At 40.9% G+C, this 491,699-nt stretch overlaps 3 protein-coding genes across 6 annotated transcripts; 1 reads left to right on the forward strand and 2 right to left on the reverse strand.

The window, feature by feature from the left end:
* Nucleotides 1-8,295: 8,295 nt before the first annotated feature.
* PDE1A (phosphodiesterase 1A) lies at nucleotides 8,296-358,907 on the reverse strand. 3 transcript variants are annotated; one of them, XM_074967720.1, is made up of 17 exons: nucleotides 358,662-358,907; nucleotides 243,556-243,669; nucleotides 86,942-87,055; nucleotides 65,735-65,917; nucleotides 64,145-64,211; nucleotides 63,191-63,307; nucleotides 61,749-61,889; nucleotides 53,220-53,320; nucleotides 44,527-44,652; nucleotides 37,562-37,663; nucleotides 37,326-37,446; nucleotides 31,892-31,973; nucleotides 29,318-29,438; nucleotides 27,069-27,256; nucleotides 14,488-14,769; nucleotides 12,930-13,217; nucleotides 8,296-8,706 (listed from the first exon to the last, which is right to left on the reverse strand). In XM_074967720.1, exons 1-17 carry the CDS (start codon nucleotides 358,871-358,873, stop codon nucleotides 8,309-8,311), a joined length of 2,757 nt encoding a protein of 918 aa, XP_074823821.1. In that variant the 5' UTR covers nucleotides 358,874-358,907; the 3' UTR covers nucleotides 8,296-8,308. The 3 variants fall into 3 exon arrangements, with proteins under 3 accessions (XP_074823821.1, XP_074823823.1, XP_074823822.1); XM_074967722.1 differs by lacking the exons at nucleotides 12,930-13,217; nucleotides 14,488-14,769 and having other exon boundaries at nucleotides 358,662-358,893; XM_074967721.1 differs by lacking the exons at nucleotides 12,930-13,217; nucleotides 243,556-243,669; nucleotides 358,662-358,907 and adding an exon at nucleotides 187,247-187,576.
* A 10,634-nt stretch (nucleotides 358,908-369,541) lies between these two features.
* On the forward strand, nucleotides 369,542-401,984 carry DNAJC10 (DnaJ heat shock protein family (Hsp40) member C10). The gene is made up of 23 exons (XM_074967723.1): nucleotides 369,542-369,630; nucleotides 370,661-371,040; nucleotides 373,747-373,912; nucleotides 375,773-375,823; nucleotides 379,788-379,870; nucleotides 380,080-380,211; nucleotides 381,305-381,398; nucleotides 381,649-381,726; nucleotides 383,658-383,701; nucleotides 384,105-384,242; nucleotides 385,244-385,333; nucleotides 386,097-386,210; nucleotides 387,449-387,563; nucleotides 390,295-390,422; nucleotides 390,745-390,861; nucleotides 391,876-391,977; nucleotides 392,579-392,734; nucleotides 394,089-394,222; nucleotides 396,085-396,138; nucleotides 396,772-396,919; nucleotides 398,586-398,705; nucleotides 400,093-400,212; nucleotides 401,341-401,984. Exons 2-23 carry the CDS (start codon nucleotides 370,834-370,836, stop codon nucleotides 401,350-401,352), a joined length of 2,403 nt encoding a protein of 800 aa, XP_074823824.1. The 5' UTR covers nucleotides 369,542-369,630; nucleotides 370,661-370,833; the 3' UTR covers nucleotides 401,353-401,984.
* A 38,347-nt stretch (nucleotides 401,985-440,331) lies between these two features.
* Nucleotides 440,332-471,539, reverse strand: FRZB (frizzled related protein). 2 transcript variants are annotated; one of them, XM_074967724.1, is made up of 6 exons: nucleotides 470,939-471,539; nucleotides 455,984-456,031; nucleotides 448,159-448,224; nucleotides 444,759-444,963; nucleotides 444,404-444,467; nucleotides 440,332-441,868 (listed from the first exon to the last, which is right to left on the reverse strand). In XM_074967724.1, exons 1-6 carry the CDS (start codon nucleotides 471,396-471,398, stop codon nucleotides 441,758-441,760), a joined length of 954 nt encoding a protein of 317 aa, XP_074823825.1. In that variant the 5' UTR covers nucleotides 471,399-471,539; the 3' UTR covers nucleotides 440,332-441,757. The 2 variants fall into 2 exon arrangements, with proteins under 2 accessions (XP_074823825.1, XP_074823826.1); XM_074967725.1 differs by lacking the exon at nucleotides 455,984-456,031 and having other exon boundaries at nucleotides 440,333-441,868; nucleotides 470,939-471,538.
* Nucleotides 471,540-491,699: the final 20,160 nt, after the last annotated feature.

The following is a 491,699-nucleotide window of genomic DNA, read 5'->3' on the forward strand; positions in this document are numbered from 1 at the left end:
CCTCAACTGAAGAGTGAAATAGTGTTTGCTTTCTTGAAAATGAAGGACAAAATGTATGAACAAGGCATAGCAATGTTCAGAGATCATTCCATTATTTATACAAGGTCCTGAGAATTCTAATATTTACAGGGAATTTTATTATTCCACAATCAACTTGCTTTAGATAGTTTATGTTTTTCATAGAGCACCAGGTCTCTGTAGAACCAATTGCTCATGATATCTGTCATTGTATTCTACAGTCATCTTCTCAGCATATTTTGGTTTGCTTTCTCTATACTGACTGATGCCCTTTATCCTGAAGGATCCAGGCTACTTTAAAGACTGTGAGGCCAGTTTTTCAAACTAGGTGACTATCATAGGACAACCATTTCTCCCTTTGGCTATTCACATCAACACAAGACATCTGTAACAAGGTGGGAGAGTATCTGTTTATCCATGCTGTTAGCAGGTGCCAGGGACCCTGCCTAAAGCTGTTGATGTTCTACAGACTCATTGCATCAGATACGGCAGTGTGCAAAGTTCTTATCCCATGTTTAGGAGAAGAGGTGATTTAATGGAAAATGGCATCTTCTTAAAATACGTTCGTATAACAGCTTGAGATCCTTTGCTCCAGTAGTATAAGAGGGAGGAAATGCCTGAAGATGTTAAGCACTAGTATGGAACTCATCTCTCGTTATATGTTCATTTGCATTTTTTTCTATTTTTAAACTCCCAAACAAACCCCGTTTTATAGAAATATTTTCATTAAAATCTGTAAATATAAAATACTAGTTCTTATACAGACGATAAAACCCTGAGTGGACTTACAGGACAAATATGTATTTAAGGGTATCCCATCCAACTCTTTCCTTTACCACAGCATTTTTTTGGTCATTTTTAGTTTTACATTTTATATATTCCCCTTTTTTGCAGAGCAAGTGTGGTTTCCTCTCAATGATTATATAAAGCAAAGGTTCTGTAGTCATCTGTTGTCTCATTTTGTACTAAGATGGTAAGATCTATGGTGCTGGGACTCTCTCTTCATTCTGTGTTTGTGCAGCACCTAGCACAATGAGGTCTGGGACTGGGACTCCTAGGCACTATGGTAATACAAATAAATAATAAATAATAATAATATGTTCTTCTTTGTTCTTGATGTTTATATAGTAAAGACAGTGAATACCATGGCAAGTTTACAAGTTTTACATTGTTACGTTAAATGAAAAAGTACTTGCTGTCTTATGGGGAGCATGGATGGATGGATGGATATTGTGTCCATTGGTAACAACATATACTTTAGAAGATTGAAACTATATTTCACTTTCACTGCTGGCATACTTTATTCATTCATGACTCCCTGGAGCCCTCAACAGGTAGCTTTTCTCAACTACCTCGGTTTTCACTTCTATGGTCACCTGTTCCTGCTCAAAGAGAGTCCATTGTCCTCTTCCACATCTGACTCTTAATTAACTCATTGACTTGCTTTTCCCTCAACCCTCCCTTTCCACCCACGGAGAAAACGTTTTTAGCAGGAAGCAAATATTGATTCTTCTGATGGCATGGTGTGCCTTACGATCACGTTTGTCCAGTGGGACTAAAGAGTTTACATGAGCTGCAGGAGGAAACAACATAACTGTCTTCCTTTTTCTCTTTGGTACATTCCTTAATTCCATTCTGTACTCAGACATTATTTGTCTCTTACACTTTTGTCACCAAAGAGCGTACAAAAGTCAGCATGATACACCACAGACTGTAATAAACACTGGTTGGCTGGAAAACAGAATGTCCATCCCAGGGGACATTCAGATATTTTGACATTTGTTTTCATTCTGAATTGGGAGGAAAAGTCAGAATACAAAAAATGTTCACGGAACTAAATGTTCCAAAAAATTGCAGTTCAGAAATGTGAAAGCAAGAGGTTTGTATATTTTTGACTCAAACATTTTAAAATAAAAAACATTGTTTTGAATTGGTATTTTGACTTAACATGAATTAAAATGACATTTTTAAGGCAACCATTTCAAAACAAAATGTTCATTTCGTTTCAAAATGTCATCTTAAAAGAAATGTTTTTGTTTTGACTATCTGCACAGAAAATTAAAATATTTTGACGAAACTGGCATCTTCCCAAGAAAACAGACTGTGATGAAACCACATTTTCCAGTGAAGAAATTTTCCAGTTGAAAATTTTCAATAAACTCTAGATATGATATACACCAAGAAAGCGGAAAATGAGTTGCATTAGAAAGTTGTTCATTTGCACACTTAAAATATTCTTGATGGTGGATTATATTAGTTTATATAGCAAATCAATTTCTGAAAGACTTTTGTAAAGGATTACTCTATCTCCTCCCTTTTAAATGGTTAAATTTTGTGTTCCATTAAGGCTTGCTTCTAGAATCACTTAGCACAGTTTTAATCAACAGTGCTTTGAAATACAACAGTGACCCAACACACTGTGGGTATTATAGATCAAGCTTTTATTTTATTTTATATTTTTGCACTAAATACTTTGTTAAAGGGTGTGACAGGATAAGGTAATTCACCCCAGTTAGAATGGATTTACTGTAGGCTGGTCTGCTAGTTTTAATGTGCAGAGGTTATTTTGAATTATGATAGTTTTGAAATGGAAATGCAAAGTATTTTATTTTTAAGGCTGGGATTTCCCTTTGGTATTGGATGTTGCAAATTAATTTAATCTTAATTTAATTGCACAGACTGGAGTTTTGCATACTGCCCATTTTCTGGATAGCACTGACACAGTGTTACACACTCTACATAGGTAAGTACACTGGTAACATGCAGGGTCTGCCTCTTGCTATGTATTTGTGCAATGCCTAGCACAAGGGAGCCATGGCCTCAGTTGGGGCTTCCAGACACTACTGTAATACAGTTAATAACAATATAAATGTAAAATCAGACAGCTACAAAGAAGTTCAAACCCGGGTTTATTTATTTCTCTCATCAATGGCACCTCTGTAGGTATGTAACTGACTTCAGCCAATCTCAGTAAAATGTAATACGTTTTCCACATTGCAGTAGAGATTAGCAGAGAACTACAGGTAGAAACTTTTTTACCTGCTACAGCACACTGCTAGATTAAAAGGAGCTGTAACATCCAAGCAAGGTGACTAAGGCTTTGTCTACACTGCTCCACAGTTCAGAAAAAGGGGGTGTTACTAAGCTGGGCACACTAGTGCTGCACTGTAACTCTCCCGTGTAGGCACAAACTTAAAGGTCCCTAAAAGGATGACATTAGTGCAAATTAGGGACCTTTACATTCATGACCACAGGGTCCACATGGGGGAATTACAGCACAGCACTTTGGTGTGCACTGCAGTTCATATCCTCATTATCCATATTGGAGAGCAGTGTAGACATGGCCTTAGTCACAAATTATACGAGATCCCTCCTGTTTATTAGATTCACAAAATGGGAAATATTGGAATTGGCCAGGAAAATTTCTAAACTACAGATGGTAGAGTCAGACTGAGTTACTGGTAAAGAAAAATTAAAGGAGGTGCTGAAGTGATTCCTTTCCCAGACTAATGGTTTAGTAGGTGCATCACACACATTTCTGAAGTGAGAATGGTAGTCAAAATACCTAGCAGCTCCTCAGTCTGGGCAGAAACAATTCATTTTATATCTGGCTAACAGTGGTTGTAACTTACTGGACCAGTTTGTACTTCTGATAGATTTTAATTCTTGGTTTCCTTTTAAAAAGAAAAAAATATAAATATGGAACATTACATTTACAAAATAAACCAGACTATCGTGATCAGAAAACAAATAAAATTCAAATAATACCTAGGGTGAAAACTCCCTTTAACTTCAGTGCAGCCAGGATCTCACCCACAGAATATACATTACCTGACTTTGATAGCTTGCTGAAGGCAACAAGAATATTTTGTATAAACTAGTAATTTCTGATAAAGTTAATGGGAACTGAGCATCCAAATGCATAGGCAGCCTTGAAAATCTCACTCTTTTTCTTGATTTATTCACTAATCTCAACTAGGCACACAAACATCAAATCCATTTGAAACAGATAGTGCTGTCAAATTATGGATTTACTTCTATTTCATATGTGACTTTACTTTAATGATTTGCTAATATCCAATATTCCTTCTTAATTAAGAAAATTGGAAACTCTCCACTACATCGTGTGATTTTTATCTATGTTGGAACATGGAGGGAAGCAATCACTGAAGCAGATGGTTGAGACTAAATTCAACATCGATTGATGAAAGGAAGTCTCACAGTATGATGCCTGCAGCTGATCACTCATTGAACTTGGATACAGAAATGCCTGCTATACGCGCCCCCCCACCCAATGCATTTAAATTTAAGCTACAGCTAAATGCAATCTAAATGACTGTCCAGATTCCTTATATTGTATCGTCCTACTGCATAATCTTGTGGTTCAGTCTGAAAATAGCTCTAGATGCACTCATTGCAAGACAAATCAGAGTAATCAAGATGGTAAGATCCTGGGAGCAGGGAATTTGTTTTATAGCAGTATAAAATGATATTTCCACCAGTAGCTCCATATGAATGAATGAATAAATAAGCAAACACATTCATACAGTGTATCAGGCCTGCTGACAGGGGTGTGCAAAGGGGACAATTTGCTAGGGGCCCAGGAGATTTAAAAGGGTTCGGGGGCCCCCGGCCACTGGTGGCGCAGCGGGGCTAAGGTAGGCTTCCTGCCTGCCCTCGCTCCAGCCGCTTCTGGAAGGGGCCGGCATGTCCCTGCAGCCCCTGAGGGCGGGGGCAGGAGGTCTCTACGAGCTGCCCCCAACCTGAGCACTGACTCCACAACTCCCATTGGCTAGGAACTGCTGCCAATGGGAGCTGCAGGGGCGGTGCCTGAGGACAGCGGTGTGCAGAGACTTCCTGGGCCCCCCGCCTAGGAGCTGCTGCCAGAGGGATGTACCGGTTGCTTTTGGGAGTTGCCCGAGGGTAAGCGCTGACCCCTGCACCCTCTCCTGCACCCCAACTCCCTGCCCCACCCAGAGCCCACACCCTAGACCCAAATTCCTCCTAGAGCCCGACCCCACTCCTCCTCCTGCACCCCAATCCGCAGCCCCAGCCTGGTGAGAGTGAGTGAAGGTGGGGAAGAGCAAGCAATGGAGGGAGAGGGGATGGAGTGAGTAAGGGGCAGGGCCTCAGAGAAGGGACGGGACAGGGGTGTGGTCTCAGGGAGGGGGCAGGGCAAAGGGCTTTGGGTTTGCGCGATTAGACAGTTGGCAAGCCTTGTGCGTGCATGGGGGGCCCATTGACTGTTCTGCCTGAGGGCCCAGAATTGCTGTCGGCGGGCCTGCATTGTATCTGGGATGAATAGTTTCCAAATGAAGTAGAAGTAAATTTCAGAACCCAGAATGGCACTAAAATAATTATAGTTTAGCACATTGTCTATCAACAGCATGCAATGAGCAATACCCTTCATATGTTCCCATCACTGCTAGCGGGATGATGATTAACAGTTGATGGCAGACTTGGATATGAGCCCTCTTCCATTTCACTTAGTTTCTAAAGTCACCTTCATTGCAGTTCAACTATTATCTGAAAATCTGTAGTGAATCTAACCTAGTGTGGTTGTGCTTCCTGTGGCAGGAGCACTAGCCCTGATGTTTGCTCCAGGCAGACATTTAACTGTGAAGGCTCAGACGCATCACTGTTAGATAAATTAGAGGAGACAGAATTTATGTTTTGGACCATAAATCAATCTCTGGAGGTGACCTGGACCTTAAAAGGGTGGCGTGACTACTGCTGCTACAGTCTAATAATAGGATAAGTTAAATCTGCCACTGCCATGACAGACTTTAGGCTTACAAGTCCCTACCTCTGGCTTTTTTTATAGCATGTCCTAGGGTCAGTTTGTACAGAAATGAGCCTTCTGTATGGACTATTTAATTCAGTGGTGCAGGATATAGGCATATGAACTCTGGCTTGTAGTTCAGGAGCTTGACTGACATTATTCACACCGCTTCATTAAACTCAGTTATTGCCCTCCCACTTCCTTCCTTTTTAGCCCTTTAATTATTTATTTCTCTCTAAAACAAGTATACAAACAAACCCAAAACACTTCCCTGGTCTATCGCAGCTTTGTACACCCTCTTTTTTCTGCCCTCTTCCAGCTAAATAAATAATTTCTAAACCATTTGACCCTTGGAAAGTAAATAATTCCAATGAAGAAAAAATCAAATGTAAATTACCAATTTCATAAACTGCAGTCCTGATGCCTTAAAATCCTGCCTGTCCTACAGGGGATTTCCTACCACATGAATGATTTCCTTTCAATAACACTGAGTTCTCGTAAATAATGATATGCTCATTGCATAAGAAAGGTGGAATTTATGCTGCAAGACCTGTATGCCTACAACCATACTTTGTCAATTTATTCCATGATCTGATCAGATTTCTCAAGCTATCCAGGATCTGACTGAGTCAATGTTTGGATGGAAGAACTCCAAGAAACATCTAGGTGCTGCAGAAATAAGCACTGGTGGTGCAGTAATGACCCTTAGTACAAGATGGCTGTTATACCTCTTTTATGGGCACAGCAAGTCGTGCCTCTCCTTGGGCTCCTCCTCTAGTGCACAGCCGGCATTTTACCTTTCTAAGGCACTTCATTTTCAACCTGCCAAGGCCCAAATGTAGCATGCAGCATGTGACAAAAACCCAAAATGAAAGAGAGAAAAAATATTCATTTAGGAAACAAAGTACTGGGGGATTCATTCCTTTCATAGGAATAATCCAGTCTAGAACCTCAGCTTTGTGATCCTTTACTCTGATGAACAAGTTTCAACAATAAAAATGAAAGGCCATCAAATGTGTGTGTGTAGGTCACGCTGGGGATAAAATGAGGGAGATCTCTCAAGATGAGGGACAATTGAGAGATGTGCTGAGCAACACTTCCACGCACTGCTGCCCAGGCAGTGCCACTCATCTCCCAGTCTCACAAGGCTCAGCCTTATGGAAGACATATCCAACGTTTGAGCTGGGAACAGAGCATGCGACTGCCTCAAGCCCCTAACGTACAAGACACAGGGAAAAATTAAGCAGCAACTTCGTTTGGTTCTAACTAATTTTTCTTCACCTGCAGGAGAATAGGGCTCTTACATGTTCAGCTCTGATCAGTGGCAGCACCATGGAGAACAAGGGCTACTCTCCCAAAACACGTTGCTGCAAGCAAATAAGTTGGTGAGGAGCAGGGATTGGGAGGAGCCCTGGCTCGGTCCCTGTCACTCAGTGGCCATGATAGCTGGCTAGGTGGATGTGGGGGAGGAGGGGTAGAGGGAGAGGGGAGCAATCAGGTCCATGAAATGAAGTGGGGTAACACATTCCTCCCTCAGAACAAGGGGAAAGTAGGGGATGAATTGTAGCGCTCAGAGCCCCAATTCATTCTCTGGTCTCTCCTGGGGCAATGCAGTCATGTGTTGCCTCTTACTCAGGATGGATTGAGAACACGCAATCTAGCCCATCATAAAAATGTACAATACACCAGGAGAGAGAGTTGGATCTTCATGGCTCATGCAAAGATGTGAAGGATCCTCAGCCCAGGAGAAGAGTTAGAGGTAATACTTTCTTCTCAACATCCCATTCTTTTAAAGCTTACTTTAACATCAATTTCAGTACTGTTTGTAAGTTAAAATGGAATATCACACAGTACCTTCCTTCTACTTAGATCAAGTCCACTGTCACTTGGACACCTTGACAATGGTGATCATATGATCACCAGAGTGCAGACCACAGCTTAGGTCATTAAAACCCTTTTCCTTTTCATCATATTGCATTACCATGGATCTTCTTTGGCTATTCCATCCCCTTCCCCCTCAACTTTCCAAATTTTCACCTTCCTTATTACTGATATGGCAATTTTTTATACCTATTTAATGATCAAATTACATCAGCTTAAAGTGATCAAAATAAATGGGGGAAGTTGTATTCATTTTTAGTACAAATGATTTGGTTCATGAAGTTTTGATCATAAGTGCCTACAATAAGTGAGAAGCCCTGTAATAGCCAAAGCAGAATTACCTATTCAAAAAGAAAATGGGAAGCAGTTTCTACAGAGTTTATGTAATTTCCCAGTAACTTAAACTTCTATAGCTGCAAATACATATCTAAAATTATTTTTAAATTATATGAATTCAACTTTCATATTTTTGGTATTTTAGGCCAAATCATTTACTATTCAATATCAAATACTTAATATCAAAAAGGTTAAATTTATTCATGTCAAATGGTTTTTATTTGATGACACTTCAGTTTCTACATATGCCTGAGAAAGGGCCATTCCTAAACTGCAGGCTCGAACAACTACTTAACCGGACATTTTATGGATGTCAAAGCTTAATAGGGATGTAACAGACACAGCGGCAGCTCCACCCTGCACCACTTCGTTAGACTGAGGTGTGTTTTGTGATGAGATATTACCATTCAATGGGTCAGTGGGCTGTGTTTCTTGCTGTGCCTCGGTGAGATCTTTCTGGTTTGGATCAGAGTTAGTGAATTTCTCCGAGCTGGATGCGCTAGGAGGACAGTCGAAAGTTATAACTTGTAGGACGAAAGAACTGGGAGTGGAGCTTCTTGGTAAAGTTGTGTCATCGCTTCCCTGACTACTCTCATTTTGTGTCCTTGTTGTTTCCTCCTGTAATTGTGCATCTGCGGGTTTTCTGCTTTGGTCTTTTTGCTGTTCACCAACATTTCTCACAAGTTCTTCTACAGAAAGGGAACAAAATATGTAAATTAGATATGAAATATATGTTGCAGTTGCTTTGATTTCTTAGCAATGGCTCTGTCCTAGAGTTGGACTTGGAAACATTGTGCACATGGGAATTCTTTGTCACTTTTAGTGTTAATACATGTGCACTGGTTTGTTTAAAGTGGGTCAAGTTCTGATCTCAGTTACACAGGTGCAACAGAAGTGGTGGCAGCTGGATTCGGTGTTTGATCTTTAATCAGTACTTCCATCTGCAGCTGGAGTGGCAAGCATTCCAGGAAAAGCAGTGCACACATGGGAAGGGAAAGAATGGAAACAGGATGAGATCACTGCTAAGTGCCATTCCATTTAGCAATGCTGTTTATGGCAGCAATGCTAGAGGGAGCAGAGCTCAGCAGCTCCCAAGACAGGTAGACAGGGAGAGCCGTGCAGAAAGAAGGTAGTGAAGAGAGCTGTGGCAGCTCTGGAGGAGAAGGAATGAACCCTGGAGGGAGGAAGAAGACATCAGGGCAAAACTGATGGCAAAGAAAGAGAACCCAGGATGGAGAGAGCTTTAGGGGGTTACACATTTGTGCTATAACAACAACAGAAGCAACAGTGGAGAGGAGACAAATCTCAAAGGAATAGTACTTCAGAGGGACAGACAGAGAGGGAAGGGAGAGACTGATCCAGGAGGCCAAAGCTCAGTTGCAAGAAGAGAACTGGAGGTAGGGAAAGAAAGGTTGGGGGGATGGCACGGAACTGAGAAAAGGGAAGTTCAGGAGGACAGAACTTGAGCATGGGAGAGAGTTTGATAGGAGGAGCTGGAGGATAGAGAGAGCAGGGGATGGAGAAGACTTGTATGGGAGGGGAGGGAGAGCACACTTTGGTGTGGGGATGGAAGGGTTGACAAGAAGAGGGCCAAATGGCACATGAGGGCTGTTTCCCCTGTTATTAGAACACCTGCTGTTTCCTATCTCTTAGGTTCAGCTTTCAGATCCCTTGATACTTCCATGACAGATGTAAAATATCCCCAGTTTTATGAAATGACGAGCATTAGAATTTGAACTGTAACTCCACGAACTCTCTGGGCATTATTGTGTGATTTCCCAAGCCCACAGTTTTCACCACTGCTAAAGGAGGAAAGCAGGCCCTGTTCTGCTAGCATGACATTGCTAGCCTGACTGAGAACAAACTTCAGTTTTGTGAGTGCCCAAACCTAAACCCAGACCAAAACTGAGCATGTGGTATTATGGAGAGGTAGAAGCATCTCTGCAGCACAGGTTGTAACCACATTACCATTATAAGCTGAATTTATCACCTCCATACCACTCTCCTGAACCCTCATGGCATGTTCTTTTGGAGGGCAATTTGGCCTCGGAGGTGGGAGGCAAAAGAAACATTCCCTCCAAATCTGAGACAAGTTCACGAGATGTTTCTAGTATATGGAGGCTTAAACAATTAGGTGCTTTCCCTTCTTTTTCAGTTCTTATGATTTTTTTGTCCGGTTATAGCTTTAAAAAGGGGAGGAACTTCACAATTGGTTTATTGATCCAAACTGCTTACAAACATTAGAGAAACAGGAAATGTCTCCTGGATTCTATAACTGAGGGGGACTTTTGATGTCTTCATAGCTATAGCTTCCTCTAGGGACCTGCTGCAGAACTGCGAGGCACAACTGGCTGTGTTAAAAGACATTATGGAATCTGTAGGTGTAGTTTGGAAGCAATTTTCATGCAGTTCTACAAGTCATATTAATTAAAGCAGATGTCATTCATGGCATAATCTACCTAAGGCTTTTGTCCCAAAGAAACTAATTTACATATCATATTTGTTGGTGAATATAGGCTTCCATATGGCAGAGCCACAAGCATTTTCCTTGACTTTATCAGAAAGCCCAGGAAATTCCAAGGCAAAAAACAATGTTTAAGTTGTATCAATAAATTGAGGAAAAAAAACTTTAAAAGAACATTGAACTATAAAACAAAACAGAAAATGGAAAGAATGGAAATTATAAATTAAGGTCATACAAAAAAAATTACAATAAAATAGATATTAGAAAGTATGTACCATTAACATCATTCAAATAATCTTAGCCTGTCCTTACTGTGAACAAACGGTAACTGGAGATAATCTTCTGTTTATAAGTAGGGCTGTCAAGCGATTAAAAGCATTAATTGTGATTAATCGTGTGATTAAAAAAAGAATCTTGATTAATCACACTGTTAAACAATATTTCTTTAAATATTTTTGGATATTTTCTACATTTTCAAATATATTGATTTTAATTACAGAATAGAATACAAAGTGCATAGTGCTCACTTTATATTTATTTTTGATTACAAATACTTGCACTGTAAAAAACAAAATAGTATTTTTCAATTCATCTAAATACAAGTACTGTAGTGCAATCTCTTTATCATGAAAGTTGAACTTACAAACATAGAATTATGTACAAAAAAACAGCATCATCTCCAGCAAATGTAAACAAACTTGTTTGATCGACTGGCTGAACAAGAAGTAGGACGGAGTGGACTTGTAGGCTCTAAAGATTTACATTATTTTGTTTTCTAGTTCAGTTATGTAACACAAAAATCTCCATTTGTAAGTTGCTCTTTCACAATAAAGAGATCGCACTACAGTAATTATATGACGTAAATTGAAAAATACTATTTCGTTTGTTTATCATTTGTATAGGGCAAATATTTGTAATAAAAATAATAAAATAAAATGAGCACTATACACTTTGTATTCTGTGTTGTAATTGAAATCAATATATTTTAAAATGTAGAAAAACATCCCAAAATATTTAATAAATTTTAACTGGTGTTCTACTGTTTAACAGTGCAATTAAAACTGTGATTAATCGTGATTAATTTTTTTAATTTCAATTAATTTTTTTGAATTAATCGCGTGAGTTAACTGTGATTAACTAACAGCCCTATTTATAACACAGTATTGGAGCAGAGTTAAGGTTAAGTGTTCTTAAAAATGCATTTCAATACTCTCCATTTTTAAGATCACATTTATCTACGATTTCTAATTTTGAGAATGTTATATTCCAATATTATTTTACGATGTTTTCCATTTAAATTTCTACTACTCTAAAGAAGGAATACTATTTCAACTCAGGGTTAAGAAAGTTTTCTGAGCGGAAAAAAGATGAAATGCAGTTTTTGCAGACCTGAGATGGTATTTCAGGAAAACTTCAGAACAGAATTTTAGTTTGCTATGGTACAACTGATGGCTGTACTGCTCAAGTTCATAACAGAAGTTAATCTTTTGAAATAGTCTCACATCTCTAGATCTTTTGAAATATCCTCACCTCCAATATTCTCACATATCTTAGTCTGTACAGTGAAAAATTGAGCATCTTAGAATTAGTCTTGGAAAAAAGTCATTTCTGTTCTTCCAAAACTTGGGCTGACAAAGGAAAATTAGCATTTTTATCTGAACAGTACTGAAGGCCTATTCTAGATTATTATTGTACTGGGCCCTGGTTTCTAAAAGTGCCTCTGACTGGTAGAGATCAGTTATCTATTTATCTAAATGTTTACACCATGCTCATCACAGGTTGAGTGAGTGCCTATGGTTGGTGGCATCTGAATCAGGAAGTAGGACAGCTAGGGTGTGGCGGTTTACCTCTGTTACTAAGGGCTTGTCTACACAAAGAAGTTATCTAGTTTTATACCGATCTAAGATTGTCCACACACCACCTTAATTAAATTGGGGAAACAGCACTCACTGGTGTAACTTTGTGTGCAGACCAGGCCTAACAGATATTGGTAAATGGGAATATGGGAAAACTTACTATTTTCAATTCTAATAACGTTCCATACAGTGGCATTTTGGACACCATGAACCGGAAACTGTAGATGAATGTTGGACTTTTTATGGCAACCACTATATGCCTGCTCAGCGTGATAGCCAAAACAAGTCTGGTATTCTTATCTCAACAAGCACAAAATTATTTGAATATTATCACAAATTGTTTGGGTTCTGACCGTACTATTACTCTTGGTCACCCATTAGATAACTTGCTAACTTAATTTACACAGTAAATTTGATAGGAGCGGAACTGTAACTGGTTAATGGCAAAACTCCCATTGGCTTCAGTGACACCTAGAGCAGGCTGATATCACATCCATCCCTGCACAGCCTGAGTGTGCGACACATATTTTTTCAACCACGATTTATGCTACAACTATTGCTTAATCAGTCTTGAAATCTGAATAGTGATTACCATTCCACAGTGATAAGATCTCCATGTCACTCTTAGTTAAATCTGCCTGAAAAAAAGAAAAGTTAGTGGTCTGTTCTTGAAAAGTTTTGGCAGGGTAATCACAGGGATGGGTTAATGGTTGGGTTTCAGGTTCAGGATAGTCAGGTATATATTCCTCAATGATGATATCATCGCTCTCATTAGGACCCAGACTTCTTGTTTTTGGTATCATGTCTCTCATCTCTTGTATATCTGACTCTATGTCCCGACCCTCCTTACTCCATGTAGGTTCATTCCCTATGAAATCCTCTGCAAAACAGGAATAGAAAGAGAGAAATAAAACTAGGAATCCTTAGCTGATAGAGTACCTCAGCTGTTCATGGGTTATGTTGTATGCTAGATAGAAAATATAGACTGCTCCTTTCCAGAACAATTAAAAACATATCCCATTATTATACAAGAGCGATACATTATATTGGAGGGCTAGCAAGAAAATATGATCTGTGGTATCTGCTGCATGCTGCTGGTACCCAGCTCACTGACTCTGCCTTGTCCGATCACACTGCTGTGACGGATGCACTACTTTCAAAATGAGAATGGGGCTGGGATTGGGGCTATTTGGTGACTCAACCCAGACAAGACTGAGGTAGCGTTGGTACTAGGATAAGAGAAGTAGGCTGACCTGATGCGTTGGCCAACTAGTGTTCTGATTTTGTAGCAGAGCCCCTGGCATTAGCCTCACCCCTGTGGCTGGGCTTGCAGCCACCACACCAGCCAACCTGCAGCACAGCGCTGTGGGGAGTAAGGTTCTGCCCCCTTTAAGTGCACCCACTACCATTGACAGCCAGCGCTGGAGCTGCTGCATCAGTGTAGCTCCAGCCTTCCTCCAGTAAAAGCCCCACACAGTCACCAGTCTTCTGGCTTAATGAGAGTCTGAGCCTTGAAATCATACCCAGCTTTCTTGTGTGCCAGTATAGGATGTGATCACCAGCCCAGTTTAATGAATGTACATCTGAACAAGAAACGGGTTCTGATCACTACAGCGCATCTGAGAAAATATTTTTTCAGGGAGGATACTCCAACCTCTAAAATGTGTTGTTTTGAAAATAAGATATTAAAACATCCCAACCTGTTTTCAATTAAATTGCATAGTGGTTTATCAAGGGCCTTCACTTAAATGAAGTTGGCAGCAGCCTCACCTATCGCTGGTTACAGCAAAAGGAACCCTTAGCCCAATCCTGTACTGAAGGTCATTAATCCCAGAGGTAAAAATAGGCTGTAACTTGGCTATTTCACTGAAATCTTGCAACTTCATTCTTGCACTGTTGTTCGCAGTGAGTAGAAGCAGTCACCTCCCTTGATCATTGTGGAGGAATCAAAAGAATCAACAGGTATTACAGACCATCTGGCATCCTACTCTGCCTTTAAAGCAAAGCTATAGGAAAATACGAACTCCCTTCAGAAGCTAGATCCCTCCAGGAACTAATACCCACTCATACTTATGCATAAACACAACATCTGTCTCTAGATTTATTAGCATTTGATCCATGTGGGAATGTGGTTAATGACTAAGGATTACCATATGATTCTGTGGTCTCCATAGTGTCACTGTCCTGTGGCTGTAGGAGCTCTGAGTCTGCATTATAAACTAAAAAGTTGATTTCCATTGGCTCAGCTGTGTTACTATCAGGGTACTGTAGTACAGAACCAGTGAGAACATTTGGTAGTGGAGTTGAGACAGGACAGGATTTACTAGACAGTACACAATCTTCTCTACGTCTTGATGCTTTCTCCTGTATTTCTACATCTGCTCTTTTACTGTCTTGGTCTTTACTTCTGTTACTTTCTTTTCCTGATATGTCTGTAGGAAGGTGAATGAAAGAGAGAAGTAAACTTGCAACCTCTCATCTGTAAAATAATTGTCTTATATGTATAAGATTCATTTCTGGTTCAAGTTAGCGTACCATTAGAGTGTCTACTAACAAATGTTGGTGAGTGCATAAGGGGAAAACAAAAAATTTTAATTGCAAAAAGCAGTACATCAAGATTCAGCCTACTTTGCAACCACTTACAGATAATAAAAATTCTATAGTGCTAAACTCCAATAAAATCTTTGATGAATTGAACTGTTGTTTCTTTACTTATAGAGAGACTAAAATAACTAAATTTGTTTACATAATATCACCAGTAGCACTGAAGCAATTTAAAGCTAATAGTTTACCAAATTGGTGAGAGAAAACAAATCTATCTTCAGTATGAACAATATCTATTAATGTCCCTCCTGACCTCTGTCAATGGGAAGGCAACTGGATTTACAGTTGGTCTCTATAAAACCTTGCATATTTATGTTTTATCTTTCTAGTACCACCATTGCTTGGGCTCACATTTTTTGCAGGCCTCTGAACAGTTGTATGTCAAAAATTTGTGAACTAGAATCACCACTGTCAGTGTGACAAATGTCTTACTAGAACAGAGAAAAGCTATACATTTTTGCATTAGTGACATTTTTATGAACATATTTTTTCATGAAATTACATCACAGTGAATCAATCACCTCCACTCAACTTCCTCATAACAAATACCTTGAAGCTTATGGCCAAGCAAAAAAAATTTTTTGTAGGAAACCTACAACTCCACTCTAGGGTCTTCATATTCCTCTTCTCCATACAGTCCTGTCTTTTGGATCACAAAATCTTGCCATTATCTGCACAAACCCCATAGACACCGGTGGTTAGAAGGTCTGTGAAACTTGAACATTGAACAGACCTGACACTGGTCCACATTCAATTGTGTCCTGTGTTAATGAATGAGTACTAATTAACTACAACCTAATGTCTGCTAATGGTCAATGAATACTTTCTGCTAACTGTTTTACGGGGTATGAATAAGAGCAAATTAGGTAGCTAGCTAGATAACTACTGCCCATGCTATATTTTAATAATCTGGCCCATATTAAAGAACATCAGACAAAACAAATGGAATTTTCTAGGACAGTCCCTAGTAAAATTTCCAAGAAAAACTCCAATGACAATTCTGCAAATGGGTGCAAACACTTGAAACCCAAACCTTGTCTATGGGTTGGTGAAATGATTTAACATAGGTACAATAGCTGTGTTTGAACACGGTCTTCTTCAAAATTCAGGGCCTGCACGCTCATGCAAATGGTTCTGATAAGGTAAAAGAATCCCTGGAAACAACTATGTCAATTCCATGTAGTTAGTGTGTCCACAAGTAATTTATCTGCTATATAAAAAAGGCCCCTTTTCAAATTGTTTTAAAAATTGATTTTTTTTTGAAATTGTGATTTATTACTGTAACGTACTGGGAACTTAATAAATATATAGCCAAAATACTTTAAAAATATTATTTAATTTTTTTAACAAATTGCAATATCCTCCATTGCCACAGAGATTCTAATCCTATTATCCCAGAATCAAACCAATTCTGATGGAAACTGGCATAGTGTTGACTTGCACTGCTGTCAAACATGAAGACAGGTGAGAAAAATACCGACAATGATTCTTTCCCACAGAAATCACTGAAATGACATTGTAAGCAATAACATAAGCCTCTTTGTAGGCTGACCAATAAGTAATTCTATATGCTATATAGTATACAAACTTAAAATAAAAATCAAGGGATAAATCATAAGACACAAAGTAAATTCCACAGGAATTTAACCTAACAAACTTATTTTCCTGAAAGTATATCATAGTGTAAGTCATTCTGACTGACTTTCAGCCACTTTCAGTACTAGCAGTAAATGTCAGTATCTCATAGCTATTTATAGCTTCCCACTTCTAGGTTATGAAACAAGTTAATCACAGCATATGACATCATAAATTCCACTGCAACCTGCGTAAACCATGGTGCTTTCGATGTCACAGCATAGCATTATATATTTTGGGATACCCTCAGTAAACCAGGAAGTTCCAAGGATTTCATAGACACAAAATATTTGTTAAGGGTTAGTTAACCCTTATTTGAATATTGAATGCCCTCCTAGTTTGGTTATCATTATTATGTATTACTCTAGCGCCCAGTCAGAGACTCCCGTTGTACTAGATGCTGTACAGACACAGAACAAAAAGGAGTTTAGAGTCAGAGCATAGACAATAGATGGATACAAATACACCCAGTGGTGAGCTGGAGCCGGTTTGCACCGGTTCGCTAGAACTGTTTGTTAAATTTAGAAGCCCTTTTAGAACCGGTTGTTCCGCGAGGGACAACCGGTTCTAAAAGGGCTTCTAAATTTAACCAGCCAAAAGTGGCGCCTTAGACGCCGACTCCACGGGTGCTCCAGCCCTGGAGCACCCAAGAGGAAAATCTGGTGGGTGCAGAGCACCCACCAGCAGCTCCCCGCCCCACCCCCGGCCCCAGCTCACCTCACCTCTGCTCCGCCTCCACCTCCTCGCTCTGCTTCTCTGCCCCCTCCAGGCTTCCCGCGAATCAGCTGTTCGCATGGGAAGCCGGAGCAGGCTGAGAAGTAGGCTGCGGCTTCCTGCTCAGGCCCAGGGAGGCGGAGGTGAGCTCGTGGGGGGGCGGGGCGCGAGGAGGGCTGCCCGCGCCGCAGCTGGTCACCCGGGGGGGGGGCAGGGGAACCGCTCCCTGCCCCAGCTCACTTCTGCCACCCTCAGCCTGAGTGGGAAGCTGCGGCCTGCTTCTCAGTCCTCCCCGGCTTCCCGCTGAACAGCTGATTCGCGGGAAGCTGGGTTGGGGGCGCGGAGAAGCAGAATGGGGCAGTGCGTTCAGGGGAGGAGGCGGAGCGGAGGTGAGCTGGGGCCGGGAGCGGGGCGGGGAGCTGCCGGTGGGTGCTCTGCACCCACCAAATTTTCCCCATGGGTGCTCCAGCCCCGGAGCACCCGGGGAGTTGGCATCTAAGGCACCACTTTTGATGTGATCAGTGGGGGGAATGGCCGGTCCCCCTTCTCCCCCCTCGCTATGCTCCCCCGCCCCTAGGAGCCAGAGGGACCTGCCGGATGCTTCCTGGGAGCTGCCCCAGGTAAGCACTGCCGGGACTCCCCTCCTCACCCCCCAGCAAGTGCCTCTGGCTCTTAGGGGTGGGGTGGGCACCCACTACGGTGGCCCACGAGACCCTCCTGCCCGGTTCTGGGGGCAGCCAGGGGACAGGGGAGGGGGGTGGATGGGGCAGGGGTCCTGGGGGGGTGCATCAAGGAATGCGGGGGCGTTGGATGGGGCAGGAGTCCTGGGGGGTGGAGGTGGGCAACGACCCATTCGTGGGGTGAGGAGGGAACCTGTTGTTAAGATTTTGGCAGCTCATCACTGAATACACCCCTGGGTGAGTGCAAGGAAAAAATGAGACATATTGGTCCGAATGACAGGCAGTGGTCTCAGCACACCAGCAACCTAACTGTTGTCAAGTTTTTTGTGGGCATCATGTCAGAGGAGAGTTTTGAGGAGGGTTTTGGAGGAGAATAATGACTCTGTTTTGTGGAAGTTTACGGGGAACTTCTCCCATGCATGAGGAGCAGCTTGATTAACAGAGGCATTCAGCACAGAAAGCTGGGCTTAATTCTGCTTTTATTTTTGCTTTACTGTTGAGTTTTAAAGTGGCAGTTGACTAAAAAGCCCAGACAACTCATAATAATTTAGAAAGTAGGAGAAATATTTAATAAGGAGCATATCTGGGAAGTAGTTGTCTGTGGCCAAATAATTATGCATGTGGAATGGTATATTTTTCCAGTTTAATAACAGTGATCTATAAAATATGGTATGCAACACTCAGAACAACAATGGACATGTCTATAACCTGTCAGCAAAGATCACACAGGGAAGGTTTCGTCTAGGATGGCAAAGAGATGGCAAAGAAAAAAACACTCCTCATAATCAAGCTAACAGGATGGTCAAATGAAAATCATTAATAACAGATGAATAATTTTGGGGAGATTATTATTAGGGCTGCTCGAAAATTTTCCATAAAAACTATTTTTTGTTAGAAAATTGGGTTTTTTAACCAACTAAATTTCTTTTCATGAAAAAGGTCTGCTTTGTGAAGAAAATTTTGATTCTTTTGTTAAATAAAATGAATGTCCAAAAACGTAACTTTCAGTTTTCACCTGAAAAACAAAATATTTCAACTGAAAATTTTCTATTTGGATATGTGGCTATAGTGTCTCATGGGAGTTGAGTCTGATTGCCTCATGTTCGTACTTGATTTTTATGCGCTGGGCTTCTGTACCTCACTCTGTACCTCAAAGTAGCACCTTGGAACCCCAATATTCACCACGGCGATGTTTTGTACAAAGTATGCCTTGTGAGGTATCATAGTCTTGAACAATAATATCCTGTTGGACTGTATGTACTATCATTGTATGGGAAGGTATGAAGTATTACTGTGTGTTATTGAAATATATTGCCAGGTTGGGAACACCCACAACCAGTCTGTCAATCACAACAAAGGAATAGCAATCAATAACCAGACAGCGTTAATGGCTCATCAACACACAATCCACTATCCTAAAGTCTTCCAGGAGAAAGCACGTAGGCTTAATGGAGACCGCCCGACCAATGGGGGCTTACTAACCCCCACATAGAATCATGGGACTGGAAGGGACCTCGAGAGGTCATCTAGTTCAGTCCCCTGCAACACATCAAAGATCTTTCCCACAAGATGGAAGAAAATATGAGAGAGAGACAGTGGCATCATCACTTGGCATCTCTCCAGCCCACCCCCCGACTCAACACCTGGAGGAACATCTGGAGGACAAAGACTTTGAACTGGAAGGTAGTTCTTGTCTGTGTATTGAGGATTTGTAACCTGCTTGTACCATTTGTCAGGCTAAGACACTGCATGATTCAAATTGTGTTTAGTTTGTAGAACTTAGGCTGTACATTTATTTTTACTTCTTAAGTAACTGACTTTGATCTCTACACTTGCTACTTATAACAACTTAAAATCCATCTTTCTGTAGTTAATAAACCTGTTTTACCTAAAACAGTGTGTTTTGGCTGAAGTGCTTGGGAAATCTCAGCTCAGTTTACAAAGGCTAGTGTGTGTCCACTCCACATTAAGGGAGTGGAGAACTGGATAATGAACTTACACTGGCCAGGCTTCTGACCAGTGCAAGACAGTACAGTTCTGAGGTGAGAGACTGGGGAGCTGGGGGGAATTGGCTGGAGCCTTCTATTGTTGGTTCATGAGTGGTTGGGAGAGCATTCATGTAACTCAGTTGGGTGTGTCCCTGCCCGTGAATGTCTGTGTAAGTGCAGTATCTGCCAGAGGTATATAACTTGACATCAGCATCACAGTGTGAGGACCAGCCCAGGTTGGTGGGACAGAGGCCTCAGCAGTCTCACAGTGCAGGTTGCACCCCGGGGACCCCGTCAGAGCTTCTCAACCAGACCTTATCTCCCACAATACAGCATGGCCATGGAACTCCCATGACGCACCACTTTCCCTCACCAAGAGAGCACAAAGACCATGATGCATTGTGCACCCTATGGAAAATAATGGGAGTACGGAGCATCCAAGTTACAACTCCCATGAGTCAGCATGCCATTATTTCAAAATCAAAATATTTCTGTTTTCGTTTTTTTGCTGAAAAGCCAACTGTCTGTGAGGGGAAAAAAGCATTTTCTGACCAGTTCTAATTACTATACATCATCTTTTGTGAACAATTATCAGGTCTTGATGCTTCCATTTCAACGACATTGTCCTTCTTTAACATAATATGTCTTCTAGTTACTGTTTTCTATATAATCATGTTTTGTATAATGTATTTTCTTAATTAAAGCACAGGAATGGTGTAGGAAATAAAGCACTACTTCACTGGATGTACACACTGTGGAGTATTAATTGAAACCTCCAAGAGTCCCGTAACACAAGTGGCAGAGGAATGTTTCTTAAAAGAAATTAGAGTAGACTGATAGAGTTCAGTGGAGTTACACCATCAGGGAATCTGGCCCAGCATGTGAATTTAGTGTCCATAAAAGATGCCAGACTGAATTCCTTGGAGAATGAAGTCTTCCATCCTCCACTGTAAAGGAACAATACTAAGACCAGCAATTACGTGAAGTTCCCTGTACTGCCCCGCTCATGTGTCTTACTCTGATCAGTTCAGTCAGAAGGTGTGAAACAGCAACATGCTGCAGGAGAGAGGACACTGAACTGGCAGTCTCCAGAAGATCTATTTCAAACTCTTCCACTGACTCACTGTGTGACAGAAAGCAAGTTGCTTAACCTCACTGTGCCTCAGCTTGCTATCTGCAAAATGCAGATAATTGTTTGCAGTGATGGCCTCAGGATTCTAGAGACAGAAGATGGGTGAGGTAATACCTTTCATTGGATCAACTTTTATTAGTGAAAGAGACAAGCTTGGTGTAGCTCAAAAACTTGTCTTTCACTAACAGAAATTGGTCCAATAAAAGATATCACTTCCCCTATCTTTCCCCTCAAATGCAGATAATGATATTTACCCATTGTTGTGCTTTTTGATCTATGGATGAAAAGTGCTATACAGGTGATAGTGATGATTATTCTTGTGGAACTGTAAATTCAGTTGAAAATAACTGATTCCGCCAATCACTGACGGTTTTTACTAATAAGCCTTATATTCAAAAACCTTAAAAAGAAAACTGTCAATTTATAATTTAATTTTTATGTGAAAATCTCTGTGTTTCAACTTCTTTGTCCTGAGGAAAGCTATACAATATGAGTGATCTTATATGGTATTTTTAACCTTTTGTCATGACATTTGTGTTACAGCCTGCTTTCTCAATAGATCAATAACTCCCAGTCCCTAAAATCAATTTAGAGATTATTTACTCTAATGGAACCACCTATAAAACTTGTCTGAGTGTCTTTACAGTCAAATTGTTATCAATTATCATCGCTGCAATTATCAGCTGCCATCACTGCTATCTGTTGAAATATGCACAAGATTGAATAGTCTCTATTATAAAAGTGATGAAGTGAACAAAGACAGATTATATAGTTATTAGGGGTTTGGAATATTAATTAAACATCAAGGCTTTCAAATTAGAAACCCAGATGTTTGATCATTATGATAATCCACTGTTAACTGCATCTCCTTAAAGGCCTCAAACATTCCACTAATCCTCCAGTGGTGAAAGGTTGAAGACCCTTAGGCTATAGAGCACTGAGCTCCTATGCCATCAATTATACAAGACATGGCCTTTTTTTAGCAAAATAGAGTCATTCATTTAGTGGGCCTTCTGTTAAGGAAGCTCTTGAACAGCTGTCTAAGTAGGTTGTGTGTAAACACTTTCCTTACCAACAGGGGTTCTTTGCCAGATAAAGCACTTTGCTCCTGCACAAGATGTTTACTCTGAATCAATATTCTAGAGAGTTAGTAACTATCTCTTCACAATGGGGCAGTGCAAGCAGCCCTGACTACTGATAGATCTTCATGCAAGTGCCCATGACAACACCACCACCAGCTGGGCCTGGATCCCCTGCTCTGTTCTGCCTAGCCCAGGTATGCAACAGACACTATCAGCCCCAAAACCTGGGCAGAGTTGCATCCCAGCCAGTGCTATAGCTTTCAAGATAATGTATCAACCTGGTAGGGGGCAAGAGGCAGTGAGTTCAACTCCTACTCAGAAATTTTTAATTTCCTTCCTTTTTTAAAGTTTAATTTAATTTGTACCTGGTTGTTGTTATTTTCGAGAGAGGCCATTCCTTCCAAGCCCATGGAACTGAGTTGGCAGTGTGGAAAGCAGTGTCCTGTATGTGCAAAGTCTACAAGCAGGAGTGCAGATGGCCCTTTTTAGCAGCAGAAGTGCTACTGTCAGAGTCAGCTTGGGAAGCACGTATGGCGATCCCTGCTAATGGCAGGAATGGCAGCTAGCACAGAACTTCCATGATAATAGATATAGCCTTCTTAATAATACATCCAGCTCTTTATGGTTTCTAATAAATTATCCAGCTGAGAAGGACAGTGGTAATGGAACACCCCTGTTGCCTGCTAGTGATTTACTGCCAGTATTTCCTTCCTCACTACATGCTAAAGTTAATACATGGATAAGACTCAACTTCAGTAGTAAACCCAGAGCAACCTCAGAACTTTACAAGAAGCAATAGAGAAAGAGACAGCAGCAGCAGATCTAAAAGTGCCATAGATCACGTCACAAACAGCAGAAGTTTGAAGAATGCAGGTAGACCTCTAACCAGGTTGAGGTGAATTCAGGTTGAGGTAAAATAAGACACTTCTGAAGAGTCACCTAAAGCTCAAGTCAAACTTGTGTGGGGTCCGAAAGGAATTTAGTTAACTTTTTTTTTCCTTTTTTCCCCATACAACTGTCCTTCTGGGTTTCAGGCAAGTACAATGGGCCCAACCCAACTCGCACTGAAGTCAACAGACAAACTTACATTCACTCCAGTGGGGCTGCACTGGAGCCTAAATGAGTAGCATCAAAACACTATTTTATGACACTATCAATTCTTCTGACATTTGCAGCCCAACCAGAAGCAGAAAGTATTGGAAGAATGAAGGACACGTGGCAGATGTTGGTTACATCTCTTAATGCCCTACTGGAAGGTGCTTAGATACTACAGTGATGAAAGCAATATAATAACCTGTGTAAAGCAGAAGTCTCACAAGAAAGCTAGTTCTTGCAAGATTTTTGAGTCTAGTTTTGGAGGCTCAAGAGCACCATGTAAATTGGCTTGGCTCTTTTCTTTGGTGCCTGTGATGGGGTGTGCACCCCACACCAGCCCTGGTAGGGTAAATGAGGGTTTGAGAGGCCAGTTAGGTCAACCTGGCATCACCGGAGAGAAGGAGGGCCAGGGTTAACTGATAATGAAGCCCACCTGGGAAAGGGTTGGGAAGGCATAACAAAACCAGGAGGCTGAAAGCAGAATGGGGCCACAGGGAAGGTTACAGGGAAGCCTCCAGGAACAAGGAGGAAGTCCAGGGGAAGAGTAAGTCCTGGGATATTGTCCTGGAATAGCCCGAGGAGGGGCTGAACGCTGTCCAGAGAAGGCATCTGGACAGTGGTCCTGTTGGACTTCATAATCCCAGAGGGGCTGGACTAAACAGTGACTGGGCCAGAGGGCCAAGTTACCAGAAGAAAGATCATCACAGAGCGAGCAATGAGCAGCAAGGGGGATGCATCTATGATGCTACATTCCCAAACCTAAATGCAAAGAGAAGCACTAGCGGTAAGTGGTAACCCCGTTGCAGTAACTTTAACTTGTGTACCAGAATCTAAGCTTCCATTTAAAAAACATTAAGTCCCCAACCCTTACGGCTGTGAAGATAACCCTGAGCAGTGCAAAGGGTTTGGACTCTAAAGCAAAATCTGGTCAACGGTCTTTAAACACCTTTTCTCTCTTCTGAAGAGAAAGAAAATAGGGCCTTTAAACTGGCTGCAAACAAAATTGCTCCAAAAGAAACAGAGATTTATGCTGAAGATATTAGCACTGCCTCTGTGAGAAGCCAAACTTCTCCAATAAAGCCATTACATGCTCATTTACCATTCCCTGCTGCTAGCTTGCACTTCCTTTTTATATGGCTCCAGGCTGGCATCCTGGGAGACTAACAGGTTCCAGCTGTTTTGCGGTTCGTTGGGTAACCCTTGCCTCTCTCTGTATAGAACTCTAAGGTTATCTAACCCAGATACTCTTGCCCATTCCAAGATGCAGATGGATACTATAGCTTGTATACCAATCCTCATAATGGCATCAAATATATGATATTCAACCATCTAACATGTATCCATTTTATGCCTACCAATACACAACATGAGACTCAGTGGACCCCTATGTTTCCTGCAAATGCTACAGTGAATCCCCAGTACACATTTCAATAGACTAAGCACTCTACTGAGATGACATCTGCAGGGTGTTTATTAATAGTAGTAGTTAGTAAATATCATGAGCCATTTCAGTTTACTTAAATTCCCTGTAAGCTTGGCTTAAGGACCATGCATGCTAAACTGTCAATTTGTGTTCAGAAGGATTAAAGTGCATGATAGCACAGATCATGTTCAGCTGAGAGGTTTCGATTTCAGCCCATCCAAAGAAGTAGTGAAATGTAAGCATGTAATTGTTCAAACAGAGGTAAAAGCCACAAAAAGAGTATTCAGAGGCTTGGTTACAAATACTAAAGGCTTTTATGACTTCAGTATTGTGGCACAAATACTGTTCCAATAAGTCATTCTTCCTATATAGGGCACCTTTAATATTTACCTGCTGATAGTGAACTACACCCCTGTGCAGAGGGCCAGCATAAGATATATAGACCACTAAATTCCCACTTAAACTACTTAAATGGTTCAAAGAAAAGGAGTACTTGTGGCACCTTAGAGACTAACCAATTTATTTGAGCATAAGCTTTCGTGAGCTACAGCTCACTTCATCGGATGCATCCGATGAAGTGAGCTGTAGCTCACGAAAGCTCATGCTCAAATAAATTGGTTAGTCTCTAAGGTGCCACAAGTACTCCTTTTCTTTTTGCGAATACAGACTAACACGGCTGTTACTCTGAAACCTGTTAAATGGTTCAGGCCTCAAAAAGGCCTAAAGCTGTCACTCAGCACAGAGGAATTCCAGCCAGAAACAGTAATAGGTGTACTCCAAAATATGTTAAATCTAAGTCCATATACAATGTTTACTGAGTACGACTCATTCATTCACAGTTTGTAATATTCTTTCTTAATTTTATTTTTAAAAAGGTAAGCAGAGACAATGACTACAACACTCAAACATAATAGCTGCTTTAATAGCTCTATAATGCAATCTAAATCCAAATATGCTTAGCAAAATAAGTAAGCAAAAAACCAAACTTCCAACACTCAGACAGGATGAAAGATTGCACAAAACAGGGCACAATACCTTATCAACTGGGAAGACCATGCTATATATTAAACATCAGATTATCAAACAGACAACAACCATAACCACCTCAGCATGAAACTGAATAGCGAAACGATGACCCCAAACACAGCATAATGAGGATTCTGCATACAGTTCAACTGAAAGAAGCCAAATCTATTCATTAATTTGTTTAGCCTTTTACATATGACTTCTGCATATCTAGCTATTTTTAATGAACTGTTACTCCAGTGGTTTATAATGAATGAGCCTTTTTTCTATGATCAGAATGAACCTTGCAGTGGAGTGGCTCTAAGGAGCCATTGCTTATTGTAGTGACAAGCTGTACTAGGAAGGTACTATAGACCGAGTACATTATGTCTGATTCAAATTGCACCTTGAGCTCATCTGTCACAACAGCACTTATTCCAGAGAAGACCACTAACCAAAACTGAAGAACCGTTGGCTAACCTGACAACTGAGTGAGTTATTTTTTTACTCTTTCAGTAGACAGCTAAGGGGTCTTTTTTCAGCCTTGTTGGGGTCTGGTGCATAATGTGACTGCCCCGATGTTTAGATCCATAGATCCACTTAAATGACTGTTAGAGTGGTATCCCAAGTAGACTGAAATACTACATTTTGCTTCCCACAACAAACAAAGCCATTTTAAATCCTGCATCTTAATTTCTAAGTTTTTTAAGATTTATAGCCTGCTCCTCCATTACTTTGAGCACAAAGCCTCCATTAACATTTTGGCCCTGTTGACTATAATCGCATTGTTGTAACAATTTGCAATAAAAAAATTGGACAATGGTGTACCAAGGTATGCAGCACATTTCCTACACTGCAGCTTATAAAAATCTTCCCAATTCATATTTAATCTTGCCATGGCAGGCACAGAATACTTTTAACCTATGATTTTGGCTAATACAGTATGTATTCAAAGTGGACAGCAGTCTGAAGGTTATAATTGAATGTAGAGTATCGCATAATCCCCGCCCCCCTTACCCCCTTTTCTAAATGGCACTTTCTGAAGAAGTGGCTGTTGAGAAGCACAGTGCTTTAATATGGAGAGTCTGGCATTTCTTCTCCTCCCCTGCTCACACAAATCTATTTGTGTTTCACAGGACAAAACATAAGCAGAAACAGGACTAGTATTGCACATAAAGAATTGCAAACATATGTAATAAGCTGAAAAGTGAAGCCACCACTGCAAACATTATAAATAAGGAATATGAACGTACGACAGCTAGATGCATTTTTATAGATCAAGAGGGGGTTTGAAGGATAAAATGAACATGTGCTGTAGGTAAACGAGGGTTTTGGGAATAACTTAGAGGACATTCCCAATGGGTTTATCATACCTTGCACAGCTAACTCTTTCCATCTTTCTTTATTTTCTTGAATGATCTGCACCAAGTTGTCCTTAAAGCTGGATAGGTCTACAGTTGCTAAAGAATTGTCTGTGCAAGTCCCTCCATCACTTGTAGTACTTTTAACACTGGGTCTTCTTTGTGCATCAGCATTGCTTAGTGCTCCCAAGCTATGCTGGCTAGAGAAATAAGAAAACTCTACATTATGAAAAGAGTTGAGGGTCTCCATTACATAAAAACAGTTCATTCACGTTGATTATTCTTTAGGATCTATATATAAAACACTAACTAGAAAACTGGTCTCAGTCAAGGAAAGTATAAGACATATTTCCTTATGAAATGAATTGGTTCCTGTGACCAATTCTTAATGCCACATTTCTAGGAAATTACTATGAAAATGGGGCAGTGCTCCAACCTCCTGGCTAATTACTTGGAAGAATTTTAACAGACCAAGTTTGGTAGCACCTTTCTCTGCAACCCTTTGGAATGCGCTGGGCTGTTGTGGAGAGACATCTGCTGCTGATCCATGCCGGAAAAGCAATACATGACAGAGCAAATTCTGCTTTTAGATGCATGTGGTTGCCTCCAATTGGGAGCAAACCGCAGGAGCTCTGTGCATGTTATCTAAAGGCAGGATTTGGTTCAATTACCTTCAACCCCACTGCTTCAAAACACATTTAGTAAAGCAGGACTAAGTGTTAAGACATGTGTTGAAATATTAATAACAAAATTTGGCATCATCCACCAAGCAACAGGTAGTGCATCAGGTCAGAGAATGTGTGTGTGTACATGTGAGAAATGGATATATCCAAAATGAATTCTCTTAACACCAAAAGGTGGGGCCTATTTTGTGGCCAGGCCCCAAGTCATGTCATACCAGTTTTTGTTTTCCACATAATACTGTTTGCCTGATATGATCTCCAAGATTTAGCACAAAAGAGTTAATATTTGAATGCACATAAATGGGCTCCAATTTTCCCAGCAAAGTTACAAGTAACATTTCATTGAAGGTATAAGTACAGTGTAAGGAATTGCAAATTAGAACTTCCCTGTGCCCCAGAGGTGTTAAAAGGAAACGGCATGGTGTATTTCTAATGTTTTATTCAGTCAACAACTTAAAATTTACTCCATCTGTAATGCTGACAGACCCCGGTGTCGGCGGGCAGAATTGAACCGGGGACCTCTGGAGCTTAGTGCATGAGCCTCTACCGCATGAGCTAAAAGCCAAGTGCCTGCTAGCTAAGGCTGTAGAGCAGTCTCATTTTCTCTCTCTCTTTAAGCGGTCTCAGTGCCACTAGGTGGGACAGAACAACACAGCCAGTAGGTGTGTGGGTTACACATACATTAGTGGTTTCCAGCTACTGGTATATGTGCATCAATGCTGGTACAGACTTCTGCGTATAATATTCTAGGCTCCCCATTCCTTCTATAGGGCCTACCTCTGCATCCCTTATTTAAACAAATCTCCCTTTGCAGCCAGTGGGAGTTTTGTACAGACAAGGCCTGCAGGATCAGGTACCTAATGATGAACCTCTGTGCAAGACCCCAGTAGAATGCTTCTGCTCACCTCTCATTCAGTTATGCACACTAATGTGAAACTGGGGGTTGAAGCTGCCTGAACTCCAATCGGAATAAAAGTGAGCAGTTAAATAGTATGTGGCACCACTGATGTTTTAGTCCAGCACAGTTGCCCAAAGTGGCTGGGAACACAGCCCGCAACAGAAATGCACGAAGAATAAGTTAATTCTAGCAAAGCAAAGTTACAGCCACATCATTCTGACACTACCAAATCTAACCAATATACTAAGGAATTATTGCACTGCAGTGTTTTTACAGTAGTATACTACAGTGAAGGGTTAAATCCACAGATTAAAAAGAAAATGTGATAATAGACACTTCCTGAGTTTTGCTTTAAGAAGAAATGGCTAGTATCTTTAATGATGGAAGAGAACCAGCAAACATTTTATTTTTGTATGTCCTGACGAAAATTCAACTTCATGTCCTTACAGATGAGTACTTTGTTCTTTATTGTGTTTTTTGCCCTTCCAAGCAGACAGTGTCCTTGGCCAGTACAGGAACATAGTAGACAGCTGCAATTACCAGATATTGCCACTAGGTGGTAACACAGTATAACTATTTACATCAGACTTCTGCAACTATGAACAGATTAGAAAATACGCTGCTGTTGCTAATGATGTTAGTTAAAAGAATCACAAAGTAAAAGGAGAAAATGTTCAAACCTGGGTGTCCCAAAGGCAGAACTTTCAGACTTTGAAGCTTCCTCTATAAGAGGAATAATAATTTTCTCCATTGAGTCCGTTAGAAGAGAAAACGTGGGCTCTACTATGAAATCGATGAAACCTGAAAAGCAGAACGAGATGAATTCAGGTTGTACATTTTTCTGGGTCTCAAAGTCAACAACTAGTCTCTGTCTTTATTCACAAACTGGCTCCAACTTCAGAAACCACAGATTAGCAAAACTCTAAAGAGAAATGTCACCCAATGATATCCATAATGTCTGATCAAGTTGGAAAAAATTGGACTTCTAGGTTTTAATATCAGGATAATATTCTGAAGACAAATGCAATCCAGATTCAATATACGTGGGATATTTTTTTCTTTCTCAGTGTAATTTCCATAGTTATTAGTCTGCTGAGGAAAACAAAAAAACCACCTGGAGAGGTACAGGAGTAACCAAGTGCTAATATTTGCAGCTTTTCACTCCTGCCTCCAGTGAACCAAGTGCATTTCACAATAAGTTTTTCATTGGAGACCGGGATTAATTACTGAATAAAAGGGAAGCCAAGACAGAGCCAATGGGCAAGAAGTCAGTCTACCAATGTTTCCATTCAGAGCCTCACGCTAATGAGTCAATATTCCAAATTGCTGTTTATTATTCTGTGGAAGTAAAGTGTTATTTCAAAGTGTGTAGGAGTGTTCTGTCAAATCAGTGAAGAGAACAAGTAATATCCCTGGGAGACAGCATTCATCCCACAGCTCTGAGATGTCAGCGCTGAACAATGTATTTTACATTTGAAAGTGCTCATCAAGATAGAGAATGACATAGCTAGAGAGAATGAGGCATTATCCTCTGCTGAGCACTTAACAGAAAAAATGTAGGTAGAACATGAGATAGCTACCGATTTCAGGCTCTCTTCACACTCTAACTAATGTGCCATAGCACAAAGGTGAGCAACAGGCATAAACTCAAGTACATTGCCACTTGAGTCTGGCTAGCAATGGAATAGGAGATGTATTAAATTACAAGATAATACTGGAGGATACTGTTCAGTTCAAGGATATGACATCTTAACATACAGGATCTCCCGGTCCCAGGATTATTTGGGGGACATGTTGACATCTGTGAAAGGCATTTTTCTAGGCATGCTTTCCTCAGCAAACTTTTAGAGTTCATATGGTTATTGGCTCCATAAAACTTAAAAGTAATTATTTTTATCCCTATTGTACAGATAATGGGGGAAGGCAAGGGCCTGCATTTCATCTTTGAAAAATCAGGCCCTAATTCACTATCCCAAGGCTACACATTAAGGCTCTTTACTTCGAATGTAAGCTCTTCAGAGAAGATACTATCCTTTCTTTAGGTGTTTATACAATGAGACCATGATCTTTGACTGGGGTCCTTAAGTGGTACTGAAATACAAATGATTATTATCTAATCACAATAGGTCCTAACCAGCCAAACACCTACAGTAACTCCTCACTTAATGTCGTAATTATGTTCTTGAAAAATGCAACTTTAAGCAAAATGATATTAAGTGACTCCAATTTCCCCATAAGAATTAATGTAAATAGGGGAGGTTAGGTTCCAGGGAAATTTTTTCGCCAGACAGAAGACTTTATATACATAGACAGTATAAGTTTTAAATAATTTTAAGCAAACAATTTAATACTGCACTCACCAATGATGATTGTGAAGCTTGGTTGAGGCAGGGGCGTAGCAGGGTTGGGGCGTGGGGGCTTGCCCCACTCCACCCACCGGGCGTTCCAGCTGGGGAATGGTGTCGGGGAGCCGGGGCTTGCCCGCTCCCTGGCTGGAATGCTGGGCGGGCAGAGTAGGCAAGCCCCAGCTCCTTGACCCTGCTACCTGACAGGAGCACCAGGCGGGTGTTGAAAGGGGGAATGTAAATAATATTATACCCATATTTCAGCTGGATTAAGTGAGATAGGAAATCACTTGCCTAAGGTCACACAGTGAGTCACCAAGTCACCAGCAGTGCTGGAGATAGATGCCAGGAGCTTGTTTGAAGGGCCTTTTGAAAATAGTGAGTTACTTGTATCCAGCCAGCTTGACTCTATGGGTATATCTATGCTGCAATAGGGATGGTCTCAGAGCCTGGCCTGAGCCTGAATGTCTATACTGCAATTTTATAGCCCTGCAAGCCCAAGTCAGCTGACCCATGCCAGCCACAGAGTATGTCTACACTGCAGTAAGACCTATGTGACTTTGAGTAGGTGACAACTTCTCCATGCTTTGCTTTACCAAATTCTAAAATGCCGATAGTAACAGCTGGACCCCAAGAGTTCAGATTTCCAGTACCCTGATCTAACCACTAAACATACTGTCCCATATGCTTCATATGCCATGCTGAAAGAGCTTAATGTCCCTTTGGACAACAGCATGTCACGGGTGTAATATGCTCTGATTTCTGTGAGTAAATGTGGAGAAAGAAACACGTTGTTTATAGTAGTATCTACAGCTTTTTTAAAAACATCGTGCACAGTGTGTGAATGGAGGATGACAACACTGCATGTGCCCACATTTATGAGAAAGAGAAAACAGCACTGATCATTACCTATTTGGGACTGAGCCACCATGGTAGATTTGCGGTCACAGAGTGGGGAAAATGGTAGCCCTAAAGCAGCCTCCTTGTCTCCCTGGAAAAAGCAATATTTCATATTATAAGAATACATATACAAAGGAGAGAGCCTGAACACTGCTCTCTGACCAACTACTTCTACAATTCACTTCTTTTCCTAAACTAAAACAAGCTGTGGGTAAAATAAATCTAATATTGTTTTTTAAATGAAAAAGAGAGTAGAAAAGGAAAAGTCAACCTTATAACTTAATTTTAACCATTTGTATTGAAAAGAATATGTTGAAAGCAAAGATCTTGTCAAGACCAAAGCATCTGCCACTGTGATTTAGTATTTGTCAGGGAAGGAAAATAAAAAGCATGTTTTATAAGGAGACCTTCTGCAGCCTCACAGCTTGGACTTGGAGCACCCAGAGATCATTCAACTTAACTTCTCTTGAAGAGACGGGGTGGGGGAAAGAAGGGGAAGCCGACCATTCTGATATTTTCCAAACTGCATTTTAGAATGCTGGGGGCTCATTGATATCCTGGACATTTATTGATATCCTGGACATTCATTGATAAATTTGTAATTGTAGAATTAAGTCGATTTGCAGGTGCATTTAAAATATAGACCTTTGATATTCTTATCATTTCGCACCAAATGATAATAAGGAATGGATGTAAGAAAAGCACAAAAAAAATTTCAGTATGACTGCTTAAAAACAGCCTCAGAGATAGAAGAATGTGCTTCAAATAGAAATGGAGGGTTTCACCACTTCTTCCCTTAAAGTCCAATTGAATCGTATAACCTAAGTGAAGCTGTGGATAGATATCTAGAGCCAGAGGAAGAGAGCAGAGAGAAAATATATAAAAAAAAACTATTGGTGGCCATACATATAGAATGGGCCCAGAGAGAAAGAAAAGAGACAGAGGACCAAATTACAGCTGACCTTGTGCTTTATGCCTGAAAGTGGTAGACTGCCCAGAGACCCCTTCCCTCACCCCGCCCACATAGAAGGTGCCCATAATTTAACTAAAGGGAACAGAAGAGAGCAGGAGCAGGTAGTATTACCAAAAGGAGCTAATGGTCCCCAGAAGTGAACCACATGAATATAAATGAAGGAGCTCCACTGATTTCAACTAGCTGAGGATTTGGTTCCATCAGCTTCTACTACACTAAAGGTTTTATTAAAAAAAAAAAATTGAGCTAACCAATCTGGCTTTGCTTTCACAGCTTAAGATGCCTCCAGAACTCCCCATTGGAACTGTGGCCTGATTATCTAACATCAAGAGCATGTTACTACTTACGTTAACATTGGGATTTTTGCCAGGGATACAGTTACCTAACATTTGAGAACTCAAAAGTCAGGAAATTCATGCAAGAGTTAAAATCACAGAACTAAAAATCTAAAAACTTAACTCTCTTGAGCTTATGCCTTAAAATACTTCTTTACTGCATCATGTATTTTTGACAATTCATCCAATATATAATGAAAACTGTAATTTCTTATACAATGTGTATATTGTAAATTGTGGTACAGGACCCAGTCTTAAGATTTGACATGATCTTTAATTCTCATGAGATATAAAAGTTAAGCAAGCTAAGTTTGAAGAAAATCAATAAAACAACTTAAAAATTATTATTTGAAAGTTGAAATTTTATTTGTTTGTTTTAAAATAAACTCCAGCCTAGAGCAGAATGCTGTCAGGGCTGGGTGCTTGGTTGAGTGACCTCAGCTGTATGTTTCTTTATCATTGTGCATTTGAGATGGATGGGTGTGGTTTGTGTGGTTTTTTTTTTTTTTTAAGTGAAAACAACTTTTTTATGATAATGTTCTAAGGCTTTGCCCTTGAAATTATTACTGATACATATTTTAAATCTTAGTGCCAGTTGAATAAAGTTTTCTAAGATAATGTCCATTTTCCATCTGTGCCCACTTTTAAAACTGCATATTAAAAACTCCTATGTTCTCAGAAACTCTCAGTTTCTGCTGCTTTTGTCTGTGTTGCTGTGTAAGCAGGCAAATGACATTTTAAAAAAATTTAAGTTCTGAAGTCTTGAAATGTCTTTATCATATTTGGGTCTTCTAACATGAACAGTGTTTTACTATTTGGAAATTAACCTTTTTGACTGACCAATGTAGTATAGAATACAACAAACATACAATAAATAAGTTTCCAATTCCTTGTCAATCCTAATGTATCATCATCATCATTATCACATATTTTATATGACAGGTTGGCTAACAGACATCAAGCTGGATGTCAGAGCTCAAGCTCTTCATGTTTCATTTCAGGTACTGATTTTATTACATCTATTTTATTTATCAAACCAGTTTGAGTTAAAACAAAGTATTAAGCCTTCACATGAAACTCAAACTGAATCTTGTTCAGAAATTGTAAGTTTAAGTTTTATTTTTTTATGGCTTTGCACCTTCTGGCTTTGGCTGAGACCAGAAACAGACAAACCAAACTAGTGTGAAATAGCTATTATCATCTAATTCCCAATCTGGATGGAAAAAGGAAATGAAATTCCAGCACATTTTCTACTTTCCATGGGCCCTGAGTTCAGTTAAATGTTACAACCTGATCCTGCCGTTCTTATATAGACGCTGAAATCAATGGGTGGGAGGTTTGGCTGTATACAGACTGCAAGACTAGACACTCCCCCTATTCCTCCCCTTTCCTCCCTCACCCCCCTCTCCCAGATCGTGCTTGTCTGCAACATATTTTAGAAGCTTTGGAGGTTCATCTATCACTAACATTAACTAGAACTATTCATATTAGAGATATGTGCAGCCTATATCCTGTCTCGACTGAGTGCACATTATCCCAGTTTCTGCTGTGTACATTTGAAATGAAGGTGCTATGAGAGAGTTTCATATTTTTATAATTATGAAATGCATAAGTGTACTTCAGTGACAAAAAATTGTTTTTAAAAAACTCAAGTCTTTGAGCAGTTTATTTATGATCCAGTACCATTTTATAGTGAAAGGATAAAGTAGTAATTAAAGCATTAACCGATCCTGTGCACTCAATGATCAAGGCAGTACAGAACTATATATTGTTAATGCTACAGCCCCGGCCTGAACATATTGCCTAACTGTTCCATGGAGTCTATGTATCCTGCCTCCCTATGTCTAAAATGCTTCTACAGTTGTTCATTTCTGACCTTCTTCTGAGTAATATTCATCTGGGTTGATGGTCCTCCCCTTTTCCTCCAGCATTCTATATCATCATCATTTCCATTTACAGTAAGAGGCACCAACTGGTAACTCCAGACTTCAAGTCCTGATGTTGAACTTAATTAATGATCTGCTGCTGCTCAACATTTCCACAAAACTGGGTTTGTTCATTATTTAGATTAAGGCACCAGTTCTCCACTCTCTCCAAAGGCAAATCAAAGAATCAGTAAGGTCCTGAAGTTTACTGTTCAAAATCAGTAGTAAGCATCTTTAGGAATTGAGTGAGAACTCTCAAGAGCAGATGGAATAAATTACTGACTCATTCATTGCTCTGACCCCTTCCAGTTTAATGTATGACTACTCCTGTTTGAAAGCCACAAGATATACCATAGCAAAAGGACAATCTAGATGGGCCAGGCAGCCAATATCTATCATTCCCTATCTGCTTTGTCAAAGATGTAATCACTGGAGGTGTTATGATATATCTAAATTAGGCTTTGATCAGTTTTTTTGATGGCTCTTTTTGTGACAACATTGCTGCTTCTCTCTGGGCCACCAGGTCCAATTTTAATTTAATCATTGTTGTTTTAAAAGTTTGTGCAGGGCCCAGATTCATAGGGATGGGCGCTATATCCCAAATACAGGGAGGTAGTTGCTTTAGTTACTTTGCTGAGTCACGAAGACACTGAAGTATCTATATATCTTTCTTTTCCTTCTGTAAGGATATATTTTAATTTAAAATAATTATGGTGGTCTAAGATGAACTATTCAAATGCTGTATAGAACAGTGGGGAAATGCCTGTTACCCCTTTGGTGACCATCTTATTCCCACCCCACTAAAAGCTACCTATTTAAAAGCAAGTTAATTTCAATGTTAATCTCTTCCTAAGAGGTGCCTAGAATATTCTTCTTAGTGCTATTTCTCCCACAGTGCTTTCTTACTGAGGGCATAGCTTAGTTGCATAGACTAAAATGCAGTTTTCTAAAATGTCCCCACTATTAAATTACCTATTTTTCCCATTCCACTATTGCTTCTTTGTTATCATTTTAATGGCCCATATCAGAATGATCCTCAACACTGAGATATATAAAAAGGAGGAGTTTAGAATCTATTTTTCTCTTATTTCAAGCAATTTCTAAATCCTGAACACAACAGAAAGCAAAAATCACTCACTCATAGTTAATTGGTAAAGTGATCACAGGGGGGGGTTTTATTGAGACAAACCCAGTTTTTCACGATGTCGTAGGATCCCAGACAATTTGTGCAAGACACCTGAAATGTCCTGTTTTTTTCATTTCACCACTTGAAATGTTTGCTTCCCCCCTCCCGCAACTACACAATGTTTGCTCAGTGGTATTGCTAGACAGTAGAATTTGCTCTGCGTTTACAAGCAACGGAGTGTTTGGAGTGATAGAAAGGTGGAACCAATGTAAACATTGTCAAAGCCCTTCTTCTTTACTTAAAATTAACATTAATTGCACTTGCTCACTGATTCAAGATAAACTCATTGTTTGTTACTAGAAAAAATTATCCACTCTGTGAAATAAACACACGTTGCTATTGAATCAGAAGCTGGCAATAGTACAACACCACACATTTTTTGAAAAGTGCATTTTGTCTTTTGTATGACTGTTTCACCGCCACAAAAAATACTGCCACGTTGCTGAGTCACTGTGTTTGATTCCAAAATTATGGCCACATTAGCAATAGAAAGATTGCCATTGACCTGAGTGGTCTGCAGATCAGGCCCACAAAGAGCATGAAAGGAAAACTCCATCATATCGATGTGGGATATGCACAGCACTAGCTCACAATAAGGGGAAAAGGGAAGACTTATGTAATATGATATGGATACAACATTCATCTGCCTTCTTTGCTGAACACACATCCTTCACATATCCAGGTACTCCCTCCTACCCAATACCTCTTTTTAGTTCAGAGTGTATACAGATCTCTGTCTAAAGAATGAAATCAGCTTGACAAATTATAATACTGTTACAGAAGAAAAAAAGCTAATGCTTTGGAGCCTGCCATCAGCTGAAATAGATATTAACCAACATCCTATTCATCTTACTCACATGAGTAGTTGTACTGAAGTCAGTGGGACTACTTCTGAAAGTGAGGCAAGCACGATTGTGATCACTTTACTAAATTATAACTGACAATATTCTCGCAGGTAGAATTATAAAATATCTAACAGTGTAACTAACACTTTAACTATGTTAACAGATTTTGAAAATGGCACCTGTCGAAAAAACTCTTCCATCAGTGCCGTTGTCCACCGGTAGTGCAGTTCCCAAGATTTTGCTGGGTGGCTTATGTCTGCTGCATGTAGAATCAAAGACATAGCTTTGGCTTTGTCTATCCTGTCAAATCAAGGACATGCTCCAATTATCTCAGAACAACAGCAACTGTTTAAAGTCTTTTCTTGTGCATGAACTCATTTGAAACTTCTAAAGAACAGAATGGAAAATAACCTACCCCTCTGTCTGCTGCAGAGTATGGCGCATTGTTTTAATTTGCTGGAAATGTCCTGACATATCTGTTGACAAGACCATCTCAATGACCAGGCTACGAAGCTCCCTGAAAGCAATCAAAAGCAAAGTTACTAATTACAAGTCATTTATTCTGTTTATGGAACATTTGCTTGGGAGGCACTGGTTAATTCATATCTTTCTAAACAAAAATGAACACTTTTTTTAATTAAAAAAAGCACTTCAAGACATGATTAACAACTGGAACCTTATGTCCCTAAGGGGATTCTGTGGCAACAGCATACTTCACAAAATCAACTCTGCAATTATTATTTCAGAGTCATGCTGTTTTGTGATTCCTCTTTTCTAGTGCATAAACTATAATTAAGTGCAATCCTGGCTATAACTCTTCTGCTTATTTCACCCCAGTACTAGGATCATCACATTCAGAAAGAGAGGGTACCATTCAGACCGTTGGGTCCACTACAACAACAGGAGGATATAAGCTTCCAATTTAGCATACAGCAGATACAATACTAATATTAGCTAGAAGGTTCAGGAGCCATTTAGGAGACTAAGAAGTGTCAATCTGAAATGTTAGGAATTCAGGCTATTTAAAATTCCTCTATTCTTTTCCCCTTTTTCAAGTTTGGTCAGAACAGCACCCGTGTCTAAATCCCCACCAGCTTAACACTATGGACCATTACAAACTAGCATAAATGCTTTCAGCCTAGACAGCTGATGGGAAGGGCCTATTCAGGGTAATGGGCCATTAGGAAAAACAACAGGCCTTAGGACAGGGGTTCCCAAACTTGGTTCATGGCTTGTTCAGGGTAAGCCCCTGGCCGGCCGTGAGGTGCTTTGTTTACCTGAGCGTCCGCAGGTATGGCCGCTCACGGCTCCCACTGGCTGCGGTTCGCCGTTTCCAGCCAATGGGAGCTGCAGGAAGCAACGCAGGCCAGGCCACCACTTCCCACAGATCCCATTGGCCAGGAACAAGCTGCAAACCAAGTTTGGGAACCCCTGCCTTAGGAGAAGCTTATCCCCGACATGGTGAGCCTTCCTGAGATCACTCCAGACAGCCTGTAAATAATGGCTGCTATGACTTAGCAGGTCATGCCAGGGGGTGTGACCAGACCACATGACACTGATCTCCATTTTGGGTACCTGTATTTTTCCACAAATTGGACTGGGAACTGTTTTTTGGAACAAAGGGTTCCCGCCATATGGAAAAGCTATATAAGGCAAGGAGTGACATCATCTGTCGTTCTTCACTCCTCCACAACTCAATACCTGGAGAAGCTCAGAAAGGACTTGGTACGGGGGTGGGGATCTCAAGTTGCAAAGCAAGTGCACCTTGTGCCTTAAGAATCTGCAAGCCTGCTTGTATCATCAGTCAGGGTTAGAAATTGCTAATTCATATCCAGTCTTTCTAGTATTTTAGAAGTATTTTCTAGTATTTTAGTTTGCAGTTTTGTTTATGTACTAGGTAATCTGCTTTGATCTGTTTGTTATCACTTAAAATCTATCTTTTTGTAGTTAATAAACTTGTTTTATGTTTTAATCTAAACCAGCGTGCCTTTGAATGGAAGTATCTGGGGAAAATTTCAGCTTGGTTTAACACAAGGGTACTGTGCGTATTCCTCTCCACATTGAGGGAGAACTGAGTAATAAGTTTGTACTGGTCGGGGTTTTGAGCAGGGCAGGATGGTACAGCTCTGGGGTCCTAGGCTGGGAAGCTGGGGGTTATCTTGGCTGCAGCTGATCTATTGTTGGTTCATGCAGTGGCTGGCCAAAGCCTGCATGCAACTGCAGCTGGGTGTGTCCCTGCCTGTGTGAAAGCTGGTGAGAATGTAGGACCGGGAGCAGTCTAAAGCCTGTCACAGCAGCACAGTGGGGAAGGTTCTCAGTTACTTCAGATAATTCTTTCCCAGGTGTCTGCCTGGTGGGTCTTTCCCACATACTCAGGGTCTAACTTGTCACCAAACGTGTGGTTGGGAAGAATTTTTTCCCAGGTCAGATTGGCAGAGACTCTGGTGGGATTTTTTTTCCTCCTTCCTCTGCAGCATGGGGCACAGGTTACTTGCAGGTTTCAACTAGTGTAAATGGTAGATTCTCTGTATCTTGAAGTCTTTAAACCATGTTTTGAGGACTTCAGTAACTCAGCCAGTGGTTAGGAGTCTATTACAGGAGTGGGTAGGTGAGGTTCTGTGTCCTGCAGTGTGGAGCGGGTCAGATTAGATGATGATGGTCCCTTGTGACCTTAAAGTCTGATCCTGTGAGAAAAATGTGGTATTCAGGAGGTTCTAGAACAAACCCTGTTAAACATTAGTGTGAAATCCTATGTTTATGCTTTTTACGATATGAGTTAATTGCAATTCTATTTAGAGGAGATGTGATGGTTTATTATAAGTTTTGAGGCTGAGCTCCCACAACAGTACGTTTAAGCTGGTGTCACTCATTAATTTCAATGGACTTACTACTGATTTGTACTGGTGTAACTGAGTGGAGATTCAGGCCTCCCTTTGCTATTCAAATAATGATGTGCAACCATGGCAACCGTGCTTGCCCTCCTAATATGACACTAATTAACCTGCATCCCAACTGTTCCTCCTGCACATTGCTTTGAACTTGTACCCTTCAAATGAAGCAAGCAATTTTTTGTAAGAAACAGTTGCATGGAAACTGAGGGGTTTATATTAGTTATACTCTTCTGTTTTGGGGGCAAATAGGAAAGAAAAAAACCTAACACAAACCTGAAACAAACTCCTACCCCCTGTTTCTACAGATTTTTATTTCCTTTGAACTTTCAATTCTTGAGCTCACTTTTAAGAGTAATCTCTGAGTCCCTGCTCACCATGAGGCCCCATCCCCTGCTCCTCCTGTTCCCCGCAAGGCCTTGGCCCTGGCCAGACTGGAAGCCTTAGCTGGGCTGTGGTAAGAACTGCCCAGGGAGTCTGAACCACTGTGGGGAGCCCCAGATCTCTCCCTGCCTTGGGTGGCACATCCAAGGAGGTGGGGATACAGGCTGGAGGTTGCTCTCGGACACCCCAGCACCCTGCGCAGGGCAGGTGGAGGGGCCAGGGCTCCCTGGGTGGTTCTTACCACAGCCCGGCTCTGGCTTCCAGATGGGAAGAGCAGGACCAGAGGGTGGGGGGTTGGGGGAAGAGGAGGGGCAAGGGGTGAGTCCATGGAGGGGGTGGGGTTCCTGCATGTGTCCCATGTTTGCTTTTTGAAAAGGTGGTCACCCTACTCGATACCCAGAGGTTGCAGGACAAAATGTCTACCACCACTACTGCCAGCAAAGACCACAGGGCACCCATTTCCCAGCATTGCTGCTGCCGTGTGAAACAGCTGACAGAATGAGGAGCCACTTAGAGGAGTATCACTGTACAGCTGGGGAGGTGGAAGCATGGCAGATCAAAGGATAATGGCTGGTGTGGAAAGGGAGACCAAATTCTGCTCACAATAATACCTGCACAATCCAATTATCTTCAGAGGAGTTGCATGATGTGAGAGCACATTTTGTCCACCATGTACATAAAGCTGCAGTACTGGCCCAGACTGAAGCCTCTCTGTGTAACACCTTCTTATTTGAATGTATTTGTTTATTTCCTCTTTGAAATGGGGCTGAAAGGATTGATGGATTTTTGGGCAGGGGAGGTAGGTAAGGGAGAAGAGTATGGAAAGGATGGATTTGGGGCAGGGGTGTGAGCTTGGGTTGAGAGAAAGAGTGAGGAATGACTATTCTACTTGGGGACTGTCACATGTATTACCCTCCGACAGAGCCCTTGTTACAATGTTGGCAGTACTTCACTGATTCAGACCCAAACCTTGTGTTTTAAACTTAATTGAGGCTGAGAGTTTATTAGCATATTCCCCCTGACCTTAACTGGTAGAAAAAATGGTAATGCAAAAAAAAAAATCTCAATCACTTTCCTTTATCTTGATGAAATAATTAGCAAAGCCATAGTTTAACCAGGCATGGGCATTAAAAAAAAAATCAGAACAACTGAAGAAAACAGGTCTGACAGTATTTAAATGAATCAGACAGGATGTGTGCTGAAAAAGTCGAACAAATTGTCATTTCAATTTACTGCCAATTTGCTTTATTGTAAGCTTCAAAGCTGCTATTTTAATGGCATGAATTTCAAAAAAGAGAATCAAAAAAGTTCATTCTATTAATAATTTAAAAAACTGAAGTGCTTCTTTCAAGTGGCTAAATGGATTTTCCACTGTGCTACTGAACCACTGCAAACCATAACAGAGAAACAAGAATATTTTTGAACTTACAAAATGAATACCAGGCGATCATCATTTTCCAACCTGACCCTCAAAATTAGGTCAACCAGTTCCATAAATTGTGTGGGTATTCAAATCAGCATTTAGGCATGCACAGATTTATTAGAGGTACCAATATTAAGTGCTGATTTATGTGACCAAATAGAGAATTGGATGCCCTACTTTAGCTCAAATAAGTAAATCCATTTATTCATGTTGAATATTGGTGATATTGTAGCAGAATTTTCAGAAGCCTTCACAATTAATGATACCTACCTAAAAGTAATAATTGGGCTTCCTGTCTCTATTAAATAAATGTATTGTAGTCTCATTAAAAGGGCCAAATTTATGCCCCCTACGGCTGCCATGCAACCTTGCTGACTTCTCGTGGGTTGGACGAGTACAACAGAGAGCAGAATCTGGGCACTGTGTAACCATTCCATATAAAGAAATTCTGATACAAATATCTATATTAAAACCACTAAAATAAATAGGAAATATAGAATAGGTCACAATGAAAGGAATTTCAAAAGCAAGAGCAAGCACAATTGGAGAGTAGCTGAACAACTTCTAAAAGAGCATACTAAATTAGCACTAAAGCAAAGAGAAATGTAAGAGAAAGAGACAGGGAGCACCACTGAGCGAAAGCGTAAAGGAGCCACATTGTGTACAGCCCAGCATAAAAAAGACGGAAAGTCAGTATGAAGATTGATCAGTCTTGGTAGAAAAGACCATTTTAGAAATACATGTCTATGCTACAAAAACTACACTATTACAGTCCCGATCCTGAGACCTGCTCTGCTCCAGTCTCCCAGTGCGAAGCAGCATGGAGCCGAGAGATCTGGGTACTGGAGGTTTCTCCCAGCACTGAGGAATCCTCTGCTGTCATAGGGGCTCCTCTTCTCCCCTCCCCCAGCCACCTGAGGAAGGAGGAGTGGCTGGGATGCACTGGATCCTGTTGATCCCAGGCTGCTAGCGTGGCCTCTGGGGGCAGCGGGGTGTAAATTCAGGCAGTGTCCAAGTTGCACTGATTTATGTCGGGGACTGGCCCAGTCCTTGGTGACCCCAAGATCAGGGAAGCACAGAGGTGTCTTTGCCCCGGGCCTTTACTGACTGTAGCTCGGCTGGACCAGATTCTAGTCCTATATATCTTAAGGCCCTTAGATAACATGTTAATAGGTGTGACAAACATCTTGCTAGGATACAATATCTATGGGAAAAAATAAAGACAAAAAGTACTAAACTACTGACTCCACATCTCCGTGTAAGTGGCATAAAGATTCAGAATCTTTCACCTCTAAGTGACACAAACTGCTGGGGACTGAAAGGTATCAGCATCTGAAAGTTGTTTGCTGGCTCTTCTACATCCCCAGAACACAATCACTTTCTTTGTATTCAGTGGCAGTCTAAGCAGAGGGATCACAGAGACGGAACTACCCTTTCAATCCTCAGAAGGTAGAAGAACAATGTTAAGTCATACTGGCAGAGGCAGTGTGGATAAGAGAATACTCTCATAGCACAAGTTTAAAATCAGTTTCCAGAGCTATTGATCTTTGTCCAGAACTAAATTCATTTAAAAAATTTAAGGACAATGAATGAGAGTAAGTGTGCTCTGAAAGAAAAAATAAAGTCAAAAACATGTAGCAGTCCACCTCAATCGTAGAGATGAAAAAAATACTTTATGTATGAGGTCTGCCACAACAATTAAGGGTAATTAATGGATTAAAAATCAATAGGTTTTAACTCCCTGTATTGTTAAATATTAACACCCTGATTGTCTATAAGCCAGTTTTACATATTCCATCTCTGAATTCAGCTACATGGAAATGAATTGCCTAACGATGATCTGATTCCAAAGAGGAAATAAACGATTACATGCAAATAAGAAGGTGTTATACAGCGAGGCTTATGTCTGGGCCAGTACTGCAGCTTTATATACATGATGGGCCAAATTGTACTCTCATATCATGCAACTCCTCTGAAGACAATTGGATTGTGCAGGTATTACTGTGAGCAGAATTTGGCGCTCTGTCTTTAGTGACACCATTCCCAGAAGCAATGTTCTCCAGATGCAGCACACCTGCCTGCCAGTGATGCCACAATACAGCTTTTGGTTACATATTTTAGGGGTACTTGAATGATAACAGCTATACCGACAGCAACGCAGGAAGACTTGTATTTTGCGTGCTCTGCATGCACCATAGCAACTTCCTTAATAATGGAAGACCTCAAGGCAGTCCTGACAATTATCATTTGTGAGATTGTGGCTCGAGTTATTGTGAAATGTCAGTTACAGTTCTGATCATCTCTTTTAATGCCCACTTAAGTTCCAATGCTCTTACATGCTTCCATTTCCAAGGCTTCTTCAGTTTCAGCTAGAATTTAAAGGGCATGTCTACACTTGAGGCTGGTGGTATGATTCTCAACTTAAATAGAATGTAGCCACGAAAGTGGGATGGATTAGTTGCCTTGAGTACGTGCTTAGGGTCTTGGATGCGTACGTACTCGGGGTGGCTAGCCCACCGTGCTGCCAGGATTACAATGCTATGTTTAGTGCACTAGCTCAAAGAGAGTTAGCATGAGTATGTCACCCCCAATTCAACGTGTAGACATACCCAAAATGAGGTGCAAAGGAGAAGACCTACCCTTTTTATTAACTGGAATCATCGTTAATGTCCCAATAGATCTTACCTCCAGTCATCTTTGGTTAAATTTGCCAGAATGTTCATCTCTTCCTCTTGCATAAGTCTGTAAGCAGCACTCACATGATGATTTTCAAGAACAGAACGATCATTGTACAAAATTGCAACGTCTGACCTAGGTATAAAAGAGGTATGATTAGCAACAGGATACTGATGTTAGCATAATAGAAAGAAAGAGGCTCTGTTGCCATAAAAGGGTCTGTTGATTTAGTTTGACATGCTATTTATTTCATCCTAGTAGATAAAGGTCTGAAAATTAAACCTCACAGATAATTCCTCGTCATAAAAAAAAAAAATGCAGCTATGCTGGTAATTGAACTCTCTCGCCATATTAGCTACTGTAAAGGGCAAGGACCAGATTTTGAATGTATCATTGTTTTCTCTTTATAGTATGTAATTAATACATCAGAGAGATTAATTTGTGAGGAAAATCCTGAAAAAAGTGAAATTAAGAGGAAAAACAATAGTGAAAAATTAAGCTGAAAGAGAAATAATAATAATATCCTCAAACAACATTACTCCTTTTTCCACCTGTCTCATAAGTCTTTGGACCAGGTACATCCACTGGTCTCAAAGGGGCCTACTTTCATGTTTGCACCTGTTACATCATTTAGCAATAAAACAGCTAATTCATGAGGTATACAGGAGAAGGGTCCAATCCTATAGTATTTACACAAAGAAAACTTTCATTGAATTTAAAGGCAGTTTTGCCTGAGTCCTAAGAAAGGACTGCAAAATTAGGCTCTCTTTGACTAAAAAAAATTATAATAATACAACTTATATGATATTATATGTGGCAGAGGGAGTGAGACTTGTACTTCAGGTTGTCTGACAGTTCCCATTCTAAAACCCTGTTTTCAGCTGCATATAACTTTCTCAAATTTCAACCGTTTGGGCTAAATCCATGCTAGATATCTGCTTCAGGCTGATTTTATTTTGGACTGCAGAGTTAGAAAGAGGTGGGGGGAATTTCAGCAAAAATGGTTCAGGTATTTCTCAGAATGGAGTTAGGGGAAATATATGTTCTGCCCATGTGAAAAAAATTCTAAACACCATTTAGCAGAGAAGCTCTTGAGCCTCTATGCTATGGAGTGGGGATTTGAAATGTGCCAGAGGGGGTAATCTTGATGCAAGGGGTTTGACCTGTGAAAATCAACCTGCATTTGACCAAGTTTTTAGCCTCTGAAAATCTCAGTTCATACATGATCTGTAGAGACTTTTTAGTGTTTAGCAGCTAAATTTGCTCAAGATTCCACCTGTGCTAAGCATGCTCCAGTCCAGAGTTATAGGGCCTGAGCAGGCCTCTTCCTGCAATTGCTCCTCCCAGCTGCTTGGGGCAGCTATGGCACCAGGGATGAGAACTGATCTTTCCTTTCATGTCAATGTCATGTGCCACCCCCACTCCATGGCTAGTGCACAAGAGGCCACTAGGAGTAGGAAGAAGGAGCCTGAATGGAATGCAGAGGGCTCAGGAGCTGGGGCCAAAGGGTGTGGCAAAGGGAGTGACAAACTGAGGCCAAAGGGTGTGGCAAAGGGAGTGACAAGGGTGTGGGTGGGTGGCTGGGATGAAGATTTGGCCAGGGAGATAAGAGGAAAACAGTCAGGGATGAGGAGCTGGTGGGGAGCTTGGATGCCTGGGATTGTGATGAAGAGCTGAGTGGGGGAGTGGGGGTGGGAGACCTAGACAAAGACAGACTGGAGGGGCCACAGATGGAAGGGTTCAGGCCTGGGAGCAACAGGGCCAGGAGGGTCCATAACCATTAGAGAACACTCTTCTCAGAATCTGGAATATGTCCCATCATTCCTCTGCTGTCTGCAAATAGCTGTGAAATCCACTGGCAAAAATGTACACATCACCTCCCTCTAAAGGCCGGCTCACACAGACTAAACCTTTGGCTGCTGTTGGTTATTCTGATAGCTCAAGTGGCAGAAGCCTGTGTTGTGAATCTAAAGGGTATAACCCTAAAGGGTTGAATCTAAAGGGTTTAACCCTGCTCAGAACCATGTGATCAGTATGGTTCCACATCATAGAATTTGTTTTTCAGTTTCCTTTTTTTAAAAAATATAACTAGGAAATCACACACATGTATTAAAAGAACATTAAGCACTCAAGAGTTAGGAAATGCCAGAATTAAGGTGCTCAGGGAATAAATCAGGCTGTGTAGTTAATGACACCACTGTGTGGTTGACACCTGCCTCATTTGTTACAGAAATTGAAAGGTGTGTAGTGAATGAGGTAGGGGACTGCATGAAGAGAAAGAATGGTTTCATAGATTAGGAGGTTGAATGTCACCCTGAAGAATGGGATTCTATCATTCCTCTGCCTCAGAGTTCATGTGTGATGTTGGGCAAGTCATTTAAACCAAACTTTTTGCAAGTGGCTTCTGGATGTTCCCCATTTTCTGGATGCTCAACCTCATACGTGCACAGAGGCCTGTACTCTTAAATTGGCTATTCCGCTCATCTCCACTTCTGGAGGGCCTTAAAAACCGACTTTGTCGGGGAATTATGATGCCAGTTGGGCTAGAAGGAATATGCCTTTCTATCAGGGCTGCCATCTCATGATCTCCTGGGACCCCAGAAACTACGAGGACACTGCTGGGACTTCATCATCCCATTCCCAAAGGTGTCCTGACCAGGCTAGAAAGAGGGAACCAGATAACATTGCCACATTGCTTTGGCTAAATCCTGAACACCAATAAGAATGAGAGACTTGGGTTCCTGCTGTCACCTCCTCCCTCAAGTGTCATTTTCCCCTCCCACCTTATTTCTTCTCTTTCCTCTATTTCTTTCTTTTTGCCTTCTGTTTTATATGTCTGGCTTAGCTGGCCAAGATTGCATACTTTGCAACACTGCTTTGAGTCTGTGATCAGAGGCAGCTAAAAGCAATGCCTTAAACAGCCTGATGCTAGCTCAGATTTGCCAGGTCTCAGAGAGAAGCTGCATTCTCTAACTTTATTATTCATTTCTGTCTTCTCTTCTGTGTGTTTGGCTTGTTTTGTCTTAAAAAAATAATGGATTGGATTCAGCAGCAGCAGCTCCAGCCAATCTGAACTAAATGTTTGAATAGTGGGTAGTTAATAAGGCCTGGAGCCACACATTGAACAAGTGAGGATAAAATTAAGTATTTTGTAGCTGCTCATTCACAGAGCAACATCCATCCTGTGCACTGAATGAGGAAGGTGTGTTATGGAAACAATAGTATATGTGATCATATAATAAATTATATTACTTACATATCATAATGAATAGAGGGGCTCAATTAAGGTTGCACAAGCAACCACAATGCTGGCATTTCTCAAATTTTGAGTGCTTGACTTTGCAACTTGACCACTCCTTTAATGTCAGTTTTTTGAACATCATACTATATCAAATGAGAGCAGAGGTACTAATCTTGCAAGCCGAATTGCTCAAAATCAAGCTATTCCAAGTACTCACATGCAGTAGAAGACAATATTGTAATGCATTCACCAACAGGGGGAGCTTTGCTACTGCAAAGTTGAGAAATAATATGCAGCTTCTATTCTGAGAAAAGTCTGCTTTGATTACTTTGTATAAAGAGAGCTCTAAATATTAGTTTTAAAGAGTTATGACCTTGCCATCACTAGCTATCATTAGTGGTAATTTGTTCATCCACAACAGTGTGCTTGACAATATGACCTCTTCCTAATAATTAGAAAAGGGCCCCAGCTTTGGATCCATACTTTGGTGGTGTATAAATCAGGAATTAGGATTGGTCCCATCTGTAATGATGACAGACCCCAGTTGTCAGCAGACCGGATCGAACCTGAGATCTCTGGAGCTAAATGCAAGAGCCTCTATTGCATAAGCTAAAAGCCACATGGCTCTTTGCTAAGGCTGTAAGAGACTCATCAATCTCTAGCTGAGCTAGGTGCCATGAGTGGAGGACAGAGTTGTCACGGAGTCCCCGGGCGATGCTCTGGAACTGCTCCCTATGAAGCCAGGCAGGACCCCGGGGAAGTCTCCTCTCTGGGAGCAGACTGTCTCCAGGATACACAGCTCACACAGCTTCCACCTTCCTGGGTCTGACCTTGGAGCATTCAGCATCCTCTACCCCTCTGTGCGCTTCCCACAGCGAATCCGCCCAGGCGGGGTCCTGGAGAAGCCAGAGGGTGCTGCACCCCAACTTCGCAGTCAGACATGACTCTCAGCCAGCCAGTAAAACAGAGGTTTATTAGACGACAGGAACGTGGTCTAAAACAGAGCTTGTAGGTACAGAGAACAGGACCCCTCAGCCGGGTCCATTTTGGGGGGCAGTGACACAGACAACCACGTTTGCACTTCACTCCTCGTCCCCAGCCAGCCCCAAAGTGACTCACCCTCCAGCCCCTCCTCCTCTGGGCTTTGTCACTTTCCCGGGCCTGGAGGTCACCTGATCTCTTTGTCTTCAACCCTTTAGCTATCACCTTGCAGGGGGGAAGGGCCCAGGCCATCAGTTGCCAGGAAACAGGGTGTTGGCCATTCTCTGTGTCCAGACCCATGCACACACCTGCCCTCTAGGGTTCTGCAACGATCATACACCCTTATCGCACCACCTAGATACTTAAGAACTGCATAGGGGAAACTGAGGCACCCCAAAGTATTCAGAGGAAACAGAACAGTCCCACTTCGTCACAAGAGTGCCACACCAACCAGGCATGGGTTACACATCCATGGCACTTATAACACTGTAATGGAAGACAGGTGAACTACTGTTCTAAAGTGCTCTGTGATGATTTAGCTACTCAGCTAGCTCCACTGTTAGTTAGGTGGAAATGTACCCCTTGAAACAATGAGTACTATTAAAAAAAATCCAAACTAACCACTCATGTGCATGGTATGGAACCCGGGAAACTACCGAAGTAAAGCAGGATTGTAAAGTTTGTTTATTAAGTGAACAAAGCATATCCTACCTAAATAATGACAGTGTTTATGTCCAAGCTCTTACTGATATGGGAAAATCTATGATTTGCCAATCAGGTATTTTTGTGAAGCACACTTTTTTGATCCACATAGCTAATCATGGTTGTTTTTAATCAGTGCAGAGATTTGACATGACTGTGAGGGTAATTTCTTCTGCCTTTTTGAAGTAATAGAAACATGGACGAAAGGTGAATAGATCTCTTTTTTTACGTTCAGATCCAATTATGAAGGAAGATTGGGTAATATCACAAAACAAATACATTCTAGTAAGTATTTAACTTTAAAACTCAGAGTTTAACAGCTTAATTTATTTTCCACTTTTGCAAACCAAAATATAAAAGACTAAAACAGAAAAGCAGTTTAAATTTAGAACAACTTATCTTTAGCCAGACTGTGTGAATGCACCATTATGTTGAAGAGGAAAGGGCTTTTGCTGGTAAATTAGCTGCAGACATAGAATTTGTTCATCATCAGATTTATCAAAGCATGTGTCCCAAAGCACATCAGCTGATTAACCTGTATGCAGTCCTTACACCGTCTAAAGCCTACCACTGGCAGGCAGTATAACCTCAGGTAAGTGGAAGAACACGCCTGTTCTCTCTTATGAAGAGTGGTTTTCTTGCCAAAATACAGTGATGGAAATAATTGTTCAGTATTTCAGTACAGCTGAGGAGGGGGCGCAAAGGTGCCTGATGAGCCGCTCTGCACTAGACCGATCCCCAGTTCCACAATCTAACTCAGATTACAGGGTGGGGCACCATGTCCCAATGATGCCTGGCTGCTCTAACTCGTACCGGCTGTGTCTATGGGCCAAGTGATCTTTGAGATATGGAGTCCTGCCCACACCCCTTTCCCAAACTGCAGTGATAGAGAAAAGCACCACCAGACGTTCCCCTACTCTGGGCAACCTCAGCGCAGCAGTGGGTCAGAATCTGCCCTACAGTATTTAAAGAAAAAGATAGCTTTTTCTATTGTTAAAACAAAGCAATCCCTACCCAACATACTTTTAAATGATATAGTCATTTCAGCAATAATAGACTTAAGTCAATTATTAATTATTATTAAACGTCTCCGTATGCCATATCATGAGAGGCCCATCCCCACCCCACTTTGGGATTAAGGAAGAAAGGGCATGCTATACGTTTTATACCTTTTTTTCTAGTGCAATAGGATTAGATTTCCACTTACCGTGTTTTTCATTTGTAGATCTCAAAACATTTTTTAAAGCTGGGTAAATACCCCCATTTTACAGTGAGGAAACCTGAGGCAAAGCAAGGCAATGGCAGCGCCCGGACTAGAACACGGGGCTTCTGGCCTCTCAGTCCAGTGCTTTCTCCATTGGACTACACTGTACACAGCATGGATACTTACAAAATAGGCAGAGAAAGGCACCTCAGACTCCCCGCCTAGAAGCCTAACTGCCATTTCTGTCTTTGAAAATGTCCCTGTGTCCCAAGGATCTTGCAACTTAATACAAACAAATATGACACCCCAAATAACAGTTCAGATGGGTTTGGAGACACTGCTGGAGGGGAAGCAGCATTTAAGGAGGGATATGAAGGAGGGCAAGGAGAGTGTCTGGGGACTGGGAGGCCTACTTCAAATATATGATCAAATGGGATACTATAAAGGAGCTAAAAGAAAAGGAGGACTTGTGGCACCTTAGAGACTAACACATTTATTTGAGCATAAGCTTTCGTGAGCTACAGCTCACTTCATGGGATGCATTCAGTGGAAAATACAGTGGGGAGATTTATATACATAGAGAACATGAAACAACGGGTGTTACCATACACACTGTAAGGAGAGTGATCACTTAAAATGAGCTATTACCAGCAGGAGAGCGGCCGGGAGGGGGGTCGGGGGAAGAAAACCTTTTGTAGTGATAATCAAGGTGGGCCATTTCCAGCAGTTGACAAGAATGTCTGAGGAACAGTGGGGGGTGGATGGGGGGAATAAACAAGGGGAAATAGCTTTACTTTGTGTAATGACCCATCCACTCCCAGTCTCTATTCAAGCCTAAGCTAATTGTATCCAGTTTGCAAATTAATTCCAATTCAGCAGTCTCTCGTTGGAGTCTGTTTTTGAAGTTTTTTTGTTGAAGAATTGCAACTTTTAGGTCTGTAATCGAGTGACCAAAGAGATTGAAGTGTTCTCCGACTGGTTTTTGAATGTTATAATGTTATAATTCTTGACTGACCTCTCCAATGCATCATCAAGGATCTACAACCTATCCTGAAGGACGACCCATTACTCTCACAGATCTTGGGAGACAGGCCAGTTCTTGCTTATAGACAGCCCCCCAACCTGAAGCAAATATTCACCAGCAACCACACACCACACAACAAAAACACTAACCCAGGAACCTATCCTTGCAACAAAGCCCGTTGCCAACTGTGTCCACATATCTATTCAGGGGACACCATCATAGGGCCTAGTCACTTCAGCCACATGATCAGAGGCTCGTTCACCTGCACATCTACCAATGTATATATGCCATCATGTGCCAGAAATGCCCCTCTGCCATGTACATTGGTCAAACTGGACAGTCTCTACGTAAAAGAATAAATGGACACAAATCAGACGTCAAGAATTATAACATTCAAAAACCAGTTGGAGAACACTTCAATCTCTTTGGTCACTCGATTACAGACCTAAAAGTTGCAATTCTTCAACAAAAAAACTTCAGAAACAGACTCCAACGAGAGACTGCTGAATTGGAATTAATTTGCAAACTGGATACAATTAATTTAGGCTTGAATAGAGACTGGGAGTGGATGGGTCATTACACAAAGTAAAACTATTTCCCCTTATTTATTCCCCCCCCCCACTGTTCCTCAGACGTTCTTGTCAACTGCTGGAAATGGCCCACCTTGATTATCACTACAAAAGGTCCCCCCCTCCGCTCTCCTGCTGGTAATAGCTCACCTTAAGTGATCACTCTCGTTACAGTGCATATGGTAACACCCATTATTTCATGTTCTCTATGTATATAAATCTCCCCACTGTATTTTCCACTGAATGCATCCCTGAGCTGTAGCTCACGAAAGCTTATGCTCAAATAAATGTGTTAGTCTCTAAGGTGCCACAAGTCCTCCTTTTCTTTTTGCGAATACAGACTAACACGGCTGCTACTCTGAAACCTATAAAGGCGCTACTAAGCCAGAAATAAAGGGAATGGGTACAAAGGATAATGAGAAGAGAGAAGGCTCAGAAATATTCTGTACAACTGGCATCCTTGTCAGTCAGTGTTCCAAGAATTTTGCAATGACCCCTCACAGAGCGGTCAAATGTGAAGATTTCACTTTAAAGATATGCAACCAGATCCTGTGATCCTTATTCTCACATGCTGTCCTTCCTTGCTCAGAGGAGTAATCTCATTAACTGTATCAAAGCCAAGGAGGCTACTCACATGAGCAAGTATGACGTGGGTAAGTAAGGGTTGCAAAGCTGACTACCACCTGCATCCAAAGAAGTAAAACATTTTAGGAAGCTTTAATGTTCACAGCAAAGCCAAGTTTTGAGAAATTGCTGGTCAGGTGAAGCATTTCCTGCTGAATGAGTGCAAAGAATTCTTCCCTCTCTTCTTTAATGTACTAAGGTACTTTCTTGACCCCAGCCAGTGGCACTGAGCCTTGCAGCTGTGATCCAAAGGGTATGAACATCAGATCTTTGACGCTAAATTGCCTTCCTTTTTCTCCTAGATTGAGCTGCAACAGCTGCATTCAGACATGATATCATAAGATGAAGCATGCTTACCTTGTCTGAATATGGAAATTGTTTGTGGTCCCAGTATGCTCATAATCATGGACTGCAGCTGCGAAGATCATAGCTAAGATTTCCAGTTCTGTGAGCCAGTGCTAGTGAATAAAAGCAAAAACCAGTCACATTTTATACAACAGCTTAACTGTGATATTACATTATTGAAAATGTTTCTATGTGTAGCTTAATTAAACCTTACTTTTCTTTTCCTACTGAGTCATAAAATCTTGAACATTGCACACTACAATGTCTCCTTCAGCTTCTGTTGACTTAATTGGGACCAGGATGGGCCATTTATGTGCAACAGCAAAGTAAAACTTTTATGTTAAAAAAAATTAAGTAAATTGTTATTATTTGATAAAAGCTTGTGTGATAAATTTGGCAGAGGTTTTGAACATGAGGTCTTTTGTCAGCCAGCCAATGTTTGTCTCTTGCTAAATTAATTACACGTAAAACTTAATATTAAGTTACAATTGTAATTTCCCACTTAGTGTAAGATTTGACCCGCAGACGAATAACACACCGTGATTTTCCAAGTACCACATCAACATTAAACATAGACTTCACCAATCCTGCAATATTGAAACTGGGTCATTTTTTTCTTCTTATAGTTAAAATGCTGCCATTTTAGAACAGTAGTTTTGTATAAAACTGAGGTCTGCTTGGTACACTTGTGATGCAATTTTATATAGCTTTTACTTGCTATCTGATACTATTCCACGCTGCTGCATTTCTAAAGACACATGATACGTTCACCCCTCCAGTTCTGTTGTCTTGCATAACACATTTACTCAGTCTAGATGAAATGTATTCCATCTAAGAGTGAACTCAGTACAAATCTAATAACACCCACAGATTAACCACACATAGTCATATTCCTGGTTTGGCCGAAAATTTCTTACACCCATTTTGTAATTTTCACTAAATTGATGGTCTCTTTGGCTTTGATACATACCATACCCACCCCCCCACTATTATTATTATGGCACCAGGTTTATATCATACTAGATACAAGTGCTGTTTCATAAGCTGCCTGGATATGAGTACCACAGATTGTTTCATGAGGATGAAAACAGCCAGTAAAGATTCACTAATATTGTTAGAATAACATAGTAGGACATGCTGAGAAAAGACAAGACTGTCTGAATGCTGAGACTACTGACTAGTTGGTGAAGCTATGTAGATTTATGAAGAGTACAGTTAAGGAATGAGAGAAAGTACTGTAAGCAGTTCTAAAAATGGAAACAACAACTTCCATAGTATTTTGTATTATAAAAACTAGGCCCCTAGCTGGGATTGACTCCACAATGTTTTCAACAGAACAACTGAAATAGAAACTTAGACATTATTAATAACCAAAGCTAAACAGAAAATCTTTAAGCCTCTCTTCCCAAAATAATTTTTTTAGCAACCACAATAGTTTCCGGAAAAGCCTTCTATAATTAGTAAAGAATTTCTTGCAAAGGTGTCTATGGACTGCAGACAAATTTCATGTGGAACTGTATGCTGGCAAATATTGTAGCTACAGTAGGGAAGACAATATTCAGCTAAGTATTCAGATAAAACACACGTGGTCCCTTTAGGAGATTGAAATACAAAGCAAAAATCTTCCAAACATCTGCCTTTATATAAAACATGCAATGAGGACAAGAAAGATGGTTATGTCATATCTCCACTATGGTGGGAAATGTAAGAAAGTGGGAGTATCACAACACATTTAATGGTGGGGGAAGAATATTTTCCCCTTACTCTGAGTATTGTTCACAAGATAAAAAAGAAAACCAAACAAACAATGACTTTAGAATCCCCATACAATTTTCTACATTCCACAAGAATGTGTATCTGGAGGATCAGATTCATTGGTTCCTAACTGTAGATCTGTATTATCTGTCTCACTTGTCTCATCTGGGGTTTAATCATAGAAGACATCAGATAATAGTGACCCTACCCTTCAGTTCAGGGAATTTAATGCAAGGTTAGAGGCCATCATCCATGATCCTTGACTTTGTATGTCTAATAGACACCTGGCTGGATGAGATACCTGGTCCTTGTTAGCTCTGACTTCTTCAGATGGGTATTCAGCTATTTAAGCCACATTAGGGCCAGGGAAAGATTTTATCTGTTATTTGACTCAGATTTCAGATACTAGAATTATCCCAGACCAAGATCTTCAGTATGAGTCCAAGGATTGGACTAAGATAGCAGCAGAAAGGGCAGCTTCTCTGATTACCTGAAAGTTTTGGATAACAGATTCCATTGTGTGTTTACTCTGGATAAATTAATGTTAATATGATTTTTTTTATTTCTTGACTTTCATAACCCTAGTGGTCCAATAATGTATGGTGGCTTTTTTTGTTTGTTTTTGTTTTTTGCATTTAATAAATACCACAGTTGGGAAAAGATAATTCTGACTATCTAGGCTTTTTTGGAAAACTGGAAAACATAGCAATTCTCTGGAGGACCTTAAAACTAAGGATACTAAAATGTATGCCTTCTGTAAAAGGTTAGAGGTTGAGGGGTTTCTAAAACCTAGCTTTATTTTATCTTTGCTTTAATCCATGGCCCAGAGAAGTGCAGAGGGAAAGAACAGGATCAACACTTTGCAGTTCTCTATATCAGTTCTACAAGCTACAGAGAAAACACAGAAAGACTACAAATGACATGCCTGAACTGATAAATCCACTCCTGTGGGCACCCATTATATAACTACATCAAAGGTGGGTGAAATATCACAGGCACATGTCAGAGAGGAGAGTGGCAGTGCAGATAAAGGCATTAGAAGGGATGCCTGCTGTGAAAACAATTAGCTTGTGAGCAGTACTGTGTGTCACTCTCACTGGGTAAATAAGGCTGCAAGTTAATTAAGTGACGGAAGCCAAGAAGACAAATATAACATTTGTGCATTGTACTGTCAAGCTCCCCAAAGGGAGGGTGGCACTATCTAGCTATGCAAAGTACTTATATGGCCCCCATCACCAAACATTCTTGTAAATGTATTTATCCTCCAGACACCGCTGTGAGGAAGGGAAGTACTACTCTCCCCATTTTACAGAGGGGGAAGGACAAAGTGACTGGTACAAGGGCTGACAGGAAGTGTACAGTGCAGAGCTGGGCAAACTTTTTGGCCCAAGGGCCACATCTGGGTATGGAAATTGTATGGTGGGCCATGAATGCTCACGAAATTGGTGGTTGGGGTGTGGGAGAGGGTGCAGGCTCTGGCTGGGGGTGTGGGCTCTGGGGTGGGGCCAGAAATGAGGAGTTCAGAGTGTGGGACGGGGCTCCAGGCTAGGGCAGGAGGTTGGGGTATTGGGGAAGTGAGGGCTCTGGCTTGGGATGTGGGCTCTGGGGATGAAGGGTTTGGGGTGCAGGAGGGTGCTATGGGCTGGGACTGTGGGGTTCTGAGGGTTGCAGGGGGATCAGGGCTGGGGCAGGAGGTTGGGGCATGGGAGGGGGTCAGGGGTGCAGGCTCCAGGTGGTGCTTACCTCAAATAGCTCCCAGAAGCAGCGGCATGTCCCCGCTCTGGCTCCTAAGCGGAGGTACAGCCAGGCGGGTCTGCATGCTGCCCTTTCCACAAGCGCCCCTCCTGCAGTTCCCATTGGCTGCAGTTCCTGGCTAATGGGAGCTGCAGGGGTGGTGCTTGGGGCATGGGCAGTGTGTGGAGCCCCCTGGCTGCCCCTACACATAGGAGCCAGAGGGAGAACATGCTGCTGCTTCCAAGAGCCACACGGAGTGGGGCAAGCCCAGGACCCCGCTCCCTGGTGGGAGCTCAAGGGCTGGATTAAAACATCTGGAGGGCCGGATGCAGCCCCCGGGCTGTAGTTTGCCCACCCCTGGTATAGTGGAACCAGGACTTGAAGCTGGGTATGCTGAGTCCCAGGCTAGAGTCCTAACCATGGGACCATCTCCTAACTCAGCCTCTTATTAAATGACGTTAATACGTTGCAGGGCAATGGCATCAATAGGGCCTTTTTCAAACACTGACACTCAGAAAATATTATTTTGCCTCGTATGCTGCATTACTTTGAAAACACCTTTGGCTTGCTGCTGTCCCATTAACAGTGACAGAGTTATCCAGGAACCATTATAATAAATATTTTTAACTGTGGCTATCTAAAACAGGCCTTATTTTATTAAGAACCACTTGTATAGGCAGTGCAAATTATTATGGTGTTACACAGGACCAGGAATAGCTATAAAGCCTAGGAGTGTGGGACAGAACTCAATACACCCAAGTGCATTTGCAGTACCATACTTATCAGCTGGGGGAGCATTCTGGGAACTGATATGCAAATAGTCAGTAGCAAGGATTCTAATGTGCAATGTATTCCTCCATCCAGTGTTCAGAGATACACTCTGGTGTCATTTAACTCTGTAGGCTGGAGTCAGATTTCTAGTATTAGGGTTTTCTTCTTCTAGTCTTCATATTTATACAGTGGTAATAGTTTGCTAGGCTCTTTACAGGCACATATTAACTAATCACTCAGGGGGAGATTTGAAGTCATTGCTCCCAGTGACACCAGTGGGAATTGTGCCTGAGAAAAGACTGCAGAATTTGACCCTCACTTTGTAAGGAACACTACATTAAAATTTACAATATTGAAATAAATGCCTGATACTTTAGATACTTTTCTAGAAAGGAAATCAAAATTGCCTAGAATGCTAAGGCCAAATTCTCCATTGTCATTGGGCTTGATCCTTTTCCCACTGACAATCAATAAGAAAATATCAGGCACCTATATTACATGTAACCCCAGTGATATAAACTGTGTGTACAAGGTGTATATCAGGGCATAACTTGAAAACCCATAAAGCCAACTCTAAACTTGCTATTTTCACAAGGGTTTTGTACTCTACTGACTTAACAGACAGAAGTCTTACAATATATTATTACCATTTCCTTCCTCATTCTCTGTCTTTTAAAACACAGAGTTCACACTCAGGACTAAACAGTGTCCCAAAAGGTAATTGACAGAGATGAAACGTGTCCATTTTAATTCTGAGTCAGGACTAACAAGTGTCTAACTAACCAAATTTGTAGTGTGGAGATTCCTTACTGAAGCAATGTCAAAGGGCAATAGTATAAACATTGCAAGTTAGGATGAGTGTATGAACTTGCTTCAGCTGCCAAAGCCAAGAAAACAAACAGAAGCATTGGGACATTGTAGCGGTGCAAAGTGATAGCAATCTCTTGGCTGCCACAGGCTCTATGAGGACCAAGTGAGGTTGGGGTGTTCAAGAGTGTAAGGATAAGGCCTTTTCCTGTTAGCCATATTGTAAGGCCTAAAGCCTAAAGGCCTTTGACTGCAGCCATATTAGGAGAAAGAAAAGAAGTACTTGTGGCACCTTAGAGACTAACCAATTTATTTGAGCATAAGCTTTCGTGAGCTACAGCTCACTTCATCGGATGCATAAAAGTGGAAAATGCAGTGAGGATGTTTTTATACACAGAGACCATGAAAAAATGGGTGTTTATCACTTCAAAAGGTTTTCTCTCCCCCCACCCCACTCTCCTGCTGGTAATAGCTTATCTAAAGTGATCACTCTCCTTACAATGTGTATGATAATCAAGGTGGGCCATTTCCAGCACAAATCCAGGGTTTAACAAGAACGTCTGAGGAACGGGGGCGGAGGGGGGGTAGGAAAAAACAAGGGGAAATAGGTTACCTTGCATAATGACTTAGCCTCTCCCAGTCTCTATTCAAGCCTAAGTTAATTGTATCCAATTTGCAAATCAATTCCAATTCAGCAGTTTCTAGCTGGAGTCTGGTTTTGAAGTTTTTCTGTCGTAATATCGCAACTTTCATGTCTGTAATCGTGTGACCAGAGAGATTGAAGTGTTCTCCGACTGGTTTATAAATGTTATAATTCTTGACATCTGATTTGTGTCCATTTATTCTTTTATGTAGACACTATCCAGTTTGGCCAATGTACATGGCAGAGGGGCATTGCTTGCACATGATGGCATATATCACATTGGTAGATGTGCAGGTGAATGAGCCTCTGATAGTGTGGCTGATGTTATTAGGCCCTGTGATGGTGTCCCCTGAATAGATATGTGGGCACAGTTGGCAACGGGCTTTGTTGTAAGGATAGGTTCCTGGGTTAGTGGTTCTGTTGTGTGGTATGTAGTTGCTGGTGAGTATTTGCTTCAGGTTGGGGGGCTGTCTGTAGGCAAGGACTGGCCTGTCTCCCAAGATTTGTGAGAGTGATGGGTCGTCCTTCAGGATAGGTTGTAGATCCTTGATAATGCGTTGGAGAAGTTTTAGTTGGGGGCTGAAAGTGACGGCTAGTGACGGCCACTAACCCAGGAACCTATCCTTACAACAAAGCCTGTTGCCAACTGTGCCCACATATCTATTCAGGGGACACCATCACAAGGCCTAATAACATCAGCCACACTATCAGAGGCTCGTTCACCTGCACATCTACCAATGTGATATATGCCATCATGTGCAAGCAATGCCCCTCTGCCATGTACATTGGCCAAACTGGACAGTCTCTACATAAAAGAAATGGACCAAATCAGATGTCAAGAGTTATAACATTCATAAACCAGTCGGAGAACACTTCAATCTCTCTGGTCACGCGATTACAGACATGAAAGTTGCGATATTACAACAGAAAAACTTCAAAACCAGACTCCAGCGAGAAACTGCTGAATTGGAATTGATTTGCAAATTGGATACAATTAACTTAGGCTTGAATAGAGACTGGGAGAGGCTAAGTCATTATGCAAGGTAACCTATTTCCCCTTGTTTTTTCCTACCCCCCCCCACCTCCGTTCCTCAGACGTTCTTGTTAAACCCTGGATTTGTGCTGGAAATGGCCCACCTTGATTATCATACACATTGTAAGGAGAGTGATCACTTTAGATAAGCTATTACCAGCAGGAGAGTGGGGTGGGGGGAGAGAAAACCTTTTGAAGTGATAAACACCCATTTTTTCATGGTCTCTGTGTATAAAAACATCCTCACTGCATTTTCCACTTTTATGCATCCGATGAAGTGAGCTGTAGCTCACGAAAGCTTATGCTCAAATAAATTGGTTAGTCTCTAAGGTGCCACAAGTACTCCTTTTCTTTTTGAGAATACAGACTAACATGGCTGCTACTCTAAAACCTGTCATATTAGGAGAGCAGCAACCATTAGCTGAGAAGCAGGAAGTCACATCCTCACATTCCATCTAAATTACATTAAAACATAATATCAGGCTGTTAAGAATGACACCTCATCCTAATAATACCCACCATCACGAGATAAAGAAACAGATCTTAAGCTGGTTAAGGAAAACTTAGGTTGATAGCATTCTGTCTGGCAAGAAACCAATTATCAATAGTTGTGGTTGTGAAATCCCCATTTCTTTATTGTTTTGTCTTTATGGTCTCCATTTCTCTATTGTTTGTCTGTATGATCTCTGTCTGGTTCTTTGATTGTTTCTGTCTGTTACATAATTAATTTTGCTAGCTGAAAATCATTGAAGGTGGTGGGGTAGGATTGGTTAGAGAATTTTGTTACAATATGTTAGGATTGGTTAGTAAAATTTTAGTATAATGATTGGTTAAGGTATAGCTAAGCAGGACTCAAGTTTCACTATATAAACTGGGGTCCAAAAGAAAGTTCTTTGGGAACCAACTCCAGAACACAGCCCTATCAGAGCTGCCAGACTTCTGCCAAGGACATCATGCAGAAACTGGAGTCCCCCAGATGGACCTGATCCTGACTGGCCATCAAGAAAAGTTCATCTGTTTTACTGGGTGCCCCTAGACTGTGTGAGTAACAGAGAAGTTTGTGCAGGTAACAAGGGATGCGCTGGTTCAGTGCAGTCCCTTACCCGCAGAGCCTCAGCAGAGATTAAAGCTGCAAAACCTCCAGGGCAAGGGGCTGGTAATGGAAACAACACTTGCCAATTCTTGTGGATGAATACCCTTCCAGGTCACTCGGACATTCTCATCACTTCCAGGGATGCTCAAGCCCAGGGCAAATTAAGAGAAGACTCTCTCTAAACGCTTTTTGCTTACGTAGGGAGAATCATCTGCATATTATAGCCCATTTTCCTTCGCTGAGTTCTAAGAAGAAAGGAAAATGAATAGGCTGCCTAATCCACATGTTCAATATGTGCTGCTAAACTACAATATTGTTCCCTGGGGAGAGAATCCCCCCAGCTAGAAATGGCCCCACACCAGAACCCCAGATCCTGATTGAGATTTGTGTCACAGTATGCATCTCAAATCTGTCTGCAGAATGGATCACATGCCAAATCCAGGTATCAGAAATTTGACAGAGCTCTCATTTACACTGTGAGTCCCCAATTTTGGTTGCAATTATAGCTGTGATTTTCATGCGCCCTCTACAGAAACATGAAGTTCAGAGCCAGTTCCCAAGTTTGGGCCCATCTCTCGATAAAGCCCCCTTTAAAATGATTGACATCTGTAGCACCAGTAAGCCTGCATCTAGATACCCATGTAGATACCTATATACCGGTGAGTTTGAGAAACTAAAGTGGCTGAGTTCTGTAGTACTTCTTACCATGATACCAGTATGAAGCATTATGTAATGCACAGTTTGAGTAACATCAGCTGCATGGATCAGATTGTGGTATGGATTTTTGTACTTGCTGTAACCAACCTCCAAAGCTTCTGCAAATGAAATAAGACTGGGCACAGGGATCTGTGAGAAGCAAACATTAGAATAATAAGCTATGTTTCTCTTGCAACAGCTACAAAGTCAATGGTGTAATAAATAAAATGTAAATTAACACACAGTGCAACTCTGATGCACCAGTTCACAAATATCCAGGTGATGGGGCAAATTACTAAAACATAAAGGACTAGAACCTGAATTGCACTGGAGGAATTCACGGACTGGTCTGCTCCCGTTCCCTCAGGGGACACATTCCCCTGCTTACACTACGGGCAATGTGGGACCAGCCTATCGGGGGAATGGACTGTACCCAGATAGGTGCAGTAGGAGAGCACTCCCCGTGTATGCCTAGGAACTCATGAGGCATTCACGTAACAAAGGTATGACACACAGGATTACTAGTAGAGGACTGATCTTCATATCCTGGCCCCAATCACCTGTCCAGGAGGTCAGGGTTACAAATGGTGTTCCCTGACTTCAATAGCCTCACACTCCCTCAATGTGGGCCTCACATTGTGCACAAGGTAGGGCTGTGAAGTACAGGCACAATCTAGCTCTCTATTTTTTTTCCTGCAATTAAATAATAACTTTTTCCTAAGACAAGACTCCTAGAGATTTTGTGTGATAAACTGGGTTTCCACAATGACAGTGAAACTTTAGTTCAATATCATAATAATGATAAATAATAAAGTATTGTGCACTTTGATACCACGCTTTAGGTGAGCATCTCAAAGTGCTTTACAAATATGAAATAGTTAAGTCATACAATATCCCTCAGACAGCACTGTAATGTAGCCTCCTCTAGGGTGGCATGTGGCAGGTGTTTAACACTATGCCATTAAAACAATTTAGAACAGGAAGAGGAAGTGAAAAATATAGTACTCAGCTGAAAGCCCAGTGAGGATTTAGGTCCACAGATTGTGATCTAAGCTATCTCAAGTGCTCAGGACCACACTTTATGTGTCTACCAGCACAGTGTCTCCTTCCCAAGTCTGGGACATGGGCTTGGTACCTAAGTCATAAGGAAGCAAGCTACTTGTGCACTTTTTGCATCACTCTGCTGTGCACTGGGGACTTCCCATCCAAAAGCTGAAGACCTGTTAAGCTTTCAGTCTTTGTCAGGATCTCAACAGCAGCAGAATGACTGTAGACAATATTAGGTGGAACTTTATTGTTATTACAATGACTATAGTCTGATGTCTTTTAAACTTTGCAATTCTGTACTTCATTTGTTCAATAAAATATACTTTTAAACATAACCCGATTTTTTAATATTTTAAATATGTATGTCTTATTTTTATATTTGAGTCTTGTGTGATGCTTCTGACCTTGAAACGGCTCATAAGGTCATATCTGGTGAACAGCTCGTACATCATGAATTTCAGACTGTGCTCTCCACTTGCTTCATTTAGGGCAAACACATCAAATGACCATTTATCAACATCCTGCAGATTAAAAAGAAATAACACGTTCATATGTTTAAATAGGTCCCAGCTAATAAATGGAAAAGTTTAAAACAATATCTATTTCCCCAAAATCACAGGTTCCTTTTACTTCATGTTACTCATACTAATGGTTATTCTAATACTAATAACAAACCTAGATAGGAAAATTATTAGAAAAAAATTCTTGTATCCTGAGTTATATAATTGTGGGATAAACTGCTAGTTGTTTTGTATGTTCACAATCTAAGGCCCTGATCCTTCAAACACACGAATAACTTTACACACATAAATTGTTCCATACAGAATTCAATGGAACTACTTGTGTGCTCTTTTGCAGAGACTATGTCATAAATACTTTTAAAAAATCATGGTAAACACTATAACATTTGTCTTTTAGGGAAAGAGATTACATTCTACCTTCTTGCTTAAGAAATACCATTGTCGACTGTATATTGTAGCTAGATACAACATGATTACTCTTCCCCCCAATCCCAAAAAAGGAAAGACACGCTGCTCTCTGAGACACTGATTTCTATTATAATTTGGAGCTGATAAAATCATGACAGGTAAATTTTATAAAGCAATTTTCTACTCAAATTTGTCCTTTTGTTCTAATGATATCTAACTGAAATCACAATGAAATTGAGATGTAATAAATATAATCCTATGCTATTTGTGAATTTTTCAATATGGCTTTTATCTCTTATGCATATTCATTTCTACAGTACCATATATGGTCATATATGGTCAGAAAAAGCACCCTAATTTCATCCTAAAAAAAATCATTAGCACACATACAAATATATTGAAATTACACAATGACTGAACTGATTTCACCTTAAATGTTACTATCACTTCTGCTGGGTATGCCAAACCAACCAGGTTAGAGGTCCTTCGGTACATCCTAAAAGAACAAATGCATTATTTATTAGGTGGTACTTATGCTAACTTTTAAAACATTTCTTTTTTCAGTTCTCTCTTATAATTTCTGAATTAAGGGCCTAATTCAAAACCCATTCAACTCAGTGGGAGTCTTTCTATGAACTTCATGGGCTTTGAAGGAGGATCCTGTGTACTACAAAGTGTGAATTTTTGGTCTAATAATACATTGCTAGGAATACTTCTTGCTCCTCTAAGTAATTGTTGTAGCTATTCATATCATCTAATGTGAATAAGGAAAATATGCTATTTTAGTTTAGTATTGTCATCAGTGCCATTACCACAGATTCACCTGCTTTATCTCCTAACAAAAGGATGGCCTACATGTGGGTTTCAGGTATTAAAATATGCAGGCACAGATCCTCAGCTGGTGTAAGACAGTGCTGCTCAATTAATTTCAGTATGAAACCATGAGTATCAAATATAACTAAGTTAATTGTGTTATTATTTAAGTAAATGTGAAGTTGCCAAAGATTGATCATTTGAGTTGTTTGGAATAGAGATTTGGATACACAACTATCTCTGACCCATTGGAATACAATGTATCTAATGTAAAAAAGCAACTTTAGACCTGGGACTATGGTTGATTCACCAAAAGACACTTTTGCAAATATTCTCGTCCACACATAGGTAATGGTCCTCATAAATGCTGTTGGAAATGTAACTCCCTTTGTGCTACTTTAGCTCATATATTTTGGCAGTCCTCCTGTATCAAGAATTTCTGATAAAGGGGTGTGTGTCAAAGGACCAATTTCATATTGGATGCTAAGTTGGAGTTTCACTGAAGTTTCACTCTTGGATATATTCTTGATACCTGGAAATTACCTGGTAACAAGGCAGCGTGGTTCCAGTGTGCAGCTTTGGCTGCGAAAAAATTAATCCAGCAAAAATGGAAAAGTCGATCCCCACCAAATATTGATACCGGGCTCAGGGATATAGCTGACATCGCAGTGAATGAACTGATATTTTGCAGAAAGGGAAAGCCCAAAAAATTCAAAGCAATTTGGGCTGACTTTTTAGAGGTCTATGATAGACCCTGAAGATAGTTATACCACTTCCCATCCTGTCCCCTCCCCTCCCTTTATCCTAACCCTCTTTATTTACTTTGTGTATTCTGATCAATCTGGTATTTTGGTATATTTGTTGTATTTGAAAAAAATTATACAAAATTATAAATAAAAAAGTAAATGTTGAGTCCTTGGCACATTTTGGTGTATATGGGTCTAAGCCATGGAGTTTGGGTCCAGAACTTTCCAAAGTTCAAGAGGATTGCTATCTAGGGATTTCATTAGATCTCAGTACAGACCATTAGAGAGATGAGGTGAGGATGGCATTCAGATGTAGATCTGAACTTTCCCAAATATTTGGTTCAGGCTCATCTCCAATTTTGGTACGCATCCTGGTGCCACTTGTTGCCTAGCATTTGGTTCAGATAGCACCATTGTGGTTTAACATGTTATCTGCTATCACACTAAAATCCACAATCACCTTTCTACAAATATCCCAGCCTGTACAGCATGTACAATGCTTCGAAATTTTGGCTTTTCTTCAGGTCTCCTTTTTGTCATCCCCATTTTCCTCGTGAAGGTAGAAGCCAGCCAGTCCCGTACTTCCAGTGGGACTGAATCAGATTGGATGTCAGAGAGTTCATCTTCAGTATCCAAAAGTCTCCTATAAAAGATATGAATAACTGAGAACCAGGCAAACTGAAGCAACAAAGTGAGAATAAGTGACCAGCTGACAATGTACAGTTTTAGTGGCAGTTAGATTAGTTTGTAGCATTGTCTCTGGGTCACTAAATGCTTACCCTGCTCACTGGGGAAGGGCTTTGATAGGGCTGGGAGCACTGGAAACACCCTTTGGGGTGGGGAAGGATGGGGGGGAGCGAGGCAAGAGAGCTCAACTGAGGGCAGTTGTGACAGCATTCCACATGCCTCCTATTCCTTCCTTCCACCCATCCTTGCCGTCAGTGTGTGGGAGCTGCTTCTAATCTCACCTCTTCCCCCCACCTCCCACCCCTTCGATTCCTATGCTGTAGGGTGTGGGAAGATCACATGCCAGCCAACCCACCACATCTGGTTTTTGGTGTTTAAGTTACAATTCTTGCAAGTGCGGCAGGTTCCAGTGTGGCTGGTGGCTTAGGTAGGGTCTGACTGAGGTCCCTATGACCCAGTCGGCTGCTTAGGCATTGGTCTGTATAAGCCAGCAAAGAAGGGAGTTTGAGGGCAGGCCAGGAGTGCAGTGGCTGGGTGCACAGTAACTTGAATGCAGTGGCCATAGCCATCTGCTAAGAGTGTGTGCAGGGTTTGCAATCCCCACCATTTACAGAAAAGTCCTATAGAATTTCATAGCAAATGGAAATTTTTCTGTAGATTTTTTGAACGATCAAAACATGGCAAGGTGGGCATTTGCCTCTATGTCTAGGACAGCTTGTGGCTCTCCTCATTTCATCTCTCACCTCAAGCATGGAAGAGGGAAGATTGAGACTCTGGCATAAAACAGAGCCTCCACTTTTGACTATATTAAGGTGCCTGTGTCTGTTTCTGGGTCTACGTCAAAATAAAGTATTGCCTTCTGTACTGGAGTGATAACTGTCTAAAAGCCCTAGACAAAATACTATGCCTCTAGAAAGTCAATATTTTTCCTCAGAATATCTGAACAATTTCAGACTACTACAGCTCTGAGTGTGGCAACAATTGGTAATAGCACAAAAATTGCACATCCATTATGCATCATTAACAAATTCCTCCAGAATTATATAAATGACTGATGAGGCTAAATTTGGAATACTTGCTGTGCACAGGTTTGGACAACATATTATAAGGGAAAAAACAGTAGTGGTGGCAAAGGTGTTGTACTACAAAGGATAACAATAACTCGGGCACTCAAAGCTCTCAGGTAATCAAAAAGGTTAGAAAAGCTAATTCTATGTTCTTTGAAAAAAGATACAGAGAAAGAGCTTCGCTGGGATAGTGGAGTTGGGTTGGAACCAGAAAGAGTTTCCCTTGCTCGTGTCTTCAGGAGAAGCCAGTGATTAAGATCCGGAGATTAATCCCAGCTTCACACTGCCTTCAGTTAGGGCTGGTCTTCACTACAGGGTGATCAATGAATGCAGCAGGGATCCATTTAGCGGGTCTAGTGAAGATCTGCTAAATCAATGGCAGAGCGCTCTCCGGTCGACTCCGGTACTCCAGCTCCCTGAGAAGAGTAAGGGAAGTAGATTGGAGAGCATCTCCCATTGATGCAGCGCAGTGAAGACACTGCAGTAAGTCGACCTAAGCTACGTCGACTCCAGGTACGTTATTCACACAGCTGGAGTTGTGTAACTTAGGTCAACTTTCCCCCATAATGAAGGCAAGCCCTTAGGCACCTAAATCCAGCTCAGCATCTCTGAAAGTAAGAGATGCCTCAATATGGATTTTGCTATGTACACACGTATGAATATTTAGGCCCTAACTTTCTGTGCTTCCATTTCCACATCTGTAAAATAGGGAAGATAATACTTACCTACCTCCCACACAGGGCTGGCCTTAGGCATGGGTGAAGTGGGTGAAAGCCCAGGGAGCCTTTATAAACAGGGTGTGCTCCTCCCTCTGGCCCTGGGTTGAAGGCACAAATTGATCTTGTTCCCCAAATTTAAACTATAGTGTAATCCACTTAAATCCCCAATAGTTTGACTTTATTATAAAAGATCTTTGGGGCAATTGTAATGTTTATAGTCCTGACTATTTGGCATTTGATGTATGTATTATATAACCAGGAAAAAAATCTAATAGTCCCTCAACCATTTTATAAGTGTTCAAATTATTTCTCAAATGGGATGAAATTCACCTGCAATATAACAGTTGTAGAAGGCACTTCAGTATAACACAATGTGGATCTTGAACTTCATAAGAATTAGGCTGATGCAGAACAAGCACACACCCGTGTATGGTGCAGATGGCCTTTGTTTTTGGTTTGTATTTTGTTTAAAGTTTCCTGGGAATTATCTGTACTTATATAAAAAAATGAAAAGATGGGGGGAAAAATCAGTAAAAACCAAAATGAAGGGCCAGCGGCCAGAGCGGTGAGGGCTACCTGATATGCACAGAAGGTGATGGCGGAGTTGGGGTAGTGTGGGCCTTCCGTTCTTTGCAGGCTTGTCACTGCAGTGGTCAGGTGGTCTCTGCTGCCAGAACCCAACTCTTTGCCCATCCTGCTCCACCACTGTGCAGCAGCAGCAGCCGCCGCCCAATGGAAGTTACCTGAGGGGGGACCAGGTCTGGAGAGTGCAAGCATTTTCAAAATTTGGGTTAAAAAAGTGGGTAAAAGCTGGCTGTTTTTTCAAAACCTGGGATTTTTTTTTTAAATTGGGTAAAAACCAAAAACGGAGAGTTTTGTGTATAGGCTAGTGCAGAAGAGTTTGAGGGCAGGCCAGGAGCATTGGGGGGGGGGGGGGGCGGGAGCACATTAACTTGAAAGCAATGGCTAAAGCCATGTATTGAGAGTGTTCAGGGTTTGGAGTCCCCATCCTTTACCCAGAAGTCCTATAGAATTTCATAGAAAATAACTTTTCTATAGATATGTTGGACCATCAAAAGCTATTGAATTTAATAGTGAATTTTGTACCGGCTATAGAATTCTATTGGACAGCTCCCCCCCAATCCTATATTCTCTATTAAAGTCTACAGAGTTAGAGAGTAATTTCTCTAGAACCCTCTTGGTTTGTGTCCTCTCAGTTTCATTCCTATTAACTTTTCCAGTCCTTTTCCACAATGGATTCCAGCCCAAGGAATGGTGAAACAGCATTAAAAGAGCTCCTTCAGGCTGGAGAATTGAATACTTTCCAAATTCTTCATAGCTACCACATACAAACCCATTTTCTCTGACATTGTGTGTGGGATGGGGGAGCTTGACATTTTTCCTCTGAAAGGAGATTAAAAACTAGAAACTGGTTGTAAATTTAATTTTCTCTGGCCATTTTTACTGTTCACTTGCTAAGGTAGGGCCTAGCCTGCCTGTGATGGATGTTAAGAGGAGTTTCTATATGAACACAGAGCACAGGAACAAGGGAACAGGAGAAAGTTGCCTTTTTAACAAAAGTTGTTTCTTTTTACTGTATAGTTGCCCCCTCCTTGTTTCAAGGCACATTCCACCAATTCTCATGGGACCCCTTGTTTCTCATGAGAGATACCCGGGTGGTAATTTACATTCAAGAGACAGTTGGATGGCATACCTACACTGCATGCTTGTTTCGGAGGCATGTGAAGTACGTACCTGCCCCCTAGCCCAGGTATAAATAGCAGCATAACCGATGGGGCATGGCTAGGCAAGTAGAGTAAAGACACACCTGAAGGGTGTGGGTATATAGGTGAGTAAACACCGTTCACACACTCTATTCACCCTAAGGTGCGCCTCCCTGTCTACCCTGCTATTTTTAGCAGTGTGCTGCCCTACTGCCTCCTGGTGCTGGAGCCTTTCCCCTCTGCAGGAAAAGACTCTCCCAGCAGGGAAAGGTTTTGGAATGGGGGAGACAGAGGGAAAAGGCTCTGCCAGCTCCCCATTGCTGGAGCCTTTCCTGGCAGCAGAGAAAGGCTCTGGCAGGGAGCTGCTGAAGCCTTTCCAGGTTGCCAGCCCTCTGCCAGAGCCTTTCACTAACACATGTAGCTACACTCCAAAGTGTGAATGCAGCCTGCTTTTCACTGTGGCATGTAGACATATACCTTACACACCACCACCAGTGGCATGTAGAGTAAACATATCCCAAATGGTTCTCATTCCTGCTTAACAAACTAGGAAACCAATGGCTGCAATACAGACATTGTGTGGTGGGCCAGATCCTCAGCTATTATACATTTTCTACAGCTCCCTTCCCGGGATATCTAAGAGGACTGTAAAACATCAGTAAGTTTTCCTAATGCATTATTAGTTTCTTTAAAGAACCCAACTGAATGAACATTTTAAATGGGTGCTTTGAAATGCATCAGTCATTCATATATATATATTACCTTCAATATCTACCATTGCTGTCTGGAGTTCCTCTCCTCCAATTCCATCCTAAACCCCACTCCAATCATGATTTCACCCATTGCACTCAACTGAAACTGCTCTTGTCAAAGTCTCCAAAGGCCTCTTCCTAGTCAAAGTTCACAACCAGTACTTTGCCCTGTCAGGTGCCTTTAACACCATTAACCATGTTCTTTTTGAAATGTTGTGCTCCTTTGACTTCCATGGCTCTGTCCTCTCCTTGTTCTCCTCTGACCTCTCTGATCCCTTCTTCAGCAGGTCCCTTTGGAGGATCTTCCTCATCTGCCCTCCAACTTTCTGTGCGGGTTCACAGGGTTCTAGCCTTGGTCCCCTTTTCTTCTCCTTCTAAACCTTACCTATGGGTAATCTCATCTGCAAACATCACCTGTTGACTCAAAGATCTGCCTCTCTACTCCAGACCTGTCTTTCCATCCAAACTAGATCTCAGCCAAACTCTTTGACATCTCCTCATGGATCTAGCTGTCAACTCAACATGGTTAAAACAGAGCTCTTAAACTTTCCTCCCAAGCTCTTCCCCAACTCCTTTCTCAACTACTGTGAACACCACCACAGGCCTGTAATCTAGGCATCATCTTCAACTCAGACTTCTCAGCAGATCCTCACACCCAGGCTTTGCCTAAATCTTACATATTTTTTCTGCAGAACATCTCTAAGATATGGCCTTTCCTATCTAACCACACAGCTAAAACTCCTCCAGGCTGTCATCGTCTTGCATCTCATTTACTATCAAGATGTTAAATCCTGCCTCTGATTGGCCCAGGTAACAGTCTCCCTTGCACACTTATTAAATTTTCAAACAAGCACCTTTGTGCTTTTTCCTGTGCTGCTCCTCTTGCAAGGGAGGAACTCCCTGTTAACATCTGCAAAGCTATTTCATTATCCTCCTTCAAATTGCTTCTTAAAAGCACTCCTTTGCTGTAATGCCTATAAAAACAAACAAAAAAAACCTTGACAATGTTTAGGTTACTGGTGCATTTGATACCACTGCCTATCATGCTAACCCATATTATCTCATTGTTTCCTTGTACTCCCATCAATCTGCATCCATCTGTTGTCTCTTGACTTATGCTTAGATTGTTAGCTCTTTGGGGCAGAGATATTCTTTGTTTGTATAGCACCTGATACAGTGGGGTCGTCGTCTCTGAGGAGGGTCCTCCCTCCTATGTACTATGTTAATAGCAAGTAGTTTCATCCATATACATTCATATCCTTATTTTATTTTTCTTAGGATTTGTTACAACTTATTTTACTTGTATTCTAGTTCAGAACTGAAACAAAACTAAAAGAAAAACAAAAACAAAATTAAAAGCTCCTCAGCAGTATAAATCTTTGACGCTCAAGCTGCCTTTTCTTCACCCACCTCTATTTTAATACAATAATAATAAATAATACCATATATCCTTCACTCCAAAGGCCCCCAAAGTGCTTTCCAAGCTGTTTATAAGAAGATCACTCTCCCACCACTAAAAAGCTGCTGCCTAGAGGATGAAGATAACACTGAATTACTGTGCACAGCAACACTACTCAAATGTTAACAGGGATCTTCAATAGCCACAAATGGTTAGGTTGAAGTCAGTGGGAGTCTTAATTTTAAGCCTTATCTTAAATACGTAATCTTCAGCAAAGCTGTACCCTCTATCACCATGCCGAGGCATTTGCTCGGTACCAACAATACCATTTTATTTTGGATATCATCTTTCGTACAAAGATTCCCTCAGAAGTGAAAGAGCTGCAGATATATCGACACCATTTCCTGCAACACAAATACTAATACTAATATAACTGGACTCTTTATTATGTCTAAAGGGTTTTTGCCTTTCTTTACAAAAACACTTCTCTTCTCTAAGACTTTGCATGGGCGCATGTGAGTATAAGCGCGTGCTCTGAGGAAATAAGCCACAGAACTAGATGTGGCACAAAAACAATATCAGCTGTGATTATAACTAGTGCTGGGCACAACTTTTGGGACTCAACTTTTTGTCAACCCAAAAATGCAGATTCTGGTCAACCAAAACATTTTGCAAATGTGTGTTTAATTTGTCAAATTGCTTCAGCTGATAAAAAACCCCCAAAACAGGAAAACTTATGAAAAAAAATCTAAAATGTTTTGTTTGACATTTTCAAAATGAATTTTTGTTTTTAAGTAGAAAAGGTAAAAAAACAAAACCTCACAAACAAAACAAAATGTTTCATTTTACATTGGAGAAAGTGTTTTGTTTGAGCTTTAACAATTTTTTTGTTTGTTTTTCAGTTGACAGACAACTTTTTTTTTGTTTCAAGTCTGCCTTAAACTTCCTCTCCCCCCTTCACCTCAGTTCACCCACTGAGCCCGAAATTTGGTTATTCACAGAGCTGTAATTACAGCAGTACGTGCACTACAAACTGTTTTTTCCTAAGGGTTTTAGAGAGAGACGCCTAAGACTTTTGGGGAAATAAGGTTTTGTAGAGTAGGGAATTCTGCAGAGTACACAGAAATTTCGTGATGGAAATATGAATGGCCTTTGGTTACATTCATTAATGATTGTGAGGCACTGAGGTACTACAGTAAAGAGAGCCATATAAGAATCTAGATACCTGGCTGGCTGGATATATAGATGAATAAACAAACATATAAATTTGAGTTAACCCAAGGAAAACTAAACTAAGTTACATACTGCACAATAGAAATACGTAGCCTTACTCTAACAAGTGGATTATTCATTGTAATTCACCCTATACCTATTATGTAAAATACACAACCCTTGTCTAATAAAACCTGTTATTTTTGCCTACTTCCAAATCTATTCACTTGGTTGTGCTAATGAACGATATCTAATTACATTTATATAGGTGAATAGCTAGGCCACCAATAAATACCCAAGCGTTAGGGAGCTATAGGACTCTGGAAATTTATATGCTATAACATACAGGTCTTATGACTCATGAACATGCATTAAAGTAAATATTTCACTTCCACTGTACAGACATTTATGAACATTGAAAATTGACCAAATTTGATATACACTTCCCAAGTCATAAAAATCTCATTAAAGTATATTATAAACAACTTTAGATTGGCTTAACTATTATTCACAAAATGCACTTAAGTACAAATGTGATTGATTTGGGATAAAAGGAACAATTGAACAGAAGTGTGCATCAACTAGACATATTAATATAGTACTTACATAACAGTAGATGAAATTTTCTTTTTGACCCTATGACCATCCGTTTTTGATTTGGCTGAGCTGCAATTTGTTTTGACACCAATTTTTTCCTTTTTATCCTGGGTCATTTTGCAGCTGCTTTTTGTGCCCTACCCCACTGCAGTAAATCACTACCTTAAATATGTTAAGTAAATTGTACAGCCCCTTCTCCTAAGTGCAGGTCATTCTTACTATTACTACTGTTGCTCTAAACATAGCAGTAACAACAACAGTGCGATTCTAGAGCAGCTGTATTATGAGGTCACTCTGATGTAATTACTGATCACTGTAATGTAATCACTGATCTATGTAACCTCTATGGTACGCCCATGTGGATGGCACCGTTTAACATACAAAAATTTCACACTAAAGAGCATTTTTACTTGTACTCTCCAATTACCTATACACTTCAAATCTCCATTTCCTTACAAAACTTCAATAAAAGAACAAGGAATTATTGATTTTTCCCCCAATGAACATTATTACTGAGCAGATAAGAGGAACTCATGTTAATTAAGACCAGGATTGGCTATAGGTTAATTGGAAAGCCTCACGGACACTCATATTATTCCCCCTTCTTAATACTCCTGCACATTTAACAGTTACGTTTGACACACAGGCCTTGTCTATTCTAGGGAATTTACCTGCTGCTGAGAGAACGAGTGCAGCTCAACTGATGCTGAACATGGTTTAATTGCAAGTAGTGGAGCAAGAGGAAGGACTGTTCAGTAGTTAGGGCACTAGACTACAACTTTCGAGACCTGGGTTTGAGTGCCTGCTCCACCACAGACTTCCTGTGTCACTTTAGGCAAGTGAGTGTCTCTCTGTGCCTTAGTTTCTCATCTGTACAATCAGGATAATAGTATTCCACTACCTCACAGAGGTTAAGACTCAGAAACTGCAGAGACACACATGAAAGATTATAATGGGGCTACCTAAGTATTCAACACCTTTGCCACAAATATGGTTAAACACTGCAAGTAAAGAGAACATGCCAGCCAGACCTGCCTCCAAACCCACCTCCCTGTAGGATTTAAGCATGATTTCTTAAGTCATGCTGAACACAGTTTGTCCTGGTTTACACTTGCAGCTAAACTGTGTTTAGCATCAATTCAGCTGCACCTGTGACTTTCGCCAGCAGGCTGCTCAGCAGGAGGTCCTCTGTGTAATGCAGAATTCAGAATTGCCAGACAGTAACTTTATACATAAGAGTACTTCAAAGACATTATGCATGTTGGAGATGAAAGATATTTCAACTAAGCTTGAGGTACAATCCCTTGAAAAGACAACATCCAACTAATATAGTATCTCACATACAGTAGTGCATACAGTCAAGGAAAACGTGAAGAATTGGGCAACACTGAGAACAGAATGATGGAACAGTACCATAAGCACAACAAAATGAGGGCATAGAAAACCTCAGTTGTACTAGAGTTGTTGAGATCAAAGAGCTTAAAGCAAAAGATTTTTTCATGGTCTTATTCTGAAGGAGTTAAGACATTATATAATAATAAACAGGGAAAAACAGAACCAGCATTAATCCCTAGAGTTGTCAACTTTATTCTCAACACCTCTGCAGTCACAAGAGAAGAAAGAGACAAAGAAATATTATTCATAATGAATTCTAGGAGGCAGGATTCAAAGCACATGGCTTAGCTATGTGTGTGCAAAAAGAGTATTTACAAAGTGGAGACAGAAAGAAGTAATGACTGTTAAAAGAAAAGATTAGATAGAACATAGGTTTTGTGAGTTAAAATTTGGCAGGATTTTGTGCATCTGCTTCTAATTTCCTGAAAAAAATCTCCTTTGGGGCTGAAACTTTCCAGGTTCATTCACAGACTAGAGGTGATGACTTTCATTTGTTTTGATTTGAGGAAAATCCTTGCAGCTGTTTTTGAGTTACTGGAAAGTGAAAGGGGAAAACACTACTACTACAAAATTTGTTTTTAGACTTTTTTCACTTATCAATAACTCAGGAAAAACCTCAAAATTTTGCTTGGAACAAGTGAGGACCAGGCTTTTTACTACTTATGAAAAGAAAAAGAAAAAACATTATAAATCAGAACGTTAGATCAAACTGAACAATCACTTCTGAGCATGTTTGTGTAAAATTTTCATTTCATGTTCATTTTCATGCTAAAAAGTAGCAGATTTTAATGAAAGCCTTAGGTTTTTTGTGCGTGATTGTGTGTGTGTGTACACATGTGCACACTATTTTCCTGGCCTCAAAAACCCAGAGACTGATGCTGGGATGATCTGCAGGACAGTGGCTGTAAAACGTGCATCCTCAGCCTCCATATTAAGGGTCAGATTCTGCAAGCATACACACGTATTACTTAAGGAGACATGTGAGAAGAACCTTGAGTAAAACTAGGCAAACGAGGCTTGTTGGCAATTTCGAAAAGTTGAAAAAAAATATAGTTTCAGGTCAGACCAAAAAACAATTTTTGAAATTTTCAGAGAATCAAAAAGCTAAAAACAAGAAAAAATCCATATCATTTTGGGTCAAACAAAACATTTAATTTTGACAAAACTGAAATATTTTGTTTTGGTTTCACTGAAATGTTTCTGAACTTTTTAAAAAAACTAAATTAAAGGAAATTTTGAAATGAAAAGTTGTTTCATACAAAAAAATCAAAACATTTTAATGTCAAAATGAAACATTTTGATTTTTTCTTAACTGATTATTCTTTGCACCCCTAAATGACCAACTTGATGACATCAAAATGATCCTCAAAACATTTCATTGTTGCCAAATCTGCATTTTTAGTGGGGAAAAAAAAGTTTTGTCCCGAAATTTTCCCCCAGCTGTACCCTCGAGCTTAACTTTGCTCAATGGGAATACTCACTCGAGTTAACTTTCCTCAATGGGAATACTCAATGGGTATTAGCCAGGATGGGCAGGGATGGTGTCCCTAGCCTCTGTTTTACAGAAGCAGGGAATGGGCAACAGGGGATGGATAGCTTGATGATTACCTGTTCTGTTCATTCCCTCTGGGGCACCTGGCATTGGCAGACAGGATACTGGGCTAGATGGACCGTTGGTCTGACTAAGTATGGCCATTCTTATGTTCTTATATTCTTATCTTATGTTCACATGCATAAGCATTTGCAGAATAGGGAATCAAGGGTCTCTCTCACTGTTTCAGTTGTGCAACTGCCTTGTAAAGTCAGTCTTGCAGAAAAACGTATCCAGCCAAATAACTTCAGCAGAGATGTGAGCCTGTCACTCCCCTCTACCCTATTCACCTCACTAAGTTGTTGACACTGCTCCCCAGAATCCTATTAATATCTGGGAGGTGTGAACTTCAAAGCCTTGTTGAAATTATTTAAATTTTAGTATGCATGGACAGGTAATATTTTCTCTACATAAAACTAAACAATATAAAAAACTAACCAAAAATCCCCTATATTAATGCAACATTAAATTAGCTAAACACAAAAAGTCAGGAAATGCTAAATCTAAGATTTCATTTATTTATGTAACATTAATTCTCTTGCACTGTGCACATATATAATATCTTATATTAAATATATACAGTATGTGGAATGTGGGTGTGTTAAGATTTTGCATTTAATTACATTCATTCCCTGGGTGGCACTCCCATTGACAGTAGTGGGAATGATGTGCAAAAACTGAGTAGAGAATATGGCACAGAGCACTTAAAACGTACTGTAAAAATGAGAGACAAATTAATATTGTACTTAGAATAACTAACAACTTGATCTATTTGTCATGGTAGAATGCTTTTTACAGAATGTAACTCTTCAAACTCCAAGTATTGCTAATTTCCAGCCTTTTCATTTAATTAGAATTTTAAATATAATAATGGAATAGTCAGAAGTACATTTCTTCTCCCTTAGGAATACATAAAATGTATGGAGGAGAGGAGAGATAAGAAAATGAGTCCAAATTTAAACCACTTAAAATTATCTGATGGTGAAAAAATAAACTCTTACTGCTGATCTGTCATACCGCCTGTGAAGATACTGAAGTTCTAATTCAGTAAAATATATTTTGTGGCTTCCATAGCACCCACTGTTATGCATAGTGGGTGGAAATTGGCTCTTCAACTCAGTCAACCGATTAAGCCAGGAATCAACCCCTGGAAACTGTTTATAAAACAAAGTACTTTTCATACAGAGAACTGAAGAACCCATGGGAAGATAAAGTACTTATAGTCCAAAAGGCCAATTCATTCACATTTTTAACCACCATCCATGACCTTTCATGAATTTTACTGGCTTAACAGTTCTCTCCCTAAATTAACTTACACAGTCGTATCCAATTCTCGAATACTTCATATCTGCCTCTTCTATGTCCCCATCCTAAGTCGACTGAAAATCTCTCATTTACTTCCATTGAATTTGGATCAAATACAAGAGTGACTGAGGTCCATCTCGAGCAGAAATAGGACTTTCTTGCCCAAGCAACAAACGTATCAGTCTTACAGGGAAGAATCCACCTCCATATTAGCCTCTTAAGGGGTATCAAGGAGCAGGCTTAGAAGAGTTGACCTGACATTATTGGCAGTAACTTAATTGCAATAAATGGCAAAGATGATATGGAGAACTACAAGCACTATGGTGATAAAGTAGTGGTGGGACACAAAATGTCTAATTCTGGATTTCATTGCTACAGAAGTTAGTGAAAAATTTCACTTGTGTGATAAACGCCCCTTCCTCTTTCAGCTGCCTTTTCTATTCAGAAGTGTAGATTCATAGCCCAGATTTTCCCAACTGTCCAAGAGGGTTGTATCTGGTGTCTGGCCCAGGGCCGTCTCTGATTCAAAAGCTCATTTCACAGAAGTTAAGGCTGAAGGTTTTTAAAATGCAAATATCTGAATGTTCTATCAAACTGCCTTTTGTTGCCCCCCAAAAGATTTTAGAAGGAAGGGAAGACAAGGAAGATCTTTGGAGGCAGTATGCAAAGGTGGTGGGAAGGGAACAGGCAAGTGAAAGATATCATAAAAGAGATGGAGGGTTTAATTAGGACAAGACTGAAAAATAAAAAAAAATTAGTAATAATGTTCAGTTAGTAAAAATCAGTAACTACTTGAAAATGGCATGATCAGTTTACTAAACATCATATATGAACTGGGAGGATGGGGGGAAATTTGCAGAATTGTAGCTAAAATCCCTAGATTTGCAGTTATTTTAGAGGTGTTTCATATCCCCAGTAATTGTGTTAAACTTACCTCTCAGAAAAACCTGCAGCTTATTACAAAAGATCTTTTAAAAGGGTTTTTTTAAATTATTTTTTGTAAAGCTAAGAAGGCTTGAAAGCTTTTTGACAACACGAGCTTCTTTAATAGCAGTTTTCAAAGAAGTATCTTTTGTGAATTCTCTTGATGGATGCACAGAATCATTTTCTTTGAATGAAGCACTTATGGCTGGCAAGGCTACTTCAGGTAGAGTACATTCAACCATGTCACATGATGGAGCCTGAGAATAGTACTGTGAAGTCATGGCAAACTCAGCTGAGCTGTAGTTTTGAATTACATTATCAAACTTAAGTAGATCAACATTTTAATGTTTTGTTTATGAACTTATCACATTCTATTACCCATCCGTCAGGCCCAAGTACAAAGAGGAGTCATCTAGTTTATATTTCGCCATTTGGACAATAAATGCAGACCGGGGATCCTTCCCTCAGTGGACTCACAGTAAACATCTGTTTCAGATATTTGCTCATCCTTGTTGAAATCTCAGACAGATTTATTTCTCTAGGTATTCATAATTTAAACCACAATCTGCTTGAATATATTACCCATCTCCTCTAAAATGAATTAGCACTGCTGAGCACTAAGCCTTCTTATTTTCCATGGATAGATACTGTGCCAAGCGATACACATTGTTTTCTTCATTTAGAAATTAATGACTTAATCAGTCAACCTTTTGGGGTGGAGGGATTGGGGGAGTATGATTTTTAAAGTTAAGTAAATATCTAAATCTATTTTAGATATTAAGATTTCACCAGTCCTGCAAAGAGATGTCCTAATGTAGATCACTATGCTGATGACCTCATAGAGGGATCAGTACTAGCACATCTGTTTTTGCATGATTAGGACCTATGAGTCTATGAAAATGCATCACTTTGTTTTCAGGATAAAATCAGTTGTTTTATAGCTTAGACTAGAGAGTCAACTGGACTTCACAATTTATATGTTCTGTGAAAATAGAGACTGTAAATGCCCCATAATATCAGGTGATGAACTAGAGCTGCACAGATTTTTCAGTTCATTAGAAGTTTTGAAAAGTTGTTTGTTTGTTTTTGATTGTTTCAGGTTGGCCTGAAAACAAAAATTTTCAAAATGTTCTGCAAATAGGCTAAAAGTTTCATTTCAGGTTGAACAAAATATTTATTTTAGACAAAAATCAAAGTGCTTTGTTTAGATTTTGAACATTTTTAATACTTCTGATTTTTACAAAAAAAATGAAAGGGAAATTTTGAAAATTAAAGTGATTTCATACAAAAAAATGAAACGTGGCATTTTCAAAATGCCAAAAGTTTGATTTTTTCTGATTTTGTTTTTTCAGAATGAACAAATTTGCAAAACATTTCAGAGTCAGCAAATCTGCATTTTTCATCGAAAAAGGTTTTGGTCAAAAAAATGTGGCTCAGCACTACCATGGACTCTTCCATCGACTTAGAGCGTCTCCACCACCTGCTGTGCAACTGTGCCGCTGTAAGTGCTGTAGTGCAGCTGTAGCCTTAGTGGGTGTGATTGGGAAGGTGAATGGAAAGTTAAGTTGTAAACAGAGGCATAACAAGCAGTATGCTGGAGTCAGGATGTCCATGCCAGCTAAGATAAGCAGGAACACCTTAATGCAGGGCTGGGCAAACTTTTTGGCCTGAGGGCCACATCTGGGAAAAGAAATTGTATGGCGGGCCATGAATGCTCAGAAAATTGGGGGTGGGGTGCGGGAGGCTGAGGGCTCTGATTGGGGGTGCGGGCTCTGGGGTGGGTCCAGAAATGAGGAGTTCAGGGTGCGGGAGAGGGCTCCGGGCTGGGGTAGGAAGGTGTGGTGTGGGAAGGGGTGCGGGCTCTGGGGTGGGGCTGGGGATGAGAGGTTTGGGGTGCAGGAGGGTGCTCTGGGCTGGGATCAAGGGGTTTGGAGGGAGGGAGGGGGATTAGGGCTGGGGTATGAGGTTGGGGCCTGGGGAGAGGCTCAGGGGTGTAGGCTCCCAGTGGCACTTACCTCAAGCGGCTCCCGAAAGCAGCAGCATGTCCCTTCTTCAGTTCCTATGCGGAGGCACAGCCAGGCAGCTCTGCACACTGCCCCATCCGCAGGCACCGCGTAGGAGCCGGAGAAGGGACATGCTGCTGCTTCTGGGAGCCACTTGGGGCCATTGGAGCGCATAGGAGCAAGGAAGGGGGCTATGCCGTGGCTTCTGGGAGCTGTGTGGAGCAGCCCCCGACCCTGCTCCCCAGTTGGAGCTCGCAGACTGGCTTAAAACGGCTCACGGGCTGTAGTTTGCCCACCCCTACCTTAATGATAGGGATAATGGACAACAAACCTGGAATTTAAAGATCAGATTCCACATGGAAAATGCATGGGCAGAGCATGCTGCGCAGGGATTCGTTCTTTCAAAGTAACCAAACCAGTCCCAAACTGTGTGATGCAATGTATAGTAAATGCAATGTACTGTGAAAATATATATAAAGAAAGAGGTTTTCTGTCTAACTTTGGATGTGTGGTATGTCCTATACCCACCACCTATGCTTCAGTCTGATCACCTCAGCATAGCTTTACTGTATGCCAAATAAAGGAGCCTGAGTGACAAAATCTGGATTCGAACTGACTTTTTAGATCCCAGAGAACTGGATGACGTGTTCACCCAGAACCGGAAAAGATGTTCTGGATAAGCCAAGTGTAAAAGGTCTCGGATGGAATCCCAGCAAAAACATGTTTAAATGGCAGAAGAATCAGATCCTATGTCTTTCCTGAAAAATAAAACCTCCAGTTCTCCCTCACGTTCTCCTGGGGCATTGGTTAAGTACTAAAGAGAGAAGACCTCACGAATAACCAGCACTACTTTTTGCAGCACCTGGAGGCTCAGGTTAACCTTGTTTAACATGAGAGACATGTTGACATCAGAGTACAAAATGGCAGTTTCACAGGAGCATTGTTGAATCTGTATTCTCAGCAGATAATTAAGACTTCAGCTCTTTTATTCAGTTACTGACATTTTCATTTCTCTTTAAAATAGAAAATTTGCAGCAACTTCTAATGATCCAGAATAGCAAAAATCAGTAAACTTAAACAGGTATCACTACAAAATGATGGTGACTTTAAGAAACTTACTTTCATTGTTATGTTTTTCATTTCCCACTTGGATATTAAAAGAGTAACACAGGAATATTTAAAATGGAGTGGCAGACTACCAAACTCATAATAAACCAGCTTTCCTACCATGGACACATTCTGACTTCTTTTTGCTTTAAGATTTCTCACTCACTCAGGAACTGTCAAAAGCCTCCTTTGAAGATTGAAGGCTTCAGCTTTTTTAATGAGACATTTACAATCGCTGCCCAAAAGGAAAACAATTTCACATAGCTCTGAAAGGCTTTCCCAACTGCCAGGCTACTTTCTAAGATGACTACTTTCAGCACTGCATAAATGAAGCTGTTAGCATATTTCTTGGAAAAGGATAGTAAAATCTTAAGAGGAAGAATTTTCTACCACATTCTCAGATGATACAATAGCGTGTAGAGCAAGACGGAACCAGACAGAAGGAAAACAGGAGAACCTGAAAGATTTCCTTCTTACTGTATTAAACAGCTTCATTCTAAGGCCCAGTTTCAATATGTGTTGCATCCTGTAAATAAACCAACAAGGTTCTGGCAATTTTACTTACAGAAATATACACCCAACTTTTCTATGGAGACCCAGTCTTCTCCTCTGACTCGAATGAAGTATAATGTACAAATATGGATAGCAATAGCTCCTTAAGTCATAGCATAACAGGCTGGCAGTGTTCACCAAGAACACCCCATCCTGTTAGCATGTGTTGATTCTGCTTGGAAAGGATTGGGTGGGTTTCGCTGGCTCATTACCTCATTTGGATATGAGAGGTAAGAGTGGCTCTTACAAAGGATATAGGATGAGCAGTCTGGAGGGAGGAACCCTACGAGCAGTGAAGTCTGGGGCAAAAAGTTTGAACTGAACCTCATGGGGCTCATCTTGTAATGTGTAGCACACAGGAGGAATATTGGGCATGCAGAGCCCCACTGATTTCAGTTGTGCTCTGTGTAAGAGCAGCAGGTTGGCTACATGTTACATATTTGCAGGATCAGGGCCTACATTATTTTATTGTAAGTTTTTCTGTTAATAAATGAAATCCCAGGAAGGGACTGAGTTTGGATTCAACACAACGTGTATTTGCCGATAAAGGTATCTGCTGACAAATATCTACTAAGTAAAGTAGTGCTAATTAAAGAACCCTCTGCTGCAGTCCTTAAGTAAGCAAATCTCTTGTTGAAGTCTATTTGCATTATTAAGAAGTGCATATTCAGACTCAAAATATCTGGGACTAAATGCTTTCAGAGTACTACAAGAAGGATGGATTAACCCATCCTTTGATGATCTAGTCTATTATTTTTAATCTGCTAATAGATAAATTTAATTCCATTCCAAATTCTCATTGGACAAACCTTGTGTGGGGCAAAGCACCTGTTTAGATGGGTAGTAACTGTGACCACACAGAATTGTTTCTTCCTACTTCATTCACGGGGACTTAATATTTTATCATTCCTGCCATATAGCAGATTTCCTCCCCAAAGACTGGAGAGAATTTGTCTATGGATTATACCTAAAAACTTTATACTGAGGATTTGGAACAGAGTTTACCACTAAGGCTGATTAAAATGCAGTTACCTTTTCTGCATTACCCATGGCAGAGTGCTATGTAAAAGAGCTAGTATTATTATGAATACATTATAATGGAGATTTCTGTTCCCTGTGCTGAACAATAGCTCTTTTAATTTCCAAATTGATTTCAGTGGTGCAGAATCAAGACTTTAAGGAGCTCCAGAGAGAATATTTTGTAAATATACGGCTGTGAACTGGCTCAGGGTTGGGCAGCAGATTGTGTACACATCGTGGGTCAAACTGTCTCTCTATCTCTCTCTCTCTCACACACACACAATAAGTAAACAAATAACAAATGATGAAAAGTAAATTTCATTTTAAAAATTATTTCCATTTTTATTATTTAACGAGCCACTAGAAACATAGGTAAGAAAAGCTGTTATATGTATGTGTTTGTGTATAATACAAAATACTAGCAGGGCTGCTTTACAGCTGGGCATACATTTATAAAAGGGAATGCTGCCAGAACTTGATGGGTTTGGAACTGAGGTCAGCACTCATTTTGAAATTGCATTTGAGAATACAAATTATCACTAGAGTAAAAAAGAAAGAAAAATCTCTCAGGTTTCTTTCAATTTAGTGCTGTGAAATATGAGATTACCAATACAGAGAATTGTTTTAAGAATAAATGTTGCTTTGCATAAGGTCAGAGAAGAGCAAAAAGTCCTTTATTCAAAGATTTAGTTACAGTTCTTGAAAGTATTTTAATAGTCTCAGGACATAAAACTAGTCTCCTTAGAAAAGTAGCCTGCAGGGAATGGGAATTTTCCAAACCAGTGTGAAATTACATATATTTGCTCTTATTTAGGCAGTCATAATAAGCCTGCTAGCCCCCTAATGGTGAGTAACTCATTTGAGGATTTGCTTACACTAAATGTAATGCACCTGTTCCAGCCACAGAATATGTTTGTGTGGCATGTTATCCTGCTATTTGTATGGAATTCTACCTGCTGGCCATCATGGGGGCTTAGACCTGCTCTGTGATGTCCTTCCACACAAAGCCATAAAGGCCTAGCTACTTCATTATAATGGCTCTGTTCATATCTCTACAGTACCCTATGTTTGAGAAGAGCCAAAACTCACATTATGTACGTAGTCATGGTACTCCTACTGAGAACTGAGTTAGGAATGGTATGTCCCTCTAACCACAGTGTTTGAGAAGTGGATGGCGAGAATACTCTCCCCTCAGCTGCAGTGCTTTATGCCTTTGTCTACGGCTGACTATGCTGAAATCCATTAACACATCTCCCATTATTGCTAATGGGAATTACATGCTTTGTTTGGCCATGTAGCAATAGAAGAACCAATCACTATGAACTGCATGCTCCCCTTTGAAGTAAAGTGGTAAAGAACTTTCTAAAGATTCCTGGGGAAGTGAGCTGTGCAAGCAATCATGAGAAAATAATTGTTTATCACTGGCAGTGGGCACGTCATGCTGGAGAGATTTAAAAAACAAAGGTTTCAGAGTAGCAGCCGTGTTAGTCTGTATTCGCAAAAAGAAAAGGAGTACTAGTGGCACCTTAGAGACTAACCAATTTATTTGAGCATAAGCTTTCGTGAGCTACAGCTCACTTCATTGGATGCATCCGATGAAGTGAGCTGTAGCTCACGAAAGCTTATGCTCAAATAAATTGGTTAGTCTCTAAGAGGCCACTAGTACTCCTTTTCTTTTTAAAAAACAAAATTTTCTGTCCTAGGGGAAATGAGCAGCATTGCAATATTACAACATCAATTATTACTGGGAAAGGCATAGCCCAAAGAAATGTGCAGCATACTTTTCTGAGGGCTTGTTCACCTGAGGAACCCACAGAGGCTAAAGGGTGTGATTTTTAAACAGCCTTCGTTAAACCAAAAGCCGTGAGTGGACACTCAGTTCACTTTAAAGCAGGTTTATTTTGGTTTAGCTTTAGTCAATTAGGAACTGATTTAAGATAAACTGAAGTAAATGTCCACAAGGGGTTTGCACCAGTTTAACTAAATCAGTATAAAATGAATTAAATTAAACTGGTGTAGCTTTCTCATGGAGACAAGGCCTGAGCCTCAAGCCCTCTACCTTAGCATCTTTGCAGATGGTTTGCCAGTAGTAGCTCTAGGGTCAGCATTTCAGGGTGGGCACTGGGACTTGGCTTAGCTTTGTATATGCTCATTACACCTCCAAGTCAGCTAAATATTTAAGCACATTTCTAACTTAAAAGCGCAATGTTCCTTAGAGCACATGGACAGAGGTCAACGAGACTCCTAAGGTGCTTTACATTAGGTCCTGTGCTTAAGTACCTTGCCCAACTGGGGACATTCCGGGCACTTTTGAAAGTGCCTCTCAGTGCTGTGTAATGGCTGACAGGCTACTCAGTAAAGTTCTTCTGGTGTTGCAGCTTTGCAACCCCTTACAGGAATATGCACATGCTAACGACAGGAACATGCAGCAGCTGATCCTGCCTGGCTCCTTCCGATGCAAGAATTAGTCTGTGATGTGAACTCCTGTGAATGGTGCACAGACTGCTGCTGAAGGTCAATTTATTTTGCAGTGATTTCATTTGCTCTTTTTTCAGAGTGGAGCAAGCCCCACAACCCCCCCCCCCCCCATGGGAGAGCCTTCAAAATTATAGATGTGCAATGCTTGGTATGTGAAGGTTTCGCTTTAAAGGAAAGGGAACAGAAATATTACATGAGTATTTCCATCCATCTTTCTAAACGTAGAAGCTATTCTATTCTATAAAGGTTCATATGCTGCGCTTATCACCATAGTATCTGAGCGCCTTCCAATAGTGTATTAAGCACACTGAGATGAGTTAGGTCCTTGAAATGATTATTAAAAGGTCAGGCATTCTTAAATTGAATAAGGAAACAGGACCAGACACACATTGGACATCCAAATAATGTTGGAGAAGCTTTGACAGGCATTCTTGGAAGCACATTCAGTTCAGGAGAAAACTTTAAAAGGTCAGTACAGTGAAATATAAGACCTAGGGAAACACCAGAAAGTTGCCTTACAGTTAGTTTAACTTCACTTACAGAGCAAGTCTTAGAATTATTTCAAGAAGTCACATATAGGAATATTTAGAATTTACAGTCTCATTAAAGTCAAACCATTGAAAAAAATAATTGCAAGTAATAATTCTAGTAACAATCATCAAGTTTTTATATTTGTGAAAAATAGAATAAAACAAATCCTAGTTTTTCAAGTTCTTTATTGTGGGCCAGATTACGATTCTCAGACTTAGCTTCATTAGCATTTCACTTGACAACAACTCTCCGTCTCTTCAACAGGCATGTTCGTGCTGTAAAGTACCCTTCACAGTGATGAAGAGTATCAGAATCTGGCCGCTGGATTTTTCAGTTATACCCATCCATAAATTCTCATGACATAGGATTGTGCTTCACCCATTTTCCCATTAAAGTAAATGGGAACTGAGCAAGCTCTCCAGAAGGTGACATTTGATCCCCTGAATCTTAAATACCTTCACTTGCTCTTACGACCTAAGAGCCATATTCTGTCCTTATGTCTTCTGCTAAGCATCAGCTGATGTCAGTTGGCATTAAGAGCAAACACCAATGGTCGAATATAAGCCCCCATCATAAAACTCGTTTTTCCCCCTTGAAGACTTACCTGGTTTCATCAATATAAACTGCTTCCAACACAGACGCTGCATATTCAATATTCTTTTTTAAATCCACCACATTAACATCACCTTTCTCCAGTTGCTTGACCAGGCATCTTAATCTGTAAAAAAACCAAAATAAACACATCATTGTATGTTCTTGGATTCATAAAAATCTAGCAGCTATTTTAGTCACTGTATTCTATCTGGAGTTTAGGAAATAATACAGTTGTCCACAGCGCAAGCAGGAAACCTTTATCTTGTCTCTTTTCTATTAAAAAGCACCTGTTTTTAGAACACAGATAGTAGTAATGAGCAGTGCATTTTTACAACGTTATGAATTTGTAACATATTAAGAGGAGATAATTAAGATAACTTTCAGTAAAATCAGAGGAGCTCAATAATTATCAGCACAAATATTTTTAAAAAATATTATGATTATACCTATGAAGGTTGTGTCTCTAATTTATACATAACCAATGATATTAGCAAGAAGTTGTTTTAGTTCTAAAAGGCCTGCCCTTTAAAAACAATCATCTGTCAACAAGGTGCAGTGAAATGTTAGCCTTCTGTATACCTAGCTTCAATTCCTGTTTTCATTTTTATTTTCTCCTCCAATACATTTTAGCCTCAGATTTTGCTTTTGTTTTTAAACTAAAGCTCTATTGCTTTCATTTGTTTAGAGAGGATTCATCGTTTTTGCCAGCTAGAAGGTGGTAACTATAGCATTAGAAAAATCCAAACATATTCCCCCGTGTTTTTTTATTTTGGTTTTGAGAACATGCTTATGCATTATAAACGTGGATACACCCAAAAGTTAAATGCTTCCATTTAAGTGTCCATGGCAATCAATTTATACTACTAAGCTATTTGATCATCAGATTCCATCCATTCCCATTGATGGGGGAAACTCAGTTCTGAGCCTGCTTAAGCTAACCATGTAGAGCAATGAAACTTCAGTCTTATCAATGACAGTTCACTGTTGTCCCAGACATACAGGAAGAAAAGCAAGATACACGGGATGTGGTTTAATTAGGCCACAACTTTATTAACTGAACTCCTCTGAGAGCTACCTGGCAATAACTTGTACAGTGCAGGTCATGATTCCTCCCTTAATCATTTGCACCTATTGGGGGAAGGCTGCTATCAGCACCCCCTCCCCCAGCTGTCCCCAGACTGTTACTAGGATCCCACCACTCTCCCCTCATATGAGGGTAAAGGGACTTGTCTTCTCACAGTGCCAGATATTAGAAGCCCTAATCCTGTTCCCCAGATTCTTTAGGGGATGCCTTCCCCTAAGTCCACTTCCCATTCCAGTTTATCAGGGAACCAGACCGCCTATGGAACGAGTACCTGCACTGGGCACCTGCCAAGTTGTGACAACTTGAACCATTCCTCCTAACGTATCTAGGCAAGTCCTGGAGCTGTTGTGGGGAAGGTGAAAATAAAACAAAAAAATCCTGCTCCAGCCAATCTGGAAGTGAGGGAAAAATTCCTTACCAGTCTCAAAAGAGGTGATCAGTGAAATGGCCACAGGAGATCACAAAAACCTGGCCTACAGCAATCCCATGCACTGGAGCAACTGATGTGGGAGAGGGCTCTATCTGGCAGAACAGAATATATATACCCTCCACCTGGTCCACAGAGAACCACTGGCTTACCTGAGCTTCTCCTGCCAGCCCGCAGCTCAGATGATGCCCCCATCCCAACCCACAAGAGGGGGTGAACTATTAAAGGAGCCATAACCCTTTTCTTCCTGCTTGACCAGACAAGACCTTTGAGGCTAATGGAGAAAAATTAATCCCCTGAAAACTATCCAGACCTGAGGTGTATAGGTTTTTCAAAGATGCATTTTCCTTTTTCGAAGACGGCAATTTATTTTCTTTCAATGCTGAAATGAACCACAGGATTATATGAAAAGAGAAAAGCATATCTTTAAAATGAAATATGCCACTTCATTCCTTTTAATATAATTTTATTAAAACTATTATCTTGACTTTTTTCAAGCTAATGTAGCAGTGCAAGCTTTTGGCTGAAGAAGTGCATTTAAATTGAGAATCAGTTTCAGTAAATCTGAATCTCCCTTCAGAAATAATTTCATATTTGTGCCCCTTTTGTGAAAAAGTGTTATATTTCCTATCCCTGTGGTTCCGGTGAGACACTAAGATAAAGGTTAATTAATTAAATGTAATGTGGAGCCAATGTCCATTCATTATGATTTTTATTAGACCTGTACTCAGTATTGGATCACTCGATTAAAATTTATGGATTTAAAAAATTAAAATGCTATTTGCAGCAAAACTCTTACAATCCATTTAAAGAATAAAAGTACCATATTATCATCACCAGCGTCATGGCTCAGGCATGGACCACGATTGCATTGTGCTATGCGCGCTACAGACAAAAAACAAAAAGACAGTCTCTGTCCCAAAGAGTTTACAATCTAAGTAATCAACCATAGAAACCAAGCTATTTTTTCTCTATATTGTTCTGACATGAGTACAGATATGTCCTGGTCTCAGCTAGAGTTGCCGGAGTCTCCAGAAATTAAAGATTAATCTTTAATTAAAAAGTATGTCATGTGATGAAACCTCCAGGAATATGTCCAACCAAAACTGGTAACCTTAGTCTCAGCATTCCTTGCAGAAATCAGGCCCTTGGGGATATTCTTGGTAAGCAATGTTTTTAAAGGATCAATACTGCTCCTCTGAAGTCACCAACAGTTGTGTGACTGATGTCAATAATAGCAGGAGCAAGTCACATGTTCCCCGGCAGCTCTTTGTGGAAGTAGATATTAACCACCTGAATTTTTTAAACTGGCTTTAACAAGGATTCTGAGGTTAGGTCAGGATTGCTTTCAGGGATTGCTGAGTTTTCAGCAAAACAGTCTGACATTCATAAACTGGTGATTTACATCATGTGTGGGTACCAGAATTTCTGAGGCTCATGACACATCTGGGTTTTGAATCTGTTTCACACCAGGGTAACCCCCTTGATTTCAACTCCTGATTTACACTTGTGTAAGTAAGAGCAAAATCAGGCCCAATGTTATGTACTGTAGCATATATACATAACACCAAACTAGCCTTTTACACCCCTCCCCATGAAAATTGAAGTGATCAGTTCTGACTTCACCAACATTATAAGAAAATGAACAACTCAGTTAGGTTTAAATTATTTTAGCTCTGTCTGCAGCTATCTGGATAGATCAGACCAGGGCCATATATAAATACATACATATTTTAATGCCCCAATGCCTTCCACCTGTTCCTGGTTGGAATACTGAAATCTGCTTTCTTTTACACATGCATTTTCATTAGCTGAGTGGGTGGTTTAATTTTTTTTTATCTCAAGTACAGATTCTAATTTAGAGTAGAAAAAGCAAAAAATTAAACCTTAAGCAATAAACCCCTAGGAGATCCATTAAACTCTCCCAAAAGACATGAAGTCATAACTACTTCAAGCAGAATGATGTGCAGTGAGCCCACTTTAACCTTCACAGCTATGAAGGGACTGTATAAATTAGTAATAATCAGGACACACAACAGACCAAATTCTGCCCTGCTGTAAGCAGCTGCAACTCCTCAGAAGCTAATGGAATTGTGCCTCACTACACAAGAGATTAATTTGTATGTATGTATGTATGTATAAAGAAGGGAAAGAAGAGTCAAAATAATAGTGCTGTATTATTTAAATAACTGATATGCAGTTTGACTTGCTTATTTGTTCAAGTAAAGAATAAATATCTAGAAGCAGAAGCTCATCTAGTTAAATGGATTTTAGTAATCTGCAAGAAGTGACTGAGTGGCTCTTAATACTGAAAGAGAATCATCATATGCCAAAGCACCAAGCACTTATAGTTCATCAGTATGTGTTTACTCAAACATTTTAAAGAGTTCCCTGCTGTATTTTAATGAGTGAAGAGGCCACAGAGCATCAGTGCAGATATAAATATGGGGTTTTATTAAAGACCCTGAGATAGAGAACTTAAAGGAACATGAAAAATCACATTTGTTTGATTTTTTTTACCACTGTAATTACAAGGAATCCCTAAAATTACTCCAGTAGAAACTTAATAAGAAATAATGTTCTTCTGTCTCCCCCCCCCACACACACACACTTTGTTTATTTTGTGCACTTGTTAGCACTTTGCATATTGTCAGTTTCATGGTTTTGCTGATGGAAAGGTGCACTTGTCTCCTAGACTAACATGATGACATGGACTGCTGGTCTGGGGAGCTCATTCTGGTTCTGCAAAAGGGTCTTCTTCAATAAGAGCAGCAGAAAAGCTTGGGTCAGAAGAGTCTCCTTTTCCTACAATCTCCACAAGGAGCAGGGGAATAAGAGGAGCTGTAATAGCCTGCTGGATGAGCCCCCTTTCTTCACACATTAGAATCTTGCATAGGACTAGAGAGAAGGAGAAGCCTGGTGGGGTAGGGAATCCCCTACACGGAGGCTGGGGAATAACTAAAACCTGGAGAACCAAGGGAGAGTAGTTCTTTCCTCCTCAGCGCCCTGCAAAGAGCAGGAAAGCAATGGAAACCTGGAGAGTTTCCACCCCAGACCTCAGCAAGGGGCCAAAGGCCCATGGGGACTGGGTGATAGGAACAGTGATAGGGATGATTCTTCCTTCACGGGACTCCTCTACAAGTTCAGGAAGGTGTTTGAAAGATAAGAGCCTTTACCTCAACACTTGATGCTGCCTGCTGAAGAGACAAGCAGGAAGACGCACAGAGCGAGTGGGCGGGGCCTGAGCACCTTTTGTGGTATTTCTCTCAGATCCGCCCTGTAGAAAAATACCCTTATGAAACAGAGAAATCTTTAAAACTTCTTTTGGAAAAGGAATTTTAAAATACGGGTCAGAATCTGGGGGTAGGGGGATGGGACTGTGTCCCAGGATGGGAAGTGGGGGGATGCAGCCAGAGGGAAGGTGTGGTAGTTTGTGTGTCCTTCACTGTGGGAAGGGAAGGGAATGACACAATTTAGGTGCTCTTCAAAATGTGCTCCACACTGCCCCTAGCCTTCTCTGCAAGAAATCTGTTTTAGCTAAAAGTCACCCTACTGAGAGAATACACTGAGCACTGCTTCTACTCTCCCAATTCCTGATCTGACCAGGGCAGGACTTAGCCCGTATAGGACAAATAGAAACAGGGGACATCATTTCTTTTTATTATTATTACAACTAAACTATCATATCTGCAGTTATAGTGGCATACTGCTATAGTCACATGAAGTGTTGGAATGAGAAATCAGCATTCCATTTTCAAATGAACGCTGTCCGGTGCCAAGTTCATCCTCATAAAAACGGGGCAAGGGTTTTTTGAAAGACAAAATCCTAATGTCTATTCTGAAAGTTAAAGATTAGGAAATAAAATTCAAATGAGTGTCTATAATTTAAAGAATTCCTTGACAGGCAGAATGATGAAACATCTAATTTAGAACCGGCATTATTTTTGTATTTTTGGCTCCAATGCAGAAAATTTATAGTAGCCAGCCCAGGGTCACGAAGGTGATGGGAGAGATAACCATGAAGAGTTCAATAGGACGGCAAATACAATTAATGACTATGATTTGATTGTTTGAATCACTAAACGAGGCTACAGTCAAATGTAGACATGAAAATTATCAGACCAGTAGGTGGAAAGTCCTCTTTCAATTCAAATTAGCGGAGAAAATGATAGGAATAGAGTTTCATCTTAATTAACTGGTCATTTACCCATTGAACTGCATATCAAAGAAGATAACCTAGTAATGGAAGCATTAGAAGTAAAGCCTTTCAAGACATAGAAGCGTGGGGTGTGGGGTGAGGGAAGAGAAGAAGTGAAGACCAACACAAAGAGCCCCTGTTTAGGGGGAGCTCCCTGAGATATTGTGTCTGAACTAGGCATGGTTCCTCTAGGAGAACTGGATTCTGCTGCATCCTCTTAGAGAGTGCAGACCCAGATCTGCTGGCTGTTTCACAGGACCACCACGAACCACCCCTCCTATCGCAGGTATGTATAGGGCACATGACCACAGTACTGCCGACTGTTCTCTAGGGCTAACCCTTTAGGACTAGGAATGTCTCTGGGCCCTGCACAGAGGCAAACAGGGGAAGGAGGCAGTTCTTCTGCTCTCTTCCTCCCTTTTGGAAATATAGTCTGTCTGACAGCACTACGTATGCTCTCAAATTACTTTAAAGATTTCCCCTTTTGCATTCCCCACACAAATGCTAGTAAAGCCAGGGCAACTGAGTTTAAAAGCACAGAATCTGATTTAGGCCACGGTCCTGAAAAGTGAAACCTGTGGGTGGATTTCTGCACTCACTTGGAGCCCCACTGAAGTCAGTGCTGCTCTTTGCAAGATCAGGGCTTTGGACTGTAAGTTCTAGGACAGGGACTGTGTCATCCCGTGTTTCTGACAGTGGTGAACTCACTATGTTCAACAAATAAACATCAATAATTGTTTTTTTTCCTGACACTGTCTCCACTATTTCTCCACCTCCTTTCTTTTCCTGTATTGTTCTATTCCTTCTTCCCCTTTATTTTCATTTTCTCATTCCTTCTTTCTAATCTTCCTTAGTATTTTCTTCCTCTTCTCCACCCTCTTCTTCCTTTTCTTCTGTCTTACTCTTTTCTAACCGTCCCTCTTTCTCTCTTCTAATTTTAACTTTTGAATTTCTCAGTCTCTCCTTAACCACTGCACCTCAATCCTCCCTTCATCCACACCACACTCTACCCTGCACACCACTTGCAAATGCTGCTGCTCCATCATTCACTTACAGACATGCAGAGAGGCCTCTCACATGGAGGCTAAGATGGATCTAGATGTCCACACAGACGTATTTCCTGCACTCCCCCTCCAAGAGATGCCTGCTCCCTACAAAGAAAACCAGTAACTTAGAGATGCCTGCATCCTCATCCCTCCCACCCACCCACCGCCATTTGCACATTCAGACGATCTGCCTAACACTAATATCAAAAGGTCTAGGGGCAGGGATTCTCTTTGCTTCCCTCAGATGAGATTGGCACACCACGGACACTACTTCATGTTGTGGTTCTCCAGTAGGCCAGGCTGCCTCAGTACTTGGTCTGCCATGTGCACTGCTCCCTCAGTGTTTGAATTTGTTATGCTGCCATGGCATGTACTGTAGGGAACCTCAGATCACAGCATAGAATGTTAAATTAAAAATACAATAGGCAGCAGAGGGGAGCCAGGTCAAGCCCTCCGAGTATCCCCATTCCAGCTCCTAGCTCCACTCTTCTCCACTGATGCATCCAATCCCACATAGATGGATCTAAATTTTGTTGGGGCATGCAGAGATTGGATATGGATTAATGCTTAAATTGCCACCCAGTGGAGGGATTCTATGGGGAACCTATAAATCCTGGGGCCCTCTGGGAAATCTGCCTGTCAGCCACTTCGACCCTACAATATGACATTACAAAGATAGCACAGGTTGCCTTCTTTGACAAGGTTACTAGCCTAGCAGATGGGAGCTCTTCAAAATATGCTCCACACTGCACAGGATATATCTTGATTTCAGTAAGGCTTTGACATGGTCCCACATAGCATTCTCATAGGCAAACTAGGGAAATGTGATCTAGATGAAATTACTATATGGTGGGTGCACAACTGGTTGAAAAACTGCACTCAGAGTAGTTTGCTGTCAATCTGGGAGCATGTATCTATTGGGATTTCACAGAGGTCTTCTCCTAGGTCCAGTACAATTCAATATTTTCATTAATGACTTTGGCAATGGAGTGGAGAGTATGCTTATAAAATTTGTGAATGATGACACCAAGCTATAAGGGGTTGCTAGCACTTCAGAGGACAGGATTACAATTTAAAGTAACTTGACAAATTGGAGAATTGGTCTGAAACCAAGAAGATGAAATTCAATAAAGACAAGTGCAAAGTACTCCACTTAGGAAGAAGAAAGTCAAATGCACAAATATAAAATGGAGAATAACTGGCTAGGCAGTCATACTGCTGGAAAAGGATCAATTGGTTATAGTGGGTCACAAATTGCTTATGAGTCAACAATGTAATGCAGCTAAGAAAAGAGTAATATTCTGGAGTGTATTAACAGGAGTGTTGTATGTAAGACACGGAAGATAACTGTGCCACTCTGCTTGGCCCTGGTTAGGCCTCAGCCTGAGTACTGTGTCCAGGATTGGGTGCCACGGTAAGATGTGTGTGGACAAAGTGGAGAGAGTCCAGAGGAGAGCAACAAAAATGCAAAAACCTGACCTATGAGGAAAGGTTAAAGAAACCGGGGATGTTTAGTCTTGAGAAAAGAAGACTGCGGGGGGGACCTGAAAACAGTCTTCAAATATGTTAACGGATGTTACAAAGAGGATGCTGATCAACTGTTCTTCATGTAGGCTGAAGGTAGGGCAAGTAGTAATAAGATTAATCTGTAGCAAGGGAGATTTAGGTTAGATTTAGGGGAGACTTTCCAACTATAAAGATAGTTAAAGCTCTGGAATAGGCTTCTAAGGTGGAATTCCTATTGTTGGAGGTTTTTAAATACAGGGATGGTCTAGGTATAGTTAGACCTGCCACAGTGCATGGGGCTGGACAAGATGACCTCTTGACATCCCTTCCAGCCTGATATTTCTATGATTTAGAATCACGGCTCATATTTGTGTAGGGAAGGTAGACCCAGACAGAAGCTTCGGCTCTTGACTGTGTGTCACAAGTAAATGTCCAAGAGATTCAGAATAGGCCAGGCAATCACAAAAGGACAGAGGATGTACAATTAAATGATAACAAGTGGGTACTGATGGCACTTTGTGTCTCCTGCATTAATAAGCCTGGTAGAGTGTGTGGAGCGGATCCAGAGCAGGCAGAGTAGGACACTCCATAGGGAAAATCTGTATGATTATAATTACCTGGAACATAGCGAAGGTTAGAGAATGACGTCCCCAAGCAGCCACACTAATTAAATGGGTGAGCATGGCATGTGAACTGTCAGTAGAGAGTTACTCAGTGTTGCATAAAAGCAAAATATCCATAGAGATTAAGGCAGAAGAGCTGACAGATTTAGTACAGAGATCAAATGTTTAAGGAAACAGTAAATATGCCAATCAATGAGACAAAGTAACAAGTAACTACAGCACACTTGGCCCAAAACATCAAGAAACAAAGGAAATTATAGGAACAAAGAGGAAAGTTCCAAAACTGAATTATTGCTGCAGTTGTACTGGACCTTTTTCTCTGTTAACAGTGTTCATTTTCCTTTGAATTAACTGTGGTAAATGGAAAGGAAATATGAGACAAGTCATTAGGCAAATACATAGACATGAATGCAGTTACCTCTTTCTCAGAGGTGGAGATTTATGGCCTGCAAACTGCATTGCTAACAAATAATAAACAATAATGATAATAAAAACTCAAGGGGGCCATAGTAACAAAATAAGAAAAACGAACTATTATGAAGTTAGGACAAAAAAGGAGGCAGAGTGATTGATGCATCATGCAAAAGAAATTCTTGGCTAGATTTGTGGACAACAAAGCCTAATCTTAGGAGAATCAGTAACCTCCTTCCAAAACTAGCAATTGTGGTTTGCAAGGATGAATCTGAATGAGGAGGACATCTGCAATTTGTAAATTGTGTGGGAAGAGACCCCGCCTCTTGCAGCAGATTTTGTTAGACTGAAGTTGGGTGCTTGCTGAGCACCAGTATCATGGCTGGGTAACAAGCGTAGCATACTTAGACAAAGGGAAAATGTGGTTTATTATCATCATTTAACACTTATACTGCAGTAATTCCCAGGAATAGTTGAGATAATCCTTGTGTGCAAAATGTATTAATCCTTTGAAAAATAAAATTGGTAAATACTTGTTTGTTTAGTGGAGTAAGGGCACATGCTAGTGTTTATTTTAGTGTACAATTGCATGTTTTATTTAGAAATTTTAATATTGAGCTACTGTGTAGAAAAGTAAATAACCACTCATAACTATGAAAATATGGGTATTTGAGCCATTCAAAGGAACTTTTAAAGACCTAAAACGGGAATAATCTGTATCTTAGAATTTAAAGTCGGGGGAGGAGGGTAGCTATTCTAATAATGTGGTTAGTGATGATTTGTTCTTTACAAGTCTCTAGTAACTTTAGTAAGATTGTAATTTTCCTCAAATTACCTAGCACTCAAATTGGAAACCAATTTTACCACCTGTAGGCGACACTTGCAATAACCTGTTAAATAATATTCACAATTGACAGAACCCATGACTCACCCAATAGTTCCCCAACTTCCAAAGGCAGCAATTACATCATTATTCAAAACATTGCCACCTTGAGCAAGGGGCCAATGACCCATCAGTTAAAAGAACAAACCATCCCACTGCACTAAAAATAAAACGGTTCGCTTGTTTGTTTCAAACATTCCCCTTCCCCCCCTGCAAAACAAACCCAAGATGGCTAGACCCATATCAGTTCTGAACTCAGGTAGCTGCACAAAATACTTCAGGCATTTAGAGGAGAAACCAAGAAATAGGACTATAATAACCCAATATCAGAACAATCATACCAGCTAAACAAACTAGCCTATTTCTCTTTTGACTTCCACAATTCCCTATAAAAATAATCTCCCCCTCCCTCCCATAACTGTCTCAAGAACCGCTGAACTTTATACTTTACTAGGAGGAATATTTATTATTTATTTAATTGCATTCCTAAAACAACAAAAGGTACATATCTGAATAGTAGGGTGCCTCTGACAAAAACACGAAAATACCATAAATCGAAAAATATCAGAGGAATAGAAATCATATAGCACATAGTACTAAACAACCAGATAGTGCACCTCCACACACAACCTGAATTCCCTACTTTCTCTAATCATCATTGCTAAAAATAATATTATTTGTGTCTAGAAATCTTTTTGCATCTTAACAAAAGAAATAATGGCCTTATGGATGTTTATGCTGGATGAATATTGCATGTGAAAAATGAAGACCAGAGATATACTGTATCACAGCAGTTCTCAAACTGTGGGTTGAGACCCCAAAGTGGGTTACAACCCTATTTTAATGGGGTTGCCAGGGCTGGAGTTAGACTGTCTGGGGCCCTGGACCAAAGCCCCACCAGCTGGGGGCTCAGGCTTTGGCCTCAGCCCTGGTCAGCAAGGCTCATGTTACAGGCCCCCTGCCCAGGGAAGAAGCCCTTGGGCTTTGGCTTTGCGCTCCCCTGCCCAGGATGGTGACATTTAGGCTTTGCCCCACCAACCCTGGACCAGCAGGGCTTGGGAAGGCTCAGGCTTCAATCCCCCCTCTTGAGGCTGTGTAGTAATTTTTGTTGTCAGAAGGGGATCGCGGTCGAATGAAGTTTGAGAATCCCTGCTGTATCATATAAAACTATGCAATGTCAGGCCTGATCACATACCTGGATGAGAGACCTCAAAGAAAGACCAAGGAAATGCTAATACAGATTCAGTAGATGTGTGTTTTCCTTCTGAGTCAGTATTAAACTAATGTCTCAGAATAGCATTAACAGTGCCTAGGCTACAACACGGCCAGATAACATGGCTTCAGGCTGGTAAGCCTGCATCTTAACAGGGCTTTTCAATCATGTTAAGCTACCAGGACAGAAAAACATCCATTTTGCCAGTCAAGACAAGGCCTGTGTGTCAATGGCAGAGCCAGATTAAGGTCTCCTGATTCTTACTCCACTGTCCCAACTTGAAAAAACACTCTTATCTTATTGGTTATCTCACATTTTCTTTCTATTTTTGGGCAGCATCTCCCACTGTCTCTTGATACTGTGAAATGTGAGAAGGATATTTCTTAACGTGTAAGAAATATCACATTCTAAGGGCAGCAAATGGGTTTTGTGATATTATTTTTGAGGTTCTCCTGTAACTGAGCATCTGCTCAGGAAACATTGTTGTTGCTAAGGGTTTCAATAATCACATCTATTTCACTGTTATTTTAAGCACCACCAGTAGTACACTCTGATCTGTAATTATGATTCAGTCATTAGGAAATAAATATTCAATATGCTGTAAATTCAGCTGATGTTCTGATATGCCGAAACTATCCCATACTGGCAGATTAAAGTGCAAATGTTGGCTTCTGCAGATATATATTACACACCAAAATCTACATTTTGATAGAGACAAAGAAGACTATTTTGGTGGTGGGAGTAAGGTGGGTGTGAGAAGATTGAGTAGATTTGAGCAAAATTAAGTGGTTTTGTTTCACAGAGGGATTGTGCAAATTCTTTGTGTGGCTTCATTTCATATGTATTGATCATATGGCTTTCCACAGAGTCTAATTCTATAGTATCTAATACCAATGTATTTAGCATCGCTTGGGTTTTACTTAACATTTGGGTTTCAAACATATAGGAAAACTTAAAGCAATACTCAGTCAAAACTTCTGAGATTGCTTTAATATTGGGCTGAAACCATGCAAAACCACAAAATTTTAAATGATTTCCATGTGAGACCATAAACTGACCCAAGTACTACAAAATGTTTGGGAACTTTGGCAAAATTCTCAACTAACCTGGTCCAAATGTTTCTAATGAAAACCAGGTGAGTTTTGCCAATTTTCAAGTTTCGTTAGAAAAGTTTCCCACAGCTCCGATAAGGAACAATCAGCACATGATTGTTGATGCAATGATGCAAGAAGCTAATTTGATTCCTCCATGGAAATAGGCTTTTCAGGTCCACGCCTAGTTGAGCGACCCCGTGGATCAGATTGTTTACTTTATTTGTATTTATTAAGACTTTTTTTCCAGTTGCATCTATTCAGTCCTCCGGGTACATTAAACATTTATAATACAAAAGTTAAAACATCTCAACTTAGCCATAAAAAAAACAGGCATCCCAAGGAAAAAACCCTTCCCAGTCTCCCACACCCTCTGCATTAATGATGGAAAACACCAGATATTACAATGTTCCATTTAACCAAATAGTTGAATGCTCTATTGGCATAACAGGATGTTTGCCAAGTGCCCTCTGGAACACAAAGGGTTTCATTATATACTGAAGGCAATCTATGAAAACAGCCCTCTTTCCCTGACTGCAAAGGTGTATGTCTTCTTCAGAATGAAAGGGACGTGGTAGGGACATGATAGGGCACAATTCCCATCCTACTGCTCTCTAATCCCATACTATGAACACAATACAGAGTATGTCCAGCTATACAGGGTGACCCAGACAATTGCTGAGAGATCCACATTGTCAGAGTGGCCTTGAATCCCTGGAGCGAACTACAGGAGGCACAATCCCTCTGGACATTTAAGCTATTTCATGTACCGTGTGCTTGATAACACATGAGAGGGCACCATGCTTGTAAAACTCAATTGACTCTTTATTAAAAGAGCTATTTACAGAGATGCAGCCAGCATTCTAGCCATGTGCACACAGACTGACTTCCAGGTGCCGCCTCCAAAAACTCTTTCCCCTTCTGCAACTTGTGCTCCTCCCTCCAAGTTCCAGGCAGGTTGCTACATAAGGCACCGTGAATAATTTAGATTATCTCAAGCCACCATAGAGAGCAGCTTTACTAACTCAAGCAAGCATACTATGGTGCAAGTGAGGTGATTTATGCACTAATATTAGTTCTATCTTCACCCTGTGACAGGACTCACATATCAATTGGACACTATGAAAATGGATCTGGGAGACCTCCTGAATTTAAAATCAGAAGTCAACAATACAACCAGATCAGCTTTTCAGCACAGTTCTTGTTGAGAGAAATGCTCTGAGGTCACCTGAGTTAATAAGAGCCCTCCAGCATTATCAATCCCATATTCGTTGACACACTGAAAGTCAGGAGCCTCATCCAGAATCAAATTATGGGTGATAGAACTGGTCAGGAATTTTTTGACAAAATATTGTTCAGTGTTGGCAGGAAAGGGTCAGGTTCAAGGAATTTTTCAACTTGTAAAAATTATGAAAAAGTTTGAAATACTCATTGTTTTGACCTTTTCTAAATAAATAAAATCCAATTTTCTGGTTCAAAACAACTTTTCATTTAAAAATTTAAGTGAAGTCTAGCGAAACAGTTTAAAAATAAAAAATGATCAAAATCAAAACAAAACATTCAGAAGTTATTAAAACAAATGTTTTAACGGATTCCCAAACTGATTTTTTTCTTCAGATTTTTCAGAAATTTGAGATTTCTATTTCTCATCCCGACTTGGAACAGGAACATTTTGAGATACCTCAAATTTTCCTGGGATACAAATAGGGTGATCACATGTCCCGATTTTATAGGGATAGTCCGGATATTTGGGGCTTTTTCTTATATAGGTGCCTATTATCCCCCACCCCCGTCCCGATTTTTCACACTTGCTATCTGGTCACCCTAGACACAAAACACATTTCCTGCCTAGCTCTAACAGATGGTAACAGTTTTATTATCTACCTTGCATTAAACAAGATTAATCTAAAAACGTGATCTCTTAAAAAGACATCATCCCATACTCCTCTAAACATCCTATTCATAGCCAATGAGATAGAAATTAAATGTACATTTGTCTTACATCTTCCCCTTTGCCTTTATGTATCTAGTTTCTTCCTGCTCATCATAAGAGGGACCATCGGATTCAGGCCTCCATGAGTATTCCCTTTCTCCCATTCCGTTGCCATACTCCTGCCTAACAGCCGTGTGAGCAAATTAAAGACAGGTAAGGAAAAATCTGTAATACTGACTTGTAAATTGCAGATTATCCCTTTATTGGCTTTCACTGTTTTTTTAACTGGAGATATAAATCCAAATTCACCCCAGATGTAATACTACTGACATCACTGAAGTTACACCAGTGTTTAATTTGGCCCATAACAGTCCCTTCTGCATACTTCACATTATAGAGACAGAGATATTGATTTTTAAAATGGGTGGAAATTGCCAAATATGTGCAGAATATTTATATATCAAAGTTTTTATTAGAATTTAGCTAACTTTTCAGGAAGGTTTCAACTAATATGAAGTTAAGCTAACAAACACACCAAACTGCATGCTTCCCTTATTCCCCATTGCCACTTTAGCAGCTTTAAAAGCTCCATTTTTAGCTTCAAACAGTTTTTTGATCACTGTGTTCAAAAGAGCTGTTTGAAGCAAAAGTGAAGCCTTTAAATCTTCTAAAACAGCCGCTTGGATTTCTTCCTCTCCTTGACAAGATCTGGGATGGTGTCTAGACTCTCAGGATTCCTGCAAGATGGATCTTATGGGGCCTGCATACTCACCATATTTTTGAGAACACCAGCATAGTAAAATGATGAATGGGTCGATATATTGTTGAATATTCATAGTCCAGTGAGCTGCTGACGCACATTATACCATTAGCTCATATAATCTGCTATCCTTCCTTCAGGAGGGGCCAGTGACACGGCCAAACAACGTTAAACCAGGCAGATAACAATGCTTAATTGGACTAAAGGGGTCTCTTAGAAGTTAATGTTTCTATGTACCATAAACATGGTTTTTAAATGACATGAATAAGTACTATGATGAAGCAGAGTTATACTCAGTATGGACTACACTTGCATCTGAACACCCCAATTACTATTAGCTCTTGTGTCCTAACAATTCAATTAGATGATCATTTCATCTCATGGAAGAACCTGTGGCCAGGAAATGGAAAGCTCCAAATATATTCCCTCACATCCCCTTGTCAGAGGACAGGATTTACACTTCTCACAAGGAATGCACCAGGTAGCCTGTGGAATGAGCCCCCAAACCTGGTGAATCCATGGGAAAGTGTGTGAAGCCACCTATACAATACAGAAAATGTGCACCTCTTCACTGGCTCTGGTCCCTAATGGCCTGTCTCCCATACAGCACTGCCAGAAAAAACTCCCTGCCATGACTACGCTTGGAACTCATGGAAAGGACAATATAGTCTTGGGCAATATTATCTTTTTGACCAATTTCTGTAGCACTGGAAGGGGGAGGGGATGATGTGTTCCCCTCCCCCATCCATGGCCCACACATTCCTCTCCCTGGCCCATTATTTCTCCTCTCCTCTTCCCCAACCCCAGGCAAGGGGTGATGGTTCTTTTACAGGGATGGCTGAGCCACCTCCTTCCATGTGCAGTGTCCATTCCATGCCTATATCTAGGGGTGAGACAGTCTTGAGTTGGTATATTTTTGTCTAAAACTCAGGCTTTGACAGTTTCATGCTACAAAGTAGCAAGTTCTCTTTGCTACCCTCAGAGAGAGCTATCACATTAAAAGTCACTCAGTGTTCATCTTGTTAAATACTTCTCCAATCAGAACTGGAAGCCTTGTTAGGAAGTGACTTTAATCAGTAATAATAATAATGAAATATAGTGATGTCTCTTTGCTTTTTAAAGCCTTTATTGTGATTACTAAGGACAGATTGATAAGTGTGGCATGTTGAAAATGAAGTCCCTGTCGAATGATCAAAGGACACTATTGTCTAGGACATTTAGTAAACTTGTGTTTGCTCATTAATAAAATAACTCATGAGCAAACAACTTTGCTCCACTAAAATTAAAATAAGTACTATTTTTGTCATAAATTCTCCATGCAGTTTGATTGTAATATATACCACAGATCATTTAGTTAGATTTGCGGAGGAAGGTGGATAACTGTTATAGCCAGTGACAGAGTTCCCTTCCTTACGGGCACAGAACAACATACATAAATAACGCTGTATATTTGCAGTAGCCATGACTTTTGTGACAAAAACGTGTGATAGGTGTTTCCCTTCCCTTCCCTAATAAGTAGTCAAAGTCTTCATAATCCGGGTGTCTGCTGCAGAGATCCAGTAACAGGATCAGGACCCTAATAAGCAAGATTCCACCACAAATATTTACAAATTCGGCTATCTATGCTCCATATCTAAGGCCCATTGAAATCAATGGGAATCATTTCATTGACTTCAATGGGCACTGAATCAGGCCCAGCGTAGTTGAGTATGACAGGGTCATCTGGGTTTTTGAATAGTTTAAAACTATTAGTTAATTATTACTATTATTACTGTGGTTGTTGCTGTTTAAAATATTTTTATTGGAACAAGATTCTCCCTTTGCTCCAGTGGTAGTGGAGTGCAGTTTGGAAGCAGAATGTCCTGAACTGTAAAATAGCAAGCTCTTCAAAGCAGGGACCATGTCTCCAGATGTGCCTGTATAGTACATAGCCCCAATCTTGCAAAGATTTACAGAAGTGCTGGACTTGTAGCACATGAATTGTTTCAGTGACTTCAGGGGGATGACTCTCATGCTTAAATTTTTGTACATGTCTTGTCTTTGCGCAACTGGGGCCTTGATTAGGACCTTTGGGTGCTATTGAAATAGAAATAATATTCCCAGAGTAATTGTGTGCTATTCCTTTGAAACAATAGCATCTAAGAATATAGCCACTGGATATATTTCTCCATCCCACTTCCCCCGAAACACACACCTATACCTATCAGTGGTGTAGGGTAAAAGTTCAATGGAAACTACAAAAGCAACCTAGATAAAATAATATACAGTAGAAAGGAAGTCCCTTTATAGATATAGATAAAAGAGGCAAATACTCCCATGTTCACTAGCTGGCTAACTTACTTAATGCAAAGAGTAATTACGATCTGTCTGAGCCCTGAGTTTTATTTTTGTTTTTGAAAAGGTTGTTTTAAAATTGAGCCTCAGTTTTCCAAAAACATATGATTTTTAAATAGCCATCACAGTAACAGAAAGTAAAAGTTATGTGATGTTAACTATTGGCTAAGGATGGGTTAACTATTTTTCAAACTGTATTCCTCAAAATGTGTCAAGGAGCATCAGGACCAGTGGGCACAGACTCCTTTCGAAGTGTATAAAACTAAAGAAATAAAAACATTTGCATTATGAACCATCATGTTCCGCGGCATAAAGTACTAAAACCTAGAATTTGCTGAAGTGGCCGAGAAAAAAATGTTACCAAATGCATGGCTGTGTCTTTTATTCTGAAAAATTAACAAACAGCTTCAAGCAAATCTATTTTCACTAAGGAAGAGATTTTTCCTTCAAAAGGCTGAACAAGACATAAATGCAGCAGTACAACAGCAGTAATAATTACAGTACAAGTTTGAGTAAAATCACTGCCATCTGAGTGAGACTGTCGGAAGAATATAAGGCATGTAATGTATATAGCAACTTAAACACATGAATAGGCTTTTATTTAAAATTGTGATACTGAAATTAAAATGAATAAAGAAAAAACAGGAGATGCTAGAATTCAATAGGCTACTTGTGTAAATCTAGCTTCTGGTATTGCAAATGGTTAAAAATAAATGTCCCGCTGAAGAACGGCCAATTCAAAAATTGTCCCGCTGAAGAACGGCCAATTCAATATCAAAGCAGTGCTTTGGTAATGAGGAATAGAACCATTAAAAGGATTAAAACACACTCAGGAGCTGGATAAATGCGTAAAGCAAGAAAGAATCAATTAAATGAAGACTCCCCACTATCACCATACCATGATCTGCATGGAGCATCAAACATGGTAAAATGTAAAATGAGCATTATAAATTATATGCAAAACTGATTTAATATACTAACATTTACTGTACATAGTTTGCAATCAGTGATATTGTTTACTTGTGAGGGTAGTCAAATGGGACCCAGGCATTTTACCAGGTGTGTCAATTTTTTGGAGAAGTCCATAAGAACAGACTAGGCTTTGACTGATCTGCACGGATATTAGAAATCTCCTAGCCACTTTTGTAAGAGTAGAGAGTTGTCTTGGTGTCACTGGGCATAATTTTCCTTCTTCGATTATTACACATAATTGCTGCCTCTCAAACTAGAGCTAACTGCACTTCAGGGATGATATATATGTATACAGGGTCCAATTCTGCAAAACACCTGCTACTGTGGTGGTAGCAAAACCTGTTAGGAGCACAGGAAGAGGGCCATAGCAGCCCTGTGGCATGTTCCTGCCTTCTTTCACGTCCTGTGGAATTCCCAGAACCCCAGACTACAGGGTTCAGGCTCTATTGGTGTGGAGGGGGTGAGCCAGAGTAGAAGTCAAGGAATGGCCATGCCGCAGCCACTGGAGATTCCCCTGACTCGGTCAGCACTATCTGCAGCAGAGTCCCCCCTTCACACACTGAAACCGACTTGATAGGAGTTTCAGAACATTGGCCAGAAGGAAGCCAATGGAGCATGACTCTAGACAAATTCTTTTTATCATGAATGGAAGACTATTGCAGAAAAGTCAGCAATGGCCAATGTGACAAAGTTCCTCCTCTGCCTTGGTGGGTCCTGGGCGTATTGGCGGGTTTGCTTGCCTCAGAGATTCACGGCAGTCCTCAGTTCGGCCACTTTTGCTAGTGGCTCAAACCTGCCGTCCACTCAGCTAACCTCATCACTGGCCAGCATGGGGGAAACGGAGAACAATCCCCACAGTCTCTGAGTCCCACCTAGTGGTTCGGGAACAGGTCAGATCCCTTTCCAATTTAGACCTTCCCTTCTGGTGTTTCTCACAGACCAGGTCAACTCCTCCTGTGTCCAATCAGGAGTTGGGGGGATGTGGGGAACCCGGGACCACCCTCTACATCAGGTTCCAGCCCAGGGCCCTGTGGATAGCAACTGTCTACAATGTTCCCTCTATCAGCTGCATGACAGCTACAACTCCCTGGGCTACTTCCCCATGGCCTTCCCCCAGCACCTTCTTTATCCTCACTGCAGGATCTTCCTCCTGAAGCCTGGTCACGCTTGAACTCTTCACTCCTCCAGCAGCATGCCTTCTCACTCCCTTCTCCTGGCACGCCCCCCTACTAACTGATGGGAGGTCCTTTTTAAACCAGGTGTCCTGATTAGCCTGCCTGCCATAATTGATTCTAGAAAGTTCTTAATTGGCTCCAGGTGTCTTGATTAGCTTGCCTGTCTTAATTGGTTCTAGCAGGTTCCTGATTGCTCTAGGGCAGCCCCTGCTCTGGTCACTCAGGGAACAGAAAACTGTTCATCCAGTGGCCAGTATATTTGCCTTCTACCAGACTCCGGTACCCCACTGGTCTGGGTCTGTCACACCAAAGTGTTGAATGCCTTTCTTGTTTCAGTGTTCTCCAAAAAAATTAGCAGTGATCAGACGACTAACCAAGAACAACAGTGTAAATGGGTAAAGATCTGAGGCTAAAATAAGGAACCAACAAACTTTAGAATTATTCAGAAAAGTTAGATGTCTTCAAGTCAGCAGGTCTTGATAAAATACCTAACGAACTGGCTGAAGAGACCTCTGAGCCATTAGCAATGATCTTTGAGAACTCATGGAGCATAGGAGAGATCTCAGAGGAGTGGGAAAGGGCAAACATGGTACCTATCTATAAAAGGACAACCCAGGAAATGACAGACCTTAATTTTGGTACCCAAAAAGATAATAGAGCAAATAATCAAAAAATCAATTTGTAAGAAGATAATAAGGGATAAGTAACAGCCAACATGAATTTGTCAAGAATAAATCATGTCTAATCAACCTACTATCCTTCTTTGAGAGAGGAATAAACATTGTGGAGGGGAAAGCGGTAGATATGATATATATTGATGTTAGTAAGCCTTTAGATACTATCTCATATGACCTTCTCATAAACAAACTAGGGAATCTACTATAAGTTAGGTGCACAACTGCTTGGAAAAACATTCCCAGAGAGTAGATATCAATATTTCACAGTCAAGTTGGAAGGGTATATCGAGTGGAGTCCTGCAGGGATCTGTCCTGGGTCCACTTCTAGTCAATATCCTCATAAATGATTTGGACAATGGCATAGAGAGTACACTTATAAAGAGTGTGGATGATATCAAGCTGGGAGGAGTTGTAAGCACTTTCAGGACAAGTTTAGAATTCTAACTTATCTTGACAAACTGGAGAAATGGTCTGAAATCAACAGAATGAAATTCAATAAGGACAAATGCAAAGTACTATACTTAGGAAGGAACAATCAATTACACAAATACAAAATGATTTCTTAGGAAGGTACTGCAGAAAAGGATCTAGAGGTTATAGTGGATCACAAACTAAATGAGAGTCAACAAAGTAACTCTGTTGCAAAAAAAGCAAACATCATTCTGGGGTGTATTAGCAGTGGTGTAAGCAAATCACAAGTAGTAATTTTTCCACTTCTACTCAGCACTGATAAGGTCTCAACTGTGTCCAGTTCTAGACACCGTACTTCAGAAAATATATGGACAAGCTGTAAAAAGTTCAGTGGAGAGCAACAAAAGTGATTAAAGGTCTAGAAAACATGACCTACAAAGAGGTCTGGAGAACAGAAGACTGAGGGTGGACATGATAACAGCCTTCAAATAGGTAAAAGCTTGTTATAAAGAGGAGAGTGATAAATTGTTCTCCTTCTACACAGAGGGCAGGACAAGAAGCAATGGGCTTAAATTGTAGCAAGGGAGATTTAGGTTAGAAACACCTATCAAGGATAGTCTAGATAATACTTAGTTCTGCCTCAGTGCAGGAGACTAGACTAGATAACCTACCACAGTCCCTTCCAGCCCTACACTTCTATTATTCTGTGAAGGAGGGCACTCCTCCCAATGTATGTCTTATGATTGCCTAGATTTGTCTACAAAACTCAGGACATACATGAGTTTGGGTCTCTTCCCCTATGCCTTCTGCAAAAGGTTTTAAGTACATCTCTGGTGAGAATTGCTAATTGCAATTACTGCTAAAATCTTCCTGGCTAATCTGCACACGCAGTGTTAAACCAACACGATTCTCAATCTACTCATTAAAAACATGCTGCTGCTATTTTTTTGTGGGTCCCAATTATGCATGTGCTCCGTGTTTGTGATGCTGGATTTCTAGAAGGTGCTGAGGTTTGTTTCAGAACTTGCATTTTTAGCCCAAAGTGTAATTTTGTCTTATATTGCTCTCTGAAACAGGAAGATCTTCACTGAGCCAATTTAGTAAGCACAAACTGTAATTTAAAAGGATAACCTTAATCTCTTGATCCTTTTCGTATGTGTAGCCAATTGGGATTTGTCTGGCTACATAGGTTTCACACCTATTTCAGCTAAATCGGCGATCAGAATTCAGAACCTAGCAGTCAAAGGCATCATAACTGATTTATGACAATGTCTGGAAGACTTGAGGCTCAGAAACCAATGCATAGATTACACTGACTCATAAATGTCATTTTTGCATTTGTGACAGCTGATAACATTTTACTTAACTTGTTCAGATCACACAACAGAATAGAATTCACTTCTCCAAACCAGAGATCATGTAATTACAGCATTTTCTGGAATGTGCCATGCCTCTCCGAGAAGATGAAAGCATGCTTCACAGAGGGCCTGATTCTCCTCTCCAGTACACTGAATGCATGCAGCTAGATTACCACTAACGTCAGTGGCATTACACCCGCACAAAACTGGTATAATCAAGTGGGGGATCAGAGTCCAAATTTCTTGCTAAGACATTCCATATGGGCTGTGCCAGAAGAAAGCTAAGGCAATACTGTACCATCAAAAGGCCATGCAACATATCAAGAAATGTGCCATCATTTACTCTAGGATCAGTGACCACTGTGTATTCCACTGCATTTAAAGATCCAAAACATGAGCATGTTAAAAAAGGCAATTTAGAAATTAGGAATAACTTTAATCTTCCTAGGGCTGATAAACTCACACATGGAAATTCAGAAAGTAGGTCAGAGGCAAAGCAAACACCTAGTTGTGTCTTGACCGTTAAAGTTAATAATAATTTTCTAACAATTTTTAATAGGCATCAAGAGCCAGATTGGTATAAATCTGGAGTAAGTCCGCTGGAGTCAATTTAGCTCCATATGCCATACTGTCAATGGAGTTACATAGATTTTACACCAGGCGACTCTCCATGTGCAATATTCATAGGGTTATTAATTTACAGAAGGTCCTAGATTTCAAGTTTACATACTGGGAAGAAAAAACTAGTTCTGCACTAGTTTATATTACTATTAACAAGACTAATTCTGCAGTTCAATAGCACTCTTCATGTAAGTAGCTGCTGCTGAATTGCATGAGACAGAATGACAGGTTTCAGAGTAACAGCCGTGTTAGTCTGTATTCGCAAAAAGAAAAGGAGTACTTGTGGCATCTTAGGGACTAACCAATTTATTTGAGCATGAGCTTTCGTGAGCCACAGCTCACTTCATCGGATGCATACTGTGGAAACTGCAGAAGACATTATATACACAGAGACCATGAAACAATACCTCCTCCCACCCCACTCTCCTGCTGGTAATAGCTTATCTAAAGTGATCATCAAGTTGGGCCATTTCCAGCACAAATCCAGGTTTTCTCACCCTCCGCCCCCCCCCCCCCCCCACACACACACAAACTCACTCTCCTGCTGGTAATAGCCCATCCAAAGTGACCACTCTCTTTACAATGTGTATGATAATCAAGGTGGGCCACTTCCAGCACAAATCCAGGTTTTCTCACCCCTCCACCCCCCTCCAAAAACCACACACACAAACTCACTCTCCTGCTGGTAATAGCTTATCCAAAGTGACCACTCTCCTTACAATGTTGAAAATCAAGATGGGCCATTTCCAGCACAAATCCAGGTTTTCTCACCCCCCCCCCCACAAAAAACACACACACACAAACTCACTCTCCTGCTGGTAATAGCTTATCCAAAGTGACCACTCTCCCTACAATGTGCATGATAATCAAGGTGGGCCATTTCCAGCACAAATCCAGGTTTTCTCACCCCCATACCCCCATACACACACAAACTCACTCTCCTGCTGGTAATAGCTCATCCAAAGTGACCACTCTCCCTACAATGTGCATGATAATCAAGGTGGGCCATTTCCAGCACAAATCCAGGTCTTCTCACCCCCCCCTTCCCCCCCCCCACAAACTCACTCTCCTGCTGGCAATAGCTCATCCAAACTGACCACTCTCCTTACAATGTGTATGATAATCAAGGTGGGCCATTTCCAGCATAAATCCAAGTTTAACCAGAACGTCGGGGGGGGGGGGGGGCAGGAAAAAACAAGGGGAAATAGGCTACCTTGCATAATGACTTAGCCACTCCCAGTCTCTATTTAAGCCTAAATTGATAGTATCCAATTTGCAAATGAATTCCAATTCAGCAGTTTCTCGCTGGAGTCTGGATTTGAAGTTTTTTTGTCGTAAGATAGTGACCTTCATGTCTGTAATCGCGTGACCAGAGAGATTGAAGTGTTCTCCGACTGGTTTATGAATGTTATAATTCTTGACATCTGATTTGTGTCCATTTATTCTTTTACGTAGAGACTGTCCAGTTTGACCAATGTACATGGCAGAGGGGCATTGCTGGCACATGATGGCATATATCACATTGGTGGATGTGCAGGTGAACGAGCCTCTGATAGTGTGGCTGATGTTATTAGGCCCTGTGATGGTGTCCCCTGAATAGATATGTGGGCACAGTTGGGGGGGTGAGAAAACCTGGATTTGTGCTGGAAATGGCCCACCTTGATTATCATGCACATTGTAGGGAGAGTGGTCACTTTGGATAAGCTATTACCAGCAGGAGAGTGAGTTTGTGTGTGTGTGTTTTTTTGGGACGGGGGTGTGTGTGTGTGTGTGTGAGAAAACCTGGATTTGTGCTGGAAATGGCCCACCTTGATTTTCATACACATTGTAAGGAGAGTGGTCACTTTGGATAAGCTATTACCAGCAGGAGAGTGAGTTTGTGTGTGTGGTTTTTGGAGGGGGGGTGGGGGGGTGAGAAAACCTGGATTTGTGCTGGAAGTGGCCCACCTTGATTATCATACACATTGTAAAGAGAGTGGTCACTTTGGATGGGCTATTACCAGCAGGAGAGTGAGTTTGTGTGGGGGGGGGGCGGAGGGTGAGAAAACCTGGATTTGTGCTGGAAATGGCCCACCTTGATTATCATACACATTGTAAAGAGAGTGGTCACTTTGGATGGGCTATTACCAGCAGGAGAGTGAGTTTGTGTGTGGGGGGGGGGGGGCGGAGGGTGAGAAAACCTGGATTTGTGCTGGAAATGGCCCAACTTGATGGTCACTTTAGATAAGCTATTACCAGCAGGAGAGTGGGGTGGGAGGAGGTATTGTTTCATGGTCTCTGTGTATATAATGTCTTCTGCAGTTTCCACAGTATGCATCCGATGAAGTGAGCTGTAGCTCACGAAAGCTCATGCTCAAATAAATTGGTTAGTCTCTAAGGTGCCACAAGTACTCCTTTTCTTTTTATGAGACAGAATGAGAAGCAATTTCTTTTTATGTCAAAAGAGAATGTAGAAAGTAAGTTACTGAACAAGGTTTTACTGGTTGTTCCCACCTATGTTCCTATGGCAAAAATTCTCTCATTTTATCTGACAGGTTGATTGTCTCACTCAGTCCCTAAATGATGCACCTACAAACTACAGCTCATACTGTGACATTAAGCAGAATCCCCTATTGATTTCAAAATTAACCAAATAATTAAGTGCATCCAGCAATATTCAAACTACTTGTGCAATTGTCTGTAATTGACTTTTTAGTCATTTTCGCCATAAAATAAATGAAAGTACAAAAAGTTTTTTCAATAGAAAAAAAAGAATGGAGCTTTAGGTACTCAGAGCTATACAAACCATTTTCAAAAACTTTTACTAAGCTTAAATGTTATTCTGAAGATCTGTGCATCTCTGGGAGTCTGAAGTATTCAACCTAATCTTTGTACAACTTCCCCCAGTGCATCCCTCTAAGGGCTTGAAATCTGCCTGGAAACTTCACCCCCTGGAAAGCTCAGCCTCTGGGATCCTAACAGGTATGCTGCATAATTATGCTTTTTTTTTATAACAGTTTTACTGAATAAACTGTTATCCTTCAGTCTCTGCTAAATCATCAAATTCATTCCAAGTAGGAACTAGGTTAGGTTTGAATTGCAAAATAGGAAACCTAGTGAAGGTCTTGATTCTATCTTATGAAGAAATTGCTTTTTAAATATTTCCTTTAAAATCTTGAATTGTATGTGGATTTAGAAAGAGCCTTGTGCGTTTAATAAATACAAGATACACAGTCCAAATAATCCGTAAAAAGGATTTGCAAGAGGGATTAAAATAGTATAACTAGATAAAATGTGACAAGCAAAACAGTCCTCAAATAAACATTTTTCTTTCCCATTGCTTTTCAAAATCCAGACATTTATTATTATGACCTTCATTTTTGACATCCTGTCTGAGTACTGTAATCACGGCTACATTGTTCACTTTATACTAAAGATTAATACAGCTCAGAGAAGAGGGGTGGTAGTCCACCTAAGACAAAAACAAGCCAATGATGGACAATTTTAACACTGGGGTAATCCAAGTCTTGATTCAGGAAAGCACTTAAGGATATGCTTAAAATTAACCCTTTCCTGAACCAAGGCCTTAGATAGGTATGAAGGAAAAACATACAAAAACCAGTGCTAGTTTAAAATGTGCAGCAAATCGGCATTTTTCAAACACCTTCCCCCCCAAAAAAGCACTTTGGAAGTATTCTGTACTGCATTATCAGTGCCCATGACTTTCATCTTTAACACCAATATTTAAATTATAATCTTCTTTTCTCTCTGCATATGTATTGCATTCCTCACTGATAAACTGTAAGGCTGAGAAAGAAACTGAGCAAAATGTTGAATGTGGTTTTCCCTGTGGGTCCTGCTCCAGCACAGGGCATAAGCATGCACTTCGCTTTAATGGGACTATTCAGGTTCTTATAGTTAGGCACCTGTTTGAAATTCTTTGCTGAATTGCAATCAGGATGAATAGTTCTCACTTAACACTCTACCTTTAATATTATATTATTGTATATAAAGTAGCCACATTATAGTGAGATTATACTCTGGAATGAGATTCTGAAAATGACATTGATTCAGATGGGTGTCTGTGCTCAGGCATTACCCACCTTTTATGGATTTCCCCATTGTGACCTAGGCCAACAAAAAATTGATCCTTTGCTATCATAGCACCTGGCTATTATATCGGTTTATATTACTCCCAACACCACTGCATACCCGAGGGTGCTCAAATACTATTTGTTCACCCCCTTTACATCCACCTCAGTCCATTATTAACTCTTTGTAAAATGTGAGATTGTAATCTGATCGTTGGCCAGTATTTAATACCTTACTTATCCCCCCTTCTGTTTTTTATTTACCTTTTTCTGTTGCTAGACCTTCTCTCTTCCCCTTCCCTTCCATTTTCATCTGAATAACTTTAACCAGCAGATTTTCATTATACTGTACCATATATTTTTAAATATAGGGCCAGCTCTGATGTGCGTCTAGGCTCATGCGCATCCATTTAAATTAATGAAGATATACCAGCTAAGGATCTTAGCCCACTTTTCTTTTTTATGCTCCACTGTGCCCTTAGTGTCTGGTTGGTGGTAGATGGATTGGAGTTAAAAATAAACAGTATTGTTCATTAGTAGTAGTACTACTGGAAATGTAATTGCCTGAAGGATTGCAAACAAAGGCAAACAATAAAAGCAATGTATCAAGTCTGGGGAAAGAGAGGTATCATTTCATGGTATATTGCAGGGAATGGGGATAGGACCCTGTTTCATCTTCTAGTGAATCAGAAAGAGAAAGCAAGAGTAAGAAGCATATTAGTGAAATATGAAGATAACAATAAACTGGAAGTAGTTGCAAACAACAGCAAGAACACAGAAATAGTACAGAAAGATTAGAAACACGGGCAGAAATTTTAAAACATCAGATTCAATTGTGAAAAACGCAAGCAAGTACCTACCTAAGCCAATGGAAGGAAGAAAAATGCAAAGTATGACTGCATAAAGACATTACATCCTGAAGAAGAGAGGCAGTAATGTGTCTCAGCTTTGGAGTGACTGAACCCAAAATACTGCCTTAATTTCCTGGCTCATTATCAGAAATATATTGACAGGTGGGAAAGAGTTCACAGAGAAGCAAGTAAAATAATCAAGGGGCTAGAGGGAAAGGAGGTCATGGGGAAAGGTTACAAGAATGAAATATGTACAATTTTGGTTAGCAACAGCTAAGATAGGTTATAGCCTACAAGGATTTGAAAGGTGGTGACGAATTATTTAGGGTAAGACATGGAGATATAAACTAGGAGTATTGGGATAAAATTAAGAGAGGGGACATTTAGGCTGAATATCAGGTTAGGGTTTCCATCATTTTCCGTGGGAGATTATTGCACAGCCTGTCACTTGTGACATTTAAAATCTAGACTGGACAAAACACTAGAAATTGGATGGTAGGGGACAATTATGCACTGACAGAAAGATGTACCAAAAGGGCCTGTAATAGGACTTTTGCATGTGAAACCGATATGATTTATAATCTCTTACAACTACAGGGCTCATTCTGATTGCTGAAGAAAGACACTAATGGTACTATGGAAACTGTTGCTTCAACAGTGGCAATAATGGAATACATCTCGCAAACTGTGAATCCCTAACTTTGTACTATATGAGAAAATTGTCAGTGCATTTCTAAAGAACTCTCTGTATAGTAAATATTGTTCAATGTGCTTTGTAGTGAAAGCATTTTTATATATGGTAGAGTACATAATGGCACATTAGCCTTGGCCCAGAAAGAACTGCATTTTGTTTCTTTATGTCATCACATCTGGGAGAAACTGAAAGTGTTGGGCCCCAGACACTTGGCAAGTGTAAACTTTCATAGATCCATTAACTTTAAGGGAGGATCACCAATTTAAACCAACCAAGGATCTCGCCCATCACCATTAAGTTTCCTTAGCAGCATCGAAATATTACAATATGAGGTAATGAAAAATCCCAAATAAATGAAAGGACCGGGAAAGAGTTTGTATATGGCTGAAAGGTCAGTATTGAATTGCTTTCCAGCACTGAAAGTAAATGTTAGGATTATCATAAGAACAGGACTCAAGATCTCGTTGCATTGACTAACCCAGTCACTCTTGGTTACGTTACTTTTCATTTGTACACTGTACTTTAAGAACCTGGTTCTTCGCTCTGTTAGACTAGTTGTAAACTGGTGTAATTCCACTGAAGTCAATGGTGAGTCAATCTAAACCTACTGTTCCCAGGTAGGAACTGGGCCTTCAATCCCTATAAAGCACTTACGTCCCATTTACTCAATCCTTATAGAGACAAAACTCTCCATGAAATCAGTGGGAGCATTACCTGAATAGGGAGTGCAAAACTGGGTCTTTAGCACTGACTTTAATAACCACGTACTTGTGGAACAGAGTTAGCCTAATTTATTTGTACAGTAAATTTATATTGTAGGACTATAAAAGTATTTTAATTCCTTTAAAGATACTGCGGTGTGTTTCTGATTCGAACTGTATGAACTGGGCCAAATTTCGGTGTGGCATAAATGGTAGTGCAAGTTATACATAGGCAAACTGGTTGTCCTATTCTCTCCTCTGTTACACAGGTGCAATTCCTATTTAAATGAATGTGAATGGCAGCTGTGCAACACAGGGTGAACTGGACCTCTACATTAGTATACATGGGCCAGGGCAGCTAAGCCGACATCAGGAAATGTTAATTACACCCCTGGGAGTTTTACCATTGACTTCAATGGAGCTAGGATTTCAACCCTGCATTCCTGCTGCTGTCCTCCATTGGGTTCCTGCTGAAGAGTCACCTTTAACCCCCACTGGAACTGCATTGGACCCCCAGCAACAGGAGCCTCTACAGCTGCACGATTCCAGCCACCCTGACTGTGGTGCATCCACTTTTTCTGCCACAGTGGCCCCTACACATCCCATTCTTGGTGTAACAGAGATTCCAGCTCCTTTGTACCATCACAACTATCTAGCCATCTAGGTAGGTATATGGCTCCCACTACCATAGTATTTGAGTGTCTCCCAAGTATTTCAAAATAGAAATAACAGCAGTGACGTCTCACACTCTATTTCTCAGACTTGGGGTGAAATAACTTGTTCAGTATGTAGGTTTTTGCTAGTTTGTTTTGGGTTTTTTATGGCTGTCTAGATACATATTGCATGTGTGTTGTGTAAGTATGCATGTGCACACATGTGCATGAGGAAAACAATAAAGCTAAATCAACATTTGCATTTAGCTGTGTGGTCATTCTTCTGACTACCAGGCTTGAGTTCCATAGGGATGGTTCAGTACATTTAAGAATAAGAAAGCATCATACAAGTATATATTTCATAGAATCATAGAAGATTAGGGTTCGAAGAGACTTCAGGAGGTCATCTAGTCCAACCCCCGCTCAAAGCAGGACCAACACCAACTAAATCATCCCAGCCAGGGCTTTGTCAAGCTGGGCCTTAAAAACCTCTAAGGATGGAGATTCCACCACCTCCCTAGGTAACCCATTCCAGTGCTTCACCCCCTCCTAGTGAAATAGTGTTTCCTAATATCCAATCTAGACCTCCCCCACTACAACTTGAGACCATTGTTCTTTGTTCTGTCATCTGCCACCACTGAGAACAGCCAAGCTCCATCCTCTTTGGAATCCCACTTCGGGTAGTTGAAGGCTGATATCAAATCCCCCCTCACTCTTCTCTTCTGCAGACTAAATAATCCCACTTCCCTCAGCCTCTCCTCGTAAGTCATGTGCCCCAGCCCCCTAATCATTTTCGTTGCCCTCCGCTGGACTCTCTCCAATTTGACCACATCCTTTCTGTAGTGGGGGTCCCAAAACTGGACACAGTACTCTAGTTGTGGCCTCACCAGTGCCGACCAGAGGGGAATAATCACTTCCCTCGATCTGCCGGCAATGCTCCTACTAATGCAGCCCAATATGCCGTTAGCCTTCTTGGCAACAAGGGCACACTGCTGACTCATATCCAGCTTCTCATACACTGTAATCCTCAGGTCCTTTTCTGCAGAACTGCTGCTTAGCCAGTCAGTCCTCAGCCTGTAGCGGTGCCTGGGATTGTTCTGTCCTATGTGCAGGACTCTGCACTTGTCCTTGTTGAACCTCATCAGATTTCTTTTGGCCCAGTCCTTCAATTTGTCCAGGTCACTCTGGACCCTATCCCTACCCTCCAGCGTATCTAACTCTCCCACCAGTTTAGTGTCATCTCCAAACTTGCTGAGGGTGCAATCCATCCCATCATCCAAATCATTAATAAAGATGTTGAACAAAACCGGCCCCAGGACCGACCCCTGGGGTACTTCGCTTGATACCGGCTGCCAGCTAGACATTAAGCCATTGATCACTACCCGTTGAGCCCAACAATCTAACCAGCTTTCTATTCACTTTATAGTCCATTCATCCAATCCATACTTTTTAACTTGTTGGTAAATTACCTCCATATAAGATCTACCTCCATATAAGATTGTTTCACAAGGATGATTCTCCTGCATCTCCAATAGCACAACTAATCACACGGGATCAAATGTGCATATCACTTCAAGTACATATGTAAGAAAAAGGATAACTTTTTCCTGTTCCATAAACCTAATCTGAGAATATAGAAATGTATAATGAATAATCTGCATTGAGTGGGCAATAAATATAGAGAATCAGAAACTCATGAGTATTATTATATGGACCTCAGTTCACCTGTTTGATATTATCCTGCCTGAATGCATAAAGTTAGGCTATGGGGGAGGAGAAGGGAGGGAACAAAGAGGAAACGAAACAATTGCAAAAATAAGGGTACAGTCCGAAGAATACCAAGAGTCCTTATAGGAACAAGATGGGGAGCTATGGATTGGAGAATGCCTCTGCTTGATTCCAGCAAGGCTGGCAAGCCTTACTTTCCCCAGGCCTGAGCCTAGGATCAAAAGGAACACTAAACCATTACAGGACTGCAGACTGGAAAAGGAAGGTGGGCTGAGTGAGTTGCTGGGGGCTGTCCAGGAAGTGTCAATGAGTGCTGACAGGGATAAAAGAAACAAAAAGAGAGAGACATACTTCGGCAGGGAACTCCGCTTCTCTCTAGCTAGAGAAGGAGGTAACTGGGCTGAATGGATTTTACCAAAGCTTTCCAGGGAAGATTAAGGATTAGGTAGGGGAATTGTGTGTCTAACCCTTTATTGTTTTAACCCTAGTCTCTGATTGCTATGTACTGTGGGGTTGAATGAATACATAATGCTTTGTTTTGAAGAAGCTGGTTTTGAGTCATTTTAATCAGCTGCTGTCACAGGCTCCCAGAGGAAAAGTGCTTGCAGGTACCAAACACAGTTACCCCCACACATCCAGTGAACAAGTGGGAGGGCTGCTTTTGTTCCATTCTGAGAGAGGTAAAGGTAGCAACCCTGTCCCCAAAGGGATGCATTTGAGAGGGACTAAAAGATGCACCTTGCCCTGTAGCTGTGACACACTGTATTAATTTATGCAAATTAACAGTATCATAACTAAAGATGGGTGAGAACTGCAAAGTTCAGATTTAGATCTCATATCCCCAAAAGCACAGGAGTGTCTGATCTGTAGTTTTGATTCAGCCCGCCACCACGGACTATGGGGTCAGCTGTGTAATTCAGACAGGGGCTCCCATTCTGAAACCCCAGTACAATCCAAAGTTTAGAGCTGTTTGGCGCCAGGGTTTTGGGCCCCATCTCAAATGATCATCAAACAGGTATGATACATGATTTTCAGCGTTTCCCAAGACTGAAGTAGGATCAGTTGTTGCTTATTCCATAGCAGAAAATAACTAAAACCCGAGTCAGATTACTGGTAGGCTAAACCTCAAAAAAATCTTCAAAATGTATAGAAATGCAGTAAAGTTTTAATGGAATTTCTGTAGCTGTGAACAAAATGGCTGAAGCCCCCAAATATTTTTCTCTGCATCTGTCAGAATGTAGCTATGTGAGCAACTCTGATGCTACCAGAACAGTAATCATCAGACAAAATGATGTCTTCAGTCCATTCACAGAACAGAAAATCACCATAACATTCCATAAGCGTGGCATGAGATATATTTTCTTATCTAATAAACAATAAATAATAATAATAATAATGAATGCTTTGATTTTTAATATTTATCTAGCAGACAAGACACCTTTGTATTGTTATATTGTTCTTTTCCATTATTTTTTGCTTATTAATTTGATGTTGATCATCACTGAAACTTTGGAAAAAGCATATTCTAGCTAACAGCCTGAAGTTAGCCATTTTGGATTAAGATTTAAACTGAACGCATAAACAATGACTTCAAAATAATAATCAGAGTACATGAAAAGCTTAGGCAACAGTTTATGTACTGGTAAATTTTGAAAGCCAGTGTAAACAGTAGATATTCTATGGCAAAGCTACTTTAAATTACTCAATGAGTTAACCTCAGATGACCATCTGATTCACTGTGGATACTGCTGTAATGTTTAAAAGTCAAAGAGATGCAGGAATTGGCATGCCTTTTTAAAAAGACCAATCTAGGTCATATAACAAGTGACTTGTTATAGGATATAATCCTGATTCAACTTTTTTTGCTTTCCTTTTGTGAAAACATTTTTTTAGTCTGCATCTAATAACAAAATATCAGCAACAGTTAAGCATCATCATCATGTGTTGTACCAAGTTATTTCTATATAATGACTTTTAAAAAATTAATCACTGAATTGTGATTAAATTTGTCATTTACAGGATGAAGCAGCTCTGGAAGACAATACAAATTGAAGATAAATGGGAAAGGGAGGGGAAAACACTTATAAGCCCTGAATTCTCCACAGAGTTAAGCCTTGATGTATACCCCTTTCTCTTAGGCTATCATGTCCGAGGTTCGGTGACCATTGATCACTCTTGCCTATCTCACCTTAACTATTTATGTTCCTTGAGTCTTAATCAAGTTCATTCCGAAAAGAAAGCTAAATGCTCCTGATTGCTCTGTTATATCTTTGTTCAACATCAGTGCCTCTACTCTGGCCCACACAACTGTCTCAGTAGGAACAAAATCATACAGCATTACATCATCAATTGCCCAAAGGGTTTCTGCCATATATAAGTGAACATATAGGAAAACTAAGCAACTTTGCACCAAGGACATTTTTTTAAAGCCTTTGGATTAGTTGGTGGTGTTAACTAAACATCACATTTGCACAATGTCTCACACTATCTGAGTGTGTGGCCTGGGAACAGTCAACAGTGTAAGTCATTCACACAACAGTGGACTACCTTGATTTTGTTCTAGCAATATGCTATGAGACTATTTCCTTCAACATTCAGTACATTTGCAGATAAGAATACATCACACAGCTACATGTTTTCCTCTGTTCCAATTGTTTACCCTCCTCTACTTCTGCACTTCATCTTACAGTACACGGTTTGTTATATAATTTACAGGTAAACCTCTAATTAACAAGAATCTTTGCTATTCTTTAAATGTAGTATGAGAATATTCCACTGGATTATGAATGATGCTCATGCTGAGCTATAAATGCTATGGTATACAGCGGTATACATGCATGTTAATAATATTGTTATAATTAGAGATGGGTCTCAGCTGCAAAATCAGATCTAGATTTCAAACCTCTAAAAGTGCAAATGTTTGATTTGGGACTTTGATTTAACCCACCATAGTTGTAAGGAAGCCTGCTGTGCATTGCAGATATAGAATCAGATTTAAATTCTGAAACCTTCCACCTACTCAAAGTTTTACATTGTCTAAAGTCAGAATTTGGGAATTAATGATTATGATGAATCAGTGAAGTCGACATTGAAAGATTAAAAGGTCCCGTTAGATCCCAGGTTAACGTTTTTGGTTTTGACAGTTAAATTATTTATCATTAGGACAGTAAACAAAAACCCAGAAGTTTGTCTGGAAGATCACACAGCAGCCGTCTGACAATTGGAAGTTAGGTCAGTTACAATTGGGTTTCTAATACAGCTGGTAAGGAATTTTCCAAAGAAATCACTTTTCTTCCCAAAATGCTGATTTGTCAAAAAACCAAAACTTTTTGTGGGAATGTATCGGTTTTCTAGATAAAAGTTTCCAGGTCAAACATGGAATTCCTGTTCAGGGGGAGGGAGGGGCAGGAGACAGAGAGGGACAGATAAAGAGACAGACTCTAGAATAGCCAGTGGTTATAGCATTTACCTGGGATATGACAGACCCCAGGTTCACGTTCTTGCTTTGCCTGATTATCTCTCTGGCTCCCTGAATATTTAATAATTCACTGATTTAGAGCAGAGATGTGAACCTAGGGTTCCCATATCTCAGGTGAGTGCCCAGGCTACTGGCTGTTCTGTGGGGTCTCTTGTTTCTTTTAGAAAATGTTTGAAAGGTCCCAGTTTCATTCTGAAGTGGAATGAAAACAAATTCCCACACTTTGAAACTTTTTGTGAACCAGAATTTTTGTTTCCCGGCCAACTCTAGTTTCTAACACAGCCTGGATGATTTAACTTCATTGAAAGAATATCACGCAGAAAAATCTAAGTTTTCATAAAAAGGCAGTGAAATCATATAAATGTAGTGCACAGGAAGTCATCAAATCCAGCCGCCTTTGCCGAGGCAGGACCAAATATACCCAGACCATCCTTGACAAGTGTTCATCTACCCTTTTCTTAAAAACCTTCAATGATGGGGACTCCACAATCTCTCTTGGGAGCCTATTCCAGTGCTTAAACTATCCTATAGTTAGAAATGTTTTCCTAACATCTAAGCTAAATCTCTCTTGCTGCAGATTAAGCCCTTTACTTCTCGTCCTACCTTCAGTGGACATGGAGAACAACTGATCACTGTCCTCTTTATAACCGCCCTTAACATATTTGAAGACTTATCAGGTCCCCCCTCAGTCTTCTTTTCTCAAGAGTAAGCATGCCCAGGGTTGGGTTTGGGGTTTTTTTTTTAGACTTTCCTCATAGGTCAGGTTTTCTAAACCTTTTTCTTTTTTGTTGTTCTCCTGTGGACTCTCTCCAGTTTGTCCGCAAGTTTCCTAAAATGTGGTGCCGATAACTGGACACAGCTAGGGTCTCAGTGTCAAGGACAGGACAACTATCTCCCATGTCTTATGTATGGCAATTCTCTTAATGCACCCCAGAATTATATTAGCCTTTTTGCAACTGCATCACATTGTTCCCCAAAATTATTTGCACCTGCAATTTTGCAGACATAAAACCTTGAGGCAAGATGGAACCCCTTTAAAAATCATGGCTATAAATTTGTAAGAACTGTAAGTGCAAAATATTAGTAGGGTGAGTAACACTTTTACTTAACAAGCTCTTTTGTACAGCAGATACCAGCTGTATAAGTAGCTATGGTACAAGCCCCATGTCAGCAGGCTTGAACCCTAAAATTTGAGCTGAAGGACTAGGAGATAGTAATATAAGAATTGTGTTCTGAAATAAAACATTGACTGGACTATTGACATTTTGTTATATAATTTTTCAAAAATATATGTCTCTGAATTATTGAGTTAATTCCAATCTTTAAAGAGAATACATGAATTCCTCTTCCCTCTGCTTTATTCCTCAGAACCAGGGTGGTCATTCTGGGTGGTCAGTTCCTGTTCCAATGTAGTTTTTTTTGCAGTAACCCATGGTCTTCTGAACTCTAGAACAGAGCAATAATATCACCAAGAATAAGTGAGTTAAGCCTCAATTCAGAGGTTGGAAGTTAATCTCCCATTTGGCCTAACCTTTCAAGAACAGTGTCTTCTTTTTGCATCTGCCATCAGCTGAAGGTACAAATGAAAGAATGTAAATTCTAACTACTCAATTTAAAGGCACAAACTCTAGGCCTTAAACCTACAATGAGATCTGCTGTCACAGGCAGACTCTTGACCCATGTGGATTGGTGCCTTGAAGAGGAGAGAGATCTTGGTTAAATACACTTATAGGCTGATCGGAATTATATACTGTACACTCCATGCTCCAGGATCAGGCCCCAAATCTGGGGAACTAAATTTATAGAACCCTTACCTTGATTTTGCTGCAGAATTATTGTAATGCCGTAAATGAAGTCAAGAGGAAAACATGTTGTCTTTCACAAAAGGAGTAAGGGACTGATTGATCCTGCAAGGCTTCCAGGCACATTTAATGAAAGTAAACCATATATTCCTTTCATTGAAGGGATGAAATAAATAGCATTTTAAGACTATTGAGTTCTTCTATAATATCCTTTACAACACTCAATTCTACACATGAAAGGTCTGCTCTCTTCTTTAAATATTACCATGGTATTTTCTTTCAATCCTCCTGCCCCCTCCAATATTTTCTTGCAGTGAATAATCACTTTCCAGATTTTGAGTTGTCTTTTTGAATCTCCTCAGCACTTCCTCTACCCCATGTTTTTTAAACTCTGGCACTATTCCAAAATATATTGACTCATAAATCATATTTAAGCAGAAAAATCTTCAAACGGTATTTTGCAGACCTACATCAGTCAGTGAACATGGAAACTTTTGGGTTATAAATAGGATTATAGGAACTTTAGAAAAGTAATTTAAGAGGTTTTCCAGACCTTTCAGAGTTTTGAGTTTTAAAAAAAACAAACCATATAAATATATCAAGATTATCCTATCCACACTGCCTATGGAATCTATTTAATATATTAGTCATTGTATATAAACAAATGCTCATTTTTTAAAGCATAAACACTGTAGTACTTTGTAACTTATCTTTTTTAGTATAGTTCCATTGTTATTAATAAAATTACATCTATGTAGCCTTTGTACTGCAGAATCAGAGGGTTTGATCCTCTTACTGATTGGAATTTTCTTGCAGATTTCAATGAGAGCAGAATTGGGTTCACAATGATGGTTATAAGTTTTTTGGTTTAGCTGCTAACCTTAATGACCATTCTAGAAGTGTGAATGCCCATATGTTTAACTCTCTTCTCAATAACTGTATTACACTAATATGTCACAGTAGTTTGTTCTCATCATCCCTTTTATGCTTAGGTGAGATACAATATCATCATTAACATTTGTATGTAGTGTCATAGGTATAGATGGCCCTATATGTATTGAGTAAAGGCTCAGGGCCTAACTCTCTGTTGCCTTGTACCTCACCATGACTTACATCAGTAGAAGGTGAATTCAAATTGGGTGCATATTGCTACTAGAATGGAAGCATTTTACAACCACTTTCTAGGTGCCTACACCAACTACAGTGCCATGGAGAATTAGGCCCAAAGAATTTGATCCTCAACTGCACCAAGCTCTTAAACCATGTTTCCAATAGAGATTTTTGTGCCAGCTTAGATCATTAGAGCACAGTATCCTCCAGCCCTCCTCTGTTTGGGCCACATAGGTAGACCCCGGCTTATTCTAGAATGCCTCCTACATCAGCAGCACATCAGGGAAATTTTAAAATCTTTTTGCTCGGCTCCATCAATGCATTTGTTTATGCCAAGGATCTGCTCCCAGGTCCTTGTTCTGAACAGCTTACAATCCAACTGGATCCTGACCAGACAGGCCAGCTCACTGGGTCAGATTACACTAGGTGAAGGAGGTAAAGAGAGGGAGAAGGGAATACAAAGAACAACATTGTGGGACTACTTGTTCGAATAGTAGGCATCAAGTTATTTCCTAGTTTTTGTTTCGATACTTTATTTGAAGGTATTGGCTAGATCTGTGGTGCAGAGGGAAGGAGGCAGAGTGGGTAGGAGATAGGTGAAGGTGAAAAAGAAGCAATAAGGGTTACATGCACAAAAGTCTATAATGGCGGAGAAATAAAGCTAATTAGCAAGATACCATTGAGAGTACCATCTTAGATTAAGGCTGCATTTATATACAGTTCATAAAGGGTTAATAAACAATTAACAGAGATTTTAATAAATGGTTAATGAATTGTTAGGGTCCAACAGGTTGCTTATAATCTTTATGTCCTTTATAAACTGGAGCCAGCTAAAGAAAGGGTAACACACACACACACACACACACACACACACTCCATATTGCTTCTGCTCCTGCTCCTACTAGAGTCAACAGCAAAAGCCCCCCATTGACATCAATGAGTACAAAATTAGGTCCATAACTATCACCCCTCTATAATGCCACATACAGTTGTCTTGTGCTCTATGGACTTGGTCCAAACCTCATTTAAGTTAATAGGAGTCTTTCCATTGACTTTAAACCCTAAAAGCCAAACTCCATTCTCAGAGATAACTGCCCAAATCCTGCTGACTTCAGCAGAAATTGTGTATATCTGAGGGGAGAATTTGCCTAACTCAAACTCTTGTTTAAAACCAACTCTACAAGTACATGATTTTAGGCCCCCATCCAACAAAGCACTTAAACACATGCTCAGTGTCAAGCATGTAAGTAGCCTCCGCATTGTCATAAATGGGATTATTAAAACTAGGTATGTGATTAAATGCTTTACTGGGTGTTTTTAGGAAAGGGGCTTATTGTTCCTTAGAAAATAAAAACCAGTTGTAACAGAACTGCGATGTTATGGAAGTTGCCATTAATGCTTGTCTCCAGTAACCAAAACATTAAAGTAATAATAATTAAAAATAATAATTAACAAAAAAAGTCACTATTACAATGATTTTGTTCTAGGGAGAAGGAAAAAGACCTTAGAATTTAGATGATTCAGCCGGTTTGGTCTGGTAGACCTTTGCATTCTGAAGGGGACATACTTCACTGTGACTCATAAGCAAAACCAATTTAGGCAGCAAGTGACCTAAGAGAATTTTAAAAAGAGAGAAAAGGAGTTGGATATACAGAGAATGCATCAAAAGAGGCACACTTACCATTTGTCAACCAAAAAACCCACACTGACCTCTGTAAAAGCCAGCGTATATAGATAAAGCCAGTCAGGTCATCCTCAGCTAAAAATCAGATGTGACTGGGAAAAGCTTGTAGCTATGTAGAAGAACATTCGAATGATAATTTCCTGTTCTGTTATTTGTTGTCTTTGGTCAGTCCCCAGGTGCATAGAAATATTTTCAAAGTCGTGTTTATCATTTAAACAAGAAAATGCTGGAAAGCTGCAAACTGGCAGGCTTCTTTAGCAGGAAGAAGTGGATTTGCTTAATGTCATTCTGGCACACAAAACATAAATCTGGCCTCAGTGGGCGATGCTATATAGTCTAGTCCTTTACTGTTCCTTTCACAAGTTGTACACTTTCCGATTTGGCAGAAGATCTTTCAGTTTTTGAAGTGTAACTCTGCCTGCATGAATTTACATGTTCACATCTAGATGATGGAGTCTCCCATCAAGCTCAGCTGATGAGCTACAGTCACTTGGGTCCTGAAATGAGGCCAAAAGCCAATTTTGGACCTGCAGCTTATCCGCAAGTGCCACAGATGAAGACAACTGTAGATGAATGTGCACAGCTTTTAGCTTTACGCCTCACACATCTCTCTTAGATTTCAGCAATCTGTGAGCTCTTAAAAGCTTTCAGTCCGAGGTGGCAGCGCTGCAGCCATCAAATCTTATCAGGGGCTAAGAGCTCCCAGGTGTTGAGGTCAACACTGCAAGACTGGAGGTTAGACTTGAGAGTCTCTTTGTAACGTTAGATAATAGCTGCAGAAACGTTGTGCTATCACTCTTCCTTTAGGACTGCAAGCAGCTCAGAGTTTCAACAGTACATCTTTCAGCAAGGTTCGCCTAGAAGCACAGCTGCTGCACACCTCAAACTCGAGAGCATTAAAAGTTTGGCTGTGCAAACCTTCCCCATATTAGTGAGCAATTACGCACATGAGTAGTCCCACTGGCTTCGAGACACAGAGAATAAACGTGTTCATAGATGCGAGTGAGAGTTGTACAATAGAGCCCAAGAGAGTTTCATTTCTGTGCTATTGTTACAGACACTCAAATATCCATATAAAAATCAGTTACATCCCAAAACAGGGATAACGCAGATATTTGCTTGGCAGCCAGACATTCTGGGTCCTAGTCAATCCCCACATCAATGAAACCTCCTTCAAGATAAATAGGAAAGGGGTCAGATTTCTTTAAAGATAAGAGAGACTGTGCAATGGTGCTGTTGCAGCAGGGCTTGAAAAACAAAAGGGGAGGCTGGTAAATGCACTGGCTGGAGGCAGGAAAACATGTGAGACGATACTGCATGCTTTTGAAATGATATCCATTAGATTAGTTTAATAAGGCACATGCCTGACCATTCTTGCATAATACATTGCAACCCTGCTTCAACAAATGGACACTCCACTCTGTTACGCCAGTTTTAGATCACTTTGGCTCCACGAACTTCAGTATGAAACCAGAGTAACAGAATGGAGAACCATGCCCATACAACATAGCGGGCCTGAAACTTATTTGCAGTAGGGCCCTTTTAACTCCTCTTTATACTGCCAGAGCAACGTTAATTCTAAAGTAGAGTGTCCAGTCAGACCTTTCTATGCATTATGGCTGTGATCTGACATTGGTATTTTTAGTCAGAAACCACAGGATTTTTAAAATAGCTTAAAATACATGACTACAATGGAAAGAGAAAAATAGAGCAACCAAGACACTTTAATGTCAAACGAACCCTCAGAGAGAGAAGCGGCATTTGTGGCTCACAACTAGGGACCCAGCAATAGAGTTAATTGATTATTAGCAGAATGCCCTAGCAGTGTTCACTGCACGTGCTTCCTACATACCTTTCAACCAAGAATTCAACAGGACCATAGGAAGTAGCTCTACCAGATGATGCAAAAGGAATTTTCCCGCTAGCCAGCCTGAGAGGAGTTATGCTAAACTCAATGCAGCTGGAAATTGCCATTTACATACTTTACAGGATATAAATTGTATACTGTGCCTAGCACAATGGGGCCCTGATCGGGGTCATTCGTGCTACTACAATACAAATGACAGGTTTCAGAGTAACAGCCGTGTTAGTCTGTATTCGCAAAAAGAAAAGGAGTACTTGTGGCACCTTAGAGACTAACCAATTTATTTGAGCATAAGCTTTCGTGAGCTACAGCTCACTTCATCGGATGAAGTGAGCTGTAGCTCACGAAAGCTTTTGCTCAAATAAATTGGTTAGTCTCTAAGGTGCCACAAGTACTCCTTTTCTTTTTACAATACAAATGGGCATTTTATGTTTGTGGAGTTATACAAAGTTCTCCAGAGTCTATTATATTCTTCATATGCCCCGGTAGGCATTTTTACCTAATAAAGAGTCACAATATCTAACTCCATGAGCATTTGACTTTTCAGAGACCTAAGAGATCTGGATGTGCAAATACACATGCATGCCTGGGCACATGCCTATTGAATATACACTCCAGTATTCCTGTTACTTGGAGGGAATGAGATTTGTTAACACAGTGGTTGAAAATGAATATATTCAAACTGTGAATAATTAGATTATTAGCTAGGTACATTCATGATTTGATCTTGTTTTGATGTTATTTTAACTTACCACACTTTTCAATGAAATATCAAGCAGATTTATAAATAAATGTTGACTAAACCTTTCATTCATGTTAAGCCAGCCCATGAACTTCATTAGTATTTCTGGCTTTCTACATGCAACAAGAAATATTGACAAATTCTGAGTGTTGTGTAGGTGACTGTCATGAGGTGTCCACCTTACACAAGGCAGAGCAGATTAAACTAGGTCAATTAACCTTATATGTTGCACCTGGAGGAGAGCAAGGGATCAATAACGCCTAAAGAAAGATGACGATCAGCTGGGAAGGACCAGGTTGGGCCTGTATAAATGAATGAAGCTGATAACCCAAGCTGCCTGTAGGAATAGTAGCCTGCAGTCACTCGCCGGAAGAAGGGAGGTTTGTTTGGGGTGACAGAGTTTGGCAAGGAGGCAAAGAAGTTACTCCCTGGAAAGAGGGAATTTGGGCTGGTAAGCCGGGGTGGGTGAGGAGAAGATAGAGAAGGGAAGTAGGAAGGAGTCGAGAGAAATAGTGACAAGGTCTGGGAGCCAGCACACCATAGTTGCTGGACATAGGTTCCCTGGGCTCTCCTTCAGGTGCAACATATAAGGCTAATTGACCTAATTAGAACCCAGAATAGTGGGAGGGTCGGGTTTCCCTACCAGCTGCTAGGAAAGTGGCACAGGACCTGGGCTTGGATCAGAAGACTAGAATGGCATGTGGATGGCTGATCCAGTGGGACTTTGATACCTTAGAGGGGGAGGACTATACAGGAACCTGGCCGGAGGGCTGAGTCACAAAGGGGAAGAACTGTGAGTCTTGGAGAATGAGAGGGAACACAGTATGAACTGTCGGGTTAGGGATGGACATGTTAGGCCTAAAATCTCCAGATGTGGCCACAAGGAGGTGCCCCAGCGAGCCGTGAACCCCATTACAATGACAGTACTTCCACTCTTCCATTTTCATTCCCCTAACAGTATAAAAACTAGACCCACCAGCTTCTGCCATTGTAGAAAACGTTCAGCTGTGAGAAAATACTTGACTGCTCTTCTGGCTCAGGGCACCATTGTTGCTATATAAGAAAAGTAAAAGCAATTTAAATAAACAAATCTGTCTCCAACTTACCCAAGCATGATTGGTTTCAGAGTAGCAGCCGTGTTAGTCTGTATTCTCAAAAAGAAAAGGAGTACTTGTGGCACCTTAGAGACTAACCAATTTATTTGAGCATAAGAATGATTGAGTACACAGTACAACTCCATCAAGTTAGACTATTAGGAAATATTAAAGCTATTTCTCACAAGGACACCATCAGAATAGATGAAGCATCCGTGGGGCAGAACAGCAGACCACAGCATCAGCAATAATACATACCTTGTACCATATATGGAGAAAAGATTGCACTGTAGACAAATGCCAAGGCCACGTAAGTGGTTCATACCAGCAGAATCAAAAGACACACCATATAAGAAGTCAAACCGCTTATGTGCTCTCTTTCTGCTACTTTGAGTTCATTCTGAGATTTCTCAACACAAATTCCTTGCCCAACTAAGTTTTAGAAGTTGGGAATCTGAATTACGACTCAACCCTGCAAACGAAGAAGTCTTCTACACTCAAAATCCAGTGCCCAAAATCCTCATTCAACTTAACCCACTGAACTCAAACACTACAGGAAGACACAACAGAAACTAGTTTGAATAGCTCATTAATTTCAAACTTTAAGCAAGAGATATCAGGCCTGATTCTGATCTCTCTCATGCCAGTGTCAATCAGGAGTAAAATTAAAATTAGGCTTATAACAAAGAGCCTGAAAGATAAACATGGAAGTGGTGATTGCTTATTTTTTAATTATTTGAGAGTAGACTTCACAGTCAGCTTTTCACTTGTGAGTGATAAATATGCTGGTAAAATGGGTACCTGGCTTAGCATATTTTAACTGCAAGGCTAATTACACTATTAGAAGTTTCCCAACTGCAACTGGAAAAAAGCACTGGGAGCTATATCAGGATACAAAACCTGTGATGCAATGGAAAATACCACTATATGGTACTGTTCTAACAAAGCAGGCTATGTTATCATTACAAATATAGTCCATCGTGACAGCATAGTGGATGTTGCACTAAGAGTAAAGCATTCCCATCAATCCAAAAGCCTTGTAATCTTAATTTTACAAGATTCCAGTGGTTCTATCTAAACTTGGATATTGCTATATTTACCAGTGTGTCTTACCCAAGTGCTTTAGAACAAGGTTGACTGTGTGCTTTGAATAGACACAAAAAACCATGCAGGACCAAACTATTTCTTGGTATAGCTTGTGATTTGTTTTACACAGACTGCCAGTTGAAAAGAAAAGGGGAACCAGGGGTTACCAGGCTATTATTTCTTTCAGATACGGTCCTGCCTTAGCATCCAAGTTAAACTCTTAATAATTGCATAGTGGTTCTCTAGCAATTTGATGACCTCTGAAGGAAAGATCCTTGTGTAGCAATCCCTCTCAGAGTGCGTTTGCAGCTCAGAAATTAGAAAATCATCATCCCTGAAACAATAATTCCTGTTGCGCCAAATAACACAGAACTTTTTTTATTTACAAAGTGCCACATAACTTCATGCAGGTCTAAATAGGAAACAGTTTACAGCTTTGCTTTCTTGTGTCAGAATGCATCCAGCCTTTAATTACAACTTTGTTGTTTTGCTTATTCATTTGGCACTATTAAGGGACACACATGTTCAATCTTAAAGTCAAAGCAAAGAATAAGCTAAGCAGTAGAAAGGTTCCAAGGACCCCATGTTGTCTACATGTTCTTAGTAAAGAAAAAGCCTTGGAAAGGTCACAAATTAACCCTGCTATGACCTGGCACACAAGTGGCAGCCTCTGTTTAACTAATGGTGCTCTACTACTTTTTACTATGTTCCTTTTCTTTTCTCATAATACAGTTGTTGGGCATGAGAGAGAGATAGTGCGATAAAATTAAATGAGCTGAAAGAAATTATACAAGAATTAGGGGTTTCGTTGATTTTGGGTTTGGTTTTTTTTGTTTGTTTTTTTTTAATTAAAAAAACATATTAGAAAACGCCAGGTTTTCAAGAAAAGGTTATGATGTTCTATGGAGCAAATCTAGCGATCTCCTCTGCAACTGCAGAATTTTCCTAATGCCCAACAGTGGAAATAGAGCATGTGCTTTGTGTAAGGGGGTAGCCTGGACCGGGGAGCGTGTGCGCCTTGCATGGTGCTGATCCCCCAACTGTGCAGGACTTCCTTAACAGGAAAGGAAGAGGCAAAAGAGGATGCCAGGGAAGAGAGGAAGGATCCACCATTGCAAAGATTCTCTGATACCTCTGCACACATTTGTGAAATGACTGGAAAATACTTCCTCTTTTCCCTCTCCACATCACCCCAGGCCACTGTCTGTCAACTTTGGGAGATAGAGTAAGCACCATAGTGTTTCTTAAGACTGAATTCAAGTAAGAATTTGTGATCACAGAATTACAGGTTTAATATAGGACCTGATCCTGCAACTCTTATTCTCATGGGTAAGTATCACCCATCTCAGTCAGGTTTTCAGAATCAAGACAATGAGTTACAAATGGCAAGTTTCTAAGAGGTTTTATGCTCAGATCTTAGTGCAGCTGCCAATGACTTAGTTGAGTATGAAAAATTCAAAACGAAAATTGAAAACCTTGAGAAAATCCAAATGTCATTTAGAATTTTCAAAAATAGCCTATTTTTACTGAAAATCTGGCTGATTGATCAAAAATAGTGCCAGTTCTACAAGAAAAACACATTTTCAAAATTTCTGACAAACATCAGTCTGCTTTGAAAACATTAATGTTTAAGTTTACATGTATTTTATGTGAATTTAGCTATTTTGTGGAAATCTCATGAAAATTTAAATTTCTGGATCATGAAATGGCCTGGAACAATGAGAATGTTTTCATTATAAAATGTTAGTCTCCTTCTGTACAACTTTAATACTTATCATTGAGAGCCACGGAGTAACACAAAACAACCTCTTTATACTGGCATATCACAAAAATGTTTGATCTTGGTTCACAATCTACATATCCTTTTGCTCTGCATCAGCCAAACAGTGCTACTTAAGAAAGGCCTGATACATGGGCATCATAATGTAAAAACCAAAAGCACTTCAAACTGGTCACTTCTCATCTTTGAATGTCCTCAAAATGTAACAAGTCAAAGCCACAGCCTTACTCATGGTTAATGCAAAAAGCTTTACTAGCTTCTCTCTGAAATTTGCAAATTACACCTTGTAGGAAATATACATTGTTTTAATAACTAAATCTTGACCCAAAAATAACATGCTAGTGTCAATAATAAATAGTTCTTTTCATTTTGTAATGATGAAGGGGTTGTGAGTGGTTATTACAAACGCGACATAGATTAGGAAAGTTTATCTAAATATTGCTATTTCCCTTTGTAGTGTTGGAAACCTTCCAAAAATAATGTCATTAAGAATATTTGAGTCAAAGGACATCTTGTTTGGTAATTCACCTGTGACCATGCATGTATAAAATAGTTTAGGAGCAATGTGTACAATTTTCTATCAACCTGACAATGCATACATTATGCCCTAATACACATTTTCTCCTAAAAAATACTATACTAAATACAGTATCATGAAATAACATGTTTCTTGCGTTTCATAATAATTTTTTGTTGAATGGTCATTTATAGTGGAAAGTAACCTGGCATAAATCCCTGAAACGCACCAATAAGTTGGCAAGCTCCTACCCCTGCTTCAAACAACAAACCTAAAGCCCCTTCCTCCCCCACCCCCTGCCACACACACACACCTATACCTTTCCTACACATCAAGTCCCAGGACACATCTCTAACCTTAAGCAGTCTTCTAGCGAGCTGGCTCAATAACTTAAACCTTCTTGATTCTGACTTCTTCTAGAGACTGCAATATGGGAGTAAGTAAGCAGGGGCAGGAAAACTCTCCTTTGGAGTGCCTGCCTACACTAGGAGAGCTTTTACCAATAGAGGAATACTAGTATATTATACCAGCAAAGCACTACTAGTGTGGATTCAGCTACACCAGCAAAGCTTGCACCAGTACAGTAAAACCACCCCCACAAGTAAAACAAGTGATACTTGTGAATCTGCAGCACTGCCAAGATACCTGTGCTTATATTAGGGAGTCTGCCTAGCTTTGTTGATCAGAGTTCACACCTCTTTACACCCCCTACTGACATAGCTATGCCTGCAGAAGACCTGGCCTGAGAAGAGCCTTTCCAGGAATAGTCCCAGGAGGTATCAAAATAGAGGGTTGCAAGCAACTAAATCAGTGCCCCAGAAGTCAGTACACTCTGGGCAACAGCATCATCAATGCTCAGAATTTTATTGTAGAGCAAGCCACCACCAAGCCTAATTTTGCCTGTTTCCAGATTTCACTGTGGTAGATGAGGACAGCTTAAGTGGGAGTATCCTACATTAATGTCACTGAAACTTAATGATAGTTTCTCTCCCTTGAATCAATTTTTTAAAGTACATGTTTTCAGAACATTTTTAGGATCACCTCCTGCCTATATCAAAGCACTCATTTTTTTCCACATTTCGTTTAGAGCCTTTCATCCCAATGGCTCCCAAAGTGCTTTGCAAAATGTCACTAAACCCTTATTAAACTATACAACGCTAGAGTCAAAAGTAAACCTATCAAATGTTCTGATATTTGTCAAAAGCAAATTTCAAACTATATTTTTGTTTGAAAAATTCAAAGTTTGCACTGGGTTGGTAAGTCACGTGGTATTTTTTTCTGTTTTCTGGTTGGATGGCATAGGTAATTGATCAAAACAGAGCAAGCTATAAATATTGCAATGAAATATACAATTTACATAGTAATGTATGTAAACTAACCCACATGATTTAGATAGTCAAGATACCTCAATTCATAAGACAGCGTGAATTGTAAATTATATATTTGATTGTAATATTTATAGCTCAGATGAAGAATTATTCAATTCAGAAATTTGCAAATTATTTCTAGTACCAAATCCATTTAAGAATTTTTATACTGATTTGAATAACCCTGGCAAACAAAAGTAAGTGACAGTTGCCAATTTTTTCTGCTCTAAAACTTCATATTCATAGCAATATTTCTGCTCACCATTAAAGTGGTACTATCTGAAGGAACAACTGTTTAGGAACTCTTAGCAATACTACATGACTGAACACAAGAAGTGAAGAATATCATTTGTAACTGATTCAGCTGTCTCAGAATGCAAGCTCTTTCAACCAGGGACTGTCTTTGTGTGTGTTTGTACAGGACATAGAATGATGGAGCCCTGAACCTCACTAGAGCCTCTGTAATCTAAATGTAAGATAAAATAACGGTAAGAATTAAATAGGTAGGCAACATATTTTAACATACAATCAAGCTGGTATTTGGCCAGGGTACTGGTGTTACACACCTTATTTTTGCAAAAATGTGCAACAGGAAATAATGAAGATCTGATTTACCTCTTATTTCACAAATGACATTTTCAGTAGGACAGTGTTCCTCACGCCAGGCCGGGACACTAGTTTGGTACTAACACACAGGGAAGGAGGGTCAAGTACTAAATCAAAAACATTATTTTTTTAAAATGGGGAAATGTCATTCAGTGGGTGTGTTTCTAGTTGGATCCTACTGATACAAATTCTTGGCCCTATGCTATTTAATATTTTTATGAATGAGCTGGAAGAAAACAAAATCATGACTAATTGTTTGCAAATAACACATATTGGGACAAGTGGTAAATGAAGAAGACTGGTCATGAATAGAGAAGGGTCTGGATCGCTTAGTGAACTGGATGCAATCAAATATGCATTTCGGTGTGGCCAAATATAAGTTCATACATCCAGGAACAAATAATGTAAGACATACTTACAGTATTGGGCCATCATGGAGGATAATCAGCTGAACATGTGCTCCTAGTGCAATGCTGTGGTTAAATGGGCTAATGTGATCTTTGGATGTATAAACAGGGGAATAGATCAAGTAGAGGTAGGGAGGTTATGTTATTGCTACTTGGCGAATGCTATTGGAATACTGTGTCCAGTTCTGTTGTCCACACTTCAAGAAGGAGGTTTAAAAATTGGGGATGGTTCAGAGAAATTCCCGAAGAATGATTAAAGGGTTAGAAAACATGCCTTGCATTAGTGTTTATCATTTGTTTTATCATAGCTCCTAGAGAGGGACTCAAATAATTCAATGTAAGGAAAAGTTTACAGGGTGTTTTGATCAAAACTGTACGTTCCTGTATGGGGAACAAAAACTTGATAAAGGGCTCTTCAATCTAGCAGACAAAAGTACAATAAGATCCTCTGGCTGGAAGTTGAAGGTAGAAATTCAGACAAGAAATTTGGCACAATTTTTTAAAATACATTGAAGGTAATTAACCATTGGAACAATCGCCCCAGGGTTGTAGTGGATTCTCCATCAGTGGAAATTGTTAAATCAAGACTGGATAATTTTCTAAAAGATATGCTGTTCAAAAAGAGCTATTGGACTTGAAACAGAAATTCATTCAAGGAAGTCCTGTGCAGATGGCCAGTGTTATGCAGGACATCAGATTAGTCAATCGCAATCCCTTCTGACCCTAAAAATCTTGGAATTTATTAACTAAAACTTCACAAGGAATCTCATTTAAAGAAGACAATTACCCCTAATGTCAGGGGTTGAGAGTTCGAGAGTGACAAACTGAACCCCAATATCTAAAAAGCAGAGTTGAGAGAAAAAATATTTTAGTTTTGCCAACTCTGAAATGTTCATGACATTTTATTTCAGATCTCAGCAGATTTACACGATTTGTTAATTTCCTACAATCTTGCAAAAGTATCATTGAATTAATTAAATCTGTGAACGCTAAAAAAATTACAGATTCTTGTTTAAAAAAAACCACTAAGTCTTGCAAGTTTCTGATGCACTTTCATTTATGCAACCAAAGCAGCTTTCTATGCTGGTAAGACATCAAGGAAGAAAGGCCTTGTTTTTCGCCTGCAAACATTTCTACCCAGTGGAAAACCCAAAATATTTCAGTAATAATGGAAAATGTTTCACTTTTCTCCTGTCTAGAAAAGGCACAATTCTAAAGCAGGGGTGGCCAACCTGAGCCTGAGAAGGAGCCAGAATTTAACAAGGTACATTGCCAAAGAGCCACAATAATATGTCAGCAGTCCCCTATCAGCTCCCCAGCGCCTCCCGCCTGCCAGCAGCCCCCACCAATCAGTGCCTACTCCCCCCGCCCACTGCAATCAGCTGTGGAGGAGGCTATGGGGGGGAGGGGAGAGGAGCGAGGGCATGGCAAGCTCAGGGGCCTTGGGGGAAGGTGTGGAAAGGGGGCAGGGCTTGGGGCAGAGCAGGGGGTTGAGCAGTGAGCACCCACCAGCACACTGGAAAGTTAGCATCTGTAGTTCCAGCCTCAGAGTCAGCACCTATGCAAGGAGCCGCATATTAACCTCTGAAGAGCCACATGCGGCTCCGGAGCCACAGGTTGGCCACCCCTGTTCTAAAGAATGAGACTTCTTCATGTTGCCCAAGGAATAACTCATCAGCGTGTTGTGTCCATTTACCCAACATTGTCCAACTCCTGATTGCACCATTTTGTTTTGCCTGCCCCTCCAGTTTCACAGTGCAGAGATGCAGTTGCCATTGCCAATTCCACTGTTTTCTAATAAACAGTGCTAAGGCATAGTTAGCTTTCTGTTTATTTTTTTAAGCTCATAAATAGGTTGTCATATTTTGAGCAACTTTCTAGACATTCAAATCCGTTTTCACTGCCAAGATTTGCGTCTATAGTGCACAAACCAAATTTGTTAAGTAGAAATAAAATGATTTTGAAAGCTGCTGGGAAACGGGCCATATTTAATACAGTGCTACAGAATTTGTGGGAAGAAGAATGCCTGTTTTCTGTCAAAGGATGAGTGGCACAATATCACTAAATGAATGGATCACAGAATCATAGAATCATAGAATATCAGGGTTGGAAGGGACCTCAGGAGGTCATCTAGTCCAACCCCCTGCTCAAAGCAGGACCGATCCCCGACTAAATCATCCCAGCCAGGGCTTTGTCAAGCCTGACCTTAAAAACTTCTAGGGAAGGAGATTCCACCACCTTCCTAGGTAACGCATTCCAGTATTTCACCACCCTCCTAGTGAAAAAGTTTTTCCTAATATCCAACCTAAATCTTCCCCACTGCAACTTGAGACCATTACTCCTTGTTCTGTCAACTGCTACCACTGAGAACAGTCTAGAGCCATCCTCTTTGGAACCCCCTTTCAGGTAGTTGAAAGCAGCTATCAAATCCCCCCTCATTCTTCTCTTCTGAAGACTAAACATCCCCAGTTCCCTCAGCCTCTCCTCATAAGTCATGTGTTCCAGTCCCCTAATCATTTTTGTTGCCCTCCGCTGGACTCTTTCCAATTTTTCCACATCCTTCTTGTAGTGTGGGGCCCAAAACTGGACACAGTACTCCAGATGAGGCCTCACCAATGTTGAATAGAGGAGAATGATCACATCCCTCTATCTGCTGGCAAAGCCCCTACTCATACATCCCAAAATGCCATTGGCCTTTTTGGCAACAAGGGCACACTGTTGACTAATATCCAACTTCTTGTCCACTGTAACCCCTAGGTCCTTTCCTGCAGAATTGCTGCCGAGCCATTCGGTCCCTATTCTGTAGCGGTGCATTGGATTCTTCCGTCCTAAGTGCAGGACTCTGCCCTTGTCCTTGTTGAACCTCATCAGATTTCTTTTGGCCCAATCCTCTAATTTGTCTAGGGCCCTCTGTATCCTATCCCTACCCTCCAGCGTATCTACCACTCCTCCCAGTTTAGTGTCATCTGCAAACTTGCTGAGGGTGCAATCCACACCATCCTCCAGATCATTTATGAAGATATTGAACAAAACCGGCCCCAGGACTGACCTCTGGGGCACTCCACTTGATACCGGCTGCCAACTAGACATGGAGCCATTGATCACTACCCGTTGAGCCTGACAATCTAGCCAGCTTTCTATCCACCTTATAGTCCATTCATCCAGCCCATACTTCTTTAACTTGCTGGCAAGAATACTGTGGGAGACCGTGTCAAAAGCTTTGCTAAAGTCAAGGAACAACACGTCCACTGCTTTCCCTTCATCCACAGAGCCAATTATCTCATCATAGAAGGCAATTAGATTAGTCAGGCATGACTTGCCCTTGGTGAATCCATGCTGACTGTTCCTGATCACTTTCCTCTCCTCTAAGTGCTTCAGAATTGATTCTTTGAGGACCTACTCCATGATTTTTCCAGGGACTGAGGTGAGGCTGACTGGCCTGTAGTTCCCAGGATCCTCCTCCTTCCCTTTTTTAAAGATGGGCACTACATTAGCCTTTTTCCAGTCATCTGGGACCTCCCCCGATCGCCATGAGTTTTGAAAGATAATGGCCAATGGCTCTGCAATCACATCCTCCAACTCCTTTAGCACTCTCGGATGCAACGCATCCGGCCCCATGGACTTGTGCTCGTCCAGCTTTTCTAAATAGTCCCAAACCACTTCTTTCTCCACAGAGGGCTGGTCACCTTCTCCCCAGGCTGTGCTGCTCAGTGCAGTAGTCTGGGAGCTGACCTTGTTCGTGAAGACAGAGGCAACAATAGCATTGAGTACATTAGCTTTTTCCACATCCTCTGTCACTAGGTTGCCTCCCTCATTCAGTAAGGGGCCCACACTTTCCTTGACTTTCTTCTTGTTGCTAACATACCTGAAGAAACCCTTCTTGTTACTCTTAACATCTCTTGCTAGCTGCAACTCCAGGTGTGATTTGGCCTTCCTGATTTCACTCCTGCAAGCCCGAGCAATATTTTTATACTCATCCCTGGTCATTTGTCCAATCTTCCACTTCCTGTAAGCTTCTTTTTTGTATTTAAGAGCAGCAAGGATTTCACTGTTAAGCCAAGCTGGTCGCCTGCCATATTTACTATTCTTTCTACACATCGGGATGGTTTGTCCCTGTAACCTCAATAAGGATTCTTTAAAATACAGCCAGCTCTCCTGGACTCCTTTCCCCCTCATGTTATTCTCCCAGGGAATCTTGCCCATCAGTTCCCTGAGGGAGTCAAAGTCTGCTTTTCTGAAGTCCAGGGTCTGTATTCTGCTGCTCTCCTTTCTTCCTTGTGTTAGGATCCTGAACTCGACCATTTCATGGTCACTGCCTCCCAGGTTCCCATCCACTTTTGCTTCCCCTACTAATTCTTCCAGGTTTGTGAGCAGCAGGTCAAGAAGAGCTCTGCCCCTCGTTGGTTCCTCCAGCACTTGCACCAGGAAATTGTCCCCTACATTTTCCAAAAACTTCCTGGATTGCCTGTGCACAGTATTGCTCTCCCAGCAGATGATGTTTCCCAAGTACTTACCTATCATCATTTACTACCTATTTCAGATTAGTCCTCAAACACATGTTTTTAAAACTTTCATTTTGCTTTTGGAGTTTTGAATATCAGCCACAGAAACCCCATACTGTAACAAAGGGGTTGATGAAGAAACAGGGTTTGATCATTTAACTGCCCTTTTTCTTTGGACTGTGAACTAACAATTTATGCCAAGGCATTGCAGCCTGATCTTCCTTCTAACTCTGACTCGAACAGAGATATATATATTTTATTTTGCTAAAGCACAAAGTAGTTTGTAAAAGTTGATTAACCTGAAGCACAACATTTCAATATTTCCATTTCCATTAGAAACAAACCCTGAGTGGAAAGCCTGTCACAAGTAGTTAAGCTAATGCTAAGCAGATGAATGAATCCTCCTCCCCCAGCCTTTGCAGTACTTTCCTGATTCTTGCAGTAGAACCTCAGAGTTATGAACACCACCAGAATGGAGGTTGTCCATAGCTCTGAACAAAACGTTATGGTTGTTCTTTCAAAAGTTTACAACTGAACATTGACTTTATACAGCTTTGAAATTTTACTATGCAGAAGAAAAATGCTGCTTTCCCTTTTTATTTTGTAGTTTACGTTTAACACTGTACTGTATTTTTTGGTCTCTGATGCTTCCTGATTATGTACTTCCATTTCCAAATGAGGTGTATGGTTGTCTGGTCAGTTCGTAACTCTGGTGTTCATAACTCCGAGGTTCTACGATAACTTCCAAAAGCCCTTATGTGGTTCCCCACTTCCCAAAGGTGGAGAGGAGGATCTGTTCGCAAGTGCTTTGGCCTCACTCTGCCTAACTCAGTTCACCCAAGCTCCACTGCCCCACAAGAGATGCAAACACCCTGTGTGACCATTTCCAACATCCATTTACCCACTTGAACAACTGATCTGCAATGATGATTTTCTGGTGGAAAAACTGGATCAACTGCTGACAGTCAAAAGGCTCACTTAGCCCCTGACTCAGCAAGGTACTTAAGCATGTGCATTACTTTAAGCACATGAGCAGTCCCATCTAAATCAATATGGCTGCTCATATGCTTAAACTTCATAGATTTTCATATCAGAAGGGATTGCTATGATCATCTCATCTAACCGCCTGCATAACAAGCAAGGACTATAAATATCACCCAGCAATTCCTGCATCAAGTCAACAACTTCTGGCAGAGTTACAGCATATCTTTCAGAAAGACATCTAAAATGTACTTAAGAGGTCATGGAATGGAGAATCCACCACATCCCTAAGTAAGGTTATGTACTTGCTTAAGTACATTGCTGAAAGAAGTGCTCTAAAGCAGATGGTCTCTCACTGAAAGTCAGTGGTAACTGAGCTTTTAAATCACTTAGCTGCTTTAAAAATCCCATATTCAAATACTGCAGTTTTACAGTAGATCCCCTATCTCAGATCATGTATATTTAAAAGAAAGATTAAAAATCTATTGGAAAAAAACTGTTCATTTATAGGTTCAATTGTGTGCAAAGTAGTAATTAAACACATAATGTTCTCTTCCTATCTACAAGAATTCTCCTGATTCTTACATGGAAGAGAAGTACAAGAATTCTAGGTACTGCTTTATTACTCTTCAAGAAGCACAGCAATGCCAAATTTACTGCAAAATTCTAACCTTGGACACATGTGGGCTGCTCTCATTAAAGTCAATGGCAGCTGCCTGAATGAATCCAAGGGCGGACTATAGCCCTAATGTGACCTTAATGCTCACAAGATTTTGTCAACAACTCTGATAAGTTTATGACTAGCACTTACCATTCTCTACAACCTTTTGCAAATGAAGTCATTATGTTTTACCAACAAACAAAGAAGAAATGATTAACCAGACTTAAATTTACCCCAAGGAAGTTTCTCAGTCTCAAATTATCAGCCAGCATCAAGTCAGACTCTAAATTTGGAATGCAAATTGTGTGTGCACAAATGAAGGAGTGAAGCATCCAACTGTCCTATTGTATATGTTAATATTCCCTTTTCCATTTCACATATACGTATACTTTTGTGGGTGCAAGTTTAGAAGCTGTTACTAAAAATTTGCCCCTATTTATTTATCAGGATCTTCTTTGCTATCTTTCTGAAGTCATAAAACACTCTCTTGATCTGCCTGGGTAATACCAACTACTGTGAGTTATCGGTAAGCTGTTAGTGGAACTGCCCACTGGATAACAGCACTCTGTATTCCATAAAAAGTCAGGCAGTGAAGTCTTATGAATATAAAGTACTTAAACTCAGATACAGAAACCCGTTCTCTGGAGTTAATGTTGTAATAATGTAATAGCTTGTCCGTGCTCTTGCTTATTCCATGTGTCACTTTTCAATGCCATTTCTGATGCTGTACAGCACTCTGTTGAATAAATTGCAGGGTATATAATAGAGGTCTAGTTCTTCTAGTCACTTTGCAAAATTTTTAGTTTTTTGTGGAAAGATTTCAAAGATGTAGTTGCAGAAGGTTAAAGATGTTTAGTAGCTTTTTTTTAAGTCCCTGTGTTGAATGAGAAAAAAACCTGATGTACATACATCATACTACAGAATCTTGGTAACTTCACGTGAAGAGGTACTGTGCTTCCCAGGAATGATAGCATTGTAGACATAAAGGGCATTGCATTGTTAAGCATTTCACTGTGTTCACTGATTAGAATCTGACATATCAGTTTAGCTGTATTTGTGCTTTGTGTTTGTATTATTTCTGTAGCACCAAGGTAGTTCTTGGTGCTTATAAACATATAGGTAGAGTGGCTTTGTACCATTTAAAGTATGTACCTTACCCATAGTGGCACTGGAGTTAGGAACCAGAGCGCTAGAGTTGATGTTAGGCTTGTAGCAGAATAACAGATTATAAAGGCTGATGCAAAGCCAACTGAACGTCTCCCACTTCCTTCAACTTTGCAGATGAATTGGTAGAGGCTTAGGGAGGTCGACACATGAGCAAGGATCATCAGCAGGAACCTCCTAGCTCACAGTCTTTTGTTAAAACACAGAGACCACACGGCATCATAAAACTCTTAAGCAAAATACTTGGGTTTTAATACTGATATCACAGTGTTTATTAGAGTGAACTGGTGAATGTAAAGTAGGGATTTTTGTGTTATGCAACGCAACATCCTACATAAAAGATGGATCCACGGTTTGCGGCTGGATTTAACATCCTGAATTATGGATCCAGATCCAAACTTTAGGACTGATCCAAGGGCTAAACTAATATCCCAGATCCATACAAGCCTGAACTTTAAGATTGGATTCAGAAGTTTGCAGTTTAGGCCATTCTCCAAGTCCAGATTGTCCCTTCACTTGGAAACACAAGTGGAAAGAACCTGAGGGTAATAGAAATTCCTCAAGGTTCTCTTGCTGGCTGTACACCATGGAAGGCTCTCTGCACAGTCCCAAGCAGTTGGGGGACAATGTCAGAGAATTTCCTTTCCCTTTCCACATGGCAAAAGGACAGATCCTTGATGTCAGCCTGCATACCCCGACATCTGTCTCCATACTGGCTCACCAAATCACCCCCTTTTCATCATTTAAATCCCTCCTCAGTGATCACCTTTTTCCAGGTTTCCCCCAGGAAATAAGTCATCCTCTTAAAACAAACAAAAATACTCCATGGTTTTCCTCCTTTGGCCTTCCCAGTGCACCTGGTCCCTTCTGTGTTTGTCTGTTAGACTGTAAGCTCCTTAAGGCAGGGACAGTCTTCATTTTGTGTTTTCATTTTTGCTCCTGGTGTAAAATCTTGGCCCTACTGAAGTCAATGGCAAAACTCCTTGGACTTGAATACAGGATTATGTAGGAAGAGGTGCCAAGTCCTTATTTAACTTCAGCTAGCTTAAAATAAAGACATTGCTTGGGTTTATTTAATAATAATACCAATGTTCTTCAATGGGACTTTTGCCTGATTAAGAACAATACAAGTAGGAACAATGTGCTCAGGAGAGATTTCTTTGAGTCCTGAGCTTTCAGGAATAGGAACGTAACTCATAACATAATGTAATGAGCTAGACTCATACCCGAAAGTTATTCTGTCTATTAGTCTCTATGATGAGTGAACATAACCCTTGACAAATAGACTTGCCATCACCTGGTGTCACATTCTTGGGTGCAATCCGGGCCAGTGACAGGCTGTGTCACCACCAGCCTTGTGACCTTGGGTGCCTCACCATGCTTTGTTGCTGTAGTTCACAAACAGCATGAAGGTCTCACCCTGAGTGTCTCTGTATAGCTGCAGTCCTGGTCCAGGAACTCTGACCCCAGCAACCTCTCAGCAACACACCAGCCACTCACTAGCTTACAGCAGCCTTGGTTACTAATTTCAGAGTGACCCCCTCACACTCCCAGTCCCAATTTTTCCCCAAAATGTGTATTCTCCAGAGTCCAGCCTTCTCCTGGACAGTTCAGATATTATAGGTCCATTGCTCCCGTAAGGGGTCAATACCCAATAGCCTGCTACTTTAAATGGAGTTACCAAACAGCTCAATTTAGACACAACACTGGATTAGTTTGGATTAAAACTAAAAAGTTTATTTAGCTACATAGAGAGATTATAAAGTATTAAAATCAGAAACAGTTACAAAGAGAAATAAAGATTAAATGCCTTCTACTAGCTAAAATTTAAAAAGCTAGATTTAGTTCAAGGTAAAATTCTTACAACAGGTTCCCAGAAACATTGCTGACCAAATGTTCATGTCAGGATCCCTCCCAAAGTCAAGTTTCAGAGTGGTAGCCATGTTAGTCTGTATCAGCAAAAACAATGAGGAGGCCTTGTGGCACCTTAGAGACTAACAAATATATTTGGGCATAAGCTTTTGTGGGCTAAAACCCACTTCATCAGATGTATGGAGTGAAAAATACAGTAAGCAGTATAAATATTATAGCACCTGAAAAGATGGGAGTTGCCTTACCAAGCTGGGGGTCAGTGCTAATGAGGCCAATTCAATTAAAGTGAATGTCACCCATTTCCAACAGTTGACAAAAAGTACTACAAAAAGTAATTTTCCCTCTCCTGATACTCGCACCTTCTTGTCAACTGTTGGAAATGGGGGACGTCCACCTTGATTGCATTGGCCTCGTTAGCACTACAAAAGTAATTATCCCTCTGTTGATATTCACTCCTTCTTGTCAACTGTTGAGAATAGGCCACTTCCACCTTAATTGAATTGGCCTCGTTAGCACTGACTCCCCACTTGGTAAGGCAACTCCCATCTTACTGTATTTTTCACTCCATGCATCTGATGAAGTGGGTTTTAGCCCACGAAAGCTTATTTCCAAATACATTTGTTAGTCTCTATGGTGCCACAAGGACTCCTTGTTGTTTTTCCCAAAGTCAAAAAGCTCATTCCTTTGTCTTCTCAGGTGACAAGAGAGAGTGAGAGAAAAAAGATAACCTGCAGTGTTTTTGACTCTTTGAAATGTGTTTTCCTGAGGGTCATCCCTAGATAAAAGTTCCTTCCAGCTGTGAGAATGGAGACATGGTGTCTCATGGTGAAAGAGTTTCCATGTTGTCTACTAAAATACAGATCGATCTGTTTCTGCCCCCTTTCTTTACCAAAGAATGGCCACTTGCCAATCAACTGTGACACCAGGCTAGAGGCATCAGCTTGTCCTTTGGCTTTGAGGAACCAGTTTACCTTCTCTTGCTGTTCTGAGGACCCTGTTTACTACTTATATGTAAACTGAAGTAAATACATTTGTTTGTTTAGGACAGACCTGTTTAACAACTTCTGCCTAGTCAGGGCTATGTGGATTTGAACATATGCTAACATCATCCTCAAAGGGGAATTCATAACTTTACATATAATGTTGCTACATACATTTCACATGATGCTATTGACCAGTGAGTTATTAGTTTTCAAATGAGACCTCACAAAGATTATTAATGGTGTGCAGGGTATGACTATAGGGTGCTTTCGGTCACACCTGGTTAATGTTAGCACTTTTATAACTAGCTGATAATGCATTATACAAATTGATAGAATGCTGGGTATTACGTTTTATCTAATTTAACCCCACTGCGGCTAAAGAAAATAACTTGTTTTCATGTATACAGTGTTGTTGTAGCTGTGCTGGTCCCAGATATTAGAGAGATGAGGTGGGTGAGGTGATATCTTTTATTGGACCAACTTCTGCTGGTGAGAAAGACAAGCTTTTGTGCTTCCACAAAGCTTCTCTTCAGGTCATTGGTTTTCCTGCTCATATATTTGAAATCTCATTAAGTAGATCATGTAATTTAAAAGGAAAGGTGAACAATCCACGTATAGGAAATAGCATGCCTTTATTCCACTCACAAAACTACTTGTTCCTAAATTCAAAGGCTCTTGTTACTTTTAAATCATCTTAATAGAGGGATAAATAAACTTGATTACTGTATTCTAGTTATGGGGAGTCCATGATCTGCCTTGGCAGCTTCTCTTAATTGCCTAATATTTCTTATACTTCTAATGTATTTTCATCATATTTAAATTATCCATGGTGCAGCATGCATTCACCGGATGGAGGATAAATCACACATCTTTGTAGACAGTTACGTCTCCCTTTCAATTTATTTTCTGTAGCTGAGCATTTATTTTAACCTTTCTCCTCACATCCTATTTTTCAAACAAGTTATGCTGTTGCTCTCTCCTGAGCTTTGTCTTTTCTTCTTCTTTTTTTTAAGTAGCCCCTAAAACAACTACTCATTAGCCTTTTTGATAGCTTCATTTTATTCAATTGTTTAGCCCAATATGACCTTTGCTGTGATTCTGAGGGTTAATATTTCCTCTAAGACAAACTACAAAATGTGCTAACTATCAAAATTCCTCTTGCTCTGTTTTTACATCACTCAAAACCAGTCTCTGAGAGCCTTATAATGTCACAATTTTGCATCATCTTATTTTTACTTCATTATTACATAAAAATATTTACAAAACATATTCATTTTGCAGTGTGGTATTTCAGTATAATGACATTGTGCTGGTTTGAGATGACTTTCAAAGCAATTCTGTTTGCAACATATAAGGCCACCCATTTCAAAGCAGAAGGATTACTCTCATTTCAAGATGGGCAGCCACCATATTTTTTCTGCTGCCCTAGTTAATATTCACTGTATTTTATTTGGTGAATTTTATTATTCCTTTGCCTGCGAATAACTGTGTTTTGGATCAGATTTTGAAGATTTCAGGACATTTCTCCAAAATTCTATTCTATTCTATTCGAAGAATACACAAGTATTCTTAGTATTATCTGAATTTGATTAACTTTTCCTTTGACTTCACTACTATTCAATATTTTCATAATCATACAGGATGAAGAATGTTGAATCTTACTGAACACATTATAGACACTGAACAATTAATACTCAGTGTTCAGTTTATTTTTAGCTAATCGTTCATCCATCAAATACAAATCTCGGTAATTTCCCTATGAGACTTGTGCAAAATTGTATAAATTGCCTTACCAAAAGCTGAGATATAAGTCATTGCATTTTCCTTTATCCACCAAGGCTCAAGTTCAGGAGAGCATCCCTATTGATGGAACTTAAGCATATGGTTAAAGTTAAGCGCACACTTAAATGCCTTCCTGAATAGGACAGATTTAAACAAACTCTTAAGTGATTTCCTGAAATGAGGCCCAAGCTGGGTATCATAAAAAGAAAGAAAATAAGGCCTTGAACCTAGAAGCACTTCAGCTCTTAACTAATACACAAGAGTATTTAAATGGTTGACTATTACTTCTTTGACTTATGAGGAAAGGCTGAGGGAACTGGGATTGTTTAGTCTGCAGAAGAGAAGAATGAGGGGGGATTTGATAGCTGCTTTCAACTACCTGAAAGGGGGTTCCAAAGAAGATGGATCTAGACTGTTCTCAGTGGTAGCAGATGACAGAACGAGGATAATGGTCTCAAGTTGCAGTGGGGGAGGTTTAGGTTGGATATTAGGAAAAACTTTTTCACTAGGAGGGTGGTGAAACACTGGAATGCGTTAACTAGGGAGGTGGTAGAATCTCCTTCCTTAGAAGTTTTTAAGGTCAGGTTTGACAAAGCCCTGGCTGGGATGATTTAGTTGGGGATTGGTCCTGCTCTGAGCAGGGGGTTGGACTAGATGACCTCCTGAGGTCCCTTCCAACCCTGATATTCTAAGATTCTATGATTCTTCAGTGGGACTACTCACATGTGTAAGCATTTGCATCATTGGGGACTAAAGTTCACCTTATTTATCACATTATGCCTGTTTATCACATTAATCGTTATGATTAATATTTTCCTTCAGGTGCTTATAAACAGACTGAATTTATTACATGTTCTGCTAAAAAGTCATAGTCAGTGACATGTAGAAGAAATAGCCACTGAGAGTTATATTAAGCATTTGGATTTTGGCCCTCCCCTCAGGGTCTGAGAAGAGCAGAGGTCTCCCTTCCTGAGGTCTCTGAGACTGGGTTCAGCTAGCCCTGTTCCTCTCTCTCCCCTAGAACTTCCTTCCTATGACTCTTTATCAGTCTTGAGCGGATGGGCTAATTTACTGGTCGGCTCTCCCAACCTGCCAGCCTGATTAAAGGTAATTAGATAATCAGCTTTCTCGAGGAGTGTGGGGGAGCTAATGGATGTCATTGATAAGAGTGTAGGCTCACCTATTAACTCCCTGCACTCTGCTCTGTCACAGGCTTGCTCCTGGAGGTCAGGGGGGTGGGGGGCAATACTTCACTATAACCCTTTACTGGGCATAGTATATTCCTTCCCCTGGGCCAACAGATCTTCACTGCCCAGCACAGATAGGGCAGAGTCACCCTCCCCACCTAGCTGGGAAGTCCCCACTGCTGAGGATCTCACTGCCCTGCTCAAATGACCCTTCCCCCATCTGCATGCTTGTGACATAGGAGATAGAGGGGAGAATACAGAACATGCAGCCTCTAGTCTCCCCTCTTACCTGAGGCTTGGGAGCCCTTACACAGCTTCACAAGGATGTGGTGGGTTGTTCTCTCCCTCCCCCCGCCACTTATTCCGCTGCTTAGCCAGGCCCAGTCTGGCCCTGGATGCTGGTATAGGGTTTGCCTTTTATTCTGCTTAGTCTAAGAGATCTCAATTTGCTTCAGCCACAGGTTAAGTATTGGCACGTCTTTTTATTCTTAATGTTTACCTTGTTATTCTGTCCTTTGTTGCCCCTGCCTCACAGAAACTCCTTGGTACTCCTTGTACTTGGCACGCTGCCACATGGTGCCTGCTAGAGCAGGTTTCCCTCCTATGGAATCCTTCAATTCCAAGCATTTCATAACAAGATTGAGGTCACAATCTAGCCAGCATCTCGTTTTCCTTCCCCCAAAGGGACTAGTATGTCTAATTTAGTTAAAGTAAACCAAAGCTTTCTTCATAAAGGTCAGAGTCAGCATCACAACAGGTTTCAGCCATCCTGGCTATGCAGAATGGGAACCAGAACCCCATCCTATCCATACAGAAGGAAATGAGGACATTCTGGGGGTCTAGAGGAGTAAGGATGGATTTATAAATTATAAGGGGAAGAATTTTCACACACTGAGGGTCCAAAAAGTGAAATGTGTTTAGTACATGGAAGTATGAAGGAGGCAGGAATAATCATATACTGCGGAGGCAGAAAGTGTAGGTGGGTTTCAGAACTTAATTGGAGAGAGGGTGTTTAGAGAAGTGGGGATAAAAATTGGACTTCTTGAATTTTAGCATCAAGCAAAGGGTCAGAAGAGAATTGGTTAATGGGCAAGGAGAGCATTGGGTTTGTGTGTAAATATATGAAGCATTACAATAATGAAAACAGAAAGTCCCATAAATCTGAGTTCATGTGTGTGGGCCCCAAAGTTGTGGAAACAATGTATTTCCACAGCATGGGCAGCCAAGCTGGCAGAGCATCAGTGCAGGGAGATTCCACATCTCCATGTACACAACAGAAGAGAACTTCAGCATGGTTTTCACAAGGCATGGGGGTGATATAAATGTGGGTGTGTTAGGGGTGTAGCCAGTGGATTTATGCGGAGCCTGTATTACCTGGGACAAAAACAGGTAAGAGAGGAGCAGTGTGATATTTGCCTATGTCCATCAGATTCAGAAGCTGGGCAGGTGGCTGGGCTTTGTTCCCATTCTCCTTTGGAATTTCACATAACCAAGGCCCTTTTCCTCAGGCTTTGCTTGCTTGTTAAAGATTAGACCCTTTGTAATTACAATAAGGATATGAAGTATGTTAGGATATAGATATTCAGGCCTGTCTGCAAAGGCCTGTACTTTAAGAATTTAGGTGTATTCTGATCACTTGGCTAGTTATAGAGGTATAAAAGAAAGAATCAAAATCACTGTCTGCCAGTGTAATGTCCTTGTCTTACTGTGACAGTCTGAGGCCCTGTGCTTAGGCTAAGGCCTTTGGCTAAGCAACAGAGGCAGCCATAAGCTGGGAAGTATACGGTCACATCCTCACATTCCAAACTAGTCACATTGCAATAAGGTGCTATTGGGCTGTTAGGAATACAATCCTGTCCTGATAGTGCTTATCACCTCCAGAGAAAGGGAAGTGCCTAGAAAATGTAAAAGGAAACTTAGTTTGATAGCATCCTGTCTGGCAAGAACTCACTTATCAATAGCTGGGATGTGAAATCCTCACTTCTGTATTGTTTTGTCATTATAGTTCCCACTTTGCTATTGTTTGTCTGTATAATCTCTGTCTGGTTCTGTGATTGTTTCTGTCTGCTGTATAATTAATTTTGCTGGGTGTAAACTAATTAAGGTGGTGGGATATAATTGGTTACATAATCATGTTACAATATATTAGGATTGGTTAGTTATATTTCAGGAAAATGATTGGTTAAGGTATAGCAAAGCAGAACTCAAGTTTTACTATATAGACTGCAGTCAATCAGGAAGTGAGTGGGTGTGGGGGTGGGAATGTGTGTGGGGGAGATGGGAACAGGGAATGGGGGTGGGTGTGTGGGTGGGGGAGATGGGAACAGGGAATGGGGGTAAGGAAATTGGAATCATGTTTTACTAACTGGGGAAATGGGAACAGGGAATGGGGGTAAGGAAATGGGAATCATGTTTGGCTAAGGACAGGAATGGGAACAGGGACACAGGTGTAAGGCTCTGTGGTGTCAGAGCTGGGAAGGAGGATACTAAGGAAGGAAACTGGAATCATGCTTGCTGGAAGTTCACCCCAATAAACATCGAATTGTTTGCACCTTTGGACTTCGGGTATTGTTGCTCTCTGTTCATGCGAGAAGGACCAGGGAAGTAAGTGGGTGAAGGAATAAGCCACCTAACAAAGTAGTTCAAATGTATCAATGAGAGTTCCAAATCAGCTGGTCTGGATGGAATTAGCAAACAAGCTTGCCATACTACTGACAAATATATATCTTTTTAAAAATCATGAACTGGGAAGGTAATGAAGGACCTGAGCAAAGCAAACATAATGCTGACTGTTTAAAATAAAAGGAGGTAATAGAATGAATGGTTGATAACTGACAACATCACTAATTTCTAACCCTACTAAAACAGAACATGCATTAAAAGGAAACAAACAACATTAACTAATAGAGGATAATGGAACCATGGGCAACAAGCTTTCTGGTTTTATAAAGAATAAATCTTGCTAAACACTCTTGATTGCCTTTTTGACAAAATTGCACAATTAGTGGATGAAGGGAATACAGTAGATGTTACATAATTGGATTTCAGAAAAGCTTTGGATACTGTCCCATCAAATCATACTTGAAATTTTAATTTTAATAGGAAGATAGTTGTGTAGACTGAAAACTGACTGAAAAATCAAAGTTATGTCACGATTGGGGGGAAGTGTCTTCTATGCTGGCTGTACATTTTGGGAAACTTATTAAACATTTTCATTAATAATGTGGAAGGCAGCACATTAATGAAATCTGCACATTACAAAGAGTTATAAATGCCAGTCAGGTCAGAAAAATAATAAAAGAGGCCTAGAGAGGAATTGGAAACATGGTTGTAAAACAACAAAATGAAATTATCTTTCAACGTTGCACGTTAGCACATCTGTGAGAAAAATGATTCACAATATACCTATACTCAGTGGGATAGAATCAGTCACTCTGAGGTGGAGGGTCAGAGCGCGAAATAAGACAGGAATTCACAATGTGATATGGCTAAAAAAGGCCAATGCAATTTTGGACTGAATACACAGAGGCACCATGTCTCAGGGCACAGAGAGAGCAGTGCATTTAATGATGCTGACGCAATCCAACCTGGAATACTCTATTCAGTACTAGCCACCATGTAGCCATACTGATACTGAACGCCTCTTCTTTGTCTAAGAGGAGTAACAAGAATGATTTATAAGAAAAAAAAATTAAACTAAGTACATATAGCTTGGTGGAGATATAGGTCTACAAATATTTGAAAGCTATAAACACAAATGAAGAATACTGTAGTTATTTAGTATGATACCCTGACATCAATGCAATAAAATCAAGAACGGAAAAATGTAAGATGAATATCAGGATAAACTTCCTGGCAGTGAAATGCATTAGGCTGCAGAACAATATCCCAGGGGAAGTGGCGGAAGTGGCTTAAAACTAGACTAGACAATACTCAAAATGTAGTTTTGGGAATACTCCTGTACTGGCCTGGGAAATAGCTGACTGATCCAATGCCAGTTGGTCCTTTCCATCTCTAACTTCTGTAGTTATACGACAGGAATACATAGCTCCTAGACTGTACAGTATATAAAAATGATCATGACACTATGATAGGGTAAATAAACCAATAAACATGTCTGTCTCCATTTTCACAAATGCTAGCAAATAAAAATAGTTGTGCAACTGGAGAATATCCAAGTTCCAAAAAAGGTTTCACTTAGGTGGTCATATTTTACCCTTAGATATTCACGTGGAACTTCCAAAGGGTTGTGAATGCATGTATTACTCCAGAGGGAATTCTGCACCAAATAATTAAAAAGTCTGCGTATAATATTTTAAAATTCTGCAAAATTCTGCACATTTTATTTGCCAAAATAACAATATAATCACACCAATTTCAATTATTTTGGTAATTTATTTCAAAATACCTGTCAGCAAGTATATCTGCAACAATACAGACAGAAAAAGATTCCGGAAATGTTTTTTTGATAAAATAGATTCCTTATCAGGCATATTAATGCAGAACTTTGAGTGATAATTCATTTAAACTACAATAAAGAAATGTATTTCCCACACCCCTCAGAAGCAGTGCAAAGGAGTAGGGGAATCAGGGGTAATGGAGGAGGCAAGAGAGAAAGAGATGTTATTGCTGGGAAGGAGCCTGGAAGTGATCCTGGAGGGTTGTTGGGTGTGGGTGGGAAAAGTATGGAACAGGTTTTTTTGTGGGGAGTGGGAGGAGGGAATGTTAGGGAGTTGGGGAGTCTCTCCCACGCAGACCCTGATTGACCCCTAGCCTCTCCCATTCAGTCAGGCACATCTGCACCTGTCCCTATGTGTTTCTGCACCTCTCCTCCCCCTGTTCCCATGGGTCCCTGCAGCCCCCACTCCCCTGTCCCCATGTGGCCCCTGCACCCTCACTCCCATTCAGCCCTACTAGCTCCTGAGCCCACGCCGCACTCTGTCCCCCCACTAGCCTTTCTGAACCCCAGTCTGTAATCCTCCAGCAGCCCTGTGTGTCACGCTCTGTCCCTCCCGTGCCTCCTCACCTGGCCCCACTGTGAGGAATGCAACCTTTCCACCAGCTGGCTGCCCTTTCGTCTGGTGCCACAGCAACCCCTGGTGGGCAAAAGGTTTAACTACAGCACCTCGCCAGCAAAATCTATATTCTGGGCTGGGGGAGGGGAGATCTGCAGGACACAAATTCTGCATATGCGCAGTGGCGCAGAATTCCCCCAGGAGTAATGTATCCCAGCAAAACTTGACCCATAGTTTCTAAGGTACTATTGTTTGTTCTTGCTTTAGGGAAGGGCTGAGCATATGGGGGATGAAGTAGGCAGTGCTGTGCTGTGCTCTGCTGATTTGAATTAGTAGGGGGTAAATTAATTAATTTTATTGCAAGATGTTGGCAAGTCCTATGTGGGCTGTGAGTTTATATATTTGTCATGGTATCTAGAGTTTTCATATAGGTGTGTCTGTGTGTTTATAATCTAAATAGATGTTTGTAATAAAGTAGATGGGAAAATATCTTATTTTAAATTTGGCAGTATCCCTTTACATATTTCTTCTTAATAATGTCCCAGAACTTTTAAGAAGCATCATGATACGCATTCCTTTCTGCAAACACAGTTTTCTTTGTAAACAGAACATTTTAAGTCTAGTGCCAAACTCTGCCTTTGGTTAACACCATTCAAACCCCACCAACGTCAATGAGAGTGCACAGGGGTAACTGTAGACAGAATTTGAAAATTAGCATTTGGCTTTAATTGGTCAGAAAATTCGTATATTAATGTAACATATATTATTGTACTAGTCTTAGTTTTATTAAACAAATTCAGAATGGCTTAATAAAAGTTACAAAGTTAACTAATTTAGACTTGCTGAATACACTTCATTCTGATTTGCTCTTTGAACTAATTGCAAAGAAATAAAACCTACCTTAAGTCCTCCAAACTTAACTGCCTGGAGCAAAGTTGTTTTTCTGCTGCTTACATCACAAAGAAACAAAAGTTAATATAATTTACTAACTAATCTTTCGAATGTGGAAAATGGTGCTTTCCAAAATTAGGTTGTTTATTTAGGTTTAGGCACAAAAACCTCATATTAGCTTGAAAAACTAATCAGATCTGGCAAAATATTTGAAAAGGAATTTAGTAACCATCTTGAAACAACACGGCATAGAGAACAAGCCATATAACAGAAATATTTGTTCATATAATAAAGATATCTAATATGTAACAGCTGCTCATTCTGAGGACAGACAGAGGTCAGAGTTTGATTGTAATAACTTTAAAGCCATCCTACTGAATGCCGAGGTGCAGAGACAGCTTTACAGTGCTGTGGAAAAAGTAACTGTGAGAAAGGGCTGATAAATCCAAGGAACCCAGGAGGCTTATTTGTACAAGGGAAGCTTTGCTAGTGCTGCTATTGAGGATGCATCATGGTTTTCCCTGTTCTGTGGCTTATATTTCCAGTATACCATGCAAAACTTTATTGAGCTAAAGTAGTATGTGGTATCAAAATCAAAAAGGAATATGAATGATCATCAACTGAAAGACATCCTTGCAATGTTTTGTTCTTAACTAGACATGTAACAAATGATCCATTTTCAAGTGTATTAAACTTCCTCGTCTTTTGTAAGGGAAATCTGCGCAAAGGGCCAGTATAAGATCGTTTTGTGGGTTTACATGGGGTTTAAGTGGTAATTAAGCTCTCTTTACAAGGGAGAATTTTACCCTAATTGAGCGCTGTATACAATTATACATAATTAAATAAACTAGGAGTATTAAATTTGTGACACTCAGGAATGAGAAACAATATTCACAGAGCATGCTGAAGGAGAGCTACCCACAGTTTAAATTATTCTTGAGATAAACATACTGTAGCCCCTACTATTGGGACTACCAGGTGTCTAGGTGAATGCTTGCATAGAAAGGTAGATCTACTAATTCAGGGTCAAATTCTGCAGTCCTTGCTCACTCAAAGCTCCTTTCACTTCACTGGCTGTTCCGCTTTAGTAAGGCTGCAGTCCCTGCTAAGCCAGCAAAACACCAGAGGCTATTTCTTACCAAATCCATGCATTCACAGTAGCATACAACTAGCCTTCACTCAATATTTTTTTGCACAGCACATGAGCATCCAGCTAACGCACTAGACAAACACCTTTCTTAGCACACTGGGAATTATTGCACATATTTAGAGTAAAAGTCACGCAGGATTTCAGTACCTTGCAAACTCACAGGGACAGTTCAAGTTCATGCAGGGGGTAACAATTTTATTGTTCTGGCTCATGGTCCATGTGGTCTGATAATACCAGCATCTTTACCATCTTCCCCCCCTCCTTCCAGCAACCACCTCATATACACTATATTCCCAGAGGGATCAGATTTCCGTTTACTTCCAGCAAAAACCCTGATATTACCATAGTCTTTACTGAGCACTCACTGCTTTTCTTTACACAAATGTTGAGAGAGAAAAAGCCAACAAAGGTAGCTGCAGATAGCTAACTTAAACAGATACACAGGCACATACTTGGGGTCCATTGCTCAAGGTCACTCGTAAGACCTTACTCATACTGATGTTATTTGAGTAATCTGTATGAATGAATCCACAGTGAGGGGCAGAGCACAACTTGATAAGGAATGTGTTAATACTAATTTTGGGTCCCCCCACCCACATTTATGAGTAGGTAGTTTAACCAACCACTGGAGAAGTGAAAAGCACTAATAAAAACTTATGATTTGAGTTTTGTTTTCCTATGCTCTGACCATTTAATAAACCATTTCTGAATTAAAATAAGAATATCACAACAAACAGAATGGACAAACAAGGAAGACTGGAAATGCAAAAAAAGACTTGGTAAATAAATACTGTAAGAGAAGAAAACTTGCATTAGAGAAAAAGAATGTAAAATAGCTGCAGGATGTTAAATTTGGAGCAGTTTGGAATAAAGCACAACAAAACAGAAAATTGATTAACTTCAGTGGGATTAAAGGGGAATTTTCAAAGTTACTATAACTCACAAAATCATTAGGAAAAAAAATCAGCTTTTGATTTGCATTTTTCATTATCTTCTGTTTAAAAAAACTGGGTTTGTAATGGGTTTTTTTTCCCTAAGAATTTTTCTATTAAATTTAGTAGCATGGCTGAGTGGCAATATTGTGATCTTCATCAAAGGTGTTTTGGAGTGTAGGTAGGTGCAATGAGGGTAACTTGTGAACTTATCTGCTCCATCATGGGAAAGACTCAAACCTGCTGACTGGCCCAGCATGGAAAACTATTCTCTGTATACCATTCCCCAGGTGACTGTTTTTCACCTGGCATGCACCAGTGATCACACACAGAGACACTGCCCTGGGTTTGTTTAAGGAGGCTTACACAGCACTACAAGCAGCTTGAGAATGTTATTTAAACTGTGATGTGACCCTCACTTTCTAAAATAAATAGCGGTTTAAAGATAAATATCAGTTACAAGTTAATAGTGTGCATGGACGGATGCCACTCTGAAGGCATTCGTAGGACACATTTTAAGCGAGAACACACATTCTGTAGATCACAATGTTTAGGATAGTTTAATGTAGATTTATGTGCCAAAGTATTCCATAACAGGCTCATTGTTATTTTTAATGTGACTTTAGGGCTCATGTGAAGTGCCCAAGTGACAGCCCTTCCAAAATGAAATCCAACATTTGGGCCTTGTCCTGCACCATTAGAGTCAATGGGAGCCAGATACAGACCTTGAGCACAGAACAAATACAGTGCTTCAAGCTTCTATCCGTGATGCTCTACCAATGTGCTATAACCCTGACCCAGAAGGACCACATCTAGTGAATAGTTCACCCTCCAGGTGTATTCAGCCACAGGTCTTTCGGCTGAATATGCCAACAAGGCTGTCCTGGCAATTAGCCTCTATTAAATGAAACGCTAATGCTACTACATGATTTGTTGAGCTATATGCAAGTTAAAAAAAATGTCACAGTAACTATACTCGGTCTTAGTTACTGCAAAAGCTAAGTCTCCTACACTATCTTGGCACCATCAAACTTGGAAACTTAAAACAATTAACAGGTACGATATATAAGTGCTAAACAATAATCCAGTTTTCTAAAGGTCAGACTATTCCTAAAAATGGCCTGATTTCAGGTTACCCTATAAACTAATAAACCAGTCTATGAAAGCCTTTTATGAAACAGCCCAACCTTGGGCTTGTGGTTACTTTATGGGGGGAGGGGGAAGCATGTAAGTAATTTTTTTTACAAAACAAAAAGTAACAACATTTAAATAAAACTCTAGGATGATCATCAATGATTTATGTAAACTGCACTATGTCAGACAGAAATAAGTTCCCTAAGTTCATATCCCTTTTCTATTATTAGCCTTTTTATTTTAAAGGCCCCACCCCATCAATCAGAAACTGCTGTGATGTCATTTTGTGAAGTAATTTTTTGTTGGACTTACACATTAAGATAGTAACTGAGTAATTATTAATCACATACTATGACAGACACACTTTATGCAGTTGAGAATAAAAATCCAAACAGTCAAGAAAAGTAACAGGGAAAAGGTTACAAAAGGCATTTTCCCATGAGCTTCTTTTTCCCTACATTCTATAAACCTCCGCATCTGAGAAAATTCAGATGGTCACATCACATGAAAAAGCAACCCAGTAAAGGCGGGGTAGGATAGTCTGCAGCTTTGCCAAGCAAGGACACTGTTTATACATTCTTGTTGCCCTGGTGACGGTACTATACTCTTACACTGACACAGGTTTTAGTAGCTCTCTATGCTGCTCTCAGGGAGTGAGAAAAAAGGGAGCTAATACAAATGTTTCTAGAAAAAATACTGCAGGGAAAATTAACTATTTCAAACTGCTTTTCTGTCTCATTGCCGGTGAATTAGCTGTTACTTATTCTGCTCCGCAGTAGCTAACTCAGGATGCATTTTCCATACTTCCCTTTTCTCGCTTTTACAGCAAACTTTACAGTGCCCATTTTAGGTATGATCATGAGAGATTGTGGAAACATTTAATGGTACTGGTTTGTCTTTCACACCTTCTTGTAATTCAGTAGATTTTTTTATTCAAAGAAAACCTAGAAGATTTGTACTGGTGCATGTTTAACTGCTAGATGATTAGAGCTGTACAAGTCAGTAGCTCATTCTGAAGTAACAAGAAAAAAATTCAGCTACAGTCTCAGCTTTAACCCTTTTGGACTATTAGCTAACTACAGGGTATTGTATGTGTAGCTGTCAGAAGAAAACCTGTTTAACTGCAGAGTTGATGAAATTGTGTTGACCTCAAAAGAAAATATATAAAGACAGACTTCTTTGCCCTTAATTTTTTTATGCCTATATAAATAAATCCCAGGACATGTTAAGAATTCTCAGCAGAAAAAAATCTTACAAGCCCTATTTAAGTTTAGTTTGATACCTCTGAATTTAGCATTGAGTTCAGGTTTGCAGGAATAGGAAATCTCAAAACAGAATTGCTAGCAAAACCAATAAAGAACACAGTGGGGCTATTTTGGTGCCTCTGTATGGGGAAAGTACTGCTCACCCTCTGCATCCCCAGGATGGAGCATGTTCAACTGCTCTGTGGGTCACGTGTGCAGTCCCCAATCAACACACTGGAGTAGTGAGGGGATGGAGCACGTTCAGTGCAGGTGGACTCTTCAGAGAATTTAGCTACTACTCTTAACAAATCTCTAGTAAACATGTGTGAACTGAAATTTTTTAGAGTTTATAATTGCCAGATTTGGATGAATCTTCATGAGGCTGGTAAAATAAACCTCTGACAAAAATGTGACATCCCTCCACCCCTGCTGAATTTCAAGCCCCTGCTCCAAAGCCTCCGGATGCTAACACTTCTCAAATAAAAGGTCACCAGATTTTTTTTTTAAACATGGCAAAAAACCAAACACTTTCCCCTAGCCTCATTCTCAGAAATGACTTAACTGTTTTGGCTGAAACTTTCCCGCAAAAAATTCATCCTGAGTCAGACACCTCGTCTGAAAAATCTCAGCTCAAACATTTTGCCAAACTTAAAAGTTATAAGCAACTGAAAAAAGGGTCTTTAGAATGAAAAGTCTCATGTAACCTTAACTAAAGGTGTTGCAACCTGCACCATCGCTAATAAATATATAGAGAGCTTCTGGGTTACTAATTTCATTTTTGGGGAAGGGGTATTTTTAGCTATTTTTTATTTCTACGTAGGTGTCCAAAATCAGGGGGGTTGGGGCTTTCAGATACTGTCCTGATTTCCCAGTTGGCTCACATTTTCACCTTGGAGCTCAGTCTGCATGTAACAGCTCGTTCTCCGTACCATGTAGCCATGCAGCATGAGCAGAAAACATTACACTAGCATTAGATGGAACACACTCATTATAGTTGGGTCCCCCTATGGCAGCAGGTTTGCACCATTATTTCAGTGGGCCCTGACCTCACATTCAAGAAGTATGATCCACAGGAAATGTACTTGCTCAAAATTAAGGTATTTGTCCTCTCAGTTTTAGAGCATCATTTCCTCCTAACTACTTTTCCTATGTTATTGCAGCCCACATTCAGACTAACAATTTGTTTCTGGAAATGCTCTCGTGGCTGAAGTTTTTATGGTGAAATGTTTTGACTGGAAGACACCGCAGTCATCACTAAACCAGAAGGGAGAGAGCAGTCTGCACATCCCATAAATTAATTGAGGCTTTCCTGGCCCCACTGATCGCTCTCCATGCAAGAAGTTACTATAGTTGGCATAACATTTCATGAACAGTGAAAAAGAAAACTCTAAAACATCTACTGACCATTTAAAAACTCAGAAGGACGGGACAGGGACAGAGTTAAGAAGGTAGGGAGAGAAAGACTTAGATATGAAGTCATTTTATTTATTCCTTTTAAATTACACATGTAGTCCATTAGAGAGCCCCCTTCCTTTGCTCTTGGCCACTGGGTCTCAAAATTTTCCACAGTGACCCTATGTTACAACAAAAATGCTTTGGAACTCCTTTCCCATCTACCTTCTAAAAAGGAAGGGTGGCTGCCACCCCCTGGACCTGTTTGTAACGAGAGTGAGTTTGAAATTGTTCAAAAAACTTGATTTAAAAAAGGGGACTTTTGCAAATAATTTCCAACCAGATCTATTTTTGGCCATGCCAGGGGCCCATGACCCCCAGGCTGAGAACCCAAGCTCTATCTACTCCCACCAGAGTCCTCCTGGTTCTTCACAACTAGGGCAAACAGTATCTTACCGCAGATCCCAATGGTGGTAAATTACTGTTATTTCAGAAAGGAGTATGGAAGCAAGTTCCACAGCTGAGGGGCCGGCCCTCACAGGGAATACTCTGCCAGTTGCCCAATTTCTTATACAAGTGGGGCTCCAACTCTGGCACCCCTATAGACCTCAAGCAGGATCGGGGAAAGAGGTGGTCTTTCAGGTAAGTAGGTCCCAGGCTGTTTATGGGTGTTTGGTCAAAACCAACATCTTAAATTCTTCTGGGTATATATTTATTTCCTATGTGGATCAGTGCTTTCACTCTTGGTGAACAGGATACCAACTCCTGTAACTTCCTGGATCTTTGATCTGTTGCTTCTCAATGTTTTAGGTCATCAAAGGTGTATTACTAATGTTGTGCCCATGAAAATACCTTCAGCTACCTCCACCTGGAAACTCAAGGATAAAGTAATGTGTAAACACCTCTGAGAATCTTGTGTCCCTCCGGTATGCATTCTGCTGGCTATATGGCCCTCGTGTAGATCCGTGACTTCACTGGCAGCTAATAAGGTGTTTTTCAGCATCCTAGACTTGGTTACAACTGGTGCTGTAACCTCAATACAGTTAATTTTAGAGTGGAATTTTCCAAAGGTGTTTAGGGAATTCCCTTAGCCTCCTTTGAAAAAATCCAACCCTAACTGACCTCTCTGCTTTTGGATAGAGTGAGAATTTGGGGGCTTACTGGTTGAAGTGTAGCACCTAAAGTGGAAAGTGACAACAAAATATGTCTGGTTACTTTTGGTGTGAAACTCAGTGCACATTTCTAAGCCTGACTTACCGTTTTCTAGCTGCTTCAACCGTCCTTCCAGTTTTAAATCTCAGGTTGAGGTTAATTTATTTTTCTGGAACTAGTAGTAAAAAGCACAGGAATCTCAACACATACCAGAGACCTTATTATCCTGTCAATTGTGCTTACACAATCCCCGCTTACATAATTAATAATTCCATACACAACTGACAGGATACAAATGACTTTTCAGGTTTCTGCCAAAAATTAGGAACACGTAAGTCTTATAGCATAAAAACTTAATTCAAAAAGACTTTTAAACTATTAAATTTTTAATTTTCGTATGTTTCATACAAACTCGTTTTGCAAAATTTCACAGGTACAAGATTCTCCTAGCTAAAACGGAAAAACTTTAGTGTCAGCTAATGCAAATATTTTCACAATTTTGCATAACCCTATTTTTCTATCATGAATGTTGCTGGGGTTAAAAAAAATCGCTAGTCAAGGTCCTCAGCCTCCAATTGACAGTATGCATGAAGACTGCTTTGCACATCTTGAGCTATATGAAAATAAACTAGGCTCTATGCAGGAGCTGCTGTCCACTTGCCTGTTGTCAACTGTAGGATCAAGGCCTAAAATGAAAAGTCCTTTTTTCCACAAAGCACTTGATCCAAGGCTAGGAATTCTTTATATTTTGGCACTTAAATACATGAAATATAGTGATGTTCCTTGGTTTTGATTTCACAGGTGGTACTTCTTGAAAAATGTTTGATCTGTCTACCTCGTTCAGAGTTTGAGACTGCACAGAAATATTGCTTTCTTAATGTTAGCATGCAAGGAACAGCTACTGTAATCTTTTTGCCAGATGCATTCCTTGCCCAATGGTATCTATACTGTTAATATTGAGACCACGGAATGGGGATATGTCTTTGATTCTGAGAAAAGATGAAAATGTTCATGTGCATCCCACATACTCCATGATGGTATTCCTCTCTCACTTGATAGCATGTCATGAAGTCTGATGTTCCTGTAGTTTGACCTCTATTCGAAAAGGATTTCTGCAGATTCTGACCTCTGCTTGCAAGAGGCTGAGGGTCTGAAAATTATATTCTTCGTATGCAAGTAAACAATGATCTAGTAGTTATTTACCACTCCAATGATATATTAAAGCTAGTACAGCAAGGGCTGACAGGCTGTATATCACAGGGCATTCTCTAGAGTTTATAATATCCAAACATTTGGGATATTTCTGTTAAAATCATCAATCAGAATAGACAATCTTTAATTGTTATCATTAGGCTTCAGAGTTATAGCTAGAGACTTTTGAAGGCTACCGAGACAAGGAGACTAGAAAAGTCCTATATGTGCCAGTAAACTGAAGGGATGGAGGTGTTTGCCATGTGTCAGAGAAGATCACAGAAGGCTATTCTGCACATAACTTTTGAAGGTTCGTATCTCTGTGCAAGGCTAAGTGATGGCTCTAGGCTTGGAGATTGAATCAAGAAATGGCTTCAACAAATGTCAAACTATTTTCAAATATACAAGAATATTACACTTGAGGGGGGAGCTTTGTTTATAGATTACACGAGTGAAGGCCTTTGCCTCACGGTTTTTCATTGACAGCTTCTGCAGAATAATCTCTTCTGTTTATTGACTTGCCAACAAATGTTCAAATAATATGAGTGATTATGTCAAACAGAGCCAGAAACTCAAGTGTCGTCTGATCAACAATTCAGAGACTTTCAAGGGGACAAAAACGTTCAAGCCACAACACAATGAAGCAGAAGCTGAAGCTCCGGTGCTATAGAATTGACTGACTCACTGTACAATGTTCCAACCCTGGTTTCATAAAGGAAATATACTGAATTTCTATCAATGCTTACCGAGTGACACACATCCAGAGTTTTGTAAGTGGGCTGCTTTTTATGCAAACCTCTTTGGTAGTACTTATACTGTATTTATGCCAAGTCCTTTATTATGAAAATGAACAAATCAAAAGCCTACAGTTGCCTAACAACTGTATTCCAGGTTTCTGTGAGGAACAATCCTTTTGGCCAGGCAACGCATGATAAAGATATAGCTTGATATGAGAGAAGGCATACCAGTCTCTTAGGCCCTAATTCAGCAAAGCATGAAAGCACATGCTTAACTTTAAGCATGTGACGAATCCTATGGAAATCAGTGGGGCTACTCATATGCTTAAATATGCATTTAAGTGCCTTGATGAATCAAGCCCTTATATAGTCATCATAATATCTAAATGCCACTTTCTATTGAAAGTCCTTGACTTGCTGTCCTTAAACCATGTTTTGTAAAGTGCTGTGTATGCTTACAGAACTAAGCATCTTTCACACTCCGATTGGAATTCTACACTAGTGTTATGTTAAACAGCTAGGGCCCAGTGGCTCTTGGCTACTTGCCTGCATGGCCCCTAAGTTATATGAAGATTCTACACCATTGCATGCCACTCACTGATTTCACTATCCCTCAAGAAGGGGAAACCCTTGGACTCCCACATAATGCAAACTGGTAGACCAGTATCCGTAAAGGAAAAATGGACCCATCTTCTAACTGTGGTACTGTTATCCCTAGAGGTAGCTTGTCAACCAGACCCTAGCCACTGAGTGCAGAAGAAGGGTGGCTGGAGATTTAGAGGGTGTGGGGGGCAGCTGAACCTCCCTATTGGCAGGCCTTAGTCAGGATTATTAATATTTTGTTGTTTGGGACTATCCTTTGCCATGACTTGTGACACAGTGACTTAGAATTCAAAGTGCCTTCTTGGCACTACATGTGTGTAATTGGTGACAAATTAAAAATGAAGCAAGATAGATATAAAAATCATAGCTAACCTATTAAATGTGACTGAATAAGATTGGTCACATAAAATACTGGCATTAAAAACACCTTCAAGACTGCATTTAGAAAACTCAAAGAAATAAGGTGGAAATTTACCATTGAGCTAGAATGTAGAAACTACATTCAAACAATAAGGAAAGGTTATCTGCTCAAAGTATTTGCCAGAATGGAATTCTGTATGACAAAGTAGCAAGACAGGGGGAGGGAGGGAGGGAAGGTGCAAAAGCACCAGTGACACGAGAATGTAAGTTCGGGGGTGGGGGTGGGAAGGGGGGAAACATCAATGGGACTTTTGTTCCTAAGCCACTTAGGTATTTTGAAAATCCCACCCTAAGCTTCGAAGACAGTATAAGCTACTCTTTTTACATTGTACTATATAAAAATTATTCTTTGTTGTAATGAGAGTGGACAACTTGCATGAATACAGTTTTTATATGAACAGAACATAGCTATATGACAGAACCCAACAGTTGAAATGACTGTGAGCCAGGAGCTGGAAGTGACTGATTTGTGGACAGGAAGCTTTGAACTCTGATAAACAATGTGGAAACAGCTACTACTGTGTGCATGTGGGCCAGGGAAAAGGGGAGAAAGAATTTCCTGTCTTATTTTGTTTACAATATTTATAGCAGACCAGTTGGGATGCATCCAAAACTTGATGCTGACAACAGGGAAAGCTGTTTTTTTAAGATTTAAATACAGCAGCTATGGAAAGTCTAAGTTGCGTCTTTCCTGTGTCTTTCTCATCTTCCTGTGATGACTGAGTGTGGAGTATGAGAAAGAGAAGGAGCGATCCTTATACAGTTCTGAAGAGTAGAAATGTACAATGATCCAGCACACTCTGGGTAATTCTAGTAATGTACGTGCCCCATGACGTTAGAGCATTTTTGAAGGATTTTTAAAAAATTATACTTACAAGAGTCCAGTTTGTCTGACTCAGCACCTTTGTGAGGTTGTAGTGTGCGCTAATGAACCCATTTTGCACATATTAAAAGGATCAGGCCTGAGGCTGATTAAAAGAGAGAAAAAGGAGGTCTTGATTGACAAAATATGAGGCAACAGATCTAAACACTGGTTTGGATTCTGTGCCGTTCATCCTGGGAGGTGTGCCACAGAATGAGCAGCACAGCGGGAGATGGCTCAAAGGAGGCTGTAACCACCTTTTGTGCTGTCCAAATTCTGGTGAGGGGCTTGAATGGAGGGAGATCACAGAAGAGCAACAAAAGAGGGATTGGGAGAATCGGGGGGAAAAAACCAAATTAAGTATGCACAGCTTTGGTTAAATCGTGACAAAAGAGGATGGGACTATAACATTCTACAAGTACCTGAAGAGTGTAAACATCAAGGAGGAAGAATTATTAAGGGGTCCAACCAGCAGTAACAATGAAATTAAGAAATGAAAAATTTTGGCTGAAAATCAAGAAGCTTCCTGAGTCTCCGGAAGGAATGGATGGCAATTGCATTGCTTAGGCTATTTAAAACTAAATTGGGCAAGCCACTAGAAAAATGTGTAACTGGGAAAAATCCTGTATTAGCCGGGTGCTGGCCTAGATGATCTAATAGGCCTCTTTCGCTAATGGCATGCATCGGATGAAGTGAGCTGTAGCTCACGAAAGCTTATGCTCAAATAAATCTGTTAGTCCCTAAGGTGCCACAAGTACTCCTGTTCTTCCGAGGATTTTATGACTCAGTACCTGATAACTAAATAAGTAGCTGTTTTAACTAACCCAGATTAGACATAGTCTATTTTTAAACAATTCACTGCACATAGCAGCACACCACTCTCGCACACTTCTAGTCAGCCCTCACCTCACCTCACTCCTGTCCTGTGTCTAGTGTAGCTCAGCAGGAACAGAGGGCTGGAGAATAAAGTCAGAGTGTAGCAGGGATTTCTTGTCCTAAAAGCCAGCAGTGCTTGCATAGTCCAGGAGCAGGTGTTTTAACCACCATGTCACCTACACCTGAGCTGGGCTATACAGTGGCTAAAGTCCCAGCAGTCACCTACACTAGTACACAGAGCATTGATTCCCCCCGCCCCCGCCGTGGAACTGCATTGGTAGCAGTGCAATGGAGGAGAAATAGAAATGATACCAGGGTAGCCATGGCAGAAGTGAAAATTACAGGACCTTTAAATTGGGCAGGTAAACAGGAGCAGAGGGGAGTTTTGGTGGGAACAGCAGAAGATGCTGTGCTGGAGATAAAGGGACTTGGTGAGTTGTGTGTTTGGTATGGTCTGTTTGTTCTCCATGAGGGGCAGGTGGAGGGGCTTTTGGGCCCATGAACAGGCCAAGTGAAACAGATCTGTAAGTTTGTGTCTGTGGAGACTACGTGGCTGGAACCCTTGGGTGGGTGATCAATCCCAGATTTTGAAGGCTGAGTGGTTAATCCCTCCCTGTTAGCAACGGGGTAGAGCTAAATAGCAAGGTTTAATATAGAAGGCCATTACCAAATGAACTCTTGAGTAGGGGAACAGCAGTGGCAAATGGGAGTTTTGGGGGCAGTTTAGAGAGGAAGAGGCTCTCTGTAGGATAAATATGAAATTAAAGAATTAGAGTCAGCTTAAGTTTGGTTAAGAAAAATGTGTTGTAAAGAAAGGCCCTGACTAGGAAGTAGAAGAAAGACCTTGAAAATAATAAATTATAAGGCCAAAAGGAATGAAGTAGAGCAAGTTTCTAAAAAGAAGGCCTCTGACTGGCAGGGGTGACTGCAGATGGTTTTAAATAACACAAAGAGATTCCATCTTAAAATGAGCCAACATGGCCCACACACCAGTGTCAAAGCCTATGTGAACTAAGGTGCAATGGAAAAACTTTTGGGCAGCAAGAAGGTGGAGAGGAAGGACCTTGGAAAGAAAGGCTGTTGTAAATCTTATCTGGATTAAGACTGGAAATAGGGGTGAACTGTCTCAAATTGGTTTTTTAGCTAAAGTCAATAATTGATAATGACAGCGCTTGTTTGTTAAAGGGTATAAAAAGTAAACTCTTAAAGAGTTTATTGCTAATACTTGCATGAATACACTGGAGCCAACCAATGTGGGTCTAAGCATCCCTGGGTTTAGCCCATTTGTAAGTATCTTGATCAAATGCTTATAAAAAGTTCTATTACTGTAATGGGTGCAGTAAATTGCTTATTATTTAGGCTTTTTAGGCATTTTAGTACAATTCTATAAATACCATTTGGCCTTTGGATTTAATAAAGGAATTTATGGTTAAACTAGTGTTCGGTGGTTTCCCATATCAGTATCAATAATTTCAAGTATTAATAATTCCAACACTCTCTTTCTAGGTAGAGTTCTACATTTAATATCATCATGGCCAGCAAAAGGAACAGTAGTTGTGACATGTTTTCTTTCCTGTCAAGAGTCAGGAGGGATTTCCAATGTATGAACTGAAAGTTGGTGGCTGTGCTAGAAAAAAAGATTCATGGTTTGCAAAAAACCAAGTACTGACACAGCAAAGCATCAGAGAGGTTGAGGATTACCTGGACAACCAAATTCAGGAAGCATCACCTCCCCTGATTCAAGAAAGAAAAGAATTGGTGACCAAGGAATCAAAGAATGTAGAAACTGTCGAGAAGGACTGGCAGTTTGTAGCAATCAGAAGAAAAGACCAGTTGCATCCTATGCTGCTAGAGGCGAAGATGATGGGCAGGCTGTGACCAAAGACAAGAGAACCAGAAAAAATTCCACAGCACTGGAAATATTCAATCATTATGAAGTTCTCAGCATGATAACTGCAGAAAATATTGCTGAAAATCCAGCTGGTCAAATGGAACAGACCTGCATATAATATTCCTGAGAATGGCTACTCAGCCCAACCTACAAGATCATCAAGTGCACCCACGAAGAAATCTCTAACCATCCAGAGAAGACACATGAACCCTGTTGGGGATTCTGTGGTTAGAAGAATGGAAAGGACATTCTGCCAGGGCAGGTTGACTATAGCAGTGGTTCTCAACCAGGGCTCCGGGGCCCAAGCAAATTTCAGGGGGTCCATCAAGCAGGGCCAACATTAGACTTGCTAGTGCCCAAGGCAGAAAGCCAAAACTCCACCGAATGGGGCTGAAGCGCAGGGCTCCAAACCCCACCACCCAGGGCTAAAGCTGAAGCCTCAGCAACTTAGCTTCACGGGGGCCCCTGTGGCACAAAGCTCCAGGCAATTGCCTACTTGCTATCCCCTAATGCTGGCCCTAGGTTTGATATGCAGAAAGCTGGTTGTTTTGGCACAAATGGGCCGTGGAGTTTTTATAGTATGTTAGGGGGGCCTCAGAAAGAAAAAGGTTGAGAACCCCTGGACTACAGGATGGTGTGTTGTCCTCCCCAAGCCAAGGCACAAGGTGTGACTACAAAATTGAATGGGTTTCTAAATAGTCAGGAAAGGATTCACTACTGATGGCACATATTGGCACTAAGGAAACTGCTTCACATGATACGTCACAGATTATAGCAGACTTCCAACAACTAGGAAGGGTGCTGAAGGAGACAAACATCCACGTGATCTTCTTGGAGATCCTTCCTGTCCTGCAAGCAACAGAAGACAGACAGCAGAAGATTCTGGAAGCAAACTGTTATCTAGGTAAACAGTGTAAGGTTTTGATTTTGTGGAACACTGGTCCAATTTCTGTAGGGAGAAGGAGCTGTACAGTTTGGACTGCCTCCATCTCAGAAGAAAGGGAATGAACTTTTTAGAGGATAAGCTGACTAGGCTAGTCAGGAGGACATTAACAGCAAAAGGGCTAAAAGGGGGAATAAATGAGCACTCAGCACAAACATTAAGATGTCAAGAACAAAATTAATCAAGGCATATGAAAAGACAAAAATCTTTAATTGTCTGCACATCAATGTTAGGAACCTGGGTAATTACCAGAAGGAATTGGAATTGCTCATTTATGAGCATAAATTTGATTTAGTTGGTATTACCGAAACATGGTGGGAAGAGTCACATGTTTGGAATGTTAAAATAACTGGTTATAACCTATTAAGGAAAGATTGAGTAGGCAAAAGAGGAAAGAGTGGCACTTGGTCAAAAATGGCATTATCTCTTTCTGTGTGTTTCACTGAAAACTCAGAAGCAAATGATTGTGAATATTTCTGTATGAATGTTCTAACAAAGTACCATATGGGGTATTAGTTGGTGTCTGCTACAGATAACCAGATCACACAAGGGAGCAGGATGACTGGCTCCTTAAGTACCTAACTATAATGTGTAGGGAAAACTGCATAATCTGGGTGACACATGCTGGAGGCCTCAAGATGCCAGTAGTAAATCTTCCTTGTAATTCCTAAAAATTATAGTTGGCAATATCATAGGCGCCAACTCCATGGGTGTTCCAGGGCTGGAGCACCCATGGGGGAAAAAAATGGTGGGTACTGAGCACCCACTGGCAGCCCCACTATCAGCTCCACCCTGCTGGTCCCCCAGCACCTCCAGCCTGCCTGTGGGTCCCACGGATCAGCACCTCCGTCTCCCTCCCTGCACCTCCTGCCCGTTGCAATCAGCTGTTTTGCAGCATGCAGGAGGCTGGGAGGAAGGGGGGAGGAGTGAGGATATGGCACGCTCGGGGGAGGGGGCGAGGGTGGAGTGAGGACGGGAAAGGTGGGGCAGGATTCGAGGAGGGCACGGCCTTGGACGAAGGGGTGGAGCGGGGGCAGGAAGAGGTGGAGCGGGTGGGAGGCCTGGGGCAGAACCAGGGGTCAAGCATCCCCCGGCACTTTGGAGAGTTGGCACCTATGAACAATATCCTAACTCAAAAAGTGTTACATTCAACATGAGAGAAATTCTATATAGACCTCATCGTGATAAAGAGGAATTGATCATAGAACTAAAATTTAGAGATTGCTCAGGTGCATGTAAACTTTACTTGATTACTGTTATGTTGCGGTTTAGGACATAACAGTAATCAAAGCAGCATAAAATGAGCAATTCCAATTCCTCTTGGTGCTTTAACAGGGCCAGTTTCACAAAGCTGAAACCAACTATGAGCCAAACGGGAGAAAGATATTAAACAGAAAAATTTAAATGATAACTGGGAGCTGTTGAAGAACATTTTACTAGATGCCCAAAAAGCTTGAATCTCACAAATTAAGAAAGATGGCTCAGCTGCTTAAAAAAAATAGTCTGGTTTAGAGCGGAAGTGAACACATCAATGTAACATACGTGAGGGGAAAAGGAACCCAATTGTAATAAATATAAGTTATAAGCTAGAGAATGAAGAAAATTTATAAGGGAAGCAGTAGGACACACACAGAAATCCATGGCTAGCGAAGTTAAGACAATAAGGAGTTTTTCAAGTACACCAGGAACAAAAAGAATCCTAACAATGAAATTGGTCCACTACTAGACTGATATGGTAAAATTGTCATCAATAATGCAGAAAAGGCAGAAATGTTCAACTATTTCTATTCTGTATTTGTGAAAAAGTCAGATGACTTATTCAGGTCATATAATACTAGAAGAAAGTTAATGGCATCCCAGTGTTTAAAAACGGTAAACAGGAGGACTTACATAATTGTAGGTATATCAGCCTAACTTCAATCCCAGGCAAAATAATGAAACTGCTGATACATTCACACAGTAGTTCCATTCACTTCAGCGAGACTTCAATGAATATGGACTACTCATGGAAATCAGACTTTGCAGGCTCATGGCTTTACTTCATACATAGTCTAACAAATTGGTACCCCCCCCAGGAAAAGAAAGTCCTAGTTTGGGCATAATGAAATCAGTCTTTCTTGCTAAATAAATTTGCAAGCTTAAACAAATGTATAGTTGGCAGTTTCATAAGGAGACCTCATGTGGCAGTTCTGAACATCTGTCCTGCAGTTTAGTAGGTACACATTAATGGATCTTTTCAGGATAGCGAAGATTAGTAGTTGCAGTTCATCTACTTACTCTTCATTCTATGAATATTCACTAGGGAATGCTAATAAAGAAAGCCCATTTTCATGAAAAGAACAATTGTGCTTTATAGGGACACTGTCAGGATAGAAATAATGTATTTTTAACATTCCTCAGCATGAGTGACCACCACCACCTCAGGTTATTTAAACAGAGTTTTACAATCTAACTTTTCTTTAAACTGTTCGTGCTGTGTATTTACTCATTTGCATTTCATTCTGCTTCAAAGTGAAACTAGACTGGTTTGTTTAGCATCAATTTCTGGAAGATGTCTTATTCTCACCATGCATTATTACTGCATTTCTCTGTTTGCAAGATAATGGTTAAATGCCACCAAAAATCTATTCTCTTTGAAGTTGCAAACAGCTACCATTAATATTTCTATTAACACTAGGGGCAAAATTCTCCACGATACCCATGGCAGATTTTGATTCCAATGGTTTTTTTTTTCTACACAGACGTGATAGACGCATGTACATAGGTTGTCAAAGCTGCCTAAAGAATTGGTTGTCCAATCTCTATTTAAAATTAATGGGAATTGGGTGTCCAAATTCCTTTAACAGCCTTGAAAATCCAAGCCATTGACTAAACTATCAAATTGAGATTGAACAAAGAGATGTACAAATACTTTTGTCCTAGTCTGAGTGATTTTGTTAAAACGAAACCTAAACTTTGGGCTTGGATTATTTGACAGTCCCCCCTGAACACCTTGTCAGAAACCTGGCTAAAATAAACAGAATGCTGGACTTTAGGACCCAATCTGATTCTTATTGAAGTCAGTAGGAAAACTGCAATTTATTTCAATGGAAATTGCACCAGGCCTTCAAATGATAACATTATCCTAAAGGATAAGGAAATAGAAGTCTGCCTGGGAGTAGGTCAACCGTTTTGGTCAACCACCTTGAGTATTAGCCAGTACACAAATATACACGGGGAATAAATATATTTAAACTGAACAAAAGGTCAGTCAATTCAACAGAAATAGGCACAAATCAACCCCTCAATGCAAAACACTACAGAAATTTGCAGCGTTAGACATCTGGATCAGAATCAAAATTTTCTGATTCAAGCTCTGCAATTAAGTGTATGTATGAAACATGGACCCTTCAGAAATTCTTTAATTGTTGATTTGGTTTAATTTTACATTAGGCTATGGACTCATTAAAGCCATTCTAAAAAGGGGAAGGGGAGACTTGGAGGTGTATTTCCCTCTCCCCCCATGGAAGGGGAAAGGAAATCAATGATACATTTTATTTTAGGCCCTTGACAGGCAATCATTCCACCTATATTATCCATTGTTGAAATTATTTAAAATCTGCATGCACCTGTTGTGACACTGCACCCCATATTTGTCATAGTAATATTATTATAATATGGCTATGGAATAATTATGATGTATTTTGTACAAGATAGGTCACGGGAGGAGTCATTGGAAAAGTTATGACTTTCTGAATATGATTATCCTGTTTGTATGCATGTATCATTTTTTATCTGAAGTTATGAATATTGACTAGGGATCTGTATTTCAAATAGGCTTACTCTGGAAAACACCCACAGCCAGCCTTTCAGGTACAACAATGAAGAAGCCAGACAGGGCTGATTGCCCATCAGCAAAGACAATGGACTGTGGAATAGTTTAACCTTCCTGTGAGCATTTTGGCCAGCCTGTAAGCAATGACTTCTATAACACACTTCAATGCAAGGTCATGTGACCAGACCACATGTCTCTGGACTCCATCTTGGAATGTCAGTACTTTTCCACAAACTGGTCTGGGAACCAAGTTTTGAAACAAAGGGTTCCCGCCATATGCTAAAACTATGTAAGGCAGGGAGTGACATCTGTGGTTCTTCACTCCCCACACAAAAAGACTTCTGGAAAGACCTGAGGAACAAAGACTGAACTGGGGGAAGTGCTGGACCCAGGCTAAAGGGATTTGTAGCCTGTGTATGAAAGACCCGGGGTTTCCAAGCTCTAAAGAAAGTGCAGCTTGCCCCTTAAGAATCTTCAGCCTGCTTGCATCATCTCTCAGAGTGAGAATCTGCTAGTTCATATCCTATCTTTCTAGTATTAGACTTAGTTTGTGTTTTGTTTATTTACTAGGTAATCTGCTTTGATCTGTTTGCTATCACTTAAAATCTATCTTTTGTAGTTAAATTTATTTTATGTTTTAATCCAAACTAGTGAGCTTTGACTGGAGTGCTTGGGGAAAATCTCTGCTTGGTTACCACAAGTGTGCATTGTTCTCTTCACATTGAGGGAGAGGTGGACTGGGTATTAAACCCATATACTGGCCAGATTTGACCAGGGCAGGATGATACTGCTCTGGGGTCCCAGGCTGGAAAGCATGATACTGAATTAATGTCTTCATCTGGGCAATGTTGCAAATTTGGAAGCAGAGCAAGAACCAAGTCTCAGGTGATCAAGGAAAAGCTTTACTTTTAAATTGTTTGTGAACTAATGGAAAGTTAAAGCTGGTTCTTTGTGTAGGTCACAATTTAACTTGGAGTAAATTTAAGGAGTCAGAGGGTCTTGACAAAAAACATACAGATGAATTACCAAGCCCATAAAGGTCAGCGGGAGAGTTACTAAACTACTAATCTAGTTTCAGTCTCACTCTTTTTCATAACAACCCATCGAGGTAAAGTTCACTGATGATGTAATGTCAGACAGAATGGCAGCAACACATACAATAGGTCACAAGAATTACTATAGGTACATAGAGTGTTTCACTACTGTCACTATGCAACTTACTGTACATATAGATAACATGAAGCAATTAACACATTCATATTATATATATATATATATATATATATATATATATATATATATATATATATATATATATATATATGGTTTCATGTGAAGGTCAGGATTCTTATAGAAATATTACTGACTGTTTGCTAATTAATTTGTCAGTTTACCCACATACTTGGCTTACTTTTCCGTCATGCTCACAGCCCCATTTCTCTTCTCCATTATTTCTTCCTCCTTCCTCTCCTTTACACCTTCTGTCACCCCTATTTCCCCCATCCCATCTTTTCTTTCCTTTCTCAACTCTCACTATCTCTACTTTGCATCCCTATGCTCCTCCCATCCTCAGTTCCACAAACCCCCACCCACCTTCCCAAACTCCATCTGCCTAGAGCTCCCTCCAGATCTACCCTTTCCACCCTTTCATCTTTCCTTGTCACCACCTCCACACATGTGGACCTACCCTCTCCAGCTCATACCACTTTCCTCTTCTAGCTCTTTCCTACGCTGAATAACACTGCACCAAACTCTCCCCCTCCATCATCACTGCCCTCCTCATCCTTCCCAACTGCCTTCCCATCTGATTTTGACTCCTAGATTTCCCCAGTCATCCTCATCAACTGGAAGTTCTTTGGGCCAGGTAGCTTTTATTCTGTGTTTGTACAGCGCTTAGCTTGGTAAGGCTTCAATCCTGATTGAGGCCTCTAGATCCTAGATAGTACAAATAAATCATAATACTAAATGTCAGATACTTGTTTGTTAGTGTATAACAAGCTACAAAGCTAATAACTTTACTAAAGGCCTTTTGAAATGATTTATAAGTATCCATTCTGCAGAAGTCACATGGCAATATTTTGTGATGGTTTATTCTTGAAGGAATATCACTTGTACAAATATATAATCAACAAATCATTTTGTCATTACTGCAGCTCCTCTTTGCATTCATGGCATCCCAATATTCCTCACTTACTCACGGAATAGTCTACTACATTTCAAAACTGTACAATGAAGTAATGGAAAATATTTTTCTTTCTCTGTGTAACATTTGAATCTTGTTAAAACAATAAATGTTAAGTGTCTGGAATTTCAAAACCTTTTGCTGTTGTTGTTGTTGTTCTTGTTTTTCACCTCTTCCTACAAATGCTGAAATTCAGGTTCTCAGCTCCTGAATTCAGTAAGATTACCACAGCAGGACACTAAATCAAATGGTGATATTTCAAGTGCACCTATATTTCCAATGTAAAGCATAACTATGAATTAAAGAGATTTTATTCCTTTAATACTATTTTTGCATACCAGCAACTTAGCTTAGAAAATCACAGGCCTATGTTGATTTCCAACTACATAAAAGAAGAAAGACACCTCTTTAATAATCACTAATCCTGCTATAACAAAGGTCACACCAACTAGATCTGGTATTCAGTGTCAGCCTCAGATATACAGTTGTCTATCATGATCAAATTATTTAAATTCACAGCTTTTGGATGAATTCTAAATTATACTCAAGAGCAGAACTAAGTAAATATTTTTGTATTGTTACAACAGTCACAAAGCTTTCTGCAATCAGTTTGCTGATCTCTTTATTGACTCTGCAAATTTTCTTGGTGACTGTCAGTATTTCTTCACAGGCACCGTATTCATATTAAAATGCTTAGTAGCATTTAACGGCCTTTTAAACAGCAGTTTTCTAGGTCTATCTTTACTTGCTTTAAAAAAGTAAATTTAATACGGTTCCCATTCTTAGGTGACTAGTCAGCTGGTCATTTTTTCCATTATTAGCGTTTATAATGTACATAAAAGGAGAAATATTTGAGAATAAAAAATGTACATTTGTGAGCCTAAGCTGCTTTTATGGAAAATTAAACAGCATTTCAGTTGAGAGCTCAAGATTTCCATAGCACTCAGTGCTAAATAGAACATTGGCTTGGATCTCTCTTTGTTATTCCCTCCTGGTTTACAAATGAACGTAATGACCTTATCTGATGAGTTCTTTAAGGTTCAGCCAAACATTTTATATACACAAAGTACATTGAAACATTGAGTCCGGGGAAGAATACTGAAACAAGTATTTGAAATTCAGTGTTGAGGCTGAACCATATCCATACCATTGACATCTAGATTCTAGACATGCCATGCTTGCATACTGCTGCCATACATACTGTAGAATTTCCAGAGGTATTAAGAGCAAGTCCTGTAACCTACTCAGGAGAGAGAGAGTACCCAAATCACAATGGAGCTAGTGTGATTCTACTGCATGGAGGTCTGTGGGGTCTTCTTGTGCGCCAAAGGAATTTATAGAGACAGAAACCAGCTGGGGGAGAAAGATGGATTTTGGGGTCTGTGAAGCCTATGGTCACAGGACCCCTCTGATTTAAGAGACCTAAAATCCTGACTGTCATTCAAAAATAAAAGAGAAGGGACTTTCCCATCTGTCATGGCACTGCAATAGGCCAGAGGAAAATTCTCATGGTGCAGGCATTGTGTAGGACAGCCTACAGCTGCCAAACACAGTCCCTCTTGCAAGCTCCATCTCCTCTGATCCCTCACTCGCTCCTTCCCTCCTGAAAAATAACTAATGGTGCCTGGGCAGCTGTATCTTACCTCCACTTGTTTGATGAGCAGCAGCACTTGTACTTTGCCTTCTTTTTCCTCTCCAACTGAGGCATAACCTGGCCTTCTTGTGAGGGACCCTCCCAGTCTGGACTACCGCCCTCCATCAGCGCTGGCTGCTTTCCAGGCCGTGTGACCAGTCCTGTCTGTCTCCTAATGCTAAACCTAGTTCCTATTTTAATTAACTACCATCACTGGGTACTGACAGATTGATTTGATCCAGATAAAATATGACAGGCAAAATTGTCTGGGAAAACCTGATTTTGTGTGTATTCAGATATTAATTATTCCTGATGAAATGGAGTATTTTAGGTCAATCTCATGAGAAAATTTTAAAATTGTAGGTAGGCATAAAATAATCCTCGAAAGTGTCTTTAAACTTTTAATGGAGACACTCAGATTTGAACTAAAGAATGAACTTTAGCAATGTGAACAAATCTAATGTGAATCACTGGATGCCCTTCTATTCTCACTTAGCAGCTTCTCTTCCCACCTCTACTGTCTGAACTGAAATCAGATCAGTTCTTGGGTTTAGGTAAAGGTAAAAAAGGGAATAAAGGTCAATCCTAATATAAAGCTTGAGGATACATGTATATATAATATTTTATATTACATTCCCTTATAAAGTCCACAATAGTGTTAAACTGAATACATGCATCACAGAATGCTCACCTATCAAATAAATGTATTATTAATGTACTGCCTTTAAAGAGTACAGTACACAGAGATACACTATGTTGTAATGCTTAGTAATCTAATTTAGACACCATTTCATTTAAATCAGTTTTTCCCTCACAAAAATACCTGAAAATCTATTTTTTCACTTTACACTGGCATGATTAAGGAGTTGTATATGAACATTTGGACAACTGTGCCAATATACCTAAATAGTTTTAAGACAGAAAAGCAAATTACAATATTCCCTCCCTCACATGTCTTTAACTGCTCTTGCAGCAATCTCCTTTCAATCTCTGTACAGAGCAAACATCCTCTGATATTCTGTCTTCTCAATAGCATGGCCTTGGCCCCACCTATTTCAATTACTGCCCTGTCTCCCTCCTTTCCTTTCCTACAAAATACTTGAGCATGCCATCTACCCTCACTATCCAGACTTCCTCTGCCTCCTCTCACCAGGATCTCCTACGGACTGCCTTCCACTAAAACTGCCCTGACTATGTTTCTAAGGCCTCCTTACTGAGTCAAAGCACATTTCTATTCTTATAAAACACAATTCTGATCTCACACTTGTGAGAATCGGGACTTGAAATCAACGGAGTTACAGGGCTGATCACAGGCCTAAGAGTCCTAGTCATATGGTCTCCTAAGAGACACAACCTTACAAGACCTCTCTCTTGGCCTGCTCTGGGGCCCAAAAGCCCAGCCACATGACACTCACCGAAAACATACAGACCAAATGCAACACACAACTCACAAAATCCTTTTATCTCCAGCACAGGATCTGCAGCTGCTCTCTCCAAAACTCCCCTTCACCTTCCATCTCTCATTTGGAAAATCCTCATCCTCTCTTCCCCCTCATTTCTATTGGTAAACCTCAATAGTTTGTCCTTGTCCTCTATCTAATCCTCCCCCTTCTTTGTGTAACCTCCTCTGCTTTCATGGGTTTACCTATCATTTGTCTGCCACTGAGTGCCAAATCAACCTCTCAACTCCTTATCTCTGTCCCTTTGACCAACCTCACATCTCCTTCTGCATATCCCATCAGCATTTCAAGTTCAGTCTATCCGAAACAAAACTATTCTCCTTCCTTCTCTATCACTATTCACTAGAGGCTCACACACTTCACTGCTTCTGTAGCCCAAGCTCATTGCACTCACCATGGGCTCCTTGCATTCCTCCATTCCCCCCACAAGATTCTGGTGTGCCATCCTCTCTGTATCCCCCATTCTCACCTCCCTCATACCAGTCTCCCCTATCCTCCTCCCTTCAAAGCCCCTGTCTTGCTCCGGATTGGAAAGCTTGGGCAGAAAGCTGGTGCCCTCTCTTTCTCTCTCCCTTTCAGCATGTATGTTTTCAGGAAGCAAGCAGGATGCTAGTAGAGATGAATGAATAAAGTTTCATTCACTCTCCTCTCCAACTAGTTCCCCCTGCTGGCTGACAACCCACCCCACAACTGTTAGGCATCTCTCAGGAGGGAGAACAAGGAATATTTTTTTAACAGCTAATGCATGTTATACATGTTCCCTGTGTGCTACCCTTCTATTTCCTTCTATTTCAGGGACATATCTAAATATGTAAATAGTTAAAATTGTATAATTTGTAACTTGTTAAAGTATTTATGGTCTTACTGACTGGGAGATGTGTCATTCGGGGCATTAACGTTGTAAACTCTAGTAGGACAATGGGTAGAGTTGAAATGGTAGAGTGCCGGAAGGCTCCATGTGTCCTTCACGTCTCCCTTCTGGTTTTCTGATGGTCACCCAAATCACTAGAGTTTTGTCCATTGATGCCTCAGACATTCCCTCAGGTTTTAAAATTGATCAGATTAAGTTTTCAGTTGTCCAAACTGCATGAAGACAAACAGAAATACCCATCAAGTTGAGTGCAGGGCCTTGCTTCACTCAGCCATTGACTCCAACCTTTGCTTCTTCTCCCAGGCTCACAGCCTCAGTGCCATTTTCAGACCCATTTTCTCCATCTCTCTCCACTAAGCTCTGTTCCCACATAACCAGCATGTTCAGCCTCACCTTCTACACCCATCATCAACTTGCTGCCACCTACATCTCGACTTTCCTTTCCTTCTACTCCCCAATCCCCTTTCGGCTCTCTATGCTGCTCACAGACCTCTTTCCTTTTGCTCCCGCCACATTCTTCTCCCAGTCTCATCTTCACACCTTTCTTTTCACACTGCCCCTGTGCATGGAGAAGTTTCCCTCTCTCCTCTTAACTTCTTCCCATAACCCACTTCTTCCATGAAGACTTCCCAGGCCAGTCTCCTCACCTTCCTGCCTTCAGAAGTAACCATTTAATGAAATGTCATTTTAAAAATTAAGTGTTAAACAATACCCTGCTCAATAACTTCGGGTTCAGACATCAGTATCCTGTTGTACTCACACGGGAGCAGAAGGGAATGTGAATCCCCACCTTATCCCCTGCACAATCTTCTTGGGGTCACTATTGCCCACCATGAGCAAGCAGGTGGGTAGAACATGCTCAGGGGGGAGTAGGCTGAGCCTCAAGCTCCACCCCACCCAACACACTGGTCAGCAGAGCTGAGGTGGTGCAAGGTGAGGAGTAAGATGTGCCCTGTAAAAGGCTGCAGTAAAATAGTTTCCCATTAGAGCAAGTAGAACAAGTTGTAATTTCTGAAGCAGTGCATGTACATATGGCCCTTTGCTCAGGGCTAGAAGCAAAGGGTGGTTCTAGACCCCAGGGAATAAATAATTATTTCATTAAGTGAATGTGCTACATTCATGTACAATTAGCAACTAATTGATCACTAGCAATAATGGCAGACAATGTATATTTGTATTAGTTACAGTACATAATTCCATATAAACTTGTTAAATCTGTAGCACATCTGCTTCTTAATGACATACTGTGAGGAGAAGGAGGATAACAGTTTGGACACATTTGAAGACAATTGTTTAAGTGAAGGGGATAAATAACCCATTTTACCAAGCACTCTCTGAATTGCTCTAAAATCTTTTCCTTTTCTATGCTGTTTACTTAAACAGTAAATTATTCCCTTTTGACTGCCTCTGCTCTTTAAATGATGTTCTTCCTAAGTGGGTAGGGGGGTACTGATGCATTTACCCTAGGTTAGAAGGAAGTTAGCTAAAAAGATGTTCTGTGAGATGGATAGTTATTTACACAAAGTATTTTGACATCAGCCCACTTCAGTATTATATTCTAATAATGGGAAAATATCACAGGACATGATAAAGCCACTATACATAAGTGAATTGCTTCCTTGTTATTGTAAACCACTTCATATGAGTCTGATTTGGCATCTTTTCCATGGACTTTTGATTAAAGAGGTGCCGACTCTTGGTATACTCCTGACAAAGAGTAACAAACCAATAGGCCCTGATTCAGGAAAGCATCCCTGTTTAGCACATGCTTAAGTATTGTTCTGAACTAGAGCCACAGGGAACTAGAGATCTTGACCTACAAATAGAACAATTTTAATAAATAAGATTGAGCATTCATGCTTTCCCACATGGGTGGGTATGCTTGCCTGTAGTAAAACTCTTGAGTATTTTGAGCTTCAAGAAACAGCAAAGAGCCATGTAAGGGCATTACATCGCTGGCTTAAAGGAGAGTTATTTTTTGCTAGAAAATAAATTTTAGTATATTGTTTAAGGGGGAAAAGGAAAGACTTTGCCAACAAATAAGGTCTGAAAGAAAGCATGCAGTCTCTATAGTTTATTACATTGCACTTAAGTGAAATAAATCAAAAGCTACTTTATTAGCTTATAAATTGCAACACTATAAACATTTTCTAAAAACCAAACACTGTACAGAAATCTAGAAGATATGACTGAGTTGTCACCTCAGTGTACAGCATTAGTGGAACTGCCTACCTACACATGGCTGGTGTAAAAATCCCCATTGATTGGCTTCCACCCTGGAACAGCAGAGAGGTTGGGTACCCAATTTTTGAAGCTAATTTTAGCTACCCATAAAAATACCAAGGCAGGATTCTGCAAAATAACGAGCCTGCTAAACTCAGTTCTCTTGTTCTTTTGGCAAGATACAGCAGCTTTGGGGGATTTGGACCGGGTATTTTTTTCAGTAGAAGTTAGAGACTCCAGCTGTTTCCTAATCTAATTAATTTGTTTATAATATGTACACAATTCCTATTTACACAGAGCAGAGGTGACAGAAACAGCCAGACTACAAGCAGGTAATTCCACCTGCAGAAGCCACAGACAAGACATCACTGGGCTAGCCCTGTAGCAGGAAAAATCAGCTCTCTTTCTAACCCTCTTTGATTTTCTCCCACTTTCAGAACAATGTCCCCATATCTGTCTGTCCCTGGTACTCTCTGGAAAAAATCTCTCAGTCCAAAGCCAGATGACGAGCACAACAGGGCTCCTGCTTAGAGATGAGGCCCTAAAGGCATCACCCTGATACAAGTAACAAATATGACAAAGGGCTTGAGCTGGCTTCTGTGCAAGTTTCCATCCAGAAAAAAAGAGTGCGTGCTTGACCAACACGATAGCCATACAGCGAGATTTTGAAAGGCACACACAAAGGGCAGCTAGGTGCCCAACCCCCAAGTTAGGCACCTAATTCCCATCTGTGCGTTTGAAAATCTCCTCTTACTGACAATGGGGCTCTAGCCAGCCCTAGTGGAATCCTTTGGGCAAGGGTCTCTGAGTCAGATGGAAATCAATGGAGCTACACAGTTTACACCAGTTGACGAGCTATGTTGAGGCTACCTATGTTTAACCCCATCTATGGAGAGTTTCATATCAAGTAGTTATATAAAATTATTTATAACACATGTAATTGCCACCTTTCCTATAACACAACTGTTTATTATTATTATTACCAATAGCAGTAAATCATTTTGTTTAAAAAACAGTTTTGTTGTTCATACATTGTTAGATTGGTTGAGGAAACGTGCTGTGTTTTTTAAAACGATAGCTGATGGGTGGAGTTGAGATCTGTCCAGTCAAATTGCATTATGCGATGTTGCCTTATAGAATAGAATGGAGTTGTCTGTCTGGCAGAGCAGGTAATCCAGGGCAAAAACTGTATATAATCAGATTTTAAAAGGTAAGCACTTCAGAAAATTGGCTTTGACAAGAATAATCATAAGGGTCTTTTCTTTTTCAAGAAATGCTTTATTGCCTCTACTATATGAAATTTTTTCCACAGGTAAATTTCAAAAGGCTGGCCTTCTTAAAGTCTACCTCATGTGGCTGTGCCATTAATTAACTTCATGCCAACCCATTTAGTATCTCTAACAAGAAATCACTATTTACAAGTGAAAAATAATTTTTCACTTTTAAGACTCTTCCATTTATTTTGGAATATTACCACCTTAACTTCTAAATTACACTCAGTATAAAATACATGCCTAATCTGTGCCTGCAAATTCCATGTGCAAGACACAGACTGACATACATCCAAAGCTATTGGTACACACATGAACATAATCTACCATCTATATCGCAACTAACATCTAAAAAGCTGCTAGAAGCTAGGGATAGGTAACCTTGCTGCTCCATTCTTATCTTTGAACTTTCCCTGCACTATTAGGATTATTGAAGCAGAACCAAATGTGCAGAATATCTTTTTTTCTCAGTGTCCCACAAAAAGGACATACTGCATGCTCTTAATCTACCTTGTTGAGATTTTGTCCAATCTCATGCAATTACGAAATTTATGCTAGCAAACCAGCTACATCAATTATTTTGTTGTTTCATTTGTCCCTCAGTGCCATTTTCAGTGCAAGTTTTGTCTTTTCATGGAAAGAAAAGTCAGTGGGAAGTATTATCTTATCTCTGGTAAATTATTGATCTGACTTCCTTTCAAACTCTAACACAGAAGTAAGTTACCAGCATGGGTGGTTATGTATAAAATAGCATGTGTGTCAACAGTTCATTAATGGCATTCCATTCAACTCAATGAGCATCCCTGTCTTATACATGAGACCGAGGAAAAGTCTTGTGAGTGGACACAAGACCATTGTAATAAAAGAAAGCAAACAGGGTGATTTGAATTTCGGGGGAGAGCATGGTTTAGCAAAGCATGGCACTCTGGAGTTCTATATTCTACCACTGATTCTTTGTGTTATCTTGGGCAAGTCCATTAGCCCCTCTGCCTCAGTTTCCTCGCATGTATTTACCTATTTCACAATATACCATGAGAATTAATACTTGCAAGATGCTCTGAGATCCTGGTATGAAAGGGTCTAATGCGCAAAACATATTTTATTCTTCAGTTTAAAAATATCAGGTGGGATATTCTCTCTTTGCAAAGCCAGAATTTGTTTGGATCAAGCTAGCTCTTATCCAAAATACCAAATTTGGAGGGAGGGATCTTTTTTTTGTGAGGTGTGGAAAAGAGATAAACGGTTTTGGTGTTGGCCTATCTCTGACCACGACAGATAAGAATAGGCGACTAAAGGATTAAGTTCAGCTTGTGTCTCAAGTATGGAGGCCAAAATCAAGATCACAGGTTTGCAGCATGGCCCAGTAATTCGGGCACTAGCCTGGGACTTGGGAGATCTGGGTTCAAGTCCTGCTCCAGTGCAGACTTCTTGTGTGACCTTGAGTCAGTCACCTAGGGAACTGAGGCACAGAGAGACTATCTGTAAAATGAGGATAAGAGCACTTCCACACCTCAGAAGGGTGTTTGAGGATAACTACATTAAAGATTGTCAAGTGTTCTGATATTACAGCCATATAAGTATTTTACACAGAAATAATGGTCTTTCCTGAGCTTATACATCAATGGTTAAGGAAGCTATCTGCCCCTGAAATAGAATTAACATACAGAATTTTGGAAAGTTTGAAGCTTGTCTGTATCTGAAAGTGGTGTATTGGAGCAGAGAAATGCTTTCTAACAGACTGCCCATCCCTTTGAATGTACAATTGCATTTGCCTGGTAAACAGCTTATCTGCTGGGTCCTGACCACCTACTGAATTTAAGTCCCCTGACCACTAGGTAGTCTCCAGAGCAAAAGAAATTTAAGGTCAGCAGCAGATGTCATCTAATTGGGAGGCTACTCTGCAATACAACAAAAAAACCCACAGTTTAATAAATTTATAATTTTGCTAGACACTAAAAATTGTCTCAATAAAGACACCGAATTTATGGTTTATTACAACAAACAGTAACCCACTAACCCCGCCTTTTTGCACTATGACTACAGGGGTGTTAATGGGCCACTTCAGCTTGAATGGTCCCTTAGAATATGTGCTAACTACTTATACTAAACCCTCTGAATACTCTGAAACCTTACACTAAACTATCTGTTCAATCTTGAATTTGGCTGTGACACTCTTAGTACCTTTCCCAGATCTGAAGAAGAGCTCTGTGTAGCTTGAAAGCTTGTCTCTCTCACCAACAGAAATTGGTCCAATAAAAGATATTACCTCACCCACCCTGTCTCACTAATATCCTGGGACCAACACAGCTACAATATTTCATATGATAACATCTTTATTTACTGCATGTGACAATTTTTATGTCGCAAGGAGATTTTGTTCCTGTTTGGTCTTGACTGAGGAAACACTTCTTAAAAAATTTCTGTAGCATACACACAGTTCCTGTGACTGAGCAGTAATAGCTACTCAGTGAAATCTTAGGGTGCCGCCCATGTTAGGGTTTTTTAGTTCTACGGCCCTGCAGTTGCCAGCAGTAGCAGTTAGCTGTTCATCATTTAGAACAGATTTGGGGGAAATGGGTTTGAGCAGAAATGCTGAATAATAAAAGTAAAAAGTAATAAATAGAAATACTCTGTTCATTTAACATTTACTCCCAGAATACGCTTTGGGAAAAATTCCATAAAATAGCTTCAGTAAACTATTTGTCTCTGACTTAGCTACATCTTTGAGCTCTGGCAGCAATTAAAGTCATCACAGAAGTGCTCTGAACATACCAGGAAGTATATACTCATTCACCCATGACTATAATTGCTTCAAAAGAGGGTGAAGAATGTGTGTTTTAGACAACATTTGTCAAAGCTTATTGGATAATTACTGAGCATCTTAAAAATAATTATAGATGTGCGAACAGATATATATTTGCCTGAAACTATTAATTTGAATGGAAAAGGTGTCACATTAAGAAAATATTACACATTGTTTAATCTTCAGTCAAAACCTTTTTACATTAAAAATATTTGTCTTTGATAAAATAAATGCAACATATTCAGTTTTAGTCATCATGAATATTGTGTGGCAAATCCACAAAATCCAAGTTATTCAAGTTTATGGCTGATATTCCAGCTACTTAATTTACACAATGCCTTAGAAATTCTGATTTTCTGCTGGTATCATATTCTAAAGATTCCATCCCCTTCCTTCCCCCCCCCCCCAGTATTTAAACAACAACAACAAAAAATCCTGATACAAGTACTTGTCTGAATTTCCTCTGAAGCTCAGACACCAATTATTACTGCATTTGCATAGTTTATGACATCATCCATTAAATTACAACCCTGTACATGCTATAGTGCCATCTATAATCTTATATTTATCTATCATATCAGCACTGTGACTACAATACCCTATCAATGTCATCATGTTCTATCCAGTAGGATTGAGAGCTGTGTTTAGGATGTCACTAGTAATAAACAAAAGTGTGAACTATTGTAGCTTTATTTTCTTTTTACAGCCATCAATCCCTGTTCATAGCAGTAGAACAATGCTATTCCCATGCAAGTTCACTAGCTTTCAAGCTAGTTGAGTCAAGAGGGAAGAGAGAGGATTTTTGGAGTATTTGATTATGTTAGCCAGATCTACACCAAAGGACTTTTACAACTGATTAAATATACTAGAAGTCAGAAAGTAAAGAGATAAAATAAAAACAATCTCATAAATTACCAGGATATTTCACAGATAAAATATACGTAGAAAAGATCACACAAAACACAAAAAACTAATTCTGATTCATTAATCTTCCTCCATAATTATTCCTATGAGCTAGCTATAAAATGCATTTTTTAATCACATGTAGAACTTGGCTTTAACTCCCTGTGAGCAAGCTACTTCACTCTGAAAGGTGTCTCATTTCCAGCATGAAAATTCTGCCATTCAGACATAATCAGCCAAACCAAGCAAGAACAATGTTCTGCATTTAAAGGGCTTAATAATTCAGAAAACATTCGGAGACTGCAGAGCTTTAGTAAATAAAAAAAGTTTTTCAAGTGCCATGCCTCTTTCACAAGGAAAATCTCTCACAAAAAACTTGAAAAAGTTGATGACGTTAAAAACAAAAACAAAAAAAACCCCCAACTTCCACAAAGTTTCAGTACAAGCTGAAAGAACAATTCCAAGTTACTAAAGCATCTAATGTTTTAGTGGGACACACCAAGTTAAACTTGAGGCTTAATCCACTGAAATATTTTCTTTGTTTCTGTATATTTATTAACTTAAGTTAATAAATAAGCATGTAGGGGAAGAGTCTGGAACATTTCAGTTCAAAGTAATGAGAGCATCACTTACCTAAAAATAGGTCTTTGGAGATGCTTTTTCTTGATTGTAACACAATCATCCATTTAAAGGGGGGGGAATGACTTCTTCCTGCAAATAACGCCAAAAAACCCAGGGAGTAATCTGGAAACTTGCTCTTAGCTACTGTGCTGCAGAGAGCACACAGAATGATTTTTTGGTGCTGGGGGAAGCCTCCCTCCCTCTCTCTGACAGAAGAGCAAAAAAGGGCCATAGAGGCCACATAAGACAGGCACGTCTGTGCACTACCAAACCGTGCAGGCTATCCAAAAACACTGGAGTCAAGTTGATCGAAGGAGGGAATTGTACTGGATTCCTTTCAACTGTGGAAAGAAAATGTGAAACTTTGCCAAGTTTTACCCAGGTAAAAATGTGTTAGATTAGTCCAGCCATGAGAACACTTCTTACACATGCTGGTCAAAGTCTTAAATGCAGTCTCTCTCTCTCTCTCAAACACGCTGTTCTGAGGCTCAACTTTTTCTTCAAAATAAAAGTTGTGCAGCTGCCTCAACATTCCCATGCGAGTACCTTCAGAAAGTTTGTTCTGTTAAAAGAACTGTATACAAATTAATGAAGATTGATGGATCTGGTTTGTGGGGCTGGCTCCACTTCAAGAGATCGTAATTATTTTACAATCTGGCTTTTATTCACTCTGAATGATGTGTGGATAATAACTATGCAAATTGAAGCACTACTCATAATTTTTGGCACTCGTGACCTAATAACCTACAGTTGGCTGAAGCAGAGAATGGTGGCTGCAGCTGGTGGAACCATTACGACACAAAAGCAGACCTTCCCTACGGGAGCGAGGAAAAGAAAGACAGCTGAGTTCAGTCGACAACACTAATGCACCACCATTGTATGTACCAAAAGACTTCAGAGGATTCAAACAGATGAAACAAGATGCTAGGAGCTGACTGACATCAAACTAGCATAAATCAGGAGGAACTCAAATGGTGGTAATGCAATTAATCTGGGGTGAGTGATATGGTAAAGAGGCCACAAAAAAAGCCATTGTAATTTAATTTTTTGTGAACTTAAGATTGATATCACACATGATTAAATTATACAATGTAAACACCAAATTAAATCTGGAAGGTGCCATAAATACAGCAGCAGAACCAAACGGCAGGATAAGTCATGCCAAGAGGTGTCCTAGATTTTTTTTAAGTGTTTAGGTTAAAAAAAAAATACCACATTCCATGTTAAAAAATTATGAATTCTGCAAAATGTCCATAAAAGAACAATACATATAATCATTAAGAAATACTATTTAGGTTTTTATACTGCTCCCATCACAGTGGTATCTGAGCAATTTAGTGCTCGCTCTCTCATTGTGCAGGCCTTCTAGTAAAATCTCAAACATTTTCTTGAAAGACATTCCCTTGAAATCTCATCTATCGCTCACTGGCAATCATTTCTTCCTTAACCTCTTGCAGGGCAATTTTCAGAGACACACATGGCGCTTATTTCCCATTGACTTTTCATGGGACTTAGGCACCTAGCTACAATTAGTGCCTTTGAAAATCCCCTCCTAGATTGGATATTTCTTGTTTATAAAGCAGATCAGTACTGTGAGGTGGGTTGGTCAGGGAACACACAGAAACTGATCCCCTCACTATGAAAAATTCTGTTTCTGCATTAGCTGAATAATGTAAGCCACAAATTTTTCTTACATGGAGAAAATCTAAGAGTATCTGCTGAAATCTTGGTCAGTCTTGCAGCCATCTAAAAAGGTACAGACAGAGGGCCCTCTCCAGTCAGTCACCATAATCCAGTATTTTCTCCTACACTACAGTTAGACCCAGAGGTAGAGAGGAGTATGGAATCCTCTGAGATCAACTAGACACTCTGTAACTTTGTATTAAAATCCAGCTCCCTAAAATCCTCAGATAGCTCCCCCAACAGCTATAGCCCTGGACCACCCTGTCGGGGACGGGGTCACATTGTGGAGGGGGATTCATTTCAGATGGAACGTGTATAATTTACTTGTGAAATGCCTGTGTGGTTTAGAAAGGAATAATGGCAAAAAGAGTTCCTTCCACAGCCCCAACAACATGTGTGGTGGGACTCCAATGAGATCAGAGAAGGGACAGATTGTCACAAGAGCGACAGGACCACTTTCCAAGCTCACCAGTTCCCACCTGCTTTCATCAGTTAAGGTTGGCCAAATAATTTGTCAAAAATATTTGACAGAAAAAATTAGTTTTTGATTTAAAAACATCTTTCATAAGAACTGTCTGCTTTCCGTGGAAAATTTAAACTCTGTGGGTGGTTTGGATTAAATAATAAATATTATTATTATTAATAAATGCAATAAAAATGAGAGGAACATCCAAAACCCAGCAAGTTTCAATTTGGAAATGCCACTCTGATGCCTCATGGAAGTTGTAGTTCAACTGCCTCATGTTACCATTCTCCTCTACGCAACTGGACCTCATCTCCCATGATTCATCACAGACAGGGGCTCCCTTTGTGCAATCCAATGCCTTACCAAGAGAGGAGAGCGTGGTGTATCATGTAGTCCTACTAGAAAACCAAACCTATAGGGAAGAATGGGGACATGAGGCACCTTGGTAACATTTCCAAATTGTATATTTCAGTTTTCATTTCAAAGCTTTTGACAAAGATGTTCAGTTTTTTATTTTTCACCGAAAAGTCTAAATTTTCCATAGGGGGAAAAAACCCAAATATTTTCTGACCAGCTCTGTCCATTAGGTTTTACACTCCCTCACCTACCTGCTTCTACATAATTAGACGCAAAAATTTGGATTTAGCTACTTAACTATAAGCGTCTGCATTTGACATGTTGGACTTTAATCCATTGAGTGCATTGGCTTTGTTTAGCATCCACAGGAATTTACAGGTGTTAAAAACTTCCCCATATTGTTCACTAAGTCCAACAGATATAATTGGACTTAGATTTTTTTAACATCTATTTTTTGGAATAATTAAAAATAGCAATGGATTTCTACACTCATTTTTTAAAAAAGCCCATGTCTCAAATTGAAAAGATTAAAATGAAATTTGTTCTTTCAAAAATGGTATTACATAGTGATACTGTCATTTTATGTTGTAATCAGTATCTTTATTATTAGCATTATTTTAACTTCATCTTCTGTAGCCTGTCTGTACTAAGTCAAGGATATTTTCTGACACCTTAACAAGATGATGTCATCTTTACTCCAAAGTTATGATGTTCAGTATACAGACATCATTATATGTCTGCATTTAGAAAGCATATGGCAAAACAATTATAATGTATTCAGTAAAGACTGAAATTTTGTCCACCATGGCCAATAATAATATTGCACTGGCTCAGAGCCAGGAATGCCAAGTTTTGACTTGTGTATCCCAGATCTATTTTAGCATCCTAAATCCCAAAGGAATTTGCTCCTTCCCACTTTCTTCCCCCCAACCCACCTTCCCCTTGCTTTTCCTCATCACTAAAAATGCCAAGTATAAAATCCTAATGAAAACTGATAAAATCCTAATAAATAAAAATAAAGTAATGAAAATGTTTTTCAGAAAAGTTATTCACACTGACAAGTGACTAACTTCAATAGCCAATAGTCCATCTTCACTGGCATCAGCAGGAGCATAAACGGTGCATATTTTACAGTGTATTGCCCTGGAATCTGGGCCACCGCTCCTCTTTACCACATAATTGCAGCTAATTGTAACAGGCTTTTGGCACTCAGCATACACCACCTTTCAATGGCCCTGACTCAGCTCCTGTCTTCTGCTACCTTGGGGTTAGACAGGAACAAGATTGGGTCCTAGAGCAAGTTGCAGTTGGGTTCCAAGGAAATGAATAGACTATCATTATCCATTATTGAGTACAGTGGTATGTAGTTAGTTTGAAGACAAACATTGATTGGAAAAAAATGCTGTTCTGGTTCAAGATATCAAAAGATTTTTAGTGATCTTCGCTCACTTGAAAGAATCTATAATGTCTCATAATATAGACTGGCAAAAAACCACTGGGAGAAATTCTTATTCTTGCCTTGTTCAGGGTAGGTGGATGGTAACAATGCTTGTAAAGCTACTCATACTCCAGAAATTACTTTTAAATATCAAGATTCATGCAGGAAATCAATGGTGGTAATTCTCTCTTAACACTTACCTTTCCAGATCTCTTTTCCCAAACTTGCGATCTCTAAAAGAGTGCATGCACAGCGGTAAGTTGCCAACATTTTAACAAGGGGCTCCCTCAAATGTTTTCCACCTAATTTGGTGACACACCTGTGTAAAACAAACCTTCTACCTTCCAAAACCATAAACTAATACTATTCACATTCTGAACTTCTCCTTACCCCCACAAAAATAATTCGTCTAGCAGCTCTATACTCCTCCCCAAATTCAACAGTCTTTCCAGCCCCCTCCTTTGTGACACAGTGTTTTCTGCTCCTCGGCGCTCCCCTATCTATCAGTTGTTCTTTACAGTAGCAGCACTGGTGAGAGGTGGGCACCAGGCAACCTCTGATGACAGTGGTGTTGCCAGGTGACTCCTCCTGCTGTGGGGTGGTTGGCTGGGTTCCAGGCTCCTCTGGTGTGGGTTTGGGGATCCCTTAGGAATGGCTCCCCTTTTATTCCTGAAGTGCACAAGTCTCCCTATCTGCTTTTGTGGAGGAGCAAATATCCCTTGGCACATAGGAAAAGGGAGGCTAGGGTGAGATGGTTTCACCTGGCTGGTGTGGGAGTTCTAGGGCGGGTAATGCGTTTCTAGGCTCCCTCCCATTTCTTCAGATTCCAAGCTGGGATGGAGAGGGACAGGCAGTCACTAGATGTGGGAAAAGGCAGGCTGCAATCTCTTTAGAACTCCCACTCAATGCAATAAAGCTCAGCCCTATATCTTCAATATGCTGGAGCAGCTGCTGGATGAGGGGCGACTACATGGTGCACTCCTAAAAGTGCTACTAAAGACAGAAGAAAAGTTCCCCTTGTAGTAGCTGCCATGTCTACATCAATGGTGGGAGTGCCTACAATGCAGCAGCTGCCTGAGTAAGCAGCAACCAGCTCAGCCCCAGCCTCAGAGAGGAACCATAATTTTAAAAAGCAGGGGAGACCGTAGCATTTTGGGGTGAGCTGTGTCCCAATGGCTTGCATCTCCTCCCGCAACATAATTAACTGCTGTCCACCATGATCAGACCATGCACAGAGCTATCTTGAGGATTAGGGTGAAGGTGCAAGACAACTGTTTGGAATATACCTCAAACTTAACTGACTAACATAAAAATATGGGCATGAGTGAAGAGGGAGGGGAAATCTTCAGGATTCCCCAGCCTCCTGCTGCAGAAATGGAGCCTAGATGCTTCTTGTCTTCAGTCCTCCCAAAAGGATTATATTTTCAGGCTAACTTCACAAGGAAAAGGCCTAATACCTTCCTTGAAATGAAGGCTGATATTTGTCCTTCATGGAGACCCCAGGGAAGCTCTCTTATGAAAGGGTTCCAGCTGACCATGCTTATGTTCATCACCAATGAGTTCCTTAGGACAAATGCCTAAACTTTGTCCAGGATCAGTACTTCCCTGGTCTAATCAATCATTTTTAGTTCATCCAGTGCACAAAAAATAGGCCAGAACTCTCACCTTTTTGAGACGGTTTGAACATTTGCAAGCAATGAAAAATAAAAAAAGACCTGACCAGAGAAAGTTAAACATACCAAACATGTTTCAGTTTATAAACAATGAATGAGTCATTGTTTCCTTCATGCTCTCCACTTGGATTTCTTGCTCTTGTTTTTCTCCTCTTGGAAATCTTTGTTCATTCATATTTTCAGAATCACATTTCAGAAAATCAATGTCTGCATTGTTTTAACCACACACTGCAATGGGATTACTTAAATGAGCAGATTTCATAGCTTCTGGAAGAGAGCATGCTGTACCAGCACCCCTTTATGATGCAGGCTAATTATGCTGTTCTCTTCTCCTGCAGCTTTTAATGTGGGTACAATATAATTGGCTTTATTACTCACACTTTTATTTTTCATGTCAATTTAGTGCTCATATAAACTGTGAGATTGACAGTCTCAGAGAAGGGAGACTTCTGCTTAGCCGGCAAACAGGTACACCACAAACAGTAACCGTGTAAACTTCTCTACATGGCCCATCAACATGCTCATCCCTAGTGGAGGTTTTTCTGACAGTTTTTCCATCAATAAACAGACTTTTTTTAAAAATTATAGTTTTCATGAAAAATTAAGAACTTTATTCACAAAAAAATTTAATCAAAACTTTGACATTTTTATCAAAATCACTGTGGAAATTCTTCATTTACCAAAACCCCATTTTTCAGTAAGAAAACAAGTTTCTATATATGAAAAATGATTATGATGATTTTAAAATCAATTTTAATACATTTATTTTTATCCAATTTCTTAAAATCCGAGTGATAAATGTCCAGTGACAAATGGGTTCATTTCAAACCCTACAAAAGTGAACTGTGGAATGAGTTCCTGGTCCTCCACAGTTACCAGAGAGAACCAGGATACATCTTACAAAGGGAGCTTAATAAATGGAAGCATTTCCCAATCAGGGAGTTCTCTTCATACTGCTTAATGCATGGCTCTGTGTGTTTACGTCCTCACACTACATAGTGTCAGAAGTGAGTGAATCCCTTCTTCTAAAGAAAGGATAAGGAAGAGAGACCTCCAGACTGGCTAGTGGTGAGTGAGAAAATGGAAAAATCAGGGAGACGACCAGTGAAAACGGCAGCAGGAAATAGGCAGAGCCATGTCTCGATGCAGCATTGGAGCCCATAGTGCAAGTGATTCTGTTAAAGAAGTGTGATTTTGACAACTCAGGCAGCTGGCCTTGGTGGATTGAGAGATTTCAGCAATTCTGGATGGCTTCTGGCTTAATACAAAAAGCGCCAGAAACCAGGTAAATGTCCTGATATTTGCCATGAGCGATGCTGATGATGACATCCCGTGTGCTGTACCTCTCACTGATGAGGGAAAATAATATACCAGAGTGAAAGAAGATTTTGATGCCCATTTCATAGGCAGACAAAACATTATATATCAAAGGGTCAAATTTAATAGAAGGTGCCAGGCAGAAGGGGAAAAAACAACCGAGGCCTTTATTACTGCAGTTCATAGTCTTGCTGTATGTTGCAAATGTTGAATGTTAAAGGACAAATTAATAGGAGACAAGATAGTTGTTGGCATAAGACACACCAGTATTAGCACAGCTTCAGATAGATCCAAATCTCACACTAGCGAAAGCTATAGCAAAAGAAACAGCAATGTGACTTACATGATAGCAACACAGGGGAGACTGCATCTGACAGCACTGACACAATAAACAGAAAAGAATTGCGAGAAGAGCAGTCTTAAATTTATATACATAAGAATAGTGAATTAAAGCATGGGATGCCCAAGAACCTTAACATGAGGGAAGAAGGGAAAGGTGCAGAAGATATGGCAAGACGCCACAGCTGGCAACAGTGTCAAAAGTGACAGAAGTTATCAAATGCCACAAAATGAGACATTTTGCAATAGCATGCAGATCATTAAGATTAGTGGAAACAATCCAAGAGGGAGTGATATCAGATGACAATGAGTCCATAGTTTTAGGGACTACTTCCTCAATAGAACAGACAACACCTTGATACATATGCATGAATCTCAACAGCTGAAACCTTAAATTTAAAACTGATATTGGGGCAGCAATCACTGCAATTCCAAAAAAATATCATGGCAGATCTCCATCCCAAGACCACATATAATTGTACGTGGAGCTAGCAATACTACTTTTGATGTTTGTGGCCAGTTTTTTGGGAACTGGAGAAATGATGGAAAGTTCTTCAAAAAATATGAAATTCAACGGCTAACACCACCCCTACGAAGACTGGCAACAATAAAAGGATTATACCTAGTAGAGAAACTGGAATTCATAAGTGGCAAAAAGCAAACTAAACAAGATACACCTTGACCTATAAATGCTGTCGGGAGAGTAAAAATTAGAAATTGGTGCCATTAATGACTCACCTTACCTGAACCCCAAGACATTTCTTGGATAAGACGACTCCTGGACATGAAAGCTCATTTTGGGAAATTCCTACCAAAATTTAGCTCATCTAAAAAACCCATGAGGGTCACAACATGTGGATCTCCCATGAGGGAGACGACAACCACATTTAATAAAATAAAAACTACTGACAGCTCCACCTGTTTCGACACAACAGCTAGTAAACTATCCAACAACAGTAGCAGCTGATGCATCTTCATATGGTTTAGGAGCAGTGCTCACAGAAGCAGCCAGAAAGAGACCAGTTGCATTCATATCGAGAAGCCTCATAGAAACCGAGCTGTGGTACGCTCAACTGGAAAAGGAAGCATTAGCAGTCATTGGGGCACATGAACAGCTCAGTGCCTATCTGTTAAGCTTCGATTTTAACACAGAAAAACCACAAGCCCTTAGTGCCATCACTGGGTTTAAAACCATTGGCTGAGCTTCAAACTAGGGTTCAAAGATTTCAACAACAGCTGATGCAATTTACTTTTGAGACTGAACACCTAGAGAAAATATTTGCTGCTAAGAGTGCTATCTATAGCCCTGATTAAGCAGCCACCAACAGAAGAAGCGGCAACTTTAAAGAAAGATGTCTAAGTTCACACTGACCATGTCTTGGCAGCAAATCTGGCATCTGCCGGATGATTGCTGCAAATTAAAGGTAAACAACTAAAGGATGAGACTTGCCAAAAAACTAACTCAACTCTGCCAAAGAAGGTGGGGTCAATTTCCAACAGACCTATTACCATACTAGCAGGGCCAACCAAAATGACCTTCACATAGCCGATGCCCTGCTTCCGAAAGGACAGCACATTTTTATACCGAAGGTACTTCAGAAAGAGATGCTTTCTAAAATCTACAAGGGACACCAAGGTATAAACAAGTGCAGGGCATGAGCACAATAACTATCTGTATGGTGGCCCAGTTTCAGTAGGCAAATTCAGACCTTAATAGAGAGCTGCAAGTTATGTAACAAAAATAAATAAATACAATAAAAGAAGTCACCAAAACCACTCTCTCAGCAAAGCTACCTGACAGACCTTGGCACATGGTAGCCGCAGATTTCTTTTCCTGGAAAGGACATGTGTGTTATTGTAGCCAATCACTTCTTCAGATATATTGACTTGTCTATACTCATCAGCACAGGTCATCCAGAAACTAAAAGTAAATATTTGCAAGACTTGGAGTTCCTGAAGTCCCCATATCTGATAATGGAATTTTGAAAACAGGATACGGATATAAAAATTCTGTATAACCAAACTTCAATGTTCAGCACAGAACAAAAGCACTGTCTGAACTGAGACCAAGGAATAAAATTTGACTCAAAAGCCCCCAGACATTCAGAGCTGAATAGAACTTGTCAGAAACTCCCAAATCCTAACCAGTGGAGACTTCAAAAAGAGTTCTCTGGAGAAATCAGGTTCATCTTCAATATTTCCCAACACTGCAGGTACTCTGTCACAATGCAAGCCCCGCCCACAGGAAACTCCATGCACAAATTCAATAGAAGCAAGAACGCTGTCTGGAAGATTGATCGGACCCTTTCAAAGACTTGATTTTTAGAATACTTCTTAGGACTATTTAAATAGAACTGATATGGGAATATACTAGGATAAAAATGTATAAGGAATTTGAAGTTTTGTTTATCATTTAACAATTTGAAATAATGTATATACATAGAAGTTTTAATCTTTATAATAAAAAAGGGAGATGTGGGGTGGTTATAGAATTGCTGATCCTCCACAGTTACTAGAGAGGACCAGGGTATGTGTTGCAGGGAGAGCTTAATAAAATGGAGGAACTTCCCAGTCCAGGAGTTCGTTGGATACTGCTATGTTCTTTGTGCTTATGTCCTCACTCCACAGGAACCAATTTTGAAAAGTTTTATTCAAATAATTTTCCCCATTTTTCAGCCAACTCTACTCATACCCAATTAGGAAGGAATCACCTTCTGGGGATGAGATGGTAGGTCAGGCTAGGTGCCTATTCAATCCCTCTCTCTCTCTCTCTCTCTCTCTGTCTGCTGAAACTGACAAACATGCCAAATAGCGTCAGTTGTGATGGTACTGGATTATGAGATGTGGACACTTTTGGGTTATGGATCAGAATTGACAATCCAAATATAAACCACTGAACTCACTTTGTTGTGATGTCAGATGTGAACCATTAGCCTGGAGATGAAAGAATTACCAATCTCATGAGTTTCCTAAATCCTCCTTGTTAGACAGATTTATGTTTTTTAAAAAAAATTGTAACAAAACCAAAAATTGCCATTGAATTTTTGCCCCTACATCAGTTACTTTGGCATCAGCTGCAGCTTTGATGGATGTATTTTATTTACTAGTTTTCTTTCCCGCTCCTATCCATAATACACTTGGCACTAGTAATTAGTCCATTACACGTCTCACTTTCACAGGCACCAGATTCATCCCTCCAAAAATGTTTTAATATAGAAAGTATGTAATATTAAAGAGAGAAGCCCAAGTATCTTCTACGACCCACTGCCATGTACAATGCATGTAAGCTTCTTGTTATTCAAATTGTCATCAAACAGGTAGGACATGATGAAACTATTTTGAAATTAATGATGTAAATAACCAACTTGTGGATTTTTCATGATCTTGAGGCTGAAATCATTAAACACAGAAATATGTATATTCATTAATGCTACTCTGCCATCATCCTGGCAAGACAAATCACAAATGAAATTAACACACGTCCAAGATAATATCCAGTCCAGTCAAACAACGAATAATACTAATGAATATATGATAAACTGATACTTTTTGCTCAAGCCTCGAGGTTGTTCCTTGGAAAATGTCAGGCATTTTGTGGCTCTGATATTACCAGGTGATTGTCAGGAAGAAACAAGTTGGCTTGTTTTATTTTTACTTTTGCCAAGACAGCATTTAATAAAACTGTTAGTGAAATAAATAAGCACATTACCTATCAGATACATCACCATGTCTAAACTGTTCTATGACAGCTAAAGCTGGGTGATCACAAGCACATTTACAGAAGCATTACCTGGGATATGAAAAGGAATCTCTGTTGGCCTGAACTTATCCCTTCTTACTTATATGCATGAGCATTTGGAGCAGAGTGCTTGGTACAAGTTATGCTTGTGTATTACAGCAAGAGAAACAATACTGTCTGATTTACGTGCCTGGTTGCAACCAGACAATACAGCTCCAATTTGGAATACTGAGCATCAGATACTTGCAGTCAGCTGTTGCATTTAATCTCCTCTCCACCACCACCTTGAGCACACGCTAATTCACAAAGCAATTTACTGAATAAATTCAAAATTACCAATAATTTTGAGGAAATCACACTGCTCATGGATATTTAAGGCCAGAGTGCAAGCCCCTTACTCATATAACCAGTCCCATTGAAGTCAGTGGGAATAATTTTGTGATTAAAGGGTTGACAGTCTGGCCCTTACGGAGACAGACAGACAGAAACGAAGCAGCTAAAATTATTAGTTATTTGTAGCAAATTATTCACTCCGCTTTAATGACAACCAACTATTTGTTGTTATCCTTAACTAATCAGAACATCTTTATGGAGAAGAACATACATGGGTTTGCGGAAGGAATGAGCCATTCTCCATTCTTTTAAAGAAAAAGGTTTTAATGAGTCTTGCAATGAAGCTACTGGAAGATGCATATTCTGTGATCACCCAATAGAACTTTTAGTGTATTGCTTTCTTTGCTTTTATTTAGAGATACCAAAACACCATGTGCACTTGTATAGCACCTTTTAGCTAAGGAGCTTTTGCAAATATCAATTAAATAAGCCTCTAAAGATTTCATAAGGCAGGTATTATGCCCTTTTACAGATAGAAAACGTAAGAGGCAGAGAGAAATTAGATGACTTGTTGAGGACCATATAGCCAGCCATTAGCATCAGCGTAGCTCAAGGATCAGAATGCTAGTATAGGCCAGCCCCCATTGTCATCACAATGTGATCTAGCATACTATTTAGCATGGTATCTACTCTAAGCCTCACAGTTAGACAACACCTCTAAAGCATGGGTTAGATGATTCAATGGTTAAGACACATTAGTGCTTTCTACATTAGTGCTTCCATCACCACGTTGCTGCTAGTGCTACAATGGGAGATTTCCCCAAAACTGTCAGCGTAGACAGACACCATGATAGCAGCTCCTGCTCTGAATATTAGTTTGAACCAAAGACTTGTTTCTAGCTTGCCACAAAATGGTGGGAGACTGACCTAAACTGATTAGTTTCAAAACTTACTGCATGTCAGAGGACTCGTATGATCTTATCTCATTCACCTGTGTCACTCCTCCCCCCATATTCCCTTACAAATAAGGTTCCAGTTAGAGATGGTCCAAATTGTAAACTTTTTATTCACATCTGAATTTCCAGGGATATTTGAGTCTGGAGTTTGGGGCTCAGCTGCAAATTTTGAGGAATTTCATATCCAGAATCTATGGGTGTTCAGATCCAGAGGTTTGGTTCAGGTCCATCTGTAAGAGGAACAATATTTCTGTTTAGCAATGATTTCAACTATTTGTTACCGTGTGATAGAACTGAATGAGCTTGAATTTGGAGTCAAATAGATAGAGTAGTGGTGGAAGCACTTGGGGACCATTTGGAGCCAAAGATGCAAAAAATTAACCAGAGGATCCATGAATGGGAACAAGCTGGAGAATTTTCCATGAATGGAAACAAGGGTTGAACATTTTACTGCTGCATCACATCCAGCATCTGTTAGCCTAGGGGCCAAAAGGCAAGAATGTACCCACATGAATGTGCATTCTTGGCTCATGGCATGAAATAATATGGCAGCTCACACAGGAAAAATTTTTAAAATAAAATAAACATATTACTGGGGAAATGAAAATCTCCTGCAGTTAGATCAGATTAAGAACTGGTTAAGAGCAAATCTGATTGATTCATTTTAATGGCATTGTATGTGTGTGGTGTGTTTTAATATGTTGGATCTAAAATAATAAATCCAAGACTTTCCATAAAACTTTGCTTTGGCAATTATAAGTACCAGTTAGAGTGGCATTAAGTTAACATATCTGCATCTGCATGAAAAAATAAATCTAAAGCTGGGAGACATAAGATATTGCATTTTCCAGAAGAAATATAACTAAGCTAGAAGACATTCAAAAGCCTAAATAATGTGCTTTTTGCTTGCTCTCATTTCAGGAAGATGATAGTAAGTGTCAACAGTACATCAGTCACAACATCCAAGACACTAGCAGTCCTCTGATTTGGTCTACAAATAATGAGCTTGATAGTGCCTGTAATGCACAGCCACGCATCCCGAGCTTTCTGAAAAGCATCTGATCTTGATTTAAAGATTGTCAGTGATTGTGAATCCACCACAATCCTTGGTAAATTGTTTCAATAGTTAATTCCTCTCACCATTAAAAACCATACACCATATTTCCAGTCTGAATTGGTCTAGCTTCAACTTCTAGCCATTGGATCGTGTTATACCTTTCTCTGCTAGAATGAAGAGACCATTATTAAATCTTTGTTCCTTGTGTAGGCATTTGCAGACTGTAATCAAGTCACCCCTTAACCTTCTCTTTGTTAAGCTAAATAGATTAAGCTCCTTGAATCTATCACTTAAAGGCATGTTTTCTAACTCTTTAATCATTCTCATGGCTCTTCTCTGAACCATCTCCAATTTATCAGCATCCTTCTTGAGCTGTTGACACTAGAACTGGATCTAATATTCCAGCAGTTGTTCTAAGTGCCAAATACAGAGGTACAATAACTTCTCTACTCCTACTTGAGATTCCTGTTTATCCATCCAAGCATTGCATTCGCCCTTTTGGCCACAGTGTCACATTGGGAGCTCATGATCAGCTGATTATCCACCAGGAACCCCAGACTTTTTCAGAGTAACTGCTTCTCAAGATAGAGTCCCCAATCTCATAAATATGGCCTATATTCTTTGTTCCCAGATGTATACATTTAGCCATATTAAAATGCATATTGTTTGCTGGAGCCCAACTTACCAAGAGGCCCAGATAACTCTATCAGTCACCTGTCTTCTTCAGGATCAACAACTCCCCTGATTTTTATGGTCACCTGCAGACTTTATCAGTGATGATTTTATGTTTGTTTTCTTCCAGGTCATTAACAAAAATATTAAGTAGCGTAGGGCCAAGAACTGATCCCTGCGGGACTCCACTAGGAGCATATGCGCTCAATAATGATTATGTGTTTACAACTATATTTTTTGACCTAGCAGTTAGCCAGTTTTTAATCCATTTAAGATGTTAATGTTTCTAATTTTTTTAATCAAAATATAATACAGTACCAAGTCAAATACTTTAAGGAAGTCAAATTATATTCCAGCAACACTATTACCTTTAACAACCAAACTTGATAGAATTTAAAAAAATAAAAAATATCTAGTATGACACGATCTATTTTCCATGAAATTATGTTAATTGGCATTAATTATCCTTTAATTCTTTATAAATCGAGTCCTGTATCAGCCACTCCATTATCTTGCCTGGGACTGACGTCAGACTGACAGGCCTGTAATTACCCGGATCATCCCATTTACTCTTTTTAAAAATTGGCACAAAATCAGCTTTCTTTCAGTCTTTGAAACTGCCCTAGTGTTCCAAGACTTCTTGGGGTGAGAGGGGCACCATTAACAGCCCAACGAGATTCTCAGCCAACATGTTTAAAACTCTTGGATGCAAGTTATAATATTTGAAGAAACCCTTAATATTGTAGTGATTACAGAGATCCAGCACACTGTGGCTCGGGTAAATGCAAGACTAGCTAAATTTCCTGTTTACACAGACTCTTACAACCTTGCCCTATACCCCCTAGTGGCAGCTCTAAACATTCACAGCTAACACCACAATATCTATCTAAGATTAAATTTGCAAGATGTTAAAGACCATCTCAGGAAATTAAGAGTACACTGATTTTGATTTGGTCTAGAATGTGAGATTTTCTTCTGCAAGTTCACTTAATGAAGAAAGAACTTTAAGCATTTAAATAGTGGGTAAAATGAAATGATCATTTTATAATTAATGACTACATGACAGGCACTAAAAATATAATTGCTCACTTATCAGCCTCTCTCACAAAGCAGTTGGGACATTTATGAAACTGGGTTTCTCACTAACTTGTGAGAACTCTGTATAAGCAAGTGCCTGTGCCCACACTGCTTGTCTGTAAAGTGTCATTTAACTACAGAATTCTTCGCACTTGGAGCAATGCAGTGGAGAAATGGATAATTAAAAACCAGATTAGTTATGTGAATTCACGTATTAGATTTTATTTCCCAGAAAGCGTTTTGAAGAATGAGATTGTATGAAACACTGAAAAACTGCATGATTCACCGAGGCATTCCACATAAATGTGTAGCTTAAGGAGAAGTGAAAGAGGTGAGAGCTAGTCTCGGCTAGGGCTGTTTTAGCATGGTAATTTTTAGAAAAAAAAATAAGAGGGTGGCCATGAAGAAAGGCGTAAAACCAACATGCATCTGATGAAGTGAGCTGTAGCTCACGAAAGCTTATGCTCAAATAAATGTGTTAGTTTCTAAAGTGCCACAAGTACTCCTGTTCTTTTTGAGAAATATAATAAGGATACATTGTGAAAAATAGAAAATTAGGAATAAAAAACATTCTAGCACAAATCACTTTGCTTATGCTAATAAGGCAGAGAGTTAAACACAACAGAAATCATAATTGATCTGTCCTTAGAAATTCTATTTTTCTTTCTAAAAAACTTTATTTAAAAAAAAAAGTGGGTGTGGGGGGGACAAATATCACCCCTAGCAATGTTCTGGCTCTCATGGAAAAAAAGTGTATTGGTCTGGGTCTTCATGTAGCACTGACAGAGAGAATGACGGTTTGTCAACTGCATTGAAATGGAATAGCCTCAGCCAATCACAGCACAGGCATGCTGTACCATTACTGACTCAGAATTATACAATGGTTTCCAGTAACTGTGAAGCAGGATGTGTCACTATCCTCAGAACTCTGGACGTGCAGTATCCCCACAAACATAGCCACCTCATCCTCTCATTGCAATCCGTTTGGCAGAAAAGAAGAAAACCTTCAGATCTAACGGTCTGTCTAGAACAAACAACTGGACTGCAATTAGCCTACTAGGTGACATAGGGCAAGTCATGTCTTCCCTGTGCCTCAGTTTCCCCACCTGCAAAAATGGGGAGAATGATACGGACCCTCCTTGGTAAAGATCTTTGAGATTAGAAGATGAAAAGCTCTATACTGGAGGTAAGTATTATTACAGACAATAGTCAGCAGTGAGTCGTACTTCAGTTCCAACTAAACTGGTGTTAAATATTATTTGATTGCTAGTGTAGATGAGACAAAGTCATTTTCACCACCATTACAGAAATTGTGTTTGAAACCATCTGCTTCACAAGCTGGAAATACACTCAGGATATCATCACTGTTCTTCTTTGACCAATAACTAATACACATACCTCTCATTGGTGGCACCTGAATGTGAGCACGCTTGGATTTTAGCGTCACAAGAGTCCACCTTTTACTGTTAATACTGCACATAACCTTGGATGCATGTGCTGGGCCAATGGCGAAAGTTACACACTTATCAAAAAGTGCTCCTCACACTTTTGTTACCAAATGCAAGTGGCTTTTCCAGTAGGCTAACAGCATTGGTATCCTGACTTTTCTCTCCTCAAACTTGAAATAGTGTCAACTGGACATAGCACTGGACTGGGACACAGGAGACTGGGGTCTATTCTTGTCTCTTCCACTAGCCTGTTGGGTGATCCTGGGCAAGTCACTTCCCCTCTGTCCCTCAGTTTCCACATCTCTTAAAATGGGGATAATGCTACTGACCCCCTTTGTAAGGTGTTTTGAGATCTACTGATTAAAAGTGCTTTAGACGAACTAAGTAGTCTTATTTTTCACTGCACCTTTTGTGGGTAGAAAGTTGGCTAGATTGTCGGGCTCAACGGGTAGAGATCAATGGCTCCATGTCTAGTTGGCAGCCGGTATTAAGTGGAGTGCCCCAAGTGTCGGTCCTGGGGCCGGTTTTGTTCAATATCTTCATAAATGATCTGGAGGATGGTGTGGATTGCACTCTCAGCAAATTTGCGGATGATACTGAACTAGGAGGAGTAGTAGATACGCTGGCAGGTAGGGATAGGATACAGAGGGACCTAGACAAATTGGAGGATTGGGCCAAAAGAAATCTGATGAGGTTCAATAAGGATAAGTGCAGGGTCCTGCACTTAGGACGGAAGAATCCAATGCACCGCTACAGACTAGGGACCGAATGGCTAGGCAGCAGTTCTGCGGAAAGGGACCTAGGGGTGACAGTGGACGAGAAGCTGGATATGAGTCAGCAGTGTGCCCTTGTTGCCAAGAAGGCCAATGGCATTTTGGGATGTATAAGTAGGGGCATAGCCAGCAGATCGAGGGACGTGATCGTTCCCCTCTATTCGACATTGGTGAGGCCTCATCTGGAGTACTGTGTCCAGTTTTGGGCCTCACATTACAAGAAGGATGTGGATAAATTGGAGAGAGTCCAGCGAAGGGCAACAAAAATGATTAGGGGTCTGGAACACATGACTTATGAGGAGAGGCTGAGGGAACTGGGATTGTTTAGTCTGCAGAAGAGAAGAATGAGGGGGGATTTGATAGCTGCTTTCAACTACCTGAGAGGTGGTTCCAAAGAGGATGGTTCTAGACTATTCTCAGTGGTAGAAGATGACAGAACAAGGAGTAATGGTCTCAAGTTGCAGTGGGGGAGGTTTAGGTTGGATATTAGGAAAAACTTTTTCACTAGGAGGGTGGTGAAACACTGGAATGCGTTACCTAGGAAGGTGGTGGAATCTCCTTCCCTAGAAGTTTTTAAGGTCAGGCTTGACAAAGTCCTGGCTGGGATGATTTAATTGGGGATTGGTCCTGCTTTGAGCAGGGGGTTGGACTAGATGACCTCCTGAGGTCCCTTCCAACCCTGATATTCTATGATTCTATGATTCCTGGAGACTGTATTCTCCCTTTCATTTCAGTGCTGACTACCCAAACAGTTACCCTTTGCTTTAATTATGAGTTTGCCTTTTGCTTCTGCAGTAAAATTCTTCTAGTACTCCTCTTTTCCCTCCTGTTTAGCTATCAGTTTCACTTGCTTCATATTGATTTTGTCATCTTGTGGATATATGCCTTCTTATTTTTCTCTAGACACTTTAATAAATATGGCAATGTCCCTCAACATAAACTTTGGGAACTGCTTTTCAGGTGACAATAGGCACTAGATGGACATCAAATTATCCTCAAGGTTTTTGCTTTGCTCCCAAACCCACACCTTTTGGCATGCTGCAGCACCATCTTACTGGTACTTTGATCCTAGAACATCATGACAGATACTCCATCACTCAGATTCTTGACAGATTTTGCGTCTGCATAAGATTGCTTGATGAATTTTATTATGTGATCTAGGCAGGCAAAGGAAAGTTTAGGTTCTGCCAGTATGCTGGCAAACCCCCACCTCTGATACCAGAGCCATTTATTCTGAGTCTGCAATGGAAACACAGATCTGCAGATTACACCAAGAGAAACTGAAGGACCTTGCTCCAGCAGATGGCCACTGTACTTAACCATGCTGGCTTACTGAGCTATGGTTTCAGAGTATTTCATTTCAAGCTTCTCAAACAGAAAAGTGCCTTGTGAATGGCTGAGGTAGTGCTGCCTTTAGATGGTGTGACACCACATGTTGGTAAATGCTCGTAATGCAAATGTCTGATTACTACTAAGACAGTTTTGCTGAGTTCGGATAATATCCTGCTGGTTTTACATTATGTCACACCGAATACTGGAGGGTAAAGATGCATGCTTACTGCTCAGATTCATGCTCAGATGAAGTTACAGCAAAGTCTAGAGAGACTTGATCCAGTGCGAACTGGAGTCAACCTATGGATTTCAGTGGACTTGAAATCAGGCCCTAAATAAGCCACTCAACATCCACAGATGTCACTGGTGAGCAGTGTTGCATCAGTTTAGTGAAAACAATCCATGACAGTTTTTAGGCTTTGGGGGGGGTATTATATTTTAATGTGAAAGAATGTGTGTTATTTTTCTCTCTATTGAGAACTGGACTCAATCAAGGCCACAATTTCTAAACTTGAGTTCTTACAGAAAATAAAAATGTTTTCCTAAAACTCAAGAACAAATCCAGGCCCGGAGTGACTCCATCAGCTTCCGTGAAGCTGCACCTACTTACACCAGGGTGAAATCCAATCCCACTGAAGTCAATGGGAGTTTTGCCATTGTGGTCAGACAAACAAGATTTCACCCCAGGACTGATTCCGAGGCAGATGCTAGATTTGGGCCCATGTGTGTGTCTGTATTTTTAAAAAAATGCTCTGCCCACTCTCTACTCATGTTTTATCCTACTTTGGCAATGGACTCTCCTCTCTCCCCCTCTCTGCTCCTTTCCAACATTCTTGTTTAATTAGCATGTGAACCCAATAAATGTGAGTTAGAATCAAAATGTTCAAACATTTGAACATGGGCAAAACAGGTTGGCCTCTCTAGTTAGCACAGTGCAATCTTTCAAGATAAGCAGTATTATAACATAAATCAATGCAATAAAAACATTTTTTGTTTCAGCTGCTTATGCAGGAAAATAAAGCATGGAGCGTGAGAAGGGAAATAGCACTATAATTTCCAAAGCCAGCCTCTCACAGGTTGCCACAAGTAGTAGTCAAGGACATAACTAGTCTTTCATTCTGTAAAATTATGTAGGAACACAGCAACTATTCAGAAGTCTTCCCACTCATATACTTACTCTAATGCAGAATAAATGCATTTTAGAAAGGTTATTTTCTTTATAATTTTGGGCTATTTTGAAGTTTACAAAGGACAAACACACAAGAGTCTAAAGTAAAACGCATATGTACAGAATATCCACTTATTTAATTTCCCTATGTAAAACTATTGCAAGTCAAAGAAAAGCTTTTCCTAAGCTCAGAATCATCCTGGCCAGTAGAGACAATATAATATTCATTCTAAAGCGTCAACCTGTCTTGGAATGCTGTTTTGTTTTATCCAAAATAAACAAAAGCAGCAGCATAGCACAAGTTAGATGGAGGGGATTAACGAGGTTAGTCCACCAGTCAGCCCCCCAATCTGAAGGAATGCTGATTCTATGCCCACTTGCCCCCCCCTTTCCCCCCGTCTATACCTCCCTACTGCCTGCCTCCCCCACACATATGAGTTGAAGATTTCCCTGTTGTGACATTCCCCAGGATATAATCTGGGCCAATGAACAGCTGTGTCCCCTCAGTTCTCCAACCTGGGGTGCCTTTAACACTGCTTCGCTGTGAGAGCATCCACTTCTGGCCTGCTCGCACTCAGCCTCCAGCATGAAAATTACTCCCAGCTATACTGCAAGAGTACTTTAGCCAGTTCCCCACTCCTTGAATTACACTGCAGAGCAACATCAGCAAATTCCTAGTCCCAGACTTTCCCCAGAAATGTGTGTCTTGTACTTGCCATCTCTTTCCTTCTGGAAAATACAAGCTCATAGAAAGTCTCATAGACTTTAAGGTCAGAAGGGAGCATCATGATCATCTAGTCTGACCTGCACATCGCAAAACACAAAACCTTACCCACCCACTCCTGTAATGACCTCTCACCTCTGGCTCAGCTACTGAAGTCCTCAAATCATGGTTTAGAGACAAAGAAGCCACCATTTACACTAAATCTGCAAATGACCTATGCCCCGTGCTACAGAGGAAGGTGAAAATAAAACCCAGGGTCTCTGCCAATCTGATCAGGGAGAAAATTCCTTTCCAACCCCCAATATGGCGATCAATTAGACTCTAAGCATATGGGCAAGACCCACTAGGCAGATACTACATTGGTATTGGTAACTCAGAGCTCTCCCCATGTAGTGTCCCATCACAGCCATTGTGGATTTTTGCTACTGGCAGTCGCCGATGGGCCACATGCCATTATAGGCAGTCCCATCACACCATCCCTTCCATAAACTTACCAAGCTCAATCTTGAAGCCAGTTAGGTTTTTTGCCCCCACTGCTCCCCTTGGAAGGCTGTTTCAGAACTTTACTCCTCTGATAGTTAGAAAGCTATGTCTAATTTCAAGCCTAAAACTTGAAGGCTGGTTTATATCCATTTGTTCTTGTGTCCACATTGGCGCTTAACTTAAATAACACCTCTCCCTCCTTGGTGTTTATCCCCGGGATGTATTCACAGAGAGCAATCATATCTCCCCTCGGTATTCTTTTGATTAGGCTAAACAAGCCAAGCTCTGAATCTCCTCTCAATGTAGGTTTTCCATTCCTTGGATCATCGTAGTAGCCCTTCTCTGCACCCATTCTAGTTTAAAAATTTACCTTTCTTAAACATGGGAGACCAGAATTGCACACAGTATTCCAGGTGAGGTCTCATCAGTGCCTTGTGTAAGGATACTAACACTTCCCTGTCTCTACTGGAAATATCTCACTGATGCATCATAGGAGCATATTAGCCTTTTTCAAGGCCACATCACATGGATGGCTCATAGTCCTCCTGTGATCAACCAATATACCCAGGTCTCTTTCCTCCTCTGTCACTTCCAACTAATAAGTCCACAGCTTACAGCAAAAATTCTTGCTGTTAGTCCCTAACCTTCCACTATTAAATTGTATCCCATTTCTATTACTCTAGCTTACAAGGTTATTCAGATCTTCTTGTATGATATTCCAGCCCTCCTCCATATTGGCAATAACTCCCAACTTTGTGTCATCTGCAAATTTTATTAGCACACACTCACTTTTTGTGCCAAGTCTGTAATAAAAATGTTAAATAAGATTGGTCCCAAGACCAATCCCTGACTAACTCCGCTAGTAACCTCCCCCCGCCCAGTCTGACAGTTCACCTTTCAGTATGACCCGTTGTAGTTGCCCCTTTAACCATTTCTGTTCTCATACTAATCCCCATCTTCTCCAATTTAATGAATACTTTCCCATATAGAACTATATTAAATGCTTTAATGAAATGCAGGTAGATTAGATCTACTGCATTTCCTTTGTCTACAAAATCAGTTATATTCTCAAAGAAGATCAGATGGTCTGACACAATCTACCTTTTGTAAAAATCATGTTGTATTTTATCCAAATTACCGTTCACATCTATGTTCTTAATTAATTTCTCTTTCAAAATGTGTTCCAAGATCTTGCATGCAATTGACATCAAACTAACAGGCCTGTAGTTTCCTGAATCACTTTTTCCCCTTTCTTCAAAAACAGAAAGTATATTAGCAATTTTCCAGTCAGAGGGTATGACCCCAGAGTTTACAGATTCATTAAAAATCTTTGCTATTGGACTTGCAATTTCATGTGCCACATCCTTGGATGGGGATTATCTGGGTCCCCCAATTTAGTGCATTAAACTGTTTGAGTTGGACTTCCACCTCGGATGTGGTAATTTCTACCTCCATATCCTTGTTGCCATCAACCACCCTGCCACTACCCCTAAACTCTTCATTAGCCTTATTAAAAACTGAGGCAAAGTATTTGTTTTGGTGTTGGGTCATGCCTAAATCATCTTCAATCTCCACCCCCCTTCTCGGTGTTTAACGGTCCCACTTCTTTCCTGTTTTTCTTAATTATATAGCTATAGAACCTTTAACCATTGGTTTTAATTCCCTTTGCAAGGTTTAACTCTGCTAGGCTTTTGGAAGTTCTCACTTTATTCCTACACTTTCGGACCTTCAAGAGGCAGCTTTCCTTGCTGATTCCTTCCATCTTCCATTCCTTGTAGGCTGATTTCTCTTAATCACCTGTTTGAGATGATTGCTCATCCAGCTTGGTGTGCAACCCTTCCTTAGGATTTTTCCTCTTGCTTGGGATGCAGGCTTCAGATACCTTCTGCAGCTTTGACAAAGTAATTCCAAGCCTCCTCCACATTCAGATTCTTGAGTTCTTCAGTGCAGTCCACTTCCCTAACTAATTCTCTTAATTTTTTAAAGTTAGCTCTTTTGAAATCAAGGATCGTTGATCTGTTTGTTTAATCTTCCATTTACAATAGCTCATGATCACTCGAACCAAGGTTGTCCTTTACAACCAGTCCTTCTATGAGGTCCTCACTACTCACCAATACCAAATCTGAATTGGCATCATCTCTTGTTGGTTCAGCAACTGTTTGGTGAAAAAAAATCTGTCAGCAATCACATGCAGGAAAATATGGGCCCTACTATTAGTAGCATTTGTCTTCCAATCTACATCTGGGAAGTTAAAGTCTCTCATAATCACGCAATTCATAGCAATATATATTTCATTAAAAATATTAAAGAGATCTCTATCCATACCCAAATCAGTTCCAGGTGGTCTGTAGCACACCCCAAACACTATATGAGAGAAAAGGAGTACTTGTGGCACCTTAGAGACTAACTAATTTATTTGAGCATAAGCTTTCGTGAACTACAGCTCACTTCATCGGATGCATAAAGTGGAAAATACAGTGAGGAGATTTATATACACACAGATCATGAAAAAATGGGTGTTTATCATACACATTGTAAGGAGTATGTGTATGATAAACACCCATTTTTTCCATGGTCTGTATTTTCCACTTTATGCATCCGATGAAGTGAGCTGTAGCTCAAGAAAGCTTATGCTCAGATAAATTGGTTAGTCTCTAAGGTGCCACAAGTACTCCTTTTCTTTTTGCGAATACAGACTAACACGGCTGCTACTCTGAAACTATATGAGAGGAAACTCTAGTAGCTTTCTTTCCCAAAGTGATTTTACTTCAGACTGTCTTATCCATTCCATCACTTCTAATTTCTTTACAGTCTACCTCATCATTAATATACAAATGCTACTCCACCACCTTTGCCTTTATTTCTGTCTTTCCTGAACAGCACATGTCCTTCAATACCTGTACTCCAGTCAGGACTACTATTCCACCATGTTTCTGTTATCTCTATATCATCGGGTTTCACAAATCCTGTTAACCTCAAGTGAAGTTCCTCAAACACTTCAATCCAAACACACTCTGGTTTAGATAAAACAACAAAACAAATTATTAATTACAAAGAGATTTTAAGTGATTACAAGTAATGAGGCGTAAAAGTCAGAATTGGTTAAAAAGAAATAAAAGGTAAAATGCAAACTAATACCTAACTTAACAAGCTACGTGAACTTAAAGCAAAACGATTTTCAGCCAGCATCCCTCTACCAGTTCAATGATGCTCCTTTTGTCTTTCAAACACTGATGATGCCATGAGTAGAGATAAGGGGAGAGGGATGATTTGGGGTCTCTGTTCCTCATTTTTATTTTCCTCCTCTTTGAGAATCATCTCCAGCTGGGGTTCAGGCAACAGCCATTCTGTTTACATGGGAACCCCGAGCTGTTCCAGGGCCAAGATGTAAATGTTGTGCTCACACCCTTCTTCCTGAAAAAGAATGGCTGCTTAATCAAGTGATAGTCCATTTGATTTTGTTAACAACTGGCTGTGTTCCTTTTATCTCTGAGGAACTGGTTTGTGCCTGCTTTTCTAAACTTGGAGCAATGACATACAGTAGACTCTTATAACTTTATATACAATGTCGCCACACATTTTACTAGGACAATAATGATCAGTGAATTATGAGCTTTCAAATGATACCTCACAAGGCATACTTGTACAAGAGTTATCATAGTTTTGTAAAAGTGTTGAACATAATGGTATAGACTATCGTACCTGTACCAGTCTCCCACTACGAAGGGTTGCTGTGGTGGTGTGTGGCAGAGCAGAGTTACATCACACCTCATCCTCCACTGACCTAATGTCACACAGAGATTTTTACCTGGCCAGGCAGCATGGGACCAGGGACCTAAAACTGACTCCCTGTGCCCCACCCCAGTGGGTATGAGCAGAGTAGGGTAGTAAAGCTGCTCATTTATTAAGTGTATTGCAGTAGCACCTAAGAACCCCAGTCATGACTCAGAACCCCATAGCGATAAATGCTGTATAAATGCTGATAAATACAGAACAAAGAGCTAGTCCCTGCCCCCAAAGAGCTTCAAATATAAGTAAGTTACCATTTGAAGAATGGATATTATTTAGGTTTCACCAGGTCTGAATTTGACCCTAAACATTGAATTACTTGTGTAATTGTTCACTTATAACCAGAATCTGTTAACTTTTTTTTTTTAAACCAGGGTCACAATATAGAGAAGATGTAGACATAGTTGGTTTAAAAAGCACACTGTTCTCATTTATTTATAATCAATTACTAATTAATTGACTAAAACAAGGTAAGAAACCCAGCAACTTGGTTTATAAGGTGTAATCATTGTTTCACCAGAATCCAGAGATGCCATTCCAAGCAAATGGTAAAAAGATCGACCAGCAGACAGAGACTGGAAATGTCAAAAGAAAATTGGTCATTAGCTTGCAATAAAGTCCAAGCGGCTGAGGAGACTAGCTTACTTCCCATCTCCTTGAAAGTCTCCTAACCCTTACAATACATAGCTTCTAGAGAATAGTGACTTTTTTTCTTGCTGGTGGTTCTTAGACAGGCAGTACTCAGACTTGGAAATCATGACTGCTTCCTGTTTTAATTGCACACCTGTGCTTGTTAATTTTTCAGTGTGTATTTTCCTGCATTTACAGTAATATTTAGCACATTTTGAGGCGCACATAGATAATGAATGATGATTGCACTGATAATTATGCTTGCTAGAAAGTGATAAGTCTTTCTATACTCTCTTGCAGGGCTTATTTTAAAATTAAAAGGCTGGAGTCTATCCGTAACTTATTGGGACATTTCCCAACCCCTTGTAGCATATTTTATCAGGCCAATGGCTAAGAACAACAAGAGGAGCAGCCAATGATGATACAAGCTTCGTTTAACAGTGCCAGCAAAGGTGGATATTAACTCTCCAGCATAGAAAACGACATCAGTGGCAGTGAACAAGATGTGGAAGACAACTCAGGAAAAGAAGTTAAATACTTGTCCAATATAGATAAGAACTGGGAAGAGATCCAGAGAACCACCCAGCTGCATAAACCAAAGGAACTGTAGGAACTCATTGAAGACTTCAGGAATCAAGGAAGAAGAAAGAACTCCTGCATCACTGTGTTACAGGAGGAAATGGAGAGCAACAACCTGGGTTTATTCTTTGAGATGCAGACTTCATTGAAGTCAACTGCGGTATACCAGTTTACACAAATTGAAGAGTTGCCCCATAATTTAATTTTTATTTGTAATCATGGGAATCATAGGACTGGAAGGGACCTCAAGAGGTCATCTTGTTCAGTCCCCTGCACTCATGGCAGGACTAAGTATTACCTAGATCATTCCTGACAGATGTTTGTCAAACCTGCTCTTAAAAATCTCCAATGATGGAGATTCCACTACCTCCCTATGCAATTTATTCTAGTGCTTAACCACCCTGACAAGAAGTTTTTCCTAATGTCCAACCTAAACCTCCCTTACTGCAATTTAAGTCCACTGCTTCTTGTCCTATCCTCAGATGTTAAGAACAACAATTTTTCTCCCTTCTCCTTGTAACAATCTTTTATGTACTTGAAAACTGTTATGTCCCCTCTCAGTCTTCTCTTTTCCAGACTAAACAAACCCAATATTTTCAATCTTCCCTCATAGCTCATGTTTTCTGGACGTTTAATCATTTTTGTTGCTCTTCTCTGGACTTTCTCCAATTTGTCCACATCTTTCCTGAAATGTGACGCCCAGAACTGGATACAATACTGCAGTTGAGGCCTAATCAGCTCAGAGTAGAGCAGAAGAATTACTTCTCGTGTCTTGCTTACAAAACTCCTGATAATACATCCCAGAATGTTCACTTTTTTTTGCAACAGTGTTACACTGTTGACTATATTTAGCTTATGGTCCACTGTGACCCCCACATCCCTTTCTGCTGTATCATTCCTAGACAGTCATTTCCCATTTTGTATGTGTGCAACTGATTGCTCCTTCCTAAATGGAGTAGTTTGCGTATGTCCTCATTGAATTTCATCCTACTTACTTCAGACCATTTCTCCAATATGTCCAGATCATCTTGAATTTTAATCCTATCCTCCAAAGCACTTGCAACCCTTCCCAGATTGGTATCATCTGCAAACTTTATAAGTGTACTCTCTATACCATTATCTAAATCACTGATGAAGATATTGAAAAGAACCAGACCCCAAACTGATCCCTGCAGGACTCCACTTGTTATGCCCTTCCAGCATGACCGTGAACCACTGATAACTACTCTCTGGGAACACAATGAGGAGTCCTTGTGGCACCTTAGAAATTAACAAATTTATTTGGGCATAAGCTTTCATGGGCTAGAACCCACTTCATCAGATGCATGGAGTGGAAAATACAGGAGCAGGTATAAGTACATTGAAAAGATGTGATTTGCCTTACCAAGTGTGAGGTCACTTTTCCCAGAGAATCTACCTCTCATCTACATGAGTGGTTTTGGGTGGGATTATCTAAAGTGCTTAAGAGTTATTTACTTAAGTCCTACTAAAAGACATTGGAAGGTAGTGCCTACATAGCATTAAAATCCCATCAAAAAATCCCAGCATTTATGTTTGAGTTTCACATAGAGCTTCGCTTAAAGCCTAGACAGACACATCCTGTCCCTTCTGAGTACAGATTCGCATACAATCATTCTGCTTTGCTGCTGCTAAGTAAACCAATAACACCACATTTAGAAACTTTGATTTAAAATAATTAAATCCAAGAAAGGAGATTGTAATTTATTTACTCATGGGAACACCCATCCAAGTATTGAACATCTCTCTCCTAACTCCCCTAAGAATTCTTTGCCTTTTCAAGCTCTCTCCTTGTGGCCTTTCAGCACTGATGATCACATGGGCACCATAAGAAGTTTGGATAACTTTTGCTTTGACTATTTTGCCTTTCATGTTTTGCAGTAGGCACTGAAAAAGAAGCTCTTAGAGATTTCAAACTAGCATATAGTCTTGTTTTGAGTTTTCCATACACTGATCTGACATGAATAGACTAAAGTTCAAGCAGCTGTCACTGACACTAACAAGGAAGGATAGGAAATTACAGTACAAATCTTTCCATTTAATGATTACTTGGATTGTCAGTCAGGGCTAAATAAAGTGAGTATTTAATGCCAATAGGTTTTCATGTAAATTGCTTGGAACATACCAAATTCAAATTCAGATCATTTTGAATTTCTCATTTTATGTCAGTGAATCATGATCAGACAAATCAACACTATTAGTGGTGAAATCTAAAAATTTAACTAACATGCTAGCAACTAAATATGCGGCACAGCTGGTGAATAAGCGGTCAGAGCTCTCAATATCTCTTTAGTTATTTTAATGTAAATAAAAGTCCCTACAAGGTATGAGCTCCTGGGTTGTGGACACAACAATTATTTAGTTGTTCGATTCTCTCTTTTCTCTGCAAAGAAAGTTTCCTAAGCTTCTTATAAACACTATATAAAATCTGATGTGTATCTGAAACATGAAAGATACCGGATTGGTTTTCCTTCTGCAGCTATCACACCTCCTGAGAATGAACACAATGGGTTTTTTGGTTTGGTGGGGTTTTGTTTTGGTCCAGAGTGCTTACATTAGTATGTTTACTGCATTTCACGGAACAGATTTTCTATCCAGCAGGCTAACAGCAACCTTTTCTTTAATTTAATCCAACATTGATAACTACATTTCTTCAGTGTTTTTGGATACCTAATCAGTTCTATGACTGTACTGTAGGCTTTATTTAGAATACAAACATTTCCTGTCTGAATATATCAATACTTACAAGATTACTGTACACCGCTACTTAATTATACGCTCCTGACTTAATATCACCCTATAGTTTGAAAACTAACCATATTATTCTGTTTGTGTCCTAAACTGTCACAGTGTTGTTAAATACTGATTGTATTTCACCACAAAGAGGGACAGAGTTCAGTCGTGAGTGAAATACTCCATAGCTTTTCTCAGTACAAATCCCCACACATATGTACATAAAACACAATGATAGGTTTCCCTTCCCCCACCAGCTGAGGTTAAAAGCAGAAAATGGAAGAGGAAGTGTTTATAGGTATGGTGCTCCTTAAAGCCAATTCTACTGTGCATACCCACACACCCAATAAAACAATCAAGTGAAAAGTTTCAAGTTTAAGCACTCCAGAGCCAGGAAATACTAAAATTCCTAAGCACGTGCACGTCTTGCTGCACCAAACATCCAACAGGTCTGGATCCATGCCAGTATACAGCAGAAAAAGCTTCATAAGAAGAAAACAAACCTGGCACTAAAGCAGAGAAGCATAAAGCATAACATGCATGAGTATCCCCCCCAAAAAAACAAACAAAACAAAAAAAGTTGCCCATCAAGACACTGGGAAATAGCAACATCTAGTAGACTAACCATTTATAGAAGTATTTAAACACAAAGTTTAGAGGATATGGTTGGCTCATTAACTACATATCAAGTGTAGTGATTATATAATTAACATGCACACAATGGCATGTTTCTAAAGTAATTTTTGACATTAAGTTTTAACTTACTGTTTTCTTAAAGTACTGGAAACTAAGTCACATGCAGTCCCTCAAGTTAATCAGGCAACTCCCAATTGCCATTACTGTGCATAAAAGTTGCCATAGACAAAATGTTAAATGCGTATTAACTTTTGAGATATGTTTCAGCTTCTATACTGTATTTTCTGTTTTCTTGCTATTTATTGCTAGGAGCCAACAATGCTGCTTAGCTTGTGTGAACTGATGTGAAGAAAGGCCAAAGTGGACATAAATAATACGTATTTTAAAGCATTATCTGCCTTACAGGTAAATGAATCTGGATGTGTTCAGCCGTCTAGATGCACTATGGGTAGACTGAGCAAGCAATGCCACAGCATCTGATGGATGATTCTTCTATAACAAGAAGGGACCCATATATTGCTTTTCCTCCAGAGTATCACAGATTCAATTGTTGCTGATGTATTTAACCTCAGTTTACTGTGACTGCTTAACAGCATCTGAATTCACTTGACTGGTAATTTGGAAAAATGGTAGCAGCCTCAAGTTTAGTAGAAAGAAGAAAAGGAGTACTTGTGGCACCTTAGGGACTAACAAATTTATTTGAGCATAAGCTTTCGTGAGCTACAGCCGATAAAGTGAGCTGTAGCTCACGAAAGCTTATGCTCAAATAAATTTGTTAGTCTCTAAGGTGCCACAAGTACTCCTTTTCTTTTTGCGAATACAGACTAACACGGCTGCTACTCTGAAACCTGTCATTAAGTTTAGTAGATAATTTCAAGGACAAAAAACACTCATCTTACTATGCTAAGGGAAAACCTTTTCCAATCTTGAACATATGTTGAATACAGCTGGATACACAACAAATACTTTAAAACTAAACACTCTTATTTCATCAGCCAAAAGTAAAGTGTAGTTATATAAGACTCAAAAGAGGAGATAACTTTCGGCAGATACATGAAAACAGCATGCTTATCATGGCATTTACGCCTACTTGAATGTTCATCTGGGAGAGAGTCATACTGACAGTTTATCACATGCAACCGTCACTGTTCAGAACACAAAAGTTAATATTAAGAGCTAGATTGTAATGATCTCCACATCTACATGGGTACGGAAAGAGCGGGGGTGCAAGCTTGTTGAGCTCCCACACAAAATGCCCCCCATTCTGAGGTCCAGTTTTATTGAAAAAATAAGATAAATTATGCCAAAACAAAAAACAGCCGGCACTACACGAACACCAACATAGGCCTGCTCTGAGGTCTGGTTGCTGCCAGGGTTTCTTTTTTTTCAGGACTAGACCTTTGTTTCCTTGCCCAGGGAGCTACTCCCATCTTCCTATGTGATGGAGTTTAATAAGCCACAATTGTCACAATGAATCAACAGTAATTTACATGCAGCTCCTTGCACGGAACCTGGGAAGATCCTGTTAACTGAGCAAGGTATGAGGAGAAGAAAAGACAAAAAACCTCCTGCTTCACACTTCACAGGGCTAGTGACAATCCCTGTCCAAATCCAGACCACAAATACTGTGCAAAGTTAGTACCAACAGCGACACTTGCCTCACTTGAGCTTACTGACCCAGAGAGCATGTATGCATAATCTTTCCAACTCCTCAGCATTCCCTCAGGCACAAGTCTTCCAGGCACTCCCATTGGGGGGTGACATTGTAATGAATGTGTCTTTATACAGGTGGTGTGCTTTTAAGATCTCTGAGAAAGTTCTTCTGAACCACTTTCAGGCTGTGTGTGCTCAGAGAGCTTCTCTTTCTTATTTAGAACATTCCTGAATTGTTTTATGAATGTTTGTTTGAGAGACTGTGCCTATTAAAATGTCATGTCAATTTCTTCTCCTTTAAAGAGGATGCTTGCTGGTCACGCAATATCACAGTGCTCCTCCACACCTCCCTAAATGCACAGCTGCAGGTAGTGGTTGAGGAGAGACAGTTTGTACCCAAAAGCTCTAACATGCACCATGAACATGAGGAAAATAAGAGCTAAACTTGTTAGTCAGTATTGGATCCAATATCATGTACTGTGGAGTGATAAGCAGGATGCCTGCTCCCACAGCATGCACAATGGTAGGGTAAGAATGTGGATCCAGTTTTAACAGAGGCAAGATGAGCTTGATTAAAAGAAAGTACAGATGCGAACAGGGATCCAATCTTTATTTCACATAACACACTCTAATCTTCTTATTCACTGTCAGGAATCACTTGTGCCTCTAATGCAGTCTATTTACATACATTACCATTAAGATGTCTTAGCCTGTAATTGTTTTATTACATCCCTTTAAACTTTATTACTGTAAATTACAAGTTTCCTCTGGTTATTCAGTTCAGTACGCTGTTTGGATGTTGCTCCCTCGTTCAGCAGTGTGAGAATGGCTCAGTCATTAGAGTCCTCGTGCTGTGCCTGTAATGACATCAGGTGATGTGGTGCTCACCTTCATTTCAGTTTCATCGATACCTGGCCGGAAAAGTATTGCCTGCCACAATACCACCTCTCCATGCAATATAAAAATAGTTCTGTACAACTTATTACATGACTACCTGTCATAAACATACAGCTAAGGGTAGCATAAAATCCCTCCTTTACCTGTAAGGGGTTAAAAAGTTCAAATAACCTGGTTGGGCTCCTGATCAAAAGGACCAATAAGGAAAGAAGATCCTTTCAAATCTGTGGGGGGAGGGTTTTTTTGTTCTCTCTTTGTTGTGCTCTCTCGGGACAGAGAGAGGGACCAGGCAGGAAAAAAACCTCTCCTAAAACCCTACCCGAAATAAGCATCTAAGAGTATAAAAATTGTAAGTAAAGCAAGGAAATGTGTTAGATTATCTTTTGTTTTAGCTTGTGAATTTTCCCTATGCTAAGAGGAAGGTTTATTCCTGTGTTTTGTAACTTTAAAGTTTTGCCTAGAGGGGAATCCTCTGTGTTTTAAATCTTATTACTCTGTAAAATTACCTTCCATCCTGATTTTACAGAGGTGCTTCTTTTATTTTTTCTTTATAATAAAGTTCTGCTTTTAAGAACCTGATTGGTTTTTAGTGTCCTAAAAACCCAAGGGTCTGGTCTGTGCTCACCTTGTTTGCCTGTTTGGTTGGTATATTATTCTCAAGCCTCCCCAAAAAAGGGGGTGAAGAGGCTTGGGGGGATATTTTGGGGAAACAGGAACTCCAAGCGATCCTTTTCCTGAATCTTTGTCCAACTCACTTGGTAGTGGCAGCAATACTGTCCAAGGACAAGGAAGAATTTGTGCCTTGGGGAAGATTTTAACCTAAGCTGGTAGAAATAAGCTGAGGGGGTCTTTCCTGCAGGTCCCCGCATCTGTACCCCAGAGTTCAGAGTGGGGAGGGAACCTTGACACTACCTAGCAGTAGAAATTATAAGAACTCCCATTAACTGCAGTGGAGCGAGATTTCCACCCATGAAGGTTTTGGCAGTTGCCTGACTCATCAGTTTCTATAGCAGGCAAGGAGAGCAAAAGTCTGATTTACAATAGTTTGCAGTTAAGCAATTTAAAAAAAAAAAAGTCAATTGTAGTTGATTCTGTTACACACTCCTGGGCTTAGCTGCTGTTAGCTAATACTTCTCTCAGCTCACCTCGTCCTGCCCTCACCTGGTTCTCATCTCTTAATTTTTTCTCCCTAAACTAATATAAGAAAATGGACTCATTTCCTCTTGCCTGATGTAGGAGAACCACCTCCCAAATACTTTGCAACATCACTTCTGAAGATGCCTTCTAAATCCTGTAACTCAAAAGTTCATCAAGACTCTCATCCCTCCTACTATCTTCTTTAGAGAAAATGTTGATTGCAGCAAAATTATTTTTCATCTGCCTCCAACAGCCACCCACAGAATTTCCCAAAGGAACAATTAACACTCCTCCAATCTCACTCTTCCCATGAGCTCCTTGGGGGTCGGCCTCTAATTCCACTCTCTCTCAAGAAATAACCCCTCTACCGAACCTAGCAGCTTGGTAATTTATCACCAAACACACTGCATCTACCCCGTGGCTTGAAGAAAGACCTGTATGGTACCGCACCAGGTAGCTTGAACTATGGAACTTTATCCTCTTGGACACTGATCACAAAGAACGGATACCTCCTGCTCCCTAACATATTTAACTTACCATTTCCTGCTCTGCTTATAAAAAAACATCTCCCTGTACTGCACCATAGCAATGCACTAGCCAGCTCAGTCTTCTGCATCTCCAACTTTCTTGTGTGTTAGAATTTCACATATGCCCAAATTCTGCCAAATGACTCATTAAAGTGTGGGCTCTTGAAAAGTGTTATTTCCTTCCTGAACAATAGGATCTATAGTCCAGTCACAGGTTTCAGAGTAACAGCCGTGTTAGTCTGTATTCGCAAAAAGAAAAGGAGTACTTGTGGCACCTTAGAGACTAACCAATTTATTTGAGCATGAGCTTTCGTGAGCTACAGCTCACTTCATCAGATGCATACTGTGGAAACTGCAGAAGACATTATATACACACAGAGACCAAGTACTCCTTTTCTTTTTGCGAGTCCAGTCACAGACAGCGTGGCAAAAGTGCCTTGGTACTACAGTGATGGACCCTATGGAAAAGTAGGAATTCTGCCTCCATTACACCTGTGCAATCTTATCTTCAGTAGTCTTGCACAAGTGATCAAGGGCAAATGAACAAGGGCAGACACAGTGGCAGATTTAAGGGGCAGACCGCAACTTTATTAAACTTATCAGGGAAGGGGTGCAATTTTCCCCGTCTCTACCCACTAAACTGTTAAGTGGGTCCAGTGAGGGATTTCCAGGGCTATCACATAGCTCACAACTCACGGTAGACTCTCCCTGACCTACCCCTAGGATTCAGCTTGCTTGGCTGAATTCCTTCATCCTTCCCTCTTTGGTATCTTCTGTCTCCTTCACAGGGGGTCTCACATCACAGTCTGTGATGGCTTCTCCTTTACCTCTAGCTCAAGATCCATTAGTGAAATCTCATGTCTGATTTCTGGGTTCTGGCCCTGTTGGCCTTTTATCCATACTGGACACAAGTTGCAACAAACTAAACATTTATACAAATTCCTAATATGAAATTTTTTTGCAGTACTGTTGTAGCCATGCTGGTCCCAGGATACAAGAGACAAGGTGGATGAGGTAATATCTTTTATTGGACCAGCTTCTGTTGGAGAGAAAGAAGCTTACACAGAGCTCTTCCTCAGGTCTGGGCAAGGTATTCAGTGTCACAGCTAAATACAAGGTGGAGTAGAAACCATCACCCTATTACTGACCTCTCAGTCTTTGTCCTCAAAAGGAAACCTGCACAACACTTTTAAAAGATGAACCTGGGAGCTTAAATTCATAACTTTGCTAGTTACTAAAAAATCATGGACCGAATAGGCACACTGGATTTATGCCTTATTACAACAAATCTGTAATGCACTAACCCTCTCCCTCTCTCTCCCCATGACTGGACATGTGTTAATGGCCCAGTTCACCGTCAATGATCCCTTGAAATATGCATTACCTACTTATGCTAAACAATATGTTCCACCTTGTATTTAGCTGCAACACCCTGAGGACATTTCCCAGACCTGAAGGAGAGCTCTGCATAAGCTCCAAAGCTGGTCTCACTCACCAGCAGAAGTTGATTCAATAGCTGATGTCACCTCACCCACCTTGTCTCTCTAATATTACATTTGTAAGTCCTATTCCTTTTAACCTGCGGGTCCATGATACTGTGGGGTAGGCAAAAAACCCTAATGGGCCTCAGCCAATTTGGCCCCAATGAGAAGAAAAAGAAGAAGAAAAAAAGTCCACCTTATCCAAAAACAGGCTACTGGGAAGACCCACAGCATGCTAATACTACAGTTCCTATAGCATATAGGGAAGGGAGCGTGGTTTCAGCTAAAATGGAGTACCGGGGGAAAAGGTAAATCTGCTCCCATTTCCCTCTGGCTGGCCAATAGGCAGCTGAGCACCCATAGCGAGTCGGGGGAAGGAACCTACCCACATGTACAGTCCCACTTTAATCTACAGCTGTCTAGCACCTTGAGGATCCAGATAAAAATCTTCCACCTCTTAGACTGGGGGTTGGCAATTGAGGGCAGATTTGGTCCTGCAGAGTCTTGTCATTTGGAAGCTGTAGCAGATGGAGATAGTTAGACACTAAACTCACAAATGAAGTGATACTGGGTTATTATTATTAATCATTCTTGGTACTGCTGTAGCACCCAGGAGCCCCAGTCATGGACCAGTGCCCTGTTGTGTTGGATGCTCTACAAAACACAACAAAAAGATGATTCCTGCCACAAAGAGCTTACACAGCTTGGGCCCAAGGAACCCTTTTACTCTAGCTTGTTTTTTTTTTCTAATTTGGATCTACTTAACGTCATTGTAGTTAAATTAAAAACCTGGTTGATTGGATTTTGATACACAGAACAAGTGAGGGAATTGTAACAAGTGCTCAGCATGGCATCAAGGTTAATACCCTGCATAAGCATTAACATAAATTGTATATTGCAGCTCATTTATGCTCAATCCATACTACAGATTCTTTTTAAACTATTTTACAGAAGATAGGATTTTAAGGCTTAAATTTCAATTGCATAGATTCCTGTTGAGTATCGAGATTTACAAAGCTTATTGAGACAAAGGCATTTAGCATAGCTTAATCTAGTCTCTTTTTTCCTGCCTTTGGTGCCTACTAATATAAAGGAATAATAATTCTATTATTATGCAGATCAGAAGCAATCCAGCAAATTATTAATTGCTCCTATCAAGATCATCTTTTTAGGTTTCCTGTCTAACTAGGCATACTGTCACATACAAATCCATATGAAACCATCAAAATATGCACACGTCCCTGGATAACCATATGGTTATGTATTATAACCCCTGTACTGCTACACCCGCCCACTTCCTAACTGTTTTGGTAGACTCACTTTTTATCTAAAGTCGAGACTGTAACCTCTTTAGGGCAAGGACCAATCTTTTACTTGTTATTTGTTATTCTGCTAGGTGCTTTACCGAATAAATCTCAATACTCAAGAGGTCCAGTACCTGAAGTCACTATTGTGAGTTACTCATACCATACTGTAACACAATCCGTGGCTGCACGCATTCAAATAGCCAATCACCAATTAAAGTGGACTCACGTATGTTGTGTCAGCTATAGAACTTGGATCCTCTGCTCCGAAATAACAGTTCCTACACCATCGGTAGTAAAAGTTGTTCTATACCATCTATGTATCAACCACTAGATGGAGACATGATGCGCTTGACTTGAGCAGATCTGATATTCCATCCAGCTTTCACTTGAGGCCTGATCCAATGCCTATGTCAGTCAGTAGAAAGATTCCCACTGAATACAATGGAAATAGGATCAGACCCTCAGAGTCCAGCTGCTTATACTAGGCTTCATTCACAATTGTCAATGCTTAGAAAACTTTTCCAAGAAAAATGTATGCAAATATGCTGGGGTTGCGCATAATGGTAAGTTTGCGTACTTTGCATTTTGAATTGACAACAGCCCTCTGAAGTGCAGAAGGTGAGCCTTATAATTTCTATTTTACCAACAGAGTAAGAGTGAAAATTTGAACACATGAATCCCATTCTGTCAACTTTGTACTTAGTCTACTATGACCACATAACATCTCATGCTAAAGTTACTCCTCCTCTGTGGTCAGCCAGCTCAGCTGCACAGAGTCTGCCGATTCGGAGCTTGATTTGCCTGCAATACATACAAGCAACACCGGATGTCCTGGGTAACATGACCCTTCATAATCAGATGTTTCTGGGGTTCTTCCTAAAAATTGAAGAGTATGTAGGCATGGGTGACTTGGTAGATGTGTTGGGAGGAAACTGTAAATAACTGTGGCATCTGGAAGAAGACATCCGCGAAACTTTACACTCCAGTGACTAAGTTAAATGTTCAGGCTTAAACTCAGAGGCTAGGAACTAGCTTTTTAAAAATGAATACTGAGATTAATCCTGACATTTCTAGTTCCCAAAAATCTTCACAGACCCCAAAGATCAGCTCGGAAACATTTTCTAACGCTATAGATGGCATCAAGCTATGAATCACGAGGCATATGTCTACTGGTAACAACCTTTAGTGACAATTCTGTTCAGTCAACCTGTTGCTTTCTTTCCCGATTAGCTGACCTATATTTGTTTAAAACAAATCCCAGCATTTTCATTTTAGCATGTGTTCCACATCTCAAAGATTAGCCTTATTTCTATAAAAAAAATTAATGTGGTGTTCCAAATTCCTACAAACCCTATTTTTCCCGTTGCATAGAGGTACCTATGGTAACATATAGGAATTACTGTAAACCAGCAAAAACTGCAAGTTTCCCTGAGCCCTGATGACGTTTACCCACAATGCTGTGATGTGGAAGTACTGAATCAGCTGCACAAGGTCATTCATATTCCCTCAGTCCCTTTCCTGGAGGAGTCACCGCTTTGGAGAAACAGCTTTGCCAACACAATAACATGACAAAAGCCATGTAAATCAATGCAAACTCTGAAAAGTAAGCACTTATCCCCGGACAAATACTTTCGCACATTCATGCTCTCTCTCTCTCTCTCTGGACAATGGATATTAGTGGCAGAAACACTGCAGTGTTCATGCTTCTTGAGCAGAAAGAGCTATTTAAATGTTTCAGAAGCAGCTTGATCCTCTACAAACATAGATAGCACAGCAATGTTGCCATAGTGAACCACACTGGAGCAGGAGCCCAGACTAAAGAGAACAGGATGGTGGCCAAAGTTATACCAAAATAGAAGGATTGCAGCACAGAGTTGGTCTAGTACCCTGCATCGTAGTATAGAGATGATCATTGTATTTGTGGCTTTATAAAGAGCAGGACAGCTACCACTGGCCAGCATTTTTAATGAATATTCTGTCTGAGCAAGAGCAAGATCCATCACTTAGAATACAAAGTATAGTAATGTGAACTGAATATTAAGAGCTTTTTAGGGAAAAATTAGGCAGTGACAATACAGTATGTTAGATTTCTGTTAAGTGAGAAGTACCTTAGCTACCAAAGATTCTCCAGTCAAGATATTCCCAAATCCTTACGTTAATGAATGAATAGTGAAGATTGGTGATTGATATCAGTATGTGTGGTTTCAGCATAGCAGTGTACTGCTATATAAGTCAAGGGTGCTTGTAATCGTACAAAGAACTCATTTCTCCATGCTGAAGTGACTAAACACACAGTGGATGTAACATGCTTATTACAGAAAAAAGGAGGAGGAGGAAGACTGAGTCATTACACTATATTTTTGGGATCTTTTACCTTTGAGAATTTTTTCCCCAGACATTAAATGTGTGACTTAATTCTTTTAATATTAAACCAAAAAAACCCATAGTTCACAACCTTTACATGAAGTAAATGCTTTTATGAAAGAAGCAGAAGAGGAAAAGAGTTTATCTGATGCTTTCTGCTTGAGAGTCATATTCTGGGAGTGGAACCAGAATCTCTTGTTCTATTTATATGGAAAAAAACCTCTGGTAAGACAGTTCTGCATTGTTAGCAGGGTGCTGAGCAAATGTGAAGACACTGGACTTTGAATCAGAGTCTTTAATTATTTCAACCGCATTGAGGGGCCAGGAGAAAAATCGAATGTTTTCCTAACAAAACCTCAGCATTGGCAATGGGCTTGTTGGTATTTCTGATACAATTTCCTTTTGTTTGTTAGGTCTTGTCTATATGGGAAACTTTTTTTCAGTATATTCTAAGGGGCAAATTTAAAATGTATATAGTTCTACCTATATAAAGCTCCTTGTGTATACAATATTATTCCAATACAAGTGCTTCTTTGGTTTAGCTTATTTTCTTTAGGAAGGAGTTTTGCTAAATCAAAAAATAAATAAAGCCAGTCTTATGCCAAAATGTCCACATAGAGAGTTATATAAGAAGTTCTTTAAATATATTAGGAGCAAGAGAAAGACAAAGGAAATCATAGGTCCTCTTCTTAGCAGGGATTGAGTACTAATAACTAATATCAAAAAGGCTGAGGTGTTTAATGCCTATTTTGCTTCAGTCTTCACTAAAAGGGTAACAGAGACCAGATACTCAACACTATTAACAGCAGCAGTAGCAAGGGGGAAGGAGCGAAAGCCAAAATAGGAAAACAAGTTAAAGAATATTTAGATAAGTCAGCTGTATTTCAAGTTGGAAGATCCTAATGATATTCATCCTAGGGTATTTAAGGGAGTAGCTGAAGTAATCTCAGAACCATTAGCAATTATCTTCAAGAACTCATGGAAGACTGAGAAGGACAAACAAACATAGTACCTAACCTTTAAAAGGGGAATGAAAGAGAACCCTGGAAGTATAGATTGGTCAGCCTACCTTTAGTACCTGGAAAGATGCTGGAACAAATTATTAAACAATCAAGTTGTAAGCATGTAGAGGATAATAAGATTATAAATAATAGCCAGTATAGATTTGTCAAAAACAAATCATGCCAAACTCTCCTAATTCCCTTTTTTGATAGGGTTACTGTCAGAGTGGATGTGTAGGAAGCAGTAGATATGATGTATCTTGATTTTAGGAAGGCTTTTGACACAGTCCCATGTGACATTCTCATAAGCAAGCTAGGGAAATGTGCCCACCTTATAGTAAATTCATCTAGACCACAACTAGGACAGTACTCAGAGTAAGTATCAATGGTTTGCTGTCAACCTGGTAGGACATATCTAGTGAAGTCCTGCAGGGGTCAGTCTTGCTACTATTCAATATTTTCATGATAATGGGGTGGAAACTACGCTTATAAGATCTGCAGTTGACACTGAGCTAGGAGGAGTTTCAAGCACTTTGGAGGACAGGATTAGAATTCAAAATGAACTTGACAAATTGGAGGATTGGTCTGAAATCAACAAGATGAAATTCAGTACAGGCAAATACAAAGTACAACACTTAGTAAGGGAAAAAATCAAATGAACAACTACAAAATAGGAAACAGCTGGCTAGGTGGTAGTACTACTGAAAAGGATCTGGAGGTTATAGTGATCACAAATTGATATGAGTCAACAATATGATGCAGTTGCAAAAAAGGCTAAAAAAAGAAGTGTGTATTAACAGAGGTATAAAATGTAAGACAGAAGAGGTAATTGTCCTGCTGTATTCGGCACTGGCAACGCCACAGCTGGAGTATTGTGTCCAAATCTGGGCACCATTCTTTAGGAAAGATGTGGACAAACTGGAGAGCATCCAGAACAGAGCAACAAAAATGATAAACAGTTTAGAAAACCTGACCTATGAGGAGAGATTACAATAACTGGGTATATTTAGTATGGAGAAAAGAAGACTGCTATTGGGTCCCTCCTCGGTCTTCAAATGTATTAAGGGCTGTTATAAAGAAGACTGAGATCAATTGTTCTCCATGTCCACTGAAGGTAGGGCAAAGAAGTAATGGGCATAAACTGCAGCAGGGGAGATTTAGTTTAGATATTAGAAAACACTTTCTAATTTAAGAAGGGCAGTTAAACTATGGATTTGGCTTCCAAGGGAGATTGTGGAATACCCATCGCAGGAGATTTTTTTACGAACAGGTTAGACAAACACCAGGTTCACTTGGTCATGCCTCAGCAGAGGGGACTAGACCTGATGACTTTAAGGTTTCTTTGACCCTACATTTCTATGCTTACCATATCAGTATAATTACACCATTTCAGGGCTTTAGAACTACCTGACATTTTCCCTGACATAGTACATGGACATGAAAAGACAACGTGTAGGATGTGTCTTACTGAGTGCTGTTAGGATATAGATATTCAGGCCTGTCTGCAAAGGCTTATACTTTAAGAATTTAGGTATATGCTTATCATTTAGCTAGTTATAGAGGTATAAAAGAAAGAAAGAAAGAATCAAAATCACTGTCTGCCTGCATAAGGCCTTTTCTCACTATGACAGTCTGAGGCCCTGTTCTTAGGCTAAGGCCTATGGCTAAGCAGCAGAGGCAGCCATAAGCTGGGAAGCGAATGGTCACATCCTTATATTCCAAACTGGTCACACTGAAATAAAGTGCTATTGGGCTGTTAGGAATACAATCCTGTCCTGATAATGCCTATTGCCTCCAGAGAAAGGGAAGTGCCAGATGATGTAAAAGGAAACTTAGTTTGATAGCATCCTGTCTGGCAAGAATGCTGGGATGTGAAATCCTCATTTCTTTGCTGTTCTATCACTGTAGTCCCCATTTTCCTATTGTTTGTCTGTATAATCTCTGTCTGGTTCTGTGATTGTTTCTGTCTGCTGTATAATTAATTTTGCTGGGTGTAAACTAATTAAGGTGGTGGGATATAATTGGTTAAATAATCATGTTACAATATGTTAGGATTGGTTAGTTAAATTTCAGTAAAATGATTGGTTAAGGTATAGCTAAGCCGAACTCAAGTTTTACTATAAAGTCTGCAGTCAATCAGGAAGAAAGGGGGGGAATGGGAATTGGGATGGGGTAATTGGAATCATGTTTTGTTAAGGGGGGGGGAAATGGGAACAGAGACACAGGCAAGGTTCTGAGGTGTCAGAGCTGGGAAGGGGGACACTAAGGAAGGAAATTGGAATCATTGCTTACTGGAAGTTCACCCCAATAAACATTGAATTGTTTGCACCTTTGGACTTCGGGTATTGTTGCTCTCTGTTCATGCGAGAAGGACTAGGGAAGTAAGCAGGTGAAGGAATAAGCCCCCTAACAAGTGCAATGAGGTTGTAACATGAAAATGAGGGCAGAATTTGGTCCTAAGGGTAGGAAATATGATGGAACAATCAGACGGTAATAACTGAAAATTCAAAATAACAACACTTTGCCCAAAAATAAATTTCCCTTTATCAAGGCAACATAGTTTTTAAAACCCTTCGTCTTATCAGGAGAGCCTATCCAAGCTCATTTAAGACGCAAGTGATTGAAAATAAGGTTTCCTCACATTTCTGTTTTTTTAGTTACAGATATCTAGCAGAGCTCAAAGAAAAACATTTTTGCGTTTTTGACTAAAAATCAGGAGGCATTATGAAGACTGCAGTGATGCCAGAAAGGGCTGCAGGAAAGAATAGGACAGCAGTGTGATCCAGCTAAAGCGTAAGACTTAGAGTAAGGAGACCTGATTTCTAATAGTAGTTCTGCCACTGACCTGCTGTGTGATCTTGTGCAAGTTTTTTTCATTTCTGTGCTTCACCTCCCCATCTATAAAAGTGGGGGGCAATTATATTTTCTCACTTTTGTAAAGTGCTTTGAGAGATACAGATGAAAAATTTCATGTAAATAGAAATTATTACTAAAAATAAATGAATGGCAAACTGGGATAACATCACTCCCATGTGGGCCTGGTTCTCCATTAACTCATCTAGTGGCAGGACTAGGGCCTAAAAGGTAGATCCAGTGAATGGCAATAATCCGAAGTCACACACATGCTCAGAAGCAAATTCTTACGGGTGCCAGTTAGTGCTCCCATGTTGTTTCTACCTGCAGCCAAACGGAGCTGAGAAAGGTGCAAAATTATTTCCTTTCTTTGAAAAGAGACTCCAAGAAATCACTTGAAATCTCCCCCTACCAGCTGAGCAGCCTAATGATAAATAAGAATGGAACCAACATCAGTCCCAACAGAAATTGGAAAATTAAAATGTAATCCATATGGCCAAATAATCACAACAGGAAGTGACCGATAAAACCGAACCAAATTCTAGTGCATTCAGAATATCATCATACAATAAACTTGTTTTTAAAATCTGGTTCTGATCTCACTTTTACCCAGATATAACTTGACAGCCTTCAGTTACAATGGCCTAAGGGAGACCAGAACCACGTAATCAGTGCTTTTAACATTAAGATTTAATTAAATTATGTACTTGATGCAGACATTAGTAGATGTGGTTCTATAGCCTAGGTTATGCAAAACTAGATAATGCTAGTGGTGCCTTTAGGCCTTAAAATTATAGTTTCTCTCATTTAAAACAGCTTTTTACTCATGTCAGCAAGGGTGTTGCTCAAAGGTGATGGTTTACTGAAGCAATAAATAGAACACCGGATTGTGGTAATCTATCAGATCTCTCAAGTGCAGCCTCATGAAGTTGGACATCATCAGCTTCACTAGACTGTGTCATAAGATCCTGGCAGAGCAAAGCTATTAGAGTGCATGTAGATGGGTTAACCTAACGGATTAAATTAATGCAGTTGACTAAACCTCTGATTAGAGCACACAGCCAGGCCATGAAACATTTTTGCTGATACACATAATTGCTTTACATAGGCAGCATCTTGAGGGATTCATTAACTAATACTCAAAAGTGATGCATCATGTGGCTGTTTCTGTGCTCATGCCCACTTAGAAAGCTGGCAGCAGCCCCACACATGGTAGTCTGCCAATTTCAGCAGGGCATAGGTACCCCCTAAAGATGGATTTAATATAGCCTTCAAAATTACACTTCTGTGCCAAGAGGATCCTCTTGATGGTGAACATCATCAAATAATGGAAACATGCTTCATTATGAGAGATCTCATCTGTTGTCACTTGTGAGCATTACACCATTGTCATAAACCTTTAATGCTGTATTTTTCCAGTCTATTTCAGCAGTGAAGATGTTGCATGTGAAGATGGAAAGTTGTATCTCATTAGGAGGCATGATCGTATTATGCCAAGGCTTTAAAACTTCACTTTTTCCTTCAAGGTCTCCTTCATTGAAGCTGAAGCCATAAAATGAAGAAGTTTAGTTTGTTTGTTTGTTTGTTTTAACCTTTCCTTGGTAAAGCAAACCTATGAATTTTGAGAATACAGTTCATCTCTTGGTGAAAACATAGGACTATGCATAAAGTATCAAATTCCATAAGCAACACTGGGTCCCAAGATGTTGGCCGGATAACAGCATGGTTTAAGGACTGCAACTTCTTGAGTCCTCGTCTTACAAGGAAACGGGAAGGTGCTCTTTTTGTGCTGAAGACGACATTCTGAGTTAACATTCCATGCCAGAAGGTCTTTGCAGAGATTTGTAGGAGATGGCATGCAATCATCAGCCAGTCATCCAACTAACACTTGTTGCTTTGGTCTTTGGCTGCAATATTTATCAAATACAGTATGCTAAGTACATACTAACAGAGATTGAAGCTGTCAAAGAGATTCTTTGACACTACTACTTTCACCATGTGCTAGGGGATGTGGTTCCTGCACTCATGTAACATTGATTGTGCACTAGCTTAAACAGGACACATACAAACAATACAATGCCACAGTATGATAAAGAACAACAGAGAATGAAATTTGCAATTCCTTGGCTTTCTGAAGTGAAGATCTTCTGTAGCAGAATATTAGAACACACACAGAGTAATGTTTTATTTTCCCATACTTTGCACCTTGTCTACTTATGTCCAGGTAGTAACAGTGAGAATGAGAAGCTATGAGTGTGGATATGATCCCTTCTTCATGAGCAACTCATTCTAAGCATGATACACATGCATGATCCTGAGTAACTTAGTGTGTATAAATATACACATACATACACACACACACATATATCCCAAAAGTTTGTTGCTGTTTGTTGTGAATGAGTAAACAATCATATTCTGTGAGTCATATGCTCCATGAAGAATGAATTAACATGAAAGGAAGTTCTATGCAATGTTAGAAGGTAAAATATAGACTTGCGGTAGAACTAAACAGGAATACAATAGGAAAAGATAGCCTGTGTCATGTATGTCTTAACTAGAGCTAGGAAAACCTGAGTATGACCCAAGGGAGTAAGAAAATATAGAAACAGGTGACAGGAAAGGCTCAGATTGATCATACAGGATGTACCCACCGGAGCCTAACAAACTATAACCTCAGTTTTCTAGAAGGAGGCAACATAAAAACCCTTAAACGTGTTTGTTGTTATCTAATTTAAGCAGTCTCTAATAGCATGGGTACAGGCAGGTCTCCACTTAAATTATATACACACACTTTCAGTCAGGTGCCTGTCCCCTCCCCTCAAAAATAAAAAAAATCAAGGCAGGCCAAGGTTTGGTATCTGTCTTTTATATGCAAAACTTAATCTCATATCTTCTATAAATGCCATCATAGCAAGCACTGAAGTATTTCAACTAGACTTAGAAATCTTTATTCTTAATGCTTAAAAAGCATGAATTGACTAGAGATGACACTGATCTCAGTTTTCCCAAAAAGTTTAGAGGGGTTTGGACACAGGTTTTGAAGTAGGACATTACAGAGGTAAGAGCTAGTCAGAAAGTTTGGATTTAGCTACAAACTTCCCTAAGGGTGTTCTAATATTTTGGCTAGGCTAGGGCCCCATCTACAGAGCAGACAAGCAGCTGTTTCTCTGTTAGCCTCCAAACACCACCCTCCTTTTCCCCTCATCTGCCATGTGGGCATATCACTGTTCCCACCAACCCATGTGCCATTTACATCTTTACACAATATGTGAGCCACCTGCCATGCACAGTAGTGAGGAGAGGGGTCCCTATTCATGCCCCATGGCATGCCAAAGGATATAACCAAAGCTAGAAGTAACATATTTGTAGCCAAGGAAAGTGCGTGTATTGGCGGGAGGGGAGGGTTACAAACTCAGAATCAGGTGTTATTGGTCCTGCGCCCTCTCTGTCTGGCATCTATTGAAATGTAATTTCTGATTTACTGGCTTCACGTTTATTACCAATCTTTTCCTACCTACTATGCTAAAGTTTGTCTGACATAACTCACCCAACAAATTAATTGTATGAGTTGCTCACAGTTCTATTTGTTACAAAGCCAGGAAGCTAATTATGCAAGTTCAGAAGCATATGGCGTCCAAACATATTAACCCTTTCATGCAAGAATTCATATGCATTATATTCGTTTGTGTTGTTGGCAGCGTAGAGAAGTTCCAGGATTTAAATGAACACAATCACTTTCCAATGTGCAATTCATATTAACTACACAATGATTCAAAACAAATTATTTTAACTCATACTATCTAATAACTTCCAGTTTATTAGGGGAAACAATTGCACCTATCACTGATCTGTTTAAATGCATACTTTATAAAAGTCTCATTGTGGCATGTAACCAACTGATGTTTTCAAAAGAGCAATTAATATTAAAATCAGTCTGTTTAGAATTCATTAGGAAGGAGATGGAATTCAAAGGCATGCTGTTTCTCACAAATAGTGCAATCCATCTACCCATAAAGTGGGTACTTAGGTTGCACAAAAGGTTAAGTATGAAACATTCCAAACATTTTAAAATGCACCTAAGTCAGAAAACAGCTGTAGCCACTTCTAAGTTACAGTTCCCACTTATTTTCTACCATATACTTTATTTACAGTTTTACTTCCTGAGATGGCCTCAGGAGATGACTAACTTGTTTCCATGAAGATCTCAGATGACAGAAGTTATAGAGTCTTATTACAGCATATTTCAGTGCAACACAAACAATACGATAGGGGACAGTCTAAAGAAGCAAGCATATACCCCAAAAGTAAGTGCTCTTGCTCAGCAGTGTATGTCCAGCACCTGCCTCTTAACTATGCTTGTATCCAAATCAGGAACTCCACAGAAAAAGAACATTAGTTCTTAGGGCACAGCCCTCCAAAATAATCAGTATATTGTGTCTTATGTATATAAGCTTAGTAGTCTCATTCTAGTCCCTATTTTCTCAAAATAAACAAATTAATAGTGTTTGCTCAATAGGCTGAGGAGTGAAATAAAAAGGGGGCTGCTAGTTATGACAGAGGTATCTATTTGCAGCACTGTGTTGGGAAAGGCACTTTGTTATGCTTGATTCCAAGCACTGCTAATAGGTCCTGCACCCACTGACAGTGAAGTCAATGACAAAGCTCACAATGTGTAGGATCAAGCCTTTAGTCTCCTCATCCAACGTCTCCCTGAATTTGAACTATTTTTGAGTTAAGACATGGGTCAGCTCGATAGCTCTGGAGTCTGGTCTCCCATTTTACTAAAGAACAGGAATGGTGGCAGAGGAAACTTTACATAATGCCTCAACAAATGATGAAGCACCTCCAGGGGTAGACAGAGGCATTCAAATCTCAGTGGCCTATCCAATCCTTGGTCTATCTGCGGAGACTGACCAGGGTAATAGTTAGAGCTGATGTTAATTACTTTCCAACAGAAAACTCACTTTCCATGGGAAAATGTTGTGTAGGAAAATAATTCCCATCTCTGCAGCTCCCCTACTCCTCAACAACCTGCCTATTGGGATGCCTCAGAGCTAGGGCTACAAGGCTTCTTGGCTTTTGGGCAGCTCAGAAGGTGGACTGCCCTGGAGCCAGAGCTCACAGTCCCTCAGCAGTCTGGAAGCCCTGGCTCTCAAGCCCCAGGCTCCCCACACAGCAGGCTGCCAGAGCCCTAGACACCTTGGGGAGCCTCAAAAACATGTTGAACAGCTCAAAACAATTTGTCATTTTAATTTTTTCAAAAAAAGATTTTGGGATTCCTCTGGAAATTTCAGAATTTGGATTATTTGTCTCGTTTCAGAAGGATTTTCATGTCTCAAATTTCAGAATTGCCTGTGGAATGGGAATTTCAGTTTCCACACAGGTCTAGTGGAGTTCAGTGGGGTGCGCATATTGCGATTTGGTTATCTGTGCACTAAGATCTGAACAGATGCCGCTAACAGGTGAAAGATTCCAAGACTCTCTAAAGGGGTGAACACTTGCAACTCCCAACTCCATCCGAGATCAATGACAGAGATCAGGGTGGTTGCCCCTCAGCTGTCTCAATTTAGAATAGTCTGGGTTAGGAAACACAAAGCATATTCACATACTGCTACAGTAAGAAGGAAGAAGAGTCATACACTCATCAGTCCTTTTTATAAAAACAATTTAAAAATAGAGAGGTGAGAACATTTCACTAAGGAAACAAACCATTCAAAACAAAGAGATGAAACACAATACACAACTGTGCAGGAAAAGTAATGTTTGATATGGATTCCTTAATTAGCTCCGCAGAGTGAAACAACAGTAAGACCTACAATGGCTTCGCCTCCTTTGAATTCTCACACGCCGTGAAGTATTTCAATACAGTGTATGAACAAGAAAAGAAAAGTAAATACTGCATTGCAGTCTATTTCTTAGTGTCTTCTGGCATAAATCACTCCAGCAGTGAACCGTTCCACTGTAACTGCCTCCAAACGCACTATATCAGGAAAATTCATACCAATGAAATGTCCAAATAATATTTATAGAGGCTACTTGTTTTCCTGGGGGCGCCAAAAGTCTGCAAATAGGTTGGGTCAAATAAACTGCAGCCAATGTCAAATGGAGCAGGAGGACTTACACAGGAGAAAATCCTCCTTTAGATCTCTGCCTGTTAAAGAACACTGCACCAAAGAACACACGCATTATGCTTGGATGGTCGCTATTGCGCTAGACCTGAAACTCTACCATGTCTCAACAGGTCTCTCTAGAAATAAGCAAGCTTCCACTGCTGAAAAGAGTCATTCAACAAACAACAAAATTGGCCCCAAAACGTACTGGATGGATTATATTCAACCAGCGCTACGGCTGTTCTCTTTTCACGGATAGCACTGACAAGATACTGCGAAGAGTCCAGCCAATTGCTGCGTATTGTGATTATGAACACTTCTATACAGAGGGTGTAATCAACTCTATACATAAGGCCTGAGTTACAGCCCATTCACGTCTTTGGTTCTTTTATTTATATCACTTCCTGGCGGGGGAGAGATGGTCATATGTTGTGAAATTGTCGCGGGGCAGGCGTGCGTTTTGAGAGGTTGTTTATACAGATCCATTAGTCCAGAAAGTTACTTCAGAAACAGTAGCCTGATGCTTAATTTTCTGTTCTCCAATAAGCAATATTTAAAGATATACTGGCAAAGTTGAGAGTCTGAAATTAGACCAACTTGCCCAATCTTATATCATTGGGCTTTTTTAAAAAAAAGCCTTTAAAGACTGGAGATAGAAATGCCCCCTCAAGCATTTATTAGTTTAGAGTCCAAACAACAAGAACAACCCAGCTACTTTCTTTTTCCACTAGCTATCCTGACCCTGGGTTGTTCTGAACTCAGTGATATTTGCAGTCCTGTAGGTAAAGTCAGGGTTGCCCTTTCTTTTGTATCAGCTAATGCAACAAATATTCCTGGAAGCTGTGCAGTGTTTTCAGGAATTACACCACATCTGATTGGTTTACACTATGACTCTAAACCCAAGTATTATTCTATCTGTTTCACAAATGTGGAAACAGAATCAGATGCGTCAAATGCCTTCCCTGGGGCCACGCAGGGTATGTCTACATTGCCTGTGGGAACACACGTCCCAGCCTGGGTCAACAGACCTCACCCTTTAAAAATAGCTGTGTAGACAGAGATTTGAAGTTGCAGCTTGGACTCTGATGCCTAGGGAGTTGGGTGGGCTTCAGAGCCTGAGCCACAACTTCAAAGCACTGTCTACACAGTTATTCCTACAGCACTACCGCAAGACCCACTCACCCAAGTCTGTCCACCCGGGTGGGGAGGCTCACCGCCATAGGCTGTATACACATATCTCTAGTGACTCAGCGTCAGAATCTAGATTAAGCCTCAGGATTGTCTGGCTTCCGGTGGTAGAGTATCAGGCAGCGAGTATGCAGGGGCGGCGCTTGCTGGCATGGGCAGTGCACAGAGACATACTGTCCCCCTCCCCCAACGGGCACGCAGAGATGTGCAAGCAGCCGGCCGCTTCCGGGATGCTATGGCAGTCAGGCAGCCTGCCTGAGCCCTGCTGCGCCGCCAGCCAGGAGCCACCTGTGGTAAGCACCTCCTGGCCGGAGCCTGCACCTCGCACCCCCACTCTCTGCCCCAGGTCAGAATCCCCTCCTGCACCAAACTGCCTCCCAGAGCCCGCACCCCTCACCCTCTCCTGCACCCCAACACTCGGCCCCAGCCTGGAGCCCCCTCCTGCACCCAAACTCCCTCCCAGAAAGAAACTAATGTAACAGCTGTTCTAAGGTAAGAAGTAGGTTATTTTGAATTAACTTAACTATTTTCTACATGTTTTAAGCCTGAAATGTAACCACGGAATAGATTTCTGTTAATTAAAAGGCAAGTTTAGTATAGCGTTAATAGCCTTGATGCCATAATTGTGATCATTTTGTTTTAAATTAGGAAAAAGACTTGTATACAGGAGCCCCACAACCCAAGTATGTAAATTGCATTCTACAGCTCTGTGTAGTAGAGTTACCGCCAGAAACAGAGGCTTCTTATACAAGGAAGGTTAATGTGAACTCTAGACGATGGCTTTTGGGGAAATGCAGCTTAATAACTAAGTGACCATTTTGTTGTAGACATTTTATTGACTAAAGTAAAGAATGTGGGTTTACCAAAGGAATTGTATATTAAAGGGTTTGTATTAAACAGTCTGCAGCACCCGCAAGTTACGTTGAGGGGGAAGTGGTCATATGAAGAGGAAGAATATAATTATTTAGGTGATGGATTATGTGTAATGCGTTCCTACATAAAGGGCAGAGTTACACAGACAAGGAAACATCTTTTAGTAGAGTTTAGGAACTGCTAAATCTAATGTGGAAGAAAGTAGAAGTCTGAGCTTAGCAGAAAACTGTGGATCATTGATTTTATTGCTTGTTTGTATTATAAATTAGTTGTCAACTCTTTACATTAAAGTAATATTTTAGACATTTGTTCTTTTTAATAATTTTGAAATAAAAAGACAACTTTAAATACAATCCCTCCATATATCTTCAAGAAAATATCCCTTACAATATCTCACTTTGCTTACGCTCTATGGTCCAGTATTACATAAAAATTGGAATGATGTGACCTATATATATAGCCCTGCAACTGGCATTCCTAGGCATAGCATAGGAAAGTTAGAAAGTAAGGCCCTAACTCTGCAGTTTTACAACCTATTTCAATAGAGTTCTCCACACAATCCATCCACCCATTGTAGATTGTAGGACTCCATCTTAACCTATCCATCAAAACCAGTCTTGACTTGTGGCAAGACTGAATGTGAACTGGAACACGTAACTATGCCTCCTGTACATTACAATAGGTAATTGTTTTTCTAATGGCAAAAGAATATTATTGTCATAATACGACTAAGCCAGGACTCCGGTCCCTCTACAGTGCTAACATGGTTATGCAACTGAAGTACTAAAACATCTACGGTGACTGAACAATAATAAAAAAAATCATGTTTGTAGGTTACAAAGCTATCCACATAAAAAGTCTTGCTTAACCAACAGACACAGCAACATTTTATTTTAACCTTCAGAAATCAAAAGAACAAGTTCATGATTGATAATGGGAAAATCTCTCACTATAACTACAGACTTAATGGGATGTATATCATTCTAGGTACATTATTATAAAATTTCCTCAATTTTTCTGTTCAGGTCAAACATTATATTTGACATGTAACAGGTTTAATTTTACTTCAATTCCATTTAGCTTTAGTTCAAATGAAGACTAGAGATTACTTAATTATGTTTTTGATTTTCCTTTAAAGAGGTTTTTTTACATTAAAAAAGAAGCAGCAACTTAGATTGCTACTACAGTTGTATCCCATTTACCAATACTGTAGATAGTTACACATTAAATGAGATTTTTCTATAGCTAGGTATTTTTATCATGTCCATCCACCTTCCAGACCATCATCTTTCTTCTGTTTATGACATTACATTGTTTGCTACAGTAATAATTGCAGTAGCAGTTGTCTAGACTTTCCTGAACTTTCTTCGATCAAACATGTGGAGCAGAAGGAGAAAAGGAAGCCAACAAATTTAAGCACCAAATGCAGTATAAAGTAAAAATGTTGTACATAAAACTAAGAAAAATAAAGGAGAGATGACTGGGTTTATTTGTTAGGTATGATACGAGAAAGTTTCCTACAGTTTTTCAACCAGAAGTTATGGGTTTGATGCTAGAATCATTGGGTGAAGTTCTATAGCCGTTAAAGGAGGTCAGACAAGGTGAAAACACTGGTCCCTTCTAGCCTTAAAAATGTATGACTAATGTATTCTCCTTTAAAATGTTCTCCCCTCGTAATTAACCAAAAACTGAGGAAGGCAACTGTCTATATTCTTTTAAATGTTTCCATCAACTAATGACTGAAGATTCACCCCTACACTGATGCCAGCACTAGCAGAGGGAAGACCACTTGCGCATCCCCTATTTAGGGGCTATAGGGGCCTGTTTGGCCTTTGGTACAAACTAAGGCAAGCCCTTGCTTTCACTTTGTATCCATGCTGTAACAGTTTGTATGAACCCCTGCAGGAGTACAGAATCACTAGATTGCAGGACTAACCTGACCACACCTCCTCCCACTCCCAACACAACCAAGCCCACCCCTATTGCACAGTTGGCACTAAGATGCAAAGGGCGTTCCTACAACAGAGGTATTTCCCGCCAGGGCTTATGCCTGCCCTGTGTACCAGCTAAGCTAGCACAAGAAGGCCTTTGGGCAGTGATGAACATGGCCCACTTCCTCCTTCTAAAACAATTACCGGTTGCATAATATAAATAATTCTAGTTAGATATGAACCCTAACCATACCCCTGAATCCAATCCCACCCAAACTTTTAGATTCCACAGTTCTAGCACAATGAAGAGAGGCAAAATATACCAATATGAAAGGTCAATTCTTTTCTCATGTATGAGCTTCCAGTTCTTTGAGTGGAACTTGCTCCTAACACTAAAATATGGGGGATTAAATGATGCTTGTATAAAACTGCAGTTCAGACTGTATGTGGTTCAGGGCTGCATGAGCTCTACCAGCAGCGTCAGAGACTTCTGCTACTATTCCTTTAAGTTAAGTTTGTGTAAGGAGTGAATAATTAGGCTGTCATTTATTATTTGTTTTATTGGTTGAGATACCAGCTTGTTTTGTCTTCTCCCTGAAGTACCAACACATTTGGAGTTCACACTTCGAATACTAAAAGTGTCTTAATTCAAGGAACAGCAACTCAGGTCAAGACACTCCTATTCCAGGAAGGTGGTATTGTGAATCCTCTGTCACCCCATGAACTCGGAATTGAGTATTATGCAATCATTCATTTGGGGCAAATCTGGTCCTCTTCTCCATGGCCACAAAAGGCCAGCCCCTTGCCAGCAGTTTCCATGCACAAGCAATGCAGATGGATTTGGGGTTGCCAGGCAGGGGTGCATACCCGCTGCACAGCCTGCAGATCAGGTCCCTGGTCACTCCAGGGCCACATGGATCATATGGAGATCTCCAGGGCTCCACCACAGAAGAAGTGTATTAGGGCAACAGGGTTGGTACAGTCTGCAAAGCCATTCCATTCCCTGTAAGGAAAAAAACTCTTTTTGTCCCACCACATCCATAATGCCCAAACCAATTATTCTGGTTGGATTCTGGGCTGATGACTTACATGTTAATACTTAGTCAAACAATAACGTTTGCCGATACTTCCAAAATATTGTTTTGCACAGGACCCTCCACTGATAATCAAAAGGCAAATGGTTTCAGACTGAACTAAGGTGTTTCATCTTGGAATAATCTGCAGAACTACATATATAATGCTTATATTTGAAATGTTGACAGAAAAGAAAAACAAGCCAGCTATGCATACAGATGCAGCGTGCAGCTATTAAACACAACCTAGCTCATTAGTATTGAAATTAAATACAAAAAAAAAAAAAAACCTCAGATGAAACTCAAAGATCAATTTGAGCCAGTTTGCAGGCCAGAGAAATCCTCATTGTCTCCTCACAAGTGACAATGAAAGCCTTATTGAAACCACAGTTTTAAACTGATGAAACTGAGATAGAGTCATGGGCTTCCTTGAACTCCCAGGGGTAAAATTCTGTTCTGGACTCACAAGCATAGCTCCCATCGCCTTCAATGAGAACCCTTCATGGACAACTAATGCTGGAATTTGACTTAAGGGAAATGAACATAACTCTAAACAGACACCATCTCGTACTTCACCTATGAGAAGTCAATTCCCTTAGCTGAGTAGTAATTAATTTATAAATAGAGATTCTTCTTCAGAAACACAATACATGTTGCAGTCCTGCCCCACTCACCCCATCCCTGGAAAAACACACACTTGTTTTAATACCACTGTGTGCACATTGAAATCAGTCCCTTTCCTCACTATTTCCCGCTTTGAATAAATATGGTTTTACATATTTACAAATGTAAAACAATTAACATTTTAGACTCACTTCATCCAATATTCTTTGTAATATTCACAATCTCACAATGAAATCACAGGAAAGGCTGAGGAAAGTGCCCACCTATCTATCAAAATAATATTTTTTTATTTTAGAATAAATGTTTTAGCTTTAACAAGTCCTATAGGAGGAACAATGTTCATGGGGTTGGCTCCTACTTACAATATGGGCATATTGTGATTTTCAGATTCTTTTGGGTTTGACAAGCCTCAAACTCCTTGCACTGCTTTACATACTCTCAAAGGAATTAACCTTATTCCTTCGATATGCAGTATAGAGTGAGGATGTTTTTATTACATTAATTGGTTATCATAATAAAACTGACCCAATTTACTAATTAGAGACAGTTGAAAGAAAAAGTTTTATTCTAGGAGGCTAGTAATTGCAGAGAACCTTACAAATACTAAGTCAATGGAGAGTCTACACCAACAGAAGTCCCTATAAAGCTTGGTAGTGGACTCCAGTGATAGAAACTCCATCAGGTGAGGTGTGACACAAAAAATGGCTGAAACAGCTCTACCACCAGGGCACTCGCTGGAGTTCACAGGAGCCTGCACTGTCCCAAAAGCACGCAGAGTTAGACAGAGTGACCAAAGAATTCAGTGCATGTAACCAATAGTCTTTGCCAGCTGGTTTCCTAAAGCACCCTGACCACAACTTAAAGCTGTCTTCCACTGAAAGAAGACTGCAGGCAAGCAGGTGGTAAAAACACTCCCTCCCACACTCAGAATGAATCCCCACCCTGGACACAGGAGAACCAGGCTGGCATAGGAAGCCTGGTAATTTATACCTTCCTGTACTGACTCTAGTGCATCTAATCCGCTAAATGGTGTAATGTAGCAAAGGTTTTAAATTAAAATCAATAATGTTCCTTCTGCTATTTACACACTAGATAACATCTGTTGCATAGCCTTTCAAACTTAGCATTTCAAACCTCCCCATCCAAAGGCTAATGCTGTTCCCTTGCTCCCAAAACACTGAAGAGGGGAACGGTTGTTTAAGTAACGTACATATCTGACATTGGCCTTTAGAGCAACAGCCATTCTAAATAAACTATTAAAGTTTTGTGGCTGTCAGAACACACTGACTAATGGATTTAGTCTTCAGCATTTAAATTGCCTGCATGCTGTAGATGTTATGTTAGTGACTGTATAAGCCTCTGAGTGTTTAAAAAAAGAAATCTATGCAAGACAGGAATCATACAGCATCCCTATGAATATCAAAGACCCTCTCAATATAGGCTAATCCACCTGCACGCCCAAGCAGTGTGAATTACAGCTAATTTGAGTACCTCAGACAGCTATATACTTACCTAAATGTACCACCATTTCCAGGGGAACAAGTACCAGCTTCAAAGGGAACCATTTCTAACAATGATATATCTCTAGAAATGCTGATTCTGAAGATAGTACATGCAAAATAATGTCACAGCGCAGTGGGTAAACTGATACAAGAGGTTACCTGCGTTTGGATTTGGGCAATAGTTATTTTACTGCTCATGTGTCTCTTAAACAAGGTGACTGAATCTAATAACTACCATATATTTTAAAAAGACATCTCATTCTGATATTAAATACTAGTATCAGCTTATAAAATAATTCTCCCTGTAATGATTAGTCACATTCAAAAGCAACAGATCCGTCCCAGGAAACAGCACAAAAACAAGGAGAGGATCTACTCACATTCCTTTGAGCCGTTGCCACATTTTCTCAGCGTGTCCTCCTATTTGGTACTTTAAAGAGGTGCCTTCCAGTTCCCGGGCTGTTTCAGTAGCTCTAGACCCCATGGTAATTGTCCTACAGCAATACAGTTACAATCAGGCTCAGCAGCAAGTAAAAGCATTCCTTAGTCCACTACAAACGTCAGAGGATCCACACGTTATACAGTAGCGGCTCTCATGTATCAAAACATTTCAGAATTACAAAGCTAAGGAAAGCTTCTGGCTGAATTGCTATTCACTTTGATAGACAAATCCACTCTCTTTCTCCCCCTAAGCATACAGCACTATAAACAGCTTCTCTGACCTCACAAGTCTACTCCATACATGTGAGCCAGCTACTATACTACTCACTGACTGACTGCTCAAGCTCTATCCCCATGCACTTCATTTGTTGTAGGTATATGCACGGAAGAACAAAAGCTTCCTTAAAATGTATTAGAATTCATTGCCATGCAGGAGAAATGTGAATGACTTTAGCAGTCCAGAAAAAAAATTATTATTATTATTATTATTTTTTTTTTTTTGCTGCTGCTGCTGTGCAGGTCAGAAAAGCAGGCTGCAATAGGAAAGCAGATGGTAGAAGCCAATATCAGCTGCACCACCGCAAGAAATGAACGCCTGTTTAAATGCCAGAGCTTTTGTCTCTTTAGATGATCCTGAATTGGTCTTCAAGGAATAAATATCTACCAGCCTCTTAACAACATAACTGAACAAACGTTAAGTTGGGACTCTAAGACATGTATAAATCCCTTCAGAAGAGTAATCAGAGAGCTCTACAGGTTGTTATTGAAGGAATATGCTGTAATCATGACTATTCACCTTCTCCTAGCAACTCCACACAGTAGGCAACTGTCAGTTTAACTGGTGGAAAATGCAGCAGCTGCAAGACAGCCTGCTCAATGAATCCTTCGGGACAATAGCTTGCGTGGGTCAAAATCTGATGTTGAACTGTCTGTGCATGCCAGAGAAAAAATTAAGTGCATGTAAAGAGCAAAAGGAACGAGAACTAAGTGGTCTGCCAGCCATGCAGCAGATTGCCAGCTCTGTCTCTACAGCGCAGACCCATGCATTTAGTTGCACAGCCAAAGCTGCTGTTTGACTAGGACTGGGGTTAGCTCTGCATCACTATATTTTATTGCTTGCTCAACTGTGTTTGCAGAGCTTTTCAAAATTCGATCTTTATTTTATAAACATCTTCCTTCTTGTTTTGTGAATAGACAAGGATCTGCAACTCTGGAGAAAGATCCTACTAGTCCCAGATACCACTAGCTTGTCTGTGCATCAGTTTCAACCATACAGCATTGTGTATGTTTAAAAGTAACAAAGATGTGAGGTTATGCGTGATCTCCACTGAAGTGGCTGGCAGAGATGGGTGAAAATGCCAAGGAAAAAGAAAAAGAACAATCACAATAATTCACTGTCACTGAAGTTCCCCTATCCATTTCCCTTCATTTTCTCATAAGTTTCCTAATGGATGATTTCCTCTCCATTAAAATACATTTTTTTTTAAATATCCCCTTTATGTCCTATTAATCTCTATTCTGTACTGGCCCCTGCTCTTTCCTCACTGATTTCTATCAGAGAGATCATTAGCTGATGCATTTCATCTCTTTCCCAGGTTTCACCTCTCACTTGCACTGGTTTTAAATTGGTGTTGTTACATTGACTTCACTAGAAGTATTCCTGATTCTCACAGGCACAAGAGAGAAAGAGGAATCAGGCCCATAGATTTCAAAGGGGCTTTTTTTAAAAAGTCAGTGTGTGATCTACACCTCCCCTAACTTTTGCTTGCAATGAAGAGTGTCATGTGACAAAACTGAAGAACCACAGAAACAATTACTTTCTTTAAACACTGTGTCATAAATATAAAGGGAAGGGTAAACACCTTTAAATCCCTCCTGGCCAGAGGAAAAACCCTTTCACCTGTAAAGGGTTAAGAAGCTAGGATAACCTCGCTGGCACCTGACCAAAATGACCAATGAGGAGACAAGATACTTTCAGAGCTGGAGGGGGGGCAAGAAACAAAGGGTTCTCTCTGTCTTTTTGTTTTTGCCCGGACCAGAGCAGGAATGCAGGTTAGAACTCCTGTAAAGGGCTAATAAGCAATCTAGTTAGATATGCGTTAGATTCTGTTTTGTTTAAACGGCTGATAAAATAAGTTGTGCTGAATGGAATGTATATTCCTGTTTGTGTGTCTTTTTGTAACTTAAGGTTTTGCCTAGAGGGATTCTCTATATTTTGAATCTGATTACCCTGTAAGGTATTTACCATCCTGATTTTACAGAGGTGATTCTTTTACTTTTTCTTCCATTAAAATTCTTCTTTTAAGAACCTGATTGCTTTTTCATTGTTCTTAAGATCCAAGGGTTTGGGTCTGTGTTCACCTATGCAAATTGGTGAGGATTTTTATCAAGCCTTCCCCAGGAAAGGGGGTGTAGGGTTTGGGAGGATTTTTTGGGGGGGAAGACGTTTCCAAGTGGGCTCTTTCCCTGTTATATATTTATTAGACGCTTGGTGGTGGCAGCAATAAAGTCCAAGGGCAAAAGGTAAAATAGTTTGTACCTTGGGGAAGTTTTATCCTAAGCTGGTAAAAATAAGCTTAGGGGGTTTTTCATGCAAGTCCCCACATCTTTATCCTCGAGTTCAGAGTGGGGAAGTAACCTTGACATGGTGGCGGAGCGGTGGGATTAACTTGAAATCATTTTGATATCAATTTGAGATTTTTTGAACCAGAAGCACAGATTTTTTAAAAGGAAATATTTTTTTCCCTTTGGGCTGCTGGAAAGCGGGTTTTAAGCTGAAAGTAGTTAGAGTTTCTTTTGTCTCTGCTTGGGGGCCAGAGCAGAGACAAAAGGGAAATGTCTTTTGTGAGCTGGAGTTTTCTCTACCTAAAGGCAGGGTAGTTAACCTCCTGCAGGGAAATTCACAAGTCTTCACAGACCTGAAGTTGTTTTTTACCTAAGAGCAACTAGAGGGGTTTTCGTCTATTTGCCTGGAGACAAATGTGTTAGTTTGTTTGGTTTTTTTAGGATTTTTCTGTAGGCTGACAATCACTATCAGAGAACATAAGTATCTGGTTACAGCACAGCAAAATTTTACAAGCCAAGTTATTTGTTTTTTTAACTCTCGGGTGTAAAGTTAGTTAAAAACAGAGAAGCAAACATGACAGAGCCCAAGGCAGAAACAGCCAAAGAGGCTGTCCACAGGAGAGCTATGGAGGCAGCAAAACACCAAGGGGCTGCTCACAGGAGAGCTATGGAGGCAAGGGAAAAAGAAATGGAGGAGAGTGAAAAAGAGAGGAAGCATGAACTGGAGTTGGAGAAAGTAAGGGCTGAGCGGAACCTACTGGATAACCCTAACAATCGTTCCCCAACAATCAACAAATGGGAGCGACTATGTCCACAGTATGATGAATCCAGTCATATTGCTGAATATTTTCTCACCTTTGAGAGACTGTGCACTCTCCATAAAATTCCTGAAGCTCACAAGATGACCACATTGGTCGCAAAATTGACTGGAAGAGCTCTGGACATATTCAATAAGATGCCTATTGATGAGGCTTCTGACTATAATAAGTTCAAGGATTTGGTTTTAAAGCAATTTCAAATCACATCTGAAACGTACAGAGTAAAATTTCAAACCCTTAAGAGAGGGCCTGGACTAAGTAATGTGGCTTTATCTAAAGCAGATGAAGGATCTGTTAGATAAATGGGTCCAAGGAAGGGGTGTCACTAGCTTTGACGGAATGTGTGATTTGATAGCTCAGGAGCAATTCCTGAATATGTCCAAGGAGGAAATAAAACAGTGTTTATGGGATAAGGAAATGGACTCAGCAGAAAGTCTTGCTTCTTATGATGATCGATACGAACAGTCCCAGACCGCCAGAGAGGCGGGGCAAGCCGGAACAAAACAGGTGGAGGGAGGAGAGAGAAACAACCCTGGTCACAGTTGGAGCAGATACCAGAAGGGAAACCCTCAGACCACACCCTACTACCGGGGGCAGCCCAAGGCCCCAACTACACACCAAGGAATACTCCAGACCCCTTATCATCCTGCCACACCGTTCTCCAGCAACCCACCTCGCCCCAGTGACCGGTCAGCTGGATGATGTTTTAAATGTAACGAGCCGGGACATGTGAAGGCCAACTGCCCCAAGAACCCCAACAGATTACAGTTCATTGCACCGGAATCACACCAGAAGTCCTCAGGCCCAGATACCTCCCAGATACCCTCAGAGCGGAGGGAAACTGTGAGTGTGGGTGGGAAGAAGGTCACCATGTGGAGGGACACCAGAGCACAAGTGTCGGCTATCCGTGCTTCCTTAGTGGACCCCAATTTAATCGACCCAGAGATCCAAGTGACAATTCAACACTTCAAGTCCAACTCTTTCAATTTGCCTACAGCCAAGTTGCCTGTCCAGTACAAGGGCTGGTCAGGAACGTGGACTTTTGCAGTCTATGATGATTATCCCATCCCCATGCTGTGGAAGGAAGACTTGGCCAATCATGTGAAGCTAGCCAAGAGGGTGGGAATGGTCACCCACAGCCAGGCTAAGCAAGCCGTCCCGCCTAGCTCTGTTCCGGAAAATTCTACCAGGAGCCGGTCAGAGGTGATGGACCCGGACCCCATGCCAACGTCTGCAACAGCAGTAGTGGATCCAGTCCCAGAGACCCAGACAGAGCCAGTCCCAGAACCGGAACCGGCAGCAGCCGATAACCCTACACAAGAGGCTCAGCTGGAGCCTGAATCCCAACATAGTGCACCAGCTGAGAGCGGTTCACAGTCAGCGGAAACAGCCCCATCCCCTACATCGCTTCCAGAGGGACCAAGCCTAGGTCCACAATCCAATGAGGAACTGATGTCTCCAGCATCAAGGGAACAGTTCCAGACTGAACAGGAAGCAGATGAAAGCCTCCAGAGAGCTTGGACGGCAGCATGGAGCAATCCACCGCCTCTCAGCTCTTCTAATCAATCCAGGTTTGTTGTAGAAAGAGGACTTTTATACAAGGAAACTCTTTCTGGTGGACACCAGGAAGACTGGCATCCTCAGAGACAGTTGGTAGTTCCAACTAAGTACCGGGTAAAGCTCTTGAGCTTGGCCCACGATCATCCTAGTGGCCCATGCTGGAGTGAACAGGACCAAAGACCGTTTGGGGAGGTCATTCCACTGGGAGGGAATGGGCAAGGATGTTTCTACCTATGTCCGGTCTTGTGAGGTATGCCAAAGAGTGGGAAAACCCCAAGACCAGGTCAAAGCCCCTCTCCAGCCACTCCCCATCATTGAAGTTCCATTTCAGCGAGTAGCTGTGGATATTCTGGGTCCTTTTCCAAAAAAGACACCCAGAGGAAAGCAGTACATACTGACTTTCATGGATTTTGCCACCCAATGGCCGGAAGCAGTAGCTCTAAGCAACACCAGGGCTAAAAGTGTGTGCCAGGCACTAGCAGACATTTTTGCCAGGGTAGGTTGGCCCTCCGACATCCTCACAGATGCAGGAACTAATTTCCTGGCAGGAACTATGGAAAGCCTTTGGGAAGCTCATGGGGTGAATCACTTGGTTGACACCCCTTACCATCATCAAACAAATGGCCTGGTGGAGAAATTTAATGGGACTTTGGGGGCCATGATACGTAAATTCATAAATTAGCACTCCAATGATTGGGACCTAGTGTTGTATCAGTTGCTCTTTGCCTACAGAGCTGTACCACATCCCAGTTTAGGGTTTTCACCATTTGAACTTGTATATGGCCGCGAGGTTAAGGGGCCATTACAGTTGGTGAAGCAGCAATGGGAGGGGTTTACACCTTCTCCAGGAACTAACATTCTGGACTTTGTAACCAACCTACAAAACACCCTCAGAACCTCTTTAGCCCTTGCTAAAGAAAACCTAAAGGATGCTCAAAAAGAGCAAAAAGCCTGGTATGATAAACATGCCAGAGAGCGTTCCTTCAAAGTAGGGGACCAGGTCATGGTTTTAAAGGCTCTCCAGGCCCATAAAATGGAAGCATCATGGGAAGGGTCATTCATGGTCCAGGAGCGGCTGGGAGCTGTTAATTATCTCATAGCCTTCCCCACCTCCAGCCGAAAGCCTAAGGTGTACCATATTCATTCTCTAAAGCCCTTTTATTCCAGAGAATTAAAGGTTTGTCAGTTTACAGCCCAGGGAGGAGATGACGCTGAGTGGCCTGAAGGTGTCTACTATGAAGGGGAAAGTGCTGGTGGCATGGAAGAGGTGAACCTCTCCATGACCCTTGGGCATATGCAGCGACAGCAGATCAAGGAGCTGTGCACTAGCTATGCGCCGACGTTCTCAGCCAACCCAGGACTGACTGAACAGGCATACCACTCCATTGACACAGGTAATGCTCACCCAATTAAAGTCCAACCTTACCGGGTGTCTCCTCAAGCTAAAACTGCTATAGAATGCGAGATCCAGGATATGTTACAGATGGGGGTAATCTGCCCCTCTGGAAGTGCATGGGCATCTCTGGTGGTTCTAGTTCCCAAACCAGATGGGGAGATACGTTTTTGCATGGACTACCGTAAGCTAAATGCTGTAACTCGCCCAGACAGCTATCCAATGCCACACACAGATGAACTATTAGAGAAACTGGGACGGGCCCAGTTCATCTCTACCTTGGACTTAACCAAGGGGTACTGGCAAGTACCGCTAGATGAATCTGCCAAGGAAAGGTCAGCCTTCACCACAGATGTCGGGCTGTATAAATTTAATGTACTCCCTTTTGGGCTGCGGAATGCATCCGCCACCTTCCAAAGACTTGTAGATGGTCTCCTAGTGGGATTTGGAGAATATGCAGTCGCCTACCTTGACGATGTGGCCATATTTTCGGATTCCTGGGCAGAACACCTGGAAAATCTACAAAAAGTCTTCGAGCGCATAAGGGAGGCAGGACTAACTGTTAAGGCTAAGAAGTGTCAAATAGGCCTAAACAGAGTGACTTACCTTGGACACCAGGTGGTTCAAGGAACTATCAGCCCCCTACAGGCCAAAGTGGATGCTATCCAAAAGTGGCCTGTCCCAAAGTCAAAGAAACAGGTTCAATCCTTCTTAGGCTTGGCCGGTTATTATAGGCAATTTGTACCGCAGTACAGCCAAATCGCCACTCCACTGACAGACCTAACCAAAAAGAAACAGCCAAATGCCGTTCAGTGGACCGAAGAGTGTCAGAAGGCCTTTAACCAGCTTAAAGCGACATTCATGTCTGACCCTGTACTAAGGGCCCCGGACTTTGACAAATCACAGATGCATCCGAGCGTGGTGTGGGAGCAGTTTTAATGCAGGAAGGACCGGATCAAGAATTCCCCGCTGTAGTGTTTCTCAGCAACAAGCTGTCTGAGAGGGAAAGCAACTGGTCAGTCAGTGAAAAAGAATGTTACGCCATTGTCTACGCTCTGGAAAAGCTACGCCCATATGTTTGGGGACGGCGTTTCCACCTGCAAACCAACCATGCTGTGCTACAGTGGCTTCATACCGCCACGGGAAATAACAAAAAACTTATTCGGTGGAATTTAGCTCTCTAAGAATTTGATTTCAACATCCAACACATCTCAGGAGCTTCTAACAAAGTGGCTGATGCACTCTCCTGTGAAAGTTTCCCAGAATCAACTGGTTAAAATCATCCTTGAGATGTGGATAATATTGTTAGTCTTTATATACTTGGTAGTATATTTAGAGGTGCATGTGTCTTATTAACTCCGTTTTCTCCTAGAGCTCCAGGAAGAAATCACAGCCAGCATTTCGCCCTATCTATGATTTGGGGGGCATGTCATAAATATAAAGGGAAGGGTAAACACCTTTAAATCCCTCCTGGCCAGAGGAAAAACCCTTTCACCTGTAAAGGGTTAAGAAGCTAGGATAACCTCGCTGGCACCTGACCAAAATGACCAATGAGGAGACAAGATACTTTCAGAGCTGGAGAGGGGCAAGAAACAAAGGGTTCTCTCTGTCTGTTTTTTTGTTTTTGCCCGGACCAGAGCAGGAATGCAGGTTAGAACTCCTGTAAAGGGCTAATAAGCAATCTAGTTAGATATGCGTTAGATTCTGTTTTGTTTAAACGGCTGATAAAATAAGTTGTGCTGAATGGAATGTATATTCCTGTTTGTGTGTCTTTTTGTAACTTAAGGTTTTGCCTAGAGGGATTCTCTATATTTTGAATCTGATTACCCTGTAAGGTATTTACCATCCTGATTTTACAGAGGTGATTCTTTTACTTTTTCTTCCATTAAAATTCTTCTTTTAAGAACCTGATTGCTTTTTCATTGTTCTTAAGATCCAAGGGTTTGGGTCTGTGTTCATCTATGCAAATTGGTGAGGATTTTTATCAAGCCTTCCCCAGGAAAGGGGGTGTAGGGTTTGGGAGGATTTTTTGGGGGGGAAGATGTTTCCAAGTGGGCTCTTTCCCTGTTATATATTTATTAGACGCTTGGTGGTGGCAGCAATAAAATCCAAGGGCAAAAGGTAAAATAGTTTGTACCTTGGAGAAGTTTTAACCTAAGCTGGTAAAAATAAGCTTAGGAGGTTTTTCATGCAAGTTCCCACATCTGTATCCTCGAGTTCAGAGTGGGGAAGGAACCTTGACACACCGTACAAAGTACTTTATTAGATTAAGGAAGACAGAAGGAGCTGTAACGCTGTCCTTCTTTTGTGGCTGCACTGAGGAACTTCTGCCTAGAAACCTCCCAGTCCTGTTCTGCATGGCAGCTTGATACAGTTTTAAAGAAATAGCATACATATCCTCACAGGGAGTAACAGATATGAATCACTAGCACTAATGCGAATTCTTCCCTGCCCCCTACCTCTCACTCCCCCACATCTGAAGCAATGCAAACAAAATAATTATGTGTTGATACAATCCTCCAGGGACAGAGGGAAATTTTAAGCCCCTATTTTTCTCATAAGGCATTCTCTCCCCCGTAGTATGATTCTGTGATGGGAAATAGTGCCAGTTCCTAGTGGCAATAGCACCATGTTTAATCGGTTCTTTCCCCCCAAGGGAACAGAAGGAGTGGTTGAGAATATCACTTTTGATATTCTGAAGAGGAGGAAATGTTGCTTGTTCTTCAGGTATTATGCTCTGGTTGCTCCCCTCAGGTAGGGCTGAGGTTATGAGCAACCAAGACAATACTGTTATACATTGGGAAACTGCACTGAAGCTGGTGGGTGTAACAGCTGCCTTCCATTCAGTATAAGTGTGAAAAGCAATTGAGTTCCTTTGTGAAACCAGATGGCTGAAGCAACAGGAGCACCTCACAGAGCACAGACACATGGCAAGGCTTGAGTAGAATTTGAACCATGTGGCCCAAAGGGGTTTCTCTGAGGACTGATATAGCAAACACAGGGGCTAGAAGATTGATTGGTGGAGTTGTGAATATTTGTGTGAGAGAGAGAAGCATCAGGAAACACACAGAAGCAGACACAAAGAAGATAGTAGAAAGCCAAGGAGACAGCCAGCCCAAGCACTGAGTGTGGGGTCCAGAGAAAAGCTAGAGAAACAGCTTTTGGGGCAAAGTGATGCTGAAAGAGGCATAGAACCGTGAGCAAAACAAAGCACTTACTTGTTTGATTCCTACAGTGTTCAGGGAAACAGGACGTATACATTCTTTCTAAATAAACAGCATTGCATCACAGATATCTGACTCCATTACCAAAACTTGGAGCCAGGAACATAGGGGTAAACAGGTATTCTGCACCCACTATTTCCACTTTCAGGAAGATGGGTAGGAAGGATGGAGAACAGACAGAACCTTAGCTCTGCCCCCATCAACATGCCGATCAGGAGGACAGCAATAAAATTACAACGTCCCTCCCTGATCAGGTGAGAAATTATGGCTGCCTGGGGTGCTCCCTTACTGTGGGCTGTTCTAGGCAAAATCTAGCCTAAACTAGTTCCAAATACTAACCAGTGGGCAATTATTTTAGGAATCAGCATTTACCCAAGGGGATGACAGCTGAACTGATGAGTGTGGGTTTTTAATGTAAAGTAATAAATGTTTTTCTCTGGCCTCTCCTTGTTCTTGTTCTGGATTACTTGTGTCATTCTCTCAGCTTGCTAGGTTTTAGAGCCATTCTCCTCTCCCTCGCTCTTTGTTTTCTTTTCTTTTTTTTTTAAACAACAACAATCTTTTCATCTTTTGCCTGCATCTTTTTAAAGTTTAGCTTTATATTCCTGAGTTAATCTGATATCTATTCATTCAAGTCAAGTCTCTGGGTATTAGGCAAAGCTCTGGTGATTCAGTTTGGAGATTTTAAAATTTCTTTAGCATTGTGCTCTATCCCCCTACCTAAGGCCTGATAAAATTGTCACTGTGCCACTTAATCTTCAAACAAGTACTTAAATTCGATGTTGAAATATAACATGGTATGCCCTTCCCCCGCTTCCTCCCCCATGATTCAAAGTGCATCCTTTCCTAAGGATAAATGGAATGCTGGCGTTAGGAAAGGAAGAGACAATGTCTTAATATACAGTTAAAAAGGCACCGTCCTTCCTTGTACTATTAACGTTGAATAATAATAAAAGTTAAAAATTATACAGAAAAATCCACTTTTAAAAAAAAGGGAAAAGCCTGCAACTAGACAGATTAGAGAGTTGGCCACTGGAATAGGATAAGGGCTAACACAGGTTTTGATGAGGAGGATTAGAGATTTATTTTAGATAAATCCTTTACTCCTGAAAGGAAACAAAACATGCCATATTATTCACTATTCTGTTCAATACCTGTAGATCAAAACTAGCGCAGAAAGAGAAAGTAACAAGAGACCTGAAGAACTGATTTCTCATACTCTCATTATCGCTCATCTTTTCAAACCTTACAATGCAACTTTCCCTAATCAGGAGAACTGCAGGAGAGCCAGGAACTAATTGAGGAATCTGGAGTCACTGAAGTAAGCAAGGCTTTCACAGCAGCGAGGAAAGGCTCTGGCGAGGGGAGCTGCCTCCCTCCACCAGAGTCTTTCAACAACATACGTAACTACATACATCGCAGTGGACATGCAGCCAGCTTTTCACCGCTGCATGTAGCTGCACATACCCTACATGCCACCACCAGTGGCGTGCAGTATAGATGTAACCTAGGGCAATGCCTAAACTTCGGGCTGGTCTACACTACAAAGTTAAGTTGACCTAACTACATCACTCACGGCTGTGAAAAATTTCACACCCTGCGGAATGTAATTAAACTGACCTAAGCCTCACTGCATGTGAGGCTTCCAGGGAATTTTTGTCAGGCAGTCTTCTCCACATACTCTTCTTTCTCCTTCTGCCTGTATCCTGGTTTTGTAATGGCATACAATGCCTTTCATCATAAACAAAATCCATGATTCACCTGCTTTCTCCACATGTGCTTCCTCTGAACTGATGTAAAGGGATGGTTGAGATAAGAAGAGTATCTAGTCTTAAAATGCACAGACCTAATGTAAATTGCAAAACTGGCACTGGCAAACTCGCCACGTTACAATAATTTGTGATTTGCGCAGACTGCCCACAGAATAGATTTTGCCACTGGCAATAGAACTAAGGTACAGCAGCTTGATGGATTTACACAGACAGCCCACTCAATAAACTGGCACTGATTAAACTAACTAGCTAAAAGAGTTTGGACTGATACAGACTCTCAAGCAAACTGGCACAGACCAGATGACCCAGATAAAGGGAATTGAAAGGGAATATACTTTTGGTCTTTTTAAAAAAAAAAAAAAAAAAAAGCTTTCACATTTTGTCTTCCCCAACAGCAGTGGGCTGTTTGATATAGTTCCTGCTAGTAACCATGTGCATTACATCCCCAGAGGTTTAAATACAGTATTGAAAAAGAACCCCCTATTCATACACTACTTGTGTTGAGGGTTCACTAGTCTCATAGGTATTAAGGACTTGGAGCCAGATTTACAAAGGTATTTAGGAGTCTAAGGATGCAGGTAACAGCCTAGTGGGATTAACGAAAGCTTCTAAGCAGGTTAGGCACTTAACTCATTGAAATCAATGGGAGTTAGGTGCTTATGTGATTTAGGCACTTTACAGACCATTTGGGAAGGGCGTAGGGATAGGTTACAATAGCCAACTCTAGAGGAAATGCTGGCAGTATTGTGGGAGTGGTAATAAGCAGATTTATACATGTAGAAGATGTGGAAAGACATGAGTTCAAGGTAAGGGATAACTGAAGATTTCAGATAGATGAGATAAATTTAAACTGAATGAAGGAGAAAGAGAGAGGGTAGAATAATGCTTGGTGACATTCTTCATCCCTTCCTCCCCTCCAAAAATAAATCCCCTCTATGCCTTCGAGACATTTAACTGAAATAAATTAGAAGGAAACAATACATTTTTGGTCAGAACAAGCAGAAGATGGCTAGGCAGAATCATTAAGGTATTTGGAGCAGATACATGGATCACTGGTCCAAGAAATTCAGAGACAACAAGTAGCACACAAGGAGTTCTTCAAGAAAAACAGGCCGGACATGAAGGAATGAGAAAGGTCACGCATCTGAAAGATTTTGGGGTTAACATCTTTATTTAAAAAGCACTTGTGCTTAGTACAGTAGCTGTGGAAATACAGGAGGAAGGACTCAAGAAGCAAATACTACTTTTGGGGAACATCATTAGTAAAATGGTTTGGCAACAAAATTAATACTCTGAGTTTTGGAAACTCTGCCGGCACTGCACTGGATGTGAAATGTATTACACAACTTCAAAATCACCAGAGAGAGAGAGAGGATCAGAGGTATTACTTTGTACTGTGCAAATACACAATTTACTATTCAGTGACAGGATACACAGGAATAAAACAAATGTTCTGGGTTTCACTGTGTCTCTTTTTAACTTCCACAAACCAGCTGTATCAATTGATAAAAGTCTCTTCCATCAACCTCCTTAGGTTTTTTTCATACAGCCATTGTGGAGTAAATGATACTCTTACCTGACCCCTTCTGACTAATAAAGTATCTTAAAACACGTCAATCTAAACATTCCAGAGCCATGACTGACATTTCAATGGGACCTGTGAAAAAACTAATTGACAAATTATCGTTCTCAGCCTATAACTGCATAGGGGAAATGCAAGGAAGGAATATGCAAAAGGCATTAAGAAATCTGGGTTTGACAAAGTGACTCCAGGTTCTCCCACTAAACCAAGAAAAGATTAAGGAGATAACTAGTTGACTGTGGTGAGACACGGACAAAGGAGGTAGAATGAAATGTCGTTCTAGCTAACAATTGTCTAATGAAGCCATTTCAAACATTCACTTTGAACCACTCAAAGGAAACAAGAAAAATGTTCCCTCTAGCTGTACAGTATTTTCACAAGGACCATGGCAACAAGAAAAAGCTCCTTGGTATTTATAAAAGGCTACAATGGAACAGATGCCATTGGAGCGGGGGGAAATCTCTTCACCATCACACAAGGGATTTGAATTAGAAAATGTGTCCACCAATGCAGCCTTAACATAGCTTTCCCCACCTACCCCACACCACCACTGTAAAACAATGACCATTTATTCCTGCCCTTTGTTTCCTATCTTTTAACCAGTTACTGATCCACTGAGCCTTTGTGAGAGACCTTGTCAAGGGCTTTCTGAAAGTCCAAGCATACTATATCCACTCTATTACCCTTGTCCACATGTTTGTTGACCCCCTCAGAGAATTCTCATAGATTAGTGAGGCATGATTTCCCCTTACGAAGCCACGTCGACTCTTCCCCCAACATCTGTGTGTCTTGTAATTCTGTTCTTTTCTATCGTTTCAACCAGTTTGCCTGGTACTGAAGTTAGGCTTACTGGCCTGTAATTGCCAGATCACCTCTGGATCCTTTTTATAAAAATTGGCACTACATTACCTATCTATCAGTCATCTGGCACAGAGGCTGATTTAAGCAATAGGTTACATACCAAAGTTAGTAGTTCTGCAATTTCATATTTGAGTTTCTTCAGATCTTGAGTAAATACCATTTGGTCTTGGTGACTTATTACAGTTTAATTTATCAGTTCATTCCAAAACCTCCTCTATTGACACCTCAATCTTGGACAGTCGCTCCGATTTGTCACCTAATGGCTTGGGTGTGGGAATCTCCCTCACATCCCCTGCAGTGAAGACCGATGCAAAGAATTAATTTAGCTTGTCTGCAGTGGCCTTGTTTTCCTTGAGTATTCCTTTAGCATCTTTATCGTCCAGTGGCCCCTCTGGTTGTTTGGCAGGCTTCTTGCTTCTGAGGCACTTTACAAAAAATTGCTGTTAGTCTGTGTGTGTTTTGCTTGTTGCTCTTCAAACTCTTTTTTGGCCTGCCTAATTATAACTGTACACTTTAATTGCTGGAGTTTATTCTCCTTTCTATTTTTCTCAGTAGGATTTGACGTCCAATTTATAAAAGGATGTCTGTCTCTAACTGTCTCTTTTACTCTGTTGTTTAGCCACGGTGGCATTTTGTTTGTCCTTTTACTGTTTATTATTATTATTAGGAGTATATATTTAGTTTGAGCCTCTATTACAGTGGTTTTTTTAAAAAAATTTGCTTCCAGGAATTTCACTTTTGTGACTGTTCCTTTTAATTTCCATTTAACAAGTCTCCCCAGTTTTTAATTGTTCCCCTTTTTGGAGTTACAGGCTACTGTAGTGGGTTTCTTTGGTATATTCCACTCCTACAAGGATATTAAATTTAATTACATTATGGTTGCTATTACCGAACAGTTCAGCTATGTTCCCCTCTTGGACAATATCCTGTGCTCCACTTATGACTAAATCAAGAAATGCCTCTCCCTTTGTGGGTTCCAGGACTAGCTGTTCCAAGAAGCCGTCATTAATGGTGTCCAGAAATTTTATCTCTATATCCCGTCCTGAGGTGTCATGTAACTAGTCATTATAGCGATAGTTGAAAATAAATCCCCCATTGTTGTTATTGTTTTTTCTGTTGTAGCCTCTCTAATCTCCCTGAGCATTTCACAATCACCATCCTGGTGGTTGATAGTATATTCTTACCACTATACTCTTATTATTCAAGCATGAAATTTCTATCCATAGAGATTTTATGGTACAGTTTGATGCTTTTAAGACTTTTACTATATTTGAGTCTATACTTTCTTTCACATATAGTGCCCACCAACATGACCTACTCTATTTGAGCATGAGCTTTCGTGAGCTACAGCTCACTTCATCGGATGCATCCGATGAAGTGAGCTGTAGCTCACGAAAGCTCATGCTCAAATAAATTGGTTAGTCTCTAAGGTGCCACAAGTACTCCTTTTCTTTTTGCGAATACAGACTAACACGGCTGTTACTCTGAAACATGACCTACTCTGTCATTCCTATGTATTTTGGACCCTGCTATTACTGTGTTCCATTGATTATCATCATTCCACCAACTTTGTGATGCCTATTATATTAATATTCTCATTTAATACCAGGCATCCACCATAATATCTAGACTTCATGCATTTCTATACAAGCACTTATAAAATTCATCAATATTCAGTTGTCTGCCTTCATGTGATGTAATTGTATGGGACTCTTTCATTTGAACTTTTTCCTCTTCAGCCCCTGTACGTACATTTTCAACTTCTATCCTCTACTCTTTACTAAGATATAGAACATCCCCTTTAATAAAACCTCCCCTAAGGGATGGATCTGTCCGAACGTCGTGCTCCTCTGCACCTGCTGGCTTTCCACCAGCACTTAGTTTTAAAACCCCTCTATGACCTTTTTGAATTTTGCACGCCAGCAATCTGTTTCTGTTTTGGTTTTGGTGGAAACCATCCTTCCTATCTAGGCTCCTCCTTTATAAACACATCGCTCAGTTCCTAATAAACCTAATTCCCTCTTCTGGATACTATTGTCTCCTCCACACAATGTAACCCTGCAGTTCTGCTTGTCTCACTGGCCCTGCACATGGAACTGGAAGCATTTCAGAGACTGCTACCTTGGAGGTCCTGGATTTCAATCTCTTAAGTAGCAAGGGATCCTAAAGGTATTAGGGATCAAAGCATGGCAGGCTAAAGCCTCGTTAGGAAGCCCTCAGCATCGCCGCTAGGCTCAGCACACAGCACCCCAAAAGTGACCACAATATAAACTACAAGAAGGCACACAGCAAAGAAGCAAGCACAAATAAGGAACAAACTAACAGGGACTTCCCTATCATACCTCCAGGCATTTCAAGCATGTTCTGTATAGCTGTGAATGACGTACAGTATCACATGGGTACCTCGAGAATGATGTACATCAAATAGTGCTTTCCATACCCGACCAAGGTCTTCACCCATGTGTTGTGGGTTTGGGGAGGAGGTGGGCTTTTTTAGGGCTGTCAAGTGATTCAAAAAAATTAATCACAATTAATCGTGCTGTTAAACAATAATAGAATACCATTTATTTAAATATATTTGGATTTTTCTACATTTTTAAATTGATTGATTTCAATTATAACAGAACACAAAGTGTACAGTGTTCACTTGATATTTTTATTACAAATATATGCACTGTAAAAAACAAAAGAAATAGTATTTTTCAATTCACCTAATACAGGTACTGTAGTGCAATCTCTATCATGAAAGTTGAACTTACAAATGTAGAATTATGTGCAAAAAAATAACTGCATTCAAAAATAAAACAATGTAAAACTTTAGAGCAGTGGTCTCCAACCTTTTCACATCCAAGATAACTTTTTTAATCTAAGGGCAACCCAGGATCTACCCCACCCCCGCCCCGAGGCCCTGCCCCATCCCCAAAGCCCCGCCTGTTCACTCCATCCCATTCCCCCCCACCCCCAGTCGCTTACTCTCCCACACCCTCACTCACTTTCACCGGGCTGGGGCAGGGGGTTGGGGTCGGGAGGGGGTGCAGGATGAGGCCTCTGGGAGGGAGTTTGGGTGCAGGAGGGGGCTCCAGGCTGGGACAGAGTGTTGGGGTGCAGAAGCGGGTATGAGGTGCTGGCTCCAGCAAGGGGCTCAGGGATGAGGGTTGGGGTGTGGCCTCCCGCTGGGCAGCACTTACCTCCGGCGGCTCCCAGTTGGTGGCGGGTGCAGCGAGGCTAAGGCAGGCTCCCTGCCTACCCCAGCCCCACACCGCTCCCAGAAGGGGCCAACGTGCCCCTGCGTCCCCTGAGGGTGGGTGGGCACGTGGCTCCACATGCTGCCCCTCTCTGCAAGCACTGCCCCTGCAGTTCTCCTGGCCAATGGGAGCTGCAGGGGCAATGTTTGCAGGCAGGAGCAGCCCGCAGAGGGAAAACCCCAGAGCCGTGGGGCTGTGCTGACCGCTTCCGGGAGCAGCGTGGGGCCAGGGTAGGCAGGGAGTCTGCCTTAGCAGCAGCCACACTCCGTCCATGGAGATCGCGATCAACTGGGAGATCCTTTAGGATCGACCGGTTGGCTGGAGACCACTGCTTTAGAGTCTACAAGTCCACTCAGCCCTACTTCTTGTTCAGCCAATCGCTCAGACAAACAAGTTTGTTTACATTTGCAGGAGATAATGCTGCCCTCTTCTTGTTCATAATATCACTTGAAAGTGAGAACAGGCGTTCTCATGGCACTGTTGTAGCTGGCGTCACAAGATATTTACATGCCAGATGTACTAAAGATTCATATGTCCTTTCATGCTTCAACCACCATTCCAGAGGGCTTGTGTCCATGCTGATGATTGGTTCTGCTCGATAACCACCCAAAGCAGTGCGGACTGATGCATATTCATTATCATCATCTGAGTCAGATGATGCCAGCAGAAGGTTGATTTTCTTTTTTGGTGGTTCGAGTTCTGTAGTTTCCACATCGTAGTTTTGCTCTTTTAAGATTTCTGAAAGCATTCTCCACACCTCGTCCCTCTCAGATTTGGGAAGGCACTTCATGTTCTTAAACCTTGGGTAGAGTGCTGTACCTATCTTTAGAAATCTCACATTGGTACCAACTTCGCGTTTTGTCAAATCTCGCAGCAAAAATGTTCTTAAAATTAACAACATGTGCTGAGTCATCATCCAAGACTACTATAACATGAAATGTATGACAGAATGCGGGTAAAATAGATCCAGAGACCTACAATTCTCCCCCAAGGAGTTCAGTCACAAATGTAATTAATGCATTATTTTTTTAATGAACGTCATCAGTATGGAAGCACGTCCTCTGGAATGGTGGCCAAAGCAAGAAGGGGCATTTGAATGTTTAGCATAACTGGCACATAAATACTTTGCAATGCTGGCTACAAAAGTCCCATGCGAATGCCTGGTCTCACTTTCTGGTGGCATTGTAAAAAAGAAGTGGGTAGCATTATCACCCGCAAATGTAAACAAACTTATTTGTCTTAGCGATTGGCTGAACGAGAAGTAGGACTGAGTGGACTTCTAGGCTCTAAAGTTTTACATTGAACTAAAAAATAAAACAGTTATGTAACAAAAACAATCTACATTTGTAAGTTGCACTTTCACGATTAAGAGATTTCACTATAGTACTTGTATGAAGTGAACTAAAAATACTGTTTCTTTTATCATTTTTACAGTGCAAATATTAGTATTCAAATATAATAATATAAAGTGAGCAGTGTACACTTTGTATTCTGTGTTGTAATTGAAATCAGTATACTTGAAAATGTAGAAAAACATCCAAAAATATTTAATAAATTTCAGCTGGTATTCTATTGTTTAACAATGTGATTAAAATTGCGATTAATCACGGATATTTTTTTAAATTTAAATAAATTTTTAATTGTGAATAATTTTTTGTAGTTAATTGCGTGCGTTAATGGTGATTAATCAACAGCCCAAATTTTTGTTTGTTTGTTTTTAAGGAAAACAAAGTGGTCATGACCTCCTTAACCCAATAATTAAAAACATTAGAGGCAAAATTTACAATTAGGAACAATATATTGTACCTGCAAGATATGCACTTGTGGGAGGAAACAATTACAGTAATTAACATCAAATGGATGATTGTATATGTAAAAATGCAGTTACATGCACAACGGCTGGCTTGCACATATTTAGTGGACCCAACTACGAATCTGACCCTAAATATTCTTTCAACTTAATGTGGAAACAGTTAATCATGATTACATCTGCAACTGTATGTACAATACTTCTAAGATAATAAATGCTAGGGGAAAATGAAAAAATGAAAATAAGAGAGTCTTGCAATCCTATCAGATTTATATAACCATGTACCTTGGAGCCTGTAAACTCCAAATTCTAGTATTTTGCCATCAAAGTTGTAATGTGTATTTGCATAATCTGACAAAGACCAGAAAGTACATGTAGGTATATCCTGAGCAGCTGAGCTGAACCACAATTCCTGGATCTGAATTTTAGATCAGCTAAATTTGACTCTATCCCCAGTGTTACCAAGCTGAGCCCAGCTTAGTCCTCTTCTTCCTCCCCCACCTCCACATATGTGCCACAGGGAGAGAGCAAACCAGTAGCTGCCTTCAGCAGCTTCTCTTGAAGCCTTCAGTTCTGGCTGAGTGCCCAACCTCCCTCCTACCAATGCCAAGGGATAGGTGGGTTCCCTATGTATGCCAGCCCAAATGTCACTCTCTCTCTCTACTTGGAACATGGGGAATGGAGGTTTATTCAGCAGTTACTGGCTGGAAAGCCATCAGGGAAGCCAGGAGTGTAAGAGCCAATAAATAAGATAAATGAGTTAGGTTATAAAACTTATATTTTCACTTTGTGGGTTTTTTCATTTGACAACTATTTAATTAAAGATAAAAGTTATTGCATGACACTAGAACAAAGGAACAGAGTAACAGAATTAACATTGCCACAGACTTTAGAGTTTCTTGCCACAGGAGCTCTGTATCATTGGTAACTTGATGGATCTAGCCAATGCAGTTTTCTAGAGCAGTGGTTTTCAAACTGCAGGTTGCGACCCAGTACTGGGTCACGGAATGTAAGGCACTGGGTCGTGGTGGCTCTGGTCAGCACCTCCGACCAGGCCGTTAAAAGTCCTGTTGGCAATGCTGCCCGGCTAAGGCAGGCTAATGCCTACCTGTTCTGACACCATGCTGCGCCCCCGAAGCAGCCAGCAGCAGGTCCGGCTCGTAGGGTGGGGGGCCACGGGGCTCCGCACCTCCACCTGGGAACTGGACCTGCTGCTGGCTGCTTCCGGGGCACAGCGCGTTCCGCAGTGCTGGGACAGGCAGGAAGCCTGCCTCTGCACCCTGGCTGCACTGCTGACTGGGAGCCGCCGGAGGTAAGCCTGTGCCCCAACCCCGCATCCCAATCCCCTACCCCAGCCCAATCCCCTGCTGCCCCCTCAAACAAGGAGCCCCCTCCTGTACCCCAAACCCCTCATTCCCAGCCCCACCCCTGAGCCTGCACCTCCCCCCAGCCCAGAGCCCTGACCCCATCCCACCCCTCAACCCCCTGTCCCAGCCCTGAGGTCCCCCCCAAACCTGGAGCCCCCTCCTGCACCCCAAACCCCTTATCCCCACCCCAGCCTTCACCCTCAGCTCAGAGCCCTGACCCCCTCCCACACCCCAACCCTCTGCCCCAGCCCAGAGCCCCCTCCCACACCCTGACCCCTCATTCCCAGCTCCATTGGCTCATGAGCATCTAGAATTTTCTCCTACTGGGTCTCCAGAAAAAAAGTTTTAAAACCACTGTTCTAGAGTCACTGGTAATCTTGTCCTGCCTAAATCTTTATAGGACATTTTATACGCAAACAAGTCAGAGCCTCCTGTCAGAAAAAACACCATACACCTCGCGCTGAATGTGCTTTACACCAACTCATTTTTAAAGGTGTGGTTCCCTATGGGCCAAATTCTGCTCTCAGACAGATATAAACCCAGAGTTACTCTACTGACTTCAGTTGGCACACTATATAGTTATTGTCAAAGGGTAGTACTGAGCGATGGCTCTTGTACACTTCATAAGGTGCTCAGGAAGCAAACTTCCAAGGCACTCTGCAGTCTAAGGTTTGCAGGAAGGGCCCAAAAGAACCACTGCTCCATGCAATGGAGTGGGGGCTTGGTGGAGATACGGACCTTTTTTCCTCTCCGGCCAGAGAAGAATGGTCACACCCTTCCTGTCCCAGCTCACCAGAAGAGGAGATGTGGCTGTGACAGCAGACCAGACATCCCTCTACTCCTTATCTGGCTGGAGAGTTGTAGATGTGGCAGGGTGGGTAGAAGAGAAGTTCCAGGCTAGGAGATGCAGCCATGGACTGTACCGTTCCTCCGTGCCCATCTGCTAGGGGACCAGCAGCAGCTAGAAGACCACTACATCTCTCTTGGATGCCAGAGGAAGAGGTAAGGCCAGCCAGCAAGGGAACCACCACTCCACAGGGGAAGCAGCAGCGGTGGCAATAGCGGCTGGGACCCCACCCTTCCCCAGGTGCCAGAAGTGCAGCGGCAGCTGGATGATCCTCTCATCCCCCAGCAGCAGGAGCAGCGGGCACTAAAGAGGGAAACCCTGGCCCATCAGAGGAGTAACTGCAGCATTAGCTGTAGTCTTCCTCCACTCCAGGCAGCTGTGGTGGTTACCTAGCCCTTAGCCTGAGGCAATTCCCTCATGATGGGTGTATCATTACTAAGGGGAGGGGCTTGGTCTGGGCATCTTGGTGGGCAGAGGTCTATTCTCCTTCTCTTCCTCCTCTGCGGTTTTAGTGGGTGGGGTGAGCAGTGGCTGCTGCTTTCTTCAAAACATCCTCCCTCTTCTGGAGCCGATAGCCTCCTGAAGGCCATCTGCTTTTCCAGAATGTATGTTTTGACATCACAGGGATATCATGAAACAACAATTTCCCAGACCGGAGATGTACGTACAAGCCAATTAAGCCCTGCACATTACCCCTGTGCTCTGCTCCCTACAATGGTTCTCCATAGATCAAGTAATTCAAAGGCTCACTGTTAACCTTCAAGGCCCCCCATGGAATCAGCCCAAGATGTCAGAGCACCTCCTTCCACAACCACCATCTCCCCCGAAAGCTACTTCCTCAAGAACTATGATGCAGTCAGCTTCAAAGGCGAAGCTTGTAAGCGTGGGGGAGACAGGTCATTTTTGGCAACAGTGCCAAGAGTTTGGAATTCAGCCTTCACAGGATGAGATAAGAATGGACACAAATCTCTCGGCCTTTGGAACAAAGTCACTTCCTGGACTTGTGTTCCACAGACAACTCAGGAAATCAAAGAGGAGGAGAAAAAAAGAAATGAAGAGAAGAAGGAAGAAAGACAACTGACCTTCTGTGATTTAATAGAGGCTTCTATCTTGGCAGCACCCAAGACACTGTGGTGACAGGTACCACTGTAAGAACATTATATTCTACTTAGATAAATACTGCAGACTCAGCAGTGAATTTAGGTGGCCTGTGTAAACCAGCACATTTTTACTGTGACCCCTTTTGGTTATAATTAATCTATAGTATGTTGTCTGATTTATTCTCTATGTTTGATAAAAATGACTTCCAGGGCCATTGCTCACCATACACAGTGCAGAACAGAAGATAATAAAAATGAGCTTCTTAGGTGGTAGAAAAATATAGAGAGAGACTATTTTACTGCATCGAGGAGTACAATTATATATCATGTAATGTATAATAAAATGCATATGTTATGTACATACAAGGAGGCAGGGATAATGTCCACAAATCCTGAATGTGTAACTTTAACTTTTTGCATCTGCTGACTTTTCATTTCTTAACTGTGCTACATTAATGTTCCCCAAACGTTATGGTAAAGGGATAAGGGGGATTTTATAGAATACTGACATAGTACATTATGTGACTGGAGTATGCAAAACATAATCTGACTCAGAATCAGTCTATGTACCATGGAAATGTAGGAACCTGCTGTGTATCCTGAGGTTTAAGAGACCCTTCCCATAATACATTCTGTATTATAATCTTAATTCCTCTCACACAGACTCCAGCATCTGGTTTTTAAACATCTTAAAAGATGACTAGAGTATTAAAACTGATACTTAAAACTGGCAGCACATTGAAAAATGAGTCCAACAGGCTATGGTGCATAAAGATTAAAGACAAGAGAGCAAAATTCAGCTGACCTGGATAGATATTTAATATCATTGGACCATGTTGTAAGTTCACCTAAAGTGTAAGGGTGAAACTTAGGCAAGTTTTAGAGAGAAACTGATCCAACGTAACCCAGCTCAAAGATTCTTTACCACAGTTTATGATTTGAATACAAGGGTACTAACAGACTTCCTTAAAGGAAACCTGTGAATTTGGTTAAAAAGGTAAACCTAAGAAAAGCAAATTTTATTTTAAAATATTCAAAAGCTCTTGGAATAAGGGATTTTGGAAATTTAATTTAATTGGCATGCTTAATTAATTAGTAGTATATTAACTATTCAGGAAATGCATAGCATACGTGTACATCACATCCGATGAAGTGAGCTGTAGCTCACAAAAGCTTATGCTCAAATATATTGGTTAGTCTCTAAGGTGCCACAAGTACTCCTTTTCTTTTTGCGAATACAGACTAACACGGCTGTTACTCTGAAACCTGACTTTCTGTGGTGTTAATTATAACTGTTCCCATTGACAGGCAGAAAAACAGACAGCAAATAATGCATGTTATTGGTAAAGCAGTGCATTAGCAATGAAGTCAGATCTTGGAAGACGGGTTCGATGACTGAAGGGAAAATGCCAATAGGACTGAGGATATACAGGATAAGAGGAGAAATGTAGACTACTTCCATTCTCTTTTCCCAGCACCCTGAACTTGTTCCCTCCCTTAAGCACTTTTGGGCTTCTCCTCTACACTTAACTGTGTTCTTGGAAAGTTTCTATCACTGGGTGCTGTTCCACTGATAATAGCAATGATGGGAGTGCAAGGGAAACCAGGCACTGGCATCTGCCAGCATTTTAACCCTTGTGTGATCTTGCTCTGCTTTGAACAGGGTTAAATGACACAATGGTTACAGCGATTGAGGTCAGCAGTCACTAGCACACCCACCATTATTACATTTAGTGAAGCTGCACTGGGGATGACATTTTAAGAAAAAGGGCCTACTGTAGACAAAGCCTATTCTTCCTACATCAGTAGGGCACCATTCTTGGCCTATCTATTTTTGTATTCTATAGGTATGGTTTTAGACACTACAATCAGGCATCCATCTCTTGGTAAATAATTCCTGCCCGTATTAATTTTCATCAATGTGATCTCAGGCTACAGTTGTCAAAATTATGTGGATGAAAACCTGCCTTTAATGACTAAGGAATAGCTGGAAATGAATTCAGAGAGGAGCTATGTCAGTTAGTATGATCTCTGATGACATGAGAAATGAATTCTTGGTCGCAAAATACAAATGATGTTGAGAAAAAAGTGAGGATGTGCTCAGTCACCTCAGATTAGAAAATAGCTGTCTTAATTAGCTTTAGTTTGGGTTGGTCAAATGTGTCTCTTGAAGAAGAGGATGGCAGGAGGATCAGACAGAGAAGCAAAAGTAACAGGGCAATGTAGGACAACACATAACAAATATGAGGATGCTCAGTACCTCATAGGAGCAATCCCAAGGTTGGTATGGCCAATTTTTCACTTTTCTTCGTAAAGTCTATGTAATTATTTTTATGAGTTCCGAATATTTCTCAAAAATGCCAGTAACCCAGCACTCAAATAACTGAATGACTTTCAGTTCCAAGTCTGCAAAGAGGGTTTGTAAAGAACAATAATCAATAGAATTTAAAGCAAGATGGGACCATTGTGATCTAGTCTGACCTCCTGCATAACATGGGACATAGGACTTCCTTGAGTTAAATTCCTGCTTCAAATCCAATACCTTTGGTTGAACTACAGCATATAATTTTAGAAGAATATTCAGCTCAATTTAAAAGTTCACATTGATGGAGAATCCACCACACCACATCGTAAACTATACCAAAGGTTAATGACCAGCACCTAAAAGTTTGCTCTTTGTTTCTAATCTGAATTTGTCTAGCCTCAGCTTCCAGCCATTGGATGTTGTTAAACCTTTGTCCTCTATTATCCAATTTCTGTTCCCCATATAGGTACTTCTAGACTGTGATCAAGTCACTGTTTGATAAGCTAAATAGATAGGAGCTCCTGGAGTTTCTAACAATAAGGCATGTTTTCCAATCTTTCAATCAGACCAAAAATGATTTTCTAAATTCAAAAAAGTAAGTTGACTGTGAAACTAGTTTGTCTTATTTGAGTTCCCAGTGGACAAGCCTAAATATCACCAAAAAAACTCATCGTCACCATTGACATTAGCTAGAATGTAGATTATTTAGGGATGGTCTTTCCAGAACAGAATTTAGGCAGATTTCTGTGACAAAGTAGGAAAGCTTACAATGCTGCTTTTTATGCTGTAACTGTTCTGCAGGGAGAGAACTTCTTTCTCCAGGGAGATGAATTCATCACCTTTTACATAATCCTAAATTCACACAAAAGGAATTTATTTCAAAAAGTTACTTATGCTTACCAAAATTATCACATCTGTTGGGTTCAACTGGGCAACTCTTACTCATAATGGTAAGCATATAATAATATTCAAGGAAACTACTTGTATAAGTGCTAACAAATGTCTACCCTTGATTGTCTAAAGGTAGACAATCAAGAGGCGTGTCAAACTAATATTCTGAACTATACTGCAAGAAGTAATTAGGTGGTGAGTAACCGGTGACTTGCCTTATGTTCAGAACTACCATAATTTTTCATACAGCCAAACCCATTTCAGCATAATGTTTGATGCTGAAATGGTTCAACCACTACAGTAGATGTCTAAATACTAAATTAGAAAAAGTGAAACTGTACATGGATCTCATTTTTAGTCATTTGGTTTTCTTTCAGATAAAGGAATCAAGTTTGCATATACTGAAAACACTGGCATGCTCCTTTGATCATATCGACAAGATTTTAGGAGCATATTTTTGAGCCAACCAAATTATTGCCAATTTATGTAGCAACAGAATTGCAACATCTTTATTATTAATAATGGCAGAGAGTTGTCAGGATCTCAAATTGTCATGTAACCTGTCCTTTAGGGAACTGTGCTTTATAACACTGACAGAAAATTATTTACTACACTGTGATGGAAAGATGCCTGGAGGAAAATATGACATTTCATAAGTGTCGTATTTTTACTAGATCGGCATTTACTGTAGATTCCAACAAACTTGATTAAACCGCTCTGCAGTTCTATTGAAGCTTTTGAGATGAAGCAAAATTTAGATTCGTTATTTAAATTTGCTTAGGCTTTATTTTGAGCTACAAAATTTTCCACTAAGACTCAGTTCAGTCCATATGAGCATTAATCAAGTTTCTATTCAAGACTAACTTTTACCCTCAAATTAAGAGAACATCCATCAACGATTCAGGAAAAAAAAATCTATTTTATCCAGTTTAAAATTTTTCTGCTTAATTATATGTTATTAATATGGCCCAAATTATTTAAAATACTTATAAATTAGCTAAATTAATTTAATAAATTAGAAATATGCATGTATATACATGCATAAGATGGCAAAAGTCACGTGTTCATGTTGATTCGATTGGATCTGTCAACCAAAAGGTTTGGTTGATCTGTGTCTCTGGATCCTGCCTAGAATAGACAATGTTACTCAGGTGGTTCTATTCTTTTCTTTCTAAGGGTGTTATCCTGTTCCCACTGAGGTCAAAGGAATAGGACTGGCAACACAGAGGATAGTTTCTTCCTTGAGGGATTTCCCTCATGTGAAGATCCACAAGGATATATACTGTATGCCCTGCTGTTGAAAATGTATATGACAGTGTTGGGGTAGACAGTGAAATGAGAGAGCACACACTCCTTCATCAAATCCGGATTGTGCAGCATGCTGCTAGCCAAGATAGGGACATGGATGGGAGCAAGCTGGCTGAAGCCAAATTTAGTTAAATGCCGTAGGTTGGGGAAAGCATCTTTAAGCTAAGGAAAGAGGGTGTTTGCCTCCACTGTTGAAGAGTTTGGTCACCTTTGTCCAGGGAGGACTTCACCATCATCACTGGCTCATAGCATATAGATAGACATGCCATAGTCAGTTCACATAGAACCAGAGCAGTCTCAAAAATCAAGGCATTTAAGCCCTACACCTTTGCTCATGATAGTTCTTCAGAAAAAGGTATTTTTCTTTTTAGTATGTAATTGTATGATGCTTCTTACACTAGCAGCCATGAGGAGAGTGACATAGGAATTGTTATGTGAGCCTATGCCACTAAAGAATCATTGGAGTGGTCCTCTCATTGCTGGTTGTATGGGTTTAGGACACAAAGTGAAGAGTCACACAGTGGTTGAACTGCACTGGAGGATTTGGACCAGTGCATTTATTTGAACTTACTGATTTATATAAAAGAACAAAACATCTTTTCATTAGGCCTTGATTATATCTAGTTATTCCATTGCTTATGGTGATGCATAAACCTCCAAATGTTTAATCCGAATAAGTTTCCAGAAATTTAGATAATTATCTGAACTCTGAAAATCTAGAAATTGAGCTCCGAATTACCTAAATAAATGATCTGCTTTTCAAACATGCCAAGCACCCACAATTCTCATTAACTTCAATAGGAAGTGCTGAGGGATTAGTAGAAATGAAAATCAAGGCACTTGTTCAAGTGCCTAAGCATGGATTTAGAAGCCTAACTATAAAACCTTAGCCTTAAGTCCAAATCAGAAAGCCCATCTTATATATTATTAATTAAGAGCAGGCTAACAAAGAAGATCTATTTATTGTAAGAAATTCATCACAAAATGCATGGTACAAGAATGTGTATGCACTGGGACACCATTCAGGATGATGTTACTGTCATAGATCCAGTTGTGCACCCTCTAGTGGCTACCCACAGTACTACTATGGGTGCAATTCTACGCCTGGGTCCCTAGATGTTTTAAGCCTCCCGGAGCCTGAACAGAGCCCAGCCACTGCCCCACGTTTTAGGGTCTGTGACCATGCAAGTGTCCTCCCCAACTTCCCACAACTGTTAGCCATGTGCTGCCACACCAAGTCTCCTTCAAGCTGCTTTTTTCTCTAAATACAAGAGAGTAAAGAAACAGAAAACAGTCTTTTAACTCACTTTTTGATTGCAGGCTTCAAGGCCACCCCTCCCAGGAGTCTGTTCCTGGCAGCTTCCCAGTTCTAGTCACTTGACTCCCTTCCTGGAGCAATAGCCCCAGAGTTGCCTCCTTGAGCACCTGACCACTTGCTCGAAGGACTCACCACAGGAGTTAGCTCCTCTCCACAATAGCTTCTCTTTCCCAGGCGCAGCCCGTCCCAACCACGCTCCTCTTTGCCTTGCCTCTAGAGCCCTGCATAGGTGCAGGTGTAGCCCAGCCCCTTTTAATTGGCTGGATTCAGTTCACCTGCTGTGATACAGGGGAGCTGGGCCCAGTCTACTAACGGGGACCAGCTACCCGGTGGCAGGGTCCCTAGGCACACTCTCTGAGTGCGGACCTAGGATCTAACACTGCCTTCTGAGAACTGGAACTTGCTGTCCAGGTGCCTACCCCTTCTAGGCTCAGCACTTTAGATTTCCCCACACTTACACATACCCTTTCCCAGCACTCTATCCCAAAGGTGTGACGCTTCTGGTTCACTATTTAACTCTCTCCAGAGGCAAACAGTAGATTGTGAACCATTTAACATACAGAGACACTTTGCAGAAGAATCACTGCTCTTTTACTTAATCTTGTGTCTAAAGCACAAGAAAGTACAGATCAATTAGAAAACAACAAACATCCTAAAAGCAGTGCCACTTTCTAGATCACCCTCCCTTGGGGATCATCTGGGCTCCAGAAGGCAAGCAGGGCTTCCTGCCTCGTGCAGCCAGTACATACTGAGTTGCTTCTCTCTCCTCCACAGCTGGAGACAAAATGGTCAAAGATCCCAGATAGGCCTATTCCTCCCTATTTATACCTTTAGTTCCCTTTGTCAGGTATTGTCCTTCCAGCCTCCCCACATGATCAGAAGTCCCTGCCAGGTGATTTTGTTGCTAAGGTGACCTCTCCTCTGCTAAATCAATTTTGTAGTTGGGAGCCAGTTTAGAGTGTTACATTTCAGTAGTTGAGCATTTTATGTCAACAGACCTCTTTTGTTATTCTTTTGCCACCAGCCTTTGGAATTTCAGGACAACATGGAGGTAAACAGACCACAGAGAAGGCAAAACGCTGCACATTCAAAATGGTGTTTGCATCTTGGTAAAGATACAGAATTCATAAGCTCACACAGAATACATAAATTGTACAGAGATTCCCAAATTGTTGCCATTACCATTCATACTTTTTGTGTACAAAAAAGTGTATAGATTATTTTAATCAGCATAAGAACAGAAACAATCAGATCCATGGTGACTACAAAAGACCTAGTAAGTGTTTATGGAAAAATGGTCACAATTACTTTTTCTACATATATTATCCAACCTGTTAATCTGTATGTGAGGGAAAAGTTAACATCTATAAACTGCATAGAAAGCAAACAGTTTGTTTAAAAAAAATACAACAATTATTCCAGGGGTGAAATCCTGGCTCCACTGAAGTCCCTGGCAAAACTCATATTGACTTCAGAGTGGTTAGGATATCACCCCAAGGAAATACGTCTCCTTTATCCTCACTTTTTATAAATATTAACTATAAGATATCAACAAACAACGACTAGTCCTTTCCAACTGCTGTCAGTCTTTGTGATACATTTATTAACTGAGCTACAAGACTTTCTACGGTTCCCAAGTCATCTATGCTTTAAATGATCATGGTTCCTACTATTTTAGTAAAGACACCTGACAAAGAATTACTATAACTACTGAGATACTGTAGTTGAGATTCCCTTTTGTTCACTAAATAAAGCCATTTATGGAATAGTCCACCATTTGCAAACCACTCTGATGTGTACGCATTTTTTAACGAGTATGTAAACTTTGTCTATGTAACCCTTCTGCCTGTCAGAGTTGGCAGCAACAAGGGCGGGTTCAGTATCTAGGGGTTCCATTCCAATAACACAATGCAAAACCGGCTCGAGCCCCCACCCAGTGACCTGGGACAAATGTATACCACCCCCGCTGGGCGCCTCCAAGAGGCAATACTTCCCCTCTCGCAAGCACATAGTCTGAGTGTAGCAAAAAGTCTTTTAATAACAGAGAGAAACAATGTGGCATTATGTTGGGGAAACACCACCAATAGGATTCATAACACAACCCATGAACAAAAAACCCACCCCAAGCAAATTGGGGCGTCCTTTCCCTTTGGTTCTTGAGTCCAGCAACCCAAAATCACCCAAAGTCCCAAAAGTCCAACGACCCAAAAAGTCTCTGTCCCTGGTCAGGGCAGCCCCAGAGTTTGAAAGTTTATCTGCAGAGTTTTACGTCCCAACCTGGGTGGAGGTGGGGAGGGGGGGCTAAGGGGCACCTTATGTGGTCCAAAGCTGATGGCCCCACTGCTCCATGGGGCTCCGCTCTGCCAGCCGCCCCATGAGCTGCTCTAGGCATCCAACAAACTGCTCTGCTCTGCCAGCTGCTCTGCTCGCTGTCCCGCAAACTGCAATGCTCTGCTCCACAAGCCGCTCTGCTCACCATACCGCAAACTGCTCCACCATATATCTTCAGGCTCCCCCACTACTTAACACAACACTCAGTGATTTCAGCTCTTAGTAAATTTAGCTCTTTTCAGAGTAGCAGCCATGTTAGTCTGTATTCACAAAAAGAAAAGGAGTACTTGTGGCACCTTAGAGACTAAGCTCTTTTGTGATTTCAGCTTGTAATAGGGGAGCCTCACTGCTGGTGCACCATTAGCCCAAAGTGAATTCAGCTCAGCAGCCTGTAATTAGACTCCTAATGGAATCAAAATTAGTTCTGATATTCCACAGTGGAGAGAGGAGGAAGTGTAATTAGCATATAAGGCCCTCACCAGGGGCCCATGCCACCAAGTATTAATACCTGTCTCCAACCTCTCTCAATTCACAGAATTTTGGAGCCCATGTCCCTTGCCTAGCGAGTGCTACTTAGTTGATGGCAAGTCTCTCCATCATAACAAAAGGCCAAGTACAGTTCCACTGTCCTTGATTCCCATAATCAGGGTAATAACAATTTATTCTTCTTGCCCCAATAACAGAGACACTGGGGATCCCACAGCAGCCAAAGTGATCATTTGGGCAGCTATGGCCTCATTCTAGGCGGGGTAGGTGTACCTTTGCAAATGAGATCGGCCCCTGAAGTTCTTTTCCACAACTTGCCACACCTCACCACCAGATGTCAGGGTGGAGCTCATCCTGACTCTGCTTACATCTATAGTAATAACACTTGCCTTATTTTTTAGCTAGACAAATTGATACCCACTGCTCAAACATGTTGTTAGAATTCAGTCTTTTTCAGGTTTCTCTATAAATACACCACACATCTTTGCACACAAGTTCACTTTGCATTCCAACAAATCTTTAGGGAAACTAAACTGTGTGAGTCAAATTGTATTGTCAAATCCAGTTCCCATTCCTCCCATATTCTTATCTCAAAGGCATATAGAAGGCTATGAAATTAGCAGTACAAAAATCAATTATGATTTCAACTTCAGGATACAGTATTGTAGCTGAACTTCTAATGGGTCATTATGGAGCTTAAAGAATCAGGTTTTTCTGAATTACTGACATATGCTGTGGAGAAATTCAGAAAACAATATACTTTTCTAGTTTTATTCAAACAAAACAGGAGTTATCAAAAGACGTTTTTGCTTAATGGAGGAATATGCATTTATTATTTGAAATTCAGGAAAATATTTAAACAGCACCTGATGAAAATATCAGTGTCTCAGTGAAAGTAATTCAAGAACGCTACACACTCAGTTTCCCATGTGAAACAAAACTAGTGAATTTGGCGATTTTTTAAATTTGAGAAATCTAAAAGGTTACCATTGGCAAGTGCAAACTTCTCCTTTCTCCAGCTAGATCATTACTTTACAATCTACCCAGCATATGGGTTAGCACCTTATTGCATTGTCCCTGGAGCAGAGCAGGAGAGAGACTGACTCAGAAAATCACAAGCTGCCTTCCAGTCTCCCAGCTGCTCCAGGAAGGAAGTACCTGAGCCAAGTCTATACTCAGTACTGCATCCTTCCATTAGTGTGGCCATGTAGTTATACTGGCCAGCACACTGAAGAGGGGGTGAAGTTTCATCGTACTCTCTTCCACCTGCCTGTCCAGTGAAGAAAACAATACTCTACGGACCCTGCTTCACTTTACTCCATTGTGCAAACCAGGCCAATATTTGAAGCAAAACTTGGGATGCAGAAGAAAAGAAATGGTATTATTCTGATATTCTATGATTCTATGAAATAAAAAAGGAGAAAATCATCCCTGTGCAGGTGACTAGCAGAAGGCCTTTGCAGCATTTCACTTCTATGTTAAGTAGCTTGGTAGTGCACAAGCCTCCAACTGGCACACTATACGAGATGAGTTTCGCCCAAGGTGTTGATAACTTGTAATAGCATCTCTGTGAATGCAGCCTACTCCCCTATCATCTGCAGCTTTCCTTTCATACTGCCATCAGAGTGCTTTGAAGAGGGATGGAGCTTTTAAAGCAAGATGGGATGACTGCAAAAGAAAGTTCTTAAAATTAGCAAAGGTAACATGTATTCTCTTTTTCTTCTGGAGGGAGTCTCAAAGAGGAGTAGAGGGGATAGGAATAAATGGCTGGTACTTTAAAACTTCTATTGCATTTTAGGCTGCACCCAATTAGTGTAAAAATGCAGAAAGATGCTTTATGTTATAGAAAGGATTTGGTGCCTGACTTGCTTTTCTGAGAGTTGGCAAGTGGCTTTTGCCAGAGCCCAGAAAACAGAAACCAAAGTTGAAGGAAAACAGAATTAAAAAAAAACATGGAGAAAAAACATTTTCCCCAGTGCACTGGCTAGTGCTAAACAAGGTCACAAGATTGAGAAACAGAAGACTATAAGAACACACGGAACATAACAGAAAGGAGGCATTTTATAGCTGGCTTCAAAAACAAGATCAACACAACTTTCATTTTTCTAAATAATAAGAAAGCAAAGCAGTCTTTACGAGTCACTTCAGAGATGAGAAAAGATTAATCTCAGCAGGAACCTTTTTCTTATTATCTTTTTTAGCACCAGTAGGTAGCACAGGGGTCCAGATGGTCAAGAGACAATGGGTCAGATAATGGGATTTGAGCACAGGAGAGCAGGGGGAGAAGGATGCACAGGTGAGGTAAAGGTGACCTTTGCACTTCCTGATTTGAGGCCTTTTGCGCCATTGGCCCCTTGTGAGCTAATGTCCCTAAGGTGACAACAAAGAGATAAATACAGTGCAAAAACATCCTGATTCCTTTCCTCTGTCCACACCCACTGCACCAGCAGGGAGGAGTATGGCAGCCTGTATGCCTCGAACACTGGTGCAAGGCTGCTGCACCACACTAAAGGATATGGCCCATTATTATTTCCTTCACGCTCTCTAAAACCATTAAGTCTAAAGCAAGCAAAAAAAATCCATGATGTGTTGAAACTTCATATGTACAAACATCACCTACTTAAGGTTCTTAAAAAAATCACCTGGTCCTTGAAATCAATGAAGCTTCATGTAATCTCCAGTTGCATCATCAGGATTTATAAATAACTCATTAACTGTGGAACTCTTTGCTGCAATATAGAATTGAGGTAATTAGCTTAGTAAGCACTTTAAAAGATATTATAAATAATAATGGCATCTGCTATTACATTAGATAGGGTAAAAGTAAAAAGAATTAGTAAGTCTCATGCTTTAGAGCTTAAACTGATCACCAGATGGAGCGAGGAAAAAAATCCCTTGTTATAGCAAAATGGAACTAGCCAGGTACGTCTGATACGGGCCACTACAGGAGACAGGAGACTGTACTAGATGAACCCTTGTCCAGTGTGCGATGGGGAACAATACCTTCATACTTCAGCATTTAGAGAATCATGTGCTGTCTTTGGCTTTTTTGAAGAATCACAGTATTTATTGAAGTGCAATAGCAACTATGCTCACTGTCCTTCCCTTTACCCACAGGTCCTGGAACTAAGAGTGCTGCCACATCCCCAGGCTTGAAGTGGTTTCCATCATATACAGGGTTTAAAGTTTGGTTCAGTGGCTCTCAGCACCCCCACTATAAAAATTATTCCAGCACCCCTGCCTTTACCATCACCCCTCCAAAATATATTAAAAAAAGATAGCTATGATAGTAACAAAGGACATAGATAAAGATCTACAAATTATATCCAGATTATGCATAATATTCATGTGTAACTATATATATATATATATATGACAGACACAACAGATATATTTAATGTACAATAACCCAAAGTATAACAGTTCATTTAGCCTGAGCAGAGGCTGAAAGCATTAGAAATCTGAAGGCTTGGAAGAATTATCTGCTTTGTTTTTAAAAACACATTTAAAGTGAAGAGACTAAAAAACAAATTGAATCTGTTATGTCTGACGAAATTCCTGAGCATTGATTCAAACTCTAAATTTAATTTCAATAAAGCCATAGTCAAAGTAATGCCTTCCCTGGATTCAAAGCCATTTGACTCACATTATCTACTGAAGACAATAAAAAGTAACTTAACTAAACAAGGTTTCTGTGAACATTTCTTCAAGTTTAAGGTATGTGAATGTGCATGTTAAAGAGGCTTGCTGTAACATTCCAGGACACTTCATGTAATTTAATATTAAGGTACTCTATGTCCTTAAAAAGAATAGACTTGAGATTCCTTTGTAACACAAGATATATGAATGCCATATGCACCATTGGCAATTTCTGATATATAGAAATTATGAAGGAACATTTTTCTTTTATTTTAAGAGGTATACATGATCTAGTGCAATGGTAGACACCTGCACTAGACCCCTTCCTGCAGCTCCCATTGGCTGGCAAACCGCGGCCGTGTCTGTGGATGGTCGATGTAAACAAACAAACAGTCTCGTGGCCCGCCAGCAGATTACCCTGGCAGGCCGCATGAGGCCCATGGGCCACAGGTTGTCCACCACTGATCTAGTGGGTAAAGCACAGACATGGGAAACTGGAGATCTGAGTTATATTTTGGCCTCTGCCACAGATGCTGTGACCTTAGGCAAGTTTTTAAATTTGTGACAAAGATACCAGGATGGAAGTTGGTTATATATCAATAGAAACTGGAAGATATAAACAGTATACAGCTTATCCAAAGCTCCGGAATTTGCTATATTTGGCTGGAAGCATTATGAGTGCAGGCTTTCTTGTAAGATTTCTGGCACTTTCAGTTCTGTCCAGAAAGATGAAATTAAAGCACACTTAGCTGAGCATTTTACGATTTCAAAAGAGATTTGATTTGAGTTTAGTGAAGATTTTGAATGGTGCCTCCAAAATTGCAAGCACACCCATTTGCAAAATCCATTATTTGCAAGGCCAAACTTGTATTTGCTGAGGCATTCAGACACTTTTAAATGGGTGACTGAATGCAAGGGGCCCATTTATTCTGATGAATGCAAGTTTTTTCTATTTACTTTTATTACCATCTATTAAAAAAAAGCACCCAAGACTGTAGGTGCCTTTCAATCAATCATTCCATAGCTAAATATAAAAAATAACTCCAATAAAAGAAAAATGAAGGAATTCCCCAAAGCATATAAACATAAAAATCTTCCCTGCACCCCAGCCCATATCCCAGTCTGCCCAACCTTTCCTTTGGCCCTCCCATCAGAACATCAAAGCTCCATATCAGAATATCCCATATATCAGTGGTTACAGCACTCTTCTGAGATACTGGACAGCCCCCGCTCACATCCCCCACCCCCACATTAGGCAAAGGGGAGAACCGAGTTCAGGCCATCCCCATCCCAGGTGAGTTCTCTAATCATTGGCTACAAGTTATTAGGTGGGCACCATCTCTTCCTCCTTGGTCCAGATTTTCAATAGGACACAAGCCAGCAGGCAGCCTCTGTGCATGCCTACTGGATCGGGCCCTGCAGGCAAGATATGCAGGGGAAGATGCATTTCTCCCATTTGTGGATTGTACAGGGGCATATGCGAGAGATGGATGGCCAGGAGCCAAGAAGGCACATGTTCACTCTGCATGCCTAGAGGCAAAAATTTTGGCACCTAGGAACTTTTAGAATGAAAATGCAGGTGCTCAGTGAGTTTAGGCACCCACAGGGTTAGACAACAGCCAAGTGGGGGCTTTGAAGATCCCAATGGTGCCTAAAACCGGTGTACTTAGATGCCTAAGTACATTTGTGGAGCTGGGCCCAAGCACCTAAGCTGATTGCAACTGCAGCAATATCACTCAGGCAGCCACCAGGAGCAAAACCGGCCAGGGCCCTCAGGTCAAGTAGTTGAGATAAGAAGAGAACAATTCCATTACAGCCTTGAGTAACTGAATATCTCACATGTATTATTTATATTGCTCCTTGCAAACACATCTGAGTAGTTAAAATATGCTTGGTTTCAGAGTAGCAGCCGTGTTAGTCTGTATTCGCAAAAAGAAAAGGAGACTAACCAATTTATTTGAGCATAAGCTTTCGTGAGCTACAGCTCAAATAAATTGGTTAGTCTCTAAGGTGCCACAAGTACTCCTTTTCTTTTTGTAAAATATGCTTACAATCACAAATGGATAATATAGAAAATCTGCAAAAGGATATAAAATAGAAACAGTAGCATTCCCCACCTGCCTCCCACCCACCATAGGAGATGAATAAACCTGAAAACTATTTTACTCTCAAAGCTTCTAGGCTTTTGTTTTGAAAAAATATAACTCTGAGAAAGCAAACAGGAACTGTTACTTGTTGCAGCAAAATAAACATCCTCTATCATGCGTGCTGCCTCAGAAACTTATCAGATGAAAACATCGTCAGCAATCCAGCCATCCATACTGCAGCTGTTTCTCAGGGAGACTCCAGAGTCTATTTTTATGCTCTAGTACATTTCTTCACAGCCTCCCTCTGCCACTTCTTAATAAACCAAAGGGGTGGTGGGAAGGACTTCTCTTCAGTCATGCCCTCTGCCAGCAACACTAATGAGCTTTTTTAAATATGTGTTTTATATTTCCTTATAAAGAGATTTGGAAAGTTAACACCAATAACTTTCCAACTCAGATTGAACTTCAAAAGCAATCCTGATCTTCCTGTTCAGAATTGTTTTAACTGGGTTATAGTCTTTGTTGAAGGCAAATAAACACAAGAAAGCCTTCTTCTAAACTATTTTTTCAGATAGCAGATCCCAGCCATGTCAGATGTGAAACAACTGATTTAATTTGTTTTAAAAAGTTATTCTTTCATGGATTTTAAAATGACAAAATACCCTCCTTTTTAAAAAGTTTGCCAAACCTTGTTTTTCTGGCAGATCCAAGATTTTTAAGTGTGTCCTGTTACATAATGAAAGCCAGGGGCAGAGCCAAAGGGACAGAATAGTAGGCCATAAATGCATAAGTTAAACAAGGCAGCTATGGTTAACTTCACTTCCATTTGTAATTTAGATCATGCTGGTACATCTGTTAGTCCTAGTTCCGGGCATGAGTTAGGAAACTGTCTTATTTAACCCTTTCCACAATGTGGCTATTTTTATTATCATCCTGTCTCTCTGGAGGAGAAATTCTTTTTCCTAACTTGACTCTTCCTAAACGTGGTGTGTTTCGGATCAGATAGTCTATACCAGCAATAGTCAATTATTTTTTGTCAAGGTCCAAATTTCTTGGTCAAGGTCCAGAATCCAAAGGAAATAATAAAAAATGAGCAACAATAACGATAGATACAATAAATAATAATAATACTCATAATTAAATAAAAAGATTTTGGTGTCCATTCAGAAGTGTCTGGTGGTCTGGATTTGGCCCATGGTCTGCCTATTGACTGCCCTTGATATGCATACAAATATAAGCCAATATGGTTGGTTATAGTATACTGTATAACAGATGAAGATATGGTTTGGGAACTGTGGAAGACAGAACTAATGACTGACCATCTTCTTTGTCCCTTTGGTATGTTGCCATGGGTGAAACAAGGCCTATGCACCACTTACATTCCACTTCAATCCTAAACCAAAAGCTGCACAGGACGACTTTCATCTAGAAATGGTGGAAAGCATTTAATCAAAAAACTTTTTTTTTTAATAAAAAATGTCTTGTCAACCAAAAGTGATGGGTTTTTTCATGAAAACTTTTAAATTTGGTCAGAATTTTCTGGTTTTTCATTGAAGTCCCAACACATTTTAATTTTCAGGGTTTTTGAAACCAAAATATTTATGTCATTTAAACAGAGATTTCTCACAGGAAACAAACAATATTTTTTCAAGATTTCCTACACAAAAAAGCAATTGGCAGTTTTCAAACAGCTCTAGTTTCACCATGTGTGATCAACAAAATGTCTGATAACATGATGAAAAGAGCAGCTCTTGTAATGTTTGTGCAACAAGAATATGTTAAATAAATAAAGTGCAAACAAGAAAGGCCTAATCAAAAGAAAATATCCATCCAGGCCAACCCAAACTATATGAAACAGAATCTTCCTAGACATGCTGAAGAGCTCATATGAAAACAACAGGAAATATATCAATAAAACAGAGAAACAAAACACTTTTTCTGAGAGCGATAATGCTTAGGTAATTCTTCACAATATTATTCTCACTATCAGTCAATCCCCAATATCTATTATTCAAAATAGAAGAACTACCACAGCGTCTAATATTTCAGTCTGAAGAGAAAGAGACAGACAAAGCAATTTGTGCTCTTGAAATGAGCAGAGTTCCTTATCAAGCTGTGCATTTCAGTCAACAACTGCCCCAGACAGATGTCAGGTATGAATAATAATGACAGACATACATGACTGCTGGTTACATAAGAGAAATTAAATCTATTCAACTCTCTCCTTATTACCCTTTAATTTTTGGTGCATTGCATATGACTACATATAGTGTTTGATCCTGCAGGAAGATGATCTCTCTGGCCCTGATCCAGCAAAGCACTTAAGCACATGAATTTATTTGTGAGAAGTTAAATGCTCAGTCCAGAAAAAGAGTAGTGCAGTTTTGTTGCTTATAATTTTACTTGTATTCAGGGAGAGTGTGCAGTGGTTTTAGAGTTCCTGGTGCTCCACAATTAAAGGAGAGATTCAGGCAATGATGCAGCAGGAAGCTTGATAAACATTGAAACTTCCTCAAGCGTTCTCTAGTTGCTGCTTACATCTTGGCTGTTTGTGTTCATGTCCTCACACTGCAAAGAGTGTCCCCTCTGAATAAAAAAAAATGTAAATGAGAGAATAATATGGCCAAAGATATTTTGGAAATATTTTTTCTTAACTGCTAAACCAGACAAACATCCTGAAAATCCGCATGTTAAACACTGAATTTCAGAAATACGTGCTGAAAACTACAACTAAGGCCCCAATTCTTCACGGTACTTAAGCATGTGCATAACCTGAAGCACATGAACAGCCTATTGAAGTCAATGAGCATGCTTGCATTCCTCAGGTTAGACCCATGTGTGATGGTTTGGATCACAGAAACCCCCTGATGTGCCAAGACTACTTCTGCTCCTGCTTTCCTGCCCTGCCAGCTTAGGACTCCAGCACCCTGCCTAGTTTGAGCCAGAGCCGCTAGCCTGCTGCAAACGCAGACCCAGATCCGAACCACGTCCCCTGACAGCTGTAGGCTTAACTGAAAGCAGCTTACAGAAGTGTTCCCGTCTTTAACACACAGATGCCCAACTCCCAACGGGGTCCAAACCCCAAATAAATCCATTTTACCCTGTATAAAGTTTATACTGTGTAAACTCATAAATTGTTCACTCTCTATAACACTGATAGAGAGATATGCACAGCTGTTTGCCCCCTCCCCCCCCCCCCAGTATTAATACATACTCTGGGTTAATTAATAAGTAAAAAGTGATTTTATTAAATACAGAAAGTAGGATTTAAGTGGTTCCAAGTAGTAACAGACAGAACAAAGTGAATTACCGAGCAAAATATAATAAAACCCGCAAATCTATGCTAATACAGTAAGAAGCTGAATACAGATAAAATCTCACCCTTAGAGATGTTTCAATAAGTTTTTTTCACAGACTGGATGCCTTCCTAGTCTGGACACAATCCTTTCCCCTGGTACAGCTCTTGTTCCAGCTCAGGTGGTAGCTAGGGGATTTCTCATGATGGCTGCCTCCCTTGTTCTGTTCTACCCACTTATATATCTTTTGCATAAGGATGGAATCCTTTGTCCCTCTGGGTTCCCACCACACCTTCTCAGGGGAAAAGCACCAGGTTAAAGATGGATTCCAGTTCAGGTTACATGATCCCATGTCCTGTGAGACCCCAAGCCTTCATTTCTCCCAGCCTGACTCACAGGAAGGCCTGCCTGCAAACAGAGCCATCCACAATCAATTGTCCTGGTTGATGGGAGCCATCAAGATTCCAAACCACCATTAATGGCCCACACTTTGCATAACTACAATAGGCCCTCAGAGTTATATTTCATATTTCTAGTTTCAGATACAAGAGTAATACATTTATACAAATAGGATGACTACACTCAGTAGATTATAAGCTTTATAATGATACCTTACAAGAGACCTTTTGCATGAAGCATATTTTGGTTACATTATATTCACACTCTATATAGAGTGTGTCACACCATCTTTAAATATCTTGCTGAATTCGGGCCTAAATAACTATGGATATTTTTATATTGCCTGGTTTTCAGAAGTGCCAACACACTGTTTTTGTTGAAAGTTGTGAGGGCTAGGCACCTCTGAAAATCAGACCATTGGTATTTCAGTAATTAGGATTGAGCATAATAGTAATAGTACTAATTTGCCAGAGAACCACAAAAACAACAAGACAAAAATGTATAGGAATTATTTGGGTTGGTTTGTTTGTGCATTTGCCATGTCAGTTTGAAAACATTATAAATTCAATAAAGCTGAAGTCAGCCTCATAACCGTTACTTGTGGATAGATAGCTTGTTCTCCTTTGATCATTAAACATTCATTCCAAAAGAAACTTGTGTAAGGGTTTAGAAACACTCAAGTAGGCAAATAATTTGGCATAAATACACATCAGATGGGATTTCTGCAACACTGTTCAGAGGGGGCAGGGGGAGGGGGTTACCTTGAAGATCACTTGGAAGTTCCTTCAGCTAGCATAGAAGGTAGTAGACTCTCTCATTGATACTGGCCCTGAGCACGTTACACCCACATTCTACATGCTTTGCTGAATTCCTGTTTGCTCTCAGAGTAATTTAATATGCTGTTTTTAAGATAAAGTCCTAAACAGTCTGTATGCTGGCTAAGGACCCAATGATACAAGGTGCTAAACTCCCTTAACTCCACTGATTTCAGCTATCATTAAGGGTGTACAGCACCCAACAAGAAATATTCAGCACCTTGCAGGAGCCGGCCTTGTGCAACTGCCTTTCTTTCTCTTGGCTGTCCCAAACAATTGAGATTAGCTGAGGTCCTCCTGTTGACAGGTCATAGATTTAAAACATGGCAGTCTGCAGATGTCACAAAACAAGGTGTGAGCAGTGAAGCCTAATGGTTAGAACAGTGGTGGTCAGAGAGCAGAAAGGTCAAAGCTGGAGTCAGAGCCAAAGTCATGAACCAAACAGTATAGGAAGGCTAGCTCAAGAACAAACACTGCTGCAGGCATAAGCATTGAGTAACCACTAGCCTAGTGCTGCTGCTGGGCTTCAGAACAGATCTGGAGGTGCCTTTCAGACAATCGGGTGGTATGGTCAATCAGGGTGTTGAGCTGCAGGGCAGTTAAATGGTCCCAAGGTCAGCTGTGAGTCCTGATTCCTGACAGCATGTTCCCACTGAAAAGTCCTCAACTCTAAAAGGTCTGAATCATACAAGTAAAGAATTTTTATATGATTTTTATCTTGACAGTGGCCCTTTAGAATTCCAAAGTATTGAATTTTAATGCACTATTGCATAAGGATAAGGCATTGGTGTTAGTATTTCTTTCAAATGCAGATTTGTTAGTCTCCCTTCCTTGCTCGTTTCCTTAGCTGCAAGCTCATGTACAGAAATGAACTTAGGGTATGTCTACACTATGAAATTAGGTCGATCTTATAGAAGTCGATTTTTAGATATCGATTTTATACAGTCGATTGCATATGTCCACACTAAGCACATTAAGTCAGTGGAGTGCATCCACAGTACCATGGCTAGTGTCAACTTTTGAAGCGTTGCACTGTGGGTAGCTGTCCCACAGTTCCTGCAGTCTCCGGTGCCCATTGGAATTCTGGGTTAAGCTCCCAATGCCTGATGGGGCAAAAACATTGTCACGGGTGGTTTTGGGTACATGTCGTCAGTCGCCCCTCCCTCCGTGAAAGCAATGGCAGACAATCATTTCGTGCCTTTTTTCCGTGCAGATGCCATACTGCTGTCAGCAGATGGTACAGTAGGACTGCTAACCATCGTTGTCATCCACCGCTTCTGCTGCAACTCTGCTCTGCTACTCTTATCTTGATAGCGAATTTCTCCATGTTGTCTGTCATGTGCTCCCGGGTACTTGTGTTCTTCCTCGGGAAACGTGTGCGGTACTAACCATCGTCCTCCACCGCTTCCGCTGCAACTCTGCTCTCCTGGTGCCATGAATCCACCTCGCAGGACCTCTCATCATTCTGTATAAATATCTATTCTCATGGCATCTGTCGTCATCCACTGCTTCTGCTGCAACTCTGCTCTCCTGCAGACGCCATACCACGGCAAGCATGGAGCCCGCTCAGCTCACTGCTGCTGTTGTGAGCATTGCAAATACCTCACGCATTATCCTGCAGTATGTGCAGAATCTGCAAAAGCAGGCGAGGAGGCGATGACAGCACAATCATGATAGTAATGAGGACATGGATGCAATTCAACAGTAGTGGCCTCCGGGAGCTATCCCAGAGTGCTCCATTGTGACTGCTCTGGACAGCACTCTCAACTTAGATGCACTGGCCAGGTAGACAGGAAAAGCCCCGGGAACATTTGAATTTCATTTCCTGTTTGGCCAGCGTGGCGAGCTGATCAGCACAAGTGACCATGCAGAGCTCATCAGCACAGGTGACTATGGAGTCCCAGAATTGCAAAAGGGCTCCAGAATGGGACCGAATGGGAGGTACTGGATCTGATCGCTGTATGGTGAGAAGAATCCGTGCAGACAGACCTCCGTTCCAAAAGACGAAATGCCAATATATTTGCCAAAATCTCCAAGGGCATGATGGACAGAAGCTACAACAGGGACACACAGCAGTGCTGCGTGAAAGTTAAGGAGCTGAGGCAAGCCTACCAAAAAACAAAGGATGCAAACGGTCGCGCCAGGTCAAAGCCCCATACATGCTGCTTCTATGATGAGCTGCATGCAATTCTAGGGAGCGCCCCTACCACTACCCCACCACTGTCCATGGACACCTGCAAGGGGGCAGTCTCACACAACAGGGATGAGGATTTTGTGGATGAGGAAGATGAGGAGGATGAGGAAGAGGAGGTTGAGGATAGCGCACAGCAAGCTAGCGGAGAATCCCTTCTCCCCGGCAGCCAGGAACTGTTCATCACCCTGGAGCCAATACCCTCCCAAACCTCCCAAGGCGGGCTCCCGGACCATGAAGCCGGAGAAGGCACCTCTTGTGAGTGTACCTTTGTAAATATAATACAGGGTTTAAAAGCAAGCGTGTTTAATGATTAATTTGCCCTGAAGACTTATGACAATGAAAGCACATCCAATATCAATTAAAGATAATTCACCTTCAGATTACTCACCATGCTTTTCCAGGCACCTGTCTATGTCTTTTTTACACTGTCTGCATTTCTCCAAGGGACTTCTTCTGTGACACAAATCCAACATTTTCTGGAACATCCAAATGTTCACATATTTTTGATGACTCCAAATTGTAAACTATACATTATGCATGGTTTCATATAAAGGTTTACAGAGAGGATCTGGAAATCTTCCATCTGAGACTCATATAAACACTGGCTGTTCCTGGAAATATTTTAAAAAATTATTTCCCTTCTTCCTCACAGAAAAATAAGGCTGGAGCATTTCACTGCTCACACCTGATAAAACATTTGCAGGAGGGATTTAGTCACTCATGGACAATCCTGTAAGATAACCGTATATCATCCTGTACTGTGGACTGCTGCAGCAAAACATTTCTCTAAACCCGTCACCTGTAAATACCAATGGAAAACTTAAGTGCCAAGTCATCTTCATCTAAACATTGAACTGTTATGTTATCTAGTGAAAAGATGTAAGTTCAGTTGGAGTTGTTATGGTATGTTTGGTTTCTTTTTAACCAAATAAATGCATTATTCATACTCTATCAATGCAATGATGACAACAGCTTTTGTGAGTAGTTTTAAAGTATCTTTGTTTTATGCCTTACATGGGCCTTCAAAAAGTCCTAACAAGATCAAAATCTGAGGCAAATATCTTGGCAAGTCCAATTTGGATGTGGTATGTTTCTTAGTATTGTTTTCTACTTACACATTTATTCTTGTTTTCTGCATTAGTCCCAGATGGCCCTTTCCCCTCTATTTCTGTATCACCGCCTCTTCCCACCAATCATCTCAGTATAGATCTAGGCAGGCCAGAATAGACCAAACTTGAGGATTCCAGAATGTTAGATAAGCATCCAGACTCTGGGGTGCAAAAGACATCTCAGATTTTCTTTGTTCACCATTGAAATGCAACCCAAAGCTCCCTCAAGTTTAAACTAGGAGACCCCCACCCCATCCTGATAAAGCTGAATGCAGTAAAATATTACATACTAGTTATTGTCATTGCTAATAATTGCACCCTGACACCCTACATAGTTGAGACTGATCAAGGTACTCAGTCAAGAAGAAACAGTCAGCATCTTTATCTGGTTCCAAAGCCACATAACACTGATGATAATAGTATGCACTCCAAGGCTGATGTACAAGGGGGGGTTCCTCAGCTAGGATCCAATGTCGTTCCCATGGCCCTCTCCATAAGATGTTTCCTGCCGTGGAGAGTCTGGTTCTCTCAAGTACGGGCAGGAAAAGAGGCAGATACTGCACCTGGATGCAATGTGGGCTTCCCCCAAGCAGTACAAATAGTGCTGGTGCTCATCACTGATGGAAAAAGAGCAGGGGCAGGAAGCACAGGTTTTGTTCAAGGTCACACAGGCAGGGGAGTTCAGCAGGAAACACAGGCAGCAGGAACCACCACCAAAGCAGCGTCCCAAGTCTTGAATCTGTTATGAAGAAGGAAAATCAAACAAACAAAAATAGTACTATTCATAGCTTAGATTTATTAAGGCTATTTTTGTAAAGTTTTGGGAACTGTGTCCCAAGGATGATAGGATAGTAGAAGCTCCAACTCAGTCCATACGGCGGTGAAAAGGAACTGGAGATGCTGGCAGCCTGCTGCATCCTTTATGACCTTGGGCAAAACCATGAGGCGGCATAGGGCACATGAACGGACTGTTCATGTGCCCTATGCCGGGGGGGGAGGGATAGTTCAGTGGTTTGAGCATTGGCCTGCTAAACCCAGGGTTGGGAGTTCAATCCTTGAGGGGGCCATTTAGGGATCGGGGCAAAAATTGGGGATTGGTCCTGCTTTGAGCAGGGGGTTGGACTAGATGACCTCCTGAGGTCCCTTCCAACCTTGATATTCTATGATTCTATGATCAAGAAGTACTATTTCCATAAGCTCTGGCTCCAGATGCATGGCGCATGCGTATAATCCTCAGTGGAATACAATAGGGACCACTTGAAAAAGAAATAGTCCTTCTAAGCAATTTAAACCTATTGAAAAGGCGTCTACACCTTTGGGATTTGATTATCCAGGTAAATCACAAAGACAAAACTCTCTTGAAGATTAGAATTTGAATTGATATGGATAAGTGGTAAGGTTGATGACATGCCTAAAATCTATCATCTGTTATATATTTTTTCTGGTCAAAGTTGGTTTACACAGAAAATAAAGACAAGACAGGGGAAAGGTGAGGATGTGTGTACTGTTCCCTTTCAGTCTACATCAGGAACCTACACAGAAGGAGGTAGGTAAGGTCCTAGACAGTGACTTTACAGTGATGCAGAGAGATGGGTTTTAGGACCAATACCTTTTTCCTTAAAGGGTCTTGTTTAGTGTTAAAATAAAGCAACTCTTGTTGGGGGGGGAGGTCTTTACCATTGGCTTATGACAATTTTAGTTACTTATTTAGCATGAATTGACTCCTTTTTGACCCAAGTAGCTAGTCAAAGTTCAGGGCTATGGGATGTTCCAGTTGGGAGTAGAAATTGACAATGGAGTCAGGTATTTTCTTTGATGCAATTTTGTTTATTTACAAGAAATGTACAAAATTCTGTTTCTCTGGATGCAGGAGGAACCAAAGGCAAAGGGGTAGTTTCTTAACTTTCATGCCCAAGCATCTTTTCAGTCAGTACCCCAAACCCAGAACCTCTCTAGGGTGATACCTTGCTTACACTACTCAGCAAATACCCCTCCATCCACATAGTCCAAAACTCCTGGGTGGATTTGTTTTAGGTGAGGGATTGTGACTGGCATATCCTTACGGTTATGTTAGATGAGGGATGTATTCACATCCACCAAGCTCAATGGAGGTTTGAACTCAACCCATTACAAGGTTTCACTCAGCTCACAACAGGATCATTGCATGAAGCTCACTAAGAATAAAGATCAACCCACAGAAAAACCCTTGGTTCCCAAATCCCCAAATTCTGAACCAAGATCTAAATGTGGTGGCTTTATAGCGCATCTTCATTTAAGGCCCACTAAAGCACAAAAAAGTAGCAACTCATGGATGCAAGACACAAGGAATTTGGGTAAACTCAACTTGCCGAAACTGGCTCTGAGTTGAGTGTCTAGCAAAAACCCTGGTACCTCACTCACTTGTATTTGATTTGGCAATTAAAATCTACTTTATTATCAGCAGTGCTTATGTAAAATACATCGAATGCTGGGGGTCACTTTTTCCCCTTAATTTGTTCAAATTCTACTTGCATTTCCTTGCTTTCCTCTTTGTAACACCAAGAGCTCCACAAGGTCACCAATCAAGACATCAGCACTTATTTTTTTAAGACAACCAAAGCATTTTCTTTCCTTGAACATTCCTTAGATGCAGAAGCTGTTTTCCCCCCTACGGTCTCCATAGGGACGGTAAGTCTTGATATTAACCAGAGTGATAGCCTGTAAATTACAAAGAAAATACATCACCAGTACTCAATTAATATTCCATCCTATTCCTGTTTACATAATAGTACCACTTTCATTCTATTTAACAATGGATGGTTGGGGATGAAGCAATTAAGGCATTGTCAATAAACACTGCTTTCTAAACAGAGATTTTCACACTGTGGTTTAAAGACAAAAGCCTAGAAGGTCAGATATCAAATAATATTACTACTGATTAATGCGCTGAGCAAAGCAAACAATTACTGCTTATGGGGAAAAATGCTTGTATGGAGACCGAATGAAAGCATCATTTTATCTGAGCATTTAACTAAATTGAATTTTAATCCAGAAAACCTAATCAACCAAACAGTCCACATTTCAGGAAAGAAGAGCCCATTATTCCATCCTCAAATTAAGTGAACCATCTTTGGAACCATGCATCCAAATTAAAAGACTAAAGAATCCCCATGGCTCTTAAGAGCAAAATAGATGAGCTAATAACTGTCACTGGTTTAAAATTTATGGGCTCATCACCAGCATCCTAGGCTATGAGTAACTCAGACCCTATTTAACTGTTTTCACGTACATTGAAGGATTTGAATCCTTCTGCAGTTGTGGCATAGAGCTTTTTTAACCTCATCCACAAACATTTAGACTGAGGCCTAGTCTAAACTACAAAGTTAGTTGACATAAGTCAACTTGTCAAGCTAGCTGTGCATGTGTTGACACCAAAATTTGTCTCACACTGATGTAAGTACCCAGTTACATTGGTATAATAACACCTCCCAAAATGACACAGAGCCATGGTTGACCTACTTAGGTTCACAAAGACCGACCTACTTAGGTTCACTGCATGACCTATGTGGACCGTAACAGTCTTCAGCAGCTGTCCCACACTGTCCCTGCCTCTGAGACAACAGCAACTCCATTCACAATTTTGAACTCCACTGCCCAGGGAGTAACAAAGACCTGAAGCGCCCTCCCCCCACCTCTTCCCCCCACACACACACTTAAACCCTCCTGTGTTTTTGAAATTTCTTTTCCCGATTGCCCATCTTAGTGAGCACACCTAGCAGCGCAACTTGATGCGGACACAGCGGCAAAATGAGGACAAACACATGGAATTAAGCAGCAGTGTGCAATTTTATTAATCTTTAACACAGGGGAGAGGTGCTACCTGCCCATCATCCATATTCCCCTATACCAGGCATTTAACTGGTTGTGTTGCGGGGCTTAAGGGCTCCTTACCATATAACCAATAACATGGGATTGGGTCAACTCAGCCTACTCCCAGGAGTCAGCTCAGTCTGAGTCCTAGCACCCTCCCCCCAGGAAGGGGACAAAGGGTGCAGCAGACTGGGGTCCTCAACCTGCAAGGGCCACAAGGTCTGACCTCAGCCCACGAAGGCCACAAGGTCTCACTCCATCACATGAGCCCAAGACCCCACACGAAAATCCCAAGTCTTTTACCTCTGGGAACTATTTTATTCTCTTAACTGCACTGGAAGCCAGCCACAAGTTGCGATGAACAACTAACAGTACCCCAGTACCTCTGTTACATACTGAGCACATTCCTACTCAATCCACTGTGGATTGAAGGTGTTGCAAGGAAGGCAAAAAAAACCCTCCCTGGTTCTCTGCCATTTGGCTCATGGGAGAAAAAATTCCTTCCTGACCCTCTAAACAAGCGATCAGCTAGATCTACAGCATCTGGCTGGCTGGGTTCCCATTCCTAATTCAGGTGGGTTAGGGTGGGCTTCTAAAGAGGTTCCTCATGGCCCCTGCTCTGGGCTAAATCCTGGGACCTGGGGAATGCTGGCCAATCAGCACCTCTCTCCCACAGCTGACCAATGGGTGCCAGAGACTCCCCTGGGGAGGAGCTACCAATTTGCCCCTTGGTGAGTGTCTCCATCCCTTGCTCCCCTACTGGGACTGTTCCCCTTTAACTGCTGGCCTCATCAAGTTCCCCCACCCACTGATGCGGGTGGATCCATCCAGGCCGGCTCTATACACACAGAGAGCTACTAGATGCACTCCTGCCTCGAGCAGGCAAAACATCTTGGCTATCCCCACCTGTCAGGAAAAGAAGCTGAACAAGCACAGTTATGTAAAAGCTAGTGATGCTGAAACAGGGACACAGCAGGGATGATCAGCACTGCCATGTGAAAGCAAAGGAGCTTCAGAGATACAAGAGCTTTGAGGCAGGGCAACAAGAAATCTGGTGCTGCCCTACACATCTGTCCCTTTTACAACAGACTGCATGCCATACATGTCAGTGACCTCACCAGCACCGGCATACAACTGTGGACTTTTGCAGGAACCTCAAGCAGAGACCCCTTGGGTGAACAGCAAGGAGGAGAAGGGGGGAGACACAAACCATGCTGAGAGCCAGGAGCAGCATGAAATTCCACCAGAGTCCTGCCAGGCCTACCAGGAGAGTGCAGATGAGCTTGCTGATGAAGGGTACGGGAGCTCAGGTAAGCACGTACATGGTTTAGTCCTAATTTTTTTTTAAAAAGAATTGTTGCCCAGAACCCCATCTCCCTCCCTCTGGCTTTCTTCTCCAATAAAAAAAATGGTGCCCATCCCATCTGCAAGTTTAGAGAACAAAGGCATAGACTTTTCATTGCTTACTTTACTGGTTCAGGAAAAAATTCAAAAATAGCAGTATGGCAGTCTGATTACGTAATCCACATTAGTGTGCTGTGCTTGGATGGCTGTAGATCAAACAGAGACGGCATCCAGTTTTCCATTCTTTGGTTTGTTCAGCAAGGCAGGGGGGACCATGAGGTGTGCCTTTTTTTAATCTTGATAAGAATGTCCCTTTTGTCTTCTTAAGATATTTTAATGAAACCTTCAGGAACATACTCTGCAATCCTCTCCTGAATATTTCTAGGAATAGCAGCCTTCTTTCTTCCACCCTGATAGGAGACTTTCCTATGCCAGTCTGGGAGGAGTTTGGCTGGCACCATTGTAGTAAAGAATCTAGCAGCATACAGGCCTGGGTGGCTTCAGGATGCCAGTGGCAGCTGGGTTCTCTGTGCCTTTGTCACCCTCAGGAGTGAGAGATCACCCAAAATCTTCACCTCTGTCCAAATACTGCCAATATTCATTGCACTTTCCTTATGCTCATACCTGGGGAAGGGTGCCCAGCTTTTACAGGTGCCATGCAACAGAACACCTGTGCTTCCCCATGAGGCTAGCCTGGTTTGGTTTGCACTGTAGAGCAGTGCAGTACTGAGGCATTCCAAAGCTAAAGTCACAACGAGCACGTTTTATTTAACGTATTTACAAGTATGATGTAAGGGAATTTGGACACTTATCTTTTCCTTTTCCACTGTGACTGTAAATAGAATGCTGTATCTCTGTTTTAATCGGCAGCCTCTGGTGTAGTGGCCTTGAGAGGTTCCCCCTCCATGCCTTCTAAATGTCTAACCCTGCTCAGGAGGAAAAAGAAGAGGACTAGGGCCTTGGACCATGAACACAGAGTTTAGAAAGACAATATGACCATGACCAAGGAGACGGACCAATAATGGAAAGAGCAGTTGCTGCAGGAGAGGGGAAAGGACTAAGAGGCACACTGGAAAATGCACCAGGAATTGTAGGTTTGCTCGTGCAATAAACTCATATGTTGCAGAGCATTATTGACCTACATGCCCAAAGACCCTGAATTCAGCAGCCTTTCCAATCCTTGGAGAACACCACGGCTGGTGCTCCCTATGGCCCCAACGTACCAGCTGGCAGCATAGTGTATATCCATAACTCTTCCACTCCATGCTGGGGGACAATAAGGAGAACAGCAGCTACATGTATCCGTTGGTGTATGTGTAGCTACAACCTACTACATTGCAATAGGTTTTAAATACATGACCCTAAATGTTCACTTCCATTTTTACTTGTCGTTTTCGAGTATGGCTCACCCTGTTACCATGCTGGTAAAAGATTTTTAACCGGGTGTGTTTCGTTGCATTTAAATTTTGTTGCCTGTTTCTTTGCACACAATAACGTTCTATTTTTGGAAACTCAGTGTCTTTATTAGTTTATACCAAGCATTACACTATTCATAGCAGGAGGCAATTACCCATCCCTATTTAATCTTCATACACAAGAGATGCGGTTTTCATAAAAACAGACAACCCTACTGTGCCATATTGTTAAAATGTTTTTAAGGCCTCCCTCAGCTGTATAGCTCAACCGTTGGCTCTTCTAATAGTCCTTGTGTCTGGCTGATCAAATTCCATCGACACACAGTCCCCCAGGCTCCTCCACCATGGTGGTAGCTCTTCCCCTTTTGCCTCCTAGATATAATGCAATACACAACATGCATCTATAACCATGGCAACATTTGGATCTTAGCAAGGCAATCTAGTGAGTAAACAGCTCCAGAGTCCCTTCAATCTACCAAAAGCACATTCAACAGTCATTCTGCACCTGCTGAGCCTGTAGCTGAATTCTTCTTTAGTGCTGTTGAGGTTGCTAGTGTATGGCTTTACGAGCCAGGGGAATAAATGGTTGGCTGGGTCCCCCGGAATCACGACTGGCATTTCAGTATCGCCAACAGTAATCCACTGGTTGGAGAAGAATGTCTCTGCTTGCAGCTTTTTGAAAACTGCTGTGTTCTTAAAGATGTGAGCACCATGCACGTTCCCTGACCAGCCCACTCAGATATCAGTGAAGTGTCCCTGGGCATCCACTAGCACTTGCATAACCATAGAAAAGTAGCCCTTTCTTTTGATGTACCACGGTGGGCTGATGCCAGAATAGGGATGTGTGCACCATCTATCACCCCACTGCTGCAAACCGATCCAAAATTTCCTGTATATTACCAAGACTCTAAGTTCTATGTAGCAGGAGACACTTAATGGCCTTACACACTTGGATGACACTGTGGATTTTCCAACTCCAAACTGATTGCCCATTGACCAATAGCAATCCAGTATTGCAAGCTTCTAGAGCATGATCACTCACTTACTTCTCTCATTTTGGTGTCCCTGTGCTGGAGATCTGGGTGTGCTCAGCATAAGATCCTGGAATGTGGCCTTTAACATCCAGAAGTTCTTTAGCCACGGCTAGTGAATTCCAATCTTGCATTATAATATGGTCCCATCAGCCAGTGCTCATTTCTTGGGCCCAGAAGCATTGATCCACTGTGTGGAGCTGCTCTGCGAATGCCAGCAGCAACCTGGTGTTTTTTTCTGCTGTGTCCATCATTATCCTGTTATTGCACTTGAACATCTCCCCATCTTTGTCATTGCAGTCCCAGTTGTAGTAGTACTCATTCACGTCCTGCAAATACAGGACAATGGTTCATCCTGTATTGTCAATCCTCATGAGACTTGCACTGAACTGTGCAAGGTCTGTGCTTCTGAAAAGCATGGGACTGGGGAAATTTTTTTTGTTAATGGCATGAAAATTATGGTTGGAACTTGACCCCTAGTTCCCAGAAATCTCTGCTGTCCCACAAAGCACTGAGAAAATGTCCCACAAGGCATTGAACCAGATAGTGGCACCACCACATTTCTCATTGATGCTAGCACTCATGGTGAGAAAGTACAGTGCTGACATAAGCATCCATGCACCTGAGCGATATACAAAAGTTAGCGGCTGTACAATGATGTAATTTGTGTCAACTGCTCTTTGTAGCATAGACATTGCCTCAGATTTTGAAAGGCACATAAAAGCTAGGGGCCCAACTCCAATTGAATGTAGGCCCTTTTTGAAAATTCAAGCTTCCATTAACTAGGCTATTAAACTATTTTGATTCACGAATGTTGTCATAAAATATTGATTCAGGGCCTAGATGGCCAGACGGCAGGTGCAGACCCCTCCATTGTTACAGCAAGAACTGGACAGAACACTACTTTGGGACCAGTCAAATTCCGTGGAGAGTGACAGTTCTATGGGGGCATAAATACCTTTAATGGAGATGGCAGACACTCTTCCCTCTGCAAACAAACACACAGCACCAAAGGAGGGTGGATCTCTCTGGAGCACTCCCAGTTATTAGGAATAGCTGAGAGAATCACAAGCCTAGCTCTGTCTCAGACCCCATGTTTCATAGCAGAGTTTGGTCACGTGACATACCTTTCCATCTGGTATAGTTTACTTTGGAAGAGTCCCCTCCCCATTCTTTCATAATGTAAAATACCTGAAGAAGGCACTGCCAATTTTTAATTGTTTCTATCTGTGTTAAGCCTTAAATTTAGGAGAAATCCCTCACTGCTACTTTACCTCATTCTCTACCCAACTATGCTCCAACACCATAAAGAAACAAACATCCCTCAGGGAACACCCCATTTGTACTGTCAGGGACTATTCTGCTGGCTTACAGCTGGTGCTAGCACCACCCCCGCTTGGCTCGGTGCTGCTTCCCATCACTCATCGGGGGTCTTGGGAAGCAAACTGTAAGCTGCCCTAACTTACACTGGGAGCCGGAGGCTCCTGAACAGCCCCAAACTGCAGGTGGTTGAAAGGTGGCTTTGGAACACAAAAGTGACAGAGACACCGTCGCCCTTCCCATCCATCTCTGCACCCAATGCAGGAACAGGGCAACAGATAATTGGACCCACAGAAAACAAACATGTATCCAAAACCCAGATACATCATATGCAAAAGTGAGCCGCACTACGGTTGCTTTGGGAATAATTGAGTTTCCTAATATTTGTGTGGTGAAAATCTCAACCATGTTATACTGACAGTTGTTTTCATTTAAATTTCTCTCTAAATGGGTCCACCACCAGTGGGCAGATATTACTATGGTAACTAAGCACAAATGGAGGAACTGTTCTGCAAGTTGTTAGGCAACACTACGCTATCAGCTGCTGATGTTGTTCAAGCCTATTGTATAGTTCATGCTAGCTGGAGTCATTTAATTAGACAAAAATGAAAGCACTTGATTGGAAAAACTATGCTGGAGACAGGCTGTCTTTGGGGGGCGGGGGGAAGAAATTAAAGAAGAATGACAAAGAACGAACAAGATGGAATAAAACAGATGCGTGGCTTTTTTTCCTTTAAAAAGTTGAAAATAAAAACAATATTTTAGTAAGACAGTTGCTAAAGTGCCAGGTGTGAGGAAAATCAAAAGGTAATGCTCTGTCTAAATGAACAGAAGATCACATTACAGAATCTTTAGCTGTGTCTGGATGTATAATTAAGAAGGATTCAGCTGCCATATTCACCTGTTTGATCCAGGTCAGCCTAATAGTTTTAACCTTGACAAATCTGGTGGCCTCAGAACTTAAACCAAGAACTTAATGGCGGTGTAGACTAGCATTTCATGATATGCTTCCTAGGTGTGGTCCCTGCAGGCAGGGAACTAAAGCATGGTGTCAGAGCAGCGTGGATAAGCTTGCACTGCTGCTGTCTGTGCTGTGCTTGTTCTAAGGAAAAATCCCGCGCTTCCCCAGCCTGTAATTTTGACACTATGAGCATTAAACGCAAACCAATGTTTTAAAGCAAGAACTAGTCAGTCGTCAATCAGCTATGAGTTAATACAGTATCCTGGCATCTGTCCTTCACATTATGAACCTAGTATATGGTTGTGGGTATTGGTGGAGGAAAGAGACAGTAAGAACACCTTTTAAGAAGCATTTGGGTTATAGTCTTCAACATCAACAGTATTCATTCAGCACACAAAGGGGATTCACTGTTCCTTGAGCGGGACTATGAAAATGAGAAATAATTGGCTGTTGTCAAGAGGAAATGGCTGGAAGCCAACACAACACTGATTGTTGGAATAGTTCCAGCTCTAAGAATCTGATCTGAAATGAGGAAGAAAATGCAGGTTCCTTATATCATTGGTCCTCCAGCTGTTCTCATCTTACACATGTGACCCATCTGGAACATTGGGTTCCAAAACTAAAACAGTCTACAAATGTCATGGTGTGCACAACAGCCAGGATGTCTCTAAGCCTACTGTGGCTAAAATTTTCCAGAGGTCACCTCTAATTTTGAATGCCTTTTTTCTTGAGATGCACCAATTCAGACATCTTAAGCCTGATGGGCATCTTAAACCAAGTGAAGACAATGGAAGTTGCAGCTGCTCCGTGCTGTACTCAAAAACTTAGGAGCGGAAATTAGTTCAGTTAGGACAGTTCTGAAATTTTTGTCCTAGACTTAGGGCTTGTCTACACAGCCCCACAGTTTGCATAGTGTGCACTAGCATAGTGCTCCGTAACTCCTCTGTGCAGACAAATGAAAAAAGTACCTAGTTTGCATTAATGTAGTCTGCTTTCAAACAAGACCAGTTAATGCAAAACAGGTATCTTTAGGTTTGTGCCAGCTGCATCCACACAGGGGAGTTAAAGTGTAACAAGCTAGTGCATGCTGCAATTCATACCTCTGTAGTCCAAACTGCAGGTTGTGTAGGCATGGTCTTAGTCTCTATCAATTATGACTGACTGCCCTCTGTCCACACAAAGTTAAAATTCTGATATACTGTTTGCATTGTCTGGACTCCCTAGTTTCCTTTTTAAATCTCCCTTCCCCTGACAAGCCTACTGATTGAGCTCAAAACAGTGATAACCCCTGAATCTGCACTACCTTTCAGAAGCATCTCCTCCTCTTCACTAACAGATGTAGCCCTGCAGATGATAAGTGGGCAGGTATTCTTCCTTGGGGGGTCAAAGCACATTGATCTGGGCCGCATGTCTGACAGTCATCCAGCTATTTGTTAATATCTACTGCTCAGGGTGACCATATTTCCCCAAGGGAAAATGGGACACGTGGGGCTAGCCTAAGATCATTCCCTTGCTCAGGGTTGGCCTGAGCTGCTTGTCCGAGCCCTGCCCTCTCTCCCCACACAAGGCTGGCATCACTGCTCACCCCCCTGCACAAGGCTGCGGCTGGTGTCTCCGTTCGCCCGAGCCCTGCTGACCCCCCTATGCAGGGCTGGCATCACCACTCGCCCCCCACATGTTCCTCTACACTCCACTTTGCCAAAAGTGGACATTTGTCCCCTTGATCAGCTGGCAAGAGCCAACAGGACAAATGCCTACTTTTGCCAAAATAGTCAGGACAGCCAGGACAGGGTTTTAAAAAGGGACTGTCCTGGCCAAAATGGGATGTATGGTCACCCCACCATTGCTTTCTTGGAAGTTGTCTGCTGCCAGTGACCTCGTCCACCTTGTCTTTCTATTATCTTGGGACTGACACAGCTACAACAACACTGCATAAAGTTAAGTTCATCAGCATTCATCCCACCCTCCCTTGTTAGAAAATTCAGATGTGGCTATTCGGAATGCGGGTTCAGTGACATTACTGCAATATCCCTAAGTAGGCTCATTCACCCCATCACACTTCTTTATAAAATTGCATATAAAGCACAAATGAAGGCCAACATTTCCCTCTATTTTTGAGCTTGTGTTCTATTCTGGAAAGTGAAAGTGTCCCAAAGACCTGGAAAAAGACTTCAGATACCTCTCCACTTAATCAAAAAAATAAACAGCCCTGATAAATCATGCTGAGCTAGACAAGGGCTTGCAGTGTATAAATCTCAACCTTTAGCATCAGAGTTCCTTCTAGATATAGTATTTATTGTTCTTCTATTAGATGTTAATACATGCATGCTCACTAACAATAACTAAGTCATGAAGAAGTTATCATGGTTATCAATGCACAGGAAGCCAAAAACTGGGAAGATTCTGGTTCCATTCCTTTATATGATTTCTTCTAACACCACAAATGAGACCAAGAAAAAACTGTGTAAATTAATCTTCTCAAACTAAAACAATGTTTAGGCTAGATAACTGTGTTGCATTTCGTTTGGTGTTCAAAGAGAGTTCAGGAAGATCCACTTGTGTAGCTTGTTTCTGAAGAATCTCCAAACTGTCTTTTTACATGTATATTTGAACTTGGCAGCTGGTGCTGTAGAAAATCTAGGTGATGAATGAAGGATGGTGTACAATGTGTGTGTGAGAGAGAGATAAAGTTCACCAGCTTCTCCTGGAGTTTTCCCCCCACTGAAATGAAGTATGAATGATTCAAGTTCATAGGTTCTCAGACTTTTTCCCATTTGCAGACTTTTTCATAAGAGGAAGACAGCTATTCTCATTAAACTCCCTTATCCTACCTTTCCCAGAAGCATATATGGCATTTGGTTTTCATATCTTTTTTATTCTGCAGACCACTACAAAGGACTCCAAGAAAATGTGCCCATTTCTCACCCACTAAAGTCAATAGAAAATCTCCCCTTGAGTTCAGGGGCAGCTGCATCAGCGTATTTAATTATTATTTCTGTGTTGTTGAATTGTATGGAACTATTACTGCCAGAAAAATACAAACATGTGTCATGCTTGCAGATGTAATCTCCAAGACTGGTAGCATGTCAAGGTATGCTACAACCCAGATCAGTCCTTTAGCAGTGACAATAGTGGAACACAACTCAAGTGGGTTTTGGCATATGAAATTTTAAAGTTGTCATAAATATAAAGGGAAGGGTAAACCCCTTTAAAATCCCTGCTGGCCAGAGAAAAAATCCTCTCACCTGTAAAGGGTTAAGAAGCTAGGATAACCTTGCTGGCACCTGACCAAAATGACCAATGAGGAGACAGGATACTTTCAAAAGCTGGGAGGAGGGAGAAAAACAAAGGGTCTGTGTCTGTCTGTGTGATGCTTTTTCCGGAGACAGAACAGGAATGGAGTCTTAGAACTTAGTAAGTAATCTAGCTAGGTATGTGTTTGTCAAGGTTCCTCCCCCACTCTGAACTCTAGGGTACAGATGTGGGGACCTGCATGAAAAACCTCCTAAGCTTATCTTTACCAGCTTAGGTCAAAACTTCCCCAAGGTACAAAATATTCCACCCTTTGTCCTTGGATTGGCCGCTACCACCACCAAACAAATACTGGTTACTGGGGAAGAGCTGTTTGGACACGTCTTTCCCCCCAAAATACTTCCCAAAACCTTGCACCCCACTTTCTGGACAAGGTTTGGTAAAAAGCCTCACCAATTTGCCTAGGTGACTACAGACCCAGACCCTTGGATCCTAAGAACAATGAACAATCCTCCCAACACTTGCACCCCCCCTTTCCTGGGAAATGTTGGATAAAAAGCCTCACCAATTTGCATAGGTGACCACAGACCCAAACCCTTGGATCTGAGAACAATGAAAAAGCATTCAGTTTTCTTACAAGAAGACTTTTAATAAAAATAGAAGTAATTAGAAATAAGAAATCCCCCCTGTAAAATCAGGATGGTAGATACCTTACAGGGTAATTAGATTCAAAACATAGAGAACCCCTCTAGGCAAAACCTTAAGTTACAAAAAACATACACAGACAGAAATAGTTATTCTATTCAGCACAATTCTTTTCTCAGCCATTTAAAGAAATCATAATCTAACACGTACCTAGCTAGATTACTTACTAAAAGTTCTAAGACTCCATTCCTGGTCTATCCCCGGCAAAGACAGAATATAGACAGACACACAGACCCTTTGTTTCTCTCCCTCCTCCCAGCTTTTGAAAGTATCTTGTCTCCTCATTGGTCATTTTGGTCAGGTGCCAGCGAGGTTACCTTTAGCTTCTTAACCCTTTACAGGTGAGAGGAGATTTCCTCTGGCCAGGAGGGATTTTAAAGGGGTTTACCCTTCCCTTTATATTTATGACACGCCCCCCAAATTTCAGCTAGGGTGAAACACTGGCTGGGATTTCTTCCTGGAGCTCTAGGAAAAACAGAGTTAATAAGACACATGCATCTCTAAATATACTACCAAGTACATAAAGACTAACAATATTTTCTACATCTCAAGGACGATTTTAACCAGTTGATTCTGGGAAACTTTCATGGGAGAGTGCATCAGCCACTTTGTTAGAAGCTCCTGAGATGTGTTGGATGTCGAAATCAAAATCTTGGAGAGCTAAACTCCACCGAAGAAGTTTTTTGTTAGTTTCTTTGACGGTGTGAAGCCACTTCAGTGCAGCATGGTCGGTTTGCAGGCAGAAACGCCGTCCCCAAACATATGGGCGTAGCTTTTCCAGAGCGTAGACAATGGCGTAACATTCTTTTTCAGTGACTGACCAGTGGCTTTCCCTCTCAGACAGTTTTTTGCTGAGAAACACTACAGGGTGGAATTCTTGATCAGGTCCTTTCTGCATTAAAACTGCTCCCACACCACGCTCGGATGCATCTGTGGTTACTAGGAACGGTTTGTCAAAGTCTGGGGCCCTTAGTATAGGGTCAGACATGAGTGTCGCTTTAAGCTTGTTAAAGGCCTTCTGACACTTTTCGGTCCACTGAACAGCATTTGGCTGTTTCTTTTTGGTTAGGTCTGTCAGTGGGGCGGCGATTTGGCTGTATTGCGGTACAAATCGTCTGTAATAACCGGCCAAGCCTAAGAAGGATTGAACCTGTTTCTTTGACTTTGGGACAGGCCACTTTTGGATAGCATCCACTTTGGCCTGTAGGGGGCTGATAGTTCCTTGACCCACCTGGTGTCCAAGGTAAGTCACTCTGTTTAGGCCTATTTGACACTTCTTAGCCTTAACAGTTAGTCCTGCCTCCCTTATGCGCTCAAGGACTTTTTGTAGATGTTCCAGGTGGTCTGCCGTGGAATCCGAAAATATGGCCACATCGTCAAGGTAGGCTGTGCTGAATAGAATGAATATTCCTGTCTGTGTGTCTCTTTTGTAACTTTTTTGTAACTTGCCTAGAGGGATTCTCTATGTTTTGAATCTAATTACCCAGTAAGGTATTCACCATCCTGATTTTACAGAGGTGATTCTTTTTTTTTCTTCTATTAAAAGCCTTCTTGTAAGGAAACTGAATGCTTTTTCATTGTTTTAAGATCCAAGGGTTTGGGTCTGTGGTCACCTATGCAAATTGGTGAGGATTTTTACCAAACCTTCCCCAGGAAGTGGGGTGCAAGGGTTGGGAGGATTTGGGGGGGAAAGACGTTTCCAAACTACGTTTTTTCAGGAACCCAAATAAAGTTTGGTGGTGGCAGTGGAAGTCCAAGGGTAAAATAGTTTGTACCTTGGGGAAGTTTTAACCTAAGCTGGTAAAAGTAAGCGTAGGAGGTTTTCATGCAGGTCCCCACATCTGTACCCTAGAGTTCAGAGTGGGGAAGGAACCTTGACAAAAGTTATAACTATTTTATGTTTAATTTAATCTTTGGCAAGCAAGACTTTGGTGTGGTGTGGAAATTTTGGAAGAAGAGGAGTTGTATCATATATGAGATCTGAACTACAGCAGATTTATAGCAAAGAGCTTTGGCATTAGGCAGTGTGTATTTTGTGAACAGATATTAAGTTTTGCTTTGATTTCATGGCCATAATTCTTTGAGGCACTAGCTGATTACTGAACACAGTTGACCGTAATATGCAAAAGTGATGCTTTTGGTACCATATGTGCAAATCTGGAAACAGCAAAATGGGAGACTCTTTCATCTGGGGACTTAGATTCCATGCAGCTCATTCTATCTTATGCCAAGACCTTTTATGCCATGCTGGCAGCATGAAGCCCTGGGGAAAGGCATGGAGTTGGGGGAGAAGAAACGTCTAAACTGCTGTTGCTCTCTAGGTACTTTCAGTCAATAGAATGACTCTTAGGGCAATTGGCAGCCAGTCCATGAGTTAGAGATGTCCTAAGGCTCCTCTAATTTACACTGGAAGCTGAGCTGAAAACATGAGGAAGCATAAAAGGTGCCCAGAAATGATCTTCTCTTTTGCTGAGATTTGTGGACTAAGACCTACTGTTTGGCATAGTCCCTTTCAAAAATGCAATTAAAGCTTTGGAGCCTTTTCCTTGTTTCTTTGCTGCAGACACCAATAGTGGGGGGATCAATGCTTTAATGCTGCCTTTCCTACCTGTTCTTTGTAGGTGAAAGCAATACTTGTAATCTTCCCTGACTTAACTGTAACCTTTGATTGTGTCGTTTTGTCCTGTTTGCATCTCATCTATCAACTGCATGTTGCTATGGTTGCATCTACGTGCACATTGTTTTATTGATTAAGTCAGCCTTGGAATGTTTCTGTTCCACTCTGTTAATATCTAGAGCAGACATTCTCTTGCGGGGACCCTATAGACTGATTTACACTCCACTGCAAGGCTAGAATTGTTTCCTCTTATAGATCAGAACTGCATTCTTCATTACTACTGCAAGAGTGTGTTTTATATTTGTAACCTCAAATTGTTTAATAGCTCAATTATGAAAAGAAATTAACTCAGAGTTCAGTATGTAGCACTTTGCACTTATTACATAAGACACCTCAGTTTAGGAAAGTTAGAAGGTTTACTCTTTTCTGAGCTGCTGGGTGATACAAGTATTGAACTGTCATATACACAATTATTGAGAAGAAGAAAGGGAGACTAGTCTGTCATTAGGACAGCTGTAGGCATCAACTCATCTAGATATTTGCCTAGTTTTACAACAGGCTACATAAAAAGCACTAGCAAAGTCAGTACAAACTAAAATTTCATACAATGACTGTTCCATATGCGATACACTGAAACGTAAGCACAATATTTATATTCCAGTTAATTTTATAATTATATGCTAAAAATGAGAAAGTGAGCAATTTTTCAGTAATGGTGTGCTGTGATACTTTTGTATTTTTATGTCTGATTTTATAAGCAAGTAGTTTTTAAGTGAGGAGAAACGTGGGGGTACGCAAGACAAGTGAGACTCCTGAAAGGGGTACAGCAGTCTGGAAAGGTTGAGAGCCACCTCTCTAGTGGAATTCCAATGCAGGAAAAAAACCTGCCAGCCAGAAGAGCTGTGTGTTCTAGACACCCATTCTCCAGGGCAGGTAAAGGAGAGCTGGTATACTGGAGTGGTTGAAAGCGCCAGAAACTCCACTCATTTTCTCTTTAAAAAGAGCTTACAAAGTGAAGTATCGGTTGTGCTGCTTTCTTCATCTGCTGTTTTGTCAGTTTACAGGCTGTATTTTTTAAAAGTTGTAATAAAGTATAATCAGCATGAACTGACCAAAAAACATATAATTATATATATAAAAATCTTCCCAACTACATTACCTCCTGAGCTCGTCACCCACATTATAAAGTTCTTTGCACCACAATAGAAGCAGCTGCATTGCTTTCCGCTGTGTTGCCTGTAGCTTTCTGTTTATTGCTTTTTGTCTAGTTCCATTTCTAATAATGGTCTGACAAAGATGGAAACATTTGGAAAATAAAGCAGAGTCAAATGCTTACACTTGTCACCCCTGTGACTTTTTTCGTACCCACTGGTCTCAACTTACTTTCATATGCCTTGATCCAAGAGAGTGCTTAAGTATATTAGTAATCCCATTGAAGTAAGCGGGACTAATTACACATATGCTTAAGTGCTTTGCTGGATCATGTTCAGAGAAACCAACATGCATGAAACAGATATAATCTTCTCTAAAGAAGATTAAGTACAATTTTAAATCAATGTGAAGGACCTTAGTGAATCAAACTTCTTGGAAATACCAGGCACAGGAATGAAAGTAAACAATGCAGTTCACCCTACAATGTGCAAACTCCAAGAAATTGCAGTCCCATCTGCAGCAAATCAGATAAAACCTCCAACATGTCCATGCTTCCCTGGCCAGGATTAACACTGAGGAAGTTTAGATTCCAGGAATCAATAGCAGGCTTGATAACATGCCAAGTGGTGCAGGCTGCATACATTCCATCGAGTTTACAGGAAAACGTGATGTTGAAAATGAACAGTAAATAGCCATCCTCCTCAGTCTATTCCTACACTTAAACCTTCAAAAACTCTGCATCCAACACAAGAGCTTTTTAAAGTCTGTAAAAAAAAATGTCACTGAAATATTTCAGAAAACCTCTTTTGAAGGCTACTTTCATTAAGCTGTTGAAAAATTAATTTAAATTTCAACCATATTTATCCCCAGTCAGTGCATAAGAGACTGGCTCTTTCATACAAAGGACTGACTTCCCTACCCTTCCAGTATTGGATGCAAGAAATAAACCAGCAATCATTAAAAAGCAAATGAATGTATAATCCCTTCTACGCTCCATCCTTTCATTGACAACTCTTTTGTTTGTGTGTTTGCTTGTTGAATATAGCAACAGAATGAACATCTTTCAAGGTGATGTTTCTTTTCCTTATTGAGTACACAGTGTCCCGTGTACATTCATATGATTCAAGATACACTGCTGCATGGAGATTTAGCCAAGACACTCATTACGTGAGTGTGGTTAAATCTCTTTATGCTGCAACAAAAATGTGTCCCCAGGTCAATTTAGTTGCAAGTTCAGTGAGATTTTTATCCAAGTAGCAATGGATTTTTATCTTTAATTAATGGGTTTGTAAAAAAAAAAAAGAAGAAAGGTATGAAATGCAGGCAGTCCTTTCCTTAAAGGACTATGTTAGTACGCTATCATTTGTAGCCGTGGTCAAAACAAAGATTTTTCTAAAAAAATGGAAGAGGCAGGAGCTAAGATGATGAAGACAGATATAATTCTTAGCCCAGTTATGATACCTGTAGCAGGACTTACCCAGTTTGGTTTCAGGCCTAGACCCTGTCTCAGTTTACCTTAGAGCTCCCATCAGACAAGCCACCCTCAACTGTTTTCACAATAGCTCTCTTTCTGGGTGTGGTTCACTATCATAAAACACTCAAACTTTCCAGCCCTCTTCCCCAAGCACAGTTAGTCTTTTAGGTTTACAATAGGTTTCAGTATCCATCAAGTCCTCCCTCTAGGCTCAAAAGTCTTTCTCCTCCTTATACCCTTCTCTCCAGGGTCACAGTCCTGTGCAGCCCTCCAACCTGTAGCTTCTCACCCAGCAGAACCCTGCTCTGGACAGGTTGTTAAGGTGAGGCTTAGCCCTTAACAGGTTCCCACATCTCACAGGGCAGACTCGCATATATTACATACCCACTTTCCAACAAGCTCCCACAACAAACTCTTGGACTGAACACAGGCTACCTTTATAATCCCAATGGGAATAGAATCCCATCATGTGACAACACAACCCCTCCCCCCGCACAGGTAACGTTGAGCCCTAACTCTCTTAAAGGACCAGCTCACCATGTGACATGACCGTTAGACAAAGATGAAAATCAGACTCAGTCAGAGAAACAGTTGATTTTAAAGCAGTGCTTTTAGCACTGCTGTAGTAGGATTAAGGAGTCTACTGTGGCAGTTAAATCACAGTCCACATTGTGGGACAGGTGACGAGAGCAGATGAGAGATGGGGAAGTGCTCTGCAGCAGCAGAAGTTCCTTGAGACATTCTGAGCCAAATCCACAAAGGGATTTAGGTGCCTAAATCCCCATTTTAGGTACCACTACAATTCACATATTTTCCCCTCAACTGCAGCCTAACCCTGTAGGTTTCTGAACTCACTCAGTGCCTAAATTTCTGCCTCTGAGCATGTGCACTGATACCTCAGGAGGGCATCCAGACATCTCTCTCATGCTTGAGCCCCAGCGCGATCTTCAAACCAGGAGAAGACCGTGTTCTCCAGCCATCTTCCCCACAGGTCCTGATCCAGCAGGTGTGCTCAGAGCATGCCTAACTCCATACAAAATGGCCATGGAAAGGAAGTGGCAGTGGCCTCCCTTATAATATTTAGCCCAGTGGATGGGGTACTCTCCCAAAATATGAGAAAACCTGCTTCAATTTTCCCCCAGCATGATGAGGAGAGGAATTCCCCACCTCTTTGGTGAGTGCCCTTGCCAATGGACTATAGACTGATTCTCACTCTGTCCCAAATAAAATGTAATTAGTTAATAAAATGGAAGAGCTTCAAGAGGAGAGATTGAGGGAGCCCCATGTCAGAATATTGCATAGTCCAGTGATGAGGCGGGGGACCCCTGTTCGAATGCCTTCTCCTCACCCTGCTGAGGGGGAACTGAACCAGGTTCTCTCACTTCCTAGTGAGTACCCCCAGCCAGTGGACTAAAGATTAGAGGGAGCCCTCCACCTCCTGTCTTCTCATCCATTTTATGTGGAAGTAGGCAGGTGCCTAAGCTGTTTCTTGCAAGAAATGGCATAGGCACCTAAGCCGCCTGACTGCAGGAGTGGGGTTCACAGCTGTGGATTGCAAGCAGAGAGGCACATCCTTCCAGCCCAGACTCAAGCACCGAACTCCGTGAGAGGGACGGTGCTTAGGACACATCCCTCTCATTGAGATCTCCCATGGTGAGCTTAGGCAGCTCCCCGCTAAGTGTGCTGATTTTGTGGATTGCATTTGAAGGCACCTATCTCTTTCCATTCATTATATAGGGCCTCTAGTGCCTAACTCACTAGATCACAGTGATTCTCAAGTTAGGTGCTGCAACAGCAGGGTCACTTTGTGGCTCTGGGCCTCTGCCTGACTCACCCAGAATTCCTCCAAGGCGCTGATGTAGCACATATGAGAATGGACACTGCAACTCCATGAGCAGTGTGGCATGAGCCTCCAACGCCTGCACTGTCAGTAGAGCTGAGTCTGGTATAGAACTAGGTGGGATCACTCTTGTCTAGTGACCTCTGAGGCGTATAGAACCACCCCAGGCTCTAAGCTTGCATGCCTTGCATAAAATCTAGCACTGTTACTAACCCTATTGTAGGAGTGTAAAGCAGGGGGGAAGGTTCTTAGAGAAATGGGAGTGGGAGCAAGGTTCCGCCATCCAGGGACAGACACCACCTGGCCCTAACCTGAGTCACACATCTGAATCTTTGGGTTTTAGCCATTTGGCCATCTCAAATGCTAGCCAGGGTGTCTTCAATAAAAATACAAGGGAGGGAAAAAAAGAAAGAAAGTTCGTTCTCTGAGTTTCTGCAACATTGCTTCTATCCTCTCATCCTGGTAGATGTTAGATATTTTGCTACCAAAACAAAGAGATTAGTGAAAGGCCTGGTGGGGTTGTTAAAGTAGCAGCTTAATGCTGGAAGTTAAATAATCAGCCTTCAGACAGTTTTTGTTTTAACTGAAGTAGGAAACCCAAGCAGGGACAAGGGCCCTGTTTACTCACCTTACCCAACAGTAGCCTGAGCACAGCATTTGACGTTCTCATCTCCTCAATGCAAAGGCTTGAACATGATGTGAAAACAAAATACGTATGGACTTCCATCACCCTATTCAGTTTGTCGTACCATTTTCTGCATTGAAGACCTCTCCCTGTTGTCTGTGTATATACCAAAAGGAGCACAGCATCCAATCCAGCCTTAAAGCACTGAGGGAATTGGCTCTGAGACTGCAAAGTTGGTATAAATCAGCTTCAAGGTGATGTCTAAAAGTGTGATGCACACCGTCAAGCCTGTTCCTACAGACCTGACATCTGAGAGCTCAAGGTTAGTCTCCAGGGCCTTTTAGCCCAGGCGTATTTATTTACTTGGTTTATTCTACAAGCAGCGTTAGTCAGATGCTTTTGTTGACAAGTTCTAGACAAAACACCTTTAATTTTTAAAACTATATGGTTCGGGCACACTCAAACTGCATGTAAATGAATATTAATCCTTTTGGCACAGTTTCCTGCTGCAGCCTCTGTGGAGCAGAAGAATACGATCATATTTTTTGAACTCTCAGGATCAAAGATTCTCAGATTCTACAGCCATGAGCACTGCAGGAAAACCTCGATTAGTTAGGTAAAAAATGGCATGTCACTTGCAAGCAGCTAGGTGTATTTTGCTGGACTTACCAAGCGCATTTAGGTATCAATGAAGTTAAAGTTCTCAAGTGCACTGATAAGCAGCAGGAAAACCTGATGATGAGGCTGAAAGTTGAATCATAACTGACTTCTGGATGCCAATGCTTTACATTGGTGGTCTTATGAGTGTTATCATGGAATACCCAGGAACAATTCAATGAGATAAACCTGAACATTCATTGACATTTACTGACTTTTCTCTATTTAAATCAGATGCATAATATTGCTTTGACTCGAGACGGCTCCAAATTAATCCTAGAATCCAGAAATCTCCAAATCAAAAGAAAGTCTGATTCCAGATTTAGATTCAAACTTTGTGAAGGACCCCTGTTCTCCTAATAGGCTGAACTCAAACCCCAGAACTGAGCATCCCTAAACTTTGGGAAATCTCAGATCTGGAACAAAAATTTGTGGCTCAAGCTCAAACAATCCCCAAGTGGCATCATGCTGTCATCTAACACTCTAAAATCAACATCTAACAGGAAATTTGTCTGAGAATTTAAAATGAGAAATTAACCACTGCCAGCCATAAAATTCTTTCACTTGGAAAAGACCCTGTGTATCAATATTTAAAGTATAAATCTTACTAGTACTTTACATTTAATAAATGTTCAGTGACTAAAAACACATCCAGATATTAATCAGAAGTCCAGCTTACATTTCTAGAACCTTCTCTTGATTTATTTCACAGGGAAGAACCCAAACTAAAGATTTCCATACTAAATATATTGGAAGTGTACTAATACATGCTTCCATATGGGTCAACGCGCTTTCTTTTTTGTATGGTCACCTCTGACGACCGTTGATAAAAATGTTTGAAAAATACAGTGGGGCTGTTCTCTTGATAACTCTTAGGAAACAATAAATGGAATCACATGTGACTCATCCACTTTTGTTGTATCAGGTGGGGAGGAAAGCACTTTGAAAGAAATGGGTGGAGGAAACAACACTGAATTCTGAGATAGTATTATTCCTAGCTCCAATTTTGTTGGAATTTATATGCATGTATTTTCAATATTTCATAATTAATTGTTTGTACACAATAACTACTAAATGAAAACATTTGGGTGAACTGTGTAATCTTAGTTTTGTTGGCCAGAGGCAGTTCACTATTTACTAGGTAACAAGGGCTGTTTCAGTGATCCGAGCAGAGGACAAGGAGCCAGGAATTCCGGATTTTACTTTTGAGGACAGATCCTCCTCCTATTAAAGACAATAACAACACTCTTTAATGGGAGCAGGATTAGGCTGACTTGAGCATGGATTAGTTTCTTTCTAGCCTTGGCAAAGTTCTACCCTGAGAATACCCTCCTGTGTGCTTAAACATTCATCCCATCCTCATTCAGATCCCTCCTGAGGCCTCTCCTTTCTTGTGAGACAAACCAAGACAACCCGTTTCACTGAAAGAGAAAGATTTAAATTATCAAAATGCCAGACAACCTAAAAAGCCTCTGGTTTTCCCAGTGCATTGTCTGTCCATTTAGACTATAGGCTTCTCAAGTCAGAACACATCTTCCTTTCTGGTTTTTTGCACTGCACCAAGCATACTGTCCACGCTTAGATAATTGACTTACTAATAAATGACTCTGTGCAATGATTGCTTTGAAAAGAAATTAAATGTACTGTGCAGGCACAGACCATGCAGTCGGGTTAGAAGGTGGTACACAGGCAGCCAAAAAGAGATTAAAGCAAAAGTCAGTTGAGTCTATACTGCAATTAAGCAAGCCCCTTGTTTCATGGAGAAAGCTAACTACAAGCATTGGACTGGAGTGGGTTTAGGAAATGAGCATCTGCAGGGGTGGTGCTAAGAGACAAAGATTGCCATAACCCACTTATAATGCTTTTAGTCTTTACACTTGTTACAGTGTGCAGTGCGTGTTGATATTTTTAATGATGATGAAGTCTTCTCTCTAAGACGCAGGTTTTGTAATGTAGGGGGGCGGGGAGGGAAGTAGCATGGTTCACCGGTTGAGTATGAGCCTGGGAGACAGGAGGTATAAATTCTATTCCCATCTCTCTGCCACTGGCTCACCTTATATCACTTGTGGCCAGATTTTCAAGTGCTCAGCATCCAGAAGCGGGTCGGGATTTCTGAAGAGCTCTGCACCTAGCCAACATGTCACTTATGGCCAGCTTTTTCTGAAAAGCTCAGCACATTGAGCTATTTGCCCTTCTGAAATCTGACCACTTATTTGGGAGCTGAGCTTGCTTGAAAATCTAGCTCCAGTTATGGGTTCCGAGTGCTTCTGAAAAGCGGGCCGTGTGACTCTGTGCCTCAGTTTCCCCATCTGTAAAACATGGTTAATGTGATTTTCTTCCTCTATACAGCTTAGTTATGCTAAACAAGACAAAATTAAGGCTGTCTTGGCTCCACTCTCCAATTCAGATCTCCCACTTGAGAGTGAATGAAACATAGGAGGGGACTAAGCTGACCCTCCTGTGAGACTATTTCTGCAAGACACCAAGCGACATCTGAGGTGGTGAAATCAAGGGTGTTTAGCACCTTATAGGATATGACTCCTTGGGCCAAATTCAATTCTGGAGTAATTCCACTGACTACACAGCCCATTGGCTGTTATTCAGCATTGCTATGAAAAGGCTCACCAGGGGAGCATGATTTCTGCCAAAAAGAAAGACTAGTGAACATCTTAAAGTCTCATTGGCTGTGGCGACAAAATTGCTTAGCAACAAGAGACACTACCTTGTGGGGAACTGAAGCTTGGAACTAATTCAGTGAGACCCAAGCAGTCTGTCGAACTCAATCCTGACATTTCTGGGTGGAGGTGGAAAGAAACCTGGTTCTTTTAAACACAGCTTTGCATAGTTACTGGCATTCAGACCAAGTACCAATAGACACACCAGAATACCAACACTGGCAGCTCTCTGATTACAGCAGAGAGCTAAAACTACCTCAAGATGTTTAATTGGCAGATGGGAACTTAAGTCCTGCTGAAGAAAATGGATGTGTAGGTTAATACCCAAATCAGTAGCGTTTTTAAGATTGTGGGGTCACATTCTGCACTGATTTACACCCATGGAGCCCTACTGATGCCAGTGGGGTTACAGAGGATGGAAGTCAGTGTGGAAGCTGGTCCATGGCCTTTTACAAGACCTTCTGACCCACAACAAGGATGACACTGTTGGGTTGGATTTTTAAAATAGAAAAGCATCAGGATTCTCTCTTGATTGGAAGGACACTTAAAATAAAGCCTGCTTTGAAATTGCTCAGCAAAACTTTCAAAACTAATCCAGAAGGGATGGTGCAGTGGCTCTGATGACATGCAGGAGATCTGGTGCTCAATTCCTAATCTGCAGTGCAGAGCCTTTAAGCCAAAGAAGAGAGCATGCTAAACTCTATGTAGAAGAGAGCCTTACATCATTCAGCAGCAATTCGTCTAGTATCCAGGTAGCCAATCTGACTCTGAGCCATCTGCAGGAGAAGGGAATGGGTGAAGAAAAGATATGCCTGCTCACACCACCAGGGCAAAAGGAATTGGCTCTTGCTGTCACTGATAGCTGGTAGTAAGAACTGGCGCATCAAAGGCAATTCCCCCATTCTCCATAACAGAACTGCACTTGGTGCAATAAGGTAAAAACTGATCCTGAGTGTCACTTTCTTCAAGTGTCTCCAGTGCCCATCTGTAAATAACCTTTTGACTTAGGTTCCCTTTCAGCCATCCCTCTAGGAGGAGGTGGATTTGGAGGGTTGGGAAGAGTTTGATTCACTGTAGGATGGTTCAGGTAGCTGCTGCTCACTGCAGAAGACTAGTTTTCCTGTCATTGCCATTCTGCTCAAGATGTCATAGCGCCAAATTGCATCAAATACATATTAACTTTCCTTTTTTAAATGATAGAGCAGGGATGATGGTCCCAGATATGAGCCTTTAAAAGACAAGATATTTGTTCAGTTCTCTTTTCAAGCAACACAGTGTCCTAGGTATTTCACATGCCTGGTAGCCTTCAGGAAGAACACCAAGTAAGGCTGGTCTAGTCCTGTGCTTTAGTCATAAGGAGTCAAGAGACCTGGTTTTATTGCTGGCTTTTTCAAAAGCTTTCTGTGTGACTTTGAACACCACCAGCTACCCTTTCTCTGCCTTGGTTTCCCTCTCTCTTTTTCACAGAGCTGTTGTGAGAACTGAATGTTTTTAAAGCTCTTTGATATCCTTGGATAAAAGTGCTACTGCATAAAAGTTGAATATTCATACATTATTCTCCATAACAAAAAATGCTAAATACATTTTTAAAACTAGTGAAGACTTTCAAGAACTATTTTCTATCAAAAGAAATGTGAGGAATAGTAGTTTAAAGATTCCCTGCTATCCCAGTGATGATTAGTTTCTCTTTGATATTAACACTTTTCAGGTTTTTAAGCTCCCCCATGTCATTTTAAAGGTATTACCTAAGTCACAAAGGTGTTGTCTTTGGAAAAGCAACTCCTGAAGCAACTGAAATCTGGATCTGTGAGTTCTTTTTCCTCTTTATTCCTTCCAAGAGAGAGAAGTAGTTATCACCTTTGGCGACTACTCTTTTTTCCCTTTCACTTTAAGGTAGCAGGAACTAAATGAGTGAAAATGAAACAGGAGTTCATTAACAACAGGGCATGGATTTGACTGAAGGATACAGACTATGGTAGTTGTTTTCTGGAAAATTTTACCCTTCTGTAGCTATCTGGGATGAACACATCCTGCTCTGATTAAATGACTCTTGATGTGGCCCTAGAAGATATGGAGAGCTACTGAGGATCTAAGTTCTCCTACTGTTGAGGACTCACATCCTGAATTTTCCACACAAGATGGCTAGTTCCAGCTATGGTAGAGCCCATTAAAAATTCCTTTCATGAAGAAAAAATGTCAGTTGTCATTCAGGAGCTGATGTAGGAGGCAGGCTAACATGCCATAGAAGTTACCAGAGAAAAATACTATAACCACAAAATAGCTGAATACTCCCTTGTGAGCCATCTCTGAGAGAGCAGACAAGTAGTCAGGAGTGGGAACTTCCCCCGTTTCTGACAAGCTCACTCCAGCACAAAGAATAGCACAAATAGCGTGTAGACTCTCAACAGTCCAAATGGTCTCAAGCTACTTCTAATTGCCACTCAGAAACGTTGGCCCCAGTTTTGAGCTATGAGTCTCAGGAGGCACTGCCCAAGAAGGAGGTGGCTTTACGTCACCTTTGAATTGGGATTCTGGAACTGCCAGGTACTGATTCTGCTCCCTGGGGTTGCTCTAACTCTGACAGCCTCACATTATTTCATATGGCGTGCTCTGCAGCCCAGAATAGCTGAACTACAGACCATTTTGGCCACTCTTCCTCCCACCCCAGACATTCCCCTATGGTGTATTGTTGTCTTTGTTGACACTATGCCACCTCTGTGTTGGGAAAATGCCGCAAGTTACCCATTTCACCCTTGTTCCAGTGCCACCGGAACAGCATAAAAGGACCCCTTTTCATCAATGTCATCTTAAAGAAAACATACTTTGAAACCTCTCAGTGACAAAATTAAAAAAATAATTGCTCCAGATTCTAATCTCTTTTACAGCAGTGAAAGAGTAAAGTAACTCCTCTGATTTTGCCCTGTGTAAATAGAGAGCAGAATGTGACCAAGTGTCTTCAGTGGGGTTGTCAAGTGCAGTTTATTGTCACTAAAATTGGAACATAGTAAACAATTTTGTAATTCAGCTTCGATTGTGCATCAAAAAATAGAGATGATCAGCAATTTTTTGACTAAATGTTCTCTTCTCAGAAAATGCTGATTTGTGGAGATAGGTTCAGGATGAACCTGAGAAACTAAGAGAAGTCACTAGCTTAGAATAACCAATAGCCTAAAAGATAGGGCTCTGATCTAAGAGGTGGGAGACCTAGGTTTAACTCTGCTACCTGATTTGGAGCAAGTCTCTCTCGTGTTTTTTCATAAAAAAAGAAAAAAAAGATCTAGTTTTCATTCCAATGCGGGACAAAACCAAATTTTGAAGGCTCAAAATTTTTTCACGAAACAGAATTCTTGTTTTCTGGACAAACCTATAAAAAAGGAATGGACTCTAGGTCATTCTCTTCTTACTGTACTACTGTTGAAGTGCTAACAAGGTCAAAAACTTACTTTTGTGACTAACGTCAGACTATGAACAATGATCTGTTCAGTAAGATGCTGTTTGTACATAGTCACTTTTCAGATTAGGAACCACACTTAAAAAGGAAGATAGCATAGCAAAAGAGAATCAATAGCCACAATGTTGAGAGTTTAAAGTTCATTTCTGGAAGTTTTCGGCCGGACCTGGAAAGCAGCCCTGCAATAACCGTAGTGCAGAATACCCTCTTTAAAAATACTTTGTTACATTAATGCATCTAACAGTCCTGCTCTGCCAGACACTGTCAATTAAATTATCTTTTACTACAAGGTAATAGATTTTGCAACTCAAGCCATTAGGAAACCAGTTTAAAGAGTCCATACAGGGAAAAGGTTAAAAAAAAACAGAAGATTTAATTAAATTCAGATTTACCAATGGCTGTACACACAAAAATATATATATATAGTGTTTTGAAAAAGCAAGTGACAGTCTGTGCTGTATTATATGGATGTCTGTGCATTTGGGAGCACTGTTAATTAATGTATATAAAATAAAAAAATGAGTGAGTAAATATATATATATATAAAATTACATAGACTATCATTTGCTTTTTCAAAATCCCATACAGAGATTTTTATTTTGGGACTATTAGCAGGTAGCATTTATATAATATAAAAAGTATAAACTACAAAAATACTAAAGTTTAAAAGCTTAACAATGAAATCCTAACTGCTGCTGTTGAATTCAGATTGTGAACTGGCTCAGCTAGCAGGATATTAAGAAAGAGAACAAACCAATTTTCTGGGGATAAGTGCTGCAACGTTTTCAGTGCAAGTGGGAGAATAATTTTTAAATCAGTTCAGTTTTTTCATTGTATCCACATGTTCAGACCTGTTCATACTTCACTACATGTATGACAGAGCTCCCAAATGCACAATTGAATTAATTTCAGACTTGACCCTCAGCTACACAGGAATGGTTTATAGAAGCACAATGGCCCTTTAACGAAATCAGCAAGCAGTACACTTTACAAGTGTTGAGCTGCAGTCATGTAGGAAATTTGGTATTCAGAGAATCACATGTAGTACTGACTGATCTATGCTGACACATATCCTGCTGTCATTCCATGTGCAGTCAACAGGAGGTTTGAATAAAATCAATGGCAGGATGGTGTGATTAAGTACCCTGGTGGCAAATGTATGCATGGGAGAAATACTGAGATCACTCAAAGTCAGGATATGGACAACATAAATACAATCCAGTATGGGAACTGTAATTATCCTATTACAAGACACCTTTCACAACAGAAGCAGTAACTTAAGCTTCATACTTTTGGGAGGGGATCATATAAATAGCACTAAAATGGAAGGAAATAGGAGAAAATACCCTTCACAGAGGATAACTATACACTCACAGTATAAACTGTCTCTCCATATGGTTTGAATGAGGGAACTTATTTCACATTCTTTTTGACCTTGTAGATATCTTAATATTTCATTAAAAACCCAAACATTTTAGTCCTGTGGTTCTCAAACTATTGTACTGGTGATCCCTTTCACAAAGCAAGCCTCTGAGTGTGACCCCCCCCTTATAAATTAAAAACACTTGTTTATATATTTAACACCATTATAAATGCTGGAAGCAAAGCGGGGTTTGAGGTGGAGGCTGACAGCTCTCGTGCACGCCACTCTGCACCCCCCCCATGTAATAACCTCGTGGCCCCCCTGAGGGGTCCCGACCCCCAGTTTGAAAACCCCTGTTTTAGTCCATTATTAAGATTTGGAATGATGTGTAATTAATGGGGCATCTGACCATATGTAGTCTATTTCCATTATTATTTCCTGCTTATTTGTTTACCCTTAGAAGTTGGAAATATGGAGGAGATAGGGTCTGACTGGTCATGATGAACCTATCAAAGAAGATGGCCATTGATCTCTGGCATGTGCCTTTGCTTGATCCACCAAAATAACCATTAGAGTTCTGGCCCAATAAGAGACCCTAGTGAGAGTGGGTCACAGTGTAGCCAGGACTCTATTTTTCCTAACATTGGTTTGAAATGATCAACTACAGCAACAATGGACATGAACGGTCAAAATATTTTGTTGAGTAATTAGGTTTTGTACATAGCAGAACAAATGTTTCCCATTATCTCTTAAAGAGAGAATCTGGACAAAAATCTGTTCTCAGTTACACTAATGCAATCCCTAAGGGCCAAATTCACACTTGGTTTCTGTTGTTTCTGGTTTCTGTTTCAACACACTGCAGGATTCCCTATGATGGAAAGGCTGCCAGAAGAGAGGATTCCATAGCACAAGGCACCTGCTACCTCTCCTTCAGCAGGAGGCCCCAGACAGACAGCAAAACCCCAAGGGAGGGGAGGCTATGCCATACTGAGGTTAATTCAGCACATCCTAGCTGCAGCTCCCAGCTGTGAAGACTAAAGCTGTCCTTCCCTATATGTAGTCCTTGGGGTGCAGTTGGCCATGTTGGTACAGGAAGGGCAAGTTTTAGGAATGAATCTGCTCTCTGGCCCAGTGCTGAACTAGTATAAATGGAGGAGAATGTGTCAACCATCAGGACTGAGGTCTCCAGGGAGCTCAGTTCTCACTGAGTGTATGAAGTTCATCTTTGAATTCTTCTGATACTCCTTGGAATCTGGCTACAAAAATGCAACTAGGGGACAATGTTGCCTGGTTAATCTAAATAAATTTCTGTTTATTTGTGATAAGTGTATGGTTTGTATTTGAAATACTAGTTCTGCACCTTTAAGAAATTCAGTCCTCCAGTAAAGTGATGAAGAAACTTTACTTATTCAATAAAGCAGATTAGAGGCCTAACAATTTAAGACTTTCTTCTGCCCCAAATGGCCTCTGTACATGCTGGCCTGGAGGGATGCCATGGGCCTGATTCTCCTCTGCTACATTGATAGAACTCAAGAGTAGTTCCTCTGAAGGGAATGGGTTCCAATACTCAGGCTGGCCAAGCTGCACTCTGCACTGGAGCCTGGCGGGGGAGGGGGTAAGGGAAGGACTCAAGTCCTTCTACTTCACCTTTACAGCTCTCGGACCCTAAAAACAGCCCTACATGAGAGTCAGGACATGGGGACATGCAGGAAAGTTAAGGAAAATTTACTTCATACCTTCATGCACATAAGTTAGTGTTTTAACCCTCTGTATGGGTGCTCTCATTCAGGAGTAAAGTGGTCTAGGTCAGTGGTTCTCAAAGCCTATCCGCCGCTTGTTCAGGGAAAGCCCCTGGCGCGACGGACCAGTTTGTTTACCTGCCATGTCCGCAGGTTCGGCCGATCGCGGCTCCCACTGGCTGCGGTTCGCCGCTCCAGGCCAATGGGGGCGGCGGGAAGCGGCACAAGCCAAGGGACGTCCCTTGTCATGGCCTTTGGCTCGTGCCGCTTCCCGCCGCCCCCATTGGCCTGGAGCGGCAAACCGCAGCCAGTGGGAGCCGCGATCGGCCGAACCTGCGGACACGGCAGGTAAACAAACTGGTCCATCGCGCCAGGGGCTTTCCCTGAACAAGTGGCGGATCAGCTTTGAGAACCACTGGTCTAAGTTCACTGTAACTGAGGCCTGGGCTACACTACAGAGTTAGGTCGACATAAGCCACCTTGTGTCAACCCAGTTGTGCATCTGTCTACGCTTAAGTTTGTCTTCCACTGATGTAAGCACCCCATTACAGCGACAAAGTAACACCACCTCCCTCGATGGCATAAAGCCATGGACTATGTAGACACTGCGTTACCTATGTTGACCCTAACAGTCTTCCTGCAGCTGTCCTACAATGCCAGACACTGACAGCTCTGGTCACATTTGTGAACTCCGGTGTCTAAGGGATCAAAAACTGGAATAGCCAGAATAGCAAGGGGTAGGCTGGGTCCCCCCCAGCATCGTTATTGGCATTTCAATATCACCAATGGTAATCCCCAGTTGGGAAAGGAAGTCTCTGCTTGCAGCTTTCTGAACAGACCTGTGTTCTTAAAGATACTTGCGCCTCTTGCACCTTCCCTGACCAGCCAATACTGATGTCGGTGAAACACCCCCGATGATCCACCAACACTTCCCTAACCATATTAAAATAGCCTGTCTGTTGATATATGCTGGAGCAAGGTAGGCTGGTGCCAAAATAGGGAAAGCATGCTATTTATTGTTCACCTCAGTTCAGGAACTCCTTAGCTGCAAATCCATCCATTATGTCCTGCAACTTGCCATGAGTCACAGTCCTGCATACCAGGAGACAATTAACGGGCTTGCACATTTGCATGATAACAGTCCCCACAACGGATTTTCCAACTTCAGAATGATTTCTCACTGACAAGTAGCAATCCAGCACTGCAAGTTTCCACGGTGCGACTGCCACTCGCATCTCCACTGTCAGAGCAGCTGTCAGTCTGGGACCAGCTCAGAACACAGGTTCAAAAATGTGGCTTTTGGCATCCACAATTTCTGCAGCCACTGCTCATATTCCCAAGCCTCCATTATGATGTGATCCAACCAGTCAATACCCGTTTCTCAGGCCAAGAAGTGGTGCTCTACCATCTGCAGCTGCTCCAAGAATGCCAACAACCTTGAACAGGTTTTCGCTATGTCTCACAGCAATCTGTCCTCCACAAAATCATCACATTCCCTGTAGATGTTGTGGCTTTTGCAATCTGCAAATAGTGGAGGATTGTACGTCCTGTGCTGTAACACTCATGACAACAGTGCAGAGCTGCACAGGTTCTATGCTTCTGGCAGAGCTGACGAGGTCCATGAAGGTTTGTGGGATTTTTTTAAAAGGTGTGAACATTGTGGGATATGGATGAGATTATGAAATGGACAAAGTTGCATGCTGGTAACTTGACCCTTTGCTCCAGTCACCCGTGCAACTCGTTTCTGCCTATGTGTCAAAACTTCCCAAAATACAGTGCATTGGATGGTGGTGAGTTGCATACTGGGATACCAACCGATTGTGCACCACACTACACATCGACACAGGCACTCCTGGTGGGCATGTGCAGTGCCTACTCAAGGAACTAAGTATTCACACACACACAAGCAATATACTTACTGCAGCAGTTTTATGCTGCTGTAACTTGTGTCAGTCAAAGTTTGTAGTGTAGACATGGCCTTAATTCTCCTTGGAGAGCTTCCACTTTCGTAATTTAACACTGCTTAATTTATATACATTGACATCACACCTCTAGTCGAGTTGCCTTAGTTTTTCAGCATGTCCCATGTAGACAAGCCCTTAGAACAGTATCGTGGCTGAAATAACTTGCCCCCAGTTGCCAATGGCCCAAAGGGGCCATTCCAGCAGCCTGGGACTGCCAGAGCACAGCAGTGCTCCAGTCATGTCTCTTTTCCCCAACCGGGCCCTCCACATGGGGCAGAGAAGCAGGGATGTGACTGAGCTGTCCTCTGGCCAGTAGCTGAGACAACCATGCCTGCAGGACATTATCCATAGCCCTTTAGCAATGTTCATTTCATATGAATGTTCATAACCAAACCAATTGGAATTAATTTAAATTTTTTGAGTAGGAAATGTTTTACTGAAGTCCAAGTGCACATTACAAAATTAGTGGAGGAAAGGAATTCAGACAGTGTAATACGATCCAAAGAAACATTCACATTTATATATTCTAATTTGTTCTTTATACTGTGTACTTTTACTGGGTTTGCTCCTGATTCTATTGTCTTATCTAGATGTTTGCAGACTCTCGCCTCCCGCCCCGTCCGCCCCCATATTTGTTCTATCCTTTTTCTAGGGATTAAAGTAAAATTTACCAGATAGTAATTCCTAGGATTTGTTTTTTCCTTCTTAGAATATCAGTATCACATTGGCTTTTTCTCCATTGTTCCCAATTCCCCAGGCTGGTGGGTCCACTAAATTTGCTAGCTAATTCTCTGAGATGCATATCATCTGGTCTTGCTTTTTATCAACAACTCTATTTTATTTCTTCTTGATTGTCAATATCTGTTTTCTTTATTGGATACACTGGGCCATATTTGCTTGCTTTACTCACGTGAGTAATCACTCTATTCCTTGCCCAAATTTAGGCCACAATCTCTAAAAAGAAAAAAAAAAAGTCTGTTTTTAAATTAAGACAGCCAATTTCTTATGTACAGAAAAGAAACTAATGTGTAATGTTTTAACACGTAGTAGCTCCCTCCACTACTGCACTCTATATTTATGCTAGTGGCATGCACACATAATAAATCACGGAATATTTTGTGATTCCCTCTTTTGAACCAGCTACACAATCAAACTGAAACAATTAATTTGTGTTGATGAATCCTCAAACAAGTCATTAGCACTGTAGGGTTCTATTCAGACAGCAGTAGGTGATTTAGTAACATCTGTTATCGGTCATTCATTTGGTGTTATCCTAAATTTTCTCCGTGTGTACTTTGGGCAATTTGTGCTCTCAAATATACTGGAATGTAATTAGCTCTGAAATGCCTTCCTTTTCTGTCTCATATAAGGCTTAGCTCATAATAAGTGCAATAAGGTCAGATCCTAGGGTACATTGCACCTACTTGTGCTGCATTGTTTCAGCTACAAAAGCTGAACAAATAGCCCAGAGAGGAACACCCTCATCCAAGGATGATCCTCCGGGGTATATAACCAATGTAGGAGCTTATACGCCACACAGTCTCCTTGCTACAGGCACACTGGTGAAGGAGACTGTAGTTAGTACCAGATTACACTGCATCTGCCACGGGCGAGGCATGCCTCTCCTTGTGGCCATTATAGTAAATCTTCCTTCACCATTGTCTAGCAATGTTTTCTGTCAACTGTCTTCCTATGTAGTGGGTTTGTGAAACATGCTTGGATCTTTGAAGTGAAAGATGCTGTAATAATGTAAAACAACATTAAGAGGAGGGTTCATGTAGTTAGCGCTCACTGACTTTTCTTTTTTTTTTTTTAATATAAAAAGTTAGGCACCTAAATTCTCCACTAATGAAAGTAGAACAAATCTAATAAAAATATTGCAATGTCACTACCCCCTTCAGTTCTCCGGTCTTCCAAAGGATCCCCGAGTAAAAATACCACCTCATATTTCCAAGGTGAAAAATAAAGTACAAATTTTCTTTTAGAGGATGTTACAATTCCATCTTTATAAATGAGCATTCAAGGATAGAAACCCCTTTTTTGAGCACTTTGGAGTTCCCTTTTAATAGGAAATGAGTGATTATGATTATTTATGAAGAGCTAAAACATATGGCATATATCTAGTGCATGGCAATGCAAATGGCATTTTTTAAACAAACACTGATAATAATCAAGGATTTTCTAGGAAATATTTGTAGTTTATCAATGTTATGAGTCTATTAAGTGGCTGTTAACCATTAATACGATGCTTTGGACATTTTCTTTTGTTATATACGTCTATTATTTCACTGTTCGTTGTTCCTGTCTGTTACAGCAATTCTGCAGTTCTCATAAGAATTACTCAGAGCTTAATCTTTTAATGTCTATTTTCCTCCAGAAATATCTGAACTTTACATAAAACCTAAACACTGAAAAAGCTGATAATATCTGAAGGTTTGCAGCCTATAAAGACAAAAATATGGAGTAATGCATCCTGACATAAAATACAGTCTAAAATTTAATCCCAAGTGTAGTCAGGATATCTGCTGGAATCAGGGCATCTTGATTGTGTCTGTCTAATCTATAATACATTTCAAAGACAGAAAAATACTCTCTTTTTGTAAAGATAGCTGTGTTAATGGATAATGCACATTTCATATAGATGGAAGATAAATTAGACCATTAATACACATGCCACTGTATATACAGAATTAAGGATTTCTGCTTTTTAAAACAATATCACAAGTTATACTAACTATTGGCCTATAAATATCAGGCCTGTTCTCATTTGCCCTAAGTCCCCTTTACATTGTGCCTGCTTTCACTGTCTAAGTGGCAAGAGCCATTCTCACCCTCTAAAAAGTGCTGATTTACATGCATGGGCAATGCCAATTGTGTTATGAGAAGGGATGTTATATAGATTAAGTGAATTATGATTGGGCAAAGAATCAGAAAATCTGGGAGGACTTCTAAACAATAACAGATAACATGGGTGAGTAAGGGAGACTCAGGTCCCTGCCCAGAGAAATGTGAAGGCTAGAGGCCTGAGACCTCAGGGGCATTCCTGGAGCAGACCATAGAGCCCCTCAAACTGTGACAAAGACTATAGAGAACAGGTAGAAAAAACAGATGTGGGGCGCACAAGGAAAAGATGAGAATACTGGTCAACATGAAAAATAGTAAACCACAAAATTAACTGCCTAATCATCATTGAAATTTTTAAACCAATTTAATGGGGTCTGGAACAATAGCTGCCTAGATACTTGGAAATACTTGAGATTTTCTTTATTTCTTCAGTACCTGGAAAGATAATGGAGCAAATAATTAAGCAATCAATTTGCAGACACCCGGAAGATAATAAGGGAATAAGTAACAGTCAGCATGGATTTGTCAAGAACAAATAGTGTCAAATCAACCTAGTAGCATTCTTTGACAGGGTAACAAGCCTTGTCCATGGGGGAAGCAGCAGATACGATATATCTTGACTTCAGTAAGGCTTTTGATACTGTCTTGCATGACTGTCTCAAACAAACTAGGGAAATACAACCTAGATCAGAGGTGGGCAAACTATGGCCCGTGGGCCACATCCAGCCCGCAGGACTCTCCTGCCCGGCCCCTGAGCTCCTGGCCCATGAGGCTAGCTCCTGGCCCCTCCCCTGCTGTCCCCCCTCCCGACAGCCTCAGCGCAACGCACCGCCGGCGCAACACTCTAGGCGTCTGGGCAGTGCAGTTGCAAAGCCGTGGCCTGACCCGGTGCTCTGGGTGGCGCGGCTGTAGTGCCACCAGCCACCGGTGCTCCAGACAGCTGGTAAGGGGGCAGGGGGGCTTTGATAGAGGGCAGGGGAGTTCGGGGTGGTGGTCAGGGGGTGGGGGTATGGATAGGGGTCGGGACAGTCAAAGGGCGGGGAACAGGGGGGTTGGATGGGGCAGGGGTCCGGGGGGGGCAGTCAGGAATGAGAGGGGGGGTTGGATGGGGCGGCAGGGGGTAGTCAGGGATGGGGAGTCTGGAGGTGGTCAGGGGACAAGAAGCAGGGGGTGGTGGATGGGGCAGGAGTCACAGGGGGGCTGTTGGGACGAGAAGCGGGGTGGGGTCAGATAGGAGGCGGGGGCCGGGCCACACCTGGCTGTTTGGGGAGAGACAGCCTCCCCTAACCGGCCCTCCATACAATTTTGGAAACCTGATGTGGCCCTCAGGCCAAAAAGTTTGCCCACCCCGACCTAGATGGAGCTACTATAAGGTGGGTGCATAACTGGTTGGAAAATTGTTCCCATAGAGTAGTTATCAGTAGTTCACAGTCAAGCTGGAAGGGCATAACAAGTGGAGCCCTGCAGGGATCAGTTCTGGGGCCTGTTCTGTTCAATATCTTCATCAGTGATTTAAATAATGGCATAGAGAATACATTTATAAAGTTTGCAGACAATACCAAGCTGGGCAGGGTTACATGGGCTTTGGAGTATTGGATAAAATTAAAAATGATCTGGACAAACCGGAGAAATGGTCTGAAATAAATAAGATGAAATTCAATAAGGACAAATGCAAAGTACTTCAGTTAGAAAGGAGCAAATCAGTTGCACACTTACAAAATGGGAAATGACTGCCTAGGAAGGAGGACTGTAGAAAGGGATCCAGGAGGTTAGAGTGGATTGCAAGCCAAATATGAGTCAACAATAACAATGTTGCCAAAAAAAACAACAACAAAAACTGCAAACATCATTCTGGGATGTATTAGCAGGAGTGTTGTAAGCAACACACGAGAAGAAATTATTTTGCTCTACTCCATGCTGATAAGGCCTCCGCTGGAGTATTGTGTCTAGTTCTGGGTGCCACATTTCAGGAAGGATGTGGACAAATTGGAGAGAGTCCAGAGAAGAGCAAAAAAAATGATTAAACATCTAGAAAACATGACCCATGAGGGAAGATTGAAAAAATTGAGTTTGTTTAGTCGGAAGAAAAGAAGACTGAGAGGGGACATACCAGTTTTCAAATACATAAAAGATTGTTAAAAGGAGGAGAGAGGTAAATTGTTCTCATTAAACCGTGAGGTCCATGGTCCAACTGCCAAGAGTGGTTTAGGATGGACATTAGGAAAAACTTCCTAACTGTCAGGGACTGAAATAAATTGCCTAGGGAGGATGTGGAATCTCAGTCACTGGAGATTTTTAAGAGCAGGTTAGACAAACACTTGTCAGACATAGTTTAGACAAGTGTTTGTCTAACCTTAGTCCTGTCATGCGTGCAGGGGACTGGACTAGAAGACCTCTTGAGGTCCCTTCCAGTCCTACGATTCTTGGCAAATCTATAGCATTCGGAGCCATTTCTATAGTGCCAGAGCACCTCAAAAATAGTAATGCATTAAACCTCACAAACATATTAATTTCTGGTTTCAAAATTATTGCTTCTTACCATTCTTGGTTGTATGCACTGTCCTGGAAGAAAGAGGACTATGACCACCTTTATTTCAGACACAGAGGGGCTGGATTAGCAGAGAATCACTTGGACTAGAAGAACCATCTCAGTGGTCAGGTGAGCCTTTCCCTTGTAATGTGGTAGGAATATCCATTTCATCTGATTTATGATATAAATCAGATTATCTTCACTTTTCATTCCTTTTTTCAGTTTATTGGCCTCAGTTGGATCAATTTTTGTTTCAATGTTTAAGGGGTATTTTAATGTATATTTATTTGCGTAAGAAAAGGTCATTGTAAAGGTGTCCTAACCCAAAACACATACCTCCTAGGATATTCAACATTTTTACTGGGATATATTTATTTGTGCCCATGAGATTATGAGCTTGAACAACTCATATTAAATGGTTTGTCATGCTTCATTAGCATTCAGCTTATCCATGTAGAAATTCTTTTCATGTGGACACTAATTACATATCTATTGACTGTACTCGATCTTTTTAAATCATTCTCAGACAACTATGAAAGATGGGATAGGTAGTGTGCATACTAAGTAATTCTGCTTCCAGAGATGTTTGACTTTACTCTCTAAAAAAAAAAATCTGTTTAGATGAAGTGATAATTTACTTGAGATATTTGACATGGCATCATAATCTCTGGCCTTATACATATAGAAGCCATGGATGTACACCAGCTGCATAGATGGCACAAGGAGAATCAAAACACAATCTTTCCTGCTGCAAAAACACAGCTTCTTGTTGGTGAGCTAATAGCATAACCCCAGTCACACATCCAGTAGAGAAAACTTGTACCAAATCCAGGTGTCAGATTATAGTTCAAGTCACACATGCACCTGGAGAAGCCAGGTAAGAAATCTTGTCCTTCAGTTCCAAAAATACAGGCTTCTATACTTGAGATAAAGTAAATCTTCCTTATATAGAGTCAGTAATAGGTCCCTTTTTCTCCCTATGGGCCAGCCACTTGATGGAGACATCACACACACACACCCCAAACTATTACATGGTATGATGACTGTCATACATAAATGTTCCTGACCCTATGGCAAACCTACAGAGGGACTTCTTCAAAGACAAGGAAGCAGCTCTCCAGAGACTGTTGTCCCTCACGCATAGGATTTCCAACTTTGTAATGCTCCTTCCCCACCCCTTCCCCCAGAGGATCCACCACTGCCCTGCCCCCTCCATTTGCCCCTGACGCCCTGCCCCTGTTCACTCTTCTTTTCCCCTTCCCATCACGTCTCCCCCCCATTCCCCTCTCTCCCCCACCTCTGCCCAGGTCAGGAGGGAGTTGCCTGCGGAGCCAGGACTGGGAGCTGCAGCCGCCCAACACAGGTAGAAGGCGGCCGTGGCTCAGTAGGGGCTGGTGTGGGTGATGACTCGGCGCCTTCCCTGCCCACAGTAACCGGACTTTGGGTGACCGGTCACTAGATCTGACCAGACACTGTCAGGTCATCTTTTTGACCAGACTTTCCGGTAGAAAACTGGGCACCTGACCACCCTGCTTTTTTCTTTTTTTTCCTCTCTCTCTCTCTCACACATCACCCTATACTCAATTCCTCAGCATCAGGCCCTTATTTAGCATTTGTACTTGTATTTAATTAATTTATAATCTGGTTTTGATTTCTTTTTTAACTACAAAAAACAAACACTAAATAAAAGCGTAGATTACAGTCACCTTCCGCTAGTTTCCACCCCATCTAAACTAAAGACCAAGTCATCAGTTTCTCTCTCAATTTGAGCAGTAAATAACTCAACAGATAGCCATCCTGGATAAAAAGCTTCAACATTTGTGAGGAATGAGGGAGTTATGTGTAGCATCTATTACGGCTGTTGATTAACCGCAGTTAATTCACACGATTAACTCAATAAAATTAATCGCGATTAATCACACTGTTAAACAACAGAATACCAATTGAAATGTATTAAATATTTTTGGATGTTTTCTACATTTTCAAATATATTGATATCAACTACAACACAGAATACAAAGGGTACACTTCTCACTTTATATTATTTTTATTGCAACTATTTGCACTGTAAAAAATGATAAACAAAAGAAACAGTTGTCTGTTTGACATTACACTGCCTAACTGCCAGGCAGTAAATCCAAGCAGTTCTGTTAGGAGAGAAACCAACGGGAAATGAACCAATGGCAAAGATAAGAAATTTGGGGTAATCCTCAAAGGAGTTTAGATAACAACGGTTGGGCCATCAATTGGGGAGTAGCTACCTATCTGGCTCCCTCCAGGTTGGTATGGTTTACTCTTCCCTACACTGACAGCCTAGGATCAAGGAAGATCCTAAACATTAAAAATGTTGGTGTTGGAAAAGAGGAGGGGTGTGTTGTCAGCAGTCAGAGGCTTCCACCCAAACAAACAGACTGATGCACAGATACAGAGAGCGCCTGCTGCAAACAAGACAATCTGTTTCTCCCAGTCACAGATGAGGGTTACCTGGGCAGAGAAGAACTGACAAAAGCGGATTAGAAAAGATTAAGGCGTAAGTAAGATCCGTGCCTGTTGGCCTTCTGGTATTTTTAACAAAACCTGTCCCCAAAGGGTGCACTTGAGAGGGACCAAAAAAAAAAAAAAGAGGCACCTAGGCATGACTTGCCCAATAAGCATAAAAGTTGGTATCAAAATAAAACCCTGCTGCACATGTGATTCATCCTGTATTTTCAAGGGGACGCATGTGTTTAGAAGGATTATTGTCACAGTCACTTGGGACCATTATTGATCAACGCCAATTTGATGCAATACCAGAAGACCGATGTTAAATTATTCTAATGCAAGCAGTGCCATCTAGTCAATTCCCTAATGCCATCATTGTATAGTCCCTCAGGGTTTTACTTTCCACCAGCCTTGACAAGTTCACGTAGGATTCGTTTTCTGGTACATTTAAAACTAATACTACTTAAATGTTTTCTAGTATCTTTGTCGGATTTGTGACCAGAAAGCATAAATGAGCAAATATATAGTTCTGTATCCATTTAAAACACTTTTTCTATTGTCTGTTTTCCCAGAAGATGGGTAAATTTCTGGTTTACTGTACTAAAGATCAATCCAAGAAACTGACTTAGCCTTGAGCAGCCTGAAATAGGATTGTTCAAATACAAAAACCCACAATACACTTTCATAGCTGTGTCTCCTACACACATACTATTAAGGTTTGGGGGTTTTTTGGTCAATGGATTGGGTGCAGAACTGAATTTCTTCTTCTATTACAGGCTGTGAGACTTTTACCCCAATAGGTCATCATTGCATTAGCACTAAAAACAGCCAAGCCAAGAGGCTAGATAGAGCAGCAGACTACTACTATTAGCCTTCAACTCTGCAGACCATGAATGTAAGCTAACTGTATACCTGGTGTGTGGGAAATTACATTTCATCCTGCTGACTTTGGGACAAATCCTTCATTCTGCAGAGGTCTACCTAAAGCTCTCACTGATTTTACTGTCCCACTGATGAAGAACTGTGGGATTTGACCCAAGAGTTTACTAAACAATTTGCCGTGATTGGTTATTCTCTAGACAAGGTTAAGAGGTTTTTATAGTGTAACTGGAAAATTCTTAACCAGCTCAACAGGCTTTTGCTGGAAAATGCTGATTCACTGAACACAAAACGTTTTGCAGAAACATATCAGGTTCGACAAACTTTTGATGAACCTCAGCCACAGTTCCAAAGGACAAGAAACCTGCCTGGTTTCCTGCTAGCTCACCTGGTGGTCTACTGAGGACCCCAGAGCTTCCAGGCCCCGACATGGAACTGGGAGTCTCAGCTCTAACTAGGTCTTGGCTCCTGGCTCTGTAGGAGAGAGCCTGGAAGCTCTGTACTAGGCGTGCTTGAAAAGGTAATATGCTGACTCACATTTCAAAACAGGTCTGCAAAAATATAGCAAAGAGCAACAAAGGGACAGCAACAGAATGCACAAGACTAGAGAGTGGCCTAACTGATAGAGAAGAAGAGCGGTGGGATAATTTGTGAATTGACAACTGATGCTTGCATAAAATGAAGACTGCACACATTTCTATTTGATCATCTAAACGGGTGGCTACTGCACATCTACCCTCTCAGCACATTTACTGCTGTAGATGTTCCTGTTACTACCTCCCCTACATAATGCTAATCAAAGTTGAAGTTTTGAGACCCTCATCTAAGTTTCCCCTTCCTTGCCGATATTTTGGGGAAGTTAGTCAGTTCTTAAGCAGATAAGATGGATGATAGCAATATAAATGAAGACTGAACAGAGCAACAGGGCAAAAACAGAAATCTCCTTGTAGACTTGTACATAAGCTACATCTGCCTCAACATATTGAAAATGTGAAAGCAATTGGTGAATATACTGTGGAATGAACCACAGGTATTACACAGATTAATTTTACACTGATTAATACCTCCACTCAGAATATAAAGTACAGAAACTAAAAGGTCTGCAGTTTGCCTATTTTAATTACGTTGCCTTTTTGGCATCACATTTCCAAACTGGAACCAATCCTGAATCTCTCTCTCCAGAGCACTACTGTGGCTGAGGATTTATCTGTAAGAGATTATTGCATTTGATATTCTTTAATTTCAAATCATTTGCACATGACTACAATAGGGATTTTTTTTAGTTCATTGTTCTCGTAGGAACAATTTAGTTTCTTTATTTCTTCAATAGTCACATTTTTCATATAACTTGTACATATCCAAGACTAGTATGTTAATTCATCAGGCAGAAAAGGTTAAGCTGAAATATATCCATGTACCATTATAGGCAGATGGTGGGGGGAGAGGGAGCTTATACCTGTCAACACGAACTTGAACGTGGAAAAAATAGTTTACTTTAAAATGTGCATCCTATGACTTTTTGCCTTTTTTGGAGATATGTGGATTGTTTGAAAGAGAACATGTCAGATCCCCTACAAAATTTAAATGTGTGTCTGGTTTCTGGAAGTTTTACCAAAAAAAAAAAACCCACAAAAGAATCATGCAGAAGTATTTAATTCTTTATTCTTATTTTTACTTCTGTTGAATGGTAATGTTACCCTCCCTTCCAGTGCTTCGATATAAGGTGAATTTAATAGCATGCAAAAAGTTTAAATGATCTTTTATTGCTGCACAACTTGTACTGCATAAACCAGAATGAATAAGTATTCACTAATCTTTTAATTGAGGTAGGTTCCCATTTGTGCAAATAAAAATCTTTTATCAAATGTCACAAAACTTGTGATTATACTACTCCCAAATGCAGATGCTAGATAGCAAGTGAAATGAAATTTCAGAGGTATTCAACTGTGCTTAAGGGTTTAATTAAATCTTTCCAATGCATAACATTATAGATATTCATAACAGTGCATTTTGATCCCAGAATTTATTATTTTTCCATTTTGCCTTTGTATGGAGGTTTAGTTGCATGTATACTATTAGACATGAAAGCCAGAAGTACAGTTAATAGCATATATAATCTTACATTTATATAACATCCTCCCTTTGAAAGAAGTCCAAATCTCACGCACACACACACACACACACACACACACAGTACCTCTACAGCATAAACACACAAAAAGATATAACTGTGATTCAGTTACCTTTGTAGTGGAACATGACAGCTCTCAAGTATCACACTGTGTTACTTTGTAGCTTTTTAAAACAGGAAATCAAGATTTCCTCATCCATTTGAAACTGCAGGGAGATTTTAGGTAGGCAGAATGCAAATACCCAAATTTCCATGGGACCTAGAATGACCACAAACGGTCAGAAGAACCTCATGCATCAGTGTTTCACACATTTATTTTCACTCTTACAGTTAAAGTTAGCTGGTGTCCAAAACAATTGGTGGGGCTAAAACACTCTCCAGCTCCTTCATATTCTCCCAGCAGTACAGAACCTCACCTGCTTCCTTTATCCTTCAGTGCAGAAAGCCCCTTCTACCTTCTCCCTTCAGCCACTGCACCCAGACACTCCCTGCCTCTTTCTTTTCCCCTATCCATCCAGACTCAAGGGACAATAGTCCATCACTTCCCTCCCCACCTGAGACAACACACTCAATATTAATGGCAAATTTTTCAAATAAAACTTTGTTTGTGCAAATGAGATTAATACAGGAGCACTTACACAGACGTAGTTTCTTTAGAAATCAAAGAGCTGATGTAACTTTCCCTTATTCAGCCTTGGTTTGACTGATTTGTAGTATTCCCCAATTCAAGGTACAAATCACCATTCCTAACCTCATGCCCAATCTGCCTTTTTGGATGATAAAATGAAAGCTGATAATAGCAAAGTAATGTAGTATTTCTTTTCTCCCAATCATTCCACCTGAATCATAAGAACATAACAGTCTACAGAACGTTTTACATGCCATATACACTAACGGAAAAGAATGACTCCAACAAGCGTTTACTGAATATTTCAGTGATGCCAGATGCCTCTTTCACCCCTTAAGTTACACTGCTCTACTTCGTAAACAAAGGACTTCCATAAGAGAGACAGCAATGTTTTTTTCTATTAAATTAAATGGCAAATCATTAAAACTTATAAATCTAGATAAGTGCAATGGCCTCATATCACAGATAAATTTTTTTTTAAACTCTGAGGAGATGACCTAATGAGGTGATAATAGCTGGTAATTTACTATCACAGTACATTTTATGGCTGTAAAAAAATTCTTAAATATGCTTCTGTCACACTCGTCTGCTGAATACTCAAACACGTATCCTAGTCAAATTAAGCACTTTGCTGCTGTTCACCACAACTGTCACTCAGCTCTTCGAGAATGCAGCACACTGGAATTCTAACACTTCAGTAGAACTATACATATGGGGAAAACCCCAGTGTTGCTTTTTTTTTTTTTTTTTTTTTTTTTTGAGCATGGCTACTGTGATGTGCAAGTTTGTTTTAAGGTCATGATGTATTTCCATTTTGTGGTGCATTTACAGCTGTGCTGATAATTGATTTTTTGGCTCACTGGCTGTACTGAACATTTGGGGGGGGGAGTGTTGAGCTAAAAATAAAAATTTGAAAACGTTTTAAGAGATCCAAAAAAGTTGGGGGGAAAAAAATTACTTTCCAGTCACTCTAAACATTTCATTCAACCCAAAACAAAATATTTTGCTTAGTTTGAACTCTAACTTTTAAAAAAGTTAAGTAAAACTGAAGTAAATTTCAAAACAATCATTTTGAATCAAAAAACTAAAATATTTCATTTCAAAAATACCAAAAGAAAACTAATTTTTTTGGAAAAAAATTTAAACCAGAATTAATTTGGTACATTTGACACAAATTTGAAAAGTGTTTGGTTGACATGGATCTGCATTTTTCAGTGGGGGAAAAAAGTTTTGGTAGAAAAATTTTCACCCGTGCATTGGCATACCTGATGCAACCAAAATGATGTTTGGTAGCAACATTACTATATGCTACTTTGTCATGACACAAAATGCTATCAGTGATTACAGGACACAGGATCTCCTGGTAAAAATCAGGATGATCATAGAAAATGCAGGATACGTGGCAGCCTGTGGTTTCCAACCCACTTAAGTACTGTACTCTTAATACTCCAGATTCTGACATGTTTATTCACCTTGGGTGGTCCCATATATTTTAATGGGACTTATTTTAGGACTATCAGAATTTGACCCATAATGGTTTTCATTCATGTAGCACTTTACTTGTAATATTTATGCATATAAACTCCATTTTAAAGATGAACAGAAATGAAGCAGAGAAATTACTTGGCTCAAGTCAAACAATAAGACAGAAATGTATATTCTGGTTCAGGCAACGCTGATAGACTTTGCATTTCTCTCATCTCAACGCTGCCCGATAATGTGGAGCCACCTCTTAGATCTCTATAGAAAGTGATTTCTGTGTAAATGCACCAGCCTTAATCTCATTTGCAAGAGAGGTGTTTGAAGGATATACCACTAAAACACATACCATTAACTGAGAAATCAAAGCTACCATATCCTGGGTCTCAGTGGAAGGGGTGGCAAATTTAACTATGCTACAAGTGTCATTGTATTTGTCCTTTCTAAACAAATGCATAATACATTTAATCAAGTAATTATAGATTATACTAATCAGTATTATAATTAATATTCTATAAGTACAGGACTCCAACTTCTTTTGCAATATAATTGATAGATTTGTAGTCTGACAGAATTATGTGAAGAAGAGACACAGCATTAACTGTCAAAGATAATTATTTGATATTTCTCCTAACCACCTTGGGACACGCAACATTTCCAACAATTATTTTAAGGTCAGAGTCAAAACCACAACCTTATATTAGGGAACCATTGATTCAACAACTAGATGAAGATGTTCAATTTTATAAAGTTTTTCCTTAACACTGTATAAATTAAAATATTTTTAATGATACTCCAGAAAATGGATGGCTGCATAGTATGGAACTGTCTAACGAGGGTGTGGGAAGTTTAGATAGATTTTATAATGAGTAACATTGGCAAATGTACTACAAACCCTACTGCAAGAACTATTTATCAGCATTAAAGGGGTATGAGATATGATAGCCCATTTATGAAGTATGTTAAGGTTTAATCTCTTTATACTTGATCATCATAGGAAAAAAGCCTAATAATCCAACATATGGTACGGTTATTATTACCATATTTTTATTCATTGGCAGCAGATTTTGAATTCATTTGTTTTAGGAACAGGGGCCAAGATTTTCAGAAACTAATGATTCTGGGTCATCATTTTAGAATGCATAACTTGAGAGGCCTTAAAAGGGATGTGCTTTCATAAAGTTCAGTACTTTCTGTAAATCTGAGGTGGAATCCAGCCCCCATTAAAGTCAATGGCAAAACTCCAATTGACTTCAGTGGGACCAGGATTTTACTCTAGGTTCCTTGAAGAGGTCTCAAGTTGGGCACCCAAAAATGGAGGTATCCAAAAATCATGAGTCACTTTTGAAAATCTTCGTTATATAGATCTCCATATAGAATCAGACTGCTATTTCAGATTACTGGAGAGGCATCAAACAGGACAGTCAGTGCCTGATGCTTCAGAAGAAGTTAAAACTGCCATAGAGCATATGCACTTAGGTTTTCTTTATGGAACTGATCCTAAGAAATCATGAAGCAGTGGGAGCTGTAGGTGCTCGTGACCTCTCAGGTTTTCCTTCTTAAATCTAAGCCAGATGGTTATAAAACAAACACAATACCATCAAGTTTTCAAGAGACATAAGGGAACTTACAAGTGGAATATGGGCCAGAAAAGTACTTTCCACTTCAGACAATTTTCTTAACACAGTTCTTACTTGCAAAATTGTCAGTGACACTGCTGCTCTAAATCAAATGCAGCAATAAGGTACCCTGGGTGAAGCATTCTACCTGCAAATAAATTCATATGATCGCTTTCTTATTAAGTTTAGTCCTTAGGAGTTTCACCACTGTATTATGAGTGGAATCATTGTTCATTCTGGCCTATGGTCTCTATAATTGCACTTCCAGAAAACCAAATGAAACTGATTTCCCTTTTTAATAGGGCTCTATTACTATCACTGCTGTGTTGATATCAACTTATTCTTTCTGGAGATGTAACATCCAAATTAGTAGCAGAGTGGGTTTGCTTTTCTCTCCTTAGTTAGGCAAGTGCAATTTATTCTTAAAACATTCACATACCTATGATGCTTTTAATTGAAATTTTCTTCACATGCTGCTCAGTTATATTGAATTTTATTACCCCAATTCACTTCAATACTAGTAAAGCTACACGTATCAAACTTTATATTAAATAGCAAAGCTACTCACAATAGTCTCCTAAAAACCCATTTGTCATTTTAAAAATGAATGAAACAGAAGTGACATTAAATAACATTAATTAAACAATGTAGATGTATAGCTGAATAAAATAATTAATATTATTGATCTGAAATGGATACTTGGCTACAAATGTACAGTAAGGCCACCAAAGTCGCCAGTTAAACTGGACATATATGACATCGTAGCTGGATGAAGCTGTGATGAAATCCTGGTTTATATTCTGTTTGAATCAGCTTGAATAGGATATTGTGGTCACAAAAACCTAGAGCAGCTCTGACAATCCATTCAACAGATAGCAGGGGTACTATGTACTAACTAGTAGGCTACCTCCACCCCCGCCCCCCATTGAGGCAGAGCTCATTCAGAGGAATTTGCTGTTTATTCAGAGGAATTTAAACCCAGCAACTGAGTTCCAACTGTAACAAACTTAAGCCTGTGTAAACTTCATGGTTGCCATATTATTTGGCTGCACAGAATAGACTCAGGACCTTCCATTTCCAAAACGCAGACCTCTGCCACTAGAGCTAGAAGCAATTTCCCATCAGCTTATCATTTTTGCAAGCCACCTCTCCCGGATAATACGATCATGCTTATGACCGATTGTTCAGTAGATAAAGGCAGTACTGAGCTGGGTGTACAAGCCACCCCCCACCCCCAATCTGTGGAAGGAAGAGTTTAGGAGCATCTCTGGGCCCAGAGAGCCCCACCCAGCTGCCCCGGTGGGCAAGTTCACAAGGAGCTCAAAAGGGAGCAACTTAGCTCAGTCTGGGTGGATCAAGCAGGAGAGCAGTGTGTGGTATAAGTTTCTGCTAAGAAGAGGCAGAGACCCCAGGTGGCTGGAACCAGGTCCCAGCACGGGCCCCTCGACCACAGAAGACTGCACCAATGAGCCCTGACTGAGGGAGGAAGGCCCTCCAGACCACACCCTGGGAGGATGCCAAGGGGAGCTCAGAAATGACCTAGTAGCACCAGCAGAGGAACTGAAGCCACCATAGGAAGTGGCCCTGGGAAGGGGTATAGTGGCGCCAGTGTCCATAGTCTGTATGCTTTGAATTGTTATCTCATCGAGCCCTGGGTTGGAACCTGGTGGAGAAGGGAGGGCCCAGGTTCTCCTACCCTAGGCTACTGGCTCTTGCCGGTGGGAGACACTGCTGGGAGTGGCCATTGACTCTCACTGTTGGGTGACAGTCCAGAGTACTGCCATCCTGCGACCCGAGACACGCCCCCAACAGATACACACAGAATCATAGGACTGGAAGAGACCTTGAGAGGTCATCTAGTCCAGTCCCCTGGACTCATGGCAGGACTAAGTATTATCTAGACCATCCCTGACAGGTGTTTGTCTAACCCAGGGGTTGGCAACCTACGGCATGCATGCCAAAGGTGGCACGCGAGCTGATTTTTAGTGGCACTCTGCTGCCAGCCAGGGTCCCGGCCACCAGCCCCACTCATCCCGCTGCTGGCCTGAATGGACGGAACCCTGGGCCGGCAGCGGGCTGAGTGGGGCTGGCAGCCAGGACCCCAGCTGGCAGGGGTGGCAGACAGAACCCCAGACTGGCAGGGGGCCGAGAGGCTCAGTGCGCCGCTGGCCCCACTCAGCCTGGGGTCCCGGCCGCCGGCCCCGCTCAGCCTGCTGCTGGCCCGGGGTTCCGTCCATCTAGGCCGGCAGTTGGATGAGTGGGGCTGGCAGCCAGGACCCCAGACTGGCAGCAGGCTGAGCCGCACATCCCGCTGCAAGTCTGGGGTCCCGGATGCCGGCCCCTGCCAGCCAGGGTCCCGGCCACCAGCCCCACTCATCCCGCTGCTGGCCTGAATGGACGGAACCCTGGGCCGGCAGCGGGCTGAGTGGGGCTGGCAGCCAGGACCCCAGCTGGCAGGGGTGGCGGACAGAACCCCAGACTGGCAGGGGGCCGAGAGGCTCAGTGCGCCGCTGGCCCCACTCAGCCTGGGGTCCCGGCCGCCGGCCCCGCTCAGCCTGCTGCTGGCCCGGGGTTCCGTCCATCTAGGCCGGCAGTTGGATGAGTGGGGCTGGCAGCCAGGACCCCAGACTGGCAGCAGGCTGAGCCGCACATCCCGCTGCAAGTCTGGGGTCCCGGATGCCGGCCCCTGCCAGCCAGGGTCCCGGCCGCTGGCACCACTCAGCCTGATGCCAATCTGGGGTTCCATCGAGGGGCTCCTGTAAATGTAAAATTTATTACTGGCACACAAAACCTTAAATTAATGAAGACTTGGCACGCCACTTCTCAAAGGTTGCCGACCCCTGGTCTAACCTGCTCTTAAAAAATCTCCAATGATAGAGATTCCACAACCTCCCTGGGAAATGTATTCCAATGCTTAACCACCCTGACAGTTTGGAAGTTTGTCCCTAATGTCCAACCTAAACCTTCCTTGCTGAAATTTAAGCCCACTGCTTCTTGTCCTATCCTCAGAGATTAAGAACAACAATTTTTCTCCCTCCTCCTTGTAACAACCTTTTATGTACTTGAAAACTGTCATCATGCCCCCCTCAGTCTTCTCTTTTCTTCACACTAAACAAACCCAATTTTTTCAATCTTCCCTCATAGCTCATGTTTTCTGGACGTTTAATCATTTTTGTTGCTCTTCTCCGGATTTTCTCCAATTTGTCCACATCTTTCCTGAAATTTGACACCCAGAACAGGACACAATACTGCAGTTGAGGCCTAATCAGCACAGAGTATAGAGGAAGAATTACTTCTCGTGTCTTGCTTACAACATTCCTGCTAATACATCCCAGGAGGATGTTCGCTTTCTTTACAACAGTGTTACACAGTTGACTCATTTAGCTTGTGGTCCTCTATGACCCCCAGATCCCATTCCTTTGTTTCATGCACACATTAGTCAGGACATTTACACTAGGGTTAGGCAAGTATCAGGCAACACCAGCCTTCCATGTGCTGTATTAGGAACGGTTCTCTTTAAAATACATAAATGGACTACAAATTCATACAGTGCAAAGTTTATAGAATAGGCTGTGTAAACAAACATGCATATATTTAGACTTTTTTAGTGATAAATTTAAAATCTTATACTCACTTCTTCAAGTTTTCTAACAATTGCTTTTAGCCTAAAACATTTAAAACTTTTTTTTAGTTTAAATGTGTTTTTTAAAATTCAGTCTCTAATATCTTATTTCTGCAGTTTCAAGAGGTTTCATTCATTCATCACAGCTAATTTATTTCCTTTCACACATTTTTCTACCTAAGCAAAAATACTAGTGTGGCTGGCATTTCTTTTGCAAAGGCATCGATTCAGTCCAAGGCTATAATTCACTCATCTTTGTTATGTCAAATGAAGTCAGCAGTTATGCTGTGCAGGGTATTAATGGTGGGCTTGTCAGTCATTCAAAATATCAAAGAATGTTTCTAAAAGTACATTTTCTGAAGGAGTGCAACGAAACAACATTGTACATCTGTATGGTAGGAAACAAAAAATTCTTCAAACTCAACCAGTAGAGGCCTTCTACTTGAAATAGCAAGAAAACTGAAAGCCATTGTGATTACAACAGGCAGCGCTGATAGCGCCCCTCATCATTATGGTTTTTTTTAAACCTTTCAGTCAAAACGGTTCAGCCGTTCCTGTGGACAAGACTAGGGAAGACATTGTTTTGCCCATGTTAAAAAATTCTTGACACTTTTTCTTTGAAGTGCTCAAGCCCCGGCTTTGGAGCAGGGACTTGAAAGTTGGTAAGGACCTGTGTATCACTGCCTCTTGCTGTCCCAAATGGCTAAGTTACAAGCCTTTGGAAAATTGCAATTCACGCATGCTCAAGAGACACAACTTTACTTTTATAGAAACTAAAATCTCAGATTCCATCCTTATTGAACATGCTTTTGCCTCTCAAATCCTAATGCTGAACAGACTGAGTATGCACTATCCCCACAGATCAACGAAGCATGCTTCAGCTTATCACAGCTCCTAGTACTGACCAGGCTGTGCATATGCCATCCTCACTGAGAGACTGAGCATGTGCCAATCCTGGGATGGGCATGGGGAGGAAATCAGAAAGACTTTCTCTGCAATTGCTACTTCCTGCAGTTCTAGAGCCAAACACCAGAACTGAGAGCAGGGAGCCTGTCTCTCCTGTGCTGTCAATGATGCCCACTGCTGGCACCCAAGCAGCACAGAGCATCGATTTGAATGCAGAAGGAACAAAAGCCAGTACAGGGGGGAAGGGAAAGTTATAGACTGGGACATGGAGTATGGTGAAACTGGGACTGGAGGAGGGGCAATAAACTGTGACTGGGAATAGAAGGGGTAGAGACTGGGACTGGTAGGCCAAGGAGACTGGGAGCTATTGGGGGAAAGGGGTGAACTGGGACTGGTAAGGCAGCAAAAGAAATGGGTGAGGACTGCAAGTCTGTTGACTTGTGGCGAGCAGGAACACTGCAATCAGATGTGGACCTGGGGAGGGGCGGGGCGGAAAACTGGGACAAGCTGGACAAGAAGACTGGGACTAGGAATCAGCACCTGGGAGAATATAAGAGCTGAGAAGCAGAGGAGAAGGGTGGCTGTCAGAAGAGCAGACTGGAGGGAAAAACCTCCTGCCAACAAGCTGCTGAGAAGCCATCCAGAAAGAGGATGACTGATCTACAGGCTAGAGGAGCTTACAGAAACAAAAGGGAGGTATGAAGAAGTTCAGGGCACAGCAGGAAGAGTTGTTGAGGTCTGATTCTACCTGCCTGGTTTAAGGACCCTGAGCTGGAACCCAGTGGAGTGGATTGTCCTGGGTTCCCTACTGACCACTCAGAGACTTAAGAACTGAAGAGTTTTCCAACCCTCTGAATACCAGGACCAGCTTACCCCACCAAGTATAAGGGGAAATGCCACACACCCTGGTGGGACTAGAACAAACCCCCTTTCATAGCCAAGAACAGGACTGCCAGAGGCACTCAGGAAAGAGGAGCTGACTGACTGCCCTGCCAGATCAAGCAAACTCTGCACAACACTCATTCTGACTAAAGGGGGCACTGTCGCATCATCCCACCAGCTGACAGGGAAGTGGAAGAAGACATTTGTTTGGGAAGTAACCTCTATCTGCCCTGATGTCCTGCTCCTCAAAGGATTCTGGTGCCTGAGGTAATGGAGGAGGAGCATCTGGAGTAGGGAAGCATCTCCCCCTATATTCCCCATGAGAGAGAGACTACACGTGGGCAAACTGCTGACAACGTGCAGCCCAAGGATTGCAGTGTGGTCACTGGGGAGGTCCTAAAGGCATCAGGGGTGCCATCCACTGATGCTCAAACCAGGCTGGAGGAACAGGGGCCTGTTTTTGGTGCAACTCCCCCTTCTTGTCAAAAATGTCAGGATGGAGATCCCTTGTCTGAAGTGTTGGGGAACAATGAATCAAAATATTCAAATTGGAGGAAAATTTCTCCTTCTCAATAGGGGGAGCACCAACATTCTCTGAACACATTGGTGAGTTAAATGGTACCAGGGAGAGGTCCCACCTCTGGAACCATGCTGCTCTTGCTCCTGATAACCTCTTGGTACTGAACAAGGGAGACACCGCCTCCTCCGCAACAAGTAGATCCATTGAGAACCTGAACTCCTGCGGTACCAGGTGGGTTTGAAGAGCAGGGCCCCATTGCATTGTTGGTATCGAGAGTATATGCTGCTCCGGCAATTTACTCTAATCAAAATAGATGTTACCAGTGAGGATGCGTTGTTGGGGGGGGGGTGCACCAAGACTACATAAATAAGAAGAAAACAAAGAAAGAAGAAGTGGGACCGCTAAACACTGAGGATGGAGTGGAGGTTAAGGATAACGTAGGCATGGCCCAATATCTAAACAAATACTTTGCCTCAGCCTTTAATGAGGCTAATGAGGATCTTCGGGATAATGGTAGCATGACAAATGGGAATGAGGACATGGAGGTAGATATTACCATATCCGAGGTAGAAGCGAAAGTCGAACAGCTTAATGGGACTAAATCGGGGGGCCCAGATAATCTTCATCCAAGAATATTAAAGGAATTGGCACATGAAATTGCAAGCCCATTAGCAAGATTTTTTAATGAATCTCTAAACTCAGGGATTGAACCGTATGAAGTGGAGAATTGCTAACATATGTCTACGCTACGAAATTAGGTCAAATTTATAGAAGTCGTTTTTTTAGAAATCGTTTTAATATAGTCGATTGTGTGTGTCCCCACACAAAATGCTCTAAGTGCATTAACTCGGCGGTGTGCTTCCACAGTACCGAGGCTAGCGTCAACTTCCGGAGTGTTGACTTCCAGAGTGTTGCACTGTGGGCAGCTATCCCACAGTTCCCGCACTCTCCGCCGCCCTTTGGAATTCTGGGTTGAGATCCCAATGCCTAATGGGGCAAAAACATTGTCGCAGGTGGTTCTGGGTACATGTCATCAGGCCCTCCCTCTGTGAAAGCAACGGCAGACAATCATTTCACGCCTTTTTTCCTGGGTTACCTGTGCAGACACCATACCATGGCAAGCATGGAGCCCGCTCAGCTGACTGTCACGGTACGTCTCCTGGGTGCTGGCAGACTCGGTACTGCATTGCTATACAGCAACAGCTCATTGCCTTGTGGCAGCAGATGGTGCAATAGGCCTGATAACCATCGTCATCATGTCCTAGGTGCTCTTGGCTGCGTCGGTGAGGTCGGTCAGGAGCGCCTGGGCAGACATGGGCGCAGGGACATAAATAGGAGTGACTCGACCAGGTCATTCTCTTTAGTCCTGCCAGCAGTCGTATTGCACCGTCTTCTGCCGAGCAGCCAGGAGATGAGGATGGCTAGCAGTCCTACTGCACCATCTGCTGCCAGCCTAAGATGTAAAAGATAGATGGAGTGGATCAAAACAAGAAATAGACCAGATCTGTTTTGTATTAATTTGCTCCCCCCTCCCTCCCTCCGTGAAATCAAGGGCCAACAATCGTTTCGGTGAGGTCTGTCAGGGGCACCTTGAAAAGTTTAATGGAGATTCAGTCCTACCTGGAATACTGGGGGGAGGGATAGCTCAGTGTGTTGAGCATTGGCCTGCTAAACCCAGGGTTTTGAGTTCAATCCTTGAGGGGGCCATTCTGCGTGACAGTTGTTTTTGTTTCTCCTTGATGTAAAGCCACCCCCTTTGTTGATTTTAATTCCCTGTAAGCCATGTCGTCAGTCGCCCCTCCCTCCGTCAGAGCAACGGCAGGCAATCGTTCCACGCCTTTTTTCCGTGCAGACACCATACCACGGCAAGCATGGAGCCCGCTCAGATCACTTTGGCAATTATGAGCACATTAAACACCAGGCGCATTAGCCAGCAGTATATGCAACACCAGAACCTGCCAAAGCGAAACCGGGTGAGTAAGCGACGTCAGCGCGGTGACGAGAGTGACGAGGACATGGACACAGACTTCTCTCAAAGTACGGGCCCTGGCAATGTGGGCATCATGGTGCTAATGGGGCAGGTTCATGCTGTGGAACACCGATTCTGGGCCCTGGAAACAAGCACAGACTGGTGGGACCGCATAGTGTTGCGGGTCTGGGACGATTCCCAGTGGCTGCAAAACTTTCGCATGCATAAGGGCACTTTCATGGAACTTTGTGACTTGCTTTCCCCTGCCCTGAAGCGCATGAATACCAAGATAAGAGCAGCCCTCACAGTTGAGAAGCGAGTGGCAATAGCCCTGTGGAAGTTTGCAACGTCAGACAGCTACCCATCAGTCGGGAATCAATTTGGAGTGGGCAAATCTACTGTTGGGACTGCTGTGATGCAAGTAGACAACGCAATCAAAGATCTGCTAATATCAAGGGTAGTGACCCTGGGAAATGTGCAGGTCATAGTGGATGGCTTTGCTGCAATGGGATTCCCTAACTGTGGTGGGGTGATAGATGGAACCCATATCCCTATCTTGGCACCAGAGCACCAAGCCGGTGAGTACATAAACCGCAAGGGGTACTTTTCAATAGTGCTGCAAGCACTGGTGGATCACAAGGGACATTTCACCAACATCAACGTGGGATGGCCGAGAAAGGTACATGACACTCGCATCTTCAGGAACTCTGGTCTGTTTCAAAAGCTGCAGGAAGGGACTTTCTTCCCAGATCAGAAAATAACCATTGTGGATGTTGAAATGCCTATAGTTATCCTTGGGGACCCAGCCTACCCCTTAATGCCCTGGCTCATGAAGCCATACACAGGCAGTCTGGACAGTAGTCAGGAGCTGTTCAACTACAGGCTGAACAAGTGCAGAATGGTGGTAGAATGTGCATTTTGACGTTTAAAAGCACGCTGGCGCAGTTTACTGACTCGGTTAGACCTCAGCGAAACCAATTATTACTGCTTGCTGTGCGCTCCACAATATCTGTGAGAGTAAGAGGGAGACGTTTATGGCAGGGTGGGAGGTTAAGGCAAAACATCTGGTCGCTGGTTACGCACACCCAGACACCAGGGCGGTTAGAAGAGCAAAGGAGGGCATGCTGCGCATCAGAGAAGCTTTGAAAACCAGTTTCATGACTGGCCAAGCTATGGTGTGAAAGTTCTCTTTGTTTCTCCTTGATGAACCCCCCCACCTTGGTTCACTCTACTTCCCTGTAAGCTAACCACCCTCCCCTCCTCCCTTCAATCACTGCTTGCAGAGGCAATAAAGTCATTTTTGCTTCACATTCATGCATTCTTTATTAATTCACCACACAAATAGGGGGATAACTGCCAAGGTAGCCCAGGAGGGTTGGGGGAGGAGGAAAGGACAAGGCCACACTGCACTTTAAAACTTAAAAACTTTAAAAAATTAAAACTTATTGAATGCCAGCCTTCTGTTGCTTGGGAAATCCTCTGAGGTGGAGTGGCTGGGAGGCCAGAGACCCCTCCCCCCACTTCTTGGGCGTCTGCGTGAGGAGGCTATGGAACTTGGGGAGGAGGGCGGTTGGTTACACAGGGGCTTTAGTGGCGGTCTGTGCTCCAGCTGCCTTTCCTGCAGCTCAACCATATGCTGGAGCATATTAGTTTGATCCTCCAGCAGCCTCAGCATTGAATGCTGCCTCCTGTCATCATGCTGCCGCCACCTATCATCTTCAGCCTTCTCTTCAGCCCGCCACTTACTCTCTTCAGCCCACCACCTCTCCTAGCATTCATGTTGTGCTTTCCTGCACTCTGACATTGTCTGCCTCCACACATTCGTCTGTGCTCTCTCTCTCTGTGGGAGGACAGCATGAGGTCAGAGAACATTTCATCGCGACTGCGTTTTTTTCACTTTCTAATCTTTGCTAGCCTCTGGAAAGGAGAAGATACTGTGATCCTTGAAACACATGCAGCTGGTGGAGAAAAAAAAGGGACAGTGGTATTTAAAAAGGCCCCTTTTTGTAGAACAACAAGTACACTCTTTCACAGTAAACCTTGTTGTTAACATTACATACACAGCACATGTGCTTTTGTTCCAAGGTCGCATTTTGCCTCCCCCCACTGCGTGGCTAACCGCTCCCCCGTCTCCTCACCACGTAGCTAACAGCAGGGAACATTTCTGTTCAGCCACAGGCAAACAGTCCAGCAGGAATGGGCACCTCTGAATGTCCCCTTAAGAAAAGCACCCTATTTCAACCAGGTGACTATGAATGATATCACTCTCCTGAGGATAACACAGAGAGATAAAGAATGGATGTTGTTTGAACACCAGAAAACATACGCTGCAATGCTTTGTTCTGCAATGATTCCCGACTATATGCTACTGGCCTGGAGTGGTAAAGTGTCCTACCATGGTGGACGGAATAAGGCTGCCCTCCCCAGAAACATTTTGCAAAGTCTTTGGGAGTACATCCAGGAGAGCTTTATGGAGATGTCCCTGGAGGATTTCCGCTCCATCCCCAGACACGTTAACAGACTTTTCCAGTAGCTGTACTGGCCGCGAATGCCAGGGCAAATCAATCATTAAACAGGCTTGCTTTTAAACCATGTATACGATTTAAAAAGGTACACTCACCAGAGGTCCCTTCTCCACCTGGCGGGTCTGGGAGGCAGCCTTGGGTGGGTTCGGGGGGCACTGGCTCCAGGTCCAGCATGAGAAACAGTTCCTGGCTGTCGGGAAAACCAGTTTCTCCACTTGCTTGCTGTGAGCTATCATCTTCCTCGTCCCCAAAACCTACTTCCGCGTTGCCTCCCACTCCATTGACGGAGTCAAAGCATAGGGTTGGGATAGTGGTGGCTGAACCCCCTAAAATGGCATGCAGCTCATCATAGAAGTGGCATGTTTGGGGATCCGATGTGGAGAGGCCGTTTGCCTCTCTGGTTTTCTGGTAGGCTTGCCTCAGCTCCTTAAGTTTCACACGGTACTGCTTCAGGTCCCTGTTATGGCCTCTGTCCTTCATGCCCTGGGAGATTTTTACAAATGTTTTGGCATTTCGAAAACTGGAAAGGAGTTCTGATAGCACGGATTCATCTCCCCATACAGCGATCAGATCCCATACCTCCTGTTCGGTCCATACTAGAGCTCTTTTGTGATTCTGGGACTCCATCATGGTCACCTCTGCTGATGAGCTCTGCACTCACCTGCAGCTTGCCATGCTGGCCAAACAGGAAATGAGATTCAAAAGTTCGCGGGCCCTTTCCTGTCTACCTGGCCAGTGCATCTGAGTTGAGAGTGCTGTCCAGAGTGGTCACAATGGAGCACACTGGGATAGCTCCCGGAGGCCAATACTGTCGAATTACGTCCACACTACCCCAAATTTGACCCGGCAAGGCCGATTTCAGCGCTAATCCCCTTGTCAAATGTGGAGTAAAGAAATCAATTTTAAGTGCCCTTTAAGTCGAAAAAAAGGGCTTCGTCGTGTGGGCAGGTGCAGGGTTAAATCGATTTAACGCTGCTAAATTTGACCTCAACTCCGAGTGTAGACCAGGCAATAGTTCCTATTTTTAAGAAAGGGGAAAAAAAGCGACCCGGATAACTACAGGCCTGTTAGTTTGATGTCTGTAGTATGCAAGGTCTTGGAAAAAATGTTGAAGGAAAAAGTAGTTAAGGACATTGAGGTCAATGGTAAATGGGACAAAATACAACATGGTTTTACAAAAAGTAGATCATGCCAAACCAACCTGATCTCCTTCTTTGAGAAAGTAACAGATTTTTTAGATAAAGGAAACACAGTGGATCTAATTTACCTCGATGTCAGTACGGCGTTTGATAGGGTGCCATATGGGGAATTATTAGCTAAACTGGAAAAGATGGGGATCAATATGAAAATTGAAAGGTAGATAAGGAACTGGTTAAAGGGGAGACTACAGCGAGTCATACTGAAAGGTGAACTGTTAGGCTGGAGGGAGGTTACCAGTGGAGTTCCTCAGGGATCAGTTTTGGGACCAATCATATTTAATCTTTTTATTACTGACCTCGGCACAAAAAGTGGGAGTGTGCTAATAAAGTTTGCGGATGACATGAAGCTGGGAGGTATTGCCAATTCAGAGAAGGACTGGGATATCATACAGGAAGATCTGGATGACCTTGTAAACTGGAGTAATAGTAATAGCATGAAATTTAATAGTGAGAAGTGTAAGGTCATGCATTTAGGGATTAACAACAAGAATTTTAGTTATAAGCTGGGAACACATCAATTGGAAGTAACGGAGGAGGACGACCTTGGAGTATTGGTTGACCACAGGATGACTATGAGCCATCAATGTGATATGGCCAGGAAAAAAGCTAATGTGGTCTTGGGATGCATCAGGTGAGGTATTTCCAGTAGAGATAAGGAGGTGTTAGTACCATTATACAAGGCACTGGTGAGACCTCATCTGGAATACTGTGTGCAGTTCTGGTCTCCCATGTTTAAGAAGGATGAAATCAAACTGGAACAGGTACAGAGAAGGGCTACTAGGATGATCCGAGGAATGGAAAACCTGTCTTATGAAAGGAGACTCAAAGAGCTTGGCTTGTTTAGCCTAACCAAAAGAAGGTTGAGGGGAGATACGATTGCTCTCTATAAATATATCAGAGGGATAAATACCAGGGAGGGAGAGGAATTATTTAAGTTCAGTGCCAATGTGGACACAAGAACAAATGTATATAAACTGGCCATCAGGAAGTTTAGACTTGAAATTAGACGAAGGTTTCTAACCATCAGAGGAGTGAAGTTCTGGAACAGCCTTCCAAGGGAAGCAGTGGGGGCAAAAGACCTTGATAAGTTTATGGAGGAGATGGTGCGATGGGATAACATGATTTTGGCAATTAATTGATCTTTAACTATTCGTGGTAAATAGGCCCAATGGCCTGTGATGGGATGTTAGATGGGGTGGGATCTGAGTTACTACAGAGAATTCTTTCCTGGGTATCTGGCTGGTGAATCTTGCCCACATGCTCAGGGTTCAGCTGATTGCCATATTTGGGGTCAGGAAGGAATTTTCCTCCAGGGCAGATTAGAAGAGGCCCTGGGAGGGTTTCGCCTTCCTCTGCAGCATGGGGCACAGGTCACTTGCTGAAGGATTCTTTGCACCTTGAAATCTTTAAACCATGATTTGGGGACTTCAATAGCTCAGAAATAGGTGAGAAGTTTATTACAGGAGTGGGTGGGTGAGATTCTGTGGCCTGCATTGTGCAGGAGGTCAGACTAGATGATCATAATGGTCCCTTCTGACCTTAATGTCTATGAGTCTATATGAAAGGCATGGCATCTTCCCAATACTGAGGCAGTTTTAGTGGCAAACTTTGATGTAGACTGTACTGAAGGAGTTGTGGGTACCCTTCTCTTGAGGTGGAATGCTTTGATGATGCAGTGTCCTGCTCCTGTGGATCAAGACTGATATGGAGACCTTGCATCCCAATCTGGGCATGGCTGGGGCTCCAGACACTATCGGTAATGATCCCATGCCTGGTGCTCCAGGCTCAGCAGAGAAAGAGAGCAGCAAGCAAGTCTCAGTACTGAAACTATCTGTGGAGAATGGATCCATTTTCTATGGGTCTTCTCCCTGGATTTACCTCAGGTAGCCCCAGGTGAATGTGTTGAAGCTGATAGGGCACAGGTGTTCCCTCAGTAACCAGCATCTGGGGTCTCCTGGCTTGGATTTCAGGCTGGTTGGAGGGAACACTCCATCATTAAGAGTTTCAGGTCACCATCTTTTCTTTCCCTGCCCTCAAGAGTGGTACAGATGGAGCACTTGTGTGGAATGAGATTCTCCCAAGCAGCAGCTAAAAAGGGAATGCCTGTCGCTGTCCAGGAAGGCCTCCTGGCAAGAAAACACACTGCTTCAAGTCCAGAGAGCCTGGCATACTGCAGGGCAACAGTATGTAGCAGGGGAAAGTCCCTGATCCCAAGGAGGAAGGGATTGAGAGAAAGTAAATAAAATAACTATAGTAGAGACAATAAACTAAAGCAGAGAAACAGTCTAAGAGACTTCAAAAGTCAGGCATGCTAATGCTCCGTCTCAGGCCAAGGCAGTTGAGAAGGAAAAGAGGGCACTTAGCCTGCACAGCCCTATGAAGACTTGGAGGGAGGCACAAGGGAAGTGTAGGACGCATGTGCCAACTGAACAGGCATTACTGCCAAAAGTCTCTGATTAAAGACCCAATGGGTGAGAGTACACTCAAAGTGGAGTACCCATAGGGACGCTGCTTGAGGAAGAACTGGGACTAGCTGGGCAAAGAGACTGGGTAAAGGAGCCAGAGGCACTGGGCTGAGACTGAGATTGGATAAAGACCTGGAAGGGGGATCTGGGAGTGGCTGGGAAAGAAAAGTGGGGACAAGGAGCTGGGACAGGAAGAGGAGTAACTGGGACTTCCTGGGCAAGAAGACTGGAACTGGGTGTAAGGAAAGCGAGACTGGGAGTCAGGGAGAGTTGGGGACTCAGATAGTGAGCTTGGAGGCGGAGACTAGGATTGGCTGGGCAACGAGTCTGGAAATGGGATGAGATGCCTGAGGAGTGGAGACTGGGAAGGCAAAGAGAATGGGACTGGAACAAGAAACTAAAGGTGGGGGACAGACAGGATTTGGACAGGTACAGGTTGGAGTAGATATAGCTGAAGGGATCAAGCTTGGAGGAACAGGCAGAAGACTACATTCCCCTCCAGTGCCTGGAATGGAACCCAAGATTCCTGCATCTGACCATTCCTCCGCTTTCAGCAAATTTCAATAAAACCCACTGACAAAGTGTTCTGTCTCCTCTAGTGCTGGTCCACACGGAGGATGGCAGCCAACTACTGCTATCAGTTATTCAATTAGCTCAAGTGACAGAGGTCTGTGTTGTGCATCTAAAGATTCCAGCCCTGCTGATGAACCATGTGGGTATCCATGCGTAACCACATGGTAGAATTTTTTTTCACAGTTTCTTTTTTTTTTTTTTTTTTTTTAAACCTAGGGAATTACATACAAAATACTATGTTAAAAGGAACATTGCTCTTTGCTCTTATGTCCTTTCTGGTGTTTCTTAACTTTTGAGTGCCTCTTGACTTTCAAGTCTGCTAAAATATCAAACACACATGGGACATCAGTGAGTGACAATGGCCAAACTCAAGCAGAGAAGAGTGAGCATTTGTTCCCTTCAGATATTGCCATCTCTACATTCTGACTAATTTTGGTTCCAGAGTTACACCAAATTTCCTTACAATGGGAGGGGTCAGCATCAGCCATGGAGTAGAGAATCTGCATTAACCAGGCTATCCATCATCCAAAACAAATCTGATAAGAGATTTTTTGCAGATGCTTTTGTAGAGGCTAAGAAGCACAAAGAGTACCTGTCTGGAACAAGTTTCAGAGTAGCAGCCATGTTAGTCTGTATTCGCAAAAAGAAAAGGAGTACTTGTGGCACCTTAGAGACTAACAAATTTATTTGAGCATAAGCTTTCATGAGTTACAGCTCACTTCATCGGATGCTCACGAAAGCTTATGCTCAAATAAATTTGTTAGTCTCTAAGGTGCCACAAGTACTCCTTTTCTGTCTGGAACAGAGATTATATTAAGTGACAAGAGACTTCCATGACAGGGATTTGGCTTTGATTTTTTTTTCCTCCTCATCTTTTCTGGATGATAATGTACTAATATTAGAAACTATTAGTTCTGGTCATTCACACCTGTAAACAATTTCATAAAAGGTAAATCAATTCTAATGTGAATTTCCTTGTAAGTTAACTAGATGGCATCAGAACAAACCTAAATTTAGCTCAACTAATGGGACCCTGGAGTAAAATCCTTGAGATTGTTTATTCCAAGAAATTCTAATCAAACTTGAAATATTTGGTACTGTTGCTCTCTCCTAATTAAGCTAACACTAATTTTTGCCAATATTAAATTAATTTGCTAATAGGAGACACTTCCGGAGGTGTAGAAGAGACATTAAAATGGATCTATGATAGAGGAAAGCAGTTACTGAATACTGACTTTGTAAACAAGTTTTTGATGGATTTAGCTCTACAGTTCATCAATCTGGAGACTAAACATACAACACAGTTAGGAGACTAATTCCTTCAGCACTAAATCTCTTGTGAATTACTACATTAAATATGGAAACCATCAGTCCACCCAGAACAAATATTGCATTTTAATAATACGTCAAAACAGATTTTTGTACTAATCTCCACTTGTCTGCACTGCAGTCTGAAGCCATTTCTTACCCCGGTGCCTTGAAAGGCAGTGGGTCTAGGGAATTGAGCACAGGGGACCAGAGACTAGAAGCTTGGATTCCACTATTGCCCAACACCAACTCTCAACAACAACTCTGGACGAGTCACTCAACCTATCTGCCCCAGAAAAGGACCCAAACTCCAAGAAAGAACTCTTCACAACCAAGAGGTAAAAGGAGTAGAAATAATCAAGCACTATTGCCATTGCCTGATCACTGCTGTAGACTGCTATCGCATAATTTGAAGTCTGCATTCCACAGCTCAGATAGACATTTGACCAGCTAGTGAAGAAGCATATTCAGATTCCTGTCACTACACCACTATTACTTGATGTGCCTGCCGGCATGACAGCAGATCCTCAGATGACATATGTTGTACCTTTCTCAAGCATGTGTAAGAGCATTACACAGAGGCTTCCCTCAAAGCTCTGAGGTGTTCTGTCTGCAACTATTCTGTTCAGGTAGAGTGCCTGATTACCCTCACCTACTGCAGTATGGCATCCCCCAACCCCAAACCTGCTGTGCCCTGACAGCTCCCCACAGGAGCAGGTCACAATGTGACTTTTACATTGTGATCATAGCATTGAAATTTCCTTCACTGAGTTCACTTTCTTTCATATTCACATCCTACAAGTAATGGTGAGCGAAGTTTGCTTGTACAAATGAAGAAACGTATCAGGTTATGTTTGCAAATAACTGTCCTGTGGTATCCTAACATCTCCTATAGCACAGATGTATTCATAATAGATTTGACATTAAGTTCATTCTCTAATGCAGCTAGATTTTGCAGCTAGATTAATTTTCTTCATGAAAACTTTTCCCTTCACTGAAAAATTATGTGATAAGAGCTCCCTCTAGAGTCTTTCCTCTGCTACTTATGGCAAAAAATGGAAAACAGTTGCACGGGTCACTTATTTTCCTTGCCATCTTACATCTCATCTCACACAACTCAGTCTGAAATTATGGCAACCCAGAAGTTACAAGAAATATGTATAGTTGTGAGTGGATTGTATAAAGGAATTCTTAGCACTGTGAGCCAATTCTACTTTCGCAGACCAAATGAAATCAGTGATATTTTACAGTGTACACAACTTGAATCTAAACTTAGTAGTGGATTGCTCTTTCTACAACATAAATTGCTCACATTTTATAAAAATGTGACAATACCCCTTCTTACAGTCTCATCTCCTCTGCCCCCTACTACAGGCTGCATCATTAAGCAAAACAGGACCTGTACTCATTTGGGGCTTGATCCTGCACCTTTGCAGTCAATGGAAGCATTTCAGTGGGAGCAAGATAAAGCCTTTGCTTATTAACAAACAAACCACTGGGTAAAAATCTTCCTTTCTCCCCTGCACTGGCATCTTGCATCACGGGACTTTATGTGCCTTCCTTGCAGGTGAGTGCGGAGAGAATGAGTATGGGTGAGGAGAAAGTGGATCGTTGCCTCTGCCCCTCCATTCCACCCAGCGTGCCAGCCAGTACAGATAGGGGAATATTCTATGCCAGTAAGATATCAGGCAAATCTTATCTCGCCCATAGAGCAAGTGTAGAAGTAGACTGTGACTCAAAATTTGGTCCCTGACCTGCACCTTGGGGGAGGTAGGGGCACAGCTACATGCTGCCTCTTACCCAGGTTAGACTGTAAGGTCCTAACCCAGCCATCACTGATTCATTCTAGGGAACAAGTCAAAGCAAAAGAAAGAAGGGTTTTAACAATGAATTGCTTTTTTCTATTTAAGCATAGGTTTTGGGTTTTTTTAAAAACTATACAACAAACCTCTTGAAGGAATCAACTTCCAGGGAGCAGAGCGAATCTAAAGTTTTCCCAATCTTTTGTTTTTGTGTTATTTTGTACCCCTGTTCATAGAGCAAGACTCTTCTGTATTAACAGAAATAGATTATGTTCCAGGTGTGTCAGTCTCTTCTGGAAAGATGAGTCAGAGTTCTTCATAAACTTGACATTCACAATTTTAAGTATGTAATTAAAACATAGCTCTACATACTTCAGTTACAACTAGAAATGGACATGTGGGTTAACACCCCATCACAAATGGATGGAATACAATCAAATATTTCTTATGATGCTTAACTAGACCTAGAATAGTGATATGCCTATTTTCTTTTAAAGTAATTGCACCTTTAAAACATCATTCCTACTTTATCAACACAGTTGCATATTGCAGGATTAGGAACCACTAAGAATTTTCTTCAGCAGAGTTTAACAATAATTTTCCTGAAGATTCCCCCACCCCACTGGAGATTAATTTCATTTTCCCATTGCAACATGCTAGATCCATTACTTTTTCCAGATATTCTGTTCACTCTCTACAAGGGGTGGCATGGAAATAACATGACAATGGAACAAAAGTTTGGAGCATGATGGATCTCAGTCCTTCCTACATGCTGGGAAGTGAGTGATTTGTGCAGGTAACATCTTCAACCTCTGAAATAAAATGACAAAGACCTCATTCTTAAAAGCACAATAGATTGGCTGGCATCAATCAGGCCAGTGCACTTCCAATGCATATGCCAAATTTCAAAGTCGGCTGGTGTAAGCAGAGTCTCAGACAAATTAAAAATATTATTCTTTAAAAGCTTCTTGTTTGTGAAAAGAATTTTATTTTATTCAAGTTATTATTGAAACTAGTGAAAATAAATTTATTCCATACTACTGTATATACTGTTGTCATTATCCTCAACTGGCTCTCCCACAACAAACATGCTACTGATTTTCACTTTAAGGCTCTTTACAGTTTATCCTCTTCCATAACATCTTTCATTCACTACTGAGCTGTTGATGCTTGCTTTAGATTGGCCCATGATACCAGCCCCCACTTGTTAAATTTTCAAACTAGCACCTTTAGGCCATGTTGTTCATGTTTAGGAGCGCTCCCCATAAACATCCACAAATCTAACATTTTTCTTCTTCAAAACCCTCCTTTTCAGTGATGCCTAAAAATACTTAGCATCTAGGCTGCCTATCATGTGGACCTTCTCATGGTCTCCTTGTACTCCCTTGTTTATACTTTGATTATAAACTACTTGGGGCAGGGGTCATATTTTTGTTGTTTGTACAGCATCTAGAACAATGGGGTCCTGGTCCATGACTAGGGCTCATAGGCACAACAGTAATACAAATAAATAATCCTTAGAAGCCTTCCTTCTACTTTTACTCCCTATGGAAGCCTGCTACCATACAGGAAAGTATATTTATAAAATACATTACTATTTGTAGGAAAGAATGATCAGCTATTGTAGACATCATATGCCAGCAATATTTCTAGTGCACAAAAAGCTAAGTTACCACAAATATTTATACATGCATAACTCAAGTGCTGCTTCTGCAAGCCCTGCTGTGCATAGAATCCTCAGTGTCTTCAGCTTTCCTTGGACTCAGGCCCTACCTTCCAACTCTGCTCCCCAAATACTGGGAAGAGATGGACTTCTTAGCATTCCTGAAAGGTTAACAAATCTAGGCTCTGAGGTACCAAGGAAGGGAAGGAATTCCAAAGTGGAAAAGCCCTGCCAGCAGATCCCTTTCTTTCACATAAAGCCAGTGTGAATACCATGAACAGAATTTACTACTTTAATACACAGTGAGGCCTGGTTTACACTACAAAGTTAGGCTGACAAAAGTCACCTTGCGTCAATTACTTGTGCAAGTGTCTACACTCAAATTTGTCTCCCACCAACTTAAGCACCCTGTTATGGTGATTCAGTAACACCACCTCCCCAAACGGCATTGAGCCTTGGCTGACACAATGCGAGTATAGACACTGTGCGACCTAGGTCAACCCTAACCATCCTCGGTTGGATGGGGTGGAGGTTCCGGGTAGGGCAGTCAGGGGATGGGGAATGGGGAGGGTTGGATAGGCATGGGAGTCCCGGGGAGCCTGTCAGGGGGCTGGGTGTGAATAGGGGTCGGGGAAGTCAGGGGACGGGTGGGTTGGATAGGGGGTGGGGTCCCGGGGAGCGGTTAGGGGCAGAGGTGTGGATAGGGGTCGGGGCAGTTAGAGGACGGGTTGGATAGGCTTGGGAGTCCTGGGGGGGGCTGTCAGAGGGCAGGGGCATGGATAGGGATCAGCGCAGTCAGGGGACAAGGAGCAGGGGGATTGGATGGGTCGGGGGTTCTGAGGAGAGCAGTCATAGAGCGGGAAGTGGGAGGGGGCAGGCTGTTTGGGGAGGCACAGCCTTCCCTACCTGGCCCTCCATACAGTTTCGCTACCCTGATGTGGCCCTCGGGCCAAAAAGTTCACCCACCCCTGATCTAGCCAGTCCCACCAGCTGAGCACAGATGAGCCCAACTCAAGGAAGGAACTGTGGGTAAGTGTGTGCATTCATTCTCCCTTAAAGTGTTTCTGTGTGAAGATGGCCCAACCCCAGGTTAGCAGGACACAGGTATCTACTTTCATGGTTTTACTCCTACAAGAAAAGGTAGAGCTACAACAAACAGAGGTAGAGTTGTTATCTACTTTTCATTTCCCTGTAAGCTTAGGCAGGAAGGGAAAGGTGTGGGGAAAGGTACGGAGCAGTTTGTTTACATATTACATAGGGATGTCCTTTGTATCATCCTGAGAGATCTTGAAGAAACTTTCATCAAGGCACCCTGCAATCTTCTCCCAAAGGTTTCTACGTATGGGTTGCCTTATTTCGTCCTCGGCGGTAGAAGACTTTCCCATGCCACTCTACAGTGACTTTGGCAGGCACCATTGCAGTAAACAGGCTAATGGCATACAGGCCCAGGCAGCTTTGGGATGCCAGCAGCAGCTATGCTCTGTTTTTGTGATCCTCCATAGTGAGATATCAGCTAAAATCACCACTGCCTGTGGAAAATAGCACCCTTACTCAGTGCTGTTTCCCTGTATTCAGATCCACAGAAACAGGGGCTGAAATTTTTATGCAACTAAGCAATTCCCTCTTCATTTCCCCCTTCCACTTGCCAACAGCAGGCCACGCTCACCACAGCTGCAACTGGAGAAGGGTGCTATAAAGAGGCACTCCAAAGCTGAAGTGTCAATAAACATGTTTTATTTAAAACTCTGATTGGAAAAAGGGAAGGGAATTCTGAAGCCTACCTTTTGCTTTCCATTCTGACCCTAAACACAATGATACAGCCATCTGTTTTATCTGTAGCTGCTGCAGCTGCAGCTTTGAGGGTGCACTGACCCGTAAGGGCCATGGATGTATATGTTTGGCAGAACTGGACTGAAATGGACACAAACGTTTTCTACCTTTCTAACTTTAAAGTTTTGTTCCGTAAATGTTATAAGTTTGCACTGTATTGGTCTTTAATGGCACATTAATGTTTTGCACTGTTTTTGGAACACAATACATTTTTATTTTTTGGAAATAAAAATAGCTTTATTACTTCATAACATATGGCAGAACACCTAGTGCTACTCAGAGCACACATTAATTGCAACAGAACAGGATGACAGAACTCATAGGTTCAATGAAAAGCAGTGTAATTCTAAATGTATCATAATCCCTGTATAATTCATAGGTTCATTAAAAGAGCGTGATACTCATAAATGTACACCAAGCATGACAGTTCCTAACAACCCCCCCCCCCCCCCAAAAAACATCAGGGCCAGATAGAGCACAACTGTGGTTGACCATAACAGTGCTCTTCCAAGGCCTCCTTCAGCCACACAGCTCTGCGCTGAGTGCTCCCAATGGCCTGTTGTCTGGCTGTTCAAATTCAGCAGCCAGCCATTCCACCTCCACCCTGGCAGCAACTTTTTCTCCCCCTTTGCCTCACAGATATTATGCGGGACACAACAGGAAGCTAGAACCACTGGGTATTTTTCTCACAGAGATCTAAGCATTGCTTCAATCTACCAAAAGCACTTCCAACTGTCATTTGGCACCTGCTGAGCAACCGATTCTTTCCCGAGTAGTGTCAAGGTGGCTGGTGCACAGCTGTGTCAGCCGGGGTAAGCTGGAGTCAAGATCACAACTGGCATTTCAACATTGCCAGTGGTAATCTGTCAGTTGGGAAAAGTGTTCCTACTTGCACCTTCCTGAACAGACTTGTATTCTTAAAGAAATACACATCATGCACCTCCCTGACCAGCCCACATTGATATCACTGAAGCATCCCCAGTGATCCACTATGGTTATTCAAATGATGGAAGAGCAGCCCTTTCTGTTACTGTAGCCTGTAGCAGGTGAGTTCGGGTTAAAACAAGGATATGCATGGCACCTAATGCTCCTCTACAGTTCAGGAACCCCATAGCTAACAATATGCACGACATCATGGATAGATTTGCAGAGTCAGTCCTGCGTAGCAGGATACAACTAACAGCCCTACACACTTGCATGACAATAATCCCTCTGTAGATTTTCCAGCTCCAAAATGATTTCCCCCCGACTGGTAGCAATCCGTATGGTATTGCAAGCTTCCACACCGCTATTGCCACTCACTTCTGAGTTGTCAAAGCAGCTCTCATTCTGGTGTCCATGCGGTGGCGGGGAAGGGTCAAGCTCCTCAAACAGATCCAGGAACATGGTCTTTTGCATCGGAAAGTTCTGTAACCAGTGCTTGTATTTCCATACCTGCATTTTGATGTGATCCCACCAGTAAGTTCTTGCTTCTTGGGCCCAGAAGCAGCTCTCCACCATCTGCAGCTGCTCCATGAAAGCCACCAACTCCTCTGAATTATTTTTTGCTTCAGCAATTTGTCCTCAAAAATGTTGTCACGTCCCCTGTTGTGGTACTTCCTGTGACCAGAGGAGAGGATCATTTGTCCTGTATTTGCAGTGTTCATGATACTAGTGCAGAATTGTATGAGCTACATGCTTCTGTCAGTGACAAGTGCTGCATGGGTTTATGGGGTTTTTTGTTTGTTTGTTTGAAAGGTAAGGAAATTATGGGATAGGAATGGCATTATGGGATGGAGAACACAGCATGATGGGAACTTGACCCCTTGCTCCCAGCCCTCCTGGTGTGACTCAGGTGTGACCTACAATGCATTGTGAGAATTTCCTAAAGGGCATTGTGCCAGAGGGTGACCCATGGCACACTGGTATACCTACCCAATGTACACTGCACTTTATGCTGATATAAGCACTCCTGGTGAGTACGTGCAGCGCTGACAGAAGGGGCCAACACACATGAGCAATAAATACACTAACTGCAGTGCCTTTACGCTGACATAACTTGTGTTGCTCAAAGTTTGTAGTGCAGATATAGGGCTAAATTTTATAATTGTACTATAAGAATTGATGTAAACCTTGATTTCATTCTGCCAGCCACCCTTTTTGAATAACAGAAAGGAATGACTGTCTGAGACTGGGACCCTGTTTCCCATATGCATTAAAATTAGGACCTGTTATAAAGTTTAGTTAGTAAAAGACAGGATTTTGTATTGTGTCTATGATAAATAGATTAGAGAAATGTTGAGGGCCTGAAGGCCCAATGTGAATTGTTTGAGTTATAAGATTTAGCAAGGCTTAATTTACAATGTATTCTGTATACCTTTGAAGGTTTCTATGAGAGACTGTTTGTGTGAATGAGGAATGCATGCACCAGGAAAAGATAAGGTGTAAAAGCCATCACAAATGTCCAGATGGTCAAGAAAAAGTGAGATACTTGGAAACAGCAGGAAACAATCAGAAAATATCCATTGTATCCATGCTAAACATGTTAGCAGCACTGACGACCTCAGAGGTGAGGCAGGCACCCCCGAAGGCAAGACAACAAATAAATGATAACAGCAGAAAACCCCAAGATTAACACCACTTAAGGACTAATGATTATAGGATGACATTGCAAAATGCATGGACTCAAATGGGAATTTACAACTATCAAGATGGGCTGTTTTGCTATGGAATTCGGGGTTCAGTCCTGCAAAGCCTCGGAGCATCGGATTGCGACCGACAGAGCCCCGCTCCTCACTCGTGCGCAGTCTAACTGGCCATTGGATTGACTTGAGCTACAACAGACTGGTAACTATAAAGACCATCTGCAGGACGTGTGTGTGTGTATGTTGTGTGACTGAAAAGCATATGCTAACTGTTGTACTACAATAAACATGGCATTTTGCCTTATCCCTCTTATAAGATCCTATTGGTATTATTTTATTAGTGTAACACAGACATGGCCTTAAAAAGCAAAGTAAGCCTTGATCTGACATGAAACCATTATATGATGTCATCCTACAAAAAACACATATTGAAGCACGCGAGAGAGAATTAAGCAGTCCAAAGCACCATTCATGTGCAACATTGACTCCCCTGTGAAACATTTAGACACAGTAGCCGAATAGGAGGTCAAAGACCCCAGTCAAGTTCACAATGTGATGGTATTTTACTGTTAGTTTTCAATACTAAGTGCACTTAAAAGTAGACACACAGCCCCCATTAACTATAATGGGAGTTGTGCCATGCTAAAAATGTGCCCCTAATGTACTAACATTTTGGGGGGAATAGATTTTAACATGAATAAGCTATTCTTATGTTAGTTCTCCCTGATCCAAAAGATGTAATCATTGTATTCACTTCTAATGCTTTACTATTCATAAAAATGAATATTGAAATTAAAGTTGCTTAATCTTAAAGCAATTGGGAAGTTCTTATGGCATTATGGAACAATGCCAGCCAGCTGAAAACTGCACACTTATGTACAATACATGACATTTGAAAGTATGCTTCAAATCAGTAACATTCAACATCAGCAGGTCTCATGGGACAATCTATTTGCCAATATTAGTCACATATTAAAAATGAAACATATTAAGATGCTTTGAATGGACATTCAGAATGGTTATTTTTACATGTTATGACACACATTGAGTGCAAGTGCACACTAAATTTCTAGAATAGTCAATAGTTTTACTAAATTGCAAGATGCTTATAAAAAGCTAGTCTATTTAATAAAAGTCTTCACAGGTAGTAAAACAGTTGTTTTACAATTTCAGCATTATAAAGGTTAAGCCTATTTGATGACTCAGAGCACATGTTAGGAGACTATGGATCATTTTAACAGGAAAAAAATGGAAAACTTTTGAAAGAAAATAGTTTTGACCTTTCTTGAAAAAAATTGTTAGCATCAGTTTTTTAAATTAATGAGCTACTTCAGCTGGCTATATTTTTTCTGCTCATTAAAAATATGTGAACATGATTCATATGTAAAATAGCATTCCAATCTTTTGCAGTCAGACTCTTTCAGCGATTTCCTTTGGGCAGATAAACAAGGAAATAAAAAAAGTGATGTAAGTAAATCAATTTTAAAATTCTCTCCTTACTAAGGCTGTAAGTACTTGAACAGCAGCATTCAACAAGGTACAACAATAAACCAGGCTAATACACGTGTGTCACAGGGTGCACTACTCACTGCTTGTCTGGCACCTCCTTCTGGTCAGTCTGGGAATTACATCTCAAGGTCAATACCCCTTCCTGTGGTTGCATGCCATTACAGTGTCTCTCATTTTCAGCCTACAGCTCTTCTCTCATCCCATTGACCACAGCATCCTCTTCATGACTCACCCGAATACAGACTAACATGGCTGCTACTCTGAAACCCTCCGACTAGGTCACTCAGCGTTTCCCCCTTCTGGGGTACAGTCCTCTAAATTCTCAGTCACTCCCACTGTGACCCAAGCGTTCATCCAATTCCCTACCCTGCCAATGCCCCTTTCCCAGTAGCAGGTAGGGGAACTCAGGACCACCCTCTACTCTAGGTTCCAACCCAGGGACCCTACAACATGCAGCCAACGTCTGTTCTGTCCCCAACCTTGCTGCTTACTCCCTGGACTGCTTCCTACCCCAGAATGCCCCCCTCTCTGGGGTTTGCCAGCCTCTTTACTCCCTCGTCCCAAGGAGCAATCATGGACTATTGCCTCTATATCCCCAAATGCACCTCCCCTCTCCCATGGTGCAACTACACACTACAACCCTGCAGCCCCTTCCCTGCTATCAGCTCCCTGGCTTTATAGAAACCCCACCTGTTCCCACACAGGTGAACTTCCCCTAATCAGGGCTTTCCTTCCAGCCTACTAGGTTAATTGGCCCATCTGGTCTCCATTAACTCCTTCAGGGTGAGCATGGGGTGGGCATCCCATCACAATGTGTCACATCAGTAAAAATAAGTATTTTTTCCCCCACGATGCTAATTTAAAAGCACTTCATCTAATGTAACAGAAACTCATCAAATTTTAGCAGGTTACAATATAGCTGTACTGAGGTTATCTTCAGACAGGGAATAACTGAGTGAAGTAAAATGATTTCTAGTGTGTAATTCTAGTATATCTGCTTGCATGTCACAAGAAGGTAATATTGCCTTTTGAAATCATAAGTTGTAATGGGATGTCAAATCACTACGCCTACTTCTTCAATAGTAAGGTACTAGATAATTCAAGAAGATCAAACTATATGTGGCCCAAGTAAGTGCTACATACATTAAGCCCTGACTGCAGCAGAAAAGGTGCATTTCTACTGCATGAGGTTGGACAGCATACAGAAGATCTCTGATATAGGAATTCTGCATGCTATGTGGTACAGAGCTGTATTTCACTTGGCCTCCCCATACGCCAGCATAAATGAAGAATTGGGAGGGATGGGTGGTGCCACTGGCTCTTGAACTTTATGGCTGCTCTGACCAAATACCCACACAGCAATCATGATGCATTTCTGAAGCCTTAAAACTATATTAACAGCACAACTTATTTATCTGACCTCTATAACAAGAAGTGGATTTAGCTCTGAAAAAACAGTCTATTGGGACAGATTGTAAACCCCTTCTATTGCTGAATAGTTATTCATATTAACAATTCCAATGAAGTTGCTGGAAATACTTGTGAAAATAATGATTCATCAATGAGAGTAAGAGGTTTATAATCTAGTCCCTCAATAATACAATACTGATTTTTTAATAACTAAATCCCATCTCATCCTCTGGCCCTGCTGGTCACATCTCATGTAGCAGCACTGCTCTTAAAAAGCATGCCATTCTGAATGTGGCTAGAGTGTGGGTCAGTCCCAGTTTTGCAGTAGGAATGGTTTTCATTTGTTTTGAGAAGTCTCCAAAAAGCAAGGAATCCCTGGGAAATTGTTAGTATTGTATGCAGTGTAGCAGCACTGATCAAGTAGGAAAACTAAAAATCAGAAACAAAGGGAAATTTAAAATAAGCTGAAAGAAAATGAGCCCACGTGGTTTTGATTAAATGCTCTTAAGTCTGGAGGGGCTGTGTGGCTTACTTGCCCCATGTTTTTGATATTATTGACTGCTGAACAAAGGTAGACAATTACCATTGTCATGCTCTTAGAAGTACTACTTATATTTTATGCCTTTTTTTAAATGTTGCATTACTTTGCAGTTATTCTTCCACTCTCTCTAATAAAAGCGCTCCTTCAAAATATCAGCTCTAATCATTCACATTTTAAAGACAGGATGCTGAAACACTTATATCATCTGCATCACTACAAATCTGAATACTTCTAACATATAAAATACACGGATTACACACACCAGCCCTTATGACCAATCTCACTTTATTAGACATGAATTTTTAAAGATTAACCAATCAAGTTTATGGGTGTAATGACATCTGCAAATTATCAATTTCTGCCAATAGTTTATTATTGCATTAGAAAAACTGCTCAGGCAATGATTAAAGATTAGGATGGAAAGTATCAGCAGCTGAAGACTTCCTGTGTTCAGTGTCCCATGGATGCCTGTAATGGTATGCAGAGAATATCTTTATGGAAGCAGGGAAGGTATTGACATAGGGAGAGGGTGAGAGCCTATATAGGGCTGACATGGATCCTTGTAGTCAATTAATCATGTTTTTAAAAATAATGAAATATGTATCCAGTCCAAAATCCCCAATATGAGCATGTACAAATTCATTGAGTTTTCAAAATCTACACCTGGATAGGGATCCAAATTTTGCAGACGACCCCTATCTTTTTAATGGATCAAAATAAAAGCTCAGAAATGAATCTCTCTGAAACTGGGGTGTTTGAAATTCACATTTTGTAGTATGGGGCTCATCTTGAAACATGTTCAAATTAATTTTTAGAATTTATGTAGACTTATAAAAAACCTCTGTAGGTGTATATCCTATGCTCATGGCAACCTTTGCATACATTAAAATACACTAAAAAAATAATGATACAATGCAAGGACTGCTCATCCTTCCTTAATAACATGTTCAAATATAAATCAAAATAAACCCAAAGCCCTCCTCTATCCTCAATTATTTCCCAAAAGCACTGAGGGGGAAATAACCTCTGTGCATGCTGCAAAACCTAAGAAATTGAGTTTTGACAGACCAAGGTTGAAGAAAAGCACATTCCAATGTTCCAGATCCTTCATGAAGAACACCTTGGCAGCAGCTCCCTCTCCTTTGTACCAAAGAAGCTCCAACTCCTCAGTTAGAAGAGGGGGAGGAAAAGTAGTGGTACTCTTCCAAGCTTCAACCACAAACCAAACTCTACCCCCTTGAGACACCAAAGGAAGACACCACTTCTAGGAGATAATGTTCAAAACAGGATTATGAAAGGTCTGCTGGGCTCCACTGAAGCTTTAAGTTGTGCAGGGGCTCTGCATGAATTCTGCTGGTGGGAGTCACTGAGGAGATGGGTAGCTCTGGCCATACCCCTCTCCATCCAATTCTGGGTCATGTTGGTTCCCCCAGCCAAAATGAGTTTACAGATGCTTTGCACTGCCAAAACCTTGCCCCATGTCAGATGTTCAGCTACTGACTACCAAAAATATGGTTTACACAGGAAAAGACCTGAATGAATTTAGTTCTTAGTGAAAAAGTTCAACTCCCTCCAACCTATAGTATATGTATGTTAAAAATCCTTCACTCTCCCACAGGAGCAATTCAACAAATATTAACACTTCATATATTTATCTCTTCTAAACCATTAGTAAGAAAAAAATATTTTAAGACAGGAAATAAAATGTGTCAACATTCAACACTGATAGTCTTCTTCTACAGAGTGCTCTTTAATAATAATCATGTTTGACTGTAAATAATAAAAAAAAATAATTCCTTTAAAAGGTTAAATGTTAAAGAAACTGCATGGATATTTTAAATAAGTAACTTTATAACAACTTGGATATCTAAACAGAAGCAGACAGTTTTATACGGTGTCAGTGCTTAATTACACATTTTATATAATCTATTCTAACTATAAAATAATCCCTGCTGGTAATTTGTCTGCTTTGTTTTTTTTTAAATTATATTATACTACTTAAAACTTTCTAAGGAATACATGAAAATACTTGTGTCCACTATCTTGTAGCTAAACCTACTGTTTAATACATGTAAAATGTACAAGTATCAATGCCTGGATTCTAAACCAGATGTGGGCCACTGTGCCCCCTACCCCCACACCGCAGTGTAAATCAGAGAAGCCCTAGATAGGGACTGCTCTATTAATGGCATTTTTACTTAGGCTAACTATGGGCTGCTGGGCTGCAGCCCAGAATCCCTATACCAATTAGCACTAAAGAAACTCCCACTTCTGTCTCTGGCACTTCCCCTCTGCCACAACACACTCCCTATGGCCAGAGTTGTGAGAGGCACAACATAGCACCAGACATAGCAGTGCTATGCTGCTCTTTCACCAGGGGAATTGTGGCATTTTCCTTTCCCCTTATATGCTGCCAGAATCGGCTCCTTTTTGTCAATATCACAATAAATCTTGAACAAATATTTTGAAGTTCATAAAAATTCTGAATGTTTTGACTGATTAAATGAAAAATCAGGATATTTCAGGCATTCTGAAAAAAGTTTTGGGACACCAATATATGAAATGAAAAATTGGGACTATCCTGATAAAACTGGGATATATGATCCCATTAATTAGCTGTTTAAATGGTCAAGTTAAACTCCTCTTGGAGATAACTTAGTATTGCCTCTCCCCACACTCACTCCGCCATGCAGGCATTCAAAATCTACACACACACACACACACAAAAAAAGCTTTTTTAAAAAAACAGAAATATAGTATAATTAACCTGTATAATTAACTACTACATGGATATTAGTAAGGTGCTTTTAATAAAAACCCAAGAGGAATAGGTGTTTACATGAATAATGCAAGCACCGGCTGTTACATGAACTACAATAAAGTTGAAAGACCTCAACTGTCATATTTCAAGACAAACTGATGATCACTGGTGATGATAACAAAAGAAATTCCTACTCCACTTCCAAGGTACAGTACTGCAGTTAGGTGAATCATGAGAACCTTTAACTTTTCCTAAGAGGCATTCTTCTTAGTGTATGTACAACATGCCTCAGCTGGCATGTGACCAGGATTTATCAGCAAATTTGGTCTGCTGATTGGATCATTAGCTTCCCCTGCCTGGGTCAGGTACTGACGGGGAGCGTGACATGAACGCTGATCCATGCTCCCAGTGACGCACTGGATGAAGGGTAGTATACTAGATGGACTACAGATTTATTCCATATGGTGATTATGATGTTCTGATAAGTGAGGCCTCAGTTACAAAAGAAAGGGAAGGAAAAGGTTAGCTGTAATTTAATCTTGCTTAATTTGACCATTTAAATGGTCAAGTCATTTTAGAGGGGCTTTTTCTCTTAATATGTATTATATATTTTTATTCATACAGCATCATCAGTGTGCTAGGTGAATTATTACCAAGAATGAAGACAAAGTCCCTATTCCAGGCCAAAAAACCCATAGACAGTATACACATAGACGAGTGATGACCTCAATAGCAAGCATGTAACTAGACCATGAAGTCAGTACATCAGTCATATCCCTTATTATAGTTTGGAGGATTTTAAAAGTGTATTTACTACTGCTACTTTGTTAACATTTAATTGAGAGGACAATGTAACATGTTAAGCCAATCTTTTCCTATAAGTGAAAATAGCCAAGTTGGAAACAAGTTTGGCTCTGATAAGTTTATATTTACAAAAAAACAAAATTTCTCAGATAAACACCACACATTTTAACATCTGACAACAAATTTCTCTCCGCCCCCCTGCCACACAGAGTTTTTTTGGTCTGACTTACTGATTTTCTTTTCCAGATACTTCACAGGAAAAACGTGTTAAAATAACTAAGATTGTGACACAAGCAACAAGAATCAGGATACACAAAGTTCATGCTAACAGACCATTTGCAACCACTGCCCTTCTGTATTTCTTTGTCAACTTGACTTCTGTTGGTGTAAATATTTGATTCACTTAACCTTAGCTTTGTCAACGAAAAATACAGTAGTAATTAAGTAATTTTCATACAGATAGGGACACATAAGCCTATCTGATGCTGTTTAAAACAAAGTCTCTGCAGAGACAATATGCAATTATTAAATTACACAAACCCTATTCCAAAGATTTTTGGCAACACTTTGGTACTGGGAAGCTCAGTTTTCCATGGCCCATTCAAAAACTAAAGAGCAAGTTTCTCGTGATGACTCTCAGGAATCTATACAACTCTTATTCACCTTAGAAGAAACTGTCCAAAAGAAACAAACACTAGTGAGACAACAAGTGCCATGCAAAGAAAGATGGCTTGGCCAGTAGGCTCCCACCTTTCCTCTCCCTGGGAACCCACATCTCCCTCACTATACCTACCCATGCTACAGCACTTTAAAGCCATATTTATGCTGCTGGTGCTACATGTGGCAGTAAAAAGCAGGCAGTGTCCACACTGCAGGTAATAGCTACGTACAGCAGTGAAAGGCTCGGCAGGGGATGGACAGTGGGGAAATGCTCCGGCAGCAGGACGCAGCACTGCCAAAAACAGATGTGGGCGGCACAGCTTGGGCTGTACAGAGGGGGACACGCCCTAAGGATCAGTGGCACCTAAACCATACCTCACCGGCTACCCATGCTGGGGGGCCTGCTGAGTCTGTACTCTATACCAGCGGTTCTAAACCAGACGGTACACGGCCCCCTGGGGGTCTGCGGCTGAAACCTAGAGCCCCGAGCCGTGGCACCCCCTTCAGGAGCAGAACTAGGAGCTGCGGGTCTTAAGCCTTGACCCCGGTGCCCTCTGCAGGGCTGAAACCTGGAGCCCCAAGACACAGTAACCCACACAGGGCTGAAGCCAGGAGCTGCAGGGCTGAAACCCTGGGCCCCAGTGCTCCCCATGGGGCTGAAGCCCTAAGCCCTGGCACCACCAGCGGAGCTGAAACCAGGATCTGTGGGGCTGAAGCCCTGAGCCCTGGCGCCCCCACGGCGCTGAAGCTCCAAGTCCCAACTTCACCCAAGGGGCTGTAGCCAGGAGCTGGGTGGTGAAAGCCCAGAGCCCATAGGCAGAGTTGGGAGGGCAAAGGGGTGTTGCCCCCGCAACTGAAGTGCCTTATCCAGAGCGGGGAAGTCATGGGGGCAGCTCCACCTCATCCCCCATCTCCTTCTCCCTCTCTCTACCAGGGCCCGTCCCTTGGCTAGGTCGGAGGCCAGAAGCTGGAGCAAGGTGGGATGACCACTGCTCCGACTGGTGCCATGGGGCAGGCAGCCACAGTGTTCCCCCATCTCCTCCTCTTGCTATTGCTGGCGCCTGGGGTAGTGGCTGCTCCTCAGCTCCCAGCCCCCCTTCATGCGACTGACCTCAGTGTGGGGGGGAGACCCTCCCAGCACAGTCCGTAGCTACCCCTTTTCAAGAGCTACGCCCCGTTCCTGCAGCAGCCCGTTCCCCTTCTCCCTGCACCCTGAGCTATCCCCCTGAGTGCACGCAGCTCCAGTTACCCGCCCTGCCTGCACCCTGAGCTACCCCCCCGCCCACACAGCCCCAGTTACCCCACTGCCTGCACCCTGAGCTACCCCCCCGCCCACACAGCCCCAGTTACCCCGCTGCCTGCACCCTGAGCTACCCCCCCGCCCACACAGCCCCAGTTACCCCGCTGCCTGCACCCTGAGCTCCCCCCCGCCCGCACAGCCCCAGTTACCCCGCTGCCTGCACCCTGAGCTCCCCCCGCCCGCACAAGCCTCAGCTACCCCCACTGAGCTGAGCCCCTTCCCCCCTTTATGATTTTTGGCGGCAACTCTCCCCACCGAGACAGGCTGGGTGACCTGCTGAGGGGAGCGCCGCTCCCTCCGCGGCCCTGTAGAAGTCAAACTGCACCTATGCCGGAGGACACCCCCCCCCCCGCGCTGGACCCTGGAGATTTTGGGGGCGGGGGGGGGCTCCGAAAGGAAAAGGTGGCGACCCCCTGTGTGATCCTCGCACCAGCCCCGGGTTCAGCAGCCCGGCACACGCGGGCCTGGGCCTCTCCCACTGTTACACCGCAACACTGGGGCCGGGTCAGCTCCCCGCGGCCGGGCCAGGCCCCGGGGCTAGCGCCGGCAGGCCTACGGCTCTCGCCCAGGGCCGGCCCCCGCCGCTCCGAGCCCGGCCCCCGCCCCAACGAAGGAGCCGCGGCCACGTCAGCCTTCCCGGCCCCACCTGCCTCCGGCTCAGAGCCGGATCCGCCTCGGGTCGCCGCCTTGCTCCTCCCCGGGCCCATGCTGCTCCGCGCCCGGCCCCTCCTCCGCCGCCTGCCCGCAGCCGGCTCCTGCGCATCCCGCCGGGGAGCCTAGCGCCGCACAGACCGGTAAGCGCGGCCTGCCTGGCCCGCCCGGGGAAGGAGTAGCCGGGTGAACCTGCCTCGTCCCCGCGCTGCTCCTCCTGTGTCACCAGCATCCTCCCTGGGCCGCCCTTCCTGCCCTCAGCCACCCCCCACCCCGCCTAGGCTGCTTCCCCCAAACCCGCCAGCCCTGCGCCTCCCTCTCCCCATCCCTGACCTCCTCCCCTCGGTCCCAGATCTTCTCCTCATCCCGAGCCTGCCTCCTCCACAACAGCCTCTCCCCGTTTCCCCCCGCCCGTCCCTAGCCCTGTTGCGCTCATGTTCTGCCCTCTACTTTCCCTCCTTTGTCTCCTCCCTCTTTCCTTCCCCAGTCTGTCACACGCTCATCTTCTGCTCTCTTCCTCCCCAGTGTTGTATAATCTCCCCCCACGTTAAGGTGCTAAAGGAGCTATCTTTGGTCCTAGCCTGTTTCACACAACCCGCACAGCCCACATATACTATGCACAGATAGACATCACCCAAGGCTGCGTGACTCTGCGGCCAGCTGAAGCCCTTTGAATGAGCGAGGTTTTTAGGTTCGTTTTGATTTCTAAGAGGTTTTAAATGTCGAATTTAAACACATTTCACTCCTGGGATGAAGGATTGTGCAGTGTTGAAATAACTACTTTTAAACTACTTGCGCCCACATGCAGAAATATCTTCTCCTCCTGTCCCTGAGTGACTGAGACTACAGGGAAAAATATGAGTCAGGAAAAGCAAGCAGAAGATAAATATATTCCTAAATGTTAAACAGGTCTAGGCTTTAATGTCTCTCAGTGGGGGCTACTCACATGAGTCAAGCTTTGCGGAATTAGCCCATACCAGAGAAGGAGTGATAAAAGTTAATGACCACAAACACTTAAATTATATAGAACTATCAAAAGGAGTTGATTGATTTTTCCTGTTACTAATGTTAGGGTGCATTCTGCTAAAGCTGTTAATGTTTCTTAATAACTTATCAATATAATATAGTGAAACCTTTACTAAATGGCTTTTTCCTCCCCCCTCCCCTTTACAGGTTGTAACTTTTGCAAGGCAATTATCATGTGACTGTGGATTATGACAACCAAAATCTTAAAGAAAAGTCCTTAAATTAAACATCTGTATCTCTTGAACATCTTGGAACTTATTGGATACACTCTTTGAAGTCTGTCTGAATTGTAACTTGTATAACTTTTTAAAAGCTTCATAATGGAGTTCTTATTATTCAAAGGAGACTGCATGAGAGATCTGAAAAGAACTTTGTTATTATTTTTAGTTTTAACATGTCTGATAGCTCTTGTTTGCACTGATCAGGACTATTACAGTTTACTTGGAATATCCAAAGAAGCAAGTAATAGAGAAATAAGACAGGCTTTCAAAAAACTGGCATTAAAGTTACATCCTGATAAAAATCAGGTAAGTAAAATCTTTGAGTTCCTGTGATAAAGTTAGCACTGTTTGAGCTAATTCATCCAGTGTTAACTTTAAAATGGACTTATTTGCTTTTTAACAAATTTGAAACTTTACATCTTTGTGTCTTAGATTTTTGAAGTGATGTAATAACATAATACTTAGTTTAGACTAGCTGACTGTCCTCCAAAGAAAAGCAAAAATAAAAGTGGATATGTTAGTAAACTATGGCAAAGTTGAACTGAAGTCATACTGAGCCATTGAAGCCAAAAGGCTTGATAGTTTATACATTTTCTCCAGTGCTTTCTCTTATTTAGAATTACACTGCTTCTGTCAGTTTTAACTATTACTTATTGTTCTTACTATAAAATTGCATCAGTGTAATAAATATTGCTGGGCCATGTCATGTCAGTCCTGTTTGGAAACTGAGTAGGGGAAAGCAAAAATTCTGGGATGGCCTGTGGATGAGAAGGGGAAATGGAGAGACCCCTGTAAGGAAATATTTTTTATTTGTATTCTCCTATACGATACTCAAGATTTACTGGAATAATTAGACAAAGTCTTGGAGTAGGACAATACAAAGGCCCTGATCCTGCTACTTGTTCCATGTATGTGGAGCCCTGCACCCTCAGAGAGCCCCAGTGATGTCAATGAGGGTCCATTTGGGCACAGTGATCTGCCTGCACAGAGCAAGCTGCAGGAGTGGGGCCTAAAATGCCAAAGTTGATGCTATACTGTTGAACTTGACATCAAGGAGGAGGACTTTCACCAAACATTTATGACATGGGTCAAGAAAGCAAATATGTATTTGACTATATACTATCATTTCAATGGGGAAGAGAAGAGTGACTGAACATGGATTAACTGTTGAGGAATATGTTATAATATATAGCCTCTAATTAGGAAGACTTAATTTTATTTTGCCTTTCCACCCACAATAAAGATAAAAACGGATCAGCTGTAACCTATTATATGTGGTGGTTTCTTGCTATCTCAAAGAGCAATTCAGCGATAACTGATATGTTGCTTGAAATAGAATAGCTTATTAACAGTGTTTGAAATGCTCTCTCTGCTGCTTTATAGGTTTTAACTGGACTCTCTACTTATACTTTCAAAAGTATTAAGATTCCAAAGTGGTATCTATAATTTCCATAAAATATGGAAATATTACTATGTAAGAAAGATTTCTCAACAGACTACCTTCTGCAGAATTAAACATACATTTTGTGTAGACTCTTAGATGACACTATCGATTCATGCATGTAACGCCCTGTAATGTTAATAGCAGGTGTGCAGGTGCATCAGGCGGGAAATAGTCTCTTTATAACTTATTTTGCTGTACATTAATGTAGTAGTTTAAGGCAAGTTTTTAAGTAATAATGGGAAAAGTGAGAGAGTTAATATAATACTGGTGAGCTAGAGCTCTGTCAGCACAGGACCAAGAGAAGGGATATAAAGGTAGTTGTAAGCCACCTTTCCACTCCCCTGATTCTGGAGCAGACTAGAAGCCAAAATCGTCCTTGATGTAATTAAAGGAAGCCTAAGGATTGTTCTTAATTGTGCCAGCTACATCATTTGTTCTGTCCCTAAAGGATCGCTCGTCTCTAGCGAAGGACCACTGGAGAACATTATATTCCAGAGGTGGCCAGCCTGAGCCTGAGAAGGAGCCAGAATTTACCAATGTACATTGTAATACATCAGCATTCCCCCATCATCTCCCCCCCTCACTCCCAGCGCTTCCCGCCCACCAGCAGCCCCACCGATCAGCGCCTCCCCCTCCCTCCCTGCACCTCCTGATCAGCTGTTCCATGGCATGCAGGAGGCTCTGGGGGAGGAGCAAGGGCACCGCAGGCTCAGGGGAGGGGGTGGGGTAGGGGCAGGGCCTGTGGCAGAGCCAGAGGTTGAGCAGTGAGCACCCCCTGGCAAAATTGGAAAGTTGGCATCTAGCTCCAGCCCCGGAGTCGGTGCCTATACAAGGAGCCACGTATTAACCTCTGAAGAGCTGCATGTGGCTCTGGAGCCACAGGTTGGTCACCCCTGTTATATTCCATCTCTACCCCTGGCTGCCCACCTTGTCTCCATCACTTCCCCTACACCTGAGTGGGGATGGGAAGGAGGAGTGGGAGGTATAGTGGGAGGCAGATATTGCTTCTGTGTCACAGGAGTTCCTAGCTGCAGTTGTTTTGTGCCCCCAGACAGATGCAAATAATGTAGAGCCAAAGGCCAGCGTGTGCCCAAGTTTTATTTCTTTAGGAAAATGGTAAATCCTCAGAGGGCATGTAAGTGTTTTCTTAAGGGAAAATTGCACTGTAATAACATATTGCAATCACTACATCTAATTCTAAGGAAATAAGTCAAAAATATATTGAAGTATAAAATAAACAGAATAAAAACCAAACAGAAAACTTGCTAGCTTGACAGTCTGGTGTAGAATTCAACTCACATTTGAATGATTAGAAAAGCAGAGGCTTTCAAAGTTACTGTTAGATGATCTTCAAATGTGAGTTGAACTCTCTCTGGGCTACTCTACCTTATTATCAATACTGGTTGTCTTGCTTGGAGGCTTCCATCTGATGGCAACTTCCATTGAGAATCAATTTACAACATTCATAGTTATGGAGACATTGAAACAGATGTATTGCTGAAAGTTCATTTAATATTTTTAGTTCTACATTAGACAAATATTTAGTAAATGTGGTTTTCCTTTGATAGAATGATCCAGATGCTCATGAAAACTTCTTGAAAATAAATAGAGCATATGAAGTATTAAAAGATGACGAGCTACGGAAGAAGTATGATAAATATGGAGAGAAAGGTCTTGAAGATCACCAACAAGGAGGTCGATATGAGAGCTGGAACTTTTATCGCTATGATTTTGGTAAGATGTGTGTTTGTAGTTTGCTTGTCTTACAGTCCTGAATAAATGCAAAATTGTTGGCTATGCCAACTCTATGTACATACTTTCCTCTTAGACCCTCTCTTCTTCTTTCTAGCCTCCACAGCTGTCTTTTTTTTTTTCCTTTCTCCCTACTGACTATGTTAGCCTTAAGGTATCTTGTTAAAATAATCCACCAAACAGCAGTAATAGTACAGTCAGCTTAGTATTAAATCCACTCATTATACTAAGTATTTGCTATTTTACGGTTCAGTTATAGTGTGTGTATATATGTGTGTATTATATGTGATAAGTGATCTTTGTTCATTTGCAATCAAATACTAATATTGTGTCGTATTAACTTCTTAATACAAGGGGAGGGTTTATCTTTTTAATTCCTTCAGATTTTTTTATATTGGAAACCCATAACAAGTATTCTCCCTAACTTACATTTATTTATTTATTACACTTTATACATAAAGAGCCCAATCCTGCAAAACAGTTAATTCCCATGGAGTCTTATTGGAGATAAATGTAACTATACCAGGAAGTAAGCATACACACCAGAGCAATAGGGTTATGCCAAATATGATTTTGAAATCAGTTCTTCAAACAAAAATAGTCCAGATATTTGCTGGCAATTAGACAGCCAGGATGTCTTTTCAGAGCTAATGTGACACAGGTAGCTAACTTGGAAAATAGGCAACTGAGAGACTGCAATGATGATTTCCACCACACCATAAACATGGAAGCTGAAGTGAGCCCCTATTTTGGTGAATTGGATAAAAACATCACAAGTGAAGGAGAGAATTCCTACGCTTGTATTTTGCTGAAGTAGTCTAACCCTGAAAAAACTCAGAGTATAAAGGGAACATTTTATAAAACAAAAACCCCGCAAGAACTACTTTAATGTTTGTGTACACCTAAATTAAATAAACCAGAGACATGCACATTACATGAAATTGAGAGTAATTTCAATTTTCTTTAGAGGTTGCAATAATTTAAAAATTTCACGTGTTTGAGTCTGCACTTCTTGACAAAAGTGGTTGATTTAAAATGTCAGATTTTTAACTTTTATCGAACATTCATTTTAAGTTTATGTACAGTTATGCGTATTGTTTACTTTTTCTTCTGGATTTTTATTTTATTGTGAATTTATTGCTTCTGTATGGTGATGGTTTGATAACTCTGGAGGATACTGAAGTTCTGTCTTATTTATTTGTATTATAGTAGTACCTAGAGGCCTCAACTGACGTTTGGGCTTTTTGTGTTAGGCACTGTACAAACCATGCCGAGACAATTCCTGCCCCAAAGAGCTGACACTCTAAATAGATAAGACAGACAAAGGGTTAGAGAGGTTTAGGGCACCAAGAGGGAAAGTGACAAAAGTCAAACAGCAGGCCAGCGACAGACCTGGGACTAGAACTTAGGTTTCGAAAGTCTCATTGCTGTGCTCTATCAACTGAATCATGCAGCCTCTCAAACCCTCATCAGGCACTCAGTATTGTGTCTCATCTGTGACAAAGATGCACCACGTCTTTGTGTGAACAGCCAGTTCAGTCTCCTATGCCTACTCAATGACTGGTTTGTCTGCTGAGGATGCCAAAAGGTTCCCAGCTGTGATGGTGGCTATTGTGATGTGGACATTTATCTCCTGGGAATTGAACTGAGACCAAATTAATCTTATATGTACCACTGAATTACATATCACATGGTAAAATCTTTCACCTTGCTAATATGCACCATCATTTGTTTTCTACAAATTTCATTTTGTGCAAGAAGCATAGGAGTATTTCTGGATTCTTTTATATAAAGATTGCAAAAGAAAAATAGTTGCTGACTTTTTGTATTTTTTCTTACTAGGTATTTATGATGATGATCCTGAAATCATAACACTGGATAGAGGAGAATTTGGTATGTTCGTCAAGTCATATGGGTTCTCTAATATTTTAACATTGTGTAAATATTATTTTCAGACTGAATTTTTTCATGGTATACATAGATTATAAATTGTCAGAATACCACCAGAGAAAACGTGCATATTATATCCAAAGAGAAAAATGTTTTTGAGCATCATGGGTCAATTAACAAATGCTATGCAGATCAATGCCAGTCAGCTTTTTAGATTGAATTTGAAAGAAAGTGTGTAATATCTGAAGGAAGAGAAAATTATTTACCTTGTAATTTTGTTTCTCTGGATTTATTATCCTGCAGAATTCTCACTCTTTGGGATTGTGTCTTGAGCACACATCTCCCAAGAGGCAGCTGATCTTCAAAACTAGCAATTCAGTCAGTTCTACTTACCTGCAGTTCTGCTTGTTTGAAGATACCATTTGACAGGATTCCTATTCTGACATTCTTAAGTCTTAGTTCCCTGAGGTAAAAAATAAAAAGTCTTAATCCAGACACCAGGAAACAGCTCATACTGATCAATGATGTGGGTGGGGGCTTTTGTTTTTCCCCTCTCATATTTATTGTTAGTGTTTACAGACAGTTGATGCGTTTTCAAAATAAGATGCTGTGTGTACTCACAGACAATTGACAATGTTCTACTATTAGTTTCTAGAAATTAGTAAATCTTTACTATCTTTTTTTAATATACTTCAGCATTATAGTAAGACAGCAGTTTTCAGTCATACATGCTGACATCTTATAGCAATATTTCTCAGACGAAATAGAAAAGACAAAACACAAATGAATTAGAGCCAGGATGTGATAGTTACTTTTTATACAGATACCTGAAGGAGGACAGCATGTTTTTCTTAGATACACTTTGGCTCAGATTCCTTAAATGTGCATGCAGTTTACTGCTGCTACTCTTTGTTAAACAAATGTGTAATAGATATAGTAGAACTTATGTCTAGGATGAAACACGCATATATGCCAAAAAAGTATGAGTTAGTACCGGAACTATACGAGGATTAATTACTTAAATTAGAGGGGAATTAAATCCATCCTCCAACCAAGATACAGGGCAGCCCTGTGCCCCCTCAGCATTCACTTTCACAGCGGCAGCCATCACTCTTGTACACCTCATATTCAGGTGTTTGTGATCACTGGATTCATGCAGTTACCAGTGGTTCAGAACCCAGCCAATCCCCCAAATCCCTGCTATGATGGGCTTTGCAGAACCAGTACTGAGAGCCTTCTTGTGCACCTGTTTTGCCACCACCTTATTACCCCTTCCCCATGCCATTGAACCACTGTGTTTCTGCTGTTCTGAGGACCTTTTGCACCCTGAGGTTGGAGCTGACCCCTTGCCGGAATCAATTCCCCTCTCAGACCAGCTAACCCCTGCCCAGCAGGCAGAGATCAGAGAGGTGCTGCATTCATACTGGCAGCTGTTCTCCAACCGGCCTGGGCTCACTAGCCTGGATGTCCACCAGGTGAAGACGGGAGCCAACCCTCCCATCAAGTGTTCCCCATTCACGGTCACTGGGAAAACAGCCCAGGACCTGCACCCTCTTCTATGATGGGTGGTGAATTAACCTATGGTTAATGATAAACTAATGACACATTTATTTTATAACAAAACAATATAATTTTCTATGTATCACAGCTTCCATTTTAAAATTCTGGATATATGAATTTAAACAAAGTTCTGTTTAAAAAAAATTAAAGGGATATAGCCAACTTAATTTCACTTCTATGGCAGTCTTTTTCTCTTCTCTTGTTAGAAGTAACACCTAAAGATAAACATAACTAATATAGAATGTTGGGGAAAAGTCCTTGTTTTTCCACTTGTATATGTTTGACAGCATTTTGTGTATCGTTTTCCTTATATAGTCAGCTAGGCTTTGAGCCTGCAAGCTGAACCACTGAGGTACACCATTATACCCACATAGCACCTCACAAAGACAAAAAAGTTCCACATGAGACATTGGCCACCTGCAGAAGCAGGACTGTAGTCAATTTCCCCTGTTCATTTAGGTGTTTCACACAGCAACAGCAGAGAGATTAACATAGGAAAACGTGACTGAAAACCCCCACCAAAAGTGGACTCTGAGCCACATGATTTGAAGTCAATCGTACCCCTTTAGTAATGAGTATTCTAATATACATACATGCTTTGACAGGGTAACAAGCCTTGTGGATAGGGGAACTATTAGATGTGCTATATCTCGACTTTAGTAAGGCTTTTGATACTGCCCGGCATAACCTCTTCTTAAACAAACTAGGGAAATACAGGTTATATGGAGCTACTATAAGGTAGGTACATAACTGGTTGAAAAAGCTTCCCAGAGAGTAGTTATCATCAGTGTTTCACAGTCAAACTGGAAGGGCATATTGGGGTCCCGCAGGGATCAGTCCTGGGTACGGTTCTATTCAATATCTTCATCAATGGTTTAGATAATGTCATAGAGAGTACACTTATAAAGTCTGCAGACCATACCAAGCTGGGAAGGGTTGCAAGTGCTTTGGAGGATAGAATTAAAATTCAAAATGATCTGGACAAACTGTAGAAATGGTCTGAAGTATATGTGATGAAATTCAATAAGGACAAATGTAAAGTACTCCACTTAGGAAGGAACAATCAATTGCACACATACAAAATGGGAAATGACTGCCTAGAAAGGAGTACTGCAGAAAGGGATCTGGTGGTTATAGTGGATTGCAAGCTAAATATGAGTCAACAGTGTAACACTGTTGCAAAAAAAGCAAACATCGTTCTGGGATACATTAGGGGGTACGTTGTAAGCAAGACACAAGAAGTAATTCTTCCCCTCTATTCCATGCTGATAAGGCCCCAGCTGGAGTATTGTGTCTAGTTCCGGGTGCCACATTTCAGGAAAGTTGTGGACAAATTGGAGGGAGTCCAGAGAAAAGCAACAAAAATTATTAAAGGTCTAGAAAACATGACCTATGGAGGAAGATTGAAAAAAATTGGGTTTATTTAGTCTGGAGAAGAGAAGACTGAAAGGAGACATAACAGTTTTCAAGTACATAAAAGGTTGTTACAAGGAGGAGGGAAGTAAATTGTTCGCATTAACTTCTGAGGACAGGACAAGAAGTAATGGCCATAAATTGCAGAAAGGGAGTTTTAGGATGGACATTAGGAAAAACTTCTTAACTGTCAGGGTGGTTAAGCACTGGAACAAATTGCCTAGGGAGGCTGTGGAAGCTCCATCACTGGCAATTTTTAAGAACAGGTTAGACAAACACCTGTCAGGAATGGTCTAGTTATTACACAGTCCTGCCTTGAGGCTGGACGAGATGACTCTCAAGGTCCCTTCCAGTCCTACGCTTCTGTGATTCTGTGCTCCCCTTTGAGACTAGTCATTAGGTAGTTGGCCCCTTACCAAAGCACATTAAATTAATTACAGCCTGCAATTTAAATTGCATTTTCAGATGTAAAAATAAACCTCTCTTATTTGAAATAGAATTTTTTATTTGGTTCAGGTTTGGTCATTACTTACCATATGGCAAGAGTGCAAGTGATTGGCAGGAGATAAGGTGTATCTGATAAGTAGAGGTAGTGTTTGTATTTTGTTAATGTAACTAACTTTCTATAATCCTTCTGATATTTAAAGTATATGTTTAATTTGTTAGCAGGTTTACATTATTATAGTGTGTTTACTAGCTCAATTACATGTAAACAAAATTTCATAGTTAAGCAGGTGGTTTCACTTCAGTTATGCCTTTCATGTGTCCTGCATATGCCAGTGAGAGTGTAAATGGAGTTGCAGCCATTACACTATACTAGGTATTACTGATATCCACTGAATCAGGGAATTCTAAACACTTGAACTCAGGTCTTAAAATGGTTGTGTATTTATTCTCTCACACTCACACTATTCGTAGATGCAAAATTTAAAAGGAAGCTTTTATCAATTCTTAACTTAAGTATATTTTTGTCTTGTCTTGTCTTGTTAACCAGATGCTGCTGTTAACTCTGGAGAACTCTGGTTCATAAATTTCTATTCCCCTCGATGTTCACACTGCCATGATTTAGCACCTACGGTATGTATTTACAATCAGCATCTTAATTCTGAAAATGTATTTCAAGTAGACACTTTTTAATTTGAGTAAAACTTTGTCAAGTTTGATTTGAATGCTGAAGCCAAAGCCTAAAACAGCATTGATTCAAGAAGCCAACAGCAGAAGAATTTTGAAAATTGTTTTCAAAGGAAAATATCCCAAGTTTTCTTTTTTTCCCCCCTCCTTTTTAGTGGAGAGAATTTGCTAAAGAAATGGATGGACTAATACGCATTGGAGCTGTAAATTGTGGTGATAACAGAATGCTTTGTCGGATCAAAGGAATTAATAGTTATCCAAGTCTCTATGTTTTCAAAACTGGAATGGTGAGTAATTAAACTCTTTTGTTTTTTTCCAGGTTTTATAAATAATGGACATTTATATGCTCTTTCCATTTCGTGCATGTATTTGTGTTTTGTTATGTGTTTATATTTTATATAAAAATAATTAAAATAAAGAATTCTAAGGAAGAATACTAAACTAACATACATTTTATGATTGATGCTATACTGGTAAGGAATTTTTCTTTATAATAGTCTAATTTATTCTTCTTTTATAAAAAAAAAAATTTGGACTTTCATTCACCATGAACAGCCCAATTATGCTAGCCAATTTCACTTTTGATCATGTTATATTATAACTAAGTGAGGAAACAAATAAATACCTCTCAAACAGTTCTCTTCAGATCACTTTGCAATAGAGAGTAAGTATCACTTCTTCCATTTTGGGGAAATTGAGACACTGAGGTTAAATGATTTGTTCAAGGCTATACAATGAGTAAGTGATAGATCAAAGCCTTGTATTCAATTCCCGGAACACCCAGACCAGTGCCCTATCCACTGAGCCACATTGCCTCTATCACAGTTCTGTATTGGAGTTTCCAACAATGTAGGATAATGTTTAAATATATGCAATACTCTGCTTCAAACTTAAGAAACTTTAAGAGTATTCCTTTAAAAGACACCTGCATGTTATTTTTACAAAATTTCTTCCACTGTAGCAATGTGCTGTACTGCATGCTACTTAGTCTGGTTATTGAGCATTCAGCACATAATGCTACAGTGGAGAGAATGTGTAAACTTTTGAGGAGGTTAAAGTAGAGGAGATGTATATTCACAGAAGACTGGCACAATACTCACTTCTTTTAAACAAATAGACATGACTATGGGAACTGATATTTCTGAGGCCTTATAATCCTGGTATTGCTGGACTAAATGGAAGCCATATATAAACTAGACAAGGGCCTGAGTCACAAAATTCAAATCTAAGGTTGAACTCCAAAGTTTGAGATGGAGGGTGAAAGCATGTGGATGGATTTTGGTTAAGGTCCATCTGCAGTGTAAATAATAATTTCAATCATCAATTACTGTGTAATTTCTATAAGTTAAATTTTGCATTAACATTTTTTTTTTTGGGTAGAATCCAGTGAAATATTATGGAGACAGATCAAAGGAAAGTTTAATGAGTTTTGCCATGCAGTATGTCACAAGCACAGTGACAGAGTTATGGGCAGGTAATGTAATTTGTTTGGGCTATTGATCTTTTTATTTTGTTTTTTAAGATAAGGAGGTGTTGCCAGGATTATATGTACATTTAATTGAGTATGTGTACCCAGTATTTCTTACTCAAGGTTGAAATGGTTTAATTGTAATTGGGCTAATAAGCATGTTCGTTTCATAGTTTACATACCATAATTTTTCATATTTAAAACAAAACACCAAACAGAAATTGATATGGATTTTGTGCTTTTTTTTTTTTTATAGGAAATTTTGTTAATGCTATTCAAGCTTCATTTGCCTCTGGTGTTGGCTGGCTGATCACTTTCTGTGCTGAGGGTGGAGGTAAATTTATTACATAAGGCAAACTGACTGAAGAGAATACAATTCTCTTTTGTTTTTTGCTGACAGTGACACATTTGCTGCTGCTTCTAATGAATATTTTAATGGGGTAAAATTCACTCATAGTGTGGAAGGCCAGCACAAGGCCATATGGACCACTTAAGCCCCATTATAGGGCTACTAGGGAAAGGGAACATTAATGGAGGAACTGTACAGTGGTGCTTGCACACCCTAAATGTATGACAGGATTGGCCTCTGTCCTGGGCCCACAGTGAGGCCTTGCCATAGGATCCATACTTTTGCAGTAGCCCCCACATCCCATGCAACTGACAGAGACAGGTTTTGGCTGCTGTTACAGCTCATAAGCTGCAACATCAGATATGAGAAAAGTACGCAGCATCCCTGCTCATTGGCCCTGGATTGGTGGGAGTGGTGGACTTTCCCTCTCCAATCATAATGCAAAAAAGATTGAATAATGATTAAATATTTTAGGCATTATGTAGCCCTTGCACAACCTAAGTTTGCGTATCGCAAACTACAGATCTGATGATCAAATAATAAAAAACGGGGCGGGTGAACTTTTTAAATAAATAAACTCCCTTCTCCCTCCCTTGTATTTATCCCTCTGATGTATTTATAGAGAGCAATCACATCTCCCCTCAGCCTTCATTTGGTTAGTCTAAACAAACCAAGATCTTTGAGGCTCTTCTCATAAGGAAGCGAGGTTTTCCATTCCTCTGATCCTCCTACTAGCCCTTCTCTGCACCTGTTCCAGTTTGAATTAATCTTTCTTAAACATGGGAGACTAGAATTGCACATAGTATTCCAGATGAAGTCTCATTAGTGCCTTGTATAAAGGCAATAACACTTCCCTGTCTCTACTGGAAATACCTCGCCTAATGCATCCTAGGAGCGCATTAGCCTTTTTCATAGCCGCATCACATTAGCAGCTCATAGTCATCCTGTTATTAACCAGTACACCCAGGTCTGCCTCCTCCTCTGTTACTTCCAACTCAAAAGTCCCCAGTTGATAGCAAAACTTCTTGTTGTTAGTCCCCAAGTGCATCACTTTGCACTGTTAAATTTCATCTTATTTCTATTACTCCAGTTTTCAAGGTCATCTAGATCTTGTACGATATTCCGGTCCTCCTCCATTTTGGCCTTACTTTCCAACTTTGTGTCATATGCAAATTTTATTAGCACGCTCCTGCTTTTTGGGCCAAGGTCAGTAATGAAAATGTTAAATAAGATTAGTCTCAGGATTGATCTCTGAGAAACTCCACTAGTAATCTCCCTCTAGCCTGACAATTCATCTTTCAACATGACACATTGTAGTCTCCTCCTGTTCCTTATCTATCTTTTAATACTTATCTCAATCCCCATCTTCTCCAATTTAACTAATAATTTCCCTTGTGGAACTGTATCAAGCACTGAAAACCAGGTGGACTAAATCTACTGCATTTCCTTTTCAAAAACTCAGTTATCTTCTCAAGTTAGTACTTTTCAGAAATGTTTGTGGGGTTTCTAATAATTCCAGTGAAATCTCTTTCTATGACAAAATTTGATACATAGGTAGATATTTTTAAAACACTGCTCAGGTGAGAATCAGTTTACAAGGGCAGGAATCATAAGCCATGTGAAACAACTGCTCATATTTCAAAATGAGAGGGGATTCTCTACTGATTAAGCCACTATAGAATATTTTCATTCACAATTGTCATCGCATAGGAAGTAGCTTCTCAAGATTTTCACTTGAAAAGCTACAAAAAAAATTTTTGTTTTTAAAAAGCTAGCAAACATGCATGGGGAAACTGTAGCCTGCTCCTCCTGGGATTCTTGGTGATGAGAAGAAAAATTCTAAACTAGAGTAAGTTTAATGACTTGATCATTTAAAGCCTTGTGTTTAATGGTAAATCATTATTTTCATTTTCCAGATTGTTTGACTTCCCAGACGCGCCTTAAACTAGCTGGCATGTTGGTAAGCAGTATTTCATTTGGAGATGTTACTCATTATATTTAAATCAGAATTCCAAAAGGTGAAATCCTGATGCCATAAAAGTCAATGGCAAACTCTCACCGACTTCAGTGGGGCCAACATTTCACCCAATAACTTTCAAACAGTTTGTTTTCAAATCAGCTTTATGTTTGAGAGCCATCTCATTATTGGACATGATATAATGGAACTAAATGTTTAAAGGATTTCCTAAAATAGAGTACATGACTATCAAAGTATTGTTGTGCTTCCCTGTAAGTCTTCCTCCTCTCCCTCCCCCACCCCATCTCCTAAAAACAGTAGCTAGTTGCCTCTATTGTATTTGCAGAAATTCTTCTGACCTTGAGTTTCAAAATAACACTATCAAATTGTTGCTTTTTTATTTTAGGAAGGCCTTGTTAATGTAGGCTGGATGGATTGTGCCACCCAGGGTGAGCTTTGTGATAATTTGGATATCTCATCTAGTACTACAGCATACTTTCCACCTGGAGCCACCTTAACTAATAAAGAGAAAGGAGGTGTTTTGGTATGAGTTACTTTTAAACAGTTTGGGTCTACATACAATATGGTGGTGGTGGTGATGAGAAAGTGGATTATAAACATTCACCAATCAAACAAAATTGAATTTATTACACTGAGAAATGTTTGTTCCCAGTTTTACATTTAACTTATGTGCTACTGGTAAATTTGATATATAATGAGCTAGATACCCTTCTTAAAATCTCAAAATGTGGTCTACATGCAATGAAAATGGACTTGCATTGCATGTCACTATGGATATATGCTGTGTTGTGCTATTCTCCTATTACCATATCACCTTAAACTCTTGTTTCAGTTGTCTTGAGGTTAATATTCTTAATTTATGCAAGAAAATCACCAATCTGAAACATGACTCTCCCTCTCTCTCATGCTACGGCCACCAAAGCCCTTCTTCAAAAGTGAACCTGAAGAGAAAGTAACAATCACTGGAGCTACATTAAATCCACCAGCATTGAGTTACTACTTCTTATGCACATCCTGATGTTTGCAAAATTACAGAAATACAGTGATCTGAACTATACAAATAGTACAGTAAAAGGGACATGTTGCCAAACAAAGTGTTTTGTGAGTTGAGGCCATGACTTTGTTTTAGCACTCATTTTGACAAAGCATGGTATTTTGTGTTTTTAGTGCGGGGGATGGGGAGAAAAGCAGTGTGTAAGACAGTGGGATTTAGTCTCCTATGTGCCTAAATCACTTTTTAAAAATGAGACTCTGGCGTCGCAACACTGAGCACAGTGTGCCTAAATACATTTTAAAATCTGGGCCTAAAACAGCAGACTGCTTATAGTGTTCTTGTAATAGCAATTACTCTGAAACCAGCAATTAAAGGGAGGTTCGAATCAAGTAACATATGTTGATTAACAGCATTTTTCAGTTGATGAATGGGGACTAATCAGGTTAATTCTGTTGAGGATTGCTAATCAACGACAATCAGGTTAATGTTTATACATTTTATATAATTAGAGTGACATTTTTCTCTTCTAGTTTCTTAACTCCTTGGATGCCAAAGAGATATATTTGGAAGTAATGCAGCATCTTCCAGATTTTGAAATGCTCTCTGCAGCCTCATTAGAGGTAAGCAGCCTCTCCCATCAACTTATCTTGTCTTCACCAGGACTGCTAAATTGATGCCTGTTGCATTGATCGCAGCAGCACCGATTTGGCCGGTAGTGAAGACAAGCCCTAAGCCTCAGTCTCCTTTCACTAGGCTAATAATAATGTTTGCTGCAAGTGGTTCTCTAATGTGTCGCCTGCGACTCTTTGCAGCACATGATGTTAAAACACTGATTTAATTATTAACCAATCAGGATGCTTTTACTGTGTTGTTAACTAGATAAGTTATCATCTTGCACTAAGTTAACAACTTATTTGCTTTGAGAATGTGTGTATATAAAATAAATATTCCCGTCACACTGTTAAATATTAATTGTAGTACAGTAAATGAAACAATGAATTCACACTCCTGTGGCTCCTTTGGGTAATGTTGATCGCTACTTTGGCTCTTGAACAACTGAGGTCTGAGTATCACTGCTTTCAAGAGAGAATGCAAAGTTTAGCCATTTTGATCTAGTATGAGGGAGGCAAGTTGGAAGCAAGATTAAAAAGATATATAAAGTAGTTTTTAGATTTTCTCTCTTAGGGCGGTGCTCTATTGAAAAGCTGTTAAATTTATATCGTTTCGAAGGGCAATGCAATGTGTATTGGATAAGGATTTAGGTTCTGGTGAATTGCTTAGCATTTGATTTACAGTAACATGACTGAAAACATGGATTTAACTTACATAACTGGTAGAAACTGGAAGATAAGCATTTCTCTCTCATTTGCTTCCCATTTTAAGGACCACGTGGCTCATCACCGATGGCTGCTTTTCTTTCAGTTCGGTGAGAGTGACAAGTCAAATGTGCATGAGTTTAAAAAACTGAATTTTCTACTTAAAGATGAACATATTCAGGTAAGAATACTCATTTATTTAGCATTATGCACCCTAGCTTCCCATTAACAAGCTGTTTCATGTTATCTTCTTTATTATCACCTATCATTTGTAAGTACTGAGACGGATATTGCTCTCACACCTGTGTACATCTGGGGTAACGTCACTGATTTCAGAACAAAATCTGGCCCATTAAGTAGAACTTGAGTATGTTAAAACATAAAAGAACTGAAAATAATTACAACACAAATTCTCCTTAACCTTCCTTATTGTATCCGACTGTTGCATTGGATAGGTCATTCCTGCTGTAGGCCACAATTTTCAAACTCGGGTATGCAAAGTTAGGCACCCAAGTCCTGACTTAGATGTCTAAATCAAAGGGATTTTCACAGTCCTGAGCACTTGCAGCTTCCACTGAATTTAATATCAAATATGCTGCACATTAACTAAACCTGAGTGGACTTAGGTACCTACGTATGGGTTAGGCACTTGTGTTTGAAAACTGGTTGTAGTCTGTATTTGTCTCATTTCAACAGTTACATTTGATATGTCTGTGATAAACCTAGTGCAGTTTTTTCTTTACAGAAGATGAAGACCTACTTCAAACAAAAATAGCCTTGCAAATCTTGAACAGTATTTTAAATATTTACCCCACAAAGATTTTATAATTATATTTGTGTGTGCTTGAAGCTGGAACTAAATTAACTTTCATTCTTAAAAGTAATTCAAAATAGTTCCTGTGTAACCAGGGGAAGCTTGTATATTTAAACACCATAGATCATACAGTTCTCTAATGCACGTTCATAGTAATTTCCATGGACTTCAGTAGTTACTCTGCTAAGAGCAGAATTTGGTCCCCTAGTATTTATCTCAGATGCTATGTTCTCTCTTGATATTTTATTTGGAAGAAACTGGATTGTTTTAGTTTCTATTCCCTATACCTTTCTTTGAGGTAAGAATTAGCAGTGATTAGCTGTGTCGCAATATTAAATTGTTTTGTTTTTAGAAGTTTTTCTCTACCTAATTGTGCTTGCGGTACATAATACATCTGTGTGAATTGTATTACACCTTAAACATCGTATCAGTCTTTAGGATCAAAGACCACTAGCACTTATAAAAGAATATTGCATTTATAACGGACAGGAAGTACTATTTTGGAAAAGCATCTTAATTTATGTCAACTTTCCAAATATACTAATATAAATAAATTAGATTCCCTTATTAAAAAAACCCAAACATTATTGTTTGTTTAATAATAGGTTGGAAAGATTGACTGCCTTTCTGCACCAAGTGTCTGCAGTAATCTGTATGTCTATCAGCCATGTCTAGCAGTCTTTAAAGGAAAGGGAACTGAAGATTATGAAATTCATCATGGTAAGGCAAACTGACAGAAGTTTTAAGATAATGTGTAATTTTTTTAGGTGAAGTCTTTTGCAAACTGAATTTGTTTTTCAGAACAATTGTTTTCACAATTCTAATGATATTACATCATAATTTTGCTTTAACATTGCCTATTGTCTTGAGTTATATTATTCTGTATACTTTTTTCTTCTGTAAGTAATCCTCAAACCCCAAAAGGTTCTCCTCCTACTTATTCACTTTTTAGTGCTCCCTCTATTTCAAAGACATCGTTACAGCCTTGGAATAAGAATGGGAATTTCTGAAGCTGATCAGTGCTGCTCTTTGCTTTGGCAAAGGTAGCTGAAAAATGACATAAGACACACCCTTCCCCATATGCTGATCACGCTGCTTGCACAACTCTTTTGGCTTCAGAATCTTGGGACTTGATCTCTTATTTTACATGTGTCCATTTGCTAATTTCACTTCCACCCACTGTTGTCACATTATGGGGTGAAATCCACACCAGTGAAGAGTTGTATCACCTCTTTCCCTGTAACCCCAAATGCCTCATAATGCCTTGTCACTGGCTCTCTGCCTGGAAGTCCCACAGTTAGCAACAAGCATGCATTCTGTCTATGTATTGGGCAGCCTTGGACCAATGCCTGCAATGCCACAGATTTCCACTGGCTTCACCTAGCCTTGGTTAACTACTGGGATGATGAGTCCACACAGTCCCCGGCCCTGAATTTTCCCAAAAACACATCTTCTGAAATGTCTAGCCCTGTCCTGGAACAATCAGAGGGATATTAAGGTTTGTTACCCTTTTAAGGAGTCATATTTTGCTACCTTAACTGGAATTATCAAACAGTTCATACCACTGGTTGGTTTAGATTTTAAAAAAATAGGATTTTAAGTTAATTCAAGTATAAGAGATAAAATTAGAAATGGTTACCAGCAAATAAAAGTGAAAACACGCATTTAAAACTAAATCTAGCAACTTTTGGTTCAAGGCTTTGTGTAAGATGGCCTTTCTCACCTACAGTCTTCCAGCAAGATAGTGGCTGACCCTCTCCTTGATCAGAATCTGTCCCAGAGGCCCAAAAGGTTCTGGTGCTTTTGTCTTAGGTAAAAGAGAGAATTTGGGGGTACCTGTCCCTTTCTTTTATAGGCCATTGAATCTTTGAAATGTATTCTTCTAAGGATATCCTCTTGCCCCCCAAAAAGTAAATTTTATCCAAAGCAGCAGGCGGAAGGCGACATGGTGTCTCGTGATAAAGGAGGCTCCATGCTCTTTCTTCCTCCATTTGCGTTTGCTAAAATGCAAATTGCTCTGTTTCCTGCCAACTTCTCCCCCTAGTGTCTTGACGACGCTGTTTACTACTAATATGTAAATTGAGATAAACACACATTCCTTTGTTTAGGATAGACCTGTTTAACAACAATTGTCTAGGCAGGGCTGTGTGGTTTTGAATATGTGCTAACAACATACAGCGGGAAGTCATAACTTTACATATAATATTGCTACATACATTTCACCATGATATTATTGACAAGTGAGTTATTAGTTTTACTACATTAGTGTGCAGAGTGTGAATACAGGGGTGCTTTCAGTCACAGCCACTTTTGCCATATATGCTTAGTTCCTCCAAAGCCCACCAGTAAATAATTCCAAACCTATAATATTGAAGTGTCCCCTTTAAAGAATTCTGAAATGCTGTAAAAATTTAGGTATAGACTCAGGACTGGAATTGCAGTTCATGTAAATCAGTGTAGCTTCATCAAATTCAATTGACAGGTTATGTAGGGTTACACCAGCTGAAGATCTGGCTTTCAGGCTCTGAAGCATGAAGAGCATAGCACACAAAAGATCTCAACCAGAAACTTAGTCTGATAAAACCTCCTACTGAGCTAAAGTCATTGCTTTAGAAGGGACCATTAGAGCTCCTGTCAAATAGGTATGACGTTTTTGTAGCCAAATTCTATATAAGATGCAAACAGCATAAAGAGAATTTATCTTATTTTTAATGCTGGTATGACTGCAGTCGGTGCCAATTCATCTAACGTTTTCCTTGCAAGATTTTAAAGATATCTGTATCGTCTCTTCAGAATGGCTCCTTTTAATTTGTACAGAATAGGTGGCATCTACAACCTTTGCCACAACTTGTACTTCTCCTAGTTATTATTTTGGTTATGAGAGGGTAATGTTGAGGGTCTCATCTATCTAAACTGAGTGAGAGCAATATTAAATTGCATCATCACTGTGCTGTGACCTGAGACATTGCTACTTTGAGTTTCTTCAACTCAATCATTTTCAAAACAAAAAGCATTTTCCACAAAGAACTCTAATTTTATATTTTATCCTGGCTAAACATTTTATGCCTTAAGCATTTTCTTATCCAAATATCCAACATGCATTGTCATACTTGGTACCTACACTGAGCAGACTAGTGAAATGATGCTTACATAAGTTGAGGTAAGATGATAGCTTTACAGTTTATTTAATAAGGCCTTGTTCAAAGCCCATTTAAGTTAGTTGAATAAGTCCCATTGACTTCAGTGGGCTTTGAATCAGGACCAGCGTGGCCAGTGACAAAGTTTGCATTTACCAGCTCTTCAGCCTGATCTCTGGTATAACATTTTAATAAGACAAATCATACACTGTTAATGAAACCTGCTCCTGTTTTTTGGTAAATGAATATTGAGTAATCATAAGAATATAGATATTAAGAATAACAGTGGGTTGTTTTGCGGGGGGTATTTTTAGGGAAGATGATCCTGTATGACATAGTTGCATTTGCCAAGGAGAGCGTAAACTCTAATGTTATCACACTTGGGCCTCAGAATTTTCCTGGCAAGGAGAAGGAACCATGGCTTGTTGACTTCTTTGCACCTGTAAGTATTAGATTGCTATATTTCTTTTCCCTTTTTTGCTAAAATATGTAAATATTTTATTAAAATACCAGCATTGTTTTTGAAGATGATATTCTATAGCATGGAGCACCCTAATAATTCATTAATCCAAGGTTGCACCATTCCTACATTGAATGTTTTTATCCTTTATTGGAGTCTTGTTTGTCAAGACCACACACAAATTGCTTGGCATACTGAGAGACAATATATGTATTCATATTTCTGCAGAGAACTGCTTACAGGAGAGTTATATGTTCTTTGCTTTGTTTTACCAGTAGTATTATGCTTTGCATTTTTTTTTTAGTGGTGTCCTCCATGTCGAGCTTTGTTGCCAGAGTTGAGAAAAGCATCAAAGCACCTTATTGGTCAGCTTAAATTTGGCACACTAGACTGCACAATCCATGAAGGGCTTTGCAACATGGTAAGCTGCAAGTATTAAAAGGTCTTATTCAATAAATTCTGTTTTCTTGTAGTTAAAATTTCAAAACACATCCAAAGAGGGTGCTCCATTATCAAGGCTTTTTTCAAGGGAATAAACTATACAGGTCTCTTAAAAGAATCTGTAAACTTAAAATGTGTTCTGTAAAAGATTAAAGTCTTGTCCGGCCTCCTTAGTGGTCAGGAAAGATTTGAATTCCAGTGTTGGGTTATTCCCTTTTGAGAGAGAAATGATTGAGCACAGACCCAGTTACTCGTTCCTAATCTATTTACAAAATATACACTGGTCCTATTATTGCTTTGAACATGGAGAGATAAAAACAGCAGAGCAGTTTACGCTGATGGAGCACCATTTTCAGAATGCCACAGAGAGTTCAAGTTCCCAGCCAGCCTACAGCTGCTTTGTAATGTGCATTGCTTTTGTCTGCAGTACAAATCAGGAATTTTGGAGGTCACAAGAAATGCAGGACCAGTCAACATATTTAAGAAGGCGCTTTCCTAAGCATTTTTGCCTTTTTACTTGCTTAGGCCTTTTCTATATATGTGCATTGCTTGAATTCAACAACAGATTTTAAAAAAAAAGTTGTGTATATATATGTAATAGTCAAACTGGTGTAATCTCCTAACATATGCACAATTAACCGGGATATTTCTGGTTTTATAGTGAAAAATTTAAAGTCGTAAGATACATGGGGAAATCGGCATAGAATTGAAAGCTTTAAAGATTGTGTACATTGGCAACTCCTCTGATACTGAAGGACTTAAATCGTTGAAGAATCTAGGTTTACAGATAGAAAAATTAATGTACACTTACTAGTACAGTACCCCCCCCCGCGAAGGCAAGATTAAGTATATTATCTAAAAGTTTGAAGAGTTGTATTGTGCAAAGCAAATTGGCTAGCAAGAATATGGATCATTAGTACCAATGGTCCTTAATGGATTGGCAGCAACCAGGAACATTCTTTGCAATTTGTTTTGTTGTTGTGTTTTTCAATAGCATAACATTAGAGCTTACCCAACAACAGTGGTGTTCAACCAGTCCAGTGTTCATGAATATGAAGGGCATCACTCTGCTGAACAGATCTTGGCGTTTATAGAGGTATGTGACTCTCACATTATGACACCGTCAGTCCCTGAATTCACATTATACATGCTGTTTTGGTGTAAAACATTCCAAGGTATCTTTTCTAACCAGTTATCCTGATGTTCTTAAAATCAGAAGGATTGAAGGGAGAGGAAGGATGGTCTCCTGAGTGCTAGTCTGGAAATTCAGAGACCTGGGTTCAGTTCCCTGCTCTGCTACACACTTTCTCTGTGACCTTGAGCACGTTCTTTATGTCTCTATGCCTCAGTTCCCTGCCTGTAAAAAGGTGTTAATAACACTTCCCAACTTTATAGGAGAGGAGAAATATATTCATTATTGAGAGTGCTCAGAGACTGTGGTTCCCAATATATGTACCTAAAATTGTGAGTAGTTTTATCACCTTTGTGAAATAAGGTGCAGATCTCTACCCTCTCAGTCCATTCTTCAAAGGCTGTTAATTTATAGGATTTTTGAGTTATTGATACTTAAAGACAAACAAGCTTCATTAGTGAGATGAGCATGGTAGTATTATGTAGTCAGTTTGTATTTGATAGTGCTGCATTCAGGATAATTTCATTGTATGTGAAATGTAAGTCTCATTATTTGTGTATTTCAGGATCTCATGAACCCTTCGGTGGTCTCCTTAACACCAGACACTTTCAGTACACTAGTTAAACAAAGAAAGCGGGATGAAGTCTGGATGGTTGATTTCTATGCTCCATGGTGTGGGCCTTGCCAGGCTTTAATGCCAGAATGGAAAAGGATGGCCAGGGTAAAATGGAAATCACATTCCAAGTTTTAAAATGTCCCATTTAATAGAAATATTGAGACTGTTCAATAAATTGGCCTAGAGAAGTTACCATAAGTGGAAAAAAAATGAGTGATTAATATAATGGACAAGATAATAAGTTCCTGCTTGGCAGTTTTATGTTGTCCCAGCTATGGTGATTTTTTTTAAGTTCCTGAACATTGCTACTGTCATCCTATAATACCCATAATCCCACAAGTTTTGACAAGTTTTAGAATAACTTTCCTTGAAGTTTGATTAATTCATTATGTATTGTGAATTATAAGGTGACTAGGTATTTGTGTTTAAAATAAAAAAGGTAAAAAAAGACATTTATGTACATTGGATCATAAATGGCTTTAAGTAACCATAGCCTTTTTCCCCTCTAACTTCCTTAATGGATAGCTTATTATAATTATTTGTATTTAAGTAGCACCTAGAGGAGCCAATCGGGATCTGGTTCTGATTTAAAATCGAGGTATAAAACATTAATTAAACATTTATTTATATTTTTTTAAAAAACCTGAAAATATTCTTTGAGGGCTTTTTCAATTCATGTTATTAAATAGTATTTCCAGGATGTTTTAAGTCTGCTTTTCAGTGATCTGAACTATACACACTTCAGTATTCAGGTCTGTGCTTACTTTGCATGGCCATTGCTCTATGTAGTCATTTGCATAATAGAATTGCAAATCCTTGATTTTTGTGCAGTCATGAGACCATTTGGTGCCAGTTAGTGTGTATAGACTAATCATGGCTCTGGACATGTACAGTGTAATACTGATTTTCATAAACACGAGTAGTACTAACAGTCAGTTATATGAACCCTTTTTCCGCAACCAGGGTATGAGGGACCCCATAACAAAAGTGATGTCAATTAAGAACAAGTTGACATCCCTTCACAGGCCAGTGCCTTCAATGCATTGGAAGTCGCTTTACAGAGCTTAGAGGGACAAAAAAAAAGCAATTCAGAGCACCATCCTGCAGCTTATGTACTGTACCTACTGTAATTTTGAGATGTCCAGTTTTATGAATGTTTTGATTATTATGAGTGTCAATCTCCAGTTTGTTTATAAAATAGGGGTTCTACTACATGCATAGTATTTCATGTGCAAAGTATGTATGTATGTAATTGTACACACACAATTATCATAAAAAAAAAATCAGCCTTTTTGCTTTTTACCTGCTGAGTACTCCAGAGGTGAGGACTGCAATAAACGCTGATGTCTAAATTTTGAAGTATTCATCTCTGACAAAGATTCATATGCCATGAACTAACCTCAGTGTGATCCCAGAGTGATTTTACTGACTAGAAAATGCAATATTTTTTCGTTTTCAGTTGTTAAATGGATTAATCACTGTTGGCAGTATGGATTGTCAAAAATATTTTTCTTTCTGTCACCAAGAAAATGTACAGGGATATCCTGAAATAAGACTCTTTCCTCAAAAATCAAATACAGGTCATCATTACTAGTAAGTAAATAACTGCTTACATTTGGAAAATATGTCATGATCTGTATTTCAAGAGTTATGCTATCTTCAAAATGTATTAAGGAGGGCCTGGGAGGGAAAATAGTATCTTTCAGATGGTAAGTCAAAACCATTGGAAAGTCATAAGTGTTTACAAGTACAGTATGAATGATTTTATTCTCACACATTCTGAGATTTTTCAGTTTTGTAATACTAAAATAATGCAAGAAATTAATTTAGTTTATCTAAATAATTGTTTGGGGTTCCTGTGTTTTATTATTAAGTTTGCCAGAGGTTTTCATGAGCAGCGTATTCATTAGTAACATAAAAATGAATTACATAACTTTAAACAATTAGTCCTTTGCCATGTCAATGGCCAAAATACGTAGTTCAGACAGAACAGTGCCATGGACTCTTAAATTTTCCAGTCCTTTGTCTTCTGCAGAAAATATCAATAGCTCTAACTCACCGTGCATACTTCAGTGCAACCTGACCTTTAAAACAGATCAGTATGCGTGTAGATATTATATATAAATAACCTTCTTTAGCATGTGTCTGATATCAACATTATAGAACTTTTGACCTTACGTGTTCAGTGAACACATTCACCATACCATTTCTTTGGGACACTGACAGAAAAATGCTAAATAGTGAAAAAAACTACTGCTACGGAAAGTGAAATCTGACCATTTAAAAAAAAATTTATAACAATGCTCCGATTCTTTATGATACATGATAGCTTTGTAACATCTAACACTTTACATTTCTGACCCTGGCACCTCAGAGGCAAATGGAATACTGAAGTAAGAGATTAAACTGAATTGGGAAAGACTAATGATTATTTATACAATTGAAGGGTTCCATCAAATGCTCATTGATAGTAAATTATATAGACTGAATTGAGGGGTGCCTAATAGGCTGTTGAAGCTTTGACTGTTGGACCGCCTATGATGAAAGTTGATTTTATTCTTCTTCTTTTATATAAATCTCTCCCAAAGCACTAAAATTCCCCAGAAGAGGTGTTTTATTTTCCTTTTTTGGGAAAAAAAATTCAATCTTTAATAATGCAGATTTTGTAATTAAGAAATACGTTAAAATATACTCTGGGGATAAATAGTGCCCCTGGAAAGAAATGCCACTAAGAACTGTTTGGTTAGATTTGACTGTGAATTTATATTTTTGTGAAATAAATTCTCACAGCCTATGATTTATTAGTTTCACTAATTTGTGTGAAAATTCCAGTGAAAGATGTTTTTAAACAAACAATCCCCTACAGTATTTACAGTTCAAATAATACACCTTTGGGTTACCAAGCTGAGATAAATGCAGAAGTTAATAGAATGAAAAGTAAAATTAATTTGAAAATATTTCCATTGTAATAATAAAATGTTCTCTGTAAAATAGGTTAAAATTGGTTTTTTTTACTTAATTGTGTTTTCCACTTGATCATGTGCTATTTTTTGTCCCACCTATATTAGATTTAGAAACTTTATCTGGAAATATTACCAAAGACACAATGCTCACAAGCCTTTTTAGCTGACAAAAAGTCAATTTGACTGAAGTACTAAATTTACCTTACTCTCCTTTAATTTAACATAACATAGGACCGATCCTTCCTTCTCTTCATGTTCCAGTACTTTACAATGTGTATTATTGAGTTGTATTATTCAGATTTGAAATTAAAATAGTTTTTTCAATATCTGAACTATAGTAGAAATATATTCTAAAATGTATGCATTCAAATTAATTTTATATCAACCTTTGTGAATAGGTTGTCCTGGGTTCAGATTTAACACCTCTACAAAGTCTTTCAAACCTATTCAAGCTGTTGTATAATTAATATTTTCTTGTGTGTTCTCTAATAGTAGTTACAATGGTTGGCACAGGGATTCGTATTCGTTAAGAAGCTGGGCACTTGGGTGAGTTGTTACATTAAAATTTGTTCACAAGCTAGCCTAATGGTTGTGTCTAGGAGAAGCTGGCGCCCAGATGCCATGGAAACAAAGCATTAGAAATGCCTAGATAGATGGATATGTTGCTTCATAAAACAGATGCAGGAATTTCTGTACTCTGTTGGCTCAAGCCTTAAAAGCATTGTTTAGAGAAGGTATTCTTAGCTTCCTACAACACGTCACATTAGCGTCACGTTCCTAAACCCACAGTAAATATAAAGCATTATTGTAGTCTCGGAACACAGCTCTTTGACTTCCCAGATTCAGACTAAGCACCAAGTTCAGGTCTTCTGAAGAAAGGAAGAAGATATTTCTGTTGATGAGAAAAGACCATTCATATTGAATGGACACAGGTCTGCCCTCCCCACACTCAAATTAGACAACATCCTTAGTTTTTGGTTCAAGGAGGGATGAGATAATGCTTAGATGCCTATACCTCATGTAAACTAAAGGGCCTTTCAACATAATAGTATTACTGTGTTTATTTACATTTCATTATAGCTGTTCTCTAATTTCTGGAAGCTTTCTGTAGTGTAACTGGAATTTTAAATATATTTAAGGTTTTTAATTTTATTATAAATGTTTTTCCTCTCTCCCCAGATATTTACCTCAAGTATCCATAGATCTGACACCTCAGAGCTTCACAGAAAAAGTTTTGCATGGGAAAGATCATTGGGTCATTGATTTTTATGCTCCTTGGTGTGGCCCTTGCCAAAATTTTGCTCCAGAATTTGAGGTGCTAGCTAGGGTAAGTTTTTAACCTATTGACACCAGCAGTTAGTTTGCTTCTGATAAGTAATAATAATACCTACTTCTTATATAGCTTTTCATCAGTAGACTGAGTAGTAGTTCTATATGCCACTGCCATGAAGTAAAATATTTATTTCAAAACTATAAATCGTAGGGCATGTCTACACAGTGAGTTACCAGGCAGCAAGCCATGGTGTGAATCTGCAGTGCACCAACTTGCCGCATGGTAATTCATTATGTGGACAAGTCTTTTATTCCCCTCTCAGTTTATTTCCTCAGCACCATTTGGTACTTGCATATGTGACTGGAAGAAGTTCTTCTCTAAACTTAGAAAAATCACATGTCCCTCTTTCATGTAATGGAAGGGGACCATAATTTCTAATTTTTTATTTACTTACTTTACTTACTTTAAATACATAGAAATCAGAGAAATTATGGTCCCCTTCCATTACAGAGAAGAGGAACATGTGATTTTTAAATAGGCCTTGCCGGTCCACTTGTGTTTGTCACCGCAGTATGTCAGTGTTTCATGTACATTAATGAGTTTATCCTCATTACCTCTGTGAAGTAGGCAAGTACCTTATTTTACAGATCAGAATCTGTGGCACAGGCAGATTCAGGGACTTGTCTAAGGTCAGAACCAGTGGTGGCAGAAAAAAGAACAAACCCAAGTCTCTGTTCAGTGCTTTTGCCTTCCTTTGGTATATAAGAAAGGCGTCCCAGTAGTTCATGTCTTCATAGGGAGACAAATTGGTGACAGCCATGCCTAACTGAGCTCCAAAAGACAAACACAAATTTGAAAGTTGTAGGGATGAGATTCTGTGCTACACCTTTCAAAATGAGCAGCACAGAACTTGCAGACCAAGGCTAATGGGAGGCTAAAATGGCTTTAAGCTACCTTTGCGCCCTCCAGATTCAGGACTGCTGTAGGAAATGCAGCAACTCCAGCAGTTCTGGGGGTCTGACTAATTTACAGTAATCTCCTGGGGCTTCCCCATGGGCCGCAGCACTGACTGTGGTGCCACTATGGACACACTCTCCCATATCCCTGGCACACATGCTCCTGCATCGGGGCTTATTAGGGGGTACTCAGAAGGCAGCCTTTATGGATGTTTTTATGTGTCTGCAGCTCTCACCCTAGGTCTTTCCATTTGAAAAGTGTTATTCAGGCCTCTTTGTTTATGCTTTTTCTTCTTTCAGTCTGAATAAAGATTTTTGCTTTTTATTTTCAATCTGTTTAGCAGAGTTTTCAAAACTGTTAAATCGCACCTCAGCTCTTTGTACAGCCATGCAGAAGCCTACACCACCGCATTCTCATTCATATTTTTAGCATTCTAAGTAGATTAAAGCTTGCATTGGTACATTTACACAAACTGCAAATTACACCCCTACTCTACATTTATAGATATAGCCTAAGTCTCACTGAAAATCAAGGGGATTTAGGCTTCCAAGTGCCTACATTAATTTTAAAATTGGGACTTAAAGTATTTTTTTTTAATTTTACCCTTTATCTGCACTTGGTAAAATAAATGGACATATTCTATACCATACTTATGTTCTGTTTTTCCTACAATTCCAATTTATAACAAGTTATCTGAGTCACATGGAAATTTTGAACTTTGCTTATTCTAATGGGGTTTCTAGTAAACAATTTTCTTTTTTAGACTGTAAAAGGAAAAGTAAAAGCTGGAAAAATTGACTGTCAAGCTTATGCTCATACATGTCAGATGGCTGGCATCAGAGCCTACCCTACTGTTAAATTTTATCCCTACCAAGGAGCAAAGGTAAATACTAGTTTAAATAGTGTCCCCATTGTGTGAACCAATGAGGGGAAGTACTGCTGCTTAACTGATCTAGCCCCACTACTATTTAAGATTGTATTGTGCTTAATTTTGTACTGGAAATTAAATGTTGAAGTGTATTATAGTTCTTATTTCAGATTGTATTAACATTTATTCCCTAAACAATCTTTCTAAAGGAAATGAAACACTAAAAATTGATGCTTTTTTAATGATACTTGGAATTTCTGTAGCAGGAAAACACTAGTGTAATGAGAGATAATAGTCATTGTGTCTGATGGGAAAGGAAGCTGCTATTTAGACAATTGATAGTGCAAAGTACGGAAAAATTGTAGAGCTAAGTGGGCACTAGATTTCTCATTTAGTGAGAAATGTCACAAGTTTTCACTCCTAAATGGAACAAAAGCATCACATTTCAAAATTTCTTGCAAAACAAAATTTAAAACATTTTTGATCCAGTTGAAAATGCTTTGCTTCAATAAAACAGAACATTTCATTGAGTTTGATTTTTATTTTGAAACAAAGTTGTGTCAAAACAGAAAATTTGGATGTTCTGTTTTGAGATGATCGAAATATTTTTTCAAGTTTTCTTTCCAAATGAACTTCAGTCAAAAGTGACATTTCTACCAGATATCCTGCTTTTGACAAATCAGCATTTTTCAACCAGGAAAAAAAAGCTTTCCATCTCTAGAAAGTCGCCTTTTTCATTAGAAATCATTGGTTGTTATTAAACTTCCAAGCTATTGTATGGCAAGATCTGTAATTATTTGTTTTGTTTTAGAAAAAGTGTTCAATTTTCAATACTTTCTAATGACAAAGCTGATTCTTTCAATTTTACTTTGCATTTACAAACAGCCTCTATTGGGCAATATTAAGAGCATGATTCTGCAAATCCTTACCCCTGAAACTAATCTGTACTCACATAGTAATCCCATTCACTTCTATGGGATTTCTCTCTGAATGAGAGTTTGTCAGATCAAACCTGCAGTAAGAGATTTGTTGAATGTAGGTAACAAAGTGATAGATTTCTAAAATATGTATTCATATTTTGAGTAAATATTTTAATATGCATATCAGAAATATTCTAGTTAAGCATTAGAGTTTTCCTTAATGTGCATGTTTTACACACACTGGAACTCCGTAGTAGTTATTACTGAGGGAGTTGACATTTTATAAAGCACAAACTTTACAGATGCCTCTTTCTCTCTCCGAAGGGTGATAGTCACCCCATTTGGGAGTTTGAGCACTGCATAGGGCCTTGCAGTTGTCTCCAGAATGGGTGTGAATTTCACCCAGCAGTCACCAGATCCATTTCTCTTCAGTAGAGAAGGTATGAAGTGATAATAATTTACTCTTCTCCCTCTTTTTAAAGAGAAATGTTCTTGGAGAGCATATAGACAGCAGAGATGCAAAGGGCATAGCTGATCTTCTGACTGAAAGATTAGCAGTCATTAAAAATAAAGGAAAGAGAAAAAAATCTTCTAGAAACAAGGTAGGAAACTTGTGGCCTTTGTGAAGACATGTATTAATGTAAAGAATAGCTATTTAAAGAATCTTTATAGCCTTTCATCTTTATGTTCATAAAAAGTTGTATTTTTATATGCAGTCTTGGTCTAGTTACAGTATTTACTGAGTCAGCTTTTCTGCTTGTTTGGATGGTCACAGCACAGTTCAGCGGTACTGTCACAGAACCAGTTACTACATCCTCCCTGAGGCTATTTTTGCACCATTCCTGCCAAAGTTGAATGCAATGTAAAAAGGACCATCCCAAGGGGCCATTCATTAGCTGGGGTTAGTTGGAAAAGTGTGCTTTAGCCAAGCCCTTTATACTGGGTATACCTACTCTGCAACGTAATCCCTGGTTTAGTAGAACTAGAGTTAGCAGACCCTGGGTTTGTTAACCTAGGGCTTGAGCATCTACATTTATTTGTAACCCTAGATTAGAAATTGTTGAATCCTGGGTCCCAACCTGGGGCTCCAGTGTCCACTGCATTTTGCGGGCCTGAGTCCAGCCACCCATATCCCAGACTTCCTAGCGCCTTCCCAAAATGTGTCCTCTCTAGCCCTTTGCTAGTGGTGCAGTGAGAGAAAACTTGATTGTCCATCAGACTTGACAGTCCAGAGGACAAGGAAAGTCAGCCCATGGTATTCTGGGATATTTTGGGCAGGCTCCCAGAGCACAAGTCCAGTGGGGCTGTGTCTACACTGCAAAGCAATAGGGCTTGAACACTGGATTCCAGCTTGATTCGGAATAAGACCCTCCACCCCATAGGGTTCTGGGACCATAAGTCAATGTGATTTGTTTGTAGAGGGTGGGAAATTAGTCTTGAGCTGGAGTTTGAATCCTGGTCTTGCACTGGAGGGTAGACTTACCCTGAGCCTGGCAGGCAAGGGGACATAGGTACAGAGGGATATTAGCCCAAGACTAATATTTCTGTGTTTCAGCAGGAAGGAAATATTAAATTATTAAATGTCAAAATTGGAGTTTGCTAAATGTTTGTCCAGCCAAGTTATGGTGTTAAAGAGCTAGTGCAAAAAATGTAAAATTACTGGTGTGAAGAAAAAAAATGGAGTATCAGTACTTTTGGATTGTAATTTTGTTTATTATTATTATTACCAGGATGAACTCTGATATTGAAGAGGATAAAAGTCAGAGTATGCTGAAGCTGTGACAAATAGAAGGCACCATGATGAAAATATAAGTTAGACTAATTTCATGATAGGAAAAACAGAAATGAACCTTAGTTTGAATTCATGGACACCAAGGCTTGTCCACATGAATTCTATAAAACTTTGTGGCGGGAGTTGTTCTATTTGTTGTGTAGGGATTACAAGAATTTGGGAATAGTCTGCCCCACTTGCTGAAGTTTGTGTCTCCTAATCAAGGGCTTAGACAATAGTGGGTGCTATTTAGTTTTCATCTACCCTCTTGTATTCCATCTCTTCCCTCACACTCCACACAAATGTTGCATTCAACCTGTGGACGAACGTGTAATCAAGCCAGCCAAACTTTCGTTTTCACACAGCAGAGTGCATCGTCCCTTCCTGAACAATGAGGAATCGTCTGACATCAATGTGAAGGAAAAATAATCTTATCTCATGATGGAAGTTTAGTTTTGGGTTTTTAATTTTGTAGTAATTCACCAAGCAACCCGTAGTTGGATAAGTTTATAGAATCAACAAATCACCTTTCTTGTAGAATATTGCTATATTTTACCAGCTGAGGTGACAAAAGTTTTGAAGAGCTTTCTTTTTTTTTTTTTTCCTAAATTCATCTTACCACATTAGGATTTCAAAACTCATTGTTTAACTCAAATACAAATGTGTTATACCACTGAAGTATCCTGTACAGAATTCTCAGCTTGTTTCATAGTAAAGTTGTTCCAGTTTATCTTTAACTCAGATGAATACGTGGGACACATCTTTTAACTTGTTTTGGTATAACCACTGTCAAACCCTACGCCCCCAGACACCCTTGAAAATCTTCATCATGAAATATGGTCCTGACCCACAGTGCATATTTCCCTTTTTTGTACAAGTGCCTTCTGAATTTTGACTATTTCATAATGGACATTTAACATTGTTCATGTAGACACTGAGGTCATTCTTTGAGTTATTTTTTCAAATTGTGTATGCGTCAAAGGATTCTATATGCACCATTTGCACTTAGCAATGTTTAAATAGTTTTACATTTCAGTTTTACTGGAGTCCACAAAAACTGTCTACTGTAAGTTAAATTTCTTTGAAAAGATCACTGTATCTTTGAAATGATTTACTCTTTTCTAAAATATACATTAGCCACTGCCATATGAGCTTTTCTCCCCGTTTCCACCCACCCATCCAGCTTTGGCATGATTGAACCTACTGTAGGTACCATAATGATTAGTACATCAGAAATTCCTAAGAGGTCCTGTCCTCACTAAGTAATTTATATAATAAATTAGAGCGTGACACACATGAAAACGAAAACAAAAAGTGACTCTCGCCAGTCTGAGGTACCCAAACTCAAATACTTTTACCCCATGTTTACAGTTACTTATATTGCTTGCAAGATATTTAATACATATTACCAGCCATAGAGCCCCCCCAAAAAGTAGTACATCTGTTTCTTTTATCAAGGACCCTTCCACACTCAGGAAAGTGTTAAAATTTATGTGACTTCAAAACAGTCAAGCTCTTTTGTCTTGGTCAGTGCCTGTTTAACTGCAACCTCATTTCTCACGTTCCATCGCTTTCTACCTTTCCTCCAGGGGATGATGTCATAGTTACATGTTCTTGGATAATATTTTTCAAAATTCATTCCAGCAGAACTACAAACAGTAACAGAGATGTTTGGACAGTCTTCCTTGACTTGCAATTAATAGTTATAGAAATTTTAGGACAATAAGTATGAAGAATTCACAGCATTCTTCTTGATTAAAGTAATAGGAGCATAAGAACCAACTGGCTTAGTTGGACTGTAGCCCTTCTAACGCTTAGGCTTTTCTTAAATGAACATACAGATTCAATAATATTCCCTCCCTTGTTAGTCCTTCCGAACTTGTATTGATAGTATGGAAATAGGACACTATTGTGCCCATCGGAAGTGTTCAGTCCACAGAATATCAGTATTTGGTAGCCCAAGAAGTCTACAGATATGAGACTTCACCTTGTATAAGAGAAGAAATACAAAATGGGCTATGAGGAGGTAATTTGTCTAAGTAAAGTGAAAAAAATGGTTTAAGATTTAATTTGATGTGAAGGAGCTTGTGTAGAAGTCTGTAGTCTGGAAAGATTCTTGCCACACCTCTGAAATAGCATAATTTCAAGACATGAAATAAAAAAAAATATATTGTATAAACTGTATTTTACATTTTTAGGGATTTGGTATTGAAGGTTTTTCTTCTACCCTCCAATAGATCTCTCTATGCTTATGGTTAGAAAAATTACTGTAGGATGCTGTATGTTTTCAAATACTTTTGTAAGGTTTTATTTGGCAACTGATTTGTCTGCCAATTCTTACTGTCAAAGCCTAGACTTAATTTTTGTCTGTGCAAAATACTATTCTTACATAGCTTGCTTTTTTTAAGGCACATTTACTTTCAATTGCTAATATCACAGAAATAATTTTATGCTAGTAATCTATAATTTAATCAATAGTTTAAATGCACTGTCCAGGACACCTACAATAGCAAGATCACTAAAGAAGAAGATCCTGATTCTTCAAGCTATAGGATAAATTGCAGGATATTGGCCCTCAAAGAAGCATCAGGGAAGAGTCAGAACCAGTCGCTCTGCTGTCAGAGTGAAAACAAATGGAGATGCTGAAGAACTCTGCTAACAAAATGAGAAAATGGAAAAATTTTGCATAGCGAATTAAACTGACAATTTAAAATACCACATGGTCTCTAATACAGAAGAAGCAGGCATTTCAAAATAAACTGTGTAACTGCTGTTTTGATATTTTAAAGTGTAGTGTTTACATTAAAAAATTCTTCAAAAGAACACACCTAACAGCCTTTTTGTATATGCAATAAACTGGAAGATGAATCATGATTCGTATATAAACTGGATGCTCTGATTTAAGAGGTGATGTTCAATTGTTCCTTATTTCCTCTCCTCTGAAGAAACAGATACAATAAAGCTTGAATCCTACCCATCCCCACCAGCAACATTATTCCACCAACACCATAGCTTTCTCCCTCTGTGGAAATGTTAGGATACCCAGCCCTGATGATTCTTCAACTGTTTCCTTTTTAAATAACATTCAATGCCCCTTCTCTCACTCTCAATCCACCTCTCATGCTCCACAGGATGGAGAAATACCTGAGGTGCAAAGGATTTCTTTGGCTGGAGACCATGGAATGTCTTTCAGTCAAGCCAGAGCACAACCAGCACTCTCCAGGGCTTCAGCTGCTGAAGACACTGAGGGTATTAAGTCATAGAATATCAGGATTGGAAGGGACCTCAGGAGGTCATCTAGTCCAACCCCCTGCTCAAAGCAGGACCAATCCCCCAATTTTTGCCCCAGATCCCTAAATGGCCCCTTCGAGGATTGAACTCACAACCCTGGGTTTAGCAGGCCAATGCTCAAACCACTGAGCTATCCCTCCCCCCGTCAATGATATCAAGCCTGTCTAATTTCTCATGTTACACAGAGCAAACTAATACAGCTGGGCTTCTTCCTTCCCCTGCCCCACATCATGGAATTGGATGTGAAACAAAGGTTGTCCAGCATGTAGTGTAAGGGTGAGACATATGTAAGATGTGCGTGAGTTGTCCTGACAGATTTGGAGGTTTTGGAAATGGGCCTTTGGCTCTTTGAACTATGTTTGCTTTAATCAGGATGGGTTTACCACAGTTAGGGCTGCAGAGCTAGTTAGCTGCAGAAAAGTAAACTGTCATCTCTGACTAAACGAATAAATTTGTCAGCCATGTTTTGCTGCTTGAATCTTAACTGCTGATCTGATGTATAAAGCAAGAAGGCTCACAGGTTGATTTCAGGCATGAGTTGACTTGGTAGCACATCTGGTTGAAAGACTTGGTTTTGACCGCTAAGCAGAATAAGTTTAATAATACAGATATCCAAGCTAAAGTTTAAGTTTGATTTCTAACACAAGCACATTTCAAGTTTGATTAATTTTGGAAGCACTATATTTTTCAGTAGTTGTAAAATCAACCATCATTTATTATAAAATCTAAAACAGCTTTAGGTTTCAGAGTTTGGAGATGCAGGGGAGGATTAATTTTCTGCTCAAACCATTTGTAAAAAAACAAACCATATTTTGCCTCATACATCAGAAGCTTGTCAAGTCCTAATAATCTCAGCCTTCTACCAGCTGGCAATACATCGAGTCATCTGTGCTGGAATCCATTCTTACTAAATTTGTTTCCTTCATTTCTTTCTAAAGCATTAAGCACTTGAACTGAACAAGTGATGCTAAGATTGAAGTCCAGATGTAGAAAGGTATTAGGTGTTTTTCAAGGGGAATTAGGCACCTAACCCAGTTAGGTGCTTTTGTGAATCCTACCACACATTTATCGGTCTTTAGGCACCTAACTGCCTTTATAAATCTGGCCCTTTATATCATTCACTTCCCTTTTAAATTTTCTTCCCCACTCCCTACTTGCTCCCAGAAAGGAGTTTATACATCAATTCTATTTACAGATTCTTTACTTGAAAACCTTACATATCTGAGTCAAGTCCATTACACCTTGTACGTATTCGCCAATTCCCAGATACCAAGTCTTTTAAGTATACATAAGAGCATCAGTAAGTCTTCATAATTAAACTGATACATAAATATTCATTGCTGAAACAAATAGGTCTTAAAATGTTACTTGAAAAGCATATGAAACAAAGTAAAAGCTTGTTCAATTAATATCATGAAATTGAGAATTTGGCAGCCTGAACATACTGGTAGGATAGCATGCAAAGTTACTTCTTTTCCTTGAATAATTTGACACAATTAAGAAGTGTTTTTAACTTGAACATGGAAAAGTGATGAGAACGTTTTCCCACATAGGGGGAGGGGCAGCTGTACTGAAGCACAGATTATAGGTACACAGTATTGCAATACTTTTCTATGGACAATAGATTCATTTGAAGTACTACTATTAATGCTAATCGCCCGTAGTGATATCGTTGGCTGGGAGATTTCAAAAGAATGTGGAGGAAGAAAATGAAATATCCAGCTGACGATGTGTTGATTATAGTATTCTGGATTGCATACACTATAATAAAGGTGCCCCAACCATTATGATTACACCTGTTTTTACTCATCATTAGTAAAAGAAAGTATTATATAGGTGCAGTGTGGGTGAGAAAGTTGATGAGAACCTTACTTCTGTTTACATTCACATACTGATTCAAATTGTGATCCCACAGAAGTAAGTGAGGCAAGACTTGGTTTAGATCATATATATTAGATTTCAGAGTAGCAGCCGTGTTAGTCTCTATTCGCAAAAAGAAAAGGAGTACTTGTGGCACCTTAGAGACTAACAAATTTATTTGAGCATAAGCTTTCGTGAGCTACAGCTCACTTCATCGGATGCATTTGGTGGAAAATACAGTGGGGAGATTTATATACACAGAGAACATGAAACAATGGGTGTTACCATACACACTGTAACGAGAGTGATCAGGTAAGGTGAGCTATTACCAGCAGGAGAGCGGGGTGGGGGGGGGGGTAAAACTATTTCCCCATGTTTATCTCCCCCCCAACTCCCCACTGTTCCTCAGAAGTTCTTGTCAACTGCTGGAAATGGCCCACCTTGATTATCACTACAAAAGGTTCCCCTCCCCCACCCCCGCTCTCCTGCTGGTAATAGCTCACCTTACCTGATCACTCTCCTTACAGTGTGTATGGTAACACCCATTGTTTCATGTTCTCTACGTATATAAATCTCCCCACTGTATTTTCCACCGAATGCATCCGATGAAGTGAGCTGTAGCTCACGAAAGCTTATGCTCAAATAAATTTGTTAGTCTATAAGGTGCCACAAGTACTCCTTTTTTTTTTTATGTATTAGATGTAGCCATATGTGTGCATAATGGTTCTTGCCATTTGTATGCCTGACTTTCAAATATTTTCTTCATACACAACCATTAGTAGAGTGCAGGAGCCCAAACTCGTTAAAACTAAAGAAGAATGTGCCCCTGGCTGGGTGATTGTTGCTGTATGCATTTAGATCAGCTGCGGTGAAAATACAGGAATAAACACAATCCCTTCTAATCGATTTTACAGATAAATACAGTTCTTGCCTTCTGTGTTAGTGCAAACGCTCGTGGACACCAAATATTTTGGGCAGATGTTAGATTCAGTTTTGCCTCTGAAGTCAGGAATCTGAAGTTTTTTTCCAGTAAAAACAAGACAGCGCCAACAATGTCATTGAACTTGCAGAACAAGTTCACTCTAATGGAAAAAAAAATATTACTTGGAAGGGTGATAGGTATTTTGTTGTTGTTCTTTTTTGAGAAAATGGAGTTAGGGGTTATGCATGTGAATATAAATACAACCCCAATCAGGTTCTATCTATAGTCTAATCCAGCCCCCAACACCATGATAGCTGAGTGCATGGGAAAAGGTTCCCCACCACCACCATTGTGCTGGATAACTTTAAGGTAGAGACATCCAGACTTTGCCCCACTGAGGGTTAGTGATCTGGGTTGATCCATAGAACAGAGCATCATATGCTGGGACCTGCTTTATCAGCATACTGTGGGCCAGATTCTCCTCATACCACAGCAGCTGTGAACTGCTCTACTGATGCAAGGCTAATGCCAGATTTGCAAGTCATAGGAGGATCACCCAAATAAAAGATTATTTTTGGGTGGCATATATCCCTTTAGCTGGCATAGGGGGCTTGAGTTGGGTATGAGGTTATAGCCCCATTGTCCTTATGCCTTGGAGACTGCCAGCTGCCATGGGCAGTTGGCACACATTAGAGCAGTCCTCAAATTGTCCTAACACACCAATGAACTGGGCCAGTGCAGGGCAGCCTCAGGATTGGGGAAGTGCAAAAGTGGTTTTACATCATCTCAACACCTCTGGACTTTCACAGAGTGCTCCTCAGCCAGAGGCAAGGATCGGCATCTATACCTCCACCTGAAATACCATATGGGTGGCTGTCAGTGCTATTGTAAATCTCTGTGGATATCATTTGACCACACCCAGTTTACAAAAAAAACTGGAGCTAATGGAAGAGTGTGAATGAATTTAAGTTAATTAAAATGTGTCTCATCAACACTAGGCTCACAAACAATCTTATTGACTCTTCCTTTCTGGCAGGGTAGTCTCATGCCTTGCTGCTAAAGTTTATTTGTTGTGTTTGGTTTTTTAAATGGATTTCCTTTGTGTGTCTCTGACAAGGGAAAACCCTGAGATAAAGTCCTGACAGAACGAAAGGAAGTATGCAGACTCTGGAGGAAAAAAGAATGGAACTCTTTGCACATTCACTGACACCTTCATAAGCCAAATTCTCATTTGCTGTCGATTTAAAACTGGAACAAACTCTAGATGCTTCAATGGACAGCAGTAAACAGAACAGATGATGGAGTGCCTTGTTTCCCCAACCTTTTTAAATGTGGAGAGTGTCCATAAAACATCTGACAAAGAGACTGGGACAAAACTAGATGAATCAGAAGCCACTAAGTCCCTGTGTAGGATAGGAAAGTTACCCATCTGTAGATAGAAAAGGAGTACTTGTGGCACCTTAGAGACTAATAAATTTATTTGAGTGTAAGCTTTCATGAGCTACAGCTCACTTCATTGGATGCTTTTGTAGATAGTGCACATTGCTAACAGATCCATCCTGATCTCATTCCTACCAGGGTGGAAAACACTTTGGCTGCTGGTGTAGTCAGTGCCAACTTGTTTTCAAGACCAATTTTAGAACTCAGTCGAGACATCTGGTGTTTTGATCAGATGTGGAATGTCTTTAAAAACACCCCAAGTGAATTGTCTTCACAGTGTAAACACAGCTTGATATTATCCCAAAGTACCACACTTGCCCTCAGGTGTCACAGTGCTGTGGAAGCAGCTCCTTTTGCCAAAACTCTGATGGCTGACACCACTTCGGCCATTTTCACTTTAAAATGCCCTGGCTTGTTGCACATTCTGTTGCTAGCCATAGCTGCACTGAAACCACAGAATAAAAGCCTGTCATGTGTGGGTTATAAAATATGAATGGATTTGTTCATTTTTAAGGCACCATGGCCAATGCTGCCATTCTAGAGGAGGTAAAACTGTCATCGCCTCAAGAGGATCATGGGACAGTAGACTCCCTCTACTGGACAGAGGAGAGGCACTACCTGTTTTCATGACTCACTAAAATTACGTTATACAAGAAAGCTTTAGCCAAGAGCTGTTGAAGGAAACCTGAAGCAGATAAACTTTCTAAGAACTAAGCCGGATAAAAATCAATCACAGTTGTTTTTGTGTGTGTTTGTGGCCCAGATCCTCAAAAGTATTTAGGCAACTACCTCCCACTGGGAATAGCTTTGAGATTTGGGCCTCTGAGCCTCCTGACAATAGTAGCCACCCAGAAGCATTAATACTAACACAGTATACAAATAAACTCCTTTGGCCAACAGCTTTCAATAATCAAGTGGAGGTAACTTACCTTAGCCAGAAGACAAAATAGAAAAGCTCCCCAGCCCCAATTCATACCCAGGAACATACTCCTCCTCACCCTTTCAAACAAATGGTTTCTGCAAACATGCTCAGGATCATATTCAGCTATTTTAAACCAAAGATGGGGAGCGAGTTCCAGGGCCCTGAGAATGCCCTGCTGGAACTGCCCTCTCTTTATAGTGAAGGAAATCCAGCTCCAGCCTCAACAGGAGAGAGGTGATCTTGCAAGTAGGTAGATACCCAGCTAGTTAGGGCTTTATGAATCACACACCAAGAGACCAACTGGCAGCCAGAGCAAATCCCTTACTAATACCATATTTTCCTTCTCTGTTTTTCAGTCCTGGTGTGGGAGGTAACAAATACAGTTAGGAGTAGGTACTACAGTTAGAAAGACATGACAGATAAAGTGGTTGTCAGCAGGTGGCAGTAAAGATTTGGGATATGGTCCTCATGTGAGTCACTTGAAGACATGCTTGCAGTCTCAGGACAAAAAGACAAAGTGTATAACATTTAGTTGTTCTTAATAATAAAATCATTTTCTCCTGCCTTCACGCTTTAGAGCCAAAGAGCAGCCTCATGTCTACACAGTACTCCTCGTCCTCAGTCCATATGCTGAATGCAAATGACATTGGTTTCTGATAGTTTATTCTCAGCTACTTCTCATACTGTTCTGAGATAAACTGAAATTTATATTTTTGTAGTTTGAAGATAATGAAAAATTCATGAGTACTGACTCAAATCTCAAGCTACCTAAATAATCAACTTGATTTTATAAAAGAGGAGAAGAAAACACCATGTGATCATCTAGTTTTCTATAAACCCCTAACAAGTGCTCCCAGGATCAATTTGAGAAACATCCAATAAAAGCTAAGTGAAATAACATTTCTCCATTGCCCATTTGATTTCATCCTTCCACCCTTGCCACGCCCATGCCCCCAGCAAAAAAAAAAAAAAAAAAATCCTGTTCTCTAAATCAGTTTACATATGGACATGAATCAACAAAAGCATTAACCACAACAAATTGAGAGAAACTGTCAGTTCTTATTGGACCTGGATCTGCAAATTGTTACATGAACAGTCCTAGCTGAGTCACTGGGGCTGTTTCTGGAAGTAAGAATTTGCAGGATGAGTCCCACTGGAAAGGCAAAAGGTAGGAATTTTTACAATTATTACCCTCATTTCCTGTCTCTTTGCCTTCATTATGGGCCTCATCCTGTAAGGTGCTGTGCACCTTCGACTCCCAGTGCCATCAAGGGATGTTGAGAGTGCTCAGAACATCATAGAATTGGGCCTACATGTAAAGTGATGGCTTCTAAACATGATTCAGAAGAGCAATGGGGGGTGGTGGTGGTGAGGTAATACCTTTTATTGGACCAGCTTCTGTTGGTGAGAGACACAAGCCACCTTGTCTGTCTAATATCCTGGGACCAACATGGCTACTACTACACTGCATACAACACCAGAAGAGAGATGGCCATCAGAAGCCAAAAAGCTAGTCTTAATGGACTACTTAATTTCACTGCACTAAACTGCCATTTTGACAACAGTCACTTCACATTTTCACAACACTTCACAACAGCATATTACTTTGTTGTTAAAGTCACAGAACCTCCAACAAAAAGCTATTTTTCCCCACTTCCTCACAATGAAAATTCCTGACTTTTCTGCTTTATTTATACCCTTGATTTGCTCTCCCAATGTTTTTGTCAATTGTAAAGTTGCTCAGACTCCTCCTTCCCTCAGCTTTTTAACTGTTATGATTATTCATAAATAATGTAGGGCTATATTCTGTTTTGTACATCTCAAATAACTCTTTTTGTAGTCATTCAAGGGAGAATTTGACTCTTTGTTTTATGGAAATTTTCTCTTGGTAGTACAAATTCTATAAATTGAATTATTTAAAACAAGTAAGCAATTAGACCCAGCACTTCTGGTTTCACATGCGAATAAAGCCTATTTATGTATAATGTTCAGCTCAATTCTCAGATCAAAATAACAGTGAAAAGGCCTGTGAATTTTAGGGGCGTTATCTGAATTGAACCTCTGACCACCACTCTCAATTGAAGTTTACAGAATACATAGCAAAAGACTATTGATATTCAGTGGTTGCATTATTTAATATTTGTCATCTAGCAGACCCAACCCAGATCAGGGCCCCACTGTGCCAGACTTTGTACATACAATCTAAGGAATGGTCCTTTTCCCAAAGAGTACCATCTCTGGCTCTAATCCTGCAAGATCTTGTGTGCAGGTGGACAGCTGTGCCCACGTGAAGACCCATTGACTTTGGGGCTCTGTGTAAACGCAGCAATCTGCTCCCACACAAGAAACTGCAGGTTCAGCAGTTTTAATAGATAAGACGGATGAAAGGGATGCTAAGACTTTTAAAGTTTCCTTTGTGTTGAAAAAATTCTGCTAACTTGATATACCTGAATCTACTATATGAGGAATATTGTTGGACTTGGTAATCCCTATCAACATGCAAGAAGAGACAGAGTATCTGTCATTTCAAAGTAAAGGAAAATATAATTTCTCAGTAGCATCATTTATAGAACAGCATCACAAAATGGTCCATGGCTGATTACAGTCTGTACATGCAAACTATGAGTGTATTGGATATAAATAAACTACAGTGTGGTTTGTAATGTACTCTAAATCTCTCTGCAGGGCACAGGTAAGAAGTGATACAATGGCCATCTTTCAGAGTGAACAAGTTACTTCCAGTATGGGGGGAAAACAGGATTTGATAGATTCATTAGACAATCATAGACAGAAAGAAGAGATTCAATTTGGAAAAAGTAAGGGCATTAAATACAAAGAAATAGGGAGGTTGATCCAGATTTTGGGAGCAACCTGGGAGAAGCACAGATCCATCATCCACTAGTGTCGACTACAAAGGAAAAGGAAGTAGGGAGGGAAAAGACAGGGAGGGAGGGAGGGAGGGAGGGAGGGAGAAGACAGACAAGGTGGATTTTGGTCTAGACTTTGAAATGGATAAGAAGCTGGCAGAGAATTGATGCTCTGGTTTTGGATACTAGTGAAGAGTTGAGAGTTCTGGTTCTCCATACTTAGGAAGACCATGAAGAAGGAAGTTACGGTAGTTGGCACAAGAACAGACATGAAAGCACAAATATCTTCTGATATGTTAACAAGAGGTGTCTAAAACGATGGATTTAGGGTTAAATATTTTCTGCATGTTTCGATACCATATCTCTCCCAAACACTTCAAAGGCATCTATGACCCTGCACTACAATATGTGCTGCAATCCCAGGCACAACAGTGTGTGTTAACAACATTCACATGGATCCCTTGATTGTCTGAACATTTCTAGCTGTATCTGTGCAGTGAAAAGCCGCCCATACCTCCCAAATGTCCATAAGGGTAGATAACAGCACGAAACGCTTGGTTCCATGTTTTTATAAGTAAATGCTTTCAAGTGAATTTCTGAATACAGTGTCTGCTTAGTAGGTTTCCTTGCCAGTGCATCCGCATCCTGTTGTGAGGGGGAAGTGTTCCAGCATCCTGATATGGAATTGATGTAATGTTAGAAATGTTAGGGGAGAAGCTTAATAAAATAAGAGAAACTTGCTTCCACAATTCTGTTATTTTCTGCCAGGTATCTGTATGGTAGCGGTTTAATTACATTATCTCAGAAATACTACCGAGACCCATTTTATCTTCTATCTCTATTATAAATAGCTGAAATTCCACAGAATGGTCACATCAAAAAAGCAGTAGGCTACTTCTTTTCTGGATAAACAGTGAAAGCTGTAGATCTTCAAAGACTGTAACAACAAACTCCTTCTGTAGCATGTTATGTCTCATCATCATTAAGTGTGACTGACAAGAAAGCTTGATTGATCACTGTTGCCCTCGAGCTGTCCGAATATTATCTCAGTGTGTCTTTTAGGATAAAGCATGGGGAGGAATGTGTGTGATTTTTACATATTTAAGGTAATCAGTATCACTTAAGTCATATGATAGGAATGCTTGGTCATGCTGCTTTAAAAGATCTGTCAGATTTTACCATTATTTATCCTGTTCTTCTGTCCTTTGACATTCAGATGTAACTTCAGTCACTTCAGGAAGAAACTTGGCATATAAGCCTGACAACAAGTGATTCTCAAATTTACTTTGATTTATTCTTTTATGCCAGCATCTGGCGCTCGTTGCCTGGAAAGTCTACACTGCAGAGTTAAAATCAGTTTGATAGATTATAGTAATAGGAGACCACAGAGAATGTAATTTTTATGGTTTCAGGCATTTGTGGAGTTCCCAAAATTTGAAAAAATAGTTTTGCAGATGATTAGTCCAGAACATAGAATCATACCTTTGTATCAGAAGAACAAAAGAAACCTGAAATCCTAAACCATCTTTGCTATTCAGATTTTTTAAAGGGGGAAGCTGTACATGTGTATTAACTCCTTTTTCAGAGGAGGTTGTGTATTCACACTTCCTTTCAATACACAGTACAGTATGCTGACAAGACAGCATATTTTTTGAATAATACAAGTGGCACAATAGAATGCTACAGCTCTAGGGGAGCCTGCCCATTGTGTCAATTGCCTGCCGATTAAAAGTCCCTAATAGAATGCATAGATGGTAGTTGTTAGGGTCTGTCAGGTAAGTGAGCCTGGAGGAGCAGGCAGCTGGTATGAGTTCCCCACCTTCCTGGGACCAGTGGAGCTCAGGCTTCTGGCTTCAGCCATGAGGCAGCAGGTGGCAGGCTCCAGCCATGGGGTGGCGGGCTCTGGTCCCCAGCCACAGGGCTTCGGCACGGATCTGCTGGCCCCCCACTGCCTCCCCTAGCCCATCGCCCCTGGTCCCACTGCCTCCTCCAGCCCCCCATCCATTGCCCTGGCCCCCCACTGTCTCACTACCCACCTCCAGGCTTAATTTGTCCCCCCAGATTGCTGGGGCTTTGCAAATTTGCTCTGAAAAGTGATATTTGTATGTTTGTTAATATCACTTTTCACTACCTCCCAGCTAGCTAGCAAGTCTGCTGCTGTGAAAAATGATATTAACAAACATAAAAATATCACTTTTCATAGCAGCAGACTTACTAGTTAGCAAGTCTTTAACAGAGCAACCAAAAAAGCAAAAGACACAACAACAACAAAAGACAAAAACATACAAAGCACCTTATTTTTGTTTCTACTCTGTTTAGGTCCAGTAAAGAACAGAGACAACTGTACATTGTTTGTATTATTGAGTTTAAAACAAACAAACAAACAAAAACCCTCTTACATAAATTATAATGATTTGGACGTGTATATGTGCATATTTATTTGTTTTTCCAAAAGTTAATTAAGTATTTTAGGAAAAATTGTCAGAGAGGCCACCAGCAAGAGTTGGTGGCAACACTCTGAGGCCACCAAAAATTTGTTGTGAGAACCCCTGCTCTATTCAGACATTTCTATACATCTTTCCCCCACTCCCATAGAGAGAAACTTGAATCAGTCCGTAAACTTACAGAGCTGAGAATTTTTTGGACTATGTATTTCCTGACTTGCGTGGCTTTGTCAGATTCTTTAAGCACAAATTGAAACAGTGGTTAAGTGATGCCAAAAAAATCCTCAACATCTTTAAATGTAATAACCAGCCTGTCACAAGTCCAAGCAGAAGGTCAGATTTAAAGTTTTTAAACGGCCCTTTATTCAAAAAAAGTAATGAGCATATCAACATAATGCTATGTCCTAATCATCTTCTCTGCTCAGAATAGTTAGAAATACTGCTGGGCTGATTGTGTTCGTGTCAGAACGAATACATTGCAGACCTCTCTCTGTTAAACAAGAAAACCTGGACTAGTGCTATATACCTATACAAAAAGAGACTATTTGTTCTTAGTACCACTAACGAACACTATAGAACTACTTATTTAAGTGTAACTGGATGAAGAAAGTTCATGTATGTCTTGACTTACACCCTAGGCACCGAATTATTGGTTGGTGGTCTGGCGTATGCTCTCTCTCTTTCATTTTTTCCATGACAATTTTTGAAAGGTCTTGGTTTTGTTTTGATGTGGAACAAAAATTTCAAAACCTCGAAATTATTGAAAAGGGGAATTATTTTCCAGCCAACCCAATTTATAATGTAATGAATGCAATTGGAATTCATACTGGCCATTTTAACCTATACAACAGATACCAAAACGCTTGGCATGAAAACAACTCAGCTATCAGTTTGGCTTCTTACAAGCAATTGGACTCTAGGTTTAATCTAAATCCCACTGAAGTCATAAAAAGTCTTTGCATTTATTTCAGTGGACTTTGCATCAAGTTCTTTGAAAAGTTTGACAGTACACAAGAGAAGCAATGTAAATAGCGTCATTTAAACCCTTTTTAAAATTTTTTTTTAAAAAATGCATATTCATTTCTTGAGACTTTGGTGGTTCCCCTCAAACCCAGCCATCAAGGGTGAGAAGCACAAAATATAAATCCATCCTCAGCTAGTGTAAATAGGTGTAGCTCTTCTAATTTCAGTGGAGCTCTACCGACTCAAAACAGTGAAGGATCTAGTCCTGTGTCCTTAAAATGATTCTGAACATAGTATTTCAGCCCACTTTGGGGAAATAAATCAGGTTATATCTAAAAAGCGAAAGCCTGGCTTTCCTGTATCATCTTACATCTCCACTTTTGAATGATAAGATGAGATACTTTTATTGTTCACTTATTGTTCATGCTGTAAGTTTCTAGTACTGACTACTAACCGAAACAGGATAGACTGAATTTGATCCACTATGGTCAGTCCTACGTTCTCATCTGTAGGGTTGTTTGTTCCTGCTTTTCTTAAGTTCAAGGCAAAGGCAAAACAAGCTCTTCACCTCCCTCTCTTCTCCCTTCATAGATTTTTAAAGTCAAAAAGAGAACATTACAATTGTCTAGTTTGACCTTCTGCATCACACATACCCTAGAACCTTACCTAGTACCTTATGTCTGAGCTACAGCATATGTTTAAGAAAGAAAGTCTTGACTTTAAGTGATGGAGAATGCAGTGTAGCTCATATCCTTTTTAAGAAGAATAAGAAGTGACTCAACCACTATCTATGAGTACCTGCATGGGAAAGAGATTTCTGAGAGTAGATGGCTCTTTTCCCCCACTCCCTTTCCCTGAATTTACTGTCTGCTCCTGCCCCAGCTAAGCTGACAGGGAGCTGGGAGGAACAGAAGAACTTCAAATGGAAAGCTGAAATATTAAATATTCCACCCACATAAACAGAGTTGTTGAGAGGCTTAGTTATTATCCTAGAACTACTGAAAACTTGTCCAACTAATGGTTGCGTTAAGAATGCCCAAATTATCATGATCTTAACAAGAGCCTACTGCTGGCCAAATCTGACCCTACTACATATCTAATGATTTTTGGAGGTATCTTCTGAACTTTCAGAATCCCCATGAAAAGACTATTGCACTCATCAAGATAGACTTCATTTGCAGACTAAGAGAAACATCTTGCTAGTACATTCTCAGAGAAATAAGCTATTTTAAAAATATTGGGTATTTCTAGCTTCTACTACAGAATTCAGAAGAAACAAATCCATGAGTTTGTTGGGATGTTATTGGGGGGGAAAAAAATCCATGGTAAATTTTTTGTTACTTTGAATTGTGTTCTTCCAATAGCTATTTCAATTTATTTTGGAGTTTTCCTGTTAGAACCAAGTTAATGATTTTTGAAACCCTGGAGGTTTTTCGCCTTCCTCTGTAGCATGGAGCACAGTTTCACTTGCTGAAGGATTCTCTGCTCCTTGAAGTCTTTAAACCACGATTTGAGGACTTCAATAGCTCAGAACATAGGTGAGAGGTTTTTCGCAGGAGTGGGTGGGTGAGATTCTATGGCCTGCGTTGTGCAGGAGGTCAGACTAGATGATCACTTTTGAGGAGACTGGACAGTTATACTGGCATTTATTCCTGAGTATTCATTCAAGCAAGCTCAGTAAAATGTTTACAATTCCTATGCCAAACAATTCCTATTTTTGTACAGAGCTTTAACACAGATTAAAACTATTAAAATATGTGACCCAACATAACATAAAGAACAGAGCATGCAGAAACTAATAGGTATATGCCATTATAATGTCAGATAATACCTTAAAATGTTATTGCAGTCAGTGCAACATATTCATGCCATACTAAATATATTTTCCCAAATTACTGTGATTACTACTTTTTTAAAATTACCATTGGGAGGCCCAGTAATTGGTCACAGCTGGTAGTATTTAATGTTACACTGAACCTAGCAGCCGGAGCACTGGCTCATTCTTGGACAAGACTTTAATTAGCTGCAATATTTTAGGTATAATTTCTGCTTACTGCTGACTTCCCGCCCTTCCATCCCTGATATTTTATTTGAATATTTTTAGAATTACTGAGTGGTCCTCTCTGCTTCATTTAAAAAAGAAACGTGGATTCTAAAATCAGACAAACTAAAAAAGGTAACCAGTGTAACATAAAACAAATCCTATGTTTCTGGAAGATTGATACTGCTGCTGTTCAGATCTGTAACAAATGGCATGCCACATCACACTGATAAAATCATCTTAATGGGAGACTCCATAAGTTAACCAAATATGGGGGTCAGTATAACAGTAATGTTATTCTTGCAAGTATCCTCAGTGAAGTCAAATGGGAACTACAGGCATGAGTAAGGCTGAATAAGAGTTTGCAGGATTGGGACCTTGATGTTCAAAATGTAAATCAAGAATTGTATCTTTCCACCGTTCTCTGTTTCACGTTTGCAAAGTGGTAAAATACTTATGCTCGATACCAGCCAGCTTAAACCCACAAAATAAAACCTGTTTCTAAAGATCCTGCTTATAATTACTAACACATTCTGGACATTTTTTTAAAAATACTGTTGCAATGGTGCCTTTATCATTATAACAGTGCCATGCAAAATACTTCCAACCCTGAGTCATTCTTACCATTTGAATCAACATGTTGTTTGACCAAGACTTTAACTACCCCAAAGACATTTTGATCTAACTAGTTACTTTAAGAGAGACAGATGCTGACTGTAGCTGGCATTTCTGGGGATATATCCTTGAGTTACTAAAAATAGGGGCATGCAGGATAAAGTCCAATCTTGCTACAGTTGCTTTTTGGGTGGATTGAACAAAGAATGCTGCTGTCTACAATGAAGTTTCCAAGGTTTGCCCTTGGAATGGCATAAATAATGCTCTTTAACATGAATTAGCCATTCTGTACTTTACTGAAAAGGTAAACCAGGAGCTAGCAGTGTAATATTACCAAAAGTGCTTATACCTTATAAAACCCAGATTCCTGTTGCATCCAATGTCCAGTTAACTTTTCATAAACATTTATAAATTTTACTAAACTGGTTTCTTTGTATTTTGAATATATTTGGATTAAATTAGCAAACTGTTTCCTTAGCAAAGGAAGCGTTATGAAATTCACTTTCAAATTCAGAATAAATGGGTTCTGTTCTCAGTAGTGTTTATTAAAGCATCTGTTTCATAGGCCATCACTATATAAGGGTCCAATCTTTCAGATACTTCTGGGCAAAGAATATGAATAATCTCACTGAAGTCAGCTGATAGGTGTTTTCCTGAATCGAGATACTTTCCTGAAATCAGAGCCTAACAGTCCCACTGAAGTGCTGTCCTGAATATATATAGAATTGGGCCTTTTACATTTCAGGTTTATTTGTAGTATATTCAAGCCTATTATAATTCCCAGACAAAAAGCTTTGTTAAGATGAAGGTAAAGTTGAGAGTCCAAAACTTAAGGGTAAAATAAATTACAAAAACAAGCACGAGGAACTGCAGAGTTACGGGTAAACTTAAAAGAATCCCGAATACAGTCAAGTGTGGGAATGCATAATTAGGGAACCCGGACAACTTCAGCTCTGCCCTGCAGTGACATCAGGCAGTAACTACACAGTTATGATTTCCTTGTTCACGGTCCTAGAGAACGTTAAACAGATTTATAAAGACTTCCCCCCCTTATGGCTTCATGACAGGGCAGAGGCAGCTGAGTGCTGTACAAAGAGGGAGTCTGGCTCCCCTTGTGTTCCTGTCTCAGTTCCTTTGGCAGTGCTGCCTCAGCACACAATGAAGCCAAGGCAGTAGTGCCAGAGTGAACATTTCAAGTACCGATGCCCAAAGTGACCGTGTGACACAAAGCCTTAGGAAGCAGGGACAACTGGGCCAAGCAATCTACCAAGGGGGCAGTCAATAAGCTATATCAGACATTTAACAGTTGAACCCCTAGCGTAATGCAGTGCATTAGAGACCTGCTCTTCTAGCCTTGTTGTGATGGGCATCTTCCCTCACATACACCGTGCCTGCATGCACTCTCCCCTAAAATCCACCTCTTTTCACTTTCAAAGATCACCTTAAAGCTCCTTCTCTCAATCCCCCTTCCAAGGTGCTTTTGTCCTTATATGTTTTACTGTCCCTTTTCTAACCTGGATCCCCTCATCTGGTTTATGTGTGTTAGTCTTTTACAGGGTGGTCCATATTTTCTTATGTTGCATTTGTCTTCATTCTGTAGTTTAACACTCAGAAAACTTAACATGGTGAAGAAGGATAAGTGAAATCATTGTATAGTGTAGGAGCCGCAATTACACTGGGGAATAGAGTCCTCTTAGATTTGCTCTAGATTTTTATTTTGTCTACACTTTCTTGCTATAAAAGGAAGCTGTTGTGTGGGTGGGTAATACATTCTCCCAAGAAGCGTTACTAGGCCTTTTGTGCCATCATGTGGGAATCTAGTAACCTTTTCACAACCACAGCCAGAGATATGACAAAGAGGTATGTATTCATTCAGTATAAATTCTTAGCATTAATATGTGGCCCAGGATTGGTAAAGTTATCAGGCTGGTTTATATCCACTTCATTGTGTTCTTGTCTTGGTAAAACAAATATTCAGCAAGGGTTCTCATGCTTAAGGCAAGACACCAGTTTATAGGGCAAAAGGCAACAGGACAATATAACTTTTCAGTTAAATGCTTTCCCATTAATTGGGCCACACATTGTTACAAACACAATCCCACGCAGTTTTGTCCTGAGAAGATTTGCAGGGGTTTTGTGCGTCTTTTGTCAGTTCACGACATACAGATTATTCTTGATTTAGCAGACTGCAGGGTTATGCAGGACTTTTCCTAATTGCTTCTCATGCATACTTGGAAGAAACAGCAGGTAGCCTCCAACTAAGTTTCTGTAGTTTAAAGTAGTAGCTTAAAGTGTCTGCCTTCCTTTGTTTATTGTTGACAGTTCAATTAGCATGCAAAAGCAGGCTGTGCAGATTGAAATGACTTAGACGGAAGGGTCAACTGTGCCATATAGATAAGAATAACTTTATTAGCATATAAAAACCACTAGGAGTGGAAAAACAGGAAAGCCCTTTACTGGTTATGTTTATTAAAATAGATTAATGGCGGCGGGGGGGGGGGGAACATTCCTGGTCTTAATCAGAATTACAGGGTTTAACTTGCATTTTTCGCTACTTTAAAAATTAAGTATTTGACCTGTATATATTTAACATGAGCACAACCTCCCCCAAAAGCACAGGTGCAGCTCCTATTTGTCTTAATGGAGACAGATGACTTGACAAGTGAATACATCCCTTGGAGTTGGCTCTGCTAAATGAAGCCCTGTCAGACAGATGCTCCACTTCTAAATGCATTTCATACACATTAATTTACCTATATACAGAATGCAAATATTACTTCAATCCACTCCAAAAGGATATATGGATATGATTTATGGATATATATATAGAACCGTCATCATAGACATCTTTTACACTGTTCCTCTGGTTTGTACATCTTGATTTCAGTAAACTGCGTTGGTAGGCCCAACTTCCAAACTAATGGGACTGCTCAAAGTGCTACCAGTACACTTTGTCAAACAGAGAAATAGTAACCATTTAAGCACCAAATAGAGTGGTCATTGCAAAGTTAGTTACTAAAACACAATATCTCATATACCAGTTACTTCTCTATAATTAGAAGAAGAAATGCTGTGATATCTTGTCATATACTTAGGCTTGATCTACACTTCAAAGTTTTGCCAGCATAGCTATGTTGGTTAGGGACATGATTTTTTGCCATCATACCTCTACCAGCAAAAGGATTTTTTTTATTTTTATTTTTTTGGTAGGTATAGAGTGTGCAGAGATTCTTTTTTAATTGGGTGTATACAGTGTCTGACCCTGTGCCTGAACCTACTGTGAGATGGGTGTAGGAAGGAACATTCGGAGCAATCATAACGCAGATTGACTGGGGCAATTTGTCACTGGGGAAGGGAAAACAAAGGGGAATAAAAAAAAGAGCACCTTCAGTAGACTGAGATTTTGCTTGTATGCATTTTGTTTATCTTGTATTTTTAGATTTCAGCCTGTTTGAGGAAGTGACCGTGTCTTCTCATGTTTTTGCAGAGCACCCAACAGAATAGATCTCGAATGATAAGTACAGCATTTGGGTGGTACTGCAAAAATAACTAATCAAAATAAGAAACAAGGCCCCCATTCTGCAGCCACACAGAGCCCTTTTCTGTGTCTGCACAGAGCCAGGAGCTGGGGCGGTCCTCCTCCATGAGCCATGTTAAACAATAAATAGCAGAAGATCCAACAATTTATTATTCTATGTTGGTTTTGGCCTACATTGTCTCTTGGACTAAGCTCTCACTGTATTTGTTTCATCCTTCATCCAAAAAATTTATCAGGTTCTCTTTGTACTTCTTTCACATTTTTGTCTTCTCTTTCTTTGCACTGCCTTTTCCTTCTCCTGCTCTCTCCTCTCTCTCTCTCACCATTCTTCCTCCCTCATCTTTTCATGACCATGCTAACTTTAATAGCAAAGCTGCATGATTTCTAAATATGTACAGTAGCCACAAAGATATTCCTTTGAGACAATAGAAATGAGAAAGGATTGTAACAGATGAAGTGCCCAAACCTTTTAACAGGTCAATGTTGAGCTGCTAAAAGTTACTTAATACTTGTAAAAAGAAAAGGAGTACTTGTGGCACCTTAGATGAAGTGAGCTGTAGCTCACGAAAGCTTATGCTCAAATAAATTTGTTAGTCTAAGGTGCCACAAGTACTCCTTTTCTTTATGTGAATACAGACTAACACGGCTGCTACTCTGAAACCTGTCTTAATACTTGTATAATCTCTGTGAGAATCAAAGACTAGTTATATAGCCTATCTTCTAGCCCTGTGGGGTTTGGCTGCATTTGCAGTCTCTCATTATGGTACCCTATGTTTTGTTCTTGTAGAAATGAACAAGAAATATTGTAAGACTGGTGTAACAATTTGCTATCTACTATTGTTTAAGATTGAACTTTCAGACTACTCAGAATTGGCTGTCATTTATCTTTGAGTTGCCTACATGGTATGTAATTCACCTTTAGTGATTTTACCCCTTCCCTAGTTGTTAGTTCTTCCTAGGGTGACCAGGCAGCAAATGTGAAAAATTGGGACAAGGGGTGGGGGGGTGAGGGGTAATAGGAGCCTATATAAGAAAAAGACCCAAAAATTGGGACTGTCCTTTTAAAATCGGGACATCTGGTCACCCTCGTTCCTCAACTATTACAAATTTAGTTTGTCCACTGCTTAAGATACAGAAAGAAAACACTGTGTTAACATCTTTACCTAGGCATATCAGAAAACAAAGCAAGGTTTGAGTATATGTGAATGCCACTATAAAAAAGCATTGAATTCATTGAATTCATGCCACTATAAAAAAGCATTGAATTCATGACCATATGTTCGTTTTACATATGTTTCCACACACATACACATTTTTGTGACGTGACTAGGAAAAAATATAATCAGATTTTTAAAAGATGCACTATAAATAATTAAACTATCATACAGTAAATAATGAATGAACAAAAGACTTCTCTCATTTACACCAGTTTAAATCCAGAATAGCTCCTATATCTCAAGTGGTTTTACTTCAGATTTACACTAGTGTAACTGAAAGCAGAATCTGGTTCAATGTGTTCCAAATAGCTTACGCATACCATACTAGGTGCAACTTATTCAACACCCACACTCCTAAATAATAAAAGTATCTATGAGACCCTCTGCCACATGGAGGCATCAATACTGTGAAGTGGTTGGTTCTGCCCCTTGAGCCCTGATTGGTTAGAAGGATGACAGGCAGGGGGAGTTTGCTTCTCTACCTCCTTCCCCCGCAAACCTCCAGAACCCTGACATACATGTACTCTCAGTGTATTGTTGCTGCAGTTAATTCACCACATTTATGACTCATTTCAGAGTAGCAGCCGTGTTAGTCTGTAACCGCAAAAAGAAAAGGAGGACTTGTGGCACCTTAGAGACTAACAAATTTGTTAGTCTCTAAGGTGCCACAGGTACTCCTTTTCTATTTATGACTCAGTTATTCCTTTTTTAAAACTCCCATGCCACTAGAGGACAGATAAAGGTGCTGGAGTATATTTGTATTTTGTAGTTATTCTTGGGTAAACGCCTGTCTCCTCAAAGTAAACCAAATCAAGGCATGTGGAGGAAACAGTGGGAATTTGAGACAGCTCACAAAAGCCAGAAGTCCCACCACAGTTCAAATAATGGAGGTGTATGAATGAAATGAAACTTATTTCATTCTTCAAGCTTGAGTGATACATGAATGTAGATGTCAATATCCTTTGGCCTCTCTGCTACGGCGTCCACTGTGAGGATGCCAACTGTGAGAGTGGTGGAGTTTTTGTGATGTGGACACCTATTCACTAGACATTAGGCTGAGACCAAACAACTAATTTCACATATAGGCTGTCAAACAGCCACCAGAAGTAATAATTTTCATTACTACCACTCTGAACTTGATTTGAACACCATGATAGATCAATACTCAGACACACCTTTGAAAACTTTGAAAATAAGAACACACAATTTTTGGTTATAAAAAGTAAACAGGTTACACTTACAGAATTAATATGATTATCACTGAATGTTGAGTTACTGTTACTCAAACCAATTCAAGTTTAGCAATTTGTAGAACAGATCAACAGTTGGAAACATTATTGGTATTTAATATATAAAGCTAAGCTATTTTAGGAGAAAGCTATAGTGGATTAAATCAACTGATTATTATAAAATACATTTCTAAGAAAAACAATTAGTATGCCATTTACACGTGCTAATTCTTGTACAGAGTTTAACACAAAGTTGAGATATATAAATATACAGGTAATATTCTATTACATGTGTATTTCAAAACTTTGGCTTAAATTTGTACCTTGAAACAGCTGAGTTAGCAAAAGATATAAAATGCAAAGCACATGAAAATGAGATAGTAGATTAAATGCTAGAAAATGTAATTCCCATGTAATATAGTAAACACCACAATATAACAGGAACCTGTCTGTCTGGCATAAAAACAGAAAGTATATCTTTCGTTACTAGTTTCACTGGATACCCTATAACCTTGTCATTATTTACCATATCATTACTGAATCCTTCATGCTAGCAGTATAGTCCAGAATGTTTATTCCAGTTTGTTGGTTTTAAAACACATTCTTATAGGTTTGATATTCCAGTTTTTAACTTGAGGACAGTGTTTAAAAGTACATCAAGTTCTGCTACCCACCCTCAAAAATTTTTGTGCAGACTTTCAAAGAATAGTGATCTGGAAATTATGAGGCGTTTAATGCTGAAGTCTCAAAGCATTATAATTTAGATATTTAGGGCGCAAAACCACATTCCCATTATTGAGTGGATAAGAATCTATTGCAGGAGATGGGCCTCTAAATGTCTTTGCACAAAATATATTTTTGAAAGTTAAATTCCAATACTAAGGGTGTGGACTTTATGGGGAAATTAACACAACCGTGTAATTTATGGTGACCAGAAATAAGCCTACATCACCTGGATCTGTAGATGGAAGCTTAGCATAACCATCTTCAACACAGAGTTGCAGTATATTGTACAATGGAACTCCTGATATGAACCAATTTCAGGATCAGAGTCCAAATAAACACCCTTGAGCTATGAACAGATCAAGTTGTTTAAATTATGGAGCATATGGGAGTCATCAAATACTGACGTTAAATGTAAAATCAGGCTTCTTTTCTGAAAGGGTTAAACATACCATAGTTTTTTGTGCAGGATCAGCAGTTTTCCAGAGCTTTTTCCTGTTATCAAGGGTTTTAGCAGAATGTTTAAAAAATGTAATATACTGTACATTAATAAGGATTTTTAAAAGTACCTTTAAAGTGTCCCCATCATTTTAATAGTTGTCAGTATGTCTGCTCTAAAAATCAGAGAGTAATTAAAAATCCATTACAGCATTTCTATCAGGCAATTAATAGAGGATTTCTTGGTTCAGTATAAAATACAGACCTGATTCAACAAAGAGTTTAAAAACAGATTTAGCTTTAAAGACAATGGGACTGCTCATGAGCTTAAGAACTATGTCATGTTCTGAAGTGTGTTAAACTATCTTTTGCAGACAACAAAGTATTAATTTTGCATAAATAATTATATAAAACTTTTAAAAAGATCCCTGATTAGTGATAAAATTATCACAAAATAAGATTAAGCCTTCACAATAAAATAAGCCTTCACAATGCTTTTTTGTTGTATGGTGCTAAGATCACAACATGACAAGTGCCTTCAAAGTACCCAAAAGATAAAAATGTTTGTGATAAAATTATACTACTCTAATGGATTTTTTTGGTGGTGGTGGGTGTGGGCATGCACTTAAAGTATCTGTGACTGGCTTTTCAGAGAAGAAAGCATGCTCCATGCTTAGGTGTATGTCTTTGTGGTATGATTTTTTTTTTTATTTTTGAAAAACAGAAAAGTAGATGTAAAGACCATTCTGCCAGCACACACAATAAAGCGCCTCTCTCTCATCCAGAGTACTGATATAAAGCATGCCCGTTTCAGTGCAAGGGTGGCTCACTGTAATCAAGTTCTAGGGAGAAAGAAAGGAAACCTACCACGGTTTTTTCTGTAAGCTACAAATTGTAGTCTACAATGTTTTTCCAACCTAGAGAAGCTTTCCTTCCTGACCTGCACTACCAAACTTAGCCCCAACTGTCTACAGTACTCTGGCCACTGTCAATAGTCCTACTTGAGCAAGACAGACTCCTGCCAGATCCTCATGTGGTATAAACTCTCACAGGTCCTTTGACTTCAGTGGATCTACGACCTTTTACATTAACTGAGGAACTGCTCCTTAGAGATTGCAAACCCATTCCAAGGGAACTGCTGTTCTGGCCAGTGTTACTCCGAGCGCTCTTGACAGCTGTAGCGCAGCTGTGCTCTGATCAGGGCAGGAAGGCTTCCTTTCCCAGCAACAGCTCTTAGTCTTGCCCCCTGCCTGTGTCCTCTCAACTGGACTCAGCAGGAGGGCTGGAGTTGAGATGCAGCAGCTGGTCACAGCACCAGGAGAGCAAAGAAGAGATCTGCCCTGACCCAGGAATGATGGGCATGGCAGAGCAGGCAGAAGGCACTGGGGATAGAAAAAGATGGGCTGCAAACATAGAAGGGGCAGAACGTTGGGGGAAACGGAAGAAAGAAGGGGACAGATGTGGCAGGCAGAAGACACAAAGTGGTGGGGGGACACATGGGGCAGGCAGAGTCATGTGGAGAGCAGGAAAAAGGGGGAGCTAAAGAGATGCTGTATTAAAAGTACTTCAGGGGAGGCTTGGAGGGCAAGAAAGGTGGAGGCGACATAGGCAGAATGAAGGAAGAAGCCATTAGGGGAGAGATGGAGCCTTGGTGGGGTGAAGGGGCACAGGGAGGCATAGGCCCCACTGACAGGAGGGCAGTTTGTTAAATAAGCTAGTGTTTTGTAAACCTGCTGGTGAATTTCAGGTAATTTTTCTTTGCCTTTTCCTCTCACTCTTCCAAGATTAAAGTAACCTAAAATCCACCTGAATTCACATCCATTTGTCCAGCTGTTTCCTGGAGCATTAGGAGAATTTTCGCAGGCAAAACTCTTCATGTTGGCAACTATGTCTCTTATAGCATGTGGAGGGAATTAATGATTTCCCCACAGCTGGTTCAGTCCTCCCACCCTGCAAAAATCTCTGCACTAAGGCTAGCAACTTTGGTCCTTCCAGTCAGATGGGGAGGGGTAACCCCTTTCTTACCAACACCAGGATTTCACCCCTGCTGTCGTTTACATTAAATTGAATTAAAATAATGGAAGACCAAAGAACAGGTGTGAAAAAACTCAAAGGCAACATCTTGTGTCATTAATCTCACTTCTGTAATATACTTACAAAATTTCAGCACTCTTAAAAGGCAGAAACAAATACATGCCAACAGTAAGAGGGTTTGGGGGAAGTTATTTAATATGGAGACATTCTTTAACATTCATTGATCGCTACCTAGAATGCTTTCTATCAAGACTATGCACTGTACGTATTTTGTACAATGTTTTAAAAATTAAGGGAGGAAATGTTTGCTGTATAATTTGTGGGGATCACCATAAGGCCACTAGCTTGCCCACTACTATAAATAAGGGTCTTTAGGGGAAGCAGGAAAGCCTAGCCTGCTTTTCTGATATTTGCTATAGGGGCAAGTAGGACCCTATTGTTCCTTGTGCAATTGCATGCTCTGAGCAAGGTCCCATAATTTGTAGCAATCCTACACAAGACTCTGGAGCACTGAAGAACCTGTCCCTTGTCAGTGATACAGGCCCCTCAAGAACCTGTACCACCAAGCAAATCAACAGGAGTGGATTTGCTGGAAAATCTCTGCGAACCCTGTCTGCTACTGGGTTTATTTTGCATAATCCACATGAGCTGAACCAGCAGGGCTCATGCAGCACTAATCATATATGTGAGCCAAGTTTCAGTGGCATCTCAAATTACAAATTACTAATTACAAAACTACAAAATGCAAACCATTAAAAAGTGACATCAAAAGCCAAAAAGGATTAAAGAATTTTAGCTAGCTGGAGTCAAACTTTCTTACAGGAAATAACAGACCCCCAACAATGGACAAGAGAGGGTTACAGTGGATTCAACATGAAAATTCAAGGATTAAAAGCCTTTGAGTCTGTCCATTGGCTTTTCTCCATATGATGAGGGAAATGTAGATATTTACTTTTGTTTATAGTTTTACTGTGTTCATCTAAGTGGAGAAAGGGCCTGATTGATCTTGGGGGCATTTTGGGTAAAATATTTTACTCTGCTTTCCAGGTAATTCCAGAAATATTTGGAATGCATGAGCATATTCTGAAAGCCTGTTGATAAGGAACAATTTTTACAGCATCCACAGTAATATTACTAGGAGTTTATCTGAAAGCAGAGTAGTGTATTTTACCCTTAAAGATCAGTCAGGTTGTTGTTCCTACTTCCAGTGACACACAATAAAACTATAAACGAAAGCTAATGTGCTAACCTAATAATGGGTTCAAAATCAACTGGCAAACTCAAAGATCTCACATATATTAGAAGCCTTGATTTTCCCCAAGTATTATGGAAATATCTTGTGCTGTTTCTTTCATACAAAGGGAAATTGACTACCCTGGGCACCATGACAGCCAATGTTTACTTATTAGAGGAGGAGCTGGCAAAAGTGCCTATACTTAAGATTCCCCAACATTTCTTATTATAATGCCCTGCTTTCACTTGCTTATGACTTTGCCAGATTTTAACCATTTGGGCTGAACTTTTCTATGCTGAGCATGTACCATAGGCTGGAATATTTGGAAAGTTTCATCAAATATATTTCAGCTATTTCCAAGAACAAGATTGGGGGCGGGGGGGAATTGGTCAATCACATTAAAAAATGTCTACAAGTTTTTCATTGAGAAACTCTAGCCTCTCCATGCGTTGAGCAGGGACTTGATCTTTGGCAGGGGGTTGCCATAGTGTATGGAATGTGCCTTTTCCTATACCTGTGAATTAAAACCCAAATTTGGCCAATTTACAAGCCTTTGAAAAAATTCGCACTTCACACATGCCCAGTTGAAATGTTAGAATCTGGCTGGTAAATTCCCCAAGGATTCTGTCTGCACTGAGCCTGCTCTTGCCCACAGCAATTGCTGCTCCCAGCTGCTGTGGCCCACTGTGGCACTGGCACAGTAACTGAGGGCAGGGAAACAGTCTCCTCTAGGCTCTAACTGCTCCTGCTGCTGGTGCCCAGGCAACGTAGAAAGGGAAATGGCCTGGCTCAAATGCAGATAAGACAAAAACCTGACCTGGTGGTGGATGACAAGGCAAGACAAGGAGTTTGAGGTTGTGGGGAAAAGACTGGGATTGGGAGCTGGCAAGGGGAGAAGACTAGGGCTGGCTGGGCAAGGAGACTGGAAGCTGGGGGGTGGGGGATTGAAAGGATTGGAAGACAATGGGATGTGGAGAAGGCGGAGATTGGATGAGGTGCTGGGTAGGGAGAAGACTGGGACTGGCTGGGCAAGGAGACTGGGAGCCAGTTGGGAAAGGTAATGGGAGTGGGAGGACTTGGAGTGAGTGGTGCGGAGAGGGAAAGATTGGACAATGAGCTGGGTGGAGAACAGTGAAACTGGGACTGATTGGGCAAAAGGACAGGGACAAATTGGAGAAGGAGACTGGGAAGAGGACCTTGGGAAGGGGGTGGATGGCGCTGAGATCATCAAATGAGGAGCTCATGAATGTGAGATTGGGCCTGGGCAAGTAGTAGGGGGGCGGGGTAGTTTGGAGCTGGTGAGGGTGGAAGACTTGGACATAAATGAGGAGCTGGGAGGGAGGGGAGAGATTAGAACTGGCTAGACAAGGAGAAAGAGACAAAGATGAGAAGACCAAAATCTGGAGACAGGCTAGGTGAGGAGCCTGGGATTAAGACCTTAAGATATGGACAGGAGAGGGGGAACTAGAGAAATATATGGTTGAAGAGTCCAAGGCAGAAGTGGCCAAGGTTGAAGAAAACAAGAGTAAGAGGATTTGTGACCATTAGAGTGTACTTCCAAGAGAACCTGGAATGGAACCCAAGATTCCTGCATCTCACTATTCCTCTGCTGTCAGCAAACATCTGTGAAACCCACTGGCAAAGTGAATGTCTCATCCTCCTCTAGTGCTGGTCCACTTAGAGAGTGACAACCTACTATCGCTTTTAGTTACTCTGTTAACTCAAGTGACAGAGGTCCATGCAGTGGATCTAAAGGTTCCAACCCTGCTGGTGAATCATGTGGGTGTGATTATGAATCCACTTGATGGGATTTCTGGGGTTTGTTTGTTTTTTTTTCAGTTTTTTTTTTTAAATCTAGGAAATTACACACAAGGAAAGGAATGTTAAGGTTGCAAAGTCAAGCACTCAGAAGTTAGCAAATACCAGAATAAAAGTTGCCAGTCCAACGTTAATTCAGTCCCCTTGCGTGTATACATTATGATACAGTTTTTAATTACATGATCACATACTGTGCCCTCCCCCTCTCCCACTCCAGGACGTTCAGCGAATGGATAGTCAGTCAACATTTCTTTTTATCCTCCACATTCAAAGTGTGGTTCCAGGCCTTTTTAACGCCCACCATTCAAACCCACCACTGAATACAATTACTTATTTCCTCCTGAGTGTTTCTCTGGTGCTCTCACCATCATATTTGAGTGCTTCACAAAAGTTAATTAATCTATCTTCACTAAGCCCCCATTAGACAAGATGATATCCCCATTTTACAGCTGGGGAAGTGAGGCACAAAGAGTGAGGCCAAAAGCATTCACCAATTCTGGGTGCCCAGCTTGACACACCTAGGACCTGATTTTTCATAGAATTTAGCATGTGTACAGCATTTTATATGTTCAAAGCACAGCTCCAGTCAACGTCATTTGCAGTTGTGCATGTATAATACTTTTGAAACCTGCAAGGCCCTGGCTGTTTCATGGACACTCAGAAAATGAAGAACACACAAGTACTGGCCAACGAAAAAATGTTGTTTAAGTGACTTCCCAGCATCACATAAGAATTCTGTGGAAAAGGCAGGGATAGAATCCAATTTTCCAGGGTAACATTCAATTTCCTTAACCATGATACCATTCTCTTTTTCTGAAGCCACCTGCCTTATTCATAACCAACTATACCTTCCAACTTCTGCAACAAATTAGGAAGGGATCAAACAGCCTCATTCACTACACAACACCATTTCATTCACCGTGCACTGAATGAGGCAGAGGTCCTATGGAAAAAGTATATATGAACACTATATCACAATACATATGCACAAGGGAGCAAATTAAATTTGCAGAGGCAAACTTAGTTCTGGCATTTCCTAACTTCGGAGTCCTAGACTTTGCAACCTTAACATTCTTTTAATGTAGGGGGGCTTTTGTTTGTGTGCGTGTCATTATTTATGTATATTACATATACACACATTTGTACAATATATTGTATACCTCAGAAACCTTTGGACACAAATGTTGCTGATAATTTCAAAGATATGACAATTATTTTGACTTTATTTATTTATTTTTAAACTCAGAGGTTTGGTTTTCCATTGAGTGGAATTAATGTGAGGCCTGAGTCTCCACTCTGTTACACTATTTTTATGCTGGTGTAACTGTTGTTTTCAGCAGTTTCACTGGTGTAAAATTGGTGTAACGGAGGATCTGGCCCATTTATTCTATGGCAATTGGGTATCTAAGGGACATAAAATAGTCAGGTCAAAGCCAGCATAAGCTAAAGGCACCCTTTTAAGTTTTGGGGACCTGGGATAAAAGATGATGGCTAGATCTCACTGTTACCTTCTCAGGGGCCTGCTGATTATATAGTCAGTTCCCGATTTCTAGGATTTTCAAGGTTCCACAAGCAATAGTGTACACTGAATTAATGAAAGATTGGACATTACCCAAGACCTTCTTAATGTAAATGAGGTGGGGTTTTTTTTGTTTGTTTTTGTTTTTTAATTAAAGGCTTTTCAGGAAGATTCCAATCTGAGCAGATGAAAATATTTAGCTTGTATATCTCCCTTTATAGGTCAAAGTGCTGTAGAAACTTTAGTGCTTTAACTACAAAGGCTGTACAAACATTAATCTACACAGAGCCCCAGTATGGTAGGTATTAACTATTTTATAGATGGGGAAACTGAGGCAGAACGCTTAAGGAAGTTACCCAACTCTAGATAGGGAGTCACTGGAAGAACCAGGATTAGAAGTCAGGACTTCTTGGGGGAGGGACCTCTCTGATTTCCCTCTCTCATGTTTCATAGTAGAATAGATGCTTCCATGGAAGAAAGCAACCACTTCTTCCGTGGTTCATCCACATTGTCATCTGTACTAAATTCTACACTGTGAGCTGAAAATTGAGATTTACTACATATCTGGAAAGCATCATATCAGATGGCTTGATAGCTGGAATATAGCTTGAATGCTCTCCAGCAGTTAGGAAGCGTGGGAAGAATTATGAACTAGTCAATGCAATGCTCAGAGGAATGGGACTGAAATCCAGCAAGGTTACAGTTCAGCTGGGGAGGACAAATGCATTTCTCTTCAGGAATCTGAACAGGACAAGGATTTGTTCAGAGAAAGGCAGACAAGCCAAGAGCAGATTGAGAATCAGGGCCTGATCCTATTCCGTCAGAAGTCAAAGGGGCTTTTGCCATTGGCTTCAGTGAGAGTAGAATTGCGCTAGGGACATCATGGGTAACATCGTCAGAAAATGAACTTTCTCTTTGCATTACTACCTCCTGGTTTCCCCCATTATTGCTGTGGCCAAGTGAACATTCAGAACATCCTGGAATCTAGCATAATTGTATGGACCAGGTGCTCATTATCAATAAGGGGAGCTGTACTTCAGGTGTGTTTGCATTTTTCTATTTTGTGTCTCTCACATAGATTTATTACACAGTTCCAGGGAGAGGAATAATAGCAATGTCTTGCACTTAACAATACCGTGGTTGCCATTTAAAGAGTCAACATTTGCCAACAAGAAAAAAGAAAAGGAGTACTTGTGGCACCTTAGTCAACAGTGAGCACAAAGTTGTGTTTGAAATATTTGTTTTCCCTAATACTTTGAATTAGAAATAACTGTGACCTTTCAATGATGATCATTGAATATAAATTCCTTACATCCAAGGACTGTAAAATGCTTTACAGAGACATGGAATTCCCTCAGGAGGTAGATCAGTATGGTTATATCCATTTTACAGGTGGATAACTAGGACACAGACAGGCATAGCATCTTTCCCAAAGTTACACAGCAAGTTTTCAAGGGAACTGGGAGTAGATTCCCGAAGTTCCAACTCCCTCCCTAACTTCTTAGGCCATCAGGACGGCTGTATGACTGGAGGTTACGAGGCAACCGTTTATCAATGTTTTTTACATTATATCTTCTGAGTGAAGGGAAGCAGGAGTGCCTGGTAAATCTCTCCTGTGGCTTATGAGTAACATAGCTGTGTTACTTTCCCTGTGTTTACTGTTCTCTCTCTCTACCTCTTTCCTACCATCTATGCCTTATCTGCCTAATTTAGACTTCAGGATAGGGGCCTTAGCATCTTAGAGGTCTGGAAGGTGCCATGCACACCACAGTTGTTATGTAAGTCAATAATCATAATGACATCTCCCCAAAGGTTGGAGCTTCAGCAGCCTGGTTCCTCAGAGAAGACACTGGATCTGCCCTGGCTATAACTCAAAGTAGGGAGGTTTCCTTTCCTGCCATCAGTCTTCTACTCAGCTGACATTTCCTCAGGCTTGACTCACTAGAATCCTTTAAAAGCCTGGCCCCTGGTCACCTCATTAAGTAAACTTTATGTTCTTTCCCTTTGGAATCTTACTCTGTCTTTTAAAATGGTGATAGAACCTTCCCCATATTGTGGGGCTAATTTCTGACAGCCTAGTGATATTTCTCCTACTCAAAATGGAGACATGTTTAAAAACCTGAGGCCCTGGGTCTTTCAATTTGTATTGCCAATGTCTCTGAGAAAGAGCAGTAACAGTTTAATGAGATTTGCTATTTCCATTAATGTTAAGGCAGGCATTATGAAAGGATCTTGTGTTTCAATGTATGGCACTTGGCCCCGCTGCTACTGACTTCCTCGGGAGTAGGGTTAAATCTGAGTAGCATTACGTAGACTAAACTGAAGCTCTGCTATTATTTTCACCTTATTGCTCATGTATACAGCACTGAACAGCTGTGCTTGCTGTACAGAATTATTAAAACCATGAGTCAAAACCAGAAACCATGACATGCTTGTGAATGGCAATGCTAAAGTGTTTACTCTTCCTGCCTTCTCATGTGTGGAATTGTAATAGGAAATGCTCCCTTATGGTCAGCAACATGTCCTACTAATTATCCACAGAGATTTGAGTTGCATATTTGCTTTCTGAAATAACCAAAGCCAGATGTGGGAAAGGCTTGGTTTTTAATCAATCATCCGATACATCCCATGCACCGAATTACGTGTGTCACACAGTGAAATACCCCCAGTCTCCACAATTAACATATGGTCCAAGTTGGCTGTCACATGCATTTTTGTCAGCGTATTCAGCCCATCTGTACTTGTTTGTGCTTGTGTACGATGATCTAGATATTTCCTCCGAACAAATTCAAGTTTGAAAGGTAATCAAAAAACTGTAATATTTTTAAATGAGCAGTTTAAAATAAAACCCCTAATCATTATGGAAAAATCCCATTTCCACTCTGTGGCCCCAAGGAGGGGCCTAACAGCCATGCCTGACCCTCAGTGGTTCCACTGCAGGGGACACAGGATGCTGGCAGCTGACACAGGCTGTGCTCACTTTCTGAGCATGGGTTCCTTCTGCACCCCCTACGGAAGGGTTTAGGAAGAAAAGGAAAGACTGCATTACACATCCCTTCTTCCCAGCATGTAGATGGCCAGTCCCCCTTAGCAGAGGGAATCACAGCACACATGGGGATTTACTTCCATTCTGAGGCTACAGTGAGGGCCTCAGAGCGGCTGCACTGCTGCACCATAGCCGCAGAAAGACAATTCCTTCTCCTTGCAGTCTCCAGAGAGTACACCTACACACAGCCTGTTTCCTCAGGCTGTGCACAGAGATGTGAATGGCCCATAGGGAACACACGTGCAGACTTAAATGTCACAGATTAATAAACTTTGCAACAGAAGATCTGAACATCAACTGCTACTTTCCTATCTGGCAAGACCCAAGTTCAGGTTTTCATGTTATATCACCCACACATTTCACTGCAGGCCCTGCTCTCTTTCAGCTGTTGATTATATATTCTCAATTGGTACAGGTACAACCTAGAACTTGGGTCCTGGGAGGTAAATAAACCATGTTAGCACTATTAATTAGTTCAGATTTGCTAGCTAATCAGAACTTCCGTTCAATTAGAAAACTCATGCACACTGTCTGTTTCGGAACTAATAACCATGTCCTGGGTTAAATAAACTCACCGGCCAAGGTGCTCATCAGCCCAAGATATTACAGCTCAATTAATAGGGAGCATCCTCAAGTTATCATTACTGAGACCACATCACAATCGTTTCTCTCACATAGCCACACACCCCTAAAAGGCTCCCTCTTACCTGGATGGTAGCTGTCCTCTTTGATGGAGAGGTGGATCCTGGGGCCTGCTTCCCCCTTCCAGCATGCTCCAGAGAAAAAGAGCAGGCCTGCTCTGTCCAGGGGAAGAGAGAGATCCTTCTTCCTCTCTTTAGTAACTTCTAAGGAACGGCTGAGGCAATTAGAGGAATCCCAGCCTCAACATGGTCTCCCACCTGCTCATCACAATGCCTACCAGTGGCAGAATGAAGGCTGATGTTTCAAGCCTTTACAAACAAAATGCTGGGGCCCAGGCCAAAAGCAGGGATTGAATACAACAAGCTGGGTGGTAAAACCTGGATCCAGTCCTGCCCAAAATGGAACTCTTAGTAGCTACCCCCTTTGCTTCGCTCTTCCCCTCTTCATAGACATTTTTACTCTATTTAAAATTACTTAAAAGCTGAATCTGGGTCTCTATCCTCTACCACAGAGCTACCATAGCTGAGGCTGGAATAGCAGGAGAAGATTTTCAAACAATTATAATTTGACTGACAACAAATTTGGCTGACTACTCAGCATGACAGGGCCACAACTGGAATACTGTGTCCAGTTCTGAGCACCACGCTTTAGGAAAGATGGGGATAAATTAGAGAAAATCCAGAGGAGAGCAACACAAAAATAATTAAAGGTCTAGAAAATATGACCTACAAGGAAAAATGGAAAAAATTAGGTTTGTTTAGTCTGAAGAAGAGACAACTGAGTGGAGACATAATAGTCTTTAAGTACATAAAAGGCTCTTATAAAAGAGGAGTGATATACTGTTCTCCTCATCCACTGAGGACAGAACAAGACTTAGTGGGTTTAAATTGCAGCAAAGGGGATTTAGGTTAGACATTAGGAAAAACTACCCTTACAGTTAGGAAGTTAAGCACTGGAACAAATCATATGGGGGGAGGGGGAGTTATGGAATCTCCATCATTGGAGGTTTTTTAAGAACAGTTTAGACAAACACCTGTCAGGGATGGTGTGACGGGGTATACCAGGCCCTTTGAGGCCCCATGGTTGTATCACACCCCTCCCCAGGAAGAAGCCAGGCCTGCCTCAAGAGGCTGTTAGGGTTGCCAACCCTCCCGGTTTTGCCAGGAGTCTCCCAGAATCAGGCTCTACCTCCTGGAAGCTACTGAAGCCAAACTGGGAGATTTTAGTCCACTAAAAACCTGGTGGTACAGTGGGGCTAAGGCAGGTTCCCTGTCTGTCCTTGCTCCACGTCGCTTCCAGAAGTGGCCAGCACGTCCCTGCAGCCCATGGGGAGGCAGTCTCCGTGTGCTGTCCCCTCCCCGAGCACTGACTCCACAGCTTCCACTGGCCGGGAACTGCGGCCAATGGGAGTTATGGGGGTGGTGCCTGCAGGTGGGGGCAGTGCATGGAGACCCCTGGCCTTCTGGGAGCAGTGCAGGGCCAGGGCAGGACTGCTGCGCCATCGACCGGGAGCCGCCCAAAGTAAGGGCCACCCGGCTGAAGCCCACGACCCTCGCCCCCTCCTTCACCAGCCCTAAGCCCCCTCCTTCACCCAAACTCCCTCCCAGAGCCTGCACCTTGTACCCCTCCCATACCCCAATCCCCTGCCACAGCCCTGAGTCCCCTCCCAGAGCCCACCCCTCCTGTACCCCAATCCATTCCCAGCCCTGAGCCCCCTCCTGCACTCAAACTCCCTCCCAGAGCTTGCACCCCGCACTCCCTCCTGCACCCCAACCCCCTTGTCCCAGGCTCAGACCAGAGCCCCCTCCCACACTTGGAACCCCTCAGCCCCAGCCCAGATTCCCACCCCCTCCTACAGCCCAACCCCCTGCTTGGTGAAAGTGGGTGAGGGAGAGCGAGCGACCGACAAGGGGGTGGAGAGGGAGTGAGCGGGGCGGAGCCTCAGAGAAAGGGCAGGGAAGGGCTGGGGCCTGAGGGAAGAGGCAGGGCAGGGGTGTTTGGGTTTGTGTGATTAGACAGTTGGCAAGCCGAGGCTGCATAGAAGCAGCCAATCAGAGCTCAGCAGGCTCAGAAAAAAGGCGCTGTAGGGGCTGAGGAGTTCACTGTATTGGCCAAAGGGAGTGTGATGTGCTCTGTTTGCTAAACTTGGAAGCAAGAGGACCTGAGCCCTCTAGCCCTAAGCCAGTAATGGACAGATATGAAGAGGCCCAGGGCATGCAGCAGCAACCAAGTAAAGAAAGTAGCACATGGCTGCTGTGTACAGGGTCTCTGGGTTTGGACCCAGAATAGTGGGTGGGTGGGCTTGGGTCCCCCCACCCGCCACCCCTGGAATGGCCTAAGCCCTGAAAAGGGGATATGGCTAGTTTTAAAACCCCAAGAAAATGGGTTACATTTAAAGGGGCTGTGACGGGGTGCCTGACAAAATCCGACCTAAATACAAAAATGTGTCAACACACTATTACCCATCACTTGCTTACTTTCACTTTTACCATATAATTATAAAATATCAATTGGAATATAAATATTGTACTTACATTTCAGTGTGAGCAGTATAAACATTTCATTGTCTATGAAATTTCAGTTTGTACTGACTTTGCTAGTGCTTTTTATGTAGCCTGTTGTAAAACTAAGCAAATATCTAGATGAATTGATGTACCCCCTGGAAGAACTCTGCATACCCCTAGGCTACACATGGTTGAGAACCACAGAACGGAGTGACTTGGCCAAAGAGCTGAGCCACTGAAGACCTGCCTAATGAGGTTGACAACCTGTAGGGGTGCCACAACAAAAGATTGCAGCATCTCATCAAGCTGACAGGAGGCACTCATGAGAGTCTAGATAATACTTAGTCCTGCCTCAGTGCATGGGAGTAAACTAGATGACCTATCAAGGTCCCTTCCAGTCCTACAATCCCATGATTACTCTTGAAAGAGGCGGCTTTGGCCTCCTTCAGAATGAAGAAATGGAGAGGGCAAGAAGGGGTATATAAAGGGAAGAGACCAAGCAAATCAAAATGCCACTTTTATTGTGGCGATGGAGTTCTGAGGATACAGAGGCAGAGGGCAGGGATTTCCATGCCATATGTGAGAAGTCACCCCACACATCTAGGCTCATTCCATGAAGTCCACTGAACAGCCATTGCATAATAGTAGGGCTGGTTGAACATTTTCTTTCTAAACTTTGACTAAACAATTTTTTCATTAAAAGTGTTTGCTTTCCAAGGAATATTTACACTTTTTTCCTGAAAACCAAAATATTTTGATTTGGAAATACTGCCACAGTGCTTCATGGGAGCTGTAGTCGGTTGTCTCATGTCCCCCTATTCTTCTATGGGCTGGATTTAATTCTCCTATATTGCACCAGCAAGAGAGACCAAGCTATAAAGGAGAAAGGGAGCATCAACTCCCAAGAAGCACTAGTGTGGCAGTTCCAAATTGAAATATTCTCATTTTCAGCAGAAATGTTTTGGTATTCAAATTTCCACCCAAACACACACTCTGGAGGGAGGGGAGGCATTTTTAAACCAACTCTACTAGTACTGAAATCTGCTATCTTGACACACAAGGCTTTATATCTAGAATTGTAGTCAGGACATTTTTGACAATGTTGCCATTGAAAAATGCTAACTGGTTAAAACCAAATCTGCTCCACTTCAGACTTAACTAATCTCAACTCACCAAAAAAATAAATAAATTGGGGGGGAGCTTTGAAGTTCTGTAAACATTTCATTTTTCCAATTTTCAAAATGGAAAATTCTAGTTTTCCAATTCAAATGGATTTTTCACTTTTTGAAATGTATGCTAATTAACCTAAAAAAGGAAGATAAGGATTGAAATCAACATATAGACCCAAAGGGAAGCTTTCCCCCCCATCTCCTAGATATTTTGAGATTTCCACTTTTGTCCTAATTTTAGCCAAATATTCAAGGGATGACACAACTGTTTCCTGCCTAGCTCTATTTGCATCCCATTGCTAATCTCCTGTGACATCCAGTCCCCATCTGCAGTGTTGCATTTCATTTAAAAGATACAAAACCTATGTTTGCACAGTATCTAGCACAATGGCGCTCTGAGCTTGACCTTTGGTTACTAATGAAAACATTAAATTATTATGAACACTTTCAAAATATTTTCTATCTTCACTGCTTTATTTGCATTTAAATTCAGTAATGTTTAACTACCTAAACTCTGGTGGTGTTTCCTGTGGATGAACAGCAACCACGAGATACTGTATATGGGTGTCCTGGGAAAAGAAATTCAGTACTTCCAACTAAAAATGCAGTAACAGTTTGCATCATAAGTGTTTTATTTTCTGTACACCAGAGCTCAGAAGCTTGGTATTCTACTTACATCATTATACTTTTAAAAATGATAATTTCAAATTGTTGGCACTGACTGAAAAATTCTATTGAAGGAAGAAAATGAAGGGTGGTTGTTTATTTGTTTGCGCTGGCATACACTCTGGACAATAATAAATCACGGATTTTAAACGTTCATTTGGTGCAAAAGTCAGGATAAGGTCTCTGACAACTATCATTCTTTTATTAAACATATTTTACTGAGCATTAAACACTGCTGTTTATGTAGGCACAGAAATAAGAATAACACCACAAAATCAAAATGATAAAGTGCAGACCTATACTGAGAAGCAGGCCTGGTAAGTCAGTCTACTCCTACGATGTGGGGGAGGGTGGGAAGGAACTGCCATTACGAGAGCAAGTATACCGTAAATTATGTTGTGAGTTAACAGAACTATACAATGTTTCCCACAAGGATTAAAGCATTTAAATCCCATGTGTTTTTGTTGTGATAGGTGTAAGTTGGACTTAAACTTATACAGTGGCTTATTTAAGAGTAAGCAAATTGAAGGGTTGTGCTGATTAGAACACAACTATTAACATGAGTCTCTTCCTTCATGCTGATTAGGTATTTTTTGTTAGATAATTGCAGAGCTAAATATTTAAACTGGTTTTCAATCAGTCAAAATGTTCCCTTATCACTTTGCTGCCGCTAACACGGCGAACAATTTATTTTGCTCTTCAGTCAGTGTCTTTCTAGAAGTGCCATATAATTCTTAACTTATGTATAGATATGGCCATTATATTTCAGACTAAAACTTCTACATTAAAAAAACCCAGTTGCTGCAGCCATGATCAAGCATGTGAGAAAAAGGGACAGGAGCAGAGAAGCTGGGTTAAAGTCCCACCCCTACCTTTTTTTTTTTTTTTTTTTTTAAAAAGGTCCTGGTCTGGCCAGATCCCATTCCTATGTTGAAGTCTTTCTCTAAGCAACATGGCCCCACTGATAAAACCACCAATATCTCTAACTTCAGTAAATGTGTCCTCCTATTTTTATCTCATAAGGGCAGTTTTCTGCAGTTATTACTGAGATAAGATATAATTTTTCAGGGTTTACACCCCCAAAAGGCAGAAAATGAGGGACAATAACTAATTAGCTACATGTTTTTTTAGTAAACAATATAATATAACGTGCAATAGTGCAATTTCTCCCTTGCTGCTTCAACAATGCAAGTCTTAATATAGAGTCCATTGATTTGTACATAGCTTTTCACATTTAGTTGCGTGTTTGTCGGGGGTTACTGTTCTTGCCAGGCTTTTGAGCAGAATCACTTTGTCCAGGCTCATTTCTGCCCTTTCCAGGGTGACGGAGTTTCTGATCCCAGCGCTGTACAATGTAAGCAAACAAAACTAATAAATGGAAGAAAAAATTTAACAAAGCTACAACTGCATGTGTTTCAAAATACCTCAAACACAGATATTTTTACAAAACTAGTTCACAAATTACACTCAAATGCTGCAAAGCAATATTTCTAAAAGATGCTGTTACTCCCACCAGAAGAGAAAATGCCAGAGACTTTATAAAATAATCATGAATGTGACTTACAGATTATGAGCAGAAGTAAGAGTTCTGCCCCAGAGTGCAGAGCATAGTGACAGGAATGTGGCTATCTAAATGTGTAACTAAATATTACAGTAACAAATTACAGGGTAAAGCAGGTCCTTGTTCTCATGGTCTAGTGACCATATTTCTTAAACCTTTATTTCTTAACTGTTTTTTGGTAGGGATGTGCCCGTATGAGGCTCAAACACTAGCTACTTACTAAGGCCATGATTCTGCAAGATTTGCACAAACCCTGTTTGCTTCAGCAGGGTTCTGTGTGGAGGCAGTAGTCAACCTACACGACTAAGCCTGGAGGATGAGGATCCAATCCTAAGAGGTGTTGAGCCCTCTCAACTCAGTGAAATAGTTGGAAGTTGAGGGCACTCGGCACCTCAAGGGATCATGCCTTCAAATGCATTGCATGTTGTTTACACAGTCAGGGGATGAGTGACATTACACACACAGACCTAAGTTATGAATGCCAGGGTAGATGATGGTCAAAACACAGACTTTGAAAAAAGTTATTTTACCAAAATGAATGATTTAAAATGTTAATGCATTTTTCTTTCAATGAAAACAGGCTTGGTTGCGCCCTCTCCGCAAGATTGGAACTAAACGTTCCCCTCCACATGCTTGCAACCCAACCATTGCAGTGCTGAGAATCAGAAAGTGACTATAGACAATACTAACACTGTGTCCATGTCAAAGCTGAAAGAAATACAAGTAATAATGAAACACCACTGTGAAAAGCACATTAGATCTTAATAGCCTATCAAACTCAAAGCCATGCCAAGAACAAAATTACGCACATAATTTATTTGCGTGGTTATTGTCCTCAGGTGTTACTAGAAACATGAGTAAGGATCTTTTTCAGTTCTTAAGGGTTTATTGAACTAGTATGTGTTTTTGGTTGTTTTGTTTTTATCAACTTGACAGTGCCCTTTTAAGCAAGAACTGTTGGCTGCCTAAGAGATCATATTAACATCATGAAAATGAATGATCAGACACCATGCTACAATGACAAGCAGAAACGTGGCTTACGCTTTATTTAATTTAATTCATTTATTTATTTTAAATGTAAGTAAAGCCACCTGTGGTCCTTTTTAGAAAACCAGGATAGAAAAACAGTCAAGTGATTCATAGAGCAGAGCTGGCACGAAGGAACTGTGTGTAATAGATGGTATAATAATAGATGGTGTAATAAATGGTAATGAAATACCAGGGCTGTAACAGTTGCCGGTAACTGAAGTTACACTAGTATCAGGAAACCAGAACTAAAGTGGTACCAGAGAACAACATGAATTATCATGTGTTCCATGGCACTGGCATTGAGGAGGTTCTACCAGATAAGATAGGTCACCCAGTCTAATAAAAGAATATGGATGACAGCTAGACATAGAAGAATTTCAATTTGTATAAAAAAAAAAAGGATTTTTCTCTGCAATGATCACTAAAACTTGAAGAAAATGAGGGGAAAGAGACCGACACACACATGCAAAAAGATGTGGGGAGCCTTATTTATGTCAAATCAACACGTTGGAGAAATTGTTTTTAAAATAAATGTTTTCCATGAAAAATGATGTTCTTTGTAATGCTGCCAAGGTCACTAAAACCATTTGAGGTCTGACAGGTGTCAGATACGTAAAATAAAGCTTAGGTACCAAAGGCTGTGTGGCTGTCTAGCTTACCCAATCAATCATTCCAGGAATTACAAGATATTAGGGTGGAACATATATCCTTTTTGTGTCTGCTCCACTTCCTCCCTACTTCTCTATTTTCTTTCAGATAGGAACTCCTGTACTTGTATTCCTCCCATGTTCTTTTCCTCCCTCGCATATGTCAAATGTTTCCTTAGATGAAGAGCTAAGTCTCGGAGCGAGACCAAGTCTGCACAACTTAGATGAGAACTGTATTTAAAATTTGAGACGCACAAGTTTGTAAATGAGATAATAAGGCTTGTGAAACCACGTTCTGTCCTTGACTGTGTGTAGACGGTTCCCACTAAACTGAATAAAAGCTGCATGTATGCACCTAAATGCAGAATTTGGCTGTAGAGCTTAATCCAGCTCCTGCTGATTGAAATAAATGATTCAGGTTTTAATCGCTGCTAAACTTGTATAAATCTGGATTAACTCCACTGATTTCAGTTATGTTACTCCAGATTTACCCTTGTGTAATGGAATCGGAATCTGACACGTTAACTTTCATGGGTGTAGAATTGGGCCTCATATTTCCTCTCTCTTTTCCTTAAAGGTGAGATACAAACACAGTTTTCCATGTTAATTGTTACTAAGATTGTACAAGATAACATTGTCTTACCTTTACTTTTTTACCAAGACGATCCTTCCATTTCTCAGCTATGGAGCCTTCTACCAAGAGTAACCTACACATTTCAGATAAGCCAGTTATTTTATTATCAAGGAATGTGTATGCTGTATGTAGCAATATACACAACGCTAATGGGATCTGCTCAAGGGGAGAAGAGAGAGAGAGAGAACCTCATGGCATTCAGCAGTGACAAGTCCAAAAGTCAAACGCATTGCTCAAGAGTTCTGAAGAAAATTGGGCAGAATTTTCTTCAGAGGGAACAATGGTGGCTTCAAAATGAGGTCTCATGGGTGGGCGAATAGAGCAGGGAAAGTAATTCTCTAAAGGACACTAAAGAATAAATTACCTGGAGCGTTCCTCATCTTCATAGCCCATTATAATGTATTCTTCATTGGCATTGAGCGGTGGGCATAGACAGCCAGAGTTTGTGTAAAGGTTAACAGTGTCCTTAGGAATATTCACCAAGGAAGACTTTAGTATCTCCTTTACTTCAACTACTGCGGTGACATCATGACATTTAGTCTTCACCTCCTTCACTTTAGCCCGAATGACTGGGGGAAAAGTACAGAGTATAGTTAACAGTAGCAAATAATGTAGGTCACCCCCATGCCATCCTTTGTGAGCTGGGGGATTAGTCTTTTGTGTGCTCCTTTTATCAAAAGCTCAACTGAACTCCATCTAGATTTTGCCCAGAGATTCCCCTCTTCCCCCTATTTCTTCACTTCCTCTTCTACCAAGAGTAACATGTACATTTCAAGTAGGCAAGATATATAATAGCAATGTAGGTGCTCTGTGCAGGGAATAATTTATCAATGGGCCTTTCACCTTACTTTCTCTGGGATATTTTTTTTTTATTTTTTCTTTTATTCCCTCTGTGTTTTAAATATGTAGTTCATATTTCCTATTATTTCCTCCTTGTTCGTTCATCTTATTTAGGTCCAGTACAGACTCTTAATTTGTCATCCACAGCCTTTCACAAAATGGAAAATATACTTGAAAGCTTTATTGTATCATTATCCCTATTGGATGACAGGGCCTTCCCTTTTCTCTTCTTCCTCCAGTGACCCAGCACCAATCTGCTCTGTTTTCCATGAACTCCAATGCTCCTGATCTTGACCTGATGACCTGTCTAATTGTTTCTTCTCTGATCCTATTATTCTCCCATGAACTGCATACTAGGGAAAGTTGCCTTCCAAGGGCAGCAATTTTTTCAGGTCTCTCATGGTGACCAATGAGCTGACACCGCATGCAAATCCAGAGGTCATATTCAAGGGAGTACTACATCTTGCACTGTTTTCAAATCATAGAATCTTCCTCCATTTTACATCCAAATTCCTCAGATTCTTAATCTCTTATAACTAGTGCAAAGAAAAAAAAGGAAAAATGGAAGAGATGTAATGAAAAAGAGATAATCCATTAATCCATCCGCACTCCCCCCCCAACACACACACAGTTTTCCACCCACAGCCATGCTCAGCATTGTCTCAGCTAAGTTAAACACAACTGTTCAACAGCTCACAGGTTTTATACAGAAGAAAAATTTTACCCAAACTAATCCACTTTCTTAAAACCTCTTAAGACTTTCCCACAAAAGCCTGCTTTGCTTTGGCACTCTTTCTAATGTATTTCCAGATGTCTTTACATTCTAAAGTAAGAGAGGAATGGTATAACAGAATATAAAGAGAGCCTGTGGTAAGTCATCTTAATTCTCTCCAAAATTTCCCTAAGCTTGTTTAGCCTAACCAAAAGAAGGTTGAGGGGAGATAGGATTGCTCTCTATAAATATATCAGAGGGATAAATACCAGGGAGAGAGAGGAATTATTTAAGCTCAGTACCAATGTGGACACAAGAACAAATGGATATAAACTGACCATCAGGAAGTTTAGACTTGAAATTAGACGAAGATTTCTAACCATCAGAGGAGTGAAGTTCTGGAATAGCCTTCCAAGGGAAGCAGTGGGAGCAAAAGACCTATCTGGCTTCAAGATTAAACTCGATAAGTTTATGGAGGAGATGGTATGATGGGATAACATGATTTTGGCAATTAATTGATCTTTAACTATTCATGGTAAATAGGTCCAATGGTCTGTGATGAGATGTTACATGGGGTGGGATCTGAGTTACTACAGAGAATTCTTTCCTGGGTATCTGGCTGGTGAATCTTGATCTTGCCCACATGCTCAGGGTTCAGCTGGTTGCCATATTTGGGGTCGGGAAGGAATTTTCCTCCAGGGCAGATTGGAAGAGGCCCTGGGGGGTTTTCGCCTTCCTCTGCAGCATGGGGCACGGGTCACTTGCTGGAGGATTGTCTGCACCTTGAAGTCTTTAAACCATGATTTGGGGACTTCAATAGCTCAGACATAGGTGAGAAGTTTATTGCAGGAGTGGGTGGGTGAGATTCTGCGGCCTGCATTGTGCAGGAGGTCGGACTAGATGACCATAATGGTCCCTTCTGACCTTAATATCTATGAGTTTATAGCTGTAGCACGAGCAGTGAATCTCTGCCATAATCCACTGGAGAATACTCACACCACAAACGCTGTCCACACACACCAACCACCCCTACATATAAAACAGCTAAATGAGTCAGAAAATCATAACCTTGCTGCTTTTCACTGAATATGAGAGTTATTAATATCATTTAGTAGGATTTATTTTATTACAGACTTAGTGGATACCATTTGTATACATATGTACTTAAAAAGCTTGGTTTAACAATAAAATTGTCTTCACTATGTCCTGGTCATGTAAACCCTTTTTTATGACTTCAGTGAAACTAATAGTAGCTACTCCCATGAGTAAGGGGTTGCAGGTCAACATGTTAAGACCTCAAGGGCCCAATTCTGCATTTCTGACTCCTATATGTAATCCTTACTTATGCAAGAAATCTTGTTGACTTCATCAGGTTTATTTGTGTAAGAAAGACTTGTCTGAATAAAGGCTGCAGAATTGGACCCAGGGGATGCCTGAAGAATAGGGAAATCTGGACAGCTCAGGACATAGTTTGGACACCAGGGGGGTCGCACAGGTGTTACTGACAGCATAACTTGGCCTGACGGAGCCTCATTACTGGCAATGATGCAGGGGAAGGAAAGAATCTAACTTCAGTGTCAGATCCCAGGATGAGTTTGCGGTGATGATAGTAAAAACATCTTTTTGTTTGTAAACTGAGCAAGTTTGAGCTAGAAATCAGAGATAGATCAAAGATAGAATTCCACAATGTCATTTTTATCCCATCACTTTTAAGACTAGAAACACTTTTCAATGCATAAACACCTAGTATTCTCCTGGAGCCAATGAAGTGGCACATCTCATACCGATTGGGATTTAGGGTGAAACACAGCAACATTATACAATGAAACACACTGGGCTTGCATGTTAATGTTTAAATATTGTTTAAAAAAAACTGTTCACAGAACATTTTAATCTCAAAAGCTACAAATATTATGTCCTATTAAAATATTAACCCACCCTTGCCTCATCCTTCCATGAGTGAATCAAGTTTTGAACTTAGAAATTTTTTTTACTTCATGTTGTCTTTTTGTAGTTACTGCTAATGAATGAACTCAATACAATCAATCTGACCAGCTTTCCTAGTGCAAATGAGCATGAACTGATGACATGCTTAGGCCATAACCCATTGTTGTGGAATTTTTTTCCTGTCGCATTACTAAATTTAGAGTTCCTGGAAAAACTTAATGTATTCCTTTAAAGGTTTGATATCTAGCCATGCAGCTGTCCTTACCATAGTTATAATTGTTCCGAAGATAGGTCTTCTGGGTAGCTTTAATAGGCTTGCATTTGCAACGCTCTGCAAAACAGAAAATCTTTGCTTTAGAAGAACAAGGCATTGACTCAAAGACAAACTTTCCCATCCCCCCAAAATTGCCTTTAAAAACACTGAAACAGAGATTGATAGCAATCAGATGGCAAAAATTAATTTATTTATACATTCTGGTTCTGTTAAAAACATAGGGTATTATTAAACTCATCTGCACAAAAACATAGTGAAACTGAGCATCCCATTGCTGATTTGAGGATATTTATAAAAAGATCAGTGTGTCCTGCAGGAAATTCTGATGTTTTAATGTTTGTTTTCATCCCAAATCTGAACAAATAGTTGAAATAGCAACACTCTTAGGAAAGAAAATATTTAAAAAATTGGAAGTGGCAAAATGTTTTGTTCTGAGCCTGTTCAATGTTAAACAGTATTTTCCTATTGTGGCACATTGCCTCATGGAAACTGTAGTTCAGGAGTCAGATGACCACGTTCTCCCCTATGGGCCAGACTCCCTGGCCAAACTACATCTCCCATGATGCATCTGCAGTCATGGGACTTCCATGATGAACCAGTCAGAGGGAAGACTGTATTGCATCATGGGAGATGTCGTCTAGTGAGGGAGCCTAGCCCATAGGAGAGAATGGGGGCTGGAACTACACTAAGGAATGCACCACACTAGGGAAATGCAAATTAATGTTGAACTGACTTGAAACTATACATTTCAGGCAGTTTAACAAACCAACTCAAATAAGATATTTCGTTTTGATTGTTCGTTTCCCAACAGAAAACTGAAAACTTTTGCAGAAACTGCATTTCCCCTCAAGAAATCATTTTGATGGAAAATTCCCAACCAGCTATCAATCACAGAATAAATTCTGCTTTCAGTTATACTACATCAAACCCAGAATAACTGCACCAGCAAAACTGAGGGCAGGCTGTAGACTCCCTATGGCAGCTCTCTACAGAAGAGTATAAGCATGAAAACACAAGCACATTTGTTACAGGAACATAATACCTTTAAACCCAGGGGCTGATGGGATTTGTAGTTTCCAGACCAGGCACATCATTAAGAAATGTCAGGTGACTTAGTGTCATGTGACTTTCTAGTGGCTACTGTGTAAACGAATGCTTCTGGCACAGTGTTGTGAAGGTTGGTTCTGTGGCCATATGAGATGAGGTCTAGAAGATATCCAGGAAGGCTACCCAGGGGAATAGTCAGTCTTCTCACCTACCATCTTGCTGAAAGGTCTTGTCTGGATGTTGCAAGTGTCTTGTATTATGTTAATCCTGGTTTGGAATCTCCTTTAAGTTAATAAAGCCAGCACTGAAGAAATGACCTTGGACTGAACTATCAATTGGGCTTTATTTTACCTTCCTTAGTTGACACATCTGCCCACTCACTGGCCTACACACTCTAAAAAGGACTGAACTAGGATCCAACCGGAGATTTTGACTAGTGCTCAGACAATTCTAATCACTGAAATTTTTGCATTTGATCTTTTTATTCTAACATGTACTAAAAAGAATCCTCTCAATAGGTGCCCTAAAGAAATATATGGCTAAAATATAATCAATCTCCCTGCCCATCCCACGCCAGAAAGGCAAAACAAAGAGCAAATTAAGGTGCTGATCCAGCAAATCTTACTCATATGGATCAGACAGACATGACATTTTGTATGTATATACTATAAATATTGGTATGAACAAGGTAATCAGCTTTGTTTGGATACTCTTCCATTTATAATCTGTATTTTAATTGTCTCAATATGATCATGATACCTAATGTGAGTTTTTGACACTGACTTTTGTGAGAGCAGTTCCTATGTTTCTACTTCATTCAGGGAAAGAATAAACGAAGACTCTTATAAGTAAATTAACACTTGAAAATTGCATGAATTATAATAAATAATTGTGGAGTGCTAACTATAACAAATAACTGCCCTGTGCAGTACTGCAGATCATTGGCTTGGGATGGGAGATGTGAGGAGACATTTTTTTTTGGCAAGAACCCTGGGGAAGGGCTCTTTGTAATCACTCCCCTCTCTAGATAACCAGCACAGAAGACGGTATAATTCAGCTCATAGAGAATATGCAGAACCCTGTGTACAACAATGAATATGTGGCCACATAATTGCCCTTCTATCTGAATTTTCTACACAACTGTGCTCTAGAATCTAAGCTTTCATTAACACAGTGAGGTTACTAGCCCTTCCAGTTGCAAAGATAATTCAAAATATAAACCCATGTAGCGGTGTCTGCATGAGGTTGCAGACAGCTGGAAACAATAATACAAGTGGGTACACTTCATTCATTTCAAATAGGTTGCTAACTCAGTCTGGAGCCTTTACTCATAATGGTGCTATCCGAAGAGTTAACTATTGATCATTTTAACAGAAAAAAATCAAGCTACTTCATTATTTTGGATGTAATGGAAGTTATTGAGACTTGGTAGAGTGGAGCAGCTGATTACAGTTGGCATTTGCTGGGGTAAGTGAGAAAAATTTAACCCTTCCCCACACATTACAGTACTGTCTAGAGCCATACTCAGAGCCAGCTCCCTGCTGGGACCCCCCCATCCAGCCTCTTCTCTGCTGTGCCCAACAGAGCATTTCCCCCATTATGTTTGCTAAGCACACAGCATTCTACTTCTATTCAGAAATACATAAAGAACATCCTATAAAGTAACAATTGCATCAGTACTCTTACTAGAAACATCATGTTCCAGAAATAGGCATATCCCGTTAGTGATCTGTTTTGCTGTTCTAGCTGAAGCAGCACATAATTCAGAACAGATTAATGGTCAAATTAGGAACAGAACCCAGGTGCCTTGACTCTCACACTCATGCTTTAAACATCTGACACTGCCTCCCAAGTCAGGTATGCATGCTTCAATATTAAAAACAGTAAAACCCAGCACAGCTGATTTATATAAACTGAAGATCTAAAACAGTGCCCATTTCAGATATTTCAGTATAATCTGAAAAGAACAGTTCAAAAAAAATAAACTTGTATTTTTGTGCTTTGAAAAAATTAGGAAGTTACTGTGTTATTTATTGGGGTTCTCAGTTTATCATTTACTTTGGCTTCAATGCATCCTTATAGTTAAAAAGAGAAAACAGTGTATACAGGAAAAAAGTACATTTCAAAGGAAGAGAATAATGTTTCTCCTGAATTTCAAAATACATTCTCAGAAATCTATCTATATGGAGAGAGAGAGAGAAAAAAATATGCTACGGAGTTGAGCTTTTCTATGTGACTGTTTTAAAATAATAAGGCAGAAAAGGGAAGTAATTTTTGTCTTTCATTAAGCCTATGTGAATTCATGTACATTTAGGCCAAATTACGGCTCATTTTGTAAACTGCCTCAAAACAGGTGCTCATAAAGGGGCCAGTTCTGTAACCCTTACTCATGCTAGTTTCACATTTCAAATTCAAACAGAGTCAAACCTGTATCCAGGAGAGTTATCTTAACAACACACAATGTCAATCCCTTAAAATTCCCCTTCTCTGCAGAACTTTATTCCACCACACTAGCAAAACACAAAATGATTGAAATTGACAGCAATGTTACCTATGGGTTAACACTCCTAAAACAATAAATCTCAGAAACTGCTTTAATCCAAGGAAAATATTTTACTGTAATTGTCCTAGAATATAATCAATGGGCTTCTCCCTGATCCCACTGAATGATACTATCTAATAACACTTATCAGCACTTTCAGTGTGTGTGTGAGTGTGTGTGTGTACACAAAAAGACTTGATTGATTGATTGGATGTCTCTTGCAGGGATGAACCTATGTGAGGAACAGTCAAAGGCATGCATATACATACACGCACAAACCCCGGAGGAGAACTTAATAGAATTATGCTATTGAAAGGCATAATGTCTCTTAGATTCTAGGAGAGCACGGAGGGAAACACCCCTTTCTACACATGTGTAACTGGAAAAGATAGCTTTCAGAGTAGCAGCCGTGTTAGTCAGTATCCGCAAAAAGAAAAGGAGGACTTGTGGCACCTTAGAGACTAACCAATTTATCTGAGCATAAACTTTCGTGAGCTACAGCTCACTTCATCAGATGCATGCAGTGGAAAATACCGTGGGGAGATTTTATATACACAGAGAACATGAAACAATGGATGTTACCATGCACACTGTAACGAGAAGGATCAGGTAAGGTGAGGAGCTATTACCGGCAGGAGAGGGGGGGGGGGAAAAACCCAAAACCTTTTGTAGTGATAATCAAGGTGGGCCATTTCCAGCAGTTGACAAGAAAGTGTGAGGAACAGTAGGGGGGGGAAATAAACGTGGGGAAACAGTTTTACTTTGTGTAATGACACATCCACTCTCAGTCTTTATTCAAGCCTAAGTTAATGGTGTCCAGTTTGCAAATTAATTCCAATTCAGCAGTCTCTTGTTGGAGTCTGTTTTTGAAGTTTTTTTGTTGAAGAATTGCCGCTTTTAGGTCTGTAATCAAGTGACCAGAGAGACTGAAGTCTTCTCCGACTGGTTTCTGAATGTTATAATTCTTGACGTCTGATTTGTGTCCATTTATTCTTTTACGTAGAGACTGTCCAGTTTGGCCAATGTAGATAATTATTCCCCTGGCCCAGCCATCTTGTTGTGCAGGAATATGGGACTGACCCTGCCCACACGCTACCTAGCCATTCTACTCTGGAGCTGCTAGAGCTACTGACAGTGCCGCTGCCTACCTTCCTTCTAACACCTAGAGCACTGGGAACCAAATGGCAGCTAGACCCCTAACTCCACTGGGAATGCAATGAAACATTCAATTTTTAAGAAAAAAGTCAGTGGGAGTTAGGGGCCTATGTGCCATGTGTGCCTTTGAAAATGTTCCTCTACAAATATATAGGGGCTCTTAAAAATATATAAAATATGTTGCTCCCATAAAACCTGGTTGTGTTACTGATCAATATAAGTACTCAAAGCTGGCAAATGTTTCACTGAAATAATAATAAAATCTGGAGAAACTTCTAAGCTACTTTAAGAGCATCTTATGAAATAGACAAGAATGTAGTTTCTCGCCAAGGAAGGAAAAAAATTATTTATATGCAGAGTTGGAGGCAAGACTTTGCCAATTGACTTTGCCAGGGATAAGAGCTGCTTTGAGTAGATTTAACATACTGACATTACTTACAGGCAACAATACACACAACTATTTGCAATATCCTTTAGAAATCATACAGAATGTCCAGCCCTGAATTTTTTAACACACTTCATTGTAATACTACTTACAAAGGATCTATTTACAATGGTGAAAGGACAAAGGCTGTTTTACTGAACATATAAACAAAACAAATATTAAAAAATAATGCTCCTTTCTGGTGGGATTAAATTGTGTTTGTCAATTGAAAAAAAATGTGCTATATTGAAACTTAAAATGTGATTCTACACTAAAAAAGTGTTTGTAAACATATTCAGCTTATTCTTCAGAGCTGCTCCCTGGGTGTTTTCACAATCATATCTGCTTTCTTTAGTAATATATATTTTTACTGCTTTTCACTCCTATTAGTCTAACAGAGCCAACACAGCTAAAATAATTTAAGCTGGACTCTTGTTGTGATGTGGCAAGAAAAAATAAACTGTTTAAATTCCAAGCAGTTAAGTCTGGGTGACCACAATGAAGACAATGGGATTGGCACTGAAACAATTTTTGGCCAGCAAAATATTTCATTACTGATGGTGCAACATGACAAGGAAAGTAGACAGCTTGACCTTCAGATCCCACAAGTTTGCAAGACTCATTATTTTAAAACAATCTTTTTACTTATAAACTGATAAGCTGGTATGAAAATCAGTGAAAGACAACAAACATGCATCCTACTATGTTCTTTTAACAGTAATTGTTAAGCGCAGAACTTCATTTAGACTATGCAAAGATCATTTTTGCTTGGTTTAGAGTTAAGTGAAAAAATTTTTACATTTGGGCACCTACAGTTATTCACTTAAATCCAGATTTAGGTGCTTAAAGCAGCCTGATTATCACTGAGAATTGTGGTTATTTAGCACCTCTTACAAAAATGCAGTTAGTAACTTAAATGTGGATTTAGATGCCTAACTTTAGGTGCCCAAGTCTGAACCTTTTGACCCATGTGATTTGACCAGCAGCCAATAACAAGTTATTGGCACAAATGGTAATAGAATCCAGGAGCTCTGATTGCCATTTCCCAGCTCTAATTCTCGGGCAATACTTAGGTATCATATCTATCCATATGGGGCAATTCAATTTTCTTTTTTCTTTTATTACCTAAAAATAGCGGTCAACTCGAAGGGATCAGTTCTGACACACAAACAAGACAATGAGAGGCTCAGCGGAGTGAAAATTCATGGATTCATAGTGTGAAATCCTGATCTTATTAAAATCAATGGGAGGTTTTCTCTTGACTTCAGTGGGGTCAATATTTCACCAAGAGGTTTTAAGGCCAGAAGGGACCATTATGATCAGCTCATTTGACCTCCAGAGTGATGTCAGAAATGGTGGTTGCTGGTAGATTTAATTAAACTTAATAGAAGAAAATTACACAGGAATATTATTTGCAGCAATTTGTAATGTATTTTGCTGTAAAGTAAAACAAAACAAATTTTCCTTTCCTTTCTTAACAAAGCCCAAACAGGCTACTTAAGATTAACTCCATTTGACTGAAATGAATAAATCACTTAATAATATAAGATACATTAAAACAACAAGAACAACTTATTTTTAGATCTTTGCTACAACTCTAGAAATTTCTGAAGCAAAGGAAAAAATTAAAGGCTACAGTATTTTTACAGCTTCATTTCCTGTTTTCCTTACAACTAACATAGACTCATGGATTCTAATGTCAGAAGGGACCATCATGATCGTCTAGTCTGATCTCCATGTACCCATGACTAATGCAAACAACAGTTTACTCAGCTACATGCTTTATATACTCTACAAGAAAATTCTATCATTTTGCTTTACAGTTTAAAGGTCTGAAAAGAGAGACTGCTGCCATTTCAAGAGAGTGCTATATACACGGGCCTGATTCACCACTGTTTCACTCCAGTAAATTAATAGAGGTCCACCAACATAAAACTGGACACAGTAGTAAATGGACCCTACATTATACAAAGAAGCATCAGAGTAACTTGTAAGGAATCTGATTCATGAGGGATTTGCATGCTGAACAATGCACACTAACATATGTGGCACTGTTGATTTTTCTTTCCAATGCTAAAATGTAAAGAGAAGTGTTGTCCATTGCATTAGCATGCTGTAATGTAATATGTGATTCACCTGTTACTTTGAATTACTGGGCTGAACAAACGTTCTTCTGCACACTGAATTTCCAGCTTGTGTAAAAAATAATTAGAAGGAAGATGACTTCCAGAGTTGTAGGGTCTGAGCAGCAAACCAAATCATATTTCTATAGTATGGAATAACAAAATGAAAGTGGAAAGCACAATAAGGGATGAATCCTAACAGACAAGAGCTCCCCTGAAATCAGTAAAGTCCTTTTGACTTGAAGGAAGTTTTGCCTGGATAAAAACAGCAGAATCAGGCCCTAGAAAAGTACTAAAAGTGAAATTCACATCTGTGCAGAGAGGCTTACCCACCACCTAAATCCAGCTTTCAACCTCCCTGAATGTCTTATTGAACATGTAACTCTCATAGCAAATACACAGTGTACAAAAAATTGAGACAACAGCGGAGTCTATGCATCATTAAGTACTGGTCTTATTTAAATGTTAAAAGAATCTGAAAGAAGATAACTTATTAAACAGTTATATATATAAAAATGTACTCACCATTGCCGGAGCCTCTACAGTTGCCATTATTAGAATCCATAGGGAAATCTGGTATGGATTCGTAAAATATGTTAGTATTTTTAATACTGGATTATTTCAATACAGCCACATTAAAATTGCTTAATTTTTCTCTAATATTTAGTGTATTAAAATGTAAGACCCTCTTAATGAAAAAGAGGTTGCAATGTTTTAGAGTCCTCTCCTGTTCCTACTGAAGTCAGTCTGAATTCTGTCTTTTAGCAAGCACCTAATGTTACATGCTGAAGCAGACTCTAGATTATTTATAGTTCACAACGGAAACTGTTGCATTTCCATTGGTGATGTGCACAGAGTAGCAGGATCTATACAAGAATGGAAATATGTGTCAATTCAGACATGAGTTTAGGGCAACTCTGAAATGTACATATCCTGCTTTTCTACTCAATTAGATGCTGGAGGACAATTCAGCTTTGATTTCCTCAGTAACAAAAAACAAACCAACCACAATCATGTCACTGAACGGAAAGCCAAAATAAGCGTTTCAGTTTTTCCCCCTTAAAAATTTTCTGATTATTTTGTGAGAGAGATCAGGAATAGGGGGAGGAGGGAGGGCATAATGCCCAATTTCCAAAGAACTGCATTTGGGGACATTCTAAATTGGGAATATGTGCTAAATTCATATTCTTATTTTCAAATCTATTATTTTTAAATAACACCAAAGTTTACCTGATTTATATGCATGTCTTGTTAATAAAAAATATATTAGCTGTTGCATATTATTCTCTAGAAAGAAGAAAAACTGAAGGAATAAATATATACATAGCAACATAGACAGTCACCCACCCTTGCAATGGAATTAATATGGTTTTGCTTGCATGCAGCCCCATGGAAGTTGCTTAGGATCAGTATGAGGCAAGGGTCCCATTACATGAATTCAACTGCAATGTCAGGGCCATAAGTTGTATTTACAAATGACATATGTGAGTGTGTGTGTGCGCGCGTGCATGTGCCTAAATATGGATTGAGGAGCCTAACTTTAGGCACCCATTTTTAAAAACGTCTGGGCTGTATATATCTCTTATTTCCTTCACGCATATTTATACCTTGTACAGCAGGCAACATACTTTACATAGGTGGCTAAAAGATATGCAGGGTGAATGTAGATTTTGACATATATCTAGTTTATTTCACTAAAATAGTAAATAACCTCTGGCAAACCTGAGACTTCAGCATTAAACATCTGTATCAATGTAGTAAGCACAAGGGTACAGGAAATGTCTTCACATTCCAGGGCACTTGTCTATTTAGCCCAGGATCCTCTCCTTGACAATGGCCAAAAACAGTTTGCCACATACAGAAGCACTGAACCCCCATAATGCATTTAACTGTACCACACTGCAGTATGGAAGAAATTTCTTCCTGACATTAGCTTATTCTTCAACTATAATTTATGCTGAGAAGCATAATACTTGTCATTTTTATCCTAACCAGTAAAATTTCAGCTACTATTCTTATTCATGTGTTATCAGAGACTTTTCTTGACTCTTGCTAAGCTGTTCACGTCAAATAGCATCGAGAGGTTGTGAACTCTACAGATCAATTATATATGGCTTTTTAAAAAGTGTTTCCTATTATCCAATTTAAATGTGTCCTTTTAATTTTATCAAGTATTTTCTTAACCTTTTATTATAGGACAGGATAAAAGGTATAATCCATATGGCCTTCTTCAAGCCTGTTTATTTTCTTACATATTTCCTCTTATTTTTCACCTTTCCAAACTCCAATACATAGTCTGGGACCTAGCTGTGTTTCCTTATTCAGTACTCTGAATCGTGGCCTCTCTTTGGACCTGTGGCAGTTGTTTCTGACTCTCCTATTGTTACTACCAGTCTGATACTACCCCCTCAGCAATTCCCATTACTAGAAGTCTTGTGACCTCTTAAAGAAATCTACAAAACGCCCATAAACTGGATCTTCCTTACACTTTCACAGCACTTACCCCTGTAACCTCTGTTCGCTTTCCCTGTCCTGCAGACTTGTCTGTTTCATAATGGGTAACAAGGGAATAGAAACAGAATCAAAAAGAGGGACAGAGGAAGGAAAAAGAGAACCTGGCCAGCAAAGAAGGTAAAAAAGAAACATCATGGGCAGTATTTTTCATATCTTCGTTCCCAAGTAGGGGGTGTGGAAGGAAAAATACGAAGCACTGAAATACACTCTCCAAAGTAAAGAAATGTAGATTTCCTTGAACCGATCAAAGCCCCAGATCCAACGTTGCCTGAACATTGGGGGTGCTTGCACTGCACATTGAGATCTGGATCTGAATTTTAGCTTGAGCCCATCTCCACATTAAAAACATTTTTTATTTTTTAGTATAGTGATCATGAGAAAGGCTTATATGCAGCGACACCCCCGAATTACACACACTTCCACTTCCTTCAGTCTTTTTAAATGGAAGTGGAAGAACCCCTCTTAAAATTTAAATCCCACACAAAAAACAGATTCCAGAGAATTTTATTATTAATGATTTACACAACACAGTAAATTCATATGACGCTTTACAACACTAGTTTAGATCCTGCCACTGGATCTGCTCGTGCATCCCCCTGCAGCTGAGCAAAGTGACATTCACATCAGTGGTCTTATAAGCAGGAATACATTTCATAATAGGAACATTTTTCAATAGCTTTAGGAACAGTGGACCAGATGCACAGCTGGGGTATATCAGTTTAGATCCACTGTAGTCCGTAGAGATACACCAGTTTACACAAGCTGAGGATCCGGCTCTGTTATCTTTGGGGTTGAGAAATGGTTATGCATGTTGTAACACAACCCCACAAACACACGGAAATGAAAAACTAAGCCACCTAACACCTTCACCCACAGTACACCTTAGTATGACCCCACCTATCATACATACACTGCCATCTTAACTCAGCTCCATCTTCAACCTTTGGCATGCTCTCGTTTACTAATTTATTTTCCTCCTCCCCTGGCGCTAGTAGTTATGGATGTTTGATGCAGTAGTTTGTTGTGCTGGCAGAGGTTAATTTGGGAAAGGGTTATGTGTAGAAGGGCAATTATAGGGGGTGATGTAAAACTCTGGCAACCCCAATGGGCAGAGTTAAGGTTGTAGTGTATGGTGTGTGGTAGCTGTGGCAATAGTAAGATGTGTGTCTATGGGAGGAGGAGGAGAAGAGGATATATATTATTAGGTGGCTTAGCTTTTCATTTCCTTATTTTGATGAGTTTGTGAGAGGCATGTCCTGTGTGTAGCAACCCTAACTGCTTCACAAGGAAGATTTTTGTGTATTCATCTCTTAATTTATTTAATACTTATTTAGGGGTAGGCATTGGATAAGTGGGGGGGCACGACATGTGGGGCTTAAAGTACAGTGGGAGAGCATTTGATCCCTTCTCTGTTGTAGAATACATTCTGACACAACAGTCTAGCTTCTCATAAAGAAGGCTTTATGTGTTCCTGGTCCTCATCCAATAGGTTTGCATGCAGCTCTCCCACCTCTCCCTCAACCAGTCACACTTGGAGATGCCCCGCTCTTCCCCATACCCCATCAGTCCAGCTTCTCTGAACACAGCATTCCCCGTCAATCAATCTTTAGTGCACCGAGTCCCAATAATCAGGTTTCTGTGTATTCTGACCCAATCTATTTAGTTTGCACTAGCCTCCATCATCAAGTTTACGTGCACCATGCACAAACTTTTATTCATAATGCAAATAATGGCTAAACACATTTGTTAAAAAGAACCAAAACAAATAAAAACACTCTCTCTGTGGCCCCCGGATCTACCTCTCTACCAAGTTTTGTCCACACAATTGTGTACAGAACTTTCTGACAACGATAAACAGCAGGCCTGCCAAGGGAAAAATTCAGCACAAGCTCAAATTCAAAGGCTTTCTATTACAAATTTGTTAAGAAACACCAAACAAAAACTGCATCAAAAATTCAAAAGGCCTAACAATTAACCCTGTGTGAAATTTCACACCAATCGGCTAACAACTTTTAGAGAAAAACAGGAATTTATGCCCCATTTTAAGGCCATTTTAGAACACAAGCCAGTAGGCGCCTCCGTAAGACAATATATCAATAAAAAGAAAAGGAGTACTTGTGGCACCTTAGAGACTAACCAATTTATTTGAGCATGAGCTTTCGTGAGCTACAGCTCACTTCATCGGATCCATACAGAACCATGTCTTGAAACAACATTTGGTAGTAAATGAAGACTATATGAGTTCCAAAGGAAAAGCGTACTTTCATTTATGTTCAAGACTATGCAAAGCACAAATCACAAATCTCCTCTGAATAAATGCAGACCCTTATCACTGCCAGAAACCGACAACTCTATGCTTTTAAAAAACAATGGCCTTGTTATAAGAATCCCTGACCTTTCCTACAGCCCGCTCTACCAAATCCATTTTCAGTGGAAAACTGTAAAAATAACTGAAAAAGAGTATAACAAAAGACAACAATTCAAGGGCCAGAGTGGGAGGAAAGGTTTGAAAAGGAGAGACAGACCGAGGTGATTTGGTAGAAAACTTTGTTGTGAATAAACAACCTGTTATGGCTAGAGGAAATCCAAGCATAATGTGATCCTGATTATTATTGCAATTAAAATGACATTGCGCAGCATTACAGAAGCCATTTCAGGAACTCTGCTGGAAACAGCAAAGTCAAACTGAGGGGTTGTTGTCTGGGGACTTTCTTCAGTTCTTTTGATGAGATGGGAACATTCCTCAGCACTGCTGACTAAGAAATCCCTCAACGTGAATTAATTTAGTTTTAATTATCTACTTCAGATATTTATTTGTTCTTTAATGTATCTTCTTTAACTGCAAAATATTTGCATTGTAGAAGTATTTGAGGATAGGGCATTATGTCATCTCTGAACTAAAAATGACAGAACAACTTTCAAGGTAACAGGAGATCTGTCCTTTGATTCACATAGTGAATCCTGACTCCGGTATTCTGCTGAGATCTTCCATTGAGTCAACAGCAGCTCTGTGCGTTAAGATCCACCAGCAGAATTTTGCATTTCATATGAAAATTAAAAAATTCTAGCTTTATTCACTTAAAATGATCACAGCCTTGGGTGGCATTTAACTCCACAAATCTTGACTTTGCACATAGATTATCAATACATATACCACAAAAGCCATTTTTTTCCTACAGTTCATGCTATAGATATATTAGAGAGAGGCAGTGTACGGTCACCAGCAGCAACACTGTTAGTAAGGTTTAGAATTCTCTCTTCTTTAGCTCATAACTTTCTCAAAATGTCTCTTGTAAGGCCAGAAATATACATTTTCAGCTTATAAGTGTTTATTTTTTCTGAAACTAAGAAAATGGTGTACTTGCATTTTTTATGTAGAGGACTGAAAAATGACAACTTAAAAATGACAAATCTGACATGTACACAGTCTTCCCTGAGGAATGTGTGGTTTGTTACATGCAAAATACTGCCCTAACTTATACACTTGTACAATTTCACTGAAGTCCATGGAGGTCTGCAAAGTATGTTCTGAGCTGAATTTGACCTTAAGTCTGGAACAACTGGATTGGAAATAACAGAGCTAATAGCATTTGCGAATAGTTATAATGAGCATGAACAGTTAAAGCTTTTACCTATGTTTTAAGTACTGCTAGTACTGGGGTGATGGAACAATTTTTGTGGTGGGGGTGCTGCTGATGGATGGATTTGGTGTTTGTTATTACTACTTCAAGCAAGGGGGATGTGACAGCACCAGTGATACTAGATGCGCATCTTTGTGTGTGTTTACACACCTAGAGGGACATAAGGAGGCAGAGAAGGAAGACTTAACTTAAGCTAGTGTTTCTCCACCTAGCCAATGAGCCCCAAAATATGTTTCACTCTGACCACAGAATCCCTTAAAAAAAAAAAAAAAAAAAAGGAGGGGGGTGCGATACAGCAAAGTGTCTCAGACTTCCAATTAGGTGCCCCTCAGTAAAGTGGTCCTAGCACTTGTTTTACTTGCTTTACATTCTGTGTTGGTGTTTCCTTCCCTTCCCCCCCCCCCACCCAATCTCACCAAGAGCACCACACACCTTCAAGCCATGTTTTTATTTCCTTGTAATATTGTATGTTCATTCTACAATGCTCCTCTTCCGGAATAAATGGACAAAGTATAATCAGCCTGGGGAAGCCCTTCCTCTCCTTTCCAAATGCAGAAATTCACATGTACCTTGACACTGCTCAAGAGTCCACTGATGTGATAGGCAATACATGGACCACCACATTGTTTCAGCTTCCATATGGAAACGAAGTAAAGTATCACTGGAGAATATGTTATGAATGCTACAAGCATGCACCAAAATAATTTAAGGACCTGGACCCTTCATGATGGATGCAAGTAACGCCAAGAATTAAATATATTATTTCTCTGAAATATTCAAAAACAGCATAGCAATCAACCTACTCTAATCACATATAATCAAGGCAACTGTTTTGACTGAAGCATAATTCAAGACTCGGCAAAGAAAATATCTAGATCTATGAAGTTACACTTCCATATTCTGAAGGTGCAATATGACACAGAAGTTTTCTTTTTTAACAGCTATGTTCCTGCCATTTGACATAAACTTCTCCAATTTTTATATGTTAGACATTTCCAGAGATAAATGTTCAGGTAGCCTAAACCATCTCTCTTATTTTGCAAGTGCCCCTTTCTATCTGCTCTTGTTTTATTGTTTCTATTTGTTCAGGAAAACATCCCTCTTCAGGACTTCAGCACTGTCATAAATAGGGATAGACATAAGCACATGCTTAGGTGTTTTCCTTAGTGAAGTCTTTAGCACTGACAACATATTTAATACTGCACGGTATAGAAAAACAAAAACAATTCCTGCCCTCAAGCCCTTGGAATCTAAAAGCATGACACACAGGTGGCAGGTTATACTGAGTAATCCAGTGAATGGGAGGATCTGGTCGTTTGTTTGTTAGTTTTTAAATTGTAAACTCACTTCTTGCAGGCTTTGCAGAATGAGTGAGTTTTAAGAGGGACCTAAATGAAGAGAGGGTGACTGCTTGGTAAACTCAGGTGAGAAGAGCATTCAACTAGCAAGAAGTCAATATGGAACAACACAGAGACAACAATGGGTGGAGGAAGCAAATGGGGTAACAAGACTGGCATGAATGGCAGAGCCACTTGTGCACACAATAGCAATTTAGCACATACAAAATGGTGTACCCCCACATCTGTAGGTAGAATCGCTTACATGCGCAAAAGCTGGTGACAAAAATCAAAGGCCAGAGACATAAATTTGGACCTTAGCACTCTCTGCTCCGACAATTGGAATGTAAACATGTTGTAAATATCGTTTTCTTCTCCTTCAAGGATTGTCTTAATTAGGTTGATCCTGAAGACTAATCAAAGATATACAATTTCACACTGGCCTCCAGAGTCAGCTATAACCATTGGTGTGTTTAAAGTTACAGTATCTTCTAAATACAGACCTGGAGATTCTCTCTTTTACAACAGTATAAAGGAACAGCACAAATCTAAGGGCCAAATCTTGGCTCATCTGCTTAGTGAGCACAGAGCTTACCCAGAGACCCTCTGCTCTGTGGTTGACCAACTAGATCCTTCTGTATGGAGATTGGACTCCACTGACTCATAAGAACAGCCCTACTGGGTCAGACCAAAGGTCCATCTAGCCCAGTATCCAGTTTTCCGACAGTGGCCAATGCCAGGTGCTTCAGATGGAATGAATAGAACATGTAATCATCAAGTGATCCATCCCCTGTGTCCTAATCCTAGCTTCTGGCAAACAAAGGCTAGGGACACCATCCCTGCCCAACTCATATGAGGTTTTCAGGGAGTAATGTCAGAGGAGGTGGTGCTGCCCCCCAATATCCCCATTTAAGGGTGAGATCTCCCCAGATGGGTGACTGCTGAGGAAACAGTGAGGGGGCTGAGTGATCCCCTTTCAGCCTCCTAACTCCATTCGTACAGGGGTGCTCTGCTCTGACTGGTCTGTCGAACCCTTGACTCCCCTCTCTCCCTTCAGAAAAGGAGACAATAGTTGTTAATGGCAGAGGACGGGAGGGGCACAGAGTAACTGAGATGCCCTTTCACAGCAGTCATTAGGCTGAGTGAATGGTACAGCAGTGGCCATATCATCCCTTCCACAAGTAGGGGGCTCTGGAGTAACAGTAGTGAAAAGACACAGACAGCTCCTTCCAGAGAAGTGGCCTTTAAATCTGCTTTACATCATAGCCTAGATATGAAAGACAGAAGCCCTAAGCAGGGTCATGGTAGGAATCACAACAGCTTCTCCCATTGCAGCAACTGAGGATGGGCTTTTGGCTAGGGTGTTGCCCTGCCCTCACCCAAGACGGACTCATCATCTTTTGTACCAGTCACCGTCCAGTAGATTTAGCAGTTGGGAGTTCGGTACTATTTCAAGCTCTGGTAACACAGGCTTATGGGAACTCAAATGGACAAAAGGAGTTGGACTCTGCCTTATGGGAGAACCCTGTACTGAGCAGGGAGCTAGAAAAGATGATTTAATGGGGCTCTTTCAGTCTCTAATTTTAACAACTGTACAGTTCTCCTTAAAATGGCTGCTAGCAATGTGTTTACTGGAATGAAAAAATAGGTGGGAAAGACAGACCTGCCAGACCAGTGTTAAAGAAAAGCCTCTCTGTTCTTCACAGAGTGGAGAAATGATCAAATAACAGTTCACACATGGAAATATTTGGGCTCTAATAGGGTGACAAGCTTAGAAAGGTCCCCAGTGATATACTACATAAATAATACTGGCACAAGCCAAAGCTGCTGTGCTCATTAATGTTGTGGTCAATTAGAGCTGATTTATCTAACTTGTTAATTAGGGCCACTCCCCTGACCTTTTAGGGCCCATACACTCACTGTTTTACATACTTGACAACTGACATCATGTGCAACAAACTCTGTGAGGAAGAATGTGCATTTTTCAGAATTTGCTTCAAGATGCTGCACTTCATCAATTGTAGTTCAAATTATGCAAAAGTGCAGGTCTGGGAGAATGGAGCCCAAAGTTAACACTCTTCTGGTGAGAATGTTGAATGCTAATTAGTGTGCACAATTTCCCTATATGTAAACTGCTTTGTATTATGCACTTTTTCGTCCCTTTGTCCTGTTATAATTATAAAACTGATGCATGAACATCAGTCTCATGAAAGCGAACAAAAAGAAATCTTTTCTGAAGTTAAACAGAAAACCAGTCCAGTCCTTTTACCCAGCCAGAGCCAGAATGAAGATCTCACCCTCGCAGTCTAACAACTTGATCTGACTGCCAATCCACATGCACAAAAATGAGTAAAGAAACAAAATTTTATTTTAATTAAAAATACTATTTGCTATATTGTGGATTAACTGGAAGAAACTCTGCAAACTGAGATTTTCTACAATGCGATAGAATATAAAGTTATTTCACACTGTGAATCTGTATACTGTAAATTGTTCACTTGGGAGGAGGTATGGTAGGGGTGGGCAAACTACTGCTCACAGGCCAGATCCGGCCCCTCAGGGCTTTGGAGCTGGCCTGTGGGATTGCCACCCATGTGGCGCCGCGGGCCCTGTGCCGCTCCCAGAAGCAGCCAGCACCACATCCCTGAGGCCGCTGGTGGGGGGCAGGGGGGACAGAGGGTTCCGTGCACTGCCCTCACCTCCAGGCGCCACCCGCCGCAGCTCCCATTGGCGGGAATGGGGAACTGTTGCCAATGGGAGCTTCGGGGAGGTACCCACAGAAAAGGGCAGCGCACGGAGCCCTCTGCCCCCGCCCCCAGGGAGCACAGGGACGTGGTGCTGGCCACTTCAGGGAGCAGCACAGCGAGGAGCCAGGGCAGGCAGGCAGGGAGCCTGCCCTGGCCCCGGTGCACGCTGCTGTCACCCGGAGCTGCTCCAGGTAAGTGGCGCCAGGCGGGAGCCCGAACCCCTCCTGCACCCCACCCCCCAACCCCGTGCCATACCCCTCCTGCACCCCAACCCCCTGCCGCACCTCACACTCCTCCTGCCCCCCAACTGCCTGCCCTGAGCTCCCTCCCTCCCTCCGCACCCCTCCTGCACCCCTGCCCTAAGCCCCCTCATACACCCCGCACCCCTCCTCTGCCCCAACCCCTTGCCCTGAGCCCCTTCCTGCACACCACAGCACACACTCCCTCCCTCCCACATCCCAACCCCCTGCCCTGGCCCTGCATGCAATTTCCCCCACCCAGATGCGGCCCTCGGGCCTAAAAGTTTGCCCACCCCTGAGGTATGGTCTGGTGAGCAGAGAAAAGGAATTGGACTCAGGGCTCCGGGGCTCTATTCCTGACTCTGCCACTGACAACGAGCTTGATTACATCATTTAACCATCCCATCCTTAATTTGCCCTTTTACACAATGGATTGAATAATACTTACCTTAACCAGTCAAAGTTTAGAAAGAAATCTGTGATCCCTGGACAAAAGGTGTGACAGAAGTGCAAAGACCTATTACTCTGTGGGTAATATTTTCATTTTGAATGATGAAAACATTTTCAATAATAAATGTGAATTTACATTTCCATTGACTGTGCATTTCACCAACAATATTAGGTGCAGAAAGTGCATTCTTAAGAGGAAAAAACTTAGGAGAAATGCCTTGTATACGAATCATTAACTATTCTGTTATTTGTATTAGTGATGTTTTCTACTAGGGTACAATCCTCTAATAGGATGATACCAGTTTTCTTCTGACCTTTTCCTAGATTAGGAATATTTCATTATATTTTAAAGGGGAGGATTTATTCCCCCTCCCCAGAAGAATGCCTTCAGTCCAGGGGATAATATGCTAGTTTAATTTTTAAATCCCAGAAATCAGAATGTCATCAGGTTTCCAGTCAGTGAAGTATTCATGGATTTCACACTGGAATCATTCAAAGAGGTTATTGTGCTGCTGTGGTCCTCAGCAATAGGTAACTCAGGGGCAATTTTAGAGAAACTTCCTCCCTTCAGTTTTGAATGCCACTGCTTTCAAATATCTGTTGACTTGCCAAGCCTCACTCAGTTTGGATCCATTTTTAAGGCAGTTTTGAAAGTATCTCAGTGCTGCTCAGGAAAGAGTCTGTAAATGTGTTTCAAAATGAGACATTCACAAACTAGTCCTAATTTTGGAATTCAAAACCAACCTCACTGAAATCCTCCCAGCAGGTCTGCAGCCCAAAGAAGCAGCAACAGATCTATAGACAGACACGCGGCGTTAGAGGTGGGGTACAATTACAGAGGAAGGAAAGGTTAGAGACGAATGAGGGGAAGGGTTAGTTATGGAAGTATAAGGAACAGAGTTAGCTTGAGTTATGGGTTGTAGAAGGAGATCTGAGAGTTAGAAAGGGTGCAAATGGTAGTTTGAAAGGTAGGAGTGGAGTTAGATTGGTATGGAAATAAAAAAATATACGGATAGGGGAAAGAAGTGATGGATGGGAAAGGTTAAATGGGCACATGAAGAGAAGAGTGTAATGGAATAGGGTATAAGATGTGATTGGAAGTGGAGAAAGCATTGGAAGAGGAATGATGGGGTTTGATTTATATGGAGTGGAATGAAAGGTAAAGGTCAACAGAATGATGGCAACAGTAATTAGTTACATATAGCACCTTTCAACCAAAGCACTTTGCCATGGGTCAGAATCAGAGGTGACATCAACGGTGATATAAATGAATCAACAAATTGGTGCAAGCTGGTGTAACTTAAACATCAAAGGGGCTGAAAGATAGGGCTGCCACAGAATGTACAACTAACAGAAGAGTGTAAGTAGGTGTAAGATAACCTGCTCTGTCTTATAACTTCTTTTTCTCACTACACCATCCTCTTCTGCCAACTTTGGCATGTAAGTCAAACCACTTAGCAATAGTTAACTTACACCATGGTATCACCTATAGTATCTCCCAGTGTGACCAGAGATATGTATTTCTCTCCGATGAGATAAACTCTGAGATATTGATCATTTTGTAAACATCTAGGGTTCTAGAGCCAGAGCCTTGACCAAATTCCAGTCCTAGCCAAATCCCCAAATTACATATTGCCTAATTTAGCTTATCTCAGCTCTTTCAATTGGAAATAAATGGGTTTATTTCTCCATTGCTTGTCCTAGTACATTGTGTTGCTGTGCACTGTTAAACAGGTTCTATGTTCCATCCCAGAGGTAGCTGCTCAGGGATGGGTAAAGTTATACCTTTTTGAATTAAAAAAGCCAGCCCCCAGCCTGACAGCTTTGCAGTGTTCTGGCAGCACAAAGCGGTTGGAAAGCCATCTTAACCAGTTATGTGGGGATTCTCCTATGGTAAGAGGAACAGCTAGATGGCACTGAGACACCCATCAACACCACCTTTACAGCTCCAAGCATAGGGAGCACGGCCAATGAAAGGGAATGTGGCCAGAGAGCTGATGTGCCCTAGAATTCTCCAATGATCTCCAGAAAGGCCTCCTGGAAGCCACTGCAGCCAGATACAACTTAGAGCAGCTCTGAGGCTACTCTAATTTGAACTGGGGGCCAAACTGACCCTCATCTAACCCTAGGACCAGGAGATGTACATGTTACCATGTAGCCATCTTTACCACACTCATCCTTCAGCTACACTGCCTGCAACCCGAATACAACTGAGGATCTGACCCAGTATCTATGCATGCCGTAAAACTAGTAATATTTGTTATAAGTTTATCTTAAAATATATATGCAACAATTACTTTCTGCCGCTCTTCCCCCAGCTGCCATTTCGCATGTCTTTGTGCTACTGCTGGCATGGGAACAGGTAGGGGCAATTGCTTCTCCTAACTCGAGCCTCACTCCTCCTCTGGCCACCACAATCTCTCTCAGTTGTCACCGCCATGGAAATAGGAGTACCACCTCCTTGCTCCCATCAGCACAAGCTAGCTTGTAGCATGAAGTTCAACAAGCACAAATGTGCAGCTGCTCGTCTATGCAAAATAAAGCGAGTGCAGCCAATTCTGGAAGGAAGCATGGTTTTAGTGGGTCTGAGTGACATCGTAAAGGGGAGTGGAGGGCATGGCAAATTGTATACACAGTATTCGGTACTGTGCGACTACTGCCCTACGATAGTACAGTTATGTTTACAAAATACTAAAACTGAGCTAAAAAGAATGTGAAATGGTTTCCATTTCACAGGATTTGAAAGAGACCCATTTTCATTTTTTCAACAAAATGGACTTTACAAAAAATGTAAGCTACTTTTTGAATAGAGAATGTTCCTGAATCTGTTGTTGAAAGTTTTCATATACCAAGGACCCATTTTTTGAATAAACTAGAAATGTTGATTACCCAGTAATGGCGTTGATAAAAATTTTGACTGAAAAATGTCGATTAAAAAAAATTACAAGAAGTTAAAAATTTCAAAAAAGAAAGAATTTCTTATGGAATTTTTCAGTTTTGGAAAAAGGCCATTTTCAGCAACAACAAATTTCACTCAAAAATCTCAATCAGCTGCACACAAATGCTAAATAAGAGTAAAAAGTTACAGGTCACAGAAACTTATTCACACCAAAGAGCATAAAGATATTATCAGAAGGGTGTAAGATTGGATTGGGGCTGAGGGTTAGATGAGCGCTATGTTTCGCCTATGGTAGGAGGCAACAGGAGTGAGGGCAAGAGCTGGGTTTGGAAATGGGAGACAGGATCAGAGGGACAAGTTTAGAATTGGAGGAAGGGGTGGCAGGGGAGGGTTATGTTCAACCACACATGGATGCAGTGTCCACCCTGTTTGGAATGACATTACTGCAGGGCACTTTTGTCCATTGTCTCTGCACCTTTATATGCAAGCATCAACTACTCACTCTCAGATGTCACCAGTATCCATGGAGTGAGATGGGAAGGCAAGGAGAGGAGAGTGGGCACTAGATAGGGGAAGGAGGGATAAAGAGGTTCTGGAAGAGAGAGCAAGATGCTACAAAGGGAAGAAGAGAAAGGGATGAGAGAGAGAGATTCAGGGGTAGGAAGAAGGTCAGAGGGGAGAAGAAGAGGGATGGCAGATGGAGCTGGCTGGGGGCCCATGTACCTGGGGTTGACTGAGATCTGAGCTGATCTCCTTAAGGGTCAGCAAAGCATGAGGGCTGGGAGTTGGAACCAGAGGGGGATCACAAGTGGGGTAGGCTGGAGTTGACTAGGATCAGAAAGGATGAGAAATGGGGACTGGATTCACAGCGTGCTGGGCACACGGGTGCTGGCAGAGAGGAGCGTGGGCTGGGCTCAGAGGGGTGTGGGCTGAAAGGGGAGCATAGAGAGGAGTGCAGGCTGGGCTCCCAGGGGCACAGGCAGGGAGGGGTGCAGGCTGGGCTCCCGGCTGCGATGGCAGGGAGGGGAGCAGGGAGGGGAGCGGCCTGGGCTCCCAGGGCCGATGGCAGGGAGGGGGGCATGGAGGGGAGTGGGCTGGACTCCTGGGGTGATGGCAGAGAGGGAGCCAGGAGGGGTGGGGTGAGGGCTCCCAGGGGCAATGGCAGGGAGGGGAGCAGGCTGGGTTCCCACGAACGATGGCAGGAAGGGGTGCGGGCTGGACTCCTGGGGCCATGGCAGGAAGGGGTGCGGGCTGGGCTCCTGGGGCCATGGCAGGAAGGGGTGCGGGCTGGGCTCCTGGGGCCATGGCAGAGAGGGACAGGGAGAGGAGTGGGCTGGGCTCCCGGGGCGATGGCAGAGAGGGGAGCAGGGAGGGGTGCGGGTCGGGCTCCCGGGGGCGATGGCAGGGAGGGGTGCGGTTGGGCTCCCGGGGGCGATGGCAGGGAGGGGAGCGGGCTGGGCTCCCAGGGGCGATGGCAGGGAGGGGAGCAGGGAGGGGTGCGGGTCGGGCTCCCGGGGGCGATGGCAGGGAGGGGACCGGGCTGGGCTCCTTGGGGCGATGGCAGGGAAAGGGGCAAGGAGGGGGGCGGGCTGGGCTCCCAGGGGCGATGGCACGGAGGGGAGCGGGCTGGGCTCCCGGGGGTGCGGCGCTTACCGGCTCCCTCGGCGGTCACGATGGCCTCTGGGGAGATGCAGACGCCGCGGTCGTAGACGGGCAGCTCCTCGCAGGCCAGGCTCTCGGGCCAGGTGTGGCGGTACTTGATGAGGACGGGCTCGCAGCCGGCCCGGGCCCGCTCGCACACCGACTTGCAGGGCTTGATGGGCTCGTGCTGGAAGTCGATGGTGCAGATGGGCGCGTACATGGCGCAGAGGAAGAAGAGCAGGTCGGGGCTGCAGTGGGTGCCCAGCAGCCCCTCGAACTGCTCGATGGCCAGGATGGCGTTGGCCTGGGTGCTGTGGTGCAGGTGGTTGGGCATCTTGGTCATGTTCCAGGGCAGCGACTTGCACAGCGGGATGCGGACCGGCTCGCAGGCGGCGCCCTGGGCCCCGGGCCCCCTGCTCAGGAAGAGCCCGGCCAGGGCCAGGAGGAGCGCGGCGGAGCCGCAGCCCAGCATAGTCCCGCCGGGCTCTGGGGTCGGGACCTCACACACACGCGCTCCCCGGACCTGGCGGAGCCGCCTCTTCTCTCCCTGCCCCTCGCCACAGCGGCTCCGGCTGCCACCTGCCCCGGGCAGCGGGGCCCGCCCCCTGCGGCGCTAGGGGTCGCGGCGGGATCGGAGCAAGGCGCAGCCGGAAGGGGGGGGATCGGGGGGCGCTGCACCTGGGGGCGCCCCGCTCCTGCTGGCGCCGAGCACGAGGACGGGCCCGCGGGCGCCCCGGCAAAGTTTGGCCAGCGCGGAGCAGCGCTTGGGACTCGCCGGGCCCCGCTCCGCAGGCTGAGGGACGGGCCGGCTTTGCAATGAGGGCTCTGTCTGCAGCCCAGCTCCTTTTCCCCTTCCCACCTCCTGGCCAGAGAGCCCCAGCTCCTCCTCCCAGCCCTCCTTAACCCTGTGCGGCGGCGGGGAGGAGGGGGGACGAGATGACCTGCGGCTGCATTCACTTCCATCAGTATAAGACACCGCTTGTCCCGTACCCCACCCCCCGCCCATCCCTCGGGAAAGCTGCGAGCTCTCAGTTTTCGCGGGCGCTGCAGCAAGGCAGAGAGGGGGAAGCCAAATCAAGCTAGGCCTTGTCAAGCGACTGGAAAGTGCGGGGCAGCAGAAGCGCCCAGCCAGCCCTGACAGAACCTCTTGAACCAGATCTGGCAGAGCTCAGAGACCCACCACCTCTTAAGCCAGAAGGGAGCAGCATGATCGTCTGACCTGCACATCGCAGGCCATAGACCTCACACACCCAGACCCCTAGTCTCTGGCTGAGTTACTGAAGACCACAGATCATGGGTTAAAGATTGCAAGCTCCAAATCTACACTTTAGAAACACATCCCTCCTCCCCACCCTAGCATGGAGGTAAAGAAAAGGAGAGTCTCTTTCAGACACTCCACAGGACACAAGGAGGCGGGTTTTTCCTTCCCGAGTCTCTCTGTTCTGGTGTAAACAATTACCTCTGGGGCTTTCTTTTCAAACATAAGGGGTAGAGTTTCTGATCTGCCTTGCTGCACGGGATCCGATGCCTTTGAATCGCAGCCCTTGCCAAGAGGGCTGCATTCATTCTGACACTGCCCACCCCTCCACAGCCAGAGTCCTGCGGGAAACTTTCCCCACAGTGGCAGAAAGTGGTTCTTTCTCTCCTTCAGTCCAGATGCATTTAATCTAGAGGAGAAAATAGAAAGCAGATCCATCCCCCAGCAGCTTGCTCCCTCCAGCTAAAGTAACCTCCTGTTCAGAGTACAGTCTAAAATGAAGTGACCTACAGAGGCATCTTCCCCTCTGCATCGGGGGGAGAGAGAGGACTCCCTCAGAGGGGCAACAAAGCCCCAAACAAAACAGGAAATCACCTTTGCTCTGCACCATTAAAATGTGCCTTTGTTTCAACGCAGCCATTTCTCACAGCTGATCATTTTTAGCCAAACCTATCCCCTTGGCTTCCACCCCCTCCCCCAGCACACACAGTGGGCTATCTGTTTCTGGCCCTGGATTTGACTTGAAGGCAAGAGGTTTAAAAATGTAACATTCACTTGCTGTTTATATGGCTTCGTTATTGCTGAAATAATTCTGGACAATGGTGCCATAAATATTTTTCCCCCAAGGAAAAGATTGTTAATTGGAGAACAAAGAATAACAGATGCTAAACTTGGATTAATTTAGTTGAAACACAGGGTGGTTTATTTTGGTGTAACTGTTTAGTATCTTTAACAACAAATAAATTAGGCATGAGAAATATTAGCACTAAATTATTTGGAAAAAAGAAAATAGAGCCATGCTGAGATAAATACCCCTCTTCTGAATAGTAAATTTGGAGATAGCTATATTCAAGCTAGAATGCGTTTGGGACTCTTATTAGCAGTACTGTTTTGAGATGGAAGATGACAACCTTCACACAGCCTACACTGTTAAGTGGGAAACCATGACTATCATCATCAAACCAGCGACTGTCGACCACCTGGTCAAAAGAGCAACAAAATAATTCTGCCTTTTCAGGCCAATGTACTAGGCAGATCAAACCTGGGTTAAAGATCTGCCAGTTGAATGTTGAAGACTCATGGTCCAAGAGTGACTGCCTTCAGTATTTTCTCCAGATAATCAACATCAAAGTCCTCACCCTTCAAAAAACCCACATTGCAAACAAAGAAAAAGCCTGTTGTTACAAAATCAATAGCTATAAACTCATAGCCAGCAATTACCACCCAAAATAAGGGCTGGCAATTTACATAAAGTGGGAGATCAACCAATATGTGGTCCTACCTCCTACAGAAACAAACTACAATCTCCGTGCATGTCAGCAAGCTATCATTAATGTATATAAACCACCTGGTGCACAGTGACCTCAACCAGCTCTGCAGACTGCACAGAACCCTGCTGTATTTATGGGCAACTTTAATAGTCACCACACACAGTGGGGTTATGCAGCAAACAACATTGCAGGTGAAGAAAGGACATGGTCAGGGTTGACAAATGATATGCTCCTCCTTTCTAATGCAAAACAGTGCAGCATTGTCCGCACTGCAAGATGGAGCAGATGATACTGCCCTGACCCGATGTTCGTCTCTAAAGATGATGGAGGCACACCAATACCCACGTCACAGACCATTTTTGATGACTTCCCGAATGGCCAACACAGACCAGTCCTGACCCATATTGGCATTCAAATTCCAGTTCTCTACTCAAAACCTGTGCTGTGCTGGAACTTCAAAAAAGCAGACTGGGCCACTTACCATGGCAGTGGACAATACAATCTCCCGCATTCCCCCAGTGCAAAAAAATTGACTATTTTACTGCTCTTCTAATCTCTGCTTCAAAGAGGACCATCCCCTAGGCACACAGGTCACCGTACGCTCCTTGCTGGGCTGTAGAGAGCCAAGAGTCCACAAATATGCAGAGTGTAGAGACCCAAACACTAGAGTGTAGAAAGCCCTCCTGTCACTGAATGCAGTAAGGCCAAAATGGTGGCTTGATTGTGTAGAAGATCCAAACTTCACACACTTGAGTAAATATGCCTGGAACCCGGAGGCTGCAAATCCCACACATGCCACTAGCCAATGCCATCATTGCTAAACCTTTGTGGACATCCCAACAGCCAGTGACAAACAGTATCGCAGACAAGTCCAACATCAACTCTGGAAGGCAATGTCCACATGCACTCCATCGCCCCAATGGTCTGGACCCATTCACAAGTAAGGAGATTGAAACAGCCACAAACCTGGGAAAAGCAGCGGGAAGAGATAGTATCTACCCTGAGTTCCTATATAACCCAGTCCATTAGCACAGAAATGGATGATGCAGAGTACTGTGCATCAGTGTAGACAAGAAGTTGCCATACCCAACTTGTGAAAAGGCAGCTGAACCAGACCATGTGAATCATCATGGGGACTTTAAAATCAACATCTCTACTGTGGCTTTCTGGATTAGCAAACACTGAACTTCCAGCTATCTGTTGAGATATAGGCACAGTCTGAGAACTTAACTGCTCTGAAGACTGCCCAGAACTTCCCACCCTGCCGGTCATGGATAACATACCCCAGCAACACCTGAAACTGCAAAAACCACTGTGGACCACACCTGACCATCTCATATCTCTAGTTCCAGCCAGGGAATGGCAAAGTGTCAACCTTATCTACTATTCTAAACAAGCACATTATTACTGACCCAACAAGCAGCCCTCCTGGTTTCGACCTGCCATGCGGACATTGAACCACACTGAACCACATCCAAACAAACCATGGAAGATGTGACTACTTGATGCCCAAGAGGAAAATCAAAGACACTCAGACCCTCATGTGGCTCCACAAGAGAAAGGGTTACAAACCCCTTCTTGCTGAGAAAACTAATAAGGAAAACTTTGGGGAATTTAATGCCACTCCATGGGACTTACCACCTACAGTCTGGCCCTATGTATTATTATTATTCATAGTACCCTAGCACTTAGATGCCCTAATTGTGGATCAGGACCGCATTGTACTAGGCCTGTATAAACATGTCCATGGTTTCATGCTAGAAAAGTTATTGTTGCTGGTGGCTTGTCCTTTGTGTAGATAAGTTTATTCTTGCATTCTCAGGAAAACAACAAGCAAGGCAAGAAAATGGAAATCAAAAATAATTTATTTCCCACCATTGTGCACTATTGTTGCAGAAGAGATAAATCTTGGAGGAATTCTAGTGTATATTTAATTCTGTTAATTGAATGAAAAAATGTCTTGCAGGTAGTAAAATAGTGGGGAAAATCTGTCTTTAGCAGCAACAGAAAAATGAGTATTTTTCCATGTCTTTTATTCAATATCTGAACAATGTCAGGGGCAAATCCCCCCTCCATCTCCCTCAGTGTGCAGGATGCCACTTACAGCAGCATGGATTCAAGGAGCCCACACAGAAGATGCACATCCTCTCTGCAGAGTGCATACTTTCATATGAATGCCCTACATAGTTGCAGGGGACTAGGCAGGTCAGGTCCTGAAGATCTGCAGTTACATTTATTTTCACATTCTGCCCACCCCTCCCCTCCCCGTTACAACACATAGTAGTGAACAAAGTGTTAAACATGTTGGTACTGAAAGGAGACAAGAGTAGCCATGTTTAACATCTTGGTTAACCCTAGGGTGGATCATAGGGTTAAACATGATGAGCTGGCATAGAATCGTAAAACTAGTCTGGAAGGAACCTTAAGAGGTCTTCTAGTCCAATCTCCTGCATTGAAGGCAGGACTTACTATTATCTAGATCAGTGGTTCCCAGCCACTGGGAGCTGAGGGGAGGCTGTGTCTGCGGACAGTCAACGTCAGCAAAATGTCTCGTGGCCTGCAATCAGATTACCCTGATAGGCCGCAGATTGCCCACCACTGATCTAGATCATCCCTGACAGGTTTTTGTCTAATCTGCTCTTAAAAATCTCCAGTGATGGAGATTCCACAATCTCCATAGGCAATTTATTCCAGCGCTTAACCACCGTGACAGTTTTTCCTCATGTCCAACCTAAACTGCCCTTGCCGAAATTTAAGATAATTGCTTCTTGTTCTATCCTCAGAGGTTAACAAGAACATTTTTTCTCCCTCCTCCTCAAACAACCTTTTATGTACATGAAAATTGTTATGTCTCCCCTCAGTCTGATCTTCTCCAGACCAAACCATCCCAATTTTTTGTCTTCCCTCATAGGTCTTGTTTTCTAGACCTTTAATCATTTTTGTTGCTGTTCCCTGGGCTTTCTCCAATTTGTCTACATCTTTCCTGAAATGTGGCACCCAGAAATGGACACAATACTCCAGTTCAGGCCTAATCAGTGCAGAGTAGAGCAGAAGAATTACGTCTTGTGTTTTGCTTACAACACTCCTGCTAATACATCCTAGAATCATCTTTGCTTTGTTTGCAACTGCAGATCATTGTTGACAGATATTTAGCTTGTGATCCACTATGACCAACCCCATATCCCTTTTGGCAGTTCTCTTCCCTAGGCAGTCATTTCCCATTTTGACATGAGTGCTTCAATAGGAGTGTGTTCAGTTAGTGGTCCTTGATCTGCATTGGCTGCCTATGAGTTTCCAGGTGGGGTTTATGGAGTTGGTATGGACCTATAAATCTAAAGAATAATATAACACCTGACATCACACAAAGTCATTTCCTAGAATATACAAGCCCTTAGTGGGGCTGAGGCCAAAGTAGAAGGATTGTTCTTTGAGTGGTTTATATAGAAATTAACGGAAAAGTTGGATTATTATAGCCTGCAAAACTTTGGGTAATCTACAGTTTTGATGCAAAATGTATCTTGTAGACCAAACTGCCCCTAATTATACTAGTGCAACCTCATTGAAATCAGTGGCTCGCACTGCTATGAGGACAGAATTCAGCTGTAAGTTGTCTGATTATGTTCAGAGCTGTGTGGATGTCTGAATAAGTTGATTAGGGCATACAGATGTAAGCACAATAGTGCAGATTTCACGAGAATGTGAAAAGGGATTGATTTCTTCATTCTTCTTCTCATAGCCATACCAAAGTGAGGGTAGGGAAGAAGCTGCCTTGTAGTTGGCTGGAATTAACTTGTTTAACTTTCTCCCCTTTCTGTCCCCCACCCCTCTTCTACTTCTCTCTCTCTCTCTCTCTCTCTCAGTAGTCCATCAGTCAGTAACTGCATTAAAAACCAACCTCAGAGGCATAGGGTTTAGCTTAATTATTAGAACTGTAAATTAGCAAAATCTCATGCTTTTAAAATAGATTTTTTAAAGTAGTTTAGACTGTCCCCCTTTCACATAAAGACTTCACTGAGTACAATAAATGGTAAGAGGATGAGTAATATGTGATCAGACACAGAAAGTTATGATGCAAACTATTAGTGGGACAGTAGGAATTACTGGTGCCTTAGTGTAACTGTTTATAGTGCATCAGATGCACTAAAATGTTTTGATGTGCTAATGCAAAATAAGAATTTTATCACATAAATATGGACTCGTTACTCCCTGCTCTCATCAACGGAGGCAAGATGGAGTTTTACATGGTGGATTCAGTCCCAGTGAGGTGTCCTTTCCTTATGGGAGTCCTCGGGTGGTATACATCCACAATAGCAGTTCCTACACCACCACCTCTGATTTCCCCTCCCAGTTTAGGGGTCTAGCTAAGGAAAAAAGGAGTGTAGCCAGTGTCTCTCTTGGCCCTGGCAATCAGAACTTGTCTTGAGGTTGTGAGCAGTCAAGTATAAATTAGAGCAACCGTATAGCTGCTCTGACACCAGAGTGGGGGTTGGGACGGAAGTGTTAGGGACCACTTGATAGCAGAGCACTGTTCAACTGGACCAGAGGATCTGGCTCTACATTTTCAAAGAATGTGAAATAGACAAAAACAAAGCAGTTAAATAATATCAAGTGGGCAAAGTGTAGGCACCAAATTTTTCATATATGGGGCTTATTACATCTGGCTAGGAAGAGACTGGAGCACATATGATTGGAGTTGATGTAAAGGAGCACGTCTCTGAAACCTGCTCTATCTGATAGTCAATCACAATCCAAAAGCTCAGTGCAAGACGTTCTTTTGGCCAGATGTTTGCCTGATAGATCTTTATACTTTCTCTTCAACAGTAAAAAAGTTTAGACAATTAGAAAGTGAGAAATGCCTTGTAAAAATACTACATAGCTACAAAAATTTACTATATAGGTATAGCTTGTCTTGGAACTGACTGAGGTTTGGAGGTAATAATAGTTTATAAATATCTGAAAGTGAACGCCGAAGAGGGAAAGGAGTTCTTTTTCATAATTAACTGGAATACAACTAGGAGCAATGGGATGAAATGAAGAAAGGAAAAATTTAGACTGGATAGCAGGAAAAAACGTGCAACAGTGAAATCTTTTAGCCAGTGGAATACTTATCCAAGGCAAGGGATGAAGATCCAGTTACTTAGCACGTTTATATTTAAATTGATCAAAGCACCCACCCTGTTTAACATTCCCTAGGAACAACCTACAGTAGCGTGACGAGGTGCTAACATGACAATACCAGGTGTTTTCTACCTTTAGATTCAGCTTCTATGATCAATCTTGTAAACAACAGCTAATGGAGGTGTTTTGATAGCAAGCATGGTTTTCTGTTATATTTTGTTGATTTGTGATTATTTTAGTAATACGAGAGAGACTCAGGTACCTTGGCTACTATTTCTAAAGAGCTAAACACATTGTGTGTGAAAAGCTAGCTAAGGAAACATCCAATACAATATTTTTGCTTTTAGAAATCTGTCTACTACAACCAGTTGTCCATTCCAACCATTTTTGTTTTACTCTGTGTAGTATTTTCTATATCCATGTGTACACAAAGACCCAGACTGTTAATAAGAAAAGGTCATGTTGAGATCAACACCACATATTTAGAAAAGGTTTTCACTTTCCTGAGCCTTTCTGTAATGATCTTAGTGTTACTTACAATTTAATTTACTTATGTATCCAGAAAAAACAAAATATTTTATATAGCTGTTACTAAAACCATAAAATCATTGACTTACAGAGTCATAAAAAGGGGATTTATTGTACATTTCCTGTTCCAGCCAAGGTTTTGTTACAGCTCCCTCAGGTAGACAAAGCACAGGAGACTATTAACTTACTTTAATAATCTTTCAAGTTTCTCCTTGGACAACTTACAAATAAAAAGGAATAAGAAAAGGTTCTTTTCATACAATCTTCTTCAGACCTGCAATTTTTCATACTATTCATTATTAACCATCCTGTGCCTTCTGGGTCTTTATGCATCACAGATTCAGATTTTTCATATTAATTTTTGCTCACATTTACCTCCTTGAAAAGTCAGGAAGAACGTGACTTGCCCCACAACTCCATATCCTTTGTTACTAGTGAAATTAATATTATGGGTTTGGAAACATGCCCAGTTACATTTAGCTCTACACCTAATTAACAAACATTGAAAAGGCTCATTGACATCGACAACAGTTCTGTGCACCAAAAGAGCGTAGAACATGCTGGTAAAGAGTCTACTCTAGCCTATTCTGGGTACGTGGCATACATACACACACATATTCCATGGATGTCTAGTTTGGCAGGATGAGCTTGTGAAGTGCCTGTGGCTCTCCCAGATTTTGCAGCCACATATGGATTTTTAGCTTCTTGGTAGGGTTTGCCAGCTGTAATGCAGATTTTCAACATGGACACAGGGATCTGTTTTGGTTCGCCTGTATAAATTGACAGCAAGAGTCTTTGTGTGGTATGTATGCTTTTTGTGGCATTTGGCCACACAGAAGAAATTTCCATCAGAGAATAAGAAGCTTGACAAATGGACGGTAGAACTCCTTTGCCTTTATCCCAAACACAGCTGCCAGGGACCCGTAACTTCATTATTGTGTCTCAACATTGTTAAAGAATTGCTCTATTTTACATTTTAACTGGAATTTATTAAGGCCCAGATTTTTAAAGGTATTTAGGCATTACAGTGCTCAGTGCTGCAATGCCTAATAACTTAGGAGCCTAAATCCCATTAACTGATAATGGAATCTGGGTTTTAGTCTCCAAACTCTGCTAAATCCCAGGCCATGTCCGTGTCTTGTTCAATGTGGCAACTGGTAGTACTTTGACCATTTCACCTGGGAAAGTATTCCATAAATTGACAGAGAAGTTGTTAAACTCTGTCTGTGATTCTGACACCATTCAAATTTTCAGCCGTGACCCTAAACCTGTCACATTTTTCTCCTACTAGTTTATAGCTCAGAACCTTTGCATTATTTTAGGTTTTAAAAAAAAAGTTATATAATTCCCTATATATTATTGTAAATGGTAATTTGGAGGGGGAGGTAGGATTAAGCAAAATTAATTGGCCAAAAGATGTATTTACATTCAGGGCAGACATTTTTAATTTCACACTTTAAAAGTTTATCAGAACTTATTTATATGTTCATGCTGAAAATGTAATATGAACAGAACAGTAGTTATATTCAGTTTACATTTGGATCATTATCTTTGCAACCACAAGGTCTAGAAATGTGAGTGAAAATTTTTTGAATCTTGGTGCCTAAAATTAGATGCCTAAAAAAACAGCCTGATTGTCAGAGGTGTTGAGCACCTGCAATGAAGTCTTTATATGAATGCCTAGACCCTGATTCTGAAAACACAACATGTGTGTAACTTTATTTATATGAGTAGCACCACTTAGTTCAGTAGGACTGCTAAGGTGAGTAAAGTAACATGTTTAAAGATTTGCTGAATCAGGACTTCAGTTTGTGGAAAATTTTGTGCCGAACCAAAAACAGCTTTGCATGTAACTTTGGGTCCTGACTGCAAGGTTGGGTACCATGGGAAGCCAACGGATTTGAGAGACTGGAAGATTTTCCTGATATTCTAAATTTTCCCATTTTTCAGTTCCTACCATTACTCTCCAATAGATTATTGGTCTGTTCTAATATGGCAATTCTTCAGTGCAAAGTCAGAGACTGACAATCCACAATCCCTAACTGTATTTACTACAGTCTAATTAGTGTCATCAACACAGTTCTTGTTCTGATAACTTGACTGAGGTACATAAACCCCTAAGGGCTCTGTTGGAATCTGATTCACATTTACAATTTAAATACTTTAGGATCTGCATTTCCATTGAAGGGGTAGAGACAAAGGGGGACAAAGTTCAGGGTTTCCCAAGCTTTTTCCTTGGGGGGCGGGGGGGCGGGGAGTGGAGAAGACAGTTGCCTCAGTGATTAACACATGATGAAACAATTTCCTTTAACAATGTAACCAAAGCTTAAAACACAGAGTTAATTAACAATGTTACAAAAAATCAGCTTTTATGTCATTCCAACAAACCCAGACAGATAAAAGCCAACCAGCAGATTAGAATTCACACAGATCTGCAGCACATCAAAGAGTCACATTAATGAGGTGGCATTCAATTAGTTGAAACGTTTTCAGTTGTATAACTAATGTTTATTGTTGTTCTGAGTTGGGACCCATACCGGCTAGCTGAGGGCAGTCTTCCTTAGAGCAACAGTAAATTGGCTGCCTGTTTTAAAGTAAACGAAGTTCAATCATCTCAAATGACCTTTCTTAAGGAACTGAGAGTTATGTTTACCAAGAGCTAGAGCAGGTGCCTTTCCCAAACTGTTCTAAAACAGAGTTCACACACCTCGTAGAGCCTCTGACTCTGAACACTAAGGAGGGGATTTTCAAAAGCACCTACACGATTTACATCCAGAAATCACCATGAAAGTCAAATTACTTACATGCTTTTGAAAATGACACCCTAAAAGGCAACAAAGTTCTGCAGAAGCTTTCTCCTGTGCTCGGCCTCTCCTGGAGTTCCTGACCAAAGGATTGCTACTCAGCTCACACTCTAGGTTTTTTCCCTTCAGAGAGCTACTCCCATCTCCTTTGCGTCTGGGCGGGGTACTGAGCCATCTGCCTCAGTAGCCACACCTTTAGCAGGAAAAAGGTGCATTTTAGCTAACACATGATAACTAACATAGGTTAAAATCCTATGGTAGACAAGGCAAGATGTAGTTTGAGTATGAATGAACTGGTCAAGGTAAATTCTAGGCTTCCCACTAGGTTTACCTCAACTAGCTAACACATATTAAAACTAAAACTTGCCTTGTCTGCACTAGGATTTCAACATGTTAACTAGCACATGTAAAAATACACCTTTCCCCCAAGTGTAAGTAAGGTCAGAGAGTCCAGCAGAACCTACTTTACCCTTTGTCAGCATTACCAACCCCTGCTTGCTAACAGGACAGGGATTTTAAGGCAAAGATGGCCAGCTTGTGTGGTTATGTCTTGTGCAACATTTCCACATGTGCCCTCTGTAGAAATCATTTCAGATTAAACCCAAACCAAAACACGCTCCAGGCCATTACTAATTAAGACTTATTCCCTACCCAATGGCAGGGCCAAGTTCTGCCCTCATTTGCACCAGCACTGCCCCATTATCAGAGCAGAGGAGCATTTTATGCCAGATCAAACCAATTTCTAAAATCACAGTTCCGGATACAGTTAAGTTTTACTGTAGGGGCATGATCTATGCACCCTCAGGTCCCATCGACTTTAATGGGAGCTGATAGCGCAGCACTCTCAGGCTCAAGCACTGTGTTTGTCTAAATACGAGCACGCAACGTTCACATATGTTCGATGAGTATTTGTTCATATACTTTGCTCTTTTCAATCTCTACAAAGGGCCTCACTTAAGTGCACTACACATCTTATAATTTTCTCAATCTCTCCCCGTCTCTCTCTCTCTCTGACACACACACAGTCCCTCCCTTTTGATCAGTAAACGCTTAGTAGCAGAATCCTCTAGTAAGGTTTCTTATTACCAAGACTCCATCACATTTTATGGAAGTATTACAAAGTTTATAAACTATACACCAGACTACAGTTTGTTAAAATAATTAGAATTATATAAAAATAACTACATTAAAAGAACAATAAGTTTGGAGAGTCAAGCTCTCCAAAGTTAGGAAATGCCAGAATTAAGACGGCCTGTGCAATCTTAATGTGTCCCCATTGTGCATATTGTGCATTATGACACAGGTCTGAATTACATGGTCACATACCATTTTTTCCACATGGCCCCGGTTCCATTCAGTGCACTGGATGGATGTTGCTCCCTGAACTTGCACTGAATATGCAATTATTGATGTGTTTCCACTCATTCATGTGAATTAACAAAGCCCTTCCTTTTCCAGTTTATTTATTGATAGAGAAAATAGTGGGGAGGGATTTAAATTCAGGAAGGGTCACAAAATTTAGATGCACACAGTGATTGTGTACTGTAACAACTGATGATAAATACTATTACACAATTAAAAAACTACTAGCTACACACAGTTGGGACTATTCCAGAACATATTTTTAACATAAATCTAAAAATACGGTCCTGGTCTCTTTAAATTCCTCATTCCTGTAGAGTTTTGTCCCTGTTCATTGGCTCTCCCAGGTTATTGCATGAGTCTACAATGTTCAGTATATCTGGTGATTTATAATTACTCAGTTACTCTTTGGGCCACAGCAGTGGATTTCTAAGGGTAATTTAAGACCTTAATGACTTGAAGGTCTTGGGTCCCGATCCCCCACAACTTAAAAGCTTGCAGAATAAAAATCAGTCCCAGGGAATTATTTAAAATCATGTTTACCTTTTACCTAATTATTACATTGTGAGAAAATTATTTTATATCTAAAACTAGAATGCAATCATATTTTGATGAGGAGTTTGCTGACAGTGTGCTTGGCAGCAACCTTACTTCCCTGATTTATAAACAAACCTTCTTGGTTCAGTTAAAAACAAAAAATGCAAAATTCAGTTGGCATGTTTTTCAGCGTCTATTTCCAATAATTACAAACTTAGATCATTTTCTGATCATTCCTGACATTTCTGTTACAAGATCTATAAATCTAACCTCTGGACAATTTTTCTCCCCTTGCTTAATTTTTTTCCACAGGTTTATACTGTATATAGAACATTGCTTGCTTGTTTATTTTGCTCCCTGCAACCACGGGCTTGTTTACAAAAATTGGAAACAAACCATTCTTTGCAGAAGAGCCAGCAAGCATACATACAAATATTTGCAAATCTAATGGATGGGAATAAACCTGATCAAGGTTCATGACTTAAAACTACTTATCTATATAATTAATCTACACACTAAAACCTAACCTAACATACAACGATCCAGGCCTCTGTCCTCAATACTGTCAATCATCATTGTGCTGGAGTCATTAGGATAAAGCTTTATAAAAATATATTTTCCTCAAGCTGTAAAATTCCACCACAGGATTTTTGATTACTACTTTTCCTTGACTGCCTTCTCCCTGTGGGTTTGTCTGCTTCCCACCTCAGCTCCAGTGCTTCTGGTAACTGCCAGTGCTCTCAATGCCCCCGATTCTACTTGGTTCAAATAATTTAGACTGTAATATAACAGTTACTTGGCAGTGATAGTCATTTTTAATTTTACTTTGCCTCCTAGTTTAGGATTTGATACATCAGCAGCCTACAGATGCAGGAGTAGTTCATTTCAGTTAAATTAAAACTGAGGTACAAACACCTAACCATAAAATTATGATCTAAAGCAATAATTCTCAAACATTTCTACTGGTGACCCGTTTCACATAGCAAGCCTCTGAGTGCGACCCACCTAAATATATAAAAAAAGTGTTTTTAATTTATAAACACCATTATAAATTCTGGAGGCAAAGCGGGGTTTGGGGTGGAGGCTGACAGCTTGTGACCCCCCCCACCCCCCATAATAACCTCACAACCCCCTCAGGGGTCCCGACCCCCAGTTTGAGAACCCCTGATCTAAAGGTTGGTGCTATTCTCTGTTCCAATCCCACCTGTCCAAGATGAGTTTTATAGCAAATGGTCAGAATGGAGAAACTTGTAACTTGTGCCATAGATTGTTAAAGAATGATACCTTAAGGATATTCTCTTTTCTTCCTTAAACATAATATAAGAACAGCCATACTGGGTCAGCTCAAAGGTCCATCTAGCCCAGTATCCTGTCTTTTGACAGTGGCTAGTGTCAGATACCCCAGAGGGAATGAACAGAACAGGTAATCAAGTGATCCATCCTCTGTCACCCATTCCCAGCTTCTGGCAGAGGCTAGGGTCACCATCCCTGCTCATCCTGGCTAATAGCCATTGATGGACTGATCCTCCATAAATTTATCTAGTTCTAAACCCTGTTAGCGGTTTGGCCTTCACAACATCCTCTGGCAAAGAGTTCCACAGGTTAACTGTGCGTTGTGTGAAGAAATACTTCCTTTTGTTTGTTTAAAACCTGCTGCCTATTAGTTTCATGTGGTGACCCCTAGTTGGTGCGTTATGAGGAGGAGTAAATAACACTTCCTTATTACTTTCTCCACACCAGTCATGATTAATCCTTCTGCATAAATTTACATTTTTGGATGATTCTAACCTGGTGCTTAATTGGAGTGTTCAAGGAACTCAGTTAGAAAGATCTGGTGACCATCTTACCAAACTCTGAGCCCGATCCTCAGCTCATGAGGATCGAATGCTTCACTGAAGTCAAAGGAGATCAGCTGGTGCAAGTGAGTGTAAGACATGGCTTTCAGCATCAAATGAATTCTGACAACGTTATACTAATCAAAAAATATGAGATGAGCTTCAAATGGCTATTATGCAAACTTCTGCTGCTATAATCTTTGTAGTGGAAGGCAAACTAGTATAATGCTGTGACAATGCAGGTCCAGATACCCCAAAGAGCAAGCAGAAGGTTCAAACCTCAAGAATGAGCAGTTAAACTAACTGATTGTAATACTGTATGATAGAAATGTATTGAGTAAGCTCTTATAGGAAGGTTTATAATGTTCTCCACTTGATGGTCATTATGAGCTATGTATACAGCAGTGATAATCAGACATCAATGGTTCAGGAGACAAATTAGTAATCAACATTACCCAAAAGAGCCACTGTAATGTGAATTCATTGTTTCATTTATATTTATAAAATTTCTCACCGCAAAATGACTGACCAAGTAGTCAACAATTGGTTAACAACATAGCAAAAGCATCCTAATTGGATAATAATGAAGATTAGTTAATAGTTAAATCACACAATGTTTTAATATGTGCTGCAAAGAGCTGCAGATACATTAAAGAACCACTTACAGCTCCCGCGCTTCAGCCTGAGTATCACTGGTATACAAACTATGATTATGAATCTATGTATTTGTGTATATAGAAAACTGGACTCATAACCTGTACCACAACTTCAACTACATCTCATAGCAGGATGGTGAGCAGTTAAGCAGGGAGTGGCACCTCCCAAGTCAGCTGTTCAATGAAAGGAGCTTCAAGTAAATATTGATTGTCCAGCCCAGGAAAAGACCATGATGGACCATTACAGTTAACAGAAAGACATTGAGACATCCCAGCTATCTAGTCAAGAGGGAATTTCCCCCACTTTTAATAAACATCCATCACAATGAGACGGGGGGGGGGTAGGAGGGAAAAAAGTTTTTTTAAAAACAGGCTTGAGATGAAGGTTTTTAATCCAGTACTTGACGGACAGTCTTGAGGCAGGAGGCTGTCTGTGAATCCTGGATCCCTCCAATAGTGAGGGGGTGCACTGAGAAACTGTTTTAAGGCAATAACTTATATTAGAAAAGGAATTTTATCTATTATAGAAACGTAACACCTGAAATTGCGTCTTTATGTGTATTTACTATGTAACTTATACATTTGCTTTCCCTGTTTCATCTTTGAATCTCTGGCTTTTCTATTAAATAAACGTTTTGCCTATACTTTTCCCAAGCAGGTCTCTGGTGTGCAAACTGTGGTCTGTCCCCTGCAAAGTGAACTGATAATTGGGGGGTTGGTTTCATGCCAACCAGAGAGGAACAGTCTGAGTGTCTCGTACTTAAGAACTCTGGGAGGATGAATTTGTGGAAACGATGAATTAAGTTAAACACATTTGACGTGATGCCAAATCCCTTTAATTAATCCTGATTAATAAGGGCAGGTGGTTGTGTGGAGGGTATCACTAAACATGGCTGACAGCAACTTGCATTTGAAGGAGAGAAATGGAATTGTGTTCCAAACAGGATAAGCTATCTTCATGTTTCTGGGTGATGACCATAACTAGATCCATATTAACATCCCACAGAGTTGCCTACTTGGTCTTGACAAGCACAGCTCCCAACCATTATACTTCAGAAATGTGTGTTCTCAGCTCTTTTCTCATATATAAACCTAAAAACACCGGAAAAAACCCCTCTTTCCCACTATGGCATGAAAACCATAAATATTCTCCATTAGGACTGCAGATGCGATTGCTAAGTCAAGAGGCGGCAATCTAGACTAATTCTCCAAAAAGTGCTGTAAGACGTCTTCACACCAAAGTGGTGCCTACCTAGGGAGCACCATAATGAGATGGGTCCAAACCTTGTGGACATCTGGATCCCTCCTAGCTACTCCTCTCTTCCACCACTGAGCCTTCCATGATCTCACCTTTCAAAACACACACTACTCCTCACACAAAAGTTTTCTTATGTTTCTCTTAATTCTCATGTCAAGCTAGCATAAGGTGTATTTACAGTACACACTGCAAGATGGCAGGCACGCCTTTGAAATACAGACATTCCTGTCTTTCCTCTTCTCGCTTTTCCATGGTTTTGTAAACACATTATGTGTTAATTTCTTCAACAGAAGTAAAGTAAATTTATATTTTAAAGTAACATTGCTATACTCCAGCAGAGCTAAACAGACTACCCTGTTCTCTGCTCTCTACACTGGCTTCCCATGGATTATTGGCTCAAGTTCAAGGTCTCAGTACCTGAGTACATATCCTACAAGGTTCTCCACTTGCCCAAGCCATGCCTTCAAGTCTGCACTATTTTTAGCAGTGTGGTGTCCTGCTGCTTCCTAGCTGCTGGACCCTTTCCGCTCTGCAGGAAAAGACTAGCATCAGGGGATGGTTCCAGCCCAGGCAGTGTGGAAAGACTCCCTTAAGCTAGAGCCTTTCCCCAGTGAGGAAAAGACTCCAGCAGCTCTCCACCGCTGGAGCCATTCCCCACTGCAGGTAACAATCCTGGCAGGGGGAAAGTCTTAGCCTTTCCTTGCCACAGTGAAAGGCTCCAACAGCAGGGAATTGCTGTGAAGCCTTTCCCCACTGCCTCGCCTCCTGCCAGTGCCTTTCACTGATACATGTAGCTACACACTGAAGCATGGATGAAGCCTGCTTTTCAGTGTGGCTTGCAGCTACACATACCCTACATGCTGCCAAAAGTGGTGTGTAGAGTAGATGTAGACTAACACAAGGGAAAAGCTAGCCTGTGGTACTCTGAACTGCCTTCTCTAACAAACACCTAGCAAGATGTACATGTACATATATAAAATACCCCACCAAAGCAAAACACTACATTGCACGCACAATTCTCTCCCTTGGGGAGAAGAAAGAAAGAACTAACCACATGAGGCAGATGCTCCTAAAATTGCTTAAAAATTACTGGAAAGCACTTAGATACTATGAGGTTGAGGGCAGTATAAGAACTTGTGTAATACCTAACTTCTGGAGCACTTTTCAGCCATAGATCTCAGAGGGAATAAAATGATCCCCCTTTTACAATTGGGGAAGCTGAGGCACAGGAAAGAAAGTGACTCACCCAAGGTCACCCAGCAAACTAGTGGCAGAGCAGGAAATGGAATCCAAGTCTCCTGGGCTCAAGTGCAGTATACTACGCCATAGAGACTAGGCTAAAACAGTTTCAGCATTGGCCATGATTCATGTACGAGTCACACCATCCTCCACTTCCTTAAATGTGGTTCAGTAAGCAAAAGCCAGGTGGTTGGGATAGAAGAGTGACAATAGATTTTATAGAGGAGTGACTAGGGAATATATTTTCTATTCAAAATCATAACTGCTCCCTTAGTCCTGCCTATTCAGAAATAACAAGCATGTAAAGACCCATAGGGAGGGATGAAGCACAAGGGTAATTAGAACAAAACAGTCTTACTGCTTTAAAAAGCCTGCCAAAGGAATCACCATGGCAGATCATTTATTAAGTGTAATAGACATGAATTATAGCAAAGAAATATTGTTGGGGCTTTACAGACCTCTCTCCTTAGACATAGCCAGTAATGTTTTCACCCAGGATGCACCTGCGGTTCTTGAGTGTGCCTTCTGGAACAGTCTGGCTACAGGCCATGTAAGAGTCTCTGATGCAGCATTTAATCCCCCTTGCCAGAGAATACTTTGGAGGTTTAGTCCCTTTGCACTGAGTAAAAACATGAACAGAAAATCTCATAGCCGCTGTGCAATTCAGCTGCATTAACATTGCTGGCTTTGTGCCACAATTTGTCAAAGAAGGTTGTTTGCATTGAAAGAGCAATTTACCTTGTTTATAAAAGGCCGTGGAGTTTGGAGCCATCCACGACAGTTTGTGTATAGACAGCTTATGTTGCACACACGATTGTCACACATGCTTTGAAACAAAGAAGCTGCAGTCATGGACTCAAATGTGATTGTAACAGCTTGAAGCACCAGAACTCATTTATCAACCTTCGATGTGCCTATTCTGTTTTTAGAAATCTGGCCGGGGGGAATAATTGATTAGAATTTATGCAGTTCTTGCAGAGAGTATTTGTTGTAGGACACACATCTGGTTGGCTCAAGGACTAGAGCGCTAGACCATCCTAGAGTAATTCTAGTAGTGTTGAATACTTGGTCTCCTGCAATTGAAGCCTCTTTCCTTACATCAAAGGCCTAACTTGTGGCAAAAATATTTTTTTAGATGAAGGGCATTTGGATGAAATCACATTTACTGCCACTGCTTAAATCATCTCTTTCAGCCAACACTTTCCTTTCAATTTCCAAACTATCAAGTTGAACCATTCTATTTCTTGAAGCAGGAGTCATCTTTGGCTATGTTCATGTCTGAGTGGTGGAAATAATGGCGTTTTTATTGCCATTGCTATCTAGAATTTCTTTGGTGGTTGGGCCATTGTGATGTAATGATGACAATTGATTAAGTTTCCTTCCTTATTTTCAGAATCATCCTCCCTAATGTTGGTCTAACTAATAATATGGGAAGGTCTTTTGAACATATTTTCTTTGGTAGGAAGAGGTTTTTGCTTTGTTCCTTTGTGGTATTCTGTCCCACTTGATGTCTGTTCAGCACATTCCTTGTATTCTGTTGAAGTATTCAGGGTGCAGCGATGGGATGATGCTCCTTCATGCCCAAGTCCCCTTTCCTTCACATTGTGAAGTTCAGTGGGCAGGGGAGCATGCTTTCAGTGTTTACTTGTTCTCAGCAGTGGTTGGGAGTGGTCTTACATGTGGCGAGCCTTCCAGTCTTGGACTAATAATGCTGCCTTGCTGGGTTTGTGAGGTACTGAGGCAGTGTGGTGAGGGAGGTGTGCTCATAGAGAGTGCTCCATCAAGAATCACAGACAAGCTGTAAACACCAGAATACTGCCCCGAGGGTCAGATGTTGGCAAGTCTAGCACAGAATGCAAGCTTGTTACCTGCCAAAAAAAATTCAAATTTTCAGTAATTTTATGTCTGAGCATTTGCAGCTGGCAGGTGTGTAGGAGAGCTGCTAGAAAGGGTGTGGCCAAACCAGGTATGACTTCTTGGCAGTAAAATTCAGCTACCTCTGGTTACACTGGAGAAGGGACATGTGCAGTAGTCAGGACTAGTGAATGTTAGGATTTAAAATACCATCAACACAGATAAGTTGCCAACAGACCAGTAGAGAATTGACTAATTATCAAAGCAACCATTAAACATGCAAAATTCCCCTCCGCCACCGCCCCATACACAGCTAGGCTACTTCCTTAGCAGATTTTGACAGCAAAGCTTGAGACATGCAGGACCTGTTGTCAATTGAAAGATGGGAGCCCTTTTACCACAAACATACTGTACTTCAACCAAGAGCTATTTAAATTAATATTAGAACACAAAATTTTGATGTCTTAAAACTAGGGTGTTTAACCAATAAGTTGCATCAGATCTCCCATCTAACTTCTTCATAAACCAATTAACTTACCTAACATTATGATACTATATAAGCAATATAAAAAGCAACATTTTTATTTCCCTACTTTTAAAAATAGATTGAATAAGTAATCAATATGGATGTAATGAGCGACCTCCTCATTATTTCTATTTCATCCCATTGGCTTGTTTTCCTTTGGACAGAAGAAACCATTGTAACTGATGAGCACACAACAGCTCTTTGATCACAGAAAAAGTTACCAGTGTGTACATAAGTTGTGTCCAAGAACAGGGGCCCTATACAATGTCCAGAGTCAGAGCTGTTGAGAACCACAATCTTTATGGTGC

This window comes from Natator depressus, chromosome 11 (assembly GCF_965152275.1).
Source record: "Natator depressus isolate rNatDep1 chromosome 11, rNatDep2.hap1, whole genome shotgun sequence".
Classification (NCBI taxonomy): Eukaryota; Metazoa; Chordata; order Testudines; family Cheloniidae; genus Natator; species Natator depressus.

Coding starts and splice junctions, on each gene's coding strand:
- FRZB (XM_074967724.1), bottom strand. CDS start 471,398: ATGCTGGGCTGCGGCTCCGCCGCGCTCCTCCTGGCCCTGGCCGGGCTC. Junction 456,032..470,938: donor CGTGACCGCCGAGGGAGCCG/GTAAGCGCCGCA, acceptor AATCCATACCAG/ATTTCCCTATGGATTCTAAT. Junction 444,468..444,758: donor GAAGATGAGGAACGCTCCAG/GTAATTTATTCT, acceptor TGAAATGTGTAG/GTTACTCTTGGTAGAAGGCT.
- PDE1A (XM_074967720.1), bottom strand. CDS start 358,873: ATGAACACTGCAAATACAGGACAAATGATCCTCTCCTCTGGTCACAGG. Junction 31,974..37,325: donor TGGAAGAGTTTTTTCGACAG/GTGCCATTTTCA, acceptor TGCTTTTTCCAG/GGAGACAAGGAGGCTGCTTT. Junction 27,257..29,317: donor TCTGCCTTTGGGACACCCAG/GTTTGAACATTT, acceptor TTATTTCTCTAG/CCAGCATAGCTTGGGAGCAC.
- DNAJC10 (XM_074967723.1), top strand. CDS start 370,834: ATGGAGTTCTTATTATTCAAAGGAGACTGCATGAGAGATCTGAAAAGA. Junction 381,727..383,657: donor TTTCTGTGCTGAGGGTGGAG/GTAAATTTATTA, acceptor TTCATTTTCCAG/ATTGTTTGACTTCCCAGACG. Junction 396,139..396,771: donor TTAAGAAGCTGGGCACTTGG/GTGAGTTGTTAC, acceptor CTCTCTCCCCAG/ATATTTACCTCAAGTATCCA.